This window comes from Motacilla alba, chromosome 19 (genome assembly GCF_015832195.1).
Source record: "Motacilla alba alba isolate MOTALB_02 chromosome 19, Motacilla_alba_V1.0_pri, whole genome shotgun sequence".
NCBI lineage: Eukaryota > Metazoa > Chordata > Aves > Passeriformes > Motacillidae > Motacilla > Motacilla alba.
The window spans coordinates 1,792,767-2,366,046 of NC_052034.1; the positions used below are offsets into that span (position 1 = coordinate 1,792,767).

Consider the following 573,280-nt stretch of genomic DNA (forward strand, 5'->3'; position numbering starts at 1 on the left):
TTGGATCCTTTTTCTGGCCCAGCAGCAGCAGCAGCTTCCCTTTGTTGTTCTCCAGCTCCCAACCAACACCCACGCTCCATCTTTCCTGCAGCTTCTCCTCAGGAGGCCAAGGTTGATTTATAAGACACATAAATATTTTCCCCAACTAAATACTGTGTTAGGTGAAAGCACAATTTTCATTGCATGCTAAACATAGAGGAGATTTAACCTAAAGCTCTGCTTTCTATATCACATTCCAGCAAACATTCAACCAGATTACCCAGAGATGCAGCAATTCCTGGACAAGCTTCTGTGGGATGTAAAGACTGAGCCAAACCTGTTGCCTCAAACCTTTTCATGGAATAGAATCCACCACCTATTTGTTGGTTTAGTTCCTTTCTTCAACCTCAGTTTGACCAAAATCTCTCAAATTCACGGTGTAAAGACAATGTAATTTGCAAGGTACTTTGAGGGAATAAGAAGCTGGAGAAAAGTCAGGAAATACTTGGGATTTAATAGCTCTATGCAAAATAATACCTTGGTAAGGGCCCCAGGAGCTCCCTGTGCTTCCCCTGTTCAGGATCAGGGAAAACCAGAGGATTTGAACCTCACTCAGAGCTGAGAACCAACACTGAGAATGTTCACAGCCGTTTAGAGGCACTGTTTCCAAAATCCAGAAGAAGCCATCACGCAGCACAGCTCTCTCAGCCACTTCATTTGGACTTTGCACCCAATAAAAACCTAACGCTGAAAAAAATTTCAGCAGCACTGAGATAAAAAATATCAGAGTACAGAGAGTGCTGCATGGCCAGCTCTCACAAACACTGACAAAGGCTCTGAAGCATCTGCTGCTGTTTATTTATTTTTTTTTTTCAGGGAAAGGAAGTGCATGAACTCTGACCACCCAAAACAGCTTGTGACCCACCTGGGGTCATCTCTGTGCTCTCATCACGAGTTTTAAATGCACTGGTAGAAGTCAGGTGAGGTTCAGTCTTCAGGTGTGTCTGAAATGACCCTAAATATAAATAAAACCTGCATTTTGCCAGAAGTTTTCCTCATTGGTTTTCTATGCTCACAACTCCCAGCGGAATTTAATTTCTATCAAATCTAGAAGCATCCTTAATCTGTTTTCTCCTTTGTGACTCATTTTGCTGAAGGGACCTTATCAAACATTGCTTTTCATTTTCACAAACAGGAAATCTTTTACACACGATGGAGGAAGCCAGAGGCTTGTCCCAAACAAAAGGCACAATCTCCCCAGCTCCTGACAGGTTTTTATTTTCCTGAAACGATAAATCAGCAAGCATGGATGGCTGCATTTTACTCACTTCTTGCTTCAATTTACTGGACCTGAGGGAAAAAGGGTAACAAAAGGTGTAATTAATGTAATTAATATCTACGTGGATGCTCTGGGCCCCAGGCCAGCGGCTGTGCCTGGAGCCCAGCACGTTCTCAGGACATGATCACAGATAAATCTGGGATATTTTGATATTTAGACACAGGGAAAAGCAGGGATGGAGCCTCCTGTGCCAGCCCAGGCGAGGACAGGGAGCAGGGCTGGAACAGCAGCTCCAGAACAGATCCAGCTCTGGGATTAGGATGGAAAATGCCTCTGGATTTTGGATTTACCTCAAAGTAACAGAGGGAAATTCATGACAGGAACTACTGTAGCCCATATGCTTTACATTGAAATGAAACTTTCAACCTGGAAAATTCCCAAGTGACCCCAGAGAGGCCGTGGGGTGACCACAGCCAGTAAGAATGACCAGTGCTCTGAGAGCTGATCACCAGGAAAGAGTCACCACCCAGCGCTGCACCAGCCCTCCCATCCCAGCCACAGATGGCTTCACTTCCAGAGACACTCTGGGGATGCTGGTGCGTGCTAATCCTTGGATAAATACCCGCTGAGCATCTTCAAGGCTGTAAAAAAAGAACAATGGTTCATTTCCAGCTAAAGAACCCAGGTGATGCGTGCTCCTGACATCAGCTCTGTGCAGACTTTGGTCTGGTTGCCAGCTCAACCAGATCCCCTTCCTGCTCGGGGAACAGCAGGGCTGGCAGTGCAGCAGGGCTCTCCCATGCACAGGGATGGGCTCTCCCATGCCTGCCTGCCCAGGGGAAGTGTCCAGCACAGGGATGGGCTCTCCCATGCCTGCCTGCCCAGGGGAAGTGTCCAGCACAGGGATGGGCTCTCCCATGCCTGCCTGCCCAGGGGAAGTGTCCAGCACTGTCTGCAGTGCCAGCTGCGTGGGCAAACAGCCCTGGCTGCTGCAGGGACACCTCAGGCACCAGGACTGCACATCAGGTACCTGCACAAAGACACCAGAGCAAAGCCTTCCTGTACCTGGGGGATCGCTTCACTGCTGCCACGGATTGTTTTCAAGTAATAAGTGTTATTATCATCAACAAAATACCCAACTTACCTTTTGTAAACAATGAAGAAGCTGCAGAGAATTGCTGGATGCATGCCCACGCTTCAGCTTTTGGACTGACAAAGGCATTTAAGCTTCACAGAAGCAGCACAGACACTTCAAAGCAGGAAAACAGTTATTAAAAATTATCTGACAAGAAGTGACACTTCATCTGCATCCACAGTATTTAATTTGTTTGAATAATATAGTTACAGATAAACAGGTTCACTCCATATACAATTACCAATACCTTTGTTTTAATACAGCTCATATTCCAGTACATCAACACTATTTTATTTACAAGGCATTTATGTACATTAACATCTTTCTAAAGTCAGTGCATTGTCAATAAGTTTTATACAATAATTTACAAAGTGAATGTAGTTAATAGTTAACTTAATAAATTTACTACTAATTCTTGAATTAATTTAATTTAAAAAATTAATTACAACCAATGTAACAAACACAGAAGATCAAATAACATTAGTAGATTGTGCTACCTGCTTAAATAAAACATTTTAAAGTAAATCAGTTGAAAATCTTTCACTTTTCATGGAGTTTGCGGAGGGAGGAGTAGACAGGTGGGTGTTGAAAAAGCTTCTAACCTAGAAATTCACTAGTCATGTTTGCTTTTCTTTAGGCTCAATGTTCAGACCACTTTAAAGATAAAAGACCATAGAGGATAAGGAGCAACACCTGACGGGTAAGACGAGACTCATTTTGGAACAGATCTGCTGTCCCCAAAGAGGCACAACCTCCAAAGGCTGGGAGGCTCTGCCTGAGCAGCCAGCCAGACCAGCTGATATCATCACCAATGGATAAACCCCAGATCCTCCTGGAAATGATAAACTGCTGAAGGTTTGGCATTCTTGTCAAACACCCCAAAATGAATGCAAACATGAATGGCAGAGAACCAGGCGAGTAACAGTTTTGTTAGTGAAGGTACAAAAATCTAGAGAACTGGGAAAGATGATGTACGACAAAATTAATAAGCTGCTTAAGCTCAGCTGAAGAACAAAAGGCCAAAAGAGTGAAAATTTTAATCTTCATTCAGATATGCAAACAATTTAACACTGAAAATGTTTAAAGAAATGCCTGCTCAAAAAAAATCAACCCTCTTTTCTTCCAGTCTCTGCTAAGACTCAGTCACACTTCCCTTCATGCAAGAAGCCCCTTGAATTCCAGAGCATGTTGCAAGGGCATGGAAAGGAAAGCAACTCTGGTTTAATTGCAAGTATTTGCATAACCTGTGTAACAAACAAACAAAAAGAAGCTGATTTGAAAAGGCAACCAAATTTTGAAAACAAGAAACTGAGTTAGGAAACCAATAAAAAACCTCCATCCATGAATGCTACGACAGCTACCTGACAGCCACAGCTTCTTGCTTTGAAATACACGGCGGGTACTCACAGCCATTCACTCCAGAGCCCTTACAACAACAACAACAACAAAACCAAACAAACCGTGGGTTTCAATCGAATCAGATGCGTTTTCAAAAGTGCAAATTTCAAAAGCAACAACACCAGTCATGAAACATAAGCTCAAGCATCTCTCCTTCCAAAAGCTGGGAACGTTTTGTGCAATGTGCACATTTTAAGACACCGTGAGTGTAATCACAACTACTCTCTCCAACCTGAAGCTTCTTCTTGAGGCAGCTCAAAAAAGTTTGAGCCAGCACTCTTCAGGCAGAAAAGCCATTCCTGAAACATGTTGATCTGCACAGCCAACACGTGGAGAAAACACAAGTATAATAAACCATTCAAGTGTAGAAATTAATCTCTTCTCAAATGATGATTTGGTTGTGCTCCCAACATACAGAAAGAAAGCAACTGACACACATCAGTGGTGGCAAAACTGGAAACTTCTCTTCCCCATGACAATAATTTGTTTCCATTTGTGCACTTTTCCTTCTCTCGCCTTCCCCGTTTTGCCAATAAAATGCAATAAAACTGCAGGAAAAAGGAGGTAGCAATATCATGTTGTCCAAAGACAACACTAGAAATTGTTTTTCCCCGTTACCTTAAACCTAACGAGAGCCTCGGGGGGTGTTAGAACAGTTGGTAAACTCTACACTACTCTGTTTAGCTCTTATTTGGATGTTTAATTTAGCTCTTATTTGGTCCTAGTTGGCTTTTCTCAAACCATTGGATTTAAAGGCCAGTGGCAGTCTCAGATGTCCAACATCAGAAACGTTTCGAGCATGTAGTGAGAAAACAGAACAAAACAATACTACTGGATATTAACTGCTTAACCAGGGGCTCTTTTTGTGCTTTCAGCTCACAGGGGACAATGACAACCACAAGCTGCTCTCTGTCTCAGTCACGGCCTCCCCGGGGGCACATCCCGGGGTTTCTCCCCCAGCCCGTGGAGCTCAGGCTCACTGCAGCACGCAGTACTTCTTGTAGTCGGACTCGAAGTCCTCGTCCATGCTGCTCGTGTCTGCCATCTTCTTGCCATCGATCTTGGGCAGGAACTGGGCATAGTCCACCCCCTGCTGCTCGTAGAACAGAATGTAGGCAGAGTCCGTGTCGATCTCGTCCGGGTGCAACTCCTGACACAGGGAAAACAGCCACACAAACCCCATGGGATAACTGCTGCACTTCAAACACACACTGCTGCCTCCAAAAGGGTATTTTTAACTGGGTGCAACATAAGGAATCCCATTTCTGTCTCCCCTCTTTGTTATCTCCCTCCATGAATTACTTGGGAACTCTGACAATTTTATAGTGATGAATGCAAATACTTAGAAGTGTCAGAGCTGAGTTATTCACCAATTGAACACAAACTGCTGCCATCATGGAAATGTATTCCTGGCTTTCCATTCTTAGTCATTTTTCCATCTTTGTACAAAATAAGCATCTTCCCTTAACTGTGGGAGCAGCTGATGAGCAGATGTTACCCTGGAAAAAACCTCACGTACAATTTCAGCTAATAATTTTAATATTAATCTGGTGCAGCTTTGGAGATGCTCCCGATTTCAAACAGCAGCTCTCCACAAATGTTTGAGTTAGTGGAAGGTGTCCCTGCCCATGCCAGAGGGGTGGAATGGGACGAACTTTAAGGTTCCTTCCGTCCCAAATAATTCCGTGATTCTAAAGTTTCTTTAGCTAGAATTTCTGATTCTAAATTTCTTCAGCTCTGGGTAACCAAGGAAAAAATTATTTGAACTAATTAGAATAACGATGTGAAATAATGAAGAAAAGAAGTGCTTTACCTTGCAGCTGCTGTCATTGTAGCAGTACCACTTGTTGTTCGGGTTTTTGGCATAAGTGACGTAATGACCCCCTCCCATAATTCCTGAATGGCACTGAGGAAAACGAAGAAAAGAAACCCTGGATCAGAAATCCAATAAATGATTCCCAAGTTCATTATCCGTGAGTGAGCCATCACGACAATCTAGACAGCTGGAGCTGACTAACTTTACACACACAAGCAGAACAAATCAGCAGAGACTTCGTTCACCCCCAGCTTTACAGCGAATTTCTGGCGCTGACTTTTGCCCTCCTTCCCTACAGATCCCTGTGCTGGCACGACCCAGCAAAGGCACCTGGTTAGAGCAGCGTGCCAGGGAGGCAGCCGTGGCAGAGGAGCAGCCACCTACCGAGATTGCATATAGGTTGTAGATGGGGTTGACCCAGACGTCGTCTCTGTCTCTTTGGTCGTCGGCGGCGTCGTCCTCGCTGTGGTTCTCGCCCTGCCCGTTGCTGAGCGAGCTCTGCTCCCACAGGTACCCGTTGGCCAGAGCCCCCTCGCTGTCCTGCCCGGGGTACAGCTCGCTCTGGCTGCCCCCCAAAGCCTGTCCTTTAGTCAGGGCATCCCCCTGCTCGTGCTCAGCACCGTTCTCCCTGTTTGCAGCCAGGTTTTCCTTGCTGCTGGACAGTTTGTTTTTCCCCAGCTGGGGCAGCCGCAGGCGCCCTTTGCCTCTCCCCAAAGTCCTTGGGCTGCTGTTGGGGCTGCTGTTTTTACTTGAGGGGCAGCTGGTTCCACTTTTCCTCCCCAAGGATGGAGATGCTAGGACAGAAAGCACAGAGATTACTAAGGTGAGTACAAACACAGTTTAGATTTCTTTTTAAAGTGTTTTTTTTTTTGAATAGCCAAACATTAAACCCCACTGTTTCACTGCATCTCATGAGTAATACATAGAAATTAGACCCCATCTTTGTGCACACACATCCATACTCCTAAAAACTGAAATTTAATTCTTTTATGCAGAAGCACATCCCTCACTAATTCCAGCCCACTTACACAAATACCAGTATCTGCTGTCACTGAGCAACTTCTTAAATTCCCTTTCATTTTTTATGCTAAATCTTCACTAAGAAATATTTCCAAGTGTAGTACTTTGGCAAAAAAAAAACCCCAAAACATTAAGATTTTGAACATAACACTTTTCCCCTCCCAAACACCAGCACAGAGTGGAATTTTCCCCAGTCATTCCCTACCTTTGACATTGTTGAGGACAGTAGTGTTTAGGGAGGATGGACTCCTGTTCAGGGTGTCCCCTTCTCCTGCTGTGCCAGTGATCTGCACATCTGCTTTCCTGGCGTCCCCTTGGCCAGGCCGTGCTTCAGGAAGGCTCTCAACCTGCAGGGTGAGCTGCTTCCTTTGGAAATGACTCGGATCCCTTTGTACCAAAAAGGCACTTGGGTCAAAGTTTTCTCTGGGAAATTTAACAATTTTCTGGGATTTTATCCAGCGGCCGTTAACAAACTGAAATCTTTTCAGGTGGATGATCTAAGGGGAAATATGGTAGAGAAAATGATTAAAGGGGGGCAATGACATCCCAGTGAGGATTTTAACTGTTCAAAGAGAGCTTTTCCCAAAACATACACATTTTATCCTATGCTAGTAAAAATAGAAATTTTTTATTTGGATTTTGGGATTGAGTTGGTAAAATATGAAACTAATATTTTCATGTGGAAATGATGGCAAAGGTTGCTTCAATTCAGTGATCAGCACTGTCTGTTTTGAATAAGCTACCAAATGTGAAAAATAAGAACTGCAGGTGTTCCACAACCAGAAAGGAGATCTTGTCACCATCTGAGCATGAGCTGTCTCAGCTGACACTGAGCACAAACCACCACCATTTCCTGCAAGGCAGCAGCTAAAAACATTCTAAAGGACTTGAGGTTTGCTTGATTTGCCTGCAAACTCAGTCAGTGCCCCACCTGAGAGCGTCAACAGAACAAATCATCTTATTCAGAGCAAGGCAGCTTGGCAGATTTGGGAACAACGTGCTTTGGGTTTGCTGCTGAGGAGGAAAATGACACAAGATCCTACCAAAATAGGGGGAAGTCTCCAAAGATCCAGTTTTTTGGTGGCCAGGCAGTGGGTCTTGCACTTGGAGCAGTAGTACATCTCATCCTCCCCCAGCTCCTCCTCGCTGGTGAAGGCTCTCAGACAGCTGTCCAGGTTGATGGGCTCTGCCTGGGCTCGGCGGCTTTGTTCAACACTTTCATGTTCTTCCACGATCTGAAAGGGAGACAAAAGTGTCCCTGACTTGGAAGTGTAACACACACTGCTCAGAGGAGGGCTCTCCTCACAGTGTCACAAATAACTTCGCTGGGTTGTTCAGAATTAAAGATAAAAACGAGATGTGCTAAGTTTTAGCAGGAATTTCATTTCAGCTTTGAAGAGGCAGATAAAAATAATTCACTGTTCTTATACTTGGGCTCTGCTCATAAATTATCCATAAGGCACAACTTTACAGATAAAACTCACAAATTGGAACAGTTATTCCAGATTCACCCAGCTACAGGCTTACCTTCAGATGTGTTTTGTTGCCTTAATGAGGAAATAGGTTTACTCACATGCAAAACTGTTTATAGTTACAGAAAATTTATCAAATTAAGATATTTTGTAATGTATCATGTAATATATTATTATATATCTTGACTAGCTTAAAAGCAATTCAGAGCAGACAGCAAATGCACTGCTGTGGTTCTTTAAAAGCCTCCCTTCCACACCATTAGACCACGTAAGAGGTCTAACATCAAGACATCGATTTATCCAGACTACACTGCCTTTGGTTTAACAGAAAGGGCCAAAAGCAGCATCACCTCACTAACAAGGCTGCAGCGGGTGGCGTTTCAGAGGTGCTACCAAAGAACAAAGGTTTCTGCTGGGATTTTACCCGTTCCTGCGAGGTCTGGTAGCGCAGGTGCAGCGCGGTGGGGTCCCAGTCCACAGCAATGTAGGCATTGCCCACACAGGCCCTGTCCTCTGTGCACTCAATCTTACAGCCGCGGCAGAACCTGAATCAGAGAGGTTGGGTGTGGTCAGTGCAGCTCCAATCACTTCTACATTCCTCCAGTTCTGCTCCTTGTTTTGCCTCCTCTGCACCCTCCAAGCTCCGGGCCTCGCCTTCAGCGTGAGACATTTTCATGCAGCAGTGCTCAGGGTTATTTGTGTTTTTAATGCAAAACTTTACCAGAGTGAGGAAGGGAAGCAGCTGCGTGAGCTCCACCATCTGCCTGCACATGATCCACTGGAAGGTGTCCCTGGCCATGGAAGGGTTGGAATCTTTGAGGTCCCTTCTATTCCATTATGATCCAGTGCTGACCAAACCCAGCTACACCCCCAAAAACTCCACTGCTCTGTCTCCACAAGCCATTTTCACCATGATAACTAATTCTAAGGGCTATAAAACACTTGTTTAAAAATTAGTTTGTGGCCTGAATACCTTCCAGCAAGGGTCTGGAATTTTCATCAGCAAGTCTTTGTTTGTGGGCAATTCCAAGCATCCTTCAGGGTGAGTTTCTCATTGCCCATTTTAGATCTTACCCTTCAAGTGGCAAGGGACTCACAGGGGTAGATGAATTACATCTGAAAATCGGGGTTTGTGTGAATCCCCCCCAAACCATGCAAGCCTGTGGACATCCAAGGCTGCAGACAGACACAGAATATTGTAAGGGGTTTGGATAATCTCATTTCTGTCTCCTAATTTCAAGTTTCTGTGGCAGCAGAACTTTCAGCTCGGCAAGTCATAAAAGCTGTGCTGCAGTGCAGGTCTGCCTGGAGAGAGCTCTGGTGAAATTACATTCCAGATTCTTATTGTTTGATATTACCTCTGAAGTCTGAAATGTACCTCAGACCCATTACCATAAATTACCTTTCTGCTGGAGTGATTCCCTGCTGTAAATGGAAAAAAAGGACAATTTACCTGTACCATGGACACCAAGCACAAGAATTTCCATCCTTCTGAACTACCCTGAGGGTGAAGGGGTATTGATACCCCATGCTGTCATCACTGAAACAGAGGAGAGCACAGCATCAAACAGCAGCACTCTCACTGCAATCACCTCCCTTCACTGGCCTTGTTATGATTACTTAAAGAAAACCCCCAAAATCACAATTTTGATCACAATTTACTATTAAAAGCTGCTTTTCCATGGCTCAAATTGATCAGATAGAAATAATTATCAATCACTGGACAAGAACGAAGCCAACATTTAAGTGCAGCTACATTTAACTGTACTAAAGAGAATTTCATTTTAATTACTGCCATTATTGTGAGAAACCAAATGAACACCATTTAAAATCTTGCAAGCAAGTGTAAGGCACTGTACTCCAACTCAGATGCAAGGCCGAGGTGCCCAACTCACCAGTCCTGTGCATGGTTACTGGCTTCCTGAGGAGGGAGGGGGCTGGCCAGCCTGGAAACCTGGATCCACACAGCATCATACAGGTCCCTTTTGCGTGTGTGAACCGTGCAGGGAACAATCAGTGGCATCCCAAAGAGACTGGGCCTGTTCTTCTGAGATGAGAGAAAATACAGCTCCGTCCTCATCTGTGGGAGCAAAAGGAGGAGTCAGATGTGAAGGTGCATTAACTCCCAGTGCAATAATCCCCTGGATTGCTGGCCTTGTGACTTATTTCAGACCTTGGCAATTAAGATTAATCAACAATTGCCTTAAAACTACTCTGATTTCAGTATTAAATACTGTAAATTTTGATCACTGACTTGAAAACCATTTCTATTTTACGGTATGATGGCGAGGTTATCTGACCACGTCACACATAAACGTGTACAATTAGCACGCGGACGTGAAAAAATTCTGCTTGTTTAAAATTTCTTCCCAGGCGTGCAAGGCCACTGACCATCTTCCTGTGCACTGCAATGATGTATCCTGTGCAGGGGCTGTCACACAGCGAGGGCACGTGGCCGTTGAGGGTCCAGCTGGGCGGGCTGCGCTCCGTCCCGCACGGCACCACAGTGTTTGGCATCCCATTGGGAATGAGGCTTGGCTTGGGGACGTCCCCGTTCATCAGGATGGTGGGGGCTCCGTTGGCTGGTGGCCCAGTGGAGGTCTCTGCAGGCAGACAAATAAATTCTCAGTTATCCACAGCAGATCAGGGATTTTATCCCTTCCATTCCGCGTGGACACCGGGCACAACCCGCACGCGTCCTTCCTGTAATCCTCACTGACTGAGAAACTTTGGTCTGAGCTTCTCAGCGGCTCAAAGGAGCAGGAAAAGCAGAGCTTTGTCTCACCTGTCTGCACAGGGCTGGATGCTGAGGTGGGGGAGCCTGGGATGGGGATCTCAAACGCGCACAGGAAGCCGCTCACCGACAGCCGCACCTTCTGGTTGTCCTGAGGGAAGTTCTTCAGGAGAGAGGGAAAGCTGCTCAGGCACTTGCACACCTTCATCTGGGACCAAAATGTGTTCTGTTCTTCTGCAAGCTGCGTTCATCAGCTCCTCCCTCCCTCCCTCCCTCCCATCTGCCTCCTTCCACCGTTCCAGAGGAATAAAGCAACCCAAGCCCTCTGCAGGAGTTATCAGTGGTCTCTAATCACACCCAGAGCATCTCCTTTCAAGCACTTTTAATTTACAGCACAAAAATCCCCCTGGAAATATGCACACACGCTGTAAGCCAGTCATTACTTATGGTCCTGATGTTTAAATGCAGTGTTTAAACTCATCACAGCACCTTAACTTGAGATTTATTACCTCAAGATGATTTTTTCCCCTAAAAATATCATTAGCAATCAATTTTAATCTATTTACAGCAAGCCAAATTACTGTTTAAGAATGAAATAAAAGTTCATCTAGAGACATAACTAAGCTGATTTTTTACCATGCTTGTAGTTAAATTATTTCACAGCTCTTATAAGCAAAGTTTAAATGCTAAAAATGAAGAAACAACAAAACCACCCATGGCATGTTGCAGCAATAATTAATCTTTTTCTCTTTTTACCTTTATATTGGAGCTGTGCACCTCTGCAAGCAGAATCTGCTCTGGTTTGAGGCCACAGAGTTCACTCAGCTGTTTTTTCAAGCCTGTGTACTTCTCATCCATGTTCAATCTCAGCCCGTATCGAACAGGAGTGGTACCATCTAATTTAATTACTTTAAAGGGGAAAAGAAACACCCTGGTCAGCAGCCCAGGCAGGTTTTAATGACCATAATACATTACAGCTCCCCACTTATTGGAAAATATTTTTTCCCCACTTGAACAGGTGATTTATTTCATTTTGTCGGTCAGTTTTTAAGGTCTGAAGGCGATGTCACAATGTCAGAAAATCTCTTGCTGCATAGGCAGTAGAAAATGGTTTCAAAATTTGTTTCCTCTTTCCTTTTGCCCCTTTTCCAGCAATCCACAGCTCCTTCAGAGCACAGTTAATGACCCACATTGTATTTTCACCCCTCTTTTTCCTCCGGGCAGATTTAGGACAACCTCCACAAGAGAGGGAAGTTCTCTAAATTCCCATTTAAAAAAGATTTTATATTAAATCCTTCAATCAAGACTAAAAATGAGCCATCCTTTTCTGTTTCTAAAGGCTTCATCTTGGTTTAACAGTGTTCCAATGAAAATTCTTGCACTCTTAAATGACTGTATTATTCTAAAGTAGTAACACAAAATTTGATGTTTTACAGCTGTTCCACTTACACAGATTTTATTTGAGGAAGGACACACACCACTCACCTGTAATTTCTAGGTGCATGTAGCTGTCCATTGGCAAAGGCAAGGATAAAAAATTAAAAGGGTCAAACCTAACACTTATATGCCCACAAGTTTTACATTTCACTTGTGACTTCAGCTGCCCATGGAATAAATCCACAACGATGGATCTGTTTCTTCTCAGATGGTTTTCCCAGGCCTGAAATGAAGCACAAAAAATAAGATACCAAGTTAGAAACTGGAGATTACTTCACTGGTCTCCAAAGTTTCATTGGCCTATGGGAGTTAAATTATTTCCACAAAAGTTATTTCCTAAATTTTAATAAATGTGCTGTGACTAAATAGTTCCTAAGTAAAGTTCTCGACACAATAATCAAGGTATGACACCATTTAAAATATTTCTGAGGGGATCATCAGGCGTCTTGAAATATTTTGATACTCCCTAATTTTGAGTTGTTCAAAATTGTTGTCAAGTGTCATCTTCATAATTTTATTACAACAATTAAAATGCATTTTCAGCTCAAAGGTGAAATCATCTCTGTAAATCACAGCTCTGACAAGATCCAAAAGGTGCTACAGTCCCAAAATATTACCAGAGGCAGCCTCATCAACAATTTCTCAGCTTAGTACTGCAAGGAAGAGAAAAAAACACACAAAAAGCAACAAAGGCAAAGATCTGAAGCCCTACCTCTGCTGCCACCTCCCAGTCTGGCCTGCCATCACTGTCCTTCAGCTCCACATATGGCTTATCATGGACTCTGTTCAAGTCCTCATGGAGCCCATCCAGGAGAAAAGCCAGCAGCTCCTGGGAGTCTTGCTGCTGAAAGCCATTAAATCTTGGAGCATATTTTGCTATTGTCCACTACAAAAAAAGAAACCAGCAGAAACTTATTTAATATCATATAAAAAAATGTAAAAACACATATTGTAGATGAGACAATTAAACACAAATTTAATTGCCAAGAGCTGAAGGGAGCCCCTTTGCTTTCAGAACAAAAGCTCATTTCCAGGTAAATTCATCACCTTTTGTACCTGAAAAGGGCTACAAAAGCCCCTTCTTATGGCACAACTGGTGGCATCCCACATAACTCCTTTGGTTATGTGGAGTTACAAGCACAAATCCCAGCAGGTCTGATGAACACTGGCTCCTTCTAGGGAAACCTCTGAGTCTCCAAACTGCTACAATACAGGTAACGCCAGGAAAAAGTGCACTGAATTTCTGCTTTTTCCAAGAAATCCTTGTTTTCCACCCCAGAATAACTCACCCTCAGCTTTAAGGGGGCGATGTTCTTCTGGGTGCCACTCCACAGCTCCTGCACCAAATCCCCATAGCACTTGGCCATGTGTCCTTTCATTCCTATGGGATTTGTCCTAGAAATGACAAAGGAATTAATACCAGATTCAAATGCAGCCACAGCTCAAGGCTGGAGATGAAGAAAGAAGCAGAAAAGCTTCCTGCTCCCAGCAACAAGTTGTATTTCCACGCCTCTGAAGTAGTATGTGCTGCAGAGCTGGTAACACTGAATTTAAATCGTTCCTTCCCACTGAATTGCAGCTTGCAGGAGCAGACAGCCCTGAATAAATGTTCCAGCACCCAAAGTGCCACTGCTGTCCCCAGCAGTCACCTGTTCAGCTCGTAGAGATGCCTCCCTGAGATGAAGTAACGGGTCAGGGGCTGCGTGTTGCTGACACACTGGATGCTGGAGTTCATGAAGCACGTGTTGCCCAGGTTGCTCAGGCCTGTAGCACCCTTCTCAGTAGGAACTGAATGAAAAAAACATGATTTTAGCAGTCAGGCAGATGAGAAAATTCAGGATGTTGCAGCAGCATCTTCTCACAGTAACCAGTTTAATGGAACCTGCTCCCAGTTATGAACTACACGGATGCAGCAGGAGTTTCAAATACACCTCTCTCAACTCTGCCTCACAGAAATTGAGGTATTTTGTTGGTCTGATCCACCACAGACAGCAGTGCAACCCATACAGAATATTTACAGGTAATTATGGTACTGAAAATTCTGGGTTTGTTTGTTAAAATCTTAATTACTCCTTGCTTTAACAAAATCCAAGGTAATACACAGGAAATCCCACCCTCCCACATCTCCAGCACTTTATATAAAGGCCAAGCAAAGGAACATAAAAGACCTCACCCAATGTTAACAGGACTTGTGTTTGAAAGGATTGTTTCAACATTTCAACTGTTTTTTGGGATTTTTCTTCTCATCACAATCCAGTGACTGGGTGAAAGACTCACCTTTGTGTCTGTCTATTTTACTGCTGTTTGCTATAAAAGACATCTCTTCTGGCCAGCTCATGTCTTTGTTTCGAACTGGAAAAGGACATGAAAAGGGGCTTTTAAAAACTGTTACTTACTCCAGAGAGCTTACACAGCTGAAGAGGTTTAATTAAAAATGTCTAATATTTGGGATTAGAAATGTGCTTACTTCCAGCTATTATTTTTGCTACTTCTCATTTCAATGTTTCTAATCATTATTGGAACTCATTCTAACACTGGCATCCCTCCAACCACTCCAGTAACATCTTCAGGAAGCAGCCTTGGGATTGCTTTTGCTGTTGAATAGCAAATTTTTCAGTGCTTATTTTAATTCTCAATGAAGATCCACCAGCTCTGAACAAATCAGTTCATGAGCCACCACTATTACTTTGTGTCGTTGCAAACCAACAAAAGATCCAAATGCATTTCAAAGCAGGGATAAAATACATGTAAACTTTCCTGAATTAGCTTTGCCACCACCTCCCCACAGGTTCCCTCTGCAAACCTCTATTTTTAGAAGCACAGTCAAGGATACTTTTTATACCTTCTATTACTAAATGCTGCTCATCTTGGATTTTAAGGTATTCCAGTCTGTGATCTTCATCATCCAGCAAAGTGAGATAGTTCTGCAGGAGAAGAAAACACATCCCAGAATCAGAGTTCTGCATGCACTGAAAGGATCCTCTCCACTCTGAGCATCCTCTCACCTCAGAGGGGAATTAAAGCACAAAAACAAACAGCAAGAGCCTTTAACCGCGCAGGATCTTTATGGCCGCTCTCATTTCCCTGCGCACGTGCAGTTAGTAGATTCTGGAGAGCAACAATCACTAAATAATATAAAACTAAAGAGAAGAGGAAGGCCAAGGAGCAGGGTTACCTCGCTGTTGTAGAGCCAGAGGCGCATGTCCTCCTCCTTGATGCGCAGCCGCTGGGACAGGTACTCGTGGATCTCCTTGATGGTCTGCATGCGGCTGAAGCAGCCAGTGTAAGCCAGCACCCTCTTCAGAGGAGCATTCGGGGAGGGGACATTCCCTGGATCACAGCGGGAGAGCAGGAAAAGAGGCTGCATTTACCCAGAGGTCAGAGCAAGGATGATACACTGAATATACTCGCTGCAAAAAGTTACACACTGGTAGTGCTTGTGTTTAGGTGGAAAGGCAGTTGTTATTGACCCTTTGGGACAACAAATTTGCTGTCACAAAGCAGGTAAAATACCTCCCTTCTTAGCAAAACCTTTAGAAAACTGCTTCTCTGAGATTCTCATCAAAAATTTAAAAATTCAACGGAGTTTTACAAGTTTTCACAATTCTTTCTGTCTCTCAAAGACACAGTATGAGAGGCAAAGGGAATTTTCAAAACAAAGGACTTCAAAATTTCATTAGGGTTTCCTTTTTGAGAGAATGTTGTAAGTAAAATATAAGGTACAAAAACCAGTTGGAATATTTTTGGGAGTAGCATGACTTTGCTACAGCTCTTCTGTGGGGATGAATGCTGATCTGGGCACATGAAATCAGCTCAAAACAGAAATACTCTTAATAACTAAATTTCTTAAAAACTAAATTCCTCAAAACATTCTGTGAAGACACCTGGGATTTCCACCAAAATTTCCCAACAAGCTCACACTTGCAACAACAAATTAATCGGTCAAGAATGTTGCTCTTTCTAATGGGAGATCATCTTTAAGTAAAAGATTCAAAGAGGGGGATTTCTTTTTGAGCTTTTTTTGTTTAAAATTCTGAAGTTCCCCACTGCTTACAAACATGACAAGATTTTATTACCCAGCCCAACCCAAACTGTGCAAGTGCAATACTTAAGTAGCCTGAGGAGTGACAATTCTATTTTCACTGTTAAAAGATTACAATAAAATAAACAGTACAGCATGAAAAGGTGCAGAATGACATTATCACATGCAATTTGACAAGAGAGCAAATGATACCTCATCAATCAGCAAAGCATCAATCTGGCTTCAGTGTACCAAGCAAAGTGTTCAGTTTTTTTTAAAAGAAAACAACATTTTCTGAGATTAGGGATCAGAGGATTAGTTGTAAGATTACAGCAAGAAAGCACATCTGAGAACTCCACAAGATTAATAACAGATTGGACAATCAAATTAGTGCAGTGCAAAGTAATTCCAAATCAAGATCAAATTTGGCACGTGAGAAGATTCATTGGAATTTGGGCATTTTAGGATGTCCAAACGAAGCAGTTTCCACTGGATTAGGTCAGGCAGGAAAGCTGAACTTGGGCAGAGGCAGTTTGTGCAGCACAGCTCGATGGCACAGGCAGCTGCTGACTACACACAGGGCTCAAACCCTACCAGAGCAGTGAAAACCTGAGCAGCTGCATCAGGGTTCTAGCCACGTCCTGACACTAGCAAGGCTGAAGGATGGAGCTTTCAGCACTCAGGTGAGCCCATTTTTTGGACAGGTTACTGTGGATGCAAATGTGGGGCCAAATGTTCCTTCCAGCCTCTTGTGCAAGGCAAACTGGGAACTGGAGACAAATCCTGCAACACCTCAGCTGAAATGTGAAGTCACAGCCTGAAGATTACTCTTGTATCATCTTTTCGTGAGCATTACCACCACAATTATGACAAACAGATTTTAGCTGGGTGTTTATGCTTTGTATTTAATTGTCTTTTTGAACTACATTGAATAATGGTTTTCATATTCCATTCATTTCAGCACTCTCTAAAGAGCATTAAATCATTTTGGGCATCCAAGCCCAGCTGCCCAAGTAACTCAGAAGCAGTTGGCTGAGCATTAATTGAATTTATTGTGCCACTCTACTATCAGAGAGGCACAGAGGCACCTATTCCATGGCTACAGCAATCACTCCCAAAATGGGAATGCCCAGCCCTGGCTCTCCTGATCAGTTCAGCTTCTGCAGTGCTCATTTCCCACCCCCAACTCACCCAGAAACATGGCAAGCAACTGCAACTGATTTCCCTGCAAGTGCTCCCTGCTGCCTTTTCCATCAAGGAAGACCAGGGGACCCTTGCAAATGCCCCCTGCTGCCTTTTCCCTCGAGGAAGAGCGGGGGAAAGCCCTGCAAGTGCTCCCTGCTGCCTTTTCCCTGGAGGAAGAGCAGGGGAAAGCCCTGCAAGTGCTCCCTGCTGCCTTTTCCTCTGAGGAAGAGCAGGGGAAAGCCCTGCAAGTGCTCCCTGCTGCCTTTTCCTCTGAGGAAGAGCAGGGGAAAGCCCTGCAAGTGCTCCCTGCTGCCTTTTCCCTGGAGAAAGAGCAGGGGAAAGCCCTGCAAGTGCTCCCTGCTGCCTTTTCCCTGGAGAAAGAGCAGGGGAAAGCCCTGCAAGTGCTCCCTGCTGCCTTTTCCCTGGAGAAAGAGCAGGGGAAAGCCCTGCAAGTGCTCCCTGCTGCCTTTTCCCTGGAGGAAGAGCAGGGGAAAGCCCTGCAAGTGCCCCCTGCTGCCTTTTCCCTGGAGGAGGAGCAGGGGAGCCCCGGTTGTGCCGCAGGGCGATCGAGCTGGAGCACAAGCACAGCACAGCAAGCTCCCCCGGCCTGGGCTGGCCTAGAAACTGCACAAAGGGTGGTGGTTCTTGCTGCATTCTTAAGTTACCTCTGGGCAAATGCTGAGGGAACATTCTGAGGCTCATCATACCCATATTGACCCAGACGTTGGACTGCTGGGTGCGCGTGGCCGGCTGCTGCCGCAGGAACAGCAGGTACCGGGGGAACAGCTCCAGCTCGGGCACGTTGGTCTTGCTGTTCTTGATCACCTGCAGAACACGTGAGGAACATTTTAGAGACTCACCTTGATAGCATGGAGGGAGTAGCAATGGGAACAGGAGTGATTCGATCATTAAAAAGTGATTAAATTATTAAAAAGGCAAACTCTTTAATGAGGAGACGAAAAATCCGAACTTCTCGTGGGGTTTTAGGCAAATATCCCCAGGAATGACAATTTTCTGGTTCCTAAGCACTTTTTGGAGCTTATTAGCTGCAAGTTGTCAAAAGCAAACACCTTATTTAGTGCAGCATCGCTCTCTGCACCACACCATGGAAAGAATCTTTTTATAATGCCTGGAATATATGTGAATCCACAATGAACCTCATTAATTCCCCTCAGTGTTTAATACTTCCACATAAAAGTTTCACGGCTGTTGAAAGAACTGACAAATGCAGGATAAGACATTTGGTTTGAACTTTGTGAACCACAGGATTGACTTAAAGCCTTCGTATTGTACAAACGGGCTGCAACCCGCTTTTGTTGCATTTTGCTGCGTTGACAGGAAAAGCTGAAATTACCCCAAAACATGTTTTGCAGCTTTTCAGCCACCATTTCTACAAAGATTTTGCCACTTAGATCTGTCCAAATATACAACCAGAAACGGAAGGAATGTTCAAGTCTTTTTGGGACCACGTGAAGCAGAAGAAAACGGCTCAAGCTGTGAGAAGGAACGTACCACGCTGAAGTGCCACAGCATTCAACTTCAGCTACAACAAAAACAATGGTGATGACATTTTCTGAGGGGAAAAAAAGCACATTACTTTGTGTATAAAGTGATGTGGCCTTTTCTGGATCATGAAAGGTGTTTGTTTCCATGGAGAATGTGTGGGAGGAGGTAAGAAGATGGTGATTTTTCCCTGTAAAATAATTGTCTGCACTAGAGCCAACAGACCAAATTGTCGAGAATATAGAGATAATCCTCTCCCATCTGTGACACTGAATGTTTGTGACACCAACCACCAAAAACCTATTGCTACCAGCACAAAAACCCCCTCATACCCTTTTCTTAAGTGCATCTCCTACAAGGGACTACCTGACACAGAACAAACCAACCACTCTGTGGAACAAATACACTCAAGAGAAATGGAAGAAAAAGCTCCCAGTGTTTCCAAGTGAGCAGAGTCCTGCAGCTCCAGCTCCCAGGGGCTCCTGAGCAGCCATCCTGACACACAGTCCTGGCCTCACCTCAGAGCTGCTTTTGAGCTCTTCCCCAAGCTCTGCACGTTGTGTTTGTGATGCTGAACCTGGAGGAGCAATTGTTGCCTTCCCCCCACTTCATGAAATTGTCAGAGAGAAGGAACAGGTCTGCAGAGCTGCAGGTGTCCCACTTTCCATTTTATAGCTTTTTAACTCTATCTCAGCCTTAAAGATGGGAGTTTTGATGGCAAGCCCTTTAAACTGACCTGAGGTTTAGTTCTGTGAGCTTTAGCAAAGAGCAGCAGCCGAGCAGCACCTCTGCCCTGCTGCCAGAGCCCCGGGACTGTGCTGCAAACCTCTGCCAAACAGCCACCACTTTCCCTCCAGGGCCAGCCTGGAGCTGCTCTTTCCCAGTTTGCTCTTCCAGACTCAGGGTGAAGTGGGAGATGACTGTGAGAGGTCACCTCTGGACAAACCTGCTTCTTAAAAAGTTTCAAAAATCACAACTCACCGGCCTGGGCAGGGACAGGTTTGCTCCATACCAGTGGTAAAGTGCTCTCCAAACTGGTTCTGGCACCATGACATAGTCCTTTCCTTCCACCAGCTGTGGAGATCTCTTCAGCCTTCCACCCTCCATAGTTAATGATGCAGCCTTGAAAAAAAAAAGGGTTTTTGTCACATGTCAAGTGGAGAAATGAGTACATGGCCACAATGATTTCAGTTCATGGACACTGAACACTCTTTAATTATTTAAAGACTTCTAAGTAACAATTAGCTGCTTTTCACACTGAGAGATGGTAGTTCAATGTAACAGTAATTAACGTTCAAGTCTCATTATTTACTGGTTCTCTCAAAGCTTGTGCAGTATAAAATTCATGTCTTTTGCTCTTGTGTCACCTACTCCAACAGCTCTGAACAGAAAAATCCCACCTCTGCTCAGCACTGATGCTGCTGGTCTGTGTTTCATGTTCTGTTTGCACTCATACTGCACAAACTATCCCTTCTGCTTCACTACATTGTCATGCAACAGCAGTAAATTCATATCTGGATGGAAATGCTGAGCTGTTTGATTATCAAAGTCTTTTACATTTAATGCTGCAAGCTTTCTTTTCATAAATACCTTCCCAGCTGTAAGAATATTTTGAATGTTTCTTTCCTCACAAAACCCAAGAGTAGCTGCAGAAGCAGAACACAACTTTTCCCTCTTAGAATAAGAGTAAGAAACCTCAATTTTGCTGTGTGACAGAGCAGCATTGATCCAGAATTAAGCTGGAAAAAAAAAGCTGTGATAAAAGAGAGCTTTTCCTGTGTTGCCATGCCTTGGCTGCCCTTACCTTGACTGGCTCCTGGGTCACCAGGGGCTGGTTGTCAATGGCTCCAGGTTTCTGGGGGTTCAGCTGCAGCAGAGCATTGCCATTGGAGCCAAGCAAACACTGGTTGTTGTTGTCTGAAGTGTTGTGCTGCCTTGCAAAGCTCACCTCAGAGCCTGGGGTGCCAGGGTACAGAGCATCTGAGCACAAAGCAGGAGAAAACCAGAAATCATTCACCTCTCGATGCCAGCAGCCACAAAGGAATGAGTGACACTCCTGGATCCTTGTTTCACAAAAGATCAACTTTGCTGCCCTTCCTCCTGCAGTGAAACATGCAACTCTCCCACCTCCAGAGGGATAAATCTGTTATCTCTCAGAAAGGGATTTATGATTTCGTATTATATTCTATATATTTAATATCATGATTGCACAAACACAGCCCTGAAACAGCCTATTTTATATATTTAATATCATGATTGCACAAACACAGCCCTGAAACAGCCTATTTTATATATTTAATATCATGATTGCACAAACACAGCCCTGAAACAGCCTATTTTATATATTTAATATCATGATTGCACAAACACAGCCCTGAAACAGCCTATTTTATATATTTAATATCATGATTGCACAAACACAGCCCTGAAACAGCCTGTTTTATATATTTAATATCATGATTGCACAAACACAGCCCTGAAACAGCCTGTTTTATATATTTAATATCATGATTACACAAACACAGCCCTGAAACAGCCTATTTTATATATTTTATATCATGACTGCACAAACACAGCCCTGAAACAGCCTATTTTATAAATTTTATATCATGATTACACAAACACAGCCCTGAAACAGCCTATTTTATATATTTTATATCATGATTACACAAACACAGCCCTGAAACAGCCTAAACCAACTCTGCATGAGCAAATGTGGTGAGCATGTTGTTATCTGGATGTTTGAATATCACACTCCTAAAAAACTCATATACAGAACTGCAGATAAATCCAATAATGCCCTTGGTTTATTTTTCCTTGAAAAGGCAAATAATTCTTATAGAAGCTGCTTTGGTCATGCAGAACTAAATGGAAATGTCAATTAAAATAAAAATAAAAAGAAATCCTTTGTCTCTCTACCCTTTGTTTCCCCCAACCCCTACCCCCAAAAACATCACAGTAATTTACCTAATGTCAATTGAAATTATGATTTTTAAATATCTTTTTTTTTTTAAGGCTACCTTAAGCTGCCTTATAAGGAAAAAAAAAAATCTCCATTTCTCACAAGAACTCCTTGAAAATCAGGACTAAAATCTCTCCTTTCACAAAGATGGCTCTCAGGATCTGCACAAACTCATTCAAATTTAAATCACATGCCCTGTAAAAGTACAACTGTGCTTTTCCTCGTGGGTTTTTGCTGCTTCTCCCCTCTCTTTGCTATCACTGCATGGCAGAGTACAGGATCAACCAGCTTAAAACACCTCAATGTGAAAGTGGGGTGAAAAACCCACTGAGAAAATAAACCACAGGACAAAAAAATACCCTGAAAATAATTCTGGAAATGAATGCTGGCATAACAGATGAACTGCTGTCAAACAAGAGTTTGTGTTTAGCCACCACAGACTAAAAAAATCCTAAAAAAAATCCTTAAAAATCCTAAAAAATACCTTAAAAATTCCTAAAAATTCCTTTAAAAAACCTTAAAAATTCCTTTAAAAAATCCTAAAAAAATCCTAAAAATCCTAAAATATCCTAAAAAATCCTAAAAAAATCCTTAAAAAATCCTTTAAAAAACCTTAAAAAATCCTTTTAAAATCCTTTTAAAAAATCCTAAAAAATTCCTAAAAAAAATCCTTAAAAATTCCTAAAAATCTTTAAAAATTCCTTTAAAAATCCTAAAAAAATTCCTAAAAATCCTAAAAAAATCCTAAAAAGCCCCCCAAAACCCCCTGCAATCCAAGCTGTGCTGTGTCTCTGGCTGGAGGGGTCCATGCAGTGTGCAGTTTTCCCAAAAGCTGTTCTACATCAAACCTCCAAGGAAATAAGATGCTTACTGCTGCTGGTGGACTCTGAGGCTTCTGAGGCAGTGGAAATATTATCTGAAAACTTTTCTTCTGGAGCACTGAAGTCATTAAGACCTCCCATTTTGTCTTCTCCCTGTTCTGGGGTATTGGCTGCAGCAGCTACCAGGGGATTCTTACCTCCACTCAAGACAGATGAAGGCTCTATCACAACTGGGTTTGCATCCTAGAGGTGGGGAAGAAACAGAAAAGTTAATTATGAGCCAAGATCAAAGATGTGTCAGTCAAAGCAGCCACCAAAAATTCACAGTTCTGTGACTGCTTTTGCACATCACAAGATTTGCTGATGGAGAAATGCTTTCTACGTGTACAAAGAAAAAAAAAAGCAGAAATCAACTCTAAAAATTGTTAAAACAATCAGATAAACCATCCTGCACAGAGGCAGGATTCCAAAATTACTTCCCCTACCTAGATACATAAAAATACACCTGGTTTTAAACAGCTGTAATTACAGACTGCAAATATTTGCAGACTTGAATTCCTATGGTTACATGAGAACAGCAAGCACAACAAAAACCACATTTTTTTTCCCCTCAAACCTGCAGCATTTTCACAGAAATTCTGGTGAATTTTGATTTTTGCTTGAAGTGCAGTGAGCAATGGCCTTGTGCCACCATGCAAAGGATCAGGGGTGAAACCCTGTGCACATCTGAGCACTCACACCAGGGCAAGCATCAGATTACCTGGCACTTCTGGCATTTCAACCCTCATTTGGCCAATTCATTGTGCACAAAGAATGATGCTCTTTACAAGGTTAGTTAATGCACACATTGCATTAATTTCAGCTATTTGTTTTTATAAAACAAATCAAGTACTTATATGATTACTTATGAGAGTATAATAACTCTTGTGAGAGGTTTATTTCACTTATTTAGCCTGCAAATAATATTTCTCTCCAATTACATTTTATTAAATTTATTAAACATTCTGTATTTTGTACAATTCAGGGGTGCTTTAGCTTAAATATTTTAATTAAAGGTATTAAGGAGCACCCTGTATCTAAAAAGTTTTAATAAGACTCCTTTGATTGGGTATTAGGCTATTTTTTGTCATTGCCTCTAAAGCAAATTATAGCAATTTCCTCCTTTGTCCAGAAAATTCAGAGTGTATTTGTGGCCCAAGCCAAGTCAAACCCAAGTGGGCAGCTTTATTATCAAATGGATCAGAAAATGTGAAAGAAATGCTCCTGGGAGCATGGTTTTTATTCAAAGATAATCTTAAGATGCAGGAATGATGAAAGAGATGAGAATTTAATGAAATTACAGTGCAAAGCTCCCCACATAACAATGACTCAGCAGAACAATTCTTTTCCACCAAGAGACAGGAGATGCTCAGTTCTGAGCATTATTGCTCCAGCAGTCATTTCCTCCACACTGTGTTTTTTCCATCAACACATTCAGAAAGACAAGAAATCCCTTCTTCAATATAGATTATTATTATTATTATTATTATTATTATTATTATTATTATTATTATTATTATTATTATTATTATTATTATTATTATTATTATTATTTTACTTACATATTTGACATATTCTTTCCACTGGTGCCACCAGGGCATAGCAATGAGAAACCAGTTGTGCCCTGGCTGGAGGCCATACCTGCTCTCTCTTTCCAGCCAGCCTCTGCACAGAGAAAATGGGGAATTTTTAGCTCAAACAGGGAATTTCCAGATCTTTTGAAAATACTCAAAGCTGGATGTGAAAGCCATTTCAGCTTCTGAGCAAAGCACACACCTAATAATCTGTCCCTCCTCCTCTGGGGTGGCAGGTCGCAGTCCCAAAACGATGTGACACACCTGAAAAAGGAAGAAATTCTTATTAACAGGCAAAGAAAAGCAAATAAACAACTCAGGTGAGACTTTTCATCACTTTATAATAGAGCAAGATTACTTAAAATTGAATAAATCACTGCTAAAAAAGTGTTTTGAGCTGTGAGGTGCCCAGCTTGTTCCCACTGTTAAGAGAAAGGCACCAGGAATGAAAATGCCCAAAAACAAATGCTGAGGTGAAGAGAAAAGCAGTTTTCATTGTTTTCAGGCCGTGCCAGATGCCAGGGCTGCAGAGGGTCAGATGCACAAATTAGGATGTCTGGGGGTGCTGGGGACAGGGAATGAGGAGCTGGGAGAGTGCAAGTGGTTGGAAGGGGATGAACTAAAAGCAAAAAGGAATTGAAAGGGAAGAAACTGGGAATGAGCGGTTCTAGATGGGACTGAAAGGGAAACAAGCACTGGGGAGGCTGAGGGAGAACTTCAAAGCAGAGCAACCAACCCAAACCACAGCCAGCAGCACTCTGCAGAGCGCAGGGCATGCTCTGGATGCCTGCTGGTATTTTCCTCTCTCTTTTTTGAACCCAGTTTTGAACTGAACTCGAAGCAAAGGCCCCATCTCCTGGGCAGCTGCCTGGCCTGGGTGGGGTTTCGTTCCCAGTACAAACCAGTGCCAGGTGGCTCCTATTTCAGCCCTTTCCCAGCAGAGCTGGACAGGAGCAGAGCAGGGAAGGGCTCCTCAGCAACCTGCCAGGGAGCAGGGGCAGCTCTCGACCCTCCCAGCTGGTTTTGCTGCTCCCCCCATGATGTACAGCCTTCTCCTCGAGTCTCTTTTGAGGCTATCAATTTGTATCTCAGCTGGAGATTTCTAATCGCTGCTAAGATGTCTTATTTAAATTTATATTACAGTGAGAGAGACCATTTCACATTCTGAATGAAACAAAGGCCATTAGCCAGGGGGTAGCAACAGATTTTCCAGCACACACAACACAGCTGGGCCTGGTGTTTCTTTTTAAATTTGTGTAGCTAAAATGAGATTCTTCAGATAAACCAACCCCTCTGCAAACAAACCCATTTGTTGACAAGCTTTCCACTCAGAATATTTGGCTTTTCTGTCTGCAGATGAGGCACACGACACCTCAAATAAATGCCCAGATAAATCAATGGCAGACTCTGACCTGTGCTTTACGTGATAAAGTTATCAAAAAAAAACTGAAATTAAAATCTAAAATGAAAACACAGCAGCTATGCCAGGAGGAAAAAAAAACCATTGTAAATGAGACTTCCAATGAGCAATGTGCAACATTGGTGATGTGTAATCAGCATTAAGACAGATTTATTACATCTTCATTCATTCTTTGTCAAGATTCCAGGGATATTTGTTAGTTCATCAATATTTAGTTATGAGGGGATATTTGATGCCAGACAGGCCAAAAATAAAGACAGCCCTTCTGGAGAAGGTTGCAATTTCAGCAAACTTGATGTAATTAGAGATAAAATGATTTTGAAGAACTTTCTGGTGTTATTCTTTCCAGCTGTGGTGTGGCTGGTGGCCTCAGGATACTGTCACTCAGTCACCCTGAAGCTCTTGGGGAAGTATCATTCAAAATGCAATTTATAAAGGAGTCACAGGCCAATTAGGATTATTATTATTATTATAATTCAAACTCCAAGTATCAACCTCAAAGGAAAACAGGTAAGGAACAAAGTGCAGTGGATGAAAATACTCTTTAGGGCTATTTTCTGCACAAAGAGAGCCAGAGCTAAAATGTGGCTTCCAAGGATTTAGAGAAATCCAATTCAAGCTCAATTAAAACCCAATTCAGCACATACTTAATCCTCAGCTTCTGCAAGTGAACAGTGATAGGATATCCCAGCTTTCCAGGACTGCTTCATTAAGGAAGCAATGAGAGGTACCTCAGAGGGCCTTAACAGAAGATGTAAAGGGAAACTGGTTGTAAAATGAAAAAGGAGAGACTTAGAGATTTTTTTTTCTCATTCCCTGGGTTACTTTCTTGGCAAAGATTTGCCACAAAAAATCATTTCAAACACAGCCTTTGTCTAATGGAAAACATAATTGCTGATGCACTCGAAATTTCATTTTCTGAGCAGTGCACCAGGTTCTCAGGAGCAGATGAGGCTTTGGGCATTCCATGCACTGCAAGAACAACAATCCAAGACAGAATCCTCCTGCCAAGGCAGCCCAGAGCTGCAGAGCCACATCCCCTCCTGCACACACAAATGCTGAGGCTGCACTTCGTGGCCATGCAGAAAGCTCAGCAGTTAATTACTGTAAATTACAACCTTAGATTTCCCCATAACACACCTGAAAAAGCAGATTTAAAAATTCATTGGCAAGAGCACTCTTCACACTCCAGATCTGGTAGTCCTCCAGGGTGAGGTGTCCGAGCTGGAAGGGAGAAGGAAAGGGAAGGAAAAACCATCAAAACATGAAGCTGGTTCTGGTAAAATGCTCATTACCTGTCTCATGCAAGGCAGCACAAAACCAGGGAATTGATAAAAATTGGCACCTACCACTATTTAAATAGAATTTGACCCAGTAAAAGAAAAAAATTCCAGCTCTAGCAGAACACAGGCAGTGAGAGAACTGAGCAGCTCAGAGTGCAGAGGTGAGCAGTGCCCAGGGTGGAACCTCTCCATCACTGCCACCCAGTGCCCATCACCTGCACCCCTCACACACCCACATCCTCCTCTGAGGGCAGGAAAAACCAGTTTGGGTCACCAGGCCCCTGTGATCTCACCCAGCAACACAAACCCAGGAACTCCCCATGGCCTGCCAAGTCACAGTGGTGTAACACTGACCATGTCAGGGGGATCTGGGCTTCATTGAAGGGATCAGTCTGATTTTTTTATCTGGCAATATAATTCAGAGCCAATTTTACAGCACTGGCAGCTACTCTGCCTCTCCTTGCAGACCATTTTCTCCAGAGTTAACCCAGGTCAAAGCTAACACATGAAAAGAGGTTAAATAATTGATGTAATTACTGCACCATCAGCTCTTTCCACACTACACTGATGATGCCACTAAAAAAATACTCTCAAGACTGAAATCTTTTTTAACTCTTTGTGGAATCAGGACTGCTGTACACTTGCTTATCAACTGCCCTTTTTTTCAAGAAGCCAAACAATAAATACCTCAAAGGATGAAAGAGAGAGAAGCCACAATTTCCACTGCTTTGGCAATTAAAGAATTACAACAAAGTATTTGCCCACCACTTTGTTGGAGCACAAGCAGGCAAGACAACTATTCACACACACAATTAAACATTTCTAGACATTCTTTATAGTTTTTCATAAATTATTTATCGTTTCCAGACACTCTTCCCAATTAGTGAAGCAAAGGATGAAATAATGGAAGCGACTTCAACAATATTTTTTGTGGCTATCCCCGAATCTCCTCTTTCCAAAGAGCAAGGAGGAGAATTACAGCTAATTACAGATTTACACCCAGCTACATTTAAAGCACAATATAAACTACCAGGGCTTTCTGCTGTGTCATGACAAATGCTTCCATAGGAGGATAATGTGTCTTGACACAGCATAAAATATAAGATAAACTTCTGCACTCTCTCTCAAGATCCATTTTACAGGAAACAAAGAAGAGTTTCCCCAGAACAGAAGCCAAGCATCAGATTTAAAACTGGTATTAGTTATGCACAGGAGAGCCTTGCAAACAGTGCAGGCTTCCAATTAATTTTGGGTTTAGCTTCATGTGTTAAAATGGCTTATAAAATTCAAACACATTCCTTCTTTCACAGAACAACCTGGTAAATTTTAATGGAAAACTGACATTTCTTGAAAACGATTCTTTTCTTGACACATCTCTGCACTAGAGAAAGCACTTCCTTATAAATAAACTGAAGATATGGGGTATAAAAATGACAAGGGAAGAACAGCAAATTCCTACCTTTGTGTTATCATGCACGTGTAAAATATCTTCCACGATTTCAGACAAGCCCATGTCCAACTCCTTCAACAAAAGGATTAGAAATCAGAGTTCAAGTCTCCCAGCAGCATGTGCTCAGAATAAAAATAAAACTGTAAGGGATGCTGGAAACTCTCAAAAATTCAAACTAAGAGCTCCCAGATAAAAAATCTGTGCTTTTGTACCTTTCTCTATATGAAAGAACACACATTACAGACAGACCAGCTTTGGGCAGGTCAGAACACACATTTAACCAAACTTTGTGCTTGGGGCAGGTCAGAACACACATTGTAACCAAACCTTGGGATGTGGGAATACCAGAACACACATTTAACCAAATTTTGGGATGTGGGCAGGCCAGAACACACATTTAACCAAACTTTTGGATGTGGGCAGGCCAGAACACACATTTAACCAAATTTTGGGATTTGGGCAGGTCAGAACACACATTTAACCAAACCTTGGGATTTGGGCAGGTCAGAACACACATTTAACCAAACTTTGTGCTTGGGGCAGGTGACAGCTCTGCAAGGCAAGGGACAGCCCCCTGTCCCCCTCCCCAGCTGAGGGGCTCAGGGGAGCCTGTACCTCAGTGACCCCCACCCAAACAAGATGCACATTCCTCTTTCAGAAGGATGGCTCAGGCAGCAGAAGGAAACCAACCCCCAGACACCACTCACAGGTATTTTGTCTGTCCTGTTGTCTTTCCAGACCTCTAAAAGTGCCACCACCATGTCCTTGAGCTCGGTGCGAGACAAGACCCCATCGCGGTCCACGTCAAACACCTTGAAGCAAACTGAGGGGAAAAGGAATGACTTTGCTGTTCGAACCATTCCACGTCTCTTTTTCTTTGTTCCCTGCAGCCCCTGAGCCTGCAGAGCCCCCAGCAGCTGATTCAGTGCTGACAGCTCTGAAGGGGGCTGCAGGTGTGGAGGGAGCAGCTGGGTTTCATCAGCTCAAATCCACATCCCTGCAATGCTCTGCTGTGTTTGCTGATGGGACCTAGCAGGGGACACACGTGCATCCAGAAATTTCCAGGGAATTACAGCTTGGAAGTTGTTGCAACAATGTGGTTTTGGAGAAGTAGGGAACAAGAAGTGCTTCAAAACACAGGAACCTTGCAGGGAGCCAGCTGGGAGCTGGGCAGTGAAAAGCCACAACATGCTATTTACCACAAGACAATCAAATAGGACATTTGTTTTCTGTTATAGATAATGAGTAGCTAAGTGTTTGCACTTTCTATATTGAGATGCACACTTCTGCCTCAAAATGCAGAACACTGAAAAAATAACTTCTGAAATGTAGTTTTCCCCAGTTAGATAATTTATATGGAACTACTGATAAGCTGTAAAATACATGGAATTAGGTTTAATCATCCTTTATAAAAGGAAACATTGATATTTAAAATTCCTCTGTTTTTTTTTTAACTTTTAAAGTCACTTTTCACAGACTTGTTCAGCGGGAAAAGAATCTCAAAAGGCGAAAACAACTAAACCTCATTGTTCAAACTGAAAACCTGCTCCCAAATTAACAGTTAAATTTTGCATACTTACACTTCTGTCTCTCTGCCAAGGGTCCCCTGCAACATGCTGAGAGCCCACAGGAAATTTCTTTAAAATCTATGTGATTGTCTCGGTTTTCATCAAAAGCATTAAACAAACCTGCAAACCACAAAAGCATCTCCTGTTACAGCACCTGAGAGAGCCACCCTGCACCTCCACCAGGGGTTCACGGGGCAAGGAGAAGTACAAACACTTGTCATTTATTCTCATTAAGGGCAATAAAGGTCATTAAGCGCTACTAAGGCCATTTAAAGGTGAATTAGGTGTCTGAGGGATGGCTGATCCAGCCAGGGGTGGGGAGGGAATCAGGAATTCTGAGCAGCTGCCTGCTCCTCACACCCTCCTTGTAATGAGTGATTGAGAGTGGGGCTGAACCTGTATGGCCAGACCTTCCACCGTGCCTGGCAGAGCTTCCTGTGGAAACCACTGACCTGCACTGCAAATCTGGCCCTGGAGCTCCCAGCCTTCAAAGCATTTAAGAGTTCAAATCATTCAGCATTATTTATCCCATAACTTATTTTTTTTTTAGCAACAATGACTCTACAGAAGGCAAAGAATGAGCAGAAACCATTCGAGTTTCCCCACTGCAGCTGTGTAAATTTAAATCACTAAGTAGATAAAAGACACTCAGAAAAAAAGGATGTGGGGATAAATCCCTACAGAACTGGGATAGATAAATTCTGATTTTTTTTTTTTCTAGATAAATTCTGATTTTTTACCATTGCAGATGACTTCCCCCTTTGTTACTTACTGCTGCCACTGAAGCAGTAAAGCCAACCTCTTGGTAATAATAAAATTGTCACTCCAGGACTGCAGGCCAGAACTGGAGTGCAAGTGGAATGTCCCTGAATGTCCCCATGTCACGCAGCAAATGGCAATGGGACAGCTCCAGTTATTACCAGAGTGGCTTCAACAGGACAGACCAGTTTGGTTGTCAGCAGAAATAACAACCTACAAATCTCCTGAGTCTCCTGAATGAAATCTTCCTTAATTTGCACTGTCAGGGAGGAGCGTTTATCAGCTGCACGATACAACAGCTGACTGGCACACTGAGGTGTCATTTAAGAGATGAAACTCCCATTTGTCAGCTGAAAAGTGCTTGCTTTCCTCTCATTCAGGCCCAGCAGTTTATTCTGTCTGCACAGAATCTTAAGGAAAAATTGTAAAAGCAACTACAGGGCAACTTCTGCAAAAAATCTGACATATTTCCTGCCGGCTGATATCAATGCAACACCTCCTTCAGCATCCCAGATTTCCCACCCCACAGAGATTTGCCCATTTTCCAGCACTCAGGGAAGTTATTCTGTCCCTGACCTGCAAGGGCATTTCAGAACAGACACTCCCAAAGCCATCCCAGCTGGACGCAGCAGAGGCTGCTCCCTGACCTCCCTCCATACCTTCACTCAGGGATTGGTGGATCGGGGGGGACACCAAGGGGGCAAATGTCTCCAGATCAAAGCGGCCAGTCCGGGACTGAGCCTTCAGCAGCCAGTAGCGCTTCTCCAGGTCGATGATGTCAGATTCTTCCACTGCAGACCCAAGAGAAATAAACCCAAATCACCTTCCTTGGCCACAGAACCTTCTCACCTATTCCCCGTCGAGGAGTTCACCATCAATAACACCATCACAAGTGTGGAGAAACCCAGAAATTAACTTCTCCCACTGAGAGAGACTCTCCATTTTTCGCCTGTTTCTGTTTGGTGATTTGAACAGGCAGTTTCTATGTGCAAAGTCTTATTTTCCCAGGTATTCAGTCTTAAAATCCTCAAAAAAGACGTGAAGTACCATTAAAAAAAAAATCCCAGATCTTTTATGGAAAAGAATTATGTAGTACTTGGCTTCCCCTTAAAAACTGCTATTTCAAATTTTTAACTTTTTTATACAGTAATAAGGTTAAATTTTAATGTGGCATTTAAATGTTGTATCTCAGCATTATTTTTTCCATATTAAAAATTGTTTGCTTCACTTTATTATTTATACTATAGCATCATTTATAATTATTTATAGAATTATGTATATAATTATTTATAAAATTATTTATAGAATATATGTAGAATTATTTATAGAATATTTTAGAATTATTTAAAGAATATATTTAGAATTATTTAAAGAATATATTTAGAATTATTTAAAGAATATATTTAGAATTATTTAATTTACAATAAACACTGGGGAGGGGTCACACAAACTACAATGCAGAGGAACCTAAAAGGCAATTTAAAAAGGGAAAAAAACCCCAACCCAAGAAATAAAACAAGGTGCAAGGATGGATAAAAATAGCCAGAGGAAGAACTTGTGTTTTCCTTCAAAACATTCTACACAAATGCTCTCTTTATGCTTTATCCTTGAAATTAAATATATATACATATGTAAAAAACAAGATTAAATTTCTGCCCAACAATACTTTTAACCTTTTTACATATGCAAGTGTGTCACAACAGTGCTTTAGGTCAGTGCCAATTAATTGGTTCTCAAATAGATCTGTAATGACAAAGCTGTCTATATTAAGAAGCACTACGTGTGATCTCATTCCCAGATGGTTCTGAGCCTTTAAATCCATGCCAGTTTTCTAATAGGTTTAACTTGAGCTATTTGGCCTGGTTTAGTCCACAGAAACAATAATAATCCTGTAAGGCTTAAGATCTGAAGGGCTCCACCTAAAAAGTTGTGTCAAATTGAAATGTTATTGATTTCTTTGCCCGATTCTGTCATTAGTGGCAGTAATTCACTTAAAATAGTAACTGAGGTAACCTGCAGTGGGCATGGAGTGGTTGTAACTGCCCAGCAGGAGCATCACATGGTGCACCAAAACTTACACAACCCTTACCTCAGCAGCAGAGAGAGAGGAGAAAGCTGAATAAAAGACCTGGAGTTGGAGGAGTGAAAGGGTTTGCATCGTCCTCTAAGGTGTTTTGAGACAGCCCAGCTGGAGAAGTGACATCAGTGACAAATGTCCCTTTCCTGAGTGCCTTCAGAGCAGTGGCAGAGGTGACAACCCCAGCCCTGCCTGCCCAGCTCCTCAGGGCATCACTCCCAGCTGCTGGGCATGCACACAGGGACAGAAGAGCTGATCCAGAAGAAAAACTCATTTCCTTTCTCCTCTCTCTCCTTCCCAGATGGATCCATCCCGTGAGCTGTTTTACATCCCCTGGCTCTGGGCTGGGATGTAATCACAGAGTTATTTGTGTTGGAAGGGACCTTTAAAGGTCACCCCCACCTCCTCCATGGACACCTTCCACTGGATCAGGTTGCTGCATCCAACCTGGCCTGGGGTTTCCAGGGATGAGGAATCCACCACTTCATCAAAAACCTTCCTCCCTCACATCTGCTCTCAGGTTAAACCCATTTATTTCCCCATGTCCAGTCACCTACTGAAAGTCTGTCCCCAACACATGAGGAAGCAGCAATCCAAATTTATGAAGGATTATTTTCTACTAGAAATCAAGAAAGAGGAATAAAAGAATTATTTCTTTAAAGATCAGCACACAGAAGTATCAGAGATGTGAGGAGAATCCCAGGGCTCTTCCCCTTCCCAAACAATGGGAGAGGGGAGGTTGTGCTGCCATTTACAGGAATTCCACTTCCACCTTACTGCTCTCATTAGCAAACACAAAAGATTATTTATGTTCTCTTGTGCATGACCATGTAAATCACTTTGCTTCCTTTTAATCCACCTCTGTAAGCAGGAAGAATAACAAATGTGTGAGCTGCACTTCATTCTTCAAGTGATGCAACACTGAGAATATTCAAAAGCCAGCAGGAAGCTCAAATTGTCCTCACTGAAGAGTAAATCTGCAGAAACCTTTCTCTGGCAGGTGCAATATTTATCTTTAGTAATTAAGAACTGCAAGAACGTTATATTTTTTCCAGAGAACCTCTCTCAAATACCTACAGGAGAAGTTAGTTGTATTCTGGTTTTTTTGCTTGTACTTCACAGATGTTTCTACAGTGGTAACTCCATTGTTTTATTATTTCAGCTCAGAAAAGAAAGGTTATCAGAAAGCATCTTGTCTGTGTTTGTGTTCACATGGACTGACATCACTTAGAGAATTTTCAAATAATCACCTTTAAAAGAGCAGCTGATAAGTGTTAGCACAAGTGTCACATTTTTACTCTAGCCCAAATGCACTGACTTTCTGCACAAGAGCCAAGCACTTTAGAAACTAAAACCACGTAGTAAATAACATTCTTAGCACTGATTAGCCTTCCACAAATCAGGTTAACCACGAGTAAAAGTGTGACAAAAGAATATTTCTCATTCCCAGCTATAACAAATTGCAGCCCAGTGCACCATTCAGCAAATAAAGGGAGCAGCATTTCTTGGATTGCAGCACAGGGAGCTCCAACTGCAGCTGAGCAGCAGCTGTTGCATAATTTGATTTCTCCAGACTAAGTTTTCACATAATCTTGTAAATCAGTCTCAGGATATGCTGTGCACCATCTATTCCTCCATCAGTGCAAGCTAAAAGAAATCTCTGGCAATTTATGATTATACACATAATCATATTTGTTACTGAAGTTCAGTGAAGCATGGGAGAGGCACACCACACTCAATACCCAAATACATCAGTGTGCATGACAAAACACCACATTCCACAGAGCTTTTGTACAGATAAAAGATTTGATCTTTTCAAAATACATACTTTCTTCCCTAATGTCTGTTCAAATCACATCAAACCGTAAACTGGGCTTTCATTCAGATTACTTAAAAATATGTATTTTATACACACAATATAGGCCAAAACCTCAGGACACGCAGGTTTTCTAGGCCAACTAATTATTCATTTTGGTAATTAAATACATGATATGATTATTTGAGGTTATATGGACATGATGCACCTGAGAAATTTAAGCAGTTTACTGCCACATGCTGATTTATGTCTCCCTCATCACCTGCCCATTAGAAATATGAAAAACTTACAGATCTGTAAAACTTTGAATAGGGTTTTTTTGTTCAATTCTCTAAGAATTAGACCAGTATCATCGGAGGGATGATAATAAGTACAACTGAAGCACAGTCCTCTTCTTGTAAAGGAAGAACAAATAAACATTTTTAATCAAAATATCATCTAAAACTGCAAAACTACTAAAAATGAGTTAATTTAGAACGTTGATCAACAGGCAGGTGCATGGCAGTGATAAACACTAAACCCCCATGTTACATTTTAATGCCATTCCTACAAAATGCCCCTCTGAAATATTCCACAGATACCAAGCCATGAATAATCTTCTACCTTAGAAAACAAATTGAAAAGCATGTTTTCATTTCAGCCACTGCTTATTACAATTCCTTACAGGAGCAGAATTCACCAAGCATTGCAGTATATGACAGAAGTTCAATATTTACCCACCTATGGGTACAATCCTGTCTGGCTCACAGCAGCAGAAACATACCATATTCCCAACATTTTACCAGCACTGGGATGGCTCCCTGCTCACCACGACGTGCTCCAGGCAGCCCCCAGCCCCTGCTGCCAGGGAGGGCTCTTCGTGGCCAGGCAGGAGCCCAAAGTGACACCAAACACTGCTCCTCACTAAAAACTCTCCTTTGTGCCTTTCAAATTAACCCCCAGAAGACTCTGGGACTGAGAGCTGCTTTGCAAGACATAAAATAGCCTGGAACTAAGAGGATAACAAGTGGCAAAATACAGATTAAGTGACACCGAGGCTTTTACTTATTGGCCCGGGCTGCTGTCAGACTTTCATCGGGGTGCTGTGCCTAATTAAAAACAAACACACAGCGAAGGGAATGTTAAACCCTCAGCCAAGAGAGACCCTTGTGTGCGTCAGGCACGGCCAGCCAGGTGTTCCCACAGCAGAATAAGGGTGAGCAGTGCCTCAAGGTGGGAGCAGGGAGGTGCCAGGAGCACAGCTCCTCTGCCAGCACAGGGCTCACACGTGCCAAAGGCACAGAATGAACCCGGCCCTTCAAAGCAGCTTCCACAGCGCCAACATCTCCAGGATTGTCTTCTAGTGCCTTCCACACACGTTCTGGAGTGGGTGCCCAGCTCCAGAAATGTATTTAACACCCAGCCTTTTAATGCCAGCAGAGGGAAGGGATCCCCTGAGTGCACTTTGCTTGCAGCCTCCCATCTCAGCCTCCCCCAGAGCTGACAATCCCAGCTTGGATTTGGCGCTGTTTCCAAAAGCGCCTCTTCCATTTCAGCCCCCCCGCCTGCTTACCCAGGGCTCCTCTCTTTTACTGTGCTAAATAGTGATAAATGTATCTTCTAAAACAGAATTATTGGTACTGATTGCAGTCACAGCTGCCCCTCGGGGGGGAGAGCTCTCAGAAAGAACAGGGTGAATTTTTCTGACAGCGCAGGAGTCTCCTCCATTCAAAAGGGAGTTTGGATGTTATTTAATCAGAACTCAGTGACACAAGAACTGGGCGACAAAGAAGCACAAATTAAACATTCTGTCAGTTCAAAACCAGCAACCTGATGAACGGAATTCTCTTCCCCGTGGAAAAGGGCTGAGAACCTGAGTGTCTAAGCCCACTGCACGACACTGAGTCACACCAAAATGACACATGAAAAAGGCAACCAGCACCTATGTCGCAGCAGAAAAAACATTTCCAGCTAAATGAAGGAAATCAATGAGGTGTCCCCTGAGTCAGCGTGACAGAAATGTGGGATTTACAGGCTCCACCACAGTGCTGTTCACAAATATATATATATTAAATGAATTTAAATGCATATGATCATTCTAGAGAACTGAGAAAATCCAAACTACTGCTACCTGGTCACTCCTCAGGTATAAGACAAATTCATATCCCTGAAACTGCTTTTTTAGGAACAAAGGCCAGTTATTTTAGCAGCTTTCAAATAAAATTATTCGTATTTCTGATATAAGTGAAACGGAACAAAATTTGATTAAAAGCACCAAGTGTGTGCAACTTCCTGTAACTTTAAAATTTCATTTCTAATTATGTGTTGAGAAATGTAATTAAAGTCATCTGCACACCAAAACAAATGCTATTTACAAATGAAAAATTAGTATTCCTTTGTTTCCCTGACAGCCTGGCTCATTAAGCAAATTTAAATGGAGTCACTGATGCCTCGCATGCAAGGGGGGCTGTTCCTAAAGCAAAGGGAATAACTTTCCCTGGTTTTATCACTCCGTTTTTTATGGCTCTGACATGTTGCCCAAGAAGTTGGATGGGAAGCAGAGTGTGAGGTAAGGCTGGGGAGGGGGTCTGGGGCTCGTGCCAGGGGATGCAGCAGGACTGAGAAATTCCTGACTGCACCAGGGAGTGGCACAAATTGCTTTGCATTTTACAACAGAAGAAAGTGGAGACCATTCCCTCTCTGTCTGTATTATGGTGTTTGCCTCAGTTTACCAAACATTATCTCACTTCTGGGTCCTTCCAAAGGCAACCATTCTCCCAGGAAAAACACTAAGAGCATGCCTTCAACAGCTCTCAGTGTTGTACACATTCAGCTGTGTTAAAAATACTTCTGTACTGAATTTCTTACTCTTTGGAGTGACCTGATTAGGCTGAAATTACTTCCAAGTGCTCAAGCACTTACATTTTCCTTAGTTTTGCATCTGTTGGATGAGATTCCTACACTGCTGTAAATCACAAAGGAATTCAGTAAAATTTAATTTTATCTGGAGGTCCCAACATAACTGCCCCATGAACCTTCCAGTTCTGGGGACAATAACCATATCACCTCCATCTATTTCTGGAATTCACTGAAAAGCTCAATCCCAGCTCTGACACAATGGTACCAGTGACAGGGATATCAAAACCAGAACTCAGAACAACAATAAATATTAAATAAAATCTATTAGAACAGTCGCTGTTACATTTAAATTCTTTTTTAAATTCCAAACCTCAGTTTCAGTATAAATAAACTTGCTGTGAAAAGCCCAGTAAAAACTGTTCTGAAAGTTTCAATTTCAAAGCATAAAAAAGAGCAGATCTCAGTTTGACACAGGTCAAGATCTTTCCCAGAGCTGAACTCCAGAACACTCAGAGGGTTGGGGTTTTTTCCACATTCCTCTTTCTCTACCTTGCCTGTGAGACCTCAGAATATTCAGTGGCTTTCTGTAACCTCAATGTCTCCTTTCAGCCTTTCATGTAATGCAAATAAATTACCTGTTCATAAACTCCCGACTTCATTATGCATTTTCATTTCAGATGGTCGGAAAAGAGTTTGAATGCCCGTATTTAAAACCAAGAGGGTAAAAAGGGTGTGTTGCTTTATTCAACTCACCCATGAGAGGATTAAATGCCACACTGACACCAGTGAGGAAAATCCAGGAGAGCACATAAAACACAAGCAGACTGCTCAGATCCCCGACACCTCCACAACCAGCTCCCTCCTCCCAGGGATCCCCAGGGATGGAATGGATGCTTGCATTACACTGCTACATCAAGTGTCATTTATCAGCCTTTTGGTTTTAGATTTAATTTAAAAACCAGCTGTTCTTTCTTTTACATTTACATAGACATAAGGAAGCACTTCTCCTCTGGAGACAATTCCTGAGGACACTTCTCTTTAGTTAATTCTATCACATGCCAGGAATATTATTTATTTCACTGGAGAAGCAAATTAAGAGGTAACACTTATTTTAGAAACAAATATTATTTTCTCAACTCTCTCAGTAGTTTTACAACCCACTACAAGGACCGAAAATAAACCCAGTATTACCAGCCAGCCTCTTCAGAAGATACTTTTTTTTTTTTTTTAGCTTGCTTGGTAGCAAACTTCTATAGAAGTGTTGTAGCCTCAGCATTATTATCTCTTAAAAATAACAACCCAGTGTCCTTGTACACAACATTTTACATCCCAGCACAGAAAGCAGAGAACAGATGAGCTCAGAGAAGGAATTTCTCTCGCTGAACCCAACGTGGCGGAGCGGGGAGATTCAACGAACAGCAATTCTGCCTGTGAACTCTGGCAGGGGTTTTGTTAAGCTGTGCAGGACAAGAAGCACCTTTACTCACAGTGTGTGACTCCAGCCAGGGTCTGGTAGAAGGTCGGGGTGTCACTGTCATCAGTGAGGGTCACGTAGACCCCTCCTGAGAGCAGCCACCGCGAGAAGGTGAAAGCGTCTTTGTTGTGCAGCAGCCAAACCCTGAACTTCTCATAGTTCACCTTCTCACCCTGCAAGAAAAACCAGAAAATGGGAGCTGTTTTTCTCACTGCCAGTAAACAGGAACCATCCAGCTGTATGAACAAAAAATTGGGACAGTCTCCTAGAAAAATAAGTGCTAATGTAATTTTTGTGCTTGGAGCCATGCCTGTTTTTCCCTTTCCTTTTGAAACAGCAATGGGAGGGAAATTAACTTTAAGCTCTCTCTGCATTTCAGCCACCTACTCAATGTGGCCTTTGGAAACTCATTTACTCTGAACCTCGGGTGAAAGGGATGAAAGGAAAAATGGTTACTTGCAATTCAAAAGAGCAGAGGTTATTTTGATGAATTTAAATGTATTATTATAGATACCAGTTCTGCTGCACCAAAAAACAGGTGCCATAAAATCATAAACATTCTGTTCTATCTGTGCAGGTATACAAACAACACAGAAAAATCAGATTTGGGAATAACTGATGCTGGGATTAATTACTGCAGGAACATGTGGACTGTTTTGCCCCTACTGACCAAAATCCACACTGGGGCATGAAGTGAACATGACATTCCCAGGATCTCCTCACTCCCCTCCTCCTGGAGCTCCCTGTTCAGGAGCACATAAAACTCCACATTCACAGAATTCCAGGGCTGTTTAAGCCATCTCTTTGGATCCTTGCCAAGCTGTGGCCATGAAACCATAGGGATCAGCAGACTAATTTCTACAGGACCTAGAAAACTACCTCAAATAAAAGCAAACCCATTATCAGCAGACAAACTCATTATATGGAGATTCTCATCTCCAGGGGAAATAAACAGGGGTCTGCAAAGTGGAAGAGGTTTCAAGTCATTGATTATTTAAACTCCCCTCATATCACAGACCATTAAACTTCACTGAATTACATCTCTACAGAATCCAACAATTTGCATTTGGCCACGGACTATCTGCAACTGCCAAGCGCAGAAAATTGAAAATTCACTATATTCCCTTTGCCAGGCTGCTCCAATGGTTCATCACCAGCACTGCTGAAACATTTGCTTCCTGTTCCCATTGCAGGGGGTTGTTCCAGTTCCAGACACTCATTCCTTTTATGCCTCTTTTTCTAGACTGAAGAGTTTTATACTTTCACCCAACAAATCACAGACTGGTTTGGGTTGGAAGGGACATTAAAGATCATCCAGTGCCACCCCTGCCATGGCAGGGACACCTTCCACTGTCCCAGGCTGCTCCCAGCCCTGTCCAACCTGGCTTTGGGCACTGCCAGGGATCCAGGGGCAGCCCCAGCTGCTCTGGGCACCCTGTGCCAGGGCCTCACCACCCTCACTTTGATTTCTTATTCTTCCATTTCTCCAACAGTTTGGATGCAGAGAAAAGAACATTTCTGCACTCTCTGTTCCACCCTTTGCCTCTACTTTTTACACTGCTCTTTGTAAAGGCAGCAAGAGCCGGGTCATTAAAACTCCAATTTTCCCTGGAAGGACAATGAAGAGGAACAGAAAAACTTTGGGCAGGAGGAAGAAATCATCTGCAGCAAGCAATGATGACAGCTGAATTATGACGGAACCTGAGCAACGCAGTTATCACCGAATTTTTTCCCTGTATTTCAGAAACAAAAGGAAAACTCAGATATATTCTAAAGCTTCTATTTCTAGCTGAGCACATGCAATAATTCTGATGAACAGAAGTGCCTATAAACATCATCCTTGAATCAAACCCATCCTCCAGAAGGCAGGCAGGAAGGCCCACAGCAGGAACATTAAACTTTCTCACTCTCCAGCAATGCCCGTGGATGATTAAGAGCCCAGTAAATCCTGCTGAGTGGGTTATTACACTATTTTCATTTTAAAACAAAAATCAATATGCAGCATTTTCTTGAACAGGAAAATGCTCTGAGAGAAGCCCAGATTGATACTCATCTTCCTGCAAGGCTTCATAAAGTATTTCTGGATTTCTTGGACAGTGTGCAATTAACTTGTAGGGTGCAATTCATCACAGCACACTGATGGGAAATTATAAATAGGAAATGGCACTGAGGGGCAGCTCCAGAAGCTGGAGGCCAGGGGACTCAGGATTTACTGCAGCCAGGACTCAGGAATGCAATCCCTGCCTCCAAAGCCAACAGGACACCAGGGCCAGATCAGAGCCTGGCTCGGGCACTGCCCACAACCAGAGCTATCTCCAACACAGAACAATAAAATCTGAAGTAATTAAGTAACCTGATAGCCACAATTAAAGCTTCCAGTCAATCTGCTCAATCCTTTTGCCAGAGGAATGTGCAACGATGTCTCCATTTTGCTGGTCTTAGTCATCTGATAACAAACCAAGCAAAAACCCCTGAAAATTCAGCAGGATCCCTGGAGTCAAAGAATCATCCATGAATACAGGAAAGCACCAACGCCCTGCTTTAGAGGAGGGCTTCAGCAAGCTCCATAAAGATTACATCTCTCAAACAACTTAAAGCATAATTAAATGTTGTAGCTCCTGGCAGGAGAATGATACAAAAGCAATAATATAAAACTATTATTTTGAAGCAGCCATGGCTGTCAGGCATTTTTAAATCCAGGGTGCAGATCTTCTTTCTTCTCAGCTCTGTGTTCTAGATTTCTTCCCTGATTGCAATAAAATCTTCACACTAATGACTAAGTTCCCACCAGCAATATTAGTATTTAAATTCACCTGATGACATGATTACCACTGGGAAATGATCTCTTTCCAAGGAGCACAGTGGATACAGGAGCACACAGAATTTACACACCAAACACTGGTCCCATCAATATAAATTACAAGGAATACCACAACACAAACCCCCATGAGGTTTCACCCCGTTTAAACAAGGCCAATTTGTTCCCATAGGTGCATGAGTAGGAAAAAGAAGCTACTTAATGTAATCTGGACTTTTTTTGTAGCTGCAGCAGGAGGAAAGGTGCACGACATACCTCAGAGAAGCATTTCTTGAGTGACTCTGGGACTTTCCCATCAACCACATGCAGCATCTTCTCCATCTCTTCACGGACAACATAACTCCCAGATTCATTAGAGAAGAGGCTGAAAATATCTGGGGAAATAGAAATATGTGTAAACATCTATGGAGAGGCATTTTTCTAATGTAAGGTTTATAACTGGCTGAGAATGTCAAAGGCTGTGCAGCAGCTAAAGGACTAAAAACTTGGGCTGATCCGAGGTCAATCAAGGTCCACAAGGTTTAGGTCAAGACCTTCCTGTTCTTTTACCACTGTCATCAAGGAAAATGAGTGTTATCAAGTCAGATTAACAGAGAAGACAAAACAACAGAAGTCAGTAGGCAGATGCTTTCTATTTTCTTGAAAAATATCAATGCCATCCTCCTTCCTCTGCCCACATACAGAGACCATCAGGCTCTATGGAGGATCCCAGCACTGACACTCACGATGACTTGGCAAATATTTCATTTTGATGAATACACAAAACAAAAGTGCACCTAATTTCCAAAAATACAGCTAAAAATGCTTAAAAAATCCCATCTTCACTGTAAAATGGTCACATTTTACACTCACTGTCTCATTGTTACTTAGTTACACACTTACATTTTGTTTTCTCCTCCTCTCTGCCTCTTGTGAGTAGAACTAACCCAACTATCAAGTTATTGAAGTGCAGCCCTTTGGATATTCCTCCAAATGAACAGTAGATAACCTAGAAGAACAAAACAGAGAAGTTAACCAGAGCAAACAGAGATGGCAGAAGTAAAACCAGCAGCTTCTACTGAGGCTCCATCTTCGATGGTTTTTAGGCTAATCACCTCACATCCAGCTAATGACACTTCAATTCTTAATTGTGTTACCCTCTTGGAGCTCTTCTGCTACTGAGCAGCCTTTATTTAGTGAAACACAGGTACAAGTCATCAACAGCAACATAAAAACTCCACATTAGAACCCTCCAGTGAAGACATTTCTCACTTGCTCGTGGTGGTGTTTCCCCAGATTTCTTCATCAGGGCTGAAATGTCCCCCAGGCTGGGCTCTGAAAATCTCCAAGGCACCAAGGGGATGCAGCAGGAATCCCCCAGGCCAGGCTGGCAGCAGCGAGGGGAACACCAGAGCCCTGTGAGTCACTGCACCACCACGGGGTGCTTTCCACCACCGCTCAAAATTAAGCCAGGACTGGGAGTGCCCAAATAAAACCAGTCCTGGGCTTGGCAAGGTTAGACCTGGCCAAGGCACACAGTGCTGTGGTGGCAGGAAGGTGATAAGGGAACACCTGGCACACAGTGGCTACACCAGATGTACTGCTGCTCCTGCAGCCACCTCAGCAGTGCTGTGCCACCTGCAGAAACCCTCTCCTTGTCTGTCTGTCTGTCCAGCCCTCCCTCTGGACTACTGAAATCTCTCTGCAGGCATGCCAATGTCACTCCATGCACAGCAGGATCTGGCTCTCCACAAAACACCCTGACCCTCACTGCCACCCCAGGCTGAGACACAGCTTTACCCAAATGCTTTCCTTTCCACAGGGGCTCGGATCAGCCTCTTCTGTCACTAAACTGTAATCCATTTACAAATGCTTGAAGGGCTGAATTATTAAAACTGAATTTGTGCTTTATTTGGACACAACAATTGGAGAGGCTTCAAGGCAGAGATTTGAATTCCACACTTTTTATGTCTAATCCTTCTGTCTTCAAACGCCTTCAAGGCTACACTGCCCATGTGAGCAATTTACCTTCATATTCCACTGGAATAATTATTTTTATTTTTTAAATATGCAGCTAAAATACCCGCTCACTTCTGCTGAACTTTGTACATCTCAGCTGTGATACCAGATGAGCACCAAATAGTACATTTCTACATTGTTTCAACACAACACAAGGATTGCTCATGAGATAAACAGAGGAAAGGAATTCTATGGATAATGTCCAACGTATCAGTATTTAATATATGGAATTGCAGCTGGCATTGCTTGGAGTTTAGCTGCTCAGTCATTCCTTGGGAAGAGTTTAGAAACACTGAATAGTCATGTAACACATCATTTCTCCACATTTTTTCACGTTGGTGTGGCATTTGGAAAACTTCTAATATGCACCATCAAAATGTGATGCAATTTTGTGTCTTCCAAAATTACTTAATGCTGTTACAGCTTTCCTTAAAACTGCCCCACCCAGGCAGAATGACAGCAGTCTGCATTTCAGAATGTAACACTTACTAGCGTTATAAGGCACATAGTACTTTTAACATATTTTTAAATTTTTAAAATAACTGAAGCCTGACATGTTCCGTTTCATGGACAGCTGAAGAGCACAACAAGATTTAAAAACCAAAGCTGGGCTCCTGCTTGCCACCACCTGAGCACCTTTCCTGCAGTTTAACACCACAGACACGTCTCTAAATTTCCTTTTATTAATAACTTCAACCCCATTTTCCCAAGAGATCCTCCCAGAACATCACTGTCCTGAACATTTAAAAAATGTTTCATGTGCAGGACAATCACCCAGATTGTTGGGCCAAAGTTCCACTGGTTCCAGTTCTCTGTTTCATGTCCAGTTTAAAACCCCTGTGTTTTTAATTTAACAAATTCCTGAAGGCCCCTCACTGCTCAGATATGAAATCCCATAATTTACAGCATGCAGAGCACACAGCCCAGCTCCAAGGCTGCAAAGGATCTGTTTTAGTGACTGAAAGGCTGAAAACTCAGGGCTTTTAGCTGCCTAGTGACTCTGCCTGCCTCTCCCCATCCTGAAGCCAGGAATCACAAAGCATCCCTTGACTCAAATCCCAATTCTGGCCCAATTGAGAGTTTCCAAGCTCACAGATTTGATACTGCACTGCCTGAGTGTGAATGCTACAAGTACATCATAATTTGTACTCGAATTTTGAGATGAGTTCTGATGAGAAGCCATCAAAAACCAATTAGGAGTCTTCCATTAATTTTATTTCACCACCTGGAAAGCAAGAACTGCTCTATAACCATCATGAGTGTTAAAAGAGAGAATCATCACCAAAATTGTGTCTTTAAGGACAGAATTTAATAAAAAAATTAAATAAAAACCAGGCAGCAGATATCTGAAACCCCAGAATCTCTATTTGTGACCAAATCAGTCATTTAATCCTTAATACTGACACAAAGGGGATATAAAGGTACAAGTTAGCACAGAGCATAAAATTCTCAATATTTTATACTCTTTCAAAACAATCATACATGGTGAAAGATACATTTTTTTGTTTAATCTTAGGGGTTACCAACTCTCAAACTCAAAAATTCATGCTGAAGACAGGCTTTAAGCTCTGGGCAAATCAGACCCCTCCTTTTCCACTGCAAACTCTGCTGCTAAGCCTTAAACACCCACATAAAAAGCCAACTGTTTACAGAGGTAAAGTAGCATCATCCTCTTTGCCAAAATTTAGGAAAAACAGGGGAAAAAATAAAGAATGGAGGAAAGATGGAGCTGAGGAAAAGGAACTCTGCCAGAGTGTGAAACCTTCAGCAATGCAACACTTCAGCACTCACATAATCTAAATAAAACTGGGGGACTTGCACGCTGCCTCTGAGGTCAACAGCTCTGAGGATGCCAAAAATAGAGGCTGTGACGAGGAATGACATGGAGCAAGAGATCATTTGAAAGGTCTGCCTAATCTTTGTCTCTCCACCAATAATATTTTGATATCTCTCTTAAGAAAGGGGCAACTCTATAAAGGAAAAGAACTTTTTAAACATGCATATGCGTAGGATGGTATTACTGTTTTTTTTTAGATAGGTATATGTTTATATCCATGTTGCAAATTTTGATTCTGGTTATTTTTCAGCTCATTCATACATCTGTTATGAATAAATTTTTTTTAAGAGCTTGTAAAGATTCATCTTTAGAAAACAAAGTAACAGCCAATGGAATCTCAAAGGAACCAACAGCAAGTGCATCTCTGGAGTAAATAAAATCTGTTATCACAAATTCCCAATCTTTTAATTGCCCAAATTTACATCTGGATATTTAGGGTTTTTTTCAAAGTCATCTACCAGGTATTAATAGGGTTGGGAGCACATCTCAGCCCAGCACAGCCCTGACCACCCAGGATCCAAGTCTGGAAAACCATTTCCAGGCAGACAAGGTGCATGGTGATGTTGGATAAAAAATGGGAAGCAATTCCATCAACTCCATAAACACTCTGTGTGTGCACAGCAGATCCAGCCACTGCTTCTGGCTTCCCAGGAAACAGCAATTCACAGCTCACCTCAGCAACTTTGGGAGGGACCCCATCACCCAGAACTTCCCTGATGAAGCACTGCTGGGTCATATAATAGGAGAGGCCACAAGTTCTCTTGAAAGCATCTTTGAGCCTCTTCAGTTCTATGTCTGTAACTGAGAACAGAGGAAAGAAAAAAAAATTGGTCAATAAAGATGTTACAGAAAGATAACAGCCTAAGGAATCCCAAAATCCTCCACCCCTTACGTTTACCTTTACAATAAAAAGACACAAAGAAATTAAACACATGATTTCCCCTAAAGAGTGGGGAAATGAGATCTAATAATCTAATCTTGCTTGAAAAGAGAGAAGGGAAGCAGACCTGTGGTTACCATCAATGGGAACAACAGCTCACTGCCCAAGTTTTCTGACTACAATAGTGGATTGTAATTTGTTCCAAATGCAGCACCATTCTTATCACACAAAGGAAAATGAGGCAGCTTTATGATCAATTTTGCATTGCATGTAAGCCAGGGAAATTATCTGCAACCAACAGTGGTGAATATTATTAAGGACAGCATCTTTCAGGCAGCTTCATCTATTAACCAGTCTGCCTTTCTGTATTAAAACAAATAAAATACTTTATCACCACTACAAGTGAAACAGTGAAGTGAGGTGTGATTTAATAGGAACAAAATGTTGGCCTACATGTAATTCTTGACCCAAGATCCCCTCGCACAGCCAAAATCTGCTTGCCAGCTACACCTGCTCAAACTTGTTCACAACTGCAAAGGTGGAAAATGTGATGACATCCCACTCACCCTGGCCTGGGAGCTCCCTGGAAAGCAGGGCTGCCTTCAGATTTTACAAGCACAAAGCAACTTTCTTAGAAAGCGTGTAGAAGGCAAGGATCTCGTGGAACAAAACAAGCCCTCTGCCCAAAGGCAGGCTGCAGGGAATGGCACAGGACCCCCTGGAAGTTCCCGAGTGGTGCAGAAAAAGCAATTTACCATGCAGAAGCCCAGGGAAGGGATGCTGCACACGGGAGCTGTGACACTGTGTTTATAGCAAGACATTTTCCTTACCCTGCTATCACAAGCCAGACACAAACCACACTGCCATGGCCAAAGGCTTGGGGAGCTTTTTGTCAGCCAAAAGAAAACAGAGCACTTGAGGGCTTAATCCAGCACTCAGTAAAACTTCTACTTTTCAGTTCATTCATTCATCAAAAGCAAAAATCAATCCTTAAAAGTAAATCACATTAAAACATTCCTCCCTAATTTGAATCCGAGTCAACACTGAGACAGATGTTGGCTCCACTTAACAATTGTGTAAAAACAGAAATTGGGTTATATTTCCTCTCAAGTTATGTTACAGACTCTGGGTACTTCTAACCATAAAGAAAAAAAAAAATCCAAGTATCTAAGAGATAAACCTCAAGTGTGACCCACACAGCACCAGAGCTATCAATTAGCACAGTGGTGATTATCATTAGCACATATCTTGTTTGACTAAAACGAGCCTGCTGTAATTACACGGCAGAAGAATGCTGGTCTCATTCTGTTTCCTGGCTTATAGGTGTTTAGATTCCATTATTTCACATTCACATCCCAAAGCAGGAGGAGATGAAGGGAGGTGCTTCACCTCCTGTCACCTTTAAGCACAACCTCCCCACATTTAATGAGTGTTGGGATTGCTCAGGGATCGTGGAAAGGGGAAGCTCCTGGCTTTGTAATTCGGGCAAAGCAAAGCAAACAACCTAGATCCTAGACTAAACCCAACAACAGCTCTGGGATGAAATTACTCTCATTTTTTGCAGTTTTTGTACGTCTGCTCATACACACATATCTTTAACAAAAATAAACTCTGTGCTCCGGTTTCTTCTCCCTCTCTTAATTCTTTGATCTCCCCACCATTTAATCCAATCTGCTTTGGCTTTATTTGGCAGAGGTTTCAATACAAACATAAGCACCCCTGACTGCCCAGTGTGCACTCCAGGCAGTGCTCAGGAGTAGGAAAATCCCACATAAATGTACCTCCCATAATCCATGGAGTGACTGGAGTGCCAGCCAAGGTGAGGAGAAGGTTGGGAACAAGACTTGTCAAGCAATACTCCCAAGACCTTCACAAAGAACTGCACTGTCAGTGCATTTAACAGGGGTGATAAGTTGATACTGCCAGTCCACGTTACATTTCAAAAGCAAATTATTATTGCCAGAGCCCACTCAGTATTATTGTTTGCATACAGAAACTAGGAAAAAAGGTCATGGGATAACAGGAAAGGTAATTACTTCCATTCCTTCCCCAGGAGCCATTACAATGACTGATGCTGCCCATTTAAAATCATCTGCAAAGCTTTGTAAAGATAAGTTCATTATACATTTAGATCCATGCACATGAAAGTACAACTGAAATGAGCAGAGTATAAATCAAAGATATTATCAATGTTTACTATGAGTCTGGAAGGCAAAATATTTGAATTCAAAATCCCAACACCAAAGCACCAATTACTCAACAGAGATAGAGCACGATGGCGTTTTGAGAGGAAATAAAACTAAGTCTTCAATTATTAAAGGAACATTTCTAGAAGCAATACATCTATTACTATAATAACTATAATAATTTCAGAAATTAGAACACTCACATCCCCAGAAGCTGCCTTTTTTCCCTCAGCTCCACAAGCCCAACACACAGGAAGCACCACAGAACACAGAGGGGTTTTTCATCGTGCCTCCAGACACCAGCCTGTCTCCTACACTGTTTCCTACCCTGACTGAAGTCCTTTCATTAGGAATATTCACTTTTTCCAAAGGCACAGATTCCCCGAACACTTCCAGGAGCCAGTTGTCTACAAACACCTCTGAGAAGAGCATTCACAGGCTGCTGTCATTAGACACAGGAGACAGACACCACACTATGGGCTGCACCCTTGTTGGATTCACAGCCTGACAGGGGAAAACAGACCCTGACAACTTCCCAGGAGGAGTCTGTGGCAGTGAGCACAGCAAAAAGCATCTTCACATCCCACCTGCCACTAACAGGTGGCAAAACCTCAGTATTATTGCAGGGAAAGTGACTCAACTGGAACTGCACTTTTCATTCTTTGCACCTCCAGGGCACACAAGTGACCTTTTGACTGTGATTCAAGGTAACAAAACCAAGTTTCAATACTTAGCTACTGTGTGATAATCCTCAAAAATCCTTAAAAATCTACCTGCCCACCTCCAAAAAACCACCGGCGCAACAAAGTCCCAGCCTGTCACCGTGCCTAGGGTAACTCTGCTAACACAGAGCTCCTGTGCCACCTCAGCTGGAGGGTTTCCAGCAAAGCTGCAGACACTTGAACAGGAGATTAGTGCTGCATCCAGCTCTCCAGGGAATATTCCAGCTCCGGTTTGTTTAATAAAGTTTAAATGAAACCACGCAACCTCAGCTAAAAATGTCACCCGGCTCAAAGTAATTGTAACAAACCTTCAGCTCACCAACTGCTGAGGGTATTTTTAGTTTCCCGGTGTTACTTAAACTCCAGGCTGTTTATATGGATGTACTATTGCACATTTTTTGGTTTCATTCCCATCTATCCAGGTAATGAAATGTGTAGTGCCTTCCAAAACTGGCCTCTGCTGGACAGCACCTCGTTCTGCTCCGCCTTCACATATCTGTCACCAGGTCATCCTGGACTTTTCCTTTTGGACTAAAACTGTATCTAAGCTCAGATTATGCAAGTCCAACTCCAGACTTATGCCTTGTTTTGCCACCCCAATAAAACGGCTCAAACCAAGCTGGAGGAAATCAACCCTTCCAGTGGAGCTTTGCAAGTTTTGCTGCTACACTCTCCTTCATTTTAGAACCGCTATTCACTTGAGACTTCTTTCTTTTTTCTTTCCACATCCTGTAGCTCTAATCCCACCCCCGTCTTCTTGGAAGGTTCTAAAATACCCTGTGAGCAATGCAGGGTTTGGGGTACGGCACCACCTCTGTCCCCTCCAAAAATCACACTGAAATGACAATTTTTGACAACAAAAACTGGGCAGCAAATACCTGCCTCAGCAAAAGCTGCTCTGCTGTTACCAGGCTGCTAGTGAAAATTCTTAAGAGTCATCATAAAAATAGAACTGCATGGCTAAATACAAGTAATATTGATATTTTTGCTTTTTCACGTCCTGTTTTGGAAAAAGAGAGAGGAGAAAATGGTTACATCAAAGGCAATTCCTCACTATCAAAGCACCTACACTGCATATTCTGTGATGCTTCCTCAGAGGCCTCTGAATCTCAGCTAGGGTCTGCAAAATTTACCTCAATAAAGTGTTTTATTCAAATACTGCAAGAGGGAACTTAGAATCTTCCTTAGTTATATCTATTTTTGATGATGTAACTATTGGGCATAAGGAATATAAAAATTTCCACACTCTACAGTCTCTGCTTAAAGGTTCAAAGGAGTGGTTGGTCAGGCCTGGTGGAGTTATTACAGCTTAGAAAAAAATGATTATACACCTTACCTGTGATATAGGCACCAAGAGCAAGCACAATAAATGTATTTAAAATCCCCATTTAGTATTTATTTGCAAAGTCAGGCCAGCCACAAAACCACCTTCCCTTACAACACTTTTCCCTCCATCCTTTCACAATTAAAGCACCCTGATGAAAAATGCTGAGAAACAGAGGCTGAGAGCCAAAACACAGCTTTCCACAGCAGCCACTTGTCTGATGGAGCAAAGGAGACAAATAAAAGCATTTGAACTCTTAGTCCTGCCTGAGACACGCAGGCAAGAGACACTTAACCTCTCCATGTCTTGTCTCAGCTCTGAAAGGGATATAAATTCCAGCCTGCATCAGACAGATGTGTGATAAATGAGCTAAGATATTGTGTAAAAGCACTGCAAGCCACTACTAAAAAGCTGATTTAATCAGTGAAAAGGGCAGAACTCCAAGTGTTTAACTGAGGGGAAGGTGGAATGAATCTGTCCTGGCTACTATAAACTGACTGATTAACACCAGGTAGAACTAACTGGACAGAGAAACAGCTCCAGAAGCACCAAAGCTCCCTGCAAACCATCCCTGCCATCAGGAGGAGCAGCAGGAGCCACAGCAAAAAGCTGATCTTTGTCCCAAGAGCCTGAAATACTTCATTTGACTAGGTGAAAAGAAAGGATTTTTTTCTGGTCCACAGGTTGCCAGCACAAAACCCAAAGCAGCCCAGCCAAGGGAGAAAACCACGGTGTATCGACAGCGCTGAAAGTCAAAACAGGAAACAAAACATTGCATAAGCAGGAAGAGAAAACACAGGATAAAAAGGTCAGTCAAGGTGAAGGGTCAAGAACCTTTCCAGCTCTTCTGACTGAAGCACTGGTAATTTCCCCCAGAAACGGAAGCATCAAAATGCCCCCAATATTCTCCAAACACATCCCAAAATCTGAATTTCCAATGTCACTGCTGGGTGAAAAGCAGCTTTCTATGTCAGTGCCTTAAAAAAACAAAATCCCACCAGGCCTGCACATCACAAGTACACAAAGCAAGCAATAATTTGCAACCATCAGCATAACACTGCATTTATTCTTTACTAAAAATAACCAAACTTGAATTCTAATAAAACTGACAACTTGCTCATCCTTCAGAAAGCAAGAAAAAAAAATCACCTGTCTCGAGTTCTTCCTCACTTCCAGCTCAGGTTTTTTCATAATTCTAATATTTTGATTTTTAAGTGACAATTTTTGAGGTTCAATATCAAACTCACAGGGCATATAATTCTCTAACCAGACAATTATCTTCCCTGTAATCACTCGCTCAATATTTCCCTTAGGAATCTTCATCCTAGTTATACATGGAAATTTTATTACTTTTTTCATTAGTCTTTATTGTGACTTAATGGCTGTGGTTATGAAGTTGTCAAGAACCAAAGCAATTACTAAAAAGCTTCAAAGAGGTAAAATGTGCAAGTGAAAGTAAAGTGTGTTTGGGAACGACCCCAAATTGGAGGAACCAACTGCAAAATACAATTGAGATAAATGAACCAGCTATGACTAAAAAGTCAACCTCCACACCCACACACTCTTGCTAAAAAGGAATCCATTTGGGAATATTTTGGGAGAAAACACAGACTAAAAATTCCTGCCTTCCCTAATGGAAAAATGAACCCGCTCCTAAGGAATCTTTCCTGAGAGGAATATCACAAATGGCACCACTCCGTTTTCACAGGGCACCTCCACAAAGGCTCCACACATTTACCAGTAACAGGAATTTAAGGATTTGGGTATTTTTACAAAAATGGAATTATTCAATCCAGCTGTATGTTTTCCCTCCCACCTATTCTTTGTTTCTGGTAGCAGTGGCTCACCCTGTGGATAAAGCTTTCCCTGCTTCTAGCAGCCCTTCCCCTGCTGCATATCAGAGGTTGAACATCTCCTGTGCAGGCACTGCAAGGAGATTTAGTCATTACAATAGGATTTGCCCATTTTCTGTAACACCAACACTTAGATTTATGTGATGCTTTTAATCTTCAAAGAGCTTACTCCTCACAGTGCCCATTCCCAAAAGAATGCCAGCATTCCCAGCCTGTTTTATCCCCCTCTATCTCCATCAGGGCACGTTGCTGTTTGGATTAACTCTCCCAGTAAGCCCAGTGTGGAGAGCAACTGGTACCTAACAGCCAGTGAAATAATAAAAATAAAAATTAAAATAAAATAAAATAAATAATAATAATGATGACAAGAATGATGATAATAATAATTATAATAATAACGATAATAATAATGATAATAATAATGATAATAGTGAAATAATCCTCCCACTATCTGAGCATGGAAATCTTACTGGCGCTATTTTAGATCCTCAGGAGTTAAAGGAGCTCCCTGGTCCATCCATATGAGCCACGGGATAAACCTGAAAGAGCCTGAAAATTCACAGAACCCTGCAGATCAGCAAAATTGATTTTAGCATTTTTACACCTGCAAATTTAAGCACAATAAACTGCAATATTATATATTAGGGACGAATAGGGATTCCTGTTAGCAAGTAAAGAATTGGTGAATTCATTCTCCAGGAGCAATTTCTAGCCCTGGATCATCCCAGGATGTCACCTTTCCCACCCACAGGCTCCTGTCCTCTGCTGGCTGGGAAAAGGGGAAAAGGGGGACAAGTTTTAAATGGTTTTAAATGGTTTTAAATGGTTTGAAATGGTTTTAAACAGAGCACACATCATCCTGAGCAGCAGCACTGAGAATCCTGAACTGCTCTCCAAAAGATAACATGGACTGAAAATTAATCAGGAGTCTGGGATGCCCATTGTGCCCTGAGTTCCCAGAATTTGCTCTCCCTTTCCACTGCTGTTTCCCTCCGATGCACCCTCAGAGTGGTGGTTTGTCCATGATTTCCCAGGTGAATGTTTTAGCCCTCAGTCTTTCCAGCATTTAGAATTAATGTTTAGTCCTGTTTAGATTAGAAACTAAACTCTGCTTTTCTGAGCTGTCCCTTCATCACTTTTCCTGGCAAACACATTGAAAGTTTGTGTTGTTATAGGTGAGCAGAGCAGCTTCTGTCACAATTCAAAAAAGCTGCTTCTGCTTTATTACCACCATGAAAATCATTGAGACATTTATGCTTGTTAAGATTCACAAAATTACAATATAAAACTCATTTCCAAGAAATAAACACCCCGCTAAAATGAAAAGCAAGTGCCAACTATGTAAATGCAAACACCACATAAGGACCGTGCTACAAAATAAATTGAAATATAACAAATATTTCATATCCTGTCTCCCAGCAGTGCCAAAGACACTAAACGCAGCTGTAATATGAATTGTTCTTTAAATAAAAAATTATAGCCTAAGCCTGAAAGTTAAACAGAAGCTACAAGTTCTACAGAGGAAGGCAGAGTGAGGATGAGAGGCAAGGAAGGAGCTCTAATTTGGGATTGCTGCACAGTTTTGATCAAATATTCACTCCAGTGTTGGCCTCTGGCAGCTAAAAGAGCCAGCTCGAGTAAAGCACAGTACTTGCACACTATGACACGAGTAATAAAAGATTCAGATAATATTTATACATCGCTACATCTTCATTTCTGAAGTCAGAGGAAAAATATGACTCACTTGACTTGCAAGTGCTCTGGCACAAGCACTCCACACGTGTGTGCTCACACGGCCAAGAAAAGGCTCTCTGCTTCCAGCCCTCCTATTCCCAACTCCTGGGGACACATCTGTCTAAAATACCATCCCAAAGTCAGCTGTAAAGGGAATCTTTCAGTGTCAGGTCCCCAGTTTCTGTCTCCTGTCCCACTGTTACAAACACATAATGACGAGCTTGATGTGCAACCCGCGAAAGGCTGAAAAACACCAGCACAACCACAAACACAGACACTGGGCTAGGCAGTGAAGAAATAAAACAAAAACCCCCACGTGCTTAGTTCTGGGACCCCGTTACATGGTTGGTAGAACACCAAGAACTGAATCAGAGCTTTATTTTTTAACAGACAATAGCAAACAATCAGCATTACTATTTCCAAACTCCATCCCCACTGCTGCATCTCCCGTTCAGAGAATCCTCAATTAACAGCCCAGGATTCATATTTAGGGTTAGCCTGAAAGATGCCGTGCTGGTTCTACATCAGAGAATGCCTCACTGCAGACATTCAGCACTAGCTGTGCATTCCTCCATGAACCAGCACATTCAGCCACCCTGAGCAGCTGCATGGAAAGCAGCTCCTGGATGGGTGGGATGACTCCGATTCCAGACATTGCTAGGAACACCCTGCCCATTGCTCAGAAACAGAAAAAGGGTCAGAACGACTTCTCACCAAAGAGCCCCAGTGCCCTGAGCAGAGGCAGCAGCTGGGATCTCTCCCTGAATCCCTGGAGAGACTCACAAGATATCCTCAAGGACATTACAGTCTCTATTAGCAGCAGAACATTTGCATAATAAATTAGGAACATTTTATGATTCTATATTTATCAAATATTTTCTATTCTGCTTTTTAACCTCTATCCCTGTAACACTGTGGCCTCTGCAGATATTTATCCTGTGTTCTGCACTGGAATTAGTGCATGTTGGGGTTTCTTCCTGCTCTGTCCTATCAATGTTGCAATCCACTCATTTTTAAAATAACTTCTCACAACACATTTACACCATGATTCTTTAACCAAGGTGATCAAAGACAACACTGAATTGCAGGTAATAAAAAAAAAAAGTGGGGATTAAATTGGTTAATGGCAAAAAGATCAATTATAATTCTTTAGGCAAACAGAAATCATGCTGTTAGCTGCAGGACTGGAAAACAGGGACCAAAAAGTTCTGACACGACTGTACCACTGATAACAACCCTCCTTAAATCCTGCCCAGGCTGCCCTGACTGCACCAACTGCTGCTCATTCATCCTAAAGCACTCCTGTTTCAGCTGTACAAAGTGCAAATCCACTTTTTCAATTTTTAAGCTGAAATCTGGGATTTAACTGTATCACATCACGAGGGAAAACGTGCTAGAAATCTTGACAAGACTAGGAAATTTCCAGAGTAAGATCTTGCTTCTGGATAACACCTAACAGCTAGAAACAGGGATTGAAAAGAAGTGCTTCTTCAGCCCAAAATACATTCACGATGCCACATTCAAGTTCATTTTTAGAACAAATTCAATCTGCAAAACTCAAGTTCTCCTAATTACTATCCCAATACTTTCAGTTCTTTTTCCCCCACATCCACAGACTTATTCAATCTGGTACTTCCTGTTCTGTTTAGGCCTCTGTGTTTCTTCCACTTTTTTATTTCATTCAAGGTCTCAGAATTTTAAAAGAACAAATTTTGCAAACTAATGGAGTAAAATTAATCATCTGAAACAATTCCAGCATCTGAAGGGAGCTTACAAGGAAGCTGGAGAGGGACTCTTCATCAGGAACTGTGGTGGCAGCAAGGAGTTCCAACTGGAAGAAGGCAAGCTCAAATCAGACAGAAATTCCCGTTAAAATATTTCAGCTCAGGAATCTGTCACAAACCCTGAGCACTGCCATTGTCACCAGATTTGAGATAAGGAACATCCATTCGAACACAAAAGAAACATAAGCATCCGTTCTGTGTTAAACACTTAACATGAAATTAAACTGTGAGGGGATGACAACTGAAAGACCAGCTAATAAAAAGAGAGACACCATGCGAATAAAATCACTGGTTTGGAGGAACAATTCCAAAGGGCTTGTAGTAGGTTTTTATTTTCAAAGGATGAAGCCTACATTTTTATACAGAATGCAACTCTCTCTCATTCTGGCCCAATGACATTGCCTCTCATAGCCTGTGAGCCCAATTCAGACTCTAAACCAAGTGAAACAGCTTCAAAGGATTTGGACATTTTAAAAAAAAAATCCCCAAAAGAAATGTTCGAGATTCCTTTTGCCCTTGTAGGAAGCAGGGGCTGGCCCAGAGCAGCTGCCCCTGCCCCGCGCTGCGGCTGCAGAGGCTGAGCAGGAGGAAGTCAGAGTCTTTTTAAGGTACAGGCTGTCTCAGGGACTATTTAAAACCACTCCAAAATCAGAACTGCAGGGTCTGACACAGCCAGACGCCCTCTCTGCCCATCTCAGCCTGCCCAGGGTCCCACCACGAGGGAGGGCTGGCCCTGCTGGTTTTTCAGGAGCATCCCTGTGCCAGGAACTCCTCGTGGTGGGCACAGGAACCCGGGCACTTCATTAACACCACCATTCATGCCTTGTTTTGCCCCAAACACGCCCCGTGGGAAGGACAGGTCACCTCAAAACACGGGAGAGGATTGTCCAGGGTTGTGACAGGTTAAAAGGAGATTTAAACACCCTGGAGATCAGGGCATGTCACTGCAGCTGCCAGGTCACCCCACCTGTGACAGCTGAGCACGCCAGGGGAGGCACTGATTCAGTGAGGAACTATTTCAGGGCTTGCACCAGTCCCACACTAAATAACATTTCTATAGGAAATAAACCCTGGGCACTACAAACTGCCTGAGGAGCCCTCATCCAAACCCTTCTCAGCCAGCAACTTTTATTCAACACCAAATCAAGGCTCTGTTGTAAATGTTACCTTATTTTTGTAACAAAAATGGTTTTGTTAAACTTTCAGATTATTAAACCAAGAGTCTCTCATCTCCAGGAGTCAGGTACATGCTAGTAATACACTACAATAACTAAGGAATTTCCTTTAATTCTAATTAATCAATTAATAGACGACATAGAAAAATTCTGATTGATTATAACTCGCATCAGTTTTGAAGCAGATTTGGTGAACTACTACAAAACCCACATGCAGACACATTTAGTGTCAAACCAAGATCTGAACTCAGTTTACAGCCACTGAAAATCAGAAATGCAGAAGAGATTTTACATCAGTTTAATAAAGCAGCATTTCAAAGTGATGCACTTTCCAAACAAGCCCCACCTGCAGGGACCATGTCAGCCCTGCTCAGCTGTAAATACAACCCCATCAAAATCCCCATGTCTCAGAGGTGTTCAAATTCATTACATAAAAAAAGAAATGAAAACTACTATTAAGACAGCTCAGCTGCAAACACTAAAGCTACACAGCCTATGAGATATGGAGTCATCACCCACAAAGGTGAGGTGTCCCTGAAGAAATCACAGAAGAAAATGTGCATTAGGATTTTGCCACTCTTTTTAGGCAAGCAGGGAATTTTATTCCAGTAAGTGCTAGCAATAATCCAGCATTCAAAGTTCGGTGAATTAGGCCCTTTCAAACTCTTAGGCAGAATCTACCTTAATGGATTTTTCTTCTACATTCATCTTTGCCCAAAGGCTTCATTGTCTCATTATGTAAATGACCTTTTCATATGAAAATTAAATGTTAAAGATGCTTTTTGTAGTTCTTCAATACTGCAAATATCACATGGACATTCACAATAATTCAGACTAAGTACAACTTATAGAAAAAGCACCTGCTTCAAGGAATGGAACAAATTAAGAAATAACTTGGTTTTAAATGACTAAGAATTGAAAGTCTTAATTAGAATTAACCCACAGAACTTTCTTTTCTATACAGAAACTCAAACTAGGAAACCATCAGGCAAAGAGGAGCCCTGAAGGAGGCCCTAAAAACCCCAGCTGGGCAGGTCTGGTTTACAGCAGGCTTGGAAATAACCAAAGTCAGTGGACAGAAAGAACTCTGAAAATGCCACACTTGCCCTCCATCGGCTTTCTGTGTGCTCACAGTATTTACAACTCCTTCTTGGACCAGAGCAGGATTATTTTAATAATAATTAATAATTAAGTCATGGAGGTGTCATAAGAGCTCTGCACTGATTGGACCTCCCATATAGAAATGATTTATAGCAATGTACGACTTCACAACCTAACCAAAGATACTTCAGAAGACAGTGACACTTTTTGAATGACAGATATTAGCAACATCTGGGTTTTTAAATACAGAAAAACCCTACTCAGTCCTACCTCAAAGCAGGAGTTATTGTACAATAATCCTAATTTAGAGAATTCAGTAGACACTTCATGCCTCACCTCATCACATTACTTGCTAATGCTATGTTCTTTTTCATTCTCACGGGCTTGTCATCCCTTCAGAGGCCCATTTTTTAAATCTGATTTCATTTTCTTGAGTACTAAAGAACTGAATGCCTTACTTATTTTATGAAAGGAGACAGTGGGCCGAGTTCCCTTGAGCAGAGCAAAGGGGTGAGGGTTGTTTTACTCATTCCTGCCACAGTGCCAGCAGCCAGAAAGCCTGAAACTGTTACAAGTCAAGTAAACAGGATTCAAAGTAGTCCCCTCTTATTTTTTTTTCTTTCACATTTCATTAGAGATGCTTCATCTCACACTGAACAACTTCCTAGTTTCTATTTTTGTACTTTTGTTTGTTTTTTTTTTCCTCTGTAGGACACTGTCAGGTAGATTTAGGACTTCATCAAAACAAGACGTTACAAAATTGAAGCTGAACAGAAATATTTTATAGAATCTATCAGGTTGGAAAGTATCTCAGGAGGTCACTTGGTTCACCCTTGTGCTTGAAACTGGGTCAAGGCTGAACTCAAACCAGCTTCCGCAGGGTTTTGTCCAGGCAGAGCTTGGAAATCTCTAAGGATGAAAGTTCAACAACTTTCTCTGGGCATGTATATTTTAAAAAAAACCCTTGGTGTAACAGGAGGAAAAACTAGAAACTGATGTAGTGGATTAAAATCCAAGAAATAAAGCTCAGGTTTATGACCTGGGAGAGACACAGGCATATAATCTATAATCCAAATAAATGTTTTGAGAACTCAGTTTCAGTCTGCATCAAGATAAGGAAATGTATTACACACAGAATAGCCTGACAGTGGCCTTTTCACTGATATCGAAATATTTAACACTCAAAACGAGGATTTGTCCAGCTTATTCTGTGACCTCCAGCCCCACGGCTGGAATGATATCTATTTAAACTCCCCTGGCAGCTTTCCTGACTGCTTTGATTGGAGGCTGCAGTAACACGCTGACAGGACAAAACTGCAGCTAATACTGTGAGCCTGCTCCTATTTAGAGACATGATTCACCTGAGAAGTGAGAAACCAGAGGATTCCCAACTTTTACTGAATCAGAATTCAACTTTCTGAGGGTTTTTTCCTTCCAGATGATCAGCTTCTTCTTATTTATGAAACACCTAAGTTCTTAAATCCTCTTTTCTCAGACTTGCATCACTCTCTGCACATTCAACACTTTTGCAATCACCAAGTTGCTGCCGTGCTTGGGAACCATCTAAGAATTACTAAAAACCCACTAAAAGGATGCAATCAGCTCCCACAGAACCACAGCACTTGCAGCAGCCTAAGCAGGAGGCAATATTTGCCCCTAATTTGTTAAGTTTTCAACTGGTATTTCATAAAGAGCCTCTAAAGACCTCAAAAGGTATCTCAGGAAAGGAAATTTACCGTTAGCTGAATGAAGTTCACTCCGCCAGTGTTCCTCATTTCCAACAGGAAATAACTTGGGGAGTCCTGAGCAAGAGGCTGAAACCCCCTGAATTCACTTCCCTAAACTTGGAACCTGAGGGAAGGAGAAAGTGGCGGCTGCAATTTAGCAGCTGAAGAATTACAGATTAAAAACCAACTCTCTTCCAACAGATCAGCTGCAGGGAGAAGGATGTGGGAGTGCTGGTGGGCAGAGGTTGGATGTGCCCCGTGTCCTGGGCTGACCCCACGGCAGGAAACGGGGGATTCTGCTCTCTGCCCTCTCAGGGGGGATCCCACCTGCAGAGCTGCCTCCAGAAGGACCTGGAGCTGCTGGAGCCAGTCCAGAGGAGGCACAGGATGATCAGAGGGATGGAGTAGCTCTGCTGGGAGGAAAGGGTGAGGGAATTGGGATTGTTCAGCCTGGAGAAGAGAAGCTTTGTTTGGTGTGACCTAATTGCAGCCCCCCAGTACCTGACAGGAAACACGGGGAGAGACTGGAGTGCCAGGACAAGGGGAATGGCTTCACCCTGACAGAGAGTGGGTTAGATTGGATATTAGGAAGAAATTCTTCCCTGTGAGGGTGGTGAGGCGCTGGCACAGGTTGCCCAGAAGTGTCCAAGGCCAGGTTGGAGCAACCTGGTCTCATGGAAGGTGTCCATTGCAGGGGGGTGGAACAAGACGATCTCTGAGGTCCCTTCCAACCCAAACCAGTCCGTGATTCTAAGGAGCATCTTCTCATCAGTTCATGGAAGTTTCAGCAGAATTCCCTCAGTCCCTCCTGCCTTTGAAATACACGTTCAGCAGAGCCTGCTGAGGTGCCCTCCCAAAACAAGCACCACAACTGAATGCCAGAGTTGTGAAATAATTACTGCTCTGTGAATTTGAGCGGCCGCTCGCAGCTCTGCAGCTTTATAAACAGGAAGTGTGAAGCTCTGCATTCATACCTGCTTTCATCATATGACAGAGCCCTGAAGCCATCAAACACTGGCTGACATAACAAGCCTCGCTGTAGAATCTAGACTGTCTCCACAGTGGATTCTATTCATTCTGATAGCAAAAAAAAAAAAAAAAGGCTGGGAGACTTCTAGGCATTTTCAGCACATGCCTCTGAAACTCAAAGCTCAGAAAAGCACAGGTTTGTATCCTTAGAAAATCACATATCCTAAAGAACCTTCACCTCCCTGTCATGGTCAAGCTCTGGTTTTCAGCTATGAGAGAAAATAAAGGAGAACAATCTCCTTCATGGAATACAGAAATAAGAGAATAAACTACTAAAATGGTTCCCTGAATGTTTTTCCTAAAAAGATGGCTGGGATTTAAAAAGTTAATTTCATAAACTGGAGTAATGAAAAGCAGTTTTCCATGGGCTGAAGGGCTGAGTCCATGGATTTGTCACCAGGCTGAGATCGACAACCTCAACTAGATGATGATATATTTGCACAAGTTTTCCATCATCCTCTTGTCAGATTTATGACATCTGTACGCTTGAGGATGTTAATGATCAGACACCAGATATATTTGCCTTGATTTAAATAAAACAAATGTAGCTATTTTTCAAATTCAATCAAGACACAAAAGGTCATTAGCAAGATTTATCCTCTGCCCATCACACATTAGTCATTACTGGCACACACTCCCCAAGCTCCTTGTGGCTTAGGGCGGGTTTTTGTCACTTTGGTGCTCTCCAGTTGGGGCCATTTCAGAGACACACAACCAGGGAAGAAAAGTGCCTTAAAAACCACCATGCCATGAGCTCTCCAGAGGCAAGACCTGTGGAATTGATACACGTGCAAGTTTTGCCTTGCTGTTAGCTGGCATTGTAACTGCACGCACATTTTCCAACAACAGCACTATTTCTGTGCTTTCATTTTGCTCTTTTTCTCAGAGATCACTGAGCACGGGACCAAACACAATTAAATGGATTTATCAGCAGTCACTCATTTCTCCAAATTCTATGCTCACTGACCATGCTGATGTTGTGGCAGTTCCCCTTCTTCCATCCTGCACTCACGAAACAAAAATTTTACCTTGCTTTGAGCAGAAGGAAAACTCTGCCTTCCTCTCTGGCCCAAATTTGACAGATCCATGATTATTCACCAACATTTCTTTTAAGTGGTTCCCTGACTCAATGTTTAGCATAGATAATTCAGCTGGAAATGGCCTGAATTACACCTGTTCTACGTAGCATTCACAGAAACTTTGACTACAGATTCTACAGTTTCATAATTCACAAGTACCTACATAAATTTATGCTCAGACTACAATTATCCTCTCAAAGTTACTGAAGCAGAACACATGAACAGCCACTGGAAAATACAATCCATAGGGATCTGAAATCAACTGGCCACCAATACCACACAGGAATCTCCTTCCTAGAATTCTTATTCAAATATTCCATGTACAACACAGGACAGTGCAGGGGCTGCTGTGCTGATACAGCAGCCAATACAATAGTGATTAAAGGTGTGTTTTTTAATAAAGTTTTATTGCCCCAAAGACAGCCCTTTGAGGAATTGGGTGTCAAGACTGGCAGCAGGAGAACTAAAAGATAAGGCAGGCTTTAGAGCACCATCTCCTTGGCAAGGCCAGAGCACCCAGCCAGCCTGGTGGACACGGTGGTAGGAGAAGAGTGGGAAATCAGAGAGAAACATTGGAAAATCCACCACAGCAGGACACCGGCTGACCTGCAGCACTGCCCTAAGCAGAAAATTGCTGTTGGAGCTTAAGTCTAAGAAAAAAGCAACAAGCTCAAGAGCCACAGTACCAGTTCATGCCACCACAAATTCAGTTTGATAAAATAACTGACAATTTTACGCTCAGTTTGGAACAAAGCGCTTCTGACTTCACCTCTAATGACCTGCCCAAGGATTTCATCTCCTCACAAAGAATCCATCCTCAGAAGCAGGTCTGTGGGGTCAGGAATAGCTCTCCTCACTTCTCATCTCATACCTTTTCCACAGCAACACCACTTTGTGCCTCTGGCTACTATAAATAAGATGACCACAACTGGCAAAATTCATAAAGAGAGATGTCTAAAATAGCATCCCTTGCTTCCCACCGCCAGGCTGCTCAGGCAGACACGGATCTCAGGGAGGCTGGTGACACCCCTGTGACCTGCACTGGTGGACACGGGACAACTTCACCGTGCCCATCCACAGGGCCACGTCACCACAGCAGCGTCAGCTGCCTGTGCCAGGGAAAAAGAGGAAAATGGAACAGCAGGGCTGTCTCCTGTTCAAGGGTGGAAAAGGCCAGCAGCACCAGGCCGCTCCGGCACTTTCATCTCCTTGAACAGAAGTTACATTTTAGCTACAGTTATTTATATTGTGAGCCTTTAACCACAACTCCCCTCACCTTCACAACCTTCGCTTACTACCAAAATGGAATTGCAACAAATGAAAGTGCTTGAAAGTCAGCCTTATTTTCTGAAGTTGACAGAAGCAGCATTTTTTTCCCCAGGTATTCTGAACAACCGAAATTCAAATTGGTGACTCAAAAATATGATCATAGCATTCTGAATGATTACCACAAGTACAGGTAACCAGCACTGATTACTCATAAAGAATTCCCAGCAGGAAAATCTGTACAAATACCACCTAACACAAAACTTTCTCGCCATTTAAGAACCAGGAAACACTGTTAGAGAAGGTGGATCTAACTGGAGATAAATATGTTTGGCTTTCTTTTTTTAACATTTACGTTCATCCATTATCTCTGTTTGTGTCCACAGAAATGCCACAAGCACCAGCAAGGTTCTGTGGAAGTAAGAATGGTCTAACAAATAATGTTTTGGTAACTGGCCTGTTTTATACATACAGTGATTCACTGGTTAAGTAAACAATATAGTTATTTAGCAAAACATCAATTTATAACAGAGTGCCTAAAACAACCTTTCTGGTCTCCTACAGAAAAACAGTATTGAAGGTCTCATATAGAGAAGAAAAACATTAAAAAAAAACCCAAAACAAAACAAAGAAAAGTATTATATTCACTGTGCAGAAATAATTTCTTAGTAAGAAGAAATCAATCTTATTCCTTATATGAAGCATCAAAATCAACTGCCTTGATTTTAAAGCAACGTAAGAGTTTAAATGTAACTTTAAAACACAAAACACTTGTTTTTTCTTATTTAGGAACTTTGGAATATACATTGTGACCAAATGACTATATTCTCCACCAAACAGCTTATTTCAAATGCTCCCTGATATATTTAACTTCACACCTCAACCAAGCTGCATTTATAACTCCAGCTCTTCTAAAAATACGTGCACCAGAGCTTTCAAAGACTTCCTATACTTTCACTAGCAGTGAAAATCCTTCGGGGCTGTTATGTTTAAAATCCGTAACAAGTGACTTTGAATCATACGTTTGTTTCTCCTGCTTGACACTACGTTGCTCCATTTCCTATCTGACATGGCATCCCTCAGAGGCTCCGCCAGAAAAAAAAAATAGAAAATATTTAACAAAACCCCCATTTCACGTCAATTTGTTTCTTTTTCAGTTAACACCCAGTGGTTCCTCCCAGTTCTCCCTTATCACTCCTGACATGCCTCTCACATGCAAGCAGGAATAAAAAGGGCAGCCATAGACTGGCTCGAGCTTATGAATTTTATCAGGGCTTTAACTATCAAACAGGTGAGCTGCTTTACCTGCGCTGCATCACGTGAACGCACAATAGGGCAACATTTACAAACACCTGTCCTCCCCGCACACCATCTACTGCTGACAATTCCCGTCCCTCTTTGTCCTTGGACTTGGCTATCGGTTCCAGAGCTTCCAGGGTGTAGCTTGCCGTCGCCTTGGAGCCCTGCGGCCGCAAGCATTCACCGCTCGGCTTGTTTATGTTTTCCCTTCGCTAGCTGCTCCTTAAACCCTCCGCGAGGAGCCCAAACCGGGCTAAAACAGCGACATCCAGCCCGAGCCACGCACGCCACATCCATCTTGCCATGCGGAGCCGCAGATGCGTGATCCCCGGGCGCGGGGAGGTAAACACGAGGAGCGGCAGGGCCGGCAGGGAGCCGGCAGGGAGCCGGGTGACAGCCCTGTCACAGCGGCACGCCGGCGCTGCCCGATCTCCGCCGGCCGGCCACAGGCGGAGGCCGAACCGAGGGGCGGCACCGGCCGCGGGGACCGGGCCGCGTTAAGGAAGGGGAGAGAGATAAATAAAGAGATAAATAAATAGACAGATAAGACAGATAAATAAATAAACGGGGTGGAGGGGCGGAGGGTGCGGGGAAGGAGCCTCCGAACGGCGCGAGTGCCTCCGCGCGGGGTCCGTCATGGAGGTGCCGCCTCACCGCCCGCTGGCGGGGGGCAGCGCGGGGGCCCCCCCGCTCCCCGCCAACCTCCACCCACCCCTCCCGTCCTCCCCCGCCGCCTCGCTCACCCCTCCGCAGGGCCTCGTCGTAGCCGAGGAAGCCGATGCGGGACTCCTTGGCGCCCATGGTGCCGCTCAGTCCATGGCCGCGGCGGCGCCCGCCGGAGCCGCTACCGACGGGGGAGGGGGGGCGGGGCCGCCCGGGGGGGGCGGGGGGAGGAGGGGGAGGAGGCGGCGGCCGCGCGCCCGCCCCGCCGCCGCAGCCTCCATCGCGGGTCACGTGGGGCGCGCGCGCCGCGTCACGTGGGGCCGCGAGGAGGCCGGGGCGCGGCTCTGATTGGCCAACGCCGAACCCCCCCCCCCCCCCCCCCCCCCTCCCGCCCCCCCCCACCCCACCCTCGCTCCCGCCGCCCGCCCGGCGGCGCCGTCGCCGCGCGTCCCCTCAGGGGCGGCTGAGGGCTCGGGGGGAGCCGCAGCAGCGGCGGCGGTGGTCGGGGTTCTGCAGCGCTGCGGCCGCGCCGGTGCCTCCTCGGCTCTGGGTTCGCTCCGCGGCCGCAGAGGAAGGACGTGTGACGAGGAACGACCTGGCTCTGCCCCGGCACAGGCGCTTCGGAAGGTGTCGCTTGCGAAAGGTGTCGGCGCTTCCCGTAGCGTGCGGCGGCGAGAGGAGGAAGGCTGCGGTGCGATGGGGCCCCCGGCGGAGCAGCCCCAGGCTCGCTCCTGTGGGAGGGTGAGAGTCGCAGCACCCTCAAAGTGCGCAGGGAATAGTCCCTTAGCCCCCTCAAACCTCACAGGGAGTCAGCCCTCAGCCCCCTCAAAAACCTCACAGGGATCATTCCCTCGATCTTCACAGGGAATCAGCCCTCAGTCCCCTCAAACCGAACAGGGAACAGCCCCCCGATCTTCCCAGGGGATCAGCCCCTCAGTCCCTTCAAACCTCACAGGGAATCAGCCCCTCAGTCCCTTCAAACCTCACAGGGATCATCCCCCCGATCTTCCCAGGAGATCAGCCCTAAGCTCCCGCTCAGGGAACAGCCCCTCAATCCCCTCAGATCCTCACAGGCGATCAGCCCCTCAGCCCCCTCAAACCTCACAGGGAATAGCCCCTTGATCCTCATAGGGGATCAACCCTCAGCCCCCTCAAACCGCACAGGGATCATCCCCTCAATGCCCTCGAACCACACAGGGAATCAGCTCCTCAACCCCCAAAAAACTCATAGGGGATCTGCCTCTCAAACTTTGCAGGATCAGCCCCTCAAGCCTCTCATGGAATCAGCTTCTCAACCCCCAAAAAGCTCATAGGGGATCTGCCTCTGAAATCTTACAGGATCAGCCCCTCAGCCCCCTCTAACCTCTCAGGACACGGTGGTTCTCCTCAAAAAGTCCTCTAAGTCGCAGGGCTGCAGGCATGGGGTGACAGTAGGAGGTTCCTGTTCCATTAAAATGTCTTTTCACTGTCTGAAACAGAAACACGGGCTGAATTGTAAAAGGATCAAAACCACCCCTGCCCTTTGCTGTTCTCCAGCATGTTTGCTTTTAGTATTCAGCCCAGGCCTGACACAGAATGGGAGGATTTCCCAAATGGCTTTGTTACAACATTAAGCCTGGTAACCTACCCTGGGTCACTCCCGAGCAGAAAATAAGGAGTTTGAAAGAAAACACTGATTTCTAAGGGCAGCTTGTTCCAAGGATTGTTCCTGCCCTGAAACAAAGCCTGTGAAAACACCAGTTGCGAGTCATTCCCTAAGTTACTGTTTCCGCATGGAATGATCTTGCCACATCGGAGCTGCAGAAAGGTCAAGCCCGAGTTGCTTTCTCGCTGATGTAAGTTCATGCGTAGGTATTTTTATAGCAAACATTCCAAACAAATTTCATATCTGATATGCAAAGCCAGGAATGCTGCTTACAGAGACACGAGCTCCAAGGCCAAATTTCTCCTCGTGTAACCCAAGTGCAAACACACTGCAAATGAAATAAGCTCCATAAAGCCTCCTTGTATCTTTTCTGAATTGTTTTTTTATCTTAGATTTGTGGCATATAAAAAAACCATATCATTTTCAAGCGTAAAATCTGCCACAAAGGGACCTCTTACCTCTCTGGAATATAGGCTATGAGGATGAGGGGGAGAATTTAAATGATTTTTAAAAATATAAATTAAATTGGTGGAAATATACTTCACCCATCAGTCACTGATTGTGTATTTATCATTTAAAGAGTAAAGGTAAATATAAAGGCAGCAGAGGAATAAGAGGATATAAGCTCCCTTGATTTTTATATATATATATCCTCTTATTCCTACCCTACCTTTACATATCTCTTCTCAACACAGTTGCTCACCGAGCAGCTTTCCGTTTAGATACAAAATAAACTCTTTAAAACATTTGAGAATGAATTCAACAAACATAGCAACGTGTCAATCAAAAGCCCAAGCTGGCAATACCAGAAACAGCTGGAGAAACCTGTTTGATCTCGTGATGAAGTGCAATATTCCATGGCATCCCTAGAGCCACGCTCTGTTTGTGATGGATCCCTTTCTTAAAGTAGTAACTCTCAGCTGAGGAGATGGGGTTTAATTCCTGACTTCTGTGTCGTGTTCCTGCGCGACCTTACGTCCAGTAATAATATTTTAATGTTTTGGTTTCTCCTCTGAATTACAAAGATAACGACCCAGTCCCATTTTGCCTGGAAGGAGCAGCACTGGGCCGCAGCCAGCCCCGAACTGGCAGAACAGTTAGAGAAAGCAGTTAGAGCAGGAAGCAGCTTCAGTGCTGGGGTAAGGCAGCTCCACACCAATTCCTGCTGGTTTCCAGGCCAGTTCTCCATGGCTGTTCATGCTCAGGCTCTTCCTGGAGAGCAACACCAACCCCTGAGCACCAAGGCTCACCAGAGGCCTGCCACGACACTGCCGGGCCTGTTTTGTCCACACTCTGCAGTGAGGGACCCTGCCAGGACAACTCTGACCCGATGCCTCTGCAGCACCACAGTTTGCAAAATTATTGCATTTTTATCTGTGATGCCAAGACAGAACCTCTACTTACAGTTCACACAAACCCCGCTCTCAGGCAGTGGAGATTATCAGGCAGTATGGGGGGTTAATGACAGCTAAATCATAAAAAAATGAATGAAATTATAATTACAAATCAGGTCCTGCCACCAGCTTATAGTCACAAACAGCTGCCTGGGTATTTGGTGCAAATGAGGAAGCAGAACCCTCTGGCGAGGAGTTCCTTCCACTGTGGGAAAGAAAAGGGATGGAGTGATGGTTCTTAATAATGGCCAGCATTTCCTATTAACCAAAAAACCCAGCCCTCTTTCCAAAGAAAAGGTGTGGCACTTTAGGAAAAACCCAACTAAAGCAGCACCCCTCACGTCCCAGAGGTACAGACGGCGTCCAAGAACCAGCAGGATTTTGTTTGAACAGCACTTCAAAATCATTTACTGGATCCATTGTACACACGGTGGCCTGCACCAAATTTAATCACAAAGATACTCGGGATTGGAAAGCCAGGCTGGAGGCTCCCGATGGCAGTGTCTTTGTTCAGATTAAATTAAGCATGTTCTCAAAGGCACTGAAGCAAGAACCCAGAGATAAGGCTGCGTGTGCTAACCCTGGATTAGATCTGGCAGTAAGTTTTTACCGAAGCCTTATTGGGGAGCACAAGATTAGATGTTGCTGCTATTTAAATGCTGTGTCAAAGGTAAATCAAATTAAGATACAGCGAATTTAGACTTGCACGAGATGAATTGAGCTCCTCTCTTGCCACAGAGAAGTGCTACGTATGCAAATCGAACTGGGCACGTGTCCTTTGGATTGCTGGAATTTATTTAATTATTCGCTAATCAAAAACTAATTCACAAGCACTTAGCAAATATCTTTAAGTGTCTCTGCATCACTGTCAAGGATCTGAGGCAAAGCAGGTATTTACTGCTGCACAGGAGCAGCAGGAGCCCGGCGGCACAGCAGCTGTCGGGCTGCTGCACTCCAAGGCTAAGGAACAGGGAAAAATCCACAGCCTCCAGCTCGGCCCGCGGCAGGCATCCGCAAGGAGAAGGGGTTTGGAGCTGCCCTGGAAAGGCCTGAACTCAAAAAGGGCGAGGCAAACAGCAGAGGAACTGCTGCAGCCACTCAAAAACACTTCTGAGAAGAGCACTGTAAGGCCTTCGGATTTCCTGATTCGTGTTCACCAAAACAGAAGCCAAAAATGCAGCTTTGTTGTTGGCCTCTAAATCTGTGCCTCTTGCCCCAATACCTGTCTCCCCACCTGGGATATTGTTGTTTTTTTAAGGACTGTTCTTGGCACTGGACAAACACAGGACAACTTTTACCCCTTCCTGCTTCACACAGCCCTGGCAGGAGTGTGGCAGAGCACATCCCAAATATTTGAGAAGAGTAGAAAGCGGGAGAGAGATCAAGATGCAATAAGAGGATTCAATCGGGTCTGCAGTGGTCAGAGCTAAATGGTTTCATATCTAATTACAGTGAACTGGTGAACGAGAAAAATACCCCAAATCATTATCTGCCAGTCTGATTCTGATGTTATCAGAGAGAGAGGAAATACAAAAGGCTTCCTCAAAGAACAACAGAACAATATTCAAATTGAAACTTCTATCACATCCCACATTTTCTAGGAAACAAGTGGCTTAGAATGGCAGCAGAGGGTGACAGATTTATATGAACTCAGGGGGAAATAAAAGGAACAGATTCTTACCAGGTCCCTTCTATTGTTGTCATGTAAGCTGTTCTCCCACACTATTGCCAATATGAACTCTGTAGTGGAATACTGCCAGGGAAAATGAAAAATGGAATTTAAAAAAGTATTTAAAAATGAAATTAAAGTCATCCCCCTTGTTGAAGGGACATGCCGATGAAGGCAGTGCTCACCAGTGCTCACCAGGGCTGCAGTGTGGTGTAGCCAGGGGACTCTCAGAGTGAGATGTTTGGGATTTTTCCCTCGTTTCCAGTTTGAGGGCACTTCTCTTTTCACACCTGCCCTAGAGATCCCCTCTTCCCAGTACTCTCATGACTTTTTGGAGCAGCTGCTCATCTCCACCCCCCTGACACAGCCGCCCCTGTCCCACCAGCCAGGCCCTTGCCCTGGCATCATCCCCTGCTGCTTCCCGGCAGCAGCGGACACCTCATCATCCCCTCCTTTTTCCTGGTGAGCTCCGAGCGGGGCGGGGACACGGAGAGAACAGCGTGTCCCTCTGTCCCAGAGGGCTGAGCTCTGGTGACAGTTCCGTGTGGGGGTGACAGCCACTGCTGCACAGGCAAGAGTGACAGCCCTGCTCTGCCACCCACACGTGCCAAGCGCCAGAGCTGTACATCAGGTTGTGGCAGATAGGGGAACGGGGTTTGGATGGCACTGCCCAGGCTCTGGAAAAGGCAGCAAGGGAAGCGGGAGCATCCCTCGCCCCTCATTTGAGCTGTGGGCTAGCTCTGTTTAATTCTGCCTCCCCTTCATGAGAGAATTAATGAATGTTTCTGCTGAGCCACTTCCCCCTGGATGTTTGTGTTCAGGGAGCCCGTGACAGGTTTAAAGCTGCTCAGAAGTGCTGCTCACATTACTGCTCAATCCATAATTTCACTCCTGTTATTAATAGTAGGATCTCCACAACCCAGGAAAGTGAGGCACATCACACGCGTTCACAGCTATTTTAAGGTTTGTGGGTAAGTGGTCCCCCACTTTTCCTGCAGTTGCCTTTGAAAGACAGAGAAGAAAACACCATAAGGCACCCTCCACTCTTGATATTCTCCTAAGCAAGGCTTCCCTGTGCGTGGAAGGGAGGCACGATCACACTTGAGGCCCACAAAGAACAGTGACAAACTCTTCCTTCCTGGCAGACTTTGCTGCTGCTCCTCCGACCCAGGAGTAACAAGGTGCCACAGCTAATGGCAGTCACGAGTTAAGTGTAACACCGTGGATATTTATAAAAATATCACGTCCTTCCCGATTTTCTATCAACCTGTTTGATTATGCCTTATACAGGGAAAGTGTGACAGAATTAATCAGCCTGCTGGAGTGCACACTAAGGGAACAGATGAGCTTTGGCAAGACTGTTGTTAGCGCTGAAAAACTGTGACAAAAAAGAGGCAGACTGCAATCCAGACACGTGTCATTCAGAAAATGAGACATGCTATGATTTATCAACGCACCAACAATTGATGGGAATAGAGATCTCCCATTTCAAAGTGTTGTCTCTGTGTGGATTAAGAGTAGTATCTGTCATCAGGAAACAATGGGAAAGAAATGTTTTTGATAGAAGCAATTCTGTGCTCCCTCACAGACAGAAACCACTGTGGCGTTGGAATGGAGGTAAAGGATTTCTCTGCAGTTCCATCCAGGGCAGTAAAAAACACCAGCGTTGTGACAAGAGGAAGTGCAAATAATTAATACCAGAAGATCAAATGAAAGGAGTGGCTTTGCAAGAAGTGACTAATGTTGACTCTGCTCTGGGATGGCCCAGATCGCGTGGAGCAAAGAGGAGTTTGTGTGCCCCCAGAGCACGGCACCCAGCGGGCAGGGACTCACCGTGGGGCACCTCTCCCCTGCAAAGAAAGGGCTGCTTTCTTCTCGGCTCAAAGGCTGCTGCTCACAGCGTCCCCGGCACTGCAGCACTTTGATTGTTGTGTACAGAGAAAGCAACACCAAAGCATCAAACACGGACCAACTTGGGGAACGTTTTGCCAGCAGCTGATACAGTGGGAAGCGCATCTCGAAACAGCGGGGCAGCAGAGCAAAACAAAAGCCACAGAGCCAGAACTGTTGTGTCATTTGGCACATCCTGGCACTTCCCTTAATTCTGCCTCAGAACTTGCAAGGGAAGGCCAAAGCTTCTTATTTGCTAATTAAGGTTTCACACGATTCAAACATTGAACAAAGGACATCCCCAAACAGAGAAACCTGCCAGCCTTCGTGCCCCTGCCAACAGGCTGATGTCTCAGTTCAGTGCTCTCCCAGCACAGAGTGAAAGAGCTCTGGACAATGGCATATCCAAATGTGCCCACACACACATACACACACACATTTTTATGCTGGCATGCACACATTAGCTCTGATCAGGTTCTAAAAGTTCCACCTCCCTGTTTTTGTTAAGGACTCCAGACACCCTACAGACGGGGTGAAACAGGCATTAAAACAGCAGACCTCTATTTTATGGTGTCAAATGGCTAATAATAGTAATTAAGGATCTTAAAGTCCTTTATCAAGAGGCATTATCTAAGATGGCATCATGCCTGTAATCAGAGTCAATGAAAAACTGTTTGATCAAGCCAAGAAGGCAACTAAAACAGTCTGATGAGTTGCCATCTGCTCAAGCCACCCCACCCCCTGAATCCAGCAGTGAGCCACTGCAGGACACTGACAACCAGGTTGTTTTCCTGTCATTTCAGCTGAACACTCGGTGCCTGTTGATGTGTTCCAGAGGGCTCCCAGACCCAAACATGACAGATCACTGCTGGACATGTAGCTCTGACAACATTTTGCTTTGCCACTCCTGTGGATTGATTGTGCTCATGCAGCAAGGTTAATCAGAATTTTGCCTACCATATCAAGTATTTGCATGTATATTTATTTTATAAAACGTATGGTTAATTGATCCATAAAAGCCTTTGGTACTCACTCAGTCTCTGGGTAAAAGTCCAGTTACTCCCAGAAGAGCTTTTGACCCAGCAACTGTAAAAAAAAATTTAGGCTTGGAGTATGGAGTAGACTCTTGAGCAGATTCCTAGCAATAGAAGACAAGTTCAGGGTAGATGAAGGTTGCCAAATTGTCACAGTTTGAAAAAGAAAATTGGTATATTCAAGGAAGGAGCAATTTGAAGTTTTCATAAAGCACTTGGACACCACAATGATGGGCAAGAGTTTCTTCACTCATTTTGCTTTCTCTTACCACTTCCCAGCTGTTTCTTCCACTTTCAGGTAGTTTCAATTTATCCTTCTATTTTTACCCACACAGTTCACTAACAGCCTTCGAGTTGAGATTCTTCTGGCTTTGGTGATGAGGTGCCAGCTGTGCATCCCTGCAAGCTGGTGCACGTACGACCTTGAAAATTTCTGGGAAGCCAATCAGGGGGTGCTTTCAAACAGTTTCCTATCTCCCAGAGAGCATCTCTCTGTTTGTAGCTTTAGATACATATCACATTATAACATCCAGAGCGTTGTGCAGACATTACCCAGCTAATGCCAGCCCAAACCCCTCCCAGCCTGTACCCTGTTATTGCCCAAGTAACAGCTCCTCCATTCCGCTGGAGCCAGCCCAGGGAGTTCTTTCTGCTTCCTTCTCTGCAGGAATATTAAACCAGAATGAGAATGAAGAGAGCTGTTAATTTTATGTCACGGCGAGGAAACTGAAGGTCTTCACATCACAGTCTTTTAATTGCAAAATTATACTTCAAGATTTGACACCAGTTTCTCACCTCCCTGTTTTCAAGCTACTAGCAAGCAAAACCAGACAAAAATACTTCTTTTTTTTCCTACTCTGCAGAGCCTGTTAATTTCAGATAGGTGAAATACTGCTAATTAGTAGCATATTCTAACAGAACTTGTGATTTTACAGAGAGCTATGTCAAACTAAACCAGATTAAGGGTCAGAATGTGCCAATCTTTTCATTGTTGTCACTTTGGGATTTATGTTCCCCCTCAACATGTGCCCTCCCAGGTTCTTGGAGCTCTTGGCTAGCACTGCTCAGCTGCTCACAGTTATTCCTCACACCAGATCCAGCAACGAGACAGTCACAGCACGCTCTTCTCACATTTTCTCTAAACATTAGGTACAACAGCAGAAATAGAAATTGGAGATTTAGAAGCAAGAGACACGGGAATCTGGCTGGAAACAGATGACTAACAGAATTTTTGCTAAATAAAAACATGAAAAGGGGTAAAAAAAAAGATTCCTGAGTAGACATAATACCTTGCTTTTTCTGGATAAGCACTAATCTAGGCCCTGGAACACTCCCACCTCTAGATATGATGCTTAGTAACATGTTTCTAATTTCAAATTAGATTTTAATGAAAATAATGGGAATACTCCTTAAATAAGTTAGAATGAGGCTTCCTGTGGGGTCCTCCTCCAGGTCCCACTCTTTTTACCTTTGCCATGAGACTAATTCCACAATGCTTGACCAGCAGTGTGCCGTGACCCTTCCCTGTCATCCCTACAGTGTCTTTCCTTTTGATTAAACTTCACCTTCCAAGGTGGAAATTCATGCCCTGCCTCAGGATAACACCCTGCACAAGGGGATCTGAGCATCTAGAGACCCCACGGGGAGTTACACAAGCAATAAATCGTCAAATCCCATTTTTTGTGCAGATTAATGTTCTCTAAGTTACTCCTGCCATAAGCTATAAACAGCAGAATATGCACTTCTTTGCATTCCAGCTTGTTGTGGGAGATCATAAAGGCACTTAATATATTATTTAAGCCATTATAGCAAGATAGCACAACTGCTGTAATTAGCAACAGTTCTCCAAATCCCCATATGCCAGACAAAGGCTCACGTTCAGCATTTCCAGGCTGGTAGGAGGGAATCAGAACATTACAGAAATAAAAATCCATGCTCTGCTTTTTTTTTTCCTTCTGCCAATCTCAGCAGAGCCTACTTTTCACTACAGCTACTCCCCTGCACCACCACACAGGAGACCCAAAGCACAACGTAAAGAAGACTGCCCTTTTTGGGCTTATTTTAAGAATAACAGGCTACTCAAAGCTTTGAGAAGGAGAAATGAAGCCACTTCTCTTGACAGCTACATTCTGCAGGCTGGAGGGAAACTTCCTTGCTTTTTCTTTTGAATAAAGCCAAAATACAACAAAACCCAAAGCTTTCCTCTAGAAAATCCATGAACTGAAGCCAGTGTTAAGTGGGAATTTAGCAGCAGCCACCCTTTGTGCATCCAGGGTCAGGCACAGGGCAGCGGGATGGGAGGCACAGGTATGAGAGGAGAGGCAGGAGGAGCACGCAAAGGGCAGCAGTGACAGCACAGGGACAAGGTCTGCATGCTGCCACGAGCCTGAACTTCACTACCCGGGGAACCCCAGGACACAAAGAACAGAAATAAACAAAGAGCATCCCTTGGACAGACACCAAAACCTTCTAAAGGAGCAGGGAAAGGAGGCAGAGAACTGAGAGCCTCTGCCACCAAGGGGGGCTGTGGAATTGGGGGTGCCACGGCTCAGAGAGGGGAGATGCTGTGCCCTGCCCCATTCCCCAGGCAGCACCAAGTGGGAAGTGTGTACCAGGCTCATCCTTTTCCAGGCTTCTCTGAGTCACTGGGGAGAGGAAGTGACCAAGGCTGGTATCACCTAGCGAGTTCATATTTCATCACCCAAAAGATTAACAAAAGAAGTCAAATTATTTTCAGTACAAAGAGATACTTAACTTGTTACAGATTTGATTTTATAAGTAGCAGCTAAGGGATGGGCTCATTAACATCTCATTAATAATGCCTATTTTAATTTGCATAAACCCCTAAAACCTTACAAAGCACAATACAAAGAAAAGCCTTTAACTATCCTGTTTCTCACAGGCTGCAAGTTGAAGAAGTGTGGAGGAAGCTGATAATGCTCTTTCAGTTCCTGAGGACTTCAAGCAGCTATAAAAGTTACAGGACATTAGCAAACACCAGCTCACAAACAGCTGGCTGAGAGGTTGCAGACAACATTTAGAGAACTGTCAAAGCATAAAATAGTGCAGGAACACCTGAAAGTACAACTATTGAGAATGAGCACCAGCACCAGAGGTTGGTCCCTTGTCCCTTTGGGCACTCTGGAAGGTTTGGCTGCCTGTGTCTCCCAGTCTGGGAACACTTGGAACACACCTGATTTTGCCAGAGGTGGATAAAAGAGATGCAGATGTGTTTCTGGTTTCTCCACGCCACTGGTCACCAATCATACTTGTTTTTAGGCCACATTAATTGCAAACAAGTGGTTAAATGAGCAACTCCCTACAGGTACCAGAAAGGAGCTGCTCTGGCAGTTCAGATGCCTCTAATGATGCCACACAGAAACAATAACTGGCCCAAATTCTCTTTCAGATCCCTTCCCCTGACACAAGATTTGGTAACTGGAGCCAATAGGCACCCAGCTGCAGGGAGAAGATCATCTTCATCACCCTCGAGCACCAGGAAAGGAATTTCCAGATGGAATTAGCAAAGCCTCCACCCCTACAGTCCGAGCAGTTGCTGAGTATCATTAATCATTCCATCAAATGGAGCATTCACCACCCTCCTGGTAAGAACAGGTTGCTGGAAAACATTCCTCGTTACAGTTCCTATTTGGCATGACACTGCAGTACATCTGGCAGCAGTGTTTGGGGTTGATGTTTAACTAAACCACATGTACAGGCAGTTGGTTTAAGTACAATGTAGAATACCTGTACATTTATCTGTGTTTATCAGCTCTCCTTCCTGCGACCTGTCAGTACATAAATACCATATCAGATGCCTGCATATATTACATACACCAGATTCATCACATTACACGTGGTAATCATGGTAAATCTGCCCAAAGCAGCAAATAACAACCAGCAGCAGACACACAACATCTTCACAACTGCTTCCTTTTTGGCTCCATGCCTGCTCTGCACTGCAAGAGCTGCTGCACCAGAGGAGTTGGTTAATGTTTGCACTTGCACAGCTCCTGGAAGATGAAGGCACTCAAACAGAGGAATTAATATTCACAGGAGAGCTGTCAGGGGAAAAGGAAGAGTTTTCCCTAAGGTGCACTGTTTCAGTACAGTGTGTTTGACTGGCACTTGGGCTCCTTTCCTTCATGGGGAGAAACAGGAGAGGCATAATCTGTTTGCACTCTGATTTTCCCCATCCAATTAGAACATCCTTTCAAAGCATTCCTGTTGTAGGTAGGCAGGATAATCTGATAGATTTCCAGACATTGGTCTGTCTTATGCCACCTTCCAGCAGGAGAGGCTTCCCAGGAGAAAGCAGCATTGTCTCCCAGAGGAGGGGGAAGGACACAGCCACAGGCTCCTCTCATGCCTGATCTCACAGGAGTGAACCAGGCTGATGGACAACTTCTAAATACAGCAGGATCCTCAGATGAAGGCTGGCCAGAGAAGTCCATCTGTGCCTCCCACTTGCATATCCCTGGCTTTGGCTGAGCTCCGAGCGCAGCCAACACTGAAAGGGAGAACAAAGCCTTGGATTTGCAAGGGGAACTCAAGGCCCTCTCAATCCTCTGCAGAGCAAAGTGTACACATGATAAGCCAGGAGAGCCATTCCACGCTGCAGTCACATGCCGTGTGGAAGCTATAATCTCACAAGGACACAGATATGGCCATGCAAATATGGGTTATGCCTGTGCTAACATCCAGCTCATGTCCCTGGAGCCCCTAAATGGCTTTAATCTGCCTGCTGGTGCAGGTGAAAGCTTGTGCTGGAGAAGCTTCCTTTCTCCTGGCTCTGATCGGCCAGGAACGTGCTACCCTTTGGCACCTTGACTGGAGAGGGGAGCACATAAGCTGGCTGCTCCTTGGTTTCAGTCTTTGCAGGTGAGGAGGAGAGGAGCAGCCTGGCACAGTGGGGACAGGTGACATGACTGCAGGCAGCAGGCACAGCAAGAGGGTGGTTGGAAACAGGCATTGAGAAACCAGCTGCACTTTCAACACCCCCTTCAACCAAACCACTTCTGTCAGAGTGCTCACAACAACCAGGCTGAGGCAGCACAGCTACACTCAGCTATCACCTCTGCTTCCCTCTGCAGAGCTTATCCTGTGTAAAGCAACACCTAACACTGTAAAATCCTAGCCTGGGTTAGACAATTGTAATGTACCTCAGATGGTCCAGGCAAACCTCACTGCAGACTTAGCAAGAAATTGCCTTTGCATCCACTCAGCACCTGCCTGTGAAAGGCTCCTGCATCCAGAGCTGACAGCAAAACCCAGACAAGGGGGAGGAAGAAAGCAGACACAGGAGACAAAATGCCCCAGACGTCTTAAGGGGGAGTGCTTGTCTTAATGGATTTTTGTCATTATTGAATCCAGCCGTGGGTAAAAGCCAAACTTCCCTGAGACAGCCTGAGAACAAGGACCTGCCTGTGTTTCAAGACCCACCCACAGGTGCCTTCCCAGGTGATACCAGCCGTGGGCATCGGGCTCAGCAGGAGCTCAGCACCACCGGCTGCACGAGGAATTCCTGACCAAGATCATCCCAACTCCTGGCAGGAGCAGCGCCCGGCCCTCAGCACAGCCAGCCCGAGAGACCTCAGAGAGAGAGAGAGAGAGGAGGGAGAGAGAGAGAAGAGAGAGAGAGAGGCCTTTGTGCAGCCTGGGGATGACTGCGGGTGCCAGAAGCGACCTGGCACAGGAGCACAGCTGAGTCACAGCTGCAGCAATTGCACCAATTGTCCCAGGGACACAACAATTGCACTTGTCTGACTGGTCAGGCCATGACAGCAGCACAGGGCAGTTCTCTTTGTGGAAGCATTTCGCCTGGAAGTAAACTTCCAGAACAAAACCCCTTTAACTCCACTCCTTTCCAGGCTTCTCCCTGGCAAGGGCAGTTTACTGAGAGATGTCATGCAGGAGAAAGAAATCTCACTGCTGTTGGCTTTCACCATCACCTGTGAAGGAGATAACCCCGAATTCCCATTACACTGGGGTGGAACTGAGGTCTCAGCTCCAGCCAGCTCCCTAAGAACACCCAAGGTGCAGCCCAAGGTCCCTGTTCCCCATCAGGATAAAAGGGTTTTTTGGCCCATCAGAATCAAAGTTTATTTTTGTGCAAAGGATCTGTCAGTGGTTACACTCCCAAGCCAGACCTAGGGAGCAGAACGAGGAGGAGGATGAAGTTTGTACTCATGTGCACAATCCACATTCTGCTCTTTGGGGGGAATTTGTCTCCCTCTTCTCAGAATGGACACAAAGCAACTGCACAATCTGTAAAAGCACATCAAGAACAAGCAAATGGATGAGAAAATGAGAAATTTAATCCCCAAAAGGTGTTCCTGCTGTACTGATTTGAGGGGATGACCATACCCTGCAGCATCTGTGGCTTGATCCATGTCAAAGGAGAAGCCTGTTACTGAGAAATCTGTTTATCAGCAGTACTTTCCCTGCTGCTCTGGGTGCCTGAGTGATGTTTTCAGTCTTTAGAGCTGTTTGCTCATCCCATGCTTCCAGTCAAGCTTTACAGATCCAATCTGATCCACAGCTTTATCTGATTCTATAGGAATTAAACTTTGAAACAGGCCACAAGATCAGGTACAGCCTGGATTTGGCAGCGGTGATCTCTGTGCCTGAGCATCACCTGTACAAGGGAAGGAAAGTACATCAAGCTCCCTGAGAGCACAAACTCCAAAGGGTTAACTCAGAGCCAACCATAAACACATCTCCTGAGCAAAGGCTGGGTGCACCAGGAAGTTCAAAGGTCCACAAGAAACATGGACTTTAGGGGGTTCATTAAAAAAATAATTAGAATCAGATACACAGACACACACCAAAAAGTGTCAACTAAGAAATTGGTTTGAGGAAAGCAGAAAACAGGGACTGCTTTGTTGGGTTCCTGGGACATTTGCCTGCTTCATGTTGAGGAGGGAGCTGTGGTCATTTGATAGCTGGCAGTGATAAGGCCACAAAAAAGTGTGAGGCCACAGGTAAACAGCTCTCTCCTCCACCTAGAGAGAGAGGGGAAGCCAGCCAGCTTTTGCTTTTAGTTCCTGGGGAAACAAAACCATTTATTTCTTTCTAAGGCTCAAAGAAGATATTCCACCCAGGAGGGAATCAAACCTACTGTAAAGAAAAACCCAATCTCGAATTCCTGCTGGTAGCAGAGACACCTGAGATTAGAGGAGAGGCACTAAAAGAGAGACTGGCAGTGCAGGGAGGCAGGTGGTGACAGATGCTCCTGCTCCCTGAAACCTGGGAGGGCTGCAGAGAGGAAATCCAGTCCATTTCCAGCACAGCCCTTCCTGCAGGCCTGGGACACGACCTCAGCTAAGGACAAACCCCACTGCCCCCTCAAACGAGTATTAAAAAGCAAAACTTCCCCCAAACACCTTCCCAATCCTTTGGTGCCCTAAAAAGCCACCAGCAAACCGCACAGCTCCACATCTTCCCGGGCAAGGAGGGGATAAAGGCCGGGCCAGGGCTGGGTGCAGGGTCAGCCCGCGGGGGCTGAGGGGACACCGGGGATGCTGGGGCTGTGCTGCGCCGGGAAAGGCCAGCGGGAGCAGCGACAAACCCCGCCGTTATGTAATGGGTGACAAATGCCTTTTGTTATGCAAGACAAGTGGGAGAAAAATCAGCATTTTCGACTCCCTGCTCGAGCACAAACAACAGGCTACGGCTCCGGGGGGCACCGGCACGCTCCGAGCAGCAGAAATAGATGCCTTGGAAACGCCTCCTGATTCGGATGAGTCAACAGAAGAACACAGAATCAATATTTAATTTTAAGGGATTGAGGTTGTCAGCACGGTGATTTGATAATTTTGGGGGTTTTGTTAAGGAGAGAGGCCAGTGGGCAGCCATCCACCAGCCTTGCTCATCAGTCATCTAAAATGAGGGATCTGCATCCCCTTTGCTCAGCATTTGGAGTTCTAGGCTTATATTAATACCAATTTAAATTTTTAATTTAAAAATTTCGTAATAAAACTAATAAACCAAAAGGCCACACACATCTGAATTTAAACTCTGGTCCCAGCTCTGTTTTTACACTCGGTGAAAACCCCAGCTCCAACTCTCAGCTTCGAGCTGGAACAGAGGATCCTCTGCCCTCTCCTGGCTCCCGCACGGGGCTGAAAGCTGCAGAAATCAGCCTCACGTCTGGCTCGGGGAAGGAATCAGCATCCTGCGCTCGCTGAGACCCTGGAAGCGCTTGGTTAAAAAATAAAACATCCAAGCAGCGTGACCTCTGGCATCAGGAAGGTTCTCCATCCCCAGGGACTGCCCAAGGGACGCGCAGCTCCCCGTGCCACACGGCGACAGTGACATCCAGCGGCAGCGCACACCCATCCGCACGCAGCGAGCAGCGACAGCACGGCCACACGGCTGGCACTGGCACTGCCGGCACGGCACGGAGCCCCGGGTCCCCTGCAGGGACAAACCCCGCACAAGGAGGGACAGTCGCCCCGCAGCTCATTGCTGCTGCCGCCCCACAGGGCCCAGGTTAGGCAAGAGATGTTGCCCAAGCGTGAGTCAGCCTGCCGCGCTCGGTCACGTTGGCACCTCCAAGTGTGGGGCTGTGCTCCTGCTTTTTCGTTTGAGCAATTCTGCTGCCCTTCAGCCAACCCGAGCTGGTTCCAGGACTCGCAGGAAAGACTCTGCAGCAGCCTTAAAGCAGCTGTGCCTTCAGGAACAGCCAGGTCAAAGAGACTGTCACCTCCACCACCTGCAAGGTCACCACCAGCAGGGACAGGGGAGGCACTCACACAGCCACTGTCACACTGCCACCGAGCAGGGTGAACATTTTCCTGCTCAGGGATGGGTGAGGCACTCACACAGCCACTGTCACACTGCCACCAAGCAGGGTGAACATTTTCCTGCTCAGGGATGGGTGAGGCACTCACACAGCCACTGTCACACTGCCACCAAGCAGGGTGAACATTTGCCTGCTCAGGGACAGAGGAGGCACTCACACAGCCACTGTCACACTGCCACCAAGCAGGGGGAACGTTTTCCTGCTCACACAGAGCCTTTACACCTGGATTTTTTACAGAAGGATGAGCAGGAGCAGGTGGGATCAGTGCAGGAGGGGCTGGGCAGGCTGAGCTGCTGTCCCAGCCGTGGGAGCAGGGCAAACAGCAGCTGGAGGAGCTGCTCCTGCCGGGGAGGGAGTGGGGAATGAGCCACGGCTTTGCTGTCAGCTGCTGGTAATTAGGGTGTCCCGACCTTGCAATCTGGATGCTCCGACATAGTTGTGGTTTGCTCTGGGCCCACCCCAGCCCAGCCACACGTTTGTCTTCCCCAGCAAAAATGCAGCCCGACCTGTAGCAGGGGTGTTTGTGCCTGCCAGTCCCTGCACCGGTTACTCCAGCACCCGCACACCCCAAAGGTGGAATGAGACAGGGACGGGAGAGGCAACTGCTGCCAGCAGCGGCTCTGCCACAAACAGGTGCCACAGGCTGCCCGGGAAGGAGGGTCTGTCCCACATAAAGCCATTTGCAAGCTGCTGAAGCACAGCCACGTGTCCTGTGGGAGTTCTCAGGCTCTCAGCTCGTTCCTCATCTCTTTTCTCCCCAGTCTCTGTCTTTGCCTCTGAAATGTCCAATCTGCTCTGTCACAGCTCAGAGGGAGCGCTTTAAATATAAATAGGTAAACTAAAAGTCAAAACCCAAGAGCTGCCAGACAACGTGATCCAGGAGGCTGAGTAGGAGTCCCTCGGTGCCCTGCCGGCTGCTCGGCTCCGGGCGATCCTCCCCCGCCTGGCTGCTTCCCGCGGGGCTGGGGAAACACCAGCCAGCCAGTTCCTGCGGAGAGAAAGGCACCAGAGACACAAAGCGCGTGAAACGGCCCAAAGCAGCGCAATTGAAATGCAGGGAGCATCCCAAGGGGCTGGGACAGCTCACTGCCCAGAGCCTGGGGACGGGCCAGCAGAGCAGCCCGCAGCTCCTGCTGCTCCCCTGCACTCCGAGAGCCACGGCAGCTGCGGGATGCAGCCACGAACAGCAGCCACCCAGTCACACCCCCAGGGCACAGACTGGGCTCACCAGGATCGGTTCCAGTTGCTTTAAGGGGTTTTTCAGGTTCCCAGACACCATCAGAGAGGGCAGTGGAAATTAATCAGTGCAGCATCCTCACCTGAACAAAAGCAGGGAATCCAGACTGTCTCCATGGTTTCCCAGAACCACAAAGTCCTGCAATACTTGCAGTGTCATAGCAACGAGCTCCAGCCCAGCCAAACGAAAATTCTGTTCTTTCAGACCATGGGATCTTATTTATGGTGATCCTGGAGATCCCTCAGAGTTGTGCATCAAAACCAAGACTGGATTGAGGCTATGCAAGTACCAGACCTACCTTCAGTACCTCATTCCTCTTGTACAAACCCCGATCATGGAAGAGCAGCTTTTGGAGGAAGCAGCAGCTGCTCCTTTCCTTGTGGGGCAGAAACTGCTCTTCCAGGGACTGGGCAGGGCTGGATCACCACTGGAAAAAACTGGTTTTTTCCAACCTGAATGGTTCTGGGATTCTGAATGACTGGCTGGGCTTCGGGGTTGGCCACATTTGATTCATGGTTCAATCCAGGCTTTAAGGAAACATCAGAAATATCAATAATTTGTCCCAGAAATCTTTCAGTCTGATCAGCAAAACCCCCAAAGATCCTTCACTCCCATGTGCTGGAATGGGACAGCTGGGTGGGGGCTCAGTAACCTTCAGCTCTGAACCCAAGCAAGAAAAAACACTCCTAGATTCCTTTTAGGGGCCATTCTTAGAATCAGGACAGCAGATTTCATTTTTAAATGTGCATCCTATCCCCAAACCTGGGCAGGGGGCTGGGATTCCTGGCTGTGGAGAGGTTGTGTCTCACCTCCCAGGGCAGCAGAGCAGACAGTGTGTGGTGCAGACCTGCATCTTGAGGAATTTTCCCTGGCTGACAGAATAACGCCTCCAGCTGAAGGTGAACCCAAGGTAGGAATGCCTGTGGCTGCCTCAGGAAAACACTGTCTGCCCTCAAAGTGTCACACTGCTTTAAGGGGAAACTGAGCCAGGCTGCTCAGGACTTGGACTATCCCACAGCTTTTCCAGTAGGATTTGAGGGGACTTAGAAATGACAGGAAAGCTCTCAAGGAAAACTGAGCTCTGCCAGGAATAACCTCAGTTTCCTGACCAGGTGATGTGGGCAAAGAGGAAAGATTTCACCTTCAGGGGTTCCTGCTCCAAGCAGGATCAGACAGTCTTTGGAACAAACCACGGGATGCAATGTTACAGGGATTGCCTTTCCTGCTGCTGGATTCTAGAAGATGGCAGGGGCAGCTGGACTTGCTCTCCCCAAAAATCAGCCGAAGAGCCTCATTCATACCTCAGTTTTCCCTTCACCTGGGCAGGAATTCCAGGGTTGCCGCTGTTAACTCTTCCTTTACACCAGCAAACAGAATTACTTTGCAGTCTGCTGTTGGTTTTTTCTTGGCAGCCTGGATCCAGCACTCCCCAGCTGGCATTTCCCTGGGGGAGAACCGAGAGAGCTGCAGGAGCACACACAGACACCCAGGGGTATCCATTTCCATGGTGGAATTCAGGCTGCAGGAGCAGAGCTGGCACTGCCTCAGCCCCTGGGACTCTGGGGTCACCCTCGCGAGCCTGGCCCTGGCCTGACCCGGGCTCTCAGAGCCAGGGGAGTGTTCCAGGGCATTTTGCCTTTAAAAACGGAAACCCCAGCCCTGTGAGACCAGGGGAGGCCTCTGCACAGTCGGGGAGCCGCAGGGCACACGAAGCTGATGGTTTAAAATAAAACCCCCAGCAATGGTGACTTTCCCCCCCTGTGCTCAGGCAGCCCCACGAGGCGCCGCGGTGCTGCCAGCACACGCTGGCAGGAATCAGTTCCTGCTCCCGTGGCTACTTTGGGGGGAAAACCCCAAGAAGCAGGGAAGGATCCGGGAAGGATCCACACCTTGCGAGTACCCCAGGCTCCCCCTCCCACATGGCAGAGGCACCAACACCAGCCCCATCCCCAGGGATTGACCCCCAAAGGCAGGGACTGCACCTGCTCCTGGCAGGGGAGGCCCTGTGGGAAGGAAGCTGTAACCAACGCACCGCAGACGCTCCAGGAACACTCTATTTATTAGGTCAACATTTCATTTGAGCAATACAGTTACAGAATATCACAATGCTGGGTACAAACATAGGATGGCTCCGTGGGCACAAAGGATGCTGGGGAGAAGTGGGGTACGAAACCTTCGTCCTGACACGACAGGGAGGGGGCTGCAGGGTCTAGTAATGAGCAAGATACTTTAGATAAATGAAGGTGGCACTACAGGTGGAGATTCTGGTTTAGAGGTGGGTTTGTGTAATTAGTTCAATTTATACAGTTATGCAGTTCAAGCAACATATTTTTCTTTTTTTTTTAATGCTATTAAATTAAAATCCCCTGTAGTTCAATAAAGTATAAAAATAGTACTGAACCTGGTAATATTCAATAAAATGTAGAATTCATTCACATCATTAAGTAGTAAAGAAATGGTAAAGTTGTAGTTACCATGGCAACATTGCTTCCCAGAAAGGAATATACAGAAAAGAAAAGTTACACAAATGGTACCTGCGACGAGTATTTAGCGATCCAACACTGAACTTGTGCACCACAAACCAAGTTTCTAAATATCTCTATATATTTATATAGTATATATCTTTTTCATCTTAAAATTTACTTTTGAAAAGAAAAAAAAAAAATGTGCACTTCAACAAACTCACTAAGGCCACTCATGCTATAGATACCGAGGATTGCAAGGAGTAGTGGAATACGAGACCCTAGAGCACACACTTTACACCACCCGGGGACACCTGTGTCACTGCCCAAACGTTCCTGAGATTTAGGGAAAAAGCATTCCCAGTGCTGCCAACTCTCTGTAGGGATTGGAGTTGATTTCTACACAAAGGAAATTTCCTCGCTTCTCCCCGAAGCCCTCCCGGGGCCCAGGAGCGTCAAACGCGCCCCACGATGCAGAGGCAGCTTTGAACTGACACTGGCCAGGAGTTTTCTCATGAGGGAACAAGGATTCAGGTAAAATCAGGCTCTGCCCAGGCAGCAGCAGAAGGATCTGCAAGGTTGGTTCCAGCAGCCCCTGCCCGAGCCCAGCCCACCCACATCACCCGCGGGAGGCTTTGCCAGCAGCTCCCCCGCTTGAGGCACGGTCAGCTTTCCCTCCTGTGCCCTCCCACGCTCAGACTGGAAAGGGAACGAACTCCACTGAGCATTTTGTACCATGAGAAGCAGCAACGGCACCTCGAGCAAACTCCCCCCTCACTGACCCAACCGACCTCACAAAGTAAAATATTGAGGGTTGAACTTCATCAGTAGTGGAAATAATTTACCTTAGGGTGACACCCGCGCCCACCATGCGCCCAGTGACTCTGGGGTGATTCCTTTACTCACCTGCGAGGAAAAGATGCATTTCACAGGACTGCCACTCCCAGGCCTGCCCTCCCACTGCCAGCAGCACACAGCCCCGCGTGGGCACGCTGTGAGCTAGAAATGCCAAGCACTCATTCCTGGATGGACGTTCCACCTGCCAGGCCCCCAGCCCAGAACTGTGCATGGAAAACCCGGGCAGGAGGGGAGAGAGGAGCCACGGGGTGCTGGAAACGCACAGGGGAACAGAGGGCACTGCAGCCCCTGCTTCCAGCTCTGCCAGGGCAGAGCGGGCCAGGACTGGAACCATGCTGCAAGATCCACCCCAGCGAGCCCTTCACCTGCCTCTGGCACCACCCCAGCAGCTTCCCACTCCTCAAAAGCACCAAACAAACTGGGAGAGCAGAGAGAGCAACAGGAACAGCAGCAGCACGGCATCCCAGACATCCCAGACAGGCTGCAGGTCCAACACAGAACCCTCCAACAGCTCCACTTGGGAGACACGGAACCACACCCCCACGGGGTCCATTCTGAGCTGTCCCAGTCACAAATGCAGGTCCTGAGTGGGGCAGAGCTGTCCCTGCAGCAGCAGGGCTGTCCCGGGAGGCAGCAGAGCTGTCCCTGCAGCAGCAGGGCTGTCCCTGGCAGCTGCAGCATCATCCTGCCAGCCCCCAGGCCCCAGCAGTGTCAGCGATCCGCCGCAGCCGCCCCGCTCCAGAAGGGAGCTGCCCTGGCCCGGTGGAGCTGCGGGGGCAGCTCAGCCCCAGCCAGGATTCCCTGCAGGCACCAGAGGAACACGCGGGAGCCCTCGCGGATCACCACAAGAGCCCCCGGCCAAGTTCTCTGCCAAAGGGGCTCCCAGGCAGCTTCAGGACCTTCCTGCCCCCAGCCCAGCAGGCACCGCGCTGAGGCAGCTCTGGGGAGGGACACAGAGCAAAGGCCAGGGGACACCGAGGAAAGGCCACCAGAGCTGGGACCGGGGCCACCCACAAACCAACTGCAGGGCTGTGCAGCACGGCTCCTGCCCAGGCCGCCCACGCCAGGAGCTGCCCTGAGCTGAAGGCAAAGCACGAACAGGGACACAAGCAGGGCTGGAACAAGAGCAGGGGCTGCTGTCACACAATGCTCCTCACCCCAAGCACACTCTGGGGCTCCTTACCAAAAGCTGAGAGCCCAAGAGTGGGAACACAGAGTGGGCAAAGGAGCTCCAGCCACGCCAGTGCAAAGCCACGCTCCCAGCTGGGAGCTCCAACACTTGTGCAGTACAGAATCGCCCAGGCTCTTTAGGACAGCTTTAAGCCACTTTCCTGCCCGAGTCCTGACACTGGTCCGTACTTTGTTTAACTTTAAATACCTTTTAATAGGATTTAAGAACTCATAAAAACTTTATAACTTGCCAGTGCCGTGGGCATTCAGGGAGAAGAAGGTTTTGCCTTGTATAGCTGAATTTGTCTGTAGCTCCTACACAGTCATAAACAAAAACTGCTATAAATAAATCACATTTTAAATCCACACATAACTAAGTTGGATTTTCACTGAGCAGCTGTTGCAGACACACTGCAGTTAAGTCCTAATACCACAGGGGGTTTTATGCAAATACTTCTTTTCACCTCAGTGAAGATATTCTAAGTATGCAATCATTAATCTGCATTCACTAATTATGCCGTTGCATTTTAAAGTTGAAATTACCCAGCCTTTCCCCCCAAAAAAGACACTTGAAGGCACCAGAATATGAACTATTGGCCTGTAAAGTTTCACTTCTTAGAAGAGCCATTAAGCTCCAAGTCATGTCCAAAACCTCTATTTCTTCCCTGAAGATCATCCAGCAGCTTTCCCTGCCACAAACCCCACAAAGCAATGAAAAAGCCGACCCCAAACAGAACATCCATCCCAGTCCCACGGGAAGAGCCCCGGCAGCCGCTGGCCAAGGTCCAGACCCTGAAAAGAGGGGGAGAGGAGCCCCCAAAGTGACAGAACCCAGAGAATCCCAGAGCCGGGGCACAGCTGAGGGAACAGCAGCGAGTCGGTTCCAGTTTGTGTCACACAGACTTCCAAGTATTACCCAACATTAGGGAACAAACCCCAAAACAACACCCGAACCCAAAGCCACACAGCCACGCAGCCCCCAACAGAGGAATTAAGACAAGCTAGTGAGAGAGGCGTTCTCACAGGGTCTGAACAGCTGAGCTCTGCTTCGGAAATTAACGTAAGGAATCGGTTTCTGGTTGTACTCTTGTTTAATGTAGAAATGAAGCATCACAAAAAAAAAAAAAAAAAGACCTGTTGTGCTTTTTGGCATTTTCCACTGACCCCTGCGACCTGTACAGTAAGTTGTGTTCTCCAGAAACAGAAAATGGAACTGGATTGGAATACAAAACTCTTCACTGGTATAAACACGGCATGGCCTCTGTTAGCAGAGAAAGAGCCCGTGGGAGAGGAGAGGAGAGGCTGCAGCAGAGGGGAGCGTGTGGAGCTGTGGCACTGCCAGCAATCTCTGCAGAAGCTCACTGGGTACAGACAAACCATCAATTCACTTCCTAGCTCTGGATCTATCACATGGATATCATTTGCACTGATCAGACACCTAAATGAGAGAGTTCTACTGTCAAAGTGAATGCAGGGGCAGAAATATTAAATTAAAGCCACTGGTCCAAGAGCGGTTTCTAGCAGGCTGGTCCGCTGTGGTGTCCTGGTCCTGCTCGGGGGAGCACTGGTGGTGGCACCGGGGACACCGTGGGTGCTGGTCTGTGGGACGTGCACCGGTCCAGTTCAGGGCATCCACAGCAGCACGGGCGGCGCTCTCCAGAGCGGGTCTTTGCCACTCTTCTCGGTAAGGCAGCAGCCAAGGCCAGCGCATCCTCCCTCTGCTGGCTGTTTACCGTGACCTTTGCTACAATGATACAGCAGCGAGACCCTTCTCCTACAGCTCCTCAGAGTACAGCCTTTGTTCTCTCTGTGAATCGGCAGAAAGCTCTCGATGAAACCTTCCATCCGTAATAAGAATGCAACTCTTTTGAACTCAAACAGTTTTATTTAACGTTTTCTTGCAGACTTTCTGCAAAGTAGCTTCTTTTGAAAGAAGAGAGAAAGAAGGGGGTTTTTTTGGGAATACCAAGTTAAAAATGTGAGCCGAACTAAACATGCCATACACATGCTGAGAGGAATTTAACACACATTCATCCGTATGGGCACTCTTCAGTAGACTGGACCAGTGTTTCAACGCGAATTCCAGCCCCCAGAGAACTACATGGTTTAGATTTCACAGTATGACTTTTCCCCCTGTAACCTGGGGGAAAAAACCTTAACTGGTTAATTGACCAAGTTCTTAGCTGCTCTGTCCGTCGAGGTTCTGAGACATCAGAAAAGACTGGACCACTTCTTCCGTGGACTGGGGGCTGGTGCTGACGTCCTCCAGCGCATCCGTGACCGAGAACTGCCGGTCCCGCAAGCGGTTCCAGTTGGCCAGGATGTTGTGGTACTCAAACACCTTCTCGTAATTGCCAATGGAATTGTACAGTTTAATCAGACCTCTGTAATCGTATTCAAGTCCACTGTATCCTTCACCAAAAAGCTTCTTTCCTAGAGAAACCCAAGAGAAGAACCGAGTTGAGAGGGAAAGCATCCACAGCTGCATCTCAGCTACCAGGCTATTTTTACCAACAAAATTTGCCTACGTTCTCCACCTCTGCTCTAGCCACAGAATGTTGTCTAGATATTAAAGCCTAGAAGTTTTCTAAAAACTTAAGTTTGCTGTAGTCACTTACCAATTGCTATGGATCTCAGATAAAGCTTTTCAGCATTTTCATACTGGTTCATGTCATAGTTGTAGAGGGAGGCGAGATGGCCCACGGAGAGGGCAACTTCATAATCCTCCTGCCCTAGGAGCTGCTCCTTGATCTGGATGGCCTTGATGTGCATTTCCTCTGCTTCCTGCCAGGGCCAGATCCACACAGGTCAGTCAGACACCACTCGCCACCCCACAAAAAGAGGGGAAAGTTGGTTTAAATAAACTTAACTACGTAGCAGCTCAAACAGCAGCATTTTGTAACAGGCAAAAAGAAACAAAGCCAAACATAAACCAAGTTCTCCAAATTCTTTTAGTGAAGGGGATCAGCAGATTGCAGCACCAAGCTCTCTGTCACCCTCTGAGGGTATCACCCATCTCCATGGATTATTTTTGCACAAAGCTTTCGGGGTGAAAAACAAAGCACGAGTTTTCCAGGCACAGAACTACCAAGGGAACTTGGGAATTGTGGACAGTGAAACCCTCATTTGCAGTGACAGATTCCAGCTGTCTCCCAGATTTTGGGTCAGGAGTAAGGCCTTACCTTGAACTTCCTCATGGACTGATACAGTCTGCCCAGGTTGCCGTAGTGTTTGGCTGTTTGCACGTTGAACTCCCCAAAGGCTTTTTTAGCCAGCTGGAGCGAGGAGAGGTGCAGGTCATGAGCCTCCTGGAGCAGCCTCTGCTCTGTCTCCTTGTTGTGACAGTCTATGGCAATCTCCTCCAGGATAAGCGCTGGGGACAGGAGACAGGAGCTGTTACTGTGCCCACGCCCAGCTCAGAGCCAGGGGACCCACCTGGGGACACAGCCACCAGGCCTTGTGTCCGTCACCAACTGCTGCCACGCTGCTGTGCCAAGCTCCCAATGCATTTTCATATTCTGTAATTTCACCCCCACTCCAACTCATCTGGCTAAGTTTGGGTTTTTTGTATTTTACAAGCGTGCTGTAAACACCAAGGACTGCAAACACCTCCAGTGAAAAAGACAACTCAAGCTACATTGCCTGGGAGGGACCGGGATGAGCACATCCAAATGATTCAAACAAAGGGAATTACCTTTAACTCTCTTCGAAGAGGCCAAGAGGAGATGGTCTTCTGGGAGAATGTGAGTGATAATGCCAATAGCACGTTCAGCATGGAATCTGGGAGGATTGAAATAAAAAGTTCAGGATCTGTTTATGTACACCAGCAGCTGACTGATGAAAAACTAGAAATATGAATGCAGTGAATATTGTTCTTCGTTTACAGCACTAACTGTGCTGCTGAGTGCTGTACTCACAGTGCATTGTCAAATTTCCCAGAGCTGTACTGGTGCACATATGAAGAATAAGCCAAGTCTTCATGAGCTGTAGCTACGTGGATGTTTTTACCCCCAAATACTGACTGCCGGATATCGAGCGCTGTCTGCAAGGGTTCCAAAAACACAATTTCACCAGTTAACACAGAAAAAAACCCCAAATTCATCCCTATGATGAATCTACTGGCTCTGAAATTCTCTACCTATTGAAGACACTAGTTATATAAAAGACAGGAGTCAGAGGAAGGCAAAGAAAGCAAAACCCCACAGCTGGCAGTGTTTGGGGTTTTTTAAACATCACGACTGCAGTACTGAAATCAACTATTCTCTATCTCCATGAATTAACTACAGCACCTGAGAGATTAAAACCATCAAGAGAAACAAGTCCTGCTGCCTACCTGATAGATGGCAACGGATTGGCAGATATTGTCTACGTTGAGCAAGTAAAATCCGTAGTCTAGTAGCGTGTCAGAGTATTTGGGGTGCTTGGCTCCAAAATGCTCCCTGCACAAACACACTTCCATTACAAACTGAGGCCAGCTGAGTGTAATTTCAGAAGGGTTTTCTCTGGAATGGCCCTTACCTGGCGAGGTACACAGCGTGCTTTATGAGCTGCTCAGCCTTCTTGAACTCCCGTTTCACCACGCAGGCCTGGGCAGGGGAAGGGAAGCATGTGAGCAGCTGTGCACTCACAGCTCAGCCCTCCAGACACTGCCACTTACTCTTGGCTTTAATTTCAAAATATCACTGTGGTTCTTAAAGGACTTTCTGGTTATTTCAGAAAAGGAGCACAGCATTAATAAACTTATTTTATCCTGCCTGACTGAAGGGATTGTGCTGTACCTAGTCCAGACCAAAGAGGGATCAGAGCCCTTGCAGGGAAGTTTGCAGGTTAACATTGTCACAATGTCACCTGTGCAGCTCAAACTCCATCTCAGAAAGACACAAACAGAAACAAACTCCCCCACCCATTCTGGGACAAACACAAACAACAACCCTTCAGGCCCCTGAGGAGAATTGTGGAGGTAACAACCTCTCCTCAGCCATTCCTGGCAGCAGTTTAGTACCCAAAGCAATGGGAGGTTTCAGATTCACCTTTGACGCCTGCCGTAGCACATCCACCACTACTTTTACAGGCAGCCCAACTGTGATCTCCTTCATGGCTTCTATGCACCACTTATAGGCCTGTGGGACAGAGAGGCACCAACACAATGGAAGCTGGAACTTCACCACACGGGAACATTAAAATATGACCTGCCTCTGAAAAGCTGGTCACTTACATTCCAACATTTAAAATACACAGTTTGAGTGCTTATGTGCAATGAATTGGCCAGTTATGGCTTAAAAGACAGATTTAAAAACCACTTTTAAAATTAATAGTGAATATGTAAGTATCCTATATTAATCTAAGGTTTATAATATTACAATGACTTTTACAGACAGAACAGGATATTTTATAATCTTTAAGCAATCCTCACAATTCCCATTGTGCAGGACAACACCCCGTCAGTGAATTTAGGGATTAAAGGAAAACCAGTTTATGGAGTAGTTACACTTCAGAGAGTATAACAAACCAGGTGCAAAGACTGTGTTCTGCTGTTAATTTTCAGTTATTAAAATAAGCTTTTACAATACTTCATTTGCAGGTGACCAGCACATATGGGCAAGGTACCACACGCACGCTCGTGTTGGTCCCAGCGCTGTGAAGAGCCCACGGACCAACACAGAGGGACCCACGGAAACAAGAGCAGAGAACTGAATTCTCGCTCTGGCGGTGCCACACAGGTGCCAAGGAGAGCAGGAGCAGCACCAGCGAGGCACAGGCAGGAGGTGGCAGTGCCAGGAGAGCCCCCCAAGCCTCACCTCGTCGTAGTGGCTCTTGGCGAAGAGCAGCGCGCAGAGCTCGCCGTAGAGCGCCGCCTTGTTGGCCTGCTGCCCGTGCTTGGCCAGCTTGTCCATGTAGGACTGCGCCAGCTTGAACGTCTCCTCTCCCAGGTGGTACTTGCAGTTCCCGTTCCGAACGTGCAGCAACCTTGGGGGATGCACAGAGAGCTGCTGAGGGAGCTGCACAAAGCTCTGCCTGCAGCAGCACCGGGGATCTCGCAGGGGACGCTCCCGGGGCTGGAGCTCTGCCAGCCCGGCACCACTGCCCCGCCTGGCTCAGGGCAGGAATTCCCCCTGCTGGAGATGCCACAGGATTTCACCTATTGATACAGTTTTGAACCATTCTGCTGTGGTGCCTTTGTGTGTTATTTTCCATAAAATCCATTCTTCCCAATACTGAGGAGATTCCATTCCCAAAGCCCTGCCCCACACAGCCTGAAATCCCTTCCACCTCCTTCCACCTGCCCCACACAGCCTGAAATCCCCTCCACCTCCTTCCACCTGCCCCACACAGCCTGAAATCCCTTCCACCTGCCCCACACAGCCTGAAATCCCCTCCACCTCCTTCCACCTGCCCCACACAGCCTGAAATCCCTTCCACCTGCCCCACACAGCCTGAAATCCCTTCCACCTCCTTCCACCTGCCCCACACAGCCTGAAATCCCTTCCACCTGCCCCACACAGCCTGAAATCCCTTCCACCTCCTTCCACCTGCCCCACACAGCCTGAAATCCCTTCCACCTCAAACAGCCACAGTAAGTACAACACAGCTCATTTTCCTGCATCCCTGCACTTCCCCCCAAACCCTGAGCAGCTCCAAGTGGGCGTTATTGTGCTTTGGGGCTTGGGGGAGGTCTTCACATAAGATTTAGCCACATCCATTGCACGTGAGAACCAGCTCCATCAGGAGAGACCTTTTTATTGATCACAACAACTGAAACATCCCCTGCTCTTCCCTCTGCTATCCAGCTGCCTTCCCATCTGAAGGATCAACACCCAAACACAGCCAGTAACACCCAGCACTGGTGAAACCTACTCCTGTTTCTGCAGGGAAGTAACAGTTCCGGCTTTTGGCACTTATCACGAATAAAACCAAAGAATCTGTGCATTAGTGCAGGCTGCTGCTCACTGGCTTTCGGGAGGTGCATTTGGAATGGGTGTGTGTTGATATCCCCAGCCCCAAGGGCAGAGCTGCATTCCCAGCCAGGGCAGCTGCTCCTGCTCCATGGCAAACACCTGCCAGTGAGCAGACATGGAATTTGGGGAATGGACCTGCACTGTCCCTGCTGGAAAGGTGTCATCAGACAGTGAGTAACAGAGACTGAACACAGCAGGCACGGCTTGGCAAACCAGGGCAACACAGCACAGGGAGAAGCGCACAGAGGAAGGGAAGCACAAAGGAAGCTGCACTGCAAAGAGCTCACCCTCTGACTATGTGGGTTAACGTGCAGGAACTGCATTTTAGTCCTGATATCATACATTGGGATAAAACTTCCAATCAGTTGTTAAAGGGGAAGGAGCAAACAGTGACATTTTTGCTCAATCTCTTTTCTAAACCTGTATTCTGTTTCCACTTGCTCCAGATAGAGATTTAAGCTACGCAGCCATTCCCCCAGTGACACAGCTCAGCTCATCCTAAGAACTCCTGTCCAACTCTGTCCCTGTTTCCCACCCAAATGCATCACCAAACTCCAACAGTAACAAGAAAGCAAATAAAGTTTCCATTTTCCTAAGCAGGGCCTGAAGGCGGGCACGTGACAGACGTGGATTTGCTGCACAAAGAGAACATCAAAAGAAAAGCCCTTCAAACCCCTGCAAAAGCTACACAAATTCCAGCTCTCCACTGGGAAACAGCACCGTGGCTCAACAACAGACAGCAAAAAGCAACACCCACATCTTGCCTTAAATAAAGCCTCAGACCTTAAATAAAGCCTCAGAACCAAACACGATGTACAAGTGCATTGTGTGCCTGGTCACAGGAACATTCCGGCAACAAGAGACAGGAAATACAAAGAAACGAGAGAAGAATTTAGTAAACAGATCTCCTAAAGAGAAAAAACCATTTTGCCAACACCATTCAGTTGGGAGCTGCTCTGCAACATCAAAACCACGGAGCCCAAATCCCTCGTAATGGAATAAGCCAGTGGGGATAGCACTGCAATTTAGATAAGCTGCTGGGAAAGATCATATCCAGTGTCTGGATGCTTCAGTGATAGTGCCTAGAAACAAAGAAATCTCCCCAAAACCCAAGCTAAACCTAAGCCAATCCTCTAGGATAAGCAGAGTTTATGTGATCCAGTTCTGAGTAACAAAAAATCCTTTATTAATCCAAAGGAATCTTAGGAGATAAAGCCAAGAGGAAGAGAAAAGGCCTCAGGACGTTTATGCTAATGGCTCTGAACCTCCTTTGATGTCTGCAATAACAGCTTTTGGGGACTAACCTCCCCCAACAAACTCGGTCTCTCAGAGCCAACATAGCAGCTTAGCAAGTCTAAAACCACCAGAAGAAAACAACCCAAGAATCAGCCAAATGTCCAACAATGAAGGGGGAGAACCACGTATTTGTGTTATACACTTGTAGCTCTTTGTTTAACAGAGAATAATGAGAGAAGGCAAACCAAAAGGAGCACCACGCTCCCACAAAAGCAGGGTACAAGCTCAGAGGAACCTCACACCTTCCCAGCTTCTCCACAGAATTTACTGCTGCCAGGACAAGGAAACACCAAGTTGTGCTTAAATAACACAAAATTTCACTGTTTTTAAACTGTCTTCTATCAATACTGCACTGTATTAATTCAACTCCCAGAGCTCTGACTTGCCAAAGAAGGTGTCACACTTTCAAAAGCTGGACTTGAATTTTGTTTCCTTAAAACTCCTCCCAAGTCCAGTGCAAGCCCAGCACGAGCCTCCTGCAGCGGGATCAGGTGGTAACAGCAGCACTGACTCTCAAGCTGAAAGGCAGTAATCGGAGTCTCACGACTGCTCTCTGCCACACAAAGGGGTTCAGATTTTACAGATTCAGCCCTTCCCAAAGTGTCTGAGTTCTTTCAGGTTGATAGAACTCCAAAGCGGCCATGCTGAGGGTTTGGGAGATGCCAGAACTTTTCCCACTGCCCCTGCTGCCCAGAGGGGTGATGTCCCAGCAGAGCTCCCCAGGGAACAATGGATGTCTCTAACAACAGAGCCAACAGCCCAGGTCAGGAGGGCTCACTCCAACACAGGCTGCTTTCTTCTAGCACAGCATGAAACTCTCCTTTCCACACTACTGTCCAGCAGAGACAGCTCCCTTTTCCCCTCCCTTTCTTTCCCTTCTTTTCATTTCTATTTGGAGAAGGTGACAGTTATTTTTAAGCAACTTCTCCAGCTTGCCAAAGAGCCTGATGCAATGAGAAAACTTTTTTTAGATTAATTAGAAGGCAAAGGACCAAGCAGTTACTGTGGCTCTATATCCATCACTCCCCGGTTCTAGGAAGCTGGATACGTGTGCCCAGGCTCCTGGCATCATTTCTGGAATGCCAGCCAGCAGAACCAGGCAGAGCAGCGTTGCCATGGCCCTGGGGCTGGCACAGGACATCAGCAGCTCTTGGCAAAGCCTCTTTACTCTTCGTGTTTGCCCAACCATAAACAAGATGCAGGGCTTTTTTTGGAGCAGCTTTCCAAACAAGTTTTGCTCTAGATTCAGATAAATACAGCACATGCTTTGTTCTTTGTTAGAGCAGCTAAAAAAAACCAACATCCTACTTTAACTCTGCCCAGCAGCCTCCAGGTGCCCACGGGCACATCTGGAGTGCAAAAACAGCCTGCTCATGGTGAGAGCAACAAAACCCAGCCAGCTGCTGCCTGCAGCCCATCACACCTCAACACACAGGGGAAGAGCAACAGAGGCCTCTGCCAAAGAAATGTGAACCTCTGCAGGCCCTGAGGAACAAGGCAGCTTCAAAACTCTAACAGCAAAAAACCCCAACTTTCCCAAATGTTTCCAGCTGTGGCTGGAGGTGCCCACAGGAACTGACACCCAGATCTTCACCCAGGCCCAGAGCTAAGCACTCAGCATGCAGCAAGAGAACTCGCTGGGTCTGGAGCCAGGAAAGGTAAGTTTTGCCTTTATTTCTGCTCAGTTGTATCTATGTTGTTTGCATTTGGAGTTGGCAAATTCTCTTCTATGTAAATAGAACTTCAGCAAAGTCCAACACAGAACATTCCTTCACGTGCACAAACCCTTGGGAAACAAGAACTGCTGGACCACTTCTATTATCCAGCAGTGTTACCCATGAGAGACTACACAGGACAGCAAAACACTGGGTTTTTTAATCCATTGTACTGTGCTGCCAACTCAGAAGCAGCAAATCCAGGGATTAGTGTAAAACAAGCACCTCCTGATCTTCAGCTCTGGGCAGGAAAGTGTTTTGGTGCAGCAGAACACTAAAGGAGCATCTGGAGCTGGATGGCTCCGAGGTTTCCCGGGAATTCAAGGTGAACTCACCTCACACAACACTCCACAGCACGGAACCAGTGGAGGATTTCATCGTGGAGGGTGCACAGCTGAAGGCAGGAAAGGAAAACCTTCTCAGCGTCACTGTACCAGCCTGCATCTGACAGGAACCCCCCTGCAAAGATCAGCAACAAACAGCAATTTGAAGAGCAAAGCGCCTTCTCAAGAGGAAAAGGGTTTGCTCAGGTCTGGCAAGATGATCACTGACTTCATGGACCTGCTTCTACAGACAGAAATCCTGCCAAGGTCAAACCCTCCTGACCTGGAAAGGATGAAATGTAAGAGGAGAACTCTCCTACAGCTGAAGGAAATACTCTGGTTTAGGATGGTCTTTTGGTATTACAGAGTTTTCCTACAGATTTCTATCAAAAACCCCCAAAACTTACCTACATTAAAATCATGCACATTGCTCATCACATCTGCAAACCAACTTTAAACCTGAACTGTTTGGACTGAAAAGTCTATACATTCTTAGATATTAAAATCCAATATATTTATTTTAAGACACCAAGTAGCTTTCTAAAATTCCGTTCCAAAACACACAGTTCTTTAAAAGGCCAATCTTTAACAGGAAAAAAATTAATGTTACATTAACTGAAGCTTGCAAGAGAGAAAGCAAAGAGCCCACGAGCAGCAGTTACCTAAAACAAAGCCAATCTGGATTGCTTTTTCTTTCACAGCAGCATCTGACTCTGCAATGTAGGAGCACCGTCTGCTGAAGGAATAGGCCAGGACAGAAGCAACCTTGACTCCATGGTCCATCAGAGCCTGGAAGCAGTGATGGAGGAGATGTCTGCAACAAAGAGAAGCAGAGTTTGGTTACACACGAAGGTCTGAAAGCAGTCAGTTGGGCTCTCACGAATCCCAAGGACAGAAATGGAGCCCAAGCCCCCTCAAAGCCAGAGCAGATGAGTGCCAGCCCTGTGAGCTGCAGCTGATGGGTCCCAGGCGCTGGGTGATCACCCCGAGTTCTCCACAGGGACACCCTCTGTGAAGGCAAACACGAGCTGCCCTCACAGGATCCAAACTGGGAGAGCGGTTCCAGCTCAGCGCCACCAGGGAGGAGGCCCCGAAGCCCGTCCCTCCCCCAGCGCCGCAGACAAACGGCAGCGATGGCTCCATTAACACCGCACACGCCATGGGCGGGACCGGCGCCTGACCTCCCAAAGCTCATCCCGGTCACACAGAGCCTGATCTAAAACAGCCGAGTCCCGTACCACCCCCAACTGGAATATTGAACGACAGGAAAACTCTTCAAACTGGGGCAATCCTATCAGCTTCCCTGAGGATGTGCTGAATCAGCAGGAACTGGGGGCTGTGACTGCTGCTCCCAGGGACTCTGGGCACGACCTCTGGTGTTGAGCAACTGGGGGGGTTTGCATCGTTGGCTTTTTCTTGTTTGTGCCTCTTTTTAACACCTCTTCCTGGAGGGAGAGACTGAGAGCTGAAATGAGAGTTATTGAGCCATTGAGATACTCACCTTTTATCTAAAGCTCGTAGCACCTTTGCAAAAACTTCTAGTTCACAAAATTCACTACCCAGCTGGCACAAGCGGCCCTGTTGGTAAAGCTGAAAAATAAACAGGGAAATTTATCTTAATATGCAAAATTGAGTTTTTCTGGGAAATTCAGCTTACTAGCAGAGGTAACTTATGATGAAATCTAGACTGCAAAGCACTGAAATTCAGCAGGCTAAAAATGAAGTTCCTGCATCAGAAGATTTCAACTCAGGAGCACAATTTCAGTGTTAAAAACTGAGCTATGAGAGATCCACAGATGGTTTCAAGGGGGTTTTATCATCTATGGATGTATCTCCAGGTGTTTGTGCCCTGCAAGACCAAAACCCTGCCACATGTGAGTTATAAATCCAAGACAAAACCAAGAAACAAGTGAAGCCAGCAAAAAATGCAACTGATAGTTTTGATACCAAATGCTCTCAGAACACATTTACATGACACACAAGCTCGGATGCAGCAATGCAAATATGTCAGATAAAAATAAACCCAAAGCCACAGTTCTGCAAGGGGTCACTCACCAATGCCAGCACTGCAGACAGCACCAGCCCTTCCTCACTGACACCTGAGCTCCCACAGGTGACTCCCCACCAGCAAGCGGGAACACTGGAGCCTGGTCATGCATTTAATAAAAGCACAGGCTTGTTTAATGCCCACAGTGATTTGTGCCTGCAGATAAGCTAATTTATCAGCTGAGTTGCTCAAAACAAACCACAGCCAGTTGTCCATGCAGTGCGTGGTTGAGTTCTGCCACATCAGGCTATAAATGCCATGGATTTACACAGGTACAAGGGACTGTGCAAATAAATGTCAGAGAAATCCACTGTGAACTGTTCATTCCCTTTATCTTAAAGGCCCTGACCCAGAGAGGAGCACAGGAGGGTACCCGGCCCAAGGAAGCAGCACTGCAACCTGCCACAGGCACCACCAGTGCTAAAATGGGAACATTAATATTCCTCCCAGTTTTAATAATGCCTTCAAATGCTTCCAGTGATAAGCATCTGCTGCCTGGTTCACCTTTTTGTCCACAAGCACTGGGAGCTGATGAATTAATATTCCAAACACAGCACGTGAGGACATCTCCAGCCAGAAATTTAGCTCTAGTCAACTCTTATAAAAGCACATGACACTGGCTTTAGAGCACAGCAAATTTGTTATTTTAACAACACAACCTACAAAAAAAAAAACTTCAAAAATACTTTGACCTAATAATGTCAATTGCCAGAAATGAATGTTTTCCTCTTCATTATCTATTTTGCTGAGAGAACATAAAAAAAAAAAAAGGGAAGTATTTTAAAAACCAGAGCAAGTTTGCATGCAAAGTTAGTGCTCAGATAAAGCAGCGTGTCCCTGCACTTCAAAGGGATCAGAGCTCCTGCTGGAGCTGGATTCTCTCTGGCACTGAAGGAACAGCCAGTCTGCTGTATTTAAAGGCTACAGCCACGGTTAAATGTTCTCATTCCTTCAGCACAGCTGTCTCATAGCAAAGGCTCTGTAAAACCTAGAATGTACTTTCTGCAGTAAAAGCCCCTAAAAGCAGCCTGGTGTTCCATGCTCACAGTGAAGGTGGGCACACCATCAATAAGGGATGAGATCGTTTCTGGAGGAAGCTCAGACACATCCCCAAAGCACCGTGGTGGGATTTAAGGCACCCAAAAACACTTTCAGGTTTCACAGTGCTCGAGCACAGGATCACCACTGCCTCCTATCACCTTGCAGTAGCAACCCCAAATCCCAGAGATTCCCGGTTTATCAAAAATTAACCACAGTAGGACTTTGAAAAATTTATATATTTATGAGGTTACATAAACACTTCTTGTAAGGAGAGAATCCCTCTTACAAGAGAGTCTGAGACTGCCAAGGAGTAAATGGCCTGCTGGGGTGGGAGGGAGGGGGACGGTCCCACAGGACCCTCAGTTTTGGAACATCCATCATTTCGGGCACATGTCAAGTTTGGCTCAGGCCCCCAAGTCCAAGCTGCAATTTTTCACTGCTCTAACTTGAAATACAACATCTTTGGGGCTTTCAGTATCCCCGTAACCCCTTCCCTCAACATGCTGGCAAACATTTTGAGGAATTAACTCAGCTGGAAGCCTCTTGGAACTGTTGTGGCTGTTACAGCAATACTTTCAAAGGAAATTTGACATGGAAATAGTGAGTATACGTCAAACTGTGAAGTAATTCCAGGAGATCCAGTAACACTCATTGAGAAGCAGTTGGGAGGACTGAAGAAATGATTCTCTTGTTAAAGCTCCAGAGAGACAGAATTCCTGACCACAGCCTTGCTACATAACACCAAAACAAAACAAAACAGTGATTCAAGAAAAACATGCCCTGACATGAACACAGAGCTCTGCACTTCTAAAGAACTATTCTGTCCTGAAGAGGGAAAGGTCTTGTAGACACCAGCTTAACCTATTTGGAACCTGCCAGGGATTTAGTGAACTATGGAAAAATGACTCAAAGGCTGCAAGGTGACTCCCAACTCCATCAGCTCACACGAGCTCTGGCACTGAGGACAGGTATAAATTTAATCAAGGTGGATAATTACACCCATGCCCACTCCAGCTGTTGTGCACAGCTGTGAGAAACTCACCTCAACCCTTCTCAGGCTCTGAGGCTGAATTTGAATTGCACGCCCAGGTGGGTGTGTTACAAAAGCTGCACATTGTGGTGTCCCCAGCTGAACACATTAATGACATTAACTTGTAACTTTAATATTACATCATCTTTCTATTAAAATTCTTGTCTTTCTCTCTCTGGGTAGATGAAGCTAAAACAAACAAACAAACAACCAAACTATCTCTAAACATAATATTTTTAAAAATCACTTTTTAAAGCAGATGGGGGTTAATTCCAGCCAGCTGTCCAAGGATCCTCAAGAAAAGGAACTGAAGAAAACGCAACTTGAAAAATATGCTCCTGATGCTCCAGTTTGGAAGAGGATTGAAAAACATGGATATTTCAGTAAGAACTACAGAGGAAATCCAAGAAGCTCCCCAGGATGTTTTGTAATGCCTAATAATGTCACATGGAGTATCAGGCCAGACTGGGAAAGGACAGCGTACTTGAGAGGCAGCAGAATTTGGGAAAAACGTTGGGCTGAAACCACCATCTTCCTTCCCCACCCAACAAGGAAGGAAAAAGTTGTCCTGAGTCAACAGATCACTGAATCAATTTGTTGACAAATGACGCATTACCAAAAATAATCAGTTCAAAATTTAGGTACATTCCATGCTTTTAAACCAATTTCAAAATCATCCACAAACCCTCTGGACAAGCTTCTACTGGATATAGTTCAAGGCTTTAAAAAAAAAGAAAATTGCAGCTCTCCTTGGAAAGCACAATACCAGCTACCAGGCTGATCTGTACAAACCTCAATCAAATAAATAACCGAGAAAAAAAATCAATGTTATTGAACTAGCATGAATTCAGAGACAGTCTCCAGAGCTCAAAGCTTGCACACCCCAAACATTCCCACTGTTCTGCTCTCTGGGCCACAGCAGCAGAGTTGGTGTTCTACAAGGAGACAAAGTCTGAGCCTCACACACATGTGATTCTCCTCAGGAACTGGGAAAAGCCAGCCTGCCTGGAGCTCAATCAGCCCAGAGGAAATGAAGTGGAAATAGGAATTATTGTTCAGCAGGAGCTCAACACCTCTGTTCATGATGTGACCTCATTATCTCAATTATGGTGAGTTCTGGTGTCTCAGACTCAACAAGGTTACTGAAAAGGTAAGGAAGACACCAGGATGAGGAAACGTGCTCCATGGTTAGAGGTTAAAAAAAAAGCAGTCTGAGTAGTACAAGTTAGAAGGCAAGAAGTTTCAAACCAGTAAAGACATAACAAGCAAAGACAGTTCAGTTCACATCTAAATTTAGACTGCAGAAATAAGGCATGTGTTAATAATAATAACTGGCAAAAACTCAGGAGGTAATGATTCTCCTGCAGAGTGAGGCTTGAATTTGAAGAGGTGTGGAAGGATCTGACGGAAGGCCAGCAGCGCAGCCCTGCTGCACACTGCTCCTGCCAGGTGACAGAGGTTGTACACGTGTGTGACACCATCACTGCTTCCCACACGCGTTTAATGCCTACCCCAAAAGCACAGCAGAGGCAGGGGAGGCCAGTCTCTGCGCTCACCCTGGGGGTCACAGCAGCAGCCCCCCAGAGGATGCCCTGCCTCCCTCACTCTGTGCCGTGACCTTGGCTGTACTTCCCCGGGCAGGGAAGCTCAGCACTGAAGCAGAGCACAGCCACTCTTCATTTCAGGGGCAGCTCATCCTTCTCCCCCTCATCAAAGCCCCTGGAGCCTGAAGCCTCGGGACAAGCCTGCTGTGTTCTAATGGACAGCCATGGTGCTTGTAACGCTTCTCCAGCAGTAAACTCAACCTCTGCTGCAATGCAGAGAGCCAACGTTCTGCTGCTTCTAGTCAACAGTCAGCAAATTCCTGCTGGTTCGTTTTCTTTGGTTCAAAGAATACCTGAACGTGACAGAAACCAAATGAATGTCATCTCCAACTGCTCCTGTGGTTAATGATCTCACCAGAAAACCTTCCAAGAACAAATTATTTTCAAGAAAAAATCAATCGGAAGAGAAACACGCAATCCAGAAAAGCCATTCCAAAGGGAAAATGAGCATGGGATGAAACTCCTTGTTAACCAGTCCAAATCCACGCTGAGGCTGGCACTGTGCAATTGCAACCAATACCTGGGACGGAGGACACTAAAGCAGCAAAGCACCTAGAGAGCCAAAGCCATGAGAAAATGATGCAAAATAAGAGTATAAAGCAGAGGCACAAGGGGAAAAATGAAATCTGTACAAGACACTGACTAGAGAGTTCAAAAGGTGACTTCTGCCAACAACCCTGATTCTTCACAGGAACACTCTCCCTCACAACACTATACTCACCCCAACAAACTGCAGAATAGAAGTTGATTTTTTCAGAGATTTTGGTGTGGGGTTTCATTTGGTTGATTGGGTTCTTTTGTTTTGGGTTTGTTGGAGTTTTTTTGGCCTTGCAGTTTATTCCAGCTGTCAGTACTTTCTAATACACAATTTTGGCATTTTGTTCATATGCTGAGTCTGAGTTATATGAGATCCAGCATATTTCTTTCTTTGGCTTCTAAAACCTACACACCCTCTCTCTCATCCTCCCCCCCAAAAAAAATTAAGCAAGAGAATTGAACTAGTTTAACTAGGAAAAAACCCAACCAGGATACACACAAACCTGGCAAACAACCAAAGGAAACAAAGTATGATACGTGTGCACATTTTTATTTCCCCCCCAGAGGCAGGTGTAACAATCCTAGTTATTAAGCACCTCAAAATACAGCTGTCATTAATAAGATCTTTTAATATTTTGTAGCTCAAATGTAGGCTCAGAAATTTCCAGGATATCCTCACAAGCATCCTGCTCTGCCTCCTAATTTTCTAATGGTTGCAAGGAAAAGTCAAACAGTGCTTGAAAAAAAGAGCTGTGCAGTGATACCCTGCTGAAGCAGAACAGGTTTGTTGTTTTACCACATCACGATTGTTTGATAGTGCCTTGTTTTGAGCTTTAGTCACTGCTTGAGAATGCTCCAGAAAGATAAATATGCTCAGGATGAGGAACCTGCCTGCTCCTGTCACCTTGCAGCAGAACCCACCAAAGCCACAAGAACATCCTGCGGCTGCCCCAGATCCATTCCCCACTCAGGTTTGAGGCATGGCCCAGAAGTGATCCATTCGAGAACATGCGGAGGTAAAACAAACTGGATTTGTTTAGGAGTAAAGGGAAATGAAGGAGTAAGTTATGACAATAGAGCCAAACCCTGGACTAGAGGGTGCCCTGGGGGACAACACCAAGACACTGCTGGTGTTTTCCCCTTTGAAACAGCAGCACACTGACTGTCTGCTGGGGTATCTCACCTCCAGCTTCTGACCCAGCCTAGACACGCTGGGAAACCTGGGCAAGGCTGGCAAACGTTAAGCATTAACACCAATGAATATGATGAAAACATTTTTGTACAGCTACAGACAATTCACATCCACAGATCAAAACAAAGTCTGACTGGTACCACCTTTTATTTTTTTGCAAAAATCAGTGGCAGTTTCTCAAGTACCACAAACCATGACTAACATCTAGATAAAAAACTATTACTTACAAGTTGTATGAACAATTGGAAACATTTTTTTATCCCTTTTACTCATCACAGAATGAAAGTAATACAGGATGCTAACAATTGACACCCTCCAACACATCAGCAATAAACATCATGTACTCAAACAAATATTTAGACGTCTTCTGGTCTGTCTTACTCCAAAGACAGTGAATAGCTTTGGAAATTCTGCTTCTGCTTTAAAGAACTCAGTGGTCAGGACACATGGAACATGGCCCACCGTGATGAACTGGGATTTCATATCCACCTGACATTCAAAATAATCACCCAGAGCCAAAACAGCAAAACGAGCACCACACACGCTGTGAGAGGGATGCTGTCCCCAGCCCAACCTCACTCAGCCACCCCAAATGACACTTGTGATGCTGTTGTGTCCCAACAGAGACCCAGGAAGCAGCCACCAAGTGTTCCCCAGGTGCACAGAGAGCCACTGGAGGGTTGGGAGGGAAGGGACACTGAAGCAGTTCCATCCTGCCAAGGGCAGGGATGCCATTCTCCAGACCAGGTCACTGCAGGCCCCATGCAAGCTGTCCTCCACAGAAAAGGTGACACTGAGGACATGGAAGCCCAGCCCACTGTCACAGCCACAGAACACACACTGCAGGCATGGCCCAGTTTGGTTTATTCTGTGTGAGGACACCCCATAGATCTGGGCTGGTAAGAGGAATATCGGTGCACCCCACACAGCTCAAAAACTCCTGTTGTGAGGCACAGAAATTACAGGAAAAGCAAAGGGGAAAAGCTTCAAACTGACAGAGAACAGGTTTAGATTAGAAAAAGATCTAAAGGTGGATGAGGCCCTGGCACAGGGTGCCCAGAGCAGCTGTGGCTGCCCTGGATCCCCGGCAGTGCCCAAGGCCAGGTTGGACAGGGCTGGGAGCACCTGGGACAGTGGGAGGTGTCCCTGCCATGGCTGGGATGGAATGAGATGGGCAGAAAGGTCCCCAACCCAAACCAGTCTGTGATTCCAGGCAGTTGCTGTCATTACCAGCAGCTGTACTGCTCCTACAACACAAACACCATTTTGGGGACAGGCACTTATCACCTGCCCAGCAAGATGACAAACCCAGGTACCCCAGCAGAAGAAACATGCCAGAGTCTCCTCAGAAATCAGATGTGCTGCTGGATCTTCTTCAGCATGGAACAACTCCACGTGAACCTGATTCAGAGCAACCACTGAAGAGTGCTAATAAAAGCATAAAAAGTCAGTGATCTATTAAGCTCACCTACAGATAAGTTTTTAAACAGCTGGGAGTAACACATCCTTGCACGCTTCTATCATCAGAAGAAGTTTTTGTTTCATGCTTTTAAAAGCCACAGAGCACCATCCTCTCGCCTGAATGAACGTGAGAACAGGCAATGCCAAAGAAGTTTATTTGTCAATGGTCATACTTATTAACAGCTGAAAGTCACCCCCCAAATATTCTTCCACGTTGTGATTTTCATATCTCTAGCCTTTAGCTGATATGTCAATCACATCATTATCTGTGGGCATGCTCGTGTGTCATAAAAATGGGTTTCCATCCTTCTTAGCACCTCAGGCAGACATGAAATAACCAGGACACAGAAAATGTACAGGCCTGTTTCAATGCTTGAAAAGCAATCTCCCTGTCTCCAGTAAATACTACTCCTCTCCATGTACATGATGGGTCATTACCCCTGGTTCATAAAGATTAGACTAAAGATTTACTTCATTTAAAAACACCTACATTTTCAGAAATTTGCTGGCAGAGGAAAGGAGGGTTATTCCTTATCGTAGGTTTTTGGGGGGGGGTTTATAGACATTGTTTCTCCCCTGATGAATGCTCATTTCCAGCTGTTCCTGCACATGAATGAAATGCCTGTTCAGTGGACAATAAGAAATTAATGGACCATCTCAGTGCACCTTTTACACCCAATCCGTATATTCCAGGGGCAGCTGAACGAGGAACAGCCCTTTCACCATGGAATAATTTAATGCTAATAAAACTACAGCATTAAACAACTGTCAGTTCTTTCCATCTGGTTCCTACCACCTCATTTATACTAGACCACGGCAAACTACTCCCTCAACCACTGACATCACCGTATCCAATTCATTATTGCAAAAAAAAAGGGGAAAAGGAAAAAACATATTCCAGCACAGCCAGCTTGGCTTCATCCTGCCCGCACCGCTTTCCAGTGCCGAGAAGCCCCTTCCCTCCACGACCCGCAAGGCCAGGCCGCATCTCCGCGTCCCCCTCGGGGGCTGCCAGCCCCTCACCGCGGCCTCGGGGCGGCTCCCGGGGGCAGCCACAAGGCCCCGGCACGGCCGGAGCCCGGAGCCGCCGCTCCTCCAGCCGCAGCTCGGGCGGTCCCACCGGCCCTGAGCCCCCGGTTCATCCTTCGGGCCGTGCCCGCCACTGCGAGACCCCTCAGCCCCGCGCCCCCAGCCAGGCCAGGCCCGGGCCGCCCCCGGGGCCGCTTCTCCTTCCACGTCCCACAGGCCCGGCCGGGCCCGGCCCCGCTCGGCCGCCGCCGTACCTTATAGTACACGTCGAACTGGATGTTCTCGGGCAGCGAGCGGATGTCGCGGCGCCGCGCCCGCCCGTAGCTGTCCACGACGGCCGAGATGGCCGTGTTGTAGAGCGTCTCGGGCACCCACTCCAGCTCCACCGCCGCCATCTTGGCTGTGCGGAGCCGCCTTCCCCTCCCTCCCTCCCTCCGCCTCCCGCCCGCTCCGCCTCACGGGGCTCCCGCCGCCTGCCCGCTCCGCCTCACGCCCCGCGGCTGCCGCGGCCCTGCCCGCGCCGCCTCGGAGGGCTCCCACAGCCCTGCCCGCTCCTCCTCACAGGGCTCCCACAGCCCTGCCCGCCTCACGCCCTACAGTTCCCGCAGCCCTGCCCGCTTCTCCTCACGGGGCTCCCGCAGCCCAGCCCTGCCCGCCTCACGGCTCCTACAGCCCTGCCCGCTCCTCCTCACGGAGCTTCCACAGCCCAGCCCTTCCCGCCTCACGCCCTGCGGGTCCCGCCGCCTGCCCGCTCCGCCTCACGGGGCTCCCACAGCCCAGCCCGTCTCAAACCCCGCGGCTCCCACAGCCCTGCCCTACCCGCCTCACACTCCGCAGCCCTGCCCGCTCCACCTCAAGGCTCTCATCCCCCTGCCCGCCCGCTCTCCATCTCCCCCGAGGGCTCTCAGCTCCCCCTCACGTCCCGCAGCCCTGCCCGGGCGGGCGGTAGTGGCAGTACCGGGGCATCATGAAGGAGCCAAGAGGGAACAAACTAAAGAGAGCGCTGTGGGGTGGGGTTTTATGGAGGGTCTGGAGCTCCCTGATGAGGAGAGGCTGCGGCAGCTGGGCCTGTCTGGAGAAGACGGAGAGGGGATCTCGTTAAGGCGAAATGAACCCCTCCGAGCTGTCAGAGGATGGTGCCAGACTCCCTCCGGTGATGCCCAGCGACAGGACGAGGAGCAATGGCCATGAGCTAAAACACAAGTTCCACCCCAACACGAGGAAGAACTTTGCGTGAGGGATGTAAAGCCCAGGGAGGGAGCGGAATCTCCCTCTGGAGACATCCCAAACCCGCATGGACACATTCCTGCTGCAGGTGGCCCTGCCTTGGACTGGATGGGCTTTAAAGCTCCTTCCAGACCTCTGGATTCTGTGAGGCAGGATTGCCCACCATAGCCCCACAGTCCACACCAGCCCGAGGGGCTTTATCTTTTGGGGCTGAGCACCAAAGATCAAATATCACCCCTCACACCCTGAGCCCCACCCAGCCCAAACTTCTCATAGAGCGTATATATCATTTACAGCTCACCTGCGCTAACACCCAGCTAATATTGGGCTTTCCATGACCTCCGGGTGTGTTGGCAGCTCATGTGAGCACTATTTGGGCACCTGGACTTTGCTGTTACAGGACATAATAATTATAACTACGAAAGAAATTTTATTATTAGATGAAATTTCTGTTGGTGGTGTTTTCTTAGCTAACATAGGACTGCTACTGTTCTTTTTAATTTTAAAAATTATAGGAGGCAGAGCTCCTGCTGTTTTGCTTTGGGCACATTATTTTTAAACCCAAGTTGTTGCTATTCCTCCTGTTTTTGTGAGAGAACATTATTCTTTGTCCTTTACTTGCACAAAGAAATATTATGGTGGGGTGGGAAGAAAGGAATGTGAGATAAACAGACCATGGAAGATTGTTTTGTCCTTTTTTTTTTTCTTTTTTTTTTTCCTTTCCTTTCCTTTTAGTGGCTTCAGATTTTTCTTTTATTTTCTGAAATGATGAGGATTTATTTCACTTGAGGGAATACAGCTGAGGGAATCCTGTTGGCAATTAGCCCCCCCAGGGGTCGAGGCTATTTAGCTCAGTTATTTTTATAGGCTTGGTCTGGGAAGGTTGGAGGTCTGCTAAAAGCAGGAAAAAGCTGGTTGTTTTTTGGTTTTTTTTTTTTTTTTAATGCATGAAGGAAAAGGTATTGATAACGTATTAAAAAGGATTTTTTTTTTAGTTCATTATGATCTTTATTTTATTTTAAAATAAAGCATTTAGTAAGTTTTCTTAACAAAAAACCATTAAGGTAAATATGCTTCTCAAGCACTGTAGTAATGGACTTTATCTTTTTCATAAATTACTATGCTTTGAAAAAATGAGCCAGGCTGCACCTTCTACTGCCTGGCAATTTTTTGTAGACAAACCTGGAGCGTGCCCATTCAGAAAAAAGAAATAAATGTTTCTGTGAAGGAAGAATGTCATATAAAACCTCTCTGGAGTGTGTTATATATACCGTCTGTAACTTGTAGTGGTGGAGCCTGAAAAATAATCTTCATGGCAAAAGCAATTTAATCTCTACATAGGGATAGAATTTAAATACGCAAGCACTTGTTTTTTATTAATGCTGCATGGTTTGGTATATTTGTATATTGAACAGTTTGGTGCTCTTCTCTCATAAACGGTATTTTGTTGTTAAAGGTGTTACAGAGCGTTGGTGGAGTCCTCAGTCACTGTGTTGAGATAGTAGGTAAGCATCAAAATAACATGTTTAGCAGAAAAGCTGACTTACAACGGAGTACTTTATTGAATAATTGTTTAATTCCTTTTTTTTTCTCTTAAACCACATTGGGAGCTTATTAACAAAACAGCTCCGTTCAATAGTGTGCCTTTCACATCCATAAATTATTTTAATGCAATCGCTCATTAATCATTGCAGATGTTGGAAAATCCTTCCAGTGCTTGTTGGCAGAACTTCTGATGGATATTCTTATCTTTGTTGGTATCTTTCTCTTTCCTTTTGTCTCTTTTTTTTTTTATATGGAGCAACAGTTAAAGGGCTTTTCCACACGCTGCCAGTGCCTGAGAGCAGAGAGGGGATGGATGTTGTTTGGGGAAAAGCCTTCAGTGGGTCTGGCTGCTGCAATCTGAGCTTTTGAAGATGCAGCTGGGTGCCTGAGCCCCTCACATGCACGGAATCTGGAGTGTGGGACATCTGGGTGTCGCTGCAGGGAAAGGGGATGCAGACAAGGATCACAAGGGGTAAATGTAGGAAGAAAATCTAACGGTGGTTGTAAAAAAACAAAAACCAAACTGCCCTCAGAGATCAAACAGCCTCTGGGGCTGTCAGAGCTCCCTGTGTGGAAGGAGCTCGTATGGAAGAGATTTTACATCTGCAGACAGGGGTGTGGGATTTCAGGAGAGTGGGAGTGGAGCCTGGTGATGTTCTGCCCCCCCAGAAAGCTCAAAATCCTTAAAAATCCCAAATCCCAACCAAATATTGGCATTGAGTTACTCCTTCTGGACACCAGTGAGTTGCTGAAGCTCCCCTCTGCTGGAAGAGGCTGTTCCCATGAAAGGCTGGGAGTTGGGATTGCTCAGCCTGGAAAAGAGAAGCTGCAGGGTGACCCAGCTTCAGCCTTCCAGCACCTGAAGGTGCCTGCCAGGAAGAGGGAGAGGAACTCTTTCCACAGGGCACAGGGAATGGCTTCACACTGACAGGATGGATTTAGATTAGATTTTAGGAAGAAATTCCTCCCTGGGAGGGTGGGCAGGCCCTGGCACAGGCTGTCCAGAGCAGCTGTGGCTGCCCCTGGATCTCTGGAAGTGTCCAAGGCCAGGCTGGAAGGGACTGGGAGCAGTCTGGGACAGTGGAAGGTGTCCCTGCCTGTGGCAGGGGTGAAAATGAGATGAGTTTTAAGGTCCCTTCCAACCCAAACCATTCCATCATTCGTTCCCAGATGTGGATGGATCACTAACAGGTCAATTTGGTCTGAAAATTACTGCAGAAAGCAGCAGCGTTGTCTTTATCTCACAATTTTGATTCTGCAACTGCACTTCAAACTGAAAATAGGGTGGTTTTTTTGGTTTTTTTTCCCTGTTGTACTCATAGATTTCTATTTCAGCCAAATTAGGAGCTGTATGTTGATTAAAGCCCGTGCAGGAAGCAGCAGAATTGTCTCTCCTCCTGCTGCTGCTTTTTCCCCACTGCTGTGACCTCGGGTCGGGTTAAGTCACCTGCAGCTTCACCTGAGTCATTTGTAACCAAAACCAGTCAGGAAGTGCTCACGTCAGGAGCAGTTCTGGTGGGTGGGTTTGGGAGGGGATTTTTGTCAGGGAAGTGGTGATTTGTGTTTGGAGCCCTCTCACTGACCCAGTGAGGAACTGAGAGGGGAGGCCTGCAGGTGCTCTGCCTTTAATGCCTGTCTCAAATGATTTAGGAAATAAATAAGTGCTCCGTGTTTTTCTTTTCCAGGGATATGGTTCTAGAAAGCCTGGATGAAAAATATGGAATCTATTTAATGTGCTGCCAAGTGAAAAAATGTTCTTTGCATGCTTTCCTCAAAGGTAAGATACTTGTCAGAGAGCAAAAAGCTGTTTGTAAAATTCATGTGGTAACAAAGAGGAAGGTCACTATGGATGGAGTTGAAAATTTGAGCTAACTCATCAATGGGAAATTGAGATTTGGATCATTATCTGGCACAGTTTAAGATTTTTAGATTGGACCAGCAGTTCTTGTTTTGTCATGGGTTAAATGTGAGCTTGTTTATGTGGGCAGCTTTGTTTTTTAAACTACTATAGCTGGGCATAGTTAGTGGAAAAAGAGGTTCCAAGAAAACAATAAAAACCTGCTGAATTTCTTTACAATATGCTTATTTTGAAGTGGGAAGGAAGCGAACTGGCATGGATAACATATGAACCTACTATATCTCCTTGATGTGGATATTAAAGGAACCTTGAGAATAGTTTATGGGGAAGTTGTTGGAGGCTTCTAATTTTAAATTCTTAACAGGAAATCATTAAACTGCAGAGGAGCCAACATAACAGACTGTTGCTCTAAAACAAGAGCTCAATGCAGAGCATCCACATGAACTTGTCAGATCTTTTTAATATTTTTTTTCCTTTCCTTTCATGTTTACTGCAACACAGATAAATACATTTTCATTTCTGTTTTTCATAGACATCAGTTCAGGGTCCCATGCTGAATGAGATGTGAAAGCAGTGCCCTTACTGTCAGACCTCAAGGCAAATGGAGAAATTCCCATTATCCATCAGACCCAGGGGTGTTAACTCCTTGTGGGGTCAGGTCCCACCTTCCTTCCCTGACTGGGCAAAACCTTTAAAAATGTGGATGTTGCTCACTCTTAGTTTCCTCTTTTACGTGAGATCTTCATGCTTTATCTGAGCCCCTTGCTGAGATGGCTGGCACATTTCACATGGGCTATGCAAGAGGTGGAACCACCTTTGGGCACTGTCAGCTGGGCTGATGGAGCTTAATTAGGGGCTTAATTAGGGGCTGGAGGAAGGAGAAACATTCTGAGGTGTCTGTAAGCAGTAAGATATGAAGGTGAGTCCCCAAATGCAGGGATGATTTTCAGGTGAAAGGCTTTAAGAAGGTGGGTTTGCCAAAGCCAGGTGGGCACTGCTGCTTTCTGCTGTCCTGTAATTAATTACTTTGGACCTAAATGAGGAGATTTGCTGTATCTGCCATTAAGCTGATGTGAATTTTCATGTGTTGATAATTACATATATTTCATCTGTCAGACAAAATGAGTCATGGCTTTTGTGAAATATAACTTGGAGTTTCTTTAAAGCTGCAAAGGAAGAGAGGGGAGGAGGCTGGGGAAAGAGGGCAGGATGCTGCTCACCCAGCAGCACACTGGGATGGGGAATTAGGAAGCATTGAAATGTACCTGTCTTGTTTCTTTTAATTGCCTGATGCAGCTGAGGGGGTAGAATTCTGTTGTTTAAAAATGTAACTAATTTAGTTTAAGCCTATTTGAGATTTTTTTTTAAGCCCTGGTTAGAAGAAAATCTGAACTTTTCAACACAAAAGGAATCCTTGCCTTTAATTTTGAGAAATTATTTAAGTCACTTGAACTAGAGCATTGTGAGGTGGATTTGTTTCAGTGACTGTTAGACAAAATGAGGATAAGCTATCATTATAGTAAAGTAAATATCTGATTGTGTTTGGGTTGGAAACATTTGATGTGAAATTAATTTAATTCTTACGTAAAAAAAAGCTCTCGACTGTGAGTGGTTTAACCTGACTTCTGCAACAGAAATACACAGCTGAGGAACCATGGGCAGTTTCTGCTTAGCATTTGCTTCCTTTAAGCATAAACCAAGAAAAGCACTCCCCATTTTTATAAAAGCATAAAAATTGCTCAATTCCCCTTCAGTTATTTCCTGTTCCTTAGGTCCTGGGGTTTGGAAATGGCAGTGGCACTTTCTGTCAAGCTTCATCTTTATTCAAAGTTTTTCTCCATGCATCAAACTTCATCTTTATTAGAAATCTTTCTCCCTGCATCTTCAACTGTTATATGTTCCTATTTCTGTGAGGGTCTGGTTTAGTTGAAGGGGTTTTTTTGTGAGCTGAAGGATTTCAGAAGAAAATGAGGAAATGTGGTTTGAGTTGCTGCAGGATCTGCTGGTTGTGTGCCCTGTAAATCTTGAAGCACTTTGCTTTTCCAACAGCAGTTTGGAGAGCGTAGCTGTTGCAGGCAAAAACATCTTTAATGTATTGTAATTTGATTGACTTTGTGAGTGCAGGTAGGATTAATGTGGCTATTGTCTGGATTGGAGCAGTATTGACAGCAATGAGGCACTTTTTCACTTGGGAAGGCAAAAGCAATACTTGGATATAAAAAGACAGAAACACCTTAGGGTTTGAAAAGCAGTTTCTTCCATAATAATTGATTTTCTCTTTTGTTTCCTCCTTTTTACCAGACTACCTAAAGTATGTTTCTGTAAAGAGTAGGAGCCAGTCTGTGTGGTTCTGTTCTTGCAATAGATTGTGATTTTTTCCACTCAAAATTATTTAGGAAAGCATTGCCTTCATTGAATGAGACTACTCCTCACATGACAACATCTCTGCTACATTTATCTAGCTGTGAAACATTTATCGAGCTAGGAAACAGGGATATTGCACTTTTTGGGAAGTAAATGGCTTTAGCTGTCCCTGGGATGACGCAGGTCTGCCAATGTTTTTTTATCTTCTTTTTTGGTTGACAGTTTTAAGTCAGTTTGTTTGTTTTCTGGTTACTTTGTAATTAAAAATGCCCTGCAATGTGGGTGGCAGTGCAGGCCTGGCAATTGATGTGTCATGTCTGTGGTTTTTATGTTAATTAGGAGGGAAATAGTGATACATTGTGATGTTTGGGATTGCATAAAGCTCGAATTGGTCTTTGTCTCCTTTACACACTGTTGAAATGCCCAATATACTTACGTAAAATACTGTTATGAAACTTCATGGTCAGATTTTTAAAGCAATTCTATATTGGGGTTGGTGATCTGGTGATTGATCTGAGGGTATAAACACCTGTAAAGTAGGAAGGGATCCTTACCTGATTGGATTAGTGTGGATTAATTCATTAATGGTTGTAACAGGTTTGCAAATCCCTCAGCTCTCCAGGAACCCAAACCTTTGTTGATATCCTTTTTATTTTTTAAATACTGCTGACTTTAATGTGGTTGATGGAAGGAAATCCAAAGGGCTTGCAGTCCTTAAGCCAAACAATTATCTCCAGGCAAGTATTTTTGCAAAATTCCGTGGTGGTTTTTGCTGTAGTGAGAAGGGGCTCTGGGAGCTGGCAGCAAAGCAATGTCTGGAATTTCAGCTATAAAAACGAAATGCACAAACCCCTCCAGCGTGAAGGAAACGTCCTAAATGGTCATGAGCTTAAAACAGTGCTGGGATGTGTAACTCCAGAGGGGTCATTGGAGGGAATCGAGTGGGAAAACAGGGATGAAAGCAAGGGGGGTTCCTGGAGCAGGGAGAGATGGGGGTCTGAGTACCAGTGGGGTTCCTGGAGCAGGGAGAGATGGGGGTCTGAGTACCACTGGGGTTCCTGGAGCAGGAAGGGACAGGAGGGTTTGAGTGACAGCCAGCGGGTTCCTGGAGCAAGGGGAGCAATCTTGTGCTTCCCGTTCTGCATCCTACTTGCGCTGCTGAGCTCTGTGAAGTCTTTTTGGGGGTGCGTGTGGTGGAGGGGACCCGGGGGACACTCATGGCTCTCCACACCTTCCTCGTGAGGGCGAGAGCAGGGGCAGACCCCGATCTCTCCGCCGAGCAGCGACAGCACCCGGGGGACCGGCCTGAAGCTGTGTCAGCGATCAGCGAAAGGCTCTTTCCCCGGAGCGCTGGCACTGCCCGGGCTCCCCGGGGAACGGGCACGGCCCCGAGGCTTCGGGAGCTCCAGGAGCGTTCGGACAGGGATGCCGGGGGGGATTGTTGGGCTATCGGCGCAGGGACAGCGGCAGGAGCGGCGGGTCCCGCCGGCTCCCGTCCCGTCCCGCCCGGGCGCTGCCGCGGTTCGCGATCTCCGCCGCCGCTGCGCTCCCCCCCGCCGGCCGCAGGGGGCGCCGCGGAGCCCGGGCCGCGCCCGCCGCCCCTTCCGCCGCGGCGGGGCCGGCAGGGGGCGCTGGGCGGGCCGGGCCGGGCCCGTTCCCGTTCCGGCGGGCGCGGCGAGCGGCAGCGGGAGCGGCCCGGGGCCGCCGCGGACATGCCCGAGCGCCGCCGTCTCCAGCAATAGTCGTCGGCGGGCGGGCAGCGGCGGGAGCGCCGCGCGGAGCCGCCCCCCCTCCCCCTTCTCCCCATGGAGGGGCCGTACGCGCTCGGGGTGAGCGTGTTCTCCGACCAGGGCGGCAGGAAATACATGGAGGACGTGACCCACATCGTGGTGGAGCCCGAGCCGCCGCCGGCCGGGGCGCACAAAGGCGGAGCGGCGCCCGCGGGCCCCGGCGTCGCCGAGCCCCCGGCCGAGAGCGGGCGGCGGCGGGGGGGAGCCCCGCGGGCGGCCGAGGACGGGGCGCAGCCCCCCGGCACCGGCCCCGGGCGGCGGCCGCGCCGCTCCGTCGCCTTCTTCGCCGTGTGCGACGGGCACGGCGGGCGGGAGGCGGCCCAGTTCGCCCGGGAGAACCTGTGGGGCTTCATCAAGAAGCAGAAGGGTTTCTGCTCGGCGGAGCCGGCCGAGGTGTGCGCGGCCCTGCGCAAGGGTTTCATCGCCTGCCACCGCGCCATGTGGAAAAAGCTGCGTAAGTGCCAGCGGACCCCCCGGCCGCCCCCCTGCCGCTCCCCGGCCGCCTTCTCCTCCCCCTCTCCCGCACTATTGTGAGTGCCTCCCTCCCTCCCTCCCTGCTTCCCTCCCTCCCGCGCCGGGAATCGCGGCGGAGCGCGGGAGGGCATCCCGGCCGCCGAGCCGAGCGATCCCGGAGAACGAGAAGCAGCGGAGGGCACGCTGGGAGAGGAGAGATGTAAACACGGGGCGAGGATACGCTGCTGTGTTACGTAGCTGGGAATGGTGCGGTGGTAGGGCTGCAGTTTGTTTTCAGCGTGTTAGGCGTCAGTTTCCAAATTCGATTCGTTGGGGAGGTCTTCATCTTGTTGCCTTGGGTCATCGCGCTGAAGTCCCCCTTAGATTTCCTTTGCGTCATGAAAAGGGAAAAAAATAATTTTAACAAACTGAAATGGGCTGAGAATGGCGTTTTTCCCCCCTAACGGTGCTTCCGACTGTTTTTGTGAGTCCTGATGGCAGGATTGAGATGTGTCTGGTTTGTAACTCGCTCATGTGCGAGCATGGGGGAATACTCAGTGTCCCTGACAAATAGAAAACACGCTTAGTGTCCTGAGGATGGCTTTGATATAAATATATATCATCATTATGTATTTATGTATGTTTTAGTTGTTTCATTGCAGTAGCATGGAAGCTGATTTATTTACACTGACTTACAGTCAGTGTTAAGGAGAGGAGCATGCCCAGACAAGTGACAGTCATCATTCCTGTGCTCATCCTTCTCCCCGAGGTCTTGTGAGGCTGCAGTTGGAGTTTCTGAAAGGCGTTTTTTGGTTTGTGAGGTGAAGGTTCTGACTTACAGCATGGTTGTTCCTATAGAATGTGTAGAATGTGTGTGTGTTGTTTGTGCGTTTAGGCATTCGGAAGCCTCAGAGAAAAAGCAAGAGCAGAGTTCAGCGTGTGAAGGGAGGGGTGGAACACGGTAAAACTGGATCCAGAGTAGTGACAGTGACAGCTGGGCTCGAGAGGGAAACCTGAAAAGCAAGAATTGCACTCGGAGCACCCTGGGCTTTCAGTGAGTGATTCAGGAGGGGCGCGGGGTAATTATAGTTTCAAAACAGTTTCATTTTCCTTTTTCTTGAATAGCAGAATAGAGAAGTTGTGCAAACGTCAGATACTTGAGGAGATACTGGGGGAAGGAGCAGTAAGTTTGAGGGTACTGAGGGAAGGGTGTGAATTTAGAAGCACCAGAACTTGACCACATCCTTGGCAATGGGGCGTGCGGCCTCCTGGGCTGCAGGGCTGGGTGATAAGGAGCAAAGTGTGTGAACAGGGGGACATGGCATGGGGTGGGGGAAGATAAGGAGTCGAGTTTTCTGGCTCTTGAGTCCCTGCTGTGTTATTTGTCACTGGAACTCTGTGTGAGCACCGAGGCAGGGAGGAGAAGAGTGCAGGAAGCTCTGTTCAGCAATGGGTGTTTAGCAAACAGCACCGGGCTTGTGGAAGCAATTTAAATTGTTGTGAGAAACAGCAGAGCTCTGGCTGGGAGCCTTTGGTGGCACTTGGAGGTGGGCTGTTTAGTAAACTCCAGAGCTTGTTTGCTCCTCCTGAGTCCTGCTGCACGTGCTTAACAGCCCGAGTTCTTTGGGACAAGCCCATCATTATCTCTGGTTTATTACTTCATCCTGTTGTGGAGTCCCAGTGTGAATTCTGCTGACAGGCAATCATTTTCCAAACTTCCACGTGTAGAGCAGCTTTTTATCTGTGCCTCGGTGACACTGTGGACACGAAATGGAGACTGGCTGTGTTGGTATCCTGAAGTGTGTGGCAGCATGGTTTGGAATTTTGGGGTGGAGGATGGAGTCTTTATTGCTTCCAGTTGGCTGTTGGAAGGGAAGCTTGTGCTCAGCTGCTCTTGGTTGTTGGAAGTCCTGTGGGCATCCCCTGGTAGACACAAACCACACTGATCATGACAGTACCAGAAAAATGCCCATTTGTCACTGGTGACCATTTTGGCCTTAATTCTGTAGTAATAAAATTCTCTGGATGCCAAAGGTCTTCTGGAGTAAGAGTTCATTTGGAAGCTACAGGATGAGTTGAGTTTATGAGTTCAAAGTTACAGAGCTGAGTGTGAGGGGCAGTGGTTTTCAAGTGGGGGGGGAATGTTTTAGAAAGATGTGCTGTTGATGTTCCTAATCTGTGGAGGAGTTGGGTCCATGGATTTGATTTTAATGCTTGAGCTTAGAAGAAAACCCAGCAGTTTTGACACTTTTGCTGGTTCCTGGTGAGACACAGTCTACAGAGAGAACTGGGCTGTATCTAATACTTATCTCTGAATGAGAGCAAGGCATGAACTACAGTCTCTGGATGACAGGCACATTATTCCTGGTTTTGTTCAGCCTAAAATCTGAGGCTGCTGCATCATTCTTACTCCCACAAGTGGGTGATTTCCTTCTCTCTGCTCCCCATCCCCATAAAGTCTGATTTGACTCTCTAATACATTTTATTGCTGTTCAGGGGTTGTTACACTGACAGAAACTCATTAGTTGCAGCTTGTTTTCTGTTAAGTGCATGGTTGAAGTCCTCATTACCACTTGGCTCCCTCCCTTGTTTGCTTTCCTTTTGGAATGTGTTAGATTTAATATCCACAGTTAAAACTGCCAGACAAAGTACTTCCAATAAGCTGATTGAATGTTTGTGTTCTTGAAATAAAGCTGCTCCCAGGGAGAAAGTGCATTTTAGTATTTACAGCACAAAGCTAGAACTGCTGGAACTTAAATGTTTAAATTGTACTGGATGTCTTGGTAGCTTGAAATGCAACTTTTATCTTCATACTGCTTGTGAATTCTACTCCAAATTCTCCTTTTCCATCAGCTCTCTTCCATGTGTTCTTCCCTCAGGCACCTGAACATCATTCAGCGCCACTAGAACTTAAGCTCCTCATTTTTTTTGATTCTGTTTCAAGCTTTAGAAGGTTAAAGTATCTGTTTTCACAGAGGATAAGGTATAACTGTGTTTGCCTTTTCTCTCCTCGTGTGTTTGTTGTGCCACAGGCACAAACAGAGAATGCAGTGCTCTGGCAGCCTGGGCTGGGCATTTCCTGCAAGCAGCTTGTGTCACAGTGCAGTTTTTGTGCTGTGCTGTGTGAGCCTGACTTGTGAAGAGCAGGAGCTGGAATGTGGCAGGGAGAGGAGGATCCCTGTGCAGTTTGTCTGAAGGTGTGAGTGGGTGCAGTGAAGGAGAAACGTGAGGTGCTGCTGGAGCTGACTGATAACTGGGGGCTGAGCCTGCTTTTGTGGGTGCTGGGGTGGGAGCAGGATGGGGTGGCTGGGCTGGGGCTCCACGGGGGTGTTGTCTCAGTCAGTTTGGGCACTTTTGGGGACAGATCAAGTTGTGTGTGTAGACAGAAAAATAGGAAAGGCGTGAAAGAGAAATTGGGATGGGATAGAATTGGAGAGAGTAGTGTAACAGCAAGTTCAGAGAAGTGTTTGGAGGGCAGAGCAGTTGAGAAAGGAGATTTCCCTCACCAGGTGTAGTTGTGTTATTACTCTGAATTCCAGGGATATCTCCTGTAGAATTTAAGGAGAGCACACTGAGTCTGAATTATTCAGCCCTCCAAAGAGAACTGTGAGTAAAACATTAGAGATCTCATTGAGCACAAAATGTTGCTGTTCAGCCTATCAAAGTAAAATAGCAGTGTTTCTCCCTTCCAAGGGAATCAGGAATGTCCACAAATCCTGATTGCCAATCAAATATGCAGACCAAATAACTGAATTGAGGACGTTTCTACTACTTCAGACGGGGAAGTGAAGAGTAAATCTCAATGAAACACTTGATTGATCCTGTTCAGCCCCCAAGGAGCACATCTTCCCCCGTGTTCTTCTAGTCACGCTTGGAATATCAAACCAGAGGAGACAGTTTTTAGAACCCCGTTGTGGTGCTTTGATCCTGTGTCAGTTTAGGCTGAGGCTGGGGAAGGATGTTAAAGGACTGGGGGGACCTGGGGACACGCTGGGCCTGGCTGTTGTAACATCCCACAAACCTCTGAGACGCCCCTCACAACGTTCCCAGCTCCCCAGAGCTAAACCTGTGCTTTTTGTCTGTTTCTTGCCTGGTTTCTCCCTGCAGCAGAGTGGCCCAAGACCATGACAGGCCTGCCCAGCACGTCGGGGACCACGGCCAGCGTGGTGATCATCCGCGGCTCCAAGATGTACGTGGCCCACGTGGGCGACTCGGGAGTGGTGCTGGGGGTGCAGGACGACCCCAAGGATGACTTTGTGAGGGCTGTGGAGGTGACACAGGACCACAAGCCAGAGCTTCCCAAAGAAAGGGAGAGAATTGAAGGCCTTGGGGGCAGGTAGGTTTGTCTGCTTTCACTGAGCTAAGCTCGAGCTTGTTGTGGGAGGGCACACAAGGAGCTGAATCTCAGCTATTTCTCCTTTGTCTTCTTAATTTTTCTTACAGCTTGCTGGGGAATAAATTACAGGGATCCATTGTTACATGGTTCTGGTTTTTGCTAGTGGTTTATGGTATATCCAGAATTCTAATTTCCTGGTGGATCACACAGCTGAAGGGTAGTTGCAGTTCTAAAGGTTCACCAACAACTTTTTGCAAGCAGAGATGTTAATTTTTGGCCTATTTTCCTTTACATTCTGAGGAACCTTCTGGTTGTGCAATTTTCCTTTTCCCGTAGGTAAAATGATACGAGGTCTGGAATATCCAGTTTGTCACAGCACTCCAGTTTCTCAGGCAGCCTGCATTGTCCCTGAGATGACAATGGCAGCTGTTGAATAGGCTCCTCAAAGCCTCTGCTTAGGGAGCATGAGAACAATCCTGGATTTGAAACAAACCCCTCCCTTTGCTGTTCCAACACCACAATTTAGCACCTGTCCTTCCAGGAGCCCTGGCAGATGTTGGCACACCCGAGCTGGGGTGGCTGTGTGTTCCCTGGCAGCGAGGGGGAGCAGGCAGGGCTCTGTCAGGTGGCACAAATGCCTGGAGACAGCCCCCAGGGCTGGGATCTGGGAGCTCCGTGTCCTCCTGGTGCTGCACCAGATGGAGGGGCAGGGTTTGCTCCTCGAGCAGGGATCGCTGAAGGTTTTCCTGCTGACATCATTCATCTGGGAACCCTGTCAGCCCGTTAACCCACAGATTTGTGGCTCTGGCAGGTGGGAGTTGAGCAGGGGCAGTTTTGCTGTAGGTTGTTTCTCTGAGGTTAGGAGTCTCTGAAGGTGCAGAAAAGCATTCCCTGAAACTTAGTATCAACAGGAATGGTTAATTTTTAATTTTTAAAAAAAATTTTTACTGGTGCTCCTCCTGTTTTTCCCAGGCTGGCTGTGAAGCATGTGGTGGGAGCGAGGTGGAACTGTGCAGCTGTGCTTGGGAATGCCTTGTCTTTGATGAGAGCAAACTGGGAACACTTAATGAGAGAGCATGAGGGAGTCTTCCATTAAAATGCTATTTTCCCAGTAACAGTCTGAGTGTGGGATGGGGTTTTTCCCAATAGTGAGCTCTGTGTGGTCATTAGCTGTACAAGTGGAGGAGATCAGGTTTTGGGATGTGGTGTTTGTGACTTTGCTGTGCTCTGGATGGAGCAGAACATGCCCTTGTTGTTAAGGCCTTTGAAGTGTCAGGAAGTGCATCTTGAATGGCTTCAGCATGAGGAATCTTGAGGCTGTTCCAGAGCTGCTCAGTTTCTAATTACCAATGGCTGTTCCTTGGATGAAAGCAACTTTCAAGTATCCAGTTCCTGACTTGGTTGGGACCAAGCTTTGCTAGTTCCTGGTTTCATTAGCTCTTACTCCTTGATGGTTCATTCTTCTCTCTTCCCTGCCTGACACAGCTGCCCCAGTTGTTTGCTCTGTAGCTCCTTTGACCCTGCAGTGCCATCTGGGAGAGCTGAAGCAGTGCTCAGTGCCTCAGAGCAGGTGTTCACATGCAGAGGCAGAGCTGTTCTCCCATCTCCTGCTTCCTGCAGACACCAGCCCGGGACAGTTCCTCTTTTGTGTCTGCCTCCTGTTGGTGTTCCTTCCATCAAGCAAATCCTTTCAGGAGGCTGCTCCTTTCTTTGCTGTTGTTTCAAGGATGCCATGCTGCTCTGTACAGCCAAACTTTGGGAGATGGGGAAGGCTGAAGGAGGAGCTGTGTGGAATTGACACCTGAGTGAGCTGATGTTGATGGTCCTCCTCTGAGGGAGGCAAATCCAGTCCTGCTCCGTCTCTGACAGATTAAAAAGACACTCTTGCATATGTTGTAACCAGCCAGAATTTTTCCAGGTCTTTATTACCTTGCTTTTTATTTTCTTCTGCCCTTCATCTCTCACTTTCCCCCTTGGCTCTCTATGAACTATCCAGGTGCTGTGGTGTGAATAGGAACTTCCCCGAGGATACCATCATTATTGCCTCCACATTTGCATATTTCACTGGTTTTCCTGGTTGACACCAAGCTCCTCTTTGCTGTTGCTAACCCCTGTCCCTGTGTGTGCTTTCAGTGTGATCAATAAGTCTGGTGTGAACCGTGTGGTGTGGAAGAGGCCCCGGCTGAGCCACAACGGCCCCGTGCGCCGCAGCACCGTCATCGACCAGATCCCCTTCCTGGCCGTGGCCAGAGCCCTGGGTGAGTCCCCCCGCTCTGCTCATCCCCTGGGTTTACCAGCACACAATGCTCAGGGCTCTCCTCACCTGCCTTCTCAAAGTCTGGGCCTTGGAAGTGTGTTTTTAATACGATTATACTGGGATTTTTGATTAGTGCTGTAACCGGGGAGGGAAGAACTTATAACTTCAGGGTTTTCAGTGTCAGCCCTACAAGGGCTCACTGAGAGCCCTTGTCTTTATCTCACTGAGATAATGGGAGTGTAATTTTTAGTTATTGTAAATAACTAAAATTGTAAATTTTAGTTGGTGGTAAAATTTACAATTTTAGTTATTTACAATAACTAAAAATTACACTCCCATTATCTCAGTGAGAAGGAGACAAATGTGCTCTCCCTCCTGGACACACACAGGCCTTGCACACTGTCATTTGCACCAGAAAGGAAGTTTTGCTGGATGGTGTTTGAATTGCTTCAGTACTTCTTTTGTGGAGAATCTTTTTTTTTTAAATTTAAGACTTGGCATAGAATGGGATGAAAGTCAAATCTATTTAACTTGAACTTGCCTTTATGGGAGCACTAGCAATGAGAGGAACTGTCTTTGAGGAGCACCTCATTCCAAGGACAGAAAGGGATAGTGCAGGACTAGAAAACTTGAATTATTGGGTGTCTCTTACCTCTGAGTGTTAGTCTTTCTAACTTAAATTTTTCTCCTTAAATTCAACTGCAGAATGCCAATCTTTGGCTGTTCATGTTTTTCCCTTTGTGCAGTGAGGAATTTTCTGTGCAGGTATACCCAGAACAGGTTTGCTTTGATGGGATTTTGGGTTTTCCTGCAAGAGCTGTGCTGTATTCCTGGCTGGCAGCTTGGCAGGCCGTGGCAGTACTGTCAGTGCTCCTGGGTCAGCTGGCAGTGCCCGTGGGGACAGGCTGTTCTGGGACCGGGGTCTGGCTCATTCCTGAGCCTTGCTGTGTCTGATTTCACAGGCAGGAATAGCTGTGCCACAGGGATTTGTCCAGGGTTAAGGAGAATTTTGCAGTGATAATGAACATGGAAGAGTCAGCTGTGTGTCGAGCGAGGAGTCACAGGTGCCTGAAATTAAAAATCTTAATTTTAAGGACTTTTTCTCAGTATTTGAAAGTCTTTATATGCCATATTTCAGGTAGGAGAGAGTTTATTTTGTGGTTAAGAGAGCCGACTTGAGAGTTTGAGTGATTTCTTTGCAGCTAATAGATGAGCAAAAAAACCTTCATCCCCTGAGCAGCACACCCCTGTTGTTCCCTCCTGCAGGACAGGGGAGGTGTTCCTCCTGGATTGCAACATGTGAACACTTCATTTTGATGCCTCTTTTGTTCCTGTGATTGTAAGCCTGTCTAAAGAGCTGGCTGGCTTTTGATCTGGTTGCTCCCAGCGAGCTGAACAAAAGGATTTGGCCGGGGTTGGTGTGCAGATGGGAATCCGAGGAACCGTGCATTTGCTGGCCCCCAGCATTCTTTGCCAGCAAGTGCATGAAGAGAGGATTTATGGAGAGTTTTCAGGTCCAAAACATGGGAGCACCATCTCTTATCAGTTCTGGGATTTGAAAGCTCAAACCCCATGCTGGGACCAGCCTCCCCTCCTGCCTGGTCCCAACCTGGACAAAAATTTTTATCAGGACAGCAAAAAATCTCTCAACAGAGCAACTCAGAGTTGTGAATTTGATATTTAGAATGGGGGAGATTATCTGATTAAAACCCCTAAAATTTAGATCATAGGTGGTGTTTTAAGTGTCTCTCTCTTACAACACTTTAAAATATTTTGAAGTAGTCTCATCCCCCGGTCTTTAAGTCCAGTGCACTCTTAAGGAGTTGAGGAAGGTTTTGGGAATAGCAGGAACAAAGCTCCGTGGAAAAGCTGCACTCAGCCAGCAGGAAATCCTGGTGCAGAAGAAATCCTTGTGCCAGATGAATTCTGTTGCCATACCCTCTCCCATTCTGATTGGCAGAAGTGCCCTCCTGCCCTGCAATAAGCACGTGTGGTATGCACAGTGGCTGGATTTAAGTATTAAATAATGCTTGATTTATTTATAGCCCCATAACAATTCAGAAATATTTGGGCGTTGTGCTGTCCCTGCAGAGCATCTGTGAGATGCTTTAATGCCCACAGCAGCTTTCTATCTTCTAATAAACCATTTTAAGCTGTAGTTCTGTGTTTTCACAGCCACTTCTGCTGACCTTTTCTGGGCGATGAGAACATATTTATTTTTTTTTTAAATACTGATTTGCCTTGTAAGAGATGCTGAAGAGTCTGTGGTGAGGGATTGCCTGGCACTGCTGGAGCTGTTTGAATGAATGGATGATGAAACCTGAGCCAGGAGCCCGTTGGTTCAACCACTCCCTCCTGGGGGAGCATGAACTCTGCCTTCCCTGCTTTTTTATGGAGCAGTAGAACAGACTCACCCCTGTTTCAGGTGGGGCAGCCTCCACCGTCCAGGTTTGAATTCCCTGCTGCCCTCTAGGAGCAGTTCTGTGCCAGAACAGAGAATCCACGTGGAGCTGCTGCAGGAATCTCTGACAGGGGTAGGGAAGCTGTTTTCCAGAGCAACTGCCTGGATGCCAGAGCTGTTTTGTGCAGCTCTCTGAATGCACATACCATGAAATCCTGGAGAACAGGCTATGGCTGACCTCAAATGACCTGAGGAAATTGCTTTGTAAGATTTTAGGGTTGTTTACATGCGTTTAACTGTTTTTAAAATTAAATTACCAAAGAGATTTGGCACAGCTGCCACTCAGTTTTTCCTTCCTGCTCCATTGTAGGCCGTGAACCCGAATCACATGGAATTGTCTAAGTTATATTTACAGCAATTTCCAGCTCCTATTGATAATTGCTTTTCTGTTTTATCTCTATAAAACCAGACAAACTTGGGGCGCATTTGGGATTCTTTTCTTGTCCTCAGGATATCTTGCTGCAGCTCGTTCAATTTTCTTCAGCCCTGAGACAAAGTAATAAATGTGCAGTGCCAAATGCAGAGCGTGCTTTGCTCTGGGGATCTGTGTGTAACTCACATCATGTGAGGGCACCTGTGGCTCCTTGTGGAGAAAAACCTTGATTTAAAAAGCTCTGGGATTAATCAAACTGAGGTTTTATTTTGGACTGAGTTATGAAAGTAAAGTTTTCTTTCCTCTATTAAAATCAAAAGCCCTTTTTATATGCAAAACAGCATCTCCAGAAACTGAAATGAAAGACTTGATTTATGTAATTTCTGGACATGCTTTAGCTCTTAGAGGGCTTTGGGTTTAATCCAATCCAGCCCACTTACAAGATGGGTGTTTTTGTTTGCAGCTGCCATTACTTCCCTGGCAGCGCTTGACTCAGAAGTGGCTTTGTTGTTGTATTTTATAAGGTAACAGTGAGACTGCATAGTTTGATATATTCTTACGGGCAGCTAAATTTGTTTCCTGCTCCTTCAGTATCTGATTTCAAACATCTATTTCACTCTGTGAGATGCAGTGTGGATCTCTGTATATTATTCTGGTTTGAGTCAGGACTAAGAAACAGGTTTTTCTGGAAGATGTGGAAGGAACTACATTAATAACTTTTTTTTTTTTTTGGCTTGGAAAAGAAACATGCAAACCTCACACTGAAAGAAATACTCCCAGTGTGTAAGTTGTTGAAGAACAAGATTGCGGAGAGTTTTGTTTGGGTTTTAATTCAGAACCCAAATGTTTGGGTTTTAATTCAGAACAAAAATAGTCTGGCTCTCAAATGGAAGCCTTGAGAGCCTGGCATTGCAGCCCCTGGCACACCCCAGGCTGCCAGGGGGTCACTGCTCTGTCTGCTTGCTTTGGAGCACAATGAAAGGATCCAGAGCGCTTGGGAACGCTCAGGGAAGTGTGTTCCCTGCTCTCCTCCCCCTTCCCAGAGCTGGGACAGAGGCTGCCCCTGAAAATACCTCTGCAGGTTGGTGTTGCTGGGGTGTTAAACCCTCCAGCTGGGCAGGGAGAGGGGGGCACAGCTGGGCAGGGAAAGGGAGAGGGGGGCACAGCTGGGCAGGGAGAGGGGAGCACAGCTGGGCAAAGGGGGGCACAGCTGGGCAGGGAGAGGGGGCGGGGAGAGGGGCACAGCTGGAAAGGGAAAGGGGGCAGGGAGGGGGGCACAGCTGGAAAGGGAAGGGGCACAGCTGGGCAGGGAGAGGGGGGCACAGCTGGGCAAAGGGGGGCACAGCTGGGCGGGGAGAGGGGGGCACAGCTGGAAAGGGAGAGGGGGTACAGCTGGAAAGGGAAAGGGGGCAGGGAGAGGGGGGCACAGCTGGGCAGGGAAAGGGGGCAGGGAGGGGGCACAGCTGGAAAGGGAGAGGGGGCACAGCTGGGCAAAGGGAGGCACAGCTGGGCAGGGAGAGGGGGAGCACAGCTGGGCAGGGAAGGGGGGGCACAGCTGGGCAGGGAGAGGGAGGCACAGCTGGGCAGCAGCTCCAGAAAGCTTTGCCTCAGGCTGGGGAGCTTTGCCTTTCAGGGAAAAAAAATGAACCTGTAAATGTTCTTCTCCCTGTGAGATGGGCTGGCCTCGGCAGGCTCAGGCTTGGAGGTCTGGGAATGTCTCTGTGCCCTTCAGAAGTTTGTAACCCCTGGAGCTGCCCTTGTGGCCATGCTGATATTCCCAGCTATCCCTGTGAGGAGCCTCCTCCTCTTGGAGCAGATCCCCTGCAATCAGCGCGGTGATGGCTTGGCTGTTTCCTCGGGAAGGGAGCAGATGGACACGATGACATCAAGAACCCAAATTAATGAACATCAGGCTATTTTTATCACCCAGCACGGTGTTTTTAATTAAAAAACCGCTTCAGCTAATAACATTTTGTCATTTCTCCTGCACGAGTGTGACCAAACTGGCAAATGGACGGGTGACAGTATTGGATCTGTTGGGAGCTGATGCTGCTCCGGGAGTTCGCCTGCTGTGGCTGTGACAGGGGATGTGAGCGGTGGAGTGCAGGGGGACTTGCCGTGGAAATTCACATCCAATAATTGCTCGGCTCTCGTGTTACAGTATTTATTTGGATCTCGCTGCCAGCTGGCTTTGTCGGCAGCCCGTGGCAGCCGAGTGCACCTCTGTAGGAGCAGGCTCGGCTTTTAATTAGCGCTCATTAGCAGCGTGTGCTCGTGGGGCTGCTGCGGCCGGGAGAACCGGGGCTCTAATGAGGATGGGCTGCTTGGAGTGGGGGAATTGACTTGAAGTATTCCCTTTCCTGCTTCTGGAAAAGTCTTTTCAACTGGTTGATAGCTTAAGGCAAAGCTAATGGAGGCGAGGAGGAAGACAAAAAGGTTATTTATTGTCTTTAAAAGGGTGCTGATGGATGTGGAAGAAGCTCCGGGCTTTGTCCAGCAGAAAGCAAAGGAAGAGCCTGACAAAACCTTGAGTTGTTGAGCTTCTGTTTGCTGCTCGGCTCTGACGGTTCAATTAATTTGTGCTTTTAAAGCTGTGTGTTCTGTACAGAAAAATGTAGCCGGTGCTTGCAAATAATAACAATAATAATGTTACTTTTTGCTGCTTATCACCACAGGAAGCTGTTGGTGAGCGTGGAAATAAATTTTTAAAAGAGGTGTTAGGGCAAATTATTACTATTCTTGATTTGAAGGCCTAGCCTTAGAAAAGGTTTTTAATTTTTCAAGTGTACTTGATAAATAGAATTGAAATCAATTGATGTGGAAGTGCATTTTTCTGCTGGAGTGGTTTTTATTGAGGATGGTTTGGAGGGACTCTTGAAGCAGGGGATGATTTGATGCATTGTTCAGCTTTGTTTCTGGTGAGGTGACCCCAAACTCATTCACACGGTGGGAGAGATTTAAAAATAGAAATGTTCCCTGCGTGAGGCCATCCTGGGGAGAGGCTTGAGCTCTTCTTTGCTGCCTCCCTGCTGGAGCCCGGGCAGTGCCCGTGCTCCTGTGGCTGCTGTCCAGCTCCCGGGCTTGGCACGGTGCTCAGCTGCAGAGAGCCCCGTGGGGCTTTGCAAGGATGCTCGAGTGTGGGAGGAAAAGGAATGCCAAAGGGAATTGAACGGGGAAAAGGCTTCAGTCTCCTCCTTTGCTTTTTGCTTTGTCCCCTCCCTGTGGCACTGGCACGCTCAAATATTTGCAGGTTTGGTGTGGGATCCACAAAGCCAGGGTTTGCTTCTGTTTAAGGAGGGCTCAGTTAATTCGGACAGGTTTTAGTTTGGAGAGTGGTTAAGGTTTCAACATTTTCTAGGCATTACCCTGTTTCATTTCTCCTTTTTCCACAAATACTTGTTTTAAGAGAGTAGAACACCTCTGATTACAGCTTGGTTTATTTTAAAGAGGATTAGAAGGAGGAGCAGCTGAGCAGTGACTGCCTGGAACTCCTTTACGTTCCTGCTGGTGACTCAGGGCTGATGGTGATGGATTTCCTGGGAAGGAACATTTTTCTCTCTTTTCCAAGAGGGAGATTTCTCATGTGTTATGTAACAATTCCAACCCATTTTCTGCTTTGCCAGGGGATCTCTGGAGCTACGACTTCTACAGTGGGGAGTTTGTTGTGTCCCCCGAGCCCGACACCAGCGTGCACACGATTGACCCCCAGAAGCACAAGTACATCATCCTGGGCAGTGACGGGCTCTGGAACATGATCCCCCCTCAGGATGCCATCTCCATGTGCCAGGATCACGAGGAGAAGAAGTATTTCATGGTGAGAGCAGTGGCCAGAAGTCAGGGTGGAAATTTCATCCTTGTTACCTCTAAAATTGTTCAGCCTGGTAGGGATGAAAAGCACCCCATGGAGCTGGTGGGATTTAGGCAGATTGGTGGTTGTGCCACAGCATAAAAGTTGTTACCATGTGGCTGGTGTTAAATGCCACGCTGTTAACATAGTTCAAATTATTTGCTTCATTATTTTTTTTGGGAGGTTTGACTAGCAGGGTGTTGTCTGTGAGTAATAAAAGAGATAATGAGTTTCTTTGCTAAGGAAGTTACACAAAATGCTGTGTGAACATTAAATTTATTTCACATTAAGGTGCATGTTACAATGCAGACTGTTTAGGCTGAATTAAATCACTCTGATTTATTTTACAAAGCAGTTGAGAATTTATATTGGAGCATCAGAGAGTAAACACTCTGCAAGCCCATGAGGGACTTTGGAAGGCCTGTCAGTCATGTTCCAGCTGTTTATGCTGCTTAGGGCTCTGTGTGTGTGGGACAGAGCCCACACTGCTTTCAAGGTGGATTGGAGAAGGAAGATGTGTTCTAATTAGCGTTTCTGGAGGTGCTTTGTTTTAATTAGCGTTTCTGCAGCTGCTCTGGGGCGTGGTTTGTAGGAATGCGTGTGGCATGAGGTGCCTTGTGGTGGCTCTGTGTGGTGGCTGTGTGACAGTGTCCCTTGTGTGTCCCCAGGGCAGTCCTGTGCCCGGGTGGCTCTGTGTGCTGGCTCTGTGTGACAGTGTCCCTTGTGTGTCCCCAGGGCAGTCCTGTGCCCGGGTGGCTCTGTGTGCTGGCTCTGTGTGACAGTGTCCCCGGGGCGAAGCGCAGCAGTCCTGTGCCCAGATGCTGGTGGCTCTGTGTGTGTGGTGGCTCTGTGTGACAGTGTCCCTGTGTCCTCAGGGCAGTCCTGTGCCCGGGTAGCTCTGTGTGACAGTGTCCCCTGTGTGTCCCTGTGTCCCCAGGGCGAGGCGTGGCAGTCTTGTGCCCACATGCTGGTGGCTCTGTGTGACAGTGTCCCCTGTGTGTCCCCAGGGTGAGGCGCGGCAGTCCTGTGCCCGCATGCTGGTGGCTCTGTGTGTGTGATGCTCTGTGTGACAGTGTCCCCTGTGTGTCCCCAGGGCGAGGCGCGGCAGTCCTGTGCCCGCATGCTGGTGGCTCTGTGTGACAGTGTCCCCTGTGTGTCCCTGTGTCCCCAGGGCGAGGCGCGGCAGTCCTGTGCCCGCATGCTGGTGGCTCTGTGTGTGTGATGCTCTGTGTGACAGTGTCCCCTGTGTGTCCCCAGGGCGAGGCGCGGCAGTCCTGTGCCCGCATGCTGGTGGCTCTGTGTGTGTGATGCTCTGTGTGACAGTGTCCCCTGTGTCCCCAGGGCGAGGCGCGGCAGTCCTGTGCCCGCATGCTGGTGGCTCTGTGTGTGTGATGCTCTGTGTGACAGTGTCCCCTGTGTGTCCCTGTGTCCCCAGGGCGAGACGCGGCAGTCCTGTGCCCGCATGCTGGTGGCTCTGTGTGACAGTGTCCCCTGTGTGTCCCTGTGTCCCCAGGGCGAGGCGCGGCAGTCCTGTGCCCGCATGCTGGTGGGCCGGGCTCTGGGCCGCTGGAGGCAGCGGATGCTGCGGGCGGACAACACGAGCGCCATCGTCATCTGCATCGCGCCCCTGCGCGAGCGCGGCCGCTGGGACGGCGACGAGGAGCTGGTGCTCAACCTGGCCGAGGGGCCCAGCTACAGCAGCCCCGATGCCAGCAGCCTGCCCCCCTCCCGCTGCTGCACGCCCCCCCTCAAGGTAAGGGCTCTCCGCGTCCCCTTGGGCCTCCCCCGGCTCCCCCGGGGCGAGCAGAGCGCTGCCAGAGAGTCAGGAATGCTCAGGAACTCCTGAGCTGTCAATTTGCATCGCTGTTTAATGCTGCTGTTTTGGATTTGGAATTTTTACTGTTATGTCTAGATAATCTAGCACTGGGATGGCTCAGTTGGTTCAAACATTGTGTTGCCATTCCATGACCCTTGTGGGTCTCTTCCAGCTCTGGATGTTCTGTGAAAGCTACAGTCATATCCTCAGTACTTCCACCTGCAAAGGTGTGGAGGCCTGGAGCAACTTTTAACAGTGTTTATTGAAAGGCTTTAACACTCTGCCTTTGGAGTTGCTCTGTAGGAGTTCTCAGAATTGCTGCTGGTTGGTTGTTGGTGGCTGTTGATCTCTGCTCCTCCCTAATGTGGAAGAAATCAGTACTGTTACCTTACAAACCTTGAAATGCATTGTCTCTTAAAGTAAGTTTTCTGAGATCCTCCCCAAGACTCAAGGCAGCCTTTTGAGACAGAGAGGAAGAAGAGTGGGGCTCAGAGGTACAGAAAAGAAACCATCCAACACACCCCTTTAGAAAACAAGGCAGGGCTGAGTTTCTCTTCCTGCCCTGCCAGGTGCTTGTGTGGCTGTCCCAGCCCAGGGGTTGCAGGCTGTGACCCTGTTCCTCACAGGGCGTGCTGTCATTCGGGTTTGTTTGGTTGCGGTGGTGTCGGGCTTTTATTTTATTTTTTTTTTTAAGGTTAAATTTGTCCCAACACGTGTTGCTGTAAAGAACATTTTCTTTCTGTACTGGGAGATCTCATTATCTTCCTTTGGTTGATTTGATGTTCTTTGTTGGAGGCAGAGACATCATAACATAAGGTCTTTCTGGAGGCTGCGAGTTGGAGTTGTTAACATAAAGCAGAGCTCTTCAGAGGGTTTTTGTTTTGTTGTTTTGTGGCTTTTCTTCCCCCCCTCTAAGAACTGGAGTGTAGTTATGAGTGCCTGTTTGTTTCAGTAATTACCAGCTGCTCCTGATTTAAGTCACTGTCCTTTGATGTTCTGCAGAATCTTCAGATAATTGTCCTTTGGGCAAAGGAAAAGAAAGCAGAAATTAGAAAGGGAGTTTTAAACATTCCCTCGGGAGAAACAAGCTGCTAATAAAATGGCAAGCTTCAACTTTGTCTCCTCCCCTTTCATCTAGTGGAGCGAAATCCATGAAAAGAGCTTTAAACTTAGCAAAATCTTGAGGAAAAAAATTAAATTGTAAGTGCTCTTAAAATTTTCAATCACAGTTTCTGTGAGGGAAGCAGGGATGGCCTTGATGCCTGACAGCTGCTACCTGCCAAAACAATTAATTCGGAAATAGATGGAAACCAAAGTTTCTTAATTAAACAAAAGTATTTCTTAATTGCTTGTCCTTCTGGCAGCAATTACTAATACCAAATTAATGCCAGTATTCCTGAGGCCGGTGCGGAAGATTGATTGGGTTGTTGAGAAATGCAGTTGGTGGTTGGTGGTTTGTTTCTCCTGTTCTGTTCCGGCACTCTCCAGCGGTCCATCCTGTGCCTTTCCCTGGCTCCCCACAGCCTGCTTCGGGCTCAGCTGTTTGCACCAGCAGGAGATGCTGGGGAAAAGAGCCACAGCATCAAATGTCGTGCACAATACAAACCATAAAACTGAGTTTTATGTGACACAACGTCAGAAATTAAATTGAGCAGCTGAAGTAGCGCTGCCAGAGCTGCTCCCTGTGTGTGATCTGCTGTCCTTCTGCCTTCTGCAGCCACTGAGATGAAGAATAACCTTTAAAATTCCATTCATCAAGGTCTTCCCTCTTGTGTTGCTAAATGTAGTAAAGGAATGTTATCTAAATGGTTTTGTCTACGCATGGGCAGCCACAGAGGAGTGGAAAACCAGTGTGGATGCTGGGAGCAATCCTGATTGTCTTTTCTTTTGGAGTGCATTTTGTTAAACCTGGAGTTGTTCTGGGTTGTGGCTTCAGAAGCATCTGTTTACTCACCTGAGACGTGTCCCTGGCTGATTCAGCTGCGTGCATTTCAGCTCCCAGCACATGATTTCTTAAAATAATAGCTGCCATTTGCCTTCCTCTGGGGGAGTGTAGGGTGGCCTTGAAATTTACTTCTGAAGGACTCACCGAGTAACCAGGGACGGCTTCACAATTAAATCTTTAATAAGGTCAGAATTCCTGTCTTCAGGGTGCTGCATAAACAGTAATTTTCATACCCCCCCTGTGGATAGCGAGAGCAAGCACTGTCCCCATTCTCCTGTTGGTGAAACGGGGAATGAGGCAAGAGGAGACGAGGGTCAGAGTTAGGCAGTGCCTGGTTCTTGGCGCCTCAGTGCCTCCTGTGCTTCCCTGGAGAGGCTGGATGTGCTGTGAGGGATCCAGGGGCAATGACGAGTGTCACTTTGCACAAACTGGAATATTTTTAGGTGCCTGGCGCTGCCCCTCTGTGTGGGCAGCAGAGGAGGGGTTTGTGCAGCCCCGGCTAAGCTGGTTATGCAGTAACTGGGAGTGCTGAACGTGACCAAGGTCGGGAGGCTCTTGCTGCTCTTTGGCCCCGTGAAGCAGAGGGCAGCGCCTGTGGCGGCTCTGGTGGGGAGTCCTGGCTGAGCGTTGGGAACGCTGCTGCTGAGGGTCACGGAGGTTCCAGGCTCTGCTTTCCTGAGTTCCCAGCAGCTGCCTGAGGATCCCTCGGTGTTCTGCAGCTGCAGTGCACTGCCCCAGCTGGAATCCTTTCCACCTCTCAGCCTGCTGTGGAGTAGGATTCTCCTGCCTCGGATAAGGTTTAGGGAAAGTCTGAAAGTGCCCCACACTGTCTGCACCCTCATGGGATCAAGTCTGTCCCTGGCCGTGTCCAAGGCCCGCTGGGAGAGTGGAAGGTGTCTGTGCTCATGGTAGAGTTTGGAATAAGTGATCTGGAAGGTCCCTTCCCAAATCATTCAGTGATTCCGTGGTTTTATTTATTCCTAAGTATTTTGTTTCCTTTTCCCTCAGCTGGTAGAAGATGACCCCTGGCCACGACTGAACTCTGCCGAGCCCATTCCTCCCCTCCTGCACAGCAACATGCTCTCAGAGAAATACCTGGAGCTGCCAAACGAGATTGCCAAAAGCAATTTCCCTTGCTCGGGAGGAGCCCCGAAGGATTCGGCCCCCCAGGAGGAGAAGTGCAGCAAAGCCCTGGCTTTGAGGCTACAGGAATCCTACAGCAACGGCCTGTCGGTCAGCCTCTCCCCTTCCAACTCGGCCCACTCAGGCACGGACCAAAAAGGCTTCAAGGTGTCCCCTGGCGGCCAGGGCAAGGCGCAGGACGCGGAGAGGCCGCCCCCGGGCAGCTTTAAGCGGACTCTGGAGGAATCCAACTCGGGCCCGGCGCTGAAGAAGCCGCGGCGGGGCTTGGCGCGGGCCGCGGGCGCGGCGGGCAGCCCGCAGCGGCGCAGCCCGGCCCGCCTGGCCATGCGGCGCAGCCTCCGCGGGCAGAAGAAGCTCAGCAGCTCCCTGTTCCACCCGCCGCGGAAAGCCGTGTGCGTGTGCTGAGCCTCCTCCTCCTCCTCCCGGCAGAGCTTGCGGAGTGGTGCACAATTTGAAGCTCTTCCCGTTGATTTATTTTATTTTTTTTTTTTAAAGTAGGAACTTTTTTTGGTATCCGACAGCTTTATCCCAGCCTTGTACTTGCTTGTATTATAACTGTGAATTTTGTAGATGTGTAGGGTATAAGTCACTGTAAAATGTGTGTAAATTTGTATTCCTTCATATAAATGTAGTGTCTTTTCTTCCTTGTATAATTGTTACTGCGGGGCTAAGCCTTGTTTTAAAAAAAAAACAAAAAACAAAAAGAAAAAGTCAAATAATCCTTTTTGTTAATTTACTAAAGTCATCAATTTGTATACGCTTCTTGCGAGGAGAATTTCACAACTTTTTAACTAAAGTAAATTATTAAACAGAATGGGAGATATGTATTTTCGTAGTCCGATACGTTCCACCTAAAGTGTGTCTTTTAGAGAATACACTAGGTCTATATTTTGGTTTTAAATTTTAGATTTCTCTACTCAGAAATGAAATGTATGTGGAAGCAGAGATTTGAGTCTTGCTTTACACACCTCAGTGTCGATTTTATGTTCATTAAAATACTATGCAGTATCTTATTTAGTTGTATTTTTTGTAACGATAATCGTCAAAAGTATTTAGCAAAAAAAGTGTGTTTTAAAACCTCCGACTGCCCAGAGCATCCCACAAAGCCATTCCCACCCCGTTCCCAACGATGGCATTTTCTCCGGGCACCGCTGCCCTCCTGAGATGTGTTTTCTGCTATTCCAACTCCGATGGTGCTGCTAATACCTTCCAACACAAGTTCTTAAATTATTTTATGACTCTTTCCATTGACTGTGTGGACCATGTGTATGTTCACCTCAATAAAACACATGAAAATTTGACGGGGATGCTTTTTGGTTTTTAATTTTTATTTCAAGCTTAAGTTCTGGTATTTATTCAGCAGTGAAATATGAGTTTATTATTACGGGAAATATTCAGATTTATCTGGTATTCATTAAACACCTGAGTGCTCTCCCCTTTCTCACTGTGGCTTAGCCAACAAGACATCCCAGTTAGATTTCTGACAGAACTGATCTTGGCGCTTCGTCCTGAATGTTTAACTGCAGCAATATATGAAATATTTAAAGTTTTATTTTGATGGGAAAGCAAAGGGGCAGTACTTTATTCCAGGATGCTTATTTGCAGAACCCAGTTCTTGACTGCTGGAACAATAAAACCTGGGCTGGAAGCAGGCCTGCTATCTCTGTGTGTTACCATGGCTACAGCAATCCCGGGGGATTTGATTCCTGAAAATATTCCCTTTCATCCGTGCTGGGAACACAGCGCTGCCTCGGGAGATGAAAGAAACAGCCTGTCCAAATTGGATCCCGCAAGGATTTATTTCTGTGCACGTGGGGAGTAACTTCAGTTCATAAAGTTTTGCCGTGATGTTGAAATTCTGCCCCAGATGGGGAGGAAAGGCTGCAGAGGCCACAACTGCGTGTGGCACCAGCCTTTGCAACAACAATAATTACCTCCTTTCAATTAGCGTGACTGAACCTTCCAAAGAGTGACTCTAACACCTCGGTTCCATGACTGCGTGACCACTTACAAGGGAAATATGCAGAAGAAAAAAGATTTATAGTGAGTTTCCCAGGGTTCTCGCTCTGCACAGAAGCAAAATTTAGGTTTCCATCTAATTCTGCTGCACTCAGAAATGTGAGCCCCACTGCAGTTTCCTCAAGCAGTTATAAACTTGGGTTTCTCCACATTTTGGCTTTTTTTGTTTTTAATCTTAATAAGTGAACCCAACTCTACAGTTTTTCCTGAGGAAGCTGCTGGATGATGGCCAGGATTAACTGCACTGGACAGAAAGCATGTTTCATCCCCTGCTGACAGAACCTGGCAGCACTTTACTCCTGGGTATACTCTGCCCACCTCTTTTATCATTTGACTTCTCTGGAATAAATACTCAAAGCTGAGGCAGGGCAATTTACACCTGATAAGTTCACAGAGGCTCCTTTGGTAAGATCAAACCTGAGTTCCAACTTTTTCTTGCGCAATAAAGCTGTGATCTGTGCAAACCTGCTCACAGGCACTTGGTGAATGCTTTCAGTCACCGGTTCATTCTTCTGGAATGTGGATGATGGTGTCGTCACAGGAGTCAGGTGCATTCCCAGAGCAGGTCACCCCCTCCTGACCTGGTGCCACTGTCTGGAAACCTGAACCAGGGCCCCGTGTGTCGCCCTGAGGCAGCTGGGCAGTGCTGGACACCTGTAAACATAAATCACACGCTGGGCTGGGCTGGAGGAGAACTTGTCACCCACGGGCGGGGACACCTCCCACTGTCCCAGGCTGCTCCAAGGCCCGTCCAAGCTGGCCTTGGACACTTCAGGAATCCAGGGGCAGCCGCAGCTGCTCTGGGCACCCTGTCTCACCTCTCTCACAGGGAACGATTTCTTTCTAGGATCAACATCTACCCCCTGGCAGCGTGAAGCCATACCCTGTGTCCTGTCACTCCAGACCCTTGTCCAAAGTCTTTCTCCATGGCTCTCGGAGCCCCTTTGGGGCTTTTGAGGCCGCTCCTCAGCCGTGTCTCCAGCGCTGCCACAGCACCTCCTGCCCCTCAAGAACCTGCGCTGTCCCTGAGCTCTGCAGCCTGCAGACGTTCCAGCTGGGGGACACCTCGGCTCCGTGGCTTTCCCCCTGGCCGGCACTGTCTGCCTGCGGCGTTCTGCTCGTTCCGCACCTTCTACCGGCTGCCCCGAGCGGGTCCCGCCCTCACGGCCCCTCACGGCCCCTCAGGGTCCCTCAGGGTCCCTCACGGCCCCTCACGAACCCTCACGGCCCCGCCCACCAGACCCCGCCCTCCACGTGACGTCACCGCGCGCGGCACCGCCCTCCCCTCCCCGCCAATCCGGCCCCGCCTCCGCGCCCCGCCCCTCTCCGCCCCACGTGCGCGGGGCCTGCCCCGGCGCGCGGCGGCTCTCGCGAGATCCCCGATGTAAACAAAGCCGCGGGGCGCGCGGCGGGGGGGGCAGCGCCGCCCGCCTTTCGCCGCCCCGGCCGCGTCCCGCCGCGCCCCGCCCACCGCCGGGCAGCGCGGCCGCCGATTGGCTGAGAGCGGGACGCGGCCCGCCCCCGGCGCGCTGCGATTGGCCGCGGGCGCGGTGCGCTGGGTGTCATTGCCCGGGGGGTCCCAAACAGTGTCAGTGGCGCCGGGAGCCCGGCAGGTGAGGGCGGCCCGGGCCGGGGCCGCGCTCGGGGCCGCGCTCCTGGCAGCGCCGCGGCGGCTCGGAGCGGCCTCACGGGGAGGCCAGGCCGGGCAGCGGCCGGAGCGGGGGGCGGCGGGCAGGGCAGGCCCGCCCGTGAGGCCTGGGGGACCCCCGGCAGCTGCGGGCGGAGGGTGCGGGGTGCGCGGCGAGGGGCGGCGGGGAGGTGGGCGCGCTGCGGGAGGCCGCGGCCGCGCTCAGCGGGCGGCGGCGGGAGAGAGGCCGGGCGGGTCGCGGTGTTTGGTGTGGAGTTGCTCAATAGCGGCGGCGGAGGGTGCCCAGGCCGGCCCGGCCGCTGTCGGGGCTCCGGAGGGTCGGGCGGCCCCGCTGGTGGCCCGAGCTGAGGCGCGGCCGTGCCGAGGCCCGGCCCTGGAGCTGAAATCGGTCCCGGGGCTCGCTTCCCCTCAGGCCGGGCTGGCACAGGGTGTTGGCGCTCAGGGCACGGCAGGGGCGGGTGTCCGTGGGGTGATTTCATCCTTTCCGTGACATTTCGCCTGTCAAGGTTCCTCGGCGCGTGTGTCAGGCTGCTGTTGTGCTGCTGAACGTTTTGTTATTAATTGCTGTTTTGCTGCTAATTTCCCAGTGGTTGTCCTGCCTCCCTTAATGGGCTGGCCCTTGCCGAGTGTGGCCTGACGTGAAATGATGCTGATAACTGATACCATCTTGGGGATTTGGCTTTTTCTTTTACTTTGTGAACAAGTTGGGGGTGGGGAGACACCACAGAGCAGCCAAGAGGGTTCCCTGAAGGGCTGGCTGGGATCTGTGGTGCTCCTCAAGTGCTTTCTGCCTTTAGGAATGTACACAGAATTTTCCCCTGGAGAGCAGAAGTGTGAAGGAAAGCTTGAGGATGGCACATAAAGCAGTAGAATGTGTGAGCTGCAATGTAACCCATGTTTTCAAGAGTACAGTACGCTGCAATTGTGATTGCACGCTATTTTTACATTATTGTTTTCTGAGACAGCAGCCCATTAGGAAATAGTGGGTTTGTGCAATGGTGATGACAACTGTGTACCTGTACCACTATCTTCAACCCTGGAATCACAGAGTGGTTCGGGTCGGAGGGCTCCTTAAAGATCATCTGGTACAGTTTGAGATAATTCCCCGCTTTATCGTGCAGCTCTGTGGGGTTTGTTTTTTCGTGCTCACAAACCCTCCAGGAGCTGTAGCGACTGAAGAAGTTGCCCCCTTGGTGCATGATTTTCTCCTTCTCATTAAAGAAGCGCTGCAAAGCGGCCTGGGGGTGTGTGGAGGTGAACTTTCTCTGTCTCACCACCACGGAGCCGTGTGATAAGCAGTCCCGTGGCAGTGGCAGTAAAAGTGCTGTGTTAGTTGCAGGTGCGTGCCCGGAACGATGGCGACAGAGTCCCCGCGCCGCCCCAGCCGCTGCACTGGAGGAGTGGTGGTTCGCCCTCAAGCTGCCACGTAAGAACCTTCTAGAAGAACAGCCCTTGCTGAAAAGGCGTTGGTTTTCTTGGGGAAGAGCCCAGCCTGGGCTGGTGTGGGTTTTTCCCCCCAAAGGCAGCTTGTGCTGACGCTGCGGTTTTGCTGCGTTCGGCGCTGTCCAGTAAAGCCAACACGTGGCATTTGTGTCTCCCTCAATGGGATCCCATCCTTTGCCGTTGCACACCAAAGTTGCACATTTAAAAGCTGATTACTGCAGAGTTTTGTTGTTGTTTGCCCCATTTTGCTGTACCAACATTGCAGTGATGCCAGCTTCATCCTTAGGCCACAGGGATGTGCCACGTGTCATCCTTTCTTGCTGCTCTTTTAAACACCTTGTCCTTATTTAATAAGAAACCTTATTTAAACACCTTATTTAATAATAACTGAATATATTAAAACATACAAAACTTGTCTCATAAGCCCTCCAGGAAGAAGAACTTTGGATTTTTAAAATTAAATTTTATTAAAAGAACAAGAAAAAAGGAAGAAGCTCCATCCTGGTCAGAGCACCTGACAAACACTTTTTGTGCCTGGGCATCCTGATTGTGAGCACATGGGAATGCTTTCATGGCAAAAGAGCCTTTTGGCTGTAAGACAGCCTGGGAGATTGATGGTCTTTGTCTGTTAAAGGAGTTTTGTAGCAATTTTTCTCTCTTCCTTGGTTCATGCAGCTGCAAAGTGGCACCATGTGGAAATGTCCACTTCGGGGGGTGTTACTGTGCCCTAGGAGATAACTCTGTGTTTGCAGAAACAAGATTCACTTCATTTTTATTGAAGAGCACAAGAAACTGTTGTAGCACAAAAAAATTGTGTTAGAACTTTGTCCTGCAGCCATTTTTTTAACGTGGCAGAATTCCTCCACAAATGCATTTCCTCTCTCTAACAACATTTTCTTCAAAATGTGCTTTAAAAGTATTATAATAGAAAACCACTGTGGGAGGTTGATTGTCTGTTCTGAAGATGATTATCCCTTCTTTTTTTAAACGTGGTGTTTTGTTCTTGAGGTACCTGTTTGGGCCTCCAAAATTCACCTTTTTGGTGAATCTGTGTGTGCTGAGCACTCAGCAGCATTCTGCTGCTCATTAAAGGAAGATTGGTTTTATTTTTTTTTTTTTTTGTGGATTATGTTGTTTTTAACCCCTTTAAAGACATCTCCCTGGAATTTTTTTCAACTTTGGGGGAGATTTAGAGCACACGCTCTGAATAAAACACCTCCCAAACATCAGCTTGGGTTCAAGATGTGCTTGGGGAGAGGGGAAAAAGCGCACTGCATGAGCTGGACCATGGAGGCAGCATGACTCTGGCTGCTTGGCATTCCCAGGGCAGCCTCAGACACTGTGTTTACTCCTCTACCTGTGGCCAGGCATCTTAATAAAGGTGTGCAGGGGCAGCTTGGGTGACCTACATAAATCAGAGAAGAATCAGCACAGAAAAAAGCCACAGCTTGTTTGTGAGGCCTCAGCCTAAAGCTGAGACAGCCTGGGATGCAGAAATCCTGGGAGGGCTGGTTTGGTCGTGGGCTGGAGTAGGCTTTCTGGAATGTAAAACTTCATATTTTAGATTTATCTCCGTTTTCAAAGAGGTGTTGCAGCATTTGCATCTTCTGTATGGTTGTGTGTGGACCTGCATTTTCAGTGCCAAACACTCCTGTTTTTATTAAAACAATCTTGCACAGCTTCAGGAAAAAAGCACCTTTGGCCTTGCAGAGTTCCTAATTTACAGTTCTCCTTTGTTGCTATGAGAAATCTTGAGTTGGCACAGGAAAAATTGCAACAGCATAAAAGTTAATTTCAGAGCTGCCAAAGCTGTTGCCTAAAGAAAACCTGAAGGCTTTTCTGAAGTAATCTCAGACTTTCTGAAGGTAGCTCTTGTTGCCAGCCTGTCTCAGGTGTTCCTCGTGGCTCAGAGCACCAAACTCCTGCAGGGTTTCAGCACCAAACTCCTGCAGGGTTTCAGCACCAAACTCCTGCAGGGTTTCAGCACCAAACTCCTGCAGGGTTTCAGCACCAAACTCCTGCAGGGTTTCAGCACCAAACTCCTGCAGGGTTTCAGCACCAAACTCCTGCAGGGTTTCAGCACCAAACTCCTGCAGGGTTTCAGCACCAAACTCCTGCAGGGTTTCAGCACCAAACTCCTGCAGGGTTTCAGCACCAAACTCCTGCAGGGTTTCAGCACCAAACTTTTTCAGGGTTTCAGCACCAAACTCCTGCAGGGTTTCAGCACCAAATTCCTGCAGTTTCAGCTCCAGCTTTTTCAGGGTTTCAGCACCAAACTCCTGCAGGGTTTCAGCACCATCTGTGTGCTGCTCTCAGCCCACGCTGTGCTTACTGAGCACTTACACAGGGACTCACATACAGGGATAGGTTGCTCAAAGCATTGCCTTTACTCTGCCCCAACAAATCTGTCTTGCACTTTAAACCCTCCCCAAGTGATGCTGCTGCTGAACTTCTGTAGTTTTTGTAGGGTAGTTGGGACGAGGGAGGAGATGAGAATTTTGACTCTATTTTTCAGAAGGTTGATTTATTATATTATTGTATACATTATATTAAAAATGTTAAATTAACACTATACTAAAAGAACAGAGAGAAAGGAATTATTAGAAGGTTAGACAAGAATAGAGTGGAATGAATAACAAAAATCTTGGGACTCCTAGAGAGTCTGAGACCAGTTGCATCTTTGATTATTAAGTAGAAACATTTAACATAGACCAATCAAAGATTCACCTGTTGCATTTCACAACAAATAATAATAATTTTTTTTTCTTTCTTAAAACCTCTCAACTTCTCAAGAGAAAAAAATCCTAACAAAAGGATTTTTCATAAAATATATCAGTAACAAACTTCCAGCAAGGGGTAAGCTTCCCAAGCTATAAAATCTTCTATCTGGAAAGATAAATAAATAAATAAAATCTCATCTGGAAATGCCTCTCCTTGCTATTAGGGAAGCTTTTGTTCCATCCCCTGCCCCTGAGCACTGCCAGCAATGTCCATCATGCTCAGGAGCTCTGGGAGTTTGTTTGTGCCACCAGGAGAGCTCCAGTCATTGTTTAAATCCTCATTTTCGTGTTTCATTTCAGTAGAAAAATCCTGAGGAATGATTTCCAAATCCCTGTTCCACTTCAGGCCCCTCTGATGTGGAGAACATGGCTTATTCCTTGAATTTAGGTTTTAAACTTCCCCCCGAGCAGTTGTTCCATCAGCAGGTATCACTTGGCTTTTTCAGACTTTATTACTCTTACTCAGTCCTTTCATAACTTACGGGCCACAATTTAAATTATCAGAATTTGGCAGTAAAATGAAGTGCCTGCATTGCATGTTTAGTATTCTCCTATGTGCTAAAGGTTGCCCATTCTTCCTTTTGCTGATCTATTTTAATAATTCGTGGCCATTTCTGACCTCCTTTGGCTGAAATTCTCCTTCTGTTTTCCAGGGAACAGTCCTACATGGAAAGTGTTGTCACCTTCCTCCAAGATGTTGTGCCACAGGTAGGGTGTGGATCTTTAAAACTACTTTTTTTTTTTTCAGTGCACAAAAAAGCAGTGTCAGGAATCCTCACTCTGCTTTGTAAATTTATTATTTAATAAATAAATAAATAAAATTGAAATGTTTATTTGTACATTTTAATTTTTAAATGTTTATTTATATATTTTACTATATTTCTATATAATAAATATGGCACTGGGATGGTTCCCTCCTGGCTGCCCACGGGCCTCCCAGCAGCAGAAGGGAACTGATTTTGTTTTACTCTCAGGGAAATCTGTAGTCCCTGCTGGAGGAGCTCTGCAGCTGAGTGTAGCTTCAGGAAATGATCCTGATTCTGATTCCAGGGAATGATTTAGTGTCTTGTTTCCTCATGAATTTCCTCTTAGGGATCCCCAGTGCATTTATTCTGTAATGATACAAAACCAATGCCCTCAGTAATATCAATTTGTGAAATGCATTTTGGACTCAGGGTTAAAATGAAACAAAATGAAAGTTTCAGTTAAGAGATTGCTGCATTCCACAGCCTCCCGTTCCCCTGTCTGGTTAAAGGACGAGTCTGTGTTTTATTTTCCACATCAGCTTGCCTTGGGAGTGTGAAATGGGATTTGTTTTGAAAAGTGAACCCCACACTTCTTTCTTACATTTGTATTTTTAGCCCGTGTTGTTGCTTTTCTGCCATGTATAAACTGATTATACAAGACGTGTTCATATTTAATCCCAAATAGTGCTCAGTATTTTGTCATAATTCCCTTGAAGTGATGCTGTTTCTGCTGCTGCTCACGTTCCTGCTCCCACAGCTTCTCCTGAGGACTGTAAAACCTCCAGGCTGGAAGCACTGCGACTCTCACTCCACAATTCCTTCTTGTATCTCATCTTTTTATGGGAATCTGCAGAACACAGGGCTGAAACATGGATCTGTTCCCCTGGAATTGCAGTTTATTCTCTTTTAAATGGCTGCATTAAAGTTGTCACAAACAGAGCTGAAAGGTGTCAGTAGTATAAACTGTGGAGTAAAGGCCTCTTTCTTTCCTCAGTCTGGCTTACAAAGCTTTAAAGTGAATTAAAGAGAATTTTAATGATAAAACACCTCGTGTGAGAACTTCCAACACTGCTGAAATTAAAGACTGCAGAAGGCACTGTGTTTAATTTTATTAACTGCCCCTAAGCCACGTGGCATTCCTTACCTGCCCCAGATTTATTGTTACAAATATTTTGTCATTCCTCCGTCAGTGAGTGATGTTCAGCAGGGCTGTGTGGTGTGAGTGCTGGTGACAGTGAGCTCCATGGATCATGTTTGTGGGTTTTAATACAACTCCTTCTTACAGGGGGAGAAAAACCATTTGAAATCTTCCTTGTTTCAACCCTTTTGCTTTCTGTCCAGGCCTACAGTGGAACCCCACCAGAAGAAAAAGAGAAAATTGTCTGGGTCAGATTTGAAAATGCAGATTTAAATGGTATGGCTTCATTTTCTCTCACTTGTACTTGTGAGTTTTGGGTCCACGTGCAGTGATTCCAGTCAGCTTTCTCTGTGCAGAATAATCATAAACATTATGATTTTCTTGAGTAAAACCCCTGTGAAATGACATTTTGAACCATGAGAGAATGAGCAAAGCTCACTGAAAGCCTGGAAGCATCAGAGACTGAGAAGATTTATTTGGGGTGGGGAAAGAGGATGTTTCCAGGCCCAGACAGACGAGGCTGCATAAAATAAATTTAAACACCACGTGAAGGATTCTGAAGAATATTCTAAGGAGTTTTGGTATATGAACCTAAAAAGGGAGTGCCCGAGATTTTATAAAATATAAAGGGGAAACAAACCCACAAGCAAACAAACCTTAACTGGCCAAAGATGGCCAAAAAGCCACACAGATGTTATAGATAATTTCTAGTTTGATAACCCTGATTTGGGTTCTCTCCCACTCCATCCCTAACCTTCCTTTAAAAAATAGATAATTTCTAGTTTAATAACCCTGATTTGGGTTCTCTCCCACTCCATTCCTTACCTTCCTTTAAAAAAATAGATAATTTCTGGTTTAATAACCCTGATTTGGGTTCTCTCCCACTCCATCCCTAACCTTCCTTTAAAAAAAGGACCAGGGATGAGCAGGTGGAAGAGCTCAGGTCTGAATGGGGAATCATTCCCCGTTTTCTCTTGGACCAGGCTGTTATGCTGAAAATTTTTCTCCATCATTTTAAATGTTGAAGCTTTCTCTTTGTGAAACCCTAGCAGTGCTGTTTGCAGGTGCAAATAGAAAAGGACACGTTTCAGTGTTGTTCCAGCATGGAATGTAAAGCACCTCGGTTGCTTTGAGTTCTAACAATTGAGGGAACACCATCTAATGTGGCTGAGAGCTTGGTCCTGACTTCTAATAATGGCTTTGCTGTTGAAATGTCCTTCAGATACCTCCAGGAATATGGAATTCCATGAGATCCACAGCACTGGGAACGAGCCCCCGCTGCTGCTGCTGCTGGGCTACAGCGATGGGATGCAAGTCTGGAGCATTCCTGTGAGTTCAGAGCTCAGCCCCTCCTTCCTCCTCCTTTCCTCTGCCCATTTCTGTTCCAGCTTTAATATTTCACCTGGAATTTCTCCCGTTGGAGGGGAAAGAGCCAACACTCCCAGCAGTGTCTCATGGATTGTGTGTAATTTGCTTATCTTCAGATAATCCTGAGCACAGCTCAAACACTTCAGTTCTTGTACCTGCAGATTTTTGAGGGCTTTTTACACATTATTCCTGCTGAGTCCATTTCCAGACTCGAACTGGGAGCAGGGTTTGCCATTCTGGAATAGTTTCCAGCCCCAAAACAAAACTGGATTTTGTTTTTTAGCAGAAAAGAATAAGGGTTTAAAAACACCTAACAGGGTTTGTTTGTCCCAGGAACACCAGTGTGACAGTATTAATGGTATTTTACAATCACGTGTTTGCTATGGACGTGATTTGCAGTTTTAATTTTATGAAGGCCTCTGTGTGCACGTGGGTTTGATTTCAGGCTGTCATCCCCAGCCCCTGGTTTGTGCTGCAGAGTGGTTTATGGGCACGTGGTCTTCATTTGGGGAATTTCCCCCCAGTTCCCTCAAAAGGAGAGAATAAAGTTGAATACAGTCGGTCATAAGATTCTGAACTTAAAAAAGCAAAATTGCTCACAACACCTTATCCTTCAGAATAAAGCAGAGAGAGTGGAGTTCTTTCCCTTTGTAAATTACTTTTTTTTTTTAAGAAATGTGTACATTTTACAACTTTCTGGTTAGATATGTAGAATGTGTGTTTATATACCAGTAGCTTAGAAAATAATGTTAATTTTTACAGCAAAAGTTCAGTTTATTTGAGTTTTATGGGTGTGGTAGGGCTTTTCCCCTCTTTATTGCATCTTATTATCCTCTTGATTGCATCTCGTTAGCACGAATCAGGAAATAAGCTGATGAGGTTTTATGCTTGAAGGGATGTTTGACAGAAATGGAGTGAGACCGAATATACTTCGCTAAATTTCAGGGTTTTATAACTGTTTATTAAAATTTAGGAGCTTTAACTGAAACTTGGGGGGATTTCAGCCAAAAATGGGATTTTCTCTCGCGGTGCGTTCCACGAAGCGGCCACACGGGGGCGCTGGGACACCGAGCTAAGAGCGGCAGCGCCGCTCATCAATCATTAATTGATTAATTAACACACCCTGGGCATCACATCGGCTTGAGCTCAATTATCCTCACAAAACACCCTCTTTTACCCAGCTGAAGTGTTTTTATCCGAATGAACCGGTGATTTCTGCTAAAAAAAAGGGAGATGTGTTGCCATGGATGGATGCTTTCATTTTTCTTTCTTTTTATTTTCTTTTTTCTTTTTTTTTCCCTCCTTGTGTCCAACTGAGCCACAAGTTAGGCCATGGAATACCTGATTTTGCCTTCTTTTTATTAGGACCATACAGCCAGGCTTTTTTGGTTTTTACCCCAATGTATTTCACTTCTTCATCATTCCTAGCTTTTGATAGTATTTACTATTTCAGGAAATATATCAAAAATTAAGTTGCAGGACAGCTTCTGTTGGTGTTGTTCAACCTTTGCAGAAGTATGAGCAGGGGGGAAGTGCAGTGAAATGGAGAAAATGCCAAATGTGGAAATATTTTACCGTGCACCTTCAGAATGTCAGCTGTGGGGATATTGCATCACTTTAGCAGCCCTTCATTTGTGTTTTCTGTGAAATTCGGAGAGCACAGCCAGGGAGGTGCAGCTTGGACCTGGACACAGTGCTAGAGCAGTGCCAGCGTTGGAATGGCTCCTCTGTCAGTGCAGATTTTCACAGAATAATGATCTTTAACATCAGCTTTAAACATCTTTGCAGAGCAGGGTTTGTATGTCCGAGAAATTCAGAGGGAAAATCAACTGGAGGGGTTTTTCATAAACTGGAGGGGTTTTTCATAAACTGGAGGGGTTTTTCATAAACTGGAGGGTTTTTTTTCATAAACTGGAGGGGTTTTTCCACATTGTTGCTTCTCCTTTGTGTTCTCCCCCCTTGCTTAGCTTGAGCACAATAAAACCTGGCAGCTATGTGATTGACTTAATATTTAAGAGCTTATTTGGCAACACTTTTTTGTGCCCTTTGCTATTACACAAACCTTCCTTCTTGGCCCCGCTGACTATTTAGCTTGTAATTAAGCAATGTTATTCCAGCTAAGGAAAAAAAAAAACCAACAAAAAAACCCCGACCCTGCATTCTCCAGCTTAATCTGCAAAAGCAACAATCTGACATTTATGTGCAAATCTCCTCAGGAAAGTCATTATCTGTAGCATTGTGCTTTTTTATTCCTACAATTGGCCCTCTATTCAGCGCTTAATAACGTGTTGCAGGCAGCAGGGGTTGTGCCTGAGTGATTATGAAGTGTTTATGACAGCTCCTAAGCCCACACTCCTGCTAATGGTGCTGCACGGCCTTGCCCACACCTCGCTGCCGTGTCTCTGCGAGTGCTTTCACATTAACATCTCCTCCAGGAGGATCTTTGGAGCACGAAAGTGTGATTTGCAGGATGGGAGATACCATTAGGGCTGCTTCAAAGGGCCGGGCTGCGGGCTGGGGGAGCACAAGGTGTCCATCCAAAGGGCTGCGCTTTGATCTCTGCTCTCAAACGGGGCTGGGAAGGTTAAAAGTGGGCTTAAAATACTCCTGGCTAAGTGGGGAGGAATCTGGGAATACACGAGGAGTTCCTGTTTGATAATGGTGCTGTGTTTTGTTTGGAATTTGTTTTTTTGCCTTGCTCCCAGTTTCGTGTTTCAGAGACAACTGGAGCTGCTTTCTGCCTGATGTGGTTTCCAAGGATCTGTTCTGGATGTTCCTGGTCAGGGAATGCACGTTGGCTGCTTTTTTTTTGTTTTGTTTTGTTTTTCATTGTAGGCTGGGAGTTTCAGAAGTAGAAACATCATCTTAATGTAATGATTCTTGTGACAATAAAAAAAGAAACTGATCACATCCCAAGCTGCAATCCTTCCTCTGTCCAGAGCTCTTTCTAGAGGGAACCACTTGCATGTGCCCCTCAGAAAAATGGAGTAAAGACCTGACCTAGCGACCCTGAAAAATGTCTGAGGACTTTGCAGAGCTCCTCTGCAAATCATTTGCTGAGGCTTTGGGGTTTTTACACTGAGGAGGCACCAGGGTGCAAGAAATGTGGTTTTACAAAACTTCTGATTCCATTGGCACTGCCGTAATTTAAAGTACGAGGTGCAACTTCATCCTCAGCCCAGCCACCAGAGTAACATTCCTTGAGCATCTGAGCTCTTACAATCTCCAGATAATTACAGAGATCCGCTTTGAATGGAAAAGCTGAGTGAATTTCTAAAGTAAAGTGATAAAATTTGTTCATTTTCTTCCAGTCCTTCTTTCTCAGCAGCAGCATGACTGAAAGTTGCCTTTAACCCATGTGCAGCAATATTTGCTGGTAGTATCTATTAATTGCTTATTATAACATCATATCATGATATCTTGATGTTTAAAACATACATGAGAATATTTAAAAACAACCTCCTGATCCTTCCCTTTTCCTGTTATACATTCCCCAGTTTCCATTTGAGTTCCAAACTCCATTTCTTTTGGTGTATCTTTGGCTTTTTTTTTTTTCAAATTTTTTTTTTCACCATGTGAAAACCATTTTCTCTGGTTGGAAACTATTGCTTGTCCTTGGTGTGAACAAAACTTCCTTTGTTCAGGTTTTTTTTTTTTTTTAATGTGTGCAAACTGGTGTGCTCCAAACAATGCAGCTGTGGCATCAGAAATGACCCAGTGCTGCAGACTCCTGGGCTGTCATGCTTTAAGCAGTAGCTCAAGATCTCTTTAAGTGGAGGAGAAGATTCTTCTTCCTCCTTTAATGAAGACATTTTTGGGGGGTTTGAATCCTTTGCTTCCAGCCTTCCCTGTAGGTCTGGGAGTTGTGGTTGATGCCAGGTTTTGGGAAAGCTGAGATGTTCTACCAGAGCAGCTTGGAGCCCTCATTTTGGATTCCCTCTTCCCTGCAACGAGTACCTGAAGCTGCTTTTACAGCTTAATATCCAATTCTTGAAACCTGTTTGGAAATATTCTTGGCTTTTGGAATGGGAAAGAAAAACTTTTAAGAGCTCTGAGAGCTGCCACGGGGACTTGCTACTTAGCTGGATCCAATCCAAAATGGCAGCCACAGCCTCGTTTCTCACAGGTGCTTTTTGAAGAATTTAGAGCTCTGTTTTCAATTCATGAGCTCTATTTATGTTTTGTCTGTGCGTGTGAGACTGTGGAGCTCCAGGGACTGGCAATGGGATGTGGAGCCTTTGGCTGGGAGGTGCCAGCCCACAGCTGACCCCCTGTCCCCTCGGGGTGCAGCTCCTGGTCCCCCTTGTGTTCCTGCTGGGGTGAGTGTCCCATTCTCAGGGTTGAGCACTGAGATAAGGGCTGGAGTGGCAGAAGATCAGCATCAGAAGGTCTGGCCACACAATCTGTGTCCCCCCAAGGAGGTGCTTGCAGGCAGGTTGGATCTGTGTGGCCTCAGCAGTGAAGTTTTAGCCATGGATGAATGAAGGGCATTAGCATTAACCACAGTTAATTCAGGGGTTTATAAGTCTGCAAACAGCAGAAGCTTCTGGTGGTGGTGTTGTTTGAAAGAAGTTAATTGGAATTCAAAGAAAATCTTGAACTGGAAGCCCTAATGCATTTTTCAGTGCCCAGCAAACCAAGGAACAGCCAAGCTCTTACTAATTCATGGCAGACACAAGATGCAGTGTCTTCCATGAGTCCCTGTCTGAGCAGGACAGTTAAGGACACACAGCTTAAATGCCCTGGAAAAGCTGTCACTTTGTGAGACTACGCTGGATTAAATATTGGTATTTTTATGTGTTGTAGTGTCACATCCAGAATTCTTGGAAACTTCATTTTGTGCCTGTTAGAGAACTTGAATTTTCTTTACAACGAGATGCTGGTGGTTGGGTGGCATCTTGTATTTTTATTACAAAGCCTCCAGTGGTGGTGTGTCTTCAATTTGATCCTTTTTAGCTCCCAGGAGTCAGCAAATGCTGAGCACTTGTGCTGTAGAGGCTGAACCCAAACCATTGCATGATTTAGAATGCTGCAGGGACTGAGCAACAATCTCAGTGTCTCAAAACAGGGGCTAAATACCTCTAATTTCATCTTAGTCACTCTTGGATCCTGTGCCTTTTGTTACTCCATTTAACCTTACTTTCTGTATTTCCCCCCAGTATGAAAGAATAAATTATCTTTAAATAATGAATATCAGTAATTCAAAAGTTACTGCATTGTATGCATGAGAAGAGCTGGGCTGGGATTTCCACGTTAAATGCTTCAGTACAAATAAACTTCATTTATATTTGGACATTTCTAGCTTTTCTTTGCAAGTCTCAAGTTTAAGCTCTACCAGGTCTTGGCAGCCCAGGCTGGATAAACATTCTCCTGGAGTTCAGGATATTTAAGAGCAGAACCTGAGTTAAGAAGGTTTGGCCCTCTCAGCGTGTCTTCCTTTGGGGACTGGAACTTTGTTTGAAGTAGATGGGAGCTGGGGCTGGTGTGCTGGCAGGGTTCAAAGGCACAGGGAGGTGTCAGAGCTGTTGGGATATTTTATGGGAATCACTCCTTCCGTACCTTTGTTGTGCTGGTTCCTTTCCCTCTTGTTTTCATCCCTAGCCAGAGATGTGCATACACGTGTGAAACAGCATTTGCATGCTTTGGGGGAAAATCTTTAATTGCCAATAATAATAGTTCCCAAACCTTCTGTTTTTCTTCTTTTCCATTTCCTCCTCTCCCTTTGCATAGAGCTGCTGTGTTCCAGTGGACAGAAAACGTGCTGCTGTCTTAATTTCCTAAATCTCTTTATTACTCTGTTCCTCTTTCATTTTCCTCATTTTCTGCTTAGCTGTGCTCTATGTTCTCCTGAGCTGTTTTTTCTGGATACAGATGTTTTCATCCAGAGGCTTTTTTTTTCCCCCCCCCCCACTGCACTCCAAGCCCATGATCAGTTAAAAGCCATCAGCAAACCTTTAGTGAGTTGGTGTCATTAACAGTGGTTTTAATTGACAAACTGCTGGGCTAAAATGCCTTAAGATGTTATTTCCCCACATTTGTGTAGCTTGTGTGTAATTCCAGGCTTAACAGGGAGAAGCAGCAGTTCTCTGTATTGTGTGCAGAATGGTGGCTTAGCTCTGTAGTAAATGGCATTTTCGAAGTGATTTTGTTTATAATTGTGCTTCGTGGGGTGGGTTTCGTTCTCCCCATGACCTAGAGCAGTGATAATAAATAACCAGGCAAGAGTGGATGTAAGCTGAGAGCCCGGAGTACTGTACTTGGGATTTGCTGGTCAAACAGTAGGAGTATTTTAACTTTTTGGACGTGTGAGCTGAAGTGCAGAAAGAAATGGAAACAACCATAAAATGACATTTCCAAAAGTTCACTTGAATTTATAGTTTATTGATTCCTAAGAACCTTATTCCAAATCATGTTCTCTTCTGATATTGTAAGCTGCTTGTTTGGCAAAACGTTATGCCAGCCTTGGCTGTGTTCTGAGGCTCATTACATCTGTTTTAAGTTGTTGGTTAGCTGGAAATGAGCTCCATAATGTTTGCCATTTTCCTGCAGTTTGACGTTCCATATCGGATCCATTTCCAGGCAGTTATGAAAATACATGGAGTGACCATTGCAGGAAGTCTGGAAATTCATCTTAACTGCTTCTGGTTTAATCTTTTCAACATTGCCATCAGTGACAGGCTTAAGTAGCTTGACCACCAATTTTTAAACGTGGTTTTCACACCTGGTGAGTTTGAAATGAACCAATGTATGAAATTCTGCCACCTTTTTCCACCCATGTTTGCCACTCTTGACTGATTTCTGGTGAGCTGGCATTTTCCTTTCGAACCATGTGAAATGTGGGATAAATTCTTGTGAATTTTGGTCAGCTTCAAGTCTTGTTTCTTCCAAAACCCGTGTGGTCATGAGCAGTCAATTCAAGACTTCTTATTTATATTTTCAATTAGAGAAATAGCAGTGGTTGCTTAGGCAGGGTGTTACCGATATACCTCCCTACGATGCCTTTCTACCTACCTTCTTAGCCGTTGCAGAGCTGTATTTTTGCAGGTGTAAATTGCTTTTTGGCCTTTGCAGATCAGTGGGGAGGCTCAGGAGCTGTTCTCGGTGCGCCACGGGCCGGTGCGAGCCGCTCGGATCCTGCCAGCTCCTCAGATCAGTGAGTACAGCCCCAAACCCTTCAGCATCCACACGGCTCCTTCAAAAGGCTGCTGGTGCACCCCAGTTCAACGGACAGAACGGGATTTGTGCTTTGGGGTGGCACTGGCTTCTGGTTTGTTCCATTTCTCCTTGTTTTACGTGAGCTTTACTCATTTGACCCTTTCAGTGGTTTACATTTTATCATCCCTAGAGAGCAGCTCCTCTCTGCCTCTGCTTAAATACTATTTTATCAAATTCCAAACCAAGCTGCTTAATTTAACAGGATTCTTCCAGAAGTTGAGTTAACCCTGAGAAGAACTTGCTGCAAAATCTGAGCAGCTGTGCATTAACAAGCAAATTCCTCCAAAAAAATTACTCTGTTCCATCCAAACCCATTCTAATTGTTGACTTCTGAAAGAACTGTGTGGGTTTAAATTAAATTGGTTGTTTTACTTTGTGGATGAAAAGAATGTATTTCTAGTATGACCAAGGTGTTTGGGGACTATAGGTTAGAATACGAGTTTTGTGTCTGGGTTAGAATTTCTAGTAATTATTTTATGAATTAATTAATAACCTCAAAAAATACAGCCTAAAATCTTATTATTTAAATGATTCGTAGTAAATTGTACTGATTTTGTGTGTTTCTAAGAAAGTAAATGAGGAATGCTTAATGGACATACTATATATTGTTCTGGGGATTTCCTGAGCAGAGGAATATAGAAAGTATATGTGGCTGTGTAACTATGGCAGGTTAAACTAACTTAGAGTAAAATACTTCCCAAGCTTTTATTCCATTTACTGGAGCCCTGCATAATTCCCAGCGAGCTGCTCTCTTGCTGTTACGTGTGCCATTGGGTGATGGTGTCTGAGCCCCTTCCTCTCTAGAAGGAAAAAAAAAAGGAGAAAGAGAAGTGGAAATGAAAATGAGGTAAATGAATTGAAGAACCTGAGAGTTCTGTTTTTTTCTGGTATTAAAACAGATTTTTGATTTTTCAATCAAGTAAATCACCCTCATGAACCCCTTCAAGCAGTTATTGTCTTTCTGCCCCTAAATTCCATATATTTAGCATCTGACAATGATAGTTGTTACATTAGAAAACTATTCAAATTAGCTCATATTAAATTAAACCAAACCTTTTAAAAACATGTTTTGGTCTCTTTTTACATGGCTTGGTTTAAATAAATCTTTGATTAAAAGTACATGAATGTATCATTGACCAGTATCTGGAATCAGATAAAAGTAAAGCTGTAATAAGAGGCCTTAGATAACTAACTCATGAGCTTTAATGATTCTGAACGAAATAAAAGGAATTTGTAAAGGAGAAGCTGATTACCATCAGCAGGCTCAAACACTGTTTTACTGTAAAGCTGTAAAAAGGGAATTATTGAAAATAGGAGTCTCCTGGTGGATGGATTTGGCACGTTCCTAGAAACAGATCTGAGCTGCTGATAAGCAGCTCATTCCCAGGTGTGAAAGGAAAGCTCATGGCTTTGACTTGGTGACTTTACAGCAGCAGAACTTAATAGTTTGTCAACTATTTCATTAAAAACCTGCAGCCCTTTGATGTTAGATCCTCTGCCTGGTGGTGTGCCTCGTGGCATAATGGAGCCTTGTTTCAGAGGCATTATTTCATGCAGGGGATCTCCTGCAGCAGGTCCTGGTGCTGCTGGCAGCAGGAGCCTGGGTAGGTTTGTTGGCTCCTGGAGCTGCTGGGGCTGGCATCTGTGCTCTGCTCTGAGCCACAAACCTGGGCTGGCCCAGCTCTGCTCTGAGCCACAAACCTGGGCTGGCCCAGCTCTGCTCTGAGCCACAAACCTGGGCTGGCCCAGCTCTGCTCTGAGCCACAAACCTGGGCTGGCCCAGCTCTGCTCTGAGCCACAAACCTGGACTGACCCAGCTCTGCTCTGAGCCACAAACCTGGGCTGGCCCAGCTCTGCTCTGAGCCACAAACCTGGGCTGGCCCAGCTCTGCTCTGAGCCACAAACCTGGGCTGGCCCAGCTCTGCTCTGCTCTGAGCCACAAACCTGGGCTGGCCCAGCTCTGCTCTGCTCTGAGCCACAAACCTGGGCTGGCCCAGCTCTGCTCTGTTCTGAGCCACAAACCTGGGCTGGCCCAGCTCTGCTCTGCTCTGAGCCACAAACCTGGGCTGGCCCAGCTCTGCTCTGCTCTGAGCCACAAACCTGGGCTGGCCCAGCTCTGCTCTGCTCTGAGCCACAGACCTGGGCTGGCCCAGCTCTGCTCTGCTCTGAGCCACAAACCTGGGCTGGCCCAGCTCTGCTCTGAGCCACAAACCTGGGCTGGCCCAGCTCTGCTCTGCTCTGAGCCACAAACCTGGGCTGGCCCAGCTCTGCTCTGAGCCACAAACCTGGGCTGGCCCAGCTCTGCTCTGAGCCACAAACCTGGGCTGGCCCAGCTCTGCTGCATCACTTGGATGTCCTGCTCTGCAGCCTGGAGGAGATGGCCGTGAGAAATGGAGGGACTTCTGTAAATAATGCTGATCCCCCCAGATATCATCCCCTCTCCGTGGTCAGGTCACACCTGCCAGGGCCTTCAGTAGCCAGGGCTTTAATTATTCTGTGCAGTTTACAATAGATATGGCCTTTTACAATATACATATATATATATATATAAATATATATATATGGCCTTTTTGGAGACTGAGGCTTTGCACTGTGACCAGATTTTGGGCTTGCAGAGCTCACATTTAGACTATGAGAGCATCTCAGTCTGGACTCTGGCAGTGTTAGGGACGGGAGTTCTGAGCTGTAGTACCTCTGAGCCATCCTTGGCTCTTCTCCACTTCAGGTCTGGGGCTGGGCTGGGCTTGGGGCTGTTTCCATGTGTCCAGGTCTGGATTTTCTGTCAGTGCTGAGGCAATGATACATTTATTTCAGTTACCTTTGTTGTTCTTTCACCTACAAAATCAGAATATTGATGCTTTCTGAAGGAAGTCAGTGCTACAATCTCCTAGTTTTTATTACTTATCCCAGGTCATTTTACAAGCCCCTGGCCAAATACCTGCTTTGCCTTGTGCTGAACCATTTGTCAAGGTAGAGCTGCATAGTTTAAAAAATCAATCAAGAAACTCAGAAAGCCAGAGGAGCAGCTCCGTGTGTGGCAATTCCTGCTCAAAGGGGTGACAGGCTGGTGTGGTGAAGTTTAGATCAGTGGTTGTCTGTAAAACCCATTTCCATGTTTCAGCATTATGAAAATAAATTCCTCCAGCGAGCTGAATTAATTTATTGCCATTTTCTAGATTATGCTGCTTGCAGAAAGATGATATAATAGCCCTGCATCTCTCAGTGAATTTGACTGTTCACTCAAATTGACTTATAAGTGGGGAAAAAAGCAAATAAAAAAAGGAAATAGAAAGAATTTAGAGGTACTAAAACCCATTGAGAGTTGAAATATTGCAGCAGATTTATCCCTGTTCTCCACCGCTTCCGTCTTTGATGTTGGTAAAATGAAGATTGGAACCTCAAAAGCTGACTCAGGTTTATGTGCAGGTACACTTCAAGAGCTCTAATGTTTAGGTTGCTTTCTAAAGGAAGGCAGATGTGAGCTTCGTGGATGTTCAGCCACTTGGGTGGTTCAGTGGTTTGAAATCCCCAAAAAGGCCAAAATAATCCCAGGTTCTGTGTGGTGGAGGGGCTGGCCCTGCTGGATGGACAGGCAGGCTTGGGGTGGTTGTGCAGGTGTGTGTCTGAGTTCTGCTGTTCGCCCACTGTTCCCTGGGGTTTTTGGGATAATAATGAATGGGAATGTCTGTGGATTATAGAAATTACAGACTGGAATTCTCCAAGTAAGTCTCTTTTAGAGAGATGATGGGAGAATTTTGGGGTGCAACACTGTAAAGTCCCAATTTCTTCCAAGCTTTGGCCTGACCCGTGTTTCCTCATCAGATAATAAATGAAATAAATTAATTATTTCACTGTTTTCTGGTGCTTTAGACCCGTGCACCTGAAACTTTCACCCAGCTGGGCTGAGAGGGAACTCCAGCCTGGGTCATTCCCAGGTACTGCTGGGCTGCTGCAGGACCCCAAGTGCCACAAGATTTCCAAGGAAAAGATGGAAAGGAGAGGGGTTTAGTGGAGCAGAGCAGCACTCATTGTTAAATGGGACTGATCGTGGAATTACACACCAGGCAGATCCACTCCGTGGTGCCTCTGAGCCCTGCTAAATAGGTCAGAGTGTGAAATTGGTGCAGCACGTTTCCTCCTGATGGCAAACCAGGGGCATTGCCAGAGTTCTGAGCAGCCCGGGAGTTCCTGTGACATCCGCTGGGCTTCATTTTCATTCTGCACCAAGATGTGCTGGTTTTGGTGCCGTTGGCACTCTTTTTATTGGCATTATTGAGAGGCCTTAGCAGGCCCTGAGGTCCCAGTTCACAGTTTCATCAGCAGGACAGGGGCTAAGCTGCTTGGAGCTTAGCAAGGGTAACCTTTTGACTTCATAAACTTCTAAATGTTGATTTGTATGAAATTTCATTTAGCCACAGAGAGATTTTTGTGCCTTTTTTTTTTTTTTCAATTTTAAGCACACTAACTGAAGCGAGGTTTTTAAAAAACCCAACCTATCATTTAGCTAAATGGAGCTGTAGATAAGGTGGTGCCTTGTTGGCAGGAAGGGCAGTTTTCATTACTTTAATTGTGTGATTTGTCAGGATTTCCAGCATTTTATAAATGCTGTAGTGTTATATGACAGAGTTAAAAGGATTTAGAATAAAAGGAGTTTAAGAAAAAGACTTTGCAACAGGATTTCAATACTTTTTGTATTTGGGGGGATTTAGAGAGCTGTTTTTCATTTCAATTTTGTTAAACACTGTGTGTGCAGCAGGTGTGTGCAACGTCAGCGCCTCGCACATGCAAATAAACACAATTTTACAAATGAAAATTAATCCAGCAGAACTTGGGGGATTAAATGCCACCCCAGACCTGGGAGAGGCTCCTGCCTCCATTAGAGCCCAACACATGTCGCTGTGCAATCTCATGGATGGGACAGCTATTAACCTGATTTAATGCCCTCAGAGGCCTCCCAGTAATGATCCTTTCCTGCACGATTAATATTTACATTCTGAGAGTACTGAAGTAGAAAATGGATTTTTTAAAATTGAGGGTCTCGAGTCATTATAGACAGAAATGAGAACTTTAAGCACCTATTGCAGAAATTTTGCAGATCTGTGCTGTGGGTATTAAATCTGGCATTGCTTTTGATTTTGGGGCACTTGATTCCTTGGGCTACCCCCCCACGTTTTTCCTCCTTTTTTCCCCTTCCTGGTCATTAAACTAGACCATTAATAAACATCTGAATTTGTGTCTCTAATATATCCTAGTGAAAAAGAAGGAAAAAAGTAGAGTTAGATCCTTCAGGTGAAATCCTGGCTGCAGTTAAATCAGAGTCAGCAGTGCTGGTAGTCAGCATTTCACCCTCGTGCTGGGAGCAGAGCAAATGGAATTCAGCTGTTACCTGCATTGAGGGAAACAAATTGGTTGCCAGACTCTTAAGAAGACTTTTATGTTTCATTTATCAATTTACAGGTCAGTACATACAGTACAGGTTTGACTCACCAAAGAGCTTGAAATAATAGGAATAAAAGGAAAATACATCTGGCTGGTTTAGGTTATTTGTAAAGCTATTGTTGATGGTGGAGTTATTGATGTGATCCATTTGACTTTATAAATACCCAAAGGTGTAGGAGGGAAGATTTTTCCTTGTACAGTTGAGAGGACTCAGCAGTGTTTGTTACAAATTAAATGCATGTACCTGAGTCATTAATAATTAACAGTCTGCTATGTCAAAATGTATATTGTTAATTGTTGTGCCTTTCTGAATAAATGATTTCGTTTTGTACAGCACTATTCAAGATTTAAATTTTGAGCAGACTGTATCACTAATATTCTTTAGAGATCAAAGGGTTTGGTGTATAATGGAGAAAAAAAATCCATTATTCACCACACATGTGCAGACCTAGAGACAGATAATGAAAAAGGCAAAGGTTGAAAGAAAATGGAGGAAGGTTAGTAGTGGTGGTGCTGGTTGTTACTTTGTTATTTAAGTTGGGTAGGAACATACCCTGGAATTCACTTAAACATTGTTCACAAGCAGAAGTGAGATTTTTTTTTTTCTTTAAAAACTCAATTTTAGTTTTATTTCTGTTTACGCAGCAGTAAAGCAAAGTTCTCCAAACTCTTAAAACCCCATTTTAAGAAGTGAGGCGTCTCTAACAGTCTGCCTGTGCTGGGGTGGAGGTGTGACTGAGCCTGGGGCACAGCAGGGCTGGTCCCTGGTGTGGGACAGCATCCCAGGGCAGGGACAGCCTGGCACAAGCCAGCTCTGCTGGGCTCTGCTGGTGTCAGCACCCCTAGAAGGGGATGGGATGGGATGTGCTGGAGGAGTTGTGGTTCCACTTGGAGGTTGTTTTCTTAAAGGTTTGAATCTCCTGCTGGTGGAACAGGTTGACGTGGTTTGGATTTCATCTCCTGTTTTCTTGGGCACGGGGCAGGGGCTGCAGGGGCTGCTCTGAGGTTGGCACTCCTGGGTTCCATTTCTACAAACTGGAAACCAAGGTGTGAACCCAGGCAGGGCTGCAGAGAACTTCCTAAAAAACCATGAAAAGTGAGCAAGAGCCACTTGTTTCAGTCACAGGATCCCAGCCCTTGGGGGATGAACAGAAAATCACTCCCAAGGCCTGGCCACGTTTTGCTGCTTGTGTTGTTTCTCATTTTCATCTCTCACAGCTCTGGCTGTAATTTGAATTTCTGTCCCTTATCTTGCACAAGCTGGGAGCTCTGTGTTATATTCAATAAATTGGGCCCCAACCTGAGCTTGGAAACTGTACAAACAGCACATAGTGATTTGCTTTTTTTTTCCCTTTTGTTTTCCCTCTTGCCAGGTGCTCAGAAATGTGATAATTTTGCTGAGAAGAGGCCTCTGCTTGGTGTGTGCAAAAGCATTGGATCTTCTGGGTAAGAATGTTTTTGTGGATGAAAGGAATATATAAATGGTATTGCCATCTGAAAAGCCCAGCAGATGACATCTTTAAAGCTTTGTTCCTTTCTTCTTCGTGGGATAACACTGGGATGTGGTTTTAAACTATTTTTTTGGTGTGTCAACATATATTTTCCTATAACTTAAGCTTTTGGAAAGGAATAAAAAAGAGACTCTTGATATGAAAGAAATAAAGAGGTATTTTAAGTTTATTTTATTCTCAGTGGAATCACAACTTTATGATTAACCTTTTCTCATATTTATCCGGGTCAGAATTATTATTGTGAAGTGTTTAAAGTAATCTCTGTGTCTTAAAAAGTAATTTTTCAAGCAGCAAATGAATTACAAATACCAAGCATTTCATTGTTGCAGCCACTCACTGCATTAATACACATGTGTTAGCAGAATACATGTTAAACCTCCTTCCTTGAGTTACAAAAATCAGTTTACAGGCTTGTTTTGTGCTCTCTCCAGAGCTGTTGTATCGCTGCTCTTATAAAAGAGGCCCTTGAGATATTTTATGTTTGATTCAGACAATGCACAGGATTTATATCTCTACCTACAGGAAAATATTTGCTTTTCAGGGGTAATCCTCTACACAGCCATTGAATGGCTGAGCAGTTGAAGTAAATCTTCTTACAGTTGTAAGACTAATTCTGTGCCACACCTTTTTCAATTAAGAATTTAATCACTGTGTGTGTGAAGGAAGAACTGTCAAATCTTTGCCTTTCTCTGCTATTACTGTGTTAAATTGCAATATTAATGTTACCTGCCTTAAATGTTTGGATTAAAATCCACATGAAGCAGAGAAGTGATTTTTTTCTTTTTGTATTTATGGTGATTTTTCTCCTTTTCTTCCCTGCCCTGTAAGTTTAACTATTTATAAATTAGAGGTGCAAATACTGCTCTGTCTTTATCCAAACAGTCTATTTATATATGTAAAGGATATGTTGATTTAGTAAAAATCTTCCTTCACAGTCTTGTTTTAGAAGCTGAGATACCTAAGAAGTGAACAGACCCTGAAGATAATTATTTTCATTGTGTTATTTTATTCCTCTTAATGGAAAATAATTCAAAGATTCTGGGCACTTTATGCTTTCCTCAGAAAAAAGCCCCTCTTTTGTTTTCAACACCATAATATTGTCATTTCCAAATAATTCTTTGTTGTTAGCATTATTAATTAACTCCCGGGTGAATTTCCTGATCATAGATTTTGTTTTCTGTTCTTGTATGTGATCATTTCATACTCATCAACAAGATGGAGCTTTGGCCTCATATCTGATTTTCTGGTACACACATTTTTGTATTTTAAAAGTCACATTTTTCCAGCTAGTAAAATGACTGAAATGTTTCACAGGGGGGTTGGCCTGGATGATTTTTAAGGGTCCCCTTCCAACCCAAACCAGTCCATGATTCACTCTATAATCTTTTCAAAACAATTGTTTTCACAGCCCCCCAAAAGATGCAGTCCTGACACAGAAATGGGAACCAGATTGTGGTTTTTGGCTGGTATTTCCCTGCTGGTTTAGAGGTTGGTTCAGTCAACTGCAGTCTTAGATGACAAGATTTGCACATTAAAAGGAAAACCAAAAAAAGAAAGAATATCTGACTAAATTTTGGGGTTGTGGAGGGTTGTAAAGACATGCCTGCTTGTTCCTGGTGCTAAGACAAACAAATCTTTATAGACACACAAAATTAATTGAGGGGTTTGGTGCACATTAATGCGTTTCCTAGGTGGTGAAACATTAAGATATCCCTGCTTTCCCCACATGGGTTATTGAAGCCATAGTTTGGAACAGACTGGATCTGTAAAAACACTTTCAAATACACCAGAGAGGTCCAAAATACATTACTTCTGTTCTGTTCAAATGCAAATGTTAAATAAATCCTTCAGTTTCACTAATGGAGGAGTTTAAAGGGAAACCGACCAGGATAAGTCTGTTTTAATTCAGATTATTGAAAAACTAGTTGAGAATAAATGGAGCAATTACAAATTTGCCCTGTAGTAGATAATATAGGTAACAAGAAAGCTGAAAATAATCAAAATGACCATTCCAGGAGGGAAATAAAAGCACGTGAAGGAGCAGGGAAGTACTGGATCTCTGAGCCATCCTTACAACAAGCATCTGGTATTTTGGTTCCCTAGTCCTGTGTCCAAACAGCCAAATTATTTTGCTAAAAGATAGCAGATTATGCCATGATCTTACCCAGGCTGTATGATAATCTGCTAATGCTGCAGGTGTAACTAATTAAACAGTCAGTAATTGATTAACAAGTACGAGTTTGAGGCCTTTAGGGAGAGTGCAGGAGCTCAGGCCGTGGCCCCTTCAGCAGCCTCTAGCCTGTGCTGGCTTTCCAGTTTATATTTTTAGAAAGATGAATTGTTTTGATGGTATCAAGTGGTGGAAAATTTTGGATGACTTGAAGAATTGGATGGAGGTCATTCAAGGGCATGAGAAGCAAGAGGTAATCTTTATTAATCATGGGAGGAGAGAGGAAATTAGGGTAAATTAAAGAAGGAGGAGTAGTTGGAGCAAACAAAATGTGTAACTTTGGCTAGCCAGCGATTTTTTTTCCCCTGCTGATCTGTTTACAAGGCAAATCAATTGACAGCAGATTTTCAGGAAGCGTGTGCTTTATTCTCATGGCTACTGCAGATGAAATCCTGCTAACCTTAACCCAGCTTCAGCTCAGGAATGTGTTCATGGGAGTGCTCAGCTTTAGGAGGCAGCTTCCCACGAGTAACAGCACAATTAAAGCGTTAATATTTTCTCAATTAATATTTCAGAGTCATGTGAGCCTGGTCAGGGTCTGGCAGATCACTGGGTATTGCTAAAATCCAGCGTCCACTCCAAGTGTCTGGAGCTTTTGGTGCTTCAGATGAGCTGCCTGGGAAATGATTTGTCAGACACAAACAGCAAAGCTCCTGCAAGGGTCACCCAAGAGGAGGAAATGAGCTCTGGTGAATGAAGTTTTTGTTCCCAGACACTGCTCAGGGGAACTCTTCCTGGAATGCCCTGAAATTTCAGAAATTTCCTCTGTTTTTTTCCTAGTGCTGATGGTGAGGGCTCACCTGGCTCAGCCCTGCCGTGGGCTGTGCAAAGGGTGTGGTCACTGCAGGTAGAAAATGCAGTTTGTTTTCTGAAATCACACAGAAAAACGGTCTGGGCCAGATGGTGGTGATTTTCATTTGTGCTGGGCACTATGTAATACATTTTCATGAAGTTTGTGAAGTATTCGTGGGCTTTTATTGAAGACTCTGCAAAACTCAGATTTTGTGAAGACTCTCAAGCCTAGAGAGCAAATTTAATTTAATGATTTTGTTCTGAAAAGTACAGTAGGACCTCTAAAGTTGGGCAAAACTCTCTCATTTCTGTTACCTTTGGGGATTAGAGTCCCAGAGGTTCTTGTGCTGCTGCATAACTGCAAAGCCTCATTAACTGCTGAGCTCTGTGGTGTCAGCTGCCTTGCAAAGACTTCCTTCCCTTCCAGCAGATGAAAAACATTTTCCTCTCTGATTTCTTTTGGGAAAATTCAGCTTAGCCTTAGCAGGTTGTGTGGTAGTTTTAAGATCCTGAGAGAGGCAGGAATAAAGTAGTTTAAATTCCTTTCAGTGATGCTGGATGGGGTAGTTATGTGCTAAAGATAGAATCTCCATCTTAAAAAGAGCTCTTCATTTTTTCTTGTGAGTTGATTCAGTAATTATAAAAATGTATTTCTTTGTAATGTTGAAGTGATGTTTGCTGGTGATTCTGTGAATTTTCTCATGGATTCCAATGCCAGGAGATGGAGCTTTAATGGAGAAAGGTGGTATTTCCATGTGTAAAAACCAAGGGCAGGAAAGCTCTGGAGTTCCTCTGATACTCCAAATGTTTGTCTCCGTGAACCTGAGTAAGAAATAACCTTTGAACTATAATAGACTGTTAATCTTGGATCAAAACTGGGAGAAAATGAGTATTTGGGGTCAAACCATGACCGGCTAGTGAGAACCATGGGTAGTTTTGACCTTCTAAAGCTTTGATTTATGAAGCTGTAAAAAGATGAACCTTTTCCAAGGCATCCTTGGGATGCAGTGGAGGTTTGGGACAGCAGATTTCCAGGCTGAGGCACAGTTTTGTTTTACTGCTGTTCCAACCCCTTTGTGTGTAGGGATGCAGGGAGGGGATGAAGGGATGGGAAGGATGGAGGGAAGGAAGTCCAGATAAAACCAGCTGGAGCACAAAGCTGCCCCCAGTAACTTGTCAAAAGAAGCACCACAGGGAAAAGATAATGCACAGCACCATTACAGGCAGGGCTGCCACTTCCAGGGCCACTTTAAATTCCACTTTAAATTATTAAATACTGTAAACGCTATAAAGTTAATTAGAAGAGGAACAAACTCTACAAAGATAAATGTGTTTTCAATATGTTTCTCAGGGAGGGTACAGTAGAAACCAGTGAATGAGAGGAAATTTATTTCTGGCAGCACTCTAGACATGGAGCTGTGGTTGAACTTTTTACCCTAATTACGTCCCCACTAATGCCTGCAGCGGTCTGGAATCAAAGTGGCCCTTCAGGCCCTGGAAAGTCTCTGATGTGGCGAGCGTTTGTTGTGTGCTGAGGGTTACTTCAGAAAAAACGGAATATTGTGACAGGATTTTTCAAAATTTCTCAGTTACCACCCACCTCACTTGTTGCCTACAAAAATAGAGTAATTGTTTGCATCTGTGTGTTTTTGTCTGTCTTAGAAATAACTGTTATAAATCAATGTGACAGAGCCGGAGAGCAGTTGAGGATTATATTTTCTTTTCTTATATGTTTTAGGGTTATTCCTGTGTTCTGTAGTGTAGGAAGGATTTAAAGGACATAGGAAAGCAGAAATTTCAGGATGATTGAAGTTGTCTTTTTCTGAGGCCACTGAAAGCCACCAGATCACTGTGGGTTCACAGAGGATGCTCTTTAATCTGTTTTTTCCTAAACAAGTGCAGTCACTTCTTGCTCCTGGTTGGAGCAGCTGATTGCAAACTGCTTCAACTTCCAGCCCTTGTTTCTGTGTTGTTACACAACTGCTGCCACTCGAGTAATTCCCTCCAACTTGACAGTATTTGAACTTTGCATCTGTTACTGAATGCCATTTTCTCCCTTACCAGGGGCTCTCTTGAGTCCTTCCTGTGCTTTTCCTTTCCTTTCTTCAAAAATGTTTAATACACAGGCAAAATGTCACGGGAGTTTGCTGAGCTCAACCGTTCAGGTATGGATGAGCTGCTTTTAAACCTCCACATTAGAGGAAAAAACCAAATAAAATACAGTTTTAAAAAATATGGTATCATTATTATTTTTCTTTAGTTTGGTTTTTTTAAACAGAATGAATGTGTCTTAGCTTTAAATTTTAATTTTGCAAATTTCAATTTATAACTCAGTGAATATTTCTTCAGTATTTTGAAATAGAGATTTAGAAGGCTCCTGCTTTGTGAAAAAGCTGTAAGACATGTGCTTAAAAAAAGATCTTCCTTAATGCCTTCTTTCTTTTAATTCTGACTAGGTAAGGTATTAGAATGTCACCTGAGGAGACCCCTCACACATTTTTGGATGGCTGCTCAGAGACTTATTTTTTAAATTAATGGTAATTCAAATTATTAATAGAACATTTTAATGATAATATTTTACAGTGATGCAATAATAAAATAACACAATGTTTTAAGCAATTTTGCCTGCACAATTTGAACAACTGCATCTCCCATTTCAGCATCAGGTGACTCTCTGGGGAGAATGCTGTGTTGCTGTGTGCCTTTCCTTAGCAATAGTAATTCCTCCTGGGAATATCAACCACCTTTAACTAGGAAATTCCTCCAAATTTAATGAAGAGTGCTCCAGTAGAGGAGGTGGCTGCATCGTTGTCTTCACTGAGAGAAAAGATGTAAAATCAACTGAAGTTTGTTTTTGATGTTAAGCAATTCATGGAGGGTTTCATCTTTAAGACCCTTTTAAGGAAAAGCAGGCTATTCCTTTTGCTGCTCGTGAGGCTCCACACAGTAATTATTTTCAGGTATTATTTCATCATTTCAACCCAGCTTTTGGTGAGTTCAGCTGCGGTGAGAACTCTGCACATCTGTAGAACATGGTCTGTGATTCAAGTCATAAAACTGAGTAAGAAATACCTAAGAACATGTAATTAATGGGCACTTGGAGAAATTCTGGCCTACCTGATGTGACCAGAACCTCGGAGCAGCTTTGCTGTTCAGAGCACTTTTCAAGTGCTTTAACCAGAAGCTCTAAGCTCATTCCTGCTCAGCTTCAGTCATACGCACTCTAAAACCCTCTAATTATTTCTTTGAAACGGGATTGTTTTCAAGCTCCTCAGAAATTGTCATTTGAGCCATAAACTGGCATATAAACAATGAAGGTTTAGCAGAGTCCTGTGCAGCTGACAGACATCTTCTAATGATCTCCGTCACGCAACCGCCGGCAGAGGCTGCTTAATGCCCAGGTGATGAAGTGTTGCACAACCCCACGGGTTTCTTACGCCGTTAATGACACCGAGGGCAAAAGAATTTGAGTTTAGACAGGTCAGGGCAAGGTTTTGCGCTTAGTGGTGGAGCCCCAAAGTGGTTCTGAGGGCGCTGGGATGGCGGCGTGGGCGGGCCTGGAGCCGCCGGCTTAGCGCGGCCTTTGTTGGTGCTGAGGGGAGAGGCCGAGGGGCCTGTGAGCCTCGTGAATCATGAGGGGAGAGCACAGAAAGGGGGCAAAAAACGAGCCTGGAACGGAAAGAAATGGGTTACAAGAACCAACAGGATGAAATATTTGGTTCTTCACGAAGGTTTTGGCGGTAGCAGGGAAATGTTTTTCAGCGCTGGTTGTTGAATGTGCAGTTGCACACGAGGTGGGGATTCTAATGCTCACAGGTTGAAGAGGAACGTGCCTCAGATATATACAATAATTGTATATATGCTGAAATAATCAGCTGCAATCTGTGTTAACTGTGCTGTCTTCTCATACACCATTAATCAGGAAATTCTGCCAGTAAAAATGCCTCAGAATAAAGAAAAAAGCTCTGATATTGCTTTGGAGTGTTAGAAATACTGGCACTTTTAAAAATCTGTGTCTAGCTGAGGCTGTAAGTGGCTGCACAAAATGCTCAGTTTGGGTTCTACATGTGCTTGGTGGAATTTGGCTGGAGCTGAGGTATTTCAGCATCAATTTGCCCTCAGAGTTGTGCTCCCAGAAATGTGATCTTTTCCTCTTAAGCTGTGACATGTGGCTGTCTCTTGATATGCAAAAAATACCGCATTTTTGATTTTGGTCCATCTTGGAGATCTGTGTGGATCCTACTGCAATACAAATTATGTGTGTTTATTTCAGTGGTGAGTTCGGCTTCATTTGACAGAAGGAAGGGCAAGACAGCTCTTTAATTTTGTATTTTTGGGGGGAAACATCAGATTGTGGCTTAATCAGCTGATCACAGAAATATTAGTCATTGATAGAGATATGATAAATGCAGTTGTATTCTGTCAGAACTTAATCTTTGCTTACATTAATGAAGATTGACAGAAATGGGTTCACTTTTGTGCGTGTTCACAGAATGATCAAAGACAGCCAGTGCAGGTTCATAAATTGTGTATAAAATGCTTGTTTAGCTACAAACAAGCAAAATCTAGTCCAGAATATACCAGAAAAAATGATCCTGCTCCTCGAGTGGAGCTGCAGCTGTGCTCTCCCCGCAGTGATAGCCACGGTCAAGCAGACAAACAAATCTCCGGAGCTGCCGCTAATCTCGCTGTATTAACCAGTGGAAATGTGATGGGACAGCTCTGCTCTGGAACATGTGGCACGTCTCACTGGAGTGGAAAGTGTGTCACACCCGGGTCTCCTGCAAAGGCCACAGCTGAGGAGGCAGCTTGTGCTGGGTTTTACACTCCGGCGACGGGAGTGCCACATGCCGGGGACACCGAGGTGGCTCTGGGCTCTCCTCAGTCCACTGCGCCCTGAAATGTAAAAACAAACCCAATAAAACCCCTCAAACCTAGAGAGAATCTTCTGATGATGAGAGCGAGGGATAGCAGGGAGAGCACAACAGTCAAAGCATGTTATGTGCTGCTGGATGTGGGAAGAGCTGCCAAAACAGGGAATTTGGAGGTTGCTATTCTGATATTTTTTAAGGATTCCCCTTTTACTTTTCTCTCGTAGAATCTGTTGCAATAATCAATATTTGCACAAACCCAGTCTTAAATTCCCCCCCCAGTTGATGTCTGACCCTTCAGCTACAGACGGGAAGTGAAGGAGTTTCATGGAACAGCAGTGGATTAATGGTTGTTGAAAGTACTTAGAACTGAAAAAGTCACTGTGGGGCCGCAGGTTCTCTCACAGACCATGGCCAGAGTTATTCAGGAGACAGAAACCAGTCCTTCAACCAATCCCTCAATCACTCCTTCAGCCAGTCCTTCCTGGGTCATTCCAGGTGCAGTTAGACCCTGCCCTGGGAAGGAATGCCTCAGTGATGAACTAACAGAAATAAAGTTATTCCTTATGATGGAGAAAAAGTAGATTCCTGAGCCTGAACCCTGACTCATTTTACCTGTTACAAAATGATTTCTGCAGACTTGGTGATTTCTTGTGTCACGGGCAAGTAATAAAAATATTTTCAGTGGAGATGGTGAAGTACACAGATAAGATGAACTTTTTTTTGTAGGCTGATAGACCTGTTCAAAACATTTGAGGAAGATGCAGCAGTGAAGTTTGTATCTCCTGGTGTTTAACACAACTATTTTAGTGCTGCATCAAATAACTCCCTGCCTTGTATTTAAAGGATTAGATTTAGTAACATGTGTCTAAGGTTGGTACAGGTTTTTCTTATTTAGAAATAAGTGTTTCCATGCTTTTTGCAATTTGTGGCGCACTTAAAATGTCTCTGCTGCTTTGTGATTCAGTGCTGCACACAGATTTTTGGGGGAAGTGTCACTTTCTGAGAAATTTTGTGCTGCTTTTCCTGATTTTGAATGAATCTGTTAAGTACCATGAATTAGGAAATTACTTACAGAGTGGAGTTTTTTGTTGGGAAAAGATGGGATGCAGAGAGCCTATAGATGATGAAAGTCCTAATAAAAGCTCTTTCTGCAGTGGTGTTTAGAAAGAAATAACTGAATTCATTATTTTTTTTAAGTTTTCATTCTGGTGTGCATCCTCACAAAGAAGGGGAGAGTTGCCCTGCTGAGGAGGGCTTAGAGGAGTTTAGTGCTAGGCCTGGAAAACAAACCTTACAACTTAAGGCTCAAAAGTTTTTTTTCACTTTCTTGGTGCTTGGACTGCTCTGGTGATTACTGACAGAAGGTAACTGAAGGCCATGAGCCTTTTTGTGTCCTTGACAGAGACACAGAAGCCAAAAAGCAGAATATGTACCAATTCTGTCCGGCACCAAGAAGTCATTTCATAAATATAAAAGGATCAAAATGTTGGAACCACTCACCATAAAAATAGAGGACTCATTGTTGGTCAAAGTCTTTTAAGACAAGATTAGGTTGCTTGGTAAAAAATAATTTCTTTGAGCTTCTGGGACATTTTGTGCATGGCCTGGAAAGAGAAGATGATCCTTCCAGAATTGAAATCTGTTAATCTGAGCAAACCTTCTTCAGGGCCCTTGAGGAGAACAGAATTGCCTTTGTGGTCTCACCATGTTCCTAATATTGCTGCAAAGATCATAATCAAATCTCGTGCTTCAACTTTGCAGCGTCAAGGTTCAGGCAGGAATTTTTCCAATATTCAATTAATTAACTCTGTGCTCTGGTTTTGTTTTGCTTCTCTTCCCCTTCTGTGAAGCACCAGAGAGGTAGAACAGGAGAATTATAACCACCCCTGCTGATTTAAGACTTGGGTCACTGTCAGCATCCTCCTCATTCCCACATGGAAATAGCCTTTTTTTACCAGCAGCTTATTGGTAGATTTGATGCTTTTTAGAGTAGTAATTAAAAAAACCCCAAAACTTCGTGGAGTAATTTGCTGTGCAAATCTTTTGGGTATACCTTGAGGGGCCAGTTCCTTGGAATTGCTGTCACTTTTCTCTCACCTGTTGTCTCTACAAGTTTGGAAATTATATTCCAGTTCAGGCTCTTAGCAACCTAATATTTACAGCAAATTCTTTTTTTTTTTTTTTTTTTTTTTTAACTCCTGCAGGTTGTTAAAGCTGGGCCTAGTAAGAGATTATGTTGAACTATTCGTTACTTTAAATAGGCTTTCAGTGCAAGTTTTAATATTTTTGTCTCCTCTTAAAGGCACCAAAAGTAATTAATAAAAATAAGTCAGCTTTAGGCTGGGCTTTAAAGAAACTTTGTGAAGGTGGTATAAAATGCAGTGATATTGGCCAAAGATTTTATTAAAGGCCACAATTGACTGGAAAATCCTCACGTAAAGAACGTTTTGTGCAGGGCAGCTTTCCCAGCAGAGGTTTTATTTCAGTTTTACACCTCCAAGCTTTTTTTTTTTTTTTTCCTTTCTAGACTCATGAGAGCAGCCTGCCACCGAGGTCCATCTCTCTTTGAGTGGGATGTTCATCGTGTGGCAGAGAGGAGGAAAATCACCCCTTGATAAAGCAAAGCCTTCAAGGCACAGAAAGATCAGCCTCGTGTTGATTCCATCACTCTTCTTTTCATTTTTTTTTTTCTATTAAGAAAGCACGAGTGTTTTGAGTTGTGTGTTTGTCTCTGTGCAAGCATTTTGCACTGAGCTTTTCTGCCGTGGTGAGACCCAGCAGATCTGGGAGGAGGTGATGCTGTCGTGGGGCACGAGCACAGATGTCACCAAGTGCCAGCTGGATGAGGCATCTGCTCTTTCCCCTCCACCCCTGCACTGCAGCACTCAAATAGAAGAAGCTACAAAGGCCTGAGTGTATTTATACATTTGTTATTGCCACATTTTAAAGCTGCTGGTGGATTTGTGTCCCTTACCTTTAAAGAAGTTGTTGATCTCTGCAGCCCTTGGAACGATCAGGATGCATAATGAGTATTTGTTGATAATCTGTGGGATTTATTCACAAGTTTTATTTGTGACTGAATTTCAGAGTCTTTCTGGCCCACCCCTATAAAATATTCCAGGCCAGGGGACAAGGCTTGGAGCAAGCTGGGGTAGTGGAAGGCATCCTGTAAAGTGGATGAGCTTTCTTTGAGGTCTCTTCCCTCCCAACCCCGTCTGGAATCCTGTGATTCCATGGTATTCCTTGGTTATTGGCACTTGAACTCAAGATTTTACCCAGTGTGCTTGACAAAATCATTGGTAAAATGATCTTACCGTGATCAACCAAGAGAACATGATAATAATAATAATAATAATGCATTTGAGTGACAGAATTATCACCCATAAATTGGAGAAACTGTTCAAAACAGGCTGATGTGGAAATAGTGATCACTATTAAGTGTGTTGGTATAATTTTACCTGTATCTGCTTTGGAGATTTCTGTTTTGCAATTCCCCTTCTATCAATGTTATAATTTTCTGGAGGTAATAAATCACTTAATTTAAAATGTTTGTACATAGATCTTGCAGTGGCTTTCTGTGTTTTCGAGCAGGAGTGAACTTTAATGTGAAGGAACTGACTCGAGTTTCACTGGTTTAAAGGTGTTTTTGAAGGGCCTTTGAAGTGCTTGAAGTAATAAATTGCACCCTCTAGTTATTAGCCTAGAAAAATGTATATTTTGGGGAAAATTTCAGTGGGCAAAATGTCAAAAGTTATTTTTTCAGTTATTTTTCTGACAGTTGTCTTGCTGTGCATTTACTGTACATTATACATGACTGTATATTGTGCATTACTGTATAAACCATTTTATGGTCTTGAGGCATTGGGGGTAAACAGTTGGCATTTGTCCTCAGCTTTCCAGAAAATTCTCGAGCAGCTTGAGCAGATCCAAGAGACAAGTGAGTGCTGGGGCAGGAATTGTGTGAAACTCTGTAAAATAAAACAGATACGGGCAGGGGGGAACACCCTCTTTTACCAATGCTCAGGATGTGTTTGTACAGCTGGCAATTTGTGCTCCTTCATATTCCTTGACCTAGAAATAGCCAAGGGTTTAATGCGTTCTTGGAGGGGGAGAAAGGTGTTGTGGAACAGAGCTGCCACATCAAAGGCTCTCCTCAGCCCCTAAAAGGGTTTCCACCACGGCCTTCCTCGGCCCTATCGAACACTCAGCACTTTTCCCACTCAGCCTTTTTTATTAAGAAATGGCCTTAAAGCTTTTATTTATATAAAAATGATAAAAGTGACACAAAGAGTTGAAAAGATCTGGACGGTTCAAACAAAAGTCCATCAGGGATGTGATGTAAATTCTGGGTGAGGTGTCTCCATCAGCCCCAGGCGGCTCAGCTGCTGCTCTGGGCAGAGTCCTCCCTGTAGGAGTGAGTTACTCTGGGGAGTAGTTTTCTACTAGGATGTGGTTTAAAAATTCCAAAGTCTTCCTGGTGCTAAAAGAAACTAAGTGTTTGATAATCAGTTGTGCAATACAGGTTGATGGCCGTCGTGGAGATCATTATTCAGTTTTCCTTCTTAATGTAGGAGGTTTATATTGACCCTTTGTTTTCCAGGGTTCTGCTGGGACTGCTGGAATTCTGAGTCCAGGACTTGATGTTCTTGGAGGTCTTTTCCAATGTTAATAATTCTGTGGTTCTGTGACTTTTCCTTCAGCGTGCTAAGCAACATAAGGAAACAGAAAGAATTAAACCCCAGTTTTTAAAATGCCCTGATTTCCATTAAAATCTTTTTTGAAATTCCTTTCAGCACCAGCCCACCGTACTGCTGTGTGGATCTGTATTCCCTGAGAACAGGAGAGATGGTCAAGTCCATCCAGTTCAAAACTCCTATTTATGACCTGCATTGCAATAAAAGGTAAGGGTGCTCACTCTGCATTCCTTGTGTGTCAGGGCGTGCCAGATTTTGGTAATACATATGATTTCTGGTGTGTGACCTCCCTGATTTTCTTTTTTTCACTCTCCTGTAAGCACAGCTCTGGTTCTCCGTTTCTCAAGGAGTGTTTCAGTTGGAATACATCAACGTGCTTCCCTCATGGCTTTGGTTTAAGAAGCTCAAACCAAAAAATCATTTAAGCTTCTTTCAGTTGTGCTCAAGGGTGAGCAGGAATCGCTGAAATCCTTGATGATCCACCTACAGCTGGGAAAAGGGATCACAGAGAGTTAAACACACAGAGCCCTAAGGAGTTTATGTCTCTTCTTTGTCTCGGTCTGTCAGATTTTGCCTCCCTGCACATCCAAAGCATTCCTGGTGTGCAGTCTGTGGTTTGCAGGGAATAATGTTCCAGTGAGTCAAATAGCAAAGCAGCATCTCTGGCTTGGGATAGGGAGAAAATGGCTCTGGAGGCCGGGGATCAGAGTTCCAGCAGAACAGCATCTGTTGTGTCCCTGGAATCAAATTTTGCTGAGTTAATGTGAAATCCCCATCTCGCCCAGACACACCAGACTGGAGTTTTGTGGTTTGCTTTGTAGTTTGCCACATCTTTTTAAGGCAGAGGAGAAATCCCAGGATCCTTGTGCGAGGATCCTGCTGATCCCTTGGCACTCCTGATGGGAGAATTTGGAGTGGTGACTTTTTGTCCAAGCCCTGCTGACGTTCTGCTCCTTTCAGCCTGCCGTGAGTCACCGTGGCCTCAGGTGCCCTGGGGGAGTGGTGCAATCCAGCTCCTGGGGTAAAGGTAGAGCCCTGGATGAAGAAATTCCTGCAGTTCTTTGGGAATCCATATTGCCGTGGCAGAATGGATGGTCCTTCAGTACATAATAACACAAATCATTGGAAAATTCAGAAGGATTTGGGTTTTGTGCAGAGGGGAGTGTGCATCAAACATGTGCAACTAAGTGTAAACTGCTACTAAAAATAAATAGATCAATAATTGCTCTGGAATCACCCATCTGGGAGGTTCATTTCTGCAGAAAGATGGAGTAGCATCAAGGAGGAGAAAACAGAAATCTCCAGGAGTGGGAAATATTCCCATAAAATATCCATATGTAGACATGGCACTTCCACCTGCAGTCAAAGCCTTCCCTTTATTCATTGGTTTCTTTTCTTTTAGGCAATGTAGGAAAAGTTAGAATTGATATATTTTCTTCTGGTTTTCTCTCCTGCAGTTTCAGCAATTGGAAGATGTTGTTTAACTAAAACTACTATGATGTCCAGAACTAATTTATGTTATTTATATATCTGAAAACATCAGCAAGCACGAGGGGATGGTATATATTTTGATTTTAGTGTATTCCTTCACAGGTATTGAGCTCTCATGGGATAAGAGGAAATGTTCTTACAGCAAAACAAATAAAAATAGGGAAAAAGGGGTTAAAGGCTGATTTCACACTTCTGGGAAATAATCATCACCCTTTCCCCAAGGATATGAGTTGAGGCTGAGGTGATTCATCCCCTTTTTAAAGGTGACTGTTCCAGGCTGTAACACAAAATCATAATGTTCACATGAAGCATTAAGTGTGTTTTACTCAGTGAGAGATGTGATTAATTTTTTTAATGTTGTATCTTTACAATTAAAACCATTAAAACAATATTTAATAATGCTCTGTATTGACAGCTAATTAAAAAATACTTTCTCACAGTCTGCCTAATGAGAGAATAACAGATTATTAATTATGGCATATTGCTAAATGTAGGTTTTATGTGTTGGTTTCCCAGGTACTTCTTTCATGTCAGGCTTTTAGAAACTTGATTTTGGGAGGTCATCAGTGTGGGAGAAAGCGTTCCCTGGTTCTAGAACTTGCAAGATGCTGCTCTGCTTCCACATTTGCCTCTCTGGGCTCCATTTTTTGAGGCAGCACCGTGTTTGCTGTTACCCTCTGGTTTTTGGCCTTTGCAATAAAAGTGTAACGTACACGCAAACACATAAACATACATCTTTAATATGCTAATTGACCCAAATTCTGCTTCTCTCAGCTCTGTTTGTGTGCTGATGTTCTTGGTGTCACACTCCCCCCTGTTTTAGCAAATGAAATGTTTGAATAGGTTTGCACTGAGGTGGGCAGTGGGATTATTTCACGTTTAGCTCACGTTCTGCCGGTTGTTGTTCGAGTCAGTGACAGTAACTCGGGGCCTTTGCAGCTCCATTCTTGCTTTTTAATGGAGCTTTGAGTGCAAGAGCTTTAGCACAAAAGTGCTGTGCTGCTGTGGATCAGCCCCCTGCACTTCCTGCCCTGGAGTTCGTGTGGTTGGGAGGAGAGAGAGCCCTCCATAACTGCCAGCGATTGGTAACCTGGCACTTCATCACTGCTGAGTTTATATTGATGCTTTTGAAATAATTACATTTAGATATTGAATCTTTGAACCGATGCATTTAATGCCTAAAGTGGACATTCCATTTCTGTGTTTTCAGGATCCTCGTTGTGGTCCTGCAGGAGAAAATCGCCGCCTTTGACAGCTGCACTTTCACCAAAAAATTCTTCGTTACCAGTACGTACAATTTTGGGCTCAGAGGTGGACAGAACAGATCTTTTTGCTTGTTTCTTTATTTCTAAATCCTGAAAGCAGGTCTCCGTGAAGAATTTGGAGCTTCAGGAAAACTTGCTAAAAAAAAAAAAAACCCAAACCCAAACACTTTTCTGTGAATATTGAACTCTTTTCTGTATTTATTATTGCTGTAACTAATTGTTAAGGGCACCCACACTGCCATCCATCAGCAGCTGAACAATTCTTTTGTTCATTTTGCACAAATCTGTGTAAAAGCCTCAGGTGGGAGTTCCAGGTTATCACATCAGCAGCAATTAAACCCACATCAACAGTGATCTACCAGTGTTCATTTTTGGTTGTTCCTTAGGCATATTGGTTTTTTTTATGTGTCTTTACAGTTCATAATTTACTTTGGAAAGGTCAGAGTTTTCTTATTAAAAAGAGTCTGCATTTTTCTGGATGTATTTTCAGTCATAATTAGAAAAGTTTAAGTTATTTTTTTATATTCTCTCTGTATTTATAGAAAAATCTCCTTGGGAGAAGCTGTTTCTTGTCATCGTTCGAGGGAAAGCAGCTTCATGCAGTAATATTAAAGTTGCCAATAGGTGTCAGTTTCTTCCTATCCATGGATGTGAGATACTGGGAATCTGCTGGGATTCAGTGACAAGATCCAAATGGGAAAGGGCTTATTTGTGTCCTATTCATCACTCCCTTCTATTTCATCAAAAAGAGTACAAGCCTTGCTTTATTTCAGACCAAAAGTAAAGAAAAACCCCTCAGTTAAATGTGTATTCTGAGAATTTTTGGGCTTATTTTGTTGGGTTTTTTTTAAGATACTGCAATTTATTTTTTAAAATTAATGTTCTGAAGTTAATTTTGAGAAGCAGGGATACTCTGTTCTTAAACATGACTTTGATTTGCCTTTTGTGGAACAGCTGTGGAATTTAAAGAGGATAAAATTAAAACTTCTGGAGATAATGGCAAAATAATTTTTTAGAAAGTCCAAAACTTCCTAAAATGTCACTAATGCCAGTGTATTTCTCCAGCTGTGCTGCTTTTTAATATGAGAAATTCAAGATTTTCTGGAACTTTCCTCTGGTTTAATTAAGGACTACCTCATTTTTGGGGCATTTTGGATGCTGCCAGAGCTGGAGCCGGCACAGCCCTTCCCTCTGGCAGTGCCATGCTGCGAGTGGGCAGAGCTGTGTTTTTCCCCTGGATTTAGGGCTTTTGGGACCTGTGCTGAGGATCCCAAGCTCAGCCATTCCCTGGGTGCTGCTCCCAGGCGGGTGCTGTGCCCTGGCACGTCGGGGCTGCAGCAGAGCTTTTGTCTGAGCTTCCCCATTTCATGTGCTGAAATCTCCTCGACCTGAGAGCGTATCTTTAAAGGCTTAAATTCCTCTGCTGTGTTTGAAATGGGATGGAAATGAGCTCCCTCGTTAGCTGCAGGGATTTCTGGGAGGCAGCCAACTGGCCACGACTGCCTTCTTTGGCTGTGCCTTTGAAAAAAATTATTAAAGGACAGTGCCAGTATCAATTAAAAAAATAGAAATCCTTGAAGCTCAGGCAAGGGTCTTGGAGGCCTTTTTGTTTGCATTGTTGGGGCAGCCTGTGTCCTGTCCAGACTGGTGCTGGTGCACCTCAGCTGTGAGGGTGTCGCTGCCTGCCCAGAGAATGTGGCAGCATGGAAAAGATTCTCTGGCTGGTTTTGGTCAGAAGGGAGGGCACGGAGGGCAGAAATATTACTGAGGATCACTGACTCTTTGAAGGGTTTTGTGTTAACTTTTAGAGAAAAGCAAATCTTTCTTTTCAAGAAGATTTGGTGATGGTGGGGAAATCACAACTTCCATCCTGAAGTGGTGTGGGAGCCTTAGAGCCTCACTGAGACAGCACTAACGTGGAGCAGAAGCTCTGGTCTGTTCTCTTGATTATTTATCCACAGAAATGAAATGCAGAATGTCCAATTAAAAGCAGTGTCAGGAATTCTGAAGTTCCTCAGAAATGCTAATGCAGCTGCCGTGCACATGAGGAGTATTTGTCTTTGTTTTTGTTTTTGTGGTTGGATGTGTAGCTTAATATATTGTTACAATAAATATGCCATAAAATATTCAGGATGTAGATGGACAAGTTCGTGCTGCTGTTGGAATGCTTTAACTCCTGCATTTCCTGATTTTTCCTGAGCAAGTTTGACATAGAACCAACCTTTGTTTTCCCCTGCTTGGGATTCCATGGAGATGTGCTGGTTTGACTTGGATGGCAGGAAGCCAGAATGTTTTATTTGTGCCTTTTGTAACAAAAGCTCAATGTACAGGTGCTCCAGACTGGGAGAGGGAATTTAAGACAGGTGCTTAAACGTGGAGGGAAAACATGCTGTAACTATTGTAGAAAAATTACCAGGATATCCCCTAATCTACCCTGTGGGGTGTTCTGATTTTCAGATGTCTGCTAGGAGAAGGCAGAACATCATTCTCATGGCAGTCACTTCCATCCATCACTGCTCTCCTCGTGCTTGGAGCCAGCTCCTTTTCCCTAAGAAAAGACACCAAGGGGAGGAGAAAGCCCAGCAGGAGTTTCACATCCTGCACTGGTTTAGGTGCTCACGTGGCCAAATTAAAGAGAAAGTCATTCGATGCTTATGTTAAGGATGTGTTTCCTTTGCTAGTTGTGAGTGTCAAGGTGTGGGTTTTAAACAGCTTCTGAAATAGCTCAGACAGAGTTTTACTGTGGTTCACTTCAGATTTCCTTCAGATCCTTGTCTGCACGTGACTGAAGGATCAGAAAGCAAAGGGATGCACAGAAACCAAAGTGATGCTCAGGCTTTTTTTGCCCCTGCTTTGCTCTAAAGAAAAGCTGCAGAAAAGCTGAATTCCATTGATTTCTATTCCATCAGTGCTCCTCGCCCCAAAACTGCTTACTTAGTGCAACACTGCTGATTATGAATATGGCCTGATGGATCCTTTCCTTCTCCATAAAGAACATCCTGCCCACCCCCTGGGCTGAGTAAAGATCCTCCCAGATAACATCATGCATGTGGCATCATCCCTGCGTCCGATAACAAGGGCCTGCTCAGCTTCCCTGGCCCTTCACTCCTCATATTGATATATTCTCCATCCAGCATTCCCCAGGGATGGAGACAGTTATTGCAGCCATTAGCTGGCACCACGTTTCTATTGATGCTGTTCTGGAGAGCCCTGAGAGGTAATTTTGCAGATTTTAGTCAGAGTAGTTTATTGTACAGAAAGTCTGGAAAGGCTCTCCTCACCACAAGCCAGAATCAGTCCGTGGATGTTGAATGCCCTGCACCTCTCCAAGTGAATAAAACCCCCAAAGCAAATGGTGTTGGATGCTCTGATCTGCACTTTGGATTTGGGATTGCTGTGTGCTTTCACATTCACACACGAGGAATAACTTGGTGGTTTCAGTTTGTCACAGGGCTGGTCTGGAAATCTTCAAGGTTTTTTGGACATTTCTGTTGGATTTCCTTTCCCTGTCAGGCTCACAGGAAGCAGTTTGAGCTCTTGACTTTGAAGTAAAGACACTGGGTGTCTCATGAAGAGGTTTAATGCCTGAAGAGTCACATTCTTCTAGAAGTTGAGTGTGTTTCCCTCCTCAGCTGTGGGCATTTCTCCTGGTTATCCCACACGGGATAATCATTGACAGGATTCCTTTGTCTGTGGGGGCTCAGCTCCGATCGAAAGTCCTCGGGGCAGGTGGGAAGGGAGCTCCTGAGTTCCAGGATTTTCTTGATCACTGAAGAAGAGCCAAGTATGTCCCTGTGGATTGCTATAAGCACTTTTAATTTTTATACACCCACTAAATGTGAGCACCTACCCCTTCGTGGTGCTTTTCCCTGAGAAATGCTGATTTAATTTTGCTTTTTCTTTTTAACAGCATTATTTATAGGAGCGTTTTTTTCCTGGCTGTGGGAATCAGTGTCTCACCATTCCAGGACAATGCTGAAACACTTTTTGGAGAGGTCTTTAGGGCACCGTGGTGGATTAATGGGAACAAACAGCTTTGGTGCTTGCAGGAGGTTTCTCTCCACTGCAGGAAAATGTAAATACAACAGAAAAGCTGCATAAAGCCACAACAGAGGCCTCAGTCCCCAAGATGTCTGTCTGTCATATCTCCAGGCTCTGACAGTTTTACAAATTAGATGTAAAACAGGAAGTGCTCTTTGTTTCCATATAAGTTATTTTTATCTAAAGCACCCAAATCCTTAACGTTAAAGGGCAAACAAAGCCATCTGACATTGTCCTGCACAGAAACAGCAACCTCGGTGGCAATTGTTATTATTTGTCACTGTCCGAGTCTGAACAAAATAAGAAAGTAAACCTGAGGTTAAACATTGCTCTGAAATCAATCAAATTGGTGCTGAATTAAACAGCAAGGCCTAATGAACGTGGAAGGCCAGCAGTATTTTTAGTGAAAGCTCTGAGATTGTGCTTGGACCTGTGGAGTAACAGTGAAATCACAAAATGATGGAATTTGTGAGCTGGAAGGGACCCACTGGGACCATCAAAGTGCAGGTGCTTCAAACTGCCATGGAAGAGTGGACAGGGAAGGAGATCTCTGTAGTAATAATAATAATTTAATAATAATAAATAAGAAAAAAAGGCCCTGGGTCGCAAACCTGATTTCTCAGTGGGTCCATCCTGCTCCTTTGCTCTTTTACTCCATTTTATGGGTGATACTTAATCAGAAGGAAGTACAAGAACAATGGAAGAGTTTTGGAAAGTATGTGACAGTGTGAGAGGAATAACATTTACACAGGGCCTTTCATCTAGAAGGAACCCAGAGGAATTTATAAACAATATTGCTTTATACAGTTTATAAACAACAAAAAAATTGGTTTGCTAAAAAACCCGAAAAACCAAAACAACCAACAAAAAAAATATTAGATAAAACAACTTATGTGATTTGTTTTCCTTGTAATAAACAAAGCTTTTGCTGCAGTAGTATCACTCTACCCATTATTTATTGCACATTGCCTCTCTGCTCTCTGTCGTGGATCTGCTTTCTGGCTGCTCTGCACTGCAGGAATTAAGGATGGAGTTTTGTAATTCCATTCCTATGTAGAGCTTCTGTAAGACCCAAAAAAGAACTGCAGATTGATTTTTAGAGAAGCAGCATCACTTCAGTGGGTTCTTGGAGCTATTTATTTAAAAATACACAATGGCCCTGCTTCACTGATTTTTGAAGTGATAATCCAGCAAGTCCTTTGAATGATTAAAAGCAGAGAATTTCTGTTGAAATGAGTTACTTCTTTTGGAATTTGTTTAGAAAACTGTGTTTAAAACCACTGGACACTTCAGCTGACATATGTCATCTTTAATGAACCTTGCCAGGCACCGAACAGAAAAATGCTTGTTTCTCCAGAAATCAGAAGGTTTCCTTAGGATGGAGGTGAGCCTGGGAATCTTTGCCTTCATGGCATTCCCTGTGACCCAAAAGATGCCATTTCTGCTTGATTTTGGGGTTAGAGACAAAATCCTAAAAGGTTTTTATATTAACTGCCCATCCCCTCAGCCTGAATTAAAATAAACTGTCCTCTGAGATGGATTCCTCTCAGGTAATAGGTGTGACACATCCATTAAAAATCCCCCCTAGTAAATCTAAATTAGTTATAAAAAAGGATGAGCATGGACCACTGCAAAGGAAACTGGAGAGAACTGGGCAAAAGAAACAAGTGAAAATGCTGGAAAAAGAAAGTTTTCCTATTAAACTGATAGGGAAAAAAACCACTGAAACAAGACTTAAAATGTTTTTAATTAAAAAGTAAGAACAAAGTCAAGATAGAGGGGATGAAAGTCTGGAAAATACCAAAACCACTTTTTTTTTCTGTACTATAAATATTGTTGTAGGGAATAAAGTTCTTAGAATGTGCTGTGAAATTAAAGATCAACCAGTAGTGTCTTAAGATGAACATGATGGGATGTGCTTGAGGGAAAGCGATGTTAGGTGATTCTGATTGGGCTTTTTCATTCCCTCAGCTTTATTAATTAATGTATTAATTTGCAACAGTTTATCAGATGTCATTTTCCAGCGTGTTTTGATGAGGTTTGAGAAAGAAAGAAAACTCTGCTGTGGGTAGGGAGGTACGAGTGCATCATTCTACAAACTGAAAATAAGCCCTGACTTAGCTCAGACAAGTCCTGACTGTTAACATCAGCTTCTTCTAGAGAGAATATTGTATTCCTGTATCTCCTTTAAATCTTTCTTTCATGAAGAAGCTGTGGAGATGCTGAAGAGCTGCCCCAGTGGAAGCGGTTCAGGTTTTTTTAGTGGCGTGTCGGGTGATTTATTGGCCCGAGCTCTGTTCTAGCTGACACAGCCTGTAGTGACTGTGTTCCTCTGAGCAGAGCTCTCCCAGCGAGCTGTTTGTTTAAACGACAAGGGAGAGCACAGGAATGTGTTGCTTTTCTCCTCTTGGCTGTTCTCTTTGTGTTCACGTTGCCATCACTGAAGATCCAGGGTGAGCTTTTGGAAAACAGTTCAAGGCAAGCACTGGAGCCTTGGGTTTCTTGGGGGAGCTCAAGACTGATGGAAAGATCCAGAGTCAGAGGACGGGATATTTCTGTGAATTTTCAGAAATGAGTTGAGGAGATGATTTGGTTTATTGTGGGCTTATGGATTTGACTCTCCAAAGGGTGATAGAGGTTTTCATCATTACCACAAGAGTAGTAATTGAAAATTAATGGCAAATAAATCAACCTTCTCTTTGCTCACTCACAAACTAAACATGTGTAGCTCTTTGGAGAGCTTCAGGTAACGTGGGATTCCTGTATTCCCAGTGAAACGAAAGATCTAAAATCAGCACAGCAACAAGTAAGTTTAAAGCATTTTTGAATGCAAATAATCACAACCTATACCCTTATTGCAGTTATAATTTTATAACCCAGTTATTTTTTAAAAAAGGGAAGAAACTGAGAAATTGTAACACTGAAAAATTTACTTATGGGCTGTAGATAATACATCTTGGAAGTGGGAAAACCAAGGCACAGGATGTGAGGTCCCAGGGTGTCCTTAGCCAAGCTCCTCTTCAGAGGGATCCTGGAGCCCATTTCTTATTCCTCACTGTTCCTTAGGGCAGCGCTAGTTGGAATTTTTGGGCATAGGAACTTGGTAAAATTAGCAGAAAAATTTGGACTTTGATTCTGATTTTCAAAATGCAAATTTTCTTCCTTTTTTCTCAGCTTTGAAGTTACTAATTTCCTCTGCACAGCGGCAGAAGATAACTGTATTCAAAAGTTATGAAGTAGTTTCCAGTAGGTTTTCACCTAAATTTTTGTCAGGGATAGGCCCAGTTAAGCTAGTTCTAAGATCAGATATTTTTTAGTACTTGCTTGGTTTGCTGCACTTTTGGAAGGACTTTCCCTGAGTGATCTTTCTTGGATGACCTCTCCATGCTGTCATTTAAACTTGGAAACTTTGGTCTTCTTGACAGTTAGTTCTGCATTCTCATTCTGTTCATTCCTATTGTAAACACGCTGAAGTTGCTGCTGTTATTGCTTAGAATGGCTTTTTCCTCTGTTGTTTTGAAATCTTTTAGAAATAGAAGTTAATCTTTAAGAGAGTGGGGCTGCTGAGGATTGGATGGCCCAGCTCGATGGGTCACGCCGTGTCTGTCTTTTCATTTGCCTCATAGATGATGTTCTGCTGACTCCAGCTGTTTTTTTGGAAAGCAGAAAAACAATTTGCTTTTCCTTCCCATAAAATATAACCCTTTGTTTATCCTCATGCTGCTGCAAGTTTCCAAAATGCAAAGACTTGCAAAGAAAAGAAAGGGAGGAAATAGCTCCTTTTTTTTACGCTGTTTTTCGTATCGGAGAGTAGAGTTTAGGACCGAGCTGAATTGTTGACCTTTGTGGAGTTTATTCTTAGAATGGGTTGATTTGTGTGTGGAGTCTGATTGACTGAGCCCAGTTCATGGGACAAACCACGGGCACTGGGTTTGGGGAGGGCAGTCCCAGCTTTGCCGAGTAACTCTTCTGTTCAGTGATCAGTTTTGGATTTGAAGAATTCTTGCAGTTCTTCAATGGCTTCAGTTCACTGAAGTAATTGAGAACAGCTCCCTTTTTTAAGCAGGACTCGTTTTTTGCCATGAATTGCTGAGGCTCCTTTAGTTTTCTCCTGCAGGGATGTTACGAATTTGGGAAACACAAGTCCCTGGTTCTGAAGTCACTGTAGAGATTTACATGACGAGGGTTATCATCTGGCAACTTTTAGTGCTGTATTTTATACATAAAAGGGAAGGTAAAAGAAAGGTTTGGGCCACCTGAATTCCTTTCCTAACCCAGATAAGAGCTGCCGAGGCAGAAGTCGGCATTAAAACCTCACCGCTCCTGATCTATAATGTCATCGGAAGAACACGTTTGTATTTACAACCCAGGCCTGTATTTACAACCTTTTTTTTTTGCTTGCTTTGTTCCTTAAGAGGCTCTGGCTACCCACATTTTATGCACTCCTGGAATGCAATAACAATTGTGGCATCATCTCTTCAGAATTCGTTTTCCTTCCTGAGATCAGGCTGGTGATAAGGCTCCCAAAACCCTCCCTGGGTTCTGCCTGAGATGAGTTTAACTGGGTGAATTCATTCTCTCCTTCCCTTCCTTCCTGACCTTTCAAGCAGCTCGCTGTGATCTTTGGAATTTTGCAATAGCCTCAGTGCTCTGTGCTGGAAAATGAAATCCAGCCTTGTTTATCTCGCGGGGCCTACGCAGGCCCAAACCCGCGTCCAAAGAGTTGTCAAATGCCCGTGGAACCTTCCAGAAAGGTGCTAACACCTCCCACCCTCCTCCTCACCGCTTTGCAGGTGTGGGAAATAAAACCTCTCCCCTTCTGCAAGTTGTGCTGTGCTCAGGAAATGTTCCAGCCTCTTCTGGAGCCTGCTGGAACAGAGCTGGACGTTTGCTGAGATTGGGTTCCTTTCCCTGCCGTGGGTGCAGAGCAGTGCCAGTCTCATCTCAGAGATGCAGAAAATGAAAAGCTTCACTTGGCTGGGTTTGGGGTTTATTTTTTATTAGGATTTTAAGCGATACACTGAATAAAAGTTGTGTTGTGTGTGTTCTGAACTGCAGTTTGCCTGCTCTCCTTCAGCCCGGCATAGGGGAGCAGCTGCCCAGGGCTCCTTTAAATCACACACACGTCTGCAAGGTCTTCAATATTTTGTTTCTTGGCCACTCAGGGAGAGGATTTAAATTGCTAAATTCACTTTATTAGCCTAAGAACTGCTGAAAAGTGAGATTAACCATTTGCTTGATAGCCTCCTCCTTCCTCCTGTTCTTTCCTCCTTATTTTTTCAAGTAAAAATGCTTATTGTTAAATACAACTTATTTAATTTATTATTATTTATAGTTCTATTTATAAAAATATTTATATATTTATTTATATTTATTTATATCTATTTTATTTATTTATATTAATTTCATTTATAAAAATATCTTACTTATAACATTTTCTAAAAATACATATTTTAAAAACTTTATATGTGAAATGCCATTTCAAAATATAAAGATTTTTTTCATATAAAAATATATATGAAATGCCATTTGATATGATTCATTTTAAGCCCTTCCATGTTTTCATTCACAGCTATTTTGTCTAACAGGTATTTTCATGTTTTAATCCTCAGGAATAATTCTCTTTTCTATGCTCATTTTTATCCATATGTATAAATCTATTTTTAATGATAATATAAAGGTAATGGAAAGCAGGTGAACAGTGCAAACACTGCCACCAATTTTAAAGGAATTACAGATTTTCCCACTGCGTAATGTAAAGTTTGTGCAAAAGTATATGGAGAGGCTGAGGGCTTGTAGAGAGAATTGGTAAAAGCAAAAGCATTTTGAAAGACTGAGGGTTTGTATATAGAATTACTAAAAACGAAGCCAAGAGCACAATGCATCCTTTCATACAGTAAATATCCAGAAGAGGTTGAAGTGAGTGAACTGTTCACCAACAGAAAGGTGTCAATCAAGTAAAATTAATTAATAAGTGAAGATACAAAACCAATTGAGTCAAACATCAATACTCCCTCAGCCCAGAATGTCATTTTCGTATCAAAATGGCTTTAAAAATGCAAACAAAAGGAGAAATGAATATTTACACATAATTAAATGTTTAAAATAGCTCATCTAACCACAGCCTTATCTCTAGAAACAAAAATGCAAGCATCCACTGAGTGATATTAGCAACTGCAAGGCTTTTGTTTGGACTTTTTGTTTTCTTGGCAATAAATAAAATTCTTTGGAAGAAGTCATTAAGATATTTCTTAATGTTGCCTTTTTAAACTTTGCAGGCTGCTATCCTTGTCCAGGGCCAAACATGAATCCTATTGCTCTTGGAAGCCGTTGGCTTGCTTATGCAGAAAATAAGGTAAGGAGGGCTTTGAGATCAAAAAATACTTCTACATTTTGTATATGTGGGGGGGAAAAGAAAAGACAAGGTCTCAGGAAAAAGCTATGTGCAAAATAAAGCCTGTAAGAGGAGTTGCATTAAAATGACAGTCCTAAGTATTTGAAAAGATTAGATTTTTCCTCTGCACATTTGATTTAATCTCAGTTTAAGAAAGTTGGAAAACAGAGAAGACAGCCATCAGCATGTGTTTTCAGCGAGGTAACTCAATAATCAACCCATTTGTGCTTTAAAAGTTTAAAGCATTTAATTACAGCCACTTCTGAAGGTAGGCAAAAAACGATTCCTAAATTCTGTTGGGGGAAACTGAGTCTGGACAGAGCCTGGGTTTGTCTGAGCCAGCACAGCAATGCACTCTGTAGATTAGAAATTAGCATTAAATTGGCCACTTTTGAACACCTTTGAAAAAGTTAAGCTCCAAGGAAAAAAAATGAAAAATTTTAGACTTTTTTCTTCGTTCTAGAGACAAAGCAAAGAGATTCCCAAGCAAAGAAATGATCATGGCTTTTACCCAGAGGAGTGGTTGTGTATTTAGAGCTTGAAGTGAAGCCTGAATTCGGCTCCTAATGCCTTACTTTTATTTCAAAGCAGATGTTTTTTCTCCCTTCCACCTGTGACTGGAGAAGCTGTTTCTAGAGCTGAGCCAGAAATTATCAGAGGCAGATTTTAGAAATTTATTTGCTGTTACACCTCCTCCAGCACAGCTGATTTCTTCCCAAATTCAGGCCTGCCTGTAGTGCCACACCTTGCTGATGCTGGAAAACCTAACCCTGCTCAGGATGGGATTTAAAAAGTATTGCTGCCAAAATATCAGCAAAAGAATTGTATCACAAAGGGAATTTAAATGGTTTGTGTGTCCCCACCTAAGTTCACTGTGGGCTTTCCCTAGTTTAGGTATTTTTATTTAGATATTTAAATATAAGCAGGACAGAAAAGCCTTTAGAAACAAATACATTTTACAGTCATTTTTAATTTTCTTTAGCTCAAATAGTTAAACAGGCAACTTGTTCTGTATTGCCTGTTTAAAGCAAAGGAATTGCAACAAATATCTACATTTGAGATAGCAACAAATATCTATTTTTTTTTGTAATTTTGCATAGAAGCACGGATTCTATTGTTACTTATGGTTCAAAGGCAAAACCTACTTTTGCAGGGTGATGGCAGGTACAAGAGTCTTGTTTTGATTTATTGATTTTGAAGGAAGGCAATAAAAACCAAACCCCATATACATTCCTTTAATCTATTCAATGCAAAGTTTCAAACAACTCTTTTCCTTTGTCATTTCTTTGCTTGCTCGTCATAAAAAGGAGGGGAAAGCCACACTCGGATTCTTAGAATGGCTGATATTTAATGTTACATATACATGGCTAAAGCTTTTGATTATATTTATTTAAATTTATTTGTGGTATTGCTGCCAGACCCAAAATCCCACCATTTCAAAGTTTATGAATTCTTAGTGAGTACTCATCTGGTAATTGAAAACTGGAGCGGGGGACGCGACAGTCTGGGTGGCACCCAGAAGATTATAAAAAGGGGTTAAGTGTCTCAGCAGGGCTTTTTGCTGTTTGTAGGAAAAAACACACCACTGTACATGATAAATAAGAGCTCTGGTAATGGGTTATGGCTTTGTGTAGTTTAATAGTAGTGACTTGGTTGCTGTCTTTCTTCTCGTAGCTGATCCGATGCCATCAGTCCCGTGGTGGAGCCTGTGGAGACAACATTCAGTCTTACACTGCCACAGTCATTAGTGCTGCCAAAGTGAGTCCATCATCTGCCCTGGGAGAGCTGCTCCTGGAACATAATTATGAGGTTTCCCTGCTGAATTGGGCTGTGTGTCATCACCCCCTCCCTTCCCAGAGAGGAGAGAGAGCACACTGAGAGCCCTGCAGCAGCAGCACCCTCCCCATCCTGCAAATCTCTGACTAACTGTAGCTTTCCACGCAGTGTTTCTGTTTCTGAACTGGTTTTTAAAAATTTCATTTATTACAAACAGCTATTTACATTAGAGGGAAGTGACAGTGGGATGGATTTGTGTAATGGCCGTTCATAGTGGCACAAGTTTATATGATTAGAAATCAACATTGTGAATTATTAGTCTCTTAGCATCATGAAAAGTGACTTTACAAGTGCCTGGTGCTTTTTGGTCTCCATCACACCCCCATTAGACGTTTTGCTCTCTCTGAAGGGTGACAGCACAGTACTGGAGCTAATTAATTACCTTCTTTGAAGGTTAGAGCTTATTAATGACTGTTTACATATAGGTTCCACTGCCTCGTTTTTGTACTTCAGATGATGTTATAAAATCCCTCTGCTTTCAGAGAAATGTCTGGGGTTTTGTAGTATCAAAAGAAGCCCATGGCTTGGAAAAATCTTAAACAAGACCAAGCACAACTTTTGTTTCACTGTCTCCCTCCCAGCTCCTTTCCTTGCTGCCACAACAATTTCTTTTTCTCACACACACACACAGAGTGAGTTTTGGCACCGTGGGGTGAACTCGGTGCTGATTACAAGCTTCCCTTGTAACCACCAGCCTTTTCATTTCTGATATGTGCAACAAAACAAACCTAATAATAGGAATGAAATGACAGCGTGGGACAGAAGGCTCAGTGGCACCGAGGAAAACAACAGTTAGGAGAAGCCGCAGAGAGAGACACAGGGCAGGCCAGCTCATGTGAAAACAAAACAGAAAAACAAACATAGTCCATCACAATCACAGTGTGGCCGGAGAAGGAGAAAAATCACAGCTTTTTACATTGTTGAGGGGAGCTGGAATCGCTCCTCTCCTGAGGTGATTTGCTGGATCTCTGTGTACTTTCACCATCAGCACAGTTAGAGAGGTGTGGAGGGAAATCTCCCCAAATTCCTTCAATCCCAGCAGCGTGAACATCTTTTTTTATAGCACAGATAAGTTTGAAAAACTGAGTGGATTAGTGTGATCAGCCACAGTTTGGATCAGATGTGGTAAAATCCTGCAAACAGATCGCCGTAGCTGATGGCCTTTCCTGCTGAGCAGGGATCATAATCCAGAAATTCTGCTGTTAAGCTGAGTTTATCACACTGAAGTAGGGCTATTGCATCATGTGAGTAGATACTGAAGATAAAATGTGTTTATAATCATAGGAAAGAAAAGATTGTTAGCCTCTGTACAGAGATAAACTCCCAGTGAGAGTTAGGAAAAGGGATAATCCCCAGGGCACGGGCTCTGTGCTGCTCTGTGTTGGAACAGCACATTGCTCATGCTCCTGCCTGTTGGATGTTACTGTAATAGACAAGATTAATACTAATATAGTTTTAAATATTTGCATGATTTGGCTCTTGAGGAGTGTCTCAGCCTTAGTGTATTAATTTGTTATCCATGAGCGTGCCACAGTAAATCTGCAATGTTTAATTTATTAGCGATTTCATTGAGTCTTGGCTTGCTGTCTAGCAGGTTTTCATCTCTGATAACTGCAGGGCTGGCTTTCTTGCTGGCAAATGGATGCTCCATATATCTGTTGCTCTTTGTCCATTTCATTTCCTCACCACCAACTTCACTCCTTCCTTATTTAATTCTTCATTTATGAACCTTTATTTATGCTGTTGTGTGCCAGCAGCTGAAGGGGTTTGTAATTCCTTTGCTTTGATTAGTGCAGGAGCAGCTTTTTGGGAAGTGGATGTCCTTTCGTTTTCCCTGCCTTCCTCCTTTTTGGTTCAGAAGTGGTTCCATTAAAGTTCTTGTTTTGCCAGGTTACCTTGGGTTACAGCCTTTTCTCTGCTTGGCTTCCAATTTTCTACTGAAGTGGAAGAACCTTCGTATGAGAGCTTTCAGCAGGGTCACTTTGGAGAATTGCCTTTCAGATCCTCTCTAGAAGGTCTTGGTGGCAGCACAGAATATTTTCTGTAATGCTTTTCCCTTTGCTGACCCGTGTCCTGGTGAGCCTAGGGGTTTGTCCTCAGTGGGAGCTGCTGCTCTTGGTGCAGCAAATAAATGTCCTCCTTAATCAAATAGCTTGGGAGTTATTGGGGAAGGTCCCTGTTCACCAAAACCACCGAGGTCAAAGTTGTGATTGAGTTGGTGGCTTTCTGAGTGTTCATGTTCTGAAAGCTCTGGTAGTTTCTGTCATTTGACCAAGCAGAAAATTTCAGGAAGCAGAAAATGTGTCAAGATTCACATTTGGATTAATGATGGGTGTGGATAAAAATGGATGTGTTTGGAAAAATGAAAGTACCATTCCTTGGAGGTGTTGTAGAATGCACTCAGTGCACGCAGGCAGGAAAGTCCCTTCCATGGGATAAAGATTCTTTTCAGTTGAACAAACAGTGGCATGGACACAGAATTTCTTTCAGAATAAACCCTATTATCCCTTTGTTCCCACTGAGTGTGAGGCTCAACCTCACTGTGTTGACACCCAAGGCAGATCTTTTTGATGTCTCTCTCTGCTTTCTATAGATTTTTCATTTGCAGTCAAATAGATCATATAAAATGTATTTATTATGAGAAACAGGAACAATATATTGTGTCGTCACTAAAAGGATGCAAGGCCTTTGTTGGAACAAAGCATCCTAACCGACATTGAATTCTGCATTTTAATTCTTTTCATCTAATTAAAGTTGTACTTACTTTTCGATTAAATGAGGTACGAGGACGTACATCTATTTTAATTAAATATATGTATTTCTTTATATTCAAATGATGTGAACAGTCATGTTTTGAAGTAGATAGGGTACACATGAGCATATAAATAATGTGTGTTTCTGCACACTGTGGATCATTGGTTACAAAGGAAACTGGATCAAGTATTTTAATTTCATTTATCAGCAGACTTCACTGGCGGGTTCCCATCAGCGACAAAGGGACTGGGACAGTGCAAACTTGAACCCATTCCATTTAAAATGCATTTGCTCTGTCACACGTCTCACATCAAATTATAAACCAAGTCCTTCTCACCTCATAACTCCTTTGCTTGATTCCTTCTCCATATCTTTTAATCCTGTCCTGGTAAAGTGATTTAGCAAAGGCTGCATCTGTTTTCTCTTGTTACCTGATAACTTCTTAATGAGGACTAACAGCTTATGTGAGAGCAAGGTCATTAGCCCTAATGGATGGAGGGGACAGCTGATATGGCATGGGAAAGGTTAAAGATTACCCCAGAAGTTTTTGCAAATATACACAACAGCGCGGGGCAGTAAGTGCTGTAATGGTTCTGCTCTGATATTTCTGAGCTAATGGCCTTGGCCACATCTCTGCACACCTCTCCCTGCTGCAGGCCCACGCTGCTCCCACACCGCTCATTTCCTTCTACAGAGCCGTCAGTTTCTGCTTGGTACTTTGCCATCCCTTTGCTCTCATGATAAATATTAAAGGTATTTTCTGAAACTGGTCAGTTACAGTTTTTAGCCTTCTCCCTCACCCAGGTATTTTGCCATGCAGCACTTTCTGCTTTCTCCTCCCTGCCTTATAAACCGAGAACGAATCGTTGTCTAGGATTTTAGCTATTGGCCAAAAAACTGCCTTGTCAGTTTTTGCCAGGAGAGCTGGAATGCATCCCTGTGATGGCACTGGGGCTATTTTAGGTTTATTCCTCAGCTGTCAATATCTGCTTTATGTTACCTCTCCCAGCCTCCTGAGTTCGCCACTGTTAAAACCCGTTTTATTCTCCTCTGCCGTAGCCGGGTATAAAAAGAAATAACAAGAAACAAATGGCAGGATATTACTAAAGACTTTAAACCCCCAAAGCCATTGCTGTGCTAAAGGCCTGGCTCGATTTTAAGTGGAAGTATCTCCATTAGCATTAATGGGGTGAGTCCATCAGCAGAGGCATCTCAGAGGTTAATCAGCCTTCCTGGCTGGCCATGGCCATCGATACCGTGTGGCGCCTGCTGCTGTTGGCCCTTCAGAGGCTTTCCTGACAACACACTAACAGACTTTGTGTAAGTCATTTCCCATGAATTATTAAAACAAACGTTTGGCTGCTAATTGATGAACACTAATGTGTTTTCTAATCACTGCAGTTTGAGATTTTAGCACTAAACAAAGCAGTTGCAATTGATTTGTGGCTGCTTCTTGGTTTCAGCCTGGGATCTGGACATTTTTTTCCTTTTCAATTTAGCAGGCAGCTTAGCTTGTCTTTTTAGTTAAGAATTGGCTTGTTACAGTGTCATTCCATTCTGATCTCTTTTGCTATTTCTTATTTATATTGCATAATAAATCTGCTCAATTCTTTACAGGCAAATAAGGCACAGTCCTTGGTTCAAGGAGAAAATATTTCAAGTTGTAGTTGGGCTTGTTTTTCTTTCAGTCTGCGTCTCTCCTACTGTGTCTACTCTGCCTCTTTCTCCAAATAAAATAAAGCAAAATAAAAATTATCTCCAGCATCTTTAGCTGCTAAAAGCTGGTGCAGTGAATGTGTTTTCAAACCCCTGTCTGGGAAACATGCAGAGCCTGGAAAGTCCCGTTCCTTGCGCTGGGATGTGCCTGAGAGTTCCAGGACCTCGAGGGTGGCATTTTTCATTTTCCTGGCTTTGAGTCTCATATTTAGTTTTAATGCTCAATTACTGAGTAAAAAATGAGTGTGTCAGATGTAGCAAAAGACAAATTCTTAGTCTCTTGCACTGTGCAGAAGACAAAACTCTGTGAGCTTTAGGGGCTGTTTGTGTTTTGTGTGAGCAGTACCCTCCTCACACCCATCGTGGCCTCATCTTCGATCCTTCTGACCGTGCGTGCTATGGGAGTAACTAAAATCAGAGTTAGAAAAACCAGCACTGGAATACTCACACATTCAAATAAAAACACATTCAATATGCGTTTTTAAAATACAAACTCATTCAATTATTTGAACATTAAAATACTTCTTTTTTCAATAATGCTTTGGCATAATTGACTTCCAAAAGAAAGGTGAATTCTTCCATTTGCTAGGACGCCAGATTTTTCCAAGCTGTTTTGTCGCAGCCTTTTGCAGCTGATACACCACTCCAAAAAAAATCCACTTCCAGAAAGAGCCCGAGCTGAACCCACAGCACAGCCCTAAACATCATTTGAAGGGGTTTTTTCCCTTTTTTGCAGACAATAAAGACTGGGCTGACAATGGTGGGGAAGGTGGTGACACAGCTGACGGGGACGCTGCCGTCGGGAGCCACCGAGGAGGAAATCCTGGCTCACAGCAACCTCCGCAGGAGTCCCCTGGTGCCTGGGATTGTCACCATCATCGACACCGAGACGGTGGCAGAGGGACAGGTAACAGAGCCTGCACGGCCACCACAATCCCGGGGCAATCCTCGATGTGGTGGTGGCGGTGAAACGTAAACCGGAGTTTCGCCGGGGCGGGGAGCTGTACAGACCCACAGAGCTGGGATAAAATCCTGCTTGGGACTGAAACGCAGCCAAAATATATATTGTCCTTGCAGCGTATTTATGTGACACTTTGACAAGATCAAGTGTGAAGTGTCACATTTTGTCTCCCCAACACTCGTTCCTAATTGACGTTGATTGATGCTGATCAGTGCAAGTGGAGATGGAGTCTGATGATCCTTATTAATGCAGAACGGGGCTGGAGTGGGGGTTCTTTGGGATTGGGGGGAATTGTTGAATTCCAGGCTGAAAAAAATGATGGGAGAAGTTGGGTGTGAAGTGTGAAAGTTATAATTTTATGTAAATCCCAAATGCTGTTGAGCACAATGCTGTTTTGTCAGGCATTTGCACTGTTTTATAATGATAAATTTACTGTGTGTAAGAACACACAGTGCAGTGCATCAGGCAGAATCGTTTGTTACAAACTCCACACCATTATCAGACAATTTTTTAATTGCTGGATTTTCTTGTCTTTATGACAGGGGAAATACCCATGTCTTTTTTTGTTTGTTTCTACCACTCATTTAATTTTAAAGTGGCTGGTCGTGGATTCAGTGTTTATGCAGAACTCCCACACACTTCATTATTCTGTAACTAGTCTGTGAGATTTATTTTTTTTTCTCATGGTCACATTTATTGAATTTAAAGCAAAAAAACCTTCAGTTTTTTCTTGTTTTCCCCTATCTTTATGAAGCTCATTGCAGGTAAGTTAGTGAGGTGTTAAGGGCACATCAGAAGTCAAATATTTAGCTAAGTTAATTTTTTTTTCTTGGCAGGAAAATAAAATCTTTTACTTGAACAAAAACCAAAACAAAGAAAAACTTCATTATGGTTGTTCCCTGCAAATTAATTTTGGAAGTATTTAGTCAAGCAATGTTGCATTGAAAGGGAATTGTTCATAAAGCAGTACAGACATTTTCTTCCGAAAGTGAAATAAAAGAAAGGAGATAATGGAAAAAAAATCTCTTAGAGTAAGGTCTTAAAATAATTCTGTTGTTTCCAGGAAAAAAAAAATAAATTCTTGGCTCTTCATATACAATAAGAAAAGAAAAAAAGAGACAAATTTGGCTTCATGAATTTCTGATGAAGCTGTTTAATGTGGTCATTATTTCTGCTGGTCGCTGTCTGTGCTTTGATTCTTCTGCATCGGCCTAGGGGGAAAAAAAATGATAGATCTTAGGTTTTTAAGGCTTGTTATATATGATTTAGAGGTTTTATGAACTTGTCCTCTGACCCTGACAATAGTAGGGAGCTATCAAAGCCTAAAGGGCACTCCAGGAGAGGAGCTGTAAAAATGATAACGTTTGTCTTGTCCAAACCCTGCTGCTCTAACATAAATAAGCCATCAGCTCTAAGAAAATAAGTTTTGTCTTGAACCTCTAGGAAGTTGGATATCCTGACTGTGTGTATTGCATTCGTATTTTTGTGATCTGAAATTTTAAAATGCTGTTAAATTATATAATTTATTTCCAGTGCTGCAGTTTGCTTTCAGAATTATATTTCTTTCCAGGAAAAAAAAGAAAATAACCTTTCTTTTGCCTTGTTAGATTTTCATGGTGCAGGAGATTTTTTAAACAATTTTTCTTACTGAAACATCCCTCTGGCAAAAAGGAAAGCTGATTAAAAATAAATAAATGCACTTTGTACGTGGTCATTCCCCACTGCCAGTACAGAACCTTCTCCTGTGAGGGGTGTCCTGGGTGCTCCCAGGCCCTCTGAGTCTTTTCCTGTGCCTCCAGCTGTGTTTGCAGTGGAAATGTCAGTTTTTGAGAGGTTCAGTGCAGATGTGAGCTGGTAGATCCTGGTTTTGGCAGGGATCTTGGCGTGTCCCGGGAGCCTGGCAGGGGTGAGATGCTGAGTGCTGGCAGGAGAATTCCTGCAAGGAGTGCCAGTGGGGATGGCACTGGTTTGTGCTGCCTGGGTGACCCTGGCTGCCTTTGGGGCAGGGTTCAGGGAGGTGTTTCAGCACCTCTGCCCTCTCAGGGGGGTGAGAATCTCCCTGAGCTCATGGTGGCTGCCCTGGGCTGCAGCAGGCACTGCAGCTTGGAGCTCCTGGCGGCTCCTCATGCCCAGAATTTCAGGCTTTGTTTTACTCTCCTGTGGAAAATCTCTTTGCTGGCAGTGGTGACCTGAGCTCCATCCTCACTCTGGCCGAGATGCAGGGTGGTGGGGCAGTCCTGTAAAACATCCTCTCTGTTTCAGGGGCACTGTTTCAGAGGTTCTTCTAAAGTTACTGGTTTCTAAAATCACAGATTCACAGAATCAGGACGTTTGGAAAAGACCTGCAGGATCGAGTCCAGCCTTTGACTGAATCCTGCCATTCCCATGGAACCAAATGCCACATCTGCTCATTTTTGAATCCTCCCAGGGACAGGGACTCCACTTTCCTGTGGGGGAACTCCTGTTCCAGTGCTGAAGCACTCTCAGTGAAAGGATTTTTCCTTGTTTTATCCCCCCAGTTTTCAGATTCCTGTAAAGAAGAGTTCTGAGTGGAATCAACAAACCCTTCCTGCTGGTTTGGGATGTTCCTGGCTGTGCCCATCAGGCTCTTCCTCCTCTCACTGAGAAACCCTGAATTTAAAATTCCAACCAAGTATTTTCTGGGCTAAATGAACACTTGGAAAGCCCTGAATCCCATTCAGCAGGGGTTGGGGTGTGCTCACACGGGTTCCAGCCTTGTCCCAGCTGAGGGCAATTGCAGAAGCAGGGAGGAATTATTTTCCTATTATCAGTGCCCTCCTAATGTGAAATAAATGCCTCACCTCCTTCAGGTCAGTAAAGATTTCCATCACCTGCACAGCCTGACTAAGAATTTGGGTGTTGCAGTGAAAGATACATTTTCCAAGTAATAAAATATGCCTGTAAGATAAGATACAGTTAAAAAAAAATCTGTTTTAAAAAGAGAAAGAAAATGGAAGACAGTAATAAATCTAAGGCAGGCAAATACATCATTTTGGAGAAGAAATAAGAACTTTTTTTTGACTGGGAAAGCTTTTTTTTTACTTAAATGTGTCTAAAGTTTTGCAAATTAATGATCTGAGTACTTTTTCAGTTATTTCAAGCACAGCCCACAGGTTCTAAAGATGGACTGAGCTGCTCTCTGCATGTGTACAAATACAGCAGTTTCTGTGCCAGGAGGGTGATGAAGGGACATGTTTTGGACACAAACCAGGAGGACTAACTATAATTTTCACTAATTTTTCATCATTTCCCCATTTCAAAGCCATTAAATATGAGAGATGTGAGGGGGAGCTCGATGTGTTTCATTCACTGCCCTGTGCTGCCATGGCAGAGGGTGAAATGCAAACTCACCACAGACAAATCCACAGGTTAAGACCAAAGAACTCTCCTAATGTAATCTTGCAGGATTAAATCTGCAGGGAAAGTATTTTTAATAAACCTTATGAATGTAGATACCGTAGTAAGCTCTCATCCCCAGCAGTTGTTTATGTGATAGCTCCTACTTTCAGAATTGGTGCTACTTTAAGAAAATTTGAATTATGAGGTAATTAAATAAATGCAGAGGAATGCAGAATTATTGACATTGGCTGTCAGGAGATATTTGTAAAAGGAATAAAAATAATTATCGAGATGCTCAAGTAACTTTGTGGTAAACCAAAATATGTTAACAAGGTTGTGTGCTTGTTTAAACTTCCTTCTAATGAAGTGTTAGCAAACTTTTCAGTTAGATGGAAGGACTATTTATTTGAATCCCTTAATTAGCTGAAATGGATAAACCTAAAGCTGTACAGATGTCCTCTTTTTCAGTAATTGGAATTAAACATGGAAGGCTTTATTGGCTTGGGTTTGAAAGAAAAATTATTTTCTTTCGACCTTTGTTTCTGTATTCTTAATTAATTCATCCACGGGCCACCCACGTGCAGGCTGCAATAATGACCTTGCTCAAAAGTCACCAGTTTTGGGGCAGAATGTAAATCTGTTCAACATCTAACAGTTGGCTGACAGAGAAAGATGTGGCCAGTTCCCAGTCCCAGACTCGCTGCTGGGTGCGTTCGCCGGGGCTGTGCTGGATGAAATCTCACCGTGCAGCTCATCCACAGCTCAGCGATATTGGAGGGAATATTTTCAAAACAGCTCAGCAAAATAAGATAACATGTTGATCTATTTATGTTTGAAAATGTGATCGGGGCTTTTTTTTTTTTTTCCCTGTTCCCTATTAACTTTTTTTTGCATTAAAAAGGAATTTTCAGGAAAAAAGCAGCCGCAGTTTCCAAAGTTCATTTTCATTTGCTGAGGAGTTGATAGCAATTGAACCAAATCAAGATGCTTATCAGGAGCAGGAATTGTTGTGAAATTCTGGTCTGGAGCAAAAGGAAGCTCAGAGAGTGAAGCATATTCAATAATAAAACTTTAACTACAGACATAATTCCACTGGTCATTAACACCAGGGCTTTTATTTTAGGAGCAGCTTTGGCAAAGGCTGATGTGATGTCCTGATGCTCGGATATTTGGCCTCAATTTTCTTCACTTTTTATATCTCCATGTCTTACAGAAGAATTCTTTTTATATATAAATATAAAAAGAGCAACAGGATTCCCTCAGAGCATAATACTGTCTGCCTCACTTTTATTAAAGGAGATCTGGTTTTTGTCAAGAAGACATTTTTGTCTCAGATAAATGGTTCAGGCTGAGCGTGAGGCTGGTTTGAGTTTATGCTGGATTCTATTAAAAGGAGTGCAGTAGTTAATGCCACAGATCTATCACTTTTAGCCCCTTTCCACTGAAGTTTGACCTTGGCTGTAACTTGGGGGAGGCTCTTTGTGAATCAGACTCCAGCTCTTTAAAGCATTGGGGATCTCAAGTGTACAGCAAATATTTGTTATACAATATTCATATTTATAATTATTGCCAAACCTATTTGTTTTTATGATGATGGGATTACTCTTTTCTTAATTGTATTAAGAGTAGGACCTGCTTGATTAGATTTGGGTCCATTTTTATTTGTGTTACTTTCATGTTTTATTTAAAAACATGTCTCCACTGGGATAAGTGGTGTAATTTGCTCTTAAAGATTAAAATAATTAAAGTCATAATTATGAGTGGCTTCTGCTCAGCAGTACTGAAAATACCACGGAGGAAGGAAAACATGGCACAGGAGGAAAAAGCTCTGGCTGCAGTTCTCCCCTGCCCTGGCAGTAAACACTGCTGGCTGGTAGTAAATAAATCCCTACTTGGTGCTTTGTCTCCTCTTTTAGGGTGAGATAGAGATGATTTGATGAATCTCTGATAAAATTCAGAGTTCTGCTGTAGCAGAGCTGCTTTGGCTCAGCACACCCAGCCACGGGCTCTTTGGCTGGCAGGTTTGGGGAAAATCCTGTTGCACTCTTGATAAAATATTTTTGGGCATCGGGAGCAGCTGAGGGCTCCTTCAGGAGGAGAAAAGGTAGAAAAATCTCAGTGTTGGTTTCTTGTTGGGACTCTGCAAGGAGGAGAGGATCCTGCTGGAGCCCAGTGACTCTGTGATCACCAGAGCCGTGCTGGGATTTCTGAACCTTTCTCGGTGAGAGACTTCGGGAGGGTTTTTAGCAGAGTGGTTAGAGGCCGCTACCTTGGAGAAGGAAGCCTGTCTGGGAGGAAAAAAATTGCAGCCTCGGGATTCCTGTGGGCTCTGGGAGGGAGAATGAGCTGCTTCCTCGAGCTCTCTGACAGCCCCCGCGTGTGTTATTAGGGAAATTGTCCCTCTGGTTTGATTTCCAGGAAAAATTCCCAGCTCTGCTGTTTTCAGGGGCACGGAATCCTCAGCTGGCTGGGGGAGCTGCTGGTGCTGGTTTGATGCTCCTGAAGCACCGGGTGTTGTATCAGCATTGTTTTGATTTCCTGAAGTTCTGTAAAAAAGGAAGAGTCACGCTGGGATTTGAAGCTGTTCAAGCTCTGAACTGAGATGGGAACCAGGCTTTGGTTTGGTGGCATCTTTGTGAGGGACATTTGGTTGATGATGGAGTTAAGACCAAATCCTTGAATTTTTTTTCTTTTCCTCTTTCCTTTGTAGTGTTGGAATGGTAAATAGAGATATTTGTTATCCCTAAGTGCAGTGCAGAAAAGCAGGGGGAGGACCTGGCAAATCCTGAAGATCTCAATAGATTGGTGATTTTAAAAAAGTACTTTTCTCTGTTCCTAAAGGATTTCTTTTTTTCATGCTGATTTTAAAAAGAGGAAGAATATTTTTTCATCTTTCCATGCACAGGCAAGTGTTGTTTCCTTGTGTGTTCCCAAAGCCAGTTCTGTCCACTGTGACACAGGCAGGGACACACATCAGGTGCTGAGAAAGGAGCCCTGAGTGTCACATTCTCCACTAAATTTTTGAATGATGAAAATGCTTCTATGGTTGGTTTTTTGGCTTTTATTTTGCTTTACTTGGTTAGTACAGGAGAGGAACATACTTGAATTTGAATCTGCAAAGGCCAGTTTGCTGTACTAGAAATCAGCTTTTATAGTGAAAGGGGGAGATCTTTAAAAAGTCCTTTTGGGGTATTTTTTTTTTTCCAAGAAGATATTTTTAAGCAGCTCTCATGTCTGTATGTGAGAGAATTCCCAGGATTGTTGCTGTTGAGCTGACAGGCAGGGACACTGTGAATGTGACACCTTCCACAGCAAGGCCTGGGTCAGTGAATGGGGGTTTTCCCTCTGGAGTGTGCTTCCCTCTGACCTGGGCTGTGTTCTGTCCCCAGGTCCTGGTGAGCGAGGACTCGGACAGCGATGGCATCGTGGCCCACTTCCCTGCTCATGAGAAGCCCATTTGCTGCATGGCCTTTAACCCCAGTGGTAAGAGATTCTTCTGGACTTTGGGGTGGATGTAACAAGGCAGGAAATCCCATGGGAATGTGTCCCCTGGCTTTGGAGGGACACTGCAGGTGACCTGCTCTGGGGAGCGTTGGGTGTGTAATTTGTCTTTTCTGGAAATTTTAAACTCTTGTACTGTGGTAGGAGGAGGGAGATCAGTCCCTCTTCCCCTGCTGAGGAATTCCTGTCTGCTGGGATCCTGCCAGCCAGGTGTGATCCTCAGGTATGCAGAGGATCAGCACATGGATTCAATTGTAGTCCTCCATGAATACAGAAATATAATAGTTTCATTGGTTTTTAAAGTAACTTATTATTTCTTTGCTAATTAAGAGTTTTTGATCTTACCCTCTCTCCTGAGTGAAATCAACTAAAATCTGAAAATACTTGTAAGAAACTCCTCAGAAGTACCTGTTTCTCTCCTTCCTCTTTATAATGAACAGTCACTGTGGGCAGCAGGTGCAACTATAAACCTTGTGTATTAATTGATCCTGTTAATCTGACAATTAACATTTCATTGTCTGCAGATAAAGAACGTTCTGGCTGATTGCAGCAGCACTCAGGGAAATAAATGGTCAGGGAATCAACAGCTTCCAGTGCCTGAATTAACAATTTCTAAGATGTAGCAAATGCCATGAGGATCAGGAGGGTGAAGTCACATTCCAGAGAATAAAACTAAATGTCTGTCATTTATGTTTTCACTTTTGCTGACCAGTTGGTGTCATTCTGACACCCCATCTGTTGTGTCAGAACTCTTTAACAGTGCAGTGCAGTTCACTGGGATTTTGTGACAGAAAAGCTGTATTCTCATCTGCCTGGATTTTCTTGGAAGGGAATTTTTCATGGGGCTCTGTGCAGTGAACTGAGAATCCTCAGTTCCAGATCAGTCATTTTGCTTTGTGCTCTGGAAGAAGGATGATACCTAAAGTGGAGCAATGCTAATGAAATGAAATAAATAAGTGAAATAAATACAGCTGCTTAAATTAGAATGGTAAATAGATATTAATTAAATGCCTCCTTAAGAGAGTTTCTAGGATTGTGTAAATTTAAAGGGCAGCAGAATGTTTATGCAAAACCAAATTAATTATTATTTTTCAAAAGGAAGGGTATTTTTGCAAATTTCTGGATACTGTTGTGATCAAATTCTTTGGTTTGCTCAGGGATGACAGTGACTTAGAGAGTGACACTTAGATCAAATGGTGTTTAATGGCAAAACACTTCTTTAAGTGCTGTTATTTTTGGTGCTTGCAGATGCTGTGTGAGATTTTCAGGAGGGATGGGGACAAACCAGCAGAGAACTCTTCCTGCAGTGAGAGCAGCACTTAGCCCAGGATTGTGAGCTCTTTATTGAACATCAAGGCAGGATTTTGTTTGAAGCCAGGGCTGCAGCATCATCCCAGCTCATTCTCCAGTGGTCACTGGCAATCAGGCTGAGCTCATTACAGAGAACAAAACAAGAGGTGGCTTTTGATTCTGTCCTCGGCTGCTTGCTCTGAAACCCCACTTTAACTCCTGATTCCAGGCAGTGACCAGCACACAGTGCCTGCAGAGCTGTGCTGGCCAGGCAAACAGGGATTCTCTGATTCACTGAGAGTTTTACTTCCTGGGGCTGATAAACCCCTGAATCCCATCGTGTCCCAGCACAGGAGCTGCACAGGTGCTCAGGCCTGAGTTTTGGGAGGATCCCTTTGTAGGTTTTTATTGTGTTAAAAACGAGCAGGATCCTCCCTTCATTTGGACAGATCAGAGGTATAAAGGCCTTTATGAACTGTGATAATGAAAACCAACTTGTGTGTAACTGATCCCCATCTCTCCATACTACAGGAATTATTTGTCCTTTTGGGAGTGGTTTTAAAGTCTCCTGGGCTGCAGCTTTCTTTCAGTCCATTGTCTTTATTCACCACATTTAAAAGCAAAGTATAGATGTTTTATTTGTGCTAAAGCTGAGTTGCTAAATGCATTATTGCCTACACTTGGGCAGGTTCTCCACAGCCAGTGGACAGTCTGTTCTTTTAGCCCAGAAGTTTCTTCCTGCTGCCCCTGCAGAGGGAAGGAAGGGCCAGATCCTCTGGGCTGCCCAGGGAAGGTGTGATTCGGGCATAAGGCCTTGAGGATGCAATGTGGGAATAAGTGGAGCATGAAAACCTTGTAGAAATGTTATTTTCACAATTTATAGATGAAATAAAATGTAGCGAAATCAGCCCTAAATTTTAGATATGATTAATAATTCTGGAGTCTTGGTGGTTGAGCGTTGAGTTTGGTGTTGGAGGATGCCAGGACATTTTCATGTGGACACTGCTGCTCCTCCTCTGGAGTTCCACTTTCCATGGGAGCCTCGAGTGATGCAGGCCAGTAATGACTGATTTTGGGAGCTGGGCTGAGCTTCTGAGCCACCAGAGCAGGGGATTGTGCTGGGATCCCAATTCCTGTGGGAATTCCTGCCGTGGTCAGTGCAGAGCCTGACCTGGACTTGGCCTCCTGGGCTCCAGATGGGCTTTCCAGAAGCATCCATACAAACATCCCATCCCTTGTATCTGGTTTGGGAGGCAAGTTAAGCGTAGAAGTTTTCGTGTCTGTTCAAAGGTTGTTGAAATCATTCACTCCTGTTTTTGGAAGGTTTGGGCCTCGTTTCCCTGTCAGGCTGCACTGCCAAGAACTCTGCGTACAACAAGCCCTGTGGGCAGCCAGGGAAGATGAGAATTATCCCCTTTGGTTTGCTAGGGCTTCTGCTTCAACTTCCAATTTCTTAAGGCAAGTAAGTAGCCTTAGAGCCTCTGAAAAGGACATTTTGTTACCTAAGCTTCCTGGTGGTCTTCTCCTGGGACAGCTTTTCCCAAGAAAAGCTTTTCTCTGCCTTCAGATGCAGCATAGAGGGGTTTTCCAGCTGCAGGACTCGATCCTGGCTCCTCACCCTTCTAGAGGGAGCAAAAGACACAATATTTTTCAGTAAAAGCCCTTAGAACAAACTGAAAATACGAAGATTAAAACATTTCTGTAGCTATAGCTAAATCCACTCTCAATTTGGGAGTAGGAGCAGCTTTTAAATCAATGGGATGGGGCAGGTGCATTCCAATTTTAGTGTCAAAGAGGAAAGTTTTCCAATAAGATTCTCAATTAGTAAACAGCTAAAAAATGGTGCTGGTTTATAAATATCTGGGTTTTTTTTCTTTCAAATGTGATAAATAAATGATCTGCTTTCCAGAAGAGTTGCTCCTGCCGGCTTGGCAGCTGAGAGCTGTGAAGTGCAAGACATTGAAAATTTAAAATAATTACGCTTCCTTGGCTACAAAAGAGATTTTCCACCCATTAATAACAAGAAAATTAATGTTGGGCCAGCAGTAAAACAGATTAAACTGTGTCCCCCTTGGGATGCCTGACTGCACCTTTAACAGACCTGAAATTGCTCTGATTATTTTAATGTTCTATATTGAAACGTGACAGTGGCCTTGAGTTAATAGTTAAAGAGGGTGAAATTGGAACATCTCTGCTCAAGTTTTTTCCCATTGATCAGAGAAAGTGGGCAGGAAAACACTCCTGGAGAGTAAATCAGGCTGTAATTATTTAATGACAGAATAGTTCTTTAGTTTGTCTGTTCATTTTCTTCTGGTTTTCAACTTGAATTGCTGCCTTGGAAGACAAATATGTTAAAATTAAGGCAGTTTGATGAGTTGCAGTTACAAATGTTGTGTCCCTCTGTCCCATGTCACCAAGAGGAGGAATCCTTGATGATTGATGGCTTGATCAAGAATTGCATTTTGGGTTGGTTGTGAAGGAAGAGCTGTAGCCATGGATTATTTTAGGAGTTAAAGGAGTCATAGGGAGTTATTTATTCACAAAATAATATTTTATTTTGCTTGCCTTTCTTTTGACTTCTTGGGATTTTTTAAATATTTACATTAAATCTTTACATGCTTGCGTTTATTTTGCTGTGAATTTTGCTAGAATCAGAATTCCATTATTTAGTTAAGGTTTCTTGAGACCCAGTTTTGTACCTGCAGCACATGGTCCACTTGGGAGTACCCAGGGCTTGAGCAGCTCTGATGTTTGGCTGTATTTTCACTTGCCTGGGAGAGGGGTTCAGTGGGTATAAATAAAGCTGCAGTTCCTGGGTCGAGCCAGATGCCTCAGAAAACCATGGGCCATACAAACTTTGTCACATGAATGCAATTGCTCAGCCCAGGGAGCTCAGTGGAACAGGAATCCTGTCCCAGGGAGCCTGTGGAAGGTGGCAATGCCAGGAGAAATCCACATGGACTGAACCAGGAGTGGCTCTAAGTCACTGTGGTTCCCCTGAGCCTGTAATTTGGGAACCTCCAAAGCTCAATACCAGCCTTCTGTGGGATCCAAGTTCAGATTTCCAAACTGAAGTGTGAGAGGTTCATATTTTCAGTCACTTTTTGGACAGGCAGTGAGTTGGTGCAGTGGCTGGGCTGGTCTCTCCGTGGCTGGCCATGGAGATCTGAGGGCTGCATTCCTAAATCCAGTCTATCCGTGGATCCACATTTCCTCCACGCAGATGCGTGCCTGATGCCCAGCACTTGTGCCCTTGGTGTTTTGAAAAGAAATCCAACACAGCTTGAAGGTGTTGAATCCTTCAGTGAGTGCTGGCAGAGTGGCACAGTTTGGGGAGGTGGAAAACCCTGTGAAAACTGAAGGGAAGCTCCTGGTGAAGCTCCAAGCCGTGCAGACCTCATTAATATGCACGCAATCAACAGCTCTGCAATTAGGGAGGTGTTACAGCTAGGATGTGGTGAGGCTGCCCAGCTTTCCCAGCGCTCTCTAATTTACCCTGGGGCTGCCAGGAGCTGAGGACTCGGTGTCCCATCAGCAGCTCCAGTCCCACCCTCAGGCCAAGCCTCATCAGGCAGAGGGGAGGAAGCTCTCAGATAAACACGGCGCAGCCTCAGCTCCCGATCGCTCCCGGCTTCCGCTTCCAGGCCCTATAATTAGAAGTCCTTCTTTTCCTTCTATTCCCAGTTGACGCAAATGCTTTTTGTGGCTTGGCACCTCATTTAGGGCGTGGGCTTAGTTTATGGCCAGGCCAGAGTCTGGTTTAGTCTTCTGATACTGCAGAAATAGCTCTTAACCCACAGTCTACATCTGTACTAGTTTTTCCTTTTATGCATATATTCCTCGTGTTTTTATTTCTGTCCTGAAAGAAGCTGATTGTTTCCCTAAACAGAATGCAGGAAAAGTAGGAAGCTGTAAATTAGGGCAGGTAAAACAAAGCTTTGCTAATTTTTCTTCCCCATCTAGGATATCTGTTCCTTCAAAACTGGATTTTAATCATCTCTGTGGATTTAAAACAACCACACAGTAAAACAGTCATTAATTTAATCTGGCTGCACCCTCGTACTGTGGATAAGCAAAATCAGAATTTTTGCAATGAGATATATACTAAATGAAGTCTGGTTTACACATAAATTTCCACTGGGTCCTGTGTATGCAAGACTTCCAATGGATTTCAGCTGTTATCTGTTAAACAGGGATTAATGCCAGTTGGAAAAATAAGCAGGAAATCCTCAAGAATTATTCACTTTTCATCTCTGATTATTCACCCATAAAGTCCCTCATAAGAGAAAACGTTCAGACTGAACTTAGCACGGCTTTAACCTGTATTTCTGCCTAAACAACTTTTTGGGAAAGCTGTCACAAGGCCTCGTAAGAAGCTTGAGTTGAAGTTTCCTGCACTTGAAAGTGAAAGTGAGGTAGGACCAGGATTCTGGTTCGCGTTTCTCCACTGGGATTTGGAATTCCTGCTGGGAGGCTGCAGGGAGATGGAGAGAAAGAAAATGGCTGAGCTGTGATAATGGAAAACTGGGATTCTTCAGTGTGAAGTAATGAGAGCTGGAAAATCCCACCACAAACCCCAGGCCAGTGTTCTGAAACATGGGTGATTTATTGTTTGAATAACAGGGGCGAGGAAGAGATTTCAAAATGCTGTTTTATAAATACACGTTCTTTCCCATCTGTGGTGTTGTGCTTGGGACCTCCGTGTTGATACAAGTCCTGCCAGAATATATTTGTACTTCAAATGCAAATGTGGGTGTGAAAAGGCCTCCTTTAACTTACTGAAAAAGAGCCTCTAATACAAGTGAAGGGCCTCTGTTTTCCCCGGGCTTTCATCTAATAAATGCATTTATTCCAAACGGGACAGGCAGCAGGAGTTTAGATTAGACACAAACTGCCAAATCAGATACCACTCATCTGTCTGTTTTTAAGGCAATTCCTTTCCAGCCACAAATGTATTATCTTTCACCTCCGTACTCCTTCAAGTTAGCGAAAACAGAGAAAAGAAACCCCAAACCAAACCCAGAAAACCCAAAGGCAAAGCAAACATGGAACCAAGAGCCGGGAGCATCATCTGGAGCTGCTCAGCGCTGCAGGTAGACGGGTGAATGTCACGGCTGCGGCTGTTGGGATCCAGGGTGTCACTGAAGGACCAAACAGGGACCCCCATGGGTTCTGGGGGTTCGTGTGCCACAGGTTTTGGCATAAAGTGAGCCCTGCTCTGCCTGAAGAGAGCATTGCAGGCTTGGGAAGAAGCCTGTGAGGAGCAGGGGGGATGATGCCTCCCTGCGCCGCCCGCAGGCACCTGCGGCTCTCGCCAGCGCTGGAAACCAGACCCTGCTGAGCTGAACACCCATGGATTGCATGGACAATAAGGATGGTGATCCTGTGTTTTCACTGGCTTGGGATCATTACGCAGCATTTTGTCTCCAGTTCCAGACAGGTTTTTGGCAGATTTAGGGTTTTTTTGCCATCTTGAGTGTGCCGTGCCGTGCGCTGGGATCCGCATGAGAACACTGCTGGGATCTGTGGGTGCACTCAGCCCCTGGTCTGTATTTATAAAAGACTTCTCAAGCCTTGAGGGAGGAAAAAGCATCTGTTTGCAGAGCTTGTCTGCTCACATTTAGAGAAGTCTTGTGGATCTATCTCCTCCAGCTTCTCCTCCAAAGGTCCTTTCTATTGGGAATAAGAGAGAGCAAGAAAGGGCCCAAAGCACCTCTGTGTCTACATAAAGCTGTCTAATGCATGAGGAGAGACTAACATGGGAATAGAGAAGATAAATTCTTACTGGGTTGAATTAGATCTTTTGGAATATCCTCGCTCCAGTAACAGCAGCAGCCTAATTCCAGCACACAAACCCCTCTTTGCTTCCAGCTTTCTCTGCTGGAAATGCTATATATTATTGAGGACCGCACACTTCACTAGAAGGGAAGTGTAGTTTGTGATGTTGCAGAACAGAATTAATGCAAATTGTGTGCATAATCCCACACGAAAGGCTTGGCTGCCTTGCACCGGAGCAACTTGAGCTGTATTTCCTATCAACACAGTCACTACAAATCAAGGAAATTGCCAGTTAAGCCAACATTAACATCCAGACCAACCTCAGCTCACATGCCTTACCGCCCAAACATAATACCCCAGCGCTCTCCCGGATTTCTCAGCTCCATAACAAACTCCCTTTCATTTCTAACACTCGGGGCCGGAGGAACAGCCGGGAACAGTAAAAGTGTGTCTGCTGGAGGGAATCTTGCTGAGCTCAGATGTGAGGTGGTGCGTTTGTGCGAGCTGCAGGAAATGCCTGGGTGCAGCGTGGGTGGCCGCGCCGGGCCTGGCCCTGCCAGCCTCGGTGGTCAAGCTGAGGGGAAGCTTGGAGGCAGTTTCGTCTCCGAGAGCAGTTTGGATTTTGTGCCTTGCTGCTGGTGGGCCTCAGCGCCTTGGAACTGCGTGTTTGCCTTCACTGGATCCTCCTTTCAGAGCTTCTGGAGAAGCTGAGCGGGCCCTGTTGGTGCCACGCAGGCTCTGAGGGTGCTGCCCTGGGTGGGGTTTCAGGACATTGGACCCACAGGGCCAAGCCTTTAGCATCTGTGGCCAAAGGAATTTTTCCTTCTGGGCCTAAAGGACCGGGAAGAGAAGACAGAAATTTTTCTGTCTGGGCCTAAAGGACCCAACCTCTCAGGTTCCAGGATTGCCACAGAGGGAAAACACTCAGGATACCGAGCTAGTGGTGAAATGGTGGTCCCATAGAAAAGCTAATCACACTATTTTTACTCGGCTGCTTGGCATGTTTTTACAGTTTAATTCTGAAATTTTCCCAGTCATAAGGTAGGAAATCAGTGGTAACACATGAGAGGTTTCAAATGTGTGCTCTTGGTGTCTGGGGCAGCAGAGGGAAAGCAATTTCTGGTGTCACCTGTAAATAAGTGAAGGCAGTGAACACTCATTTATGGCAGAAATAAGATAACCATTTGTCCTCTGAATAAGTGTCATGTAAAATATGGGGACTAAGTTCTCTTCCTGCAGGATAAAAGATTTCAGTTGTGCTTTTTGTGGAGAAATGTTGCAACAGACCTGAGTGGGAATTCCTGGATTTTCTTTAATAGATGGGTACCTTGAAAATTATTTAGAATGTCACTACTAAACTGCTAAAATCACTTTGTACTTGTTAACTGAATGTCAGAGGGTTACTTTGGGTGATAACCTATTAAATTTCATTAAGAAAATAAAATAAATCTCTAGTTTGTTACTGTAATCCCAAGTTCAGCCATGTTGCTGTGTTTTCCTTAGATGTACAAAAATACTTAATTTTTTGGTATAAATTGGTATGAATTTATGGCAAATTGACTTCAAATATCTTTGTAAATGTTCAGAATTGGGTTATGGGCTGAGACATTGTGGGATAAAAAAGTAAATAGCAAATGTAAATTAGCGTGGTTCTGCTGATCTAATTGAATCATTTCAGTACCTCCACCAGTGACCTGTTTCCAATGAACCTGGTTCCTCATTTAGTGTTTAATTTGAAAGCTCTCAGCTCTGCTTTTCACCAATAAATCAGACAGTTTCTTTCGTTTATGAGGAAGATGCTTCTTCAGGATTGTTTTGGTATGGGCTGTTTTGGCTGGATTTCCATAATCTCTTCTTCCAAAAATTGTTATTGTGGAGACATCAATCTTTTTTAGACTGGCTCTTGCCCAGGGAAGAGCATTTTGGGGTTTTACTGTAACATTCATCACTTCAGTGCTTCATATTGGTCGCACAGTTCTCAAGTTTAGTTGGAATATTCAGATTTTTCAGATGTTTTTATGGATTTGTGTTGTAATACTATCTTAATATATTAATACTTAAGTAGTAGTACTGTGAATATGATTTCAGTTGAAGTCCTGATTCGTTTTTATGAGGTGAATCCCTTTCAATTCAGTAATTTTCTGTGTTTTCTTCTGTTTCCAAACCCCAAATGTAAGCCACACTCAGTGTTTTTTAGACAGCCACTTTAAGCCTCTTCTTTTGCAGTGATTAATCTTTTGCTCTTTTGTGTTTCTTTTTTTTCCCTTTTTTTCCCCCAGGGATGTTGCTGGTCACCACTGACACATTAGGCCATGATTTCCATGTTTTCCAAATCCTGACACATCCTTGGTCATCATCACAAAGTGCCGTCCATCACTTGTACACACTTCACAGGGGAGAGACCGAAGCCAAAGTAAGTTAAACTCTTTGCTGAAGAATAATCCCCAGACACCTTATACATTCTGTGTATGTTGGCACTTTAATGTTTGTTTCAGCGCACAAAGAGCCTTTCTTGTGCTCCAGCCACAGAAGGGATAAGAGCAGAGCGTTTAACCTGGACAATAATAAATTCTTGCCCTTTGCAATGAGGTGCTGTCAGATTTATTCAGATCTGGCAGTGCCTCCAAAGAGCCCCGATTATTGGCTGTGTTTGCACTTAACCTTTTCTCATGTAACATGTTCAACATTTGTCTCGTGCCCGTGAAGGAACTGTCAGCGTTTGCCTGGCTCCGGTGGTAAAAGCCACAGACGGACAATTAAAGAGTTGAAAGGAAGAGTTAATCAAAAGGCTCTGATTAACTTTTCTTAGCACTGTGGGGGAACCTGCAGAGACTCCCCAGTTTCACTTCCCTGTTGAAAAATCCCTCTCTCAGAGATGGAGGGCTAAGTTAGGATATTTTCCAAGGGTGGAGAAGTCTGGAATTGTATTTTCAGCAATGCTCAGTGAAGTGATTTGCTGTGAGGTGGGGAAAAGGGATCTGCTCTCACTGGCAGGGCTGTGGCCGTGGCAGCAGCGAGTGCTGCTTGAGTCCTTCACGGCAGAGCCTCACCTTTGGAGCACTGAGGATCTGCTGAGGAGCCTGCTTTAAATACAGGAATAAAAATGTCACCACAGGGTAAGAAATGAGTGTTGCACTTGCTGATGCAATTACACACGGGGAGCAGAGACTTGTGACAGCCTGGCAGATGTAAAGCACTGTGACAGGGACAGCCTGGGGCTCTGTGATTATGACCCTGGCACTGGGAGCTTGGCTGGTTCTGGTACCTGATTACAGTTCCTTCAAACTTTTTTTTTTCCCTGTGAGTTGAGCGGTTTCTTTCAAGTTTCTCACCCTACCTTTGTAACAAGTGGAATGTGAAGGCTTTATTGAACGTAGCAGTGCTTGATCAAGTTTTGATCAGGGTGAATTTCCATTTCTGGTAGTTTAAATACTCTAAAGCTTTCCTGCTACCATTCTGAGAAAGTGGAATTGCTCTTACAGGCAGTGGTTTACTCTAAGAAGGAATAACCAGTCTGGAAAGTGAGAGGAAATTAGGAGAAACTGTTCATTTGGGATAATATATATAGTACTAACAAGTCGTTTTTATAAATGTTACAAAGAGCAGTGAGATCTGTGTGCATACACATACTCTGCCATCTACTTGGGCATGTTCTATAAGGTGTTTAATGTTTTAGAGTTATTTTTGTTCTCCCTTCATACAAAGACTCAATATTGAAGCCCAAAGCACAGGACTTCAGTCATGAGGAACAAAGATGTTCTTCTGGTTTTTACAGCTGATAAATTTGTTTTCAAGGCACACATTGGAAACCAAACAGAACAGGTTTTAGAGAAGGAACCCTTATTGATACATGTTTTTTTGGGATATAGTATTAGCATCTCTGTGAAAGCATTGCATTAAAATTCTCAGAATCAACATAGTAAATTTTTTTCCTAGTTTGCCACACAGTTTTCATTTGGGATGTGAACAGTATAGCTTTTGGAATGGCATGAAATGGAGAAAATTCTTACCAGTCCGAGGTGTGTTGGTGGATTTCACAGCTCCCTGGATAATTAAACAATATTGCATTGGTACCTGTGATTCTCAACACACATAGTTCCAAATATTTATACAATATGAGGGATTGTTTCACATCTTTCTTTTGGAATAGCTGCACTTGTAGGTGTTCAATGAGAGGAGAGTTTGCTGGGGCTGCTCTTTTGTTTTGTGAATTTCATGTATGAGGAGCATTAGAGAATTTTGGAGACTGTTCAATATAAAACTCTCAGTGCAGCCCACACTGGGAGCCTCTGTGCCTCCTGTCTGGTTGGAACAGTATTTATACATTTGCTACCAGACCTTTTTCCTTTTTTTTCCCCCTGGTTTAAAACTAACTGTGAATCAAGGCCAATGGTCTTAAAGGTCACCTTCTGTACTGGAGCTATAAAAAGTTCTAATTTGTGTTGATGGACGTGAGTGATTATCAGTGTCAGAATTTGTTTAGCTAGTACCCATTATAAATTGTTTAACCATCATCGTTATGGCCGTGTTATATGTGGGATTTTAATGTCCCTGCTGAAATCAGCTCTGCTTTTGTATGTGAGATTTTGGCTGACAGAGCTTCCCCCCAGTTTTCCCAAAATCTCCTTTTTGTGCCTCGGATGAAGATGGGGCGGGGTGGAAGGTGGACCTCTGCCTCAGAAGGGAATTGTGAAGACAATGACCATGGCAGGATGTGAAGTGCTCAGATAATTCACTGAGTCCCAAGGTCACAGTGTTCAAAGTCACTGTTCTGAAACACAGACAGAAGTCCCTGTTTGGTTGTACCAGATTAAGATCTTTTAGCCTTTGAGTGCCACTTGTGCTCCAGATTTTATATTTTTTTTTCCCTCAAGAGGACAAAGAGCAGCACTGAGTGACACCAGGAAGGTCCATTGCAAGGGCTGGCTGTATTTTACTGAGTCAGAGAGAGAACTGAGCCTCTCGGAGGACCTGTGCTTGCACAGTTCAGCTGTAAAGAGGAGAAATGTGCACGTGCATGTGCTGCACATTTTAGTTAAGGATACATCTACTTGTCCTCCAGCTCTTGCATTGTGAGGCAACACTTTCTGCACTCATATTTTTACCCAAGAGCATTCTGGAAGGTTTTTCATGAAGGCATAGCATGTTCTGAACTGAGGAAGCTCATTTACTTGCAGATGAAAGTTAGCCCGTCACCTGATGATCCTTTCTCTTTGATCTGAAATTGTAAACAGCAAAAACAAAATCCCTGCAAACAGCATTATCTCAGCCTAGGACAAATAAAGGGAACGATAGCATCAGCTGGCTGCTGGCCAGCTCCTCTGTAATCCTTTACTCTGTCAGACTTTTGTTATTCCCACTCCCAAACTGCAGCTAGGGCTGACTTCAGTGGGAGAAGGTAAACAGGGAGTGATGAAAACATTCCAGCCTGGCTGCACGCTGATGGGATGCTTTTCCAGGGAATGCACAAATGTTTCAGTGATGTGGTGCCACAGACACCGTTCAAGGTTGTGTCACACCCGTGCCCAGGTAGTGAAACATTGGAACAGCTTCCAGATATTGGATGTGAATCTCCATGGCCACGAGAAATTCCTTCCTGTCTGTGACATGCTCTGGTTGGTTATTGAAATAGACTCTGCAAAACTAGGAAGACTTTCTTATTTCTAGGAAAGAAGCTGGGGATGGGGTTGAAATAATCAAGATTGGTTTGGGGAAGTTGATCAGTGTCAGATGAGAGCTGCCAAGAAGAAGCTGCTGCAGTCAGAAGTAGTTTGGCTGCCCCGGGGAGAGGGAGCCCTGAGCAGTGGCATTTGCAGGCTCAGTTATTGGTAGAGAGCTCAGCTTAAAGGCCCCACGTGGATCTCTCACTGTGCCCACGTTGCTTTTACACAGAACTGAAATCAGTGTTGAGGACATGGGGAGACGCAGTTGGGTCTGTGTGGGTCTGATAAATCATATTGTGTAGACCATGATTTTATTATTTTTTCATTTATGTTTGTTGCTACATCATTTCCTTAATTTTCTCAGCCAAAAAAATTCACATACAGACCAGTTTTCTAATTTATTCTGACCCTTACCTCCTCGGGACTGCTGCTCTTTCTCATTGCTTAATGATACTGGTTTTTTCTTTCTGCCATCTCCCTGCACAGCATAATTCAATACTTGAGTCCTGTGCTTCAAATCGGGGTGTTTTTTCTCTGTGACACAGCACAGTGGTCATGAACAGGTCACGTTCCTGTTGCAGCACTGCAGGTCCTACTCTCCAGGTTTAATTAAATGCAGTAAAATGCACAAGAATATACAGATTGCACCTGGTGTAACTCCACACGACTGCCAGAGGGGTGGTAGGAAGGGAAAAAAGAGTGCTAGGAAGATCAAGATGTGGTTTATTTCTGATCATCATTATTCAAACCCAAGGTTCAGCATTGTGAGGTTGGTTTTGTGTTATGTGAATTACCTGGACACAGTCCTGTGCCGGGTGCTCTGGGCTGACCCTGTTTGAGCAGGGAGGTTGGACCAAATGAGCTTCTGTGGCCCCTTCCAGCCCAACCTGTCCTGGCATTCTGTGGTTCAGAAGTTATTTTTTGATCTGTACAGTATTGAAAGCTGATCCTCAGCGGTGCTGTTGACATGTGCCATGTCCTTGGAGGACTCTGTGTATTAAATTACCTGACTGTGTCACTCAGGGCAGGCTCGGAGTGGTAGCTACATTTTAATTCAGTTTTCTGGAGGATTTTACATCACAATGTTCAAAACATGGGGAAATAGAGAAGTGGAAGTTAAAAAGGAGCATAGAAGAGTAATTGGAGAGAAACAGGAGAAGACAGGAAGCACATTGACCTTTTGGAGGATGTCCAGGGGAGGCCACCAAAATGTTTAGAGGGCTGGAGCTCCTCTCATATGAGGAAAAGCTAAGAGAATTGGGATTGTTCAGCCTGGAAAAGAGGAGGCTTTGGAGTGGTGTAATTGTGGCCTCCTGAAGGGAGCCTGCAGGAAAAATGGAGAGTCTAGGACTAAAAAGAATTTGAAAACATCTTATGGGTTCCCAAATTAAACAAAATCTCAGGTCTGTAACTCCCTTTACTGGTCCAGACAGAAGAGGATAGATAAAATTTTAAAATGCAGACGTGAGTATTAAATGTGACACTGACCTTGAGCTATAGAATAAACTTTTTATCGTGAGAGATCTGGTGTGCTTTGTACTTTATTAACATACATCTGTAAACACTATGGGGTCTTGATTGATCTTTGGTATCTAAACATTACATCATAATTAACAACAAATCCAGAAATATGTTATAAATACATGAAATAATAGTACATTAACCTAAAGAACAGCAATAAACTGCAACGCTTAGCATAAACTTGAAAACCACTAATGGGCCACTGTGCAGTTTGTTTATTCTCTGAGCAGTCGAGAACTCGGCGTAATGTACAGGAACGTGGTGGGGAACAGCACAGCCCAGGGCATAATTTATAGGGCTGTATTCATGGACACAGCTGATTTTTGAAGTTGTTTCTGAGGCTGCCACGATGAGCCTTGTCCTTTCAGCCTGGTCCATGCCCTCTTCCAGTTCTCCTGGAGAGTTACGGGCTCCTTCGCGTCGCACAGATGGCTTTGTCCTGGCTTGATGTGAGCGTGTTTAATTCATGCCCTTGGAGTTGGAAACAGTCTCTGAATCACCTCCTTGGACTGCCTGTGGTTCTGCTGCTCCTCCTGGATCTGTGAAAGACAAATGAGGCTGTTTGAGACCAGTGAGCAACAGGTGAATCACGTGGAACAGCAGCTTCCAAGATACTCCTTGCCACTGCTGAGCAGGGTTTCATAGCTCTGTTCCTGTAAATCTGTATTCATTGCATGCTCTTCTGTCAATGCTTTTTTCCATGTTTTCCTGAGCATGAGAACCCTTCTGCCTTTGTGGTTTCAGCCGTGTTCTAGGCAGCCATGGCCACGATGCCTGCTCTGACTGCAGCCAGTGCTCAGGAGCGCTTTCTTAAAGAGAGCCTTTGGGATTACGGAGTTCCACACTTTCTTCCTGTAGATCAGGAATACTTTTTTCTGTGTAATGTTTACACTGAGGAAAAAAAAACATCCTGTAGTGATTGTTTCCCAGTTTCTTGGCTGGGGTTGTCATTTGCCAGGGCTGTTGTGTGTAGTTTCTGAAAGAACATAACCCTCAGGGTGCCAACTGGAAACTGAGTACTAAAGCAGAAACACACAGTTTTGTTGCATGCTACAGTGAGATGGAATTTTTTCTCTGTCATCTCATAGTTCTGTTGTAACTGAGACTGGCAGTTTCTACACAGTTCATATGTTTGCTTTTGACCGGGAGAATTTGCCACTTTAACAGCAAGTACTGAAAGTCTCTTGGTGCCATCGTTTTCCCTGACTCCACGGCCTTTGGGGTTTTTTTTGCAGCCCCTTTTAATCCCTGTGGGGTCTCTAATCCCTTCTGAGCAATCTGTTCAGGTGAAACACTTGGTAAGCAAACTCGGAGCTCGGAGTGCTGCACTGTAGGTGTTTCAGAGCTGAATCCTGAAGTGCCAGAGCTGTCAGGTTTGGGGAGCTCGCTGAGCTGCCTCGTTTGGGGACGTCACCAGGACTGAAAGGAGCAGGTGTGTAGCGCTGGTTTTAGTTGATCTCGGTAATGTTGATGAAGCATTTTGTGTAATGACAGCCTGTCAATCAAATATCTTGTCACAAGTCACCAGACTTAAATCCTTTTTTTATCTCCGAGGCTTCAGGCTCGGTTGGAAAGTTGCACTTCGATGAATACTTTGCTGCTTTTGTCTGGAATAGCTGGAGTGCATTTCTGGAATATTTGTACAGATTTTATCAGTATTTACTCCAATTTGAGTACCTAGTGCATTGTAAAACTGGCTTCAGTGAAATCTTAAAGAATTTTATTTAGTTTATGCTGTATAATAATATAATGAAAACTAATCCTTCATCTATATGTTTGTTTGCCATGGTAAATCCCACTTGTGTCCATGGTTCCTTTTAGTCAGCTTTTACCTTTAAAAACATTTTTGGAAGAATTGTTTCAGGACTTTTTTTTCTCTATGATAAATCTTTTTAACTTCGACTACTTGTTTTCTTGAGTTGTCTGCCAGGACAGGCTTGGAAACAAACTTTAATCTCTCTTTTAAAGCATTCCTTCAGGAACAAGAATTTGCTTTCCATCAAAGTGTTGTGTAAAGCACACTTGAAAGAGAATTAAATCCTTCTGGACTTCGTATCAATGCAAGAAGTAACCATAGTGGAAAATGTTTAACTGTATTTTTATATTTGCTACAAAACTGACCATTTTAAGCTAAAATAAGACTTGTGCCAGTATTTGTCAAAATCAGGCCCAGTGGTGAGATCTCTCTCTCTTCTTCTCATCCCTCCCTTTTCCCGTTTTTGGGCAATCTCTGAAGATTAAACAAGCAAATACAAAACATGTAATTGAAACAATTTCCCAGCTCTTTTTAGAACAAAATTCTGTTTGAAAACTACATCAAGATCTTGTGGCTTTCTGCGGCACTTTGCAGCACGGTTTGTTGTCATAATCTCAGAATATTTTGAAAAGTACACAGAATGTGGAACTGTGAATTACAGTGTATATACTAAGTTCATTGTAAGTGCACCAAAATTCAAGTTATTGAATAAATGTGAGGGTTTTTTTTCCCATTTCCAGTTCAGATTTGCGTTTGAGACATGACCCCTGTGTTGGAGGTGTGCACGTTGGTGGTTCATTCCCCTGTCACCCCTTTTTTCCAGGTACAGGATATCTCCTTCAGCCACGACTGCCGCTGGGTGGTGGTCAGCACACTCCGAGGCACTTCCCACGTTTTCCCCATCAATCCCTACGGAGGCCAGCCCTGTGTCAGGACTCACATGTCCCCACGGGTGGTCAATCGCATGAGCCGCTTCCAGAAGAGCGCGGGGCTGGAGGAGATCGAGCAGGAGCTGACGTCGAAGCAGGGCGGACGCTGCAGCCCCGTGCCCGGCCTGTCCAGCAGCCCCTCTGGCTCACCTCTCCATGGTAAATCCACTTTCTTTCCATCATGAGGATAATAGGAATTTCATTGTAGATACTGTGCAAAAATATGTGATGCTTGCAGATACTGCAGGAATGGGCCAAGGTGGAAACATTTCGGAAAGACAGTTGTAGTTTTGCAGCTTGCTTTAAGTAAACTATTAAAAAAAATTCTACTCAAAACTGAAAGATTGGGGGTCTTTAGGATTCAGGTTTTGGTCTGAATCAAAGAATTTTATTGCCTAAAATTCTCATTGCTCGTTGGCCTTGATGATCACAAAGCACATCTGGATATCTACAATAATACTGCTTGGGGAGAAATGTGGGAGCAAGGCAGTGGGAAGCTGATGGCACAGATTGTGTCTACTTTGTGTGTGTGTGTGTGGGAACAATGTGACAAATAATGTGTTGTAAAGGTAAAACAATCTGTAAGAATTGATCTCTCCATTCTGTTCCTGTGGTGGATGTGCCTTGGAGAAACTCAAAGGATGTGAAGGGGAGCTTCAAAAATGGTTCAAAAATTACCAATGTCACAGCTTTTCCAGTTTAGCTTTCCTTTCAGCCTTCCTCTTTCATGAGGTCTGTGCTAGAAGCTGTTTTACTTGCATTCAGGATTTGCTGCATCCTTATGCCTCCTTTCTGTTGAGAGTAAGTCACAAGTTCCATGGATATTTGAATAGCAGTTTGTTTGGGGTAGCCACCCTTTTCCACTCTGAGAGTATTAAAAATGGCCAGGAACAGTCCCTCTTCCCTAATTATGAGTAGGATTAGGAGCTCTTGTGAAAGCCCAACTATGTGCTGGGCTTTCTGCTATAGAGAGAACCTTTGTGGGATTTCTGAATCAAAGGAACTGTTTTATGACTTGGTGATTATTAAGGGAACCAGACTTGTCTCAGAACAACCCTCTCTATTTTTGCCTTTCTTTGGACTTCTCTGAACAAAGGTTTGTGCGTGGCTGTTCTGGAGCCATCCTCTTCTGCCTGGAGCCACTGGAAGGCACCCAAAACGTGCTCTGAACTTTCCTCCTCTTTGGAGACGGTTGTGTATCCACCATTTCACTTCCTCTCATCTCTGTACAGCAGCTCAGCCTGAAGCAGGCTGGGGAGTGCTCCAAAGGTTTGCTATGGCACATCCAGCTACTTGTAACTGTGAACATCATGGAGAGGAGAGGAAAGAACTGTCAATTTGTGTGGCTATCACCCAGCCAGTTCTATTTTCTGTCACGGGAAATTGCAGTAAGTTGTTGCCTTTACAATCCTCTGAGGAGCATTTGAAGTTTTGAATAGATTTGACACTTTTTAAAAAGAAGAATCAGCAGTTTCAGGATGCTCAGAGGTAGGAGACAGGCATGCATGGATGAGTCACAGAGCAAGGCAGCAGCTTTTAGGGGAGTGTCTCAAGAGTTCTGGGGCTTCAGTTTGCAGATGTCTGTCTTGAAAGATAATAAATCAGATTTCTTTCAAGATCTCTGTGCAGTCATCACTGCTTGAAAATTAGCTCTGTTTAAACAAACAGCTCCACTGGAAGTCTGCACATGGGTGCTGAGAATTAAGGCAGGAAGGTGGCTTTGATTCCTGGAGGACTTCACACAGATTGTGCTCATCACTTCCGCAGTGCAGAAGTTGGACATGTGCTATGATTGTGTGTTGGTAACTTGCAAAGCTTCATATGAACGTTTTCCATGAGAAATTTGTGGGGATTTGTAGAGGAGTTAACACAGATGCTTTAAATAATTTAGGGAAAAATAGTTGTGCTTGAAAGAGTCCATTTGGTAAAATACTGTAATATTTTCAGTAATTTTATTGCTGCTTTTTCATTTCAGTAATCTTTTAGTTCCCCTGGCTGAAGGCAGGCAGGATATTGAACCCTATTCTAAGCTTTTTATAAAAAGCCATTTATCATCAACTTGTAAAAGACCCCTGAAGTTCGGAGCAACTTTCAGCAGAGGGACTCTGTGTGTGTGTGTTGTGAGCAGGATTAGTCAGAGACCGATCGTTATTTTAATTTGTGAGCTAAGATGTGTTTACTCGGATTGTAACAGCTCCTTACCATATTAGAATGTTAAATTATTGTTGTTTGGAGGAGTCGCGGCAGTCTGGTGACAGAAGTGTAAACGAGTGCTCGAAACAGAAAAGAGCAGTTCTGGGTTTAATTCTTTGCTTTACTCTGCTCTGCAACCCTTGGTGAATTTTATTCAGCTGATTTTGTCTGTCAGCTCTCTGCTGTGTGACCGCAGTAATAATCTCTGTGTTCCCCGCGTGTGGAATGACTTTAATTTTGCAGCTTTCTTCAAGAAGAATAACTGTTATGTTCCTTAATCACCCCTGTGAGTGCAGATGATTACAATGGAAATAAAGCCAGAGACCGTGTCCTGGAGAGCGCCATTGCTCTGGGACAAGGTGTTGATTAAGTGACTGATTCAGAGGAGATTGTGGCAAACTGGAGGATTTTTCTGCGTGGAGTCATGTCATCACGATTTTCCTCTTACATCTTTTCCAATTTTCAGTAAACCCTACATTAAAAAACTGCTTTTAATCTTTCTGCTGTTATCTGTCTTATCTTCCCTTCTGCTTAGCAATTGTAACTTATTGATAGCAACTTGTGATTAGCTTTTTGTTCTTGCAAATATTTTCAGAGCTCGGGCTCTGTCATATTTTTCTCACTTGTTTTTTACCTCCTAGTCTCAAAATGAAACTGTTTGCTGTGTATATAGTAGCAAGGCAATCTATTTACATTGTGTTGGAGCACCCTAGGACTGTTTACCCACGCAATGTCAGCCTTTGCTGGGGGCAGGAATGATTTCATTTCCAAATGAATCATTGTTTGGCTTTGTTCTTTCCAGCAGAATGAAGTAAACTGTTAAATAGAGGATGATAAAGAGATATTTCCCTTGCACCTTTTATAGCCGACAGAGATTTTGTTTGGGCTGTTCAGTCTGTTAATGCAGCGAGGTTGTATTTTTGTCATTCCCTTGGATTGCCAGAGTGTGTTGTCAGGAATATCTGAGTTATGTCGGGATCCTTTTATGGGCTTTTACTATTATAAGACTATTACAACATCGGTTGGTTGTTGGGGTGAACATTGGGGTAAAGTATGGCCTTATGTGACCATTTCACTTGTATAAAATTGGGTTTATGGTCCTCACCTGTCTCACAGGTATGCTGTGAGGATTAAGGGATGAGTCCTTAAAGCAGAGCTGTGTCCTTGTTGTTGCAAACTTCTCCTGTTCTCTTCAGGACTCATATGAATTGCAAGGAGCATTTAGCTGTAAAAATGCAATGCTTTACTCGGATGGTTGAAAACTACACATAACTCCAATTATTTTAATCCTGAAAATTAAAATTTACAGAATGTTATTAATTCTTGCACCACCAGTAAGTGAAATAAAGTCTGTGTAGCTCTGCTCGCTTGGTTTTCTCTGCTGCTGGCTGCAGGAATTTCCAGCACCAGAACAAATAATAATCCACTAAGTTAACATTGGATCTACAGCTACACATCCACACCTACTAAAAATATTCTATAATAATATGATACTCTCTGAATTTGCCTTGCATTTCATTGGGGATTGAAGTATTTATTTATTTGCCGAAAAACTCTTCATAGTGTGCCATGGTTCTGTTTCAGATTTAATACCGATGCTGAGAGGGAGTATATAAATTTAGAATTATTAAAAAACCATGTTGTTCTCCATACAGTGTATTCAGGCTTGTATTTATCTCTTTATAAATATCTTAGTATGGCACATTTTTCATTGCAAAATCTTTGCTAAGTTTAAAAATCAAAAGGTCTTCTCTTGCTTTTCCTTCATTTGTCACAATCGCAGCATGATTAAAATCCAAGCGTAAAACTGGAAGTTTGATATACATGCAGCCTGAGATGCTTTACATATTTTCACGTTACTTTTCACTATTTCCCAGAGTGAAACTCCTTTTACTAGAAGAATTCTTATGGGAAAGCAGAGTTGAAAGGACTGACATCATCAGCCCTTCCTGAAAAACAGATTGGTTTCCTTTAAGTAACACTCACTTAAGAAACCACCTATTTAGAGAGAGGCAGACAAAAATAGTTTCAAAGAAAATTAACTGTATAATAACTTAAAACACTGGAGGGCAGTTCCTTCACGAAACGCTGTGAACACGAACTGATAACGGTTCTTGGAAAACTCTCTATTAAGTTTAATTTTTCTCTTTGTAGCGTCTCACGATAGAAACAGTTTGCGCGGAAACAGCAGAGCGAGCTGCAGCATCGGCCCGCATTGTTTCCTCGTGCTTTTAACGTTCCTATTTGTGTCACTGCCGCGTTTCTCCACAGCGTCACACTCGGCTCTTTTTAAATTTAAGCGTCATTTCAAATAATTTCGAATAATTCCTTTTGCAGCTGCGTTTCTCAGCGCAGATTTCTCCCCGGACGCGCCGGCTCCCTCAGCGCTCCCGCCTCACCCGCCGCGGCCTGCAGGGGGCGCCCTCTCCCCGGCCATGGCGCCTCAGGCGGGGCCGGCCCTGAGGGGGACCTGGCGTGGAACCGCCGTCACTCGGACAAATGGTGGCGATGGGGATAAACCCCTCTCTTTTTCACTAATCCAGGCTCTGAGCTGCTTGCATAGGCATCGTAAATATTTATTTATTAGCAAATAGAAACCCTCCACATTCTCTGTGCTGCCTGAAGCATCGAGCCATTCTCTTCGCACCTTCGCCCGAAGTTTCTCTTCAAGGTTTTAAGGCAGTTGAGAAAAAAACCAAAATTAATTTACCTGGTGGGAATTTTCTGCTAGTGACTTTTAGAGATCATTCTGTAATTCTGTGATGAGTCTTTCTTTCTTAAGCAGTCCTGGTGTTGGTGGTGAAAGGTCTCACGTGTAGGGCTGGGAGAAGAGGTGGGAAGAGCTGGAATCACCAGTTTGGGAAGCAGCCAGCAGCTTGCTGGGTTTAAGGAAGCTGTGTTTGCTGTGTTTTAGCTGCCTTTTCCCCCCTCCTTCCTCTTTTTTTTTTTTTTTTTTTTTTTTTTTTTTTTTTTTTTTTTTTTTTTTTGGTAATCGGTAGAGAATTAGTGGAGTGAAAGAAGTGGGTAAGTGGGTGGTGTATTTTGGATAGTTTCTGAAGTGGAAGGAAAAGATCCATTCCCTTCAGATAAGTAGGGAAGTAGACTGATAAATTCTGTCACAAGGGAAGTTCGTGTCTGTATGTTTCTGAAGCAGGTTTTTGTAAACAGCATAGATCGAAGACTGGGGCATGTTGGTGTTGATATTTGAAAGAGAAGTTTCAGATATTCTGGATAGATTGAAAATTGAAGGAGATGGAAATCAGAAGGGAATTGCAGCTCTGGAGATAGGGAGTGTAAAAATCTGTGACTGAGTGATTTAGCACAGCAAATGCTGTAGCAGTGGTCAGAGCAAACTGTTTTGGAGAGGCTGTGGGTAGACAGACAGAGGGGAAATAATCAGCAGCACACAGGAGACTGATGGCAGAGATGGATCACGAGGTGAAGGGAAAGGGGAAGGCAGAGGGGAGTGGGATTACCACAGATGTGAGCGTCCCACTGAAGTTTTCCTGTCAAGATGGATGATTTCAGTCTTGGTAACATCAAATGGAAGGAAATTTTGAGAGGGTCAAGTGCTGATGTGTCAGAGTCAGGTACTGAGGGAATCCATGAAGTGGTAACTGGAATTTTAAGTGTTTATCTGAAAACGACTCACTGAATGACAGTTTGTAATTCTATGGTTATTTCAATTGTTCCTTTGATTACTCTGTTTTAGTTTATAGTAAACCCATATTTTTCCATCTGTAAATCTCCCCAGCTAGCCAGGTACATAAAAGACAGGCTAGTGCATTTCCTTTTTGTACACTGCAAGTAGTAAAGACATCCTGCAGTTGATGCCGTGCTTTGATCGGGTTTTGCAGTTGCCAATTGGAAACTGATAAATAATGGTATTAATGATCCATGAGAAGGAACATGCTCGACTTTACATTTTCTCAGTGCCTCAGTTCAGACAGTTAGGTACACTTGTGTGCAGCTGAAATGAGTGTGACCAGCAGAAAAGCCATCACTAGGATTGAGATTTGGAGTAACAGTGCAGCTGAAAAGAGTTGGTCACTGAAAGAGTGACACAGGAAAGATTGTCTGCATGGTTCATGGCCAAAGCACAAAGGGGAAAGGCTGGAATTAGGTCGGGAGAAGAGAGGTCTAGCACAGGGGAGACACTGCAATCCAGACATTTGTTGGTGGGTCAAGGAATGTAAGTGGTTCAAGGGAGCTGCCATCAGTGAAATGACAGAAAGTAGCTTTGCTCACCTGATACAAGCCTGTAGTATGTTGGATCAGAAGGTGAGAAAGTAGAATCTAGAGTTTTTCAAGAGACTGTATCAGCTGAAGGAGGAGGTTTAAGTATGGAGGGTGTTGCATGACAAGGGAGGTTTGGCATGAGGGAAGGTGAAAGCATGTGAAGCTCCGAGTAAGTAACCAGCGAGGGGAAGGAATGGGGCAAGAGCTGGTGGGAACAATCATTTTATCTGATGGACATGCTGAGCTGAAGCCCAAACACCTTCTACTTCCCCTGGCTGTGGGTATTCTGGGAATCCAGGGCTGCTCCCTGTTGTCTGCAGCCTGAATCAGACTCCCTGTCTATATGATTGGTGATGGATTATGCAGTAAATGGGTGTTGCCCTTGCTGCCCTCTTTTTTTTTTTCCGGTTTATTATTCTTAAGTAAGGCATTTAATCAACTGTGCATCTTTGGTAGCCTGAAAAAATGTAAACACTTTATGGAAAGAAACGTTAGCATTAAGATTAGAAATAAAATATACTTCTATCTTTTAAAAGGTTTATCTTTACCCTTAAATATGCTGATTGAGCTTATTCTTTTTCGCTTAGCCCTTGTGGGCTGTTAAAATCAGTTGCTCTTTCCCATCTCAAGGAAATGCATCTTTGACACTTCTCATGACCTGAGTCACGATGCTGTCACAGAGCCAGAAAACATCCTCAACGGTCATGGGTAAAAGAGCAGAGCTGCCAAGGGTGTGTGGTGGGTGCAGGAGGGACAGATTGCTTCAGTTCCTATCCTATGGGTGTTTCAGACAAGCCATTTATTATAATTACCCATGGATATTATTATCAAGTTCTCAAATACAGTGGTTCTCAAGGCACTTTTTTTTTCCCACATAACTTGGGATAAATCTCGTGTGTTCAACCAGGATTGAATTCAGATGCTGAAATATTTGTTCTTATGGTTGCAACCGGAGGGAAAATAAGGCAGGGATGGAAAGGTGAGGATAAAACAATCACAGATGTATTAACATGTAGTTTATCAGCAAAATAAACAGTCTTTTTATACAGTTAGCTCAGTAGTTAGCTCAGCCCTTTGGGGAAGGGGCTGCCATTAAACTTTCCCTATCTCCTCACTGAACCCATTTGCACACAGACATGTCCTTTAGAAATTCCCAGCCCAGTTCATTTTGCAGTTTCTATGACCAGCGGATGGGTTTTTCTGACTGTGCTGTCTCAGTACAAAAAACCATTAAGCTCATAAAGATAATTTCATTCTGTATCATTTGGAGGAGAAGTCTGAGACACCAAAATTTTCCAAAGTTTACAATGCTGAAGCGTCTCGGAGTCGTTCTGAAAGAAGGCTTTGAGTTGAAATCTGTGCTGATCTGAGTTATGATGGATGGACACAACGAGGGGCAGCAATAGTGCATTCTTGTTTTCTCAAGCGCTTCATCATTCACCAGCAGACAGTGTTAGCAAAATTCCCATGTGCAAGAAATCGGAGCAACGGAGCCTCTCCCCAGCGCCCGGAGGCTGCCTGCACGATAACCTCATTAGTGCAGTGTTAGTCTGAGCTCAGAGAGCCCTGGCCTCTCAAGAGTTTGCAAACTCCAGTCCAGAGCTGTGGTAGCCACAGCCTGCGGCCCAGAGCTGGCTTACGGCCGCCTGCTGGGGAGGGTGGCACTGCTCCTTGGTGCTTGTTTGCAGCGTACTGCGCAGCTATACCTGTAGTAGTTGTAAGAAACTAATCTTGCACTCTTCCCATCTGGAGAGCCGAAGGTGCAAGATCTGTTTCAAAGAGGATGGACTTGGCCCTGGTCTTTGCTGGAGAGGACCCAGCAAAGGGTGGCCAGATTGGCTGTTTTGGCTGGTAACACCATCTGGAGCAGCCCAGCTGAAGCGCTGCTGCCGCTGCCTGCGCAAAGCCTGAAGCCAACAGCTGGCAAACCAGTTTGGTTGGGTTTATTTCGAGTTTTGCCCATACATGGACTTGAGCCTTGCACAAGTAGTATTTTTAGTTAAATAAATCCTGAAAGATGATTATTATGCCAGACTTGTGTGTGTGTGATGGTGGAGGGGTTGTTCTCTAAGGAAATCCATCTTTGTCCAGGTAGAGGCACAGGCAGCAAAGGGGTCATGGGAGTTCCTTCTCTGCTGAGCACAAGAGGAGATTGTTGGGTATCAGTGAGTGGGACACTTCATAACTGAGGGACAGAGTTCCTGAAACTGGAGATAGTAGAAAAACTCCAGAGGGAGGAAGGGACTGTTATGAGGCCATGTTCAGATTTTGAGTGGATGTTGCTGAAGTTCAAGGAGCTCGGGTGAGAGGGCAGGGGGCTCTGTCCCAGCAGCGACCGAGACACTTGGGCTGGCGCTTGCGCGTCTCTGCTGAGCGCTCTGACTTTGGGGCTGTCACCATCACATGCCTGGCCTGGATGCAAGCAGAGAGCAAGCTCTGCTGTCTTAGGGTGACCGTGAGATTTAGTGCAGCTGTGTTTCCAAAGGTTCCATATCAAACGGATTTAAATGTTACAAAAACAACCGGCTGCGTTATTTTCCCCCGTCCATTCCAATGGAAGCAAGTTAGTGATAGGTTTAGCTCTGAGTAGCTGCATGATATGTGTACAGGAGCTAAGACACAATATTCCTCCTTTAATGGGTCTAATTGTACTGGAAATATTGAGGTTTAGGGCGTGAAATGAGTTTAAATTTGATAGGACACAATTCAAGGAAATGGCAATGTAACTTTAATTGAGAGGCGATCGTTAACTAAAATAATTCATTTCCTGACTTTTTCTAGGAAAATGTCTAGCATCCTACAAAGAAAGATAACACATGTTGGACTGAATAAAACAAAACATGAAAGCAAAAGCCCACTTTGGCAGTAATTAGGGCTCGTGGTGCTGGGTGTGTTTCCCGGGCCGTTACTGAGTTTGTCTGTCGGGCTCTTCCAAGGACTCCGTGAGCCAGCATTGCTTCCGCTGGGTTCTCTGCTCGGGTCACAAGGCAGCGTTTCTCACCAGGGCGCTGCTGTTTCCTCTTCCGACTGTAGTAGATTACAGATTATACTGGAACATGTCTGAGGAAAGGTCAGAAACGAGGGTGAAAGTCTTGGAACTGAAGCTGGGAAGCTTTCCATTCTCATCCGGGAAACTTTTTGTATTGAATAAGAAGCAAAGCAAAATAAACCACCACATCCATGACACTTCTGTTTTTCCTGCCATTTTTTGCCTACCAGTTAGAGAGGATTTTATTTCCCTTGCATTATACAATTAGGGAATGTTTAGCTGAGGAATCCTCAGTGTTACACTAAACAGAAATAATGGCCAAACATGGTTCATTTTCCTGTAACTTGGCCTCCTCATGATTGCATAGCCTGGAGTTACTGCATTTTTATTTACCAAATTATAGATGTTTATATGTAGTGTTAATGTCAGTAGACTTCGTGGTACCCTTTGAAATGGAGTCTGTTAAATACTGGAAGATATAAAAGCTAATCAAGTAGGGTTTGAATTTTAATGACACTGCATTACTAAGCTTTTTGTATTGGAGTAATGGAAGAAAAATGGAAAAAATCAACATAGAAGCATTTTATTATAAGGCTGAGAGGTGCTTGATACCACTTTAGTTTTTCAAATAAAGTGTATAGAGAAGCTAAAATTCTTCTGATCATTACTTTCCTCCCAGAAAAAAAAATTGTCTGGGCCAAGTCCTCTTTGCTTTGCTCACTGAGTTTACACCAAAGAAAATCCTGCAGCCCTTGGAGACATGTCGTACACATGCTGAAATTTACCAGCTAAAAGGGTTTCATTTCAGTTTGTTGATAAGTTGGTGTTTGCATCCCGTAGGTGTGAGGGTGTAGTTTTGGTTTTAAGCTTGGCTGTGATTTAGGAGCTCCATTTCCATGCAGAAATGGGATCTGTGGTACTGCTAGATTCAAACTCAGTTGGAATCTGATAAGAAATTATTTGGCTGCATTAATGTGGTGCTGAGCGTGGACTCAAGAGCAGAGGAACAGGGGCTTCCTCCGCATCATCCTTTCAGGATCCTCTAAAGTCTTTTTGCCACATTGTGTTGCTGCTGAGTGCACTCCTTGGGGCTGGGGAATGTCCCTGCCGAGCTGCATTTGGATGTCTAATTGTGTCAGTAGTGCCAAAAATCAGGGTGTTTCTCCTCCTCTCTGCTCAGAGATGATCTCTGACAGCAGTGCCCTCAAGAGCTCTGCTCAAACGCTGACCAATTTGAAACCTGGCCTGAATTCATCAAGGCTCTTAGTTGATCAGAAGAGGACACGTAACTGTATTAATTGCTTTCAGTGCTTTTTGAGCAGTGTTAGAAGCTTGCAAGTCTTGAATGTTTTCCCCTAGACGTAGCTTTCCTTTCTTACCCAAAAATAGATTGAAAACTTTAAAAAGTGTGATTTGATCAAATGTTTTAATCTCATTTTCAGGCCTACAGAGTAACTTACAGATTTAACATCTGAGGTTTCTGGAGAGCTGAGGGTGTCTGCCCAGGGTTGAGGAGGGAAGCGATGCTGTGGGACCCCGAGCCTGCCCGGCCATACCTGGGAGAGCTGCTCCTGATGGCTTTTCCACAGATGTCCAGCTTTGTCAAAGCCCACTAAATCTTGTGAAGTTTATTTTCCTTATAGCATCTGTATTTTATAATGGTGCTTTTAATTTGTTTTTTCTTTGTCTGCTGGGATTTCTTTTGTCCGGGCCTTGCAGGCCTCCCTTTTTTCCTCGGTGGAAGTGAGTCTGTCAGTGATGGCCGCTCTGGGAATACAGCTCGGCCCGGCGGCCGCTCCCTCCCTCTGACAACAAAGCCCATTGTTGTTTTCTTTCTTCGCTTTTATCCTCAGCTTAATCCATTTCTCCTTTGAGTGTCAGTGGAATAGAATGTCTGGAAAAGAGCGGCTCGGGTTTTGGGGGGATGAGATGGTGGTGCTTTCGCAGACTCTCAGCAAACAGGTCCAAGCCCAATGGATTGGGTTTTCAGCGTCTCAGTAGGCAATGTTTGCCCAACGTGAGGCTGCACGTGCAAATAAACTTGTCATTCTCCAGAGCCATGGTATCTTCAGCTTTTTGGAAGTCCCTTGGTAAAATTAGTAAGAGATTTACCAGCCTCGACTGGCTTTAATGTATCCCATGCACAGCTCTGATAGGAAAATCTCCTCTAGGGCAGCCCATGGAAACACAAACACTTGACCCCATGCCTTGCACGGGGTCCCGAGGGCTCTGGGTGATTACCAAGGGAAAGTGCCTCCTTGCTTGGGATGCTCCACTGGAAATGATCCCTGAGAGGACACGTTTGCCCTGGAATTGTGGTGGTGATGATTGATTGCAATAAAAGCATTCCTGGGGTAGTCTGTAGGATGAGATCTGTGTGTGTCAGTCTCCAGCCATTTGCAGTTAAATGCACTGTCCACATGTCGGGAGGTAACTTGAGTTCAGCATTCTTCTGGATGAAAAATACTGGATATTTCTACCAGACTTAAACTTTGGCTTATTTGTTGCTTGTCCTCTGACAGTGAATCAACAACGGCTTGAGCTGTAGAAATAATGTTGATGCTTGACTGCATTCTTTGTGCTCTTTTGGCCTGATCTGACTGTCCTGTGCACACACAACTCCTGTTTGCTGCAGGAGTTTCCTACTTGGAGGAATGGAAGGGTAATTTTTGGGATTCCTGGATGGGTAGAGCAGCACACTAGAAAATTAGGGGGTTTTCTTTAACCTTAATCGTCCCCACCATCTTAATACTATTGTAGTCAGATTTACAAGAACAACTTTCCTGTCAAAGATAATTTCTCTCCTCTTTGTAGCATTCCAACTTTTAATTTCTGACTAGTATCACTTTTAATTACAGTTTTTTGCAGTGAAGCAACTGACTGTTGCAGCAGAAAATGCAGGTTGGCAGGCAACGGTTATTGTGACATATGTTTGGAATTTGCAGCTTTTCCATTTGTCACAGCAGAATTTTTTTATCATGTTTGTGCTGTGAAGTGCTGTGCATTCTGAGGTCTGGTTTAGTTAATTTTTTATTGAGGTTTGTATACATCAGATTTGGCTATCCTTCCAAATACATAGTTACAAATGAAATGCTTGACCTCCTGATGTTTTTTGGTTTCTTTCTCAAAGCAGAATCATCTTATATTTTAGTCCCTTTCAGAATATCTTTTACACATTTTTATTCTTTTTTTATTGTTTAGTACTTTTTTGGGGGGTTTAATTATGTTTCCTTATATGTGAGCCTAAGAATTTGTAAGATGTTGTTCCTACAATTAATAAAACGTCTGAAGGGATGAGATAATCCTGCACTTTTCTAAGTATCCTCAACTTGTGTGGAAGCAAAGCAGCTCATCCTTGTGTAGGAAGGACTTCTGTAAATTCCTCATTTCTCTGCATGCAAATAATCCATGGAATCAGCTGAAGGCTTTGCATATGGAAAACCACATGAAGCTGGGAGCAGAGGGCACTGAGACATGAAATGTGCCTGGAGAGGGGACAGGGGGCTGTTCCAAGGCAGCCTGTGGATCAGTCGTTCAGAGTTAATCATTAGATTCTGAACAAGTAATAGAAAACAAATTACAGACTTTTGGAGCTCCCTCAGTAGATACCTTTGGTGTTTGCTGTGCCCATGTGAATCCAGGGGAATATGGGAGAGGGAAACACTTCCAGAGAGGCCTTGGCTGCAGGAGCAGTGACTAATGAGACAATAATGCACAGAACTATTCATATGCCTTTCTGAAAAAACCGAAAATGCATTATTACACTAATTTTAAAAAAATTAATTGCATCTCAGTCTTATTTAAAACTGAGCTGGGGTTTTTTTCCCTTTTCCTTTTTCTTTGTATTCCAGGTTGGAGCAGGAAAATTGCTATTAATGAAATCTGCTCCCTGGGAACTTCAATAGGCTTGTTCTTCATTAAAGCCTTTCTATTTCTCTTAAAACGTATTGATGGATGCTCAGGCCAGATACTTATCACAAAATACACTTTGTAATTTCATCATTTCTGTTATTGTGCTTCTCAGAGACGCAGAGGTCTGGGGGCTTTGCAGAAAAACCCAAATAAAACCCCCAAGCTTCCAGTTATATAGTATTAAAAGAAGGGTGAAGGAAGCATTGAGTGTCTTTAGGATGATGAGACATTCATTAAGATTTTTCCGCCTTCCTTTTCCTATTTTCTATCCATCTGAAGTACCATTAAAGCTTTTCAGGCAGCTTCCTGTGAGAAACCCTTTGCTGTGCTGTTTTTCTTCCTTGAAAAAAGGTGGCTGCTCTTGAGGCAGATTGTATGGATTTGGCCTGGGATTTGTATAATATCTGTGTAGAATGCAGCAGTTGTTTAGGAACCTAATTCCCAATATGGTTCCCTTTTGATTAAGAACAAAGCCAGCGTTTCACAGCATTATAGGAACACAGAAAAACAAGTTAATGATCTAAACCTTTTAATTCATGGTTGCTTGTCTATTTAAAGTACTTTTGATTCTGCTATAAACAGACTGGCCCCTTTTTTTGTTTAACTTCTTTCTTTGGTTTCTTCACATTTCTTTCTTTACTGTCCATGAAATTTGGAGCTAGTTTCCTTTTCCAACTGAAGAATGAAAGGTTGTGACTACAGAGTGATACAGCGAGTAAGAAAGCGTATCCAAACTGGGCGTCCATCCAGCACAGACCTCTTTGAAATCAGCTAAATTTAGGGTTGTTGAGGGCTTTTTTGTTATGTTTTCCCTTTCCTTTTTTTCAGTACCTGTGTTTCATTTTCGTCTTTTTGAATGAATATGAAATTTGTTACTTTTTTGATACTTCTTGGATTTTGACATCTAGTTTGGCATGGCTTTATTTGACATAGTTACGTGATATTTCCCTCCAGCCTTAGTTCTGCAGATGATTATTCTGTATGTCTTTATCCGTCGAGACAACAAAAGCGACCTTTTCAGGACTTCCAATTACCAACACTGTATGTGGTACTTTAGGAAAATAATTCCCTTCCAGCTACTCCTTTTTTTTTTAAATAGAGAATTGGAATCCAGAGCTTGTCCTTCAAATCGAACTCAAAAACTTTTCAGTGAACAAAACTGCCAGGCAAGCAGCAGCAGCAGCAGGAATAATTTCCTCTGCATGGAAAGGAATCCTTCCTTATCCCCACATGTAAAATTAGTAATTGCTTCTTCCATTGTAATTTTTTCTTTATCTGAAACAAAGATTATTTAAAAAATTTTTTTCTTTTATTACAACAGCAGCTTGTTTGTGGGTAGTTTTGGGGTTTTTTGGTCTTTTTTATCTTACTTCAGGCAGATGTAGAAATGATAAATGAAGAAAAAATTCCAGTAATGTGTTTTATTGCATCTCTATCCCATCAAGGTAAACTGAACAGCCAAGACACTTACAATAACTTCACAAACAACAATCCCGGGAATCCTCGGCTCCTGCCTCTCCCAAGCCTGACTGTGGTGTTGCCTCTTGCTCAAATCAAGCAGCCAATGACGTTAGGGACCATCACCAAACGCACAGGGTAAGTGCCACAAACCTTCCTCAGCCTTTATGATTCATGGGGAAATCATTTGTGTTATTCGTGAGAATTAGTTTTATTCTGTATTTTCATTTCAGTGTATGTAATTTAATAGCAGCAGAAGAGGGGTGGGAGGAAGAGGAGACTGAAAACATCAGATAAATAAATATAACCTGAAAACAAACCTCTGTAAACTCAGAAATATTCATTTGGGTGGGTCAGAAGACATTTTCACACCAGGAATTGGAGTGAAACATAAGCAGAGCTGTATTCAATCAGAATAAAATATGGCTTTACTTTTTTCCCCAAGTTTGTTTATTTTGATTTCCAACCTTTTCTAGCAGAAACGATTTTTGACCATCAGAGCTAGAAAGACAGTAAGCCAGGTTCAGCAGAAAGGCAAAACTTAATCCCACTGTTTTCTTGACCTTATTTTTCCTCTGTTGCACTGTTCTGGACTGGGTGGATTTCCACTCCAGAGTCAGCTGCACTTTGGTACTTCTCGTGTGCCATGATAAAGCACTTCAAAGTATTTCTCGGGAAAAGCTTCTCTAAATATATATATTAGAAGATTTTATGAGCTTCGTAAACCATAGCAATTTAAAATAAATTAATACTGTCCAGCAGCTGACATTTTTCTCTTGCTTAACTTTAAATATTCTTTTATTGTAATTAAAGCTACAGGGTGATGATTATATTTTTCCTCTCTCATTTTCTGGTTGTTTGAATTCCTGAATATTTTCCAGTTAAAAACCTGATCGATCTGTTAGTTTTCGGAGGGCTTTTACATTTTTAAGGAAAGCAGATCTGAGCATGGCACGTGGTTGGATGAAACAACTGCAAGTCCTGCAGCTTCCTAACCTTTTCCTGCATTTTGGCAAACACAGGCACTGCCTCCCTTGCTTCAGTGCTTTCTTGCTCCAACCCTGCTCGTGAGGTGAATCTTCCCTTGTGTTTCATGAACAGGGAGTTATTTTTCAGGAATTACACAGGTATTCCCTCTCTCCCTGTGTAATTCCCATATTTGTGCTGGAGTTTTACATGCTGTAAAATCCCCTGCAGCTCTGGGTGTGAGTGCTGGCAGTCGGGAGCTGGGCTGCGCGCGTGCGGATCCCTTCGTGTCTGTCCAGCAATCCACTCCTGGCCTTGCCGTGAAACGGGAATTTCACGGGGCTCGTCGAGCCAAACGTGAGCCACAGACACACAGCTGCCCCAAGCACAGGGAGAAATTCCTGAACTTCACAGATAATTGGAAATGGAACTGAAGAAACAGCGAAGAAACACTTTGAGGGTCATGTTGAGGTTTAGCTTCCTCCACAGACACATTTCAGTTGCTTATTTCTGCCTTTTCAGTTTTCTGCTCAGTTTAAGCTGAGTGGAAACATTTTGCTGCTGCTCAGGTGAATTTTGGAAGCATATCCAGGCGTGATCCTGGGTGAGGACAGGGAGGGAGGTGGGATCAGGGGGAGGTTGTCACAGGGCACGAGGCCACAGTTCCTCAAAGAGGGGAAATACCAAAAACCTGACTTGAAGAATATGGCCAGGGAAGGACAGAAACAGAAATGTGGGCTCCCAAAACTGGAACAGACACTCAGAACCAGGTGGGACACGGCAGAGAAAGAAATTAAAAATCCACCTGAGGGCCTGCCAGGGGAGGTAGATAAAAGGAGTAGTGAGGAGAAAGATTTGGAAAAAAGCTCTTGGTTTACAGCTGTATTTAAAGGGAAATTCTTTACAAAGGTTTCCTTAATGCTTAGTGTTATACCAAGAAACCTTTCCAAAATTATTGCAATTGTAATAAGTCTGCAGTATTTTATTTAATGTTTTATTCTTAAACATCTAAAACATATTGGAGTGTTCATATTTGTAGTTTTATGGTAAATTATACTATTCACAAACTGTCTCTGTTCCATTTTATGTAATTTTTAAAACTAATTAAATTTAAAATGCTCAATGAGGCTTATGTAAGGGGGGAAAACAACAGTCATGGGAAATAGCCTGCTGTGTAAATAGAGTTTTCATGAATGAGGATCATAATTTTCAGCACAGCCCACGTAGCCTTGTAACGGTAAGCCGAGAGCTTCCTTCATTTGTTCTGCATCCAAAATATTTGATGAAAGTACACAAAATTTACATGAAAAGCTGTTATTTATAAAGCGGGGATTTAAGAGGAATGCCTAGGATCCAAGAAGCCTGGCATGCCTAAAATGACCAAATTGAGACAGCAGCCTTAACTTAAACCTCCAGGGGGCAAAGCGTGTGTTTAACATATTTAACATCTGCCCTCATATTTCTGCAAACACATAGCACTGGAAGCCTGTGCAGTGTAAGATTTCGACAGGACAGGGACCATCTGCCTCGCTGGGAGAAGTGTAGGAGGCATGTATTACTGCAAATGGCAAAAGACAGATGTATTTACACCTACATGGTCAGCACCTCTAAGCACTGCTCCGAGGAAACAAGGCTCTTCCTTGGGAGCAGCTGCTGAACCTTGCATTGTGCAGCCATCAGAAAAGGAGCCGGGCTCGGCGTCGCTCACCCCTCCAGTCGCTGCTCAGCCGCCCTCAAAGACTCCTCTGCCGTGCTTGTGACTCTGAAAGAATTCAAAATTTAATCTGGTGCAGCACGTTTAAGCGAGGCTCAAATACCAAATAATTAGAGGGCTGGATTTGTCTGTTCTGTTCGCTCTTAACATCAGCTGCTTTAATATTAAATCTTCATGAAGTCTTGTAGATTTTATTAACCAAAAAAAAATCGAGTTGGGGTTTGCTCTGCCAGTATCCAAGACGGCAAAATATTTTCCAGGTACTGAAAGGGCTGATCAGTGCTCTTAATATCGTGTGTCTGGAGCAGAGCTGCAGAGCATGTCGCGTTGCTTGACAGGTGGAATGGCAGTAAATTTTTTAAAAGTGCTCCCTGTAGCCCTATGGGAATGAAAGACGGAGTCTGGGATTGTGTCGTGACCGTGCTGTTCGTCACAGGTGCTTTTTTTCCCCCTGCAAACATGGAGATTTTGGAACGTGTTCTGATCGGTCGCTGCTCTGAATGCCAGCTCCATTGGCAGCATGGAGTACCTCGGAGCATCCCCTCTGCCTTCCATCCCTGTCCTGCCCTTCCTCCCTGCCCTCTGCTTCTTCCTTTGCCTTTTCAAGTCTCCCACTGTAATTTCTGCACCTTCATCAAGCACTTAATTTTTGTCCCTACGTTTTGTCATCCCATTGACTGGCTTTCCTGTAGTTTGTGCTGTCAGCACATTCGGGCTTTCCCAGAGGGGCTCTAACACTGATGAGTAAGGAAGCTTCTGATGTTTTAAAGATTAGGGGGGGATGCAGGACAGCACAAGAGCTGGATTTAATAAGTCTTTCTGTATCCGTGCCTCAGTTTCCCTCTCAACATTTTGATAGTAATGCTGACTTTCTTGTCAAGGCTGGTGAATGGGTTGATTCATTGCTCATTTACAAAGAGCTATAGACTGGAAAGGGGGAGAGCTGTATGATCCATCTCATTGTCTACAAAAGGCAGTGAATCAGATCATTCTGGAATTCAGCTTTGTGCCCCACAGTAACTCCACAAGAGTTCCCTGGGTTTGTGGGATGAGTTGTAGTTAGTTTCCAGTGGGGACATGGATGAGCTGTAATGGGAAGGAGGGAGAGAAAAGATACAATAATTGCCCCAAAATAAAACTGTTGTCAAAGTTGGCCCCTCTGACAGCAGCATTTGTTTGAACTTCCTCAAGGGACAGGGTCGTTGTGTTTGTATCATACTTCAGTCCCCAGCTCATCCTGGAGTGAGCAGCAGGGTGGAACCTGCATTAGCTGAGCCTGGCCAAAACACAGAAATCCAGTGTGCCTTGCAGCAAAGGGATAAACCTTGCTGGGTTTTTTTTCCAGCCAGGAGATTTAGATAGTGTATTTTTAAACATGAAACTCTATCCCTTCTTCACCCCATCCCTCATTCCACCCTCAGTCAGGAAGGGGGAAGTAGGTAATGTGTCTGAGGCAATTTTATCATTTAAATTTTCTATGCCCAGAAAGTCGCTGATATATCTTGGGTTTATTTTGTCTCGGGGAGCTTCATTTATCCCAGAGTCAGCTACTGCAGCAAACAGAAATAGGTGGTGCAAAATCACCACATTAAGGTAAAATTAATTAGGAAAAAATAACTGAAAGAGTAGAGGGGAAAAAAAAAAGTAAAGAGTTCAGCACAATTGTCTGAAGCCAGACATTCTCTTTCTGGCACATGTCTCAGACATATTTTACATAATTTTTAGTTTTTATAGTATATTTTAGTAACAAAGCAACTGCTGTAATGATTTGCAATTGATCCAAAATACAATTATTTGCGCTGAAGTTTGTTCAGATGTCACTGTTTATGAAAGGATTCTCGATTTGGCATGATGTGGGTTAGAAGAAATTGGTATTGCACAGCTTATTAAAAGCTTAAAGAGGTTCATTAAACATAACCACACAAAATCAAAGTATTTCAGTTTTCAATTTGCTAAAACTCAGAACCAGGTAAGAAACTGCAAAAATGCTGTCAGAGCTTGGAATGGTAAATCATCCTCATTGCATGATTTCCTTTGGAATTTCTCCCCAGCTCTGGGAAAGGGGAACCTGGGTGAGTTTTTGCCTTGGCACTGCTCTCTTGCTGTCACCGAGCGCAGCCATCTGGTGCTGTCTCTTCAAGGTTGGGTTATCCTGTAATTTGTGAATTCTCTCTCGCTCTCAATTAGCATTCCATCCATATTATGTGAGGGAAATAGGGGAAAGCAATTGCTTATATAAATATCATAGGGAAAAGATGGTTGTCTTGAAAGAAATCAGGTCTTTTGAGCAGGAAGGAGGCACTGAGTTGGTTTTCTCACGTGTAAAAGCATTTTAATGAGACTCTGCTGTAGTCTGTGGAAGTGTAATTACATTTTCTTCATGATACAAAATTTTCTATCCAAAACCAACTGAACAAAACCTTCAACTGAAGCCCACCTGGGCCAGTTTGTAATTAAGAGAATTTGTTAATTTGCAAGTATAATCAGGTCAATATAGCAGTTGTGGAAGAAGAAAAAGCCGGTGTTATCTTCTGAAATGTTTAATGGGCTCAGCTGAGTGTTATTTGCCTGAGGTTTGAAGACAGAGCAACTGAGGCAGAGAAGAAGAAAAAGAAATAGTGAACAAAACATCCATGATCATCATTTAGAAATTGAATTCTAAGCTCCCAGGAAGATCTGACCACTCTCCAATGACTCTTCAAATTTACACTCGATACATTCTAGGTTTTAAATTATGTTGGCTTTGGGTTATGCAGGAGATTTAGCTTTCAATTAAATATTTAAGCAGTGCAATAGTGCTGGACTCATCTTCTAGACTGGCCTTTGACTCGGGGACTGGATGTGCTGACTTTATAAGAGATCATTCAGTTCAGACAATTTAATTGGGTTTTACCACTGTTCAAAGATGATACATTAGGTCTAGAGGGTTGGTTGCTTCTGTCAAATGAGCTCTATCCCCAAAAATATTAACCAATTTATTAAATACAGAAAGTTAAAGGCCAGTCCCTTATATGGAGCTCAAAAAATTGGTTTTTTGGCCTGTAGTAATAATTAAAAATAGGAGTTTTTTCCTGTACTATTCTATTCTTTATTGGATGTTTGCATCTTTGCATGTTGAAGAATATTTGTCTTAGGTTTGTTACCTTCACCCGAATGTTTTTTGAGAGGATCCCTTCATTCATTGATGTTGTGCTCATGTCAGATTTAGTTCACTGAATTCTTTTTTATCAGGCTGGTATCCTTTAAATTGTGTTGGTCTATGGCTGAGTGCTTTATACATCCTCCAGTGCTGGACCTTTTCTGATAATTCATTGCCTGGAAATATTTCACCTGTTTCAACTACCCAGAACTTATTGCTGAGTCAGAATATGAAAACAGGGCCATTGGCATTTACAAAATCATTATTTAGTGATTTTGTGGATGATGTTACATCCCAAATGAGACTCACAAGAAGCCTTGAGCCTGTGAGTCGCTCTAAATTTGCCTCCTTTTGCTCCTTTTCCAGATTTTATGCAAATGTCACTGTGGCAATGGCTTTTGAAAGGGAAATATAAATTTAAAATTCCCTCAGATTAATATTGGGTTAAAAACTCCCCACTGTGCAAAATGCTTGAACAAAACATGAAATCAAATCCTGGTGTAAATTGTTGGGTGGCCAAAAGCACTCAGCTCTAGATCTGGTGACTGAGCATCAAATACACTTGAAATAAGTTCGGCCTCTCTTTCCTGCATCTGTGCAAGCTTTTAAGGGGAGGAAGAAGATTTCTGGGTCAAACAGTTGAATTCCATGGGTGTTTCTGTCCTAGCAAAAGGCTGAGTAATTGTCCCTAAAAGGTTCTGACTGCACCTGTTGGTTTTATTTGCCCTCCTCTCAGTAACTCTGTAAAAGCGCCCCACGGGGCCCCGCAGTGTTCCATGGAGACCCCCCATGACTGATTTGGATGCTCATTCCCTTTTGCTGTCAGTTCTGACTCCAGGATCTGCTGCAGCCCCAGCTTTGGCCGCAGACTGGAGGGGCCCTGAGCTGTGCCTAACCCAGCTCTAACTCTGAGCCCAGCTTGCACCGATGTCCCGGCATGCGGAGCCCTCGCGGCAGCTCCCACCTCTGGGGTGTGCCCTGGGCACTGCTGCTCCCCAGGCCACCAGCAAGGGCTCTAACAACGATTCTGTTCACTTTCTGCATAAATCTTAATAGCATGATATACAGTGTACTTGTTGGGAATCGAGTTCTCATCTAATTTCTGTGCATTTTTCCCCTTTCCGTGAAGACCTTACCTGTTTGGAGCAGGATGTTTTTCCATAAAAGCTCCTTGGTGAGTTCCCAGTTCAAACCCAGCATGCCTATACTCCATTTGCTGTCCTCGCTGAAAATAACTCTGTGCTTAGACTTTTTAATTTTGGATTAATTTTTTGGTTTCATTTGTTTACCTGCATGGCTGATCCATAGGTTTCCACGCACATAATTTCACTTTTCAACTGTGGATGCCTGTTCACCGTCAAGCATTGCAAGGAATTGAACTCACTTTTTTTTTCTCCCTTCTTTTTACCTTTGAGAGTGCATTTAATTTTTAAGTAGCAGGGAAGTTGAAAAAATAAATTATTTCTAAGTGGGCAGAAATGATTGCAGTGTCTTTCCAAACAAGCCTCTCTCTTTTTTTTCTATATTGCTTCCTTTATTATTGTAGCACTAAGTTGCTTACAGACAGAAAATATCGATGATGACCTCTGAAAAATAAGCCAGATTAGCAGTGAGTAGGCAGTAAAGTACTGCAGTGAGAGGTGAAGCAGTAAAATGGGTACTGAAAAAAAAAAGGAAAGCTGATTACTCTGGAGAAAAAAAAAATCACAGAACTGTCTGGGGTGAAAGGGATCGTCAAGATCATCTTGTTCCAACATGGGGAGCAGTTCTGTTAAAATGGGATATTTGAAATAAAAGGGGGTTTTATTTTAATGTGCCAGAATGCAGCGTGTTACAAGAATACAGACAAGAGAGAAAACAAGATTTTTGATATTGGAGTTTGGTTCAGTATTTGGGCAGTGCTGCATCACCTCAGCCACCACTTTATAACAGCACTGGGCTTAGATGCTGGAAGTTTTGGATAATAAGAATAGAAGAAATAGGAACCTTAGAAAATTTAAAAACTTCCAGCAAGAAGTTTCCTGGGGCTTGGGTTTTTGGGGTTTTTCTGTGGGTTTGGGATTTTCTCTTTGTTTTTAATTTACCTAAGGGTATCTATTAACTCTGCCCTCCAGTATCTGGTAGAATATTTGTACATGGCTCTTGGGTTTGCTCTAGAAGTTGGCACCACCTGTGTCACCCTCAGTGTCTCTATCAGAATATTCTCTTCAGGAGAAGAACTTGTTAAGGGCTTTGTAGGGCACAGAATTCCCAGAGAAAGGCTGAGGAGGGATTTGGGAGCTGTGCCAGGAGAAGCAAAGGGAGGGGAGGGCGAGAGAGAGGGAAAAAGGAAAGGAAAGGAAAGGAAAAAGGAAAGGAAAGGAAAGGAAAGGAAAAAGGAAAGGTGAAAAAGGAAAGGGAAGAAACTTTGCCTTATTCATGGAGAATTCCTCATTCCTGAAGTACCTCCCTAAGAACCAGTTCTAAATGCAGTTTATGGTGCACCAAAAAATTTTGCCTGGTGGTGATCTAAGAAGTGCAGAGGCTCTGGAAGAAGTTTTGGCAGTGGATTTCTGAGAAAGGCTGTGTGGGTCACCCCTGCACAAAGCAGGAGACGTCAACCAGAAATGGTTTTAGATTGAAGTAAGATTAAAAGGCTGAGATTAAAGAGGGGAATATATGAAATAGGCTCCAAAATTGTTGCCTGTCTTTCACAAGACTCTTTTTGTGGTTTGTTTAATGCCAGTGCTAGCTCAAAAATATGGTCCTTACTCGTCTACAGAGAAATTAGGATAAAAAACACACTTTGGGTGGGGGAAGAAATCATGTTGTTTCCATTAAGGTCTTAATGAGACCTAAAATTCTGTAAACAAAATGGATGTTGATTTGACAGCTAAGTGCCTGGTGAATAAAGGATCCTAGCATTGCTTTTCGTGCTTTTTCTTGCTCTATTCATGATCTGACAACTGGAAACATCTTTGTTTTCATGTTTTAGGCACAATGATAAATGAATTAAAATTTCTAGACTTTGAGACAATTTTTTTTTGTAACTTTATGTGTAAATGCAAATTTCATGCAATATTTTTCTCCCGATGCTTTTGTTGCTGCTTATGTAGTCAAGATAAAACCTTTTCCATCAGCAGTCATAGATGTTTCCATGTCACTGGGTTTAGTGTGGAATAAGTGCTTTTGTTTTTATGAATCTCATATATTTGGAGCCTTTTTGTTGGGAATATAAAATCAAAGGAATTTTCAATCTTTGTAGACTGGTACTATTTGACTAGAAGTATTTGAATATACAAGGCAGCTCCTTCATATCACATAGATGCAATTTATTTATTATTTTAAAGTCATGTCACTTGTTTGTCAGTGGATTTAAAGATACATTTAAGAGCCAGAAGCATTTTGTGAGACATAAAGCTCCATCATGAGCTATGCAGCCTCTGCTTTTCAAAATAGTTTAGAAGTATTAATTCTTACTAGTTAAATAATAATAATTAAAATGTAAACTAATTAAAATATTAGTAACTATTTAGCATTTTTACAAAGAGCTACCACAATGCATTTCCAGAGATTATGGCAGAGTTTGATGCGTTACAAAGTGGCCAAGTGGGAGCTCTGAAGGCCTTAATCTGCTCTTACTGTGTTGGCAACATGAAAGAACTTGCCTGCTGAGCTCAGTCTCTTCATTGCCTTTTAAGCTCTGACAAAGTGATGTCTTCATTTTCTTCTTCAGTTTCCTCCCATCTCCTTTTGTGCCATTCCAGTAGAAAATGTCAGTTGGCCACGTCTGGATCTGCATCTTGGTGCTTTTGCATTTAAGATAGAAATAATCCTCCAAATTTATGTTAGAACATTTAATAATAATAGAAACTTCCCCAGATACATTCTATTCCTGATTTAGATTTCTGTCCAGACCTAACTGGGGTGGAACTGCTGCTGTGTCTCACTGAATCCCAGGTGTGGTTGCACAGTGGAGTAGATCCAGAGAGGAAGGAGTAAACTGCCTTTTCACCCCCTGATGTCTTAAATGCAATGCTAAATGTTGTTCCTAACATTTGGGAGAAACTAGGAGTGAAATTATAATGGGGAATGTTTTGGCCCCATGATAGCTTCATGCTATCATTTTAGCATTTAATCCCAAAAATCTGAATTTCTTGCTGCATTCCTTCTCAGGAAAACGATGGTACAATCTTTTGGAAGTTACTGTATTATGAAGATTCTTTTCAAGTAACTGTTTTGTAAAAGTGAGGCCAAATGTGCCTAAATTTCAGCTCTTGGAATAATTTATGAAGTGCTGACAAGCCAAGAGCAAGGAAAGAGCAGGAGTTCATAGCAGAAACAAGTCATTCACCACCTACCTTCAACATTATTGTTTTGTTATCATTTATAAAGCTGAGAGGGTGTTTGCATCTGCAGAATAATGAGGATTTATGGTTTCCAAGTTGTTAAAATATCACAATGACATGTAAAGATATTTTTCTAATGGCATTACTGTTACTGAAAATAACTGGGCTTTGGAGGTTTGCTGGGGGAATGAAATCTGTGTTGGAATGTATCGATGAAAACTCAGGAATCGAGTAAAATGATGCTCAAATGAAAGATTCCTCAGCTGCAAGAGACTTCAGAATAGACTTGTTGACATCTCAGCAGCATTTTCAGAAATCTGTCCAAGCCAATAAGATGCACAAATCTTTTTTGTTTGTTTGCTTGTCTTTGTTTGCTAGCAGGGCTGAGTTTAACCACATGAGTAATCGTGTTTTACAAGGTCTGCTCTTTCTGTCTACAAAACATCATCCTCGAAGGGAAAAGCTCCTGGCACTGAAACCAACACTTAAGTGCTTGCCTTGAAAGATGCACATCCTAAAGACAAGATGTAAATAGAACTGAGCTCAGACCATTTCCTCTAAGGCTGTTCATAATTGTATTTGCTTGAACACAGGTCTGGGGACTCGGAGTGTGGAGAACTCTGGAAAAATGTGTTGGGTCCCAGGTTCACTTCTGCTTCAGGGCTTGAAGGCAGTTCTGTCTCTGTAGAACTTTACTCCAGTTTGTAGCTCAGAATAGCAGTTGCTTCCAGTTTTTTCCCCATTTTAAATTACCTCATTAACCTTGAAAAATCATTTTAATAACCTCAGAATTAGTTCAGTAAAAATTGAGAATATTGAAAATATTACAGTATAGAAAGATCCTTTTGCCAAGAGGAAGTGAATATGGCAGAGCCATGCCTGTGCTCCTGGATTGCTCTGTACTGACTGATGGGTGACACTGTCCTGAATTCTGTATTAAACCAAATCATTTATTAACTGAAGTAAGCAACAAGACTCTAATTCACTGGTACATTTATATTTTCCTTTCTGAAGGAATATTAGTATGTGAATACTTGGAAAGTGAGAGCTAAAATAATTCTCAATATACAATTTGATTTAAAATGTCCTTTCTGTGATAGATGATTATTTCAAAGTGAAAGAAATCCATTCTGATTTTTTTCTGAGTAGCTAATAAAAACTTATTAGTTAAAACAATAACAATTTAAATATTCTAATATAGAAACCTGATGTGCCACTGCAAGCGAGGGGATACATTTATAGTCAGGAGCTTTTTGGAGCACAGATTTCTGACCCAGTCATCTGTAGCTGTAGGTTTAACAGTTGGATATTAAGTGCTTTGTGGTGGTTCAATACCAGAGTTACTGACTATAAATTCCAACTGCTCTTTTGGGACATTCCAGCTTCTCCCACATGTACAAGAGCTGCAGCTCTGATCCAAGTCCATGTGACCATAGTCTCACCATGTGTATGATCTATCAGTATAAATTAAATATCATTATAACCATACAGTGTTTTAATTGATTCTGCTGTTAAAAATATTCTTCTAGAGCTGAATTCCATACACCTATGCACACACCTCTCAGAATTGGAGATTGTTATGTAAAAACCAGGTTAATGGGATGGTCTGATCACAGGCTGAAATTGTGTGGAAGAAATTGGTAGAAGAAAAATGGAAAGGACGAATGGGTAGGAAGAGAAGGGAGCAGTAAAACAGAGCAGAGAGAAAAACAGAAAATAATTCAATTAAAAGGACTAGAACAAGGGGAATATGAAGAAGGAAAAATCCTGTGTGGGTTTGTCAAACAGCTTTTCTCTTGAGGAAAAGGTAAAATCTTGATTTAATGGATTGAGGCATGGACAGTGCTCTGCCCATGATTTTGAGTTTCTGCAGAACAGGAACCTGCAGGTCCCTGTGAGGAGAAGCACCTCAGAATGTCTCAATAAACATCCTCACCCCCTGGATCTGCCCCGAGCACAGTGCCTCAGTCTGCTTTTCCATGGTAGAATTCCTGGTGTGTTCTAACCGTGGCTCATGAGTGTGTGCATCCTTTCCTCTCCCGTACCCTCTGCATGTCCTTCCCTGCCACCCCGTGTCACTCACATCCCCTGGCTGTTCCTGACTTCCCTTGGAAAAGACAAGGAAACATCAGCCTGGAATGGCTGACCCAGAATCTGTATTTTCATTCCCAAAGGATTTAGGATTTCTTTGTATTTACTTCAGAAGTTGTTTCTATTTAATGCAAATGTTCACTATTGGGTCTTTTAAACAATTCACTTCTCCATCATGAGCCACTGCTGTTCTTCAAGTGAATGAGTTCAGTATTCCAGGGGAATTTGGGACCTGTTACTGGCAAACACTGAGCATCTGTAAATCCTGCTCAGCCTTGTGGGAACTGCAGATATTCCCCTTTTCTGAAGTAATATCTTAAAATTGCTGGGACACCTTAATTTTTTGAGAATTAACTTACATCATTTTATTTTGTTCTTTCTTTAAAGCAAATCCAAACCAGCTCCACAGATTTCACCCAGTAAGTCCGTGGGAGGGGAGTTTTGTGTTGCTGCAGTCTTTGGAGCTTCAAGGTCGTGGTTTGCAAACAATTCTGGTCTCAAACGAGAAAAAGGTTGGTACCTCACAGAATTAGGACTTGCATTGAAACCTAAATTCTTATTTTGTGACAGGTTCTAAGCAATTTGTGGATTTTGTTCCTTAAACTCAGGGGCAATCGAGAATTTTAGGAACATGCTTTGGGATGCTTTTGGTAAAATGTACAAGAAATTTTAATTAGTGGAATGAATAATTGATCTTATTCTATGATACAGTGACAGAAACCCAACTTTGATAGGTCAGTCCAAAGGTACTGTGTGGAGTGGCACTGAAAAAATTGTGAGATAAAGATGCTTTGCTATGCTAAAGCAAATGTACCAGATAGTTTGGAAATGTGTAATCACCTGAACACAGCTTGGTGACAAACTTCTCTTGTATGAGCTATTCATACAATTGTGTGAAAATTGTGTGTTTTGTACGATTTTTTCTTTGTCTCTCCAGCCCTTTTGCTACTTTCAATTCACATTTTTAGCTGCTAGCAAGAGCCTTAAAAGAACACAGAGCCTGCTATTTCTGCAAAAGCTTTTCCTGGTGCTGCCGTGCTGCTGCAATAGGATTTTCTCTCTTTCTGCCCCAGACCAGTCCAAGCAGTTCGTGGTGGAGTCGCTGTACATCATCAGCTGCTACGGGAGCCTGGTGGAGCACGTCCTGGAGCCGCGGCCGCTCAGCACCGCGCCCAAGATCAGCGACGACACCCCCCTGGAGATGGTCACCTGCCCCAGGGCCAGCTGGACTTTGGTTAGGTACCTCATTCCTGAGACTTTCCCTTCCTTTCATGCTTGGGATCTTGCTTTTTGAATGAGCTGCATGGTGATTGGCACCATGTAAAGACTGCTGAAGTTTTTTGTTGAAGGAGAGAGACTCGAGCCTTGCTTTCCGTAGAGTTCTGTCACTGTTCATGTGTCTCAATGGGAAGTGAGCTTCTAAATCCTTCTCTACACGTGGAGCTAGGCATGAACATGTCTGTGAATCAATAGAGATCCTCATTAATTGGTGATTTTAAATGATCAGGTTGTAATTTTCTTTTTATATAAGGACTAGGAACGATTATTTTGGTAGTGTTGAAGTACAGAATTCTGCTGTGAGACATGAGCAAGGTTCCCACGATGAAGCATTGTGAGTTTTCCTGTGAGCAGCTGAAGGTACCATTTCTAAAGACAGTAGAAGAAATTATTCCTGACATGTAGAAGAAAGTAAAGAAAAATTGATGAGAAAGTGTTGTCAGTGCTTTTGACGTTTTAAAATATTTTTCTATCGATTTTTCTTGGCTCCTACATTCCTTAGTGCTGCTTATGGCTGCACTGGAGTGATCAATACTTGATTTACCAAGCTATTTAGGAATGGCCCACCCTAATTAAAATTACAACACAGACTTCGGGACCATTATTGTTGAAATGAGTAGGTTGTAATGGAATTGAAAATTCTAATTGGATCAATAATCCATAACTTTACACAGCTTTATTTTCACAGTAAGTGCTCAATGACTTCACAGGATGGAAGCAGTGGTAGTTAACAGAACAAAAAAGTTCCCCAGTTCCTCTTGTGTGTTTATATAACGTCAGCATGACATACAATGGTCCTAAACATATTTACCAACTTAATCTAAACCTCCTTCCTGGGTTTTTTTTTTTATGCAATCCCTGTTGCAGTCAACAACCAAGTATTGTCTTTGCCTCACAATCTGCACAATTTGGCCCTGCTGCTCCACTGCCTGTGGTGGATTGCAGTGTTTGAACAAGCTAATTTAAATAATTACAAACATTTTGTGAGCTTGTATAGATAATTGCATGTGATGACAGAAACACTGATTTACATTCTCTGTATTAGCTGAAATATTAATAGTCTTGTGTTTTACCTCAGAACTCCTCAGTGGAATGAACTCCAACCACCATTTAATGCAAACCATCCTCTGCTCCTGGCTGCAGATGCTGTGCAGTACTACCAGTATCTTCTGGCTGGCTGTGAGTAGCTGACAACTTCTTGTCTTGTCTCATGTGCACGTTTTGAGCAGAGGGTGATTTCCCAAGTCGATTTTTCTGCCAATTTCAGTGGATGTTCAACCCCACAGTAGGGCTGTGTGTAACTCTGTTAGTGAAGATGGAGCAGTGAATGTGGTGTTGGGATTTTTGCCATGAATCAGAGTTGTGGGGCTGTGAGAGTCACCCACCAGATCCCATGAAATCCTCAGTGTTCCCTCACCTCATTCCTTCTCATGCTTTGAGCCATTTCCTCCTGTGAATTCCACACCCAGAAATGAATCTGCATTTCCCTCTCCCTGGGAACTCCTGGTGCTGGGCTCCTTCCAGCCACAGTCTCAGACAGCTGCCTCCCTCAGGAGCTTGGCACTGCTGCCAGGGATGCTTGCCCTCCTGCCTTGGCCACATCATTCTCAGAGAGCCAATATTTCATGGCATGGCACATTCAGAACCATTCACACACCTATAGCTCTCTATATATGATATATCTATATTACATAAATACACAAACCCACACATTTTTAGGATGGCTTTGTAGAAAAATGAGCATTTCTCTTTCATTTGACAATTTAAAAGAGAGAGGAGTACTGACAGTGAGGAGCAGGTCTCTGTTCAGTCTAGGATCAAAGTGATGTAGCAGTTGAGGTCTCACAAGGGAGCAGCTCCTGGCATCTGCTGAGGTTCTCCAGGGGAAACCAGAGCTGTGCACAGTTGTCAGAGCAGGCAGCTTTATGTGACAGGGGCACTTGAGAGGCACCAAGTGGCCGTGTGGGCCAGGAGGCACTTTGGATGGGACTGGTGAAAGGGACACTGGTGCCAGATTGGATCTGCTGCTCCTACCTGTCCATCTGCTGCATCTGAGTGTCATGGAAACCTGCAAAGCTTGAGTCTTCCTTCTGTGCTGCACAGAAAACTGGGATGAGACTCAAAGGGTACAAAAGAATATGAAAAAGTATTTAGTAGTGCACAGCACCGCTAGGTTTGCATTTTGGCAGATTTTTTTCTTGCTAGATTCCTGCCTTGTTTCACTTGTATCCCACAGGGTGAAAGCAGGGATGGATGGGGCTCATTTTCTGTATTTTATGAACGTTTTAATAACAGCTCAAATACTGCTACACAGGACAGTATACAATCTGTACAAATCCATGTTTCAAATGGTTTAGTACTGAAAAATTTTTGAAGAAAGAAGAATGAGTAGTAGCTAAATTCCAGCAAATTAATTAATTTAAAGGGGTTTTGCATATTTGATTGAATTATCCCTTGTTTCCTTTGTGTCACTTCTGTACCTCTCACATGTTGTTTGCATGTTTGAATTGCCACAGTCAGTGTTCATGGCACACAATGGAATTGCCATGGAAATAGGTAACTTTGCATCACCAGAAAGTCTGACATCCTCATTTCGTGTTTATTTCCTTTCTTCCTCCTCTCTCCACTCTGAATTCCCTTTTCTGTTACACAGCAGATGCAGTATCTGACTCATGGCCAATTCAAGAACTTGTGTTATTTGAATTATAAGACTTTTAACTCAGATTTTAATTCACATATTAGGAATTCTTTAAGCTGGATGTGAAATGGACAGAATAACAGAATTATAACCACTAAAGACAGCAGAGTATCTAGAGGACATAATGCAAATGGCAATAAGAGTGAAATTTGTGTCTGATTGTCTTTGAACTTTTGTCTTCTGGATTTATTCAGGCTGAAGCTCCTCAGTGAAGTCCCCGACAATGGAGTCCAAGCAGCTTTCCCACAAAAGCCACCTGTTCAAGAGCTGCTAAGCCCAGCTCAGGCTCTGCTTACCTGCAGCTCTGCCCTGGGCTGCCTTTAGCTGCAGCCTGCCTTTGCCGCGCTCTGCCTTCCTCGGGGGCTCTAATTGCCAGCAAATGGCTCGGCCGGGGCTCAGGGGGGCTGGTCCATCTGTCTGCCACGTCAGTGGGAGAGCAGCCGTGGCGCCGTTTCAGGGTCACTATTTGGAGCTGTCTCTGAGGTAGAATGCAGCAGTTCTCTCCGTTTCTGTATAGCATTTCTGCCGATTGTTTGGCTCCATTAAGTGTGCAGGGGAAATAAAAGCCTGAATGACCAAGTCACAAGGGGGTATGGATAGACCCTTTCTTTGTCCACACTCAGAACATTGCATTAGGTCTCATTATCCATTTATAATAAGTGACCTTTGCCCCCTGGGTCATTGAAAAACCCTCAGTGTGCTTTTTAGCACAGAGTACCTCTGTCAGCAGCCGGGCAGAACAATGAGACGTCTGGCAGGCTGCTTGGAGGGCTGCGCGGCCAGGTTTTCATAAATAAGAGGTTTGATGCCAAAACACAGGGCCAAAATCTTCCTTAGTCTTTGAAAAATATAAACCAGGCCGGTGACACCTTGTGCTAAACAGAGAACATTCAAAAAATCCTGCGTTAGGTTATCAACACGTGGTTCAGCTTTTAATATTTTTAAAGAATCTGAAAGTTTTATTTGCAGCTAGAAAGGAAGGAACAAGGAACCATTGTTTGAAGAAATGTTTTGTACAACAAGTGTCCAAGACCTTTATCCCAAGGGTATTTGTAAGTGGATCAGCACAGCTGTTTCCTTGCTTTGAGGTCATCTGTGACATCTGCTGCAGAAACCTGCATCAGTGTGTGCAGCTCGTGTCTACCTGAGCACAGCTCGGGCTGCTGCACAGGTGAGAAAGTGGCAAGTGAGGGATTTACAGCTTTCTGTAAGTTCATGGCTTGAAAGCGAACTTGCAGGTTAAATTCCACAGCCTGCTGGCCTGCAGGAAGTGTCAGGATCCTGCTCCAAACTCTGCAGTGGGTCAGAGAATCACCAGTCCTGAGAGCTCCTTCTGACAGAGCAGATTCCAGGCTCACTTGTCCCCATGAGCCCATCCCACAAACCCCTGGATTAATGAAAATCCTCAGGTTTTCAGTGCTGGGTATTAGGTATCAGATATTTCTCTGCACTCCTCACATTTAATACATAATATTCTACCTTATTTGTGTCTCTGATATTCCCTCTTTATTCACCTGTGTCCTGAGCAGCTTCCAAATCTAACCACAACAGAAGGAAATGTAAGTCACATTTTATTCTTCCTAGATGTTTTTGCTATAACATAAATAGCTTCGTGTGGTGTAGTTAAACTGTCCTGGCAGGGAGGAGAGCTGTGCCAGGCACTGCACATGTGCACAGGAGGGTTTTGGTGTCCACAGGAACTTGCAGTGTTAAAGCTTTCTCCACAGAACTGCCAAGTTTTGTCATTAATTACTCTTTAAATCCTGCCTTCTTCCTGCTGTTTGCTAGTTAGGAATTAAGGTGCTTTGGGTTGTATAAACTCCTGAGAAGGCTGTTAAGATGTCCATGACAATATCCTGGTTGTGTTCAGGTTTCTTTCAAATGACTTCTTTCTTTCACCAGGCTCTGAAGTTTTGCGTATTTGCCTGACTTACCCCTTGTTTCCTTTGTGTCACTTCTGTACCTCTCACATGTTGTTTGCATGTTTGAATTGCCACAGTCAGTGTTCATGGCACACAATGGAATTGCCATGGAAATAGGTAACTTTGCATCACCAGAAAGTCTGACATCCTCATTTCGTGTTTATTTCCTTTCTTCGTCCTCTCTCCTCTCTGAATTCTCTTTTTGAATTCCCTTTTCTGTTGCACAGCAGATGCAATATCTGAAACATGGCCAATTAACACATTAATGAGCAAACCCCTAAAATTGACCAAAAACTGCCCCAAAAAGGCATTGAATAGATTGAGATTTGATTTCTCTCCTCTGGCTCTGCAGAGGGCACCTTCACATTCCAGGCAAGGGTTTTGGCTCATCAGGACCAATTTCATGGACACGGCCTACAGTTGTCAGAAGTGGGCCAGTGACAAGAATTAATATATTAACTGGTGTGCAGTACTCTGACAAATTGCTTACTAAATACATCAAAATTGATTGGGCATTCTGTGTTTAAATTGACAAATGACTGCATTAGGGGAAGGAGGGAAATCCATTAATTACAGCTGCCCTCAACCATAGGAAATGTAATCGTATAAATATAGATTTTGTTAAAACAAAAGTCTGTGCTTTACTCCCGTGTTGCTGGTAAGTGTACTTGCACCTCTTTGCTATTAAACCTGCAATAGGAGGTTTTGAAGACAGATCTTTGCAATTGGCTTTTAAATAATCAAAGAGCATTTCTGTTGTGTTAAAAGGAAAGATGCAGTGTTTCTGCATCCCGCTCTGACCACTTCTGGAAATTGTTTCTCTCTCAGAAAAATGGACCTGTAGCTGAGGCTTCTGCTGTCTCATTAATTGTTTATTCTTAATGCAATGTAATTTGTATTCCAAGATGTGAGCATGCGAACCAGCACTCTGTATTCTCCTCCTTGTCCCTGTACTGCTCTCCAAGTCACACTTGCAGGGCTGGTACATTTTTCTGAGTCAGAATTTGCACTTGAGTTAGGCCTGAAGATACAATCAGTTTTATAGGCTTCGTTAAGGGATTCTTGAAAAGCCTAAGGCCTGTATTTATAGCTGCCTTTGACTTTTGGCTGTTATAACAGATTTTCATTTCTGGACCAACTGTTGCACATATCTTGTGTTTCACTGAAAATGGCTTTCATTACAAGTCCAGTTTAGGAACTGTCCATTGTCTTCAAAGGGAGGGGGTGAGCCTTTCCCTGCTGTTTGTTTGGGTTAAATGATAACACCATTTATACAGATAATCTCTGTAGCTCTGACATCATGTTTGCACTTCCTGCTCCTTCTAATGAAAGCTGTTCACCCTGGGCAAGACTTCTGTCTCCAAGCAGCATCGTGGTTCTTTATGGCCCCTTTTATGTTCCTTTCATACATTCCATTGACAGAAATAAAAATTACATCCACAGAGCTGGTGAGTATTGTGGAAAGTCTGAGGGTGAGATGGAGAGTGCATTAAATAGCTGTGAATATGTGCTGAGAACACATACTCCGTGAAAACCAAGCTGTGATGCCTGGATTGACAGCCAAGGAGTGCCACAGGAGGAATCTGGGCATTGTGGTCCTCCAGCCCTCCTCAGTGCACAGCAGAGTGAGGTGCAGCTCTGCTCGTAGCTGGATGAGCTGGACTGATAATCCCATTCAGTTCTTCTTTCTCCTTGCATTCTTTTGAGGGTGCATCTTAAACAGTGGGTTTGGGGTGGAGGAATGCAGGTGCTGGTACATCCCTTTCTGTGGATGTAACTAGAGAGTTGTGTAGCATTTCTGGGAGGCCAGAGCTGCTCTTGCTCTGGGTATGTTCAATGTCTGTCACAACAAGCTGGGTTTCAAACAGTAAAACTGATCAAAAGCAGAGCCTGTGCAGTAACAACAATTACTCTGCTGTGTGGTTATGAGGTGTTCAAAGTCTTTGTGCTCTGGCTCTGTGGCAGGGCCACGCTCAAGCAGGAGCTCGGGGCAGTTTCAGCTGCTCCATTCCAGCCTCTCTGCTGGGCTTTACTGGTTCTGCACTTGGCCAGTTGAACATAGCCCATTTCTGGAGTCCAGCCCTATCCAAACCCAGCTCTGACCTTGCCCTGGAGTGGGGGATTTCACCTGAGTTCACCTGAGCTGCCATGGAGAGGAGCTGGAACAGGCCATGGGACATGGGTGAACATTTCCACCTGCCTCATTTTCCTGTGCTGGTCGTGTGAATGGTGCCCAAACTGCTGCCCTTCAGCTGTACCCAGTGCCACAGGTGAGGGCCTTGCCACCAGGTTGTGCCAGTTGTGTGTTCCAGGCTTACAACTGCAAAATCAGAGTGCCAGAGAATCCATTTTCTAGATTCCCACTTTGCCATTTTAATCTTTCTACCCGATGGTGCCTCAAGTCAGTGAATCATTTTCATGAAATTCTACTTTATTATAGTACTACTGTATATTATATGTATGTGTGTATATATATATATGTATATATATATATATATATATATATATATAAATTTTTTTAAAAAAACAAACTAAGGTTACAATATTCCTCGAGAAAACTGATTTCAAGCAGGCATTTCTCATAGAGAATGTGTTTGGGGTTTCCTGGAAAGAGTCACAAATGGTGAAAATGGAATTTTCAAGTTTGCTTCTTACACTTGGAGGCGTGACAGATTGCAGAGTAATCTGCCTCCCCTTCCTCTTCCAGAAAAGGTGTTTCTAATGAAATGGAGTTCATGGTGGGTTTTTTAGGGAAAACTACATTTCCATAAAACCGTAGCCTGCACTTTCTGCTCCCTGCAAGAACCAGGACTGAGTGTTAAAGGAAGCAAATTGAATTTCTGGCTGAGCACTGAGTGATTGGGTTAAACAAGTAAATCGTTGAGCGAGCAGTGGAGTAACTCACGATACATTCTTGTGAAATATTTGTGAAATAATAGAGATGACAATGAACTCTGCAAGGTGCCTTGGCTGCTGGGAATGTGCCTGTCGAGGTTCTGCTGCAGGGACACCCCTGGGCCCATGCGTGGCTTCCTCAGCTCAGCCCCGGCTCGCCCGCCCTAACGCGCGCTTCATGAACCGAGCGCTGGAAACGGCGCTGGCCCGGCCGCTCAAACGCTTTCAGATGTGTACAAACAACAGTAATGAACAAGGGCACATGCTGAAATGGTTCTTTCCTCCTCTTGCGTGGTCATCTGGAAGTCCTTAGAGCAGGGTCCGTGAGCACGCAGGGGTCAGTTTTCAAAGCGGCGTGCGGGGATTTCGCCGCGCGCCTCCCATTGCCGTTAATGGGAGTCAAACGGGTAAATCCCCACGCACCGCTTTGAAAATTTACTACTAAGCCTCTTGACTTCTCACTACATACTTGGATTGTAACAGTAATCCATGGTTAACATAATTTTCCCGACAATAATGTCAAACATACTTTTGAAGTCGGTGAATTATAGAAATAGTTACCTCTTCCATAATTCTTTAAAGATGGCCATCAGATGGATTTCACTGTGCCTTCGTGCAGTTGAAATTATTCTTTAACTCAAGAAAAGAATTTGTTTGTTCTGTTGTGGTGCCGAACTGATTGTCTGCTCACAGTCTTGAGTGTTGAGCAGCTTTAAGGTTCTCTGTCCTGGGAATAATATCAGGTTCTAGCTCTGCACAGATTTAGAAGTGCCTTGTACTTGGCCTCCTAAGGGAACTTTGGAGATGGCAGCTGAAATTAAGCCCAGGGAATGTATACCAGTCTTCCTTGGGGAAAAAAAATCCAGGCGGTTGACTATCAGACCAGTGTGAGTAAGGAGCAAGTAAAGCAGTCATCCAAAAAAAACTAAGAAGAATTAATCTTCTAATTACAGATCTACCTATGTCTTTATTAAAGTGCTGATACAGAGAGTGGATGGTCCATAAAGCACCAAATAAGCTGTGGACAGGTCACAAATAATGAATGAATCCAGCTCTATCAGTTGGTGGTGTGGAATAACTGTCAGTCTGGCTAAACTCCTGCTTTATAGCCCTTTTTTAGCTTAATTTTATTATATTTATGCACGTGAGAATCTCAGAAAGTCCTAACAGGAAAAAAACGAGCAGGGAGTAGTTTTGGGTAGAAGAGGATATTTTAATCTGCGTGCCATGCTCCTGTAGGAGTTTACAAGCTGAAAACTGCATTAAAACCAGAACTTTGTTCAGTAACGTGCAGCCACGAGAAAAATTACATGGAGCACATCTCCAGCCTCCAAACAGTTTGTTGCTAACATGGCTGTGAGTGTTCTGCCCAAAATGAAATCCTGCCTTTGCTTTGATGTCACTCGTGAGCAGAGGTAGAGCCAGAGGCACAGAGCACCGACTCTGACACAGACCCTCAAAGCACGAGCTGGATGTGAGCTACACAAGTGTGGGACACCAAAACCACCCCTGACAGAGCTGAGAGCACGTCAGTAACAGGGAAGAAAGGTGAATGTGGTGAATTTGGAGTGGCTCCGTGGAGACCTGAACCGGAGCCATCACATTCTGCTGGTGATGCCGTGGAACAAAGGCATGAAGGAAATAATTCAAACTGTGGAGCTGAATTTTCCAGCACAAGGAGCCCTGAAGTTTGTTGACAATCTTGTGATTGCCTCAGGTCTCTACACCACCTAGATGTAACTGAGGAACCAGAGAAAAGGCATCAAAATCAGGTGTTAGGGTGGGGTTTTTATGAAAACAAGGGGTATGTCATTTTTATCCTGTGTACCTGTTCGCCACAGACATCCCTGGAGACTGGAGGGGTTAGTAAAGAGTACATTGTCCTGTTCCTGCTGCGTTTTAGAAGCTCATTTGACATTATTAACGTTAATGATACTAAATTATAATTATGGAGATGGAAAAGGCAAGCTCTCTGGGTGTCTGCAGGCATGTGCACGGCAGGCAGCACCAAACAAACAGGCTTTGTGGTGCTCAAATGCCTTTGTTTGCTCTTAATTTGGACAAACATGCAGCCCTTAGAGAAGAGCACATTGGGAATTTCATATATAACTCTCAATTAAATTGAATTGTGCAAAGCTTATTTCTATAAATGAGAAAATTAAAACCTTTTGGTTCAAGAAGTACACAAAACTAAGTAAAACTAATGATTTATTGTTCCCAAATTAAAGCCATAAGTGCACACACTACAATTGAACTGTAGTGGTTCTTTGTTCCAACACTTTTATGCTGCTGAAAGATGATAATTTATAATCCTTGAAGGAAGATTTGTCTTAGCTTTAGGTATTTATTGTATAATTAGCCCATCCATGAGCAAACCCACTGTGTGTTAATTCCAGTATCCCTCCAATGTGTATTTATCTAGGTCTTGCTCACGTGGCAGCAATGTCTATGCAAATTATTTGAGATTAATACAAATTGTTTGTTTTCTTTACTTGTCAGTAAATATCAAGGAGAAGTTTCTAAACAATGAGGGTTTTTTTTTTTTCATACTTCTTCAGGAACTGTGTGAATCAGGTCCTGGAATTGCAGAGGAATATCAGCTCTGCTGTATTTCAGCCTTTGCTTTGGCTTGTGTTGACACTGGTGTCTCCCAGTCCCTTCTGTGCAGTTTTCCTGGCTCTAACAATTATCACACCAATAACTTCATTTGCAGTGTGGTTCTCCCAGCTACAATCTTCCTTCAGTGCTATGGTGACTTTAGTCCTGTCAGTGCAGAGAAGGGAGGCTTGAAGGAGGACAGAGAGCAAAGGTGCCATTATTACTTTTGAGCAGCTCAAAGATCCTTTTTGCCCCTTGCCAAGTATTGATGGCAAAACTCTGATTTTTGCTATGGGTATCAGTGTTCAGAAGTGTCCTTGAATGCTCATTTTTGGATTGATTTAATAAGCAGACTGTAGGAATTCATGTCCTGTCATACTGTCAGACAGAAGTTGTATGTTTGAATTCTCACCTTAGATTTTTAGTGAACACTTATTTTTTGTACTTTTTCACTTTGTGTATTTCAAGGTTAAACAAACTCAGTTGCAGTCTGATGTCTGATGTGTTTGTTCCAGATGTTGGTGTGAGAATAGAAAAAGTTGAAAGTGATGATAGCTCAGACACAAGGCATTGAATGGATTATTTTAGGAGGGTACAAACCACCTGCAATTGCAGTAAAATATCTGTGCAGCCAAGGCTTTCTTGCTCCTGCTCTGTGTCTGCTCCATTTGTGACTTTTCCCAATGAAAGGGAAATTACAGGAGAGCTAGTAAAAAACACTTACTACAAAGCTTTGCAAGAATTGGAATTTCATTATTTGTTATTTTGCATGGTTGGGAAATTCTTCAGAAATTTAAAATACTCTGTGTTGCAGCATCAGAATAACCTCAGTGATGGGTGAGAGTCTGTTGTAATTTCCAGTGTGAATTCAGATTTTCTAAGAATTCATCTGGAAGATAAAAGATTACTCCTGAGCTCAAATTCCTGGAAATGTCCTTCCAGGGTTAAATTAATCTCATCTTGGAACTTGATACTGATGTGAGAGGTGTGTGCCCAGAAAAGGGGGAAAAGAGCAAAAAGGGGCTTTGCGTTTTTACACCGTCTTTGTTCCTACAGCTCCAAGGGCATTTTCAACTTGGAAAAATATGCCCATATGTACATGTGGAACAAGCAGCACAAGGATGGCAGATCTCCAGCCAGGATCACTTGTCTGATAAGGTCACTTCTCCCAGCACACTGCACATTCCCACTGGGAATGGTGGGAGTAGGGCCCGTGGTGAGCTGGGATCCCCCGTCCCAACCAGCCCCTCCAAACTGCTTTTGTGATAGGTGTGGCACAGAAATGCTGCTTTATTAAACAGCCAAATAAATGACTGAGGGCTGACCTCAGCTGGGGCTTTATCACTGCTGCCCTGCTGGTGAACTCTCAGGCAGAGCTTTTCCATGGAATTCAGCATTTCATCACTCCTGGGTGGAAAGAGTTAACGCTGTGCTCAGAAGCTGCGTGGAAACACAAGACCTGTGACTCCTCAGGGAAAGGCTTCCAGTGCAGCACCAAAACCAATCATTTGTTCAGCTTTTCAGTTGTTTTTTCAAATTTCTTTCTCACTGTAAAGCCATCTTGAATCTCCAGTAAAATGTAAAAGTATTCCCCAAGGGAGAAATACAGCGACCAAGCAGGGGGGATGCTGCTCCCTGGGCTGTGGTTTTGCAGCTTCCCTAATCTTGACAGCTCTGGTAGTTGCCCCTGGGATAGAAAGAACAAAAAAAAAATTCAGATCAGTCCATAAAGTTCCTGTTGGTTTGAAAGCAAAACCATCTGCTGGAGCCATGAAGCTTGCTGGGGAGTTCAATAACAGGAAAGCCTGCAGTTGATCAGCTGTGCTCTGTAACAGGCAGGAGGATTCAGAGTGGGGAGCATGAGGGCAACAGCAAAATGGGTCAAAATAATGGGTTTATTCTGTGGTTTTAAGTACAAACTTTGAGGAAGAGAAGTGGTGCTGTGATTTCATATTCAGATTGCACTGTGAATCCTCAGGAAGGAGTGTGTGCTCTCTAACAGGAGTTTGAATCCCTCAGTCACGGGATCCAGTCTGTCAGGATGTAAGGAAGCATTTAGCGGCAAGTCTGATTTTGTGTTTTGTGTTTTTTTCAGTGGTGCCTCCAGGGAGTCCTGGGCCCATCACCCGGCACGAGTCCTACGACAGCTTGGCCTCTGACCACAGCGGGCAGGAGGATGAGGAGTGGCTGTCCCAGGTATGCTCTGGGGGCTTCCAGGTCACTAAACAGCAACGGGAGCCACTGGAAGCAAAATTCCCAACTTGCCTCCGAGTGGGAAGTAACCTCCCAGCAGGCAGGGTATTCTGTGTGTGAGGCTGACCCACTGCTGAGTGTGGGTGTGGATCTGGTGGTCCCAAAGCAGACAGAGCCCAGCATTCCTGCCACACTCGCATCCCTGGGAAGCTCAGCAGGAAGTGGGAAGTTTTCCTTTTTCTCCTGGCGTGGTCCTTTTTGGACAGGGATGAAGGAGGGTGGCAGAGTGATGGTGCCTTTTGGGTGGTGACCTTCCTTTGACCATAAAAATGGGCAGTAGCTGGTTCACTTCCTTGCTTCCCTGGTTACCATTTCCTACTGAGAATTCCTGTGACTTCTGGCCAGATATAAATACTGTATTGCTTTAAAGCTATCACGCTTGGTGGAGGATTTTTATACCTTTAGGTCTAATCTTTGTCTTGTTACCCAGTCTTGCTTTGTCTCAGTCAGTGAAGCTTCTCTGTTCTATAAGAACTCAGTAAATACTTGACCATTTGGCTCAGAACCTCAGTGTAAAAATGTAGGTCATGAATAATACAGTGAGAATTAGTTCCTGTTAGAAATGAAAGGTTAGAGTTAAATAAATAAATAAAATTTACAAATGCTCTGGATTTGCCAAAGCAATTACAAGGTACCTGATCCATGGAATTCACCCTGACAAATTAGGTGGGTTTCCTCTGGTTTAAGAACAATGTTGTTATGGGAGTGATGCATTAAATGTGTTGCTGGGGTGTATGGCATAAATATGAAATATTTATGGATGGGATTTGCTTCTCCCACTGGTGAATAAATCATACGCAGCTTTTTCCTGAAATGAGAGGTTAGGTTTCCACATGGACCTGTCCAGGAGGAGCATTCCCTGGGGAATCCAGCCATGTGAATTCATTTACCTGTCTGAGGTTTCAGATGTGGCTGCACATTGAGGTGCCTCATTTGTTTGTGCTGTGTCTGATTTCTCAGAGCACAAAGATGGTGAAACTTCTCAATCAGGGCAGTCAACAGGAATGTTATCTCTGAGCTCATTGGGAGCAGATTGCACCTGTAGTTTCCACCTCTCCAGGATTGTTTGGAGATATTTCCTTATTTGAGTGTTCTGATGAAACCCCAGGAAAAAAGAGATTATGGTAAACCTACATTATGGCTGTTTGTTTATTAGTGATTCTTGGAAGATATAAAATGTCAACAGAACTTAGACTGCTTGAGCTTCACCACATCCATCCCTCTAGAAGAATAAATAAATTTATAAAGGGAAATAAAAATCCCAAGTGATGTCACAGAGCACAGATAATTCTGAGAATGGTCTTGGAATGTTTAATTCCTGCTGAGAGTGGGAGTGATGAGAGCCCTTGGAGCACAGCTCCCCGAGCAAGCCACTTCAGATTAAGCCGAAAGTGCAAGGATGTTTTTCAAAATTAAAGTGTTGTTATCAACAGCAACAGCAAGCAGTGAAAAAACACCGCCCTTCACTTCAACTTTTCAATTAGAACAGTGGGTAATGTGTGCTGTCAGTGGGAAGTAGATACAATATGTTTGTCCTGCACACAACAGGAGAGTGAATAGGAACATCTGGCCATAGCCTCAGTAAAATTGCAGAGGCATCTGTTTACCTCTCGGCTCTGTGACACTGATGGTTTCAAGCTTAAAATACACAGATTACTTTATCTGTGGCCTAATTTACGCTGCTACATAAAAGCTACTTGCCTCAGAAAGGGCTGCAGCCAAGCTGAGGTAGGCTGAGCTAAATGCAAGGATGGAAATAGAGCTGCATGGGCTGTGGTTGTTGTCTGGCATTAGCAGAGAACTGACATCAGCCAGGGTTTCAAATTGCTCCTTAAAGCTGGAGAATCACTGCTAGTATACATCTGTGTACCTATACAAAAATCTGTTTGCATGAATTCCCTCACTAATTTGCATTTCTGCTGTGGAGCTGATTGCTGTTCTAGCAGAAACTGATAGGTACTTCATAGTCTATTTTATGTTCTAAAAGTATGAGTTCACCAGAGCTTAATATTTTCATTTTATCTTTCTTTTTTCTCATCTCTAAAAGCTCTTTTTGATTTTCAGTCTTGTATTGCGTGATCTTTCCAGCCTTAATGAATCTATTCTCTTGATTACAGAAGTTGTATGCTTTGTTTACCCTTTTATTTACAGTTTTCCTGATCACAAACACCCTACTTCTGTTGAATTGTCAGAATTTTGGTTAAATGGATGTCTTTGTGTGAACCCTCTGTGGCACATCCATGGTTGTGTTCCTGTTTAAGCTTAACTTTCACAAAGGAGGGAGCTCTCTGGAAGCACTTCCCTCCCCTGCTCGGAATGGGGGATGTCTGGGGGATGTGGGCTCTTGGTTCCTCTCTGTGCTCCATGCAGATTCAGGCAGAAATGTGTTCCCTTTTGGTCATAGCATTCGAGTTTTGGGGTTTATTTCATTGTGGCAAGGGGAGGAAAGAACAGGATCAGATGAAATGCTGGCCAGGATGAAGCTTTGATCTTAGAACAATTTAAGAACTGGAGTTCAGTGTCCTGAGGCTGGTGGTTCACGAGCTTTCAAGTCTCTGCAAGAAGCTCTTGGCTTTGGCTGAAGCATCGTTCTCCAGCAAAGCCATCCCCAGTTTTGCTTGGTTAAACATTCCTCCAAACAGCCTGGCTCAGAGCACCCTTCTCCCTTGAGAGCAGCGGGATTCCAGGAGTCCAGCACGCCAAAGGAACCCCTCATGATCTGCAGCTGCAGCTCTGAGTTAATCCCTGCCCGTTTCCCCTTCCCACAGGTGGAAATTGTGACCCACACTGGGCCTCATCGACGGCTGTGGATGGGCCCTCAGTTCCAGTTCAAGACCATCCACCCCTCAGGCCAAACCACCGTCATCTCCTCCAGCTCCTCCGTGCTGCAGTCGCACGGGCCCAGCGACACCCCGCAGCCCCTCCTGGACTTTGACACAGATGATCTCGATCTCAACAGCCTCAGGTAACAATAAAACAATTTCCCAGACGTTTGTTGAGTGTAGGATGTGTCGCAGTTTTTATCTGGCTTGTCCAGAGGAGTCTTGGAAGAGCACGTGATGCACCAGTGAGAAAAATCTGTCCAGGCCAAGCAGCTCAGATTCCTTTTGCTGTCCCTTCTTGGGCACATGGCAGGCAAAGACAACTCAAAGTCTGGTGGCCTTGCTCAGTGTCCTCTTGCCTTTCACAGTTTGTGCATTGCTTAATAAATTCATTTTCTCAGATGTGAGTGGGAGCTTTGTGCCATGAATTTAGACAGCGGTCAGTGTGTTGGAACAGTAAGTGAACTTCTGGAATGTTTTCCTCCTCCCTGTTTTTAGTTTTTCCCACTCCTTTTTTTCCTTCCTTATAATTTCCTTTTCATGTATTTAATTCATCTGGTTTTGGACATTAGCTGATTTGGAATTGGGGGCAGGGGGTGGGCTTAGGGAAGGGAAGGAAGGAGAGCGATGGTAACTGTGGGTTTACATTTCCTGGTGATTTGTAGAAGAGATTTGTGCTCCAAGTGTTTGTGTCCTGCCCAGTAACTCCAGATTTAACAAGTTTCCATGCTCCTGACTCTGCATGTGATTTGAAGTCCAAAGTTCTGTGGTAGAGACTTGGATTGTTTGGGGCTGTGTCTGAAACTCTTTGGGAGTAAAACAAGAGAGATGGATAATGTGACTTACCCCATGAAAAGTGGGCAGATTGTCCTTGGACTGGAAATCCATGGGTTGGAAATGTATGATTTCTCCTTGTGTGTAATTACTGCCACGAGTAAGGATGTGGCTGTCAATTTTATATATATATATATATATGTATATATACATGCAGAAAGAAAGCAGAAATAAAAAGAAACAGTACAGATCTATGTTATAAAAGGAATCAACAGCTACAAATGGGTCTTGAAAATTCTGCTGTTGAGGAGGGCAGTGGAGGCTTTTAACCAAGCTTGGGTAGGGTGAGCTTTTGAGCTTTTTCCTTTGAGGCTTCCTGAGAGCTCCCATCTGAGCCATTTTTTGAGTCTCTGGATGGATTATCCCAATCTCAGCTGCACCTAGCACGAGAAATCAGAACTTTCCAACAGCTTTTTAAGCAGCTTCACAATGAAATTGCTGCTCGTGCCAGCTGATTCTCGTTTGGGTGGTTGGGCCCTGCTGATTGTGGCCAGGTGGTGGCTGTGACTCTCTGTCCAGCGAGGGGTGGAGTCACCTGTTCAGAAGAGGACTGGACGTGGCACTTGGTGCCATGGGTTTGTAGATGAGGAGCTGGCAGGTCAGAGGCTGGAGTCACCTGTTCAGAAGAGGACTGGACGTGGCACTTGGTGCCATGGGTTCATAGATGAGGAGCTGGCAGGTCAGAGGCTGGACTCGGTGCCCTTCGGGGTGGTTTCCAGCCTGGCTCAGTGTGGTCTGTGTGCTTGGCAGGATCCAGCCCGTGCGCTCGGAGCCCGTCAGCATGCCGGGGTCACCGCGGCCCGCGGCCGACCGGCGCGGCGTCTCCACGGTCATCGATGCCACTTCAGGTAGGAGCACCCTCCTTGTCTGGTCCACGTTCATCAACCTGCTCTTTTGTTTTGGCTGGTAACATGTGTACTAATCGTTGCCATCAAGGTTGGCCTGATTTTCTGCACCACAGGGTAAGTGCTGTCTCATACAAATACTCAATCCTGCCATAATGATGATTTTTTTGGTTTCCCCCTTCTTACCACTCAAATGTGAAGCCACAGCATTGTGGGAAGATCTGGACGTGTATTTATGTAAAGTTTAACATCAGCTATAGAATGCTAAAAATTGCCTAAACTAAAAAGCAGAACATTTACAAATACTAACACTGAAATGCTTTTATTAATGAATGCCTAAAGCATAGAATATTACAGTCCCATCTCGTTTATAAAGTAGCTTTCATTGAAATGTAATCATAAATGTAATTGATTTCTGTGAGCAGTTGGGACAACAGGAGAGTTTATCTAGTGTTTGTGTAAGAGGCACATTTTCACTGCTCTGCTCTGAAAAGAGTGTGTAGATTTAATACTACAGTGGTTGTGTTAATATCAACAGAGTAATAGATGTACTATAAAGTTCTCTTTTCCCCTCAGTGCTGGGGAATAGCCTGTCTAAAGAAACAAGGGCAGCAGCAGAGCTTTATGTTCCAGTGCAGCTGTACAGTGTCTGAGGGTCCACACAGCAGGATTTTGTCAAATAAAATCTCTCACAAGTAGAATTATTAAACACACAGCATTAGTCAAACAGTCAAGTCAGAGAGGATTTTAATCTTCAGTGATTTGAAAATCCCTGGAGACTCCTGATTGGATTGAGGTTAAACTGTAAAAAGAGACTGTAACACATACAGAAAGGGGTTTCTGAAGGTTGGTTTAAAGAGAGTTAAAATAAAAGCTCCTGTTTCAGACTCTGTTTGCTGTTTGATATAAATGCTGAGTCCAAGATACTTCATTGTTTGCCAAATGAATTTATTTGGGTATTACAGGATATTTCGTATATGTGTTTATAACAGAGTTCAATAGTAACCACATTTACTTTGGATATTGAGAATTGTCCTTATAAATTCCATTTCAAATATTTAAAAGTTGTTAAATTAATTCCTGTTGGGCTTAGACAAACATCTGGTGTTGGTTATTGAAGGGGAATTTTGTTTGTTTTACTACATGGCAAAGTAATTTTGGAAATAATTGTTTGATACTGAAGAAAATATTAATGTATCAGTTATGAATTTTTTTTTACCTAGTTCATCTGTGCTTATTGCTCCTAAAAGGTTCCAAGTTGGAATCACAGGAGTGCTTCAGGCTGTGTATGTGACATTGAGATCCAGAGTGATTAATGGCAGAGCTGTGCCTCACTATCAGCTGATACAGAGAGAGATAGCAGCATTATCAGGGTGGGGATTTTCCCTCCTGAGTAGGAGCAGCGCCTTCACCTGTAACAGGGATGTGCAGAAATTCTGAAATGTGACCATTCTGTAGCTGTAGCACTTCCTAAAGCTGTGTTACTCCATCTACAGCAGAAACAATGGACACACAGGACTGTGCCTGTTCCATGCTGAACAACTTTTCCTCAGGTGTGGATGGGGCTTTAATATGAACTGACTCATGTGAATGTGATGAAGCCTCATTTGTAATGCCTTTAACATGTGTGTCTATATTAAAATTGCCAAAATCCATTGTATGCATTGTTAGGACGCTGAAAATATATTTACTGTACAGCAGTGACTCAGTTTGGCTCTAACACTTCATAAGTTTCTTGTAAACAATACATGGGTTTTGTCAGGGACATGCTGATGGCAGGGTTTTATTTGCTTCACCCAGCCAGGTTGGGTTGGGATTGATTTTTGATTCAGGGATTTTAGCATCTCTTTGCAGTTTCTCTATGGCCTGATCCTCACTCTTTCCCAGGCAGAACTTAGGGGTCCAGATTCTAAATGGTGTGATGGTTTAGGGGTGTGAACTGCTGCAGAGTGAAGGACTCAGAAGGAAATTATATACACTGTTTTTGAGATTTCAAGCTGTTCTTGTAACAGCTAGCAAAGGAAAGAAGAGTATCTTATGCTTATTTTCTTCTCCTCCCACCTCTGAGATGTGCAGAAACCTCCATTAATCTCAGCTGTGGATGGGAAGGGTTTGGTTTTAACACCACTCATGTACAGCATTGGGTTTTTGTGTTCCAGTCCACCTCTTCAACTATTCTCATTTCCTGCTCTTCCCACGGCGTCCCTTACACAGCTGATGTTCTTTATGGAAAAGACATTTTTAGGTTTGAAGGATTTTTAAGTAGGTCATAAATTCTTCCTGCCTGAGCTGAACCAGGAAGTGATTGTCCAGCTCTGCCCCTGCACTGGAGCCTGTTGCACTTTCTGAAGATGCTTATCTGGAGCTCTGATTGCCTGTTGCTGGGAGATGCAACCGGTGTGGCGCCTCTGCTTATCTGACTCATCACTTCTCCTTCCTAGCAGAAGACTTCAAGTACACGTTTATCATCTCCATTATCCTCCTGCCATTCCCAACAGCCTCCTTCCCTCTCCCCCATTGGTGACAATTCTGTTGTTGCATTTATTAAGCAGTTGGTATGTTTGGTTTTTTTTTTTAAGCATGTTTTTTTCCTCATGTGTCTGTAAAACTCTGGTGTGCTAAGGACAATCTCATAGGATCACTTGGAAAAAGTCTTCATTTAAAGAGTGCAAAACTCTAATGCTGTTACCAGTAATGAAAATTTACAGTGGCATTCTCAAGGTGGATGGCTGAATCTGTAAGGATTACTTGGATATGTTTTAAGAATGCATATTACAATACGGTTCTCTCAACTCAAAATTCTGCTAAGACACTCTTCTCTGGTTTATTTTTTCAAGAAAAGTTTGCAAAAATTCAGTCACCTAAATCTACTGGACACTTGTCCCTCAGTGCACATATTTGAGTCTCATGCATCACAGAGAGAACATACCCTCAAGGATTAAATGCACTGGAATTCCAGATGCTGCTCCAGATTGGCAGCTGGAGATGTTAAAGGGGGACAGCAGTGAGTTTAAATCTTTGGAAAGCAGGAAACCTTTGGTGCTAATGCAGCAGCAGAGCCACTGCCCAGGTAGGAGCTGCTCACTGTGTGCAGCAAGCAGAGGGTGTCTGTCCCTCCTCCTCGAGGGTGTGCTCAGGCTCCGGGCTTGGCTTTGGCACAGGTGGGTTAAGCCTTAGTAAGTCAGGTTCTGTTGATGAGCCCAGAAATGAAAGAGAAACCTTGAAGAGTCCTCCTGTGTGCAGGTGAAGGTCACACTCTACACACCCACCCCACCCAGGCACCTCTCTGAATTTTCATTCTGTAAGCTGTGGAGGAATGACATACATCTTATGTGTTACATATCTGAGCAAGCAAACCTGCTGGGGCTCTCTGAATAATGAATCACACAGAAATGAGGGGTGTAGGCAGGTTAGGATATCTGTACAGTCAGCTCTGAGCTTCCCGAGCTAGAAGAGCTCCAGGGAAGGGATTTTGCAGCAGTTGCTGGTCAGTGAGTGTGCCCACAGCTGCACTGAGTGTTTCCCTTCAGCTGCACCCCAGGTGTGGGCTCAGGTCCTCAGGTGTGCTCAGTGACTCAGTCCTGCTCATTTAGGAGAAGTGGCTGCATCTGTGTGTCTGTCTATGGAAAGCCTTGTTTGTTCCCTCACACAAAGAGCTTTTGGACACTTACCATCAGCCAAGTAATGATTTGGTTGCATTGCTAGTGGAGAATGAGAACATTGACAGAGGAATTGTCTCATCTCTTTTTTTGCATCTACCTCTTCCTTTCCTGCTGGGAGGAGATCACAGAATAGAATCATAAATCTGTTTGTTTCTTGCCTAGAATAAATGCAGAAATTGAGTGGGAAGGATTTCGGTGAATGGCATTATTTAATGAATAAAATTAATTCGTAGAAGAAAAAGATCCTGAGGATTCTTTTCCTCATTAATTGTGTGTGGGGTGGAGGGAACCTTAATGTTCTCAACTGAAACCTGGTGAGTGCTGTGCTGCAGGGGGATGCACACATCATTTTTTAATGAAGATTGTTTATTACTGTTGTATGAAACTCTGACAATGCTAAGCTCTCTTCTGGTTACTTCAATCAATGCTCACTTAAAATCAGCGTGTAATTTAGTACTTCCCTCTCTTTTGTGTGTGACGGGCTGGTCACGGACAGAGAGTTCTGCCTGCAGAGGGTTTAATGGACAGAAGAACTGACTGGGGCTTTGTGGGGGAGGGAGTTGTCCTTTTATTGTTCATCACCACACCTGTGAGGCAGAGACCACGGGACAAATTTTTACTGTCCAGCAATGCTCTCACTTGGAATTTAATAAACGCTTGTGCTGTCACACCTTAAACCATCTGAGCTCCTTTCTGTTGTATGCACGATCAAATATTTATTCCCAAACGCTGTACAGCACAAAGTGCTGCCTGGGAGCAGGGCAGATCAGTTATTCAGGTAGTAAAGATGTGTGAATGCAGCTGGCAGATGAAGTCACCACCATTGTGAATTCCCAGGCTGTCCCTGCTGCCACAGGCAATAAATGCCAGGCTGAGCTCGGGTGTCAGAGCTGCTCCAGTGGAGGCAGCCAGGGCTGCAGGGCCATGAAATCCATCCGGGCTGCAGTCCTTGACCTGAACCTGTAATTACCTGCCTGGGATAAAGGTGGTTTGTTGTGGCAGATAGAGATTGCAGAGGATAATGCTGGGCTTTGAAGGCAGGGAAGGGGTTTGGCCCCTTGGCTGTTCTTCGCAGTAATTGAGAGGTTTTAATAATGGGCAGAGAACAAGCTGCTCTTGGGGGCATCACCTGTTCAGTAACACAAAAAAAACAACCCAGCACTGCTTGGTTTGTAGTTACTCGTCCTGTCAGCCTAAATTTACATGAGTTTAAGTAATGTTTTTTTCCTGGAATAACTTCTGTGCTGATCCTGTTAATGTATCTATTTTAAATGTTTATTATGTTACCTATTTGCATAACATTTAATGCATTATTCCCTGACTGGTGACAGCATGCAGGATATCTCAGGTATCTTTGTTTCCTCACGTGTGCTCCTGCTCTCTCCATCCAGCTCATCTTCCTTGCTAAGTGTGTGTGTGCATGAGCTGCAGAATGAAAAATTCTGGTACTTGGAATGTCTTCGACTTGATTTATTTCATCTAATTTGAGAAAATGTTAGCTGATTATTTCTGAAGAGAGCCTTAAGACAGAACTGACTCCACCAGGCTCCAAGATGCCAGTGCAGTGTACATGATTGCATCTGCAAACAGCTATGCCCTATAGACTGGGGAGATGTGAGGAGAAATTGAAGTGACCTGACACTACTGAGGGGGCACTTGCTGCTGGATCACTGCCTGGACTGGGAAAAGACTCAGCTGCAGGGACACATGGAGTAGCATTAATGTCTTCAAACACTGGTGGGTGTTTTCTGGAGGCAGAAGTACACTGGAGAGGACAGGCATGGGAGCAGTGAGTGAAAGGCAGCAGAATCATTAGATGCTGATTTAATTTTCCACCCTGTGATGACTGTGGGTGGTTTAGTCAGCTCTGGAAGTGGCAGCTCACTCCCCACAGCACAACGTGGTGATGTGGGGTAGCTTTGCCCTGCAAGGGACAGAGGAGACTGCTCATCCCAGTGTGCCTGTGGTACAGCTGAGCAGTGTGATAGTGATTGAAGCAGTTAGTCTCTTCTGAGATGGTTGTATTTCAAACCAAGCCTCTATCAGCTTAAAAAGCTGCTGCTGCATGCATCTGATCTCAGTGGGGCAAGTGCAAATCAAAAATCAGCAATTTCTAGGCCCTGCTGCGTTGGGTGGAATTTGACTTGAAGCAGTTGAGGTTCCTGGAGGTGCTGCTCTCCTTGTTCACCTCTGACAGGTGATTTTTGGCCCAGCAGTTGCTCTGTTATGTCGCAGCTCCCTGAGTGAACTGTGACCTCCCCAGCGTGGCAGCCAAATCCAGGGGAATGGGGTTTTTCTTCCCCCAGGAAGATAAGTTGCAGTGGGGCCCCCAGGGGCCCTGATAATGGTCACTGGCACAGTGCTGCTGCTCCCAGACAGCTGTTCCTGTGTCACACAACCTGCCTGACTCGTGTTCAGGGCTCCATTAGTGCAGCCTGTGCAGTGTCTCACTGCTCACGTGTGAGCCACTAGCTTCCAGTTGGGGAAGGCACCTTCAGTTCACATCAGCTGAACAATTGCACTGGGCTCGAGCATGGTGTAAGCACAGAAATGCCATGGGTTTATTTAGGAGGGGAAAAAATAACCTTGTTATGCTGGGTATTTAGTGCTAGTTAACAAAAACTCATTATTAATACGAGATTCTTATGTGCCCCTTAATTATCTTTCATTAGCAGCTGTTAATGCTGTGTGTAGGTAGCTTTAAAGCTCTGAATAAGTGGGAAGTGTTGATTCTAATCATATCTGACACCACAATCTTCTGTGGAGCAACACATGAGCTGAGATTCCCGATGGGCTCCTGTAGGATACAATATTTATTATAGCTGGAGATCTAAGAGCTCCCAGCTACTGTTAAACTTACAAGAGATCCAGAAACCTCAGTGTCTGTACTTGTGTTTTGAGAGATTGCACAGAAATAACACACCACTGGTATTTGCAGCCAGTGTGTGCACTGACATTTCTGCTCTTTCCCTTTGCTGCTTAAAGGAAGCATTTTGCAAATCTTTATATTTTTATAAGCTTGTAACATATTCTAAGCTCATCTAATAATCTAGACTGCTTGAAATGGCCTTAAAATGGATGTGCAAATGAAAAGAGTATTTGCATTTTGGAGTGAGTATTGTTTCAGGGGAAGCTCTATTTGTAATCAGTTTATAATAGAGACATTTTTATTCAGTGATTTCATTAATTAGGCTTTATCTTTCAAAGTATTTGCTCACCATTTCCCCTGTTTGCTTTGAAAACATCTAAATAGGCCTCTTTGTTTCTTGTTGCCACTTTGGCCTGCAGTCTGTGTTAGATGTGAATGGTTTCAGCCAGCAGGATTCTGGTTCTGATCCTCTTGAGATCCTCCAGCTTGTCCTCCCCTCTTTTCAGGAGGTGTTCCAGAACATCAGCCCTTGTCCTCAGGGCTCTGCAGACTCTTCCTTTTGTCTTTCATCTTCCTCCTGCTATAATTTTTAATATAATATCAGCATAAGCACTTTTTTTCACCACTATTAATCCAAAAGAAGCATGTTTTAGCAGTTGTCCATTAGAGTGGGATAAGGATGAGTGAGCAGAAGTGTGGATTTGGGGATGTGACACATAAAACTGAGCTGTTTGGCATGATGAATTAGCCAGGCATTTCATCCACTCAAAGGTGGAGTTTAATACCTTGAGGGTGTTCCAGTCACAGCCTCCTCGCCCTGGCTACTCACTGGAGTAAAGATGTTCTCTGCTGGGAATAAATATTTATATCTAAGTTGAAATACAGCCTGTTGGTGCTTACTTGTGTATATATTTTATTGCCTCGGTGACGTAAGGGGTAAAGAAACAGATGGAAAATATTTTGTTTTCCTTAATTATCCACCACTGTGGGATACCCATTGGCTCGGAGCTGTGGCTCCTCCCCTGCCTTGGACTCCATCCCTGGCATCACCCCAGCCAGATTTTAATAGTTCTTTATCTGCTGCTTGCACTGCTTTTAACTTTCACTTTTTATTACAACCCGGGCTAAATTGGGTGCTGGTTACTGCTCCAGCTCTGGCTGCAGAGCTCTGAAAAGCCAAAGCTGGTGCCAGCAAGTGGCTGCTGCAGAGCACGGGGTGAAAGGAGCCCCTGATTGTCACCATCCTCCTCCTCAGCTGCTCTGGTGTGCCAGGAGAGTCCTGGAGGTCCCAGCCTGCAGCTGTGGGGCTTTTATTCCTGCTTGGAGCAGCCCACCTGGGACTCTCCTCCTTCCAAAGGGAACATGGAGCCTCTGAGGGAGGATGTGAAGCCCTCGGGGTTAAACCTGCTGCTGCTCCCCTTGTGGAGGTGAGAACAAGCAGGGCACAGTCAGCAAGGACAGAAAACAAGTTTGGGGTTATGGCATCATTGTCCTGGGATCTCTCCAGGTGAGACGTGGTCCCTGAGCCCTGGTGCCCCGAGGCTCTGCTCCGTGCAGGCCTGGAAGATGGAGCAAGGGAAAAGCAGAAGGTGCTGATATGAAGAACATCTGGTTTTTGCTGGAGTTTGGCCACAGATTTAAGGCCTCAGAGTGGATTCCTGGGGCCTTCGTATCCTATCCCAAAACCAACACACGAGCCTTTCCAAATACATTTTATAAGCTCTGTGATTGTAATAGTCCTATCAAAAATCCCGTGTCCCCGGGTGAGCTGGGCTGCAGAGCATCCTCTCCTGCAATGCCAGGCGTGCCAAGCCTGAGCCTTTCTTCCCTGGCGCTTCCCTGCGGCAGCGGCGGGCAGCCCTTGTGCCTGCTGTGGAGCAGCCTGGGGCCGTGGCACAGCTGCCTTCCCTGGAGCTCACATCTGCTCAGGAGCAGCCCCGTGGCCCAGCTGCCCTGGCTCCCCTCAGCCCACCTGGCCTGCAGCAGAGCTGCTGCGTTTGTGAGCCTTTGGCACAGCTTGGAGGAGCGGGAGTTTCGGGAGCTGGCTCTGCCATCCCTTTTGTGCTGCCTTTCCTCGGTGCTGTTGGTGTCAGAAGTGACACATTCGTAGCATCTTTCAAATTTGGGACACTGCAAAGAATCCTGACTATCCACTCCAGAAAAGTCCTACCTACCTAATTTTACCTTGATGCAAAAAAGCAGAAGCCACTGCTGCAGTCAGGATCTTGCTAGCTCCTTGCAGTTCCCATTAATTGGGATTTTCACCTCTGTTATTTACAGCAGGAATGCTGAGCAAACCACTCTACTTTTTGCCCATCACTTAAAATATGGTTCAAAAATAAGGATGATTTTACTTGTGAGTGAATGTAAGATGTGGTAAATGGCTGTAGATCATCTGCAAAGTTTTTGTGGATTTTTAACAAGCAGAAAGTCGCTGTGAAAGAATTTGGAGAAGCAAAAAGTGCTCTGGTAGTCTTTTGGTTTTGGTGTTTGTATTTAAACTCTAGGAAAAAAAACCCAAATAAAAGCAAACCGACACTCAGTATGCAGTGAAATGCTTACAGGGAGCTACATTTTAGCACTGAAGTTAGATAAAAAATTCACTGTATTGTAAGTGAACCATTTCCTCCTTGATTTGTGTCCAAAATATGAGGAGAAATCTTGCAGCTGCATGATGCATTTTACAAAAGAACATATGCATGCATTTAAATCATTTACATTTCATCTTTGCTTTCTCTTATTTTTAACCCATATTATGGTGAGTGACAGCGTGTTTGGAAAACTGAGGTTGAAAGCAAAGTTTAAACTTTGATGCCCAGTAAGCTGAACTGCCAGCAGTGCTTCACTATTTCATGATTTAATTTCAAAGTTTGGCTCACGCTTTTTTCCTTTCTCTCCAATGGAACGTGATTGAAACTTTGTGAATCTGCCTGACCAAAAAAAATTAAAAAAATAAATTATACTGCAGATGGTTTGTGCTCGTCCTGCAGTTCCTGCAGAGGAAGGTGCATCCTGGGAGGATGCAGAGCTTAGAGGTGTTCTGGGTCTGGGCTCAGTGAGATTATTAACTGGTGATTATTAGGTGGTATCAAATATTCCCCATGCTATAGAAGGTTTTTGGGGCTCAGGAGGGGAAGGTGGAGGGGCACCAGCTCTGCCTGATGTCCATTTCCAGCAGTGCTCTGTTCACTCAGAGCTGGTCCCCCCCTGCAGCAGGAGTGCCAGGGAGTGTGGCCTGGGGGTGACGTTCTGTTCAGTGCCAGCGGCGGCAGCGCTCCCCCTCTGCTGTGCACGGACAATGAAACCCAGCTCCACTGGCCCGGGGCTGGCCTTTGGACAACCCTGCAGGGAGGGACTGTGCAGGGCCAGCGCCCGCCCGGGACACGGCTCTGGGGACACGGAGCTGCCACGGGGACAGGTGAGGGCTGCCCCTTTGCCAGGGGACAGAGAGCTGCCACAGGGGACAGGTGAGGGCTGCTCCTTTGCCAGGGGACAGAGAGCTGCCACAGGGGACAGGTGAGGGCTGCCCCTTTGCCAGGGGACAGGGAGCTGGCACAGGGGACAGGTGAGGGCTGCCCCTTTGCCAAGGGACAGGGCACAGGGACAGGTGAGGGCTGCCCCTTTGCCAGGGGACAGGTGAGGGCTGCTCCTTTGCCAGGGGACAGGGAGCTGGCACGGGGACAGGTGAGGGCTGCCCCTTTGCCAGGGGACAGGGAGCTGGCACAGGGGGACAGATGATGGCCGCTCCTTTTCCAGGGGACAGGGAGCTGGCAGGTGATGGCTGCCCCTTTTCCAGGTGACAGGGAGCTGGCATGGGGGACAGGTGAGGGCTGCTCCCCTTTTCCAGGGGACAGGGAGCTGGCAGGTGAGGGCTGCCCCCTTCTCCATGGGCTGTGCAGAGCAGCAGCACCATGCAGAGGTACCCAATGCTGCTGGGAACTGGGGTTTGTCACCTTCCCCTCGTCCCACAGAGCTGCCCTGGTGTGGCACTGCCACCAGAGCGGTGACAGGACACGGTGCCAACACCCAGAGCTGCCCTGTGAGGAGCAGCCAGAGCCTGGGCTGTGTCACACAGCCAGGCTGGGCCAGGGTACCAGGGCTTGGGTGCATTGCTGCCTCTGAGCCCTGGGGCTGGCAGGGACAGTTTGTCACACACGCTGCCACAGGGTGTGCTTGTAACTGTAGGTTTGAAACTGGGATATTGGCACTCATCTCGTGGATTCAGAGCTCAAAATACAGAGGGAGTTTCATCCCTAACAGCTTGCAGAAATTTTTCCTCATTGTCTTCACCTTCCACAAGAGTTAGACTTCCAGTTCTTAATTTATTTTGCTGGTAAAGATTGACTCATAATTGAGGATGTCACGTGGAGGACCTGTAACTTATTTGTATATCCATCCTTGCATGTTTAAAACCAAGTCAAGAAACTAATGAGGTTACAAAAATATTGCTGATCCTGAAGCAAATACAGTTGGAGAACATATGCTTTGGTTTTACATTTCTGCCTGTAAAAGGTGACATGTCCCGTGTTTGTCATTTAATTTAACATTCTATATATTTTTAAACGGCTGTATGATTTGAAATCTCCAGATGCCGGGCTTTGTGCTAAATGAGGTTGACAGTTCAGTGATGTGGAAGGCCATTATCTCACCTTTGTGCTTCTAAACTGTAGCCACTTGCCTCTGCCTGCTCATAATGCATTTACTGCCTTCCAGCCCAGGAATTTTTAACACCTATTGAAAGCATTAATTAGCTATGCCACACTGATGAGCGCTTCAAGTGAAAAGCAAGAATTGATGCTGCTCTTTGAGTTGGTATTTCTCCCACTTCAGAGGGTAAGGAGTACCCAGAGAAACGAAACCCCCATATTCTCAGCACACTCAAGCTGTGGAGCCCTGACTGTGCCCTGGCCATCACCACAAGTGACAGTGCCACATCTGAGCTTCTGTCCACATCCCATCCCTGTCTGTGCCTGGGACATGAGGCCATGTCCTGATAAACAGCTCTGAATGGCTCCATCCCTGCCAGCTGGTGCTATCTATAAACCAATAAACCAAAATTCAGCCTTTTGCATCCCATTACTGCTGGCCTGAGTCAGCAGGTCTCAGATAGGATCATTTTTCCCTTGGAAAACAGATACTCATTACTTGGCCTGTTGAAGTTCAGGAATACAAGAACAAATGTGTCAATTGGATCTTAAAAGCTCACCAGCCTGAAACTCTCCCTCTTGTCTGATGGAGCCTCCAGTGCCTTTGATCCCCATTTTCTCCTCTTTCTCAGCAATCTTCTTGGTTTTCCCCATTTTCCTGGGCTCCTGTGGCAGTGCTCTGCTGCAGATCCCAGCTGTGCTCAGGCACCATAAGGTTTGTGTGATTAGTCAGCATTTGGTTTCCATATATAGCAAAAGTAAGTCTGGAGAAAATATTCTTATACATATTTCCAGGCAATAGGATCAAAGCCCTCTCTAGATTCTCAGTTTTAATTTATCTCTTCTTGCTTGCTGTAGAAGGAACATCAAATGGAATCCGTGTTTGCAGGAGGGAAGGGAGCCCTTTGCTGGGTAATTTTGGGAGCAGCATTCAGCCCAAAGCTTCAAATCCTGCCCTCTCTTCTTCCACAGCGTTGCCAAGCTCTGAATTTTGGGCTCTGTGCCTATGTTTCTACCCAGCTGGGCCTTCTTTCTTTGAATCCTGGGACCTCTCCCATTTTTGTTTCCTTTTTCCTCGGATTTTCCTCTTGTTTCCAGTCACAGCTGCTGAGCACATCTTCACCTTTGTCACAGTGTTTTCTGTAGCTCTTAATCCCTGTGTTGGCTCCTCTTCTGCTGTAACACACACACAGCTCACACCCTGCATCGAAGGAGTTCTTGTTCCTGTCTCATCTTTGGAGTTTTTTGGTAAAATCCCCCAGCCTCTCCTCCTGCTCCTGGTATCTGTCAGTATTTGCCTGGAGAAGTGGCTGCCCCATCCTGGAGGTGTCCAGGGCTTGGAGCAGTCTGGAGTAGTGGAAGATGTTCCTGCCCATGGCAGGGGGTGGGAATTGATGATCTTTGAGGTCCCTTCCCACCCAGACCATCCCATGGTTTGATTTACTCCTCCACAAGAAGCAAAGATCTGGAAAGTTAAATCTGAATCTTTTCCAGATCTCCACTCATCCTTCGGGTGTCAACTCCCAAAGCTGGGACCCCCAGAAATGTGAGGACTAACAGCTCTTGGAGCTGGGTCTGTGTGAGGAGCTCCCTGGGCAGGTGGATGTTGTGGCATTAGAAACTGTATTTATGTCAGCTTCGTTAGATCCCCTTTTCTGTCTATTCCATTAGATTCTCACAGCAACAGTTTGTAAACCTGGCTGCTTTTGCAGTGTGGGCACTGCTGGAGACAGCCAGAGGTGACTGTCATTAGTGAGGAAGCAGAATATTTTAATGACAAAAATAATCCTGTAACATCTTCATCCGAGGAAATTTTCTGCATTTTTAGTAAGTGAGGTAAACCAAGACATTCGAGACCTTTTTACATCACATTTTCAGAAAGGCCTTTTTTTTTTTTCCTCCTGATAGAAGATCTGCATTAAAAAAAGAACCAAAAACACATAATTAGTTTGATTTCAGTCATCCACTCAACATTTCTAAGGCACTTGCCAAATGATCCCAGGTGTGGGATTGCAGCAGGTAATTTCCTGCGCTGGATTTGTGGGGGTGATTTTCTGTGTTAGAAGATGATATCAGCTCACCTGGCCCCTCAGTGACAGAGAAATCCTTTGTTTATTCATTTAGTAGGCAGATTAACCCTAATGAATCTGGCTTCCTGGAAATAGATACAGGGGACAATGGCAGAGTGAGGAGTGGGGAGAAATGGGGCAAATTCCCTTTTCTTTCTTCACTTGGAAATAATGGTGGCTTTCAGGAGCAGGGTGTTTTAAATCTGAAAGGAACGTGAAATATGTCAGCCAGAGATTCTTGATTTTGAACAAAAACTTTTCTTTTGTGCCTCAGAGAGCCACTGGGGCATTTCTTAGTGTGCCTGCTACAATTCCGCCCTGCTGAACCTGTTGGAATGTTTTGCCCTGTCAAAAATTAGGATAAAGGGAGCATCTGAGACACTCACGCTTCATTGTTGGAGGACCTCAGTGTGTGCTGTCTGCAAGATGAGGTATTTGTTAATTAATATTTCTGTGAATTAGAGGTTCATCAGATATTCTGTGTAAGTAAATCACACATTATACAAGACAGCCAGAGGAAAGCTTTGGAGCCTTGATGGCTGAAGTAATTTTATTCTTTATGGAAATAAAGCTGTGGAATGTGTGTCAAGGTGTGCATCATGTTTCTGTTACCTGAGCAGCTGTACTGGGCAGGAGGCAATGCCCATACAGGGTTAGGCTGCACATTTTGCTTTATTTTCAGCTGTTCTCCCATCTTGAGCTGGCTCAGAAAAGCTTTGAGGAGCATTTCAAACAGCTCCATTCCTCCTGTTCCTGCTGTGGGATGCATCCAAGTGTTCTGCACCAGGCATGAAAGGCTGTGCCACGTTTATTTCGATAAATGAGCAGTGATTTCTCAGCTCTTGTTGACATCACACTGGACTATTATTCAGTGTGAGAATCTGCCTGGAAAAGCAGTGAATCCCAAAGCCCTCAGAAACAGAGGGAAGGTGGTCACTGGCTGCAGGGATATAAATCAGGCTGGTGGTGTTACAGGCACTATCACCCAGTTTATGTTTGAACAGCATGAATAAATTAACTTATTCCATCTCAAAGAGGGAATAATGCCATGGTGAATTAAGCTGTGTATATGTTACTAATTATGCATCTTTTAATGCAGACACACGTTAAACAGTCAGGGTTTGAAATCAGGGGGAAACCTTGTAGTTTGCTAGCTCAGATCTCTGCTGGAAGCTACCAGTCAAAGTGTAGACATGAGTACAATGAATGATTTGGCTGCCTTTGAGAGAGGAACAATTTCTTGCATTTTTATGTGACTGGTACTTGAGATACATTATTCCCAAGACATGGATGTGTAGACACAGATGTGAAAATCTCTTAACTTCCAACCAAACTTTTCCAGATCTTATCACTATAATTTATTCTTTACTCTCTGTAGACTTGAAAAAAATGTCTTCTTTCACATAACTTTATACATTGGAGGGAAAGGAAGGTTCTGTTCTACCACATGGTAAGTGTTGAAGATGGGATACTGTTGGCTTTAACACGCTGACTTTTGTAGCTGCCTGTAAAACTCTAGAGTTTCAGAGGGGAAGTGAAAAAGCAGAATTTACCTTTCCACAAAGAATAAAAGTTTCCATTGTTCCTCAGTTCCATCGCTGAAAGCACAAGCGGGCAGGAACAGATAATTTTTTGGATTTAACATCTATACTTGGGTATGTGTATATGTGCATCAGGCAGCAATAAATTACCAATGAATATGTTTGCTTTGTATGGAGATTGTTTTATCCTTCTTAAAGCTACTATTTATATAACCTTTAACCAAACAGAGAGTAGCCAGAGGATTTTTGAGAGTGAGAACTGTTTTTCTGCCTGGGGTGGGGAGCAACTTGCCCCCCTCCCCTCGTGCAGCAGGGACTCTCCACGTTGACGTGCAGATAATTTGCCAGGGATTATTTTCCTTTTCCTTCTGCACGTGAAAGCTCAAAATAGATACGTGTCACATTAGGTGTCATTAAAACAGAGCTTGTGATAACTAAATAATAAATTGAGTGGTACCTAATCACTTTCAGAAGATGTTGATACAGTTGCCAGAGACGACTGTCGTGGAGAGCCCTTGGAAGGAGCAGACTGTCTGTGTTGGAGGGGTTTTTCTTTTCCTTTTAGTGGAAACCAAAGGACAACAGTCATTATACGATTCTGTACTTTAAGTATTTTCATAATCCAACATAAATTGGCCCACCCAAGGATTATGTCTGTCTTATAAGGATGTGTTTATATAGTCATTGGGTGAAAGATTGCAGAAGTTGAACCACTAGTTTTGAAAGTTGAGCCAGACCAGGAAAAATCAGGATACAATTTGGCACTTATGGAGACTAAATGATTTCCTTTTTAGCTGCTGATTTCTACTGGGAAATGTATCCTTGGACTGAAAATTGCATCCGGAAAAATGTTTATGTAGTGTTTTTCAAATGACTGATTATTCCTCTAACCTTTAACACGCACTGTGTGTGATTTTCTTCCTTATTAACTCTTTCACAACCAGATGAATGATTTCCTTCACTGTAAATAAAATTAGGTACATATTTCAATTCCTGCAATATTTTAGTGCTGTAATAACACAGAAGAAGACAAGCTGTGGATTTTATTGATTCAGCAACACAGGGAAATCCAGCTCTTCTTGTGTCAGACTCTCCTGGAAGAGGAACATCCTGCTTTGTCAGTGAGGCAGGCAGAGCACATGAACTTTTTATCCTGATTACTGCAGGGAGGGAGAACAAATCTGTTCCTGAAATACCGTCAGAAGCAGATTTCTGCCAGCCAGGGGAGATTTCCCCAAGGCTTGTGGCTGAGGTGGAGGGACCGTGCTGCCAACTACTGGCTATTGCTGGCTGCTGAATGCAGTGAACGAATTCATTGTGGCCTTGGGGTTTGTCTGCAGGGGAATTGATCAGCGCATCTAGAACAGAACCAGGAGTTTCGGAGACATCCACAGATGCTCTGTCTGCAGTTAAAATGTTTTCAGTGGTGTTGCTTTCACATGAAGACAAACCATAATTCACTGGAATCACGCCGTTGGTATCTTCGTGTAGGAGATCCTCAGGGGATGCCTTTCCTTGCATCCAGAAGCTCAGGGAGCTGCACAGAGGCTGTGCTGCTTTCAGAGCAGCAGCCTGGCCTTGCTGAGCTGCAGGCACCATGCAGACATCCCAGGTGGGACTGAGCCACATGTCTTTAAAAGGTATCCAGAGTGATCCTGCGGGGAGTGGATCCCATGCTAACAAATGAGTGGGTCTGGAACTGCAGCTTCCACTTTGGCAGAGCTGTCTGTGAATTATGGCTGGTGTTTTCCTGTGTAGAAACGTGCTGAAATTCAAGATTAATTTGTTGAATTTCTGTGAAAAGCATCACCCAGCCCATCACAAGTCGTGTACTCCATAAAAATTGCTGGAGTGGAAAAGGGGAGAGAAGGAAAGAGTAGCAGGAATCTTATAATCACTGCTCCTGATGGCCTGGCCCAACAGGACAGGTTTGTGTCCTGTGAGAGGAAGCAGAGTTGGAAAGAAATGGAATTCCTGATGGATGGATGGATGCAGAGATGTCCCCTCCCAGCTTGCCAGGGTGATCTGTCTGTGCCTCTGGCATCAGCTGGGATGAGCTGCTGGAGAACAAAAGCTGCTTCTCCTCGTGGCAATAGTCAGGCATTCTTGGCGTGGTGGGGATGAGGGGAAGTGCCTGGCAGCTGCTCTGTTCTTTCATCTCCTCTTCCAACTCTTTTTGATCGTTTTCTCCTGCAAAGTTTCGGGCTTGTGCAGGGAGATTAGTGTTTATAAGCAAGCAGAGGATGCAGCCCTGCTTACCTCAGATAGCTTTTCCCAGGAGCAGAGATTCCCAGGCAGTCTCTTGGATTTGAGGCAATAATGGGTTTAGGAAATTCACAGAATGTTAACAGTCAAATGGCTTTTAACCACCTATGGATGGAGTGAAATTTGGCAGATGACAGAGGAACCTCACGTTTTATTTTTTAAAGCCTAAATAGCTTGTCAGCCGTGCGGAGCCCCTTGAATTTATGAGATCTGAATGTTGGGGTTTGGGTTGTTTTTTTCATGTGGAACCCAGCAGAGTCTCTGACGGAAACTGTTGACCCTTCTTTGTGCTGTTTCTTTACTGTCTCGTCAAACATCTGGAAAACAGCATGTTTGCAGTCATTTCACAACATAATTTTGCATTTACATCATGTGTTATCTGGTAAAAGTTTTCTTGTTTTTTCAAGGAGAGGGGGGATAAAAGAAAAAAAAAAAAGAAAAAGAAAAATCAGCAAGTCGAAGGCTGCCGTGAGGTCAAGTGGTGCCGGTGGATGCTGCCTGCTCTGAACACATGTTCAGCTCCCAAAAGCTGAGGCAGTTCCCAAAAATTTGGTAACCATTAGAGCACTTCCTAAGTCAGTTCCGGATGTCAGGCCCGGGCTGCAGGGGGAAGGGGCGTTCCAGGAGAGGGATTGGGGCTGGCAGCTGATGCGGCCGGCGAGCGGAGCACGCAAGGCGCAGAGACAGGAAAGGGCTGCTCGGGGAGAGGATCAGGAGCTCAGCAGAGGAGCTGTGAACTCCTCATGCGACCCCGGGCACCTGAGGGCTCGGGATCCGAAAGGAAATTAAAGGATCATTTAAGTGGAGTGGGACCAGACAAGTTAAAATGACGATTTTCATCTCTGGGAAGGGAGTGCTGGGGTATATTGAATTCTTTGAAGTAACGGAGCGCTGTTGGTGGAGGGAATGTTTTTGCTGCATTCCACGCTCTGGTTTAGCAGCTCCTCTAATAGAACCCGGCCCTAACTTTCCTAAAGCACCTATTTATAGTGCTCAAAAGATTGGACTTTGCAGCACAGTGTGTCCCCTCAACTGAATACTCAATGCTCCTTTCAATGATCTGAAAATAGCTACTTAGAGAACTCCAAAATTCAAATGGGTATTAATTAATAAGCACAATTAGATTATTTACTTGTATTTCAATTAAGACAGTAAATGTTTTATCTTGCTCATGGTAATAAACCTGAGTGTGAGCCTGCAACTCTGCTGAAGTTCACGATGAGTTCACAGCAAAGGTTGTCTCTCCTTCCTTCCCTCTTTGGTGTTCAGGATTAAACCTTCAGTCAGAAGCTGCTCTGTCCCAGTGGTGCTTTCTGTGCCTTTGGGAATAGTTTGGCAGAGGTCAGGCCCAAGGTGCTGCCCCTCCAAGTCATGAGGAGGCTTTTTGATACCCTCACAGAGACCCTCTTCATCCCCCAGCTCGAAGTGAAGCCACCCTGCAGTTTATGTAGCCCAAAAAGAAAAGAAAGTAGACAACAGTAAATAATTCTGGTTTGTTGGTTTAGGACTGGAGATTTTCCTACACTAACCTGAATTTCAGTGCTGGAGTCAGCTCACTGGAGGGACGCGATTCCTGGACCTTCCTGAGCTTTGGAAGTAGGAACAGTGGAAGATTCTTTTTTTCTGTGCTCTTTCCATAATCATTTTATCTCCATGGGCCAGATTTCCAGGTGCCACAGAAATGAGTCTTAACAGGGAAAAAAAAAACCCCAAACCCATGGATGGCTGCAGTTGTGGTTTTGGAAAAGCTTCCTCTGGGATTTTTGTTCAACAGCCCTTGGATGGGAGGATGCTTAGTTTGCTGATTTGGGTGCCAGTGCTCAGTTTTCCAGCTCAGGGTTATTTCTCAGAGGTGCTGGCAGCTGGGGGAGGCACAAGGGCTTGGGTGTGCATTCAGCTTTTTTCTGTGCTGTCCTTGGCAAGCACTGATGCAGCGTGGGGGATTTGGACAATTTTAAGGAATAATAACAGCTATTGAAATATCAATTGTTTCTGCAGTTGGAACATCATGCAGGAGTTTTAAAGGGGTTGGGTGTAGGGGAATCGTGTGAGCACAGATAACCTATGCAGATATTTTCTTTTTGAGATGACATCTGTTTAGTTGTGTTTATAAATAACCTTTGAAAACAAAAGAAATGGACAAAATATTTTCTTTTTCCATTGCAGTAATACATGAGGTGCCTTGGGAACGTGTTATCTTCTATCCATTTCCTTTTCCTCCTCTTTCAGTTCATTGTACACTGATTTTTTTCCCTCTAGATACGTTAGGATGGCAGCACGAGGTATCCATTACCAAGTTTGTTTCCCTCAATGCTTTCTAGCGGGAGGCACAAGTACAACCCACTGAATTAGAGGAACCAAGCTCAAGGGTGAGAGCTTTATTGATAAAGTCCCTTTATCCAGTGAGAACAATTTGTGCGCAGGAGGCTTTTAAATAATATCTCCAAGTGCGAGTCCTGCTGAGCCTAGGAGGTAGGGATGCTTCAGTGGCTGATTATTTTGATGTGGGCCGTTCTTCCTTGAGGCCAGGGAGCCTTCAGGTTCCTCCAAGCCTTTCGTGGTCTGCACTTCAGTGTTATTCTTTCCCTGAGAGTGCTGATTAGTGCCTTGCGGTGTGGATGCTGATTTATCGCAGCCCCGAGCCGCCCCTGGGGGCTGAGCAGAAACACTCATGAAGGAGCCCTGATTAAAAAGAGTGGTAATGAAGACAAATGCTTCAGAGGGAGTCAAGAGCAAACCAGGCCTTGGCATTCCCACTGCTCCTCTGAGCTTTTGGAGAGGAGGTAACAGTGGCCAAAGGAAATATTTCCCCCTTGTTGTTTATTTCTCATGGCACTGGAAAAATTTTTCTTTTCCTCCTGGGTGTTCTAACTCTCACTTGTTAACTGCTTTTCATGCAGGGTTGCAATTAACCCTTGGCAGATACTTACCATGTTCCCTTTATATTCAGTCTATACATAAAGAAGTTTTTATGTTTTGACCTGTTAACCATTTTAAGATTCTTTAAACTTGACAGTTTCATCTAATTTCTCACGTCATTAAATCGTACTTTATTTTCCAACAGTCCATTCACAGGAGGTTTGGTGTTTGTTTGATATCTTTAATCATCTTTTTTCCACACTGCCCTTTTTAATAAGGAAAAAGAACGACAAAAAAAGTAATGCTTACAAACCAGGCTTTAAATCAGAGAGGTCAGAAAGTTCCTATCTAGTGTTGGCCATGTAACTAGAGACAAGTCTCAAAAGCACATTGGTAGGTTCTGCATGGTCTGACACTTCTATTAATCAGGAATTCAGAACAAAAATAAATCAATTATTTCACCCTATTGTAGTTCTTTGGTTTTAATTCTGTGGGTTTTTCCACTTTTAAAGACCAGCCTGGGCTATAATTAGTGTATGAAGTAAAAGCTGAGTGTGTGGAAAAATGTGCCCTGCCTTTATTGGTCTTTGCATTCCGCCTGCAGGGATCAGACAGGTCTGTTAAAATCCATCCTGATCTCTGCAGGCACTTTCTTGTCAGCTTTGTGCTGGTGTGAGGATGCTGCTGATGCAGGAAGGAGCTGTGTCTGCTGCAGGAGTGTTCCTCAGAGCAGCAGTGACCCGGGCTGTGGCTCCTCAACAGGAGCTGCTGGGCAAGGGGCAGCACTTTGCACTTGTCCTGTGGGGTTTCACCAGGTTCCTCTGAGTGCCCCTGAGGGGCTGCCCTGCCCTGGATCACTTCCACACCCTCCCAGTTTGGGGTTGTCTGGAAGGTGGAGCAGAGTGTCCTCCCTGTTTTCTTCAGGACTTCAAGGAGGACAATTCCCAGCACAGCCCCCGGGGTGCTCCACTTGGACCTGTCCATCCCTCCTCTCTGAGCTTGGCTGTCCAAAACAACAGGAAAACAAAATCCAAAGTGCAGCTGGGAAAGTGCAAACTGTGACTCTGCATCTCAGCTAAGCCTGCTGCACCCCCAGAGCTGGGAGCTGTGGTGGGTCCCTGTGCCATCCCTCCAGCTGCCAGCAGTCCTTGTTCCCTTCCTTTGGGAATCACATGCAGAGCTGGACACTTCCTGGCCAGTGACATATGTGGATGGCCCTTTGCATTCAGTGAGAATTTCAGGGTGTTTTCCAAATGTTAATTAACTTTCTCATGAAATTTTAGCTCATGCTTTGCTTTAGAACAACATTCTGACCTATCATGCCAAAAGGTTTTTTTCTTCCTAAAATAGTGTGATAAAGGAACAGTTCATCCAAGAAAAAAAAAAACAGGGAGAAGGGTTTTGTCTGATTGACTGGCCTCGTTCATGATGCACCCAAAAGGTCAAAGACTGTTTTGAGAAAGTATTTTAAAGGATGGGTCTGTGTTTCCTCTCTGTCTGAGAAGCTGCTTGCAGCTTCCATGGTAGTTCTTGCAGTGTTAAATAAACTCACTGTGCATCCAAGGCTGCTCTTTAGTCTTACACTGATTCTAATTCTGATACTTCTAAAGTATTAGAATGTAAACATTGTCCAGCATTAGGTTGGAAAAGTAAAACTAAAATTAAGGTTCCTTAATATGTTTTTGTCCAACTGAATTATTTTTAAGGGTAGAGGCAAAGAGTGAAGCAGCACTGCAGAGCGTGCACTTCATGAGTGAAAGGCTGTGTGACTTGATGCCAGATTTCTTAACTTTCATTTTTAAACATTTTTTAATTGCTCACCTACTTAACTTTGAAAATCCAGCTTGACATCAGAAGCTTTCAAACCTGGCTGTGAAATTTTAGAAGTGGCTTTTGAAAGCCATTTTTGAAAGCACCATTTTGTACCCCTCCAAATTCCACTGTTTAGTTCTGAGTGAACTAATCTACATTTGCTCCACAATCACCCAGAATTCAGGAAATGCTGATTACGTGGGGCTAAGTGAAAAGTCGTGTGAGTGATGTTTGATGTGAGTGTTCAGGGGAGCTCCATCTCGTTAGCAGCAGTGTCTGGACCATGAAGAGATCACAGCAACTGGTGGCAGCTCGGTGGCACCAGCCTTTGTCCCTGAGCCATTGCGCCAGTCAGAATTTTGGAAATTTTGGGGTTTAAATCTGATTAACTTGTGGGTGTTGGAGAGCTAGTTTGAGACTGGCATTGCTGCACTAGTCAGTTTGCATCACCATCAGCTGCCCACTAATTATCAGGAAATTTATAGCTGCATTAGGTAAATGTCACTTCACTGCAGTGGCCTGGAATAAGAGCGTTTTCTGCTCTGAATTAGCACCATGGGCACGTCTCAGTGAGAGTCTATCCAAGCAAGGAAGGGTTTGATTTATGCACAGGCTTATTAGGGCTTTGAGAAAGGGTAGCTGAAAAGATGTTGTATTGCTTTTTTGAACCGTAACATCTCCCCCTCGTAAATGCGTGTTTGTTTATTCATTAGGCACAATCACATGGAAAGTGTTTAAAAAGAATTTGCTAATTCCAGGATGGAGCTGCATTCAGCAAAGTGGGGATTCTGTGTGTGCTCCATCTGCAGGAGCCCTTCAGAAGGGTCATCCAGAACTGGGATGGCTTGGTCTGAGTTCCTTTTGGTGAAATTCAGTGTTAGGGGATGTGATGCTTCTGCAGATCTCAGCAACTCTTCTCAGCTGGACCAGAATTAAATAATATCTCCTGGATTCTTGTTTCTGAGCTGCTCAGTAGCCTCTTTGACAGAGATTGTGGGTGAAGAGTCTGTAAGGATGGACTCAAGGATGTACACTCCTAGAAAAGGAACTTGAATGTTCAAAAAAAACCCCACATTCATTCTTAATGTACTGGAAATGAGGTTCCCAACTCTTCCCAGAAGATGATTGGGGACTTCGTGGTGCTTCAGAATGATGCCAGAGTGTCTGCAGAGTTGTCACCATGAATTCTTCATAAATACCAGGGTGAGTGATGGCTGCTCCTCTGGGCATGGTGACATCTCAGCAGTGCCAACGCTACAGAAATAAAACTGCTGGCTAAATTCTAGACAAACTTATCTTTTACATCTGTTTTAGGGAACTGAGCAGCTTCAGTGGTCCTTCTGCAGCAGCACCCACTGCTGTGACAGGGGAGGTCTGCTGCAGTTAATTAGGCACTGGAGGAGCTTTAAGGAAAGTCGCTGTCCAGTATTAAGCACTTGCCTTCCCTTCTGTTTTCCCTCTTGCTGCTTTTATGGTTCAAAGTGATGCAGATCAGACAAAGCTTTTGCTGCATTCAGCCACCCTTTCTTCTGTGTCAGGAGCACCAGCACTGGCACCCAAACCACCTACTTCAAAAGGGGCTTTGTATTAGATAAGAGCAGACACTTACACGTCGTTGTCAGAGGAATATCATTCTTACAGAAACCAATTCTGCCTGCACAGTCTGCTCGGGGTTGGATTGAAGTTGCTTCCCTTTGTTCTTCCTAAAAGACACTCCCCCAAAACCCCCTTCTGCCAGAACTCCCAATTCCAGCCTGCAAGGCAAGGGAAGGGTTGAAATTCTGGAAGTAAATTCAGCCCCAAACAGGATTCATGACTCTGCAGGCATTAAAACTGTCTTGTGAGGGAAGACTTTGTCTCTTGCCCTTGCACAGTTGATGGTCTCAAGTTCTTCCCAGCAGGAAAACAGTGACTGGGGTTTTTATATAATGTGTCTCAATATTTAATTATTGGGGTGGTTTTCCTTGGGAATATGAATTTTTGGAGCAAGATCAAGGCCTGAAGCAGATATCAGTCCCTGTACCTTGTAAGCAGGTTTGTGTCAAGGTACCAAACATGGTTCTGATGCTCCCTGGAACCTGCTGAAAAGTCTGTCTGCTCCAAGAGGCAGCCAGGGGAAGCTCTGTTCTCCCCTGCAAGGCTGTGCTTAACTGTGCACCTGAAACTTCAGTTTTCAGCATGAAGTTTTATTTGATTTACCACTGTGCCAGTCAGGTGTTAAGGGTCAGTAAGAACTAAATATGAATCTTCTGTTTCTCTGGTCATTAATGGCCAACCTGCCAAAATTTTACTGAAGTGCTATGTGCAAAAGAAATTCATTTTTCCTGGCTGGAGAAGTGCTCAGTGCTTGGCAAAGTTGAAATTCCACTGATGTAAATGGGTATCTTCAATCATAGCCTAAAATTGGGCATTTTGCTGAAGATACTTTTCATTATTTGAAGCCAGTATTTGAAAGGGTCCTGAAACCTTCACATGAAAAGATGGAAGAGTTAAAATAAATAAAATTAAAGGATATGACAGAGAATCTGCTGGAGTTAAAAGGGATCGTTACTGCATCTGTCTGTGTGCACACACCTCTGCATCTTTCCAGTTTGCTTTGCTTGCCTTGGAAGCAACAAATCACAGAATCCTGCAATGGTTTGGATTGGAAGGGACCTTAAAGCTCGTTTAATTCTACTTCTGACACCTTCCCCTGGACCACGTCCTGTCCAGGCTGACCCATGCAGTAAATAAATTATCTATTATTGAGTAGACAAGCTGCACCTCCCTGTTTAGTCAGTAGGAACTGTGTGGATAATCTGAGCTCAACAAAGCGTGAATGACTTCTTTGAATGCTGATAGATCTCCACCAGGAGCTGGCAAAAGGAATTGTGTAAATCCTGCAGCCTTTGCAAGGAGCTGACAAAGCAGGCAGAGCTTTGGAGCAGCTGCTGGCTCAGGTCCTTCAGCATCAGCTGGTGTTTTAGGGCCTCTCCTTGGCCATTAGCAGCAGGTTGTGAGAAATAAGTTTTTCATCTCTGATTCATATTTCATAGTGATTCACAGTGATATTAAGCTTTTTTTCCCAGTGGGAGAGCAGGCAGCAAAGTCTGGATTCATTGACAAAATTCTCCATTCCCTGGCAGCAGTGATGACCTGTCCAGAGATGACTTTTCCCTCACAGTTCCCCTCACTGAAGCTCTGAGCCCATCTGAGGGCTGCATTCATATTCTTTTTCAACCAAGATCATTCCCTATTCCAGAAGTTAAAACATTCCTGAGATGGCCAATGGCTTGGAGGGTTTGCTTCAAAAGATGCCCAATTACCGTGTGTATTTATAGCCCTCATTGGAAATGCTGGTCTCCAGGGAAACAGGTGCTGGGAGAGGGAGAGGAGGCTGCAGCACAGCCATGGGAAGGGGCTGAGCCTTGGGGTGCCCCCAGCCTGGCATTCTGGAGCCTGGGCAATGTTTTGTAAGCTGGCAGGTTGCTTTTCTGGAATGCAGGAGTGTGTTGCATCCATCCCTGTAACAGTCAGAAGAGGGTTTCTCATCTGCAATAGTAAATTAATAAACAGCCAGACTCTTCTGGCATCAAACTTTTATACTTGTGCTTTTCTATAAGAAATGACCTTATATAATTAGGTACATTACAGTGACATGAATTTGTTATATATATATATATATATATGGAGCATTGGATATTGTAAATCTCGTTATGTTCTAACTTGGAAGTGTTCTGACAAGCACTGTTTGGGTAAAAAACACATTTTCCTCTAAATTTAATCTGATTGATCGTTTTGCAAATGTGTTATTACTTTGATGCAAACAGAATTCCAGAATGGATGAAGTGACTCCTCGTGCACCACAAAGGCAGTTTTGATGCTGGTGATTTATTGCTGCCTTTTTCCACGTTTCACATAGAGCTGCTCAGAATTAAACATGCTGCTTTAAAAGTACTTGGTGCAGCATTCCCAGAACATACATAATTTTGAGCAACTTTACTGACAATTGCTTTTTTATGGGCCTTGATGGAAGCAGAGGACAATCTTCCCGTTCCCTGGAGGAGCATCTGCCTTTGCAGACAGAGCCACTGCTGCGATTTTATGCAGGCTCCGAGTACAGCCTCCCAGTTTGGGACCAGTTGGGGAGGTAGAGCTGGGCTGCAGGGATGTGGCAGCTGTCCCCCTGGAGGGCTGGTGACATTGGGGTGTATCTTGTGCCATTTGTGTAGGAAGTGGCAGCCTGACTGGGACGGGATCCTTGGGATGGCTGCTCCTGCATCCCCTTGCCAGGACGCTGCTGAGTGGAGCCCCAGTGTGATGTTTACCCACCCAGCTCTTAAATCCTTGTTAACCAGCTTGACAACATGAAAGCAAGACGTGGGGGGGCTTTTATTTAGTCAAATATTTTTGGGCACCGTGGAGTGGGTCAGAAAGGAGAGAGCCAATGACTCCACAAGTGTCCCAGGCTCTCTTGTTTCTCAGGCTGGTGCTGGAGCAGTTCCTTGAATGCAAATAATGAATGTTAATCCAGCCTCATTGTTCCAGGGTCAAACACCAAAAAAAAAAGGAATCAGTCAGGGTGCCAGCGTGGTAAATCGTGTTTGTTTGCTTTGTGCATTAGGTTGGGCTCTGCCTCCTTTTCTGTGAGGCATTTTCAGCGTGTGCTTTTCACTCCCCGTGTGTGAGGAGAGCAGGACTCCAGCTGGGCTCACTCCTCCTCCCGAGGTGAGGACTTTTGTCCTCTATTTGTTGTTATGCAACATTGTGCTGCTTTCAGTGATGAAGGGGGGAAAAACAGGCTGCCAGTGTGACTGTGATATTTGGATGATTTATCTGGTTCCTCTTCTGAGTAACCTAACTTTGACATTATCCGTGAACTCCGAGCCATGCTTGCGTTGTTCTTGCTGGTAGAAAACACAGCAAGGATGTAGTGGGTAATTGAACCCAGATGCACCCAGGGCTGCTCAGCCAGACTGTTATTTTAGCCTACACTAGTAGGTTTTTAATACGAGTTTGACCTTACTTTGAAACATTCTCAAAATACCATACTTTAATATCAATTTATACACTCTTGCTTTAAGAGTGGGGCAGAGTCACTGGAAAAAGTAATGAAACACTTTCTACCTGTTAATGCAGGAGATAGAGAAAGAGTTTTGGAGTTAATTCATGTGTCTAAGGGACGAGCTTCACATGCTGCCTGTCTAATTGGGGTTTTATCCTGTGCCTGGGGTTGGGATTGGGATCGTGACCATCAGGGAAACCTATCTGTCAGCTTTCCCTGGGCCTGCCCCTGCAGAAGGAGGCACATGGGACAGGGAGGCTTTAGGTGCTCAGGGATAGGAAGATTTACCCCTATATCAATAAGTAGTTATTAAACAAAGTTTAATAGCCATGGTAAATATTCATCTTAATTATTTTTAATGGGAGGTGAAAGCTTTGTTTATGTGTTCTGTGAGGTTAAGCTGTGTTAAACAGCTTAGAAATGCATTCCTGATTTAAAAAAGAAAAACCAAAAAGCCCAACCAGCCCATGCTTCTCTGGCAGGGTGGTAGTTTGATTTTGACATACGTGTAATGTACTTTCCATACCCATGCTGTGTTTTCCTAAAGGAGGAGCTGCTAATGGCAGGAGGGAGCAGAGCCCTGTCTCCCTCCTCAATACGTGCTTTGTCAGTAACAACTGAGCACAGAAAAAAATCTGATGTATAATTAAATTTCCTGCGAAGATAGCATACCTATTTCTGCTTAAACAGAACTGGTTTTCATTTATTATTGCTCCACTCAGGTGGAACCGAGCTTGCTGCCTTTCTAATGTGTCTGAATAAAGTATTCTTTAGGAAAGAATAATAAAGGAATTAAAGTTTTGTGGTTGTACATCAACAGCTTGGAGTAAAGTAATAGCGAAACAAGATTTTGTGGTAGATCTTGAAGCTAAATACTTAAACTAATTAATTTTTTCCACTTTCACTCTAATTTAGGGCTAATTCTTGTAATTGCTTGCGGTGAAGCAGAGGAGGGGTATTTAAGGGATATTGAGAAGGGAGAGGGTTGAAGTTATTTTAAATTATTCCTAATGTACTGCTGTGCCCAGTGATGCTGTTCCCTCCCCAGCCTGGTCCAGAGCTCGGTGTAAAAACCGAGGCTTTAATGGGAGTGATGGTGGCAAACAGCTTTAAACCTGTTTGGCTTTGGGCACTGCAGCCTCAAATACAGAGAGCAAGAAATTAAAAATGGGTTAGTGTTTTTCTTTCTGTTCTCTTATCAGAAATGTTCACTCAGACTATAACAACTGTTAGAACAAGATAACAACTTCAGGCCAGCTGTCAAATGTTTACCATTATCAAACCTCTCCCTAGGGTAAGATGCGACTTTGGCTCGCCTCACCGGCAGTAATTTAATTTTTCCTTCGTTCTGACTCGGAAATGGCAGCATTTTTCAAAGCTTCCTCCCACTGATGGCTGAAATTTTCCTTGTGAAATGATTTCCACCAGTCTTGAATCTTTCTTGCTTCTGCCGTCTTCACCTTTACTGATGGTTCTGCAACTCATCACCAGCTATGCGAACTGACAGTTCACATCCTGGGGCAGCAGCCGGGGCTGGCCTGCAGAAAGGAGCAGCCTGACCAAATTTACGCTCACAAGATCTCTTAATTCACAAAAGCATTTGCTCCAGTTCCTGCTCTCTGCTGCAGGGGCTTTGGGGGGGTGAGCAGGAGCGGTCGGAGGGGAGAGAGGCTCTCTTCACACTCTGCTGAGTACACAGCCTTCCGAGATGAAAAACAGACGGAAAGAGACATTTCCAGCCATCTTGCTGATCTGTGCAGGGGTTCACTGAACTGTGCAGCATAGCACCAGACCCATGTATCATTTAATGTGCTAATTTCTCCTTTTTTTTTTTTTTTTTTTTTTTCCCTGAGTGAAGGAGTTTCTCATTTTGTTGACAAGCGCGTTAAAATTAAAAGTGGGAACAGTTAAAAGAGAACCTAAAAATGTAAACTCGATACCCGCCGATTCCTTCCTCCTTTGACATCAGAGCCATGGAGAGATCTGCTTAGCTTTGAAAAGCCTCTGACAAATGAGAATAGTCAGAATAAGTTTTCTATTTGGTCTGAACTGCACGGAACATCGTGATTTTTTTTTATTTTTTTTTTTGCCTCCCTCACAACCTGAAACACATGCCATATGCTTGCCCAAATGCTTCCCCTTCTTGCGCTGCAAAACTTTTGTTCCATTCTTTTCCTGGAGAGGGATTTTGTTCCCTCTCCCACCCAAGGCAGTTTGCAGCCAGAGAAAAGTGATGCTTCCCCTGGCCACCGGCTCAGCCTCCAACCAAAAGGTCACTCAGACACTTTTTTTTGGGATTCTTTGGCTCTCTTTTGAAAGCTTCTCCTAAGAATAAAGCATTTTACATTTTTGTGATTACTTTGGAGGAAAAAATGTGCTATAATACCAGAATGTAAATGCAGGGGGAAACAACATTCCAAGTAACCTGATCGCACTCCTCTAGTATTTGCTTTGGTACTTTCCTGTCATTTGCTGTCCAGTTGCTTAAGGAGCAGCTGCATGGTCTGGTAAATTAATAAATGTTGTAGGCAGAAGTTTAGACAGAAGAAAAAGTGTGGTTTGTACTAACACAGATCCTGATCCTGTTAACTGGTATTCTAATTGAGGGGAGAGGAATCTCTTTACCCTTTTCATGTGCAAAGCAGCTCTGTCTCTCAGTAATGGTGGGTTTTACAAAATAAATAGGTAGAATATATATATATTTGTAATGGGATCGCCTGTCCTCAGCATTAACTCTGCTTGTATGTTCTGCTTTTGGAGCTTTTTGGGCATTGTGAGAAATATATGAGAGATTTGCAAACAGGGGCAAGGAAGGGTCAGATGTATCAAATCCATGGATTCCAGCAAGCAGAGACCCTGCCTTGGAAATGTGAATTAATAGGAGAGCTTCCTTCTGCACAGACTCGGAGGAGCACAAACTAGTGGTGACTGGTCGAGGTATTTGTCATCCTAATAAACTGACAAAATGGAAAAATAAACACCAATCTTATCAGTCCGCATTTTTTGTTGGGGATGAAAGTGTTTGAAGAAAAATCATAAAGGAATCCGTGGTAGCTGAAGGAGGTTAAACTCAACAGTTGTTCCCTTTGAAGTGTAGGACCACGAGGTTAATTGCCAAAACTGCTCGTGGAAAAGGTGGTAACAATTTAACAAGACTGTACAACTGCAGGACTCAGATGAATATCAGGTGTTTGCACATGGGCTTGGGGGAGAGGTTTGGGTTGTTTTTTGGGTTTTTTTTTTCACCTAACAGGAAAAGGGGAGAAAAAACCAGAATGAGAACCAGGGGCCGGGTCGGGAGAAGAAAAGCCCGACTAAAGAGCCAATAATTCCTTGTTTGCTTTGCCAATGAGGCTGTAATTGGGCGGGAGGTCAGCGGCAGCCCCGGCTCTGCTCAGCCCTTGCAGCTCTCCCGTCCCTTCTCCCGCTCCCGAGTTATCCATCCCAGCCAGGCTGCGGGCTTTGTGCTTCGCCTGCTCACAACCCGCTTCATTCCAGCATTCATTCCTCTTGTAGGTTCGTTTGTCCCTTTCTGAAAGCGCCACACTTCCACATCTTTCTTAATTTAGTGGGAACAAAGTCTTTAAGGCTGGAATTCCCCGAAGCCCTCCAGAAAGCCAATTAGGTCAGTGCAATATCATAATTGGGAAGCTGAAATCCCTTACCATTAGTTACACTGGGTAAACAGAGATGCAGAAGTGTGATATGAACAGAAGGAGAAGAAATTCTTTTAATGTTGCTTTACACTTCCAGAGAGGGAGAACCTTTATCATTTTAACAATATCATCAGGGTATTTTAATTTTGACATCCTTCTTGGAATTCAGCAGTGGCGGTTTTTCCCATGGTTACATTTTATATCTATAGCAATTTGTGGAACTCGGAAAAGTGTGTACAAAGAGCAGCTTTTTCAAGCTATTTTCTTGGAGACAAAGAGTTGGCAATGCCTGAAAACAATGAGAAAAAAAATCTCTTTAAATCGTTAACTAAACTCTCTGAACCTCAAAGAAACTTTGTTTATGATGGAAAGCTTGCTCACCAGTCACAAAATCCCTGTTTACATTGGTTTTTGTCTGTCAGATAGCCTTAATGAACTGCCAGTTTTATTAACAGCAACTCAGACAATACTTTGATGGCTCAGTGTTCAACTGAGCCATTGGCAAAACTCTGAAACCTTTGTAGTACAACTCCATTTACGTGCTCAAAGTAGCCAAAGCAGCAGCCTGGATCCTAAATTTAATGCAAACTATAATTTCTCCTGGGTTGTTTTGCTGTTTACATGTCGGGCATTAAAAGCAGAGGCTGTTGTGGGGAGAATCCTCCCTGTGCGGCAAGTGGAGCTCTGTGCTGCAGCTGGAGCATCCCGGGATGTGCTGCTCCCCTCCCAGATGGTTGGGATGGAACTCAGGAGATCACATCTCCCTGCTCTGAGGAAGAATTGGCAGTTTGGCTCAGGGGGAGTCACCCAAATAATGGCACTCTGGAGCACAGCTTTTAACCTGTTGCTTCTTTTTATAAACAGAATTAAGTCCCGAAGTCGGGTGTCTGTGAGAAGTGGTTGCAGCTGAAGGGTGAGGGTTTAGAAACCTCCAGTTCATCCTTTCCCGTGAGATCTGAGAGCTCAACTGGCTTCCAAACACCTTTAAATCTGCTGTGGCATCTGTCTGCCATGGGCCATGGAGGTTTTTACAATTCAATTACGGCCCTTACACTGTCCCTGTGCCAGGGATGTTATACAGGTGGCAGGAACCCCAATTCCAGCCCTCCAAAATGTACCTGCCAGTCCCGTTTTTTTATTAAACATCAATTTATAGCAATGGTGTTATATAAATGTGATTCACACCTCTGAGGGGCAGAAGAGCTCAGTTTACAAGGGTGACACCTCTGCAGCCTTGATTGAGACTCTGCCCATGACAACAACAGCGTGATGAAACCAAATATTGCTTAGTACAGACCTTAGTTTCATTGTATTTCAAACGAAGGTGGTCTCGGATGGGATCCAGCAGGTCAGTGTGACTCAGCAGACAGAAAACCTTTGCTTTTTTGGGCTGCCAAGCAAGTCTCAGGCAGAGCAGAGAGGAGTCAACCCTCATTCAGTTTTAAACTTTATTAATATTTCCTCTTCATTGTAAAAACACAAACTCACTGCAAGACAAGAGGGGAAGAGATTCTTCAACATCATTTTTATTTGTTTAAAGAGGGGCGGGGGGAGAAGAGAGAAATCCAGGCTTTGCAATCTGCATATGCAAATCCTGCAGTGATTCTCCTAGACAGGAGGAAACCCTAACTCTCAATAGATATTTATTTTCTAAATTGGCGACAGACATGCGAGCGAGAACGTTCAAATGACTTCAGCTCTCTTTCTGCCTTCATTATGTCAGGCTTGCAGATCACATATGGCATTATGGAAATCACTAAATGAAAACCATATTGATCAGCATTGAGAACAAATGTAAAAAAGCTGGGCTGAAGGAGGAGAGGTGGAGAACTCTGCTCCTCTCTTCAACCAGATAGGCCCTCGTTAAGGCCTTTAATCATTTATTAATGTAAACTCCCTCCTTCCCTTTCCACTCAAATTACCTCAGCCATAGAGCATCCTGCTCCATTTATCTTTTAATGTTTCCTTTATTTAATTTATTTTTAAGCTATACATTATACTTTTATTACAAAATCAAGGTTTGTTGGGTTTTTTTTTTCCTTTTCTAAAGGACAGTATTGAGCAAGCAGATTTGATAAAAATGCTCCTGCCTGAGCAGTGAGGGGAAGGAGCAGGAGTGGTTTTTGGAGTGGTTTTTCTGTGGATGGCAGCCTTGGTGTGCCAGAGGACTGGCAGTGAAAAGGAGTGTGTGTTACAGAGCCTCCCCCCACTTCACGCTGTTTGTAATTAAGGTTGTGTCAGCATTTCCATCATAAACCCTTGTTTACAGGGTTTATAATTCAGCTGTGAAAATTTGCTCCAGGCCAGATTTGACATACAAGGGCTCAACCTCACAGTAAAGGAGGTTTCTGCCCTCCCTCCCTCCCTCCTTCAAACCTAAAAGCTGCTCAGCTACTGCCTAAAACCTTTCTTAAAAGAAGAAGCAGAAGAGAAAGGTGCAGTGGTGGGGTTTGGGGGGAAATTGGAAAATATAATTAACCAAAAAAAGCCTTGGGCCGATGTCCTAAGTAACTCTAAAAATCCTGTGGAGACCTTTACGTGACTGTGCCGTGCCAATTTTAGGAGATTCGGGGTTTTTGGTCAGGCAGGGGATCACTGGCTTGCAGTCATTCATCAAAACCTTGAGTGACGGACATCTCAATCCCGGGGTCCATTTTCTTGAACGCTCTGTCATTCCCTCACAGTTTAGTTTGCAATTTCCATGACAATAATGAAGGGGTTCTGCTCTGAAATTCCTGCTGGCTTCTGCTCCTGCTGAAGCTCTCGCTGGCCCGTGGGGTATTTCCCAGTACCCTGTCAGCTGGGTAATGTAGGCTGTTCTTAGGGATAATAATATACTTTTTACTTGGAATCTTCATCTTTCCCACAGCAGAAATAGTTTCATTGGCATTTTTTAATCCATTTGGTTCAAAAAAAGAAAAGAAGTCGGATTTGTGCGTGCGTTCGGAGCAGTCGGGTGCCTGTTGCATGTCCATTTAATAATAATTCATAACAGTCATGAAAAAGAGCCAGGATGATTTCCCTGTGCCCCACAGAGATGAGGAAGGTGGGAATGAGCAGGAGGCTGCCCTGGGTTGGGAGCTTCTCCCCAGGTCTGGCTCCGTGTGCCTCGCGGGCTCCCGGGCACACTGCTCCGGGAAGAGCTCGTCAGCCCGGGCTGGGAATTTCTGGGCTGCTGTCAGTTTTAGTTAAATCCTTATCATTTTAATGTTTTCATATTCTGTGTGATAACAGACTTCAAGTCTCAGCCGTGGAGATGGCTCCTGATTGATATGGAGTGATCCTGGCGTCACACGCTGCGGCGTGGACGTCTCATTTATTTTAAGTGGTATTCCAGATTCTTTTTTTTTTGGATGAGACAATTCCTAAGGGGCAGCAAAGATACATACAGTGATGTATCTCTAAAATATGTGTGTAAAACGTATTCTGCCCTTCCTCTTTCTTGCACACTCACCCACTTCCAACTTCTTTTCCTCTTTGACTCGCATTACAATCCTACTTTCCTTCCCCTGCTCTCAACATCAAACAGTCTATAAATTACAGCAAGAGTGCTGTCTGTGGCAGACATACAGTCCTTGTTTGTGGCAGAAGAGCAGAGCATTAAACAGTGAGTGGACTATGCAGAGAGCTCTCTCTCTCTCCCCGTTCCCAGTGGGAGTGTTGTTTATAGAGCATTATAATTTATAACTGAAGAGAGTGGATTTAATTTCAGCGGAGGGGGCTCGCCAGCGGGGCGCCAGCCTGCAATCATATGAATCAGCAAGCTGCAAACTCCATTGAATGGAAAGTATTATCGCTGGCCACAAACGGACACTGTTTCTCCTTAAACAACTCCCTCGGTGCAGGAAGACGTTGTCTTCATTCATCTATTTTACATATCTACTCCTGGTTTAATTTTGCTGTTTCCTAAAAGTCTTTTTCTTTTTCGGGCGCATCTTTTCTTTTTTGCTGCCTGACTTCCTGGTCTGACATTAGAAACTGATTATTGTCTGGATGTTGCTGATTTTGTAGCTCTTAAAATTGCCTTTGCTTCTTAGCGTGTGTGTTTTGTTTTTAGTTTCTGAAATGCCATTTCCCTCTGATCCTGTGTACGAGCAACTTTTATGGGAACCGAAGTTAAACATGCAAACAAGAGGATGATAATCCATTAGCATTAATATTGTAAAATGGTAGTCAGATTCAATCACAGGAAGTTTTATTTAATCATGGATGTTTTGAGCATTTCTCTTGCACAAATGGAAACTCTTTCCCCCCCCTTTAGTCTTGGAGAAGTTTAGCATTTTGTCCTTTGAAATAAGACCATCAAATCCATAACGAAGCTGGATGAGTTTCTGAAATACTTTCAAGCTGCCTCTGCTTTGATTGTGTTTTGTATCCGTTGTTTTTGTGCTGTTTAGGAGAGGGCTGACCCGTGAGGTGAAGTTTCCTGTAAGGGCTTTATGCAGCTCTTGTCATTTATTAGACATTTGCAAGCAGAGCAGTAACACAATGCATTAACAGCCTATGGCAAGTACCAGTTTTACATGAATTACTATTTTTCTTTAGCTTTCTTTTTATGAAATGATGGCTGAGCTTTAAAAAAATCCCCAACAGTGGGATACAGGGCAGGTTGGATGGAATGATGGACTTGTGAGCTGGGTTCCTGGCAGGTAATCGAGCAGCAGAATACCTGAGAGCTGCTCCCTGTCTCCCCTTCAGAGCAAAGTTTCTCTTGAAGTTTCACCACTTTTAAGGAACAGAACCTTTTCTTTTTAATCAAAAGCCACAGAAAATGCTGCTGCTGCATGCCAGGGGCTGGCCCAGGTGCTGCCCTGCCTGGGGAAGGGGTGCTGGGAGGGCACCACTCCCATGGAAACCCTCCAGAACTGCTCTCCCCCTTCCCAAAGGAGGATTTCCCGGGGTGGGAGGCACAGGGCATTAGGGGAGGGTGTGTTAATGGTGCAGCTCGTGTCCCACACAGCTGGGCACGAGGATGGTGCTTCTCCTCCCTGCCCTACATACGGATCTGCAGACCTGACTAAGGAGCTTTGTGCGTCTAGTGCTGATTGAGTGGGGGCTGCCCCTGCTCTTCCACAGCAGAATCTGCCATGGCATTCATGTCTGGGCACTCGGGAGGCAATTGGCCTCATTCTGCACTCCTTCCCCAGGAAAAGCATTGCCTTGGCACGGCAGATCTGCTGCCATGCCCGTGTGGGAGGCAGCTCTGGAGGTGTTTCCTCACAGAAACTCCACTGCTGCGTCCCTGCAGCTATCAGCAGTGACAAATGGCAGCTCATCTCATGTCTTTGAAATAATTGTGGCTTTTTTGGTTCCATATGCTCTGTAATTTTGCCTGACTTAAGACAAAGTTGTGCAGCTCCCCAGTCTGATGGATCTGATCGAAGCTGTGCTTTTGTTCAGCAGACAGAGCAGGGGCATCAGTCTCTCTTTGCTTTGCATTGCATTTATGAGCATAATAAAGTTATTGCCCTCGTTTTCACAGAGAGATTGTCCTGCATTAGCAAAAAAAGCCACATAAATTATTTGCAAATGAGTGGCTTGTTTTTGCCTATTGATTTCCCAGAAGTGGCAAAATGCTTTAGCTTATGTTCACGACTATTTATAAAATGTAAAATGTATTTTTCTCTCTGCCTCTTGGCACAGACAGTGAAGTTTGTTAAAGGATTAAAGGCTACATCCTACTGTTCCTCCCTTCACCATTCCACAGGCTTTTAAACGGTCTCCTTGACTGTATTTTATATGCTTAACTTCATGCTAAATTCCAAAGGTACATGAAATAATTGTAGCTCTTGAATTCCGTAGCACCGCATACGGCCCTTTTGGTCCCCTCGGGGGGAAGAAAATGTTGTAAAATCCAAACTTGTAGGTAGATTGGAAAGATACAGCTCTGTACCTTCCAGTTTCACCTCATTACCTCTTTTGTATGTGTAAGAACTGTTCTGCACTCCAGAATGATCATGTTTTATACTGCTTAAATCTGAGTCAGAGCTAGTAAATATTTTGGGCACACAGAGTAAACTAGTTAGTGTTTAACTTTGGCTCGCAGAAACCAAGATGATTCACAGTGTTAACATTTTAATTTCTTGTTCATTCTGAATGCAGTGGGAATGAATTAAATTTGGCATTTTAAATCATTAAGGATTTAATTTAGTTCCACCTTTTTCTGTATAATTTTCACGGCACTTTTGAGAACACTTAAAATGCTGGAGTACTGAAAAAAATATTTTGCACTCTGGTTAGAAACCAGGATGGTCTGTGTCTGGAGCTTTCCTTTTCTCTAAAAGAAAATATCTACAAAAATAGGAGCAAAAGCAGCTACGTGTTTAAAATGAACAGGAGCAACCTCACCTGAAGTACAGTCAGATGCAGTTGTAGCATTCTGAGTGCAGCAGAGCAATCTCTTGAGGAATGCTCACTTAGGGAGGTCTGGCTGGTTTTATGTAGTTCAAAATTACTTGATCAAAGAATTTCAAGAAATAAAATGCAGAGCTAATCTTTATTGAAAATATACTTTTATTTTACTAGGTGACTTACTACTGTGTAACACCCCTTATTTGGGGTTACATGTGCTCCTGCTGTAGGTCTCGCTATAATAAAGACATTTTTGGGTTTGCTTTGATGAAACTTCACAAGAGCCGTCTGTAGGGGAGAAATACAATTTCCCCTCTGCTTTAATTGTGCTCTGCCGTGTGTTTGGCTCAGTTAACCCAATCAAGGGAGCTGCACTCGGGGATCTGAGTGCATCTTATCAGCACTGCTCTCTGGCTCCTATTTTCCCCCCCAGTGCCTGTTGGAGAATTAAAATGTGCTGGGCAGTTTTATTCTCGCTCTCGGCGCACGGAGCGGTCTGGGGGCACGCGGATATCCCCCGTTTCTGTGCCTCAGAGAGGGGTCGTGTCCTTATCAGCGCTTGGAATTGATAACAACGTGGTGGTTGGAGGCAGCCCGGTGACCTTGGCACCGCTTTCCTCACCCCCTCCTGCTTTGATGTGCGCGGCAGCTGGCGGGGATGCGCAGGTCAGGCAGAGGCAGCTGCCTGGCAGCGCCACGTTAAAACACTTCTGACCCCCAAAAGTAACCAAAATGCCCATATTTCTTCATTTAGCTTAATTAATACCTTGTATTTCCATTGACTTTGATAAACTGAGTATTCCCTCCCTCCCCCCCTCCCTCCCTCCCCCTTTTTTTTTGATTATTTTATTCCCCGTAGCTTTCGGTAATGAATGCAGGAGAGCTGCAGTTAAAATGTTTTACAGACTCTGAAGAATAACATGTTTGGGAAAAGCTCAGATCAAAAGTCTCAATTAGGTCGCAGCCTGGCAGGAAGCTTATGGCCGCATTAAAATGGGAAGGTTATTTCATTTTTAGTATATTTGTGTTTTCAGTAGCCAGCGTAGTAAGCTCAAGGCAAAAAGACACATGTTGGATCTCTCACCAAGGAAATCTGCTCTTATGAATTTGTAATTAGGGGAGATATGCACAGGAACTGCGAGTGCTCAGTGTTTAATGTGGATCCTTCTCCAGGAGAACTTTCTGAAACAGCAGCTGGAGGAGCTGATGAAATACTTTTTTCTTTCTTTCCTTCTCTGTCATAAACGTTGCCTGTGAATTATTACTGTCACCTTTTAAAACCACTCCATAAAAAGGAGCTGAGGAGGCAGTGCCTGGATCTGCGCGGATCCAGCATCAGCCTGGAGGCTCCCTGACAGCAAACCTCCGAGCATCCACCCCAAACCCAGCCCTCAGCGATGGCTTCGTTTAAAAACAACAAACCCAGGGCAAAGGCAGCCGTCTGCGGGGCTGAGCTTTGCTGTGGGCCGGGGTTTTTGGAGCTGCTGGTGCCTGTTTTTGGGGATGAGGAGGGTGGGGAGGGCAGCGGTGCCCGGCTCCGTGTGCCGCGCGCGGCGGCTGCAGGGGCAGAGCCTGGGAGAGATGAGCAGCTCTGATTTGTTGTGATGGATGGAGCTCAGGGAGCTCGCTCCTGGAAGGCAAGAAATATATTTTATGCCATAAGTGAATTTGATTCCTTTTTACCAATAAATTTTTGGATTGCGTTTAACAGCCAGATAAACGCGGAGCTTATTTTATTGCAGCTCTGACTCGGGGTATCTGTATTCCATGTATTCCTATTGAACTTTGCATTAAGCACAGTAGATTTCTCTGTCAACAAATAAATTAAACTTGGAGCGAGGAGTGTTTTCTTGTGCGTGTCGTGGGGCAGTTTTTGCAGCATGGTTTTGTTTTCCTGTGACAGCAGCATCAAAATCCAATACCTGTGAGGTTTTAGTATCCTGAAAATACTCCTTAAAGGAAGATTTCCTGAGCTGTTCCCCGTGGCAGAGCCCTTGTATTAGTGTAGGGAAATCATCTTTGCTGAAGGTATTGCTGGAAAAAAAATCAATTTAATGAAGCAGGCAGTTTTACTGTGTGCACAGAGTGACACAGAGAGGGGCAGGAGGATGTAGAATTATCCTATTCCATTCCCAAAGTGTTGGGGTTCAACACCCCCCTTTTTAAACATCAGAAGTATTTTATACATTAAATTTAATTCATCCTCTAACTGAATAATGGGCAGGAAGAAAGAAAATTAAAATAGAAAATCAGTTCGGGTTTAAGTAGCATTTCTAATTTGCACAACATCCTCTCATTTTCAACTAGCTGATCCTTGCTAAAATCCTGATTGGATTTCCCTAATTGAGGAGTTCTCACCCTTTTCCATACCTCAAATCCCTTTACCTTACTGAGGTTTCTTATCCATGTGAGACTGGGGGGGAATTCCAAGTGCTGCCTCCTGGAAATTCCCAGCAAATTCCCAGCAGGGACAAGCTGAATTCAGCAGCACCAAAGCTGCTCTCACAGGCTGCACCTGCAGATTTGGCATCTCCTCCAACTTCCAGCAATCTAAAATAATCCAGACTCTTCGTGTTGGGTAAAATGTGGCTTCACATTTCTTTTTTGGCTTTTGATGAGTCTGAATTCCCTGTGAAATTTTGATAAAGGGACTTGGATGGTTCAAGTCAGGTAGAAACAAGTGCGTGTAAGTTAGCTGCTTTCCAAAATCAGAGGAATCCCTGTTGGAATCTAAATTTCATCTGGAACTGCTGCTTCTTTGATGCTCTGAATGTCTGTCACCTGTCTCAGTGACCAGGAACATGATTTGTGTGTGTCTGGGAAGTGCTGGGTGTCTGAGGTTTGTCAGTGTCTGTCATTACTGATTGCTGATTCTCAGAGTGGCAAAAAATAGGGAATTAAAAAAAACCAAACCAGGGGATTTGCTCTCTTTTAGAGGATTCCTTCTCACCTGTGTGTGCAGCAATGCTGTTGGAAGCAGCAGCAGTGTGGAGGATATTTATTTATCCATCAGCCAGGCTGCTGTGAGGCTCAGCACGACGTGCTCCCCTCCTTCCCCCTCCTGTGTGCCTGGTTTTGCACATGCTGGGCACAGGCATTCCCAACATGTGCATCACATCCAGGGAGCATCAGAGCTACTGTGTGGCTGAGCTACTGCACATCCCAGGCTCTGTCAGCACCCTGCCCTGGCCAGCACAGAGCAACTGCTTGCACAATCTGATTTTTAAACCAAAGCAGGGCTGGCTGCAATCTTGAGGGTGGCTGCTGCCACTGCCCCAAGTCCCTTGGGAAGGGAGTTCTGGGCACTCTGCCCTTGGATCCACTCTCAGGGGCTGCTCAGAGCCCTTCAGCTGGACATTTCACCCCTTCAGCTGGACATTCAGCCCCTTTCCTCTTCCACTTCACTGTTTGTGCAGAAAAAAAAATGCTGCACTGAAAGAGAAAAAAAAAATGAGGCTCAGATCTCAGGGACATTTTAATAAGCGTCTAACTTAAGTTGCAAGTGGTTTTAAGTCTGTGAAGCTGCTCTTATGCTTAATAATAAACATCTGTGTATTTTTTTTCTACCCAAAGATTTCAGACAAGCCAATGTCTGAGGAGCTCACGGCTCAGCATAGATGATTTAAAGCTCAGGTCAGTATTAATGCACAGAACACTTGGGGAAGCAAAAACAGAAAACATCCAAGGAAATCGAGTGTTTCAGGGATGACATTAACAGTTCTGAGCAGGATATGTATCTGTGCTTGCATATTCTGTTCAAGTGTTTAAAAAAAATCAGTTCAGACATGGCAAATCCAGTATTTAAGTGTATTTTGTGCTAATTCTTTCAAAAGAAGCCTACATTCCAGCATGTCTTCATTCAGTAATTTAATTGGGATGTAGGTCTTTGAGCTAGTGGCTGATTAGAAAACATGACCTGCTTGAGAGATCAAGAAGGTAAATTGATAAATGTTGTAGCAAAGGTTAGTAATGTGTGAGAGAGTAGAAGCTGCTTTGGGCTTTGAATCACTGATCAAGGTCAGCTGCAGTTCATTAAAACCTTTAGAGATTTAGATTTGCTGTAAATATACCCACATACCATCGTTTATCTGTAAATCCTGCATATTGGTGGTGAGTAAGATTTCACTTCTAGCAAAGGTTTCATGGTAGTACATTTACACCAAGGTGCAGAGCCAAAATTCAGATATTTCAGTGAGAAAAGCAGGATGGACACAAGTGATGAGACTCAGACTTCACACCCCAAAACTTTGTATTTAACCTTTTAAGGCACACCTGGGTTTGTGCCCGTGCTGTCCTTCAGGTGAAGCAGTTTCTCCTTCCCTGGAGTGTCTGTGGAGCAGGCTGTGTGCTTGTCCTGGCTCCCAGCTGCAGTGGGAAGGAGCCCTGCTGCTCCCATCCTTCGCAGAGCCAGGCTCTCTGTTCCCCCATCAGGCTGCTCTGGATCTCTTTCAAGTTCTCAGCTGGAACAGGAGTTTTGGAGATGTGTGTGAGGTGACATCTCGCAGCTGAGCAGGACAATATTCCTGGTTTCTGCTGTGCAGGAGCCTGGCTGTGCCAGCCCCTGTCCCATCCCTGTCCTCAGGCTCCACCCCAGTCCCTCCAGCCCTGTGTCCCTGACCTCTCACTCTTTGCTAATTCTTTTTTTAATCATTATAGTCCCCACATTCTCTTCTGGATGGTCCCTCCTCATGATTGTTGTCCAGGTTTCTTCCTCTCTTTCCAGAAGCATGACATTTGAAGGCCATGTAAAGACTTTGCACTGTCCAGCTTGGCCAGCGTGGCCTGTTGCTCTCCTCCAGTTCATCCTGACTTTGCTCGAGCCTGTTAGGATGCTGTCACCTGTTTGGTGTCACCCCCCAATTTCATCCCAGCCCCTCATTTCTCTTTCGAGGAACACTTGTGCTGCTGCCATATTTCTGCTGCTCTGCTCCTGTCCCTCTGTGGTTCTGGTGACCTTCCAGCACCGTGTGGCTCCAGGGAATGCAGACACACCTCAGCTGCCCCTCCAGTCTCCCTGGAAGCGCTCCTGGGGCAGAACCCCCGTGCTGCTTGCAGAGCATTTGGGTGTTTCACTGCCCATTCCCCAGCCCAGAGTTATTCCTCAGCCCAAGGCAGTCCCAGCTGTGTCCCTGGGCTGTCGGGGCCACTGTGTCCCTCACCTCCCATGGTGTGGTGCCACCCCAACACCAGTTTTCCCCTCACAGCTTGATTTCATGAAGCAAATGTCCCGTGGTTTTATGTGCACTTCACGTGCTTGTATTGCTGGGGAGGTGCATTTGTAGGTATCCAGGGAAAAGCAGAGAAATGTTCTTCAAAACTTGACCAAACACCTCTCCATGAGCTTATTCCTGGCTCAAATCCGTGGCCATGAGGTTAAAGTGATGTTAAATCTACTAAAAAAAAAAAAGTGCCTAACAGAAATACTTTGAAAGTACTTTTCTTGAAGCATAACTGTGAATCACTTTGAGCTTAATGGTTTTTAAAAAAATCTAGAACAAAAGAGTTTTTTCCCTACAACAGCTGTGCACTTTTATTAAAAATTTAAAGAAATCTTATGTGTCTAATCCTTTGAGCGGATGTGTAATTACTTGGCTTGGGCTCTTACACATGGATAACCTAGCTGTACTGTGAGACAAGATTCTTATGTTTAATTTAAAGAATCATGGGTGTGCTTTGGAGATTATCAACACCAAGCCTCATAAAGGAACACAAACCCAGAACAACTATTCTACATTATCATTTGTTATACAGATGTTCCAAACCATCTGACGGGCAGATAGTGCAGTTTGCAATAGATTAGCAAATGATAGCAGGGTGTGGAGAATGAAAAATGGGGAGAAATGGCTTTTTGGGGATGTTTTCACTCGCACAATGCTTTGGTTTTCCACCTGTGGTTGGGTATTTGCATTTAGTATGTGTTTGCTTTAGGTGAACCTGTTGCTTTTATAATCAGTTATTCAAAGTGAGTTATCACCTCCTTTGAGTGGTTATTTGATAAAAAAAACCCATCAGCAACATCCTGGGGCTTGAACAAGCTGAGTCTGACCTGGGTGTAAATGCAGCTGCATTAAAATGAGTTTTGTATCTGTTCCATGGAACTGCCACAGGTTAGATGCTTTAAAAATTCATGTATTTTAAAGGTCCAAGAAAACGATCATCCACAAGCAGTTGAAGCCCAGCTCATTTTGCTTTAGGTTGTTTTATCAGGACAGCTACATTAGGCACTTCTATCAGAATATGATTCATTATTTAAAATGGTGAAGAATTAACCCACATCTGAAATGAGTTATAAAATCTCTTTCAATCAAGTTTGAGGTATCAGTCAAAATCACCCCTAATGTGAGCAGGTACAACTCCATTGAAGTCAAGTCTGCTTACAATCAAGCTGATTTTAGCCAAGGGACATTTTTTCCTTATTTTCTTTCTTTTTCTTCCCTTTCCCCCTCCCACCCTTAGTAATCTTCTTCATATTAGTTGCATTTTTTTTTCTATTACATTTGGTTGTAGTCACTCGGGGAGGACAAACACATCACACAATTTTCTTCCCTGGAAATCATGTGTGCACATTATTTTCAAAATCTGTATTACAAAGTCTTTTATCCTTTTATTAGTTTAGTACTTAAGCCCTAGACATAAGAAAGAAGCCTATCAGTGAAAATCAATTGAAATGCAGTTAGATACAGATCTGATGTACTGGGCAAGGAGGCTTAGACACAGCACAATAAAATCAATTAAAGCCTTTCCAGCCCCACAGAGCTTTACCCATCCAATCACTTTTCACACATTCCCTCCATTAGTTTTGCATGAGGATTTTTTGGTGGTTTTTTTTTTTATTTAATATGAATTATGATGAATGAGACCCTTGTTATGAATATATAGATGGGTCATTACCCTACGAAACCCAGACTGGGCTGGTGCTTAGTGATTAAGGCTTTCTGCTGCTACTGTCAATAAAGTTCAAATCCCTCTGCCTCAATCTATGATAGGGAAGCTGCAGCCATTGTTGTCTAATTCACTTAACAATGTTTTAATTGTGATTTGGGTTTGTTCGGCACAATAATTTACATAAACCCTTTTGTATTTGTGAATAATTTGGATTAGTCATCAAGCTTAAGGAATGTAACAGATCAAATAAACAAAAGGGAAAAAATAATATATATTAAAAAAAAAAAAAAGTGGCACCAGGCCTACCCAGACAGATGTGAAGAGCAGATTAACAACTAGTTGTGTACGATGCCAAAAGATGAAATATTTTGGATTGGGAAGTTAAACATGTACAAAGTGCAGGTCGGATCCCAGGGCAGAGGTGGAACACCTTACTCCCTCCTGAGAGCGGATGGCTTGGCCAGATTTGAATTTAAACCTGAAATATCAGCCAAGGCAGTGACAAGTGGCCAGACTGCTCTGCTGTATGGATGTTTATGCAAATGAAGATGCAATAAAACAAGGCTCCTTCAAAAATCTGCCCCAGCAAATTAGCGGAAAATGCACCGCCATAAACAGCTGTTGCATTTTAATCAAGCATCTGTAGAGTATATTTTGCTTTGTGTTACAAACAAAACAAAACAAAAAACACCCAGATTGCAGCAACCTCATTTGATATTCAGAAATTAACCCGTTCTGCTCCGCTCCAAATGAGGAATTCCCAGGTCACAGCTTTGATGCACCGAGGGGGCAGCAGGATGTTGAACCCTCTGACTTTCAGGTTACCTGCTTTAATTTAAAAAGCAGCGTTTCTGACTGGAAGAACGATTATACATTTTCCTTGCCTGTAGTTTTTGGGGAGGTTTTTGCCATGCGATCTCATAGTTTGAAGCACAATTTATGCTGCAACTTCTCCAAACAGATTCCAAGCGTGTCTCTTCTGCGCTCCTGGCTTCGCACAAACCAGAATTAATCTTGCAAAACACTTCAGCTGTCAGGGCTGGTTAGAAAACATCCTTTTTATCAACGCGCTAGGAAATGGTGCATCTTGGTCTCCAAAGAGTTAATAAACACCCCGAGCCGTGCTGATCTTGTAGCTTTAGCGAGCCTTAATCTGTAAGCTTGATTACCTCCTAACCCTCAGTCGCCTGCCTCCCTCCTAACACAGCGGGAGTTTTACGGCAGCATTAGTGGCATTTTGCCCAGCTTTGGCTTTAGGGAAATCATTCAGTGAGAAAGAAAAGCAGAAGGACTGGATCTGTCTGCTGCTGAGAGGTCATTAACACACGGCCTGGCCAGGCTGGCAGTGCCACTGCCACCCAACGGGTACCGCCACCCAACCCGTGGGTATCCCACAGATCCACCCCAAAACCCTCGTTTGCCCTAAATCATCTCCGTGGGCATCGCTCTGTGTGTGTCTTGGTCCTTCTAAGAGCAATATTCCTCCAGATTTATGTGCTCCGGGCTCTTTGTGCACACCAAGGCAGACAGGAATATTTAGTGGGGTTTGCTCTCACTCTAGGAAAAACTCACAAATGGGAATAACTCTTCCCCGTGGCACAGGCTGGATGTCCTTTATTTATCATGCTGGCCAGCATGAGGAGCTGCTTTCTGCTGCTCTATCCTGAGGAGTTCTCCCTCCAAGTTCTCCCTCCACGGGGAATGGAGTTGTTACTTTTGGTTTCAGCACTGCTTGGTGACAGAAATGTCTGGTCTGTGGTGTTAGATGCAAATGGGAGCTTTCCAGAAGTGACTCAGATTTTACCTGATCACCAAAATGTGAGATCTAAAACCCGTCAGGGGTTTTGTATTTCCAGCAGGTAATTCTGTCACCATCCTAATTCAAATTTGTTGCATCCCTTTTAACGTGGGTGTTTGTTAAAGGGGTAAATGTTTGAGGCTGATCTAAAATTAAACCCACAAAGACCCCAACTCTTGTGTGAGGTCTGTTCTGGGGAGAGCCCTGTAACTCAGACCCCTTGAGGCCACCTTGGCAGTGAGAGAAGGCACATTCAGAGCCCCTCGCTCACCTGGAATTTGTTCCTATCTTTGGTGCAAATGTGTCCCCCCCCTGTGCTTTGTTGTTCTCAGTGGAAATTCAGACTTCAACCCCTCAGGTGCTCCCTGACAGATTCAGGAGGAACTTCCCAAGCAGTTGGTCAAGGACACACCTCATCATCCTCACCTCGCTGGTGACAGAGCATCTTGCCTGTGGGCTTTAGCTGGCTTGTTTGCCGTGTTTATTTAATAAAAGTTCAGCCTTTGCAGCTGGTTTAAAACAGTAGGCATGTGTTTATCCTCATTTCAGCCTGCTGTCAGCAAGTATTTCCTTAGAAATATCCTTATTTGACCATTCCCTCCTCTGCCATCATCTGCAGACACCTCCTGTTGTGCAGTGAGGTTGAGAACAGCGGCCAAAATGTGATAGGGAACAATCCTGAAAATACATGAATACCTATTTGTCCTTGAAATGTTGTCTTTGCCTAATAATACTTCACAGAAAGTGTTGCTGCTCCCCACCATGGAACCCTCTATCGTGCTGCTCCTCAGCTGTATTTTCCTTCAACTTGAAGGAATTCTCCTCTCACCCCGTGGTGCAGGAGCAGCAGAGTGTCCATGTCTGGGGAGAGGATGAGGATGGAGAATTTCTCTACTTGATGAAGAAATAAATGCTCCCATTAAGTTCACAGCAGGGGTGGCAGCATTCACTTCTACATTCTGAGAAAATAGCTGTGTTTGTTTAAATTAAGCTTTGAGGCTGTTGCTTTCTGTTCCACTTTTAACCTCTTTGACAGATTAAAATTTATCCCAATATTCCAGGGTATTCCAGGTCAGTGTAGAGAATCAAATTAAGTGAAAGGCTGATAGCACTGTTGATGGCAGAAATTGTATTCCAGGTAACTCTGGATATCCACAGTGACCTGTCCCTGCCTCACACCTGTAAATAAATTTTACTAGATGGGCTCAATATTTCTGTACATATTTCCTTTAACAACCCACAGAAGTGATCCATTTAGTGTCCTGGGCATAGCAATTCCCAGCAATAGAATATAAATCCTATGGGAAATAGAGAAATTATATTTTCCTTAATGTCTTTCCAAGGACCAGACACACAATGCGCTGAGCTGGGTTGGTTTAAAAGGGTTTTTTTAAGGATTTCTTGTTTTTTAAAGAGGAGTTGCTTTAAAGTTTTGACTTCCAGCTACTGATAGCTAAGAATAAATACAGACTGTTTGCATATAAATTGCATTTGAGTTTAAAATCTTTTGATATCAGCCTGCAGTTTTGCACTGTTGTCCAATGCTTGCCAGCATTTAATATCCTCTGTCTTTTCGGTGACCAAGCCGTGACCTTTCAAAATAAAAGTTGCAGATCGGAAGTAACTGGCTGAGAATTAGTGCTCGGTATATTCCAGTTTACACAGAAATGTCCTCAGCTAAAATATGGTTCATTCATGGGTCAAACCGTCCTTACTTCCTTTAATTGAATTAAGATGGGCAAATGAGAGATGTGTGCAAGGCAGAAAGAATTCCTTGGAAAAGCACTGTTATCCTTTGGATAGTGTAAAACGAATCAATTAGAAACCTGCCCCAGCAGCTTTGACACAGGCACTACTTGGGAGCAGGGGAATATTTCCTAAAAGTGGAAATTGAAATGGAAAATAGGGGGATGTAAATTAGATTTTGCAATTACACGTAATCTGATTTTTGTTTTTGGAGGAAGACAGATGACTGTTATTTGACAATATTTTATAGGTTGTTACATCTACTAGAAGCACTTTTAGAACTTGTTCCTTTAGGAACACGTTCATGGAGCTTTTGCCTCATCAAATTGTAGCAGCAACAATAAAAATTCAACTGTTCAGCATTAAATGCAAGATTTTACATGTTAGTTGACAGGACTTTGAGAAAATCTTACATTTTGCTATTATATTTTCCTGCATTTTCTGATCAGCTGGTTCTCAGGAATCCACGCTTTTCCAGGGATTTTGTGCTCTTAGTGGCCTTTGCAGGATTTCACAGTCCTTTGACAAATCAGTGGAGGTGATCAGAAGATTTCCAGCTCGGAAATGTTAAAATGTATTTATATTTTTTGATTGGTGGTTTCCCTTTGTTTTCCCTCTGTGTTTTCCCCCTGTGTTTTCAGGGGCTGCCAGACTGAGGAGTGGGGCTGGGGACTCCAAAAAGGAGCCCTTGTACCCTACATCATTTATAATTTGAAATAATTCCCATAAATTAGGAAAGTCTGTATTTGCCATTGCAGTATCTTCAGTAAAAGAGGCAAATCTCAATCACAGGAGCTCATGTTCTGGTGCAGAATGTGGCTGTTTATATTGTAAATTTTAACTGTCACTCTGTAATTCTAACCTGGATTGAAATTTAATTTGCAGAAAACTTAGAAAAAATATTTAATTAAAAAAACCCAAAGGATTTTTTTAAAGAGATGGATGCAATTTTGGACTCTGTCCTTTTGTCTTATTTTTATACAAAGCATTCCAACAGGTTTTGGCTTTTTTTAAAGTTTGTTTTGGTTAACTTGTGGACAACATAGAGAACAAGAGTTTTCACAGTGCCCCAGAGCCAGGGATTTTCAAAAACCTTTATTTTCATCACGAGCCACATGGTTTTTCACTTGGAAGCTTTTAGAAAACAGGCTGTTCTGCTTGATCTGTGGTGCAGGAGATTTTCGTGGGTTTTTTCGTATCTGAAGGAGTACCTTGGTAGGTAGAAAAATCCAGCTGTTGTCTGACGCTAATAGCAATTTTATCCTTAATTTGAGTCTGTTTCCTTACTGGAAACTTTTTTGCTTGTTGTACAAAAATTGAGAAAAAGAAGAAAAGCAGCACAAATGACACGAGCCCTGCAAGAAGCTCTGAGCACATGAGCAGCAGATTTGGAGTTATTTATTGATGGCTTTGCCCAGTGGCGGTGTAAAATGTGTGTCAGTTGTCATCACCAGTAACAATTTCAGCACATTGTGTTCCTTTTTTATTTACACCAGTGGCAACACGCTTATAAACACCGTCACCAGGGGTGGGTCAGGAGGTCAGAGCTCAGGGTTAAGAATGGAAAGGGTCATCAGCTATTAACCTAAGTTTAGCAGCCCTGGACGTGCAGGGGCCTCAGCACCTTCCAGACTTAGGAAAACTTCTGTATCTCAAGGAATTTGGCTGTAAAAGGTTTTTCTAGGGTTTGAATTTTAAGGAGTTTTGGGAGGGTAAAGTCTTGTGCGTTTTGTAGCTAGCCCTGTATGGTTTATGGGCTTCTTGATCTTTTTTTTTTTTAAAAAAAAAAGGGATATTGCTCATTTAGGGCTTAATTCTGTTTGGAGGAAGGGGGAGTGCTCCTTTGGCTTCGGCAGGACAGGGTCAGACTAATCCAACACGTCACAGAATAAAAATGATCAGCAGCAGCAGTGATTGAAACCTGAACTCGGGACTGATGAGGTGGAGGCTTGTTATAAAACAAAAAAAGTGAAGTTTTCCAGTTTTGCCAGTTTTTTAAGGAATGTGCAAGCCCAGAGGAGCCTGAAACGGGGTTTGCAGCGGTGATGAGTAGTTTGGGGTGAGCAGCCCGGCCCGTTGAAGGGACCTGCCTTTGAGAAAGTGCAGCCCTCCAAAAACACTTCCCCTGAAGGTGTTTCCAAACGAGCTCTGAGAGGGAAAAACACGGGAGTGCTGCCCAAAATATCCCGGGGATGGCTGTTCCTGCCTCGTTTACTCAGAGCTCACCCGCCGCAAGCGCGAGGCTTCGGGGAGCGCACGATTCCCCCAGGACCTCTCACCTCCTTGGCTTTTATAGATGCTGCTGCTTTTAATGCTCCAAAGGCCAAGTCACTTTTTTATTGTCTGCTTTGTATACTGTGTTTTCTGGAACCCTTATGGGGCTTAAAAATTCATGCCAAGGAGTGCAAGGCTCCCCCTCTTTTCACACACAGCGGTGAAATCCATCAGCGCCAGTAAAAGAGACAAAACTGTTCCCATTAATGTTCCCTGTATTTACAAGTTACACTGTGTTTGGAGCCATGTACAGCCCTCAACATCCCTTCAGCAGGGCACACTCTGAGAGTGGAAATTCTGTTTGAAATTCCCTCTGTTCCCATTTTTCCACTCTGAGAGTGGATGTACCTGTTTGAAATTCCCTCTGTTCCCATCTCCTCCACTCTGAGAGTGGATGTACCTGTTTGAAATTCCCTCTGTTCCCATCTCCTCCACTCTGAGAGTGGATGTACCTGTTTGAAATTCCCTCTGTTCCCATCTTCTCCACTCTGAGAGTGGATGTACCTGTTTGAAATTCCTTCTGTTCCCATCTTTGCTGTGCGTTTGACACAGCGGGGTTTTCCCAGGAGCTCTCCTCCTCCCCCTCCTCCTCCTCCTCCTCCTCCTCCTCCTCCTCCTCCTCCTCCTCCTCCTCCTCTTCCTCTGCCAGGCAGCCTCTGGTGCAGCACAAAAACCCTGTTTGGAAACCTTTAAAGAAAGCTGAAAATTCACAGTTGCAGTTAAACACGAGCTCAGTGTTTCCAAAGGTACCTCGTGGGTTTGAATACACAGATCTAATGAATTTTAATGGGAATAAGCTTTGAATTATGTAAAATATAGTGAGATGCTCAGCTTGAACCAAACAAAAATAATCTTTTAAAGTAACATTTTAATACACAATTTATCTAACATAGATAATTTATACAAGTCTCCTCCGACCCCAAGTCTGTTCCAGGAAGCAGCACTTCTGCCAAAAAGCTTTTCTTTTCCATACAGAATAGGGGGTTTTCTGGATTGTGCAGGAAAAGTTGTCCAAAGCTGCCTTTACATTCTCCCAGCCCTGTTGTTTGGATGTTCAGAATTTGGTTTGTAAATAAAACTTGCAGCTTGCCTCCAACAGAGCCTTTGCTCATCCCTGAAAACGGGCAGAGGGTGATAGTCCTAAAAAAAAGATTTCATTCCTCGGCCAATACGTGCGAGGTAGCACTTATTGAGAGCAGGGGCTGCATTATTTATAGACATTATATTTGCATAATACATGAAAGTAAAAAAATAAATATTTTTGCCTTATTTGTTCTGCAGGGAGGGCTCAAAGTCCAGAAGCAGTGAGTTCCCTGCCCTGGTGCAGCAGAGCAGGGCAGCCCCGGGCTCGGTGTTTGCTGGAATTTCTCCCTCGTTACTCACAGGATTTTGTGGAAATCTTTTCAGTGTTCTCAGCGTGTGTAACCTATGGGGGAGTTACAAAAGGCTGGGTTGTGTAACAGGCCTACGTGTCTGGATTGCTGCAATCTGTGCACACCAATGGTGTTACTATTAATTTTCTGAATCAAATCCTGTGCGAGGGGCCAGATGGCTTGGGAGCATCTTGTCATCCTGGCTGCTGCAAACACATCCAGCCAGGAAAAAAAGAAGATTGAACTGTGATTTCACAGATTTTGCATTAGTTAATCTGGGATAGAGAGGCTTCAAAGATCCCATCAGTTAATTCTCTCAGCACTTGTGGAAATTTCTGGCACATTGTGCTAAAGCTGGTTTGAAATCCAAGCGGAGAATCAGCGCCTTAAAGGAGCTGATCTCCTGCATGTGTCCAAATTAAAAGAAAAAGATAAAATAACCCCTCCCTTGTGTGGATTTGGGCTGAAGCTGATGTTTGAGAAAACACTTTGAATACTTTCAGTATTATCCAAAGTAGTTGCTCAAACTGTCGGGATCTGTAATCGGTTTCATTCCAAATGCTTCCAAAAAGTTTTTGCTAAATTCAAATTTTTCCAACTCTACAAATCCTAAAGAATTTTTTTTTCCCTTTTTGTTGGCTGTAATTCCACTTTCACCTTTGCAAACAGACCTGCTAAATAATAATCACTTGCAATCTGTGAATTTCCCTCCCCTTATCAATTATTAAGTATCATAAACCTTCTGTTTGGATAATCTTGGCACCACTTTAAGCGTTAACAGTAAATTTATTTTTAATTAAATCTGTGCATTGAGAATAAAATGAGGCTCTTCTGCATACTAAACAGAACACATATGCCACCTCGACTTATTATCAAAAAATCTGATAATGCTTATGAAAGTTGTAAGGGCTGGCTGGAGTTCATTGTCTGTGTCCCATTTAACTTCAGCAGTATTGGTTGCTGAGGTGGCAGCCAAGGTGAGTGGCTGCTGTTGCCTCAGATGGATTTGTTGAGAGAATTCCTTTTTTTACAGTGTTTCTTCAATGGAAATCAAAACTCTTGTTTCAGCACAGCTACAGGTGATGGGGAAACACGGATGCACTCAGAGCAGTGCTTTGGGACATGGAGAAGGTGCTTTCCCTTCTCAGATGCATTTGAGCTAAAAGTTTAAAATTATTGGAGTAGAACCTTGTGATTTATCATCATCATTATTATTATAATAATTATTGTTATTATCTAGTTTCAGTTTTTCAAGAACTTCAGTGCAGATCCATCAGTTTGCAGTTCCACACGAGGAAAACCAAGTCTAGAAAAACCAGCCCAGGATGTTTTGACAGCTCAGCTCAGGAAACTTTCTGCTACCAAATAAGAGGTGGCTGGGTGAAAATGCCTTCCCACGTGTGTTTCCATGAACCTTTTTGCTGACAGGAGCTGCATCTGAGATGAAAATGCCTCTCCACGTGTGTTTGTGTTCAACTTTGAGCGTCTGAAAGCGCCGAGCGCTTCTGCCGGGGCCAGGAAGGCTCGGGCCAGCGCCGTGAACCTCATCATTTATTTTTCCTGAGCTCTGCTCCCAGCTCAGAGCTGGGGGGATTTTTAGCCCAGAGGGAAACACCGGGGCAGCACTGGGCACCCATTGTGCTGCAGCTCGGGCCGGGGCGCGTGAAGCTGTTTGCATAAGGCGCTGCCTCCGCCAGGGTCAGCCCCAGTCTGCGGCCGCCAGAAATGAAAAACATGCCCCAACCGGGCCGAGAGCGGGGTCAACAGCTGGCAGAGGATATGGCAATCATTTATATAAATATGCTTTCTCAAGCCCGCAAAAACAAAAAACCCAAAGCCAACAGCTGGGAAGGGTTGGAAGTAGCCCCAAGGCTGGTTAGTTCCCTTCCAGATGGGGAGGTTAGACCGGGGGTAGCCAGGCTGCTCCACATAGACTTCCGATTCGCATTAGGAATAAAAGGAGTGCAGGGAAGGAAAAAGGAAGAAAAGCTACAAGCATGACTGCTCTGTTTTTCACCTAACTTAATCAAATAAGTGAAGAGTTTCCGAGACGGAAGGCTCGCATTTATTGGTATTCACGCTGGGTTTTCTGGGTTTATCACGGTGTCTGATACACTCCTTAACTCTTTCAAAGGGGAGCAGATATATTCCAGGGAGTAGTTTATATGTAATGTCATGGTCATTTGTAGACAGATTGAAGAATCATGTGAAGATTTATGCTCTGTTCATGTTTTCTGAGTGTTCATATCATCAGATTCAACAGAAGGAGACACAAAGAAGTTGCTGGTCGTGGCTTTGAGGTCTGAATCACAGATACAGTTCTTCCTACAATTTGCTTTTACCTGTACCTGTCCTCTTAGCGTGTTTGATCTGCTCAGTCAAAGCCTTTTTCTGTCCAGAAACTTAGGCATTAAATGTTCTTTCCTTCAGCATCGTTGCCATCCACGTGGTGATGTCAGGGAAGGCCTTCCACAGTTTTGTGCGGTGTGTTTTGTGCTCATCAATTTTGCAGTCTGACTTTAGTTTCCTGCCATCCTGACCAGTAGTGCTGGTTCTTTGATGGTCATGGTGTCGTAACTCGGGCGTCCAAGCTGCAAACTGGGATTTCTCTACTCCTTCATTCCTGGGGAGAGGATTTCTGTGCTGTCTGCTGCACGTGCAGATGCGTAAAATCCCTCACGTGTGGCTAAAGCTCTGTTTTCCCTCTGCAGTTGTCCCCGAGCCTGTTAGGGTTTGGAAACCAACTTGGGGTCACACAAATTCGTCTTTTGGTTCTGTGAACAGGTTTTTGTAGAAGGGTTAAGCAAATTTTTGTTACCTGGGCAGCACTGAGCTTTTCTAACTGTGAAATCCCAGTTGCAGGGGAGAGAAGAATTTTCAACCTCTGCACATTGAGACTATTTACAGTGGGAAATAAGAAGTAAAGCTTGTGTTGGCTGTGTGTATACATTCATGTGGATGATATGAATCTTCTGGATTTGATCTTATCTCTTTTCCTCTTGGAAAAGAGCAGTAAAACAAGGTAATTTAAAACTACCTGAACACATCCTTCCACCTTACTGCTGGGCCCTGGAGTGGTAACCTCCTGACCTCGGGGGTTACGGGTCTAGTGCTTTTTATCCACCCTGATTTCCCAGTATCTGCCCACTTCCTCCTGACATTGCAGCCTTGTTATATAAGGAAATTGGAAACACCGACCAGCCCGTGCAGCAATCTCCTCTGGAGATAAGGGCACTGCTGCAAGAGGGCTGGTTTTAAATAGAAATGAGCACCCAGGGTATGGGGAAGCTGAATTGGCTTTGCAGTGCCAGTTAGGAATGCATTTACTCGAGAAATTACTGTATATTTTTACACACATATAGTCATTTGACTTTTTAAAGTGAAAAACAAACATTGAGACTTCTACAGCTCGAAAGAATGCACGTAAAAATCAGAATATAAAAATCAGTATAGTTTGGAGAAGTTCTAATTCCATAAAGGATTGGCAGGAGGATTAATAGAAGTATTAATAAGCTGCTTGATTTCTTTTGTGGTCGCTTTCTCTATTTTTTCTCTTAACTCTTGCCTTTCTGAAGTGGGGTTTGGAAGATGGGCTCAGGTACAAGGCCGTGAGTTCCATGGAAAGATTCAGCCTTGGAGGAGAAAAGAGAGCAGGGTTCCATCAAAGCCAAGCAGTGTTGTTTCTTTTAAAGATTTTTGCTAGACTTCTGTCTTGACAGGGTTAATTTTGTCAGGTGCCAGCTTGGTTATTTTGTGAAACAGAGCTCAGTAGTTGGAGAGTGGAGTCTGAAAAGGGACAAGAAGTTTAAAGCAGTAGATGGTGATGGTGTATCAAGTTAAAAACAGAGGCATACGTTCTGTTGAAACCCAAAATTGCTCATTAAGATATCTGCATTGAAGGCTCTCTGTTTACAAAATAATAGTTCAGATGGACAACAAAAATTAAGGTGCATAAAGCTGAATGAGTTTGAGACGCTGTCTGAGGGTGCCAATTTCACTGCTGCAAACCCTCAGAAGTAACAATGGTTGGGCCAACTGTGAGAAAATTATTGTAAATTTGTTTCTTTACACTGTTTGGTAGAAGCAGAAGGCAAAGTGAGAGCAAATTTAAAGTATTTCAAGTATATTCCATGAAGGGACTGCTAGGGTGTCCAGGGCTGGTGACATCCACAGGATGTGCTCGAATAATTTCAATTCCAGAATCCAGGTCAAGGCAATTTCTCTTCCAGGCACACAATCCACCTTAGAAAAACCTGAGCAGCTCGGATTGTTTCTCCCTGTAACAAATGTGGTGCTTGGAGCAGGGAGAGCAGGGAAATGTTCCTTGAGGCTGAGCCAAGGGAAATGCAGAGCTGGGCTGAGAACAGCAATCATCTGCAGCTTCTCCACGAGGAGCAGCCAGCACCTGGAACAACAGCACTCCATGGGAATGGCTGAGCCCCACCAGTCCCTTCTGAAGAGTGCTTCAGGACAGTTTTAGCCTCGTTGGTAACAAATAAACAAATTCCAGTTCCTGGGAGATGGGTTGGGATAGTCCCTAAATATCCTGGAGGCAGGAGAGGCACAAGAATATCCCAAATGAATATCCAAGATTATCCCAAGTGCAGAAGTGGAAGGAAGGGTTGTGTGCTAAACAAAATTGTAGCAGGCAGCCAGAGCTTTCCTCAGACATTGTAGCCCTTAAATAGTGCAGTTATTGTCTGTTAATTAATATCTCTGGTTCTTGGAGCACAATTCTGAAGCACATAAGATGGATTAGGGGAGGTAAAATTTAACTTATGTACTGGCAGTTTAAAACATATTGTTGATTTAATCTCATTGAACTGCTCAACTGATCCATAGTACTGAGCAAAACCTGACCAGGAAGGACCAAAGAAGAAGAAAAGAATGAAAAATAAACTACACAGTAGCAGACATGCCCAAAGCTTCGTGGAATGAGTAAATAAGAAGATTTCATAAAATGAAACAGTAATTCCTTTCCAGAAGATTAACCAAATGGAAATGTTCAACGTGCAGGACTGGTTAATTAATAGTCAGGTCCATCAGTTCCCTGTAGGATTTTCCATTTAAGTCTCTCTTCTTAGAGCAGGTGAAATGATTGAAGTTGCACTACTGTGGCTTAATTATTTTAAGTCACTCTCAGGTTTATGGAGTACTAACCTCTGGTGTTCTCCTTTTCCTTTAGGATAAATTTCCTTTTCCTAATGTTGCATTGATTGGAGAGTTTGTGTTAAATATGATCATATTCATGTAGAAACTCCTGTTTCTCCAAATGTAGTGTCAGGAGCATTAGTGCTTTGCCATGTGCATTTGTATAATGTTGGCCTCAGTTTTTTATTCTTTGCTGTTAACTTGATCCTTACAAGTCCCCTATAAATGTAACTTCACTCCTTAATTAGTCTTTAGCACTTCCCTGGATGAAATTTACACTGTGAATATTTGTACTTAGTAGTCATCTTTGGGTTTGAAGCAGCAAAACCAGTGAAAATAATAACTTTAGTGTAGCTTAAAGTCATTTCCTTCCTTTTCCTTGACACTTCAAATGCACACCTGCACTGCAGCCCCTGGCAGAGGAGGGCTTTCTGTGGTGGCCCAGTGGAGCTCAGTGGTGGCCCACTGGTGGCTGCAGGACTGGAAGTGCCTTTAAGGGCAATGTGAGTTTTTTTGGCAAAGTTTAAATCTTTACCAACCCCCCAAAACACCAAAAAATGTTCTTAAGGGTTTGGTTTGGTTGGGTTGATGATAAGGAGAACCCTTTTAACCACACTGTGTTTGTCCAAAAGATGTAGAGTTTGGATCCAGGAGTTATTTTAACTGAAACTTTTATTTCATTTAAAAAGTAGCAGAGTGAGAGCAAAAGAAAGAATTCATAGTGCAAAGCAGAAAGGGTAAAAGAAAACCTGCCCCCCTCAAATGGAATATTTCTTTATTCCTTCTTTTTCCTCCAGTAGGAAGCAGGAGAACATTAAACTTTGTTATTAAACTTCACTGGCTTCATGGGGCAGTTCCTACCTATGGTTTAACAGGCACTGAGCAGTTTATTTCTTATTTAATCTCTCCCCTACCAGCAGTGCTCCTTCCAACTGCAGTGTCCCTTTTCTGCCACCTAAAGGAAGGAGTAGTGCCCCATGGGTTCTTCTCAAAAAGCAAAAACTGTTTTCATCACTGCAGACCAACTTTTTTTCCCTAATTCCTCATAGTGTGGTCTCATAACGTGGTGAAGAGAGGAGGAGGACACTGACAAAATTCACCATAAACTCTCCTTTAAACCCCAGCATTTTAACACAGGTGTCACATATAAGAAATTTGGAAGGAATTTTTTTTTTTTTTATCATGGTTGTCCAGCATATAGGCCCCAGTCCAGGAGAGCACTTAGGTCCATGCTTAACTTCAAACATGAGAGAGCTGAAGTCAAGTATGTGCTTAAGTGTTTCCTTTGCATTCCCTGCCAGCACCAGGACAGGGTTTGGGTCCTGCAGTAGCAGGTGAGTCATTCCATAAATCTCTCCATATTATGAAGTGATTGCATGACAACTTTTCAACTCCAAATAACCATTCCTGGCTTTTTTGGCACCAGATGAATTAAACGCTTGCTGTTCGTACGTGGGTTTGTAGTGTCTGTGTTTAAAAATGTGTGATTTCACCTTCTGGCTGTGCCAGTTCTCAGATTTTTTGGGGTTGTTTCAGTGTGGGAATTTAGAGCAGGAGCTCAGAGCTCCATCCCTGAGATAAAAGGTCAGGCAGCATCAATTTGCAGAGAATTTCTTGATGATTTCACAGCTCTGGCTCCGTTTGGTGAAACAGAACCAGGTGTTGAAATGACCCAACTGGTGAGCGTGTCACCTGGCACAGCTCCCCAGCTGTGTGTAGGTTCTCCCTGCTTTCCAAGAGTTTGGGTTGATCTGGAAGTGAGGTTTTGGGATGTGCAGGAGGCTGGAGGAGCGAGGAGCCGTGAGCGTCGCCGCCCTTTCCCAGCTGGGGTTTTGGCAGAGTGTCACTCCCGCTGTTAAACACGGTGACCTTGCTGCCTATGATTTACTAACTGTTTTACAAACATTTCCTCACTCTGTGAGGTTTGATATGTTCCCCATCCTCAACAGCTCAGCAGAGCCACTCAACCACCGAGCCAAACCTGCCTTTGTTTACAGCTTTTCCGGAAATTTTCGCAGAGAAAAAAACTTTCTCCTTTTCCAATGTTTTATTTTTAAGTCAACACTTTCTATGGTTTATTTGTGCAAAGCAACATTCGGGTACAAGGTATTGCACCGTGTCCAAGTGGGAATTGCTGCCTTTCTAAAAATAAATTGGGGGTCATGTGAACCAGTGCAGAAAAATCTGAAGATACCAAATATTACAGGACCTTTACATTTGGTGGTTCTTTTTTCCATAATATTCTGAGCCTGGATTTTTCTGAACTTTTTTTCCCACATTAGTTTCTATAATAGAGCATAACGTAAAATGATGAAGCACAGGAAGGAATCTTCTTTTAAACAAAATTATCAGTGTTAAAAATAACAGTCCTATTTTCCCTCAGTGTGCATTTTTTTTTTTCTTATAAAGGCTTTATTTAGTACCCTCGCTATTAGATATACCCAAAGAGTCCAGGAATATTTAAGTGGCATTTTTATTTCATTAAAAGCTTAATTTTCCTAAATGCTAATTTGCCTCATGTGCCTTGAAGTCCCACAGATTTAATTTCATGTTTTGGGCAGGGAACTTGAAACTTGGGATGCTTTGGAGAAGGAAATCAGGCAGCTGTGCCTGGTCTTTGCGTTGAAACTTAGTGCAAATTAAAATTAGAATGGGATGGGAATGTTTTTATGGAATGTTTTCACAGTGGAGATATGTTTCATGGAAATGGCCTTGTTGTGATGACAGTTTCTCAGGGTCAGGGTGGAATTTCTAGGGAAAAAGGAGACAAGAATAACCTGGGCTGCCTGGGGAAGGGCACGCAGGGCTCCTTGTGCCCAGGTAGCCAGATGCTCCCAGGAGTGGGAATTTCTCTCTGTTCCCTCTTTTCCATTTAAAACCTACATTTATTTCCCATATTTATCATTCCTATTGCAAATGCTGCTGGTTTCAGCAGCAGCACAGACACTCTGGCCTGCAGAAAGTCCCTTTCAGTGGTCTTCGTTCTGAAATATCATTTCTCTCTGGTGGTTCAGAGCAAGGAAATAAAAAGAGCTCTTCTAGGGAATATTTTTTTGTAAATTGGCAATTGATGGTGCAAAAGGTAAAGACATTAGGGGAAGGTCGTGTCCTCTGTGCAGGTCACTCAGGACTGGGTATTGGATTTAAATCTAGTTCCAAATGAGAACTTTGTTTTGTTTTCAGTCCTGATCAGTTTGTTCTTTGAGTTGTATCCCACTGAATGTCTATTTTCAGGCCTAGCTGAAATATAAATGTTTTCTTTACATTTTTCAGATTGGTGAAGTAAAATTTAAATGACCTAGAGAGGTGTTGACATTGAACTCCTGCAGAACAGGAATGGATATTGTTGAAATACCTCCTTGGTCTGGTTCTCTTTCTGTCCCGTGGCTATATTACATATATTGCATTTTTAATCCTGTGAAATACAAGTGAATTAGAATTCTAAATCTTCCTTTTAAATGCATTAGATTATTAATGCTGTTAAAGGAAATACCCACAAATGGAATTATTTCTGGAGGGTTTGTTTGCTTGTTTTAATCACTCAGAATCACTCAGGCATTCAAAGGGAATTTTCTGTGCCAGGCTACCAAGTCAAAATAAGAGAAAGAACCTTCACCAAAGGAAAACAGGCTTTAGATACTGATGAAAATACTTTGAAAACACTTTTTGTCTAGAAATTATAATTATTAATGTAATGTCTGTTATTTAATGCCAGTGTTGTGTTGAAAGCTGGGAGGAAATGGGTTTGAATACTGAAGTAAATGATTATTTACTTCATGCAAATGACATAAATTCAAGTAAGTGAGCATTTACTTCAGTTCCCAGCCATATGTGGGATGGGCAAAAAAAATAAAAGGAGGGAAATGAAAGTCATGTTGAGTGTGCTGCAGCAGTGCCAGTCCCTGGCTGCCAGAGCAGGGCAGTCCTGCATTCCCACTCTGGAAAAACTGATCCTGTTCAGGCTCGGGGTGAAAAATCACCGAGTGAGTGAGTGTCAGGCTCAGCAGAGGAGTTGGGGGAGTGAAGTGTGAAATGCTGAGTGCTGGGGGTGTGTGCCCAGGGTCAGCAGCCCCTGCTCACCCCGTGCTGCCCAGTGCTGCAGGGCCAGAGAGGAGCAGGCTCCCCTGGATAAACTGCTGCCTTTCCTGCTGGTGCCTGCCCTCCAGCCAGCAGATATCACCGCATTTTCATCTTGGGTTGTCGTTTTCCTTCTTTTGTTTCCCGGCTGTTGTGGTTAGAACAATGAGTATTTACTGATGGATTCACTGATGGGAGCCCTCTCAGGATTTGTTGAGGTTTTGTCTCTCTCTGAATATGCTTTTAAAATATTCCTGTGCAGTTTGGAGGCTGTGTGACCTGACACCAGGAGAAGCAGAGTAGACAAACCTGGACCTGCTGGACGTGCTATATCTGGATTTAAATCCATGGTTGTGGTCATGCCCGTCACCCCAGAAACAAAGAGAGCAACCCAAGGCACGTGTTTAGCAAAAGAAATTACTGATTAATGACTTCTTATCAAATAGATGTCCACACATCAAGAAAGCAGGTACGAGTCCTGACCCCAGGTGTGTTTCAGAGGGAATTTGGGATGGCAGAGAGGTGAAGGAAGAAGAGAAAAATGCTCCAGTTGCTTGTCCCTTGCTGCTGAGAGCACTGCAGCCAGCTCACCACTGCTCTGCTCATGCTTGTGGTTCCAGGGGATGATATAAGTAGTGTGGAGTGGTTTTGTTGCTATGGGAAAAGTGCTAAAAAAGGCTGGATCTCTTGTAGAGCTCCCATCCTTTGGGTATTTAATGTACAATTTCTGCTAAGGACACTCAGAATTGTACCTCTGATACTAAATTGCTTGAATGTTGAAACATATGGTCTTGTGTGCTGTTCACTAGGAAACAACTGGCTGTTTCCAAGCTGCCAAATTCAAATAAACTTGGGCTGTAGGAAGGGGGAATCTGCAGCACCTCAGAGGATAAAAGAGAGGGGTTTTTAGTGAGAAGCCAACCTGAGGTAAAGAAAAATGCTAATTAAACTTAGTGCCGTATATCGGTGACAGATAATTAAATGTTAATAGCTGAGAAGTTTTTCAATTAAAAGTGAACTGTTCGTGTCCTCTTGATTTCTTCAGGGGGCCAGGGCCGTGTCGCCGTCGTTTGTGGTGTTCCCTGCTACAGTAATCATTTTAATAAAATGCAATTATCTGCATAATTAATTTCTTTGACTGCTCTGCTGTGTCCTTCTCTTGCAGAGGCCAGAATGTCAAAGATCAAGTAGACTGGAGAAAATAAAAAATTCACATTGTGAAAGGATATAAAAAATACTTGGAATTGCAATGCATTGGCTTCTATTTATCTCAAATGTCAAGGGCAGTGTAAAATGTATTTTTAAAATGTGTTTTTGTATGGTTTGAGCCCATTCTTGGCGTAGTTGTGAATCTAGAGGGGCCATTGTTCTTTGAGAGAGTTTGAGGGGGTTTCTTTGTACAAAGTGACAAAAAGAAGACTTGGAGTACTGGGCTGCCATTGTTCCTGTGCGGCGCTGTAAAATTTGATTTGAAATTAGGACCTCGGGGCAAGCTCTTCAATAGCCAGTTTTTATTTTCTGCCAGCATTTTAATCACTCTTGGGCTTAAAGTGGATGACCAACATAATGCCTCTATGTTTAATAGAACAGTTCATATCTTGAAGGCCAGTTAACTGAATTCAGGGATCTGTCATCTGCCCAACATTAGTCTTTTCTGTTTCCTGTCTATTTATGAAGATAGCTCTGCACTCCAGCCAGCTCTCAAAGAAGAGCAACTCTTTCTTTCTCTTTCCTTTTTTTTTCCTCCCCTTTTTATTTTTTTTTCCCCTCTGAATTTCTTCAGAGCTTTTCCATCTCTTTCAGTGATCCCTTAAAGGAGCCGGGCGGGTGCTGCAGCGTCAGGGCCCAGATGGGGCAGGGAGGGGAGGGACGGATGGGAGAGTCAGATTTCCCAGTGAAACGGGATGATGGAAGGGAAAAGTGGTACCTAAGCCTCGTGCACCTCCTTGGGATTCCAGTCAGGGATGTGTGAGTGGGGAAAGCAGGAAAACTGGGGAGGAAATGGAGGTTTGAAGGAGCTGATGGCCGGGTCAGGCTGCGCTCGGGACAAGACGAGATTGCAGAACGTTTGGTCAGATTCCAAGGGTGGTTTGGTGTTGTTTGGACACTCTGGATGGTTCATCCTGCCAATCCATGTCCATGTTTGCTGGGGAGGTGCCAGGCTGGTGGCTGGACGTGGAGGAGCTCAGCGTTGGGTGTTCTGTGGGGACAGCACCGGGGCAGGTGACCCTGGCGTGCCCACAGGGAGATCCTGGTGCACATGAGGCCTCAGGCAGAGGTGGAGTTCAGGTTTAAAGCCGTTTATTAAATGGCAGGGAGCACACAGGAGGTTTTGCTGGTTTAGAAGGAGCTGCTGTGGGAGTTGGAATTTGTAGTTGTACCCAGCAGTGTCCTGCCCTGCCCTCCCTGGGCATCACACACGAGCTTGATGGGGTGTCAGGGTGCTGACAAGCCAAGGTAACATTTCAAAAAGCAGCACTACAGTGCAAACTGCACTTTTCTAACAAAGACACAAGGGTTGGAACAGATGTTCCCTCAGAAATTTGGTTTAGGTTGCTCTGTGAGTGCTAATTGTGACAGTGTGGCTGGGGAAAGGACTTCAACCACCAGGCTGCTTCACACTGACCACGAACTGGTCATCCACTGGTGATGGCTTCTGATTGAGTTAAAGCTGGGCAAAGCTGACACCAGCAGCCCAAAGTAGAAGGGAATAATTATTCATCTCCCATTACTAATTATGATCTGTTGCACATTAAAATTAATTCCTAGTAAGCTGAAATTTGGGGTTAGTTTGCCAGAAATGGAACAACTTGGGGCACAGATTATGATATTTCAGTCATAATCATCTGATGCCTTTGTTGTCTTTATTTGTCCAGCAGAATCCAGCTTGTTTTCCACGCTGTTCCTTGTGCAGATGCACGAGCAGAGTGGCTCAGCAGGGCTGGGGATCCAGGAGAGGTTAACATATTCAGCAGCATCAAGCAGAGCTTTTCATTCACGTTCAAATGGAGCTGTGTGGGTGGCTCCACAATGTGGGAAACGCTTTTCATTGAAGAATCTGAATATTTTGTAAGGAAGTGAATAGTTGCAAATAATCTTTTCAGTGACACTGAAATAAAGAACAAATGAGCTATTCTCAGAACATACTGAAGCGTTTCTGTCCTCAGTGACTTAACAGAGCTGCACAGAAAAAAATATTCCAAACTTGACAGATTCATATCCTAATCTTTTGCTCCTTCATCAGGAGACTGTGTGGTTTGTGTAGCTGGTGCTGGTTAAAGCAGGAGTTAAAAGGATACATTTGCTGCAGCACTGCCTTTTGAGGAATACAACTCAATTTCTTAAATTATAAATGTCAGCTAGAACTCCAGTAGTCAACATGGAGCCCTCTGGGCTGAGTGTATCCCCAAAACACCCAGCAGCTCATGTGTGCCAGAATTTTGGCTCCTGCCAGGCCACTGAGGAGACTTTGGGGCTTCCTGTGAATGTGTCAGAGCACTGGCACAGCTGCCCAGGGCAGTGGTGGAGTCCCCATCCCAGCAGGGATTTAAAGGATGTGTGGATGTGGCACTTGGGGACGTGGGTTCCTGGTGGCTTTGGCAGTGGAACAGTTGGGCTCGATGATCTTAGAGGGCTTTTCCAACCTCAGAGATTCTCTGCTAGAATGTAACAGTGACATTTTGCTCTCATTATTTTGCTGAGGTGAAGCTTTCCCCTGAGAGCAGGGTTTGAAGGGCAGGGCCAGACTTTGGGAGCTCCCAGATGAAAATCCACAGCCCTGCTTTCCTGCATTCCCACCCGTGATCTCAGCAGCGATGCTGCGGGGCTGAGGTGGGATTTCCCTGCACACAGAAAGCCCTGCAGGAATTCAGGGCAGCTGCCACAGCCCCGTGTGCTCTGTGTTCCCAAATAATGAAACTTCAGCAAGTGCAGGGGATCTCCAAGGCAAGGCTGAGTAGGTCAGCATCAGCCTCCACTAAACATGATTAACTTTATCCATCTCCTGGTGCATTCCTTTCCAATCCACTCCAGTGCTTGATTTAATTTTCCTTTTATGTAAACTCCCAAGATTTAGCTTCATCAGAATGATTGCAGGGATTCCCTGCTCATGGCTGGCTGCTCCCTGATCCCTCCAGGGCTTTCCTACCAACCCCTGCAGTCTGGTGCTGTGGGGGCAAAACTGCAGGCCATGGAAGAGCTGGGGTGGAAAAGTTGCTCGGAGGAGAAATCTGGTTGGAATCCTGCTTGGGAAGATGATCAGCGGGTTAGATCTGCTGGGGAGGAGAGGAGCAAGCCCTGGGACCCGGGTCAGGATCTCTGCTGGGATCCTGGGGGAGGTTTGTGCCTGTTTTCCTGAGCATCCTGTGGATTTGTGATCAGTAGATACTCTTCTTCCTTTTATTTTTATTAATTAAAGGTCGTGTTTGAAATCATTTTTAACAGATTTTGTAAAAACTGCAGTGCTCTTATTCTGAATTACCCATTTTGCCTGTGCCCAGAAATGCATCATGTGCTACACAAGCTTTTAGTTGTTTCTACCTTTTCTAACAAGTTCAAAACCCAGCCACAATTGTTTTCAAGCTTTAGGAGGTTAATATTGTATAGATCATTTTAACCACCATTTTAAACTTGTTTTATCACCAAAAAAAGAAAAGGGAAAAAAAGGTACTTCTGGCTTTTTCCACAGTATTAGATCTATCATATCAGAGTCCTTTATTGAATATTTTATTGACCGTCTGCTTGCCCTGTGCTAACCTGCCTGACATCCAAAGTTTCTCCCTCTCTGGAGAGGCCACGTCAGTTCCCATTAAGCAGCTGAGCATGAATTTTCCCTTCTTATTTCCTGTGGATAAACTCCATCCCAGCAGGAGGAACCTGGGCCCTGGTGCATCCCAGGGACAGCCAGAGCCAGCAGCAGCTCGGGGTGGATTTAAGGTGGCCTTGGCAGGGCTGGGCTCCACACACCACATCTTCCCTTTGGGGCCTTCATCAGCATTTTGTATAATTTTGCTTTCCACAAATGTAAAGGTATTGAAGAGGAAAATTTCTTCCCCTGGCAAGTTAATTACTTGACTTCTCATAGAAGCAAAGCTTGAAGCAAAAGGGAAGAGGAAAAAGCATCTTCTGCCTAAATTAGGCAGCCTGTCCAGGAACAGGGGTATGATGTCCTGAGCTGTTGCAGTTTCAGCTACCTCAGCTAATTTTCCAATTTTTAAAATGTTATTAATATTTAATTTTACTTTCCGCACACCTTCCTTTTAAAATTACATCATATTTAAATTCTGTTTTTTTCTGTTTTCCTAGAAAACCAGGAGAAGGTTGTGTCACTGAGGGGTTTTATGGCCGTGCAAACCCTTTGCCTGCAGAGTGTGCTCTGGCTGGGCATCCTTGAGAGCTCTGTGCTGAGCCTGCTGCCCTCTCCATAACGTGCCCGTGGTTTTTTGCTGTGCTATGTGACATTTACTAAATAGTTTTAATATGAAATAGGTATAAATCTTTCATAATTCCTCAGCTGACATGGTTGAAATAATGGACAGTGTCATTCTGTGCCTTCCTTCGTGTGCAACAATTGTTTGACAGACATTGTGGCGTCTCTGAGCAGAGCATCCAGGGCAGGGGAAAAGAAGATTTTCCTCCAAGCCATAAAATATTTTAGGCCACCTTTCATGGTGTATTATTTAATTCATTCTTTTAAAAACAGAATCTCAAAAAATTTAGAAAATTTGTTTTCCTTCAAGGAATAAGAATTTGCACAGGAGCTCACAACAGGACAACTCTACCTGAGCTTTACTGTGCTTGAAAAGCTCTCATTAAAAAAAAAAAACAAATTGGGAAGAACAGATTGTGTTAGATTGTGTTTTTAAGGGTATTTTCACTGTGGTGGAGTTGGAGGGGTGAACAAACTTGGTTCAGATTTTATCTCTGGGGCTGCAGTGTGTTGGCAGCAACGTGTGTCTAACTCAAAATGCAACAAGAAATGGAGGAAATTTAAATTTTTTCATGTGATTATGGAGGTCTGTGGGGAAGGGTGCTATTCTTGGGACATGTAAGGCAGCTTTGGGTTTTTAGTGCCTTTCTTTTCCAAACTTGGTGTCAGATGTTGTAACTTAATTTATTTTCCCATTAGCTTTTGCTAATGATACTAAAACTTCCTTTAAAAGCTTTCCTAATTAATGATCTTCTTGCTCCCAAACAAAAACTATATTGTCTTTGAGAAGTGCCTGAGTATTTTAAAAACAACAGGCTGTTGGTAGGTTTTATTGCCTCATGAATTTAGGGTCAACACACCTATTATTTGCCAGAGTTAATTTGTGCTGGGTTATTGACTGTCGGCTTGTTGGGGATATCTGACTCTTGTAAAAGTTACACTCATCTCAAATGGTTGTAATTTTATTCTTGGTGCTCTGGTGCCACAATATTTAGCTAATAAAAGGAGGGGAACAGTTGTACAAAGGCAGGTATTTAACTCCAGGCTCGTGAGAGCAAGGGCAGGAGGCTGTCATTACTCTTTGTATTCCTTCTCTCCAACACTGAATGGGTTTAATTTCCTTTTAGATAAGGAGAGGGGAAGAGACAACTTTGTTAAAATGGTAAGACATGTAAAAAAGTACATGATACTTAGTTTTAGGATTTGTAGGTTTTTAATCAGCCTCTTCAGGTGGCTCTGTCTGAGCTCAGGGCTTGTCCAAGGGGAGGTTTGGCCACTTGCAAAGGGCTCAGTGGCACTGAAATAACCAACTCCCTGCCAAAAAGATGGGAGAACTTAGTTTGATGTATGACTTGTGTGTCAAGGTGAAAATATCCCCCTTGGACACTCCAAACTGCAAGCACAGCAGATAGTAAAGCTGGCAGTTGGTTTAAAAATCCCCTAAGAAACCATCCCTTTTGTGTTTACGATTCAGAATTAAACTGGGGAATTGTTCCTCCTGGTTTTCCAAGTGTCTGCTTCCATCCCAAATCTGAGCCATACGTCCTTGTGGGGTGAAAACCAGAGTTTTCTGTAAGCCAGCCTTCAAATGCACAGTGCCAGGCCCAAAGTCTCTGCTGTGCCTTGCTCTCCAAACTGCAGTCAATAAAAAGATCCTCAGCAGAATCCAAATTAGCACCAGGAAGTCATGACCTGTAATGTGGGAGTTGGAAAATATCCATTTATTCTGCGGGGTGCACTGGGAAATCACATGTTCCTGGGTAGGAAATTCAGGAGTGCTGAGCTTGATCCTGTTATCCCAGTGTTTTCCTAATTCCTTTTTTTTTTTTTTTTATTTTAATGCCCAAATATGTTGCTATTCCTTTGCTTCATTCTGGGCTGACAGAAACAATTCAGAAATGTTCCTGAGCGTGCTGGATGTCTGCAGATGCAGGCTGCACCTGACAGGAGCTGGTTCTGAGACCCTTGGCACAGTCACTTCCTATGGAAAATTGGAGGGTTTTTCTGACCCCTAAGCCCAGCACTGCTGAACACCTTGCTTGATTTCCAGCAAGCTCTGGCTTTTAGCTCCCTGCAGTGAATATTTATTGCATAAAAAGGGGGAAGCATCTGAGACTGGTTTAAGTCAAGTCTAGGAGTTTCCCTGCCTGCCACAGCCACCCTGAGGAAGCACCTAAGGAGCTGAAGCATCTCTGCTTGTCTGACATCCACCTGATCTCTGCTATGGCTGCTTTATAAATAACCACCCCAATCCTTCCTGAATCATTTTTGCTAGTTTACAGTGTGTGCATAACTTTTAAAACTGGAAACCCAAAAGCTGGCTCTGTTTGTTTTCTCACAAACTTGTAGCCAGAGCAGTGAATTCATTGCTAAGCTCTTACTCAGTGGCTACTGGATTATAAATAACTCTTCACCTTGGCCCTGCTTCTCCAGCCATTACTCACTGTGAGTAGCCCTTACCAGCACGGAGTAGCAGAGAAGTAGATGATCCTGCTCTCATTACTCACAGTTTTAGCACCCTGGCACATCAGGAGGTCTGTTTTCAAGCAAGGAGCTTTCCTCAAGGAGTGCAAGTTTTCCTACCTGCTAAAACTACGCTTGCAGAAATTATCCCAAGGAATTAGTACTGAAAAGAAATCAAAACTTAAAGCAGGGAAAAGTGGGGAGAAACTCTAGCCTGGGGTATTTGGGAGGGCGAATGCCTAAAAGTGGTGCTGTGTTTTTCCTTGGGCTCTATCAGGAGTGAGGAGCTGAGGAGCAGCTCAGGAGCGCTGCTGGGAGAGGCATCACCTCACCCTCCTGCCTTCCCCTCACCATCACTCTGCTTGGCTTTCAAAGTGTAAATTAACTTAAAGGTTCAGAGCTTTTGGGAAAGATTCCAGACCTGAGGTCATCTTTCCTGGGTGGTTTATTGGCTGGCCTGTGTTTGCCCACATCTCTAGTGTTTGCCAGCCGAGGGAGTTTATGAAATTTTGATGCAGGAATTAGGTTGTTGCTCATCTTGTACCTTCTTGCTCATATTATTGACAGTACCACTGAACTGCTTGAGGCAGATAGTATCTCAGTGATCACTGTGCTATTTCAGCTCTCCACTGCTGACAACATCAGAAGTGTTTTAACAGGGTTTTAATGGGCAGCCTCTGCAGCTCCTTGGAGGGTTGCAAATAGCTGCTGTGAAAAACCTTTTCTGCAGCTCTGAGCTGACATGCCCTCCTTTCCTTCCCTCCCTTTCCCTTCCCTTCCCCATCCAGCTGCTGCCTGTCTCTGTGGCTGCAGCCCTGGTGACACCAGGCCCCGTGCAAGTCCCCGCATCTTTCAGGGGAGCTGAGAGGAGGAGCAGCACAGCTGTGAAACCTCTGGGCAGGGCAGGGAACCCCCACTGCCTCCTCAGCCCCTCCTCTGCAGCTCCCCCAAGCAGCAGCACACAGTCTGCACCACGCACAGCGCAGCTTCCCCCTCGTTTTGGTGCTCACAGCATGTTTCTCATGATACCCCAGAGCAAGATTTAACAGTTCTGAAGCAAACAACCTTTAATTTTTTAGCAGAAAACAGAATAGGATGGAATAAATCCCCCTTTTGCTCAGGACAAAGCCTTGGTTTGATGGCAGCAGTTTCTAGCTGAGTGGTTGCCTTGCTCTGCTTGTTACCAGAAATGAGGCTTGGAGAACAGCTTTCTTTGCACTATGGAAAAGCTTTCTCCTCCCTATTTTGCTTAATATAACTATAATGTGCCCTTTATCACACTTCAACTTGAGTAATCCCAGTTTGGAAATAGTGCAGAAATACCCATGGGAAAAAGCACGAGAAACATACATTATAAAAAACACACAGGCCAGGCTCAAAAGATCCACTGACATGTAAATTTAATTAAAAAATTATAGGTTTTCAATGAGGGCTTGTGTCTTCAATTTACCAGTTTCCATGACTTCTCCAGCAAAAGTGTTTCTTTTTTGCATTCTTGGTGGAAAACACGCTGAGGGCTATTACAGTCTCCAAGAAGAGTCTCTATTCTGTGTCACGGGGAAAAAATAAAATGACCCAAAATATGTACACTTGAAATAAGTAAGAAAAATATCCACTTTCCTGTTTTGTTTTATTTCTATCCTCTAACAAAAGTTAAACTTTCCAGTAACCAGCAGTGCATGAAAAAGCATGTCCTAACTGTGTGAATAAGCTTCCTTTTGATTGCATGTGCACATTTTAGGGTATTTTTGTTCTTTTCATGAGAGATGTGTGAGATTGGATAAAATAGAGGCGAGTGGGTGGGCAGAAGAAGAGCTGATGGCCAAAGGTAGAGGCTCATGATATAAAATGTCACTATTCAAAGAGGACTCTACCTTAAAGAAGGCAATCCCAAAGTTTTATTATTGAAAATCATTAATTTCTTCACCAGCTGCATGTTTAAGGGAAGAAATCCCAGCAAGGGAACCCCACCTTCCTTGGTGTGATGTCCCAGGACAAGGGGTGTCCAAAACCCAGAGATTCTCCTCAATGTCCTCAGCCTCTGAGGGAAAATGAAACTTCAGTCTCTTGGCTGCTAAAACTTACAAGGAAAAGCCAAAGGTCTGTGGAAGTCAGCAGGATTAAACGCTTTTCTTAACTCTATTCTTCCATCCACTCATCTCTAGCAAAGCCCTGTGCAGGCTGAACCTCTCAAATATCAGGGTGTATAAAAGCTACTTCTGCTTAATACCCATTATTTCAGTTTGTCATGCAGTAAAGGCAGTGGCTTTTGTGGTGCTTTCAGTCCAAAGCAGCTGCTCAAAGGACCAAATCTTTAGGTTAAGAGAGAGGAAAACACCCCTTGTCTGTGGAATTTCAGCCCCTCAGTTAAGAAATGGAGATGTTCAGAGCAGAGCTGTGACTTTCACACTTTCTGCCTCCAAGCTTGTGGGTTCTGCTGCAAGTTGCAGCACTGAAAGCCACTGTGGTTTTTGTTTCTCTAACTTAATTAATAAAAACAATTCATCAGTAGCCGATGCCTTTCAGAGTGGTTTTTCCCTGAGTCAGCTTACTGTGGAAGAGGTTCATTATAAATTACAAAGAGCAAAACAAAAAGAAATAGGCAGAGTAAAGCTTTGGACGTGGTGGGCTTCTCTTAGCTGAGTTTATTTGAGGGAACCTGTAGCCAAAATGCTGCATTCTCATTTATATACATTGTTCCATGTCTAAAATGAAAAAAAAAAAAGAGTTGCAATGAGCAAGAGCAGAAGGGACTAAGGGAAGGAAAGGAGCCAGAGCTGCTTTAGACTTATTTTTATGCAGATTGTTTGTCACCTGTGCTGGTTCAGTGGCTGCTTTGAAGTTAGTCTGGCATTAGTGTTGTGCCTTAGGCAAGGTTGTTTGCTGCCTCTCTGTCCATGTTATTTCACTTGCTTTTATGTTCACTTCTATCTCATAGGTTTGCTCTGCCAATTTGGATGTAATTGTATGAAACTTGGCTTTTGGTTTTGTGCTGTAGCCTTTGCTCACACCAGCCATCCTTTACCCTGCAGAAAGACACTCGGTGAATGAAAGGCATTGGCTTGGCCGGGTCATTCCTGAATTTCCCATAAAACAAAAATGGAATATTTCTAATCTTGTTTCTTAACACATTCTAAACATATCAAAACCAATTAGAAGTCAGAGGGTCAGAGACACGTTCATTCAGAAGGGGGACTCTGATGTAATTATGCCTCTGATTGTTGGATTCCATGGTCCTAGAGGTCTTTCCCAACCTAAATGATCCCAAGGCTCATCTGGATGCACAAAGTGATTCCAGAGGATGTGTGAGGATCTGCCTGTCCCGTAGGTTTGGTCTGTGCAGGATAATACAGAGATTTAAGGGATGAATTCATCACTGCAGTTGTCTCTTGAACATCGTGGAACAGAAAGCAGCCTGCAGTTGCACAGGTTATGTCTCTGCTTGGATCCTCCCTGTCTGCTTTCCTTTATTCCCAAATGTGGTTTTATCCCACCTGTCTGGGGACAGGCAAGGTGCTGCATAGCCAAAGGGCACGTCCTTGCTTCAGGGTTGAAGAGTTCCCTTAAAAACAGACCCCGTGTGTAACTCTGGCTTCAATCACCCAAAATAATGGCTGAAATTTCCTTATGTTGCCCATGGAGAAAATGTAAACTACGAATTTTTTAAAAAAAAAGGGAAAAAAATGTCTCTTGTGCTTCCCTGAGGTTCCCAGGTCCAGGGCACAGCAGCCATCACCCCAGGTGCCCAGGCCAAGACCACAGTGACAGCCTGAGACTCTGGGTCATGCTTTGTGACATCCATTTGTGTTTCTGGCCAGATTCTGAAGGGTATTAAATGTATAAAATGTGTCTGTTTCAGTGATGTATTTGAATCTCCAGGTCACACTGTTAAGTGTTTTCATGATGATGTGCTTAGGTAGGAACAAATTGAGCTTGTAGGGAAGTTTAGGGAAGATAAAATTTAGGATGCCTTGAGCTTCTTCAGATGGATTTGGCAGCAGGGGGAGGCAGGACTGGAGTGGGGCTTTCCTTACCAGTTGTTTTTTTCTGCAACATGGGCCAGGCAGGTGTAAAAGAGAGATGTCAGTGAGCAGCTGATGGCTTTGGCAGAGGTGAGGGTGTCCCTGCTTGTGGCTGTGACCATCCCAAACCTCTGCCATGGCTCTGTGTTCTCCCGTGCCAGAGATGAGGCAGCTCATCCTGCAGACATTTCCAGTCACATGCTGCTGAGCGTTTTAGGCAAATTTTGTTTAAGCAGCTGTTTAAGGATGACAACTATCAAAGCTCAGTTTTGTTCCTGGAGCTCTCAGAATATTCCTCACGGGTTCCTGGGGCTGAAAGCAGTCATGTGTGGCAAAGCCACGCTGCCAGGCTCTTGTGCTCTGGAATTCAGAGGGAAATGAGGATCCTGTCCCTTCGTTCACTGCCATTGCTGCCCCTTCCTTTATTCCCGTGCACTGAGGTCTCGCAGTCGTGGAGCTGGGCAGCTCCTTTCTAAAATACAATATTCACCCCGTGCCACTTCTGAGCCTGCATCCTCAGTGTCAGAATTGATTCAGTTGGTGCTGCTGCACTTTTAATGTTCCCTTTTATGTTCATGTTTGTTCCAACAGAGTGACCACTAGCACAGACGACTTGAACTTGTATCACCCGCAAACTGACAACGCTGGAGCCACCAGTTTGTCATTATCCCTCCTAGTGTATCTGATTTAATTTTGCAACACTGGATTAATTCTTAAAATTGCAGTGCTTTTTGCTCGTTAATGGTCAGTAAATGATTCGGGGTGGGGGGGGGAGGGTTGGTGGGGGAATGGAATTCATCAGTTTTGCAGTCGTTTTAATTCTTCTCGTTTTAAGTTGTTCTATAAATATGTCTTTATGGATGTAGTTTTACTAGCTTAAAAACATCTAATTGAAAACAGTTGCTTAAATCTCTTTGGATCAAGGAGGCAGTAATAAGCAAAGAGGGTATCTTATCCCTGCAATCCAGAAACGCTTAGTGACTGGTATACTCAGTGCATGTGTAATCAGCTTCTTGTTTCATCTAAAAACCTTAGCTCTTTTGGTGTGATTTAGTACTTCCCCAGCAGCATGGTTTCCCTTGTCTGTAAGATTATCAACGAGTGAAACAAAATATATAAACCAAAAATGGCCTAAGAGGCAGAAGTGTTTCGAGGCCTCTGTGGTTCATTCGTGCCCTCTCGTCCTGGGGCTGGCGTGTTGCAGCACATCCCGGCCTTGATTTGAGTCTTGGAAATTAACATTTTGCTGTACATTATGTAATGTTATTCTTATCACTTAACCTTTGCATCGGGCAGGACTGATCTCTGCTATTTTGTAATGCCCCCCAGCAGATGAAGCCTCTCTTAGAGGAGATCAGCCTGGGCATTTGCTGCTGCTCGGGAGTCCCAAACCACGGAGCTGCAGGGATGAGAGCTGGGATGTACCTCTGCTTCCTGAGTTCTGTGGGACTGCCTTTGGCAAAGGGGTTATTGCTGAGATTTGGGGTTGGGACCTTGTCTGCTGTTTGTTTAATGTCAGAAATGTGGGTCCTTTCTGGCTGATGAGATGTAATGACTGCAGATCCCTGTGCACAGAGGGGGGATGCTTGGATGATGTGAATGCTCTAAATTATGTTGTTAATATATTTAAACAAAATCACTGATGACCACTCTGGCTGCTGGCCTGTTTTTTCAAGGCTCCTACCTGCGTCCCTCTGGTTTGAAATGTGGTCCCATTTTCCAGAGGGATCCTCAGAAAGTGCCCCAGCAAACCTCAGAAGCCTGTAAATGATCCCTGGCTCGTTTCCAGGTGGGGAAGCCAGGGAAAGAAAGCCAGTCTGTGCTGGGGGAGAGGGAAGGAGAAACCACAAGTGTTTCTTCATGCAAGTGGGAAGTAAAACAGGTTAAATAATGTGAGATTTAGGGATCTTTTTGTTTTAAACATCTGTGTTATTCATCTGAATTGGACTGTCCACATGGTTCATTGTAATGTCTCATTAGGAGTTGTAATCAATGGAAGTGGTAATTTCATAAATTGCAAGCCCACATGTAATAAGATTTCGTGTATCATAGGCAAACTGAGCCATTGGCTTTACTCAGAAAGTTGTGTCATTTTCCTTTTTTATTTATTTTCTTTTGAAATGTCAAATAATTGCACACAAATTCATCAGTCTGAAGGATTCAAGATCAGCAGTGTGGCAGCACCACAGCACTAAGGAGCACACACTTGTGCAGCATCTGATTCTTTGTCCAGGGTTAAAACTCAGAGTTCAACCCCTGAAAATTCTTTTTCCAAGTCTTTGTGATAAGCAAGCAGCACTTCACACAAGGCCTTTGTTGGAAATCACCCGTGGTTTGGGGCTTTAAGAAATGCCTAAGTGTGTTCTGCCCATCTAAAAGCCATCCATTACAAAAAATAATCAGACATCCTTTTTTTTTTTTTCTTGTACATTTGTGTCATTCTGCGAATCAGAAGCATTTTGTGTGCTAAGGGCAATGTGCTTTGCTTTTGGAATTCCTGAGTTTCACTAAAACCCTGGGGCATAGTTTGTTCAGGAGACCTGAGGTGACCTGTAAATGGGAGCTGCTGTGTCCCTTTGCTGCTTAGCAAGATCATTTTAAAGGGAGAGTGAAATGCAGTGTCCAGACATAATGTGATAACATCATAACCCAAAGAGAAAAGCAGTATTTTTATATTAGCTGACCCACTGGAAGCACATTCCTCCAAGATGGACAGTTTCCTCATTTGTAAATGACAAATCTCAGGTGGAGAAAAAAATGAGTGACTTTCCTGAACCCAAAGATCCTTCTGCAGGCAGGACTGGGGCTGAAGAGTTCCTGTGGAGGTTTGGAGTCTGTGTTGCAGCTTTGGATGCTGAGCTCTGCAGGCAGGGAAGGGTGTAGGAGAAAGGAATATCTGCTTTGGTTATAGGATAATGTGCTGGCCTGTTTGGGAACCAGCCTTTCCATTCTTCCAGACTTAAAACCTTCATTTTTCCCTGCCATCCCAGTGACCAACTGTCTGTAAACACACTGACAGTCTAACAAATAATGAGGAGGGACCTGCTGATTGTCCTCATTTCCCGTGGAAAGCAGGAAATGTTGTGTTTGAGCTCCTGAGCTGCTGTCCTACAGTTTAATTCACCTGAAAATTAATTAAGACTCTTTTATTGCTGTTGTCTTGGAGTTGGATTAGTTTCTAAACTCTAAATACTTGAGCTTCCCTCAGGAGAAGGGTGGATCTCTGTCTCCCTGTGGATGGGATGTGGAGAGAACCCCCTGCATCCCAAAATTCTTCCCATCCGGGGCAGCACGTCCCATTCTGAGGTGCAAAACAAAGTTGTTGGGAATTTGTGGGGTTTGCTTCCATCTGACAGCGTTTCCAGATGGAAAGGAGCAACTGAACGGGGCCATTTCCATTCACCTCCCTGGCTCTGGGGCTGGGGAGGGGGCTTGGCCACTCTGTTTTCATAGCCTGAGCACAGATGTTATTTCACTGCTCTATCTGGAAGCTTCTCCTCCTCCCCCAGTCCTGCTGTAGGTGCTTGTCTTTTGAACCAAGACAAATTCCAGTGGAAGTGTTAGAAAGTTCAGTTCCATTTCCAGGGGTTTTTAATGATTCCTCCCTTTTCTTGCACGGTGGGTTAGGAACGTGTTAAAGCTGGTGGTAAAGTAATTTATGAAGGGCAGCTGGAGTTCAAAAGGTTCAAATATACAAGTTCAGTTCCAGCATCGTTTGGATCTTCACACCTCAGTGTCCCAACAGAGAAACTGGATACTGAGTTTTTACAGGTTTTACTGTAAAAACTGAGCCCTCCAGAACTTTTAGTAACTAATGGATTTTGCAGGAGTGACTTGACTAGCCTGCATGTCCATTAGCTGCTTTGCTTTGATGTCTTTGCTGGAAACCTAAATGGCTTTTACTTGCACTTCTCTTTTTTTTTACCAGTTCTATGTTTGCAGGAGATGTCTTTTGTATCACAGTAGCCGGCAGGGAAAAAAGTGATGTCCTGAAAAATTGGAGGAGCATTTAATCACAGAATATCCTAACTAGAATTTAAACTGTGTGTTCTCAAGAAAGTTTCCATCTGCAGCTCACCAATCCCAAGCTGACTACATGCAGTTTTAATCTTCTGATTCTTCAATTCATTCTTTTCTGGGTGGCTTTGGGAGTGTTAAAATTGAATCCTCAGGAGCTACATTGCATTGAATCTGCATTTCTCTCTTTTCCTTGCTTGTCCTACTTTATTACTGGCAATGGGGTTTGAAATATCCTGAAAAATCTGTGTTTTCTAATATGGGGATGGTTGATAAAAATACCTTTCTACCTCGTGAGAAGTTTAAGAAAGTTTCCTCTTGTATGTATTGAGCTGCCAGGCACTTGGCATCATTAATTTCATGTAATGTACTGTTGCTATTAGAGGTGCACACCTTTGATGGGCAGCTCTTCAAAATATCCTACTGATTTAAAAGAACTTTTCCTCATTATGTTCTTCGTGTGCCCCTTACACTGAGTTTGCCTATTTTCCATCACCAGTCACAGTTCACTCTGTACACTAATATTAGGAGCAAACTTAACTCTGTGTTGCAAAATAATGCAGAATAAAGGAAAAACCTAGAAAAATTCTGATTTTCAGGGATATGTGGCATTTCTGGCTATATTACACATGGAAAAAGTGGCTGGCACGAGAGCAGAGGAATGATCAAACCACTTCCAGTTGGAGGAGGGGGCATGGGATGGGCTGGGGGAGTTCCTCCCTGTCAGACAAGTACTCAGGAGGAAGGAGGTGTTGGAGCTGGTGTGGTTCCCCACACAAGGGTTTTATTTTGTGGTGGAAAATCTAATCTTTCCGAGACCATTTCTCTGGGGTCTCAGTCTGAAGTCTGCTTTATATTGGGAGATTGGCATGAAATCCACAGCACTTAAGAGGATAAAGGCCTTTGTCTCCAAAATGTACATTTTTTTTGGAACTGTAAAGGCAGTGGAACAAGAAATGGTTTTAAGTATATGATGTTAAGATTCAACCTTGTAATCCTTTCTCTAGTAAAAAAATGTTACAGATCAATTTTATCAATTCCTGTATTTTTTCCATGTGTTTGAGAGCATTCACTTAAAAAAAAAAAGAAAGAAAAAAAAGAAAAAAAAGAAAGAAGGAACCTCCCACATTTAACTAAAAATTGAAGAATTAAAAAAGTTAATTACAACCTATAAGGACCTAATGTCACTAACCAGAGTGGCATTTCTGGTTCCTCTGTAGGCACCATGTAGTTTCTGGGAGAAGCATGGCAGACTTTAAAAGTAAATTCAATCAAATACCATTTCTCTTATTGCCTTTCTTATTTGTATGGTCACTTTAAAGGACCCCAAAGCCTGTTTGTGCGTGAGGACATTGGGCAGCTCCTCAGCTTCAAGGTGAATTAAATCATATTTTGAGAATTGTTGCGCTGTAAACAACCTGCAGCGTTTGGAGCCCTCCTCTGCTTCCTTGAAATATCCCAGGAATATCAGAAATAGAAGAAATCCCGGGAAGAAAGCAGGGCAGGCTGAGGAGGGAAGAGCTGAGAGTGAGGAGGAGGAGGGAGGAGATGGATCCCTCTGGGTGGGTGTGTTCAGTCTCAGTCTGCAGGCAAAGGGGCAAAAGGGACAAAACAAGAGGAGGAGTTTGAAAGGAATAAAAGGAGACTTATTCATAAGGACATTAGAAATGATCTCAGATAAATAGATGGAAACAAGAGCAGACCCCTGACTAATGTCAGTTCTTGTGGCACCACTGACTTAAATCAGTTTACACGAGCCCAGGCTGGGGGCAGACTGGCTCAGATAAAGTTTTTAATCTGAACTTCCAACTTCCTTGCTTAGTATACTTAAATTTTATGTTTCCAACTTCATAGCTTACTGTGCAACAAAAATAGGATTGCCACAGGTGCTGACATGGAGAGAAAAGTGATAAAATAGGTCAGATGTCTGATGAGCTTTGATGTCAAACTGGAAGAGCCTGGGCTGGATGGGATTTTGGAAGAATTCTTGGTCCTGGCACAGGGTGCCCAGAGCAGCTGGGGCTGCCCTGGATCCCTGGCAGTGTCCAAGGCCAGGCTGGACGGGGCTGGGAGCAGCCTGGGACAGTGGAAGGTGTCCCTGCCATGGCAGGGGTGGCACTGGGTGAGCTTTAGGGTCCCTTCCAACCCATATTATTCTGGGCTTCTCTGTTGCTATTTTCCAAAAAGCCACTCTCATGGCTTCCCAAGAAGAACCACAGCCTGTGACATTTTACAAGTGAGTTTTCTCCCAGAATTCCTCTCTCACACACACACACACACACAAGTATTTCTTCTGTTTGCACTCAGCTCTGGGGAAGGCAGCAGCAGCTTTGTGCCTGGCCCTTGTGCTTTGTGCAGCTCAGGTCCTTGACCAAGAAACACAATTGAGAATTTTCTCTTCTTAAATGCCTCATTTTGACGCTTGGTTTGTTGGCCACTCTTTCGGTTCCATTCAGATGTCAAATTTAGAGCAAAGCCTGGGCAGTGTGGGATGCATTTTTGGTCAGGGAGCAGCAAAGGGCTTTGGCCATCCCTCCTGCAGCACTTTTAAGGCACCTCCTGGAGTCAGGCTGGAGTGCTTTTAAAGTGAGCCAGCATCACTTGGATGTGGCTGAGGTGCAGCAATTTGGGAATTGCTCCCAGCTGGTGGAGAAATGATTTCCAAGCAAGCTGGGTGGCTCTTTAACCACTCTTCCCAGTAGAAATAAGTAAAAATATATAGAAATTGTTGCTTTGACAAATAATCCAACGAGCCACTCAACTTGCTTTATGTATTGAATATAGTTGCTTGACAGTTATTATTATTTTCTAATGATATTAAGTTATAAATTATTAACAAGTGTTTAATTTCAGTCCAAACAGACCCAACAAAAGGGATTTGTGCAGTTATGAATTGCAGCAAAATACAAAATTGTTGAGCTTTTAGTAAACGCAAACTTGGAGACCCTGGTTATTTCTCCCTCTTTCAACAGCCAGTCATGAAACTTTCTTGCCCTTTTCACCTTTAAACTTCATTTGAACTTGGAAAGAAGACTTGTGAATTGTGGAGGGGGGAGGAAAAAAAAAAAAAAAAGAAAGAAAAGAAGAAGGGTGGGGGCTGGGGGGAGAGAAGCTCTGATTCTGTGTTACCGTAACAGTAATTCTGGCAAAATAATCCTCCTCTTGTGCATGAGTGTCTGCTACTGCTGCAGGGTAATCAGCTCACATGACATGCCTGGAGGCTAATGCTGGCCTGGGCTTTCTTTCTTTCTTTCTATTTTTTTTTCTGAAAGTCCATATTTAAACAAAGGCTGATTATCCAAACAAGAATTTGGACTGCATCAGCTGGACCAGTTAAATTATAGTTAGTAAAACTTGGCACCTCCAGAGCGTGGAATGTTACAATTACAGCTGGATCCTCGTTTGGTAGGAGCCCTACAAAGTAATAAAAGTGGAGATTTTTATCTTTGCAGGACATAGCTTAACTCTTTGAATGCAGAGGACTGAGGGCCAGAAATTACAGTCAGTGCTCAGACACAGAGCTGCTGGCCAGGAAATGGGATGAGCAGTTGTGTCCATGCTCCTGTGCCCGTGCCAGCACAGGGTGGATGCTGTGGCACTTGGAGTGATGCTCATTATCCAGGATTCCTCTGAGATAAGGAGCAAGAACACCAGCAGCAGCTTGTTGTTCAAGTGCCTTGTCTTCCTGTTGTCTTTTTGACAGTGTTGTTGTGGTTTTATTTGAATTTCTCGTCTTTTTTTTGTGTGTGTTTCCTGTTGCTGTGAAAGGGGTTTGTGTCCTTGAAGGATCTGGGTGATCCCTGGAATTGCTGTGATTTTCATCCCTCTGGAAAACTGTCTTCAATACTGGCCTGAAATCCTCGTGGAGCTGCTCCAGGGTGGGCAGGAGGCAGAGGGTGAGAGGCAGAAGTTGGGTTTTGTTTTAGCGAACTGCTGTTGACCATTGCAGACTTGTTTTCCCTCCTTTCCTACGGGGAGGGCTTGGCTTTGATTAGTCACTTGCAGAGCTGAACTTTGGCTTTCTGGTTGTGTAATAAATAGCTCTGGTTGCCAGTCAGAAAATGAAAGTTCTTCTCCTAAAATTAAACCAAGAGCCCGTATCATTAGCCTAGAACAAATCAATGCCTTTGCATTAATTCCCATGGAGTGGGGCCAGTTGACAGCTTTCCCTGATGGAGCTCTGTGCATGGGTTCATCTCAGCTTCTTTTTTAAGGAAGTGTCTGTTGTTTGCATTTTCTGAAAACCTCAGTGAGGAATAAGGACTGAAATTCAAGCAATCAGGACTATGCAGAGTGTTTGCACGAGCCCACCTGCTCGGTAATGTTTAGCAGGCTGTACCTGGAGTTTTATCTTTGGTCTTCTTCACACAGGAGAAAAGTTCCCGTTTATTAAAGCGTGGAGAGGTTGATTTCCTTTCTCGTGGCAGTTTTACCGTGTCCCAGTGTCCTTTTGTCAGGAATAAATAATATGGATAGCATGCTTGCTGCAGCCATGATGCAGGGTTTCTCTCAATGGAAGGACACGGCTTTTCTTGCCTTGAATACCAAGAAGTTAAAGATTTTTCATCAAGATAAACGTGCAGATCCATAAGGTACAGCTCGCTCTGGGAGGAATGATACCAACTGGAAGTAAGAAAGACCTAAGGAGAAATTGCTGGTTAATGTTTACTCTTTAATTACAGTTTTAATGGAGTGGCTTTACAACGTGACCTTCCCAGTGGTGGCTGCTTTAGAAGGGGGGATTTGGCACCGTGGGCTCCGGGAGCTCTTGGATCCAACACTCAGCATTTCCCATGCTCATGGCTCAAGGGAGAACTTCTCCCCCAGGAACCAGGACATTGGGCAACTTTGGGCCACTTCCCATGAAACTCCTGACTTTCTGCTGGGGGCCATGGGGCCTGCAGGAGGAGGAACCTAAACCTGCAGTCTGAGGGCGAATATTTGGACTTCTTTGAGGTTTCCTGCTGTGTGCCTTGGAAGCCATCAAGAGTTTCTTTCCCAGTTTTGGGGAGGAATTTGGTTCTTGCTCTGTGTTCCCAGTCCTTTGCTCTCTGCTGAGTTCTCAGCCAGCCCTGAGGAGCAGCAGGGATGCCCCCATGAGTCTTTTCCATGACAATATTTCATTTCAAGCACCAGCATTTGCTTTCTGGCTAGAAGAAATCCTCTGTTTATTCCATCTGCTCTCCTTGCTTGCTGTCTGTGTTGAACAGACTCATCTTGAGCCGCAGTGAGATGGATGAAGTGGTGCTTTGCTGGCTGAAGGAACCCAGGTTTCCAACCTGGATCCATCCATCAAGGAAATATCCTTGGATTTAAACAGAAAAGGAATCCACAGGGCAGATTGGCATTGATCAGAGAGGTGCTGACAGAGGGAATCTCAGATTTTAGACTCTCTTCAGACAGTTGGGATACACTTCCAGCTGCCAAGGAGGAATCAGCAGGAATGATCCATGGATAAATGTGAGCAATGAGCTCTGTGTGCAGGACACAGCTTCAGGCCAGCAGCTTTGCTCTTCAAATATTTCCTGTAATGCTAATTAGGAAACAATCTTGGATTTTAGGTAGCAAATACTGTATTCAGAAATTATTCTCAGTCTTGATTTTTCTCATCTGTGGCCTTAATTCATCTCCTCTTTCTCCCTCCTCCTCTGTTTGGCAGATTTACTCCTGGATCAGTGAGGGAGGCAAGGAGAGGAAGCAGGGCAGGACTTGGGTGCCATTCCAGGGCTCTCTTGGAATTGCAGTTCTCACCCTTTTTATTTCAGGGACTTATTTTGAATTAATATTCACCTTAACCCTAAACCAGTTCAGATTAAATCACAGAGGAAAAAAAGAAGAAAGTTCACGGTGAAGGAGTCAAAGTGAGAAGGGTCCTCAGTAAAGTTTCACCAGGCAGTCAGAGCTGTGCTTGGGAAAGAAAATGTATTTCTCATTGTGCATGAGTTGTATTCAAAATGCCCACTGTGTTAGGAAACAGAAAGAAAAGATTTTGAACTGTTTGCTCACTGAAATTGTTGCTACAGGAGCCACTCTTGATGCTCCAGATGCATTATAACAAGCAAAGCTTGTTTATTCCTAATTAATATTAGATGTAAAATGTTTTCCATGCAAGCACAAAAAAACAGTTCAAAATCTGCATTTTTATCTGTGTTTTGATTTCTCAGGACTGATGGAACACACAAATATATTTGTAGCCTTCTGAGGGTAGCAGGGATGCAAATGGTTTGGGACTTGTTTAAATCAGATTTCTCAGTACAGTCGGAGCTCTTGGTGAATAGAACAGGAGCCAAATTTGTTGGTTCTTGTGGGTTGGTTGTTTGTTGTTTAAAGCTTAATTAAAGTAACTTTTGCTTAAAAAGGAGGAGGAAAACTCAAATTAAATGTAGATGTCTGTGATAACTCTGTAATGCAGCTTTTTTCTCACAAATTGCGCTTGGAATGGGGGTTTAGATAGATGGCCATAGCTGAAAATAATAATAAGGAAATTCTATTTATGCCACAAGTTAAGAATTCCCATCACCAGCAAATCCTAATTTACTACTTCATCTGATTTCTGATGGGAAAAATCTAATTGCTTTTGTACTGGAAATAAAGTTGATTGAACTCTGAGTTTTTCCAGTGCCTCCAAAGGTTATTTCCCAAGCAGTGTTCTTTTACAAACTGCAGTGGTTTTTAATTTATCTGCTTTTTTCAGCAGATGAACATTCACTATTATTATATGTAGGGGAAGGGAGACTCTTAATTCTGATCTCTGTTAATGCATTGGTAGGTGGGACATTATTTGACTCCCAGAACTTCCCATGAAATCTCCTTTTAGAGATGTGATGGCAGAAACTCCCTAGAGATAAAGCTGTGTGATATAGGGAGCAGCTAAATATAATTTTTGTGGGTTTCTTGGTTTCATATCGAGCTCTGCAATTTCTTTCTAGAAGGAAACACTTGAGGACTCCTGCTGCCTATAGGAACTGTTCAATCAGTGTTAACAGGCAGCTTGTCAGGAGCACAATCCTTGGAAATACTTACTCTGGAGGTCCCTGGGCTTTAAATTGCAAATGTCAGTCATGAAAACAAAGATTTATTTGTGTTTTTTAATTTTGTAAAGAATCATAGAATGTCTATTTCGTTTAGAAAGCTAAAAATAAAAAAAAAAAATTGCTTTTGCCTTTTGTTCCCACAGAATCAGAAACAATTTACTCGCATTTGTTCCTTTCAGTAATTTCTGTTGATGTAATAATTTCTGAGTAGTACCTGCTGGTGAGAGGAGAACTGATCACAGGCCAGCAGCTTTATCACCCACCACAGTCTGCCTTGACAAACTGTTGAACATGATCAGTAAAACCCAGCTTTTCTTGTGACATATCCAGCTCTCTCTGGTTTTGGCAAATCCCAAACTATTTGGAGCCTTGTTCTGCTGCAGGAAAGTTTTGCTCTGTAGCAAGCCCAGGGAGAAAGGCTCAGAGCAAGGGTGGTGGTATCCCTCAAACTGCCATCAAACCTTCCAGACCTCAAAGATTTCTACCAAAAGCTGCACTTGAAAGCTTAGGTGGCTTTTCCTTCTCACACAACTCGCTTTCCCATCACTGTGGCAAATTCCACGGAGTCCTTTCCCCCAGCAGGGATGGATCTGCCCCTGGAAAGGATTGCCATGAGGAATGCTGCTGGGTTTTGTAGGCATCAGCACTGGAAGGAGCACGTTGCTGAGAATGACTCAGAAGTGCCCCAATGGCTTTGGTTGGGTTTGCTTTACATGTGGAGGAATTACTTAATTGGCAGCGTTACGTAACTGGAGAAACCAGTTGTTTTTGTAATTGTGGGGATGTTTGTGTCTGCCAAGAGACTTCCAATGCAGCAGGTTTAAATTGATCCAATTAGTAACGAAATTGGGGTAATTAACCTATCAGTTAATGAAATGTGTGCACGCACGCTGCCCTCAGTCCCTGCTTTGGGGTTGGGTTCTTGTCATTACCCTGCTACAGAGAGCAGATTTAGCTCCAAATAATCTACATTCAAAGCATTTAGAACAACAGAATAATTTCAATTGGAAAATACCTCCAAGATCGTGGAGTTCAAGCACTCCCCAGCACTGCCAAGGCCACCACTAACCCATGTCCCCAAGTGCCACATTCACAAGGTATTCAAATCCCTCCAGGGGTGGGGACTCCACCACTGCCATGGGCAGCTGTGCCAGGGCTGGACAAGCCTCAGTGTGGAAGAATTTTCCCAAATATCCAACCTAATCCTCCCCTGGTGCAACTTGAGGCCATTTCCTCTCATCCCATTGCTTGTTCCCGGGGAGGTGAACCCCACCTTGCTCCAAACCTCCTTACACTGAGCTGGAGAGTGAAAGGGTCCCCCCGAGCATCCTTTTCTCCAGGCTGAGCCCCCCCAGCTCCTTCAGCCTCTCCTGGTGCTCCAGCCCCTTCCCCAGCTCCGTTCCCCTCTGGGATGAGCCTCTCAGTGCCAGGTGATGGGCTGGGATCTCCTCTTGGGGAGAACTTTGCTGATTCCATGGCTCTGCACCCCTGAGGTCGTGTGCAGTTGCATTTTTGGAGGGATGATCCCCCAGGGAGGGACAGTTCCCATCACAGAGCCCAAAGATTAACTGGTACTTGGAACAAATCAGCTATTTTTGATAACAGGGACTGTGATAAACACTGGCCAGGGTTCCCCACAGTGTGTCTTGTTCAGTGCTCAGGGAATAATTCAGGAATCACCCAAGGCTCAGTGCAGAACTCACAGAAGGCTCCTGCAGGACAAGGAGCTCTCTGGACCAACTCCTGTGTGCAGCACTATGGAAAATTTTACTCAGCAGTTGCCTTCCCTTGAAGTTGATTAATACAAGATTTCAGTGTTCCCAGTCCATTAATCTTCACAAGCACATCTGCATACTGAAAAAATGTTTTTAAAAACAACATTAAAAAAAAAAAAAGAAATTACAGGCACTGATAATTTTGAAGATAAAAAGAACTTAAAAGAGTGACAATAAACTGCAGCTCGCTTGCATGATGTGAATCCTAACCCAATGTGAGAGAGGGGCTTTGTCATTTCAAATATTTTAATTGAATAAGAGGAAAACATTGAAAAGTAGTTGTTCTCCAGGCACTGGATGCAATTCCCACTGCAAAATACTCTGGCCTGTGTTGCATCAAGTAATAGTATCTTGCAAGTCAAAGAGGTATTAGGGAAGTGTTAGAGACATCACAGGAGGAGCTGGAGGTGAAGTTTGGGCTGTTGAGAAAGTTATTACCCTGAAAAGAAATTAATAGTGGAGGTGTGTAAGAGCCAAGTGCCAGGAGAGCAGGACTTGGGATTTAGGAGTGCACAGCTAAAACTGGATAGCTGAGCCTGGTTTTCCCAGCACATTTGTTGGTACAAACAGGGTAACAGTGATGTCCAGATGCCTGATATTTCCTGAAATGCAGGATTTGAAGGGTTCCCTTCACTTCTGAAACTGCAGCTTATTGAACAACAAACCCCACGGGTAGTTTTATGTCCCTGGATTCCTATTTATTTTCCCAAGTACTTGTCCAGTAAGGAGATCCCTGGAAAGGCTGCCAGGTAACTTTGTGATCCCTTTCCCATTTATGCCAGAAGAACTGAAAGCCCTTTTTGTACAAGGCAGTGTCTGGTTTGAGGGGAGACAGCAAAACAAAACCTCCTGAACTCTGCTCAGCACTTCCAGGGGGGAATTGCTTTGGGAGGAATTTGGGGCTTACAGCTCAGGCAGGATCTTACCATGAACCAGCCTTCATTTGATGGGCTGGGACAGTGCCAGGCACCTTCTGCCAGCTCTGGGGACAGCTGTGACATCTCCAGGGCTGAATTCCTGTATCTCCTCCCAAGCCCAGCTCTTCCAGCAAGGCACAAGAGCAAACCAAGCATGAAAGAGCTCAAAGTCTGGAAAATTCAGTTTAGCCCTTATTTGGTTCAGATTTTTACTGAAAGTAGCTGGATCCTAAGTTCATTTAAAGAACTAATTTTCTAGATCCGAGTGTTTTTACAGCGAGGGGATATTGTAAAGAAGTTGTTTATAATGAAGTTTATCTCAGGCGTGGAACTTTTTGCCAGCCTAGTATCAGGAACAGTCTGGAGAAGCCTTCCAGTGGTGGTAGCTTAAGGAAGGGGACCAGGGTGGGGGAGAAAACCTAATAAAAATAGCTGAGATCATTCAACAGTTATCAAGAAACAGATACTGCAATTTTATAACAGAGAGCACTAAAAGTATATGCACTCTTAAAAGGCAATTAAAATGTATACTCCAAAACTATAAAACATTTTCTTTTCATCTGGAACATTGAGGGCAGATTACAACACATTAATAACGTTTTGTTTACAGTTCAGTTTCTGATGGCTTCCAAATGCAGTCTGTGTAGATTAACCAGAAGGAGTCCAGTTCTCTTTTAAGAGAGCTTGTAAAGGAAAGCAATGTGGTAAGATTGTTATGAAAAGCTGGTGTATTTAGGAAATAGCACTTAGCAGGGTCTCTCTGAATGGCTGCCAGGTCAGGAAGCTGAAGTGCAAGGCTTGGCCCTCGTTCAGGCCCCCCAGTCCCGGCTCCTTGACCACACAGTACGTCAGGAGCAGGAGCCCCACCACGCCCCCGCCCTTGGCACCAGCATTTTCACATAACCCAGGGCTCCAGGGGGAGGGAGGCAGCTTATTAAAATAGAAATGGATAAATAAAACAGGCCTGGGAATGGAGCAGGGCCTCGGTCCCGCTGCTGAGGGCCCTCGTGCCGCTGCTCATCCTCATCCTCTGCCCTCCCCGGGCCTGTGCCAGCTGTGCCTCTTGCTGGAGGGGTGCAGGAGCGCCAGGATATTGTCCCAAGATCTGGATGAAGTGGGGCAGGCAGTGACAGGATGCAGGGGAGCTGAAGGAGGGTGGATTTAGGTCAGGTACACGGCAGGAATTGCTCCCCGTGAGCCCCTGGCACAGGTGCCCAGAGGAGCTGGGGCTGCCCCTGCATCCCTGGCAGTGCCCAAGGCCAGGCTGGAGCCTTGCAGCCACCACTGGAAGCAAGCCCTGCTTTTTACTCTCCCAGCTGCAAGCCTGTCTGCATGTTCAGCTGTAAAAGGACATTCAGATGCGTGATGGTGACCCCACAACTTCACACTTCATCTCTGGTGTCCATCCCTCTATCTGAATTATCCCTTTGGAGCAACCTGGGATAGTGGAAGGTGTGGAGAGGCTGCCAGGGTGAGCAGGTGCCTGAGCTCCTCTCCTGCCCTCAGTGTGGTTTATCCACACAAGAACTTACCCACATAATCCCACAAATTGTCATTCTCATCCCAAATTGTTCCCTCCACATGCTGTCTTCCTGATTTTCGTGATCACAGGAATGGGGGAAAGCAGCACTGGCCTGGAGTTAGTTTAGTTCATGGTATCATGACTTCTGCCACTCCTGGGGGCTTTCTCATTGCTGCTCTCTGTTGGGAAAAGGTTAAAATGGGACACACTGCTGACCTAGCAGTGACAGGGTGTCCTTCTTCAGGATCTCTGCTGTCCACATTTCCCCTTTTTCCCAGGCAGCCAGCTCTGTGTTAAGAGTAATACAACAGAGAAACTTTGTTTTTCTGCAATGCTGCAATGGCATATTTTACATTAAATGCAGAGGGAACCAATTGCTCTCCCATCACTCCTTCATGAGAGTTGTCCTCTGGCTGTGCTTCGTTTCCCTGTCGAGGTAAATGTTGATCATTTGTACAGGCTGTTTTCAGGGCTCTCAAACCACTCTTCTGCCCTTACAAATTGATCCCCTGGTTAGAAAAATCTGCTTTTCACAGCCACTAAGTTCACCTCAAAAACATTTTTATAGAGAAATGGGGAGGATAAAGTGTGTGGTTTCATTCAGCGCTTGGGTTCCCAAAAACTCCTGCCTTTCCTTGGAAAGAGCCCCGGGTATTTGTAAGATGTTGTACATTAGCAACTCATCCGTTTGATGGGAAAAATCTAATAAATTGCTGTTACTCAGAACTGAGTAATTATACACAAAATTCAATGTGCATGTGAGGGAGGAACTTCAGCTTGTTCTTGGTCTCAGACAGTGCCTCATTAAGCCACCCTAATGCCTCGGATATGCAGCAGAAGACTGGGAACGTTAACACTTCCATTCTCATCTCCATAAATGAGGATTTGAACACATAATTCCCTGAGATGAGTCTATACCTCTTGATTTTTATTTCTAAATCTATGCTGGACTGGCAGATGTTGGGGAATAGCTTTTAGCATTTTTTCATTTAGATTCTGATTAAAAGATGCGCTCGGTGGGGTTTTTTTTTTCCCCTTAAAACCAGCAAAACTAATTATTCATGAGCGCAAAAATCATCATCCCCGACTAAGAGATGTCTCAGCTGAGGGTCAGCAGCAGATAACGTGAGGTCTGTAACAACTGTGTCCCAGAATGGTGTTTCTGGGTTTCATTATCTGCAGCAATGGAGGGGAGGAGAAAGTTCAGGAGCTGCTCCTGCCTCTGCTCCCACCCAGCCACGCTCAGCCCCCGAGTGCCAGGAGCCAGGGAGTGTGGGTTTGCTCAGGGCATCATTCCCAGCAGCTGAAAAGCTGAGGAATGGGAAGGAACAGGGAAAATCTGCTTTTTTAAGCTGCTCCAGGGTGACTGGATTCCTTCAGCTGTCCGTGTACTCCAAGACCTACTCCTGGAATAGCAGTTTTCCCGTAGTTATTATTCATATCCTGCCCGGTTCCTGGTTATTTGTCACCACACCTTCATTCCCATCAGGATGAAAACGTTTTCAGTTTCTTTGCTGTACTCCTGCTTTGCTTCCTGATGTTGTGCAGCACCTGAAACCGTGAGCCTTTGGGCAGCTGGAGCGGTGGGGAAGGATCCAGCCTTGTACCACTGTGCATTGTCTAAAACCCCTGACTCGGAGAAAAACAGTAGATCTGATTTCATTAGCTGAGAGATCATAATCCAATTATTTTATTTTTAATTTCTCTTTCCTGAGCTCTTTTGCAGATGCTGCTTTCTGGCCCTTTGACAGGAGCCTTTCAGCCTTCCTTATGAAAATCCCAGATTGCAGCCTTCCGTGGGGTATTTCTTGAGTTATGGAGTTAACCTGAGAAGGCAGAAAAAGAGCCTTATTACATTGCTACAAGCTGCCAGCTCCTCACTAATATTTTAAAGGTGTGGGTGCATGTGTTGCTCTTGTGTAGTATCAGTTCTCTCTGATTTTGTAAACAGAGCCCTGTGAACCCTGAGTACCCGAACTGCGGTGTAAAGGCAAAACTAAAATTACTCATTTAAGGTCATCTGTTTTTACTGACACACCAAAGGTCTAGGAGAAGGAGTGAGCAAGCATCATATTTCTCAAATACAGAATTTTTACAGTGGGAACGTGTTATAAAACATTCTGCCAGTGTTGTTTCCCTTGGGATTTAGAGTGAGAGACATGAAGGCTGACAACTCTCTTCCTGTTGTAGGTCAGAGCTTCAAGGAACTCTGTAATCTTCCCACCAGCTTTACTCTCTCCTGGAACTCACGGTTAAAATTAGATGCTGGCTGAACTTTAGCAGTTCAATTTGAAAGCTTTTTCGGAGGCAAAAGTAAAACAACTGCAGAGGGGACTTTTCTCACAGTGCCATTTTGAGAACCACTCTGTGCAGAGGAACGTCCTCCGTGAACCGACGGCTCCCTTGCCTAAATGTTTTCATAAATCATGATTAGCAACACTGGCAACTGGGCAGCATGGAAATCATCTCCGTGGGTGCTTTCTCTTGCACTGAGGTATCTTTGTTCAGGATGTTAACATTGCATTTTGGGTTGATTTCTGCATTTCTCACAGTTTCCCCTCCTGCCCCATGGCTTGTGAAGCAGTTTCTGCCCCAGCAGAAAGCCAGAGATCAAACAAACAAGGGGGAAAGGGTGGGTGACAAGGCCTTACAGTAAGTGCTGTGAGTTATGGGCTGCAAACCCAGGAATTAGGCAGGAATGGGAGCTGCAGCAGCATGGGCACACAGTGCAGGAGGGTGAGGTGTTCTGCTTAGTCTCTGCTGCAGGATGCTGTGCCCGTCCCGCTCTGAGCCCAGCCTGCCTTGATTACCCCTTTTATTCAGGACTCAAAACAGCTTGTAAATTTTTTTATCATTCCTTCCCAGATTGCGTGGAGTGTATTGTAGCCTTGCCTTGCCTTTTCCCACATCTGTTTTCCAAACTCATTACTTTCATGTTATTAGGTTCATTGAAAGAGCTGTGTTTATTTCCATGCCGAGAGTTTATTTTTTTATCTTTTGAATTAATGCAACAACTCCATCAAACGATGATTTATTTCAGAAAAATCACCATCTATCAATTTTTCCTGTGCATTAGTTGTTGCTAGCACTAACTTTATCCACAGACTGATACCACCAACAGCCCTGAGAAGCTGTTGTTGAGTTTGGAGATGCTGTGCTGGGAATACTGTTAGTAATTTCAATTTCTTGTGATAATAATACAAATATTGTAATTTAGGAGGATGCTCTCCTGAGAAGAGCTTTTGTCCCCTGCCTGCTTGCACAGAACCTCACACAATATTTGTCTAATCCCACCTGAACCAAAGAGCTTTTCTTTAATAGAAGTATTAACCTGAGCCTGTGGTCAGTCTAACATTGTCTGAGGATGCTGAAATGTCTGTGATTGTCACTTTCCAGGCTGATCATCTCGCCTTATCTCATGGTTTTGGCAGGTCTGTGTGTTATTTTTTCCCACCTGCAGTTCCTGCTCCCAGTTTCATAGCAGGGTGTTTGGGGTCTGGCTGATTTTTGGTCTGTATTAATAAAATGTCTAAAATATTTGCTTGGGCTGGGACCATCAGGTGCCTGTGCCATGGGAATAGTCACTGTGATCCCAAATTCCTCACAGTGACACGAGCTGGGGTTAGCAGAGCTCTCCTGTATTTAATCCAGCTTGGAATTTAGGGTAAGAAATCCACAAACACACCATGTGCTATTTATCATTCATTTCCCCTTTTTCTCATTACAACAGTGGACATTTCCTACAGATGAGAAAATTATGTGTGTGTGGCTAATCAACCTTAAAAATTCAAGTGGTATCTGTTGCAAAATCTGTGGAGGAGAGTTTTTTCCTGGAAAAATCAGGGAGGAACAATGCTCTCCCCTGTGACAGTGGCTGTGCTGCCAGCCTTGGTGCTGACGTGGCTTTGGCAGAACCAACCAGGGCTCTGTGGGCTGAATTCCCTTGGACATTAGGGACAGGTCCTGACCCCACAGGTGATTCTGGGTTCTGTGCATCAGAGCTGCATCCCTCACTAGAGGTTTATAGTTGTTTGTGCATAAACTGTCCATCCCAAAGGCACCCTGAAGGCATTCACAGTAAACTTCTGGCTCTCCTCCCTCATCATGTCCTACACAGACACTTCAAAGGGGTACAGAATTCCATTTTTTGGTATTGTATTCCATCAAAATTTGCAGTTTTCTCCTTGTTGTCCTCAGGTGCTTTATTTATTTTATTCAAAATGAAGGCTCTGCACGTTCTGGCTTAGAAACATTTGCTCTCCATCAGTATCCAGTAACCTCTGCTGGAAGTGCAGGAGAAGCCTTTGGCAAGTGTAAGCAATTGCTGGTTATTAATGCCAAAGCTGTAAAAATGAAAATAGGAAGTCCCTGCGTGGGCTCTGAGTGTTAGTGCTGCGTACATTCCTAATTTAAATCACATATTAACCACAATTAACCTGCTCTCTAGATTTCAAGCATATGTTTCTTCTATCACAGAATGGGGTTTTTTTCCTCTGGTGCTTTTCTTCAGATTGTTCCTGGTTGGAAAAGCTGTGAAGATATTCAGGCAGTGGGGAGGAATTGTGATTTGCATTATTTTAGGGAATCCATTTGTTGGAATGGGGTGGGGAAGTTCTGCTGTGCAGTGACACATTAGGCTGTGGTTTGGGGGGAAATGTTTTGAAATTCATCTTTTTTTCTCTCTCAGTCACTCCCAGATGGAGATGATGTTTTTGATTACAAGTGGAAAATAATAATAATAATAATAATAATTCCCTGAAGTCACACCAGTGCTTGACTCCTGGTCCTTCCCTACACCTGATACCCCCTCCTTTCTCCCCCCACCCCCTGATCTGATCTCCCTCATCCCCCCATTTTCTTTCGTAGCCCTGTGGGCTATGGAGGGATTAATTGTACCAATAAACACAACTTTATTTTATAGTTTTATAGCACGATTAGCTATCAAATACTCTGTGCTAAAATAACATTTGCTAGGCTGTTTCAAGACAAAGTTTTGTTAGGCACAGTGGGCCTTTAATCCCCGGAGGAGTTCAGCTAACTAAATATAATATTAGTTAACATACTTTACTGATGTTAAGAAAATATTCTGTGCTACTAAGAGCTGCTTAGCCATGGTATTCCACTGGCAGCAATGGCTCTTTTTCCTTTGCTTGGAGTTTGTAAACTGGAGAACAATTTGGTTGATTAGTTCTGTCCCTTCTTTTAATGGTGACAGATTTCTTCTATTGGAAATTCCCATCAGAGTTACAGACAGCCCTTGATTCTGTCATCGTGCTATTAATTAAGATATTAGAGGAAATTGCTGTTTACATAAGCTTTTGAGAGCTCACAGTTAGGAACAGCACTTCATCCCTCTTGTGCCATTTTTCCACTGGTCTAATTCCCCTGCCTCCGTTGGGCTCTTTGAGATTTATTTCTGATACAATTCCCTTTACTCCATGCCAAATCACAGGATCCCAGAATGGTTTGGGTTGGAAGGGACCTTCAGGATCACACAGTGCCACCCCTGCCATGGCAGGGACACTTTCCACTGTCCCAGGCTGCTCCAAGGGATCAGGGGCAGCCCCAGCTGCTCTGGGCACCCTGTGCCAGGCTCACCACCCTCACAGGGAGGAAATTCTTCCATGTCCTGGCAATCAATATTATTTATCCAATGTCCAGAATATATTTTCCCAAGAACATGAGGGTAAACTACAGGATAATCTCCCAAGAGGTGACAGCCTCACCGTGTAAAACACTTAAAGTGAGACGGATGTCTTTGGAGAGAGCACTGCTGTTTGTGAGGGAGGAAGAGAAGAGGTGGCTTTGCAACCTCTGAATGCACTTGGGGTTTACATGTGAGACCAAATGAGGAAGGCTGAAGCCAAACCCAAGTAAAGCATGGAGAAATATTCCAGTGGAATATTCAGGGAGCTCTCTCACCTCCGAGGCAGCTCCTGTCACGTGTGAAGAGCAGGTGAGTGTCCCTAGGATGGATTGTCTGTGACCTCAAGGGCTGCTCACTGCTCAGAGTGGCTCTGAGTTTCTTGCATGCTAAGGACTCTGAGAGTAAAACTCTCCAAAGTCTTTCAAGTGACCAGATTGTTATAAAATCCATGAGTCAGTGGCGCCTTCCCTCCTGTCCCCATAGTGTTGACCGCCCCTCATGCTATGTTAGAAGCTCATATGTTTTGATCCAGTGTAATCCAAATGTATTTAGTCTGTATTTTATTCCACTTTGTAAACACGTTTTTTCCATAGCTGCAAATGTCTCCACAATTATTTGTTTCAATTTGTAAATTGAACAAAAGGCTTTAATAAACAATGTCCTCAGGCAGCCTCTCGTCTTCTTCTCATGAAGAAAGATGATTTCTAAACCCAGCAGCCTGTAAACTCCTTAGAAATTCAAAGGGAAAACTCCCACCATTTTGTCCAGCTTGGCCATTTAGAAGTCCAGGGCACTTCTTGCCATGAGTAAACTCTGTGGCTGAGTTTGTAAATAAAGTTTGGGATGACAAGTTGGTATTTTGGAGCCTACTGCTGGTGGCACTGCTCTCATCCAGTGGCACCGCGTGTGACAGTAAGAAGTTGTTGGAGGAGACTCCAAGGCACTTCATTGCTCGATTCAGTGCTCAGCTACACTCTGTAGCTGACCAGAATGTTTGATTTTGTACTCTGGATTTCTGCTTATGGCTGCTAAGCTGTAATTAGACAAGTCTGAGCTCCATCGAGCAGCTCCTGGCTATGGATCCATAAACACGGAAGCTCGGGCATCACGGCGGACTGGGATCGCCAGGAGAAGCAAGGCTGCAAACTTTGCTGAAAATTCAAACTTCTCAAAGCATCCCAAGCCCACAGCTGTTACCCTGCATTTTAGCAGTGGCTGAGACAGCCCTTACCTACCCTGGATGCTGAGGAATCTGAGCTGGAGGATTCCTGATTCATGTTTTATATAAAAGTATACGATGCGCTTACTCATGTGTGTTGATAACACACACACCCATTCACAGGCAGCAATTCAACTCCAAACACTGGAGTGGTTACAAAAGAAAGTAAATCTTGTGCTGGTTCAGCTCATCTCAGGATGAGGATGAAGGATTTCGGGAGGGAGAAAATAAGAACAGGCAAAGCCCAACTAGAACTTAATGTGGCTGCTGCCGTAAAAGACACCAAAAATGCTTCTACAAATCCATCACCATCAAAAGGAGGGTGTGGAGGAGAATCTCCTTCCTTTATTCAGTTCAAAACTGATTTTCAGGAGAAAGGTGCTGGGGTTTTGCTGACAGATCACCAGCTGGTTTTCCAGCCTTTATTAAATCTCTCTCCTTGGTACCTGTTGCAGACACACTGAGTTCCAGAGCATTTATCTGCCCATGTTGGTTTTCCTGGCATCAGGAGGGGTGGGATTGTTTATTCTCTTGCATTTCTTTTTCAATCATTTTTATTATCGTTTCCTTGGGGATGGAACTGGTAATATATAATATTACATCTGTGGTTCCCTGCTAGGTGATACTGTCTTTCTCACAAGTCTTTTGCTCATTTTGTGCAAAATAATGGCGTGTGAGGTTTTTGTTTTGGCTTTGGCCAGATTCTTCTCCCATTGACTTCATTGTTAGTGCTAATAAAACCATGGGAAATGTTTTGATGGGTAGGAGATTGCAGGGACTTGAGGTTTAAGCTTTGATTCTGTATTGGCTGCTGCACATAATCTTTGGTAAACCAAAGATAAAAAGCAAAGCTTGTTTTAGAAAGCCATGGGCTTTGCAGAATGACGCTTGGCAAATTTTGGTCCTCACTTTGTCAAGTATTTGTCCACATATCAGTAGTTTTGTGCCTGTGTTTACACTCATTTTGCCTCCGGGCTTGTTTTAGTAAGTTGGATAAAGTGTTTATTATGTGGGTTGCAAAATATGTTCCTAATGGTGACCTAACCCGCGGTGCCACAGAGACTGGGGGCTGTTGGGATCTCCTGTTGTGCAACAGAGAGTGGGGCAGGTAACCACAAGCCAGCCTTGGCCACCCTTTAGGGAGCCTGGATGGTTGTGGCAGGGCAGGACTTTGCTTTCCGCTCCCTCAGCGTTCCCCGTTTGCTTGGCTTGGCTGGAGGCTGCTGGCAGGCTCTGCTCCAGCCTCTGGCACTGCCCAGAGCCTCCCCTCTTCAGAAATGAGTGCAAATTGCAGCAGCTCCAGGGCCTGGGCTTGGAGTCCCAGCAGTGTCAGGGCAGCTTGTGGCGCTCGTTCTCTTGGCTGATGGTTTGGGGGAGCTGCTGGGGAGAGGTCTGGGAAGTTCTCCTCACCCTTTGATCTCTCCTTGCCTTGGAGCTGCTCTGTCTGTGGCCTGCTCAGAGCAGTTGTGTGAACACTCACCAAAATTTCAGCTGATTTTCAGATGGATTTTGGGGGTCTGTTTCCATCCCCTGTGTGGTTTCAGGGTATCTCCCATGCATCATCTCCCACGTTGCTCCAGATGTTAAGGAACTTTCTCCCTTACAAAAAGCTCTAACTAAACCTCATTTAACAACTCCTAACCCAATTCAGGTTCAAGAATTTACTCTAAAATATAAGTTAGGCCCCAATCCTTCCAGAGCCAGAGTGCCTCCTGAAAATTCTCCTGGAAATAAATAACAATGAAAAAGTTTGCTCTCTTTAATGCAATAATATGTAGGAAGGTAGGACTTGTATTAAATTACTTTATATGTGATAAGATGTGATTATAATAAGGAAAGAGATTTATGATTGCTATAAAAAGAAATGTGATTGTATTATAGTTTAAATAAGTTATTTGCATTTCAGATTTATTTTGGAGTGGTGTCTTTAGGCACCAGCTGTACACTGGGTTCACATGTGCCAGGAGCTGTACAGAGAAAACAAGATTATTGCTGCTTCAGGAGCCTTGAGGAAAGTTGTGGCTTCTCGTGTTGTATCTGGGAATAAAAGTGTGTTTCATGTGAGACCTTGTCCCTTCACTGCTGGCCAGTAAAAATTCCTTTGAGGATGGACTTGGAAGGTGTGTCATGACCAAAACCTAGTAGGTCCCCCTAAAAGGCATCTTGGAAATTGTTTTTTCCCCCCTACTTCAATTTTTAAAATTTTTTTACACTTATGTTAAGTACCAACATTCATCCCCCAGCAGGTACAACTGAGATCCGAGGCTGTGGCAGTAATGCAGGGCGAGCTGACTTGGACGAGGTGCAAATTGGGATCACACTCTGCTGGAGTGGAGTGATTTACATCCTCTGGTTACAGCAGTTAATTGTGGGTGCCCTGATAAGACTTGTTTACTGCCACATCAGCTTGTCCCAGGCCTGCTGAGCATCAGCACGGCCTGATTGAAGGCTCGATTACCTATTCTGCTTACTGCTGCAAGGGTTTGGTGCAGGAGAAATCAAAATGCCATCATCTGCAGCCTGCTCAGGACCCGAAATTCCCATTTCAGGCTCTTCTCTGCAGGCACCCTCAGGGAGCCAAAGTGTTAAAGGGTTAACTCATCTGAAAACACGTGTTTGGGAGAATTCTCAACTATAAACACCCATTTTTGAGCCTCATGAAGGCCTGAAGCTGGTGCCTGCGTGGAGTGACCCTGCCCATCACAGGGAATTTGGGCATTTTAGGGCAATGGCTGTGCCCAGTCAGTCCCCAGAGTTGGGCTGTGGAGCAGATTGCCCAGACCGTGGGGCCCATCCCTCTGGAGATGCCCTTGCTGCCTGTCCAGCTGTCAGGGACGCTGCTGGAGGCTCCAAGGAAAAGGCAGCACGTTGCCAGTCTCTGGTACCTTTTTGTTTGGTGTGATTCCCACGGAGCAGGACGGAAGCAGCTCCCACCCTTGCCTGCGCTCCTCGCTCCCAGCCTGCCAAGTTTCCACTCCTTTTGTAGGCACATGCTCGTGCCTGGGGATGGGAGGGAAAGGGCAGCATCCAGGGGCAGCTCCAGCACCCTTCCTTCCCTGGAAGGAGGGGAAAGATGAGCTTCCACAAATAGGAATCCTGCAGGTGGTGTGGGGCACAGCCTGGGAGTGCATCCCCTTCCCCTTGTCCCCACAGGGGTTTGCTTTCCTTAGTGTTTTTCTCTTCCATCTTCCTCAGCTTGTCGCTGCCCTGGTGCTGTCTGCAGCAACACCAAGAAACCTTAAAATAAATTCTCATGAAGCACCATTCCAGAGGGTGAGGGATGCTCCTAAACTCCTTGTGTGAAAGCAAATCTCAACCAAAGCTTTGAACCCCTCTCATACATGTATGAGAAGAGTTGGTTGTACCCAGCAGGCTCAGATTGCTGGTTTTCCCCTAAATTGGAAGAAAAGCAGCATCATGGCATGGGGTTTTTAACATTCTGGGTGTTCTTTCAGAGCCTTGAGCAACCCCACTTGAGCATCCATGGATGCATCAAAGATGCAACAGAGTTGTGACACAGCCTGCAGAAAACCTTGGTGATAAAGGGACCTCCTGTGAGGATCTGAAATCCAAGCTGGAAACACAGGAAAAGTGCCCTGTGAGCAGAGCATCCATTTAGGAGTCATTTTATTCCCCAAGGTTGTCCCTAAGACAGCTCCACAGAGGAATTTCAGCCTCACTGAGAAGAGGAGGGGTAAGGAATGAGCTCAGTCACTCAAAGGAAAATTCAGCAAACTTTCAGATAATGCATCTTGAATGCCAATATGTTGTACAGGTTGCAAGATGCTGGTTAATGAATGTTGAATTAGGATGTCAATATTCCCATTCTCCAACCTTTTAGGGTAATTTCACATGAATATTAAAAAAAAAAAAAAAAGCCCTAAAACATCCAGCAGATGTTTGTGCAGGATTCAGTTTTCAAGGGCAGCTTAAACTGGCCAGAAAGTTTCAGTCCAAGCAGTGGCAGCTAAAAGATGCCACTGTCACCTCTGTGGGCCTGGGAAAGTGCAGGGTGGTTCTGCACGTGTTTTGTGGCTTCTCTGTGTGTTCCTGCAAATGGGAACATCAAATCCTATCAGCATTGTGGTGAATTTCAGCTTGATTTTTGTGTTCTTGTGTGGAGTCCTGCTGTGTTGGGATTGTTGGATTCTGGGGGAGAGGAGAGCTTAAAGAGATACAGGCACAGAGACAGGGAGGGGCATTGCTGGGCTTGGCGGGCACCTGGCTGCGAGCTCCCCTGCTCTCAGAGGGGTCACCTGTGCAGGGAAAGGTGCCTGAGTTCCCAGGCATGACTTCAGCAGTGCCTAAACTTGTATTCTTTGCACATCTGCTCCTCTTGACCCGGTGGAATTCCCACTGGTGATGCAAATCTCCCAGCACTGAGTTGATGTTAGACCCGGGCTTAATTTTTGGATGAGCAGCAGAGGCTTCTGTGGTTTTACAGTGCAGAAGGAACTGGTCATTTCCCTAAAAAATGATGGATTTGAAATCCATTCAAATGAGATATTTCTGTCTTGTGACAAGAGCTTAATAGCTTCTTGCATTTGTGTTTGGAAACGTATTCTTTGAACTTTTGTGTAACGTTCAGCCAGTATAAGGCAAACATTCTTCTTCAGCTGGTAATAGGCTGTCTGGTGTCTGTAATTCAGTTATTTAGCCTTAAAATTAACTGTATATATTTGTAAGTTTTTAATTAAGATGTGTTTCTACTCGGAGCTTTTCAGAGCTTACTCAGAGGAGCATCAAACACTCCACAGTTTTGGTCTTTCCTCTCTGCCTATTAGCTTCTCCCCCTCTGCTTATAAATTTCTGATGACAGACATAAACATTTACCTCCGTGGGCATTACTTAACTCTGAGATCACTTTGTTCTATAAATACAAATAAATAAAAGGCCCTTTAATGGGTGAGGGGAAGCCAGCAGTGAAGTGGTTAAAGGTTTGTGCCGGCAGCCTGGCCAGCAGGAGCTGGCGGTGTGGAGCAAGGGGGACGCCAGCCTGTCTCTAAACTTTTTGGCCCTCCCTGAGTGCAGAGATGAAGGAAGAGCCCTCTATAAATCACTGGAGATTAGAGACCCTGTTCTTGCCGACTCTGCAGGGTTGCACTGCTTAATGTCAAAGCCTCACGTATTACTTTAACAGCACTCCTTTTCTTTATTAAATCCACTTTGAAATAAAAAAATGATGATCTTTCCAGTGAGGGGGAGAAGGTCTAAAAGGATTTAGAAAGTATCTGTTATGTTACATTACGGAGACTAATAACTGCACAGGGAGTAGGTAACATTTTTGCACCATTTCAGAAAGTAAAATGAATAGACTTTACAGAGTTTTCCTCCTTCAAAATATTTATTGCTGTTGATTTTGAGGAGCTTTTGTGGGCTCCTCAGTAAAGGTGGACTGAGCGTGAACGCCGGCGGGGATTTCCCTCCAGGTCTGCAAAATTAAATTTGCATCTTCATTTTTGCACGTCCTGCAGCATCTGGTTTTAGATTACTTTTCTTTAACCTCTGGATTTATTCTGGAGGAATTTTATTCTGTCTCTATCTCCGTCTGAGTATGATGAAGACATATTTTAAACAGCTGTATCTGTGTCAAATGTCAGTGTTTGCCCGTAGCCTCACTGTCTTGAGGACATTGAGAGGCTTCGAGGCGCTGCATATTTATCTACTATTATGACCTGATTTCTTCTGATTTGTGAAAGTCACATTAGGCAGGATATGATTTTTTTTTTTAACGTGCGAGGCTAATGGGATTGTTTTTATGTAAAACACTGTTGTTTTTCCACATGTATTTAGTTACCTCCTTTAGTGCTTTGCATCCCACCTAACAAATCTCCCGAGCCAGAGGAATTGCACATATGTATTTTTTCTGCACATAAGTGTTTCAGATCCTCCAGGTCATTTAGTATCCATTAGGACACTAAAGCTTCTTACTGTTTTCTCATTAATAGTCGAGTCTCTTACCACGACAAAAACAATTTCTGAGAGACGGGATTCTTTGAGAAACATCCCTGATGAAAGTCCTGGAAATCCTAACAACAAATGTTGTCAAGTTAGATTTCAGCGAAGCATTTCTGTTTCACTGTGCAGCATTATGCCCCAGGAATGTAGTTTTTCTTTTAGTCTCATGACTTTAAACACAACATTGGCATGAAACCCATTAAGAATAACAGATTTATAAGCTCTTGTTGATGGATTCTGTTCAATTGCAGTAGGATGGGAGGTGAAAATATTTTTAGTCTTTAAATGTATTAAAAATAAACTGTGATTATTTTAATTCTCTACATTTGAAGTCATTTGCTTCCTTGCCACCGTACCCGGAGTGTTTTTCTACCCGTTCACAGTTCATTTACGATACAGTTTTGAAGTTTGGAAATAGTTCACACCTATAAAATGCGGTTTTGCGTTTGCCAGGGAAAATGAATATTGTTTTGCAATGCATCTTATCCAAAAGTTGACAAGTAACAGCTTTTTTGCTGCTTTACTCTGACAAACAGCTTGAAGGTATCACCTTTGTAGGCGGCTGCCGCAATGAACTGCAGATATTCATTTATAGCTGTTTGTACTCCGTGTGTTCTTTCATGTGCTCAGGAATATTGCCCAGTTCCAAAGTATGAGCTCTTAAAATAACTGGAAATGGGGGTGGGGTCAGGATTTTGTATAAACAGGGCGAGTTTCTGGGGCTGGATGGATGCACTGGAGGATCCCAGGAGCACGGTGTAGCCGAGCAGGGAGCAGAGCAGGAGGTTATCACATCCCAGAGCAGCGATCCCGACGTTCCGACCAGCAGTTGGTGTTTTATTAGGAGAGAACAACTCTATAAAAGGAACAGGAGATTCAATCATAATATAGCGGGGTGACATGAAGGCAGCTGACAGCATGGCTTCAAAACCCATTTAAGATCCAAGAAAAGTTGCCACAAGTAATGTGCTGCAGCTGGGGAGAGCGTTTTGGAAAAAAGCAGAACCTGCCACAGCCCTGCGGATTCGCGTTCCCGAGCGGAGCCGTCGCCTCGCACGGAAAGGCTGGGCTGGGCTGGGCCCTCCTTACCACCCACAGGCAGGGCTGGGAAAGATCTCTCACCCCGTGTTTGTGTGTGTTTTTCCTGCTGAAAGTGGTTTGGGGAGAAGAGGGAAGCAATGACCAGTCTGGTGGTTTGGGTTGGAAGGAGAGGGGGTGAAGCGCTGGCTGCGAGGTGGCGGAGCGTGTTCTTCTGGAGGGGCTTTGCTGGTGGAAGCAGATGCTTCCAAGAAGGGCCATTTTGGAAAGGGAAAGTGCTCCAATTAGGGGATTTTTAATGATACTTGAAGAAGTGAAATGCAATTTAAAATAAAATAAAAAAAAACATTATTTTCTTCCACTTAATTCTTTCTGCTGTCTGGCAGTTCAGTAAGTCACTGTTCTTCGGGTCACCTCTGCTGGATGGAACGTTCCCCAGGGAAGTGGTGGAGTCACTGTCTTTGGAAGCGTCCAAAAAAATCAGTAGATGAGGCACTTCCCAGTGTGGTTTAGTGGGCACGGGGGTGTTAGGCCAAAGGTTGGACTTGATGATCTTGGAGGTCTTTTCCAACCTCAATAATTCTATGATTCCATGACCAGCATTGAGTGTCTTTCATCTCTCTTCCTCTGAAACCCATGAGCCAAGTCCTGAGAGGTGCAAAGCCCTTCTAAATCTAAGGCAAAGACTGGAACATTTAAAAGTATAAACTTTGCTGTGCCAGGACTGGTTTGGTTTGGGACTGCTTAAACCCAAGTAATTGGTGAACTGGAATTCTTTGGAAATAGGATACTTTGGTGTGTCCAGCCTAAGAATGTACTTCTAAAGATTGTTAAATTTGCATTTTTAAAAGAAATCTGGGAAGAACTTCATGCCTGCTCTCATGTGGCAGTGGCTTTACTGGGAAGTGACTGACAGCTGGATGGACTTCCCAAGGATGGATTTTCCAAGGGCAGCAATATCAGCAAGGGTGGTGTCTGTATCTAAAGAGAAGTTGGCCAAATTTCTGCTCAACTCTGATCCAAATCAAAATTAACTGATATTTTGGCTGGAAGTAGCATGTCAATTTATGTAAGAAAAGGTCATCTTCTCCCTGGTAGAAGGTAATGCTAATTTAGGAATGAACAGCTTTTATTTTAGTAGTTGTTCTTACAGAAGGTTCTGTTACACAAAAATATATTGCATGGAGAGGAGCTCGAAGAGGAGAAACACAATTAAAACAAATATCACTGGGTTTTCTGAGTAATTGCAAGGATTTTCTGCATGTTCTCTTCTACAAGGGCAACACAAATACTGTGTAAAGAAAATTTCATAATTAACACATAGGTTTGTGCTGCTTCCATGCACAGGGAAAAAGTAGCCAGCACTGAAAAAAAAAAATCCTTCAAACAAGTGAATGTTTCATTTTTAATTTACCTGTATTAGAAGCAGAATCAAAATAGTTACAGTAAGTGTTTGGGATTCCTTTTTTTATTAAAAAATTCCATACCGATTGTATTTGTTGAAAAAACCAGAGGCACAGGTAGAATTAGGAAATCCAGGCTACCCCATCAGCCTCAGCTTTGCATGGGATTGACTTTAAATTGAGCACCTGGTGACACTGACACAAGAGAGGTGAAAAATGAGCTCTGGAGTGGAGAAAGGCTTCCTGCCCTCCATGGCATCTTCTGAGCACTGGGAGTTTGGCATGGTTTGACCACAGAGTGCAAGGACAGCCTGATAAAAAAAACGTGTTCTGTGCTCCTTGTGCCACTTGATTCCTTCATTTCCCCTCCTTTTGGAATTCCCTCATTTCTCTAAGGTGCTGCATCCCATGCCAAAGATGGGTTGAGTAGGAATGGTTGATCTAAAAAACCATTTTTTGTGGGGTGTGAAAAGTTGGGGGCTATTTGCTGCTGTTGTCCCCCCTCGTATTTATGCCTGGCAAGGTAAGATAAAATTCCTTGTGCTGCTTTGCCCAGGGAATGCAGCTCTGCAAGGAGGTTGGGGTTGTTAGCAAAGCAAGTATCTGTCATCCAGAAAACAAGGGGCTTAAAGATTATGGACTAATTTCACACTTCCCATGGCATAGCATTACTGGTGCAGAAAATGATGGAGAATAAGCTGAGCACTCATTTGCCCGTAAACCTACAGGGGGGTAATGTCCTAAAAAGCCACTGAAATTGGATATGTGGAAAATGAACTCATTTTTTAAGTGGGTCACAACATCTGTGATTATCTCGTTGGGATTACGAGCGTGATCCTGCTGTGGTAGCACCGACTGCTTCCCGTGGGCTTCTCCCCTCTGTGCCCAGCCTGGCAGGGACTCCTGGTGTGCCCTGCACATCCCCTCGTGGCTGGCTGGCTGGAAGAAGTATGGCAGGATGGTCTAGGAATGCTCAAAACTTCACCCCTGCCTTAAAAACATCGATTTGGAATCAGGGATGTGTTTTGGTCGCTATTAAAATGACACCGTGCTCTTCTGTGCTTTTGTCTTCTGCTTTCTTGGGGGTAATTTAAATAGTCCCAAGGCTTGAAAATTATTTAGAAAATGATTTGTTTTAGAAGCCACATGGAGCTTTGAGTCATGGCATAGTGGGCATGGACCTTCCTGCTCTTCCCTTCTGCCTAAGGGGATCCAGTGTGTTTGTGCAGGGGGCAGGATATTTTCTCTGTGAGCAGTGTAGAGAGCAGGCCTGGTGTCAAAATTTAAAACAAATTCATAAAAACCTCTTCTTCTGCTGAGCCACCTTGGCTATCAGGGAAAGGACATGTTCTTTTTAGCTCATTTGGGTCCTTCTTTCACCCCACCTCAGCGCTGGCTCTCATTTCTGCTCTGGCAATCCCTTTGTGAATGTCTTTGGGGCAAACACGAAGGATTTTAACCTCTTAGCAGCTCTTCCTACAGAGCCTTCCAAAAATGGGGCCTTGCTCTAGACCTCGAGGCACTTCAGCTGTACATGTGGTGACTTAATCCTTGGAAGATGTGGGAATCCTCCAAACTGCCTGCTGGGATTTGGGGTGGAATCTCAATTTCCTTCCTCTCAGGTGGAGCACCCTGAGAAAGGGCTGTGGTGGTGGCATCTGTTCCAAAGGAGCCCCCAGTGCTGTCCCTGCTCAGCAGAGCCCCCATCCTGCTCCCTGCTCCCTCTCCTCTGCCAGGACATGAGGTGGGATAGGGGACAGATCAGTCTTGACTCCAGAAGCCATGAAATTGGGGGGTCTTTTTCACACCCTAATGGTAACAGGAGTTTTATGACAAAGAATCCTCTTTGTAGAGGCAACCTGTGCTCCCAGAATGGTGATCTCGAGAGGATTTAGAAACACAATTGAGTGAAACTTGAAAAATGTGAAACACTCAGAGGAAAAGCTGCCTTCTGTTAGACTAGGTCAGTGGAAAAGATAAAAAAAACCCAGGATAAAAGCCAAAACTGGTGATCACACTTCAGCTGAAGGCTCTGAGCAGAAGTTGCCTGCCCTCACCAGAGCCCTGAGCTCCTTGTTGGGGCAAATCATTGCAAAAAGCTGGTTTTTCCAGGTTGTTTTTCTCCGTGGCAGCAGTGGGGTCACAGGCTCCCAGGGGTTATTTCCTGCCCCTCAGCCAGCCAGCCAAACAGCATTGTTCTGAGGAGTGCCAACCCCAAACAACACTGGACCCCCGTGCCTTGTTTACCTGACATCCATTTCTGCTTTCTTTTTCTTCTTGGTGTCTGTTCAGGCTCTCACAAATAAAATAGGAAATGGTAAAACAAAAAGCAGAGGGCAAGGCAGAGCAGGGAAAAGATTGATGCTGGTGTGGGGACAGAGGTGACATCTGCAAGGGGCTCTGAAACCTGAAAACTTCAGCTTTTATACATCTCAGCTTTGCATATAATTAGCTTAGAAGCACTTGATTGTTATTTCCATGCCTCGAACAGAGCAGGAAGCTGCAGAGAGCTGAGATCTGGGGGCAGATTTATGAGGGAAGGGCCTGCAGAGCTTTCAGATGCTGTTTATAAATGTCAGCCCTGTCCCAACCCACAGTGGGCTCACACAGGAACCCAGAGGAGCACAGAGGTCTTGTCCTGAAGCATGACAAAGCAATTATTGATCTCCCAGACAGGGAAAGCAGCACTAAAAGAGCACGAGGGACAGCAGAGAGAGGGGTGGAACGTGCCAGGGAGACGGAAGGAGAGGCCAAGGACAGGTTACCAGAGGAGTGGGCCTGAATCCAAATACCCCAGATGCAAAATCCCTCCGTTTTGGTAAACTTGGATTAGCATGTAAGAACAAACAGAAGAACACAGCTGGCCTTGCAGCTCTATCATTGATTAAACAATATCTGCAGGGCTTTGAAGTCTGGAGAAGTTTGGGGAGCTCAGCCTCGCCGTTTATCTGCCAGGGCTGAAGTATTCCATCCTGGTTTTCTGTTTTAGCACCTCTGCAAAGGGGATTTCTAATGAGCTAAATATATAGAAAGGTGCAGGGAGAAACTTGGGATTCGTGCATGGAAAAGATCTATTTAGAGAAGGCCTGGAGGAGCTGCACTGGAGGCAGTTTTTAGAGGCTGCATGCAGCCCCTGCCCTGCTCCCAGCTCCCTGGGCAGCTTTCCTCTTGGCATTGCTTCCATCTCCCCACTCAGGATGTTGAGAGAGAGAGGAATTCTTCTGACTGGAAAACTACCTTCCCAAGCCTGTATACAAACACAGGGATTTGTCACTCCTGGGAGGAGGGAGATGGACAGAAAACTGGATTTTGAGGCTGTTGACTGGTGTGTGGCTATTTAAAATTAAAATTCAGGGATGCGGGGGAAGAAGTGAGAACTAGAGGGCAGAAGGGAGATGCAAAAGACAGGAGTTTTGTTTGTGATTCTTGCACTGTTTCTCGTGGTACATGGCTGAATTCACTCTGCCCTTAAAAACTGGGAGCAAGACTATTTCCATTCAGTGTTTTTAAATGACCATATGGGAGGCAATAAGTGTGAACTGTTATTATACCTGGAAAAAATTGTGGGTGTTTATGAATGCCCCAAGGCTGGGATCCATCCCAGCTGGGATTCAGCACCTGAGAAAAAGAGCTTGAATTGATCTATCTCCTCCACTGACTTTTTAAGAGACTTACAGGAACTGGGTCCATAATTTGATCACCAGTTCTGTGCCTCAAAGAAGCCAGGCAAAAAAAGTTCTATTTTCTTGTCTGTTAGCAGTGGGCATTTCTTTTTCAGAGAAGTTGGTGTGTAATTCCAGTGTCCAAAATGCCAGCTTCCTCCAGTAGCCAAACTCTTTCCTGCTTTTGGAGCACCTGGATGCAGCTCAGTAGAGGAGATCAAAAACTTCTGGTTTAAATTCAGGGCACAGAGCAATTCTGACAGCTTCATAAGCAGGAATATCTTCAATATCTTGAAGGAGAGGCTGTTTTGCAGTGGCCACTGAAATCTTTATGGCTGATCTGAGCAGGATGTTATAATGCAGCTGGATACCCCTGGTGACTCTGTGCAGATGCTGTATAGAGACATCTTCTTTATCAGGAAAAAAAAGAAAAAAAAAGTTAAAAAGGAGTTCTCTTAAGCCAGTGCTTTTAGAAGTGGTCTGAAACAGTTCCAACATGCAAAGAGTTCTGATTTTTTTTAATGGAAGTAATAACCCACCTGCACATCAGTATTTGGGGTTGATCTGGTCTGTATTTGCTTCAGGTGGACTCACAGAGTGAGCTTTGTACCCCAGGTTCATGGCAAATGGCTTCTTTTGACTGAGGAGTTCAGCAAAGCCCCTTCATGACTGTAACCACTGGTCTCAGCATTTCAGCCCTCCAGTTTCTCCAGGGCAGGAAATTCTGGGATATCATGGCAATCCCTTACTAGAGAGGGGCTGAGTCCCACAGAACTGGAGCTCATTTGTCATGTCCTGGTGTCTGTTCCCAGATTTTGTGATTTCCATGCCTGACTTTATTTCCAAATCTCTCTTCATTTGTGTTCTCCTTGGCACTCCTTACTCACTCTCAGATATCATTTCCTTAGGTTTGCAGGTCTCCCACCACTTTTCCAGCATCTCTCTGTCTGTTCATTCAAATCCCTCCTCGAAACTAACATCTTCCAGGAAATTCATCCTCCTCCACTGTCACTTATAATCTCCCCTGCTTCCTTCTTTATCGTTTCTCCTCTGCCCTGTTCTCTGTTTTCCTGTCAGACTTTTTGTCAGTGTGTCTGTTCAGATTGTTCCCTATCACATATATTTTTTAAATACATGCTAGGAAATATTTTTCATATAATACATTAAAAAAAGATCATATTCTGCCTTTATAAACATTCACCACTACACCTCTGGTGCTTTGTACCATCCTAATTCAAAGGGTTGAAGTAAAACACCAGTTCCTGCATAGCAGTGGGGTCTTATTAAATATTAAAATAGTAAATATTATATAAAAAACATACTGTTTAGGTGAAGTAGAATCAAATCACATTTGATTCTATAATTTTCAGCTATGGACATGTTTAATTGACAAGCTGAGTCTGTATTTGGGATTGGAAACATGTTCTGCCTGACTGTAGCTGTATTTTTTGTTTGTTCATATATGCACAGTGTGTCCATGTGCACGTGCTGTGCATTAAAATACAAAAGTAACGTCACCAGATTTTTATTTTGCCTGAGTGTGCCATGAAGTAAGAGCTCTCTCGTGTTAGACTACAGTAAAAGTGGTAATAAAAGCCTGGGTTTTAGGCCTGTAGCTAAATGCTTGGTTACACATAAACATGCACACGTAGCTGAGAGCAAAGCAGAGATATGTGGGAGATAAAAGAGAACAAATGGGCAACTTATAATTACACGAATTTTAGTTCATCTGGTGTCCAGATGATCATCCTCGCTTCTGATGGGTTTGACAAATCAGTTTATTGGGACTGTAAGTGTAACCCAGGACTGTGCAGTAGGCAAGGGAACACTGTTTTGGTTTGGGTTTTTTTTTTTTTTTAATTTTTTTCATATTATATTCAGTCATTTCATTATTGGAGGTAAATACTGCTTGTACTTAGAAACACAACAGCTGGTCTCATGTGAGAAGGCAATCCACAGATTAACTTGCCAAATGTATTACCAGTTCATTTCACTAGACTGAGAACCTAAGGGTATTTTAATAGTTTTGACCTTGATCAGACAAGAAAACAAATGCCCTCGTTCCCAAGTTGAACCTGTGACTTAAGCACTGCTCTGCTGCAGGGTGAGGAGTGCCTGGCAGCCCTGGCAGGCTGAGAACGGAGTGGTTTGAGAGATAAATGGGTGAATTCAGTGCTGAAAGTGCTGCTGCTGCTCAGGGTGCTCGGGAGAGGAGGTGCTGGGGTTGGATCGCTGCCTGCCAGGGCTCTGAGCTGTTTGCAGCTCGCCTTGTTCTCTGCAAATTGCCTCTCCAGTCAGGAGGGGTTTTTAGTCAGATGTTTACATGTCTGATTTGGCTTTAATGTAGATTTTTACATTAAAGAAAATCAATTTGATTCGAACTGAAAGGCCAGATGTGTGCAGCCTCTTCACTGGACCCCAGAGTCTCCCTGCTGCTGTTCACAGACCGTGCTGGATTTCACACACCTCTGCATGTGTCACAGAGAGCAGCCCAGGGACAGGTGTGCATCCAGCACTGGGGAAGGGCCTTCAGCAGGAATTAAATTGCAGCAGATCTTCCAAAGAGAGACTGTTTTTTAAGGACTTTTCCTGTAACTTTTTGTTCCATGGGTGTCTTCTCCAAGGAAGGCAGGGGAGTGGAACCTGAACCCTGAAAGGGCTGGAGGGACCCTTACCCAGCTCTGTTGGACATTGCTCTCCCTGAGCAGCCTCTCCTGATGGGTTTCTCTGTTTCCAGCTTCTTCTCACACTCTAAACCTGCTCAGTGTTAAAAATTGGGCAAAATTAAGTTTATTCAAAGGCTAAACTCACATGCGGGGCTCATCCAGGTTCAGCCCCTCTACTGAGGTGCCTGTGTGGATACACAGCCCTGGCTCTCTGCTTTCCCTCAGGAAGAGTTATGAGCACGAAGGATTTGAGGATGAGTCTTTGGAAAGCTCCTGACATTGGCCTCATGCAGTTCCCTTTGAAGTCAGGGAGCTTTGCTGTTGGTTTGTTGGAAGCCAGGCACAGCCGACGCCGGGCGCTTCCCGAGCACCGTGCCCAGCTCCTGCAGCCTGTAGGGGATTGAGCCTCTCTGCCAGGAGTGGGTACTCTCATTTGAGGGGCCACTTGGTAAAGCCACTTCTGCCTTTCCATTTTTGAATCTCCCCTTTCCTCTCTTTCCTTCTCCCTTGCTTCCTTCCGTGCCACGAGCAGACGTGAGCGTGAAGAGGTGAGTGACAAATCCTGGGGTCACCGGCCAGTCCTGACGGTGGCTGAAGCCTCAACACCCATTTTGTGCCAAGCTTTTCTGTCTCATTTCCTAATCAGATCCCGGTCAAAGTCTTGTGGTCGCTTCTCATTAATTCTCCTTAAGAATTCTTTGAAATAATCAAGTCTGGAGACGCAGGGCGGCCAAGAACTCTGTAACTCTTTCTCCATGAAACCTACATCTTACTTCACAGTCCTGTGACTGCTTTTAAAAATAGCTTCTCCTTACATCTCCAAAATCCCTTCTCCTGCTCCATGATCTTAGAAGTGAGATAAACCAGACAAATATCAGGATTTTTTTCCTTTTTTTTCCTTTTTTATTACATTTGCCAGATTAGCAAATGGGGATTTACTTCATGCTTCCCTTCTACTGTGCTGTTCCTGGAAGAGATAAGTGAAACTCTGTGTTGTGCACAGCTCCCAGAGCCTTGAACTTGAATCTCAGCAACAAAACTCCTTCCGTTTGATCTCTAAACCCATTTGTAATTGCCAAATCCACGTGCCTTCTCCATGCAGACTAGATCCTGCCATCACTGGTCCTACAAATAGTCCTTCTTTTACCTAAAGCTCAGTGTATCAGTTTGGATGCAGAAAAAGCATTTATTATTTGGGCTTTTTGAGGGGATTTTTTTTTGGCAAATAATTAGAATATGCTGAAAATTTTCATTTACTACCTTTTCAAATTAAAATAGAGGCTTTTCAGTCATAGAAATAGAATGTTTTAGCTTGAAAGATCATCTCATTCCAACAGGAATGGGCAGGGACAGTTCCCACCAGACCGAGTTATTCAGGGCCATTATTTTCATTCCATTATTTCCTTGGGTTTAGAATAATTCAATATCTAATTTTACTGAATATTTAGGCTTCATTTAATAGTAGGAAGGCAAGAATAGTTTCCTTACTGCTTTATTCTCCAAGTGTGTTTACATTTTCTTGGTAACACAGATTTGTATTTCTTTCAGAATTTCAGGGTGATTTAAGCATCCATTAATATCCCCTTCAACATGTTTTTACTGGTTTTGACATGTAGTTTCCTGAACACAATGGCACTTCCCACTTTGCCTCACATTCTTAAGGCAAACCTTGCTCCACCAGCACCAATTTTTTTTTCCTTGTTCGCTGAATTTTCCCCTTTGATTTTGGTCACTGGTGATGGAAAAACAGTTGAGTTGCCATTATCAGCTCTGATCAATAAATCTGAAGGGAAAAAAAAAAAGAGGAAACCCCAGCTCAGGGGAGTCCCAGTCAGCAAACAATTCCTGATAAAGAAAACACATACCTGCCACGTCAGCAGCTCCCAGGGTCTGCTCACACCCCAAGGATTTGTCACTGCAAGGGGGAACTCAGGGCTGCCAGAGCTGGGTTTGCATGGATCCTCCAAGAGCTGCCTTCAGGCAGAGCTTTGGTTGTGGAGGACAGTGGCAACTGCTGTTTTCTAGGAATCTTCCTCAAAAGATGGGTGGTTTGAAGGGATGCTTTCAGAAACCCAGCCAAAGCTGATGGTGGGAATGGAAGAGCTCCTGTGCTGCTGCCCAAGTGTGGGTGAGCTTTGCTGCCGTGGTTTTCAGGCCCTGATGCTGGTGTCTCCTGCTTTTCTGGCCCTGGTGCTGCAGCTGGATTGATGTTTATTGTTGCCATTGGAATTTGAGGTTAATTTAAAGGTAAAATCCGAGGATGGAGTGATCCTGGTGGGAGCAGGGAGTAGTGCAGGTAAAGGATTAAGCTCACAGCCAGGGAGTGGAGCAGAAATGCTTTGGTGAGTCCTGTCCTGGTTGGATTTCTGACAGGCTCTTAGTCTCATCAGCCGGAAAATCTTGAAACCAATACAGCAGATTCAGAGGTGGTGTCTGTACTGAGGAACATTATCCACACAAGGAGTCCTAAGGGGATGCATGAAGTTGCTCAAGTGCCTTGATTTAGGATTTAAACTATCTTGCACTGCAAGTATTTGGAAAGAAATGAAAACTTTGTTTATTTTGCAGTGTGTTAGTTCCTTTAATTATTCAGCAGACCTCTGGCAACCACCTGATTTATCTCCTCTTTGCCTTGCTGCTGTAGCAGCTGTGATCATCAGTTGTTGGAGTGGCACCTATGCAGATTAGTTCTTTTTTTCCCTGGAAATATCCATTCTTTATGGCTTTGGTGTCACACAAGTGTGCTCTTGTTTCCTGTTAGTGCCTTAAACTCACAGTAAATCTATGGGTTGGTGTCTGTGTGAAGGAGTTCTTTGCAGCAGAGCTTAAACCCATCTCAGTGTCTCTTGGGACTGAAGGAAGTTTAATGCTGTTATTTTAGAGAGAGCCTGAGCATGTCATAGGCAGCCTGACCAATAGTGTTCTACCCTAAGCGGGGATTCAAGCTATAAATCTATTTTATTCAGCATGAAGAAACACTTAGGGCAGGCAGAGGGATGAAGTGCCACGCTAGGAGCACAAGGTTTGCAAACAGCTCTCTGAAATGAAGAAGAGCCCAGCTATGAATCTTAGCAGAGTTGCTCTGAAAGGTTTCCCTACCTCAATTTCCCTGGTTTTCATTAGATTTTGCAACTTGTGGTAGATTAGAGTGTCACTGTACAAATTGGGTGAAAGTTGAGACCTTCCCTCAGAAGATTGAGGACCTCCAATGCACTGATAGCCCTAATGTTTGCTCATTATTTTTGCAGGCAAATGGAGATTTAGCTTTGTTTATCTGTGGGATTAGTGGTTGGGATTGGCTTTGAAGCCCTGAGGATTATATTATGATGTTTGTGCACAACACTTGAGGAAATCTCTGCATTCCTGGGAGTATTACAAACAGTGCTCATTGACACGGGGACAGCAGTTCAGTGGCAGCTGTGACAGTGGCACCTGGGGCACCCTGAGGTCTCTGTGCCCCCACGGGGCACTGAGGGAGGCTGAAAGGAGCTGTCCTCCCTTCCTGGAGCTTTGGGATCAGCCCCTGATCCACCCCTTCCATCCGTGCCAGCCCAGCCCCGGGGTGAGGATGCCAGGGGACCTTGTGACACAGTGGCCACAGGTGGTGGCTGCTCCCAGTCCCAGCAAACCGGGCTGGTTTAGGGCAGTGATTTAGAGCTGCAGTCTCTGTGCCCTGGCCCCTGGGGGTTCCAGTTTGTGCTCGGGCACAGCTCATTAGTTTGATGGGCAGAGATGGGTTTGCTCCCTGGTGTTTGGTGATTTCTGCCCTTTTTATCCCTTTTTGCTTCCTCCCAGGGCTCCCTCTGATCAATCTCATCTCATTAGAGGTCAGGTTAATTGGGAAGGGGCTCATTCCAGTTTTTAAACCTGGGCCCCAGTGGGGTGTGTGTCCCCACAGGGTGTGAGGATGCTGCTGGGGAGGTGCTGGGAGCTCCCTGGATGTGATGCTCAGGGAGTCCTGGGTGTTCCAGGGGTTTCAGAGAGCTCCCTGCCAGCCTGGCTGTGATGCTCAGGGAGTCCTGGGTGTTCCAGGGGTTTCAGAGAGCTCCCTGCCAGCCTGGCTGTGATGCTCAGGGAGTCCTGGGTGTGCCAGGGGTTTCAGAGAGCTCCCTGCCAGCCTGGATGTGATGCTCAGGGAGTCCTGGATGTGCCAGGGGTTTCAGAGAGCTCCCTGCCAGCCTGGATGTGATGCTCAGGGAATCCTGGGTGTTCCAGGGGTTTCAGAGAGCTCCCTGCCAGCCTGGCTGTGATGCTCAGGGAGTCCTGGGTGTTCCGGGGGTTTCAGAGAGCTCCCTGCCAGCCTGGCTGTGATGCTCAGGGAGTCCTGGGTGTGCCAGGGGTTTCAGGGAGCTCCCTGCCAGCCTGGCCGTGATGCTCAGGGAGTCCTGGGTGTGCCAGGGGCTTCAGGGACTGGCTGCACAGGCAGAGGCTCTCCTGCCCTCAGTTCAGCTGAGCTTTTACCACTGGAGCAAATCTACTCCCCATAAATTCAGGTAATGATCACGTCCTGGCTGAATTTCTGTTTCTGATGATACAATTTCTGTTTCTGATGTTTCTGTTCCTGTTTCTGATGATGTGATTTCTCTTTTAATTTCATTTTCTCTATAATTTCTCCTATGTACTCCGAGAAGGGGCTCTTTGCTGGAGACCTCAGTGTCTTCCTGAGCACCCCTTGGTGAATGACTGAATGAAGTTCCCAAAGCTGAGGAGCCATGGGAGCTGGAGCTGCTTGGGCTGTATTCCCTCAGATCAGGGCTGGGGTCGGAACCTGGGATGATTATGAGGATATTGAGAGCTTGAACCACCTGTTCTAGAAGTTGGGGCAGCAATAAAAAAATGTAAAGCAGAAATAAGAATATCTGTGGGATAATAATACACAAAAGCCTCTCTTGGATTTTAACATTTTAATGTGGGCAATTTTTTGAAGTTCAATTTATTAATCAAAACATCCTAAAGGATTCTTCTTTTCTTCAGTATTATTATAATATTCATTTTTTGCATTTCTGTGTTTATTCTTTCCTAGTTACAGCATCTTGGGTTTTTTTTTTTGTCCTTTCCTCGAGGAGTAATGAAAACCAAAAATACCCCACAGTAATGAGAACCAATAGTGTACAAAGATTAACGTCACAAACCCATCACTGACCTCAATAACATTTCACAACATTTAGTTTTCATTACAGTGCAATGTTACTGCAGGCTTTTTTACATGAACTTCTGAAGAAAAATATATGATAGGGCTTTCCAAAAATACACACATGTTGGGAAATAAGACTTTTAAATCAAGGGTTTTACACATCCACTGATCACATTTGACGAATCAGATGTATGGAATTAATTACTCTGAATCACAGCAGAGCAGACTTAAACACTTAGAAAACAAAGATTTTCTGCTTTGCTGGTACAGACACGTGTCATGCCTTCTTCAAAAGGTGCATTCTGACTTTTAGTGCTATTTGCTCCCTTTGGATGATGAAAGAACGTTCAATTTTTAAATTGTATTTGTAAAAAGTATTGCTTGGCATGGAGTGTAGGAAAGAACATTTAGAACAGGTTGATCTGTAACACCACGAGCAGTCTGTTTTCTATCAATGATTCCTAGCCAGCTTATTAAACAGATTTATACAATGAAAGAATCTAATAACAAAAACATTCACCTCCTTTATTACTTGGCATTATTTATGGCTCTTACTTTTTTTTAGCTACCTTTTTATATATAGGAATCTGCCAACATTGTATTTATAAAGTTTATGTACTAGCAGCATTTGTTGGGCAGGGATTTGGGTTATTTTATGTTTCTTTCCTCCTACACTTCTTATTACTAAATCTATATACAAATGCTTGTAAAGATTTTAAAAAAGACACCAAAGAAAATACCCTGGAGAAGATGGAATGCTTGAAAAATTAATTAATTCTGGAGAAATTGAGTTTTTAATGTGCATACATTTTAGATACTCTCTCAATAATAATAAAAAATAATGGTGCTTAAGACTGAGCCTATTCCAAGGCTTAACTGTGTTCCCCAGAATCCTCAGTGTTGAATCATCCATGGGGAAGTGTTTACACACTGTGAAATCAAAAGTTCATCCTATGACTGCCCATTCAAAGCTCTAAATATCCATAATTGCCGTCCAAAGAACAACTTTTGTCTTCCAGAGCTCCTTCCTTCCTCGCCTCCTTCCTCCCTGCTGCCTGTGCCCCTGTCTCAAGGCGATGGAGCCACAATGGCACGTTTGTCACCGTGGGTGGGAGCTCATGGCAGCCCCTGAGCCTTCCCCTGCCTGGCCTCCAGTGCCAGCTCTTGGCTCTGGCATCCAGGCTGGGTTAGGCCTGGCACAGACATAAATAAAATGGAATAAAAATGGAATAAAATAGCCTCCTTTCCCTATGGATTGTTCTGTCCTGGCAGACCAGTTCAGCCAGTGCACTCAGAGCCTCTCCGTGGGTCTGCTCAGACATGGACATGTCTGCTTTTCTAGAAAGCTCCTGCATGTGCACAGGAAAATCCTTTTGCTGGTGTTAGAAGCACCTTGAGATGCTCCTTGTGTGTTTAGGGAGAGAAATTAGGGATTGTATGGGCAAATAAGGGAAATGGGGATGGTGGAATTCCTGTGGCAGCAAAGTCCCCAAGTGTGGGGTTTGTCCAGGCTGCAGCAGGGGGGACAGGGAATCCCTGGGAGATCCCAGCAGCAAGCACAGGGAGCTGCTGGTTTCCCCAGGCAGCACGGTGGTGAACTGTTCAAATAAATAAAAAGTGAGAAGCAGAAAGAGGGCAGGTTTTGCACTGAACTCCCTGCATTGGGAATCCAGCTGTTGGGAGCTCCAGTGGCCGCTGTGTCCCCACCAGGGGTCAGCGAGTCCTTGGTGCCCCCTCCCACCTGAAGCTGTGCTGCTTTATAAATGATCTGTCTGATGCTGGCTCTTGGGTTGCCTTTTGTCTCACCCTCCCAGGAACGTTCCCCCTGAATGCCCAGGCTCCAGCTATTTCAGAAGAAAACCTTTCTTTTTTTTTCCACTGAGGTTAACCAAGCCTCCTTCTGTTTTGCTGTGCTCAGCAGTTCAGGCCAAAGTTTACAAGAAAGGTAATTACAGTCTTACTTTTAATTGTAATTAACTAGGAGTAAAGAATCAAAATAATCCAGCTACTCTTTTGCTGAACCAGAGCATTATATATAATGTGACAAGGAGAATGCCTTGCCCTTCAGCCATTAATTTTAGCAGCTCTGTTATTCCTAAATTAACTGAACCTCTGGTGTCAGAGGGGAGGGAAAATGAATCAGCTCTGAGATTTCATTGGAATACCTTGCCCATGGTTGTGTCAGAATGTGCAAGGCTTTTGAAGCACTTCAGCTTATGATAAATTAGAAACACATAATGAAGAAAATCAGGAACTCCAAATAAAGAGGTCACAAGTGAAAAATGTTGGCAGTGAATTACAGGCATTTCTGGTCTCATGAAGACCAAAACTTGGGCTTTTGAAGGGAGTCTTTCCCTTTTATTTCCAAAGGTGTTGGAGCAGTGTGAGTGTGGCAGGGAGTTCAGGGGTTTAGGGGCTGCAGTGCCCCAAGGATGTCTCTGTCAGTGGTGGGAGAGGCACACTTGCAGGAACAAGTGGATTCATGGCCAACATGAGATGAAGATGGGAAACATTTTAGCTCTCTGATTCCTAATTCTATTCACTGATTATGAGCCTGAACTCAGTTCTGAACATCTGACAAATGCTGCTCTTTCCAAACTCTTTATTGAGCAGGGATTGGTCTCCTGGTTTCTTACCTGCTGTCACCTTTACCATGGTCACTGTCCCTGGGCAGGTGGCAGCCAGCCAGCCCAAGGGATCTGAGGGGGCACGAGGCTCAATGGCACCATTGGTGACAAAGAGAGGACTTGAACCAAGCCTTGAAAAGGCAGTGAAATGTCAGATATCCACATTTAAAGCCCCGAGCAGGGCGGATTTTCCTCGTGCTGCAGCACTTCCACAGCCAAGAGCCCAAGTGCCACGGACCTTGGCAGCATTACTGGGGGATCTTCCTTTAAAGATGAGCAATTCTGGAACAATTTCCCCACTGTATGTGACACAGACAGGCTTTTCTTTGACACCAGACGTGCATGTCTTCTTGCTCCAGCTATTTCTTTCTTGGACAAACATATGTATTGTAGCCAAGGCAAGGAAAATCCCACTCACTATTTATGTTTGAGTTCCCTGTGTCCCATCAACAATATCCCAGTGTACTCCTGGCACCAGAGCAGCTTGATCCACATCCAGCACTGTTTTCCTGGATTCCCCTTTGGTCACTTAAGTGCCACAAACTAATCAGTCTTATTTAGTGCCCTTCCATCCCAGAGGCTCTGTTTTTTGGGCACTGGAATAGTTTCCTGTCCTTTTTGTCAATTTTTTGCTCAGTAGGGAGCTCCTCTTACTGTGAATCTGAACCAAGGATAATTATCAGGAGTAGGAACAGATTTTATCTGCTGTCCTGTGACTCTTCCACACTTCCAGGAGCTCCCATTTTGGTGTTGCTCTGACCACCAGGCAGAGATTTATTATATGTGCACTATTTCAATATACTGGGAACTTTATGTCGCTCTCAAAGGGCAAAAACTTTTCATAGGGAAAAAGAATCATGGTGTGGATGCCTTTCCTTCAAGGCTGCTCTCCTTTGCAGCAGTATATAGATGGATATTCGATTTTCTTTTTCACTTCTTTTCCCGTTTTTCCTTTTCTTTTTCTTTTCCCTTTCCTTTTTCCCTTATTTTTCCTCTTTTATTCTTTTCCTTTCCCCCTTATTTTCCTTCTTTCCCCTTCCTTTTTTTCTCCTTTTCTATTTTCTTTTATTTTCCTTTTCCTCTTTTCTTCTTTTCCTTTTCCCCTTATTTTCCTTCTTTCCCCTTCCTTTTTTTCTCCTTTTCTATTTTCTTTTATTTTCCTTTTCTTCTTTCCTTTTTTCTTTTCCTTCTCCTCCTATTCCCCCCATTAATTTCCTTTTTCCTTCCCTTCTTTTTCCCCTTTTATTTGTTGGCATAAAAGGTGGCCAGGCGCATTCACCTTCCATATAAATAAATACAGCATTTACATCAATTTAAAAAAAAAACAAAAAAAAGCAATGCTGTGGGCTCCCATTGCATACATTTATTATAGCATACATGAATGCAGATTTATTCTGAGCTGGAATCTGAGTGTTTTTCTTAGCAGAGCTTTGGAGAGCTGCATTTCTAAGGCACTCTCAGCTCCATACGTTCTGTGTCCCGTCGATGTCAGCCATTGATTTATCCGCGGAGTCGCCTTGTTTACAGCAGAGACATTAAATCATAAAACAACTCCCATTGTATCCTGTGCCCACATAGGCAAAAGCACTTCCTAACTGTGAAACCAGCTGCTCTAATCTTTAATGACTTCAGTTCAGTGGCCAAATCTACTTCTTTGTGCTCTCCTAATGCACCATTAGATTAGTTACTGTCGCTGGAATTGCTGTCGTTCGGCCCCGGTTAGGGAGGATCATGGTATTTTTCATAAATCATTTTTTTTTCCCCCTTCTTCTTTTACTGTTTATAGGATAATGGTGCTGCAGCTTTGCAATTGTTTTATGAGGCAGTAATCTTGTTGCTGTGAGGATAAAGCGTGAGGCCAAAGGCAGTGCTTATCTCTGGAGAAGCCAGTTATTGCCCAGGAAATCTCTACAAAACATCAATTATCGCAGGTTCCACCCCTCTGAAACAGCAGCAATGAGATTTTTGTGTTCAAAATAGTCCAAAATGAAACCCAAATGCAGTATTTGGGGGATGCTTTTGCACTTAGTTCCCAGGCTCCTGAAATAACTTTGTTTGATTAGCAAAGACCAAAATCCTGGGAAGTTACTCAGGGCTGCACGTGCAGCTCTGCTCACAGAGCATCCTCAGGCACCAGCATCACCAAAGCCAACCAGGACAAGGACAGCCCATCCTCCTGTAACCCAGCAGAGAATTCCTGGTTTCTGATCTCCTTCCAGGTGTCTTTAACTCAGGCTGCAGGAGGATTTCCTGCCTGATGCAGCGCTGCACCCGGAGCAGCAGGAATTTACAGCTCGTTGCCTTTACCTAAACATTAATAACGATTTTAGGCCTTTCTGCATTTAAAAGCAAGTGGAGGGAGGCATCTCACAGTGCTAATTATGGTGCTGAGCCTGATTTTTGGGAAGGGAGAGTGATCCAGGCACGCTCCATCCTCAGGAATCCTGCAGCACCTCCCGGGGAGATGCTTAACCAGCACGCACTGATGCCCTCTGTCTTTAAGAGGTTTATTCAATTAACAGTTTAAACTTTCCTTCTATTTTGCCATTTGGTGAAGAGGATTCTTATGCATTTAATAGTTTTATGCATTTCCCCATTAGCCCTTTGAAGTGGGCTGGCTGTGCCATTTGGGCAGGGCAGACAGTGATCCATGGCACGTGTCACGGCCGTTTGCATCTCCCTGACCTCCCCAATCCATCTCCCTGAAGGTTGCTGTCCATTAATCCCAGCTGCTGCTGCAGCCTCTCGAGGTACCAAGGCAGGTAGCCAAGGATTCAGGTAGCTCCCTGCCCGAGGAGCCCAGATTGGCAGGATATTTTCATCAAAACAGGAACTTAAAAGAAAATGACATATGTTTGTTAACCTTAGGACTGCTGATCACTTTAAATACTTTAAATTAATCCAGCTTCATTTGTTAAAACTAGCATCATCTGCTTAGGGACTAAGGGAACACTGGGCACACTTCAAAACAAGCACTGCAGCAAATCTTGCCCTGCTGCCTCGTGCAGGGCTGTCTAAAACTCACTTTGCAGCAATATTCCTACTCTATGTTAGCTCTTCTTCATATTCCATTTTAAATTCCTGCCACACAGCACTGTGGCACTTCCCTTACCTTGCAGATATTTCTGGCCCTGCTCTGTCTGTGCAGCAGGTCAAGGATTTATTCATGTGCATCCCAGCTGCTTTGAAGGGAGCTGAGGGCAGGACTGGCTCACAATGCACAGGTAAATTCAGGTACTGAATGTGCAGGTTCTTCCCGCTATCAGGAGCTTCTGCAAGGCAATATTTTAGATCTGTTTGGCTTCTGATACGGGCTGAGAATGAAGTGTTCCCTCATGGACTGGTGCCACCCTGTATTTGCCTTTTGCCCCTTGTGTTCAGGCTGAAGTTGAAGAAGAGAAACAAAATCATTAAAATTTGATGAGTTTTTTATGCTATAAATGGGCAGCAAGTAGTTACTTTTATCCCAGTTTTACAGGTGTTATTTGTTTATAAATTCTCTGGTCAGGTCAATATGAACACAGATATCAGAGCATTCAGCTGCCTTTAAAAATGATGAAAAATCCAGGAAAACTCACTTGAGAGGATGATTTCTACATAATCTCACTGCTTCTGGCACCTTCTCCTGGTAATAATCATACCATTATAATACCTGTGTTAAATTGAGCAGAGTTAATTGATGTAATTTATGGGAATGTGGGTTTTCTCTAAAATGCTCTTGTGTGTGAAGCAGCAGCTGACAGGGAAAGGAGGTGGCACACCCATGGTTTTGTATCAAGAGGCTTGAAAGGATCTCTGGAGTAGTTCAGCTTCCTCTGTATTCCTCTGGGAATACACCCAGAGGAGCCATCCCCACCTGCTCCAGCCTTTTCCAACCAAGTTTAAAAGGCTCAGGCCTTCCTTCCAAGTCTGATGCTACGCAGAGAGTTGGATTTGGGATTTAGTCCACGAGGAGGGTGTGGTTCTGCAGGAGTTAGTGGGGAATTTTGTGGGAATATTGATTATCAGCAGGTCTTGCAGCAACCTAGTGGAAGGTGTGGACCAGCCGATCTCTAAGGTCTTTCTAACCCAAACCATTCCATGTTCTGGGATTGCATGGCTCATGTTCCACCCCGGAGCAGCTCCCCAGAGCCCTCTGCTCTGCTCTGCTCTGCTCTGCTCTGCTCTCCAGCAGGGTTGTCTCAGGGTTGCTCCGTGCAGGCTCCTCGGTGGCGGATGTGCTCTCTCCAGCCAAACACGACCACCTGCGAGTTTGTGCTGGTGTTAGCGTTTTCATCTGCCATTATTCAAATCCAGCTGCCTCTCCCCTTTGAAGTCCTTTCCCTCATGTTAAATGTTAACTCTAATTTCTCTTGGCCAAGGGAACAGATAGTGCATTCTTTCCTGTCTGTGTGATAATGGCCACACTTGTGCTGGCTGCCTTCGGCCCTTCCCGCCGCTCCGGATCCTCGCCCTCCTCCTGAAGGAATTTCGAGGCCCTGCTCTGCTGCAGGGAGTGGGTTTGTCCTGCAAAAAACTCTTCAGCCTAGCCCTGAGAACTGTCCTTACACATCCCTTATCTGGTATGGACAAACCTCTCTTCCAGCACTGGGATTAGGGTAGGGAAAAATTACCAAAATATCGCATTTAGGGGTAAATTTGGAGCAAGCCCAGCGTGTTTTGGGTTTTTCTCAGATTCATGCAGGCTAATGTTTGGCTCCTTCCAGCTGCACTAGCATTTTTCTAAACATATTTCAGTGCTTATCCTTGCATTAGGCACAATAGGAATGGAGGGGGGAGACTTGTGACCATTTGAACTTGAAATCCCCAGAGAGCTTTTTATTCTAATAAAACAGCAAAATATTGGATACATGACACCCCTTACATCAAACTCTATCATATTAGGGAAACCTTAGAACTCTGGTCTGCAGTCTGGCCTGATACATTACAATTCATCAGGGATCAGTATGAGAAATAATTACATCTATTTATTTATTCCACTGTCAGAATGTTGACACTAGTTTTTCATATTGTCTCTGTCACGAAGAATCCTAATTAAATAACATGTCAAACGCATTGATCATACATTTATAAATTTGTTTGATATATCGTGGAGGCCTTTTGTTATTAGGAGATATCACAAGATTAAAATTAAAGTTTGCCAAGCCATCTAGCTCATTCTACACGGGGCTTTTTCCTCCTAATTAACCACAGAATTTTGATGGCTTGTCATTCTGATACTGCACAAAGTGATCTCTTCCTTTTCATTTCAACTTCAGGATACCATTTCCCTTCGACCAAAATCTGGCCAGATAAGTACAATTTTATTAAGCTATGAAATTACAGGCTCCTCCTGTATTTTTTTTCCATTTTTCTGTCCTAATTCCTCTACTTAAGAGGCACTGTCTTATCACAAAGAAGATCAGGAAGAGCTCACCTTCAGTTCTTGAGCTTTCTGCACAAAACAGAGCAGGAGCTCTCACCAACCCCATTCTTTTTGTAGCAGGGTTTGTACCCAACCCCAGTCAGGGTCCAGTTAGGTGGCCATAAATCCATGAATATCTTTCCAACTCCTCCACACTCACCCCTTTAGGAAAAACAGATTTTTAGGAAGGTGACAGGGACCAGAAAAATCAGTACTTCAAAAGTACAGTTCCTTCCCAAACAAATACAATTTGCAAAGAATCACATTCTCTGTACATCCTACTTGAAAGGATAAAAATGTCAATACATAGGCATTTGTTGTCCCTTTTTGATGCGTTTTCTGCCATTTTCCATAAGAACATAAGCTAGGAAGGTTTTACACAGATTTGGTGGCAGAACACATGCATTAAGATTAAGTTTCTTTTTAAAATTTGCATTCTTTGCTTTGTGCGTTTCCTAAATGGGGCAAGAGGGTTTCTTAGTGTGTCTTAGTATTAAAATCTAAAGTAACAGACCTTCATTCTAATGAGCTTTGTAAATCTGACCTAAAAAGTGTCGCCTGGAGTCTTTGAAATGAGTTTCCTACAACTTCCTCTGATCTGATTGTGTGTTTTAGGGGAGGTTAAATGGGTTAAGATTCTTAGCTGTCCTAAAGCCATTGGAGTGATTCCTTATTAATCTTTTTCACCCCCTAAGACATCATCTACAGATCTAGGCGGATTTAGTACATAAGATAACATAGGCAGCCCTGCCATAACTATCCACACGGCTTCTGAAAGGACAAAAGGGTGACAAAAATATGCAGAAACCCTTCCAAAGGTTCATGTTAACAATGCTTCCCCAGTCTTTGCCCTGCCTTTATTCAGGCCTGGCTTGTCGCAGAAGGGAAGTTTTATCGTCACAGGATGATATCTCTGCAACTTGTGATCTAAATTACAAAGAAGTTTGTTGTGCTCTGTGTCCTGTGGCAAAACTTGTGAGCATAAGATGGGCTCTGCAGTTAGCCCTGTCCTGCTGATAACCAAGAGCTCCTTGTTCCTGCAGGAAGGGGCTCGGCACCTCCTCCTCCCCACCACCTCCCAAAGGGATTTTCCTGCCAGTCTCCTCTTCCCTGCTCCCTGTTCTGGTGGGGAACTTTTCCAGAGCTTTAATTGTAGGAGAAAAACAGCCTTTTCACCAAGAAATTGGTGAAAGATTGGTGCTGTTCCTGAAAGTGTTCGAGGCCAGGTTGGATGGAGCTTAGAGCAGCCTGATCTAGTGCAAGGTGTCCCTGCCCTGATCTGGATTAAATCACCTTTAAATGTTCCTTCCAGCCCAGACTATTCTGTGATTCTAAATAACAGAAAAAAAAAAGTAAAAACACAGAGATAGTTTCATTTATCTGAGTGATTGATGCTTCTGTCTAAGGCATCCTTCGACATCCCAGGGCAGTTCAGGGCCTTTGCCTCTGGTGGGAAGGTCATACAGTAGCATTGGAATACTTTTACCATAAATATGCTTTTTTATTGGAAGAAAAAAATCCAGTTATCCTTTGACATGGACCATATATTTTATATGATTCTCTTTTACTCCATTCACATGCTGTATCTGCAATGGCAGCAACAGCATTTTCAGTTCCACGCTCTTCTGCTTGAACTTATTTGTTCCTAATCATTTGCTGTGCTAGAAAATGTGAGTGAGGTCCATGGCCACAAGATTTTTATAGGTCTTGTCCAAGGCATAACAGCATTTGGAAACCTTAGGTGTTGTACAAACAGTGGTAATACAATTTGAGGGATCAGCTGCCATTTAATCAACGTCAGGAGATTGTCAATTCCTTCCGTGATTTATGGCTGGGGAAACACAGAATGGTTTGTAAAATAACATGGAGCATCTTCCCCCAAATGGGGTGTTTTGAAAACAAAGCAAACTGAAGCACAAAACTATTCTGGGAGAATTTTCTCAGGATTTTGAAGTGCTTGCCTTAGCCTTGAACTCCCTGTTGACATAAGTGTTCCTTAGTCCTTTGCAGGTGCTACTGTAGTGTCACAGAGCTCTCAGGAGCCCATTACAGTCTTTTGGCTTGGAAAAAAAAGAAAAGAAAAAACACTTTAAAATGGTGAGTGGCTTCTTCAAAGCTGGAGCTCCCTGATAAGGAGCCCAAGTGTGTGGTTTCCATGTGTTCTAACGCTTTCTGCAGTGTAACACACACCCCATGGGGCCAGTGCTCCCCACAATCCCCACCCCACGGGGTCATGGCTCTGCCCCCACATCCAGAATGTCCTTAAGTGCCTGCTTAGCTTCTTCCAGCCTGAGGAAAGCATTTAAGCACAGTCCTTAAAACAAATATTGTGTAGCTGAAGCAGGGAGGTGGAACGCTGCAGGAGCTTTCCCAGCTCATCCACAAGCTCACCTGGATGTGGCACTCAGACTTCCCACCTGCTTTTCCTGTCTCTGAAAGGAGACTCATGATTTTATTTTCCTCCTGTGCTGCAGATATTGTAGGTCTTTATGTTTATAAAATGGTTTCAGGTCACCAGGCCAGCAGCAGCTCGTAAGTGCATGTGCCCATGTTTAGCTGGATCTGGGAGGGACAGCAGGGAGATAGAGATGTCACTCTTCCTCTTTACAATATTCAAACCAGAAATTATTAAACTATCCAATTACACCTGTATTTGGAACGCTGTTTGACCCATTGGTGGCAGAGGATGAACAGCTCCCCCTTTTCCAGCAGCTGGGCAGCAAAAGCCATGGCTGGTGGTGAGCTCTGCCCAATAAAGACACGTGCCTCCAAAATTCCCCTCCTGCTCCTTCTGGCACCAGCACACCAGGGATTTTTGTCTGCATGGAGACCAGCTTTGGAGTCTACAGAGATGTTCTGAGCAGAATCTGAGAGACCTCAGGAATGCATGCTTTATTAAAAAAAAAAACAACACTGGAGGCAGTTTAGGTATTTAGCTCCTGAAGCGTTTTTTGTATCTCTTAATTACTTATAATCTGACTTTTCTTTCTAATTGAGGCTCCCAGCATCTGTCTAGCTACCAATACTCTTAACTACTAATTTACATTGCAGTTGGCACCTGACCTTACATGACACATGTAAGGCTCTTAGACAGATAATCCTGGCTTCTTCTTGAGACTTATGTCGCCATGGAGGGGTCAGTGGTGTGAGACAGCACAGCTTGAGGTGCGAAGTGCCACAGCAGCTCACACACTTTACCTTGCTGAGTCTGGGAATCCCTTAACAGGCTGATCTGGGCTTTTGCACAGCCAGCCCTCCTGCTTTTGTCCCAGGCAGGCATTTTTTCTGCCTGTCACTTGCAGGCCTTAAAGCAGCACGTCTGTGTTGGTTCATTTGCAGACATCAGGAGGCACATTTCACACTGAATTCCACCCTGTGGGGCCGTGTCTAATTGGACAAATTTGAGCAGCAGGCAGGAAAGCCACCACAGCATGGAGCAGTGATATATGGGCACAGGGAAAAGGGTTGGGATCTTAAAGTCACAGCTCCTCTGCTTGCCTGCCTGGCTGCCAAACTGGGAGCAGGACGGATCTGAAAAGTGAGATTTAACATCCTGTGCTGTCCCCTTGGTGCTCCAGGGTTTTCCAGAGGGGCTCTCTGTGCATTCATTCATTCATTCAGCTCTGAATCCCAGAGTTATTGAGGCTGGGAAAGCCCTCCAAGATTTTTGAATCCAACCTGTGACTGATCATCACCTTGTCACAGCCCTGAGTGCCACGTCCTGCCACTCCTTGGACACCTCCAGGGATGGGGACTCCACCACCTTCCAATGCTTGACCACCTTTCCATGCTGAAAACTCCGTGAGGAGCAGGAAAAGTGTCAGCACCTTTGGGATGGGGCACAGGAACAGCCCAGCTCAGCCCCCTGAAATGAAAGCCTTGCTCAGCTTTAAACTGCACAGCTGCCATCCACATCAGGGGTTTTTGGGGGGAATTTCCTGCAATATTGCAGCACCAAGGTGGAGCAGGGAAGCTGTTATTAGCAGAGAGAAAAGGGGAAAAAAAAATAATTTCAGAACCTTGGCAATAAAAGGGAGTTGAGGGGTTGATTCTGGTCATAGATGTTTCTTTTCTATTTTATGTTGCTTAAGCATAATAAATGTCAGATGGCTGGAGTAGCATGTTTTATTAAAATAAGTGAATTTGGAGGTCAGGAGAGTGCTGTGTTGGTAGCCCTGTGCACAGGATGGCTTTGTCTGGGTGAGGGGCAAGTGGAGGGCTCCATCCCAGTGTACAGGGACCAGTTTTAGATGGAGAAATGGCCTGAAATCCTATTTCTGTGTAATTTCTTTGGGTTTTGGTATCTCTGCTCAGCCAACAAACAAAAGTGCCCTCTAATAACAACTGTGAAAAACATTTTGAAATAAAAAACCAAAGAATATTACATGACCCCAGTAAAATTGTTCCTTGCAGTACATTTGTAGTAGTGACATTTTGATCTGTTGGAGGTTCCCCACTTGGATTTTGCTTTTTTAAAGATCTCTGAGAAACGTTGCTCCATATGCTGATTTTTCACTGATAATGGTAGGTCTGAAAAGGATCTTAATAGGCACAAAAGCCAAGTGTTGAAAGACTTCCCAGAGGATGGCTGTGGTGACAAGTCCTTATATTTTGCATCAGTCAGACTAAAACTATCTGCCTGACTCTTGAGCATGCTGAGAACTCACTGGGTGCTCCAGAGAGAAAAGGGAAAAAAAGAAGTGGCTTGGTGGCTTTCAAAGCATCTGGCCAGAGTTTTATGCTTTTACTACACTCTACTGATGCTCAGGGGTTTAAAGAAAGAGATGCCTTTTGGCTCTTGCTGTGAGTGGAGTGAGTTGCCACAGCAGCAGAGTCGAGCTGTGTCTCTCACTGCCCTAAAATGCCAAATTATGGGGATGTCATGAAGAGGTCTCTGCCAAATGGCACGGAAGTGATGGCTTCAACAGACAGTAATTATTGTTTTTTTCTCCGTGATGGATGTCTGTTTGTATTTAATGTAGGCACTAGATGAAAATGGAGGTCTTTGGTTAATCAGATATGGGTTTAGAAACCAAAATTAAGTCATTCATGTGGATATGGTTGAATTTCCTCGCTTCCTTGTGACCTGTTCCTTCAATCCTGTAGCTTAGATCTGAGGGTTTGCTTTACTTAACTTGCCCCAAATTGAAATAAAAAGCAGCTTACTTTAACATATATCATGGGAACACTGTGGATTTTTCCCCCTCCGGGCTTCTCAAAACAAGCCCCAGGCCCAGCAGTCCTGAAAACTTGTGTGAAGCTGGAAGTGCAAGATTTAATGCCTTGTAACTTTAGCCTGCCTCCACAGTAAATTATTGATGCAGAACATGTCCAAAAGGCAGATGTGGCAGAGCAGAGCTTGCTGCTGTGGTGGGTGAAGGCAGGGAGGCCGTGGTGCTGCCCAGGAGGGTGGCAGAGACTCAGCAGGGATTCAGGCTCTCCTCTCTGGTCACATTCCTGCTTTTCCTGTGGGAATGCTGCTCCCATGGCAGCTGATGGGAGGGTCCCAGTGGAAGCTCAGTCCCTCAGAAGGACCAGAACACCTATAAATACCAGCATGGCTTTGAAAACACGTGCAGTGTTAGACCAGCAGCTACCAGGGTATGAACAAGAAGGTCAGGAAAAAACAAGGGTCATAAATATTTAAGGAGCAGTTTTCACCTTGATGGGGAAGGGAGGGTCCTGCTGAGCATCCCCGGATCCTGACTCCATCATGCACTTACCAGCCATGCAACAGGAGTGACAGGACTTCTTCTGCCCTCCCCATCCCATTTTCCTCCCCCTGTGCTGCAGGAAGTTCCTCTCCCATCCCAGCAGGGAACCTGGTGCGGGTCCCAGCCCCGTGCAAACCCCATTGGAGCCATGTGCATCCCTGAGCAGCAGCACCAGTCGCTTCCACGGAGGCTTGGAAATATGAATCGTTGCTCAAGTGCCAGAATTATAATTAAAAAGGTTTTGTCTTTTGGCTTTTGGCTACATACTTTCCTAACATTGTCACTTGGCAGGGCCGGGGTGTCTCTCGCCGTGTAATTGCCGCAGAACATTTCCTTGAAAGAGCAGCAGCACCCCTCCTCCTCCTCACACTTGCATGTGGAAAGCACCCACTGTTTTATAGGCATTAGTGAGCTCTGCTCTGCACTGCAAGGAGGTATTGACTGTCTGTGCAGCTGGGACAGCTGGGGAACAGCTTCAGAGCTGGAGTGACCTGCCCCAGGCTGCGCTCGGGACGCTGCGGCGAGGAGGGAGCTGTGCCTGTGCCTCTTCCAGAGAGCAAACACAGAGGCTTTGACAGGACAGTCTGTCTGGGTGGATTGTTTTTCTTCTCTTCCCCCTCAGCGGGGGTCTGTGTGTAGGAAGGGACCTGTCTGGTGCCACAGCAGCAATGCCCAGGGCTGCGTGGTCACGCTGAGCCGTGTCCTTGCAGCAGCACAGCTCCAGCTCCCATCCTTCTGCCTCCCTGCCTGCTGTCCAGTGGGAAGCTGGGATTGCAGGGATGCCAGGGCTTCTTCTCAGGCACTTCTCAGGCATTGAGGTACTTAAAAAGCCAAAGGGCTCTCGTCCACCCCATTAAAGAGTGCCAGGTAATCCCTTTATGTAGTTAGGGGCATTTCCCTGCCAGCACATCACCACCTGCACGAGGATGAGGAGTACAGGTGCCTCCCTGTCAGGGGCTGAATGGCAAGGAATCCCTTGGGATTCATTTTTTTTTAAGAGCAGTTGTGGTAATATTAGAATAAGTAAATAAACAGAACAGATCTTTAAAATCAGTTGCAGAATATGCTTTCTATTTTTGGTCAAAACTTTGAAGATCTGGAAATTGTCCAACTGTTTCGAAACGAAACCTTAAATTAAATCGATGGCTTGGAGGGGTGGTTGAATTTCTTTTTTTTTTTTTAATCTTTAGGACCAAGAAAATTAATCTTCCAGACAGGGGTTACATTTGAGGGAAGAGCACTGCATGGGCAATTAGGACCTTTCCCCCCTTCAGAGTGGTGAAGCAAAGTTTGGGGTAGTGCAGGCTCAGGTCTTCAGCTGGGCTAAATTAGCCCAGCTCTGCTCAGGCTGCAGCTGTAGGCACATATTACTGCTCCATTGCAGCAGATCTCATTTATGACATGTTTTTAAAGCAGATCTGTGAAAGGATCCAGCTTTAAAAAAATAACACTAATAAGGGTGTAGTTACATGAGCATCTTATCCCGCAGCAAAGCCAGTTTAAGAGGCTCCCAGCCCTTCCCTGACCCTGCCTTCTCCTTCCAACCCCACACTTCACTTCCCCTCAGCTTTGCTGCTGCAACTTTTTGGTGTTTGTGGCTTTGGGGTGGGTTTTTTTCTGTGTTTCTTGCATTGTTTCAGAGATCAAGTAGGAGATGGAGCACATGGTGGGTGCAGCAGAGGGAAGGCCATGAGGGGCAAGGGGAAGGGCTGGAAGGGATGCAGCAGAAAGACTTTTTCAAATGAACTCTGGTGCCAGAATGGGTGTTCCTGCAGCTGCCACTAAACCCAAGTGACCTTTGGGGCTCTTTCTGAGGAGCCAGGCAGGTGAGCAGCTGAGTGGGCACTGCCTGGGGCAGGGCTGGGAGCTCACTCCCCACCAGAATCACTGAAAGGTTTGAGTGGAAGGGACTTCTAAAGGCTCCTGCATGACCAGGCTGCTCAGAGCCCCATCCAGGCTGACATTTCCAGGGATGGGGCACCTTCCACCTCCTTGGGCATCCTGATGTGGGCTGAGCCTTTGGCTCCTGAGTCAGCTGGAGCACAGTTACAGTTCCTGGAGCTCTGAGCTGGGGCCACAGCCATGAGTTGTTAGGTGAATCACACAGATTTTTTGTTCTCCACAGCAGTTTCCTTTCCCCAGAGCAGCACTGGTGTTAGTGCTGGAATAGAGGAGAACCGGTGGAGATTTCAAGGAATCTCAGAATGCTTCACTCTACCAGGAAATCCAGCCTGCCCAGGCAGCAGGCAGCAATGAGATCAAATGCTTTCCTAACCTATTTACTTTAAATGTATCTTGAATATTAGCAATGATGGAGTCAACAGACAGCTCTTTGAAAAGTGTGGTGCCTGGTGAGTGTCTGACACAGTATTTAATGAGTGCAGGAAGGGTTTTTATCCAACTGCCTTTGGTATGTGGAATGTGTTTTCCCCTTGTTTTGACTGGATGGGTCTTGTGGCTGATCTGTTTAAAAATACTGAAGTGAGCAGTTGCAGCAGCAGCCCAAGGTGGTGGTATCTGAGACCTGCAGATGAGGTGGAAACACGGAGCTCCCTTCATTGTGGTGTGGTTATCAGTGCTCCCCAAATCCTGCTGCTGATAGCATTCCACAGCCTTTCTAAAAGAGCTGAAAAACATGGGGACACGTAATGCCACCTCCCTGGGCTGGCAGTTTGGCATTTGCTGGGGAGCTCCTGTCCCTTGGAGTGCCCAGCAGTGTTGGCAGTAATGCCCAGCATGGCTTTGCTTGTCTGCTGCTCCCTGGGAACAAGATCTATTGCTCCCTCCTCTTATTCTTTTATACCTTACACAGAGTGGAAACAAAAATCAGATAGGAACACAGAGTCCATCAATCATTACTAACCCAGAAGATAGACTGTGATAGTAAATCTTCCTTTTGTCTTCTTCTTTCTGGGCTTTGCACACAGCAGTGCAGCAAGCAGGGACACAAGAAGAATTAAGTTGTCTGGGCGCACACCAGGGTGGGTACTGGGATGGTCTGGATTAAACCAAAGGGGCTGTGAGGTGAAGTGTAGCAGTTCTGGTTTAGCTGAATCAGGAATAAAGTGCTTAACCACAGCCCCAGGTGGAGGCAGTGCCCTGAATATCCCCTAAGTACAGATTGGGACCAGTGGCTTTGCCATTTGGATTTCTTTAGTAATCATTTTTTGCAGCAGCACCAATGAGATCAGGGTGGTTAGAGGGGTTTGTCTGCATTTGGTGTTTGTGTGATTTCTTGTTTGATTAACCTTTTGTGTGCTACAGCTGCTCACTGCAGTCCAGAGGGGGTTTATGAGTTGGGAATTATATAAAGTGCTCTAACACAAGGAATTTGATCAGGATTAAGCTGGGTGTGCCTAGGCAATTGCAGCGGTGTTCACTGCTTTCCTTCTTCCTGTAATTCTGTGGATCCCGGTTATGTGATCATAAAATTCATATTAGAACATTAGCAAATGCAAATGTGTAGCCACATTCTCATCATTTACCCTCATTTTAATTCTTTGGATAAAGTACTTTGTTTTTATCAACTCACAGGCATGGAAGTGACAAGCCTGTTTATAACTATCAGTGATACAGAGCAGCAGCTCCAAAAATGCCATGGGATTTTGGAATCAGCACTGAGAAACTTTTCCATAAATGCCAGGAATAACATTATATTTGAATATTTAACCCTTACCCAGGCAATTTGAGGACTGGAAACCATATGTGCTTTTCATGATGGGAGCCAAGATGACCCTACATAAAGATAAATATAACTACATAAAAGCACTCAGGAAGGATGGTGTTGTGGTTAAGAGCTGGGCAAGGGCTGGGGAGCTCCAAGGTCTAATCCCAGCTCAGCCACAGGCTTCTTGGGTGATCCTGGGCATGTAACTGAATCCCTGCATATTTCAGTTTTTCCATTTGGGAATGAGAGATAATAACACTGCCCCAAGCCGGGAGGGGAAGCGCGTTGCTGCGTGGGAGGTGTGGGCTGGGAGATGGTGCTGGTGGCCACCAGGAAAATCTGACCAGGTGCTCTGCTGAGGACACACACCGCTCCACTGCCAGTGGGATTCAGTTTCTGCTCTCCTTCTCCGAAAGCTGGATGAATAAACTCCTGCCTTAATAGCATGATGTCAAACCAGGGCAGCACACCTGAACTCTGGGAAGTCACATCCTCGGCAAATGTTCCTTGTTTGAACATATTTGAAATTCAAAAGCAATGAGGGGGGAATAATGAGGAAAGGGAAGGGAAACCTGCAGTAGATGAGCCCATCTGGTTTTGTTTGAGTGCTACCTAAGTGAGTTGTGTTTATTGGTTATAGACTCGTGTTTGCTTTATACGCTCATGGGCCAGGTAGCTCTTGTTCTGCTCGTGACTTGGCACCCACTTCTGCCCTTTGAGAGTCTGCTCAGGAGGGACAAATCCTGGTCCCGTTCTCTCTAAAGGTGGGATCTTTCAAAGTAACCATCAAGAAGGAGGGCTGAATTGGCCACTGAGCATTCCCACTTGCAGCCTGTGTCTCCTATGGGATGTCACTGCACCAGCGCAGGAGCCGAGGTGCTGGGCTGGCAGCACATGAGAGGCAGCCTGTGCAGCTGCTGGCATGAGGAGGGGTCCTGTTGGTGGGAAAAGGTCTGGAAGGAGCAGTCCCTGCTCTGGGAAGCAGGTAAAATCCTGTAAAATCCTGCTGGATGCCGAGCAGCCGGCGCTGGGCCGCGTAAGGTGCGGGGGAGCGTGATCAGCCATTGTTTGGAAGGAAGAGTTTTGATGTAATTATACCCTTCAGCCATTGCCACACTTTCCTCCCTTTCATCTCCAGGCAGGTCCACACGTTCAGATGTGAAGCTGGAAATGAAACACATCTGGCTATCCCAAAATGACAACAGACTTTTATTTGCTATTTTTGGTATACAACAAAAGCTTTGTATCTCACTAATTGAACATATGGGCTCTCCCTTGCTTTTTTCCCCCTGCTAAACTCCACTTTTCCATGTGTCATCGTACGATTCCAACATTTGATCTGTCGAGTCCATCTCGGCCATGTGTTTGTTGTAATCTGCTACACATGTAGCCTTGTTTTTGTGTGCGTCCTGACCTCCAGTGAGAGCTGCAGTTGTTTCCATCATGGATGGTGTTGAGGAGTTACACATCCTTTTTATCAGTGTTTTTGGCCACCGGCAGCTCCTCGCGGCGCGGCGCGGGGCTCCTGCCAAGCCTCTGAAAGCTCAGGGTTTGGGGCAGCCGTATCTGTTTGTCTTGTCATACCAGATGCTGGCTTTCTTCAGGGTAACAGAAGTAGAAGGGGAAAATTCCCAAAATAGAAAATAGCCCTGTCAGTGAAACCAGGGAAGCTGAGGCTCAGCTTAAGCTTGGTAGAGCTGGAGCTTAAGGCAGGGATGGAGGTGGATGGCTGGGAGATGACCACTGGACAAGAAGGCAGGGAGCTCTTTGGGGTCAGAACAATCTGTGGGATAAAGAGAGGAAAATGCCTCTTCTGAGCCCTTCAAAGCAGGCAGTGTCATAAAACCCCACTGGAGGTTCGTGAGACTCGACTCATTACGGGTCCAGGACCTCTTGATTACTGTGAAGGATTCGTCATCAGAATTGTTTTTTGTGCCCGTGGGGGATCCACTTAGTTGTTTCCAACTACAGCTCTAAATTGTTCCCATGCTGTATCGTGCTTTGATTAGCTAAAATTTTACAGTAACTGTTTGAGGCTCTCACCGTGACCAAAAAAAACCAGGTGACAGTGATCAAACCACAGGGTGTGGAGTGGGAACTCTTGGGGGTTTAGGGTGGGGAGAAGGAGCTGCTGGGGCTTTGGGGTAGGATGGGGTTGGAGGTAACCCCTGTGCGGGTTCCTGAGCACTGAAGGACCAACAACCTGCAGCTTTCACCATGCTGAGTGTTGTTCCCCAGGAGAAATGGCAAATGAATGCCAAAAATGCAGGCTAACTGTGCATTTCCCTGCCCACACAAACACGCAGGCATAGCCCCAGCCCGAGTCCCCATCGTGTTCCAGCTGTGCTAATGGTCACCTTTCCTGCAGTAAATATTGGGCCAATTTCATCACATTTGGCTCATGTTTATCAACACAGCACTTAAGCAACGGGGTTTTGGTTGCAATGAGGGAATGAGTCCATCTCTGTCTCGCCCTGAGGTGAGGGATGAGGAGCCATGCGTGGGGTGTCCTGGCTTGGAGGCTCCTCAGTCTGTGTTGCAACCCTCTGACTGCAGCAAAAAATCAAATATTTGTGCTTGAAGACAGAGCTGAGGCAATTTCCACCAGGAATATGCCATCTCTCACCACTTGAACAATATTATGCATTCATTGTGCTATTATTCTGTCCAGTTCTTGACATAAACTGCTGAGCAATTTTTTCTTGAGCTCCCTTTTTAGTTAAGAACATAAGCTTAAAAAATTTGAGGTTGCACTCAAGGACTTCCCAATCAACTGGGGAATGAACTCTGAAGCAGAAGTTGTATTTAGCAAAATGGACTTACAATTATTATTCATAAATGCACATGTTATGGCTGCAGTTGTTTCACTTCTTTCTTTTACAGCCCTATAAATTGTATACAGAACATAAAGGCTTTACTTCTTAAATAAATGTTTTGCAGCCGCCATAAATTATCTTTCTTGCATTCATAATGAAAAAAGAAAATCACTGTTTGATGTTTTATATCCTCTTCACTAAAATGTAAAATATGGTAGTTGGAGCCAGATTTTATCTCATTTGAAAATAAAAGAAGGTTCATTTCCTACTAATTTTTTTCAGTCTTAGGCTTGGAGTTCCCATGAAGTGTTGCCCAATCTGCAAAGCAGCGTTACAGCAAACTCTGCTTTAGCTGAGGCTTTGGGTTTTGAGTTGTACCAGCACTAATAATCGCCATTGTGAACTGAGTTATGAGCATAACCTGAGTCCCTTTTATGATTTTTTAATCCCTGATGTTGTTATATTTCATCTTTCTACACCCCCTGATCACTGGCTGAACATCAGATTGTTGAACTTCTCCCCGCGCCAGCCCTCGAGGACCCTGCCCAGCCTGGCTGTCCTGGAAGCAGGCCTTGCTAAACTCCCAGCTCACTGGTTTGCAAAGCAAACTTCAGCCTCGTACTATTTACCTTGGCAAGTGCCCGACCAGATTGATGATCTGTAAAGTGGATTTGTTATTTGGCTGTTTGCTTTGGCAGCTCTTGAAAGCAGTTTGCTGATTACAGCCCCAGATGTCATTGCATACATTACTGCTCGCTATAAGTTTCTTCTAAAGTTTTAATTTCAGCCACAAATACTATTAAGCTTTTTGCACCTTTGTGTATTTAGCCCATGGATATTAAATATCAAGAGCAGGCAGCCTTGATTTCCTTGATTTTTCCTCTTGTTGTCTTTGTTGGCCTCCTCCGGGCATCTCTGTGGTGCCAGGACAGGGGATGCTGCTTTGCCCTGGGTCAGTGCTGTGCCCAGCTGTGCCACAGGCAGCTGCAAGTTGGTCACATGCACAGTTTCCCAACTGTAGATAAGATGGAGACTTGCCATAGCACTTGTATAAATTATCAGCTTTAACATGACCAATCCCTTGGGTCAGGAGAGCAGAGATCAGGAGCGATGGTCACTGCAATCGCCCTGTGCCCTGTTTGTGTCAGGGCAGGCACTAAAGGAGCATGCTTTCCCTGGGTAATCTCCATCCCCTCTAACTATTATCTTGACTTTTAAAGGCTCTCAAACCTGATAAGCAATTTGTCAGATCAATGGGCTCAGAATCAATTTGTTTCTGACATGGGGTAATCCTGAGTTTGGCTCTGCTGCCAGCAGAGCTCTGCTCCCAGCCCTGTGCATGCAACCACCAGGATTAGGGTTGGGAAATATTGGGATATTACATTTTCCTGCTGCCTCAAAGTGCATCTGCCTCCTTAAAGTCCAGTAAGAGGCACATGAAAAGCTCAGCTGAGTGTTTGCTGCTCCCCTACCTCGGGTTCTGCGGGGCTGTCCAGGAGCAAAGCCTGGCACAGCCCAGCTTGGGCAGACACTGCTGGTGCTGGCTTTGAGCAGTGAAACCATCCTTTGTGGCCAGGAGCTTTGTTTTTTTTTCAGTGGGGGCACTTTCAGCTTTGAAATATTTAAGTTGAAGAAGTTAATTCACTTTAAGTAAGTTTACTTTGCAAGGGGAGGATATCATTGTAGTATTTTTGGCCACTGCTTGAAAATTCCTCTAACCCTTTACTATAATAAGCAAATTGAGCAGATTAAAGACACATTATGCTGCCAAATGGTTTTTCTACACAGGGTGACATATATTTTTTCTGTGGAAAAGGTTGTGGGGGTTTTTGTGAGCTGCTATGCTTTTTTTAGCACTTCCTGTTTTATTGTGTTTGAAGTGTCTTTGTGGTGACCTGTTGGGGTAAGATTCTTCCATATGGAAGTGTTTCTTCAACTTTTAATCATTTTGTTTAAAAAAAAAAAAGGTTTTAAATCCGATTTGCAGATGTCTCTGGTTTTGTTGGCAGAGAGCTTGTCCAACTCACTACAGTGTTGTAGAAATGATGAATTGTTCATCCGCAATGTGATGGTGACATCCACAGAGTTGCACTCTCAGAATACCTTCTTTCAAATCTATTTAAAATATCTGTAGAAAAGCTTTTGTTTGTGTTTTGATGTATTTTTCTCTTTGAAACCCTGCCTTCTCTGAATGCCTTGGCAAAACTCCTGTTGGTTTTGGTGGAACTGGGATTTCACCAGTAGACCCCTGGCTTGGTTGCAGGCATCTCTGAAGTCGAGTAATATCAGGATAACAAGCAAACCTGTGTCTATTCCTGGAGAAAATCAAGCTGGGCTTTTATGAAGGGTCAAAAAAAAGTTACAAGTTTATTTTTAAGTCTACAAGACAAAGTCATTAAAGCACAACAGAATGCAGATTCCCTGAGCTCTTACTGGGCTGGCCAGGTCATAACTGAGAGCAGAGTTTGGACCGCTGCAGTTGTGCTGTAGCTCCATCCTGTTTCCCATTAGTTTGACACTAACATCTGAATTTCAGATTCTGTCTTGTTTAGGTTGAGCTGGTCAATCAGTGCATCCAACAGACACCTCAGGACCTCTCTGGAGCTGTCTGGCTTGCAGGGGGTGTGGGGGCAGAGCAGGAGCTGCTGGCACAGTGTGCTACCCAGGCAGCCAGGGATGTCCAGCAGGCATCTCCAGACTTCCCCTGAGCATCATACCCTCGATGTTTCAACCCTAAGAAAACTGCCTTTGACAGTGTTTTTGAGCCCACATGTGAATACCACATGTTGAGGTCTCATGTCTGCAGTTTCACTCCTAATTAAGTGTAGATGTAAGTACTGGGTATCGTTTAAGGTCTTTGGCTCTCTGCAATTCACCACAAGCATCTAATTCCCACTTGCTTTTTCTTGGACCTATTATTTATAGGAGAAGGGTAGGTGGACTTGGTGGTTACAAGTCTCTTGGATTATTATGTTTCTGTAGCTGTCATCCTGTCAAGGGTCCTGCAGAAATTTGCACTGTGGGCTCTCGGTAGTTTATTGGGAATAAAATCCCCTCCTGTGCCAAAGGCTGCCCTTAGGTCTGTGCACCACTTAAGTCTTGCTAAGCCCTGAAAATGAGTCTTAAATGTTATATTGGCCTTCTCAGCACAGAGGTGAACTGCATTCTGTGTGAGCAGTGAGATTTCCAGTTCAGCTTAAGGCTGTTTGTCTCTGCTGCTGTGAGAATTAGGATGGGGGCTCTGAACCTGCTGGAACCTTTTGATGCTCATCCCTCAGAAGCCAGGGCCTTGCAGCTCTCTGACCTAACAACAGCACAGTCTGGAAAAAGGCAGCTTTTTGATGTAGATGGGCACAGGACTCATCTGGTTTGGATTTTCAAGGTGTTCCAGAGTCATATTGTTAACTACAGGGGGTCTTCTGTGAGCAGCAATATGCACTGACTTACTGCTGAGCCCTCAGAGCATTCCCAGATAGCTATTTTTGGAAAACTGAAGTCAGGTAGCTCCTGTCTATTGGACAGATGGAGAAATTGAGCCATAAGATGGACAGGTGACTTCCCTGGGCTGGGCAGAGCAGTACTAACAAGACTCAGACATAAAGCTGGAAAGTTATTTTACTCTGGTGTCCACAGTATTCAGAGTGTGTTGGAAACATTTCTGATAAGGAAATCCTTACAACCCTATTTGCATCTCCCCAAAAAAGATCATATTGGTATAGCCTTCTCAGGTGATGCTCTTTGGGCACAGATTTGGTTCTGACTTTTGGGGAAGAAGGAATTATGCCCATGAAGGTCATTGTCATCTCCAGACCTGGCAGGGCTTCAGGGGCTCTGGGGACAAGGTGCCTCCAGCTCAGCGGCAACTCTCCAGTTTAAATATTTCACCAAAACACCTCCAAGGTCTCCCACTTCCTCAGTAGCTTCCTAACAGTGTCCAGCTAGATGAAAATTAGCCAGTGTCTTGGTTTGTGGAGCTGCAAAGGTCAAATGTCCTGGAGAAACAAGGTGCTAAGATGCTAATTCTCTCCTGGAATGGGAAGGCAGTTCTCTGCTCGATTGAGCAGAAAATGCAGGTGGGCTTAAACATCTCAATTTTTTGCCTTCTGTTTTGAGTGCAATTAAATAAAATCCACTGTGATTACAGGGAGGATAACCAGCTTCCAGTGCAATCCCAAATCTCACCCTAACACCAGTTGTGAGGCAAACAGCTTGGGAAGGCTGCACATGTCCTGGGCTGGTCCCTGCCCCTCTGTCCCCAGCGTGGGACACACAGGAAGCTCGCCCTGAACTTCTGTTCTCACACTTCTCCTCTTGGAATCTTGTTTTCCACTTTTTGGAGATTTGTGAAACATATGCCTTGGAGGCTTCCCAATTTTTTTTCACAGCAAGAAGAGAATTGTTCTCGGCGCTGTAAAAACTCTCACGAAAGCGCTCGCTCCTTTCTGAAGGACCTGCCTGGTGCAGCTCAGCAATTCCCATTTCTCATCACTTCACAGTGTATTTTATAGGGTATAAAAATGGTGTTATGATCCATGTTCCCAAACCTTGCCTCGGCTAGCAAGAACATCAATAAACATGGCTTGATAGACACCAGAGCAGCCCCGCTGTTCCCCTGGTGCTTTGAACGTGCCCTCACAGACTTTTGGAATCTATTCTCCATGTAGGAAACTACTCGTGCCTCTGTTGAGTTTTCAATGTATCAAAGGTAATAATTGTGCTTAGGAAAAGTGGCTTCTCCCAGGATAGAATCCCGATCTGGTCACTTAATGTGCTTAGAAATATTTCCTTTCCTTCATCTCACGTCCCGCAGATTTTTTCCTCATTCCTTGATTTAAATTAATCTGCAGATTGGGACGCCGGTGTTACCTAGATCTGGCAAAAGATTTTACTTCATTTCTCCCCTTTCCCTTTTCCTTCTCTCTCTATAAAGCTATTATTGTTATTTCTTCAGTTCACAGCTGGGCTGATGGGTTTGCACTGCTCCACACTCTGTTCCAGGAAATTCTGTCTTTGTTCCGAGGCTGCCAGCGCAGAGGCTCCTTTCACCTTGATCTTTCAGCACAGCACTAAAACATTTGGCAAGTTTTTTGTCGTGTTTTTTGCTGCTGTCCAGGGCTTTTGAGAGATTCCCCTTGGACAACTTCCACCTCTGAGCTTGCCCACTGGAGGAAATACTTCCCCTTGAATTTACACAGCCACATCATCACGAGTGCTGCATCCCTCTCATATCTTCATTAGCTTCCTTGCCTCCTTGGATTTGCTTCTCTCTGGTTTGAAGTCAGTTTTTCCTGCCGAAGCCTTGAGCTGCTGGGAGGATGGTTGGAGCTGGAGCAGCACTGGATCCAGTGGGCTCTCAGATCCTCCCCAAAGGAGGTGGTTCTGCAGGCTGCAGAATTCCTTCTGCAAAACATCAGTGGTTTCACTCATCATTTTAGTCTGGAAAAGGTATGGGATCAGCTTCTACCTGAACTATGTCAGTCTCCCTAATAATCAGCTTTCTTTTCCACATTAAATTCCCCAGAAACTTGTGATTAGCCCCACTTCTGAGAGTTCACCACAGCTTAATTCTACTGTAAAACTGTCAGCACTGATTTTCTTGTTTAAAGACAGATTTTGGTTCTTGTACAGAACTACTTCTTGCTAAATTCCTTTTCAACCAAACACTCTTGTCGTTTCTCAGCCATTAAAGACAATAAACTCCATCTTTGGATTTTTACATGCTGAACTTAGTTTATAATGATGGATACTTGTTTATAACACACTGAAGATTTTTGTTAGCTTTCTGGAATAAAAATTGGAATCTTCTCTTTTGATTCGTGGTTATTAGTAGCAGGTTTATCTTTTCAAATATGTACAAGCCATGATTTAAGTGGAATATTTATTGTCCACAAGAATGGTAGGCTGCAGCTCTCAGAATCCATCTTGCCTTTGCAAGCAGCATCTTTATAATCATCAAACTGTTCTTGTGGCTTGAAGCTGATTTTGCAGCAGGATTTAGGTGTTGCAGCCCAGAACAGTCACAGTCACAGTGCTGCTTTTTGATGCTTTGGTCTATGAGGAGAGACCTGGGGCTCCTCTCCCCTGTATTTTGGGGCAGTTCCAGCTCCAGGTGTGGATGATCCCACAGTTCCTGGCATCCTTAAATTAGTTGCTCTAAAGTGTATTTTGAAGGTGCTGTGAAGTTGGATCAGGGCCTCCTGGGGAAGTGGGAAGTGAGAAACACCCACCTGGACCATCCTAGGACAGGGCCACAGCGCCATGAAAACTTGAATGGTTCTTCCTAGATCCAGGGAAATCTCTTGGGTCAGCCAGGGATTTGGGGTGGCATGGTTTGGACTTCCACTGAAGTGTCTCCTTCTTCCCTCTGTGTGTACCAGGTGACTCCTGGTCCGTCCCAAATGGCATTAGAGGTTTTATTGCATCATAAACGAGAGCAAAGCACGTCCTTGCCATCAGTGCCCCAAAATGGGGTTTAGTGAAGGAAGAAAAAAAAAATTTACAATAAAAATGCAATTCTTGTCCTTCCAACTTAGGGCACACTTTGATTCAACAACGTGAATTATCAGGCTTCCCTTTCAACTGTGATTTATTTTGCATTATTTTGGGTTGATGCACCCACTTTCATCTTTTTTCCTGGTTTTGTGGGGAAAAAAGTAACAAAGAGTAAGGAAAATTTCCCTTTTAATCCATCCCCATTAGGGTGGTGCCCTACAGGCACACCCTTCTAGTCACCTTTAGTGATTTCTGTAGCAGGAGGTCAGCGCCATTGTCAAGTGCAAAAATGCTGTTGTCACTCAAGGCAGCCAAAGACCTTGTGTGACTTTTTTTCAGGAGTTCTTGCTCCTGAGAGCTTTGCTGTCAGCCACGAGCGGGGAACCACGGCTGCCTGGCTCCTCTGTGACTTGGAGCTGCTGCAGCCAGCGTGGAGCTGGGGGAAGGCTGAGTCCCTCTGAGCTGAGTGAGTGCTGGGGATGAGAGGGAGATGAGTTCAATGACCAAAAGCCTTAGGCTGGGACGTGCCAGCTGCGATCATTTTTTCACTCCATCATCTCACCTTGCCACGTCGCTCTGCCTTATCCAGCCACCAGATGCCTGATGGATAACACAAGTGACAAGGGCAAAACCTCCTCCGTGGATGCAGAGGAGAACTTCAGGGGCTGCTGGCTCCTGCCCAGCTGCGTCCTGCCTGGCTGCAGTGAAATCCCTGCCTTGCATGGGGTTTGGGAGGAGATCAGCCCTCGGTGCTGTGAGTTCCCGAGTGCTCTGGCCACGCTCCAGCAGCACACTTAAGCACACACTTAACTTTCAGCATATATACTCCCATTGAAGTCACTGGGGCTGTTTGCATGCTTAAAAGTAAGTATATGCTTAAGCTGGCTCAGAACCAGAGGTTTCAGTGCTTTGTAGGTCCAGTCCTTGCTGGAGCTCAGATAATTTGCTCGTGCAACTTGGCACACGCTTTTAATGAAGTCAGAATCGGGCCAAAAAAATTTATCTTCCCTGCCTTGGAAGGATTACAAGGAAACAAGTTGAAGGTTTTGTTGAGTTTTTATTACTTTCTAAACATAAAATTTCATGTTTCTCTGTAGTCCTTAAAGCAACACATTTTTCTAGTGTTCTTGGGGGGATCTAGAGGCTTGGAGCGAGTGATTTCCAAAGTGCTCAGAGCTGATGGAGGAGCACCTGGGATGTGCTGCCTGGCCAGGGCAGGAGTGGCTCTGGAGATCCCATCTGTGTTTTCACACCTTGTATGAAGATGTGGCGTTGCACTGGGTTGTCCTCAGGCAGATTTCATTGCAGGCACCTTCGTGAGTTACTTCAACCTCAATGTTCCAGCTCTTCCCTGGTGTAAACAATAAAATCCTCTCTGTCAGCCCTGAAGACTCATTTTGCCTCAGTGCTTTAGGTGCATTTTGTAACCTCTTCTCCATCCCCTGATCTTGGTCATTCAGTTAAGAAGCTGCTGAGTTTCCAAACCAATTCCTGAAGTTAATGGGGCTGTATCCTGGTGGCAGCTGCTCAGCTGCCCCAAACACAAACATTTCCATCACTCTGGTTCAACACCTGACTCCATCTCGGGCCAGGTTTGAAGTATGTTAAAATTCTTGAGGGAAGCTGTGATTCCAGCAGCCTCTGCTCATCCTGTTGGATATAACCCTAATAAATGGAACGGTAAATCAGTGAAATTTGCTCCAGAAGTGGCACAAGTTTCATCATCAGGAAGAAGCTCTTTCCTGCGAGGGTGGGCAGGCCCTGGCACAGGGTGCCCAGAGAAGCTGTGGCTGCCCCTGGATCCCTGGAAGTGTCCAAGGCCAGGTTGGACAGGGCTGGGAGCAACCTGGGACAGTGGAAGGTGTCCCTGACAATGACAGGATGAAATAGGATGGTCTTGAAGGGCCCTTCCCAAACCATTCTGGAATTCTGTACCTTGTGCTGCAGGAGCTGGGCACTGCCACCCACGTGCTGGGCACAAACCAGCAGGAAGAGTCATCCTGTGACCAATTCCCAAACACCCAGAGAGTGCCTGGTGTTTGTAAGTGAGGTTTCTTTATCCATGTCCAGGCAGTGATTAGACAGTAGCTTGGAACCAGCGTGCACATTATCTCACAGTGAGGTAAGACAAATAAATTACAACTTGGAAGCCCCGAGTGGGATCAGTGATCCACCTTAGGAAAATATTTTGGTTTCTGTTTATAAGTCAGCTGGGTTGTGAAATGTTTCATCTGGGAAAGGTGATATGAGACCAGAGAAATATTTGCTCTTATAACGCAAAAAATATTCCAGCTTCTCTCCTAACGGGTTGTTAGTGATATAAACCAAATTTCTTCTTTCCGGCGCCTCGGTGCTCAGCTGCTTCCCCACAGATGCTCTGCTCTAAGCTCTCTCCTGTCCTGGCTGACAAGAAACTGCCCATGATCTCCCCTTGTTTGTGAACATCTCTCAGGCTGCAAATTACTTACAAAGAAGAAATGACCCAAAGCCCAGCAGAGCTCTGGCTCTGGCCCTGCTGAGGATCCTGGGCAGGGCTTGGGCACACAACCACATCCATCCCTGCTGTGCAGCTCCATCCAGCTGGGATTGGGATGGGGAAGCCTTCACCCCTCCTTTGCAGCAGGTTTCAGACAGGTACCCCCAACATTCAGCTGCAGATAAACTCTCCCCATGATGAACTTGGCCTTTCCCCGCTCCCTGTTGCTCTTACACAAGAAGGAGTCTCCTGTTACAATTTGAGTGATACATTAATACATAGCACAGTTCCAATGTTTTTTCAACACGAAGATTTTTTTTTTTTTAATTCAAACGAAACAATCAGAATTAAATTCCTTGGCTCACACAGTCACCACTAAGGCTCAAGCAAGATGACAAATCCACGCTTGTGTCTTGAAGCGTAACACAAGATCTCAGTTATCCCAAAAACCCCAATGAGTTGTCAGATCTTTCCTTACTTGTGGGTAAATATGAGCCTTTTCTAATCCATTATGAGTCCTTTGTACATGTGTATATAGCTATGCATTTGCACATGCCACGAGATTGATAATAAGCAAGATAAATCTGTTTTCTTAAGGGAAGTAATACATTATTCCAGCCCCTGCAGTGGAATTGGCATGTTTCTACCCCGTTAAGACAGGGTATGGCTGCAAACCTCTTCCCCAGAGTTCAGAAATGACTTGGCATATAAAGGAGTAAGGATCATTATGTGGTGTCACAGAAATACCAGATGTATCCTTCCTGCATCTCACACAGCGTTTTCCCCACCGAAGCCAGCACAAAAGGCTTCAGCATCCTAAAATCGCTGCTTTTATTCAGAGGAGAAGTCAAACAAAATAAAGGCTCCTCTAAAAAAACCTCCACTGAGATTTAATGGAATTCATTCTGTGTTTAAATTTCCTAGGCATTGTTGAAAATCTCAATAATCATCTTATTGTAAGCTTAGCTAAGTCGTAGATCTTCGGAGAGTGGGAAAATTTACTAGGGGGGAAAAAAAGTTACTAGATTTTCTAATTTTAACCAGGAATGAGAATTATAAGTATGTGAATACCACAAGAAAACATTTCCAACCTTGCAAAAACTAAAAAGTGCTGAAGATCTTTAGTGAATCCTTTTTTAATGAAATTTCCAAACCTGGAGGTTGAAAGAACATCAGGTGAAGTTTTTTTGCTGTGCAGATTCATACCTGGTAACACAGACTTGTGCAGAACCCTGATTCTTCAGGACACTCTGCCTTATGCCAGGATTAAATATAAAGAAATGTTAATCTCTAAGGGGGCTTGGGGCTGGTTGTAGCATTCCTGATTTTTTCCAGGCGCTCTGATCCTGTAAAGCGTTAAAATATGCACAAATCTTGCTGTTCAAGGGGGAGGGGGAAAGTTTTTTCTTGGAAATTAATTTTATCACAAAGGGCTATTTTGTTTTCAAAATCATAATAGCATCCAGTTATACTGTAGATTCCATCTCTTTTTGCTTTTAGGCAGCTAAATAGCAGCCAGTATTGGAAAAATGCTCTCAGCTGATTGTTCGGTGCACCGTGCTCCTCAGGCTGCGGATGAGCTGCACCTTCTCTGTGGGTGCAACCTCTGGCAGCACCCACCTGTGTCCACCTGTGCCCCAAGATTACAAAGTCTTGTGCTTCTTGTACTGCAAATACTGCAGAATTCTTCAAACTACTGCCAAATTCTGGTACCACCACACAAATTTCCCCCTTGACACCAAGCGTGCGTTTTGTTGCGTTTTCTCGTTTGCAGCCCTGCTTTGGATGGCTGTCACATCCTGCCTCCAGCTTTTAACCCATCCCCTGTCCTCGCACTAACCTCCATGCCCTGGGGAAGGCAGGAGCTCGGCAAGGGCTGGAGGAGCCCTTGGCAGTGCTGGTGGGGCTCTGGGGGGGCTCCGTTCAGCTTTGGGGGTCGCGGCGGCGCCGGGGCCCCTCGTTTGGTGGCCAGGTGTGCTGGCAGCAGGAATCTGCAGTTGGATGGCATCTGACAGGCACTGGGAGCATTCAAGGCAAAGGCAGAGTTTAATAAATACACTTAATCATTTATGTTTTGACCTTAGCCCAGACTCGTAGTCAGACACAGAGAGCGGAGAGCTGGAAACGCACTTTGTCAAGGCTGCTCTGGCAAAGCAGGGCAGCCCCGCTCTGAGGAAAGGCAGATCCTTCAGAAAGGAGAGTAAAAGGTCAGGACTAATCCAAAAGGACAAGCAGTGTATGTCTGTGTGTATATTGGGTTTCACATATGAAATCCAGTCATGATAAATCTGATGGCTTTAGAAACATCTACTTTGATTAATGAAAACATAGTTCCCATAGACCGTGGGTTTCATACTTCAAAGTTCCCCTGGATTTAGAACCTTAGGTTTTGCTTATTCATATAACATGCAGGAAACTATTTTTAAATGAATAAGGGAGTATAAAAAAAAATTTTTAAAAGGCGAATGTTTCAACATCGGTGGTACAGATAGGCTGGATAATAAGGAGCAAAATTAACAAACAACAGACATTTTATTATGCATTTTACAATAATGTTTACATTCTTTTCTCTATATTTGTTTTTCCTTGAAAAGATTTATGTATTTATAAAAATATCTCGCTGCTCCAGCTCTGAAAATTGCAGCCTTGCTTGCATTTGCAAGCCTTCAAGGACGGCTGTGATGGCTGGCTGTGCTCCTTACCATCCCAAATCCCCTGAGCCCCTGGTTAACCCTTTGTGCAGGAGCACTGGGGAATTGGGAGTTTGTTGGGATGTGGGGAGGAGGAGGAGGGTGGGATGGTCCCTAAGGACCTGCACCACCATCCTGGACATCGCCAACACTGCCTGGGCCACTGTCCTGAGTTTGTGGCCACGCTGGGCAGCCTCCTCCCTGAGCATCCATCCCTGGAGCTGCTGGGCATGGAGCTCCCCAGGCCGCTGGGCTCCTCCCAGCAGCTGCAGGTCTGCCCCAAACTCATCTAGAAATCCTGACAGAGAATAAACAGCAATTTTGTTTACAAGTCCGTGGTGCTGAGGAGGGACGAGCAGCTTCTCAGCCTCACTTAGCCAAGAGTTCAAAGGCATTTGGAAGTGTTGGTTGCCTGTGGGACCGGGTACCCCGGCTGAAGGCTCCATTAATTAAATGCACTCACAGGATACAGAGCTGGTGAGTAATGTCCTGTTTATAGCAGAACTGTGAGCAGTTCTGGAAAAAAAGAAACCCTGTGGGAGGGAGGATGACAGGGAGCAGAGTCACTCCAAAGGCTGTGGCTCCTGCCGTGGTTTCCAAAGGCAATAATTAACACTCACACCTTGGTGTACCAGCCTTCTGCCCCTCACAGCTGGTGTGCTGTGGGAGAGAGGGGTGTGAGCCATGCACAGGAGGAGCAGCAGCTCGTGCCATGAGCACAGACCCAGCAGATCCAGGGCAGCTCAGGGGGATGTTGCTTCTCCACACTCAAAGAATTTGCCCGGATTCCCCTTCAAGCGCTCAGAGCGGCCGCTTTGTGGCGTTCCCTCTGGAATCACAAAGTTATGGCACGGAAGGGAATTGGCAGAGCCTGTAGGAAAGTTCAACCTTTCATGTTCAAAGGAGGTATGTGCACTTTGAGTCACTGCTTTGGGCCAGGAGTTTCCATGTGCTGGTTCCTCGCACGCCCGGGGGGTTCCTGCTCCCGGCCGAGGCGCTGCTGTGGTCACCAAGAGTCCCTCCAGAGTCCACTCCTGCTTCTGAAAAGGCCAGGAGAAGCAGGAGAGGGGATGGGCAACCCTTCTGTCCCTCTTGGTTGCTCCTCAGGGTCTGACATCACGCAGGGTCAATGCATGCCATTGATCAGGGTGCCTCTTTTACCAATTAAAATTGGCAGGTCGTTTCCCCTCCTCTTCCTCTGGTATTTTCGCTCACACGTATGTTGCAATATGCAAGGTGAGGCTCAAAACTGTCAAGCTCTTTAATAGAACCATTGCTATATTTTTGGAGAACGTTCTCTTTTTGATTTACTGTTCCTTAGAAGACAGGAAATGGAGCTACTTGATTTCATATTTTAAACAAAGCCGTCCAGAGGTTTAATGAAAAAAATTTCCCCTGGCTTTTGAATTAAAGAGCTATGGTGAAAGATTTAGCTTAGCTATTTTGACTTAGAAAAATAACACACTAGAAGCATTAAAACATTTTGTAAAAATACTTTCTACTACTAGAGAGAAGAAGTTTCTCTGGTTTTCTCGCTTTTGGTTGGTGGGGCTGTGAAATGAAAGGACATTTCCAAGCTTTAGGGTGGGTTTGTGGGTTTTCTTTTCCTTTCTGCAGTAAAATTTATTTTGCTTTTATATTAAAAGCCTTGAAACAATTGCAGTGCTAGAGAGAAATCCTGTGTGTCTAAGCAAGGTAATTTGGTGTGAGTAATGACAGAAGCCTTTGCCATTAATAAAATGGAAGAAATGTTAAGCAGAAAGATGGGAACCTGATTCTGCTCCATCAGCAAGAGAACAGGGTGGTGCTCCTTGAGAGGCAAATGTCTGTGGAAATAGACAAATGGGAGATGAATTTCAGGCAAAAATTAAAGTTGTATTAGGAAAATTCTCTGTGTGAAGCAAAATTAGCTCAGAGCATTTGGGCTGGAACTGCAAAACAAAGCACTGTTGACCTCTGTGGTCAAGTCAAGGGTCCTGCTTGTTCCATTTGGGTGGATTTGGGGTTCGGGGATGGTGCCTGGACATCACACACAGGAGGCTGATGATCTTCATTCCCACCTAGTTTCATCTTCAATAAATAGAGTGAGTGTTTGGCAGGCTTGAAAGCACCATGCAATAGGATGAAATATTGACACAATTTTAAGTCAGTAAGATTTTGGTGATTTAATGAGATTTCACCAGGATTTCACAAGTAATTGCCAGACTCACATAATGCCTGCTTTGCTCACCCTTGAGTTGTTCCTAAATGAATTGCTCCTTTGAGGTGGAGCCTGTTCCCACCAAAGCTGTGTCCAGGCTGGGGACAGAGGGAAATCTGGGCTTCCCACGTCAGGGCTGACATTGGTGGCTGTCAGGAGGTTTCAGCAGGCTGTCAGCCTGCCTCCCCTCAGCCCTCAGGGATCCCTGGCATCAGCAGGAGCTTTCTCAGCCCTGTGGTTCTGTGGTTCCATTCTGGCTTTGGCCATTCTGAGAGCAGGACTCTCCAGCCAGGTTTGTTTGTAAACTCCTCGCTGGCCGGCCATGGGGGATTTGATCCCTTATCAAGTGAGATACTGGGATTGAAAAGGGGAGAGCAAGACAGCCAGGAGGAGAGATTACAATATAATAAATAGCAGAGATAGGGTGAGCTGCTATCAGTGGAAGTTTAATGCCATTAGCCCGTGTGCCTTTGGGAATGGTGTATGCAGGGAATGACGTAGGCAGGGCAAAGCACCCAAAGGCTCCTGGCAGCAACCAGCCCATTGCCATGTCACACTCTCCAGAGTCACTTTCCAAGGTGTAAAAATACCCAGAACTCAATTCTGCCTTGAAAAAAACATTTAATAATTTTATTCTGATAAGTGCGCTGTCTGCTGATGCACTGGTAAGAGGAACAGGAAGGTCTGTGACAATAAATCTTGTTTCTCTTGAAACAGTTTTGTTTTACATCAGAGAGGGACAGAGCCAGGGATTTACAGGAGGAAGGAACCTGCCTGCTCAAGCAAGGTCTCCTTTTCTACCCCCATGTGCTGAATAACTTCAGTCACAGTCTGCATGTTCAGCTTTACCTGGAACCCATTTTATCAATGCCTGTGCTGAAATCAGGGGGAATTTGTGGGTTCCACCACAGCACAGAGCAGGTGATGGTGCAAGGACCTCCTCTGCCTGATGCAGGCAGAGTGATCACCCACGGGCTGCAGTGGTGGCTGCTGAATCCCAGCTGGATGTCTGGATATCAATGGCCTTGCCAGATGTGCGCTGCTACCACGGAGAAGGAGTGAAAAGGGAGGAAAGATAAAACTACAGCTTCCCCAGCCCTACTTTTTTTTTTTTTTTTTTACAAGCAAACTTTCAGTGCAGTTAATCCCTCTAACCTGCATTTGCATTAACACTTGCAGCCTCACACGTTGCTGCTAAGAAGTTTTGGCAGCTCCTGGCCCTGATTGCAGAGGTAACACTGCACTTGTCTCCTTTGCTCTCACTCAAGGATCTCAGGAGCCAGAGCCCAGCACTCCATGAAGTTTCTCCCTGTACACACAAGCAGGCATCTTGGCAGAGCTTCAAAAGCCATTTGCCTTATTATTCATATGTCTGCTTATAGGAGCAGAAATGCTCCCATTTCTCACTTTTGGAATAAGGGCTGACACCAGGAAAGAGGAGATTTCTCATCTCTGGCACAGCCCTGCAAACCTGTGGGAGCTCATCGTGTCTCTGCCGCTTCCCTGAGCTTTGGGAAGCAGGTTTGAAAGTCCCACTGATCACTCTCAGGGTACACGAACAGCTCTGTCAAAAACAACTGAAATCCGTGGGGTCTTGGAGAGAGGGTCTCAGGGCTGCATGAAACTGCAGAAGGATGACTTGGGGAAAAAAAGCTTAAAAAAAAACCCCAAATTTTGCTTTTCCTCCTGCCTTTAGGAGAGCTGACATCATGAAAATGCTGTAGAGATTTAAACATCATCGCAATTACTTCGCCTCCTCCCTGCATTTTCTCAAACAAGCTTCAAGAACCCTCGCTTTAAAACAAATTAGTAGACTGGAGCAACCTTATAAATCCAGAGAGCCATTAAAAGTTGAAATATTTGGTCGTTCCTCGTCTGGGTTGAAAGTGGGATTCATCCAGAGTTCAAGTGCGTGTATCGCAGCGAGCCACGGCCCCGTCGTGTCGAGGTCCATCTCAGTGCTGATGGTTTTCTAGTGCCAGGAATCCACTGCACAGCCAGGCCAGCAGATAAATCAACCCCGATGAAATTCAGGAGCCAGGAGTCACCCCTGCAGCCCATATAAATCCCTGAATGCCAGCCCTGGCGCTGCAGCCCGTGCCATTAGAGCCGAGCGCTATCTGGCCCTCTTTGCTGATGTATGGGTGAGCTGGCTGGCCGAGTGTTTACCAGCGTTATCAGCCGCTCCTCGGGGCCTTATCAGAGGAAGGGCCGCCTGCCGCGGGGCTTGGTCTCTCACCCTTTCTATTACCACCTGTCAGTGGCAGGGAGTGTGCTGTGAAGCTGTACAGTCGCAGACTACAAGTGTAGATAGTTTCTGACGGCTGATCAAAGGGGAAAAGCAAAGGCCTGATAACAAGGACGTGTTTCATGTACTTTTAACTCTGAGAAACATTGGCATTTGCATTTTTTCCCCTCGGTAGGCTGGCAGAAAGCAGGCACAATAAACGCTGCATATTCAGTTACCTAATAGTGGAGTAAATGGTATGTGCTTGAAGGAACAAAGCATAACTGTAATCTTGTTCCAAGTGGGAATGATTTAAGGAAGCCTTCGCAGAAGACTTGCCGTATAATAAAGGAGAATAATTTTAATTTGTACTTTGAAGTGATCCTGAATTCAGAATCTAATCTTTGCATTCGGCAGAACATCATACCCTGCTGTGAATGAGGTAATAACTGCAAGTCGAGGAATTATTTGGAGGATCTTTTGTAGGTACGTGCGCTCCCTCACAAGAGCCAGAATCTTCAGTAGGGGCTGCTGGTAAAAAACCTCTGTTAGAGCACGTTTGAGCTAAAACTTCCCAGTGCAGGAGCAGAGAAAACCCACAGATATCCCAGACTGAGGGAAGGGATCCATTTGTTCCTTCGTCAAACATAAGGCAGCTCTGCCTCTTCTCTCTTTCAGAGCAAGAAAAGGAATTTAGGTAAAATTTCTGCCCATTGGCAAAGACAAAATGACTGTTTCCCTTGTCCAAGATGAGGAGGAGGAAGAAGCATCGCAGCAGCATCCCAGTGGAAGATTAATCAACTTTAAAAATAATTCCTGGTTGTCTGATATAAAAATGTATGCATGCCATTCACATTTATATTATTGTGCTGATGTCCTGACTCTCACCAGTGTGAGAGTGTGGGACAGTGTGGGTCTGTATTTTAATTTCACCTTTTTGATTGCAGCTGTTTGGTCAAAGTTGGATCATATTTAGGGTTCAACTGTGCTGTGCTGTAACACCAACTTTTCACCTCATGGCTAAAATCAGCTTTTCAGGCACCCAAAACACAGCACACACAGAAGGAGGTTGGTGCCAGGATGTCTGTTACAGATGGATAATGAGGTGATTGGCTCTCACAATTAAAAGATAACTACTGTGTGAATATTAAGAAAAGCTTTAGTGATGTGTAGCTGTGTTGTTGTAGTTTAGGTGTCCTCTGCTCTCCCCATAGTTCCCTTTTCCCCCCTGTATTGTTGCCATCAGACAGCCTGGGCTGTCTAGGGCAGGTAGAAGAAGGCGTGCCCTTGTGTCCCTTACCTGGGGCAGGTGGGAATGGAAAAGCTTGGTGCCTCGGGGGTGTGGCATGGCAACCCCTGACCTCCAGTCCAGTTACAAAGCAGCTTCCACCGATAAATGGCAAAGAAGAGCTGACTGACAGACTTTGGGAGGGGCCAGGGCTGGCTGAAGAACCCCCAGGGGTATAAAAGACTGAGCATCCCTCTTGAAGACGAACTGGCCACGTGGTATCCACGAGGGGCAGCTCCCAGCGCTGCGGATTTTTCCTCCTGCAGTCCTTTCGTTGTATTAAGATTTAACAAACCTTTCTCAATTTCCAAAGCGAGCGGTCGTTTCTCGGTGTCCCACACGTGTCCCGTTTGTGTGTTGAAGGTGCCTTCGACCGGAGCGTGACCCTGCTGGAGGTGTGTGGGAGCTGGCCCGAGAACTTCGGTCTGCGCCACATGTCCTCCATGGAGCACAGCGAGGAGGGGCTGCGCGAGCGCCTGGCCGACGCCATGTGCGAATCCCCCAGCAGGGACATGGTGGGATCAGGAACAGGTACAAAGAAGAGGTGTGATCAGAGATCACGTACATCTCACCCAATGGTGATTTTTATTTAATTTTTTTTTTTTAAGTTTCGCTTTTTCTTGTCTCTGTACGCTCCTCTCTCTCTCTCTCTCTCTCTCTCTCTCTCTCTCTGTCTGATGAATTGACTTTTGTGGGGATCTCAGTGGGGCAGAAGTCATTTATAAAAGGAAGTTAGTGGTAGATCACATAAACACAGTCTGAGATGAAGCTTCCTTATCATATAGCTGGGACAAGGGCTCTCCTGCATCCCCTCCTGTGCAGATTGCTGCCCTGCTCCACACAATGCCATAATCACACATATCCTCATTTTGTGTCCTCAATAGAGCCACTGTGAAGCGCTGGTTCTGTAATCCAAATTAATCCATCTTCATCAGTGTCCATTATATTGATAAATTGTATCATCTGTTTAAGTAAATGGAATGGCACATCAGAGATTAGGCTGTCAGGAGGGGCCCCGTGGTAGGAGATGCTCAGAAATTAAAGCGCAGTTACGGCGGCTTTATTGTCTCCATTAATTTCAACTTGTTCCAAAAAACACCTCCAGTAAAAACACCTCAGAGCGATGGTGGCCCCTAACATCAGCTGCCAACTCGCTTGTCACCCTGCTGGCAGCTTGCCTGGGAAGGCAAAAGAGGAGGAACCAACAGGAAGGTGTGGGAATGCCCACCTAGGGATCCCTCAGGAAGAGCAGGAGCTCTTCCCTTTGCTCTTGCCCTCACGTATCACTGTGGGTCTGGTGCTGCTCTGAGCTCTCCCTGCTCCTCGAGAAGTCTCTCCCATCAGGGCTCATCCTGACTTTGCTCACTGTGGAGCAGGTACCAAACTGCAGCAGCTTCCCACAGGCTGGAGGAGGAGGATGCAGAGGAGCAGGATTTTTGCCTTGTCTGTAGGTCCAGCAGCAGGAACCAGGCTGAGCAGTGCAGAAACCCCTTCATAACCCAGCTGCTCACCTTGCCAGCTGTCCTTCGTCTGATTCCCATCTTGAGAGAGATGAAATCAAAGGATGAGTTGGATTTGGAATTAACTGAAAGGCTTGGTTGAACACTGAGGGTGGATCTGCTGCAGCTCCGGTGCAAATCCTCACCAGCTTTTTGCCTTGGCCAGGACACTTCATGAGTCCATGAGTGCAGAGCTCCAGCATGGCAGTGAGCATGGAGATGCCTCACATTGCTGGAGTGGACTTCAATCAGCTCAACGTGGAAAAAGCAGGCTATGAAAATAGAGAAAGGCACATATTTCATCACTTACTGACCCAGGCTGTGATCAGTGTGAACTTTGGGAGGCTATCCACTGCTGATAATGGGTCAGCACCCCTCAGGCTTTGTATGGAAGGGGAAAGGTGAGGGGAATTCCTCCTCTGAAAGCTGAAGCCTTCCAGATGTGCCAGGTTAGGGTGTCTGACTGCCCTGGAGACTTGACAGTGTACTATACTGTAAACCAAGAGCTTTGTCAGAGACAGGGCTCTGTATTTTCCTTCCATTTTCACCAAATCCAGCTGATGGCAGCGAGTCCCAGCTTCTTTGGCATAAGATGAGGCTCACGGTCCTGCAGGTGTAAAGACAGAAAGGAGCTGTTTCTAGAGATGCCATCACTGAGTTAATATTCATCCAGAGAGATTTCTCCCAGCCCTTGCTGCAGCCCCGTAAATCTCCCTAATGAGTGTAAGATAGATGCCATCTCAGAGCAGCGATTTTACACAGCAATAATGAGTAACATGAGCACTGACCCAACTCACCCCATCCCACCACCCTCCTCTCCCTGTCATTAACACTCTGCGCTGCCCTGCCTGTCGTGGGATTCTCTCCACCACTAACACACTTTATTCTCAGGATTTGGGCATGTGGTGACTCAGAGCAGCAGAGAAAACCTGGTGATAAGGGGTGAACTCCCGTGCCCTTTCCACTTCCATCCCCTAACAGCTCTTGAGCTGTTCCTCTTTAGCAGACAGACAGAAAAAGTTCTCTCCTGCTCAGATGTACCTGGAGAGCTGCACTCACTGAGGGAGAGGGCTGGAGCTGGCTGCCAGCACCATTCCTCAGCCTGGGGAGCACAGGGAAGGGCTCTCATCTGTCTGCTGCTTAATAAATGGGCAGAGATGTGTGGGGCTGCATTACCCTCACTTCAAAAAAAAAAAGGTGTCTTTGTTGGCTCATAACAAGTAGGAGAGCTTTCACTTCCCCCAAACCACTTATATCGTAACCAAGCTTGGCTGAACTGAATTATCTTTGAAAAAACTCAGTTTTCCTCCTTGGGTTCTCTGCTGCCCACTCACCACAGGGAAATGACAGCAAAGAGTTCAGCAGAAGAGGACTGTTTATTGATAGTTGATTTCTGTCTTGCTGCCTCTTTCAAAACCAGTGTTTATATTTCTGCATTGGACTCAAAATTGCGGAATTTATAATCCATTTAATAATCCTAAAATAACTTCATTTAGTCATGCCTTTATGTTTTGCATGATTTAACCCCTGATTGTGCTCCGTGGATTCTCTTCAGTCCTTAAATAGATTTTGCAGAGATTTAACGAAATTTGCAAAATCTTACTCAAACTTCAGCACAAATTAATGAGTGTTTCCAGCTGGGAATGTGAAGATTTGTGCATGTGCAGTGCTGGGGTCCAATGTGTGGACAAAAACTGGGCAGTAGGGTGGACAGTGAGACTTTGTCAAGTGCTCGACTGGTCCTGACATGCACTTAATGGCAAGAGATAAATAGATTCCTTTAATGCCTTAACTGTTAGGGCATAGCTGACACGTAGGTTTATATAGAAATCAGGGCTGATAGGCTGCAGGGGTGTGCAGGAAGCGTGTGCTCGTGGTGCACAGACCACTCTGGGGAGCTGACATTCCCAGAATCTTGGTTTTGTACCTGCCCCGTTGCATTGCAAAGCAAGGGTGGCAACACTAACCCTGGCCCTGGCTGCTGCAGAGGCAGAAATACCCAAAGGTTGTTCACAGCACAAACATCCAACTGGGGGATGCTGAAAACATCAGGAATAATCTGGCATCTGCAGGAAGGGGGGATTAGATGGGGCTGTTCCACCTCCGACTCCGTGCCAAGGGCTGTCAGACTGAGGGTGGGAGAAGAACCAGGGCTGAAAACAGCCCCCCAAAAATCTCCTTTCCTTGTGGCCTAAATGATAACTCCAGTTGTCCAGCTAGTTGGCTTGATTGGGAAACCAGCTCTTCCCCTTGTTATCCAATTATTCAGATGACCCATGTCTATCTCAAGTGGAGTCTGCTGTACATAAGCTGTCAGCCCAGATACACATTTAATTCCAAGGAAGGCATAAATTGGCAAAGATGCAAAAAAATGTTTTTGCTGTTCCAGTTTCTGTCAAACTCTCACTGAAAAGAAAAAATATGCAAGTCTAGACACAAATGTTAGTGGTCAGTGCCCTCTTTTGCTTGCAAAGCTTTGTTTTCAAGCAGCTACAATATTTACATTTGCAGTGCAGTTCTTAAGTGTGTGCTGGAGCTTCATATTGCATTCCCCCCTGCAAAAAAAAAAAAAAACCACCCTAGGACTGTGATTTATGAAATTCTGCTTCCAGAAGACAAATATCTCTGACAGGATTCCACTCAAACTGGACAGGAAGAAATTGTCAGCTCAGGCTAGAAATCTTTCCCTCCAAAAATACTGTAATTAATAAATCCTCTGCTTCACCTATCCCTTCAGCAAGTTCATTTTTTAAGCTTTCCAGTGTATTTTCACTTCTAGGCTTAATATTTGAAATCAGCCTATAGTAAGGGAACAATAGGTTGTTTTTTGAGATGCATCCTTCTTCCAAAACTCCTGCAAGCCTCCAAGTCAGCTCTCACCCGCGGGAGGCCGGTGACACAGTGAGGTGCACCTCAGAGGAAACTGCCTGGATTCCTTCCAGATTTCATGCACAGACTCACAATGCGCTGAAGGAAGCTCATATGTTGAAGCAAACTCTTTAACCTGATTAATGGGATGTAAGTAAGTGGAGCTAATTAGATGTGCTGCTAGGGAATGGCCTGTAGGAAACCCAGGATTGGAGCTCAGGCACTTTGGGTCCTGCTCCCCAGCCAAAGCCCAAAGCCTGAGCCTAACTTGGCTCTGGACACCTTTGAGCTTTGCAGAGGGATGGTTTTGGAACCTTCCTGTGAGATTTGGGGGCTGGAAAAGGGAAGTCACACATTTCCTGGAGTGCCTGGCTGAGGTGGGAAGCAAAGGGAGGAGAGCAAGGTGGCTCCTGTTCAAGGACCATCCTTCCTGGGGTTTTTTCCAGAGAAGAAAATCTTTGTGCTCACAAGCTTTATTCAAAGATCAGCAGCCACATGGACATTGATGTACGTGTACATTTAGTTTCAGGAGTAGGATTAGCCCTTTATAGAGTTAGAGCTTTCAGTGGTACCTTCCCCTCCCTCTCTCCTGCCTTCCCTCCCTTCTTTCCTTTCTTCCTTCTTTCCTCTTTAATTTTTTCTAGGACAGTTTTCCCCTTCTCTCTCCTCACCTGTGTTTTATCCTCACTCAGACATGGGCTGTAGATACACAGAGCAAATTATTTTCCCCCTGAAGAGCATTTCTGCCAGGAGATTTCTGCATAGGTTCAGTGCAAAACCAGCTTGGGCAGCAAACCCGCTGGTGGATCAAATGACATCGATGCTAAAAGCAGCCTTTGAACTTTCAGAATATTCATCCCAGGGTCAGAGATTAAATTACCCCCTCCAATAAGTCTGGGAGCTCCGTGCAGTTCTTCCTGCAAAAGGTTGATTTGGATGGGCCTGGTTGAAAAGAAAGGAAAATTCAGGCTCCTTAGGAGCCACCATTTTGGAAGTGCTGGATGAGAGGAGCATTGGCCTTGCACACATTTTGGGATTTCAGGCACTTGAGTGTGGGTTTTTTGCTCTCTCCTGTCCAAGGGTGTCCCTGAGCAGCCCCATCCCACAGCCCTGGGCAGGCCCAACAAGGGCATTTTTAATTTCCCAGTCATTTTCCATGTCTCCAAATCCAATCTTGCCACCAGCCCTGGGAGGTTTTACTGGAATTTCTTCCAGGTCATACATTATTTAAGGGGGAGGGGGTGTGAATGCTGATCCCATGAATATTTCTGATGTGAGTTCAGGTTCATTGCTGTTTGTAGAAAAATTCTAAGGGAGCACTGATGCCACAAGACCGCTCTGACTTTCTGCCATTTGATAACAATCTTGATCAGCTGCATTTGCTTATTATCAACTGTGGTGTGGGGAGATTCCTTTTCTTTTTCTTCTTATTAAATCAAGGCCTTTTTTATTTAAGAAATATTTTATTTTTGATACAGACACAGCCGGTGAAGTAGCAGTAAAAAACATCACCACAAAGAGGCACATGGCTTTGAAATGTTTTGGTATGTAACATAACTGTATTGCTATCAGGTCTTAACTTTTGCACAAAGAGTATTTTCCCTTGTTCTAAAAGCAAACCCTCTCTCAGCTTTCCAAGGGCCACATACCTAACGTGGCCATAGGGGGACAAACCAAAAAATATCAAAGTGTCTCAAGTCATTTCACAAATAACATTGTTCTGTTGCTCTCCTTAAATGAACAAGAGTTTCTTTGATTTTTTTTTTTTAAGTCAAATTTAGGATTCTGCTGTTCAGAGCAGAGAGGTCACAAGGCCCTAATGTATTTAGCATTGACTGCCCTCTCTTGTAGTGCGTCTATTAGTCAGTAATTTGATTTGTACCTATTCATTTGCAGTCCCTGCAGGAGCTCTGAGCTGGCCCCAAGTATAATTGGTGCTGTCTCTATTTTTACATCATTAGATTAGCCCCGACTCCTGGCCACTTGTTGTCTGCGCTTGTCTGTCCATTTATACAACCTAATGTAACACAAAATTCATTACTGATCACATTACTTTCAACTCTGAAGCCAGCTTTGTGATAAACATTTTGTTAACCCTTCCCTGCCAGCACACAGACCTGGGGGATAAATGCACTTTCCCCTCGGCAGGAAGAATCAATATCATAATAAAACAAAGTGCAGTCACATTCCTGGATTTGTCATTCCTCCCGGAGAAAGAAATGGGGAGGAACATATAGGAGATGACTAAATGGTGTCTGCATCCAGGCATCTCACTCTGCTCCATAAGAAATGAGCTCAGCAGTGTCCTTTCCACTGGAATATAAAGAAGTGACACAAGATAGGGCCAGGACTCAATTTAAAACTTAATTTCTTACTCATTGTTCTGCAAGTGTTTTAGCTCTTCTGGTCAGGCTGTAATCAGGTTATGACATTATTGGAACTGGACATTTTTCTTCCAGTGCTTTGTCTCAAAAGCAGTGAACAGAGACACAGTTCCCTTTTTGCCTTGGAGATTTGCTGCTGTGTTGGGTTTTTTGTTTGCTTGGGGTTGTGGTTTTTCCTCCTAATGATTAAGCAAATTAACTGCAGCACTCCAGAATTTCACAGGAAAATTCAAAGCTCTGTCCTCTCTAGCTTGCCTTTGCTCACATTTAATTGTCTGCTGAGTCCTTCCTAAAGCATGAAGCTTTTTTGCATCCCTGAGGCTTCTGCTGGTGGTTCCAGGGGCAGCAAGAGGAGAGCCATGGTAGGTATTCCACCAGGGCTGAGCATCCTCCCAGCTCTGCTTGCAGCATCCTGCCCACGAGGTGATTCCTGCTACCCAAATATGTTTTGGTGCACGCAAAAGCTGTTGGGTTTTTCACAAGTTTTCTAAATTCATTTTCTGTTTGCACAGCTTGGCTTGGAAATCTGTTATTTTGGGTTTTCTAAATATTTAGAAATATTTCTCAGTGTTTATTAAATCTTCCCTTTAAAAGTCTGAGGCCTGAATTCTGCCCCACACCGAGCGGTCCCACACTGGGAAGGGGGCAGGAGACAACGGGATTTTTCCGTCTGTAATTCCTATAATTACCTTGTCATTCCTTTTAGGAGTCTTTCTATGGTGTTTTTGTGTAGGATATGACTTATGGCAAGCATATCTCTCTCAGTAAGTATAAGAGCCCTCGGGTCCCAGCATTTGAACCAGGACTGGTATTTTTACAGCTGTTTTGTGAGCCAAAACCTCTTGCAGCTGCTGAGGTGGTGGCAGAATAAAGACAAGACAGTTCCTGTCCCTCCTCCCAAGCCCAGCAGCCCCAGAGAGCCGTTGAGTATTTGCTGATTTTTGGGATGTGCAGCACAGCCCATCACAGAGCTCTCATAAACATTGCATTGCCCTCTCCAGGGGAGATGGGAGAGGAGGCTGTGGAATGGAAACCCATTTGTGCAATAAATTGTTAAGCAGTCAAACTGTTAAATGAACACTTATTAGAGAGGTAGGATGAAGTATGAGCCACCAAACAGCAAGATGCACATTAACACAGCAAACCCTCTGCAGTAAATGGGAAGTCAGGAGCCAAGGCAATGCAAACGTTGCAGTGTGAGCCAACCCTGTGGCCCTGCAGCCTCCAGTTCCCTCAGCCCCTCTTCCAGCACAAGATCTGCTCCTGGTGCTTTGGCACAGCAGGCACAGCTCCTTTGGGGAGCTCCAAAGTGCCACCTCTGCCAGCTCCAGGTGCTTCTCCCTTGGCATGCTGGGTCATTCCTGTCACTGTGTTGTGGCCTGCAGCTGTGCCCTCACCTCCCATCACCCTGCACCTTTCTCTAACAGAATACCACACCAAGAGTCACCTGATTTTCCCAGTAATCCTGCCCTGTTCTCCGTGCTGGAGTCTGAGAGCATCAGGACTTGCTGGGCAGTGGTGGCGTTGGATGTTTGATGTTCACAGCGTGCCCCAGGGGATATGGGCAGGCAGAAAGAGAGGGCCAGGGAAAATGAGAAACAAAGCCCAAGGGATTTCTTTGGGGGGGGATCTCAGTGATCAGTGGAGACTCCCTGGAGCATCCCTATGGGATCAGCTCTGGTGGCTGCCCCCGGAGGAAGGAGGGTTGTGGCCAGGTCCCTGGCAATGCTGGGAACACTTAGTCCTCCTTGAAGTATATATCCTAATTTGTGGTATGAAAAGATTAGCTTTCCTTCCATTCCTAGCCTGCTGTCTCCCCACCATGGATAATATATAAAACAGTAGACTTTTATTCATTAACATTTATGGGAAAATGTTAATATTAAACTGTAAGTGAAAAGCCCCATCTTATTGAATTCTTCTGCTGTGTTATTGGGAGCCTAATTTCATTTTGCATTTAAATAAAAACCAGATGACGTTCAGGACGGTCAGGCAAGCATTCTGTAAGTGAGAATTTATCTTCCAATCTGGGTAAACAATGTCTCATCATTTAACAGTTATTATAAATAATGGGGTTTTAAGCACTTTGCTGGGAGTTCATATTGGCTCCACACGGGTTGCACTAAGGGAGAGAGAATTTCAGTGACATCTTCCAGGCATCCGGTGAGGAGGAATCATATCCTGAGCTCTCTTCTCAAGCTGCACTTTTCATCCTCCTCTGGTTGTTATTGCTCAATATTGTGTGCACCATCCACTGAGAAAAAAAATAACCAAGAGGAAGGAAAATGACAAATTGGTTGGAAGCATTTTGAAAATGAAGAAACCCTGTTTGAAGCTTCCCCATAAAAGGGGAATGTGTTCAGCCCCCTGCAGATGTTCGTGCAGGTAGCTGAGCCTCCAAAAGGGAGATTCTTTCAGTAAAAATGGAGCTGTGGGAAAGTTGTGCATTCACAGAGGGTGAAAAAAGATGTTGAGGCAAAACACAAAGACAGAAAAATCATAAAGCAGCTGCTTTTTTCTGTGTTTCTGCTGGTGCCCTCTGAAATGACATCACTGGTGGTTTTATGCTTGGGAACACGTGAGGTAGCTTATAAAAAGAGTAAAAAGTGCTAAAATAGTAAATAGCTTTTCCCCCACTCGTGTTGCTTCTATTCTGCTTTTCAGTGCTGTCCTTTCACTGAGGGGCAGCACTTGGTGCTCTCTGGCTTTGCTCCTCAGACCCTTCCAAGGCATTTCCCACCACAGGCAGGAGCAGCTTCCCTTCCATCTGTCCTGCATCCTGGGGAGGGGGAATTAGCTTTCCATGCAGGCAGGGGGTGAATTTTAGGAGCAGCTATCTGCTGTTGTGGCAAGATCCTGAATTTGGGAGCTGCTGATGCTGGCTGGGGGCGTGTCACCTCCCTGAGCCCACCTCAGGACATGAACTGCCTGCTGCCTTTTCTGTGTGACCCCTTTCATATCATTTTCCAAAAAGACCCCCACAGCTGAAACACCATCTTCTTTTATCTGTTTATTTACTTCTTTGGGATATTTATTTGTTGTTCCCTTGGTCAGTGACTTTCTCAGTAAGTGCCCAACCCGTGAACTCTGTGTTTACAACAAAACTTGATGGTGTTGTGAAAGACAAAGGGTCAGTATCGCTTCTCTGACCCTTTCCAAGGATGTTTTTTGTGGGAAGGCTGCAGGCAGGACCTGCCCTGCTGCTTCTGCTCCAGCTCAGTGGCGTAACAGGGGATCCAGGAGCCAGAGGGGCTGGGGATGGAGAGCCCTGCTTGGGGTGGGTGGCGTGGAAATGGTGACATTTTCCTAAAAAGATTCCACTGCCCCGTGTTGTGGAGGATGCTTGGACATGTTGCTGTGCTGGAATTCTCCTCAGGCAGAGCACAGCACTCCCGTGGATGGCTTCTCCCATCTATTCCCCCATGCCACAGCTATTCCTGCTGGGTGCTCCCACCTCGTCAGGTAGAAATGACATTTGGAAGCAGAAATCAAGAGACAAATCAACCTTGCAGCCTTCTTCCCTCACCTGCAGCCATAGGGGCAGCAGTGGGAGGTGAATTGTGCAGGGACGGATCCCTAATGTGAAATTTGGGGTGCTTTTTGTCCTCCACTCAGGGCTACTTTTATCCACACCCTCTGGGAAAAAGTCTTTTTATTAGATCATGCCAGGACTGTGTTGTCTCTTTGGTTAATCTGTTGGAAATGTGGCTGGTCACCCACCCAAAGGTGAGCAGGAGCAGTTATGTGAGCTTCACTGCCAGGTGCCTAAATACAAGGCAGAATCATGATTTAAATTGCTTTTTCTGGGGGATGTGAGCAGAGGAATGCCTTGGTTTGCCATTAGGTCTTTCAGATTTCACACAGTTACCTTCCACCAGCTCCTCCACCAGCTGCAGCTCATCCACACATTTGTAAGAGTGCAGCTACAAAGATGGAGTGTAATAGAATCAATGCTTGGAACAATTTTTAAAATATGACTTTCAAAAAGCAAAAACGTTGAATTTACTATTTCCAGCTGCCTTCTGGCTTCAGGAGCACAAATGTGAATTGCTGTTCAACAGCTCTGTTAACAAAGGGGCAAATTAAGCTTTGAATGCCATTTTTATCAAGGCTCTTTCATATTTATGTCTAAGATCAGAATTTGGAGCTATGTAAATAAGAGAGATTATATATATATATTATTTTATTTTATGTATATATGTAATTTTATATATTTATATATTTTAATATAAATATTTTAATATATACATATAATTTTAGATAGATAGATAGATAGATAGATAGATAAGATTGAGAGCCCCAAGCAGCCCTGCAAGAGAGAGAGCCCACAAAACTGGGCTGGTGTTTTTCCAGGCTGGGTTAGCACTCAGTCAAGGTGGAGCTGTGATTTTAAGGGAATGGCTGCAAGCTCTGAGTGCTTTGTAAAATTAGGGCTGTGTTTACAAAGCTGGTCTGCTTGAAGCAGCCATGTCAACATCATCTTTTTTTAAAATTGAGTGAATAGACTAAATAAATTGCATTCAGAGCTGGGCTGGTTTGGATGGGTTTGGAGCTCCTCAGTGACACCGAGCTGCTGCCAGGGAAGTGGGAGGAGGAGGCTGGTCCTGAACTCCACCTGAGCTCTCCCAGCTCAAGAAAGAGCCTTGAACTGTTTAGATGAGCAGCCGGGGCTGAGGCTGTGGTGACATCATTTCGTGAGCTTCAACAAAACTCTGCTGATTTGGACCAGCTGAGCATCTGCTCCCCCCCCAAAACTTTTTAACTTTTCCTTTGAATCAAACCCAAATTCCAGTCTGGTCTAGCTTCCTCCTCAGCATCAATCTGCACCAGGGGAGCAGCCCAGAGCCTCTCACTGGCCCAAAAGGCCACTTTGTGTCAGAAGCACTAGAAGTTGTGCCAGAATGGCTTTGCTTTGTAATCTTATACTTTTGAAATCAGCTCAGTGCATGTGTGTCAGAGCACAGAGAGCACATGTGGGAGATGCACAGAGGCACTCTGAGCACTGAGTCCACCCCAGGGCTCTCTTCCTGCCTTTAAAGAGGCCAGTTGCTGAGGTGGCATCACAGAGAGGAGAGAATTAGGTCTTAGATGGGAAAGGAACTGAAATTTGGAGGATCAGGTGTGAAACTCTCATGCAGAGTGTCAGCAGCCACTGCTCAGACCCCGAGGTCATCACCAGGTCTGTGGCTTTGAACCTTCAGGCAGCTTTTCCTTACCCAGCTTTTTGCTGGAACTGTTTGGCTGAGCCCAGGGAGGAGGAAGAGGAGGAGGAGGGACCCCCAGCACTCCCTGAGGGCTCCTGGCCATCCCATCCCTGTCTTTACCTCTGGGACACAATCCGTGTCCTGAGGCTCGAGTGGCTCCAGCTCTGGAGGGAAGGGGGATGCTCAGATCCACACCTGCTCTGGAGAGGAGATGTTCCAGGAGCAGGAGCACTGCCTGCAGCATTTCTGAGCAATATCCCCAGAGTTCAGTGGGTGCAGGACGTGGTAGGTGTCATAAACATGCATTTTACTTGGGATTTGTAATTTCCTTCGTGGAGTAGAGGCCGACAGAGGGGTCAGTGTTGAGCAATCCAAGGCACTCCCATAACCCTGGGAAGGAGAGACCAAACCCAGGAATTTTAATACAGTGTTTTCTCTGCAAATGCTTTTGGTCTGATATACACAGATGTGCTGCTTGCGTAACCAAAGATGCAAGATAGTTCTGCCTAAATGCATTAAAAACTTGTCCACACTTGCTGGCTGGCACAGGAAATCATGTATTCCACATAGGATATCTTACAGGAATTTGGAGTAGCAGCACAGTGAAACTTTCAGGATGGGGTAAGAGAGAATTCCTTTAGAACCAAGCACTGCTGTATATTCATTCAAAAACCTCATCTGTAAATCTTGCACAAGGAGCTGTGGGCTTGCAGGATGTGATGGGCTTACAGAAATTGTTTTCTATTTGGCTGTCATAGCTTTTGAGATTTCACATGCTGGCTGAAATGGGCAACTCATCCTTCTGAAGAGCCATTTATGTAGGAAAACATCCTAAACCTCTTTACAAAAACATACAGCTCTAGGAAACTTGAGATTATTTTTTAAAAGCACTGGAAGTCATTGTGAAAGTGCCTATCTTGAAGAATAGTGTCCCTCTAAATACCAATCCTTTATCTGGTGCACTTTTAACCTTCCATAAAATGCTCAGAGTCAAGTCTGGCCAGATGCCAGAGTCTTGGGTCTCCTACTCCATGGGCTTGAGTCATGTGGAGCTTTCTGGGTGCTCTTTTTAAAGAAGTGAACAACCTGTTTAGAAGTTCATGCAGGAAGATGTTTTGTCCTTTTCTCACCCATCTCTTTGTGCCTGAAGCAGACCCAGACATTCCTGTACGCTCAGGTGTCCTCCCCGTTTTGCAAGTGTTAAATTGTTTGGCATCCCTGCAGTGAAATCAGGCACCAGAAACGAGATTTGGGGTCTCAGAGGGACTCTGATGTTCACGAGGCTCTGTCTCCATTCCCCTGGATCACTCCTTCCTCCTGCACCTTGCTGGATCCTGCCACCTTTGTTCCAGGATGCCAGGTTTCATCTGCAAGTGCATGGCGTGAGCCAGCTCTGTGTGGATTCAGCACTGGAGTTATTGTAAGGCACTTTGACAGCAACTAATATTTTACATAGGCCACTGAATCCTGATTTCACAGAAGTTGCTCAGGCAGTGTTTCCCAGTCTTCTTTACTTGCAAATTTAATGGAGGTGCTTGTGTGGCATCTCAACATCTTTCAGGTTGTGACAGGACGAGACAGTTTTAACACAGGAATTGATTTTCAATGCTCAGATGCCATGGTTTGGTTGTTTTTTGTTTTTATTTCCTCATTTGAAAAGAGTTTAAAATCTCTTTCGTGAAACTGCTGAGTTTATAAAAAAGGAAAAAGAAACATTTCTGAGGAGCAGGTGTGTCGGGCAGACACCCAGAGCGTGGCAGGAAGGCAGTCCCACTGTGCTGAGTGCAGGTGAACAAGGCTTGGGGCAGAGAGCAGCTTTAACTGACTTTTCAGCATTATCATAATCAGCTGAAATTGTAATCATAGCAATATATAAAGCTGGGAACTGACTTTTTGCCTGTGCTCCCTCTGGAAAGGAGCAACACACATTTGCCCAGGAATTTCAGCCATCTCAAATCGAAACCAACTTGGAAAAATTGAGATTTTTAATGAGGACTCAGTGCTTTCGTTTCACTGCAGTTGAATATTAAGGATTTTTGTTCATCCAAATCCCCCAAAAGCACAGGTTCCCCTGGGGGTGCAGTGCCCCCCTGTGCCCTCCCTGCCAGCAGATCCCCAGAGCTGCCAGCAGGGCTGGAGCCCCTCGCTCCGAGCAGCAGCCAAGGGTGCTGGAGATGGATTATAATTAGAGCTCCCTCGTTAGCATAATTGCATTTCATAAAATAAATAAAAAAAGGGAAATACTCAAGAAAAACCTCCAAGTGCAGCAGCAGCAACGTAATTGATGTAATTCCCCAGTGCTCTGATATTTCCTCATCCCAGTGTGGTTTCCCACCTCGCATCAGCTCTTGAGCTCTTCTCCACCCTGTGTGTCCCAGCAGCAGCTCCAGCTGCCCTGGGCACAGTGATGATGCTCGGAGTGAATGTTTCCTGCAGAAACGGTGCCAGAAGCACCCAGCAGAGTTTGGGATGTTGTCTGAATCCTGAAAGATGGAGCCTTCCGTGTCCAAGTGCCGGTGGGAGCTCCTGGGGGGAGCACACCCCGCTCCCTTCAGCAGCAATCAGGGAAATTAAAATGTTTAACTCACCCATTCACTGGGGAGCGTTGTGTAAATTACAAACAGTTTAAGAGATCCTCAAGACTTCCATTGTGTTAATACAAATTGCCTTTTAGCGTTGCCTTTAAATAGGGCCCTTTTGAGTGAGAATCCAGATGGCAGAAGCTCCATAATTATTATTCATTACAGTTAATAAATAACACTCGGGAAGCCCCAGTCAGTTCTGCAAGTCCCCTATGATGGGCATTGTGTAAATGTAAGGGTGAAAAAACAGTCCTTGCCACAGAATCTGTCAGGATTTCAGTCAGAGACAAGGAGCTATGAAGGGCCCTTATGTGTGCCTGCCCCAGATCCTGGACCAGGCCGGCATTCCCAGAGCTCCTCCACGGGGAATCTCCTCCAGAAGGAGAGGGAATTGTCTGATTTCAAAAAGAGGCTTGAATTTTTGCCTTTTAGCTGTTTATTCAGAAGCCCCCGTGGACGGGGAGAGGTGGGTTTGGTGAGCAGCACCTTGTGTCTCTCCCCCAGCCCTGGAAAATTCCTGTCCCTCATCCTCATTTCGGGAAGGGGCCGAGCACATTCCCGCCTTCGTGGCCTCCTTGGTGCACGGCAGAGCCTGAAAAGTTCTCCAGAATAATTGCTGTGAATGACAGAAATGAAATCGAGGAGATTCGAGCTCTGCTGGCCATTACCCCACTTCCTGCATTCCTACTTGTTAATTGTCTAATTCCTAACGAGTCTTGGGGCGGCTGATAGACTTTCTGATGCGTGCTCACTCCGACGCTTCCTTCCCTCCCCTCCCTGGCCTCATCCCTCGCCAGAGACCTTGTTCCTTTAAAAAATGCCATCCTTAAAAATCAGAAATACTCAGCCCAGCAAAAGGAAAAGGGAACTTGACATTAGTTGAGCTTGAAAGGCTTGGTGCTGTGAAAAGTGACTGACGTGTGAAAAGAGGCTACAATTAGTTCTTTCCCCGAGCACTCTCCCATTCAGTGCAGGGTCACTCCTTCAGCGAGCTGCAGCTTTGAGGGTAATGTGTTGTGACAGTTTGAGATGATGAAGAATAATTCTTGTATTCAGAGTTGCTGCCGCTTCCCCGCTGCCCTGACACATCAGGCTGCTGTCATTGTATCACTTATCCCGGGCAGCCCCTCCGTAGGTAAGAGGAAAGGGTCAGCTCTTCCAGCAAATGATTTGGGAGGTTTTGAAACTGTGCTTAAAGAGGGGAAGGCAAACAGAGAGAAAGGAAAAACCATTAGAAGAAATAATAATGCACTGGAGAGGAGATTTTTGAGTGGACATAAAGGAGATACCAGGGCTTCGAGTGGACCACTACAGGAGAGCACGGCTAAGAAAGGCAGCATAATTTATGAGTGTTCCGGGCAAAAGAGGGCTATATAGATTTTCTCCAGGCATTGAATTAATGTGCCCTATAAAATGGTTTCACATTTAGGCTTGGCAGGGCTTTGTACCTTGGATTTGATGGGGTCCTTTGACAGTTGCTGGAGCTTTCTGGAGCGGAGGGTGCAGCTGGACCTCGAGCGGCACCGCTCTCCCCGGCCTGCAGACCCCAGGCTGTCCCCAGAGCAGCTCCTTCTCCTCTTCCTCCTCCTCCTCTTCCTCCTCCCTCCACCTCGGCAGCCAGCTGAGGAGAGCAGCGTGGCTGGGGCAGAGGAGCAAGGGGCAGACTGGCTGCAGCGTGACAGTCGGGAATATCGGCACAAAGAAATTATTCCTGCTAGGTTTCCTTGCCAGTTCCTCATGGAACACCCCCCACGCTGCAGGGCAGCCCCACTGGCAGCCATGCCAGGCAGGGAGCAGCCAACATCTGCTCCCAGCTCCTCTGATGCCCCGTTGCTGTCCCAGCGTCCCTGTGCTGTGAGAGGGGATGGCTGCCCTGGCCTGGACCAAGGACTCAGGATGGCCACTTGCCATCCCACACCAGCAGCCACGAGGATTTTCACTGCTGCTGCTGCCTCCAGCTCGGTGGAAAATGTGTGTGTGCCCTGAAAATCCTGTTTCTCTGGGACCCTGGGTGATGCCAGCGGTGCCCATTACTGTTACTGTCAAAAGCGCAGGCAGGGCTGTTCCCAGCTCCCCTGAAGTGACTTTCTCCTCATGGCTTCAGCAGATGTTCCAGCTCCTTCACTTTTTTTCCTTTTTTTTTTAGGGCAGGCAGGACTTTGTGAGTCGTTTCCTCCGGGGACACGGGCAGGTTTTAGTATTTACATTTCCAGTATTAGCATTTATTTGTATTTGTGTTTGTTTTTCACGGGCTTCTGAAAGCCTCAGGGAGCCATTTATGGGGCCAAAATAATGCAAGTGCTGGTCTTCTCACAGTATTTCATTTCCTTGATGGTGGAAACGCTACAAGAAGAGCAGGTCTCATGTTATTTTGACCCCATAAATAGCTCCCAGAGGCCCCTTTCTTCCTTCTCCCACCCACTCCCCCCCAAATCAAATATTTAGGTTTCTGCAAAGCCTGACTTCTCAACCCTGGTTATCTTGCTTCAGCAGAAGCAAATTGCAGTTATTACAAAATAGCCAGGGAGTCTATAAGGCCGAATGGGTTTTATATGATGCACAATTTGTTGGCTACTGTACAAGTTCATTAAAGTGTATCATAAGAGGTTGTTTTACTGGTACATTTAAGGAAGTTAATACATCTCGACAGTGTATGCATGGGGGAATGCAGATACAATAACCCTCAGACTTGCTGGGGCCAAGTCCATTCCTGGCGCAACTCCACAGTGAAGGGAATCACTGCCCGGGCAGCCCTGGAGTGCTGCTGCTCCCTGCTCCTGCTGCCCTGGGCTCTCCTGCCACCCACTCCCCTCTTTCCGTGGGGATCCGCTCCTCTTTGGTGTTTTCCCAGCACGGAGGATGTCAGTGGTCTGACTGGTTGTGTGGCGTGCCTTTTTAGCCTGGGAGGTGTTCCGGGTCCTTTTGCTGTCCCATCCCGGGGTGGCTTTAGGTACCTGTCTCTCCTGACACCCAGCAGCCCCACCCTGCAGCTCCTGCTGCACTTGCTTGGTCTGTCCAGATCTCTGAGAAACTGTCCTCGCTCTGTAACAGGAAGGGTGTCCCCATGTCATGGAGCCATTCCCAGTCTTGTCTGTGCTTCCCATGGGAATCTCATTGATGTTCCTCTGCTCTGCCCCGGTCTGCTCTAAGGGCTGGGAGGAAGAATGATAATGTACACTGGATTTTTTTTTTTAATTTACTTTTTATTAATGAAACAGCAATTTGGGGGAAGGCAGGCAGAGGTGCTGCCTGTGGTGCTGGGGTCAGCTGTGTGGGCAGGTGGCCCCTGGTGACCATGTCATGGCTAATTGCCCCCCTCGTGTGACCCAGCCGTGCTGGAGAGCCAGCCAGGGTGAGGGCAAGAGCCCAATTTCCTGAGCACAGCAGAGCTCTCTGTGGCAGCCAAGCACTTTTCCAGGGCTTCCTCGGGTATCAGAATACACTGCTCGTCTGCCTGGCTGGGTAATTAGTTCCAGAGTGAGAGCTGGGCTGTGTGAGAGCACTGGGACTCGTGTTCCATGGGGAATGTGTGCCCAGGGATGGCAGCTTGCATTCGGGAGCTCCCCAGGTTTTAGCCTGACACCCCCTAACCTAGGCTGGGCTGGAAAATCCCCTCCAGTCCCTGCTGAGCCTCTGCCTCTCCTGCCCCCATCTTTGGTCCCTCCCCATCAGGAATTGTCAGGTTTTCCTGCCTGGCAGCTGCAAGGGGAGCTCAGGACAGCTCGGAGCTGTGGGGCACAGCCAGGACAGGACGCCCTCCCTCCCTCCGTCCAGGCCCTGTGCCCACGGCTCTGCATCCCTGATTTCTGCTCCCTGCCTTTTCCCTGGCTGGCATCAGTCTCTGCAGTGCCACCCCCTGGCAGGCCCCCGCAGAGGAGACAGGAGCTGCCAGCTGCAGGAATCCTGCAGACCCCAGGGAAACCCAAATCCCCCCAAATCCCAGCCGGGCAGGGCACAGGGTGCCACAGCAGGCACTGAGGGACAGGCAGGAGCTCAACCCCAGGCACAGAAACAGGAGCCACACAAAACAGAACTCCTCTCTCTGTCCCTCTCCCTCTCTTGCTGGAAACACTTTGCCTGGAAATCAATTTTAGGTGGAAAACAGAGTGGAATCACCCCAGGAGGAGCCACAGCAGGGTTTGGGGGAGCCCAGCACCACTGCCCAGCATCCCCAGCTCTGACGTGGGACCTTTAAGCAAAGCCAGCTGTGTGCTGAGGGAGATGAAAGCCCCAAATCAGACAGGATAAGCACAGTATTAGTGTGGGATACGCCACTCATTTCTGATTTAAATTACTGTTTTTACTTCCTGGACCCATGGGAGAGTAAGGATGTGAGGAAAATGAAGAGGTTTAGACATGGACATTCCTTCACCAGATACTGGCAAGAAATGGTGATGAATGCAGCTGAGGTCATTGCCAGCACTGCTTTCAGGGTGATCAGCTTCCTGCTGATTTGTTTTCCTTGTATCCTGGGCAGATTATCTCCTTACAGGTTACCTCCAGCATGAGGGATTAAATCCCACAGCCCTCGCTGCTAGGTGTGTGCTGGGCTGCTGGCCCTGCAGTGCCCAGGGGCTGAGGGGAGCAGGGCAGTGCCAGAGGATGCTGGGGTGGGATGCTTTAGGTTTTAGGGAAAAGCTGATTTTTTGCTGTTCCCTGTACTTTGTGTATAGCTCTGTCCTTATCACTGCAGGCAAAGTGTTTGCAGGAGGTTAAATATCCCAGGTGAGGCAGTGGAAGTGCAGGAATATTTAGCAGAGAGCAGAGCAGGCACTGCCCCTCCAGCTCCTGAGGCTCCTTTCCACCCCAGACAAGCCTTACATAGAACCAGAGAAAGGTTTGGGTGGGAAGGGGCCTTGAAGCTCATCTCATTCCACCCCATACCATGGGCAGGGACCCCTCCCGCTATCCCAGGCTGCTTCAAGCCCCATCCAACCTGGCCTTGAGGATTTCCAGGGATGGGGCAGCCACAGTTTCTCTGTTCTGGTGTCTCGCCACCCTCACAGGGAACAATTATTTCCAATATCCCATCTAAACTTCTCTTCCAATTTAAAGCCATTCCTCCTTGTCCTGTTACTCTGTGCCCTTATAAAAAATCCTTCTCCAGCTCTCCTGCAGCCCTTCCAGGTCCTCTTTCCCCCTTGGCAGCAGAGGAATTTGCCCAAAACTCCTGTCCCCACCCCTTCCCGACCAAGCCATGCTCAGGGTCTCGCATCACAACTCCCCGGAGTATTTCTTGTCTCCTGTCACCCCGGGGGAGGGTTCCTGTGCCATCCCTGGGGCTCTGCCTCATGTCCCTGCTGCGTGCCACCGCTGAGTGCTGCCAGGGGGATGCTGCACGTGGCCACCGAGTCAACTGCAGGGTTCAAGTGGCTCACGGAGAGGCCACGGCTGGAAACGATACCCTGCACACACAAAAATCCTCCTGTTGGGAGATTAGGGAGCACTGGAGGCTCCTGGAGGTCAGAGAGGGGAGATGGCTGGGTGGGTGTGACCAGGAGAGGGAGAGCCGCAGCCAGGCTGCTTTCTCCTTTGCTTTGGGGCACGGCTGAGGAAAGGGGACATTTTCCTTTTGAGTCGAAAAAGCTGAGTTATTTACGTTCATTTGGGCAGGATAAAGGGCTGTGGAAAGCCCTGGTGTTCCCAAGGTGGGGAATGGCAGTGGTTATGCACTGCTGGTGCACGCTCTGCCAGTGCCCCTTCCCAGCAAGGCCGGGAGGGAAGAATTTCCATCATCTGCAGCCATCCCCTTCATACCCTGCTCAGTTCAGCCCAGTGTGGAACCCTGTCACGTCCTGAGCCAGCAGCCTCGGCCCCAGGGAAGGGCAGCAGGTAATGTCTCCATCTTTGGCTCAGCTGTGAGCCCAGCTGGAGAGAAGTGGAACCAGGAGCTGGCGTTCCTCGGAGCGATGATTCCCAAACCAGCCCGGGAAAGGACGATGAGCAAATGTTAGAGCAATGCAACAACAAAGGGATTTGTCAGTAAAGCATCTGTCTAACGACTCTGGGGCTCTATCCCAAACACTAACCAGGAGCTGCTCTCTCTCCCTTGCAGAGCTTCAGCGAGAGGGAAGCATAGAGACGCTCAGTAACAGCTCGGGCTCCACCAGCGGCAGCATCCCCCGCAACTTCGACGGCTACAGGTCACCCCTGCCGACCAACGAGAACCAGCCCCTGAGCCTGTTCCCCACGGGATTCCCCTAAAGAGCCGCCCGGCAGGGACACATCCAGCCAGGGGAACGAGCCAGCCGCTGAGCCTGTTCCCCACGAGATTCCCCCAAAGAGCCCCCCAGCAGGGACACATCCAGCCGGGGTAAGGAGCTGCCTCTCCCCCAATCAATCCCGCTGTGTCTGTCACCTGCCAGCTCCCGGGATGGTTCTCGTTACCCTGATGAATATTGATGACTCTTAAACCTTCCTGAAGCATCCTCATGAAATCTTGACTCTGTGTTCCTGTGCAATACGAAGAGGCTCCATCTTCAGTCCTGATAGCTCTGCAGCTTCTTTTCTCGCTGTCTTCAGGAAGAGGTTGGGTGAGGAGAAATACTCCGAAGCCATCTTGGGTCAAGCACAAGGTTTCACTACTGTTCTCTGCTTTTTTCGTGCTGAGAGATGAATCTCTGTCAGCCAGAGGAGCTCTCGCCGTTGGTGAAAGTGCCGAGCATTAATGGATGAACTGGAGAGACTGGAAACTGGAGGACTTTCTGTGGACAGGGTTGATGATGTTCTTCCTTCCTCGTCGCCTCTCCTCGCTGCCCTTCTTCCCCTCTGATACTCATCGATGCCAGGAGTATTACAAATGGAAATGTTTCTTTTTGTTCTTTGGAAGAATTCTCTCTCTTGCTCCGATTTTCTTCTAGTCATGTATTTTAGAAATGTACTTAATTGACTAATTGCAGTCACGGATTTCTCATATTTGGTTATAGAAGTTGTTCATTGGAACTCAGATATCTGTCCAGAAGTGCATGTGTCATTGAATAAATCTAAGTTAAACAAGAAACTGCTCGAATGGCAATGTTCATGGAGTGTTACTGGGCTGACTGTGGGCTTTGTGTATCTCCCTGCACCAGACTCTGTGTGTGTTTACTGACTTGAGGGCTTTAATTAAAGCCATCAGTGGCTGTTGTGCAGCCAGTCTAGCATGGTTTTGCCTCCCCATTTCCTTGTCCTCGTGTGCACAGACGGGTTTTTTAAAACAAAGGTCTTTAGGTGGTGTGCCTTGCACCCACTTGGCTCCTCTGAAAACCAACACCCAGCTCCCTGCTCTGGTTGGGGCCCTGCTTCTTCACCCCCTGATTCCAGTGGGACAAGGACCAGGTGCAGGAGGCAGAGGCACCCATTTCCATTTGTCCTGTTGTAGGATCATGGATCAGAAGCTTTGCAGAGCAGCCTGAACCTCTGCACCCTTCTGAACGTGCACAGTCAGAGCTAGCACTGCATAACCCTGCTGATAAAACAGTTCTGGGCTCACACATCATAACCACACACATTCCTACATCTCAGCCAACTTGTGTCTAGAAGCAGAGTGAGATGGGGCTGTCAGCTTATGAAATTTCCTTCCCACTACTTGTTTTTAATAGAAGCTGTTTGAGTCATGGCAGGGAGAGGAAACTATCTAAACCCACAAATCTTACAGCTCCAGCCAGCCACACCAAGGGATGCAGAACCAACCACCCTCTTCCTACTCCATCCCCAAACACCCAGTTCAGTCTTGGGCTTGGTTTGGGTTGGTTTTGGCTTTTTATTTTTTTGCTTTTGACTGTAACACAGCCACTCAGAAGGTTTTGTTTCCTTCAGCCTTGGAAACCGCTAATAAAAAGCGAGAGTTTACAGCAATAATTTCAGCTTCTTGCTTGGTTTTCAGTCAGTCTCTTCTCAAGCAAAAAAAATAACTTCCTTGGGATGAAATCAGAGGAGAGTTTTGCCTCTAAGTAAGTACTTGCAGCTCTGGCCTGCTGGCTATATCTGCTGTAATGTTATGTTCCTTTTGTCTGTAAAATAAAGGCTTGAAGTACAGGGTTGAGGGCAGGACTGGCACCGTGGACAAATGGGACTGCAGGGTCAAGTCAGTCCACACCAGTCAGGGTTTTTAACACAGTTCAAGCCAAGGTCAGCTCCAAAAGTTCAAACAAAATCCAGATTAACACATACAGAAGGGATTGTGTTGTCACCGTGATGCTTGTTTCCTTGCAGGCTTTCCAAGGAGCAGCAGGGAAAGGGACAAAGTTCTCGTGGAGGAAGGAAGGAGGCTCTTCTCCCTCCTGCCTGGGACAGCCTGGCTGCTTCTGGCTGAGCACACAGAGTGGGATAGCACATAACACAGAGTGGTGTCATTGCAAATGTATTTGTTGTTGGCAGGCATTAAATCACTTTTTATAAGTGCTGCAATATGGCCATGTGGAAATTCCCAGTCTGCAAGAAGCTCCTTTGAATCAGGATGTTTTGTTTAAAGTGGGGGGGAAGAGATTCAAAAAAAAAAAAAAAAAAACCTACAAACTGGGGCTGTACCAAAATATTTTCAGTCTGGTTCATTGAAAAGAATGTCCTAAATTCTCCGCTGTTGATAGCCCTGTAGCCAAACTGTTAAGAAAGCCTAGAGCCTAAAAAAAAAATAAAAAATAAGCATTTCCATGAGGTGGCTAATTTAACTTTAATTTGATACTTTCACAGATGACCCAGCAGAATAACCACTGAGTTCCAGCTCTTCTGTGAGCCAGAGAAAACTGAGTGTGCTGCAGTGATGACTGTATAGGATCTGATTCATTGATAACTCCATGAGGTCTGAATTATCATTAACTCCAAGGTCTGCAGGGTCTGATTTAATGATAATTTTATAGGATTTCGTTCAATAATAACTCTGTAGGATCTGATTCATTAGTAACTCGATGCAACACATCCCTGCACTGTGTTCTTCACTCACACCACACTCCTGCTCCCACCCATGGCCCTAAAAGCCCCCATTTCAGCTGGGTGCTGGTTGGTCTCATGCCACACTGCCCTTCCTCCTCCTCAGCCTCAGCGGCCAAATGAGAGCTCATTTTCAGGCACCAGGAGAGAATATTTCTGTTCCTTGATAAGTCTAGAAGCTGCTCTTAAGGAAGGTTCGCCCCTGACTTTAACAGAGCCAGGTTTTCAGTCTAGGAACTTGATCCAAACCCCACTTGAAACCAGCCAGAGGCTCGTGGTCTTTGCAGCATTTCGGGCGAGCGGTGGAAATTCTCCAGGTGAGTTTCTGACACGCCAGGTTCTCAAGCACGGCAGCTGGCAGCCCAGCAAGAATGTTGTGCCATGATATAAACCAAAGAGCCCAAGAGACACGGGGACTTGCAGGTTTTTAAACTCTTTCCAGTAGTTGTAAGCAGAGGGCTCCTGCTGAGTTCAAAAGGCAAAACGTCTCATTTAAAGCAGGGCAGACTGTATATCACTCTGGGCATAAAGTGGGGCTCTTCTATTAAAAGTTGAGTTCAGATTTCATGAATTAACATGAAATATTGCTTTCTTATCCTACCCTGGTTTCTGTAATACACACACGCGTGTAGCGGGCTTAAATCATGGGAGGGGGATGTTGGGCTGCTCGGGAAGGACTGGGAAGTCAGTGGTTTTCCATGGTGACAGCTTGGAGTTCAGATGAAATCGGATCTCAGGAGCAGTCCAGGACCTGGGTGTGACCATCAGGTCTCCTGGTGCTTTGCAGAGCACATGGAGCTCAGGGTTTGGTGGCTTTGCTGGGGATGCTGAGCCCCAGCCCAGGCAAATCCTGTCCCTCTGAGGGGGGACAGACTCCGGTTTGTTCTGCCCTGAGCAGCATTCCCCAGGCCCAGAATATTTGCTGGGACGAGGCAAAGGACCGGCCAAGGGCAAAATACTGCCAAGACCTCCATCCTCCTTCCTCAGCAGAGAACCCAGAGCGGAGTTTGGCAAACCCACCCTGCACACTGCAAAGTGCAGCTGTGAGATCCCTGGACGCTGCTCCCCGTCCTCCCTGGCCGCCCACCCAGGGGGTAAATCCACGGTGCTCTCACCAGGGCTTCCTCAGTAACTTTTTGAGCATCCAGACCACGTCTGCGCCACGTCTCTACATTTCTTTTCTCACTCCTTCGCTCTGGCTTGTTGCTGTGCAGGGTAGGAAAGTTTGCACCATTTCCTGTTGTCTTTCCCTTGTGCTCCTGAGATATTGTAAAAATGTTCGGTATCCTCCAGTAGGTTGTAATCACTTCACCCTAATGTTTCACAGCTGCTAAGTGTAACTTTAAACCCGACCATTTGAGTGCTTACAATTAGCGAGTCGATGGGGCTGAGATCGGGTCTTTGTGATTGCAAAAATGAGAAAACGAAACTTCTTCTTTCTTTTTTTTTTTTCTTTTTTTTTCCCCCTGAGTTTTAATTGGATAAAACTGGAACAAAAGTTGTGGAGACGAGGGGGGGGTTTAATGCAATAAATGATTAGTGGCTTGTGTGCTAGGAAAAAAATAATTGGATCCACTGCTTGGCCTGTTCCACAGATGGAAAAGGCACCGGGACAAGCATTTGTCTGCGGCAGCGCCTGTCCCGGGGACTGCAGGAGCTCCTCTCCGAGCTGCTGGGAGCAGGGAGAAGGGATGAGAGGTTCGGCTGTGCCCCTCACCAGCCGGGCACAGCGTCCCTCGGTCCCTCGGTGCAGAACCGTGGCACACGGGCTGTCCCGTGACATTAGAGTGAATACCGGTGTCAATCTGGGCTCCGGAGTCCTCCCAGCCCGACAGGGTGAGACCTCCTCTGGCTGATGTCACCGGGTTTGTCCCCCTCGGCCCCCGCCTCCGGAGGTTTCAGTGATCCCAAAATGCCTTCCCCCGGTGGGAGCGAAGGGCGGGACACGGCGGGGTACGAGTCACCTGGGCTGGACCGGGATGCGGCAGGGGCTCTGTCCCCCGGGTGCAGCCAGGGCCTGCAGCTCTGTCCAGGGGCACTGCTGGGCGTGCCGCATGTCCCCCCGGCCTTGGGGACACTCCTGGCTGTGCCTGGGCATTGACACTGTCCCATCAATCGCCACCCATCCCAGCCTGGGCTCAGATGTCATTTGAAGCTGCGCATCTGTCAGTGAGTTCCCAAGCTGAATTTTTGCCTTTCTTGGGAGTTTCTGCTGCAGGAAATTACACTAAAATACTGACAGCGGGGTCGGGGGCTTGCAGCATTCCCTGTCACCTCCATCTCCTTCCCTCCATCACACCCCTGGCGATGGGCACAGGGCAGGGATGCTGCTCCCTGGCAGCTCCCCCTCCATGGAAAGCATTCCTGCCACCTGATCATAAATACTAATTAATAGCAAAGCCCTGGTCTAGATCAAGGAGGAGGCTCTGAATTTTCTTGGGAACTTTGCTGTCTGAAAGGTATCCGAGATATTCCCTAGCACTCAGCCTATCAGTGGGTCAATCATAGCCGTACAAAGTTAATTTCTAATTTAATACCATGTTAAAAGGTTGACAGGTTAAAATCTAATCTATAAACGAGACATGAAACGTCTCTTTAATAAAAACAAGTATTGCTAACCAGCCCTGGCTCAAACCACAGGCTGCTGCTTCTTTTGTAGGATACAATTATTTCCCGGTATTTACAATATTATTACAGGACATTAATAAAAGGTGATGCCACTGCCCGTTGGCAGCTGAGCATTAATCCCACTCCCCACTCCCATCCAGCCCCTCTCCTGCTGGACCCTTCTCTGGAGAGGTGGGAAGGGTCAGTTTGTGGGGCCGTGGGAAGAAGGACAGGGAGAGAACCGATTGCATTCTCCCTTCAAAGTGGGGCTGTGGGAGCAGGGACACCCTGATGTGCTCTGGAGGGAGCACAGCATCTCTGCATCCCCCAGGGAGGAGGAGACTCTCCTGGGACCAGATGGGAACCACGGGCGAGCGCATTCCTTCCTGAGCAGAGGGGAGAGGACTTTGGCAAGGGTCTGCTGTGGCTGGAGCCTGTGAGCCACGTTCAGAGAAGCAGCAGCTTCATTCAAGCAGAAAACCAGAGGGAGCCCCTGCAGCCCGGGGTGAGGAGCTGGCCCTGTACCCTGCTCCCCATCCCACCTTGCACTCATTCCATGACCCCCAGTGGAAAGGCCAGGCACGTCTCACTGCCTCTCCTCCCGTGCCAGGGTGCCCACACTGCAGCCACCTCCCAGGGTACACTGAATTTTGCTCTTTTTCCTGCAGCCACCTCCCAGGGCACACTGAATTTTGCTCTTTTTCCTGCAGCCACCTCCCAGGGCACACTGAATTTTGCTCTTTTTCCTGCAGCCACCTCCCAGGGCACACTGAATTTTGCTCTTTTTGCTGCAGCCACCTCCTGAGTTACATTGAATTTTGCTCTTTTTGCTGCAGCCACCTCCCGAGGTACACTGAATTTTGCTCTTTTTGCTGTCGAAAGGGGAAAGTCCAGCTGTCATGTGGGAGTGATGCCCTTGTCCTGCCCGGGTGACTGACCAGACTGTGAGACTCTTGCTCCTGGTAGTCCACAGTGCCCGCGGGAGCTGGGCAGGACCAGGGCTGCCCTTGCCGGGCTCAGCCAAAAACCACCCTGTGTCACCCTGCTGTGGGTCACACCATCAGCTTTGCTGCGGGTTGATTTTCCAGGAGGAATCTCAGCAGTTCCAGAGGATTGGATCAGAATCCTGAGCTCCCCTCTGTGCCCGTGAAGCCCGGCAAGGAGGGGTTTCCCTAAAGCAGAGCAAGATTTTGTTCTTGCTCGAAGAGGAAGGAGGAGGAGATGATCCCCACCCCAGCAAGGGCTGGAGGGGAATGTGGAGTAATTAAATGTAATACTGGAGCTGCAATGGAGGCACGGGGAGATGTGCTGGTCTGAAGCTTCAAGGGTTGTGTGGGCCCTTTGCTCTGGCCTCCACTGGCCAGGACTCTTTCCCTTCTTTTCCCCGGGTTTTCTGGTGAATTCTGCTGCTCTCTGTAATTGAGAAAAGCTGCTGCTGAACATCTGCACGGGCACTGTCCTCCCGGAGCGGCTGCCGGGGCTGCGAGCGCCGCGCTGCCGGTGCTTTGATGTGCGGGTGATTCACGGCTCGGCGCGGCCGCCCCGCAGATGCTGCCCTGGGTGGTGCGGGACGGGACGGGACGGGACGGGACGGGACGGGACGGGATGGACGGGACCGGATGGGATGGGATGGGATGGGATGGGACGGGACGGGATGGGATGGGATGGGATGGGACGGGACGGGATGGGATGGATGGGACCGGATGGGATGGGACGGGACGGGACGGGATGGATGGGACCGGATGGGATGGGATGGGATGGGATGGGATGGGATGGGATGGGATGGGATGGGATGGGATGGGATGGGATGGGATGGGATGGGATGGGATAGAATGGGGTGGATGGCATGGAGAGCAGGAACGGGCCTGATGGGACGGGATGGGACGGGACGGACTGGGATGGGATGGGATGGATGGGATGGGATGGGATGGGATGGGATAGGATGGGATGGGATGGGATGGGATGAAGTGAGGTGAAACAGCACCTGCACATCTGTACGAACAGCAGCCCCGTGTGTGAAGCCCCCTGTGCCTCCTCGGCAGGGCACAGGGTGTGACCTCCTCTGCTTCCACCACCTGCAGAGGAAGCAGGAGGCGCCCGGGGGGGCTCAGGTGCATCCCTGCATCCCACAGCTCCTGAAGGGCAGGGGGCTGGGGCTGCCCACGCACGGGCCACCTTGCTGAGGCCAAGGGGAGGGAGCAGGGGCGCGGGCAGGCAGGGCTGCGGCCCGGGGAGCACAATCTGTGGCCTTAATCCCGGCGTGTCCTGCGCGCTCTCAAATCCCCTTCACTTCAATGAGCGCCTGGAGTGTCGGGCCCGCGCCGGGCGAGACGGCACGCGGGGCTGGCGGGGAGGATTTGCTCGAGAGGCACTGTTTTTAAGGTGAGATTTGAAGGATGGAAGACAGATGGCAACTGGAGAGGACAAACGGATCAAGTGAAGGGTTTGTTTTCAGCGAGGAGGGGAAAACACAGGGGGGAATTACTGCTGGCTACAAAATGGGGGCTATTAATACCTGCAGCAGCTCCAGCTTTGCGCTTAGCCCGGCGAGTCGGGACCCTCCCGGGCACCGCGGCGGAGGCAGGAGCGAGGTTTTGTCTGCGGAGATGAATTGGTCCCAGCGCCACTTGGAGTGTCCCCAGACAAAGCTGGCAGCGGGGTTATTAGCCAGCCGGCGGCCCCGCCATTGTCCCCGCTATCTTTTCTTCCCTTTCAGCCTCTCTCCCCGTGGCCAGGTCTCAAAGACCGTGTGTCAAGAGATTAGTGACCTGCGGGAAGGGCAATTGCTTGCTTTGTGCCGGCAGCCCGGCGTCGGGCTGTTATTTACTTGTTATTTGGTGCTGCCTCCGTCGAGGTATCCATGGAAAACACGCCCTGGAGAGCAATCTGCCAGCACCGCCGAGCTCGTGTGGGCGAGGAGCTGGGAGGCTGGAAAAGAGGGGCTGGAGGGTTTCAGCATGTCTGCCCGTGCCAACATCCCCAAATTCCCCAGGATGGGCAGTGCGAGAGCTCAGCACCCACAGAGGAGTGAGGAAAAATCTGGGCAATGAGAAAATTAAATGAAATGCAGAGGTGCCCGGGAAGGGGGCTGGATGCAGGGCTGAGATGAGGCCTTGCCCCAGAGCAGTTTGAGTTTTCAGACTGGTTTTAAGAGCTGAAAGATGGGAAGAGCCTGTCCTGCCTGCAGGGGCATGTTCCACCTCGGTGCCTCCGGCTTGGAGGAGCGCTGGGTTTTGGAGGAAATGTAAATCAAGGTTATGAGAGCTGGCCCTTCCACACAGTGCTGTGTGCATCAAATTTGTCCATGGTGAAACACCCAGGATAGGGACAGATGCAATGAAAAGTGTTACTCCTGCCCAGGACCAGCCCATGATTTATTCTGGCTGGTTTCATTCTCTGGCCAGTGAAATGCTCTCTCCAATGAACACAAGACAGTGATTTTCTGCAATTCTAAAAGTCAAACCTAGACCAAAACCACAACTCACGTGACGTGGGACCAGCGGCGTCAGATCCTGCTTTAGATGTGATTCCAGACAAGTTCCCAGATCCCGTCTGAAGCAAACGGGCCAAGATGTGAGACCCTGTCAGCTCTGCCCACGCAGGGCCAGCTCACTCATCCTTCCTTTGATCCTCCAACTTCTGCCAAACTCCTGGCCCCAAACAGGGAGAAAAGGGATTCTGGGGATGCCAGGGGGACTGGGGACCAGGGGGGCTGAGTGACCCTCGTGGGGCTGGGGGCTGCCCTGTACCTTCCCCGTTCCAGAGGCAACGGGAGGGGAGGAAACACCAGGAGCAGTTTGAAAATAAAACTAAGGGAGAGAAACCGGGATGTCCCCTGAGCTCGAGGATTTTGTTCCCCAGGTACAGGCAGGGTTTCCTCCCAGAAGGGGATTTTTTGGGGCGACTGGGGAGGTTGCACCGTGCGTGGAGCCCCCAGTGATTTTTTTTTTCTCTGCTCCCAGATCCGATTCTGTCCCTTTTCCCCCGTTCGCCAGGACGTCTCCGGCTGCGGGAGTCGGGCAGCCTCGTCCCGGCCGCCCCGGCGCTGTGCGGCAGAACGACCCCAAATCCTCGCTGGTACTCCAGAGAGGGAGCAGAGAGAGGACCCCGACAGCATCATTTTATCGAATAACGCCGTTCGCTGGAGCTGTTGGAATTGAGAGACGAGCCCCGGCTCGTCCCTCCCGAGACCGGCTCTGCTCGGGGAACGGGGGCGGACAGCGGGACCGCGATATCGATAGACCCCCGAGGGGAGCAGGGGACAGACCCTGATCATCGATAGGCGCCGATAGAGCCCCCGAGAGGAGCAGGGGACAGACCCCGATCATCGATAGGCGCCGATAGACCCCCGAGGGGAGCAGGGGACAGACCCCGATCATCGATAGGCGCCGATAGAGCCCCCGAGAGGAGCAGGGGACAGACCCCGATCATCGATAGGCGCCGATGGAGCCCCCGAGGGGAGCAGGGGACCCGGGAGGAGCAGCGACACCGAGCCCGGGCTCCCGACGGAGCGGGGGGATCTGCGGCTCCGTTTCCCCGCCGGACCGAGCCGCGGTCACGCGTGGCGGCGGGCGGGGGGGTGCTCGCCCCCGGCCCCATCCCATGACGGCGATGAGGCGGCGATAATGCCATTAGCCCGGGATTACGCGCCCGCGCCGGGATGTGACACACTTTCTCAAATGGAAGTTTTTTAAACAGAGGGATTTGCGTGATCCCCTCCATCCCCGCAGCCGTTGCCATCCCCATCCTCGGGGCCAGCCCGGGCTCCAGGCGGGTCCCCTCGCTCTGGCACGGCCCGGCCCGGGGCTCCCGTCTCCTTTTAAGGCAGCGGGCTCGGTGCGGGCTCGGCGCCGCGCCCCGACGAGGAGAGCCCCGGGGGCGCGGGGCTGGAGGGGGTCACTCCGCCCCCGCGCAGGGAGAGCGCTCCGTAACTCAAAAACAATAATAAAATCATTTAGAATTCAATTAAGTGCGGGTTCGCAGCTCAAAGTGGCGCGGTGTAACGGGAGGATGGAGGATGCGTGTGTCTCCTGCCGGCCGGGCCGGGGTCACTCGCCGCCCGCCCTGCCAAACAGGCTGGGAAATGTGTTTATAAATTGTTCAAACTCTGGATAAACTTCAGCGGCGTTTGTGTCTGCGTCTCCCCGCATGTTGTTATTTTCCAGAAATCTGGATTACTGGAAATATTTTCTTTAAAGCTGGAGAGAAATCCAAACAGTCTGAGGGCAGGGGGATCTCGGGGGGGGCTGGCGGGGCTCCGCGGGGTTCCCTGCGCACCCAAGGGCAGCGCAGCTCCGCAGCCGCGCAGCGGGAGGAGAAGCAGGGTGGCGGTGCCGAGGCTGGTGTCAGGCCGAGCATCTCCCTCGGCGGCCGTCGATAAAAGGGCATCAGCCGGGCCCCGGTGCCCGGCGCCCCTCCCCGTCCCCTCCAGCGGGCACCGGGGCCCGGCGGGGGAGCGGAGTCGTTTTCCCGGGATCTGCCGGGGCTGAGGGGATTCCCGCCCCGCCGAAGGGTGCGAGGGGGGATGCGGCACCCCGGAGAAGGAAAGCGGAGGAGGGGTGTCCTGGGTGCGGGTGGGTGAGATCAAACGAGGACAGTTCCGCCACACGTGGGGCTCTTTTCCTCCCCGGGTGGAGCGGAGAAGAGGGGCCGACGAAGCTGCTGGGGCTGCGGGGCCGCCCCTCGCCCCCTCCCCGCCTGCCCCACGGCTCAGCTCAGGCTGCAGGGCCGGGTCGGAGCGGGGGACGCGCCCCGGGGCTCGGAGGACCCGCTTTCCTTCGGGACGGAGGGAACTCCCCCACCCCGCACCTGCGGCTTCGCTCGGGGAGTCTCTGCCGTCCCCAGGTCTGTCTGTCCGGCTGCTCCCGGGGAAGGACAGCGGAGCCCAGCCCTGCGGAACCGTGTCCTTCCCCCCACGCCACGGCCCGTTTCTGACCCCAGTTTGGGAAGGTGAGAGCAGCCGAGCCGCTCTCCCCAAGGGCCCGGGGGTCTCCTCTTGCCGTGGCATCCCTGCCGAGGATGGGGAGCCCGACGGGTCGCCCCGGGCACAAGAAAACCCCTTTCGGCTGGTGCACCCGCCGGGGGGAGCGCTCCCCGGGGCGCGGGGCCGCCGCAGCCCGGTGGAGCCGGGAGGAGGGGAAGGCGGAGGCCCGGCTGCTTGTGAGAATTGTTATTTTTCATCAATCAGCCGCAATTTGTGTAAGTGCCCCGGACAGGACACCAGCCGTCCTGCTGGCTGGGGTCACGGAGACAACACAGCGATGGAGAAGAGCAAATTGCATTTGCTCACCAGCTCACAGATCCAAATTACGGCCCTCGCATGGCGCGGGGAAGAGAGCGAAAGGTCCATGTGACATGAGGGAAATATGAAGGACTTTGACAGGTCTTAAACGGCCTGGCGCCAAGGCCTAAGTCTACCGGCTAAAAATAGAAAAGGGATGATGAGTGGAGATGGGCAGAGATGAAAGGGGAAGAGCGAGCGGGGCCGCGGTGCGGGGCGGGTGGGGGGCGGGGGCGGCCCGACGGGACGGTTTTCCCGGGCTGGACCGGGACGGATCCCCAGGGCGGATCCCCGGGGCGAATCCACGGGACAAGCCCGGTCTCCATAAACCCGGCCCGGGAATTGGGGACCGGGCCCGCGGGCGACCGGGACGGCACGGCGGCCCCGAGCGCTGCATTGCCCTGGGGCAGGTTGGAACACCTTCCCTCGCAGGGGACTTCGCGGGGACACTCCTCGGCCCCGGCCCCCGGGCACAGCTGCCCTGGGACGGGAACCGAGGCCGGCGCCTTCTCTCTCCCTGGCCGGTGCTCGGTCACCGACGGGCGATGCGCGGGCACGGCCCGTCCGTGGGCGCAGACTCCTGGGTCGTGTCCGGGGCCGAGAGGGGTGGCAGGCCTGTGGCTACCCCGGTCCCCGATGGTGCCCGGTCCCCGTTAGCCCCCCATCCCCGCTGCCCCGCCGGCGGCCGTCGCTACGGAAGGTCGGGAGACGAGGCTGCTCTGGATCGGTTTTATTCTTGCGGCGTTACAGCGGTGCGGGGCGGGGGTGCCGGACAGTGACCCGGAGGACAGGCCACCTTTCCCCGCGGGGACACGGCTGCTCCAGACCCAGAAGGGTCGGGCCCCGCGTCTTCGCGCAGAGCAGAGGGCGAGGTGTCCGCGGGGGAACCGTCCCGGCGTGGGGAGATTCGCCCCGAGGCAATGAAAGGCTCCGCTTTTTCCTTGTTGTGGGGGGGAAATTGGAAAAAAAAAATACAAGCAAGCCCCACTTTTGCCAAAGCTGCCGTCAGCAGTTTTCCACGGCGGGCGAGAAAGCAAAGTCCAAATTGGGTTTAAATTTCAGTCCCCGTTGCCCGTTCAATGGTCAGCGGGACCCCCCCTCGGGCGCGGTGCGGGGCCGGGCGCGGTGCGGGCAGAGGTGAACCTGCCGCGGGACGCGGGGCAGGTGGAGATCGGCCCCGAGATCCCCCGAGGATGGGGATGGGGCTCTGCCGGGGGCTGCGGGCGGGGGTCGCTGCCAGCAGGATGAACCGGGGCGGAGGAATAGAGAGGAGAAGTCGGGATGGGAAGGGGACACCCGGGGGTCCCCGCATCCCACCCGGCGCGGGGAGCAGCGACGCAGGACCACGAGGGCTCCGAGCTGCTGCGGCCGCGCCTCGCTGCGCATCCGCGGAGCGGGAGGGCCCGGGGGCGGGGGGGACAGGCCGGGGGGGACAGAGGAGTGGGCCGGCCGCCACCCCCCCGCTCCCGTCCCGCCTGGTCACAGCGCAGGCGGCGGGGACAGGAGCCTTGGAAGGATGGCAGGGCGCTTTTTGAAGATTTGGGGGTAAATATGAAGTGACAAGAGACGGGTCTTTATTGTGAGGGCTCAGCCGCCTGGCGCCAGGGCCCTCTTCAGCCACCGCGGCCCTCAGTTAATCAGCGCAGATCTCCAAACCGGCCTCTCCGAGGGGACACCCACCGCGCCCGCCGCCCCCCCCCGGGCCCCGGCGCGGCGGGACCGGCCCTAATCCCTAATCCCTCAGCAAACAGCCCCGGGCACCGCCGCGCTGGCCCCGGCCGCGTACCCGACGCGCCTCGACGGCGGGGTCCGGGCATCTGCGCCTCCGCCGTGGGCGCGGAGCTGCGGGCGGGACCCCCCCCCCCGCTCCCGCTCGGGGCGGCTGCCGGCAGGGTGGAGGGCGACGGCTGGGAGCGACTCACCCGCGCTGGAGGTCGCCGCTCGGGGCCTCGCCGCCGCCCGCAGCTCTCCGCCGGGCCGCGCTTCCGGCGGCCGCCCCGTCGGCGCTGCGCGGCTGTGCGCGGCTGTGCGCGGAGCGGCGGCCGGGGCGCGCCCCACCGCGATCCGCTCTCCAGGATCTGTCGTAAGGCGGCCGCCGCCGGGCTCCCCCGGCCTCTCCCCCCCTTCCCGGCCCGCCGCCCCCGCGGAGACCGGCGGGGGCCTCTGCCGCCGCCCCCCGCCCCCGTGGCTCCGCTCCCCGCTCCGCCGAGGTGGCTCCGCGCTGGCCCCGCACCGGCGGCGCAGCCGGGGCTGACCCGGTATGCGGAAAGGAGCCGGGGGTGGGATTTCGAGCACTTTTCTCTGTCATTGGTTAATATTTTATTCTGTTGACATGTTTTCTTACTGCCGATGCTTCCGACACCTTCTTCTTTTTTTTTTTTTTTCTCCCTTTTTTTTTTTTTCCCTTCTTCCCTTCCTCCCTCCCTCCGCGCCCCCCGCCCCCCCGCGCCCGGAGCTTGGCCGGAGCTGTCAAAACCCCGCCTATGCAGATCCACAATTGGTCTGAAACGCGTAAAATCAGCAATCAAGGGGGCTTGGCTCATTAGCGGGCGGATCAGAGCAGGAAGGACATGTGAGATAGTCACAGTTTTACAGAGATCAGGACAAGATCTCACCGCTCCCACTCGGCTCCCTTGGCCATGAGCAGCCCGAGCCGCAGCGCCGAGCGCGGAGCGCGGAGCCGGGCCGGCCCCGCCGGGGCGCAGCCCGGGCCCGCGGGGGTGTGAGGGCAGCGCGGCCGCCCCTGCTCCGCCGCGCCCCGCGCAGCCCCGCGCAGCCCGACCCGGCTTTTGTTTCTATTTTAGTGTCGAGAAGGACTTTCCTGGGAGGGCTCGTTCCCTCGCTCGCTCTCCCTCGCTGCAACAACAACAACAAAAAATAAGGACCTACTGTCTCCCCTCCGCAGACCGGGAGTCCCAGGAGCCGGGAACTGCCTCGCTTTTCCTTTTTTTTCCTTCTTTTTTTTTTTTTTTTTATTTTCTTTTTTTTTTTTAATTTTTTTTTTCAATCCCGAATCTAGTTCGGCTGATTTTCGCCTCTTTTTTTATGCCTTTTTTTTTTTTTTTTTTTCTGAGAGCGTGTGTGTGTTGTTGATTTTCCTTCTTCTTCCAGAGACTCGAGCGAGTTCGCCGAGCAGGAGAGGGGAAAAAAATAAAACCCAACAAATACACACACACGCCTTTTTGTAAAGGGAATCCCTCTTTTTCTCCTGGATTTGTGGATGCACCGATGAGAGATCCAGCCTTCCCAGGGACTGCCATGGCTTACCACCCCTTCCACGCACCCCGGCCGGCTGACTTCCCCATGTCCGCTTTCCTCGCAGCCGCCCAGCCGTCCTTTTTCCCGGCTCTGGCTCTGCCTCCGGCGGCGTTGGCGAAGCCCATGCCGGACCCGGGGCTGGCCGGGGCGGCCGAGGCCGGGCTGCACGTCTCGGCCCTGGGACACCACCACCAAGCCGCCCATCTGCGCTCGCTCAAAAGCCTGGAACCCGAGGAGGAGGTCGAGGACGACCCCAAAGTAACGCTGGAAGCCAAAGAGCTTTGGGACCAGTTTCACAAGCTGGGCACCGAGATGGTGATCACCAAGTCTGGGAGGTAAGAGCCGGCCCCGCGCAGCCCCCCCAGCCCGCCCCGCACCTGCGCGGCCGCGCAGCGCCCTCGCCCCTCGCTCCATCCCGCTTCCCATCGATGAATTACCGCGGGGAGTTCCGATCCTTAGAGTTTTTCGGAGGTGTTTCCCCCCACAGCTCCTCCGAGCTCTCCCGTCACCGCTCCCCCCGCCTCCCATTACTACTTTTCCGAGCGCGATCCCAAATTAAATTCGTGCACGTTAATTGAGCACTCGGAACCCCCCGCTCCCGTTGTTTGCGCCGCTTCCCGCCGCTTCCTTCCCTCCTGCCAAACTTTCCCCACGTCCGGGGTCGTCCCCGGCCCTGCCCGTGGCCCCGGGCCCGGGGGAGGCAGCCCGAGGTGCTGAGCGGGCGGGTCGGCCAAGGGCAGAGAAATAGAAGAAAACAAGAATATGTTTTCGCCCCTTATTTCCCGAAATGGGATTTTTGTGCTTTCCCTGCCTTCTGCCCATCCCTCAGCGGGATGAGAAGAGGTGGGACGAGAAGAAGGCTGGGGATCCTCAGCGAGCTACAGTAAAAGATGGTGGTTTGGGAGCAGCAGCCGGGGCCGGGCGCTGCGGGAGGCTCGGTGGGGCCGGGCCGTGCCGGGGCTCGGTGGGGCCGGGGCCGGGCCGTGCCGGGGCTCGGTGGGGCCGCAGCCGTCGGGGGTCGGCGGCGGGCGGGGGCAGCCCTGTACTGCTCTGGGTCTCTCCGCAGGAGGATGTTCCCCCCGTTCAAGGTGCGGGTGAGCGGCCTGGACAAGAAGGCCAAGTACATTTTGCTGATGGATATAGTGGCGGCCGACGACTGCCGGTACAAATTCCACAACTCCCGCTGGATGGTGGCTGGCAAGGCCGACCCGGAGATGCCCAAGCGCATGTACATCCACCCCGACAGCCCGGCCACGGGGGAGCAGTGGATGGCCAAACCTGTTGCCTTTCACAAGCTCAAGCTCACCAACAACATCTCGGATAAGCACGGCTTTGTAAGTGCGGCTGCGGGGCAGAGCGGAGCCCCCCGGGCAGGGAGCCTGGGCGGTGCGGGGTCTGCCCGGTGCGGGGTCTGCCCGGTGCGGGGTCTGCCCGGTGCAGGGGCTGCCCGCGATCTCCCCGGGTGAACCGCGGGGCTTTAGAGCCTCCTCCAGCCGTGTCGGGCTGAGCGGCGGGGCCTGGCCAGGCCTTGCGGTGGCCCGGCTGTCCCGCAGCCCCTGGTCCTGCCCGGCACCGAGGGGCAGCTCTCATTCTCCGGGGGAAAAAGCAGGGCTGGGCTGCGGGCAGCCCCGGGCACCCCTTGGCTCCCGCATCCCCGCACTCCCCGGCCTGTCCTGCTGCGACTTGCCAGCCTTCGAGGCTCTGCGGGGACAGGAATTTTGGGAGGTGGACGTGCGGGGCCGAGGCCGTGCGGGGGCTGCAGCGAGGGCAGCCCCGACGGGGCGGTGGCCGGGCAGGAGCTGTGGCTGCCACCCGGACCGAGCCAGCCGGGGCCGGCGGCACCTGCGCTGGGTTTCCGCAGGCGGGAGAAGGGCTGGAATCGTTGGCACCATCTGCCTCCGAAAGCCCCTGTTTATATCCCTGTTGATGATATCCGCATCACCTAAAGGAGGTGAAACAAAACGAGGGAATTAAGCCAAAAAGCTACAAACCAAAATAAACGAAGAAAGGAAAAGGAGAGAGGGAGAGAGAAAAGAAAGACAGCGGAGAGCGCTGGCCGTTTGCAGAGACCCGCGGAAGGCAGGGTCAGGAGGCGAGGGGAGCGCGATCCTGCGGGAATGCACGGAGGGGGAAATCCCAGCGCCCCAGCCAGCTCTCCTTCCTCTGAGCGAGCATTTAGGGCGACAAAGGGAAAGTTCATCGTGCGCTGCTGCTGATACGGTAATTAGCGGGGAGCCGGGCCCGCCGGAGCCGCGGGGCAGCCGCGCTGCGGGGGCTGCGGGACCCCGCTCGGCCGGGGAGCTCAGGGCAGCTCCGCACCTCTCGGAGAACTTTCTTTCCCCTCTCCTTTTATTTTTTCTCCTCTCTATTTTTTTCCACTCTCTCTCTATTTCTTTTTTTCATTTTTTTCTCTCTCACTTTTATTTTTTTTCTCTAAAGGCAGGAAACAGCGTCTTTGTTAAATAATACATTGCGAGGTTATTTATAGCCAGAAAGGTAAATCGATAGAGAAGGACTCTAAAAAATACCTTCTTTTTTTTTTTTTTTTTTTGTACTGGTGAAAAACTAGTTTGATTCAGCGCTTTTAACGGTTCGCCTCCTTCAATTAAAGATTTCTGGTATCTGTCGTTGTCCAAAATCCGGACTGTTAAATCTGCGAGATGAGGGTTTAGCCAGTGCCCATCTGGTCAGAGAGGGATGATTATTTTTTTTTAAAGGAATGCAGATTTGCACGCCTGAATGAGACTTTTTGCACCATTTTTATGATAAATCCCATCTAGATTATATCAATATAACAGCGATCCGACAGTTCATCAGCAGGTGATTATTGCTTGGGTTAAAAAAAAAAAAAGGGGGGGGGATTTTTTTTATTACCTTCTAAACCGAAATGAAGTGATAATTATTTAGCCATTTGCCTGACGTTATTTGACAATAATTACTCAAGCTTTCGCCGTCCCTCTACGAATTCTGGGCAGTGAATTCTGCATTTCAGTCCGACCACAGCAGGTTGGGGAATTATTTAAAAGCTATCGTGCAGGAAAGCAGGCAGCGAGGGGCAAGGGGTCGGAGCGGCCCCAGGGGCGCGGCTTGGGGTGTTCAGCCGCTTCCAAAAATCCTCAGCCAAATCACGGGGAATTCGGGTTTTACTAAAAAAAAACCCCCAACAAACCAAACTCAAAAAAAATAAAACGAAAGGGTAGAGAACGGCTTTGAGTGTTGGCGAAGCTTTCCGACACCTGGCTGGAAAAGAAAAAAAAAAAAGTCTGTTCCTTCTGCAACGTTGCTCCGAGACATAAATTTGCTATGGCTCGTGGTGAAACGCTCCTTTCAGGTCGCAGGAGCTGGCTGGGGCTGGCACCGGCTCCTGCCGCCCCCGACACTCACCCAGAGCCTTTTAACATTTTTTTTTTTGTGGTGGTGAGGGATAGTAATTTATTTTTAAGGACGGAAATATGAAAAGCGGTGAGAAACGTGTCGAAAAGTCGCCTCGCGTTTGCAGGGCTGTAATAAAACTGGGAGATCCCTTTTGCTGCTTTATTGCCGTGCTTAACACCCGCAAAGATGCTGTTCTGCCTGCGCTCCCTGACCTCCTTCTTTGGGGACAGATCCTGCGATGGCATCCACAAAAAAAAAAAAAGAAATCTCCTTCCCTGGCATTCCTTCCTCATGGTTAATTTGAGTGGTGTATTTTTTTTTGGGATGTTTTCGGGATAAAAAGGTTTTTTTAGGGAGGGAGCTGGACGCGTGGGGCTGACGGCAGCCGCGGGCTGTGCTCTCTCGCCCATCCCAGACCATCCTGAACTCCATGCACAAGTACCAGCCCAGGTTCCACATCGTGCGGGCCAACGACATCCTCAAGCTGCCCTACAGCACCTTCCGCACCTACGTGTTCCCCGAGACCGACTTCATCGCCGTCACTGCCTACCAGAACGACAAGGTACGGCCGGGCAGCCCCTGGCCCTGTCCCCTCCCTGTCCCTCTCCCTGTCCTGTCCCTCTCCCTGCTCTCACCCCTGTCCCATCCCTCACCCCCCGTATCAGGGTATTTTTGTGTCTGGGCATGTTGGCGAGGGTATTTCGGGCCAAAAAGCAGCAACAGTAGAAAGGTTTAACCTCGAGCCCTCAGAGAGGGATGCACCCTCACACTGCTTGTATTATTATCGCTGTTTTTAGTGTTAACATTAATGCTGCCGTCAGTGTTTTTATTATTACTATTAATAATTCCCTCGTGGAGTTTGTTGCGCCTTTCTGGGCCGCGGGAGCCTTCGCTGCAGGCCCAGGCACTGAAGAGCAGCACCAGGCCTGGGCAGCCTCACCAAGAAGGTGCCCAGGGCTCTGGAGGAGCCAAAAAACAGAGGCAGATAAGCTAATTTTAGTTGCTTTCGTGATTTAGCGAGTGTCACTCTGCGAGCAGGCAGAGCCGGGAGAGCTCGATGGGGAGCGTGGGGAGCAGAGAGCCTCTGCCGTCCCCTTCCAAGAGTCGTGTGTGTGTGTTTTAACCCAAAAGCTGACCCCCACCTCCACCCCTGGCTGCTGATGCTAATTGACAGCTCTGTCTGAGGGTCCTGGTGGGCTTGTTTCCCTCGTAAAGTTTATGGCGAAGAGTCACAATCGATTAAAGAGCACTTTGTCTGCTCGCCCGCCGCAAGCTGCGCTGCCCGGCCGCGGGCCGTGGGCCCCGTCGGGCGGGGGATGCTCGGGCCGGGGGATGCTCGGGCCTGGGGTCGCGGCGGGGCCGGGCAGCCGGGCCTTTTCCAGAGCCCCTCTCGGGGCCGTGTTTCAGGGCCATGCATTATTGAGCGCCCTGATGTCGCCGGCCCCGGCAGCCCGTGGCAGGGAGGGATAAGAATAGCTTTTAACCAGCGCCGCGCAGCTCAGTCGCCATCTTCCCTCCGGGGGGCCGTGAAAAATAACTTCCTATCATTAAGACGCTATTAATAATTCAAGCCCAAACCTCAGCATCGTTTTTAATAAAGCGTGCGGTGTGTTAACGCGGGCTCCGCAGCCTGCGCCGCGCACCCCGGGCTCCCCGACGGCGGCGGGGAGGGGGGGGCGGCCAGGGCTTCACGCCGCCCCCTCTCTCCTTCACCCCCCTGGCAGATCACGCAGCTGAAAATCGATAACAACCCCTTCGCCAAGGGCTTTCGGGACACGGGCAATGGCCGGCGGGAGAAGAGGTAAGGGGTGCGCCCGTCCCCCCGGCTCCGCGCCCGCGGGGGCTCGGCCGGTGCCCGACGCTGCCTGTCGCCCGCAGGAAGCAGCTGTCCCTGCCGTCCCTGCGGATGTACGAGGAGCCCTGCAAGCCCGACCGCGACGGCGGCGAGTCGGACGCCTCCTCCTGCGAGCCCTCGGCCGTGCGCGATGCCCTGCACTCGCCCGTGGGCGCCCTCCCCAGCCCCCTGCGCCTCAAGGGCAGCGGCAGAGGTAAGGCAGGAGTCGCGGTCCCCAAATGTCCCCGAGCCTTCTACTCCCCCAGGATTTCTGCTGATTTCCTGTGGGCAGCGAGGCAAAATATTGGGGAAGATAAAGGTGGGGATGAGCACAGGGGAGCCCAGGGGTCGAAAGGATAAAAACAGAGGAAACGCAAATGGCGTTCGCGAGTTGCAACGTTTTTCTCTTCGTGTAATTTCTTTTGAATATGTATTTGATCCTCTATACACCTGATGTCTTGTACTTAAATTACACAAGAGGAAATGGCAAAGCAGCCTGTGTGCTCACCACGTTAGCCTGGCGAGCTGCCTTCCATGGGAATCTCACCCTCCCCTAAAAAAGAGAGAAAAAACAGAAAAGAAAAAGAATTAATACATTTGAAAGAGGAAAAAAAAATGTCGTAACTCCAGGGCTTCAGGCTGGTAAATGAAAATCAACCAGCATCTCCCACGCTGCAGTTGCTCGATGCTGGGCTTTGTCTCGCCGCACTATCAATCTGCTCTTTCAACTTTCCACCGACTCCATTCCCGGCAAACCCTCATCAAAACTGCAACCCCCCACCCCGAGCTGCAAGGAGGGTTTATTACACCCCTCTCCACTTTCAAAGGCTTCCCTGAATATTTGCCCCAGCCTGCAGAGCTTCACCTCACCCGCACCAAAAGGCTTTTCTCGTTTAGTGCAGCCGTTCAGACAGGGGCTCAGCTCCCCTCGCCCCTGCCAGCCCCTCGCCTCGCATCCCCCTGCCTCCTCTGAGAGCTCAATGAGGTTTTTAAAATTAAATCCCTTTCTAGGGAAGTCTGTACCATACTCCCAGCCTTAAAACTGCCTCTTTAACCTGTCTCAACCTGCACATTTGGAATAAATCCACGGCGCACTGGCAATCAGCTCCATGTAATTAAATATACTCAGGGCCATTTCCTCCCGCGCTGTCCACTGCCCGCTCTCCTCGTCCCCGCTCCACAGCCTGCCTGGACCTTGCAGCTGAGGACAGCGATGCTGTAACAGGTTCTGCTTCTCCATCAAACGTGTTTTCCTGCCTGGCACAGCCACAGGACGTGCTGCTGTTAATCCTCACTCCCTAAAGTGACCATAGCACGAGCGCCCATTTCTGCCCCCAAAATGAGTCTCTCCCATTAATAACGATCGCTGTCCCAGCCTCCCCCTGACACCAGGGCTCTTGTGAGTGACCCCTTCCTCGCCTCCCCTGGCTACTTCTGCTCTGACCCTGTGCCCTTCCGTCCCCTCGCAGAGGAGAAGCCAGGGGTTGACAGCGACGCCGAGGTGGAGAAGGTGCCCGAGGAGCGGCCGGTGGCAGCGGCCAGCCCCAGCGCGGAGGACGCGACGCCCCGCGGCAGCCCCCGGTGCCCGGAGGAACGCAGCAAGGAGAGGCACAGCCCAGAGAAAGTCAAGGATGGGGCATCCCCCCGGGAGGGCCCTGGCGAGGGCCTGTTCGGCACACGGGGCCTGGAGAAGGACAAGGTGGAAGGAAGGAGGAAAGAGACGGAGCCAGGCAAGAAGGACACGGAGGGCGGCGGGCTGGGCAAGGAGGCCTTCGCCCCGCTGATGGTGCACACGGACAGCCCCCCGCACCTGAGCACCGGGCACCTGCAGAGCCTGGCGCTCTCTGGCCTCCATGGGCAGCAGTTCTTCAGCCCGCTGGGCGCCGGGCAGCCCCTCTTCATCCACCCAGGACAGTTCGCCATGGCCCCCGGCGCCTTCTCTGCCATGGGCATGGGACACTTGCTGGCCTCGGTGACCGGCGGGGGCAGCCTGGAGAATGGAGCCCTCTCGTCCGCCCCGGGCGCAGCAGGGACGGCCACCCCCTTCCCTTTCCACCTCTCCCAGCACATGTTGGCCTCTCAGGTAAGCCCTGTGTCCCCATCCCTACCCCTGCTGTCCAGTTGGGCCCTGGAATCTCCTCTTCGTGTCCTCCCGAAAAGCTCCCTGAGCGAGTGGAGCACTTTGGGGATGCAGGTCAGGCCTGGCCAGTCACCCCCGGTGTGGGGGCATCCAGGGTGGCCCCACTGTAGGGAAGGAGCTGCTGGTGCCCCCAGCCTCCTCCAGGCCCTCAACAGCCCATAGGGACAAGGGGTGACACATCCCTGAGACGTTACCAGATTTGGCACAGGCAGGACACGGAGGACATTTTGAAGGCGGCTTCGGGGTTGATTTGAGAAGGAATCTCGATTTTTTTGCAGCTGCTGTGGCTCCTCCACAGTCAAGGGCAGAGTCAGGAGCTGTGGCCCTGCCTGACCTGGCTGTCCCCATCCAGCAGCTCCCTGTCTTCCTGTCAGCTCTGAAGCGCTCCCACAGCGCCTGTGCTGGTGCTGCCTTTCCCATCTCCTCTGATGGAATATATAAAGATGTCTTTGAACTCCCCTAATTTATCCGTCCTGCTTAACAATGTGTTTTAATGTGGTTAAGGGGCTGTGATGCTGCACAGGCAGCGTGCGGGGAGGGGACAGGGCAGATCTCAGACAGGGGTTTGTGCTCCGTGGCACCAGCCTGGCTCGGGATGGGGTGGAAGGGGGTGTACCCCCTCCCTCAGCCCATTCCACACAGACACCCCCACACTCTGTTTTTAGGGTGACACCGGGCTGTTCCATCTTTACCTTGGCTTGTTTTGGGAGCACAGCAGTGGAGGGACAGAATGGAGGACGGGGGGGATGCAGCAGGGCAGCAGCACACCTCTGACGGCTCTTTCTCTCTCCGCAGGGAATCCCGATGCCCACCTTCGGCGGACTCTTCCCCTACCCCTACACCTACATGGCAGCGGCCGCAGCGGCCGCCTCGGCCATGCCGGCCACCAGCGCGGCCGCCGCGGGGCCGCTGTCCCGCAACCCCTTCCTGGGCAGCAGCCGGCCCCGCCTGCGCTTCAGCCCCTACCAGCTCCCGGTCACCATCCCGCCCAGCACCAACCTGCTGACCACCGGCCTGCCCGCCAGCCTCAACCCCGGCTCCGAGGGCTCCAAGGCCGGCAGCAGCCGGGAGCCCAGCCCCCTGCCCGAGGCGCCCCTGCACAAGGGGGGCGGCCAGCGCCCCGCCGCCTCCCCCAAGGGCTCCCTGAAGGAGTCCCTCAATGAACTGCAGAACATCCAGAGACTGGTGAGCGGGCTGGAGAGCCAGCGGGAGCTGTCACCCGGCAGGGAGTCCCCGAAGTGACCGGCGGGGCGGGCAGCGAGCCCTCCCGGCGGGGCGGAGAAGCACTGGTATTTTGTACAGCACAGTATAAATATTTATTGCGGAGCGAGGGCTGCGAGCGGACGGGGAGCGGGGTGCTGCGGCAGAGGGACGGACCCCGCCGGCCATGAGGAGCCAGGAGGGAGCAGCAGGAGCGCAGGGCTCGCCCACCCCTTGGGCTGCGGGGCTGGGAGCGGCTCCCCCCCCCCAGCGAGGCCACGGAGCCCCCGGGACCCCCCCAGCTCCCCGCTCCGGGCACTGGGCGGCTCGGGGGAGGGTGAGGAGCTGGTGCGGTGACACCTGATGGATGGGGCGGCCCCTGCTTCGGTGAAGGGTGAGAGGGGCCAAACCCTCATCTGTGCTAGGGGAGGGGGGAAGGAAAAAAAATAATTTAAAAAGGAAAAAAAAAAAAAAAAAAAAAAAGGAGATAAGAAAAAGAAGATGGAAACCAAACCGCCTCGGCAGCCGCCGCCGCGCAGGGCGGGCACGGCGGGGGGAGCCTCGTGGGTACCTGGGCAGATATTTATGAAATAAATGGTAATTTGTGTAAATAAGCTATAAGGATCCCAGAATATGCAAATTGGTATTAATTTATTCAGAGTTGTACATTGGTGTGTACATAATATTTAGAGTTTAACTCCTCGCATTTAAGTTTTTTTCGTTTTTTTTTTTTTCATTTTACATGAACATATATATTGTAAATGAAAACTATTTAGCTCTTTGTGATTGAAGGAGATATCGGTTTCTCTGTGTTTTAAATATTGTTTATCCCGCCTGTTCTCTAGGACAATCATGTGCCACTGATAAAACAATTTCTGAAGTCATTAAAACTAAGATTTCAATCCTTTAACGGACTTTTGCAAGAAAAAAAAAATAAACTAACGAATCCGAACGTAACTAAAATACTGTTACAGTGCGGGGTATAGAGAATGCAGGAATAAACCTCAGGTTTTTATTTTTCACTCCAGAACAAAAAAAAAAAAAAGTATAATAAATTTAAATATCACAGGACTGTGCTCTATATTTGTTTTAAAATAAAAAGATACATGATTTGCAACGTGCTGGTTACTCGGGTATCTGTCTGTTCAGTTTTGATGAATTCTCACATCTTTCAATAAAAAAAAAGCCTCTACTCGGAGAAGTCCTGCCGGCTCCCGCCTGTTTCATTCCCGCGGCCGCTCCGCCCCGTCGGGGCCGCCGCTGCTCCGCAGGTGCGCAGCGCTGGGAGCCGCCCCTTCCGCGGTGCGCGGAGCGGCCGTGACTGACGGGGAAAGACGGAAACGAGCCGGGCTGCGCGGCCGCGGCCCCGGCGGAGCGCAGGGCACGACCCGCCGGCCCTGCCCGTCGGGGATCGCCGCCTCCCGGGCCTCCCCCGGCCCCGCCGCGGCAGGTGCGCGGGGAGGGGGCGCGGAGGCTCCGCAGGTGCGGCGGGGAAGCGGCACCGGGACCTTCCGCGGGTGCCAGGCTGCCTGCGCTGTACCCGGGGCGAGCCGGCAAAGCGGAGCCGGGACCTCCGGTACCGGGGCTGCGGGGACGCTCCGGGAGCGGGCAGCGCTGCTCACACCGGCTGGAACGGGGATGGACGGAGCGGGGCAGAGCCGCACCGGCCGTCATGGGGAAGGGGCGACGGGGAAGGGATGAGCCGGGCACGCCGGGGCCGTCCGGGATGGTGACGGAGAGACCCGGGCGCGCCGGTACCGTCGGAGATGGGGCAGCCGCGAGCCGCGGGCTTCAAATCCCCCCGTTTGCCGCGGCCCCGGAGCCGCTCGGGGCGTCGCGAGGCGCGGCCCCGGGGAAAGGAGCAGCGCCGTTCCCGTCCCGGTGCGGGGTTGGCATCCCCGGGGGAAGGAGCAGCGCCGTTCCCGTTTCTGTGCGGGGTTGGCAACCCCGGGGGAAGGAGCAGCGCCGCTCCCGTTCCCGTTCCCGTTCCCGTCCCGGTTCCCGGTTCCCCCGGGCTGGGCGCAGCGCCGGGCGCAGGGCGCCCTCTGCTGGCGCCGCCGCGCAGCCCCGACGGGGCGGGCCCGGCCCCCTCCTCGGCCTCCCCCGCGCTCCCGTTCCCGCGGGCAGGGAAAGGGCTTTGAAACCCCCCCAGTGTCTGAGGAGGGGTTGTTCCTCGGTGTAGGGAGAGGAGATGCCGCCTCTGGGATTTTTTTATGCTTGCAGGAGGAACAGCAGGGTGGGAATGCTTTCCCCAGGAGGAGGGAAGTGTGGTGAGTAAAGTTAGGTTTGCAGGATTATTTCGGAATAAACAGGACTCAGGGTGAGCAGCAATGTAATGGGGTCTATGTTTAGTTAGGGGGGACAGCCTGTGCGGGTGTGGGGGCTCCTCTGGCCCTTTCCCTCTAATCCATCCAGGCTGGATTTTGGGTAAGGTGGTTGGGAAAATCTCAGTAGAGAGATGGTGACAGTGCTGCAGAGCATGCTGGGGCAGCCTCACGATGGGTCCCTGCCATCCTGGTGGCTCAGGGACAGCCCTGTCACCCGTCCTGGACTGGGGACCAAGCGCTGGTGCCAGCGGGACATCTCAATCTGCCCACAGAGCACAAAGCTGCTCTTCACTGGGGAGGGGAAAAGTGTTCTGTGGGTTCAGGATGGTGACCCTGAGGAACAGTGCCCAAGGCAGGGAGCAAGACCTGCCCCCCCAGCCAGGCTGTTTCAGCAGGAGCCAAGCTGCTCCACGCCTGCCCTAGCCTTCCCCAGGCTCTGAGAAACCCTATTCAAGCAGCTCGATGAGCAGCGACCGATTAGTCACGCACTGCGCTGGGATTTCTTGTCCTCAGCTGTGAAAAGGCGCTGGGAGGCCCCGCGGGGGCACACCCGGCACAGCACCCCCATGGCTCCGCTGCTCTGCACCTGGCAAAGCCTGGCTCGGCCATGCCACTGTGGTCACTGTCCTGTCACAAAAATAAAGTTCTGTTTGTTCCGGTGGTGCCCGGAGCTGGTGTTTTACCACCCGAACGCTGCTGCCGTGGCACCGGAGCAGCGAGGTCCTCACGCACCGAAATCCTCACGAGGTTGGTGGTGAGCTCGGGATTTCTTCGGCTAAATGCACGAGGTGCTTGGCCAGGCACTAAAAATAGCAGAGCTGCCCCTGAGGGCTCCGTGGGCCTGGTGGACAAAGCCCGGCTGCCTTGGCCGAGCTGCCGTGCAGCACAATAGCGCTGCTGGAAGGGCTCCATGGGCGGGTGTTTGTAAACAGGAACAGGAGCTCATGCCAGAGCATCTCGCAGCCCGGCAGAGGGGGAGCGCTGCCGCAGCTCCTGTCCCTGGGCAGCCCAGGGGGGCTCTGCGGGACCCCTGCCCCTCATCTGGGCTGCCGGCCCTGTGTTTGCGTGTTACCCCGGGGCCACGGTGCACTTTGGGTCAAGGATGTGGGGCAGAAGAACAGAACCAAAGGATGGTTGGGAGGAATCTTAAACCCCATCTTGTTCCGAGCCCCTGCTGTGGGTAGGGACACTTTCTTCCAGTCCAGGTTGTTCCAAGCCCCATCCAGCCTGGCCTTGAACACTCCCTGGGATGGAACAGCCACAGCTTCTCTGGACAAGCTGTGCCAAGGCCTCACCTTTCACAGGGAAGAATTTCCCACCAACATTTAATCTAAACCTCACCTCGTTTAGTTTAAAATCATCTCCCTTGCCCTGTCTGTGTAAAAAGTCGCTCTTAATTTTTTATAAGCTCCCCTTAAATACCGAAAGTTGCGGAAAGGACGAGGGTCTGAGAACGATGCCACGGAGCTGGGCATGCTGTGGTGCCAGCATCCTGCCCGACACCAGGAGCTGCTCCCAGCCCAGGGCCTGTCGCTGCCACACGCAGGCTCAAATCCCCCACTGGAACTTTTCCACGAGCATCTGCCGCTCCCGACCGTGCGAGCGCGGGGTGCGGCCGTCGGGGAAGAGGAGCCCCGGACGGACGGACGGAACGGGCGGAGGGTGGGCGGTGGGGCGGCAGCTCCTTGTGTCGGGCTGGCGCCGTCCTGCCGCCGCGCTGCCTCCGCACCCGGCTCAAAGCGGAGCGGCCCCGGCTCCCGATTCGGGCCCCGCTCCCCGCGGAGCGCAGGGGCGAGGGGGGCGCAGCCGCGGTCACGGCCCCGCAGCCCCGATTACCGCGGGGCCGCCGCTCTGTCTGCGGCTCCCGAACGCGGATCAATGGACAAAGGGCAGCTGCGGGGCCCCGGCGGGCTCTGCCCCCGCTCCCGGCCGAGCCTCGCCCCCCATCCCGGCCGCACATCCCCGCGCACCTGCGCGCTCGGGGCGGGATGCGCGGCTCCGCACCTGCGGCCCGATGGGATTTATGGGGCTGTGGGGGTCAGCCCTGGTGTGGGGTTCAGCCGGTTCTGCCTGCTCCAGGGCTGAGCCCCTCTGCCCGGGTCCTTCCTCCGGGACGGCATCTCAAAGGTTTCTTAGCCCCACTCCTCCGGTTCCGGCCCGTTCTCCCCGCGGGGGCACGGTCCTTGTCCCGGACGGGGCTGTGGGAAGGACGCACGTCCAGGCTGTTCCCTGCCACAAGGTTCCCAGAGCCACTTTGATCCGTGTGGGTGTCTGGGGGGCGGAGGGGAGGGGGGGTAAGACATTATCAGTGAAAAAGCAGCTGTTTATTTTGATACGGAGCCGGTTCTTAGCCGCAGGCACCGTTTGCTCCGTCCTTGCTCTTCAGGCAGGGTGGGAAAGGGGAAAGGGGAGGCTCTCGGTTTATTCCGGTTGTTTACAGCGGCGGGTGATGGCGAGGCAGAGCCAGGTCCGTCGCCCCTCGGCGCCCGCCCGGGCCTTTTCCCAAGCCTTCCTCGGAGCCGGGAAGGGAGGAGGTTCTGCTCGGGACATCCGACGGGATGGAGCGGGGGCTCCCGGCGGGGGGAGCCCAGCTGCCCCCTCCGCTTCTCTCCTAGGGGAGAATCCACACCCCTCCCAGCCCAAGCCTCGGGCCAGCGGCACGGGAGCGGCACCGCTCGGTTGTGAGGTGGCGGAAAACCCAAACCCAACCTCAAACCTAAACCCAAGGCCAAATCCGAACCCAAATCCGAACCCGGCTTTTCCCGGCCCGGGTCGCGCCCCGAGCCCGGGGAATCCCGGCGCTGTCCCGGGCTCGGCCGCCAGGTGGCGCAGCGGCGCCGCGCCGAGGGGCGGCCCCGGGGGCGCGGCCGGGCCGGGGGTTCCCGGGGGGTCCCGGGGGGTTCCGAGGGGTCCCGGAAGGTCCCGGGGGTCCCTGGAGGGTCCCGGGGGTTCCCAGAGGGTTTCCTGGTGGTGCAGCCACTGCCCGGGGTCCCCAGGGGGTTCCTCGGAGGAGCAGCCCGTGTGGGTGGCGCTGTCAGCGATCCCAGGGGCTTGGCTTCCTGCAGCCCGCAGGAGTGGGGGATCGGTGGCAGGTACCCCACGTTGTGCCCGCCCTCCTGTCCATCTGTCCCCTGTGTCCTGCCATATTGCGCCTGTCTGGGGGTGTTTGTGTGGGTGTCTGTTCGCTTTTTCTGTTCATGTGTCCCTGTGAGCAGCCGTCCGGTGGATTGTTGAGGACCTGGCTGGACCATTCCCCACCTTTGTGGGTTCTGCAAAAACGCCCCTACCACACCTCCAGAGCCCCTTGGAATGCAGGGAATACCCACTCCGAGGCACCGGAGCCCCACCAAGCAGCCTGAAGCAGTGATGCTCTGTGTTCTGCACGGAAGGTCTTCCATTGCCTGGGGAATTAAGGGATGAAATCATGCAGGAAAGGCTGCTGCTCTCCCTTTGGCCGTAGCTGGTGACGTGAGCACAGGTACATCTGTCCTTTGCTTCCCACTGATTTCTGTAAATGGCCCTTGCCTCCAGCCCTGGGCCTGGCGCGCTCGGTAATTCTTTGGAAATGAGATCTAATTAAAATGAGACAGCGCTGTCGAGGGACTACCTAATTGTCTTTGCAGAATGACCTTGTGGAGATCCTGGCTCGGTTCCCAGCAGAAAGGTGTTGTCAGTGCAGAAATCCTGTGTGGCTGGGGGGAATCAGTTAAAGACTTTTGGGAAATAATTCCCCAGGCTGGGAAATAATGAGCTGGAGGAGACACTGCAGTGCTGCTGTCCCTGGGCCAGCTCGAGCTGTCCTTTCCTTCCAGGCCTTGGGGACACCCTGAAAATGGCTTTAAAAGAGGCCAATTCCATGTGGGGTTCAGCCAAGGCCGATGCCAACAGGAATTCCTGGGGTTTCCCTCTCCTCCCCCTGTACTCCTGTCTGCCCACAGCAGGGAGAAGGGGCAGGAATTTGGCTGGTAAGGCCTCAAAGGCATCCAGGATCCTCAGTGACGGACTCAGACGTGCCCCCAGCTCTGAGCACACCCCATCCCATGCCAGATGTGTCCTGCTCACTCCAGAGATCCCACTGGGCACCGGGAGCTGGCACCATGAGGGTGCTGCGAGGGGAGGGTGCCACCAGCCCCCTTTGTCCCTACAGAGCCCCTCATCCTTGGGACAGTTTTGGGACCAGACCTGTCCTGGTGTGCCGTGAGCAGGAGAGCAGCCTGCCTCCACGAGAGGGAGCGTTTGCAGGGGTTTTGGTTCCAGCTGGGTTGTTTTGGCTTTTCCCTGTTGTTTTAAAGCACAGACCATCCCTCTGGCTGTCTGAGCCCTTTGCCTGCACGAAATGCCCGATTTCCTGGCATGGGGGAGGACTGGGCAGAGGGGATGCTCTGCTCCCTCCCTGGCTGTATGGAGGGTCCTGTCCCACGTGAACAGGAGGACGTTTTCCTCCTTTTGGGATCATAAAAAAGGAGAAATCCCTCTTACTGGGGTGGCTGGGGAGTGTTGTGCCTGGTCTTGGTCAAGTGTGGGGCAGGGCACAAGCAGCCAAGCCAGCCCCTCACCATGGGGAGCCCTGGGTTGGGCTTGACCAGGGCCCCCAGGCAGGGATGGCTGGAGGGACCCTGACCCTGGGATAGCCCGGTGGGGCTCCTTGTGGCAGAAAATGGCTTTGGCAGCTCACACGTTCAGCCTGTGGCCTGGGGTGATCTGCTGGGACCCCATTTCAGGGCTGGGAGGGGGATCCCACCCTCCCATCTCCCTGCTCCCCTCTGCAAGTGAGACTACCCCAAGCTTGTGATCCTTCTAGAACGGGAAGGGGCTGTTTATAATTTCCCAAGTGGCTGCTCCAAATCCAAGGCCAAAACTCCCACTTCTGGGGGCACAGGATCATGTCCGGGTGCCTCGGTGGCCACACGAGCTGTGGGTGGTTTGGATGCACAAACCAGCTCAAGGCCTGGAAGGAGATGTGGTCCTGCCTCCCCCTGCCCTCCCTGCGTGTCCCTTTAGCCTGGGAGAGCCCAGACTGCCCTATCTGCAAACTGCAGAGCAGATTATCAGCCAGCACATCTGAGATTAAAGACCCCTCTTTATGTCTGGCTCCCCCAGAGCTGAGTTTGGTGCAGACTCTTTGGCACCACGGGGCTGATTGCTGGGGTAACCTTTAGCTTGGCTGGGAGAAGAGAGGAAGGCTCAGACAATCTCCAACCAAGGAGAGGAATAAAGAAAGAAAGAAGGGAGCACACAACAACAGCAGTTTATTTCAGCAGGGTGGTGGGAGGAAATTCAGGCCCAGCTCTGAGATGCTCCCGGTTCGTGTGGTCTGGGGCAGGGAGTGAGTTACTGGGACTGTTTGTCCCTTTGTTCTTCTTCAGCACCCATTTGGTACAGGGAATTCTTGGTGGAGAACACAGTGAGAAGCCCAGAGGTGGTGGCTTGGCAGCTGCAGGATGCAGAAAAGCCCCGGGGCTGCTCCTGCTTCGCTGTCCCCGCTGCACTGCAGAGCTCACACGGGTGCAGCACACGAATCACAGAGCCTGGTGCTGTGCAGGGAGGGAGCTTTTCCCTGAGAGTGCTCTGAGGGCTCTGCTGAGGAGAAATGGCAAAGATTTCTCTGTATTTTCCCCGGAAAAATGTGTGCCCAGCTGCTCTGAGCAAACCTCAGGCTTTGGAGGGTGCAGAGCCCCGATCAGCCCGGAGCTGGGATAGTCCTGGCCAGGCAGAGTGGCTTAACAGGCTTAGAGCAGCGTAGTTCTTATAAACAATCACATGAATTAGCACAAATCTCATTAGATCCCTGCTTCTCCTGGCCTCCTGTGTTCCTAATGCCCCTCACAGGGGCTCTGTGCAGGCGACAAGCAAGGAAATTCTTTCCAAGAAGGAAGAGCCGTGGCATTCTGGGTTTGCTTTTCTCAGAAGCATTTCCACTACACTTAATGCACAGGAGAGCAGAAATCTAATAGGTAAAAAGCCATTCGAGGTCCTTGGGTATTTTAAACCTGATTTAAAGTTTTGGCTGCTCTGTTAGAGCAATGATTCAGCTGCTGATGCCCAGGGGTGTCTCCCCAGTTGAGCCACAGGCACAGGGTGATTTCTCTGCTCTGATGTGCCCCAGGCAGATCTGCTTTCCCTTGGCTGCCTGGTGGCCTGGCACCGTGGGGAATGGGGCTGTCTGGGCACTGTTTTCTAGCACGTTCCATTAGGGGTGTAGGGGAAGAGGTGGTCGGTGCTCAGAAAACATGGGAATAGTAGATTTAGCCTGGGATGCTTTGGGGAAGGGAATTATTTTTCTCCTGTTGGTGCTGTGCATGCCTGCTGAATGCTGCCCACCCCTGGGCAGTGCCACCCTCCAGTCTCCCACTTCTCCTCCCAGATCTCTCCAAGAAGCAGCCCAGGAGTTTCCCTTGTTCCAGAACCACAGCAGCTCCTGGGGTGAAGCTCCTCAGCCGCTGCTTCAGGACCCGGCTTGGGCTCCTGGGAGTCGTGGCAGGAAACAACACAGGACTTTTAATGATAAAAAAAAAAAAGGTTTTTACATCTCTGCTGAAAGTCTGTGGCTGCTTCACCTCCCGGCAGAGGAGAGATGTGAGCAGCAAAGGACCGGGACAGGCAGCAGAGCTTGAGAAAGCAGCTCCCCGGGGACCCGGTCTTGGCGGAGCAGCCCGGGATGAGCGAGCATGAGAAAAGCAGCCTTAGCCCTCCAGTCACCCTTCAGATGCGTTTCCGGCTGCTTTTCATCTCGCTCCGAGTTTAAAAGCCATCTTATTCCAGCCCGGCCGCTGCCGCCAGCCTCGGCAGCGCTTCAAAGAGGGGCTGTCTGTGCGGCCGGGGGGAGCGGGGCCGTGTCCCGGGGACACTGCCAGCCCCGGGCTGCGACACGGGCTGGGACAGGGGCTGCGACACGGGCAGGGCTGCGACACGGGCTGGGACAGGGCTGCGACACGGGCAGGGATGCGACACGGGTGGGACAGGGCTGCGACATGGCCAGGGGCTGCGACACGGGCAGGGATGTGACACGGGCTGGGGCAGGGGCTGCGACATGGGCAGGGATGCGACATGGGCAGGGATGCGACACGGGCACGGCTGCGACACGGGCTGGGACAGGGCTGCGACACGGGCAGGGCTGGGACAGGGCTGCGACACGGGCACGGCTGCGACACGGGCACGGCTGCGACACGGGCTGGGACAGGGCTGCGACACGGGCAGGGCTGGGACAGGGATGCGACACGGCCAGGGCTGCGACATGGGCAGGGCTGCGACATGGGCTAGTGCACTGCTCCGACACGAGCAGTGCTGCGACACGGGCACGGCTGCGACATGGACACGGGCAGGGGCTGCGACATGGCCAGGGCTGAGACACCGGCAGGGGCAGGGCTGTGACACGGCCACAGGCAGGGGCTGTGACACGGGCAGGACCTGCCCTCCAGCAGCCCCTCTGCTCCAGGAGTCTGTGTGTTCGTGTGTTCGTGGCTGCTCTGGGACAGGGCTGTTTGTGGGGGACACGGCAGAGGGGTGTCCCCAGACCCTTTTTGTCCCTCTGGTGAGCTCAGCCTCACGGCGCATCTCCACTAAGCCAGGGATCTCTTGGGGTTTTGCATCCCCTTTTTACACTCCCACTTTCCTCTTCTCCCCTGCAGCCTCTCTGCGGTGTGGCTGGGGATGAGCACGAGCAGGGGCGGTGGGTGACACCACTGTCACATGCTCAGTGTTGGAGGGACACAAGGGGATCCCACAGAGCGTGTTTGTGGGGTTTGGCACTTGAATCACCTGGAAACATCAGTGTCCAGCAGAGCTGTGACTGTGCTGGCCAGCAGGGTGGTGGCTGTGGCTGTCACAGCTCAGAGGGTGCTGGTGGGTCATCATCACAGAGGGACCATTGCCTGGGGTTCTCCTGCATCCAAGTGACAGCTGGGAATGGGATCTGCTCCTTCCTGGGCCATGCACAAGTGATTTCACCCCACCGGTGCTCTGGAGGCAACACCTGAATTTGGCTCCAGACAGACAGAGCAGAGGGGCCAAATGGTGTCAGGAGCCCAGGATGAGCTGCAAAGCTCCCTGATGGAAACGTGCTGCCCAGCCTCTTCTCTCCTTGGCTTTTATTTGTTCGCCAAGCCCCTGGATGTGATTCTCCATTTTCTCCCAGGGTTTTTGCTGCAGCAGATCTGTCGGGAGAAGTGCACTTACAGCTCGGTGACAAAACGCGTTCTGGAGATGGAAAAAGCCCTTTTCAAGGAAAACATGACATTTCAATGGAAAAGTACCTTTGCATGCTGTTTCTAATTTTAAAGCTCTGCCTTGGAATGCTCCCATGGACTTTGAAATCAGAGCTGGCTCTTATGCTTTCCAGGTTTTATCCACCTTTCCTATATAATTTCAAATTGCTCCCTCTGTTAACGAGACAATTCTGCCTTGGTGGATTTTGCTTAGACTGCTTCCAAAGCACAGTTTCCCTTACCCCATCCCTTTTTTCTGTGTTTTCTTTCCCCCAGCTCTAGACTATAAATACCTTTAGGCCAGACTGTGGGAACTGCACAAAGCCCTGTACCTGGCTGAAGCCTCCTCAAAGGATGAGTGAATCAATGTGCTTCCCGGACTGAGATTAACTCTTAAAGCCACATGCTACAAATTAAAGCATCTGCTCATTCCTAAAGCATTTCATCTTCCTTAAACCTGCTAGCATTAATTTCCCCCTGTTAATCTGACCTGTGCCATGAGGGAGGAATGCTGGTGGGCTTTCCCCCCTCTGTTCTGTTTGTCCTCACCGAGTTTAACTTTTAAAACAGAGGAGCAAAACCCAGCCGTGAGCCGAGTGCTGCTGGAGCCAGCAGAGGGGAGGCGAGAGCAGAGATTCTGCCTTTCCCCACCTCGCCGTGAACTTCGGGGGAAGGGAAAAATGGCTACTGGGTTCTTTCTGGTAATTTCCCAAAAGAAGGGCCTGATAACGGCAGTTATATCAATATGGCAATCGATATATCAATATCGATATGGGAATCGAGATATCAATATTAATATGGCAATCGAGATATCAATATCGATATGGCAATCGATATATCAATATCAATATGGCAATCGAGATATCAATATCGATATGGCAATCGAGATATCAATATCAATATGGCAATCGACCCATGGCAAACCAGCAGTGGCAGATGAAGCTGAGGGGCAGGCAGAGGCTGGGGGGTTTTCCCCATCCTTTATCCCTGCTAGAGCTGCATCTCCCCTGCAATTTTCTTCCATTTTCCCCCTGCAATTTTCTTGCATTTTCCCCTGCATTTCCCCCTGCATTTCCCCCTGCATTTCCTCCTGCATTTTTCCCCTGCAGCATCACAGTGCAGCCCTAGAACCCCACGGTCACCCTGCTCCCAGCTCTCCCACGAGATGCAGCATTAAACCACTGCAGTGGTGGCCAAATGTCCCTGTGAGGTCCAAGGGCACGTCCTTCCACCCCCTGTGGGGCCTGGCACCCCTCTCCTTGGCACAGCTTCTGCCAGCCCTGTCCCACACCCTGGGAGAGCAGGGAATATTTACCCTGGGAGATGCTATCGTGGTGCAGCTCGAGCTGTCCCCTGAGGTGAGGCACAAACAGGTTCACTGCAACCAGGTCACTCCTCTACCAGGTTTAAGTGGGTTTCACTGTAAAATGAATTTATTTCAACAAAACCTTGTTTGATAAATTAAACCAGCGCCGCTCTGTATATAATTTCTATAAACAATCTTCTCTAATGTTTACCTAACCTGGGCATGCAGAAACTCTTGCACGTTAAATATTAGATGAAAAGAGGCTATGAAACCTTTAAATCCTTTAAATAATTCCTTTTTTTTTTTTTTTTTCAAAGCAAGAAAGCCAGAATACCATGGGAAAATGCTCTGCTGCTGTTGAGCTGAGGTTTTTTTGGCTTCTGCCAAGGGTGAAGGGAGACAAACCCCTCATGCTGCTATGGCTTTGTGGTGGTTTTTGTGTTTCCAGGGCTGTAGCACGAGGTTCACTGGGCTCACAGGGTGCCAGCACCCATCCACCCTCCCCCTGTGTAGCTGGTGACGTGATGATTTATCTCCTGGGTGATATTTGCAGGGTCCTGGGAAGTTTGTCATTGATAATTTGTGAATTTACTGCACAGCATTCATTAATGAATTCATTACATTCATTAATGCATTAATTAAACACAACCCCCCAGCAGGTGCTGGCTGGGGAGAGCTGAGGGCTGGTGGGATTTGAAGCACCACGGAGCTGGGGTGGTTCAGGCTGGGCTGGGTCATTTGCTGAGGGATTTGGATGTTTTCCCTTGGCCTCCCTGATTGCAGAGCACCCTGGAAAGATGGACTTGACTTCAGTGAGAACAAACTGTCCAGCTCATAAAAGAGAGCTGAGGTGAGTGGGAGATCTGCCTGCAGCGAGGCTGAAATCGGCCTGATGGGGATGTGTGGGTTTGGGTGAGTTCGGGTGAATTTGGGCTGTTCTCCTCCAGAAATAAGAAAGGTGGCAGTGAATTCTGCTCTTCCTGCACAAAGCCCAGCCTGGACACAGCATCACTTTTCCAGCTTGGCTCCTTGAGGTCAGGTCCCTCCACTGGCTCAACTCCTTCTCGGGCTGGACTCTTGCAGGTAAAAGTCTAAACCCCAAGTGAAGTCCTTGCTGCATCTGATCTCTCACTGAGAACCACCAGCCCAGCTCCCAGAGGCTGCATGAAAATAGGGGGAATGTGCTTTGCAGTTAAAAACAGCTTGATTGGGTTGGAGGCAGGACAGCAGAAATGTTTCTGCTGAATAACTCCGTGTTTAGAGATACCCTCACCTGCTTGTCCTGCTCAGCTCTTCAGAGCCTTGGAGGGGGCTTGGAGCAGCCCGGGACAGTGGGAGGTGGAATGAGATGATCTCTGAGGCCCCTTCCGACCCAAACCCCTCTGGGATTTTGTGAAAGGAACGATACAAAACCACACAGGAGACAGGAGGATGATGAGTAGGTCGCAGCCGATGGATTCTGTGCTGGGAGAGTTCCACCTGCCAGGGATGAGACCTGGGCAGGCTCCAAGTGTCTTTTGAGTGTAAATGCATAGAAACCCTTCCTGCTTTGGGCAGGGAGAGCCTGCAATGAGCTCATCTGGTACTTGAGGGTTTTGTGGATACTGGGATTGCAGGATCTGTCCAAAATATGTGTTAAAAATCAGCTTATCTTCCAAATAAACCCTCAAAAATTCCAGTATCTCCAAGATGTGCTTGGAAGTGATTTATCCTTTTCTGCTTTTGGTGTTTCCCTGATGATTTTCAGCATTATTTTTAATGACACTATGTTCCCAGAGATCACTTTTGGTGGATAACACAGCATTTATGGAGAAACCAACAGCTAAATCTGGTTATCATTGATGTCGCTTATAAAATACACATAGCAACCAAGATACTGACCATGGCAGTAAATTGAAAATATATTGAAAACATAAAGCATTCTTCCCATTTATTAGTAATATAAAAAAAAATATTTGGGCAGGTTTTTTTCCCCCAGCCTTGATAAAAATAAAGATAAAGAAGCTGGTGTGAGGAAATCTGAGGCAGTGTTGGTCCAGAGGCTGTCAGGGTGAGAGATGTGCTGGGTTTTGTGGGATTTCAGAGAGCAAACACCCCACTCTGGACATGCTATGGGCACAGTTTCATCACCCAAGGCCTTGTGGAGAGGCTGCCTCAGGGTTTGTGCTGGTCCTGAGGGCTCCAGGGAGCAGGTTTAGGAGGGTTGGTGGCTTTGCAGTGGTGGCATTAAGGCAGGTGACTTTCCCCTGCTGGCTGCAGCCCCTGGTTCTTATTGAGGTCACCCCTCTGCCCCCCAGCAACTGCACAATTTGGGCACGTTGTGGAAGGGTTAACCCTGGCAACTGCTGGGTAAGTGTAAAAATATTAATAAGGCTGCTGCAGGTCACCCTAAAATGGGAATTTATGGTGGTAGTCAAAGCTAATGTTTGGGATCAATGCAACATCCCTTCTCAGAATGAAAAAATAAATTAAACAGACCGTCATACAGAGGGTATGTAACCAAATCAATCACGTTTATGGCATTTAATCAAAACTTGATTCAGTTAAATTTATTCCATATGATAGCCCTGTGCTCCCCAGGATGCACACCTTGCTGGGGAGGCTCAGCCAGGCCTGAGCTGCTCAGCAGAGCCAGGGCTCAGCCCTGTGCCATTGCACATTAATGAGATTAGGGGCACTCATCTGCAGGATGCTCTGAGCAGAGGCTGGGGGGTGTCTGTGCACCCAGAGAAATGATGAAAATGAAAACGCACAGGGCTTTGCTGGGGATAAATAATGGGTGTTTAGTGGCGAATATCTCAGTGACAAATATTTCAGGGCCCTGTCTGCTCTCTGCTGGCTGTGTCTGGAGGGTGAGGAGGTGCACAGCCTCGTGGGAAGCTGTGCTGGGACAAAACCTGCCCCAAACCCAGGTGGGGCTGAGGGATTCAGCCCAGGCACGCTGGTTTATGCCATGCTGAAATCACCCTCCTTGAATCCACCCATCCCGGCCAGATCCATCCATCCATCCCCTCAGGAAGGCTCCTGCCACCATCCCACAGGCTGCCTGCACCACCAGGCACTGTGTTCCCACCCTGCAAGGAGGATTTGATCCCACAGGCCTTCCTTCTCCTCCTGGAAGTTGAATATTAGAATTCTGACTAGCTGCATATATAATTCACTACATTAATCTTCCCCTAAAACCTGCTCCTTCCACAAAGCCCCTCTGTATTGATCCAACAAAGACAATTATATATTATGGGGGGAGAGGGAGAAAGAGCTGAAATATTTGAGATTGGCCCTTCTGGGGGATTTATTACGTGTCTGAACTATAGTGTCTGCCTATTTTTTATTCTAAGCCTCCATGACAGGGGTCATGTCTTCCTCCCCACACTGTACAGTGCTGTGCACAGCCACGGGGCTCTATGAAATGCTCAGGATGATTAATCACACCCTATAAACACACTTCTGGTGTGTTGGGAGGCGTGCACACGGGTGTGCATCAGCAAACCCCAGCAGCAGGTACTGCTGGTACCTGTCCAAGGTCCCTGTGGGATCCTGAGCAGCGCGGCCTGGCTGTGGGTGCTCCCTGGTGTGTGCAGGATGTTCATCTGGACACCTTCCTGAGCTGGATTTGTTCTGGTTCCCTGGTTTTCCCAGCCCAGCTGGTTTCAGTGGTTTCCTGAGCAGGATGCAGACCTGGAGCATGTCCCAAAGGTGATGCAGAGCACAGGTCTGGGGGATTTTCTGGAGATTCCCTGCATGGGAGCCCATCACCCTCTGGGCATGGAGACCCAGGCTGGGAGGATGCAGGGGAATGCCCTTTAGGACAGGGATTATATTCCCTCTCCATCCACACCCCAAAACCAGGAGGCAAAGCAGGCAAGCCGAGAACCCCGTGAGTCAGGGAATGAGAAAATAATGAACGAGCAGGATGGACTGTTTGTAAATGTGTGTGAGATTAATGAGCAAAGGCTTCTCCATAGCACAGAAGGCATGAAATCAATCCCCACTCCCAGAATAATGAGGGAATCAATAGGATTACGAGGTTAAGGCTGGAGTAAACCTGAATGACAGCTGCAAAATAAATTTTATTTGGAGGACGTGGCTGGGGTTAAATGAAATGTAATAAATAATGTAAAGCATTTAAGGGGTGGGGAAATGGTCCAGAGATGTAAGGAAGAACAGAGGGCCCTACAATTGCTAAATCTGCCCGGTTTATACCCACAGCAAGTTTTTACAGGCCGGTGATGAGTGTGACACACACCCTGCAAGGTCGTGCCCTCTCCCCTCATTGGGCAGGGACGGGAGCAGGGGGTGGCAGTGGTGCCACCAGGACCTGGGGCTGCAGCAGGGGCACCAGAGCAGGACAGGGATGTGAATGTGTGAGCTGCTGTCTGGGGTGCATTTAGTGTTTACCTTGCATGAGCTGCAGGTTCGTGCATCCCTTTCCCCCTGCATTTCTCTCCTGGTGTCCAGCTATAAAAAAGCCTCCATCCCATTCCCCACAGAGCTCCTGGAGCTGCTGCACGGCACAGAGACTGCCCAAAGCAAGGCTCACACCTAGCCCATGCACAGATCCTCCGCTGGGGTCACTGCAGGGACAGGGACCTTTCTGGATGCAAGAGCCTGAAGTTTTCCCACTTTTGCCCCCGTGGTGGGAATGTCTCCTCCTGCTCTGTGCTCCAGCAGACACCTGATGTCCTGCTGGCCTTGGCTTTGGGGATAAATCTGTGCAGGTAGGTGCAGTGCTGTGATTTCAGGTGCTCACCACCTTCTCCTGGCGGATGCTTTGGAGCTTGAAGCTTTTTGGAGATTGATCCTGAGTCTGCTGCTCCCTGAGAGCTCAGGCACTTGCAGTGCCTCGGGGAAAACCGAGCTGCTCTGAAAACCGGCCCCGGGGTGGGTGCCAAACCGGTGTGAAGCTGCACATGGCTGCCCCGATTTTCCCAGCGTTATTAACTCCTGGTCCTGCTGCTCCCTGAGAGCTCTCAGGGAAGGACATTTGGAGTTCCTGGGATGTGGACAGCGCTTTGGAGGCAGAGCCCAGCTCAGAGAGGTGTCAGCTGGGAACACACATCCCACGGCAGCAGGAGCAGCTCTGAGTGGGGATGGACAGCAGAGACTTTGCTCTTGGATCACCACGTAAAAACCCTTCTCCTTCCTTCTGGGCTTGCTTCCCCCGGATGCTTTTCCAGCAGGTCCCCCCGAGCCCCAGGGCTTGTTCTGGGGTCGGGTGCTCTGTGTGAGGCTCAGCCCTGCCCATCACAGCTGCTCCGTGGGTTTTTCCAGCCACAAAGGGTGTGACCGACTGAGCTGTCCTGCCTAATGCACGCTGACAACAGCGAGGGACAACAACAAGGGGAGGGACGGGAGCAAAATCGCTTCGATTTGTCCCTGTGGAACATCCCTGCCGTGCTTGGTGCGAGGCTGAGGAGCTGGGCCTGCCTCCTGCCACCCTCCCTGGAGCTCTGAGTGTCCATCTGTCCATCCCAGGGCAGTCGATGCAGCATGGGGTCGCTCTGTGTGGGGTCTGCCCTGTGCAGGGCGTGCCCCTGTGTGTCCATGTCACTGCTGCTGCCACCAGCACAGGCTGTTGGTGACACCAGAAGTGCCTGCACGCACAGGTGGGTCCCCAGCCGCCCTGTGTGTCCCTGCACTGCCCTGCAGCCCCACCTGCCTCCCACATGAGCCTTTTCCTCAGCAGGATGCAGAAAAATGCCTTTGAGTTGCCTTTTAATAGCTCCTGTAAATCTTATTTTATGCTAAAGCTAAAGACACATTTATTATTGTCAGAAAGGAGGAAGAGCTGGTGAATCCCTGACTGGCCCCAAACCAGGTGACCTGGGAAGAACAGAGGGAGAAGGCTGAGGGCCACGGTTATCCCTCATCATCTGGGGACACAGCAAGGACACCAGGTAAAAACCATAGGGTGCAGATCCCCATGGCTGGGATGGGCTCAAGGAATCCTGGCTGCAGCACCTGGAGCTTGGATCAGGCTCAGGAACCAGGCTGAGGATATCCTATCCAAGAACCCAGGTGCTCGTTTTCCTCCAGCACCTTCCATGCTATAAGAAACCATACAGACTGTATTTTTTTTCATGTTTTTATTTAATATTTTTAAACCATTGCACAGGCAACCTCAATCCCAAATCCCAGCCCAGAGGTCAGTGGAGAATTGGCCCTGCACCTGCAATCTGAAACCAGCTCTGCCTGGCTGGAGAGCCTCACGCTGCGCCACTAATGAAGGGTTCAGGGCTTGTTTTTCTTTTCTATTTTATTTTGAGATGCTGTTTTGAAGCACACGGCCAGGAGTGGGGATTTCACAGCGTAAACAGAAAAGCTGCTCTGAAGTTATTTATTGGTTCTGTTTTCCAGCACATGGACTAGTATTGATTTATTTTGCAGTGTCTCCAGAGGCTTCTTCAAGGTTAAAATGTAGACATTGCATGTTAGGCTGGACTAAATACTGGCAGGAAAACACATTTGGCTCTTTTAATTGGAAAAACATACTCCTTTTGTCACCCTGAGGCCAAGGCTCTGCCACAGCAGCACGAGGAGGGCAGGGGTATGCACACAAGTGTGAGATGCTCTGCTTCACACTTGCTGTAGGAGCACAAAGGTCCCCAACACCAGCTCTGGGGTCCCACCGGGCCCAGAAAGCAATTCCTCAGGGGAAGGTGGAGCCAGCAGCCATTCCAGGTGGGGAAGCTGGGTCTGAGCCTCCTGCTGACCGAACTCAGGCTGCTTACAGGAGCCACCGTGGCCAGGCTCCGTCCCAGCTTCAGTTTGGCCTCTTTGAGCTGCCCCCAGACGTCACCAGGGGCTGAGCAGGCTGCCACAGCCCACTGGGGACAACGCTGGTCCCCAGCAGCTGATGGCAGGGACTCATCCCAAGTGGAGATGCTCCACACCAAAAGCAGGAGAGACTCCCACACGCCAGCCTCAGACCCCACTTCCCCGTTTTCTGTCCATACATTTACAACCATTATTCAGCTGGAGAAGGGGATCGGAAAATAATCCTGCATCCCTAAGAAGTACTTACATCCTCAAAGTGTTTTCCAGCCTGTGTGCTGCTTGTTCCCCTTCCTTCGGCAGGTGAAGGGCCACTGCAGGAGGCGGTGTCAGGGTGGCTGCTGCTGCCACAGCATCCCCTTCCCCGTCATTCCCGGGCCGGTAGCGACTGCGTGCAGCCGGGATGGAGGTGGGGAGCTCTGCTGGGAAGGTACAAGCTGAGGTTTAGAAATCATGATGTGTGAATTGAAATGGGAAGCAACGGATCTCGGGAATCACCGCAACTGCTACAAGGTGTTCCTGAAGCTGTCAGCAAGCCATCTGCCCGCTCGCCCTGGGTAAACACCGCCTCCGGCCAGCCCTCCTGGGAAAACCGGGAAGCACGGGGGTGCCATGGGGTGAGGCCCAGCGTGGGCAGGGTGGCAGAGGGGGCAAAGGGGCTCCGTGGCTGCGGGAGGAGCGAGCGGCGCTGCCTCGCTGGGGCTCTGGAGCGGAGCCCTGGCCGCGCCGCTCGCTCCTCGTAACTCATCGCCGAGACACCGCCGTGGGGAGCCCGCCCAGCGCCCGGCCAGCAATTTATGGCTCCGGGGGAAGCACGGCAGCCTCTCTGGGAGCGGAGCAGCGCGGGAGGAGAGCGCCTGGGCTCAGGCGGCTGCCCGGCATCTCTGGCTCCCGCCTCGCCTCCGCTCCCTGGGCGCGCCGCGCTCGCCCCGGGGCACGGCCGAGGGAGGCGAGGACCACGCGTGGAAAGCCTGCCGTGTTCCTGGCACACCGCGTGGCACAGCTGCTGGCACAGCTCGGGCAGCGCGGATGTCACCCCCTTCCCACGGGGACACGGCGCCGTCGAGGCGCACAGCGTGAGCGGGCGCAGGGGACGCGGGGAGGTGGCCGCGGGCTGGCCCCGCTCGCAGCCCCGGCACAGCGAGGCATGTGGCCCTGATTGGGAAAAGCTGGGTGACCCGGGATGACACGGGTGCGTCAGTTTCTGCAGCCCCAGAAACCCCCCCTGACGGGTCGGGGCTGCAGCATCGCCGCCAGCCCCGAGGGTAGGAGCAGGAGGAAGGGCCCCTGGCTGAGACAGACCATGGGACAGGGTCTGAGGGGCTTCTCATGGCTCCTCACGGGGTCGGAGTGCAGCTCCGGCCAGTGCTCCCAGCCCTGTGCTTGCTGCGTGCTCCAAAACCGTTCATTGTGCCGTGCCTCAGTTTCCCCTCTGTGCAGGGGACAGTGCTGCCCTTGTCCCCAGCTGTCCAGAGAAATGCACCGAGCTTCAGTAAACTCTGGGGCCGAGTGAGCTGAGAAAAGCAAAACTGGGAAATTATTTTTGCCAAACCGGTGTCAAGGTCCATCAGTGCCACGCGGGGAGGAGTGTGGAGGGTCCCAATTTCAGGGCTGAGCCCCCTTGTCAAGGATGCTTGGTCCATGTTAGCCTGAGTCTTCCTGCAGTGCCAGCCAGCACTCTCAGCCTTCCCCCTCACTCACAATTCAAAATAAATACGGAGAGTGAACATGACCTTGAATGTATAGTCTAAAGCTTTTAAAACTCTCCTCTAATTCTTTTAACTTCCCGCACATCTATCCTCTGCACCAGCCTCCTCATTTCTCTTTCTCTACAGTAAACTTATACCCTCTCTAAAGTGCCCGGAGAAGACGCTGCAGATGAAATGTTGCTTTAGCTTAATTTCCTATTCCTAACATCTGCTTTAATTAATGTCATTTGCTTTGATTTGCTGCCAGCATGCCAGTGCAGCACTTCCTTCGTTTCGCAACCATAACCATAACCTTGTGGGAATGAGGATCAGGTGTTCCCGGCTGATTTCATCTGCTTCAGGGCATTTATCTCGAGCTCTGAGGCTTTTCTGCACTTTGTCGGTGGCACCAGCACAGAGGCAAAAACCACAGCGTTCTCTTTGGCTGGAGGTGCTGAGGATGTGCTGTAGATGAAGGATGCTGCTATGGAAAGCACTGGCCCGTGTTTCTCATCCAGATTTTTTACACTTCCTAGGTTCAACTCAGAGCAGGAACATGGCAGAGCAGGAGAGAGGGGATGGAGCCCTCCCCAGCTCCTGATTTCTGTGTCAGCATCAGAGAGGAGCATCCTGCTGCTGGCTCTGTGCCTGCTGTCCCCCCAGTCCCTGAGGCTCCATGGCCAGTGCTGGACCCCCCTGGCCAAGGTGGTTCTTCAGGTCAATGTTCCCAACCCAGGCAAGCATTTTCCAGATATTTACCAGCATGGAAATGGATGAACATCATGTGGCAGAGGTGGGGAATGACCTTGAGGATGTCCCAAAGCAGCCAGGCCAGCCCCTTGGCCAGCTGGCAGACCTGCAGCAGCCTCATCACCTGGGGCAAAGTGAGAGGTCCCAGCGTGGATCCCTCTTCTCTGGGGGTGGAGCAGTGGTTGGGTTTGGGGCAGAGCCCATTTTGCCCTCTTCCCTGCCTGGCTGCCAGGTCAGAGCAGGGAATGGCAGGGGCAGAAGAACCTGGACTCTCTATAGCTGTGCTGAAGTTCAGTGGTGCAACCCTTCTCCATGGGAACAGCTCTGCTGTCCCCACTGCTCCTGCTTCTTCCTAAATTTCACCCTGTTGGTTTATGACAGGTGCAGACTGATCCTGAGGATCACGAAATCCCTTTTCCACCCCACTCTCTGTTCCCACTGCATGGTGAGACGCTTGTGCCCTTCCTCCAGCAGGAGCTGCCTTGTCCTCTCTGCACCACCAAGTCAGTGCTCTGAGCTGTTGTGTGAGAAAAAATTCCTAATTTGAGAGATCTTTTCCCTTTCCTTCTGATGGAGCCAGCAGAAAAGCAGAACCCAAGCAGAAAATCACCAGCAAGCTCTCCACGACTTTCTGTAACCGCTTTGCTTGAGAGCAGCTCCTCGCACAGCGGAGCCTGGAGGAAACTTTAGCAATTGTCTGTTCTGGCCCCAAATCACTGGCACTTGTATACAGCAGGCCTGAAATGGCCCCTTTCCCAGACAGCTCCTTAAGCAAGGTTTTCCTGTCTCTTTATTTAATGAATCTCAGCCATCCTTTCTCTCCTTGCTGGAGCCAGGGGCAGATGCTGCTCCAGCATTTCATCCCTCCCCTCTCACCAGTTTCCTTCGTTCTACCTGCAGCAAATTTGGGGTCCCACAGCAAGTCATGTCCCAGGAGGAGGTAATTCCCAGCTTCCGGGCCCCATCCCTGTTGGCTGTCCTTTCCCTTCCTGTTTGCTTCTGTTGAGAACCTTCCCCAGGAATGGGAATGCGGGGCCTTTTTGCAGTTCTTGTCCCTTTACCGGGGGGGGGCAACAGCACCCCTAAGGTTGAGCCCTGTTTTCAGAGCAAACCCACTCCCTGGGCAGGGAGGAAAATCCCCAAAATGGAGAAGAGCATTCGTCCCAGGCCTGGCCCTGCCCCACTGCAGCCCTAGGAATGTGTTTCACGTCAGTGTCCCGGGAATGGGCCGGAGGCATGGGAGGGATGTGACTGAGCAGGGAGCAAGCTGCCACATCCCAGAGGCTGGCTGGTGATGTGTGCTGCCCTTGAAGCTAAACCCTTCCCCAGGGCGGCCCCTTTCCCCCAGCCTGCTGCTCCCCAGACCCCCAGACTCCCTTCCTCTCTGCTCTCATCTGCTTCTCACCTCGCCTTCCTCCATCCCGTTGTGCCGCCTCCTCCCCACAGCTCCACATCCGGATCAATGTTTGTGCCTCTGCTCCAGCCTCTACGCTCCAGCTCCTGCTGCTCCCTGCTCCCCTCTGCCCTTTGAAATCCCAGCTGCCTTCCTGTGCTCTGAAAGCCCCACACCCCTAAACCTGCCCTGGGTGATTTAGCCAGGGCTCAGGACAGGACTGATCCCTGGGAGGGTGATGCATGGCTCTCTGGCAAGGGTTTAATCCCCCAGGGCCCCTGTTTGCTCCTGGCTTTGTGTTTTCTGTTCCCTTCCCATAGCTGCAGTGCTGAGCCCTGTTTTGACCCTGTGCCATGCTGGGTCCAGCCCTGGATGAAGGAGAAAGAGGAAAGATTCCTCTGGGCAGCACCGTGGGGAAAAGGACTGGCCAAAGGGAGCGGCAGGCTCTGGTGGCTGTGAGGGCTCGCTGTGCTGCCTTGCTCAGGCTGTTGGTCAGGGGTTCTGGCCCCTGAGGGGGCTCTGATGTTTCAGCAAGATTGTTTGGCCCCACTGGCCCTGGTTGCTCTGTCAGAGCATCACACTGTGCCACACTGGGGGCTTGGACAGCGTCTATGCCCAGCTCCAGGGCAGAGGCAGAGCTGGCAGCTGGCTGCCTTCATTCCTCATGCTGGGAATTTCTCACCCAGACCAGCATTTCCCTCTGTTTACCCTGGAGGACAGTGATTTCCCATAGCAATAACCTCCTCCTCATGCCCAGCACAAATTGAATAATCACTTTGGGCAGGACTCTGCCAGTCCCTCCTCCCTGCATGGTGACAGATGGATGATGCCAAGGACTCTGTGCAGAGCCACCAAACATTGCTCTGCCAGTGTGCTGGCCTGGATTTGCAATACCTTGAGGCAGTTTCTTGCTCCGATGCAAGGCTTAAGACAAGGCTCTCCTCTTTTCTTCCTGCCTGTGACAAGTGATGGCTGTGCTGTCCCTTGCTGATTTGGTGTGCCTCCCCTTTTTGCCCACAGCCCAGGTGCTCCAGAGCGGCTTCACCCAGGAGGTTCCCCGTGTCCTCTCCCACTCCACCAAGGTCCCTGCAGGACACTGAGCTGCCCTGGGGGTGCTGTCCCCTCTCCATGCACACATCTGGCTGCCACCCTGACCCGCAGCTGAGTCCCTTCTCTGCCAGGCTGCCCTCCAGGCCCCGGGATGGCGTGACCAGAGGCACTGAGCTGCTCTGAGTGGCACAGCAGCGGCGGCAGGGCCTGCTCAGACCCCACCCCACAGCAGAGTTTGGGGGGTGCAGGAAGCAGAGCTGGGGCTGCTGTGGCACTGGAAGCCAGGCTGCAGAGAATTCACCATGCTCTGAGCGCTGGGCTTTGTTCTCCTTTTATTTTTTAAACCATCATTCCCGTTCCAGCTCCATTTGCCTGCTCCCATCCTCCAGCATCTTGTAGCTTTAGGGCTCTTTTCATTAAAATAAAAAAAAAGTTATTGCAAAATAGATGGAGCTTTTTTAATTTTTTAAAATGTATGTAAATCTTGAAGTTAAATCAGAGCTTTGCTGGGAAATACCACCGGGGACTATCTCAGCCTGATGCTCACCAGAGCAGTGATCTCTGCACTACTAATTCTTACGAAGACTTTGTCGAGCTCATGGTAAAATCTCTTCCTTCAAAAAATGTGTGATTGATTTGAAAAGTTAGTTTTTTATATGCTACTTAAAAATAATATGTGAGAATATTCAAAAATAAAATCGTAGAGCATTTGGACAAAATTAGGGTTAGTTTTAAAAATTAAACCAATTCCACAATTGTTATCTTTTCTTTCTAAAATACTTAAGCTTTTAAAAAAATGTCTACATACATGAATATTCGTTCACAGTTTAATTATTTCTGGATACAGGTTTAACATCTCCGGGCTGCATCTTGCATAGCTTTGTTTGAAATTATGACAGGTGAGTACACTTGGTACGCTGGGATAAAATTAACAAATACCCCCCCAAATATTTTAAAACAAATCGGAATATCGTTCTTCATTTGATCTACCCGGTTCCAGCAGAGCTTGGTGCGAGACTGAGCAGCACATTCGTTTACAACGTTTTAAAACATTCGTTAAAATATTTATTTAACAGTTTAAAACAAAGCCTTAGAGCCTACAAACGTGCCCAGGTCAGGGAAATACATGTGGATAATTGAGCGGAACGATTTAGAAGCAGAGAATCGCTTGAATTTCAAACCGTGCATATTTCCAATACCCCCTTCGTGCATCTATTTTAGGCAGATGCTTAAGATTAAAGGGCTGCACGTCAGCCCGTATCTTACCCACGCTTCCTTGTCATGGTTTCTTTGCGATTAAATTTTGTGTTTTCCTTTCAGCCTAGAAGTGTTTGGTACCAGTCTCTTGGCAAAAGAGCCTGAGGAATGGAAGGGTAAAGAAATATGACCCAGCTGCTATGCACAATGAGGTTTGTAAGTCCTTGTATGGTATAAATAAGCATATTACACAGTTATTAGAAATTTGGCACTGTCGCTGTTTAGAAGCAAGACTCTGATGCGGTGTAATTCCTCCCGAGTTCATGCATAACTCAGTATTAGCCTTCCATTCTTCCAGCCTTGGTACTGGCCAAATTCGGCAACTTTTTCTCAATACTCATCCATTCAAACCCTTCTCGGCTGTGTGAACCGGTGAGTTTCCTCTCAAGTCAGTAAATCTATGCCAACCCACGCGGTCGAGGCTCGGTCCTGACTTTGCCCCCGCCTCGCACGGGGCTCTGAGCCGCCGCCGTCGGGTTCCGTCGGGTGCGGGCTCGGGGTTCGCTTCTCCCTTCGTCTCCGTCGTGGTTGGCAGCTTTTCTTGTGGGGAAGAGAAGCAGGTTTCCTTCGGGCGAAGAGGAGCCACGGCAAGGAGCAGCGGCTGGAAGAGTGCTGGAGCATCCCGCGGGACGGATCCCACTCGGGTTTCCCCGGCCCGCGGACTGAGCGCAACTTCGGAGAAAAGCGACAGTAAACTTTTATTAATCGCCGGTGTTTAGGGCCAAGGCATGAGCGAGCTCGGTGACAGTGATGAGTGGTTTGGAGCGCTGGTCCCTGAAAGCGGGGCTTATCCTCCCACTGCTCCCTGGGCTCGGCGTTGATGAGCCGTGAATAGGAGCCACCCTGCCGTCGGGGATCCGGCCGTTTATCTGCCGGGTGATGACAGTCGGGCTGGTTTCGCCTCGCCGGCAATTGCCGCAGCCTTCGGGAAGCGCACGGAGCTGCCGCGGCCGGGGGCTCCGTCCGACGAGGACGCTTCACCCCTCGGTGCCGGCTCCGTCCCTCTGCTCGGGGGATGAGGAAATCCGTGCGGTCCCGGAGGAACCGAGTCCGGAGCCCGCTACGGGCAGGTGCTGCCCGGGCTCAGGGCACGGTGAGCCCGGCCGGACCCAACCGGGGCCGCACGGCGGGGAACGGGCCCGGCCCCACCGCTCCTGCAGCCCCGTGCGCACCGACGGGCAAAGCAGAGGCTGGAAGGAGGCCTGAGAGTCTTTGAATTTGCTTTAATTAAATTGCCCCTCCGCCCTTTTTTTTGTTGTTGTTGTTCAATGGGGAAAACACTGCATTTAACGTCGGGAAGCTCAGGCAGCGGCCGGCATTTCCCCTTGCCGCGAGTGCGGGAGGAAGGGCTGAAGGGGGAGACCCATCCAGACAAAGCCGAGCCCCCGGTCCCGGCTGCGGAGCCACGCCAAAATTCACCTTGCCGTGGAGCCCGGCCCTCGGCAGCCGCCCTGGTCCCGCGGGGAGAGCCCGGCCCGCGGGTGGGAACCGGCGGCGGGACAGAGCGGTCCGAGCCGGGGGCGGGCGCGGTGCCCGCGGGGCTGGGCACGGACCGGGCCCGGAGCTCCGAGGCCGCTGCGACCGCGGAACCGGCGGGGAACCGGCGGGGCAGGTCAGGGGCGCTCCCGGGAGCCCTGGCTGAGCCGGGCCTCTCGCTGCCCCTCGCCGGGACGGCTCCTCACCCTTCGCCCCCTCTCAGTCCCCGCTCGGTCTGTGCGGGGACAGGACGGTCGCGGGTCCCCTCTCGCCCCGGCCCCGTCGGGGCCCGCCGCGGCCCGGTCTCACCTGCCCCATCCCGCTGGTTCCTGCGAGATCCGCTCGCCTCGCATCTCCCGGCCCGCTCGGCTCCTATTTTTTTTTTTCCCTTTCCTTTTTTCTTTCTTTTTTTTTTTTTTTTTTTTTTTTTTTTTTGGTAGGAGTGGGGAAAAGGTTCATTACGAGGTTGACCCCACTTTACTTTTTATTCTGCTCCTGTTCCCAATTTCGGCACCACGTGACGGTGGGAGTGCGTTCGGGTTTAAATTCACTTTCAAGAAAACCCCGATAAGACCCCTGCCCCTCGCAGCCCCGCCGGCCCATGGCGGGGTCCCTGTGAGCCCGGCGCTGCGGGAGCGAGCGGCGCCTGGGCGCCCGCCCGGGACCCCCGCCTCGGGTAAGGCCACAGAGGGGATGAGCAAGGGCTCGGGGGGCACGGCGAAGCGCAGAGCCTGGTGCTGTCGCGACACAGCGCGGGGCACAGAGGTGGGGCTGTCGCGACAGGCCTCTGTGAGCAGGGGTAGCGCACGGCGGCCTGGCTGTGAGGGGCGGCTCAGCGCAGGGAGGGCAGCGCGGCGGGCTCTGTGTATGTGGCTTGGTAATCGCGACAGCCGAGCTGAAAGTGGCTCTTTAAGTCGCGACAGCACTCGGGAACTCTCCCGCAAGGGTTCTCCGCCTGATGTGGGGGCTTAGCGTGGCGGTGGGGGCTCCGAGCAGGCGGTGCCCGTGCCGCAGGGTGAGGGAGCTCCAGCGGGGTGGTGTGAGCGGCCTCTTCCCTCACCGCCCTCACCTCGGGGCGGCCCTGAGGGCCCGGCCTGGCCGTCGCTTTGTTGTGGCTCCTAGCTCCTGCCATCCTTGTGGAAAGGCTCGGGGCTCTGTGTCGCGACATGGAGAGGAAGGGGAGCCCTGTCCTTGCCCCCGAGAGTGCAGGGAGAGCCGCAGCCGAAGGCAGGCCGCAGGCCGCCGGACATGGACGCTTTGGTTGCAGGGCAGGGTCAGGGAACCCCACGGGGGTTGTGGGCCCCTCCTGAGGCGGGACCCCTGCCCAGGCGTGATTTCGGCTCTTCCCCATCACCTCTCCCGGGCTATCCCGGCTCCCGCCGCGGGATCCCGCCGAGCCGGGTGCCCTTCCAAGCGCGGCCTATGCCCTCCGCTGCAGCCCCGGCCTTGCCCGGCTCCACGGCGGGCAGTGGGGAGCCGCAGGACCGTCGGGGCTGTGAGGGGGCGGTGGTGCCGAGGATGTCCCCTTCTCCCCGGGCTCCTCCCGGAGCAACGAGCGGCTCCGTTCGCCGCCAGGCCCGGCGCTGCGCCGAGGCAGGCCGGGAAGGCCGCAGCCGGGTCTGGTGCGCGGGAGCCGGGCGGCCGCTGCCCCCGCCGGTGCCCCCCGGCGCGGACCGTCGGGCGGGCGCGGGGCCGGGCCGGGCCGGGCGGGCCGGGCCGGGCGGAGCGGGCCAGAGTCGGTGTAAGGGGATGTGATTGACAGCGGCAACGTCAGCAACAGGAGGGGAAGGAAAAGGGAGGGGGGGGGGAGACAAAGAGGGAGGGAGTCGAAAGGCCCCAAACTGGATCTTTATGGAACATTTTCCGCCGAGATCAAGGGAAAGTGAATCCGCGCAGCGGGGGATGCTCCGCACGCCGCTGCCATCGGGGGCCGCGGAGCCGCTCCCGGCCTGAGCACCCCGCGGATGCCCTTCATGCCGCAGCCGCCCCCAGGCCAAGCCCGGAGCCCCCCGCTGCGCCTCCTGCCCCTCGGCCGGCCGTGTGAGTTCCTGGGGTGCGGGGGGAAGGACGGGAGGGAGCGGGGGGTCCAGGGGTGCGGGGTTCCCCGCAGCCCGCCGAGCCCCGGCCTGAGGCGGGACACCGCCGCCAGCCTGCCCCGCTGCTCCCTGCTGCTCCCCGCCAGCCAACCTGCTCCGTACCGGGAGCACCGGTCCGGGGCTGGAGCCTTGCCCTCGGGCTTCGCCGCGGACACCTCCCTCCCACCTGTGCCCTCCCGGTCACCCAGCCCCGCTCCGCGGTTGGACACCGGGACACATCCGCGCCTCGGCTGGGGCCGTCCCGTCCCGACACCCCGAGCCGGGCGGAGGGACCGGTGGAGTTCTCGGGGCATTGAGCCCCTTTACCGTGCTCCCCGCTCGTTGCTCCCTGCCCCGGGGATTGCGGCTGGTCGCTGGGGTACGTGTGTCCACTCGCACACAGCCGGGCTGGCTGGCCGACTCCTCGGCGGGAGCTCTCCCTGCAATTCTGGTGCGAATGGAGCTGGGACTCCCAGCCCCGCTCTCACCGGAGTTTGGGGTGCCAGTCCCGCTCTCCCTGGAGCTCTGCTGGAGCTGCAGTTTGGGGTCCCAGCCCCTCTCTTCCCCTTCACAGCCGCTGTCCCGAAGAGCGGCTCGGCCTTGGCGGCTCGGGGCAGGGACCGGGGCTGCGGGCCGGGCTCGGGAGCGCTCCCTCGGGGGCCGCCGGTCCGTGCCCAGCGCCGGTTTCGGTCCCCGGGACCGGCACCCCGCAGCCCCTTCGGAGCTGCTCCCCCTCCGCGCCGCCGCTGCCCGTCCGTCTGTCTGTCCGTCAAGCGGGGCGGGCGGCCGCGTCCCTCCGCGCTGTAAAAGTCGGCGTTGATGCGCGGCAGCCCCGGCGGAGCTGTCAGCCTTATCTTTATTGGCTTTTCCCAGTCTCCGTCCAAGTTTAAGAGGGGCCCTTTTATCTCGGAGCCCAGCACTCCCCCTGTTTACACCGCCCGGCTCCGCCGCAGCGCTTCGTCGCGGAGCCCCCGCAGCCCCGACGGGACGGGGCTGAGAGACCGACCGGGCCGGGCTGCCCTTCCCGACGGGTACCGGAGGGGACGAAGAATCGGGGCTGGGGGCTGAGGCCACATCAGACGTGAGCCGCCCTGGCCTCAAGCGGGAGCGCAGCCACGCGTGGGCGGCGGGCCCGGCCCGGCTCTGCCGGGCACAGCGCTTCCCCCGGGGCCGACGGTGTCACATCCCAGTGTCGCCGAGTGCCGCCGCCCGAGGAGCGACCACGGGCCGGGCCGGGAGGGCCTGACCTCGCAGGTGGCTGGGCGAGGGACAGGGTTGGACGTAGCCCCCGGTGTAGCGAGCTAACGTTCCGCCTCTCTCCCCCAAGGAAATGCTCCAGGAGAAAAGCCTGTCTGAAACCGAGGAAGGGTTTCCAACAGCCCCCGCGCCCGGCCATGCGGACACCTCCGCCGGCTCCCCCGTCCTCGGCGTAGCCGGGGGGAGCAGCACGCCGCTCAGCAGCCCGCAGCTCCCCGACCCTGAGCAGGTACGCTCCGTCCGGCCCCGCGTCCTGCCCTGCTGCGCCCGCAGCCCCGCCACCGGCCCGGCCCGCCACCGCGCATCTCCCCCGCGACGACACGGGGAGGGATTGCGAGGAAAGCTCTTTTTTCTTCGCTTTTCTTTGGTTTTATTTTTTATTGTTATAATTTTATTTTCCCTGTCCACAGCAGGCCGCTCCGGTGCGTGAGTCGGTAAAGGGCGAATTCGAGCGCTGAAAGCCGCGGCCGGCCGGGCCCGACCCGTGCGGAGCCGCCGCCGCTCGTCCCGGGGCTGCGGCCCGGCGGGGAATTCACAAGGGGTTTTCCATCCCTAAATAAAACGCGGCTTCTGTGCCTTCACTCCGTGCACGGATGCGATGTCCCCGGCATCCCGCGGAACGCACAAAGCGCGGCCCCGGACGCGGATCCGTTGTCCCCGCAGCTGCTCCTGGCCCCGCTTTTTGGGAGGTTTAGGGCGAGTCTACCCCAACAGACTTTTTTTTCCCCTAGGAAAAAGAAAAAAAAATAAAGAAAAAAAATTTCCATTTAGCCGCAGTGTCCTGCCTGGTTGTGAAAGTCTGCAATTAAAACCGGCCTCCGTTTGTTTCTCTTATTTTTGGCAAAGGACAGCGGAATTTTTGAGACTCCATCCTCCTCCCGCACGGGCTGGTGGCTTCGCCCGGAGCCTCGGCTGCAGCGCCGGCCCTGAGTGTCCCCAGCCCCAGCCCTTCCCCGGCCCTTCCCAGCCCTCCTCGCAGGTTTTCTCCGTCGTTTCTTGCTGTTCTCAATATCTTAATTTTTTTACAGACAATAGAAAATATCAAAGTCTATCTCCATGAGAAGGAGCTATGGAAGAAATTTCATGAAGCTGGCACGGAAATGATAATAACCAAAGCAGGCAGGTTAGTGAAAATTCCCTGCAAAAATGTATTGCTTCTGATCTCTATGAAATGTCCTGTTTGCCAAGACTGGGTTTTGCAGAGCTGGTACAGTCAGTGGCATTTAAAAATATTATTGTGATTGCAGATTTCAGTAAGAACATTTTTCCAGTCTAAACTGTACATGTGTTTGAGTGTGGCACTTGGAATGTAGATGCAAGAAAATGTTGTGGAGTCGTTTGAAACATTTAGTCCCGATTCTCTCTGGTAATTTTTTAAATGATTTTTTAATTAGGAAATTAGCATAATTATGGTGTTTTGGTTTTTTTTCCAAAACAAAACAAACTCCCTTCCCTTTTCTGTGCTGTGCACTGAGACCTGTCCTGGGACACTCTGCACCAAAGTTTTAGCAGTACGAAGGTTCTTTTAATCTCAAAACTGAAAGAGAAAAGAGTGCCACTTCTGGGTAAAAAAAAAATCTGTTTTCCCTTGGAAACAAATAATTATTTTTATCAAAACAAAGCCCCCTCAATGTGCACACCCAGGGAGGGAGACCAGAGCCTCACAGAGGCTTCAGTTGCCCAGAGAACTCAGCCCTGCCTCTACTCAGGGCTCCTCTTCTGCCTGGGCTGCCCTGGTGGGAGATGGCAGAATAGATGTCAGAAAATTAAGAATCAGAATTAAACCTCAGACCATCAGCAGCTCGGGAATCAGCTAATTGCCAAGAAAATTAGCCGGGTGTCACTGTGGGCACCAAAGTATCTGCCCTCGGCTTCTGCGGCAGCGGGCTCACCTCGCTGCTGCTGCTGGGAAGGAAAATTGGGGCATTAACATTTAACTCCAGCACGGCTCCAGCTTCTGCCATGCCCTGTGATTGCTTCTTTTACACCGTGCTAGCGAGCTGTGCAGCCAGACACTCAAATAACAGAGAGAAAACAGAGGAAAAAAAACCCACAAATTATTTCTATGCAGTATTTATTTCTCTGTGGTCTCCGATCCTTCGTGCAGAGCAGCCGTGGTGCTCTTGCAGTGTGTGTGTGTGACTTTTCTCCCCTGTTTGTTGCTCCCACTGTAAGACCCAGAACCCGACCCTCAGCACTGGATTTTTGGGATTGATGAGAGCTTTCCCTCTGCTTTCCTCCATCCTCCAGTGCTGCTTGGTGTAGGGAAGTTGGACTCTAATAAGCAAGAAATTCCCATTATTCCCCCTGGAGAGGGGTTGTATGTCCCAGGAATCTTCCATTTATTTGCTGTGTGGCTGTTTATGGAGTGATGGTGCAGGTAACTCTGTCCTTTTCACACCTTATTTTGGCGTGGAAAATCTCAGGGCTTGTTCTGCAGCGTCTGCTGATGGGAAGAGCCGAGTTCATTCGGATGGGTCTGCTCCCTAAGTCAGCTCAGATGAGGGGATCAAGACCTCAGATATTTCACCCTTAATTTATAGTATCTGAGTGTGCCTGTGGAGACGTGTAATATCTGTACCAAATTCTAGACCCTAAGCATCCCAAACGTGCATGTTATCTCTCTGGAAGTCTGAACGTGGCTGGTTTAAACAGCTCCATATGGACAGGGCTCAGTCCCACATTCCTTGTCCGGTGGAGCTGGCAGTGCACCTTTCAGGAGGTGGGATGAGGGATAGACCACAAGATGTACAAAAATTTGGGGTTTTTTACGTTACCCGAGCCAAATTCTCCATTGATGAAATTGAGTGCAGCGCCCTCGAGCTAAAATTTTTTTTTTTTTTTACAAACAGTTTTGAATAAAAAAAATAATGAAAGAAGTGGCTGAAATGCTGATGAATAACGGAACAAAAGAACCTTTTTTTTTTTTTTCCCCCCCGCTGGATTCAGCTGCAAATGGTGTCAAAATACAGGAGGAGGGCTTTTATCGGTGTTTTAGCAGCGAGGCACAGCCCCGCAGCCCCTGCGCCGCCGGTGCCGGGACCCGGCTCGGTTCCCCGGCACCGACAGCAAAAAATCCACAAAATAATTAGCATGAAAAATCGAACAACTTCAACGCCGTGGTGCCTCGAGTCTCGGTTCGTGGCGATGCCACGCGTGGCCGTGCTGAGGGCAGGGCAGCCCACGAGCTGCAGTCTGCTGCTAATCCCCATGCAGAGGACAAAATGAAAATTATTACTTCATGCAGATTTTATTTTACCCAGGCTATTTAAATAGAGAGTCGCAATAATAAACCTCCTCTCGAGCCAATTAAAAAAACGATGGTTAATGGAGATTTGCGTGCACTTGCATTTAGCATTGGGGGGGGGTGTGGAAAGAGGGAAAGCGGCACTAATTGCAGGCACTAATCAGGACTCTAATCCCCCTCCCAGCAGGCACAGAGATGCCCCTGAATGCCGTTAGCTGAAATCACTTAAATGTAGGTCTGTCTGACCTCAAGGGGCACAGACGAAAAGAAATGGAAGCCTGATTTTTAAATTTCAAACAACGACAACAACAACAAAAAAAAGAGTGACTTTAATGACAAGTTCACTCAATGGAGAGGAGGAAATGTAAAGCTCAGCGGAAGCGTTAATTCCATGGCAATGGTGTAAAATAGCTTTTTTTGTATAAACAAGGCAAATATTGATAACTTGGCTGGGGGGGGAAAGGGGGAGTCATTTGTTTCGTTCTTTGTAGAGCTGCACAGAACGAGCCAACTATAAATTATCGAGAATTTAGGGCTGAGAATTACTTTAGGGGATTATTACTCCCTCTTAGGACTGATCTGTAGGAGATATTAGGAGAACACAGCAAGCTCGGCATTGAAATGGAAATCATGGTGTTGCCAAGAAAGTTTGATTTATAAAGTGGAAACATCTTTAAAATGCACTCGCTATCTTTTTAATGTCCGACTGCTTCATTGTGGGAGGGGGAAAAAAGAGATTATTTTATATTAAAAGGATCATCAAAAGATAAAAAGTTTATGTTAGCAAAGTTCCCTGAACTTTGGAGAAAAGCGCTCGCATCCCTCGGAGCGCCCGTGGCAGCGCCCGCGGGGTGGGCGCCGGCTCCATCCCTCAGAGCCTTCCTCTCCTTCCTCCTCTCTGAGGTTTGTTCTAATGACGGATTTCTCTTCCGGAGGATTTTCTGCTGATGGTTTTAAAGGGCTGAAAATCTGCGGTGCAGAGATTGCCCCGTCCCGGCGCTGCCCGGAGCGCTGCGTACCCACGGCTGCCCGAACCGGGGGGGAACGAGAGGAAAAGCGGCCGCGGGTGATCCCTGCAGGCGCTGCCCATCCCGAGGGGCGTTTTGCGGGGCAGGTTTTTCGGGAGGCAGAGGGAATCCCGTTGTTTGAGCAGCCCCTCTCGGGGCAGCCGCTCCCCGTCCCCGCTCCCCGGTCCCCGCTGCAGCATCCCGGTTCCCATCCCTGCTCACAGCGCGGCTGCGGCGCTTTCCAGGGATGGGGGCAATGAATCCAGCGCCCACAGCGAGCTGTGAGTGCCTGCTTTTGGAAAGAAGTGCCTGCTTTTGGAAAGAATTGTTCACAAACCTTCCCGTGGGTGTGTATTTATATATGTGTGTGTGCGTGTGTGTTAAAACAAACAAAACCACCTCCAAAACCAAACCAACAAACCAAAAAATCCCTTCCCCCAGAAAAATTACTGAACCCAAAATACCCTAAAAACCTCCACGTCTGAAAAGTTCCAGTCGGTGAGATCCTATGAAATCAAATTAATCAAATCAATCCAGACGCTAATTAAGGGCACAGGGTGTATTGGAGGATGCAGATGCAGCTGCACATCTGGATTCCGTCCCTCTGGCCGCCCTGCTGTGGGGGCATCGCTGTCCTAGCAGGGTGCACACCTTTCCTGTGGGATTTTAGGAATTCCACACTTGTGAAATTGTACGAGGGGTGGGGGAGGCAGAAAGCAAATGAGGGACTTCGTTATAAATCTGCCTTTCCGATTTCTTCCTCTCGCTTTTATGTGCCATTATGTGACTGAACAATTGTAGATTCTTTTGTAGCTCGTGGCAAACCATTCTTTGTGAAATCTCATCTTTTGGACTTTATTTCTGCTGGAAGTTGATCTTTGCTTCCACAGCTTTCCTGGCTCAGGATTTCTTCTTTCTGTTAGATTATTTATTTAGCTGTTTCCCAGGTTTTTTCCCCAAGGTGCCAGTCTTTGCAGCATTGTGATTTCTATCCAGGTATTGCCAAGGATAAACAATTTGATAAAGCTTTTGTTTCATCAGTAAAAAATGCCAGTTCATAGGATGCCTGGTCATATTTTTGTGAGCAGTTCCTGCAGAGAAAATAATGTGTCATTTCTCTGCGGTAGCAGAACTGTCCCTGAGGCGTAACAGGAGGCTCGAGATACTGAATTTGAGTTTTGGCTGGAGTGCAGGGTGTGCACAGGTACAAAGCCAGCTTTGGTCTCTATGGTAGCAGCTTTTAAGAAGCATATGTAGGAAAATGCTGCAGAGGAAAAAAATAGAATCGATAAAGCATCTTGCGTGTGCAGAAAAGAGGCAAATCCCCTTTAGATGTTCAAGTTTCATTTTAAAAGTGGCTTATTTCAGTTTAAAAAAAAATCTGTTCCTAATCAACTTTAGTAAACCAAAATAAAACTAGTTTTTAGGACATCAAGGTCTGAAGAAGTATAAATGCTTTGGCTAAGCTGGTGCAGCTTTCCTGTGTGAATAATCCTTTAAAAGTTAAATTTTCCATGGCTCTGTAGGGCATATGGATGCCCAGTTCTCATTACAATTAAAGGGAAATATTTGTCCAGAATCTTTTGAGGCAGTTACAAGAATTTCTGCTGATGGTTTTTGATCCAAAAGCAAACCTTAATATCCGAGATCAACGAAGGAATGTGAGCCGTCAATTTAAAACATAGAAATAAAATAGATATTTGAGGAATGTTTGATCTGCTTGCTCCTAAATTTGGGGTCCTGGAATTATCCTGTTCAGGCAAACTCCTGCTTTTAGAGAAAAAGCAGGAGTGAACTCCAATGGCTCTTGGCTGTGCTGCTAAAATCGTTGACATCTTTGGCAAGGGAGGCAGAGCTTGTGCACACCGAGGAGGGCAGGGATGGGAGTCTGGTTCCTGATACACTTCTCTCTTCAAGCAGCCATCCCTGCTTTTTAAAGACATGGGATGCCCACAGTTGAGGGCGTTCCCAAAGCTTTCCCTGCTTGTCCTTGTGCTGGAGCTGTGGCACGGTGAGGGGAGGCTTTGGTGAAGCCCAGATCAGCTGGGGAAGGTCCCAGCCATTGCTGGGGCTCTGCTGCTGGACCCCGGGGCTGTGGCTCCAGCAGTGCCAAGGCTGCCTCGGCCCTTCCCTCAGCCCACTGCCAGGCAGCTGGGCTGGAGAGGGAGCAAACCTGCCCTGAAATGCTGTTGGTGACCATGCTCTTGCCCACGTTCTCTCTGAGGCACCTTTGTGCTGTGCTGCTGGTGCTGCTCACCAGCTCTCCCATCCTCCTCCTCTGCTCAACTTGGGACCTTCTCTGCTCAGCTTGAGCTGCAGCAAAATGAAAGCCCAGAGAAGCAGCCCATGGCCAGGAGCCTGCCCGTGCCTCGAGTCACCACGGGGCAAAGAAAGGAAACGTTTCTAGACCATGAAAGCAGCCATCCAGCTCACCAAGTTCTCAAGTATGTGAGAAACAATGTTTTATTTAAAAATTAGATGTGCTAGCCAGAAGGAAAAAATACAACCTCGCCATTCCAAAATATAAAAATCCCTTAACTGTCTGACCTTCTCATCACTAGGTCATGGTCCTGCCACCAGATAAATCTCTGCTATCTGCCCATAGACTGAGAGTTCAATGTTGCTTGTGTTAGTGACAGTGAATTTGGGGCTGAAAAATGAACTACTGATGAGAACTCCTGTTGAACCTGTATTGTTTGTTATTCTGAGGCAAGGATCTGGCATGGGCTAATCCAGCACTTCAAAGTTAACTGCTCTTACTTTGTATACAGAGCGTCATAACGGAGTGGCGTGGGTGATAAGAGAAATAAGGGACTGAGGGTTAGGATACACTGGGAAAATGGGACCCTGTTGAAAAACTCTTTGATCTCTTTAAAGTATTTTCTGAAAGCAAGAATCTATCAAAAAGGAAATGCCATTTAAAAGGCTAAAAGAAACAGCTGACATCCCCAAATTTGTTTTAATCTGCCCTGGAGAATATTATTTTTAAAGATGCGTTAAGTCAGTGGAAGAAATACTTGTCGAAAGAAGGGAAATTAGAAAAAAATGAAGAAAGGTCATCAGAATGAAGACATAGTTCATGGAGGCTTTGCACACCATTCTTTTCCCTTCTAACAATGAAGACAAGAAGAAGCATCCTCCAGCAGCCATGCCAAGTCTCAAGAAGAGTTTGGGGCCACATTAGTTGTTATCAGGGATGCAGGTGTGTCACCTGCCTTGGTGTACTGAAAGCATTGCTGGGGGCATCTCAGCATGCCCAGCAGGTTCCCAGGAGGTGGCTGCTCAGCCATGACATGGTTTGTTAGCCAAGATGAGTGAGCAGTTGTTTTGTGATCCTTTCACAACCTGATCACCACAGGCAGCACAGGACGGGAGCTGCCAAAACTCCACTCACTGCTTTACTTGACCATCCCAAAAGCAAGGATTATAAAACCTCTATCTGTCTTTTGAAATCTTTGTCTTATTGTCTTAAAAAGTAGAATTTCAGCTGCTGAGCTGCTGAAGTGCTTGGGGATGTTTTTATCCCCTTGAAACGACAGAAGGAAGCACTCAGCAGTATCTGAAGGACCATTCACATCTCAGGGATGTGCAGTGAGCCCCAGTCCACATAAATCCATGGGCTTCAGAGAGCACTGGCAGCCTTTGCTGAGGGCAAGGCTTGGGTTGCTCAGGTGTCCAGGTTCCATGCAGTTTTCCCTGTGGAAATACTGTTTGAATTCCCTGCTTGTCCTGTGCTGCTAGGAGACATCTCTTCCCATCTAATGCATCCAGAGGGGCAGCAGGAATGGTGTTGGCATCTAAGTGAAGGTCAGATTCCATCCTGGTGAGCAGGAGGAGGGCAGTGAGGGTTTGTTGCTGATGTGCAGCGTGGCACAGCACAGTTGTTGTTCAGGTGAGTATCTGAGCTCCTCAATCAGCTCTGATTCTCTCCACTTTTCTGGTCTGCCACCCCCAGCCCAAACAATAAGATTTTTCCTGGACGTGGGAGCTTTGCAGCCGCCCATCTCTCCAGGATCAACCAGACCTGCTCATCTGGGCATTAAAACACATGTGAGATGCCCACAGAGAGGCCAAGCCTGGAGAGCCTGAAAGGCTGGGAACTGCTGCCCCAAAGAAAAGCAAAGCTTTTCTCTTATCGCTCACTTCCAAATCCAACCAGCCAATTAGACATCAATTAAACTTTGTTTGAACAATAATAGAAGCTTTGGCTCCATGTCAGCAACTGCTCCACAGTTAAGGGGATTGGATAGTAATAGTATAAATAAATAAACAAGAGATGCTTATTCTAACAGTTCATTTTAAAACAATTTGTGAATATCATGTAGAGATAAAATGTGCCTAGCATAAACTTAGCTAAGCAGTGACTGCTTCATTATCAGAACAAATAATTCACTAGCACATCATCTTTGAAGCTTGGGAGGCCTGTGGAATTGTGCTGCTTGTTTATTTTCCTGGCTTTTACTGTTTTTGCTACATTTCATCTGCAGGGAAGGGTTTAGCTGGGGCTGTGGCAGTGTGGTGCCAAGCTCTGGTGACACCGACCCTCCTGCCCCAGTGGCTGTGGGATTTTAATGCCATAGGGGGTGTCCTGCTCGCACAGGAGGCACCGTAGCCTTTTCCCCATGATTGCTTTCTTTGAGGGTGCCTTTCTTCTGTGAACATCAAAACTGATTTAAGCTTTTCCCTGTGAGGGGCAGTGAGAGCTGCTGCCGTGGCACAGCAGCGCTTTGTCCCTGCCAGTGCAGGGGTGGGACAGGAACGTGCCTGTCAGAGCCACTGAACCCAGCAGAGAGCTTTGAGGGGCACATGAGACCCTCAGGATAGGGCTGAGGAGTCTGGATGGTGCCTTCTGCTCTGGCTGGAGCTGGAGGGAGGGAGAAATGGGTTTGAATGTGCCTAAAACTGGAGTCCTGTCAGTTTTGGTGTTTTGCAGATGAGGCTGTTGGGGCTGGCGCTTGGCTGCTTGTCCCTTGTGCATCACACGGGTGCTCCCTGGGCTCGGGGCTGGTGCCTGGGTGGGCAGGGCACATGTGGGGCTGCTGGTGGCTGGTGGGCCCTGCTCCCTGAGTGGCCCTGCTGCCTCCACCTAGGAAGTGCTGCTGGGTTGGACACACACCTGGTGTGGCTTTCAAAAAAAGGATATAAATTGGAAGGAAATTGGTTCAATGCTGGACATCTCCACTCCAGGGATGGTGTTGTCATTGGCACATTCAGGGCGTTTGCTGCAGCCCATGGACACTGTGTCCAAACAGGTTTTGGGTCTGAACAAAAGGTGATGAGGCCAGGAATTGCTGCAGTTAATCTCCTGAGTGCTGGTGGCTCAAACTTCACCGGAGACTTGAGTGTTGCTGTGCTGCCCTTGTGCCCATCACTGAACCTCACCGAGCTGCCCCGTTTGCCCAGGCAGGGCTGCAGCTGCCCTTGGCACAGGGGGTGCCCTGAGCATCAGATGCCACCTGCTTGCACATCCTCCCCAGGAAACCCCAAATTTCCAGCTTTTGTCCCCAGTTTCTGCATAGCAATGCTCTCCCCCGGTTTGGAGCCGTGTGGGCAGGAGGGTGGATAAAACAGAGATCTGCCCGGCTCTTGCTTCAGACCTCCCACCAAAGCCAGGCTGAGCTTTCCCAGAGCTTGGCAAGACGTTGGCAAGTTTTATTGCAGCACTGGGTGATTCTTGTGCCTCTGCCGGTCCCCGAGCAATGGGCGATGAAGCAACCTATTGTCCAGGAGCTGGCCGGAGCCGAGCGGAGCATCCTCCGCGGAGCCGCCCATCCGCCCGCAGCTCCTGCCTGCACCGGCCTGCCAGAGGGGCTGCTTGTGCAAAGCTGCTGCTGAGCTGCAGCTCCTAATGCCTCTGAGTAGCTCCATTGACCTGTAGTAAATTTGGGGAAGCAGGCAGGTTTTTGGCCCCTTCCCAGGCCTGACGGGGAGCTCTATAGAGCCACTGTAGCACGGCCTCGCTCCCGGGCAGGGCTGGTGCAGCTCCACCGTGGGTTTCTGCTCCCTTCTTTCAAACGGGACATTTAATAAGGACCAGGACATGATATTAGGTGCTGTCTCTTACTTTTTGGGTTTTTTTTTTTTTTTTTTTCTTTTTAATTCAATCTCTATGACTGCATTTCCTTGGCCTCAGCTCTGGGGTTTGTCATGCCTTCCCATCAGAGATGCACAACCCATGTTTGTATCATATTGCGGAGATATTTACTAAACGAGCCTCTGCCAAGGGGTTGAGAAATATGTTTTCATTAAGAAAATTAAACTGACAAGTCCCTGGACAGCACATTAGTCGCATATTTTTTCTTTAAGGCCAAAATGCAGCAGCTAATAATAATGATGAAATGTCTATGCACAGCCAAATTACTAAAATCTACCCATGTTTTCCTGGAAAAGAATGTGGAGAGTTGGCAAACTTGGTTGTAGCTGGGTCTGTGGACTGCTGAGTACAATGCTACCACTGCGAGATAGTGAGTGGTTTGCAAGTTAAGCAACACCTTCAATCAGATGTGAGTCCCCATTTGTTATCCTTAAAGAATTTCAGCTGTATATATTATAGTAGTACTTTGGCTCTTTGTATTTATTTTAGAGGGCTATACTAAAGAACATTATAAACTCAGGCATGTCCATGCTATATGAACTCCATATGCTGAAGCTTAATTTTAAATGCCATTAAAAAAGCACTTAACATTTACAATATATCAGTTCAGCTACTTTAGCAGCTTGGATGTTCTACAGTAAATTAAATGATTGAGGGAAAAAGAAATTCAGAAGCTCAATGTTATAAAAATCCCATTGCAGGTATGACACTGTCAAATTGTGTTCATTTCATTTATGTTTTTTAATAATTTTATCCTCCTTTTAAATTTTTTTCTTTTTTTGTTTAATTTTAAAATGCCATTTTAAGGCCTAATTAAAAAAAAATCTTGGCATTCAGATTGGATTCCTTATACAATTTTTTTCAATGTGTGAATTGGGCTGTGTATGCACAAATTGAAATGTCCTACTGTATTTACCCAGGTGCTTACCTGTAGGAGGACAAGGTTAAGAGGAGTGCAGAGTTTATGAATGAAAATCAAAGAGGGACATTGCTAAACCACCTCTTTTTAGTCCAGGCTAATTACATGGTAAACATCTGGAATTTATGCAGGGCGGTTAAAAGAGTCGATTGAAACGATTTTGAACAGGGCCCATTTTGTTGCCTTCTCCCCAAGCAGCGACAAAATGGTGCTGCAGACTTCGACCAGCTCAGGAAAAGAGGGATAAAGTGGGGGACAAAGTGGCCTTGATGTCTGATGGAGAAATGACATCAGGATTTGGGCCCATCTTCATTCACGTAATTAGAACGAGTGCAGGATGTGGCAATTCTCATCCTCCATCCCCTGGAAGGAGAACTTTGTGTCCTGGCTGGAGGGCTGTGGTGAGCCAGTTTGCTCTATTGACTCGGGTGTTTTTACTGGATGAGGAGGAGGTGGGGAAGATGGAGCCAAGAAAATAGTTACTCTGAGGATGTGAAGTGCCTAATCCTGCAAATCCTGGCTGCTGATGCAGCCTCGAGGGATTGGGAAGCCATGGCAGTGTCAGTATCCATTAGGGCCCTCTCCTTTGGATTGCAAGGCTGGACTGTGATGGAATCTGCTGTTTTCACAGCCCCATAGCTTTATAAAAAGGTTTTATTTAACATCACAAAGACTCTTTAGGCCTGTAAGACATGTGAATGTTCTCTGGTGATGCACTGGTGTATGGGATGCTCTAGTTTGGTGTTGGTTGCTGGAGCCAGTGGGACAGGCACATTTTGGTGGGAAGCTCTGCCATGTTCCAGGCTCCAGCAAGGTTTAAGGGGTGTGCTGTGAATTTGGGAAATGCAGGAAGGCCAGAGGAGCCTGTCTGCACCACCACAGGGTTTAACCCTTCGTCTCCCCCAGGCTTTGCTGATCTTCAGTTCTCAGTTTGTTGGAGGGAGCACAGGAGGAGTGGGGGGACCGGTGGCTATTGGGATTGTGTGGATGACAAAGCCTGTGCTCAATTTCCTCTGAAATGTAGTCATGTTTCCAGACTTTTCAAACACATCCACAGCAGCAAGAAATCTGCAGTTTTGGTGCTGCCGTAAGCCAGGCAGAGCCTCCTGTAGAAGTGCAGGCTCCTTGTTCAAGCCTCCCACAAGCAGGGATGTGTAGACCCCCCCGTATCTCTCTCTGCACCCTGCTTACACTGGCACTGGCCCACAGCCCCCCTCCCTATACCCTTATCAAGATTTGTGCCCACTTTTGCCCTGGCACACGCTCTGGAAAGAGAGAGTTTAATTCAGGTAGGAACAAGAGCCAGCAATGCCCTCGCGTGAATCCCTCTGATGGTGGATCTGCTTTTCGGGCTGCTGCTCCAAGTTTCCATCAGTTCCAGGGCTTCCACCCCTCACTAACGTGGTAACCCTCTGCTTTCCCTAAGGAGGATGTTTCCCAGTTACAAGGTCAAAGTGACTGGAATGAACCCCAAGACCAAGTACATTTTGTTGATCGACATCGTCCCGGCCGATGATCACCGCTACAAATTCTGCGACAACAAATGGTAAGAGAACGCCTCTGTTTGCCTGCTTTTCCATAAGACATTTGCAATTGGATCAACCATTTGTTGTGCAAACTTAGAAACCAACAGAAACACCTTCCCACGGGAGGGATGCCGACATCCCGGAGCTCTCTTTGGTGGAACAGTGATGGACACAAGAGCCAGGGCTGGAAGTTTAAACCAGACAAATACAAAATGAAATATTATTAACAGGCTGGGTGGTTAACTGCTGGAAAAAAGTGCTGCTGGGGGTGGTGACTTGTCCATCCCAAAGTGTTCTAGGCTGGGGAGTTTTCTTGGAGAAGATGCTTTAGGCCAAGCACGGGTTATCTGGCCATGTGCAGTGCAGCAGGGTAAAGCCACAGCCTGCCTTGTACCAGAGGCTGGACAGGATGATCTAATGGTCCATTTTGGCCCTCAAAATTAGGTCTCTATGTGACTTGAGTTTTAAATTCCTTTCTTGTATAGTAATATTTTGCTTTTAGGAGAGCAGCTATAAAGCGAAATATGGGGTGGTTTACTCAGAGCCCTGATTCTCTTCTGTTATTCTTCCCTTCCCTGTGTCTTTCCAAGCAAAGTTACTTACCCGAGAGGCAGCTGGGGTTTTTGCTCTCTGACAAAGGAAACGTGTTGTTTTCTCTTTTGATTTCTCCCCACAAAATGCCCGGCAGCCTCCCTCACTGCCACTATTCGCTGTGGTTTCCCCAAACCCTTCCCCTGGCTGCTGCCTGGTGAAAAGCAATGGAAAATTTCACAGGGAACGAGCCCAGTGACATCCCAGAAAGCAGAAATTATTTACTTGCACATTAGGGCTGCTCCAGTTTAAAAAAAAAAAGATCCCCTTTCCGTGTGCTTTTGTCCCGGAATGCCGCTGGGTAAGAGGAGTGGACTGAGGGTCTCTGCACCACGGTGGCCACTTTGTGTGTTTCAGACATTAAACATGAGATGATGGATAGTCCTTAACTCTGTTTAATTTAGTTTTTGCCAGCCCTAGAGCTGTTTCCCCTTTTCCTTTTATTGCTGCTGGAAAGTTTCTGTTGTTTTTGGTAATATTGCTTTTATTGGGGTTTTATAAGAGGAGAACAATGTGGAGTAATGAGGGCGTTGCCATTAAATGATGTCTCATGGCTGGGCCTTGTGTCCGTGAGAGCTGGTGGTGGTGTGGGGCAAGGGGAGCTGCAGAAGGGTGCTGGGCCAGAGTGGGAAGCAGCCCCTTCCCACTGGGACAGGCTGTGGGAGCCCTGCCTGGCTGTGAAGGGTGCAGCCACACCAGTGCTGCTCCTGCCCACAGGTACTTTCTGCTGTGCAGGGCCATCTCCCTTTGCAGAAGGTTCTTTGAAGACTTCCAAAAACCCAGACAAGTTTTCCTCCTTGAAAAGTGTCTCCACAATGCCCATGTGAGGACACTGCCCCAAGGGAATCCCATGTGGGAGCAGGGATGGGGTTACTCTGCCAGCCTGTGATGCTGAAACAAGGATCCCAAAACCCCCATGAGCAGCAGGAGCCTCCCTGAGTCCCCACGTCCAAATGCATCCCCTCAGGGCTGGCAGGAGGGTTGCTGGGATGAGTCCAAGGACAAAAAGCTCGTCCATGTCCAGAGTGATGCCACGTGTCCCCTCTGTTCCCAGGATGGTGGCCGGGAAGGCCGAGCCGGCCATGCCGGGCAGGCTGTACGTGCACCCCGACTCCCCGGCCACGGGAGCCCACTGGATGAGGCAGCTGGTGTCCTTCCAGAAGCTCAAACTCACCAACAACCACCTGGATCCCTTTGGACACGTAAGAGACACATTCTGCAAGGGCTTTGGGTGGAGGTGGGCTCGTGGTGCTGGGTTTGGGATGCTGGGTGGGATATAACAGTTAATAATAATAAATAATAATTGAATAATAAGGAACAACATTATTTTGTGCTTGGGGGGAGTGTTTAAAACAAAGGGAGGGGGTCTGTGTGCTTCCCCTGCTCTTGGAAACGCAGCCATGGCTGGCTCAGTTGTGTCCTGCTAGATGCCATTGAGGTTTTCTTTTCTGCCCAGGATCTTTCCGGGCAGCGCTGTGGGATTTTCAGCCTGGCACGTGGTACATGCAGCTCACAGAAGCTGGCTGCATAAACTCCTGATTTTCCAAGCTGGCTTTGGCAGCCCTAAAAAAGATCAAGTCTTTTATTTGGAAAATTTTGATTCATGTGTATTGGGAATGCAGAGGTGGGGAGCACACAGTTATCTGCCCCAGTGCATTTAACAACTCAGACCAAGGGCCCTGGCAGCCTGTCAGGAGAGTGAGTGCTCAGATACTGCATATAAAAACACAGACCTGTCTGGTTTGCACAATTAGAGCTGAAAGTCAAAAATAAACCATCCTTGGTGAGAGGAAGGGAAGAGAGAGTTTAAAATCCTTCTAGGTTTAGTGCCAGCAGCTCCTCCTTGCACCAAAGGTAAGAGAATCGAATTTGTGTCATCAAATGTGGGTTTTAACCTGATGATGTTTTAAGCAGCAGCAGTTTGGAGGGCAAGGGAGGCTGTGAGAAGGGTGCAGAGTGGGAAGAGATATATCTGTCTTGCTTAAAATGATTGTGCATTGAGCCTCTAAAGAACAGCTTTTCCTTTGGAGTCAGAGTCCCGATGCCTCCCAAGGCTGTCCAGAAAGTGTGATGATTCTGCCCAGCTAAATCAGCTGGAGCTTTAGGGGGTTGACTCCAGAGGCAGCAGGACCCCACCAGCTTAAAACACTGCCAAAAATCCAGAAATTTTGCCAGTGTTTGTAATTTTTTGCAGATTTTGAGCCTCCAAAAGCTGGGCCCTGGCAGGGACTCAGTGATAACCCAGCCCCGTGCTGGGCCCTGACCCCCTCCCCACCCTACTGACCCCACTGAGACATGTGTGAGCTTCAAAGGCTCCCCGGCACCCTTTAATGCTGCTGTTATTAATCACAGCCCATCTCTGCTCCCCTGAAGGGGGGAAGCACCACGGAAATGAAATGAAACAACTGTGTCGGGGCTCTCTCAGTAACAGTGACACAAAGCCAGCCCTGCCACCGTTTGGCTGCCACAGCCATCCCGAGGCGCTGGCTTTGCACGTGGCATTTTTTCACTCTGTGTTTTTCTCTTGGTTAACTCTGCAGCTTAATATACGACTGTTTATGCTGTAAAATGTAAACCATAAAACATGCAGGATGTGAGATGTGGCTGTAAAACAAACAGGATGTGCCGTGTTGGTTTTGCAACTTTAAACGTTTGCTTTTCCTGACTTTGTCATTTTTTAACTGAGATTTTAGCGCTGCATTTTAACAGGGAAGATTTTAACCCCCTCCTCCTTTCCAATGAACAGCCTGCTTGTCTTTTCCCTAGCGAGACAGTGGTTTGGGTTTTGGGGTAATATCCAGCGTGCTGTGGCTCCAGATGAGCCCTGCTCAGTGCCCTCGGGCCGTGTACCACAGCCCAGCACCTTCCCTCTCTCATTAATGGGAAAATGCCTGAAATAATCTATTTTAAAGTGCCTGGTTTGCTGCTCTGTTCAGGCACTGACAACCTGCCTGGCTAAATGGGACTGAACCCGTCCTCAGCCGGCTCCTCTTAGGCTTCCAAATGAATCCTCTGCTTTAGGGATGTGGGGTTTCCCTTTTTGGGGTGCACATGGAGGAGAGCTGGGCTCTGCAGCAGGAGAGGGGGAAGGCTCCCAGCAGCTCAGGCTGAGAACAGCTCTGCTGTTGCAGGGCCTGTCCCACGAAGGCATTACGTTAGGAATAATAACAGCTTCTCATTTCTAGGAATTTGTTCCCAGTGACTGCAAACACTTTCTTAAAGCTCCCTAAAAAAACAAATCAGAAAAGCCACAGGGTTTGTTTGCCTTCCCGTGCGCCAGCGGAGCTGCCTGCGTTTCCTTTTGTCTTTGATTTCCTCCAAACCTCAAAACCACGTGGAGTGAGGATTTCTGCAGCCTTGGCTGGGGCATTTTTGGGTGTGTGGGCAGCTGCCCAGGCAGAGCTGTGCTGGGTCACCCACCCTGGCACCCTTGGCCGCTGCAGTGTTCCCATCCCTACATGGGGTGCAGCTCCTCTGAGCCAGGGATCTCACTTGAAAGACAGGCAGCAGAAATTTCACACGATTCCATCAATAAATGAACCCATTTATCCATCCATGCCCTGACTGTGCACTGAAATAGCTGCTTGATATCAGGGATGAGCTGCCCCATGGAGATGATAAGAAGTGGAGGCACATTTGAGGCTTCAAGTAAGTAAGATAAACATCTTAATTAATAAACTGTGGAGTTGAAGCCTTTGCTGCAGTCCATGGAATTAGACTGGAGATTATTTACCCTGCTGGGGATGTGGGAAAGCCTCACTCTCTGCCACCCAGCCCCTTCTCTGCAGCCTCCCAAAGCTCACTCCTGCTCGCCCTGGCCCGTTATCTGTTGTGGTAAATTGTTACAGTCAGAGGCATGGGAGGCGTTTGTCACTGCAGACATGTAAAACCCAGCAGGTTTTATATCAGAACAAATTCAGGGCTCTGTAATCTGCCTCAAACCCCTGTGGCTGAGCAGGTTTTGTGGCAGGTAAGCCCGTGCCCAGCTCACACAGCACAGCCTGAAAACGTGGGCTGTATGTTTTGCTCCGGGGGGATTTTTCATCCATGAAAGGCTTCTTTCACACCAGGCTTAACAACTGAGGAACCTTCATGTTGGAAATGGATTAAGAAATCAGCAGCCACCGTAATGTTTAGCTACAGTGAGGTCTATCTGATCCCAAAGAAAGCACTGTAAGCCACCTATGCTTAGAGGGAAATCTGAATTTATGTATTTTCAAAGCATTACATGCAGAGATAATCAACCTGATAGAGCCTCTGATTTACGTGGGGCTGGTGAGGGATTCTGAGCACGAGGGATTCTGGCAGGGCTGGTGCTTTGCTCTCTGATGCCATGGGAGCAACAGGGCATTTGCAGAGGTGAAAATAGTCTTGTAAGTGCCAGCAAGAGTGGCACATCCCTTCCCAGTGTTTGCCTGCCTGGGAAATACCTGGCAGTGTTTTCCAGGGGGAAAATGGGAATGACTCCATCACTCCAGGTTATTTTGTGCTAATCTCAGCTGCAGAGGATGCACCAAAATCCCCTCTCTGTTGGAAAGGGGAGCAGAACACCTGTATTTCTTTACAAAGCTGATTCTGGGCAATGTGGGGAAATAGCAAGTGTGTGTCTGCACAGTGAGAAATCCTCAGGAAGGGAATTCCACTTTCTCCAGAGGTTTAAAGTACATAAACAGCGGGGTGGAAGGTGCCCTGGCAGGTGAGGGGTGCTCAGGGGGGTGTGAGGCTGCTGAAGGACCATGAGGGGGTGACTCAGTGCTGTAGTGAGGCTGCAGGGAGGGCACGGGGAGCCCTTTGGGTACTGGGGCTGGAGGGAGGGCATGGGGAGCCCTTTTTGGGACTGGGGCTGCAGGGAGGGCGTGGGGAGCCCTTTTGGGCACTGGCCAGAGGACTGACTGGCCACCGTGGTGGCCGCAGATGTGCTGGCAGCTCTGGAGCCCGGGATCCTTCTCCTGAGGACTGAGGAGTGGGGTCTGCAGTACCCAGGGGAGTCAAGGATGAGCTGGATGGCAGCTGGGAGAAAACATTCCAGCCTTCCCCCCGGCCTCCCTTCCCTGGTTTTGAGCACTGAGTCACGTCAGGGCAGCGCTGGAAAATGGGAGAGGAGTTTGAGCATCCCAGGAGGGGTTTGTGCTGTTGTTGTGCTGCTGTTGTCAGTGACTCCACTGCAATGAAACCTCTGAGCCAGAGGACTCAGCTCCTGCAGCCAGGCCAGCTTGGAAAGGGCAGGAGCATCACATCAGCGTTCTTGAGAGGTTCTGACTGGGACCAGATCGATTGGAAATGAAAAAAATGGGAATATAAAGAATATATGAGTCGATTCTAGAATATATAAAGGAATTCCTGCAGGGAAACAAACAAATTAGGAAAGGAGGCAAGTAATAAATGGAGATTAGAAGTGGAGGTTGTGACAAATAAAAGTAGATATTTAATTTAATCCCCCCCCAACACAGCATTGCTGAGCTTGGTTGTGTTACAAACTCTGTACCTACCTCACTCCTGGGCTGCTGGTGCTGCCTTTTAATTGCCATAATTACTTTATCTGCTTTTAAAGTAAAGCTTTTATTTTAGTTTCTGGGATGTAACCAGGTGAGGTTTAAAGCTGCAGGATATTACAGACAGCCTGTCACTCATGACAGCATTTGAAGTGATATTCCTGTTTTTCTTGACACAAATCTGCTGTTTACTGGCTTCACTCATTAATGCTGATGAGTTTGTTATTTCTCTTCAGATTTAATATTTGCACACTTGGTTTTATTTGATTATCACTGAAAGCCTTAATTTTCCCCCAAGTCCTGGGGTTTCCTTTTCATTTTTCTATTAATTAAATCAGCCTTTTTCTGCCTGTGCCCGTCAGACGCACTCAGGCACTTTTAATTAGCTCCACGTCCTACTAATCTTGCAAAACCCTAATTTTGATTCATAATTTTTTTTTATTTGTTTGCTTTATGACTTGTGGCCAAGCAGTTTCCTCTCTGGTGCTGGTGGGAGGTTTATGTGCTGCCTTGGAAGCAGCTTCCCCACCCCGGGCACTGGGATCACCAGGGAGAGGGAGGGACGGAGGGCTGGGGCCACGGAGCTCCTGGGGGAAATCCTGCCTGGGGAGCAGGACACAGCCTCACCCCTTTGTCCTGCTCAGAGAGTTTCCAGCTAAAAATTTCCTCTATTTTTATGTATAACATTTGGGGGGTTATAAATAAATAAATAAATAAAACATATATATATATATATATATATATATATATATTTGATATGATTTTTATATATATAAGGAATATATTTATGTATTTATATCTATATCTATATTTATAAGAATATATGTATGTAATCTCCCCCAATACCAAACTACCTTTTTTCCCAGTCCATTTAAACTTTGGAAAACCCCTTTTGTCCACCCCTAAATTTGCAGGCAATTTTTTCAGAGCATCACTAAGCCTTCTGCTGAAAGAACATCCATGAAAAGATTATTTTCCTTTCTTTTTTTTTTTTTTTTTTTTTTTTGGTACCCATTCATTTTAGGAAATGAGAGCAATAATGGCACCCAAATAAATTACCAAGTGAAGTTTTACATTGTTTGCTGGAAAATAAAAGAGCAGAGCTGTGTGCCCCTGGGAATGGTGTGTGTTCCACAGGGAGGATCCAGGGTTTCCATTTCAGTCCCGGGGAAGAAGTGGCCAGTGGGTTGGTGGTTGAAAAGAAGATTTCCTTGATTTCCTTCTCTCTGTTTAATGTTTTTGTTGTTACATCGCTGGTTTGTGGGGTCAAATGCAGCAGATTTTGGTAAAGTTTACCTGGAATCAGAGCCTGAAGTGGTCAGGTTTGGAGTGGAGCCAGCCTGGAGAAGGGCAGGGGAGGAGGTCACTGTCCAGGGGGCCAGGTGACAGCGTGGGGGTCACACAGGGGGTGTCCCACCTGGGGTCTGCCCAAAACCCTCCCGTGGCACAGCAGAGGTGGAATCACCCCAGAGCTGTGTCCCAGGGAATTCCAGCTGATGGGAGATGAAAAAGAACCGAGGGAGAACAAACCCAGAAACCCCAGCTTTGGCCTACTTGTAAGGAATTTTTCTCCGAGCTCATGTTGAACCTTTTCCCAGGATTTTCCAGCCTTTCTTTTATTCCCCTCTGTGCTGACTGCCAGGGCAAACGTGTGGATCTGGGAGGCTCCCCTGCGGCCCTGCAGGAGCAGCCTGGCTGCACTCAGGGCTGGGAAGAGCCTGCTCTGTCCCTGCCTTGGGGCAGAGAGAGGGGAATCCTCCCCCAAGGGAAATCTTCAGGATGGGATTCAGGGAATTGCAGAGCTGTTTTAGCTGCTGGAGAGGCTGTGGGCATAGCATGTTTTATTTGGTTGAACTGGGTGATCTCAGGGGTCTTTCCCACTGCAAATGTTGGTGTGATTTTCATGCTGGCTTTGGGGTGAGGTGTCCCAGGGTGGGTGCAGGGAGGAGAGGGATCTGTGATCCCAAATCCCCTGGACACATCCCGGGCAGCACAGCTGGGTCAGCTCCAGAGCTGATGGAGCATCTCCAAACCCTTCACTCTTAAAAAACCCTTCAGTCTGGGATGCTTTATACCACCAAATGCAATAAATATTAATTGAGATGATTCTGCAGAGCCTCCTTGATTAAAACACCGTTTTTTCCATGCAAAAAAAAAAGGGTTGTCAGGTTTTTGTGCTGGGCTGTCACGCTCCAGCTCCAAGTCCCAAAGTGGGACCAGGGCCAGCCTCACTCAAAGGCTTTTTCACTTTGAAAGAATAGAGGGAAGGAAGAAAGAAGCAGAAAATATATTAAAATGCAAGATTTTATATTAGTTATGTGATCCCCCGGGAGCAACCATAAAATTATGTGGCTTTTTTGTAGCCATTTACTATTCAATATAAAAAGGGGAGTTGCCATAGCAACCACTGCATCATCTGACATCCGATACCTTGGCAAAACAGGGAGCTCTTAAATCAACTCCCCAAATTTCATATGAGAGTAAATACATTTTACTGGCGATTTCAAGGCGAGTTTGCCTTGTGACGAGGAATGTGGCACCATTTCCCCAGCTCAGCTCGTGCTTTGGGTCCCATCCTGCAAACCCAGGCCCTGGGGCTGACATTACTCAGCAGCGTGAGAGATTAGAAGTTAGAGGAGTTTGTTTCCCTGAGTAAAATCAAATGAAAGGAGCAAATGACACCATTTCTTTAAACATTTCTTGCTGACTGGGGAACGCCAAAAAAATGAAGGAGTTGAGTTCTGTAACAGCTGAAGTTCCAGCTGCAAGTGTGTGAGCAGCACAAAGGAGGGAGACAGGGGGTGAAAATGAAAGTGAGAAGGATGTTTGTGTAAGCTCACACTGGACTTTGGGGTTGGCTGTCTCACAGTCTGCTCAGCACGTGTGACATTGAGGGGTAGCAGTGCCATCACCCTGGGGATGCTCTGGCTTCTCTGCCAGCATCAAGGCAGTGCCAGGGGCAGGGGGAGCAGCCAAGAGGTGCAAAAAATATCCAGGAGCTCTTTGGGTGTCACCTGGGACAGCCCAGGAGGGTCCCCACCACTGGGTCCCTGCCAACCTATCCCAAACCACCTACTTTTTGTACAAAAACAATTTAAAAATATGTGTGACAGTGTCTGACACTGAATTCATCTCCCCAGGAAAAAGGGAAGTGCAGGAAAATACAAAGTTATTGTTTTGGCATCACCTTTGAGGCCAAGGGCTCCTACATCACTGCTCCGTGCTCTGTCCCATCAATTAAAATACTTCTCATTTTTGACACAATTCTTGAAGCTAATCTTTCCACTGATGTTCGTCACTGGAGTGGAATTTACATTTGTTTTGTGTATTTTTAGCTTTCCAAAGCAGCCTTGAAAACTATTTAGCCCGAGTTGTTGGCATTTCACTTTGCACAGACTCGTTGTTTTGTGGCTAAAGGTTGGTTTTGGGGTTTGTAAGGATTTTGAATGCACAGGGATCACACCAAGCACAGGTGAGGAGGATTTGTGTGCAGGCACTGCCTCTGTGCTCAGGAGGCGTTCTCGTTCTCAAGTAAAATGCTGGTTTTATGCAGAGAGTGCTTGCTGACCCCAAAAAGATGTGGGAAATCCCCTCTGCAGCTGGTGGGGAGCCACACACTCAAATTCCAACAGGAATTACACTGGGACAGGTGAGCAAATATTCACTTGTTGTTCAAGGGACAGAAATGCCCAGACTTGTAAATGCAGTGGCAAAATTTGGCCATTTAGGGTTTTTTTCATGATGAAACTCCAGGCAGATCTGCAGCCACAATTGAAACATTGAGCCTCTGTCAGAAATCCTTTCCCGAGCTCTTCTGTCAGGCTCCAAGAAGTTCATTAGTTCATTTTGGACATTGTTTGAGCTCCTTGACTTTGAAGATGTTATTAAAAACGCATTTATCGTTTTAAAGGGGTCATTATAGCCCAGTGGATCCTTTGGAGGGAGAACACAGGCTATTCATGCAGGGTGTATCAAAACTTGGGCTCCTAATTTTCCCTTTGGAAAGCTCAGTTTCAAGTCGTTTTCTCCATCCTGAAGCTGAGTTGCTGTGGCTCTGGGGAAAAGTCACCGTGCTGGGCAGCATGGGACAGACAGAGAGGAGAGCTCAGCAATCCCCAGCTTTTGCTCCAGCCAGCCATTATTTATCAGCATGCCTCAGCTCTTAATTGCTGAAAATTGAAATGTCCCTTCTTTTATGACAGTCCTGTCCCTTGGGTGTTACTTTGTTTTATGAGTGGCTGATACATGAAAGCAGAGAAAAGGCTCCGGCCCAAAACCTGAGCCGACCCTCTCAGATCTACACCCTGCACATCAACAGCCACAAAGTGGTTCAGAGGCCTGATGCAAAGCTGATAAAATGCCAAAAATTCCTCATTCTCTCTCTTGGGGAGCAGGGAGGGTTGTCTGGAAAACGTCAACAGTAAAAATTGCATTTAAGTGGTGCAAAATGCAGCAGCTACCGTGGGCAGGGGGACCTGCAGCAGATGAGGGGGTTTGGAGAGCCCAGGCTCCATGCACTGCCTCCCATCCTGGCTGGAGCACCTGGAGCTGCTGCTCTGAGCTCTCCTGGCCATGGCAGTCATGGAGGAGAAAGGCTTTGTGAACACACAGAGCAGTCACAGGGCAAAAACCTTCTGCTTCTTGGTAATTCTCATTTCAAACTGGCTAAAACCATAATCAGTGTGAGCTGATGCTGCTGTGCTGCAGTGTGCACATCCCTCCATCCATCCATCCATCCATCCATCCATCCATCCATCCATCCATCCATCCATCCCTCCATCCCTCCATCCATCCATCCCTCCATCCATCCCTCCCTCCATCCATCCATCCATCCATCCATCCATCCATCCATCCATCCATCCCTCCATCCATCCATCCATCCATCCATCCATCCATCCCTCCATCCCTCCATCCATCCATCCCTCCATCCATCCCTCCATCCCTCCCTCCATCCATCCATCCATCCATCCATCCATCCATCCATCCATCCATCCATCCATCCCTCCATCCATCCATCCATCCATCCATCCATCCATCCATCCATCCATCCCTCCATCCATCCATCCATCCATCCCTCCATCCATCCATCCATCCATCCATCCATCCATCCATCCATCATCCATCCATCCCTCCATCCCTCCATCCATCCATCCATCCATCCATCCATCCATCCATCCATCATCCATCCATCCATCCATCATCCCTCCATCCATCCATCCATCCATCCATCCATCCATCCCTCCATCCATCCATCCATCATCCATCCATCCATCCCTCCATCCATCCATCCATCCATCCATCCATCCATCCATCCATCCATCCCTCCATCCATCATCCATCCATCATCCATCCATCCATCCCTCCCTCCATCCCTCCATCCATCCATCCATCCATCCATCCATCCATCCATCCATCCATCCATCCCTCCATCCCTCCATCCATCCATCCCTCCATCCATCCATTTATTTACCCCCACTGGAAGGCCCCACCCATCACAGTGTCCCCTCCTTGGCCCTGGCCCTGTCCCTGCCTGGGCTTTGGGCACCCCAGGGGTGACAGCCTGGCTGGAGTCCCTCTCCCCCAGGAGCAGCTGGGCTCAGAGAGCCCATCTGGGAGCAGAAGGAGGAGATTGAAAGGATTATGCTGAGAAAACAAGGCAGCAGTATTTCTTCTTTGCCAGTAAAAGGAATAAAGGCTTTTCTTAAAACCATCCCACTTCTTAAAAGAAATTCCATTTCTTGAAGCCATTTTCTTCTGCAGTGCCTGGGCACATCCCTGCTTTGTGGCATCAGAGCTGCAGTGGGATGAGCCTGGGCAGCCTCTCTCAGCCCAAAAAGCTCCACCAAAAAAAAACCCCTTTGCTGGAGCCAGGCTGTGATCCCTGCTGGACCTCAGCCCTTCCCCAGCCCCCCTGGCATCCTCCAGAAAAATCCCTTGGCTGGAGCTGGTCCTGCCTTTTTCACTGGCCAAGACTCGAGCAGGGGAGAGGTGCCTGGACCAGCCACCCACACTCAGCCACTCCACAAACAGCAGGAAAAACAAATCTGCTGCTTTGGAGTTTTTTGGTTTTGTTTTGTTTTGTTTTTTTACCAGCAGATAAAAGAAAAATAGCTTTCTAGCTTTTTTCCCCCCTGTGGTTTCTGTGTTGTTTTTTTTTTCCCTCTGCTAAACTGTGTATTTTTCAGCTCAGTAAAGCATTTATTAGGAATCTTTACAGGCCAGGCTGCTGGTGAATTATATATTGTACAGCTTCGGCGTGAGCTGGGGAAAAAAAAAATATGACATTTTTTCCACCCAGACTGATTCTGTCCAATAGCAATGGAAAATGAGGGTTTACCAGGAAAGCTTTAAGTTCAGCTCTGCTTGCCAGAGCTGCAGATACCTTTTGTGCCTTGGTCCATGTGCATTTCTAGAATGTAAATCTTCCTTTCTACCTCACAAGCGAAGCTAAAGCTGAGCTCTGCCGGGCTTTGGGTCCTGCTGCAAAGTGCCCAGCAGCCACGGCTTGACTCTTTTATCTTTTGAGTGGATTTCTCACTTTGGCATCAATTGTTTTGCAGATCATCCTTAACTCAATGCACAAATACCAGCCCCGGCTGCACATCGTGAAGGCGGACGAGAACAACGCCTTCGGCTCCAAGAACACGGCTTTCTGCACCCACGTCTTCCCCGAGACCTCCTTCATCTCTGTCACCTCCTACCAGAACCACAAGGTAGGCAGCTTTTGGGGCTCCAAATGCTTTCTTTCTGGCCAGGAGCTTGGTGAGAGGATCTTCCTGTTCTGCTGCTTTAAAAGACAAGTTTCCATCCTGGCTTTGAGCAGAGGGATGAGCCGGGATGCAGCTCCGGAGGAGCAGGGATGCTGCTGGTAACAATATTTTGGCAAAGCCTGGGCTCCCCTGCCTGGCTGTGCTCACGGAGCCGGGATGTCATTCAAACAGCAAAGCACGGGGAATAATGACCAGTAAAGCTTGCTCATAAATCTGCAGTGAGCAGTAATTACAGAATGTGTGTTTAGTGAGACAGATGAGGAATGTAACCGTAAAAACGGAACTGGGAGCTGCCTCTGCGCTTTGCCCGTGGGGCAGGAGGGGGCTGGGCTCTGGGGAGGGGGCCTGGGGGGTACAGGGGTCAGTTCTGTGCTCTGGCTGGGTGTCGGGGGCAGCTGCGTGCTGAGGGGCTGCTTTGTGGTGTCAGGGTGGTGTTACCTGTGCAGGGGGCAGAGTTCTGCCTGAGGGCTGGATCCCAGCACGACTGATGGCAGTGGGACAGTAAATTGTCACCTCCCTGTGTCACCTCAGCAGGGCAGGGACAGGGGAGGATGACAGCAGGGGATGGAAAGGCTTCAGATTCTATCCCTGCCTTTGCACAAGCTCCTGCTCCTGGGCATTTTCCTAATAGTAAAGTCCAGTTGATGTATGAGGAATAATTAATAATTTAATTGGAATTTTTAAAGGGCATCAAGATTCATAACTAAAGCTGCAGAGCGAGGTAGCACTGCCAGAGCCCTCCTGTCACCCTGAGTGTGAAATCTGCCATGTGTAACTGTACCAGTTCCTTTCCTACACATTCATAGGAAAATCCTGCAGGAACAGGAACAAGTGTGAAATTCTTCCTCCCCAATAACCTGACCAGAGCTTTTCCTCCCAAGCAGGACGCCTGTGTGCCCTTTGAAGCATGCAGTCCTTGCAGAAATGCTGCAATTAGTGAGCTAGTTAAGAGAGCAGAAGCATGGATGTGGTATGGTCAGCCAGGGTGGGGGAAAGTGCCCATTAGGACACTGAAGGTAGAAAACTTGCAGCTGTTGATGTAAAATGACCGATTGCCCAAACATGGTTAACCAGAAAGACTCAAAGGAGCTTATATTTAATACATATTTAAAATGTCTGCTGTCAATGGTGCCTTTCATCCCTAAAGTTCCCAGAGTGCTCCATAAACTGCACACTTGCACCGTCACTGCTGTCCAGCTGGGCTGGGGGGGCAGCACAGGGTGGACCTGATTTGGGGAAAATGTCCCAGAGGAGCCCAAATCTTCAGTGAAGATCCTGTGAGGAGCCTCTGTGGTCTGCAGGCTGGGGGAATGGACACTGCCCTGAGCAGGGGACACAGGGACCTGCAGAAGGTGACAGCAGGCAGAAGGTCTCACCAGGACCTCAGTGTGGTCTAGAGAAAATCTCAGCCTCAGAGGAATACCTGAGTGGTTTTATTTATTCTCTTAAGCATCAACAATTAAAAACCTGGTCTGGGTTTCTTTCAGAAGAAACAAACTGCTGAACTGTATTTAGCTCAGAAATCTCCTGCTAGCAAGAAGTGTGGCTGCAAATAATTGTATTCCTAAAGCAAAAAATTATGAAGTTGAGGACAGAGGTTACCCCTGGGCACAGGTCAGTGAGGAAGGTGTGTGCTCACCCCACATCCCCTCCTGGGCTGGATGAGGCCAGGGGAAGGTGACGAGGAGGGACTGAAGCCCTGATCCTGCTCACGTCAGAGGAAAACCACGATCGCTAAATAACAAAATGAAATTAAGATGTACAAACCTGCTGTCAGGCTGTGGCTTTGGAAGGGTCCTACTCTTCTTGTGGTTCATCAGCTGCTTGAGCTTCCCTGGAAGAGTTTGAGCCCTGGAGGCTGCTTAAATTCACATGTCACCACCTTCCCCTCCAGCACTGATAGTGGCCAGCTGTGCTCTCAGGAGTTTTTTGGGAAGGGATATTTTTCAACATTGCTAAAAGTGCATTTGTCAGTAACAGCAACGCTCTGCAAAACCACCCCAAAGCAGAACTGGCTGCTCTCCTCGGCATTAAAATGGGATGAGAGCAGGGAGAGGGGCTGTGCAGGGATGAACAGTGTTTGAGTTGGGATTTTCACAGTTAAAATGCCTGAAGGGTGGCCATAAAGGTGTGTTAACTCGGTATGGGAATCAGGGAGAGCCACACCGTGACAAGCAGGGCTCTCTAACATGGGAGCATAGGAAACCTTTAAAATCAGACAAATAAATTCTCTCTATCAGGAGTCCAGAAAAAGAACACAGGGCCCAGAATAAGAGCCAGACCCTGCATTTCACAGGGGTCACCAGGACTGGGCCCTCGAGACCCACCAGCTCAGCCCTGCTGCTGCTGCACTTTCGGTCTGATTTGCTTTCAAACACTTTATTCTTGGTTTTGCTCTTTTCAAGATAACCCAGCTGAAAATTGAGAACAACCCCTTTGCCAAGGGCTTCCGGGGCAGCGACGACAGCGACCTGCGCGTGGCACGGCTCCAAAGGTACCCCCTTCCTCCCTCCTCTTCCTCCTCACGGGCTGCAGCTCTCGGCAGAAGCAGCTGGAAGGTGCCTGAGTGCTCTGATATCCCCAGAAGCCCTTCCTGACACACTCAGTGCTGCCAGCCCTCGCCCACACCCCGAGCAGTGCGGTGAGTTCATCGTCTGAAGCAAAGCGTGGTGAAGTCACTGGCTGGAGATGCTCTGGGGGAGCCAAAGCAATATTTCCTCACTCTGCTGATGAAATTCTGATGATGCTGATCGCTGCCTAACCGGCCTTAATTTTTCTCACCTCTTTTAGCAAAGAATATCCAGTAATTTCCAAAAGCATCATGAGGCAGAGGTTGGTGTCCAGTCACGGCCAGCTGTCAGCAAAGCCAGATGTGAACCCACTGCACGGGAATCACCAGAGCCTCCAGCATTATCAGTATGAGAATGGTGCTCACATGCAGTTTGCAGCTTCGGATACTCAAGATCTGCCACTCAACACCTTCACAGCACAGAGAGATTCAGGGCTCTTCTACCATTGTCTAAAAAGAAGAGGTAACTCGAGTTCACTGCCAAAAAAAATATTACAGAAAATAAACCTGAGACCGTGAGTTTGGTTTGGATTGGTCTCTTGGGCCTTGATCTTCAAAAATACTGCTGTGATTGGAGTGTTTTGGAGGTCAGGAGGCATTTGCTGCTGTTGGGAACAATTTTTAGTGGGTTTGTCCCATAGAAGGTAAATTCAGACTCTGAGACAGAGCTGAAACAATTAATTAGAATGTGTAATTGAAACGGCACAGAGCTTCAGTGGAAAATTATCCATTGTTAGGATCAGCTGAATTCAAAATTGTTTGCAGGAGGCCATTAGCATGACCAAAATTCTACACTTTCCAAGGCAAAGCCATGAGCAATTCCCTCAGTGTCTGCAGACCACTGGGACTGTGGGAGCTTGGTATGAGCAGCCCTTTCCTCTCATCCAGTAATTCTCAAATTTAAGTGAGCTGTGACTGCATTCTCTTCCTTTTAGTCCAGCATCAGATGAGATCATGGCATGTTTTAAGTTAAATGGAAAAATTTTGCACAGAAGAAAAAAATCCTTCTATTTGCATGTCTCACTGCCTGCTAATTTATTTAAGCTGGGAGAATCCTCTGATCATGGCTAAATGAAGAATCTAACAGCACCAGTAATGAGGGCTGCAAGGCAAATGTGTAATTTTAGCAGATGTTTAATGTGCAGATGAATTCACTAATTCATCCAGAGAATATTCCTAATCCATAACAGAAAGCTGCTGGGGAACAGGGCCATGGTCCTCACGGGAGAAGAGGGGCTGTGCAAAGCTGAGGAAGGGCTGCTCGCTGGGAAAGGGCTCCTTTATCTGGAAATATTTCTGCAGCTTTTGACGTGAATATCTGGGCAATGTAGAGTCATTTTTGCAGTGACAGGAAGGCGGGCTGCGATAAGACCCTTTAAGAGACTCCTTGAGTTTGTCAGGAGGAACCGTGCAGGAGTGGCAGCGCCCTCCTTATCTGGATGAACGTGGAGTAATCCCTGATGTGAGAAGAGTCCCTCACTTAAGCTGACAAATGTCACCGGAGCGCTTTGAGGTCGGGGAGGATTAGCCTGACATTTGCAGCACAATGTCTTTTTGATGTTGTACATTGTTTTCCCAAACTAAGACGCTTTAACTGGATTAAGCTGAGAAAGGGCACCGGTTCAGCGAAATAACCGCGGCCTCCGAGGGCGCTCCCGGCAGAGCCGCTCCTGAACGTGAATTTCTCTTGCAGAAAGCGCTCGGCACCTGGACCTGCCCTGCAAACGCTCCTACCTGGACGCCTCGTCCTCGGTGGGGGACGATCACTATTTCCGCTCGCCGCCGCCCTACGAGCAGCAGATGCTGAGCCCGTCCTACTGCGGCGAGGTGGCCCCCAGGGAGGCCTGCATGTACTCTGGCTCCGGCGCCGACATCGCCGCCGTCTCGGCCGTCGACGATTTACCGCCGCCGCCGCCGCCGCTGAGCTGCAACATGTGGACTTCAGTCGCACCTTACACCGGCTACAGCGTGCAGACCATGGAGACTGTCCCCTACCAGCCCTTCCCGCCCCACTTCCCCGCCGCCCCCATGATGCCGCGGCTCCCGGCCATGGCGGGCCAGGGCTCGCAGCCGCCGGGGAACGGCCCCTTCAGCGTGTACAACCAGCTGGGCCCGGCGCCGGGCCGGGAGCGCGGCCCCGCCTCGTCCTTCCCCCGGGAGAGGGTGCACCCGCACCCGGCCGTGTGCGAGAGGAAAGCGCCCTCCCCGCACCTGAACGCGGCCAACGAGTTCCTGTACTCGCAGGGCTTCTCGCTGTCCCGGGAGTCGTCGCTGCAGTACCATTCAGGGATGGGCACGGTGGAGAACTGGACCGACGGGTGACCCCCGGGCCCGGCGAGGCCGCGGCGACCTTACCGCTCCGGGACGGTCGAGTCGGTGTCGATACCTGTGGGTAACTTGCACTTCGCTGAGACACATGTGCGTTTCCAGAGGGATTTGTGTGCGTGAAGAGCTCGTATCTTCGGGCGCACGCAGAGTCCCGTCTCCTGTCTCAGTGGGCTGGATTCCTCAGGCTCTTAGTGACTCCCAAATAAATTCGTTCTCGTGTCTTCGTCCAGTAGAAAGCATCTTCATGGCTAACGAGTGACGTAGCTAGTCATGTCCTTTTGCTTGTAACGTTAAACATCCGTGAGCAAGTTTTGGCTATTTGGGAAAAGTACGAGCTTCACTTTTACGGTCCTTGGCTCACGAAGCCACAGCCTCCCAAGCCTCCAAGGAAAAAGCCGTTCGATGGGTTGCACAGCTCGAGGACTGCCGTGGCAGCGCTTCTTCAGCCCTGTGGCTCCGGAGGGATTCCCCGTTCCCCTGGAAGCGAGGGAGCGGCGGCAGCGCGGGGCCGGGGAGCGCGGCCGCCCCGGGAGCTGCGGGGCCGCGCCGCGGGCAGGGGGAGAAGGCGCCGGGGCACAAATGTCTCCGCTCCCCCCGCTCCCACATCGAAGCGAAGAAGTGAAGAGTTAAGTCCGAGGCCGAACAGCGAATCAATTGCAGCGTTAGGAACAGACCCAGTGTCTTCAGACTCCCATCCCTTGACTGAACCACATTTGCTTATTGCAATATATTTATGAAGTTTAAGCTTAAAAGTCGCTAATACTTTCCAGAACCAATTTCTGTATTTGCTGGTCCTTGATTCTTTCGTATTCAGCTGAACCGTGCCTTTTGTGCTATGTTCTTTTCTTTTGCAGCCAGCTCAGAGTTGCCTTCAGCCTAGAGGAGGCCTAGAGGAATATTTTCCTGACGATGGGCTGAGGAGGGCAGAGCTCCCCTGACCCGTCAGGCTGTACAGATATTTACACAGCAGGTAAAATCTGTACCCAGTGCATTCCCGGCTGCCTTTGCTCGCTGCGCAAGGCCCGGGGCTGAGTCCTGGCTGTGCCCTCTGGCTCCCCGCGGGGGATCCATCACAGGCTGGATTTGACCATCTTGGGGTCCTTTCCCCCCTCGGTGGCTCTGGCAGGAGGCTGACGCTGAGGGAAGCACAGGAATTCCCTCTGGGACAGAGCTCTGCCCTCGCCCCCAGAGCTCCTGTCCCACGGCAGGGTCTGTCCTGCTGAGCTCCCGGGCTGTGCCACCAAGGCACGGTGACACAGAGGTGACACCGGAGCTTGGTTCCACTGAAGAGCACAAGATTCAAGCTTTAGTCATTGCACAGGGGGTTTTTATTTCATTGTTTCCCAAACGGGCCAAGGCAAAAAGCTGAAATGCAGGTTTGGAGGGGGAGGTGCTTCTGTGCTTTGGTGAATCCATCCCAGGAGGAGCCCGCTGGACTGGGGGCTGTGGCACAGCCCCGAGGTCACATTTCAACCAGGACAGTCCCCTGCACCCACTCAGCAGAATTCCTGCGTGACTGGTGGGGATTTTGTAACCAGATTTTGGAAATCACTACCATTTTTGCATGCTGAATAGCTATTTATATACATATATATTTTATATATATATATATATATAAAATTATATATATCACAAATGCAGGCCACGTGTCCAATTCAGCTTTGCTTTTAACAAATGAAATACTTAATAAAAAATGAATGTTGATGTTGCAAAGGGTTTTTTTTTTTTTTTTTGGAAAGACATCTATTTAAATTTTTTTTTATTACACACCTTTGATGTAAAAACTAAGAATTGGTTAGACAAAAAAACCATATATACTACAGATAAATCTTTATTAGAAACCACGTTAGATACAGGTGGTATGGAATTTTTAAATGTTTGTTACATAGCATGGACATTTTATTTTACATATCAGAACATAAAGTCATTTTACTGCTACAAGCTGTCTCTGGGTGCGTTTCAATAATTAGTATAAAAATGTTCCATGGTGAATGAAGATGCCTCATCTCCCTTCTGTCTCCTGCTGCCTCCCACTCCCCAGGGTGCCCACCTGGCCCTTTTTTCACCATCTCAAAGCTCCACCAGCAGGTTTTAGGCCCGTGGGTTTATTTGGGGTTTATTTGGGGTTTATTTGGGATTTTCAGGTGTCTCTGTGTTTTAGGGGTCCCGTGTGTTGATCTGAGCTCTGAGTTGACAGCAGCCTCTGATCCCAGAGCCCAGAGCAGTGAGTGCCAGCCCCGGGCAGAGGAGGGAGGGAGGGCTGGGGCTGTCCCTGCCCAGCATTTCCGTGCTCAGTTCATTCCTCACGGTGACACTGCAGTGACACCGAGCTGACAAACGGAGCCCAGGAGTGAGTGGGGTCAGCAGCCCAGGCTGCAGAGGGGAATCTGCCTGGATCTTCTGCCTGTTGGACAGAGGTGACCCACACAGTAACAATGTCATTTTGGATGGATACTCACTGCTGCTGTTTTGACCATTTTTCACGCACCTTCTGCTCGTCCATGCAGTATTTATTGATTCAAGGCAGTTTAAAAAGTAATTCCTGGAAGAATCCTCCCTGAAGCTTTCAGTCAATGCAGGGAGTGAGAGAAATCTTGACCGTGGAATTGCTGCAGCTTTCACCTGGCAGCCCTTGCACAGGGCAGGGCCCAGGGCTCAGCCTCTGGAGCTGAGGGAGTGCCCTGGGAGCCCCTGTGCCAAATAATGAGCTTTTCCCTGGAAAAACAGCACAGGGCATTTAGGAGTGCAGGTCCTGATTGGGAAAGGCTGAGTTAGCATAAAAATGTGCAAAATTTGGATAGATGCTAATCTGGTCATCTGGGTTCCTTTTATAGTCACTGGAGAGAGATCAGACAGTCAGATTAAATGGGATGAATCATTCTCCAGTGACAATCTTTTTCCACTCTGAGGAATCCAGTTCAGCCACTTAGAGCAGATTTCCCATTTCCAAATGGCTAAAAAAGTCCTATTAGTGGGATCTCCCTCCGTGGGGCTTTGACAAAAACATTGAGACATCACTGAATTACTCACATTAAAAATCCCACTCAAGATGAGCACAGGCAAAAAAAAACCAACAAAAAACAAAAAACCCAAAACCAAACCTGGTGGTATTAATTTATGGGATGGAGACAGGTTGTTCTTTTTTAGTTCCCTTGATGTTTTCATTGCAAGGTTTCTAACCTGGCTGTGTGTCCAGTGAGGCACCCAGGTTCCATTTTTCCATTTGATTTCTCCTGCTTTTCCCACCTGGAAAGGCTTGGCAGGTGCAGATGGAGATCCTGGTAGAGCAAGATCCTTCCTGGGGATGAAGCAGAGCGCAGCAACCCTGAGTGTCCTGGAGGATTTGCTCTGTTTGTTTTTCAAATCAGAAACATTAAACTGGGCACATCACGAACAAAAAATCCCAACAACCTGCACAGCTTTAAAAGAGATCAAGCGTGCTTACTGCGTCCCAGTTTGATTTACTGCACTTTAAACAGCTTTTAATTCTCAAGAATGTGGAGCTTCATGTGTGTGGAGGCTTTTCCAGCCCCAGAGTTGCAGCCGGGAATGGCAATCCAAGCTCAGGGAAACCAGGCCCATTTCAAATCAGATTAAAGCAAAAATTAGCAAGTGAGAAAAACCTGAATACACACGAGGGCCGTTTGCCATTGATGTGCTCTAATCTGTGCTAAAAGGCCCAGGGAATTTTTTAATTCTGTTTTTTCTTGAAGGTAGATGTCCAAATTTAATCTTGGCCCAGGCAGGCTCAGCTCCACCGAGCCCAGCAGCTCTGGGTGCCAGACTGAGCTTGGACTTCCCTCGAAATAGAACAAATATTTGTATCAGCTTGCTGAGAATGTGAGTAAGAGGAATATCTGCCAGAATTTAAACAAGCTAAACTTCAGTCCTGCCAAAAGCCCCGCCATGCAATTTGGCATCACTGGCAGCTCACAGGCTCAAGAGGGGCCTAAGTCTGGAAGAGCTGGGGTGTTTTTGGCAAACATGAATTTATTTTTCTCTCTCTCTACATTTTGGAAAATTTGTGCCTCTCTGTATTAATTTATGATGTCATTAAATAATTCTTTTTGCAGCTTGTATAGAAAGAATGTTTCTTTTGAAGATGAGAATTCCCCTGAGGATGGTTATAGTGAAAAATTCCAGCCAGAGAGAAAAAAACCCTCCTCTCTCCTTGGCCACTCATGTTTCTGCAGCAGTGCTTAAACAGCAGAAATATCGTCGATATTTTAATTTAAGGACTGCCCCAAGGAGGTGCCATGCACTGACTGTGACAAGAGGCAGCTGAAATTCAGTGTGACTGGAGGGGTTTTATTGCTGTGATAGCAGGCTGGAAGAGAAATACCAGCCTGTGACCTGCTGGTAGAAAACATCACATTTTGAGCTGATTTGCTCTTTGCAAAGAGCAGGATCAAGATTAAAAATTAAAGAAAAGAAATCTTTTACAAGCAATGCACAAAGCCTTGTCCAACTTGAACCTTATTTAAAGTGCAAACCCTGCCGTGAGAGAAATGCCTGAAAACACCGGGCTGTGGTGGTTCCATCCCTGGGCAGGACAGCCCAGCCCTGTCCTACTCAAACCAGAATTAAACTCCAAGCTGCCCTGGGCTGCTCAGCCTCACTGGGCGATGCCAGGGGAAGGTTTGTGCCCCGTGCCGGGTGTCCAAGCCCCCAGTCCTGCCAGGGAGATCCTGTCCCTGGCCGTGGCCAGCAAATGCTCCTGTCTGAGCACTCTGGGAATGCCAGCTCAGGTGTCCCAGAGGATTTGCAGCAGCAGGGATGGAAAATGGCCCTCCTGAGCCCAGCCCACCCTTGGAACCAGGTCCTGAGAGAAGGAAATAAAACGGAGATTAATTAGTGTGAAGAACTAGTAACACCAACTCAATTAAAATCAGGATAATTGCAGGTTTTATTAATTAGAAACTCATTTAATAAAAGAAAAGGAAACCCCACTGGAATGAAGAGAGGAGGAATAGCTACAACAGGTCAAAAGGCTCTTGTTCCACTGAAGAATACTGATGGGGAAGAGGTTTGAAAGATTATTTGGCAAGTGCCAACATTTTTCATCTGGCTTTTTTGTTATAGTAATTCTCCTTAGTTCTCAGCAAACACACATTTTTGGCTTTGAAGCACACATTGCTGCAGTTTTGAGGAACATTTTCACTGGGGCTGTGTTTACAAACTGGTGGAAATTTGAATTTTTAATAGAAAAAGGAGGCGGAGTGTCAGCACTGGCTGCTTGGGCAGCAGCAGCTTCAACAGTCCTGAAAGGCAAAATGTGACAAATGGAGTTTCTAGCTGGGAGGCTCCCTCTGATAACAGCCTCTGGGCCAGGTTTGTGTGCTCGTGTCAGCCCTGGAGCAGGGAGGGACATCCCTGAGCATTCCCAGAGAACAACATGTACTGAGAAAATTCCTTCCCTGGGGCAGGGCCTGCTCAGCTCTCACACTCAACCCCGCTTGGTGTTTTCATGCCAACACCCCAAGGCTCTGCCTATTTCTGTGGAAGTCAATAGGAAAAGTTTTGTGGAGTTCAGGGCAGCAGGACCAGCCCTTGAATCTCCCCTCAGCAGGGCAGCCTCGGCAGCTCAGGAACGAGCCACGAGGATCTGGGTCTGATGGGTGACACAGCCCCACTGGAAACTGCAGCCTGCTCCTGCCCAGGGTGTCTGAGCAGCTACTGAGAGGAGAACAAAAGCCTGAATAATCTGATATTTAAATGATTCATTTTATGTTTTAGTATTTAATACTTAGTATTTAGTATAATAAATATAATAAATATAAACATATACTTAAAATAATTGTATTTATAAATATAATAATTCACATTTAAATATTATATTTATAACTAGACATATAAGAATATTTATATAAATATAATAGTTAGTATTTAATATCAGCTGTGAATCTAACACATGGAAGGATAGCTGGACATGGAACAGAATGATGCCCAAAGCATTGATTATCCCCTCCAAAGCCAAGAGCTCGTTTCAGCCTGAAGCTTTGGAGCAGATTGCCCTGGCCATGAGGAATCCATCACAGGACATCCTGGAGAGGTGATGAACTCGCCAGAGTGATGGGAACCAGTCTGAGTGCAGGGCTGGAGGCACAGGGGACAGGGCAGGGATGGCACTGGGACAGGGAACCCTTTCCATTTACAGCAAAAAATCAAAGTATATTTATTATATTTCTTATATTTATTATATTTATTAGCCACAGTGCCTCACCTGATCAGACACCTTTTGGTGAGGACTTGCTCTGAGCCTTTCTCATGAGAACACAGGTGATGAAAGTAAAAGGATTTCATCCAAATAAAAATTCTGCTGGAAATGAGTCTGTTCTCCCTCCTCACCTTCCTGATGACACGGGCAGTTCAAAGCTTGCAGGGATCCCCCACTCCCCACCCTTCCCTTCCCACCATTCATCATCCTGAAGGCAAGGAGACAGCTGAGGAGCAGGAAAAGCTTGCCCTGGGCTTTCTGTCCAGGATCACAGGGCAGGGCTGGATTCACACCCTGCACCAGGACTGGGCTCTGCCGGCAGCCCTGCCTTTCCCTGCCAGGTGAGCAGGGGGGTTTGAGCTCTGCCTGCAGCTCTGCCCTTCCCCAGCAGTGCCAGGTGAGCAGGGGGGGTTTGAGCTCTGCCTTTCCCTGCCAGGTGAGCAGGGGGCTTTGAGCTCTGCCTGCAGCTCTGCCCTTTCCCTGCCAGGTGAGCAGGGGGGGTTTGAGCTCTGCCCTTTCCCTGCCAGGTGAGCAGGGGGGTTTGAGCTCTGCCCTTTCCCTGCCAGGTGAGCAGGGGGGCTTTGAGCTCTGCCCTTTCCCTGCCAGGTGAGCAGGGGGGTTTGAGCTCTGCCCTTTCCCAGCAGTGCCAGGTGAGCAGGGGGGTTTGAGCTCTGCCTTTCCCTGCCTGGTGAGCAGGGGGGTTTGAGCTCTGCCCAAGCCCCGGGGCTCAGAGGGGCTGCAGGCTTTGCCTGGCAGGCAGACATTGTCCTCTCAGACATCCAGGACACCAGCACCGCGCAGGGAGGGCTGGAACGCCGACACCCCCGGGGATCTCTGCCCACCCTCCCTGCAGTGACACAGAAATGTGGGAGCAGCAGAGGCTTCAGTGCAGAGTGTGGAGCCTGAACCAGCCCAGAGCTGGGAGAATTCGGGGCAGGAAGAGCTGGGGGAGCAGAGCAGGAGCTGCCTGAGCTCAGTGCCTGCTGCACACGCAGCCCCTCTCCTCCTGCCAAAGCCTGGGCTCAGCAGACAGAGGAGTCTCTCCCAAGATCTCATTTAGACCAACTACAGCTGAAAATCAGCAGAAGTGAAGCTGAACCCCCACACTTACCTGAATTCCTCCTGGCTGGGAGAAAGAAAACAGCTTCCACTGCAGGCTACGGACTCCAGGAAATTCAGGATTTACAGATGCTCCTACCCCAGCAATGACCCAGCCCCTAGTGAATGACTTGTTTCGTGCATAACACAGAAACAGAATCCCCTCACCTCTGGGAAGGAGCTAATTAGATTGTCCCCAAATCAGTTTTCATCCTATTAACAGCAAAAGAAGGGGAAGCAGGAGGTCAGTGACCAGGAATTAAATCCGGGGTAAACATAAGCTGGAAAACTTCAAGGAGAAAAAGGGGGAAAAATAAAAATAAAATAATTAAATAGAAATGCTCTTTTCTTGCCAAGGAGCAAAAGCAACAGGCAAAGGAGTTGCAGTGTTGGATGAGTTAGGATCAGTAAGATGGAGAGGTTGATTTTGTTCTGATCACTTCTTTTTGCTGCTTCTCTTCTCCTCATCCAGAAAGAGCTGTGGATAACACAGCCATGCTTCTCACAGCTCCAAAACCAGATCTCTGAAAATGTACAAAAAAGGAGAAAAGTGACTTTTATCCTATCTAAGACAGACTAAACATCCCCCTGCTCCTGGGGTCTCTTAGTGCTCCTTTGGTTAAGTTTGAATTTTCCAGGTACAGGGGCCAGTCCTGATCATCACGTTGATGTTAATTTAAAAATCCTATTAATTCCCCAAGGACAGGATCTTCTCCTTCCACGGGCACTGTGTGACCCTTCCTGACAGTCTAACATGGTACCAATCCCTTCCTTGGCTCCACCACCACACTCAGAGGTTTGCTTGGAAATGCTTTGTTCCTTTTTGTTGTTTCTCACTGTGGGTTGGGATCCTGTGTGGGGCAGTGTTCCTTGGATGGCTTTTCCACAGCTGAGCTCCTCTTTTTCCTTTCCACAGATACTGCACTGCACCATTCCAATGAATCATGCTTTCTTCTAATAAAATATTATTTGAGTCTGATGCCAAAGGCCAGATTTCCATAAAAGAGATTCAGAATGAGTAATAAGTACAACAAAAAGGATTTTTATTCCTCTGTGTTTCCCTCCCCGCTCTCATTTTTGGGGCTCAGAGACTCCTCGGAAGACCAGTGGCATTGGAACTGATATTTTATATCTCCAGTTTTGTTGAAGAGCTGCTTTTTCTGCTGCTCCAGGTATCGAGGTGTTTGCACCCCCTCACACTCCTGGGCAGGGCCATCAAGAGCCAGTTTAGTTCTTGGTCCAACAGAAATCTCTGATTCCTCTGCCCTTTCTCACCCCAGTTCCTACAGCCAGGGGCCAGAGGCAGCTGCTGAGGCCCAGGACAGAGAACCCCAGGGGAAAAGACTTTTACCCCGAGGGAAATCTCCTGCTTATCCCTCCCAGCCTCCCACCTCCCCTTCTGGCAAGGTGAGGAGCCAAGAGGAAAGTGTTGGAGCCAAAATAGGGACATTTGCAAGGCAGAGCCCGGCCGAGGCAGGCTCCTGCAGCAGGGATGGAGCCTGGAAGGAGGGATTCGGTCCCTGCCTGGGGGGAAGCACTGCCCAAACTGCAGCAGGGATGGAGCCTGGAAGGAGGGATTCGGTCCCTGCCTGGGGGGAAGCACTGCCCAAACTGCAGCAGGGATGGAGCCTGGAAGGAGGGATTCGGTCCCTGCCTGGGGGGAAGCACTGCCCAAACTGCAGCAGGGATGGAGCCTGGAAGGAGGGATTCGGTCCCTGCCTGGGGGGAAGCACTGCCCAAACTGCCAGGGGCAGAGAGCACAGCAAACTCCAGCTTGGAAATGCACCCACACTTAACTACAGGGATCCACAGAGGAGTTGCTGGGTAGGAGCTGCTTAAGCACAGCTCCTCTGCCCTCTGGGGCTCCTCTGCTTTGGGTGTTGGTTGCTAAACTGGAAATCCTCAGCTCTCCAAGGTATCAGCAGTGCCTTTCATGTGCTGGGACCGTGCCCTGAGCAGGGAACGACTGGGAATTGCCAGTGTAAAGTGATAGTAAAGGCTGTCCTCACTCCTGTTTAATAGGGTACATTCCTTTTTGTAATATTGCTGAAAGTCCCTCAAATATAAGTGAAATAAAAACTGTTCTTTTACTTACTGCTAATAACAGCCAGTCGTGCTGTCCTTGGGAGCCACGTATAAAAACAGTCAAGAAATATTTTCAAATGGTAAAATACTGCACTATAAATGAGACTTCTGGAGATGTTACCTAAATTAGCCTCGTTCGAATGCCTTTGTGATATTTAATCATAATCATAAAAGTCAGAGTGCTTTTGCCTTTCCATCAGAAACCAGCCTTATATGTTTTGCTAGTCCCAGCTCCACACTGGCTGGGTGTCGTGGTGTATAATTTCATAGACACAAAGACACTTCACTACCATAGCTCTCATTATTAAACAATATATTTTAATTGTCACCACCTTTCTCATATAGGCATGGGCCAAATCTGCCCTTATTGGCTTCAACTGAGCTCCACAAGGGATGAATTTGGCTCAATATATATAAAAATACAGCAAGTCGAGTAATAAAAAGAAATGTTTGGGTTTCTTTTTTTATAGCAGCTGGGTTTTTTTGGTTGTTTTTTTTTTTTTTTGCCATCTGAACACACATGCCTGGCCAGTAAAATCCCCTGATAAAGGACTGAAGTGTTTAAGACTTCATATGCAGAATAGCCCATGGTGTTTAATTACAATAGCAAAGATGCCATGCCATAAAAGACTTTCTTACCTGGAGAAGGGATCCATGCTCTCCAGTGAAGCTTAATTACCCAGGACATGCTGAGTTTCCCCCTCTGGCAATAACCTCTCACACCAATAACTCCACTGGTTCTTTTGACATCTGAATAGTTGAATATTGTTAATTTTTGCTCTAATTTCCTTATTTGGGTTACAGCTTTCCAGTGGTTTGCTTCTGATCAAAGTATTGAGCATTAGAGGAGCTGAATTCCTGGGACATTCCTCTTCCTTTCTTCCACTTGTCCCTTGGAATGTGGCTCTCTCAGCCTGCTCTGGCACTCCTGCTCCCCATCTCCTTCCCAGCATACTTGGCTCCAGATGGAGATTTATGCATTTCCCCTCCTGGGATCCTTTCCTGCTCCACCAGCAAAGGTTTCAGCCTCATCCCAGGCCCAGAAGATGCAAATTTCTGCAGAATGAATTTACTTTAGACTTTAAAGGAAAAGCTTTACCTGGCTGCCAAGCTCTCCCCATCATTGCTTTCACAGCTCTCACACAAACATAGGGCACAGCACGGTAAAAATCCCCATGCAGCTGATATTATTGTGGGGAGACTGAATCTTTGTTATTTATTGAGTTATATCAGATTTACAGCTCACATCGCTGCTGAACTTTTATTGGTTCATAAAGAGAAGATTCCGTTTTTACCTGGAAAATGCTGCTTTTTGTGAGGAGGGAGGAAAGCTCTCCCTTGGAAAGCACTGGGATCTCAGGCCATGATTTAGAACCATCACCTGCACGATCCTCCTCATCCTCACTCCTGCATGCTCAGCTTTTGATGGAGCCAATTTCCTGAGTGCATGTGAGAGCCTGTGGCTGCAGCCTGGAACAATCCTACCTCAGTGCTTCCCTTCTGTTGTTGATCCTTTAATTTCCTCCAGCCCACTCCTGCAGGGGACTCGCAGTTTTATGCTGCTCCTTTGGACTAATCATTTACAACTGCCTTGGAAAAAAAACCCAACCAAATCCCTTCTCTGTGCTACTGCTCCGTGCAGGGTCACTAATTGGGATGTGCTTGCAGCCAAAAGGCAGCACAGGATTAGCAGCCATTCACAGCGACCTGAAAATTCTGCCCAAAGCTTTCTAACCAGAGCAGTTCTGTAGAATTTTACTCCAAAAAATGAGGGTTGCGATCCATAAAATTCCTCTGCAGTGCAGATTTTCACACTTGGAAAAGCCAGGCCAGCAGAAAGTCAGATAAAACTGATCCATGGATGAAAGCCCAGAATGGCTGGGAGTGTGACACACAGGGCTCTTATCCCGGGCACAGGTCTGGGTGTGCAAAATACAAATTTGAAAAGTATCTGCAACTGCAGACCTGGAAGAAAGGCACAGGCTGGATTGGAAGTTTTATACCATGTGCCTCAGGGGGAGCTGTTACCTAATGACAAAACAGGAAGCCAGATGAAGTACAGAAGGACAAACATTAATTCCTCTGGATTATTGATGTTTGTGGTCTGTAAAATGGAGATCAAAACAGTCATTTTATTGTGTAAGAAAACCAATATTCATTTCAGGCTATTTTAGTAAGAAAAAAATGTATTAAATTCCAACTTAAAGCTGAGAATCCAATGCCCAACTCTTAGGCAACAGCCTTATTAATTAATTGTGTCATGTTAATGATGCAATCACAGATGCAGATCCTTCCAAACACATTTTTAATGGTGGAGCTTTCCTGAGCTCTGCTCATAACAGCCATCACCACAGCTGGGACTTGAACACCCCGACACGGATGCTCAGTGATCAGAATTCTTGTTGGGTTTCCACACATCGCAGGGGATAAAATTCTTCTGGAAGAATGATTTTATTGCACGAAAGGATAAATTTTTACAACGGTGGGATGCATTTTACACGCCAGCAACCACCACAAGCTATTGCTAAGCCTTTAAATGAATGCAAGCACATCACCTGCAGTGAAAACAAACCCACAGCAGGTTTTTCAAGGCCAGAAATGGGGTTTGCAGCTATTTCTGGCTGTGTCAGCCAGTCAGCCTCACCCTGAAAATCAGCAAATTCAACCTTTCACACGCTCATGATAAAAACCTGAGATTCAATTAAAAAAAATATTCTAGCATCACAAACCAAGGGTATTCCAAGATACTTTAGGGGACAGAAAAGAGATTTAGGGGACAGAAAGAAGATTTTAGGGACAGAAAGGAGACTTTATAGGAGAGAAAAGAGAATTTAGGGGACAGAAAGAAGATTTTAGGGATAGAAAGGAGACTTCAGGGGACATATAGGAGACTTTAGGGGGTAGAAGGGAAACTTTAGGGGACAGAAAGAGGAATTTAGAGGACAGAAGAGAAACTTCAGGGGAAGAAAGGGGACTTTAGGGGGCAGAAATGAGGTTTTAGAGGACAAAGGAGACTTTATGGGACAGAAGGGAGACTAGAGGACAGAAAGGAGACTTTATGGGACAGAAAAGAGAATTTAGGGGACAGAAAGCAAACTTCAGGGATAGAAAGGAGACTTTAGGGAACAGAAGGGAGAATTTAGAGGACAGCAAGGGGATTTTTGGGGGCAGACAGGAGGAGCTGGAAGGCTGGAGGGTGCTTTGGGGCTTGGCTGTGCAGGCAGGAGTAGCACGAGCGCTGCTAATTCCTCCCTCAGACCATCAGCCTCAGCCTGCTGTGATTGCAGCAGGAAAATCTCTGCATGGACATCAGCACTGCTCTCTGGCATAAGATCCTAATTATTTGCAAGGCATTTGTTTTCATAGCTTTTCTTTTTTTTTGGTTGTTTTTATGTGTGCAGGTCGATGGCATTTTAATGCCTTCTCACAGGGCTGTTTTACAGCAGCCCGTGGCTGTGCTTTGTGCTCAGCCTTTTACCTCCACAGAAATATTTTCCAAATTCCCTGTAAAAGTGGTGGATATTTCCTAAGACAAATAGTGGGAGGTTTTTTTACCTGCTCTAATTTGCTGTTGATAGGGGAGATAGGAGGTGAGGGGGGTGTGTTTGTCCCTCTGTTTGTGGCCTGCTTGCAAAAAGGGTTGGTGCTCATGAAAGGATATTCTTGCTAGCTCAGTTTTATAGGGCTTTTTTAGTTACATAAAAAAAAAAAAGGAAATGTTTTCATTTCTGGGTTTCTTTAATTCAGTTGAAATCACAGCGAGACAAAATATGCCAATGCTCCCCGACCATGTTTTCAGCCCAGACATTGCCAAGTGGGGTCTGTAAATGCACAAGAAATTAAAAAATGAGGCAATTCAAACTTGGAACAAAATGGACTTGATGAGAAGTTTTTTATATTCAATTACTTTGAGGGGTATGTAAGGTAAACCAACATTCAAAAGTGAAAAGGAAGATAAAAACACATTTACCAGCATTCAGAAAACCCCAGTGAAATATTTCTTTTAAACACGTGGTGAAGCCTTTGCTTTGTGCAGCAAAATGGCAGAACCTCCACTGAGTTCAATGGGGCCAGAATTTGTGCCCAGGGAGCTCCTTCCCATCCCTCACACACAAATATTGTGCTGAACACCAGCTTGGTTGGGGTTGGCATTAAATAATGAAAGTCCTTTACTTATCTGTCTTATTAGTCCTGATGAATACATGGCCTGCACCAGCAAAACTCTTCTAAGATAAAATAAAATCTGAATTTCCTGGTTTCAGTTCTGGAGGGTTCTGTAGCAGCAAGCAATAATGAACAGAGGAGGGAAGCAGCCAGACCTACAAAAGAAATGGTATTTTAAAAGGACTGGACTTAGGGGGGGAAAAAAGGGTTTGCCTTTGTACATAAAGAGCTCTATTCATTAAAAGAAGTTTTTACAAATGTGGTTATTTCAAATAGTCAAAAAGTGTGAAATACACTTAAAATGAGTCAAATTTGTGGGTTTTCCTATGGGTTAAATATGTACCATACTAATAAAGCTCTCCTCACACCTCTTCCTACCTCAGAGTCTTTGGCCTCATTCTGCAAGATGTTTGGGATGGAGGGAGCTCAGCATTCCCTGGAATGGCCCTGCAAGGCTGCAGGGATTCAAAGGGAGGCTGCAGCAATGCTGGAGCTGCAGCCAGAGCAGAGCCAGCACACTGCACTGCACCCAGAGCAGCACCCAGAGCAGCACCCAGCACACTGCACTGCACCTAGAGCAGAGCCAGCACACTGCACTGCACCCAGAGCAGCACCCAGCACACTGCACTGCAGCCAGAGCAGCACCCAGCACACTGCACTGCACCCAGAGCAGAGCCAGCACACTGCACTGCACCCAGAGCAGAGCCAGCACACTGCACTGCACCCAGAGCAGCACCCAGCACACTGCACTGCAGCCAGAGCAGAGCCCAGAGCAGCACCCAGCACACTGCACTGCACCCAGAGCAGAGCCAGCACACTGCACTGCACCCAGAGCAGAGCCCAGCACACTGCACTGCAGCCAGAGCAGAGCCAGCACACTGCACTGCACCCAGAGCAGAGCCCAGCACACTGCACTGCACCCAGAGCAGAGCCAGCACACTGCACTGCACCCAGAGCAGAGCCCAGAGCAGAGCCCAGCACACTGCACTGAGCTCCTGCTGCCAGAGCTGCACCCAGAGCATCCCAGGAGAAATCCCAGCAGAGAGCAAGTCCACAAATCAGGAACAGAATCAGAAACATCCAGCAACCTCCAAGCTTCTGCCAGGCAGCCCCCAGCAGGTCCCGTTTTAAACCAAAACCCACCTGAATTCTGTGTCCTCATGTCACTGCAGAGTCCAAGCACCTCTCAAGCACTTATAAATATATAATGTGTGTGTATATCCATATTAAAAATTAATATATATAATATATAATATATAATATATTATATATTATATATAATAGTATATAATTAATACATAGTATTGTATTTTATATATCATTACATAGATAAGATAGAACATTTATTAATATATAATACTATATAATTAATATATAGTATTGTATTATATGCATAATTACATACCTAATATATTTATATGGATATAGAATTCATGTATAATAGATATAACACATATATTAATAGATAAGAATATATAACATGTTGATATGCAATTACATATTTATATTAATTATAATATGACTATATATTAATAGATAAAATAAATATACACACATATACATACAAATAATAAATAATTAAATAAACAATTAAAGAAATAATTAAATAATAAATGAATAAATAAATAAAATTTAAAAAATATAAAATATATATATATTGGGGGTCAGTTATTCAGAAACCCCAAATTCAGGCACACCTCACTCCTGACTCTGCTATGTAATGACAATGAGCTGCTTTCTGCAGGAGGGTTTTCCACATCCACTGCTCTCCTTCCCATTCCTGTTTCTAAAACGTTCCTGGCACTTCCACTGTGTAAAAAGCACATCCACAGCTTGTCCATGAAAACACATCCCTGCCCCAGGATTCATGGAAGTGCCCCCGTGCTGCGGGTCAGCTTTCCTGGGTGACCCAGAGGAACCCAGCAGCAGCAGGGATTTCCATGGCAGCTCCTTCACCAAGGCTTTAGAAACGGATGAAAATCTTACAGGACTGCTTTGCCAATGTTTCACCCTTCCTTACTCTTGGAAGAAAGCTTTCAACAGCTTTGAAATGAAACAAAGGTGTTAAAATCTGATTATTTGTAAGTACCCAATTCCCAAGCTTTTGTCCTTGCAGTTGTCAGGCACCAGTGATGTGCAGGAGTTGAGATATCAGTGGTTATCAGAAATGTTTGAACCCGTTTGCAGCTGTGTAACTCTGCTGTCTGTTGCTGCACACGTCAGTGACACACCTGAAAGGTAACATGACACCCCCAGGGTGGTTTAGGTCCAGGAAAATCAGACATTTTGGAAAGCATGGCTTAGATACAAAAAATTAAAAGCTGAATCTCTGCTGTAGCAAAATGCCCTCACATTTTTACAGCACTTGGTTTAATGTAGCAAGAAAATGATCAGTCCATTACTTAGTTCACGTGCACTGACCCAAGGAATGATATTTTATTTATTATATTTATTATTATATTATATTTTATAAAATAACAGGGATAAAACCACACATGTTCCAGCCACATGGGATTGTGACACCCTTCACTAAGGCACAGATTTCCTTTGCTTCATCCAACAGTGGAGATGGAGAATTTAACAGCAGAATAATCTTCCTGAACACCAAAAATTGGTATATTTTTATTTATTGCTGTATATTTATGTCAGGAGAGACAAATGGAGGATAGAGCCACGTGTTTCCTGCACACAACTGTGCTGTGGAACAAAGTCCACAGCAGGAATCCCAGAGCAGGAGTTGATGTCTTCACCCACTGCTCCAACTCCCTGTCCCAAGGGGACACAGAATTCCAGGAGAGCCACTTGGACAACAGCCCATCAAACCTGGGTTTGCAGGTGCCCTTTCCCTGTTCTGGGATGGGACAATGTTGGGGTGAACCTCCAAAGCTGCCCTCTGGATGAAGCTGAGCCTGTCTCACCCCATGAAACCCCAATTCCTGCCTTCCACGTCCTCCAGCCCCTGCAGCCTGCCAGGGTTTGGCCAACCCTCTCCAGAGGAACCACGGTGGGACCTTCTCTGGATTTAGGCACTGTCAGATGTTCTTTGAGCAGCAGATGAATTTCTCTCCTCAGAACAGAACATTTTGTTATCATAAGTTCCTATCCAGCCTGGAAGGTGTTTGGAGCATGGGGAGGTGAAAATGGGAGCAGTTAAAGAGGTTTTGTTCAAAAACATTTTTGAAAACGTATCACACTGTGCCAGCCACTGAAATTGTTTCCTGCTCACCAAACTCACGCAGTGGTTTTACAATATTAACAAAGCCGCAAAAAATCTGCCTGAAATAGTAGCAGTAATCCTTAAAAAAACCCTTAAAAAAACCCTTCACCTGAGGGGCACTGCCTGGGGAGCTGCCCAGGATAGGCCTGCCTCTCCTCTGTCCTTTTGTCTGTGGAACCGTTCCCTGGCTGGCTGTGTACTCACAATCAATCACTTCTGCTCCCAGAGATTCCCTTGCCTTTGGAACTGATGTCAGGCTGCAGCTTTCAGGGTGTCACAGCCATTTGTAAACCCATCAGTTCACACCTCAGTGTTGTACTTGGTACCAAGATACCATCCAGAGCTAATCTGATCCAGGCAGGCTGGAGCACAGCTCCTTCCCATCCTCAAAAGGCAGCAGGTGCTGGGCCAAAAGTCATCTTTTAAAGCTGCAGTAGGCCTTGTCCTGCTCTGGAAGCTGTTCCTTCCCCTTTTTCCTGCAACTTGGCTCTGCAGGACCCACTCCAGCCACCATTTGACTTTAATCAGAGCTGTGAGTGAGGTCCAAACCTCGTTGAAAGCTCATTTATCCATCCCAGTTCACTCCCTGGATGGCCAGTAGCACTTTCTGACAGAGAGGTGCTGGGAATGGCTTGGTTTCCCTCAGAATCCATCTGTGGTACACCACTGTGTGCAGCCTGTGTGTTTATTGGATTTAGAGAACTGATTTTTAACTGGGAAAAACTTCTGGGAATCTAAACAGTGCCCTGGAACTGGGATTGTGGCACAGCTGTGGGGACCTCAGCCCTGCTCACACAAGCACCAGCAGTGATGGCACCTCTAAGTTCAGTAGAGCTTTGGAGGCTCTGTGGATCCTGGAGGTATTTCCTGGACCTTTAGGACTTGTATTGACCTCCAAGCTGTTGTATTTTCAGTTTCAATGAGTTGTGAAAGCTGGAGTAAAGCCAGAGTAAGTACACCCACTACAGCATCACAAGCTGCAGGGAGGTCATTTGCAATCTTGCTGCAGCTCTGCATTTAAAGGAATTTAGAATTTAAATGGTTTAGTGCAAGAAAAAAAATCACCCCTCAAAATCTATCAGCAAAAGTTTCTGCAAATGCTTGGCCCTTAAAATATGATTTCCACCAGTTTAACCTGTACTTTGATACTGCCCCAAGCAGCTGCTGTAGTGGCTGCCTGCTGTACTGGGAAAATCTCCTCACTCCAAATCAGTTATCTGCAAATTCTGTGCTTCATCTGAGCCACAGAATTAAAGAAAATTTCCAGGGATTTCATTAGTAAGACAATACTTCCAGCTTGAATTACTCTATTACCAGGCATAATGATCTCCAAATCCTTCCATAGCCTATCCATCATTTTAGTTACATTTCTTGCTCAGAGGACAACTTTTCTAAATCAATTTCCCCACCTTTGGAAAGCCCTGTGCCTGCCAGCAGCCACTCTCCCTGCTTGAGCCCAATTTATTCTTTTTCAGCCCACCTTGTCCAATAACTGCAGCCTGAGAAAGGGGGCTTCATTCCATTTCTTTCCCAGATTCCAATATACACTCAGAAAGTAAACTGACCAAATCTAGAGAAAAGCTTGAAGCTTTATCCTCATTCCTCTGGAGCTCAGCACTTTCAGCTTCATGTCCTCACATTCCCTGCACTGATTGAAGAACATTCCCCAGACATTTCTGAGGCCCTGTCCTGGCCAGCCTCAGAACAGCTTTTATGGCCAATTTTTTCATAAGTCTAATATTAAACTGAACTACTTCCTTTCCTTTTTTTTTTTTTTTCCCAGCTGCCAATTTTCCTTGTTTCACAAACGAAGATTATCACTTTCCCTAATTGTACAGCAGGGCCAGGGATCAGATTAGGACTGCCCCTTTTCATCGTTCATTTTCCAAGCAGGACTTGAGTTACAGGCTTTGGCTGCCAGGAGCTCCAGTTTCTGCCCACCTTTCCAGCCCTTCATCAGGGCTGGGATTTGAAAGGACCAGACATGCTCCTCCTGAGCTCAGATGGAGAGGGTTTGTTAGCTTGGAAGTTGATCTGAAATATCCCATCAGAATTACTCTTAAATTTCAAATTACAAGTTTGTTTTTGGTCCTAATTTCTCATCTCACAGAGATCAGTGGCTGACAATCCTTTGTTGCACTGTGGGCTTCAAATGTGACCTAAGATTCTTTGATTTGGTTCCAAAATGAATATTTTAGCTTATATCTCCTTCTGCCCCTGACCTTAATTCTTTCTGCCATTTTGTGGGAAGCTCTGTGGGTGATGGCAGCCAGACCTTGTCAGTTCAGCCTTGGGGGTCTGTAGCCAGCCTTCCCACCTGGCCTGGCAATTCTCTAGATGTCCCCAGAACTTTCTTTCTTATCACAGGTCTCAGTCCTTCCAAAAAGGGCTTCCAGATGTTGCAGATTCTTGTTGCAATTACATCTGGCCACCTTTGATTTCTGAGTGAGTCCTGCAGAAAACAAGGGACTTCAGGGAAAAAAAAAAAGAGAAAAAAGAAGCAACAACTTCTCAGATACTGATGTTTAAAAACACTGTCTGGATGTTCTGAATTAATATTGTGTTAGAAGAAGCCAAATGGCTGCGTGCCAGGGCTCAACCTAAGGTGTATTTTTATGGCAAAGCTATAAACCCACAAAATAAGTGGTTTATAATGGAAATTCTGACACACTTTTAATATTAAGAGCAGAAATGTACTGCTTGTGGCAAGTGAGTACTTGACAGCTGCAGGACTCACCTGCCAGCTGCAGTGCCTGAACAATCCATCCTGAAGGGAGGATTCCTCCTTATCTCATCCTGCTCCAGCCACAGGCTCTGGGGGCAGATGGCTCCAGCCCTGCTCAGCCATTCATCTGGAGCCTTTCAAAGCCCCTTTTACAGGGCGAAGCAGCTCTGGGGTTCCCAGAGCTCAGCCCTGGCTCCAGCAGACCTCAGCAGCGGGGGGACGGAGGGTTTGTGTACCTCTGCTCCTTCTGAGTGGCACTCACCACAGGGGACAGAGCCAGGAGCAACTGTGGGGCTGAGCTGTCAGTGAAACCCAAAAATCAGCCCTGGAAACTTGATACCAGAGCTACGGATCAGTCCTGGGGAAAGGAGGAACTCTGAGCAGTATTCAGGATACTCCAGCAGTTTATCCAGGCAGAAAGATCACTGATGGGCTGTGATGATAATAGAAAATATTGGCAACATTGAGAAAGGACTAAAATGAATTTCATAAGGTGGAAATATCAAAATGAACACTGTACCTTAAGCAGTTTAATTTGGGAAAAGGGACAGTTTTATTGCCACAGGAATGTTACAAGTGGTCACCTACATTAGCAGTCTCCCACCAAGAAATCATTTCTAACATGTAAATATCCAAAGGGAAAGCAGGAGGGAGGATTAGATCTGCTCGAGTGACAATATCCACTGCACTGGTGTGTGCTGCCTCTGGATCTGATCTCTCTCTCTGCCATCTATTAAAGCTGAGGTTCCCAAACATAATTCGGGGGGTTCCGGATGCTTTTGCCATCCCAAACATTTTGATTTGCAGCCACATTCTTCAGGAAACCCCAGAAAGGAAGGAGTCAATGTTTGGTTGCCAGAATGGAAGCAGAGACCTGTGTACACACACTTCTATCCACAGCTTGAACTTATTTCATACTGCACACAGCAGTGGCAGAGACAGGACTGTGAGGCAGAGTGAAGGAAACCTCAACAGCTGACAAATAAACACAGGGTGATGGATTCAGCTCCCCGAGCAGCATGAATGCTTTCTGTGCCATAAATTCACTTCTGCCCCTCCTAATGCACAGATTAACTACAGCAGCAAATGACCACGCAGAAGCCTTTTCAAATAAAACGAAGAGAAAATGAAAACCAAATCACACATGACTTAAAAATAATCTGTCTGGAGATGAATTAAAACATTTGTGACTCTGAAGCAGAATTCGTACCTTTATTTCCAGCATGTTCAATTAACACCTCCAGGAAATTTAACAGAGTTAAATTGCTGTTCTGCAGGGTGTGCTGGACCCAGGCAAGCAGAGCCTGGGGCACACCAACTGCCTCCAGTCTTTAGGAGAGTCTAAGAGCTAAAGACATCAGCAATTTTTACTTGCATCTTGAGGATATTACCCACAAATGTACACTGGCTTAGCTTGGTAGAGTCTAAGGGCATTTATAGCATGCCTAGAAATTAAATCAAAGCTAAAAAAAGCCATTTGTTGTGTGTCAAATCACAAGCAGCCTGCTGGGCCCAGATGGGAAACACTCTGTGGTTCTCCAAGGAGCTTCCTGGGAAACCAAACACTGCAGTGATGGAAGGCAGGACTGAAACACCAGTCCAGGGCCAAAACACCAGTCCAGGACCAAAACCACAACCCCAGGGCCAAAACACCAGTCCAGGACCAAAAACACCACCCCAGGGCCAAAACACCACTCCAGGACCGAAAACACCACCCCAGGACCAAAAACATCACTTCAGGACCAAAACCAAACACCCCTCCAGGACTGAAACACCACCCCAGGACCAAAACACCACCCCAAGACCAAAACCACCACCCCAGGACCAAAACACCACCCCAAGACCAAAACCACCACCCCAGGACTGAAACAAACTGGGGAGCACAGGGCAAGAATGGGATGGAGATGCAGAGGCAGCACACAAAGGAATCTTAACAAAGATACCACGAGACACCTCAATAATTTTGCAATGAGAGGCTTTAAAAGCCTCTTATTTTTAACCTATAAAATCAGCTCTGATGCTCTGGTGAGCTGAGAACAGCATCACTGTGGCTGGGACAAGAGCTGGAGAGTTCACTTGGATTTTTCTGAGATCAGGCTTTGCTTTATGATTAGTTTCATACATTTCTTGGTGATTCCTTAGGTTAGTTTTTAAATATAAATTAATATTAGTTTGGATGCTGTTGGAAAGGAGCCCCAGCCTGGGTGCAAGCCCAGCTGTGCCTTGCAAAGGAGGAAAAGGAAGGGGATTGACAGCAGCTCTGGTTGCTCCCAGCCCAGCTCTGCAGATCTCCAGCAGCCACAGTGCTTTCCTTGGAGCAGCTCCCCTCCTTTTATTAGCTCCTAGCTGCTTTTCTGGGGAAGAAAATCAATGGAAACTGGATTTCTCAAAATATTTGTTTTGGTGTAAAACAAAGATAGCCCAAGAAAAGTACTTCAGGCAGAAATCTCATGACTGAAAAATTAGACTGGTAAGATTTTAAGACCAAGTTAAAAGTTATGGGTTTTCTTGGGTTTACTTTCTTTGGAAGCAGCAGAAACCTACAAACTCTTTTTTGGTACAACAATGCTCAGGACCCTTGAGGCTCTCAGCATCACCTTCTGGCACGATTTAAATCAGGAGAGTTTTCAGAAATAATTATTAGACTTCAATAATTTAGATTTCAAGACACACACACAACATCCACCCCGGCGCTGTTTAACAACTCAGACCCCTGGAGTCAGGGCAGCAGAAGAGCTCCAATATTCCCTCTATGGCATGGCAGCAGGATATGGAAAGTTGGAAGGTCAATGGAAAAACTCTGTGCCATAGGAACTCCATTTTGTTCCATTGTGAAATCACCAGGGAAAATAAAGAAGCCCTGAGCACAAACACAACCCTGAGCAGGGGCTGCAGCACTCGGGGAGCTGCTGCAGCTCTGTGGCTGCAGTGGGAGTTTGGGAGTTTGGGAGTTATTTGGGAATTTGGGAGTTGTTTGGGAATTTGAGTGTTTGGGAATTTGGGAGGTTGGGATTTTGGGAATTTGGGAGTTTGGGAATTTGGGAACTCTGCTTTGCCTGCTCGCAGCACTGTGCAAACCCCATTTACCTGGGCATTGCACAGGGAGCAGATCCAGCACCTGGGAATGTGTCCCACAGAGCCTGGAGGGAACTGGCAAGCCCTAAAACCCCTGGGACAGAGCTGAAGGTGTTCCTTAGCCCTGCCTAGACCTGGGGAAGATTGGGAATGTGTCCCACAGAGCCTGAAGGCAGCTGAAAAGCCCTAAAATCCCTGGGACAGAGCTGAAGGTGTTCCTTAGCCCTGCCTAGACCTGGGGAAGGTGTGGCCAGGGCTGGACCTGAGTGGCCCTGCAGGACCAGCCTTGGCCCGAGAGCCCAGCCCAGCCTGGGGGGACAAGGTCACCCTGCCAGAGGCAGAAAATGAGGCTTTGTTGAGCTCCTTATTCCCTGTCTGCAGCTGAGGGAAGAAACCCCAACACTGCCACAGCAAGCACTTGGCTTGCCCAGAACACGGGAGGTCCTTTCCTCAGAGCAGAGGACAAGCCCAGGAATAATTGTGAAAATAAATACTTCAAAACTTGGCTCTCTTTCTTCACCTCCACGAAAAAGAGCAGTTAAATCCATAACCTGAGTTTCAGACTAACTTTTATAAATGATTTCTCCTCTGCAAGAGTTAAGCAGCATTTCTTTGATCTTTGTGTATGAAATACTTCAACTTTCAGGGGAATCAGAGTCCATGTCCACTCTCATTTTAAAGTCTAATTTGTGGCTTCAGTATTTACAATGTTATTTTGATGAAACAGAAAATATATAATTCATTCAATATTGTTTATGTCTGAAGTCCCAGATGTTACAAATTGAAGGTCAGGTATTCAGATTTTTTACATTTTAAAAAAATTTTAAACTGTGCCTATATGGGACAATTTTTTTGCTCTCCTAGGGCTCCTTCCCTGACTGATGTCCTGTTGATTTCAGCATGATTTGCCTTCTACCTGACAGCAGAAGACAGAAATTGGCTAAAAGTAAATTCTGTATCATAGTAAGGATTATTTTGCTTTCTCAGTAACATTATCCTGCAAGTCTGTACAGTGTAAACCACATAGCAAAAGAATATTTATATATGAAATGTTTCCATACAAAAAAGAGCTGATTTTTCCCATCAGTGTAATATTATTGTACCACATTCATGGGGCTGTCTGAAAAGGTGAAATCTGGGGTACAAGGTGGGAGAAACCACTTGGAGCATGGATGAATGGAAAATAAAGAGCTGGAGGATGTTCATGGGCTCTAAAACAAAGCACAGCAGCAATTTAAACAAGGATTAATAAAATAAAAGTTTATATTGACAGAAATATTCCCTAATATAACACATGCCATTTTATATGTAGTAACAATTAGAAAAAAGAAAAAAAGGGTTGGGAAAGAATGGGAGCACCCACCACGTTTTCATATTTTCCTGTCTTATTTATGATTGTTTTTATAAGATTGGATACATTGCACTACCTTTAGTTCCCTTAGGAAGAACATCTCAGTTTGAAAGGATAAGCTGTGCAACACCCCTCGTGCAAACAAGGGCTGGCCAAGGAGAGAGCAGTGTCCTTTTTGGGCATGACTTCACTGCATCCCCTCCAAAATAAAACTGGCCTGAGAAAATAGAGAATTCCTTCAGGTACAAGCCAGTGTTTTATTTGTAGCAGCATTTACCTCATCCACTTTGAACAGCCAGAAATGCAGAAGGACATCTCCAGAGCCCAGAAGGGAGAGCAGCTCTGAGGCCACGTGAGCCTTTGTCACCAGAGAATGAATTCTCCCGAGAGGCACCAACAAAATTAGAAATAGGTGGCAAAGATAAAGCCAATTAGATGCTGATAAAGTATAGCCCCATGCACTACCTCTGCTCCTTCCCAAGAGACAGCCATTCCCATCTGGAAGCGATTGTCAGGATGCTCCTCGCGGGTCCAGCAGCGGCCGTTTCACACCGTGCGGGGCTGCGAGCCCCGAGCCCGCGGATTTCCCAGGGATGCACTAATGTGTCAGACTTGTAAAATAGCTCTTAGAGCTGCAGCTCCACTTAGACAAGGAGGAAACTCACTTTAAATACTTAAGGCTTTAATATCTAGTCCATTACTCTGCAGAAAGGTCTTGTAAAGAGTCAATTATGGGATACTTCTGATTCGATCCACATGCAAGGGAAATCCGCTCCTTTGCCTTTAAACCTCGGGACTAAGTGTCCTGTTTAAATAATTAGTGACACTTTTTCTTTGATCAAATTGATTCACATTGTTATTCTTTTATGTTAATTTAAAGCTTAATCCATGTAAAATCCAAGACAGATCTTAATCCATCACTCAGAGGGCTTTTACAAAGAGGCACCGTGGTGAGATTGTCCAGAAAACACGACAGGTTAAAGACAGTAGTGAACCAAATTGAAGTAAAATGCTAAAATGCCTTTTTTTCTTCTTTTTTTTTGCCTTCTAAAAACCTGTGAATGACCAACCCAGTTAATAGCAGTAGCAGGGTAACAATTTGGAAATAATTGTGAGTGGAGACACAAAGCTGGCAGCTGCTCTAGCACAAACCCCATTCCCCAGCATGTTTAATAATGAAGCCAAAATCTGGGCGTCTCCTGCTATTAAAAATGTGTTAATAATGGAAAATATTTTAAAATAAACTGCAGTTACTTTTACTTATATTCTTGTTTTCTCCTCAAAGCTTAGTTGCCCAGGTTACAGGGAAGTTACCAGCAACAAAGTTGGAATGGTTTTCAGACAGAGCTTGTTAAGGTGCTCAGCCAGTGGAGTACGTAGGAGAAAAACCACTTTCAATATTTATAATTTCCATACTTTGGTAATATTTCTATAAATCTACAAATGAGAGGCTGATAATACAGTTAGCTCTATAAGTGTATAAATATTTAAGTTTTACTCAAGCCCATAAATTCAAGAGGCCTTGCCAGCTCTTTCCTTGCTGTACACATTAAAATAATCTCAATTAGCATCTCAAAGCTGAGGTAAAAAATTGTTATATTCTTACTGGAAAGTGACCTGATCATTTCTGGCTATCAGTTACATTCTAACCACAACATTTCAGATTTTTTTGTGTTTTCTGATAACAATTAAAGAGTTGTGTTTCTAGACAGCAGCACTGCTGCTAAATGAGGCACAGATGAGGCACAAGACATACTTTGCTAAAATACTGCTGGATGTGTCTTCAAAACACTCCACAGAGGATTTAAACCCTCCAAGTGTCTTTCTAAAATATTACTGCAACACAGCAGAGGAAATGACAACAGCAAATATGCCACAATAATAATAATGATAATAATAATAATAATTTTAAGAATCGAGGCAAACAAGATGACTGTTTGTTTATCTCCAGGACAAAATCCTTGAGCCAAATTATTTTCTAGAGTGGCAAATCGAAGGTAATTGCTGCAAAATTCCCACTTGGGGATGAACAGCTGGGTCTGGAGGACCTCTGCTGTCCAGGGACTGTACAGGCACACACTCCCAGCCCCAGCCCTGCTCTGCAGCCATGGGAACAGCCTTGCCTTGGCTCCAGCAATTCCTCTGGCTGTACCATCACTGTGACATTGCCAAAATTATTAAATTCAAAATTATTAAATTCATTTAGCTTAATAAACTCAGGATTTCTGTAAAAGAGTGGCTCAGCCATCTATGATTTATGAAGTTAGAGACTCTCTGAGAGTTGCCATAGGAATATTTTGATTTACCTGCCTAAATTTGTACACAGGTGATGAAAGTTGGGGATTTGTGGATATTTTCCCTTCCAAATTTCAAATAGAGTGGGGTGAAAAGAAATTTCCAGGTGACACTGGGGGCACCAAAGCACTGAAGATGCAGCAGATCCAGTGTGGCCCCACCAGCCCCAGCAGCTCCAGCCTGGTGAATCCAGCTGGACAGAAAACCTTCACAAGTTCCTTCTGCACTTCTCCATCTTCTGGGAGAAATCAAAGTACACAGGAGCTGGAGACAGTGGGATGAGCTCCAGGGCAGCTGAAATGGCACAGAACCCCTGGGATCCATCCCCCACTGTCTGAATGGCACAGACACAAGTCCCTCTTATGTACAAGAGAAATATAAAAGTTATGCCTACAAATGTCAGTAAGAAAAAGAACACCTTGCTATTAAAGCAACGAGGCACTTCAGGGAGCATGAGAAAGGTAAGGATTTTATTCTGCTCTTTAAGCTTTGGAGAGATCCCCCTGTCTGTACCACGCTGAGCCCTGGGCAGGCAGAGTTCATACACAATCAACAGACTTATAAAAGCAGCTGGGGCATAGTCTAATCTTGGTTAAGCTACTAATTTTCCTTTATTAAGGAATAGATTTTATTTTTCAGGAGAAGCTGGCCAGCAGAATGCTGCCCCAGCACTGCTGAGTGGTAGCTACGCTTCTCCTCACAGAAAAAAGCAAAGCACAACTTCCCAAGAATATTTGTAAAATTCACATTCTCTGAACCTCAGAGAAAGAAAAAACAATTCTTATCCCATTTACTGCTCCTGTGTTGTTCACAAGTAAAATACATTGTAGAAGATTGTTTAGCTGAAGAGAATTGGTCACTGGGTTCTAGTGTGAGTGTTTTAATTCACTGACAATTGAGTCCATGAAACTGTCAGCTGGCAGTCACAAAATTCTACTCAGTTGAGTGCTTAACAAATTCAGTTTAGATGTAATGTAATATAGAGCAATATAAAATAATATAGTATAACAAAGTAATTCATTAACCTTCTAATATCAATAAAGTCAAATGCATCATTTCTCTCCCCCTCACCAGCGTTCCCCTGCTTTTCCTATACTGAGTGCCACTGAAGGGAGGCTGCCCAAGGCACTGCTCTGTCCCCTCCCTCATGTCCTGCCCTTGACAAGTATTCTCCTTTTAGAGGCATTAAATCTTGGCAACATCCACTGCACTTCCCACTTAAGCTGAAGTAAGTACATGTACAGAAGGGCTCTGTCAACATATCTGGAAAGATGTTTGGATTAACTAACAAAACCTATTTCAAATCTCAGATAATAAAATGTCCTCCTAAATCCTAATTGCAACTTTCCTCTCGTGTCTTAGGCTGGGCAGCAGCTGATGTGCTGGTGCAGATCAAGGTTTAGGTTGATAAATAGGGCTTATGGGCTCGGGTATTGCTGACTGCCAGAGTAGCTGAATAGGATCCAGCCCTCTAAAGGTGATTATCTGCCTAAAGAAGGAAGAAGATGAGCACAGGACAACCTTGTTTGTCATTTTGTGCACTTAATCAGACAAAGCTCATAATGCTAAGAGCTTCTCTATACTAGCAAAAATAAAACACAAGCAGCTTTCAAATAAATTACAGCACCATTTTACAGAGGGGGAGATCCACAAGTGTGCCTTGCAGAATTATCTTTTAGTTGCTGTTTTCCAGCAGAAGAACTCGGAACTGGAACAATAAATTATATTCCCAGAGACTTTTCCTGACACTGCTGAGGCTGCAGCCAAACCTCGCTATACAGGACACAAAAAGCAGATTTTTTGTTTTAAAGAAGATATCCAGCTAGAGTGACTAGTTAGATAACAAGATCTGTCCTTTGGGTTCAATTGCTATCCAAAAGAAATAGAAAGATAACGTTCTTTCCAGGAAAATACCCCTTTTCTGTACTGACATAACACCAGGGGTATGTGGGCATTGCTTTGGCTCTGAGTCTGCACAAATAATAACAAAAATAACAACAACAACAACAACAACAACAACAACAATAATAATAAAAATAAATGCAAGAATAAAGCAATTCTGGTGTAATCTGGCAGAATGGTGCATTTCTCACTTATGGATTTAATTTACACAGCATTATGTTTAAAGCAGGTCAGCGAGCAGTGTCCTGTTACACCTTCCTTTCAGTTTGTTTTATATGACAAAGAAAAGAACAATTCATTTTCATGAGGGTCTTTTGACTTTCAAAAGGCAAAATCTGAGAAAGGAAAAATAAAAATTACTCCTGGTTCTGCTCTAAGGTTAATACAAAATCCACAGCTCTGTCACCAATTTCTAGATGGTAAAACATCTGTGATATTTACTTCACAGTACTTTAACAAAGAAATTCAACTTAAATTAAATTTAGTTAAGTGCTACTATAAATACAAATGTGGTATTAAAAGCAGACTTGTTCAAACTACATTCAAATAAAAGCATTTTCAGTGGGGAGCTCTCCACCATTTAAATGACAAAACAAAACCTCCAAACTGAAGAAGCAATAAAGGTGCCTAAGGAACACAACTTTAATACTAATCTTTGAAAAAATTATAGGAATCAAAATCTCAATTGAACTGCATTCAATCCAGAAAAAAATTGTACATTTAGAATTGCCAATTTCTTGTTACTGGCAGCTGATGGCAACTAATGTTATTCTCAATTTTATCCCAGTGTAACAGCAATTCAATTCTTGTTTTCATATTGAAATACAAAGCCTGCACTTGTATACAGCAAATATCTGTAATTATAAATATGCTTCATACAGCAAATATTTAGGCAGCCTAAATTCTGAAGTGAAGGGCATTTTCTATAAAGGATGTGAGCAGGCTCAGTGACAGGGGCACTCAGTGCCAGGCCCAGTGTTGACACTCAGAATTGCACTTTTTGGTCCTTGACTGATAGCACAATAAACATATTTCAGCTCCCAATCACAACATTTTCCAACTAATTGTTTCCACTATCACTTATTCCTAATCATTTCCTAGCGGGAAGGTTTGGATTCTCCACTCTGTCACTCCAAACAATTTCCAAGTGTCCCGTGATCTCACCTAATTCTCCATCTAAATCATCAGCAGGATAAAGTTGTTACACTTGTAATGGTATTTGTCCTGCTCTGAAGGTTCCCAAACTGTTTTCTCTAATCCTTTAGGAAACACCATAATGAGGCTCATCTAATGCCTTGGACTAGTTAGGAAGGCAAACTCCAAGATTTAGCTCCTCAGTCTGTCTCTAAAGCTTCTAAGTGAAAGATGATTTACAGTTAAGCTATGAAAAATGTGACCACTCTCAAGTCTGCAAAGCCTCAATCTGATTGCAGGAACTTCAATCCCGAGGAGAGCTCGGGTCTCCCTCGCTGCAGACTGCCTGACTTAGGGAATCAGCAGCTGGTGTGAAACATTCATTAACTTGTAAAAGCTTTATAGACTTGTCTGAGCTTCTATTAGGGACAAAATGGTCAGGTTTTGCCCTGAAAACACTGATCTGAAAGGTGAAGTTTATGGCTTCTGTGCTGGAGATGTAAATGGAATGTTTCTCTGTCCCACTTTCAAAAATGTTATAAAATCAAATAAACCAGAAATCGTTATGGTGACAAAAAGCAGAGTCATCCAAATACATTGGGACAAACATTGACAGAAATTCCAAGAGAAAGTGGGGTGGTTCTTGTGGTGATGAAGCCAAATCCTCATTCCTCATTTGGGAACTGAACCCACAGGGTCTGGAGAACAAAAGGACAGGGCTGACCTTCGAGAAGCCATAAAACATTTATAAAGACAAGGCTACATTTTGTTTAGGATTTCAAGCAAAGATTTAATAACTCATTTCAGAGTGAGCAAATCAGGAAGCGAGAAGGAGAATGGGAGCTCTGCAATTTAATTAAAATATAAATGTGTTTGTAGCAAGCTCTGGAAGGTTGATGTTTGTCTTGTCAGGGACCCTCCTGACATCACACCCACTCCAAGCTCCATCCCCTGTTAACTCAGGCTCTACTCAGCATTTCCAACCAGGCTGGAATTTACAACACAGCTCTGCCCAGTCAAAACAGCACCAGCTGATCCAAATTCATAAAACTCAAGTCTCCAATAAACCAGTAGAAGCTGTTTTGTTCAACTGAAATTTTCATTTCATAATTAACCCCTGTGCAGGGCAAAAAAGACAAAAGTGAACCTGCAGTCAACTGAAAGGAGCAGAACTGAAGAGCTGGATTTAATATATCAAGGCAAATATTGACCAAAATATATATTTAATGAAATGGATTTCAAAAATATGATAAATATATAAAAGCTTTGAAGAAAAATAGCCTAGGGAATATGCAAATGACATCTCTGAAAGCAAATTTGGGGTTGATCCTAAAAAGCACTCCTAATTACAGTCAAAGAGGACTATTTCCTTGCAAAAATATTCTTCTGTCTTAAAGTTCTGTACACTGAGCAGGAATTTTATTAGCAGTTTGATGGCCCAACAATAATCACCTTGGTGTATGAGAACTCTGCTCAGGCTGACAGCAGAATTTAAACCTCTGCTTCCCTCCTCACCCAGAATAATGAAATGGCTGCAAAAGCAGAGTTTTCAGAGTTTCCTTTCCAGAAAGGAAACTTTAAAATGGTTTAGAATGGGGGTGAATGCACACCCAATGTATTTATTTGTAAAACTATTTGGAACAGCCACAAGTTCCTCACATGGAAATGAAAATTAAAGGAAGATGAAAGCATACAAGTTTAGTGCCCACTTTGCCTTCCTCTAAGAACATGTTCCAGCAGAAATGTGGGACAGGAGCTGCTTCCATGGGCTGTCCACAGGCCCAGCCTGGGGCAGTGCTGGGTGGGTTTCAGCTCATGTTCATTTTTCTCCAGAGCTGGGTGGGTTCAGCTGGAGCAGCAGGACCAGCCCACCTCCTGAACCATTATTCACAGTTCATGTTCATTTTTCTCCAGAACTTGGGGGTTTCAGCTAGAGAAGCAGGACCAGCCCACCTCCTGAACCATTTTTCTCCAGTGCTAGGTAGGTTTCACTGGAGCAGCAGGACCAGCACACCTCCTGAACCATTTTTCTCCAGTCTATGTACATTTTTCTCCAGTGCTGGGTGGGTTTGACTGGAGCAGCAGGACCAGCACAGCACACCTCCTGAACCATTATTTACAGTTCATTATTCTCCAGAACTGGGGGGTTTCACTGGAGCAGCAGGACCAGCACACCTCCTGAACCCTTTTTCTCCAGTCCATGTACATTATTCTCCAGAACTGGGGGGTTTCAGCTGAAGCAGCAGGACCAGCCCACCTCCTGAACCCTTTTTCTCCAGTGCTAGGTAGGTTTCACTGGAGCAGCAGGACCAGCCCACCTCCTGAACCCTTTTTCTCCAGTCTATGTACATTATTCTCCAGAACTGGGGGGTTTCAGCTGAAGCAGCAGGACCAGCACACCTCCTGAACCCTTTTTCTCCAGTCCACGTTTACCTGGGCAGTGACAGTTTGGGGTTGCAGCTCTTTGCTGTGCCAGCACTGCAGAGGTGATTTGGAAAGGTTATTTATTCCAGCAGCTCCTTTTCAATGACCACCATTTGACTGTGGGGCTGCTCTGGGCCTTTGTCTGCTCTGCTGTGCTGATCCAAAGGAGTTATTTGCCACTTGTTACTCAGAGGAGCTGTGAGAGGCTGAACTGAGCTAAAGATGAAATGAAAGCCTCTCCTGTGGCACTGGGTGTGCCCCAGCACTGGCAGCTGGGCCAGTTTGGTGTCACTGCTTTAGGACATTGATGGGATCAGTTCTGGAGGGAAGCAGCCCAGAAAAGCCCCTGCAGTGCCCGGGGGGGTCTGAAGTCCTCTTTGGATTGCTCTGAATGCAGCGCTGCTAGTCCCAGGCCAGGCTGATGTGTGACTCAGGGCAAAGTGAACGCCTCCAACAGCCAGGGGAGCTGTGAATTGCTTATTTGTTCTGCAGAATATATTCACAGTGTGCTTTGAACTCCCCTGGGCTGTGAATGGTGACCGGGAAGAACGTGAGAAAGGGGAGACAGAGCAAACAAATCCCATTTTCTGACTTGCAGCTCCATTGTCCTCAGTGGTGCTTTCCCCACCTTTGCACTGGGAAGAACTCCAGATTTAAGAAGTTCCTTTATGCCATGGAAAGGTTTCATCCATGGTTTGATCTCATCACAGCATTGTCAGGCTAGCCACAGCCCACATCAATAAGTAACGTGCATTTGCTTTATAACTATTTCTGTCATATTTCAGATTTTTAGGGGGGAAAAAGAATTCTGATAAAAGGTAGACACAGTATTATTGTTCTCACTTACAACTCCCATGGAAAATAAAGTAAAACCACTGTCAAATAATAAATACAGAAGCTGCCTATGTTTGTCATAGACTCATTTTTTTCATCTCCTATATCTGATAATACAAATTATTCCCACCATTTTCAGAGAGAGGAAGGCAAACAATACAAAATATTTCCTTACAAGCAGCTTATATTTTATATTATGGTGCCACTTACAAATATTTAACTATTGTACAAAATTGTACAGAATTCTGTCCAAACATGTCTGGCAAATCATCTGCTGATATTGAAAGCTACAGTACTAATCTTATTAATGCTTAATATTCCCAGTTCTGGCTTTATGCACAGAATATCAGTGATTTAGAGTTAAGTAAATAATTATATTTCTGCAGGCATCAGAGTGAAACTCTCAGAACCTTGGCAGACCAGAATGCTCTGTAATACAAAGAGAAAAATCAGTCCTATTCAAAAAAGAAATTTAAAATATATATTTCCAGGTCACAAATGGAAAAAAAAATTCAACAGCATGATCAGCTTTTATGTTATTAATTGGCTAGAAGTTGATTTAGATCCTGGGGCTGGGGGGAAATAACACCAGTGTTCTGCTGCCACCTGCAGCTGAACCAAGAGGCCTCGGTTGTTCAGCAGCAACCCAAGTGTGGCTGAAGTTATACATTGTTTTCAACAATTCATGTTCTATATGCAGGGTTACTATCCCCAAATCTGGCAAATGTTATTATCTTGCATGAATGAAGAGAAAACTGGTGAGAAATTCAGAAGGCTGATGCAGCCACTGGAGCAATTGAGGAGAATAAACATATTAAAGCATTGAAGAGTGTGAATAAATGCCAATTAATGGAATATTCAGAACTTGCAGAAAGAATTTCAAACTGGTCTTTACTTAATATTTAAAGTATTTTCACATGCTGTAATGCTTCCTTTTGTCTTCCCTCATGGAAACCAGGACCAAATAAAAGAAAATACAAGAATGTATTGCTCTTCTGTGTGGGCCTGACAAAAAAGGTAACACAAAAATCACATTCTGTTTCTTCAGAGCAAGCTATTAACAAAAAAGGGGTAAAGAAGTAAAGCCCAAGTAAACATGCTGTGTTTTAAACCTGTAAATGTTCAAAAATCAATGTATTCCCGACTTGTTATTCTTATCATTTCTACAAGCTTTGGATCTGTTCAACCTGCCATTAATAAAACACTCCAAATACTTCTGGAGCCATCACAAGCACACTTGTCACAACTCCTTGTGCTTTCCTTGTCACCACAATCTATATAAATAGTTTCCTGAGATTACAGGTCATTCCTCCAGGAATGAGGCAGCAGCCAAGATCTATTACAGCCTCCAACCACCTCCTGATCCCTCTCTCTGGGTGTGTTATTTCTAAATATTTATCAACATCCAGGAGTCACCCAGCCCTGGATCTGAAGTGACAAGCAGAACTTCACACAGGCACAGAAATTAAATGAACAACCTCCCACTCATCCTTCAGCATTGTGTGAAACACTCCTAATTCCTCAGTAATTATAAAAATAAACAAAGCCATTGCCAAGAAAGACTCCTAAAACTGGAGATTAAACCAGAAACTTTCTGTAACAGATTTGAATGGTCAGTTCTGAATGGCTCCAATTCTTATGGAATTTGTACAGAATGGAAGTCACTTATATACAAATATCCATGTGTGTATAAGATATAAAGATGTTCCCTAAAGCAATGATTGTCTGCATATCTGAGTGTGTGCTTGTGTGCACACACACTCACCTATTTTTAAAATAAAAGACATAAAGGTATTGCCTAAAGCAATGGAAATCCAAGGTGTGAACAGCCAAAAAATTAAACAGGTCATACCCTGATAACTTATCCCATATTGCTTCTAGAAGATCTAGAATCAAATGAACAGATATCAATAATAAATCAGGGGAGGAGGTGAGAAAATGCAAACAAAGCATTATCTTTTGAAAAAAATATTTTATCCCAGCAGCATGAGTTTGAGCATCAGCCCAGAAAATGTGCCATTTCCTCAGAGCCAGGGAAGGGTGGCTGCTGTGCTGGCAGAGACTGCCAGGGCCTGGATCCCTGCTGTCATTCCATCCTGGATCCCTGCTGTCATTCCACCCTGGATCTCTGCTGTCATTCCATCCTGGATCTCTGCTGTCATTCCCTCCTGGATCTCTGCTGTCATTCCACCCTGGATCTCTGCTGTCATTCATCCTGGATCTCTGCTGTCATTCCATCCCAGATCTCTGCTCATTCCCTCTGCTGTCATTCCATCCCAGATCTCTGCTATCACTCTCTCCTGGATCTCTGCTGTCAATCCATCCTGGATCTCTGCTGTCATTCCCTCCTGGATCTCTGCTTCATTCCCTCTGCTGTCATTCCCTCCTGGATCCCTGCTGCCATTGCCATGGCAGTCATGGCACGCCCCTGGCACATGTTCTCAGTGACCAAAGTCAGCTGGGGTCAGCATCAGCCCAGCTCTGGCACCAGTGAAAGCAGATCCTTGTTCTGTGTCCCAAATGCAGGAATTGCAATGGATCGTGGGGAGCTGTGATGGGATTGACAACAAATGCTCTGACAACAAAACCGTCGGGCAACATTTGCTTATTAAATTCCAGGAGGGTGCCATGGCTGGTCCTGGCACTCTCTCCCACAGCTGTTCTCATTGATTTTGCAGCTTTCCATTTTATGAAATAATACATCTCCTCTCAATGTGTGTGTGTGAAACTCATCACTTCTGGGAATGTCATCAGCCATGAATTACTGCTGTGCTACATGGAGACTTCTTTCAGAGTTTCTTTTGGCACTTCATGTGCTCACTTCCACTTTCTGTCTGAAGCATTGCAAGATCATTAGCCAAATCTGGAATGCAATTGGAAAACATGCAGGCTGACAGAAAGATCTGAACCTAAGATTCCAGAGAGAAAAATAACTTCTCAGGCAGATATCCTCATTGCTTGAAATATCTGGCACGGCGTTCCCTGGGAAACCACTCTGGCTGAAGGCCACAGCAACTCACGTGAACTCACGCTGGGTTTACTGCGAATTCTTGATAGCAAAAAAATGCACACGTCTGCTAACAATCAGAGCAGGGCATTATACCATCCTGTAATGCAATCCTGTGCCCCCAAAGAGGATAAAACTGTCCTGCCCCTCCTTAGCCACGGCTGAGGAGGAATTTACCAGGTGCACTGCAAGAGCAATGAAGCTTTTCCCTCAGGAGGGAGTCTCATGTTCTGAGTGGTGCCCACACGCTGGCAGAGCAGATCTGAGTGTTCTCATCCTGACACCCACAAAAACCACCCCAGGCATGCAGAGTGACTGTGCAACTCCTCCTTTCTCTTGGTCATTTCTTTGTGTGTCCTGCCATGGAACTTCTCCGGTGAGTGACCTGCAGAACAGATCACAGAGGAGCTGCCAGGGCCAGATTTTCCAGATCAGGTGAATACCTGGTGTGACTCTCAATCCCAGAAGTGCAAAGCACACTCACGTCAGAGGCAGCTCTACCTGGGCCCTTCATTAGGAGGTGCAGAGCTGTCAGATTGCCCAGGCCTCTCTGGGGATGGATTTCAATGAATTATTCAGCAGAACATTGCCAAGCTGAATGATTCTTTGATGGATGACCAGGAAAAAATATTGGAACTCTAGGAAAGATCAAAAAGAAAGAAGAAAAAGAGCAAGGAAAAAAGAGCCTGAGCTCTCTCTGCTCTGTCATGCTTGGAGCAGCCACTGGCACTTCCTGGATGGTCACTTCATGAACTAATTGGTTCATCATTTTTAAGTTGAAATGCTCTGTGCCTGGACAAGTTTTGCTTTTGTACTTTTCTAATTCCTTCATCCTTTTAGTGGCTTTAATGCAATTCAGTGCTGACTCAGTTCATGCAGGAGAGATGCAGTTTTAGTTTGGATAGGAATTAAGAGGCTCTCCAGTAGCAGCAAGTTTTTCCTTCCTGCACAAAATGCTTTTTCCCTCTAGCATGCCATCCTTCCATTGTGCCCCTAATCAAATAAACTGATGAAAGTAAACATCTGTAATTCAGGAGGCGTTTGATCACTGCATTTGAAGCCAGGGGTTCTTTTACAAGTGAGCTGCCCTCTCCCAGGGTGGGACACGTGATTACCCAAGTCCTGTTGTTCCAACAGACATGCTTAAACCACCTATTGTGTGTTCTCTCCATAATTCTATTTGTGGTTTTGTTCTGTCCTGGCTCCCCTAATCCTCTTTAAATGAATGAGACACAGTTCTGAGGCCCAGAGATCTTGTTATCAACAATTACCAATTTCTGCCTTTTTGCAACACTTAAGGAATCAAAGGTACAAAGAGGATATTAAAGATCTTTCAAATACATGAATCAATAAGCCATATTGGATTAAAAGAATTTATCAGCAACCCTTTCATAAATCTGGAGGCATTAAAACTAAGAAATATTACAGTGACCCCAGGTTAAGTACAATAAGGAACAGAGCTGATGAAACATGGCTAATGATTGTATTTGAAATACACACACGGGGCTGCCAAGGCACTGGAGCTGGCCCCCACACCATTATTTTCGTTGTGCTGCCACATCATGAAGGTTCCCAGCCCACAGAACAAAAGAAAGCAAAAAACCCATTTTTTGTAACAGAAAGACTCAAGAAATGTGAGGGCCCTGCAAAGGTTGGTTCTAAAGCATTTTGGCCACTTAAAAAAGAATCTTTTTCCTTGCTACCAGCCCACGCCAGCTCCATTTGTGTTACTGATGAGTTTGGAATCATCTGAGAAATCCACATCTGCACACATTGTTTAGACAAATACCTGGCAAGGAAAAGCAAAGCCCCCTCCCCACCAGGGTTAGAGCTGCAGGGAGAAGGAGGAAAGGAACTTTATTAAAACTAAAGCAACCCAGTGGCACTTTCATAATTTTGATAACCAGGAGTTTTCCTTTGGTAATTCTGTAGCAAAACACAGGTGAAACAACAGGAGTGTTTTATAATGCACAGTGTGATCAAAATCAAAGTTGGGGGAAAAAAACCTCTCTTCAAATGTTTTTAATGTTTGATGGAAATTTGAAAAATATCAGAATAATAAAAATTACATTGAATTAGGGACCCTACAAAAAGTATACAAAATTCCTTTCCATTATAAAGAGTTTTGTTTCTGTGTCAGTTATTTGATGTCTAGAAAGTCTCATACCTTCCTAAAGCTACCACCTCCACCTCTATTGATTGAATTTATTTAAACAAACCACTGCAGGATTACTGAAATATATATTTCTTCCATTTCAATGAACATCTAAGCACCGTGTCCCTACAATAATCATATTCATTCCAGAGATAAATATTTTATAGCAAGCCCTTACTAGAAAGTTAATATACTAACTATATTCTTTACTCAAACTCAAGAGACAAATTAATATCCACTCTATGCTGATACCACACATAAAAGGTACTTAATTTAATTGGAATAGCTGGTAGAGTAAAAGGAAAAAAAATATTAAAGGCTGCATTGGAATACTAGCAGCCTTTTACAGCCCACAGTATATTTATTTCCTTACTGCCTAACTCTGATGGGTTTATTTTCTTTTCTCGACGTACAACCTTTACCTCTAAGTTGGATTTGAGAGATTAGAAAGTGGATGGAGATTTTTCATTGAAAGGGGCCAAATTCTGAAAGCCCTTTTAACTAAATATTAATAATAGTAATTTAAAAGCATGGGCAGACCCGCCTGAGTATTGGACAGCCTCTGACAGTGCTTTAAGGTGACGAGAATTTAACGATTCAGGTACCCAGAAAATCAGGTTAATCAGCAGTTCAATCCCACACCCTGGCTCTAACAGGGTCCAGCGTGATTTGATTCAGAGCCACACCTGAGGTGACAGGGGTGACAAAATTGAGGAGCCCAGTCCTGGACCCCCAGGGACAAACTGGATAAACTGGGCCAGTTCAGCAGAGGGGCACCAGGAAGGGCAGTGGAGGAGGGAGCCTGGCAAAGGGCAAGTGCCAGGGGGCACAGCAGCAGATCCCTGGCACCCCCAGGGCTCCTGGGCAGCTCCCCCCATGGAGGGGCTGCCTGGGCCAGGGGGCTGCTCGGGATCCAAACAGGAGGAATTCTCACTGCATTGCAGGAAACAAAACAAAAACTCCTCTCTGAGGGAACAGCTGAGCAGTGCAACAGCCCAGAGAGGAGGGAAATCTCCAGCCTTCCTCCAGAGGTTTGGGGATCGGGCAAATGCCCAAGCAAGGCGGTCTGAGTTCAACCCTGCTTTGAGCAGGAGGCTGGACTGAGGGTCTCCCAAGGTCTCTACCAAGCTGAATAAAGCTGTTTTAGGTCAGACCTGACATCCACCTGAATCCACTTCAGAGAGTGGCCAGAAGTGACCAGAAGAGAAAAAAAATCAGGACAATTATGACTCATAGGCCAGACTCCAGGTTATGGATTTCCAGAGCTGGTGGGGTGTTTATTCTCTATTAACATCTTGTTTTCACTTCTTGGAATAATGAAATCAATTCTTGTTGCGGAGCTTTCTTCCACGAGCATTTCTAATTGCTTTTGGAATCCATTTATGCACGAGGCACATGTCCCAGCCTGCTCCAAGGAGTCACAATTCAATTCAACAATGCAGGAGAAGTACCAGAGCCTTTCATGTACATCAAACACTTCTCATTCACTGCTGAGCTCATTCTTTCTTTTCCTCGTTAGAAACCGTTTTGTTGTTATTATTTTCAAACAAAGCAATCAAATGTAATCAAGGTTCCAATGACTCTTTTGGAACTGAGGCAGCAGTGATAAAGATGTTCTTTTCAGGACGTTTTCTCTGCCAGGTTTGCTCAGGTTTTTTCTCTGCCAGGCCTCCTCAAGGTCTGCCTGGAACCAGAAGGCACCTCCAGGCAGATGAGGCATTTTATTGCTGTGTGCCCCCAGGAGGGCAGGGTCTGGACACGGGAGATCCTTCAGGATTTGATATCTATGCACTTCTTATTTTGAATATATTATTTCTCACCATGACAGCTCCAGAGAAGAGAGGTTAAGAACAATAAAGGGCTGCCCTCCCTTGTCTTTCAGCAGCTGTTTCTGCTCCTCTGAAGGTTTGCACTGAATTGAACTCTGCATTGTTACCAGAGCTGTCTCCTCCCAAACCTTTCAACACGTGTTTGACGAGCCCTCTCTGAGCAAGTGCTGCTCTGCTCTGCTGCTGGGACACCAGGAGAGCTGGGCTCAACCTGCACCAGGATCAGGCTGCAAGGAAAGCCCTTCCAGCTCCAGGAGCAGCCCCAGGCCTCTGGAACCTCTTCCAGTGAAGGTTTTTAAGGTGACAAACGTCTGGCAAAGATTAAATTCTATCATATCTCCTTATATTTGAGCTCACCCCAAAGCAGAATGTCTCTCTGGTCCCGTCCTTCAGCGATTTCTGTGCTTGATGGATACTTTTCCAAATTTTGGCTTCTGTGCATTGTGCAAACAAATTCTTTTTTGCTTCCAAACCACTCCACTCTGTGCTCGTGCATCAGACTGGAAAGTCTGTACACACCATAAATACAGCAAATTCTAAACATGTCTCAAGCTTTATGCAACTCCAACAGATCACAGGGTTTTTCCTTCCTAAAGGTAACACCAGATTTTTCTCTTAGTCTCCTTTTAAAAGTGTCTAAATACACTCCAGACATTTACCATTCAGGTAGAGACCAATACAAACTAGAAAGATATAAGTTTTTTAAACCTAATTCCAGAAAAAAAAGATATTTCCTGGGCTCCCTTATTCTACTTGCTGAAGTTTGTTTTATTATAACTTCTTCATATTAAAACATTTTTTCTATCTATATATTGACTTTTCAAACGAGATAACTTGGGAGAGTCACTTCTCCTATTTTGTATTTTTTCAGAAAGCAATGAAAATGTAACATTTACAAAGTTTGCCCCAAACCAGAAGGGTTTGATTTGGAAAATGGGAAGGCTATTCCAATTACATCTGTAGAAACTGCTTCAAACTGCTTAAGAAACCTTCTTGAAATTGTCCTAATCATAATGAACACTTTTAGATGCATTTTTAGACAACTACCAGCTATATCAAGGGGTCAACATTGGGCATGTTGAGAACAAGATGATGAACTGAGCTACGAAGCTCATTGATACTTTCAACAATGCATTCAATGTTACTAGAACATATTTTTAATTGAATTTAAACTAAGCAGAACCCCCTGAACACCACATATAAACCTCCACTGGGAGAAATACTCAATTACTTTCTGCATGCATAATACCCCTCCGTAATAATCTTCAACTTCTAGAGGAAAGCAGTTGAAGTTTTTAACCAGGGATTTGGTCACACTTCATCAGTATCATATTTACATGAGCTCAGCCAAACACCAGTGAAAGTTTTACTGTCCACTTGCTTTGCATGTTCTGCTATTAATCCACCCAAAGCCCATTGAGGTGCTCCCCAAGGAGCAATCAGCTCCCCAGCGTTGGGCAGGGTGTTTAAACTCCGGCCTAAATGGATTTGCCAAGGTATGGAGTTTGTCCTATGGCAGGTTTCAAATGTGTAATGCAATTAAAAATGTTCTGTAGGAGCAGCTCTAGAGATGACAGAGAAATAACGCAGAATATGGGAATATTGAAAATATGAAATATGGGAATGCTGTGCACCTGTGTGATTTGTACACATTTATAAATACATCATAAAAAATACAGAAATCCTATCTACAGACAAATCAGACAAGTCCTAATGGATTTAGACACCCTATAGATAAAAGATAAAACAGACAATACCATGATCTAAGTAAAACAGACAATACCATGATCTAAGTCCATGTGCCCTCACAAGTGTTTAATGTATATTTCTATACAGCCACAGCAATTTTTAGTTCTTTAACAATTACAAATAATTGCTGTGTGGATGGGAATTTAAGACATCTAAGTCCATGTGCCTTCACAAGTGTTTAATGTATATTTCTATATAGCCACAGCAATTTTTAGTTCTTTAACAATTACAAATAATTGCGGTGTAGATGGGAATTTAAGGTCCAAAAAGTAAGTGAGTATGAACTATTTTTGAAGTTAGTCACATAAAGCTGCACATTTTAAAGCCATAAACTTCCCAGTCTATTAGAAATAGAGCATGTTTGTATTTTAAGAGGTTTTCCAAGTGCAAGTGTGATTTACATTGTTCAGACACTTCCAGTTATTATTCATTTCCATGAAGGAATGCCCAGGAGAATGGCTTGGAATGATTCATCTTAGACTTGCACCAGTTCTGTACTTTCTGTTTCCACCTGTGTCTATGGCAGAGGTTTTGGTCAGGTTTTTATGGCTTTTTTTTTTTCCCCAGAGCTGTATTTTCCCTCTGAACCACCTCAACAAGCACCATACTCCTTATTTCACAAATACTGCTATCCTTAGAGAATATTTGAAATATTCTATGTGTTAGCTCTAAAAAAAATCCATATAGTAGTCAAGAGCTATCAAGGTCATTTCCTTTAGATGAGTTATGTTTTGTCTGGATTTTTCAATTTTTTTCCTCTGGCAACATATGGCCAATCAGAATAAGAAAATCCCATCTGTTTGCAATTGGTTTCAGCTACCATGCTTTAGTCTGCTGGTAATATTTTGAATTCTAAGCTAAGTAGGTCTTAAGCTGAGTTGTTTTGTTGGTGTTTTTAAACAGATCTCTACAAAGGAAAAGATTCCAAACCAGGTTTACATCAACAGTGATACTTTGAGAAATAATTTTGATTTTTCATTCTCTATTATTATCAGAATAAAAGCTGCTTTTTTACAGCTCACTTCCAGAGCTGTAGTTCTTGAAGATAAAAGCACAGGGGAAGTGAGAGCCCCACTTAGAGAGTCTTTAATGTTTATACAGAGCATTATTGTGCTGAGATCAATAATTGTGTGGCACCAGTTGATAACAAAGCCTGGCTGCTGCTGGCATTGGAACCACACTGGACTTGTCCAACCAGCTTGGAGTGAAGTTCCTCTCTCATCATCTCCTCCTGCTGAACAAACACCTGGGTGGGGAAAGCGCCTGATGAACCAGAGCTGCAAGCCTGGGCTACGTTTATTTTTGCTGGATTATTTCTAATCCACACCATTCCTCCTTTCTAAAACTCTGCCGTTGAGATCTCCTTGGAAGTGTTCACATCTCCACTTCGAAAGCAGCAAAACTCCTTTTGAGAAAGCCAGCCCAAATGGCCGTGAAATGATCAAGGGGGATATTGAATTCACAAAAAAAGAGGGCAATGTTTCCTGTATTTGAGTTTTTATTCACTACAGGGTGCTGCACCAGATGCCAGGAGAGGTGACTTAGGAGATTTTCCTACTTGCTAAGCAGCAACTAAACCAAGTTGCACATTCACAAGACGAGGAAATCTTTCAGATTAGTGTCTGATAAGGGAGTAAATAAACCCTACACCAAAGAGGAATAATAATCTCAGCATTTCAGTTATGAAACCTACTGTGCATCAAATCATCTCAGCAGTGCCTAGGAGGAAAACTCTGGGGAATAAACACCTGATAAATCATCCACGCAGAGACACAGTTAAATACAAACTCATACAACATCCACAAGCAAATGAAAATTTCAGGGCAGATTTATTAGCTTGTGGATGTTCCTAATTACTTGAAAAACTATAGGCTTACTACCAATGGTAATAGCAAGCTGTAATAAGACCCTAAATCTTGGGAAAGAAAGAAGTTGCTTATTGAAGAAATGGTTTCATTTTCTCTCTCCTTTTATTCTTCAATCTCGGAACACAAAGCAAATATCTGCAGGGCCAGGGCAGCGGGCCCTGCAGCAGCTCTGTTCTCCTGTCACTCCCAACAAGGCTTCCTATAAGTATGGACTCAGAGATGCAAAGCAGAGGGCAGAGCAGGGGCTGATTTATTGCATTCAATTATTTTTGTTTAAAAGTTTCCTCTGGGGCACAAGCACATAATATATTGTACTTTCCATTACCTGGTGCAAATGTAAAACATACCTGAAAAACACATTTCATGCTTATAACATATTAAAACAACAAGTAAGATGTCATGGCATGAGTTTGATAGATTAACTGCCACTTACTGATGTTGTACTATATTAGTTAACAGCAAATTAATATCATCGGGCATATTTCCTCTTTTATACCTAAAAAATATTAGTTTGGAACCAGAGATTCCCATAAATTCTTATCACTCAGTTCTAGAAGAGGCCTTTTAATCTAATTTGGGACAAGATAAGCAGCAATTTCTCCATTTGTTTGCAAACCTGTTACTCATTGAAACCCTTTTCTACCTGTGTTACCTTTTGCTAATTAGAAATTTTTTATCCTAAAAGCCCAAAAACCTGCACAGGCATCCCCGTGGGTTTTTCACCACGATGAACACACACACTCCTGGACTTTAGGAAGCAGCTCTTAAAGAGCATTTCAATAACTTGTCCCTGCCATGGGATGTGATCAGGGCCTTGGTCACACACTGATCTACCCCAGGGGACAAAGGCTGATTTAAGGGGATCTTAAAACCTCAGCCATCACAGGCTTTTAGACTTCCCTAAGTATGGCACAGAGAATGCTAAATCATTTCAAAAGAAATCATGAGTAGATACAAAAGCCATAGAACAGAGGTGGACTCGGGCTGTGTTTTGAATTTCTAGGTCTAGTAGGGTACTTGTGGTTTAATATGGAGTGCACAGAGGAAGAAATTCTCTTTTAAATGCTGCCTTGCTAGTTTTTTTCTTTAGCATGCCATGAAGCATCAAAACAATTGGTATTTGTGTTCTTGTGCAGCCAGAACATCCCTGCTTCCAGCTCCTTTCCAAAGCACCTTCCCAGGGCCCTGCTGCAGATTAAGTTGTGACAATTTAAACCCAGCACAGCTGAGATTTGTGTCACTGACACAGAGCCATGAAGGCAGAGTCAGCCTCCAGTCCAGTGATGACAAATGAGCTCTAAAGGCTGACATTCCCAGCTTCTGCCAAAAAGAAAAGCAAGAGCATCTTTAATGAGTAGCAACCAACTGCAATCAAACCAAAGAAGTGGTTGGGAACCCTCTGTGAGAGGAGCAGGGCTGTGGTAATGCACTGAAATATCAGCTGTAAAGTAGAGGAAGAGCTCTAAAGAAGAGCTTGGCTGATGCCCAGAGCCAGCTGGCACAACTGGAACTGCAGAAAACAAAGCTTTGAAGGATCAGGATTCAGCTTATTCTAAAAATATTCATAATAAGATGATAAATAGAGGAGAAGAGAAAAATCAGTTACATTATTTTGGCCCATAAACCCGAAGGCTGAAGTAAGTAAACATGGATCTCTATTAAATCCTTATCTTCATATTTTCCAGATCCAGCCCATAAGGAAGTAAAGAGTAGAGGAAGTGGGTTCAAGTAATTAAAAAAGAGGCAATACAGGAGTGCAGCTGTTCCTGCTTAAGCACAGCCTCAGAAAACTTTGTGCAGTTTTGCAGCCTTGGTCTCCAGGCATTTCACCCCAGTTTCCTTCAGAAGAGGATGAAGAGCTTGAACAATGCTGTAGAACACAGCTGACCTTTCATCCAGAGTAACTTTTGTGGGTTTTGTTTTGTTTAAATTAGGAAAATGCTTTTTTTAACAGAATTTTTTAGGGGAAAACCCTAAAAACCCTGGTATATAATAAAACAGAATTAGAAAGCAAAAGTGTTCCGGTAAAATTTTATTTAAATATTTTGGAGTGCTAAGCTAAAACTGGAATATAGATCATATTGCTTTTAGATTATTTCAAGCAGTAAAAAAGAATGACTGGGCCTGGTTTATTTAGAATCTAAGGAGTGTTCTCAATGCAAGGGGGGAAGGAAGAAGTTCTGTGCTGGAATCCTAAACGAGCAAGCATCAAAAAACTAGTGAAATGTGCAGCCCAGTGAAAGGTTCAGCATCTAATGATAAAAGCACAGCAGTGGTTCAAAAGCAAACAAATCCTGCTAGAATGAAAAATCAATGAGCTTTGAGCAATGGTGACAATGAAAAGGTCCCTCTCCCTGTGAGATCAAATGGAGAAGCCCCATTAGCAGAGCAGCCATCTGCCTTTTCCTGCTCCCCACGTCCTGGACCACCACCCAGGCCACTTTCTCCTTCATCAATACCAGCACATTCCCAGTGGAGCAAACAGGCCCAAAATTTAGGGGAAAAAAGAAAAATAAATGATCTGGGATGACACAGAAAGGTGCCAGAAATCAGCCCTTAAAACCAAGCCCAAGGCAAGGCAGGGCAGCTTTTGGAAGGCAGGGAAAGGAACCTTGGTGCACAAAACCCCCCCAGTGCCAGGGGAAGGGATGGATCCATGAGCCTGAGGCACATCCCACACAGAAAACTGATTATTCACACACACCCAGATTAAATATTGCTATAAATTCTTTTTGCAAGGTTATCCCACACAGCAGTGGGCTAAAGGTTTATGGCAGCCAATGTCAAACAAATGTGATTTCCCTGAATGCAGCCGAACAAAGCTGGAGGTGAAGGACAAATCTGGATTATTGATAAGCGTCTCTGACTCGTCCCCTTTGATAACTCTCCAGTGGCTTTCCAGCCAGGCGAAATATTTCCAAAATGATGGCTTCAATACAAAATGTGAGGGAAGAAATTTTACAAGAGACACCACGTAGCAAAGTGCAGCAGATAACACAAGTTTAAAAGACAACAGGAGTCAAAATTCCACTCTCTCGAAGAGAAAATTGGCTCTGACTCATTCCCTGAAGGTGACATTCATAACAAAACCCAAAGCAACAAGTGGTTTATATTTGGGGTCTGTTTTATCAGCTGAGAGTTGAAATCTGACTGTGAGAAAGGCAACGTTCTGCTTCTATTCATGGCAGCTCTCTCTCAGCTTTGCATGACTTTCAAAGCAACAAAATAGTTGGGAAATCAATTCAAAAAAGTTCAAGAACTCCTCATTAACAGTCAGACATCTGCACTTCCCAAACCACCCAAAACAAAGCCTGGCTCTTAATCCCAGTGGATCATGTGGACAGCAGACTGTGGGGGAATGCAAGGAGTGTTTTGGCTACAGCACTAATTCTTTGCAGTGAATAAATATATTTGCCTAAAAAGTAATGCAAAACACACATATTCCTTTCCAAATTCCCCAAGTGCCTCGTCTTCCTCTCCCCAGCCTTTCTGAGGGGCTCTATTCAATGGAGAAACGCTGCTCCAACTCCAGCTAATTAAGAGGATGTGCCAGTTCTGTACCCCTGGAGTCCAGGTCTGTTTCTCTTCAACAAACTCTGCTCTTCAATAAAAGTTATACTCAAAGTATAGCATGAGCAGACCAACTTTGTACAATGGCTCTCCCGTTTCTGACATGAGAAAATCATTTTCTCTATTACTATAAACTCTAATGATTCATTTGGAACCAGTAAAACAGGGGGTTTAGCTGCCTTGATGAACTTCCACATCCACAGTGGATTCATCTTTTAAAAAGCATAAATAGCCCAATGCCTCAGAAAAACCCAAACCAAATCTTACCTCAGCTTGTGGCTTTATGAGTTACAATAAAAACGACCTTTATTTATTTATTTTTCCACCCATAAATATCAGAGAATGTTAAAATTTGGCATGGAATCTATCTGCATCTCAGTGTTGTGCACTGATAAAAGAGATGGCAATCATTTAAGAGATAACAACACCTGCTTGTGCCCCAGGGGAGTGAGGTGTAAGCTCTTGGTGGGGTGGTTCAAACAAAACAACATTGACCCCAAAAACCCCACCCCAAACTACTCTGCAAACATATTTCTTACTTTCAGAAAGAATGCACAGGACTATGGAGGCTTACTGAGATTTCTCAGATGATTTCCAAATGTTTCATTACTACAGAGTATGGGATAGGATTTCTCATCCAGATGCTTAAAAGAACAAATCTAACAGAGAAACTTAATCTGAGCTAGACTTGGCAAATTTTCGAGAAAAAAAAAAAAAAAAAAAGTAGAATGATGTTTTGGAAGCTGCTCAAACAAAAGCCAAAATGGAAATATGCCTCTTTCAACCATACCCTGGGCTGCTGTTAAAAATAAGAGGGACACTTAGAGTTTCCACAAGTGTGAACTGCAGCTGAGGTTTATGAAATAGAAAACTTCGATGTCAGAACTGCCCAAGAACAGTTCTTTACTTTCATCTTAAGCTATAGCCACCATTCTCTATACTGTGTTAAATGTATGTATATGTATATATATATATATGAGAGGTCTTGCATATACATGGAAGATTCTAGATCAATTAGAAGGAAAACATCAATTTAAAAAAATTATTATGCTTTAAAAATGACCCAGAGAAGCATGCTGATGGCAGAAGAGTGACACATCCCCTGCTCAGTAATAATGGAGATCACTTAAACTTTAGCCTGACCATTTCAGAGCACCTAAGGAGCACAGGCTAAACTTACAGAGGTTTTTTTTTTACCTCCAAACTGTAGGACAGAGAGCTGCAATCTGCTGGGAGTCACGTAGGATTTATGGGAATTCAAATGTGCTGAGGTATTGCTTTATCTGATAGCCTTGTTCCTCCCCTGAAGAAAGACAAGGCTAAATCTCTGTACAGCCACACATCTCTCTATAAACACCAGGAAAATTTCAAATCTTAGCCAATTCTTTTTTATTATTATTATTTCAAGCCATTCAGAGAGGAGAGAGAACCAAATTTATGTTTGGCTTCACTTACTTCTGGGAAAGAATTTGGCCAAATGTTTGTACTCCATCAAGAGGAAGAAACGATGAACTTCAACAATAAAAATAACCAATACCATATACAAATTACATATGGAAGAATGGTGGTAATTGTCTGTCTTTTCACCCCCCCTACCTTATATTATTGCTGTATGGTTGCAATTTAAGAAGTAGAAAAGCTCTCAAAGCAGAATTCCTCCAGTGAGCAAGCCAGACACAACTACTACAGGGAGTATCCCTGCAAACCACAGGCTGTGTGGAGTTTAATTATGGAAATCTAGAATACCACATTCACGTGATATAAATCAATTTTATTCTAATTTCCTAGCAAGGAGGAAAGGCTCACAGAACCCAGAGGTATCAGAGTTAGAAAACATCTGCAACAAATCTAATTCTTTTATTCTGCTACAGCCACTTGGCTCCCAAAGTGTGAAAAATGGCTATCACTTAGTAAAGCTGGTGTCCAACTACTTGAAAGCACACTCACTTTGAGACTAAAAGTTAAAATTACAAATGTTCTTACCTTGATTGGAGATTTACATTTTATAATAGCACAGAAATTTATAGGAAGGGAGAGTTCACTCTATTAAATTTATGATGAGTTTAGATACTTTAACTTCACCTTGATTTTAATTACGTAACGAGATACCAAAGTACAATTTTAAAAAATACCTGCATGCAATCATTAATATAGACATTTAGACTCCTGTCAGTGAATTGTGGAGCTTTTAATTTCCCTGCAATGCTGGTTTGAATTCAGCCCCACAATGGCCAAGACATTTCCCAGAGTGATAACAAAGAGGGGTTTTGTTACGGCTGCTGGAGGGGTCAGTGGCAGCTGCACCCTGGGCCTGCCATAATCACTATAAAATACTGGCCTGCAACAATGGCTGCTCATTGGAATATAAAACAATTGGAATGTTGAAGCTGGAATTTCAGCAGCTGCTACTGGCCATTTTCCATAGCTTTGAAGCATCAGCTATCAGTGTGCTCATTTTCTGCGTCTTCGCATCCCAGATCTCATTTTAGTGATAAAAAACATTTGTGGGATGGTACCACGAGTCAGATGCCTGATATAAGCCAGTATAAAAATAATCCCACAGAAATGGCAATATTCTTAATCCAAACCATCCCAGAGGTGCATTTTGCAAGGCAGTTTCTCCAGGAGTTGCCCTGGTGGAGCAGAGGAAGAGCCTGAAGCATCGAGTGAGAGGGGAGAAGGGGAAGGGCAGAACCTTTCCAGCTCAGCCTTTCCTCCAGACCAGTTTCATCTGCAAAGATACCTGAGTTTACTTAAGCCAAACTTTATTTTTGCACCAGGAAGCAAGTAAAACGATTGCATTTTGCCACTCACAGCTTCAGTGAGCACTGGCCTTGCCTGATGAAAGATCACTTGATTATCAGCACCAGGCAGACAATAAATCACAGCGCTGGGACTGCCTCAGCAGTCATTCACACTTTGTTATTCATGCACACTGCACCAGCCCAATACCAGGTTTGTCCCTGTATTTTTAAATCTCTCTCTCCTTAAAGAATATTTCAAGAAATTATTACATATTTTAAAGCAAATTTCAATATAGTGCAATTGAAATAATTCTGCTCAGTTAGATGTCAGGATTTTCTGGGATGCATGAGCAGGGAGGAGCACTGGTAACTGCAGGACAGGATTCAGAGGCTGACATTTATTTCTCACACAGTAGGATTTAGTTTCACTTAAATACAGCCCTCAAGGAATGAAGGAATAAAATATTCAGTCCCTGACACCTAAGAGCTCTGAGCCTTCCCAGTGAGCGGTGCAAGCATGGATGGGAGGATAAATACATGGCAGATTTTGCAAACACACATAGACACATTTACTAAAACACTCTTCAGCCTCTTCCCAGAGTTATAAATCCATTTTTTTCTTCTTTAATAAAGCTTCAGCAAACAATAATCCCAGAGAGCTGAAAACAGCACTGATCCCAGCGAGGATCTACTGACTGAGACGGGAGGAACAAACACATTTTGGCTGAGTGAAAAGAAACATATTCAGTGTCAAGCACCAGGAAAGCAATTCAGACAGATAATTCCTGGGAGACAAATGATTCTGGCACCAGCAGAAAGAAGCAACACGAAAAACCTTTTCCAAGGTCATCCCTGGATGCACACCATCAGAAGGGGAAAGCCAGACTCGTGGAAAATATTTAATCCATTGACACAAACTCAGGTGAGTTCCAATATTCCCTGGCCATCAGAACATTATTTCTTGGAAATTCTCAACAAGCAAGTGCTCAGGAGTTGATGTGTGGGTCATTGCCTTTCCTGTGAAATACAGTCACACGCTGAAGAGTTCTACTCAAATTAATGAAAATTGGTAACGAAACAGATCAGGTAAAGTAGCAAAACACAGAGCAGAAAAAGAACAGGAAAATACAAATTGTGAAGGAAAATTGTCCAAAGGAAATGTGGACATGAGTCCTCTGCAGCCTGACTGGACAATTGGCTGCAGTTACAGACAAATATCAGCGTGCAACACCATCACTGAAAATGCAGAAAGAAAATGATGATCATGGTTGCAGAACCTCTACATTAATAGCACAGCTGAGCCTGTTCATAGCAATATATTCATTTCAAATAATGCAAGTAAATACTTCTTTCTGCAACTATTTTCAATTTTTGTCTGTCAAGTGATTTATCAAGTCAATATCCGTGTGGCCAGCACTGAACAGTGCAGGAAAGAGAATTTGGTTTCCGCAGAACAGTTTAATTTTGATTTTTTGGAAGTGTAATATAGGTCTGTGCTTCAGAAATACTCAGTCATGATCTGTGTGAAATGTTTAAATAATATTTTACAGCTCATAAGCTCCATTTCTTTTAACTTAAATTGTATGAAGCCACCACCACATTGAACTGGTGGTATCAGAGTAAGCGACTATGCAACATCAACAAATGCAGTCAGACACTGCAATTATTTAATGTAAGTAATGTCAGATGAACGTTCCTCTCCTCCTGACCCTCCAAGATCTCTGTTTCAGTGCTCATCTACAAGAAAGAACCGTGAAACAGCCACTCTTTCGTTTAGTTCAGACTGTCAACAAGAGCAACGTTAGGAAAACCCAAGCTGATGTCATGGTTTTCGTGGCATCTTTTCCACAACAAAGCCTGGATCCAAGATCCGACCACTCACAATTTCTAAACCAGCTTATAAAGCTAAATCCATGCAAACCCTTAATGGATCAGGATTTTATTTCGAGCGCTGCAAAAACTTTGGCCGTGGCCAAGTCTTATCAGCTACGGTGGCAGGCAGATTACAGGAGCTGTGCCATGGATCAGTGGGAGGCACTCCCAGCTTAAACCAATTACACACTTAGCACAAAGTTGTCAAACTGCAGCCCCATGCCAAAGCCCGACATGTAATTTCTGTGATGCTTGCAAATTTTAAGGAGAATTACAGTGAATGGGGAGTCTGGGAAAACGTACGGTGGAAGGAGCAGCGTTTGGAAATGCAGGAGATTTTGGTGGGTGTAAATGAGGGATCCACACCAACTCAAGCTTTCCCGCTGCAGAATCGAGTGGATTTTTACCAAAAGTCCACGGTTCCGACTCCCCTGCATCCATTCACGGGCAGACAGATCTATTAAATGATTTGCCAGCTGGGAGTCGTTTCTTTTACAATAAGCAGAGGAGTGAGAGGTAACTACAAAGCAATCCAGAGCTGTCCTAATTACTCCTTCCAGGCAGGAAAACGTGTGATAAAATGCACGTTTTGTGATTCCCTTCCCCTTTAGTGGCTTCGGCACTGTTAACCTGTAGCTTCTGATGGCCTTCCCCAGTGCTCTTAAACCTGGTGAAAAACCCCGAGCCAGACAATCACTGTACAATTTAAGGCACATAATTAGCAATTATTTCATGCACACTTCACAATAATAATCTGTTACGTACTAAGGGGAAAGAAACATTAATGAGCTACTTCTGGTGCCGCTCTGTGTACTGTGTTTGCATAATAATGAGGCCCAATCTGCTGGAAAACACAGAAAGGACAAATTAATAAGGTCGTCATTTTTGTCTAATGATGCTTAATACAGTTGGAGCAATCTGCTCGAGACAAAAGAGGGGCACTCAGACATAGCCGATTATGCATTCGCGTGGCAGCTGAAATCTTTATTAAACAGAATGATGAATCTGATTAACATGTGATAACAAATATACAGTCTGGGAGAGGGCCCTGGCACCTCCCGCCAGCTCCGCTCCGGCCCCTCCGAGGCTTTACTGAGATTGAGGTCAGACTGGAATTCCCCGTAGGCGCATTAAGATAAAAGTTTGCCAAATGTGGTAACGTGCTGAACAAAACAATATCCTGTTATATAAAAGCTACTGTCTCAACAGCTGACTGTCTAATCAGTGATAGCAACAACTCCTTAATAAGTTTAAAATTTTAATTGTGGGTTTCGGTCGCCCTTTACCATATGAAGGATGATTTAGTACATGAGCTAAGCTACATCTTAAAGCACCCCTGCATTTGTGCTGCCAAAATATTCCCTCTAATTCCAAAATACTGCCTAAGATTCCATTTCAGAACACAATTCTATTCCCAAAAGGAATATACAATTATTTAGGGGACTAAAAAAAAAAACAATACTCCTTAATAAGTTTAAAATTGTAATTTTGGGTTTTGGTCACCTTTTACCATATGAAGGATGATTTAGTACATGAGCTAAGCTACATCTTAAAGCTTGTGCTACCAAAATATTCTCCCTAATTCCAAAGTACTGCTTTCTATTCCCTTTTACAGTATAATTCTATTCCCAAAAAGGAATATACAGTTATTTAGGGAGCTAAAAAATACAATTACTTAGGGTGTATACAATTACTTAGGGTGTTTTAAGCAGTACAAAAATAATAATATTTTCTATGCCACTGATTTAGTGTTAATGGAGGTTTCTAGGTCAATGGGGAACACAGAATGTGATTGAGTTTAGAAATGTGGCAATAAATTTAAAAATCGAATTTTCAATAGAAATAATTGCTAAAAAAGGAGGTTTAAAAAAGGGACAAGATGCAATTTGTTGATCCCACCTACAATTTAAGACATGAGAATACAGCGTTGCCTCTTTAAAGAGTGACCAAAGCTAGGAGTAAATAGCAGCTCTCAAATGCAGGGATTCCATGTGAAGCTTGCTTTGCTGGAGCAATGTGATTTCTATTAAATGAGCAATGCCTTGCCTTGCAGAACCAACTGTACTTGATTTACAGTCAGCCCATGACACGCAGCAGTTTAAGATGACACACGATACCTCATGACAATGAACATGATTTACCACGGGCTGGGCAGCAGTGCAAGCTGTAATGTTGATTTTATCTCCACAAATATATTGCTCAGCACCAGCAGGAGCTCGGATTCAAGAGTGTAGAACTGGGAGCTAAGATTGACTGAATCACAGCTTCTTCACTTGAATGCATCTGTGTTTGCTCTGGTAAATGATAGCACACCATAAATCGTCATTTTCAACTCCTTGGACTCGTTCTGTGAGCCTTCATTTAAATCAGTGTATTCCCAATTACAAGACAAGAACAGCCAGTGGATTTAAAGCAAGGAGGTGATGAAATGAAAGCTGAATTTACCTCCAGCATCATTCATCCCCAGCCCATCCTACCTTTGTAAATAAATATCATTATTTTCATACACAAAATTAAAAAATACAACAACAACAACAAAAAAAAAGTGGTTTCCTTCCTCGCCCCCTCAATCCCACAACCTGGCACATGAATCTACCCTAAGCCACGGCCAGAACCAAAGCAGGGATGGGTCCCCAGCTCTCTGGAAGATGATGGGATATGTTTTTCCTGAAACAAAGCCATGCATTAAGAGATTAGATGTGTCTCTCCAAAGCCACGAGACTCCCCAGAGCCACAGCTGGGGGGGTTCAGCCTCTTGCAGGCCCACAAGGTTCTGAGCCTTCATTTTAGTGGGGACAGAAAGAACAACAGGGAAAAATGGGAAAGGAAGAGACTCATTCAGGAAATCTGCTGGAGTTACCAGAGTATTTTTAGCTAAACAACCCAGAAGTTCAATCGACAGGTGGGCTGAGAAGAAAACACTGGTTTGTTTTACATTTTTAAGCTAAACCCAGCTGATTCCATATTTACACCTGATGGGATGGAAGAGCCACAAAACAACAGTTCAGAAGATAAAACAAAAAATCAACTCATTCAACCTCAGAGGATCCCTTTGTTTCACATTCTGCCAGTATCAATTCCCTCAGGGTAACATTTCATTATGTTTGATACAACATGAATGCTGGAAATGCCATGAAATCTTCGTGGTGCTGTTTGAAATCCCAAAATTCACGGTAAATAATGCTTTACAAACCCTGTCCATCACCACACTGCCATACTCTGCATTTCAAACAGCTCGGACAGCTGATAATGACACACACGGGCAAAACATGAGGATCATATTCAGCTTTTGGCCAAGATTCAGCCTCAGAAATCTCTCATTAAGCTCAACTGTCTTTAGATCCATGGAGTAAATGAAGGAAAATGCAGGGAAGGCAGAAGTGTCCTGGGCTTACCTGCACAGATCTCAGGATGGAGCCTCACCCTCCACTTTTAAGAGAAAAATACAGAATTTTCTCATCTAAATTTCA

The 573,280-nt window shown here is 46.0% G+C and overlaps 6 protein-coding genes and 1 long non-coding RNA gene across 26 annotated transcripts; 4 read left to right on the forward strand and 3 right to left on the reverse strand.

Moving 5' to 3' along the window:
* Window positions 1–2,551: 2,551 nt before the first annotated feature.
* USP32 (ubiquitin specific peptidase 32) lies at window positions 2,552–65,771 on the reverse strand. 5 transcript variants are annotated; one of them, XM_038157800.1, is made up of 34 exons: window positions 65,616–65,771; window positions 46,387–46,514; window positions 42,761–42,866; window positions 42,134–42,252; window positions 39,074–39,233; window positions 31,515–31,646; window positions 30,109–30,216; window positions 29,236–29,351; window positions 28,538–28,600; window positions 26,936–27,019; window positions 24,578–24,639; window positions 24,364–24,466; window positions 22,960–23,005; window positions 20,784–20,959; window positions 19,961–20,101; window positions 18,142–18,301; window positions 15,446–15,600; window positions 15,113–15,194; window positions 14,548–14,622; window positions 13,920–14,058; window positions 13,560–13,665; window positions 12,983–13,156; window positions 12,319–12,493; window positions 11,590–11,741; window positions 10,885–10,996; window positions 10,491–10,702; window positions 9,995–10,179; window positions 9,553–9,639; window positions 8,524–8,644; window positions 7,671–7,862; window positions 6,833–7,124; window positions 5,992–6,401; window positions 5,605–5,697; window positions 2,552–4,941 (listed from the first exon to the last, which is right to left on the reverse strand). In XM_038157800.1, exons 1-34 carry the CDS (start codon window positions 65,671–65,673, stop codon window positions 4,768–4,770), a joined length of 4,698 nt encoding a protein of 1,565 aa, XP_038013728.1. In that variant the 5' UTR covers window positions 65,674–65,771; the 3' UTR covers window positions 2,552–4,767. The 5 variants fall into 5 exon arrangements, with proteins under 5 accessions (XP_038013728.1, XP_038013725.1, XP_038013724.1 ...); XM_038157797.1 differs by having other exon boundaries at window positions 18,184–18,301; window positions 22,813–23,005; XM_038157796.1 differs by having other exon boundaries at window positions 22,813–23,005.
* A 23,001-nt stretch (window positions 65,772–88,772) lies between these two features.
* On the reverse strand, window positions 88,773–108,346 carry APPBP2 (amyloid beta precursor protein binding protein 2). Its single transcript, XM_038158081.1, has 13 exons — window positions 108,186–108,346; window positions 99,492–99,580; window positions 98,653–98,804; window positions 98,003–98,126; window positions 93,499–93,667; window positions 92,731–92,820; window positions 92,219–92,286; window positions 92,034–92,139; window positions 91,618–91,742; window positions 91,395–91,480; window positions 90,883–91,073; window positions 90,319–90,484; window positions 88,773–90,133 (listed from the first exon to the last, which is right to left on the reverse strand). The coding sequence occupies exons 1-13, from the start codon at window positions 108,324–108,326 to the stop codon at window positions 89,880–89,882; spliced, it is 1,761 nt and encodes a 586-aa protein (XP_038014009.1). The 5' UTR covers window positions 108,327–108,346; the 3' UTR covers window positions 88,773–89,879.
* An 8,202-nt stretch (window positions 108,347–116,548) lies between these two features.
* On the forward strand, window positions 116,549–136,647 carry PPM1D (protein phosphatase, Mg2+/Mn2+ dependent 1D). Its single transcript, XM_038158146.1, has 6 exons — window positions 116,549–117,169; window positions 121,276–121,504; window positions 123,638–123,762; window positions 130,219–130,409; window positions 131,956–132,195; window positions 135,212–136,647. Exons 1-6 carry the CDS (start codon window positions 116,731–116,733, stop codon window positions 135,749–135,751), a joined length of 1,764 nt encoding a protein of 587 aa, XP_038014074.1. The 5' UTR covers window positions 116,549–116,730; the 3' UTR covers window positions 135,752–136,647.
* Window positions 136,648–138,784: 2,137 nt separating this feature from the next.
* On the forward strand, window positions 138,785–435,794 carry BCAS3 (BCAS3 microtubule associated cell migration factor). 12 transcript variants are annotated; one of them, XM_038157808.1, is made up of 26 exons: window positions 138,785–138,978; window positions 140,347–140,439; window positions 143,890–143,944; window positions 145,324–145,396; window positions 146,343–146,449; window positions 153,560–153,641; window positions 160,516–160,588; window positions 173,343–173,450; window positions 175,945–176,021; window positions 186,319–186,395; window positions 188,109–188,192; window positions 193,477–193,647; window positions 200,451–200,544; window positions 209,910–210,043; window positions 217,394–217,658; window positions 232,278–232,428; window positions 239,239–239,283; window positions 244,916–245,040; window positions 245,602–245,767; window positions 246,885–246,985; window positions 258,015–258,115; window positions 260,941–261,137; window positions 262,579–262,676; window positions 414,621–414,788; window positions 420,103–420,168; window positions 434,850–435,794. In XM_038157808.1, exons 2-26 carry the CDS (start codon window positions 140,369–140,371, stop codon window positions 434,996–434,998), a joined length of 2,838 nt encoding a protein of 945 aa, XP_038013736.1. In that variant the 5' UTR covers window positions 138,785–138,978; window positions 140,347–140,368; the 3' UTR covers window positions 434,999–435,794. The 12 variants fall into 12 exon arrangements, with proteins under 12 accessions (XP_038013736.1, XP_038013742.1, XP_038013740.1 ...); XM_038157802.1 differs by having other exon boundaries at window positions 138,859–138,978; window positions 140,353–140,439; XM_038157804.1 differs by having other exon boundaries at window positions 138,865–138,978; window positions 414,621–414,835; window positions 434,850–434,984.
* Window positions 435,795–449,088: 13,294 nt separating this feature from the next.
* TBX2 (T-box transcription factor 2) lies at window positions 449,089–459,596 on the forward strand. Its single transcript, XM_038157815.1, has 7 exons — window positions 449,089–450,181; window positions 450,913–451,180; window positions 453,637–453,783; window positions 454,946–455,022; window positions 455,100–455,269; window positions 456,525–457,138; window positions 457,991–459,596. The coding sequence occupies exons 1-7, from the start codon at window positions 449,817–449,819 to the stop codon at window positions 458,435–458,437; spliced, it is 2,088 nt and encodes a 695-aa protein (XP_038013743.1). The 5' UTR covers window positions 449,089–449,816; the 3' UTR covers window positions 458,438–459,596.
* Window positions 459,597–482,712: 23,116 nt separating this feature from the next.
* TBX4 (T-box transcription factor 4) lies at window positions 482,713–520,433 on the forward strand. Of its 4 annotated transcripts, XM_038158263.1 has the most exons (10): window positions 482,772–482,786; window positions 483,208–483,516; window positions 488,023–488,181; window positions 488,981–489,075; window positions 500,646–500,765; window positions 502,391–502,538; window positions 513,389–513,541; window positions 516,004–516,092; window positions 516,389–516,630; window positions 517,861–520,433. In XM_038158263.1, the coding sequence occupies exons 3-10, from the start codon at window positions 488,026–488,028 to the stop codon at window positions 518,487–518,489; spliced, it is 1,632 nt and encodes a 543-aa protein (XP_038014191.1). In that variant the 5' UTR covers window positions 482,772–482,786; window positions 483,208–483,516; window positions 488,023–488,025; the 3' UTR covers window positions 518,490–520,433. The 4 variants fall into 4 exon arrangements, with proteins under 4 accessions (XP_038014190.1, XP_038014191.1, XP_038014189.1 ...); XM_038158262.1 differs by having other exon boundaries at window positions 482,713–483,516; XM_038158261.1 differs by lacking the exons at window positions 482,772–482,786; window positions 483,208–483,516 and adding an exon at window positions 486,454–486,660.
* Window positions 520,434–520,584: 151 nt separating this feature from the next.
* LOC119709916 lies at window positions 520,585–525,957 on the reverse strand. Of its 2 annotated transcripts, XR_005259450.1 has the most exons (4): window positions 525,824–525,957; window positions 521,676–523,317; window positions 520,984–521,210; window positions 520,585–520,899 (listed from the first exon to the last, which is right to left on the reverse strand). It is a non-coding gene; the product is annotated as an uncharacterized LOC119709916 (long non-coding RNA). The 2 variants fall into 2 exon arrangements; XR_005259449.1 differs by having other exon boundaries at window positions 520,585–521,210.
* Window positions 525,958–573,280: the final 47,323 nt, after the last annotated feature.

Coding starts and splice junctions, on each gene's coding strand:
- USP32 (XM_038157796.1), bottom strand. CDS start 65,673: ATGGGCGCCAAGGAGTCCCGCATCGGCTTCCTCGGCTACGACGAGGCC. Junction 13,666..13,919: donor CATCTCTACGAGCTGAACAG/GTGACTGCTGGG, acceptor TGTCATTTCTAG/GACAAATCCCATAGGAATGA. Junction 13,157..13,559: donor TCGCCCCCTTAAAGCTGAGG/GTGAGTTATTCT, acceptor CTTTTTTTGTAG/TGGACAATAGCAAAATATGC.
- APPBP2 (XM_038158081.1), bottom strand. CDS start 108,326: ATGGCGGCGGTGGAGCTGGAGTGGGTGCCCGAGACGCTCTACAACACG. Junction 99,581..108,185: donor AGTTCGACGTGTACTATAAG/GTACGGCGGCGG, acceptor TTTATTTTTCAG/CTTTACCAACAGGGCCGCTT. Junction 90,485..90,882: donor AGTCCATGAGGAAGTTCAAG/GTAAGGCCTTAC, acceptor TGGCCCTGGCAG/GAAGCAGAGGAAATGCACAT.
- PPM1D (XM_038158146.1), top strand. CDS start 116,731: ATGGAGGGGCCGTACGCGCTCGGGGTGAGCGTGTTCTCCGACCAGGGC. Junction 117,170..121,275: donor CGCCATGTGGAAAAAGCTGC/GTAAGTGCCAGC, acceptor TTCTCCCTGCAG/CAGAGTGGCCCAAGACCATG. Junction 130,410..131,955: donor AGGAGAAGAAGTATTTCATG/GTGAGAGCAGTG, acceptor CTGTGTCCCCAG/GGCGAGGCGCGGCAGTCCTG.
- BCAS3 (XM_038157808.1), top strand. CDS start 140,369: ATGGCGACAGAGTCCCCGCGCCGCCCCAGCCGCTGCACTGGAGGAGTG. Junction 140,440..143,889: donor GTTCGCCCTCAAGCTGCCAC/GTAAGAACCTTC, acceptor TCTGTTTTCCAG/GGAACAGTCCTACATGGAAA. Junction 245,768..246,884: donor GCCAGCTGGACTTTGGTTAG/GTACCTCATTCC, acceptor GTTTTACCTCAG/AACTCCTCAGTGGAATGAAC.
- TBX2 (XM_038157815.1), top strand. CDS start 449,817: ATGAGAGATCCAGCCTTCCCAGGGACTGCCATGGCTTACCACCCCTTC. Junction 451,181..453,636: donor TCTCGGATAAGCACGGCTTT/GTAAGTGCGGCT, acceptor CGCCCATCCCAG/ACCATCCTGAACTCCATGCA. Junction 453,784..454,945: donor CTGCCTACCAGAACGACAAG/GTACGGCCGGGC, acceptor CCCCCCTGGCAG/ATCACGCAGCTGAAAATCGA.
- TBX4 (XM_038158262.1), top strand. CDS start 488,026: ATGCTCCAGGAGAAAAGCCTGTCTGAAACCGAGGAAGGGTTTCCAACA. Junction 488,182..488,980: donor AGCTCCCCGACCCTGAGCAG/GTACGCTCCGTC, acceptor ATTTTTTTACAG/ACAATAGAAAATATCAAAGT. Junction 516,631..517,860: donor CCATTGTCTAAAAAGAAGAG/GTAACTCGAGTT, acceptor TTTCTCTTGCAG/AAAGCGCTCGGCACCTGGAC.